Consider the following 572,394-nt stretch of genomic DNA (forward strand, 5'->3'; position numbering starts at 1 on the left):
AAGTTAGCTTCGATAACCATTAATCTGATAACTGAAAAGTTATCTTTAATGATGCTAAACGGATAAACTGCTAAAAAAAAATTTTCTTTATTACAGATAACCAAAAACTTTTAGTATTGATTCGGACGCGGCCACATCAGATTACATTGTCAGCTTCTGATAAACCAGTTTCACTTTAACCGCTGCATGGGCTGCTGGGTAAAATTAAAGGATCACAAACACACAAGAACGCACGAAAAATTAATGGATAAAAAATAAAACCCCAACCACTGTCATCATCTTTCAAAAGCAGTAAAATACAGTATTAGAAGTCACAGTTTATCTCGGTATTAGATGCACTGTTATTTACAAACTAAAAGCTGCTGCTTTTTCACACGCTTTTAACCCTGCGGCTTAAACAACCGAAATACGTCCATTAATGCATTGATTGGCAGAATAAAAGACACGTAGTAAATATAAATTCTTCCCTGTTAGTTTCAGTAGGATTCATCTGAAGAAATAATCCACATAAAGCATCCTTTTTTTTTTATCCAAAACAGTCTCTAAACAGTGAAGAAAAGCCCTTCCCTCTGTACACAGCTGCGCCATGAGAGCTCCTCTCCCCCAGTCTTGGTGATTAAATTATACCATCAGCCGCAAAGAAATAAAATTAAATAATGTTAAAATTAGTCTGTTTTCTTTTTGTGTCGAGCAGACGATAACACTCACTGTAATGTCCAAAGTGAACCTGAACTACACTACCCACAATGCTCCCTACATGGACCGGCCAATCACGTTTTGTGGTTAATGATGATGTCATCAGTAAGCGTCAGGCAGCCAGTTTGCCACAAACACACAACAGATAGACTAAAATGTTTGATTTTAGGGTTTACAAACGTTTTTGACCGTTAACTTTGCTCACTTTACCAGCAGAAAAAATGTTATTGGACTGAAAGTTATCAGAACTAAATTTATCGGAAGATAATTGGTCCGATGATGGTTTTAAAACTTATCTGAAAAGCTAATCCACTAGCAAAAACATTAGCTTTGATAATTATGGGTTATTGAATTAGATGAACTGTGCCCACCACTGCTTAATCTACATGGTGTCAGTCCACCCAACTGTAAATGGGAACCGATCTCGGCCCGGGAAATAATCTGTGTCAGATTGGCAACCCATCCAGGAGAAGTGGGAGACTCTCATTCGCTTGATGCTATGGAATTTGGAGATAACCACTCGAAACAACGAGCCTCAAGTCATATATAGGACTTACTTCTGATGACAAACCAACCAACAAAGGGAGGTGAAAGAAAGAGCCTCCTCAGCAGAAGTAATACATGTGCATGTGCCTTGAGGATACATATCTTAAATTAGAATCACATCCATGTACTTGGATGTGGAGAAATGGTTTCTTTGTTTTACGTTAAAGCCCTGACATTTTGGAACAGTGGTTACTTCGCTCTGAGATTTACTGCCTGTTTGAAATCATGTGCCTTCAGCTTACATAAAGCCATATGGAGACTTCTTGCAAATCATTTCACTATTTTCTCATTTCTCATTGTGATTTGGCGCTATATAAAAAAATTGATTGATTGATTGATTGATTGATTAGAATCCTGAGCAAATGTTATCGTGTCAGCTTACTTCAAGTCAGACAAGTTGTGACAATTTACGTCCAACTAGCTGGGGTACCCGGCACTGCCCGGGTTAACCTGTTTCAGACATAAGCCAAATGCCAATTATTTTAATCAAAACAATTGCCCAACATTTGTTTTTGTAATGCTGATGTCTTATAAATATAATAGTTAATGGGCTAAAGTTTGTCCTGCAGAACTATAAGAGGTGGACTTCCCAAACTAAGTGGAAATATTTGGTTAAAAGACAAACACATTTGAAGTCCTTCATGCAGTCTTTGTTTTGCAATCAAATTTATAACAAAATTACACACAAAAGGTAGGTAACAGTAAATGTAAATATCAATGAATCAAAATTGAGGTAGTGGTGTATTTCACTGTTTTGACATTGCAGTTTTACACACAAAATGAATGTATTCAGTCAGGAAGAAAAACTGGGTTGTACAGGACAGTCAGGTGCTTAACAGCTGAGAACATAAAGTAGCTGAAGGAAGGGGTTAAATAAACAGAGATGGCCAACACATATACAGGACTGGAAATTTGAAGCTGCCTGGTCATACCCACAGCCTCAGCCTAAGCATGTTGTTGTTTTGCTGAGTGTGCTGTGGCTGTGCTGTGCTGTGCTGAGTGTGCTGTAGAAAGGGATTAAATAAACAGAGATGGCCAACACATATACAGGGCTGGAAATTTGAATCTGCCTGGCCATATACACAGCTGGCTTTTGGGGGTAATTTTTAGTTCAGCTTTTAAAAAAATGGTACCAGTGTGTTCCCCATGTCATAAGGATTCAGACTATATATAGTTTTTAGGGCTACATATTATAGTTTGGGAGTTTATCCCGGACAGACAGAAAAACAGACAGAAGTGGCAGCATGAAAAGCACATGGTACAACACTGTATGGTCTTACATAAATGGCTATTTTGGGGGTAATTTTCAGTTCAGCTTTTTAAAAAATGGTACCAGTGTGTTCCCCATGTTACGAGGATTCAGAATATATATCATTTTTAGGGATACATATTATAGTTTTGGAGTTTATCCCGGACAGACAGACAGACAGACAGACAGATGTAGCCCTTTATGTATATAGATGTGATCTGAGGAAGATAATCTATTTGGCGAAGAAAAGAGAAGGTAATTTTTATAATTGGAAGAAAAAAAACAGATTAAAATATATGTATGGCACAGCATATAACCTTGTGTGACATGGACAGTCGAATTAAAAGTTTGTAGTGGTGGTGGAGGGAAAGGGTGCTGACAAAATGGAGGGAGTGCTTGCTATTGGTGTGCTTGTAGCATTGCCAAGGCACATAATATGAGGCCTGATCTTCAACCTGGGGCTAAGTAGCACACAGTGTAACACGAGCATTGTTGGTCATTTCCACCTCAAGCTCCTTTGGTTTTTCCCACCCTGTGATCACATCATACTAAGTCAACCTGTGGTAGTGCGTTGCTCTAAAAATGGGGTGTGCTTTAGTGTCATTTGGCAGCAGACAGGGTTGCTCCATAGACCAGATAATGCCATTTCCAAAGTTCAGGGTAAGTTATTTCAGATATTCAGATGTATCCTACATTAGCAGGTGCACGCTGCACTTACACCCTGCTTGTATTTGCAATGAAACCAAACAGAAAACAACTAAATGAAATAAAATGGAAATGTTGATGAAAAAAACACAATTCTTCGCATTTCCTCGTTCAACTCCGGAAGCTTTGGTGGGTGGTGTCTTCCGATGAGCTCTGATTGGTTGGTGCAGATCTGTTCACTCACCATAAAACCTCTCACTTGCGCTCATTTTCTCAATATTAGGGCGCTATGTGCCTGGTGCACCTCAACTCAGAGGGAATCACAGCTGACCTTCTGACTGGTTCAATTCATGTTATGAGCAAAATGGGTAACAGTGGCCAGCAGGTGGCAGTGTGCAGTGACTCAACATCACTCGCCGATGCCGGTAGATGTTTTCACCTCTTAGAACACCTGCTTCCCATGCTGGTGATCGTGAGGTCGAGTGATGAAATAACAAAGGTGAAATCAGTGTTTTTACGCTGATGGAGGTGAAGATTGGGGGAAGGGGGAGCTACAGGTGGCACTGTGCCCCCCACTGTCTCACTCTCTGTGTCCCTCTCTGTATTTGACCCTCTCTCTCTTCTCCCTCTCTCTTCCCCACCATCTCACCCTCTGTTTTTCCTGTCTCACCCCATTCTTCCTCTCTCTCTGCTTTGCTGTCTCGCTCTCTCTCTTTCTATTCATTCTTCCCTGCTCAGTTTTCCCTGCCCCCGTCGTCTGCTTCTCTCACTCTCTTGCCCCTCTCCTTCTGTTTTTCCTGTCTCTCCCCATTCTTCCTTTCTCTCTCTGCTGTCTCTCTCTATTCTCTCTCCACCCCACTGTCTCTTCCTCTCCTTCCCTCGCTTACTGTATTCTTTCTCTCTCCCCTGTTCTTAGTCTGTCTTCAGCCCACTCTTTCTGCTCTTCTTCTCCCTCTCCTTCTGTCTCTCTCTTCCTCTGTCTCTGTCACACTCCATCTATCTCTCCGTCTCCTTCTCCTGCTCCCCCCCCCCCCCCTCTCTCTCTCTCTCTCTCTCTCTCTCTCTCTCTCTCTCTCACACACACACAGTAACTTAGTGACAGAACTATTCGGGTTATTTGTCTGAGTAGAAATGATTTCCAGTGATAAGACGTTGGACGCCTGCAGTCTGATGTGTGACCGTGAACACGCACATATATGATCAGCACACAGTTTCACTGTCGGTTTGTCTCACAACAACATCTGGACACAGAAGAACCAAGTGGGAGAAGAGACAGACAGCAAAGTTGCTGTTTAAAGTGTGTGGACGAAGACATCAGGACGTGTTTTTTTGTGAAGTGTTGCAGTTTGTGGTTACAATGAGCCGACTACTTTTCCACATATGGACTTTTTTACTGTTGGGGACTTCTTCAGGGACAGACACGTCTCAAGTGTCCACAGTCAAAGTCTTCAAAGGCAACATCAGGAGAGACGGTGAGCTCTTTTCTTCATTCCACAACTCTTGGAGTTGTGACTAAATTTAAAGGCCGCTGATTTGAAGTAATATAGACATACAGTAGTGTTCAGAATAGTAATGCTATGTGACTAAAAAGATTAATCCAGGTTTTGAGTATATTTCTTACTGTCACATGGGAAACAAGGTACCAGTAGATTCAGTAGATTCTCACAAATCCAACAAGACCAAGCATTCATGATATGCACACACTTAAGGCTATGAAATTGGGCTATTAGTAAAAAAAAAAAGTAGAAAATGGGGGTGTTCACAATAATAGTAGCATCTGCTGTTGACGCTGCAAACTCAAAACTATTATGTTCAAACTGTTTTTTTTAGCAATCCTGTGAATCACTATACTAGTATTTAGTTGTATAACCACAGTTTTTCATGATTTCTTCACATCTGCGAGGCATTAATTTTGTTGGTTTGGAACCAAGATTTTGCTTGTTTACTAGTGTGCTTGGGGTCATTGTCTTGTTGAAACACCGATTTCAAGGGCATGTCCTCTTCAGCATAAGGCAACATGACCTCTTCAAGTATTTTGACATATCCAAACTGATCTATGATACCTGGTATGCGATATATAGGCCCAACACCATAGTAGGAGAAACATGCCCATATCATGATGCTTGCACCACCATGCTTCACTGTCTTTACTGTGAACTGTGGCTTGAATTCAGAGTTTGGGGGTTGTCTCACAAACTGTCTGCGGCCCTTGGACCCAAAAAGAACAGTTTTACTCTCATCAGTCCACAAAATATTCCTCCATTTCTCTTTAGGCCAGTTGATGTGTTCTTTGGCAAATTGTAACCTCTTCTGCACATGTCTTTTATTTAACAGAGGGACTTTGCGGGGGATTCTTGCAAATAAATTAGCTTCACACAGGCATCTTCTATCTGTCACAGCACTTACAGGTAACTCCAGACTGTCTTTGATCATCCTGGAGCTGATCAATGGGTGAGCCTTTGCCATTCTGGTTATTCGTCTATCCATTTTGAGGGTTGTTTTCCGTTTTCTTCCGCGTGTCTCTGGTTTTTTTTGTCCATTTTAAAGCATTGGAGATCATTGTAGGTGAACAGCCTATAATTTTTTGCACCTGCGTATAAGTTTTCCCCTCTCCAATCAACTTTTTAATCAAACTATGCTGTTCTTCTGAACAATGTCTTGAATGTCCCATTTTCCTCAGGCTTTCAAAGAGAAAAGTATAAAAGTATGTTCAACAGGTGCTGGCTTCATCCTTAAATAGGGGACACCTGATTCACACCTGTTTGTTCCACAAAATCGACGAACTCACTGACTGAATGCCACACTACTATTATTGTGAACCACTTTTTTTTACTAATAGCCCAATTTCATAGCCTTAAGAGTGTGCATAGCATGAATGCTTGGTCTTGTTGGATTTGTGAGAATCTACTGAATCTACTGGTACCTTGTTTCCCATGTAACAATAAGAAATATACTCAAAACCTGGATTAATCTTTTTAGTCACATGGCACTACTATTATTCTGAACACTACTGTACAATATTGCAGTTTTGTGTCAAGTTGTACTTTTACTGCATTTCATTGAACACTGTGGAAATAAATGTTCATAATTTAGTCATTCCAAATGTGGATTACGAAGACAACAAGTAACATTGTATGACACAGTTGAGGACGTAAGTTTACATTCACCAAAAGATTAAAAACTCTCACACTCATTTCCCATCCTACACATGTTCCATTTTATCACACATGTTGCCACATTGGGAGGTCTACTTTAATTCCATATCAAGTTATTCAAAAATAATAGTTCAAAAATGTATCCAGTATTATCAGATTTTCATTGGGTTTCAGATTACATCCACCACGATGTTTACCTCTTCAAAGAGGAAGATTACTTTTAAAAGATCTGGAATAACTAATTAGCATGGCTGGCTATGGTCAAATTTCTGATCTACCGAGTACCAATAAAATGTATTATACAAAATATAAGAAGCTTAGGACAATACAGACTTTAAATCATTTAAAAATCAGCAAGATTTTAGCAAGACCAAAACAATCATGCCGGCAAAAATGCCTTGGAGATACGTAACAGGAAGACATTGGCCTGCACTTGACAGTGGCACAAAATTTTAACTTGAAAATACCCCGTCCGGAATACCATGGTAATAATGCATTCCTTGACAGAGTTTGGCAGTGATCAGACCTGTTTGAGCACAGCAGCTGGTGGAATAATGCCGGTAGCAACAACCAACACAAATTATAGCTAGGAAGGCCACGTTCATTAAGCCAGTTCAGCATCTCAGCACACGTGATGCATGGTGGGCTGAGTCAAAGTTCACCACGCGTCTTTAGCACATTATAAGCAATGTAAATATTGAAAATTCTGAGCGCTGGAATGCCATCATTTTGAAAGAAATTTTCTAGAAACCGGGCTGCAAAAATTTGGAAAGCGGAAGAAAGAATTTGTGGCGCTATCTTATACATTTGCACTACGTGCCCGTACTATAAACTAAAGAACATCATTGAAGGTATACTTTACTGACAATTGCCGATCCCTTACAACTGTCAGTTGTATTCACTGCGCTTCACTTTTTCCACAATTTATGTTACAGCCTTATTGCAAAATTGGTGAAAATATTTTTTCCTCAAACATTTACACACAATACCCCATAATGACAATGTGAAACACAGTTTTTTTTTAGACATTTGCAAATGTATTAAAAATAAAAACACTAAGCAATCATATGTACATAAGTATTCAAAACCTTTGCCACAAATCTCAAAATTGAGCTCAGGTGCTTCCTGTTTCCACTGATCATCCTTGAGATGTTTCTGCAGTTTAATTGGAGTCCACCTGGGGTAGATGCAGTTGATTGCACATGATTTGGAAAGGCACACACACCCTTCTACAAATAAGGTCCCACAGTTGACAGTGCATATCAGAGCAAAAGCCAGACCTCTGAGACAGGATTGTCTCAAGGCACAAATCTGGGGAGGGATACAGAAACATTTCTGCTTCTTTGAAGCTCGCAATGAGCACAGTGGCCCCATCATCTGTAAATGGAAGACGTTTAGATCCACCAGGACTCTTCCGAGAGCTGAACGTCCATCTAAACTTAGCGATTGGGGGTGAAGGGTCTTAGTCAGGGAGGTGACCAAGAACCCAATGGTCACTCTGTCAGAGCTCCAGCATTCATTTTTGGAGAGAAGAGAACTTTCCAGAAGGAAAACCATCTCTGCAGCAATCCACCAATCAGGCCTGTATGGTAGAGTGGCCAGACGGAAGACACTCCTTAGTAAACGACACATGGCAGCCTACCTGGAGTTTGACAAAAGGCACCTGAAGGAATCTCACATCATGAGAAACAAAATTCTCTGGTCTGATGAGACAAATATTGAATTCTTTGGCGTGAATGCCAGGGATCATGTTTGGAGGAAACCGGGCACCATCCGTACAGTGAAGCATGGTGGTGACAGCATCATGCTGTGGGGATGTTTTTTCATTTTTTCAGCAGCAGGAACTGGGAGACTACTCAGGATTGAGGGAAAGATGAATGCAGCAATGTACAGAGACATCCTGGATGAAAACCTGCTCCAGAGCACTCTTGACCTCAGACTGGGGCAACGGTTCATCTTTCAGTAGGACAATGACCCTGAGCACACAGCCAAGATATCAAAGGAGTGGCTTCAGGACAACTCTGTGATTGTCCTTGAGTGTCCCAGCCAGAGCCCAGACCTCAATCTGTTTGAACATCTCTGGAGAGATCTGAAAATGGCTGTGAACAGACATCTAACCTGATGGTGCTGCAAAGAGGGATGGGCAAAACTGCCCATAGATAGGTGCGCCAAGCTTGTGGCATCATATTCAAGAAGACTTGAGGCTGTAGTTGCTGCCAAAGGTGCATCAAGACAGTGAGAAGACTTATGTATATGTGATTACTTAGTTTTTTTTGTTTTTAATACATTTGCAAAAATTTATTTCATGTTGTCATTATGGGGTGTTGTGAGTAGAATTTTGAGGGGAAAAAAAATTACTCCATTTTGGAATAATGCTGTAACCTAACAAAATGTGTCAAAAGTGAAATGCTGTGAATAGTTTTACAGATCCACTGTATGGATGTATGTATGTATGCATATATATGTGTGTGTGTGTGTGTGTGTGTGTGTGTGTGTGTGTGTGTGTGTGTGTGTGTGTGTGTGTGTGTGTGTGTGTGTGTGTGTGTGTGTGTGTGTGTGTGTGTGTGTGTGTAAAATGTTTCCTGCTATGACATGTGATGACAGGTGATATTGCGCCCCCCCCCCAAAAAAAAAAAGATCTATAGCTGCCATGGATAATAAATAATGAATTATAATTCATCCTGGATGAGATGAGTCCCGTTCCAGTTTGGTGAAAATCTGATCAGTTGGGTCAAGTTATGCCACGGTCAGCAGGGTATAAACATATAAAATTTTAACAACTCCGGTGTACTCCGAGTTGCCCAATTCTTGGCTGTTGCTCTGGTAAAGCATTGTCATCCACTGGTGCCACCAGGTGCGGAGAGACTGTCTTTTTCTGCAGCATCATGAATCAGATAACCAGTCCCTGCTGAATCTTGTCTGTTGCTGTACTGTTAAATCAAGTCAAAAAAAAAAGTCAACAGACAACCGGTTATGGATTTAAAACATTTGAATGATGCAACATTCAAATGCTTAAATGCTCTCAAATGTTTCTAGTTTTAAATTAACTGGATTTTAAATCTTTTAAATCCTTGTTTGTTTAATTTTTAATGAGTTTCTCAATTAGTCTTTATTCTTGATAAGTTTAAAACTGCAGCCCAGTTGGTAATTAGATATTGTTGCTATTGCTTGTGGTTTCCTATGTGGTTGTCATGTCTTAGATACTGTCAGTTGTCTACATAAATTTATTTTTGCTTCTTCTATGAATTGAAATTTTTACTCGAGGCCATCAAATATGGCCATCGGGTATTTCAAAGGCTTTTCGTCTGTTCTTCCGTCTGTCTGTGCTTAGCATAAAAGTGAAACACAGTGCACTTCATTCAAAGTACTTATGTACATTGGTCTAATGGAAAATTGTGGCTTCCAGTTTAAATCTGCTGGAATCACTTTACCAAGTCATAAATATACATTGTGAAAAACTAAAAAAAAAATTAGCTGTAACAAATTATATCATTTTTTTAAGTTGATCCAAAGTATCATTTTTTTTTCAGTGTATTACTGCCACAGTCTTCAAATTGACAGGGAACATTCTTGGGACACCAGAGGTGTCAAATACAGTTTCAGAAAGTAATAACCCTCCCATGTGTTGTTTCTATCTGTGCACCTAAAACAGGTGATCTCAGTAATTAGCTCATCCACCTGCCTGAAGAGCTGAACTAATTACAATCAGCTGGTTTATTGGGAAGATGGAACAAATATGTGGCTGGACTTTTACTTTCTGAAGCTGGATTTGACACCTCTGTGGGACACAGACCTTGGACAAGTTCAGCGTGGCTAACCTTGACCTATTTCAAGAGGTATTTTAAGAGGTTTAAAAGTCACATTCTGTAGCTAGTTTTATGGTATGGTATGGTCTCGCAGATGTTAGCATGGTGACGTCACTTTCTGGTGTCACTAGCTGCTAACTTTGCTTTGTTTTTGGTTTTCTCATATATTATGTAAAAGCTAGTGAGAAATCAACACTTCTAAAACTGAAAAAGCTGTTTTTGGAACCTAATAAACACCTCTGAACTTATTTACAAGACAATTTGCAGATGTTAGCGTGCATGCTAACTTCTGCTAACTCAAAGCTAACTTCCTATGGAGTTAAATTTGTCTCATTATTAATACTTGTAAATGCACAGTGTGATCTACAAATATTCCTTTATTTACATAACTTCCACTCATATGTGCACACACGCAAGGGCTCCTGCAGATGCTGTTAAAACATAAATATTGTTTTTGATTGATTGGTTGATAGATGGGCTTTATTGAACATGTCCGAACTGTACGTAACATAATAGGATCTTAATAATTAATTAAACAACTGCAAATTATAAATTGCAGTTTTTTTGGTTCATACCAAATTGTGCTCATACAGCCGAGGGTATTTTAGCATTGCTTTATGTTTTGATTTACGTACAACATAATATTGATTTTTTTCTTTAGTTGTATGGAAGTGAAGAGAAATGTGTATTTTAATTTGCTGAGAGTCCACATTGGAAATAGTCTCTAGACCTTTTTGTGTCACCCCGCCTTTGTATATTTATTTTGGTACATGTATGCTTGTTAAATACAATCAATCAATCAAATCAACATTGATTACATCACATTCCGCCACCCAGTTTAATGCTCCATCATTGTCATAAACAGTGATGCCGGTAACGCGTTACTTAGTAACGCGTTACTCTAATCTGACCACTTTTTTTAGTAACGAGCAATCTAACGCGTTAATCTTTCCAAATCAGTAATCAGATTAAAGTTACTTCTCCAAGTCACTGTGCATTACTATTATTTTTCATTGTGGGTCGATAGCAGCATTAAACTTGGTCTGTGGGCAGGAGGTCGGGGTTCGACTGAACTGCCCACTTTAAGTGAGCTGTGAGCTTTTCATCCACGGTTTGGATGAAAAGCTGGTCTTGTTAGGAGAGATGGCATCCATCCCACTTTGGATGGAGCAGCTCTCATTTCTAGAAATCTGGCCAATTTTCTTAAATCCTCCAAACCGTGACTATCCAGGGTTGGGACCAGGAAGCAGAGTTGTAGTCTTACACACCTCTCTGCAGCTTCTCTCCCCCTGCCGTCCCCTCATTACCCCATCCCCGTAGAGACGGTGCCTGCTCCCAGACTACCAATAACCAGCAAAAATCTATTTAAGCATAAAAATTCAAAAAGAAAAAATAATATAGCACCTTCTACTGCACCACAGACTAAAACAGTTAAATGTGGTCTATTAAACATTAGGTCTCTCTCTTCTAAGTCCCTGTTGGTAAAAGATATAATAATTGATCAACATATTGATTTATTCTGCCTTACAGAAACCTGGTTACAGCAGGATGAATATGTTAGTTTAAATGAGTCAACACCCCCGAGTCACACTAACTGTCAGAATGCTCGTAGCACGGGCCGGGGCGGAGGATTAGCAGCAATCTTCCATTCCAGCTTATTAATTAATCCAAAACCCAGACAGAGCTTTAATTCATTTGAAAGCTTGTCTCTTAGTCTTGTCCATCCAAATTGGAAGTCCCAAAAACCAGTTTTATTTGTTATTATCTATCGTCCACCTGGTCGTTACTGTGAGTTTCTCTGTGAATTTTCAGACCTTTTGTCTGACTTAGTGCTTAGCTCAGATAAGATAATTATAGTGGGCGATTTTAACATCCACACAGATGCTGAGAATGACAGCCTCAACACTGCATTTAATCTATTATTAGACTCTATTGGCTTTGCTCAAAAAGTAAATGAGTCCACCCACCACTTTAATCATATCTTAGATCTTGTTCTGACTTATGGTATGGAAATAGAAGACTTAACAGTATTCCCTGAAAACTCCCTTCTGTCTGATCATTTCTTAATAACATTTACATTTACTCTGATGGACTACCCAGCAGTGGGGAATAAGTTTCATTACACTAGAAGTCTTTCAGAAAGCGCTGTAACTAGGTTTAAGGATATGATTCCTTCTTTATGTTCTCTAATGCCATATACCAACACAGTGCAGAGTAGCTACCTAAACTCTGTAAGGGAGATAGAGTATCTCGTCAGTAGTTTTACATCCTCATTGAAGACAACTTTGGATGCTGTAGCTCCTCTGAAAAAGAGAGCTTTAAATCAGAAGTGTCTGACTCCGTGGTATAACTCACAAACTCGTAGCTTAAAGCAGATAACCCGTAAGTTGGAGAGGAAATGGCATCTCACTAATTTAGAAGATCTTCACTTAGCCTGGAAAAAGAGTCTGTTGCTCTATAAAAAAGCCCTCCGTAAAGCTAGGACATCTTTCTACTCATCACTAATTGAAGAAAATAAGAACAACCCCAGGTTTCTTTTCAGCACTGTAGCCAGGCTGACAAAGAGTCAGAGCTCTATTGAGCTGAGTATTCCATTAACTTTAACTAGTAATGACTTCATGACTTTCTTTGCTAACAAAATTTTAACTATTAGAGAAAAAATTACTCATAACCATCCCAAAGACGTATCGTTATCTTTGGCTGCTTTCAGTGATGCCGGTATTTGGTTAGACTCTTTCTCTCCGATTGTTCTGTCTGAGTTATTTTCATTAGTTACTTCATCCAAACCATCAACATGTTTATTAGACCCCATTCCTACCAGGCTGCTCAAGGAAGCCTTACCATTATTTAATGCTTCGATCTTAAATATGATCAATCTATCTTTGTTAGTTGGCTATGTACCACAGGCTTTTAAGGTGGCAGTAATTAAACCATTACTTAAAAAGCCATCACTTGACCCAGCTATCTTAGCTAATTATAGGCCAATCTCCAACCTTCCTTTTCTCTCAAAAATTCTTGAAAGGGTAGTTGTAAAACAGCTAACTGATCATCTGCAGAGGAATGGTCTATTTGAAGAGTTTCAGTCAGGTTTTAGAATTCATCATAGTACAGAAACAGCATTAGTGAAGGTTACAAATGATCTTCTTATGGCCTCGGACAGTGGACTCATCTCTGTGCTTGTTCTGTTAGACCTCAGTGCTGCTTTTGATACTGTTGACCATAAAATTTTATTACAGAGATTAGAGCATGCCATAGGTATTAAAGGCACTGCGCTGCGGTGGTTTGAATCATATTTGTCTAATAGATTACAATTTGTTCATGTAAATGGGGAATCTTCTTCACAGACTAAAGTTAATTATGGAGTTCCACAAGGTTCTGTGCTAGGACCAATTTTATTCACTTTATACATGCTTCCCTTAGGCAGTATTATTAGACGGTATTGCTTAAATTTTCATTGTTACGCAGATGATACCCAGCTTTATCTATCCATGAAGCCAGAGGACACACACCAATTAGCTAAACTGCAGGATTGTCTTACAGACATAAAGACATGGATGACCTCTAATTTCCTGCTTTTAAACTCAGATAAAACTGAAGTTATTGTACTTGGCCCCACAAATCTTAGAAACATGGTGTCTAACCAGATCCTTACTCTGGATGGCATTACCCTGACCTCTAGTAATACTGTGAGAAATCTTGGAGTCATTTTTGATCAGGATATGTCATTCAAAGCACATATTAAACAAATATGTAGGACTGCTTTTTTGCATTTACGCAATATCTCTAAAATCAGAAAGGTCCTGTCTCAGAGTGATGCTGAAAAACTAATTCATGCATTTATTTCCTCTAGGCTGGACTATTGTAATTCATTATTATCAGGTTGTCCTAAAAGTTCCCTAAAAAGCCTTCAGTTAATTCAAAATGCTGCAGCTAGAGTACTGACGGGGACTAGAAGGAGAGAGCATATCTCACCCATATTGGCCTCTCTTCATTGGCTTCCTGTTAATTCTAGAATAGAATTTAAAATTCTTCTTCTTACTTATAAGGTTTTGAATAATCAGGTCCCATCTTATCTTAGGGACCTCGTAGTACCATATCACCCCAATAGAGCACTTCGCTCTCAGACTGCAGGCTTACTTGTAGTTCCTAGGGTTTGTAAGAGTAGAATGGGAGGCAGAGCCTTCAGCTTTCAGGCTCCTCTCCTGTGGAACCAGCTCCCAATTCAGATCAGGGAGACAGACACCCTCTCTACTTTTAAGATTAGGCTTAAAACTTTCCTTTTTGCTAAATCTTATAGTTAGGGCTGGATCAGGTGACCCTGAACCATCCCTTAGTTATGCTGCTATAGACGTAGACTGCTGGGGGGTTCCCATGATGCACTGTTTCTTTCTCTTTTTGCTCTGTATGCACCACTCTGCATTTAATCATTAGTGATCGATCTCTGCTCCCCTCCACAGCATGTCTTTTTCCTGGTTCTCTCCCTCAGCCCCAACCAGTCCCAGCAGAAGACTGCCCCTCCCTGAGCCTGGTTCTGCTGGAGGTTTCTTCCTGTTAAAAGGGAGTTTTTCCTTCCCACTGTAGCCAAGTGCTTGCTCACAGGGGGTCGTTTTGAACGTTGGGGTTTTACATAATTATTGTATGGCCTTGCCTTACAATATAAAGCGCCTTGGGGCAACTGTTTGTTGTGATTTGGCGCTATATAAAAAAATTGATTGATTGATTGATTGGTTTTTTGCAGCTGCTCGACTCGTCATCTCCTCTTAAAGCACGGTGATCAGGACACCTGCACTGAGCTTTACAAAGACATTTTTATACTTTTTTTACTCCTTTATTTAGAGCTGAGCTGAGCCGCTCCATATCTGCACGTTAAAACAGCTGATCCTCCGCGACGCGTCAACAACTAACACTATTTTCCACTTAAATGCACCTAAACTCTCTTTCTGAGGACCACATGATGTGAAAACACAATAAAACTTTCTTACCTGTAAATCTGGTCACGTTTTCTGCATAAATAAATGTTATCCATTCTTTGTGCTCAAACGCCAAAGTAGGGGCGAATCCAGATGGAATGGGGGCGTGGGGGAGGGATGTGCCCCCCTCACAACACCCCTAGATTAAAGGTCCAGTTTTGAAGCCTTTTTTTACTACAACTACTAATACTACTTAAAATAATATTAATTTCGACAAGTAAAATATTTAGAGAGAATTTAAATGTTAGAAAAATGCTAGAATGAATTTAATAGTTACATTTATAAACAATGTAGGTCCGAAATTGCAAGTTTTACTGTTACAGTGCTGTCAACAGTTAAATATGAGGTCAAGAAAGAGGTACTTTTTATTACTTTTTATAAAACAAGTATTTATTTTCATTGAAGTCAAGAAAGGGTGACTATAAAGTAAGTTTTAGCAAAACGGGTATCATTGTCATGTTGAGGTGGCAGAGGGTTGTTGTCGGCAGCTGAGAAAAGTAACTAAAAAAGTAACTAGTAATCTAACTTAGTTACTTTTACAATTGAGTAATCACTAAAGTAACTAAGTTACTTTTTCAAGGAGTAATCAGTAATCAGATTACTTTTTCAAAGTAACTGTGGCAACACTGGTCATAAACCTTTTGAATGCACTATACTTGGGCCTGTTTTCTATTCAACAAGAACTAGAGATACACAAGAGACCCTACGGGATTAAACAAGAACTAGAAATGGATGACAGTCATGAATCCTGAGGAAAGTAGTACTGGATATAAACACTTTATAACCAGTCAGCACTAAACACGACAACCATCCTTTCCCCAGGGTCCTTCACATCCCACATTTTGAACTGGAACTAGAAAATGAAAGTGGAACTGAAACTACACCACGATCCCTTAAGAGTGGAGGACACAAAAAATTCCTGTTTTTTCAATGTGAAACCCCACAACCCACTCTACCATCACAGTTACTGTTTTCAGTGTCAAAGAAATGCTCAGACATTTGGGACCAATGGAAAAGTTTGTTGTTTTACACTTCAGGTGATCTGGTATTTCTTGCTTTTCTGGGAGTTCTGAGCAGTTACACCAGACATATTAATTTAGTTTATATAATGTAGGGTGTAAGTCCAACAAAGGCTCTGAGGTCTACCGGGCTCATGGTTATCTAGTGAGACTGTAGCATGAAAAGGCAGAAAAATAAATATAAAGCAGCACTACAGTGCAACGCTTTGGATGCTTTGTGTCTCAATAATTAATTTATCTTTTGCCTCCCTCAGGTTGGAAACACTGCTCTGTTATTGCTTCATTCATTCATTTATTTAAAAAATCTCTATGGATCTCTTCCATTCACTGAAGTGCTGATTTGAGATTGCTTAGTAAAACAAAATGTATGAAATGTTTTTGCAAAAAGTAGTCTTTGACATCTGTGAAACGTGGATGTAATGGATTGTAGTGAGTAACTTTTGACACTATTGACAAAAACCACTAGAAGGGCACTCTGTAGAGTGAATACATCTCTTTTATGTCTTTTACGTCTTTGATTCTGTTTGCTGACTTCTCATTCTTATCTCTACTCTTTAATCCTGTTCCATTGACCTTTGGTTCTGATCACTATTCTTCAAACCTATTCACTAACATTTGTTGCTAATCTTTGATCACTGAAGTTTGATGTTATCTGCGCTTTGATCCTGTTTATTGATCTTTGATGTAGCTTGCTATTCTGATCCTGATCATGGATATGTGATCCTTATGTCTGACCTTTGATTGTTATTGCTGCCCTTTGACTGAAACCTTGTTCTTGTTCTGCACCAAAATATAATGGATTCTTCCTTGGTCTGTGCATTACCCTTCCTCCCATTTGCATTCAAAATGGTTCATTAGTTTTGGCATAATCCACTTAACAGTCAAACAACCAGACACTGGTGGTAAACATAACCCCCTGTGGCAGTGCACATTAATTATATACCATTAAAGGTTATGTGTGATGAGAAGCTGCTCACCTGTTCTTTTTTTAACCTCTGATGTTGAAAAATGAGAGACTATTTTGTCTCTGTCAGTTGAAAGTGGTACATTTGTGGGTGCTGCAGTTTATTCCCTCTTTGCTGAAGCTGCGGGCTTCACATTTCCAGAGTCTAACATTCTGCAGGTGCAGCATGCATACTGTTCTCCAGGCCTGAGGCTAAAGTCAGTGCTACCTTTGATCATGCATATATATATATATATAGAGAGAGAGAGAGAGAGAGAGAGAGAGAGAGAGAGAGAGAGAGAGAGAGAGAGAGAGAGAGAGAGAGAGAGAGAGAGAGAGAGATGCAGTTACTGCTTTAGAAGGAAAACATGAAATAACACTGTACAGTATATTACCTTCTACTCTGACTGACTGCCCCTGAAACCTCTTTCAAGTTCCACTAAAGTTTGCATGCCAATGTGTTTATTATAAGCAAAGAATGACATGATATTATTTAGGTCATGACAGTGTTTGTCTGTCCACAAAAATGCATCCTATTGACTTATCTTCTTCACCGTAGATCTATGAAGTTGTTGTTTTGTTGCTTTGGAGTAAACATAATCCAGTCAGTAATGTCTTTTTTTTTTTTTTTTTGTAATCTATAAACGTTGGATAACTGCTACCTCTATTTTTTTCCCTCTCGTCTACTCCTGTGTGTTGTCTCCTATGGAAAAAAAAAATTATAGAAGATTGGGTCATGGGTCAATGAAGAATTTTCTACCTTCTTGTTGTCAAGCAAGAATCCTTGTGCTTACAGGTGCATTCACACTCTGACCATTACCTTAGCGCATGCCGACGGATAGTTGATTAACGTCATCCAGCAGCGAGGTTTACGAGACTCTACAGGAGCTAAGTCAACATTAGTTAGACAACGCTGATGCTCGTCGTGGTCCCGGAAAAATTTTAATTCGTGCTTGAAATCTTCAACAGTCATGCTAAAATGGTCTTGTGGTTAAGGCATTGGGCTTGAGACCAGAAGATCCTCAGTTCAAATCCCAGCCTGACTGGAAAATCACTAAGGGCCCTTGGGCAAGGTCTTTAATCCCCTATTGCTGCCGGTGTGTAGTGAGTGCCTTGTATGGCAGCACCCTGACATCAGGGTGAATGTGAGGCATTATTTGTAAAGCGCTTTGAGCATCTGATGCAGATGGAAAAGCGTTATATAAATGCAGTCCATTTACCATTTACCATTTAAAAGGCAGTCGAGCTCTGCTACCACTACATCACCTCCACTAGTACGTCATTACTGCTCCTTTCTCCTCTGCTGGCCTCCACTGACCATGATGCCCAACTGATGTCAAGTTATCTCCTTCAGAATCTGGTGGACCTCTGGCAAACACTGGACACAATGCCTATGATTTCCAACAACAAATTGAAATGTGGACTCATCAGACCATAGCATACTTTTCCATTTTTTTCGTCTGTCCATTTCAAATGTACTTGGGCCCAGAGAAGGTGGCAGCGTTTCTAGATGTTGTTGATGTATGGCTTTCGCTTTGCATGGTAGAGTTTTAACTTGCACTTGTAGATGTAGCAACGAGCTCTGTTAACTGACATTTGTTTTCTGAAGTGATCCTGAGCCCATGCAGTAAGATCCTTTACACAATGATGTCGGTTTTTAATGCAGTGCCGCCTGAGGGATCGAAGGTCACGAGCATTCAATGTTGATTTTCAGCCTTACCGCTTACGTGTAGCAAGTTCTCCAGATTCTCTGAAACCTTCTGATTATATTATGGCCTGTAGATGATGGAATCCATAAATTCCTTGCAATTGAACATTGAGAAACATTGTGAACAACTGCTTGAAAAAAATAGTCCAACAATTTAAGAACAAAGTGGTGATCCTCGCCCCATCTTTGCTTGTGAATGGCTGAGCCTTTTGGGGATGCTCCTTTTATACCCAGTCATGACAGTCACCTGTTTCCAATTCAGTGTTCTTTGAACATTCGACTTTCCCAGTCAACTTTCCCAGTCTTTTGTTGCCCCGTCCCAACTTTTTTGAAACGTGTTGCAGGCATCCATTTCAAAATGAGCAAATATTTGCACAAAAACAAAAAAGTCTATCAGTTTGAACATTAAATATCTTGTCTTTGTGGTGTATTCAATTGAATATAGGTTGAAGAGTATTTGCAAATCATTGTATTTTGTTTTTATTTACATTTCACACAATGTCCCAACTTCATTGGAATTGGGGTTGTACATTGGCCAATGTCAGCCACTTCACAACATAGTGTGTATAGCCGCGAAATGTCATGAGACTGCATGAAAATGGCACAGGTACATATTCCCATTCAGTGGCATATCTTGAGTATGTTAGCATTATGACCGGTATGATAGTGAGAATTCCTTATGTGAAAGGCATTGTTACTGTTGTGCTGTTGAAGACTGCCATTACTGCCATGTTCTGTCTGAGTTATTTTCATTAGTTACTTCATCCAAACCATCAACATGTTTATTAGACCCCATTCCTACCAGGCTGCTCAAGGAAGCCCTACCATTATTTAATGCTTCGATCTTAAATATGATCAATCTATCTTTGTTAGTTGGCTATGTACCACAGGCTTTTAAGGTGGCAGTAATTAAACCATTACTTAAAAAGCCATCACTTGACCCAGCTATCTTAGCTAATTATAGGCCAATCTCCAACCTTCCTTTTCTCTCAAAAATTCTTGAAAGGGTAGTTGTAAAACAGCTAACTGATCATCTGCAGAGGAATGGTCTATTTGAAGAGTTTCAGTCAGGTTTTAGAATTCATCATAGTACAGAAACAGCATTAGTGAAGGTTACAAATGATCTTCTTATGGCCTCGGACAGTGGACTCATCTCTGTGCTTGTTCTGTTAGACCTCAGTGCTGCTTTTGATACTGTTGACCATAAAATTTTATTACAGAGATTAGAGCATGCCATAGGTATTAAAGGCACTGCGCTGCGGTGGTTTGAATCATATTTGTCTAATAGATTACAATTTGTTCATGTAAATGGGGAATCTTCTTCACAGACTAAAGTTAATTATGGAGTTCCACAAGGTTCTGTGCTAGGACCAATTTTATTCACTTTATACATGCTTCCCTTAGGCAGTATTATTAGACGGTATTGCTTAAATTTTCATTGTTACGCAGATGATACCCAGCTTTATCTATCCATGAAGCCAGAGGACACACACCAATTAGCTAAACTGCAGGATTGTCTTACAGACATAAAGACATGGATGACCTCTAATTTCCTACTTTTAAACTCAGATAAAACTGAAGTTATTGTACTTGGCCCCACAAATCTTAGAAACATGGTGTCTAACCAGATCCTTACTCTGGATGGCATTACCCTGACCTCTAGTAATACTGTGAGAAATCTTGGAGTCAGTTTTGATCAGGATATGTCATTCAAAGCGCATATTAAACAAATATGTAGGGCTGCTTTTTTGCATTTACGCAATATCTCTAAAATCAGAAAGGTCTTGTCTCAGAGTGATGCTGAAAAACTAATTCATGCATTTATTTCCTCTAGGCTGGACTATTGTAATTCATTATTATCAGGTTGTCCTAAAAGTTCCCTAAAAAGCCTTCAGTTAATTCAAAATGCTGCAGCTAGAGTACTGACGGGGACTAGAAGGAGAGAGCATATCTCACCCATATTGGCCTCTCTTCATTGGCTTCCTGTTAATTCTAGAATAGAATTTAAAATTCTTCTTCTTACTTATAAGGTTTTGAATAATCAGGTCCCATCTTATCTTAGGGACCTCGTAGTACCATATCACCCCAATAGAGCGCTTCGCTCTCAGACTGCAGGCTTACTTGTAGTTCCTAGGGTTTGTAAGAGTAGAATGGGAGGCAGAGCCTTCAGCTTTCAGGCTCCTCTCCTGTGGAACCAGCTCCCAATTCAGATCAGGGAGACAGACACCCTCTCTACTTTTACGATTAGGCTTAAAACTTTCCTTTTTGCTAAAGCTTATATTTAGGGCTGGATCAGGTGACCCTGAACCATCCCTTAGTTATGCTGCTATAGACGTAGACTGCTGGGGGGTTCCCATGATGCACTGTTTCTTTCTCTTTTTGCTCTGTATGCACCACTCTGCATTTAATCATTAGTGATCGATCTCTGCTCCCCTCCACAGCATGTCGTTTTCCTGGTTCTCTCCCTCAGCCCCAGCCAGTCCCAGAAGACTGCCCCTCCCTGAGCCTGGTTCTGCTGGAGGTTTCTTCCTGTTAAAAGGGAGTTTTTTGCTTGCTCACAGGGGGTCGTTTTGACCGTTGGGGTTTTACATAATTATTGTATGGCCTTGCCTTACAATATAAAGCGCCTTGGGGCAACTGTTTGTTGTGATTTGGCGCTATATAAAAAAATTGATTGATTGATTGATTATCTTGAGAATAATTAGCTCACATCTAATTTGTGAAGCTAACTTTTTCATCAGCTGATTAGCTTTTCAGCTAACTGTGAAAAGCATTAGCGGACTAAGTAGCTTGCACTAATTAGCCATGAGCTAATTAGTGCAAGCTAAAACTTGCACTAATTAGCCATGAGCTAATTAGTGCAAGCTAAAACTTCCATCAGCTGAGTAGCTTTCCAGCTAACTATGCAAAGCATTACTGAACCAAACAACTTTCATTAATTTTACTTCTGCAAACTTTAAGATAACTTTAACATGTTTTAAACATAAAATAAAACAGTCAATAAATAAATAAATAAAAGTTTGTAAACTGAAATATAGTATGTTTGTTCTTGTTGGAGGTTTTCTGCTAATCCAGTAAGAAAAACTGACATGTTGGCAACAGGCATCGCCTTGAAGACATGGAACCTTTTTGGGTATGTCAATCTTTACGCTACAAGATATTAAAAGTTCAGCTCTTTAGGTCGGCTTTTCAGGGATATAGAGCCAAAATGCCAAGTCAAAATGGATTTGTATCATAAAGGTTAGTAGTTAGCTGTAGATTCAGCTAAATATTTTAGCTTTTTTTCCAGTTTAGTATTATCACATTTTTCAGTTCATGTATTAACAGTTATTGAAGATAACTGTGCCCACCAATGGTAAGTGTTTCTCAAATTCAATCCCACGCGCACGCACGCATGCACACATAATACACATAGTCGTAATAATATTCTATCGTATACTGGCAGATATAATTATTTTCTGAGGAACATATTACCTTCTACTGCTCTCTGCACAATTGTAAATTCATGCAAATGTCAAGTGGCTCCTCAAATGGTATGATTATGAAGGGGTCAGATAACTGCAGTGTTTAAATGCAGTAGCTGTATATTTTTAGCATTCATGCATTGAGTTGGTTTGCTATTCTCAGACATGCAGTGGCTATGTGTCCTTTTTCAACTTATTTATTTTTTAACATATAAGCTTTGCTTCCTTGTAACCTTCCATGAGTAGCTGCTGCTCACTGGATGTAAGGTATGTGGCACGGAGCTTCTATTTCAGCCTCCTTAAATCTGCAGTCGACCTCATGGTCTGTTGAGGAAAGCCGTGAACACGCTGGTATCAGAATTACTTGCGCCAGGTTCACCTAGTCACACCTTCTCAACCTGGCTTGGCCAACATGAAATGTATAAAGCCAGGAAGCGCTAACTAGACTAATGTGAGCCTCGCTTTTCCTCTTATCCTGGATTTTTGAGTTCTGCCTCTGTGAAATAGCCTCCAGGCTGTTAATAAGTTGCAGGACCCAGCCAACAGTGTGTATGTCGAGTGTGTCAAACTTGTTTCCCTGGGTAATGATAGCTACTGCGTCTGTTGTGTCAGCTCCGGTGTTATTTAGTTGAATCACATTTTTGGTTGTGTGTTACACAGAGCTGCGCACAGAAAGGCAGCATGAGTTTGTTTTCTCAGTTACCAAAGGGGGTTTTTCATTTTTAGCACTTTGGCTCCCTCTTTTGGTGACTGAGTCACATTACCGTCAAGCTCTTAAGTTGGAACAGGTGTGTTCGAGCTTGACGGTATAAATCACTTATTAGTTTTGTGTGTGTTCATTTTGTGTGGGTGTTTTTTGAGTTGGTTTTTGTGTGGGGTTTTTATTTGTACACTATTTAGTGTCTGGGGTCGTGACCCTGCAGTTCTGTCTGGAGCAAAAAAAAGGACCCAAGCAACTTTATGTTAGTCTGTTAGTCTTTCTTTTTATTTCTTTCAGTTTCACCTCCCAGGGTTTGATGGGACGGTCCCCTGGGGGGTCATGGGGGGGTAATTGGGTTGTTTTTTCTTTTTTTTTTTTTTTTTTCTTTTTTTTTTTTTTTTTTGTTATGCCCTCTCTTCTCCTCTGACTCCAGCCGGGTGAGCCGTAGAGTCGGCGTTGCTGGAGTGGTGCAGTTTGGTTATGCTGGGCGTTTCCCAGGTAACCTCTGCACCCGGGAGGGGGGGGGGGTTTGGGGTATTTTCTTTTTGTTCCCTCTCTTCTCCTCTGGCTCCAGCCGTGTGAGCCATAGTGTCGGCGTTGCTGGAGTGGTGCAGTTTGGTTATGCTGGGCGTTTCCCAGGTAACCTCTGCACCTGGGGGGGGGGGGGTGTTTTTGTTTGTTGATTCCCTGTTCCACCTCCGGCTTCAGCGCGCCTTTGAGCCGTCTGCCATCGGCGTGGCTGAGGTTTGGGGCAGTGGGATATACCCGCAGCTGGTGGCTGGTTTGGAAGTCGGAGGAGTGGCGCCGTTTTGTGCCGTCTGCCATAACCGCTGTTCCACTCCTCCCGGTTGGCTTCTGGGGTATAGTCACGGTTGGTGACACTGGACGTGCTTCCAGTTTCCACTGCGCCAAGGTGATGGGGTTGGGGTTGTTTTGTTTGTATGTTTTTTTTTCTCCTTTTGTTTTTCCCCCCAGTTTCCGCCCTCAGGGTTTGACTGTGGTGTCCTCTGGGGGGGAAAGGGCTGTGGGTCCATCTAGCCATAGACGGCCAGGGCTGGGTCCGTTGGTCATGAGGGGAGGCGTCTCCTGGGGTTGATGGAATGGTCCTCTGGGAGGCGCTGGGAGTCCCCGTGGGTGACATTGGATCCCAGAGGGACCTCGGCTGTGGTTATTACTCCTGGAGCTGGCGGGATGTCCTCTGGGCGGTGTTGGTCCCTACATATCGTTGGGGGGGGGGGGGTGTTAGTGTTTTTATTTGTTAGCTTAAGTTTGGGTTGTTTTTCTTTTCTCCCCTTCCCGGGGTTTGATGGAACAGTCCTCTGGGGAGGGGGGGGGGAGGTGTTAGCATTTTTATTTGTAAGCTTAAGTTTGGGTTGTGTTTTTCTTTTCTCCCCTTCCCGGGGTTTGATGGAACGGGCCTCTGGGGAGGGGGGGGGTGTTTTGGTTGTTTGTGTTTGTCTTTTTTGTTTTATGACTAATCAGACTGTGAACATGGTTGGACAAAGGCTGACCGCACAGGTTCAAGAACTCCTGGCCACACCTGTGCTAATTGACTGATAGAAACAAGGGCAAAGATGCAGCCAGAGGAGAAGACATCTACCGTTCTGTTAGATGAAGATTCTGTTGGAAGATGAATGCGGATACGGTTTCCAGCCATGGTCCCTGGAGGGGGGTGTTTCTCCTGGGCCAGGTTTGTGTGGTCACCGGGAGGCTTCCCGTGAGGGTGGGGTACTGTTGTATGGCTGGGGGGCCTGGCTGCCTTTTTGTTTCTGTCTTTTGTTTTTCCTTCCAGGTGGCTTGCATTTGGGACTGAGTGGCTGTGTAGCTGAGTTTATCAGGACCTCACCCTGATCACCTGAGGCTGATCACCTGCGGCTCGTCAGGACTCACAGCTGTGGTACATCTACATGGATTGGAACATGGTGGCATTTAAGACTGGAGTACACAGTGTGTATTTGCCAGAGACTCGACCTTGTGACCAGACGGGTGAGATCGTCGTCTCGGGAGCCATCTCATCATCAGTGGATGCAGAGAACGTCCAGGTTTGATGCATGGTCTGTGAAAGAGGAGGGGGTGAGGTCTCACGCTCGTCAGCACACTTCCTGAGGTACGTTAGATTTTGTGACTAACATTTATACAGTCAGTAAATATGGTGTCCCTCACACCTTATTATATTGAGCTGTATGTAGTCGTTTAATCAGCTTCCACTGCTGTGGAGTTTTGTGAACAGGGTGTTCTATGCCTGCAGGGTGGGAAGCTGATTAGTAATTAAGCCAGGAAGTGTTTGCTGTTTGTACACCTTTGAGCGGTCTCTCTGTGTGTTGAGTGTGGACTCACATGATGATTTCTTCTTTCACAGACTCGGTTTGTCGCGGCCACCTGGGGGGTGTCGGCGGGGTCCTTGGGTCCGAACTGGTTCTGGCTCCGGACCTTTTTGTGCTACTGGGAGCACACCGCAAATCTGCCACGCCAGACCACGCATTTTTATATTTATCACAGCACTGTTATGTTCATTAAATTCTGTTATCCTTTGTACCGTGCTCTGCTTATTTTATACTGGGTCCTTCAAACGCTGGTCGGTTCTCCGGGCTGCGTCCGACACATAACACTGGGCTCTGGTTGGGCCACTCAAGGACATTCACAGAGCTGTCCTGAAGATACTCCTTTGATATCCCGACTGTGTCACTGTCAACTGTGTGACCTCATACGTAGACATGGGTGTGTCTTTACAAATCATGTCCAATCAACTGAATTTACCCATGGTGGACTCTATTAAGCTATAGGAACATCTCAAGGATGATCAGTGGGAACGGGATGCACCTGAGCTCAATTTTGACCTTCATGGCAAAGGCTGTAAATTCCCATGTTCAGAGGTGCTTCAGTGTTGAGAACACCAGCATCTGCCATTTGGGACCCAAGGTGATACCAGGGTCTGGTCGATGCAGCAACCCATGGCACCAGTATATGAGCCCACAACTAACCTGACCCTACCTGAATGCATAGATTTGTTTGTGCGTGTATAATAAAATGGGATAAAGAGAGAACTCTACACAAAAGGTTGTTCTCCTTTCACCCACACATTTAACATTTTTATTACATAGGTACTTGGTGAAAAAATAAAAACTGTGCAGGGTGTAAACTACTTGTGACACCAAGATTATCAAGTATGGGTCTAGTGACAGTTGAGTTGTTAAAAGACTTTTGAGATGTATCCTGATAATTAGTGGGGCCCCAAGATGTTGTTGGATGTAACAGCCATCCTACACACATGTACTGTGAGTGCTGTACAAAGTAGGACCAGAGACTCTAAATTTTTCCCAGTGAAAAATGGTGTTCATCAGAGATATGTCTTGGCTACTACACGTTGTGTAGGGAAGTGGAAACCAGCAGCTTGGGTACTTTTGATGGCAAAGAGAAAGGTTTGTTGACTTTGACTTTGCAGACAAAAAGGTGATCTTTCCGGAATCAGTGGGTGCTCTGATTGCACTACCTGAAAAGCTGAGTGAGGACTTGGAGTACCAATGTTTATGGTAGACATTCATGTCCTCAGCCTATGAGATCAAGAGATGCCTGGAAAAAGCTTATGGAGTCATGACATCACTGCACACAGATGAAAAGCTGATATCTTTCAAGGAGAACGAAGGTCCAAATGCTTTGGGTCCTGGTGCTGCCTGACTTACTGTATGGTTGCAAGAGTTGGATGGTAACTACTGACAAGAAAATAACTGGATGTCTTTGGTACTAGGTCTCTTTTGGGGATCCTTGAGTACTGCTGGAATGACGTTTGTGTCAAATGAGTGGTTTTACTGTATGTGTATGTGTGTGTTTGTGTGTGTGCTGATAGTTTCAATATTTGATTGACTGGTGCGGCTTAGATGTGGTTTCATGTGACAGATTGACTCAGTATGTGTGTGTGTGCGTGTGTGTGTGTGTGTGTCTGTGCTTTGACTGATAACTTTACCTCACTTGGAGGAATTCCCCCCTAGGTTATATATATATATATATACGAGGTCTATTAGAAAAGTATCCGACCTTATTATTTTTTTCAAAAAACATATGGATTTGAATCACGTGTGATTACATAAGACATGCTTGAACCCTCGTGGGCATGCGAGAGTTTTTTCACGCCTGTCGGTTACGTCATTCGCCTGTGGGCAGTCTTTGAGTGAGGAGTGGCCCACCCTCTCGTCGATTTTTTCATTGTTTAGGAATGGCTCAGAGACTGCTGCTTTGTTTGATCAAAATTTTTTCAAAACTGTAAGGCACAACTGAGTGGACACTATTCGATAAATTCAGCTGGTTTTCGGTAAACATTTTAACGGCTGATGAGAGATTTTGGTCTGGTAGTGTCGCCGTAAGGACGGCCCACGGCGCCTGACAGCGATCTGCGCTTCGAGGCGGCAGTTGAAGTTGAAAACTTCCACATTTCCGGCTCTGTTGACCCAGTAAGTCGTCAGAGAACAGAGAACTTTCAGAAGAAGTCGGCATGAGGAGTTTATTCTGACATTCCATTGTTAACGGACATTTTGTAATGAAAGAACGTGCGGGCAGAGTCGCATGTTGGGCCGGACCCGACCGCGGGGGGTCGCGACAGGAAAAACACCTCCGTTGGAAACCTTAACGGGCAAGTTGGAACATGCCCAAGCTGTTAAACAATTTCTCAGTTACTCACTTGTTGAAAGCCATCAAAAGCCGCCTGAATTTTACAAATGGTTTTCAACACGGAGGTGTTTTTCCTATCGCGGCGCACACAGATTCGCCGAGTCGTTTCCGTGATGACTCGGCGAATTTGCGCGCACGTCTTTCATTAAAAAATGTCCTTAAACAGTGGAATGTCCGCATAAAGTCCTCATGCCGGCCTCTTCTGAATCTTCCCTGTTCTCTCACGACGTCCTGGGTGAATTAAGCCTTAAATTAGGATGTTTTCAGCTCGAAACAGGCTGATGACGGCGCCTGGAAGCGCTGTGCGACGTCCCGCTCCGTGGGAAGTCCTTACACCGATAGAAACACCCCATAATCTCTCATCAGCCATTAAACTTTTCACCGAAAACCAGCTTAATTTCTTGAATAGTGTCCACTTGGATATTCCTCACAGGTCCAGAAAAAATTTTGATAAAGCAACGCGCGCCGTCTCAAGCAGCGTCTGAAACAAAGGAATTCAGCCGAGAGGGCGGGACCACATCTCACTCAAGGCCTGCCCACAGGGAAATGACGTCACTGACACGCCTGAAAAAACCCACGCATGCGCACGAGGGTTCAAGCATGATTGGTGTAATCGCACGTCATTCAAATCCATGTAGTTTAAAAAAAATAAAAGGGTCGGTTTATTATCTAATAGACCTCGTATATATGTATGTATGTATGTATTTTTTTCCTGTTTGTTCAGCATTTTCTTCTTTCTTTTCTCCAGTTGCTGAAGTGTGTCTGCATATGCACTGGCAGTGAGACAGGGAGTCAGAGTGTATTTGTCAAAATAGAGACACATCCATGCACATATAAGCACACACTATGCAAATATAGTTTGTCCCATCTTTATCATTGCTTAAATGACTGTCATAATATTAAAGCACGTGTCACTGTGGGCGTGTGCAAGTTGAATCTGCATGCAGGTTCATATCTGCAGAAGAAGATTGAAATTTTATCACTTACAAACTGACTATAACATGCACAGCCTTTATTCCTTTATCAGCTGAAAGTCATTTCAGCAGCACCTAATTGTCCTCTGAAGGGAACAAAGACATCTATTCTGGTTTTAAGTCACTGGTTTGGGTCCAAGTCTCATAACCATACAGTAAGACACCAAGACCCAGAAGACTTGGACCGTTGTTATTCTACAAATGTACCAGCATTACAAAACATCTCTGTCCAGTGATCTCATACATAAGCTCTTCCCAGGTATCTCTTGATTGGAAGTACCTACAGACATGAATGTCCCTGTAGAGCAGGGGTGCCCAAGTTCAGCCCTCGAACTCTACCTTTCTGACACGCTTAGTTGTCTCTTTGTTCCAACACACCTGAATCCAATGAAAGACTCGTTAGCAGGCTTTTAATGAGTGCATCTCACAGACGGTCTCGAACCAACCCAGTCTCACAGCAGTTCATGGGACTGTGTTACAAAAAGCACATTAATCTATGGATTCGTGACAGGGTACGAAAATGGGGTGCTTTTCGTAATGGGAGCACAAATTAATTTCGTTACGGGGGCACAAAATGTGGGGTGTAAGAAGGGGTCTGGGGGGGTCATGGTTAACGTTTGGGGAGGGTAGACTCTTACGCTGTGGTTATGGTTAGAGTTAGGAGAAGGAGAAGATTATAAATAACAAAATAATAAAACTGAGTCACGAAAAGCCGGTGCTTTTCGTGACGGGGGCATGAAAAAAAAGACGTGAGACTGGGCTGTCTAGAACAGGTAATTTCACTGAGAACCTCATTAACCCTGCATGAAGAGCGGAACTAATTAGAATTAGTTGGTTTAGTGGATGGATGGAACCAATATGTCTTAAGACTAAGACTGCCGTAAGGAGAAGATCGGGTCAGATATCGGCCTAATTATCTTGCCATGTGAACGAGGCATTACTCCGTGAAGCAGGGGTTTTACACCTCTGGGTCCATGAAATCCTTGAAAGCCTAGATTTTAGACATGACAACTGGGTGTACCCCACCTCTCACCCCTTGACTGCTGGGATAGACTCCAGCCCCTCCTTGACCCTTAATTCAAATAAGTGGGTAAAGAAAATGAATGAATAAAAGATACTTTTGATAAATTTACAATGGATTTTCTGAAAAATAGATTTCTTAAAAAAAATATTGCCTTTGAAGTTGTCATGGGTATCTTGGTGGCTTCCCTCATTATTAGTTTTGTTATTGCATGCTCAGTTTTTGAGAATTATGTAATCCAGATAACAATATCACAATAGCACAATATCATTTCTGTTTCTTAACGATTTATATAAATGAAGTCCAAGATGCATGCTGTGGCTTGGGAATGTTCATGTTGAAGAAAACTGAAAGTGATTTGTGAAAGCATTTTTTAAAATTTGTACGTAAATCTTAGTTGGGTGCAGGATATTAAGCAACGTTTCAATCTTTTTTAAAAAATTTGGTCACACTAAATGTGCCTAAAACTTTTGCAGTGTTGTCATAATGCAAGATCATAGAGTTGCCATGGTAACGCATACACTGTAAGGCTAATGATTTGCAGATGTACATGCCTGTACATGTAGGTAATGTCTCTCCTACTGCCAGAGTGGAGGTTTGCTTGGCTGCACTGAAAAAATGTCTATCTTAAAATATTCTACATGAAAACTCACAGAGATTATTGTTATTGGCCCTGCTCGATGGAGACATACCATACATATGGTCAGGTAGCACAGTCACTGGATGACTGTGTGATTCATCATCACGAAAGCTTTATCTTTTGACCTGCGTATTACACAGCTGGTTAAGACTATGACTTAATTCCTAAAAAAATCAACTAGAAACCACATCCTAAATGGACTGAATTTATCCATCCAAAGCAGATACTCAAATCTACAGATCTCCTTTACACCGATGGCTCACATACACAGATGTGCATGCACACACACACACACACACACACACACACACCAGAATGCTGTAGTGGGGAGCTGCCGCCTGAATGTCTTAAGTGCCTTAAGGAGCGGCAAACCTCGAGCACCGTGGTGGGCACTAGTTGTCAGGGAAGCCTTCTGACTGAAGAAGGAGTCCTTGGGATATGTTATCTCGGAGGACTCCGAAGGCAGTTGCACAGTACCGACAGGCACGAAAGGCGACAGCTTCTGCTATGGTGGAGGCAAAGCAGTGGGTGTGGGAGGAATTCAGAGCAACTGTGGAGAAGGACTTTCATTCGGGACCAAGGTGCTTCTGGCAGACTGTGACGCACCTCAGGAGGGGAAAACGGGGAACCATCCAAGCTGTCTACAGTAAGGATGGGACTCTGTTGACCTCAACTGAGGATATAATCCGGCACTGGAAGTAACGCTTTGAGGAACTCCTGCATCAGACCAGAGCACCCTCTATAGTAGGGGCAGAGTTGGAAGCGGATGGAGGATTTTTATCAGTTTCCCTGGTGGAAGTCACTGAGGTTGTCAAACGACTCTGCAGTGGTAAGACCCCGGGGGTTGATGAGCTCTGTCCAGAAATGCTGAAGGCTCTGAGTGTGGAGGTACTGTCTTGGATGAGACATCTCTTCAATATTGCATTTAGGTCTAGGACTGTGCCTAAGGAGTGGCAAACTGGGGTGGTGGTCCCCATATTTAAAAAAGGGGACCAAAGAGTGTGTGCCAATTACAGGGGCATCACACTACTCAGCCTCCCCGGTAAAGTCTACTCCAGGGTGCTGGAAAGGAAGGTTCGGCCGATAGTCGAACCTCTGATTGAAGAGGAACAATGCGGGTTCCATCCTGGTTGTGGAACAACCAACCAGCTCTTCATTTTCACAAGGATCCTGGAGGGTGCCTGGGAGTATGCTCATCCAGTCTACATGACTTTTGTGGACTTGGAGAAGGTGTATGATCAGGTACCCTGGGAGATACTGTGGGAGGTGCTGTGGGAGTATGGAGTGAGGGCATACCTTCTCAGGGTCATCCAATCTCTGTACTTGCAAAGCAAGAGCTGCAAGGGTGCTCGGCAGTAAGTCAGACTCGTTTCTGGTGGGGATTGGCCTCCGCCAGGGCTGCACCTTGTCACCAATCCTGTTTGTGATATTCATGGACAGGATATCGAGGTGTAGTCTGGGGAGGAGGGTTTCCAGTTTGGTGGGCTCAGGGTCTCATCACTGCTTTTTGCAGATGATGTGGGCCTGTTGACTTCACCGGCCTGTGACCTCCAACACTCACTGGATCGGTTCGTAGCCGACTGTGAAGCGGCTGGGATGAGGATCAGCACCTCTAAATCTGAGGCCATGGTTCTCAGCAGGAAACTGATGGATTGCCTACTCCGGGTAGGGAATATGGTCTTGTCCCAAGTGAAGTAGTTCAAGTACATTGGGGTCTTTGTTCATGAGTGAGGGGACGATGGAGCATGAGATCAGCCGGAGAATTGGCGCAGCAGGGGCAGCATTGCATTTGCTCTTTTCGTACTGTTGTGACAAAAAGGGAGCTGAGCCAAAAGGCGAAGCTCTCGATCTACTGGTCAGTCTTTGTTCCTACTCTCACCTATGGTCATGAGGGTTGGGTCATGACCGAAAGAACTAGATCGCGGGTACAAGCAGCCAAAACAGGCTTTCTTAGGAGGGTGGCTGGTGTCTTCCTTAGAGATAGGGTGAGAAGTTCAGTCATCCGTGGGGAGCTTTGAGTAGAGCTGCTGCTCCTTCATGTTAAAAGGAGCCAGCTGAGGTGTTTCGGGCATCTGGTAAAGTTGCGTCTTGGGCACCTCCCTAGGAAGGTGTTCCAGGCACCTCCATCTGGGAGGAGACCCCGAGGAAGACCCAGGACTAGGTGGAGAGATTATATCTCCACACTGGCGTGGAAACACCTCAGGATCACCCAGTAAGAGGTGGTCAATGTGACACGAGAAAGGGAAGTCTGGGGTCCCCTGCTAGAGCTGTTGCCCCTGTGACCCGATTCCGGATAAGCAGTTGATGTTGAGTGAGTGACAAATTCAGTATACAAGTTGCACTGGAGCATACGTTAAGTCACAGGACATCCCAAAGTAGCAAAAAACTGATTTATACTACGGAAAATATGATAATACTGATTAAACAAATTAGATCAAAGACTGGTGGCTGTGTTTCAGTTGGGTTTTTTTTTGTTTTTGTTTTTTTTTTGTTGTTGTTTGTTTGTTTGTTTTTTAAATGTGCTTCTTCCCTTTGCAAAATTTCTTCATCTCACCCTCACACCAAAAATGGGCGGCGGCGGGCATACTATTGGCTAATATGAATAAAGTTAAAAGATCATTTCTCTCTCATGTCTTCTCTCTCTCTTCTCTCGTCCACTCTCTGTGGACATTTTTAATTATCACAACCAGTGAAGAGCAGCGTAACCTGTTGTTAGGTAATAAAAAAAACCTTTGAATTTCCCATGTGTAAGTGCATGTAGCTCTGATTGTACAGAATGACAGTCACCAACCTTGTCCAATGAAACATTTACTCACTACATCATTACACTGCTTCCTTTTTTTGTTGTATCTTAGCATCAACATGAACCACAAATATAAAAGATAACAATGGATTTTTGTCTTTGGTCTGCATCACCTGAACTGAACCATGCTAAATTCATTGTCCTCCTGCCACTATCTTTGTTTGGTGCACGTGATGTGCCTGAGTGCATGTCTGTGACACCGTCTGCCACATTGTATTTGCTTTCACAACTGACAGGATGAAATAGCTTTTGATTAAAAGAGCTGGAACAGATTTGCAGATAAATAAAGAAATGAAAAGGGAGAGATTGAAAGACAAGGATGCAAAGAGATAGAGTGATATGTGGAAACGGCGCAGACAGATAAGACAGCACTGAGAGAAGAAGGTAAGAGATAAGAGAACTGTAGAAATTAGAAAGCTGCACGGGGTGCTTTTATGAAACACTGTGGTTCTATCACTGCTGACAACAGGGATTTGATTCTTTCTTGTAAACAATGATCAGCTGTATTTTCAAAAATTGCATTACACAAACCTGTGTGTGTGTGTACATCTGGTATAGTCTGCCATGACTAGATTTAGTCCACAATTGCACACTGTTTTTGGTGCATGTGTGATCCTGTCTGAATGAATACGTTGGAACATTTCCTATGTGTGTGGACTTTTGCAGGCAAGTATCCAGTGTAAGAAATGCAGTTGCATAACTTTATTTAATGTGAAAGTCAGCAGGATTAGCAAAGATAACAATACACTCAAATCTGCAGTATTTAACCCAGTCGCCAGTACCTGCAAAGTTGTATATTCTGAACATTCTGAATTTGCAATGTCAGGAATTGCTCAATTAAACAAATAATTCAACCAGTAATTGAAAGCTGTGTCTCTGCATATCTCTTGATATGTACATGTGTATTGGTTGAACTCTTTGTTCAGTTAATTGTTGAAATTTTGGCATCACAAATTTCAAGAGGGTCTGATTTAAGGCGTATCCAACAATTTTTTTATTTACAGGTAATATGAGAACAAAACAGGGTGTGTTTGTATTTGTTCTCTTAAATGTTCATGGCCGTCGTTTGGAATCACTGAATTTTTCTGAGTGAAAACTGGTGTGTGTTCTGGCTCTTATACAGTCCAGTGCTTGCATGGACTGGGTGTTGGGGAGAGTTGTGAAAGCCAAGTGTCTTTGTTGATGAGAGAAGGCGTGCTGACTTTGACTTCACAGATGATGCTGTAAACGGAATCAATACCCTGACTGCAGCACTTGAGACATAGCCTTGTAAACCAGACCCATAAATCACTTCTCAAATTAATTTGCTTTGTGAAAGGGTGTGGTTTCCCCACCCTTTATGGCTGTTTCTTCTTGGCTGAAAACAGGCAAGTTGACACATTGAGAGAGGAATCAGAGTGCCTGGTCAGTCTATCACAGGGCTAACACACATCAACAAACAAACGCATTCACACTTTCACCTAGGATCAATTAAACGTGTCTGGTTTACTTAACCTGCATGTCTTTAGAAGGGCAAGGAAGCTAAAGCACCTGAAGGGAACCCACACAAATGCAGGGAGACTTCACACACAATGGACCAGCCTGGAAATGAACCTGGCATGGGTGGTGGCTAAGGGGTTTAGTGTGATTCTTTCCCATGTGGAAGAATTCCAGTGTCATCAACCGAACAGCCCCCTCTAAAAATTGGTCCAACTGATTTTTTGCTGTAAAACGTGTGCCAAATCAAATTTTTTTCTGTGAAGGCTCTCAGTTGTCCAGGTGGTTTCCAAAGTAGAGAAGCTTGAATCTTTGACTGGACTGGATTGCTTGACACGAGGACGTTTCACTTCAAATCACAGAAGCTTCCTCAGCTAAAATGCTTGCTCTGGTAGTCTGACTTCTGTCTTGACTCTTCAGAAGCCACAAATGCTGGAGTTTTAAACCTAACCAAACCCCTCCTACCGAGAGGCAGACTGCTATAGGCTAGTGACTAAACAATAGCTCTAATTAGCACCTATTGTGCTCTAGTTAGCACCCTCCTAATGACAGGGCCGCTGTCCCTCCTAATGATGGGACAGACGCCTCTCCTGACGGCTCCCCTGATGACTCTCCTGATGATGTGAATGACTCATTACCATGAACAAAAGACTGAAACTGCTTTGACCTGAGTACCCTATTGTAAACAGGGGACAAAGCGTGTCTCAGACCCCCTCCCCAGTTAAGGCTGGGTTTCAACTGTTTCACATAAAATGCCTCCTTCACTCCACTCTCAAACCATTTCCTTTCTCTGGCTAAGATTTTAACTTCCTTGTCCTCAAACGTGTGGTTAGTGTCTTTAAGGTGGAGATGAACTGCAGACTGAGGTCCACTGGTGCCCTCTCTGCGGTGCTGGTATAGCCTTTTGTGTAACGGCTGCTTAGTCTCACCTATGTAGTGTTTGTTACAGTTTTCCTGACATCTGATAGAATAGACTACATTGCTCTGTTTGTAACTAGCGATCCTGTCCTTAGGGTGAACTAATTTCTGTCTCAAGGTGTTAACCGGTTTAAAGTAAACTGGGATTTTGTACTGTCTGAAGATCCTCTGTAGTTTTTCCCCTACTCCTGCTCCTCTCCCTTATTTAACAGTCAGCACCAGTTCTGGATAAGGTTAACATACAACTTCTTTTCAGTAAAGTTTTATAAAGCATTTGTAAATTAACTCCTTATTTTCATGCTTGAGAAATGTTTTATGAAGTAATCCCTTGCCTGTGTGGTTATGGCATCTATTGATGAATGACAGTTGTTGATGCAGTGCTATCTGAGGGATTAACGATTGCAGATGCATGGGCAGGGGTACATGCTTAGGCCTAAAACTCCTCTCGATTTCTTGAATTCTTAATGATATCTCTCACCAATTTGTTCACACATTGGAGATCCTTTACTCATCGTTGCTCCTCAAGGACTCAGGCTTTCATGGATATTGATTTTGTACCAAATGAAGGCAACAGTCAACTGTTGACATCACCTCTTTGAAATAAGACTATTATTATTATATTTTTCACATCATTTGCCCTATATTGTCCCATCCCATCTTTTTTGTAATGTGTTGCAGGCCTGAAATGCAAGAATGGATGTATATTAACAAATCAAATGAAGTTGATCAAACAAAACATGACATATTTTGGGTTCACTCTGTCTTCAATGAAATAAAAGTCAAAGTAAATGTAAGAATAACTGCATTCTTTTTCATTTAATTTTCCATACCATCGACACTTTTTTGATTTGGGGTTGTACCTGCTGGTGCCATGTGGATCCACTGTGATAACCCTGAGCAACTGGGGTCACCCAGAAAAAATAAAATAAAATAAACTTGTTGAAGCCTTGTTGCTAGTCCAAGGGTTCTGGTGGCCACTGCAGGCCATTGTTACTTGTTTTAAAACAACAAATTACAATTACAAGTTCAATGAAAACCATTCAGGGCTAAATTTGTTTTCCTGGCATGAGGGAAGGATTACTGCATCATACCAGATCACAGCAATCCTTCTGACTGTTTTTAGGGATATGAGTGGACCCCAGAAGTAAATATGTCACCATGTTAAAGACACAGGGTTGAGCTGGGAGGAGTGTCACTGACATTGGAATTCATGACTCATACAGGACACCCTGCACACACCCAGGCCCCAGCACACAAACAATTACAGGATCTCCCTTTCTAGGGAATCCCCTCATAAACACTTGTCATCTCATTCAGACAGACACACACACACACTTTTTTCCTACAAATAACTCAGGCTAAAGTCCCTCTACCCTCAGACATTTGCGAGACAATTTTCCTCCCTTCCACACAGACAACTGGGTGGTGACCACTCTGACAGGAGTGTATGTGCCACATAAGTGATGTGATGCCCAAAAAAAGTGGGTCAACCTGGTGGTAGAATTATATGTGTGTTTTTGTGTATAAGTTGAACTCAAGATTTCAATGGAGTAGCAGGAGGAGGACAGGGTGGCAGCAGAGAAGTAACAGTTTAGAGCAAAGCTCAGAGGTGTTGGCGGGCACAGAGGAGAAGTGGAGGGAAAAGGTGTGTTGAGAGAGATATGCAGTTGAAAGACCTGTCCTTCCACTTTCCTGCCCTGTCAGCTTTGAAAGCCAGATTGTACTAACGGAAAAGCCAAATGGACAGATTATGCAGGTGGAGACTGAAGAAAGCATGACAGAGAGCCAAAAAGAGAAAGATAAAATATTTTTGGCAGGGAGAGAAGTACAGATTGTTTAATAAAACAGCATGATACTGTCTCATAGCATCTACCATATTTTCTGGTCTAAGTGTTGCATATTTGTTGCATCTGTCCAAAAATGGGTCACGATGTGGAAAAAACATATCAGTCACATTGTTTTAGAAGTCGCACTTATTTTTGAAACACGGTGCTGCTGCTTCATGCAATAAGAAGCAAAATACATTTAATCACTACATTATTTATTTATAATACAAACACCACATTAGTGAGCAGAAGCTAAGGGGTTATTTAAAGTAACTGTATCAGGCAAAGAACTCAAGAACAAACTGTTTCTTGTCACCACTAAACAGATGTCAACGCAGAGCTAGGCATATGTAGTTAGTCTTGCCATAGCCCAGCCATCATCCTTGTTGTCTCTGTTTATTCAAGAATGTGGTCTTTCATTTTCAGAGCATGATTTATTAATTTCACTAGTTCTCGAACACCCAGCACATCCAGCTTCAAGGTGCATTACTACCAACATCTGCTTCAGGGTATGGATTAGAGAATATCTCATTCAGATCAGTAGACAGGAGCAGCTGGTGACACATGTAAAATGTGAAATTTTGTGGCCATAGGACAGTGTTTCTCCGTCTATAGAAAAACAATCTAGCAGACCACCTAAGCCCTCAAATATAAAAAAAACAAGAACAATCATTTACACATGGGTTGAGTTAATAATGAAAATAACACGTATATGTGACAATCTATTAACCTTTGAAGTTGTTTTTAAGCAGTTTGAGAAACATTTTACAGTTATAATATGTTTTTAAATTAAAATGTAATATTTTATTTGTTGTCTAGTGGTCGTCTAGTAGGGTGAAGGCTGTCCAGCATCAGAAAGACACGGTGACCCCAGAAAGAAGGCCAGTTATCAATAAAACTAAATCCTTCCTGTCTGCAAAATTGTGCCAGCCAGCTGTTCAATATCAGCCTGCTAAATGTCTCGTCATTTCCCCAAGAGGGGAGGGGACCACAGACTATTAATCAATGCTGACGCATCTTTCTGTCGAGGTCACAAGTCCTCTCTATGTCCATTTTTTGTGACCGCTGATTGTTGCATCCTAACATCCCAACATATAGTGTTGTGTTTCTTTGTCTGTCTGCCCTGGTACATAGTCATAGTTCTTCTGCACAGCTATAATTTGTTCATCAGAATTCAACTAAAGCATTCATAAACTTTATATTGCCATTATGATCAAAATGTACCTTTTCTGGAAACAAGTTTAGATTTTCACCCATGTGGGTTAAAATATAGTGAGAAGACATCATGTGGCACATGAGGAAATGCAAATCAAATCAAATCAATTTCATTTATATAGCGCCAAATCACAACAAACAGTTGCCCCAAGGCGCTTTATATTGTAAGGCAAGGCCATACAATAATTACGGGAAAACCCCAACGGTCAAAACGACCCCCTATGAGCAAGCACTTGGCGACAGTGGGAAGGAAAAACTCCCTTTTAACAGGAAGAAACCTCCAGCAGAACCATGCTCAGGGAGGGGCAGTCTTCTGCTGGGACTGGTTGGGGCTGAGGGAGAGAACCAGGAAAAAGACATGCTGTGGAGGGGAGCAGAGATCAATCACTAATGATTAAATGCAGAGTGGTGCATACAGAGCAAAAAGAGAAAGAAACACTCAGTGCATCATGGGAACCCCCCAGCAGTCTAAGTCTATAGCAGCATAACTAAGGGATGGTTCAGGGTCACCTGATCCAGCCCTAACTATAAGCTTTAGCAAAAAGGAAAGTTTTAAGCCTAATCTTAAAAGCAGAGAGGGTGTTTGTCTCCCTGATCTGAATTGGGAGCTGGTTCCACAGGAGAGGAGCCTGAAAGCTGAAGGCTCTGCCTCCCATTCTACTCTTACAAACCCTAGGAACTACAAGTAAGCCTGCAGTCTGAGAGCGAAGCGCTCTATTGGGGTGATATGGTACTATGAGGTCCCTAAGATAAGATGGGACCTGATTATTCAAAACCTTATAAGTAAGAGGAAGAATTTTAAATTCTATTATAGAATTAACAGGAAGCCAATGAAGAGAGGCCAATATGGGTGAGATATGCTCTCTCCTTCTAGTCCTTCTCAGTACTCTAGCTGCAGCATTTTGAATTAACTGAAGGCTTTTCAGGGAACTTTGAGGACAACCTGATAATAATGAATTACAATAGTCCAGCCTAGAGGAAATAAATGCATGAATTAGTTTTTCAGCATCACTCTGAGACAAGACCTTTCTGATTTTAGAGATATTGCGTAAATGCAAAAAAGCAGCCCTACATATTTGTTTAATATGCGCTTTGAATGACATATCCTGATCAAAACTGACTCCAAGATTTCTCACAGTATTACTAGAGGTCAGGGTAATGCCATCCAGAGTAAGGATCTGGTTAGACACCATGTTTCTAAGATTTGTGGGGCCAAGTACAATAACCAGTTTTATCTGAGTTTAAAAGCAGGAAATTAGAGGTCATCCATGTCTTTATGTCTGTAAGACAATCCTGCAGTTTAGCTAATTAGTGTGTGTCCTCTAGCTTCATGGATAGATAAAGCTGGGTATCATCTGCGTAACAATGAAAATTTAAGCAATGCTGTCTAATAATACTGCCTAAGGGAAACATGTATAAAGTGAATAAAATTGGTCCTAGCACAGAACCTTGTGGAACTCCATAATTAACCTTAGTCTGTGAAGAAGATTCCCCATTTACATGAACAAATTGTAATCTATTAGATAAATATGATTCAAACCACCGCAGTGCAGTGCCTTTAATACCTATAGCATGCTCTAATCTCTGTAATAAAATTTTATGGTCAACAGTATCAAAAGCAGCACTGACGTCTAACAGAACAAGCACAGAGATGAGTCCACTGTCTGAGGCCATAAGAAGATCATTTGTAACCTTCACTAGTTCTGTTTCTGTACTATGATGAATTCTAAAACCTGACTGAAACTCTTCAAATAGACCATTCCTCTGCAGATGATCAGTTAGCTGTTTTACAACTACCCTTTCAAGAATTTGTGAGAGAAAAGGAAGGTTGGAGATTGGTCTATAATTAGCTAAGATAGCTGGGTCAAGTGATGGCTTTTTAAGTAATGGTTTAATTACTGCCACCTTAAAAGCCTGTGGTACATAGCCAACTAATAAAGATAGATTGATCATATTTAAGATCGAAGCATTAATTAATGGTAGGGCTTCCTTGAGCAGCCTGGTAGGAATGGGGTCTAATAGACATGTTGATGGTTTGGAGGAAGTAAGTAATGAAAATAACTCAGACAGAACAATCGGAGAGAAAGAGTCTAACCAAATACCGGCATCACTGAAAGCAGCCAAAGATAACCATATGTCTTTGGGATGGTTATGAGTAATTTTTCTCTAATAGTTAAAATTTTATTAGCAAAGAAAGTCATGAAGTCATTACTAGTTAAAGTTAAAGGAATACTCGGCTCAATAGGGCTCTGACTCTTTGTCAGCCTGGCTACAGTGCTGAAAAGAAACCTGGGGTTGTTCTTATTTTCTTCAATTAGTGATGAGTCCTAGCTTTACGGAGGGCTTTTTTATAGAGCAACAGACTCCCTAAGTAAAGATCTTCTAAATTAGTGAGACGCCATTTCCTCTCCAACTTACGGGTTATCTGCTTTAAGCTGCGAGTTTGTGAGTTATACCATGGAGTCAGGCACTTCTGATTTAAGGCTCTCTTTTTCAGAGGAGCTACAGCATCCAAAGTTGTCTTCAATGAGGATGTAAAACTATTGACGAGATACTCTATCTCACAGAGTTTAGGTAGCTACTCTGCACTGTGTTGGTATATGGCATCAGAGAACATAAAGAAGGAATCATATCCTTAAACCTAGTTACAGAGCTTTCTGAAAGACTTCTACTGTAATGAAACTTATTCCCCACTGCTGGGTAGTCCATCAGAGTAAATGTAAATGTTATTAAGAAATGATCAGACAGAAGGGAGTTTTCAGGGAATACTGTTAAGTCTTCAATTTCCATACCATAAGTCAGAACAAGATCTAAGGTATGATTAAAGTGGTGGGTGCACTCATTTACATTTTGAGCAAAGCCAATAGAGTCTAATAATAGATTAAATGCAGTGTTGAGGCTGTCATTCTCAGCATCTGTGTGGATGTTAAAATCGCCCACTATAATTATCTTATCTGAGCTAAGCACTAAGTCAGACAAAAGGTCTGAAAATTCACAGAGAAACTCACAGTAATGACCAGGTGGACAATAGATAATAACAAATAAAACTGTTTTTTGGGACTTCCAATTTGGATGGACAAGACTAAGAGTCAAGCTTTCAAATGAATTAAAGCTCTGTCTGGGTTTTGGATTAATTCATAAGCTGGAATGGAAGATTGCTGCTAATCCTCCGCCTCGGCCCGTGCTACGGTATATGTATATATCACTCAGTGATCCAGCAAGCTGTTTGGGTGCTGAACATCTCTTTGGAGTTGAAGAAATAATGTAGAACTTAACCTTCAAGAACCCAAGTGGGGTCATCTATAACCCCAGCCAAATATTTATATGTGACATTGTGATTTTTAAAATCAGAAAATATGTCCTACCATAAATTTACTAATTTACTTATCCTTTTTTTAAACATGAATTGTTCAATTGTTTAACATTACAGGTATTGATTTTATAATACATAAAAGTCATAATTAATGATATAAAATTTCAGAAAATCTATCACAGATAGAGGAAGCAATATAGGAATGATATACACAAATTGAGCCTTTAGAAAACTTTAAGATATAACAGGGTCATAAATGACCCTATATCTGTTGTGAAAGTGTAGTGACATGGACCCACAACAGGGGGCGCAAATGAACGGTCAATAGATGAGCCAAAAAGTAACAATTTAATGTTGTGAAATGTGCACAACGAAATACAATCTCAGAATATAATTACAGTCAAATCACAAAGGTGACGTGTGGGCAGGCTCGAGGATAGAAGACGTCTGTCCTGAGAAGAGCCGGAACCACACGATTTCCGCCGCCACCGAACCTGGTGAATACTGGAGCCGCCAAGTCCCGAATTCCCAGGTGATCACCGTCCCCGACTGTCGGATCTGGTACTGCTGGTGAGAACAAAGACAGTCAAGTGTAGGTGTGTGCACACCCAGTAACAACAACGGTGGGAATGCCACCTCCACCTCTCACTCAATACGCTGATGAATTTACAGTGATCCCTCAGAGGAAAAGAGTGCCGTCCTGCACTCACTCAGCCTCCACAGGAAGAGGGACCGGTACTCCTGCAAACACTCACAATATACAGCTTATAAGTAACACAAATGGCTGAGGATATTACCTCCAATGAAGTACGATATCTCGGCAACGAGGTGGAGATGACGTCTGGTCTTTATGGAGTGAGATGATGTTGAGTAGATGGGTGACAGCTGTCAAGAGATAATGAGTGACAGCTGTCACCCCCGGCTGTGTCCGTGGCTGCAGCGCCCTCTCGTGCCTGAAGCCCGCACTTCAGGCAGGGCGCCCACTGGTGGTGGGCCAGCAGTACCTCCTCTTCTGGCGGCCCACACACAACAGGACCCCCCCCTCAACGGGCGCCTCCTGGCGCCCGACCAGGCTTGTTCGGGTGACGGTGGTAGAAGTCGGCCAGGAGGGCCGGATCCAGGATGAAGCTCCTCTTCACCCAGGAGCGTTCTTCGGGTCCATACCCCTCCCAGTCCACCAAGTACTGGAACCCCCGGCCCATCCGACGGACGTCCAGGAGCCGGCGCACCGTCCAAGCCGGCTCCCCGTCGATGATCCGAGCAGGAGGCGGCGCCGGTCCGGGAGCACAGAGGGGTGAGGTGTGGTGAGGCTTGATTCGTGACACGTGAAAAACCGGATGGATCCGCAGTGAAGCCGGGAGTTGGAGCTTCACTGCAGCAGGACTGAGGGCTTTGAGGATCTTGAATGGTCCGATATATCTGTCCTGAAGTTTCGGGGAGTCCACCTGGAGGGGGATGTCCTTTGTGGAAAGCCACACCTCCTGCCCGGGCTGGTAAGCAGGGGCCGGGGATCGCCGGCGATCTGCATGGGTCTTCGCCCTCGTCCGGGCCTTCAACAAGGCAGAACGGGCGGAGCGCCACACCCGACGGCACTTCTGCAGGTGGGCCTGGACCGAGGGCACACCGACCTCTCCCTCCACCACGGGAAACAACGGGGGCTGATACCCCAAACACACCTCAAATGGGGAGAGGCCGGTGGCAGAGGACACCTGGCTGTTATGCGCGTACTCGATCCAGGCCAGATGTTTACTCCAGGCTGTCGGGTGTGCGGACGTCACACAGCGTAGAGCTTGCTCCAATTCCTGATTGGCCCGTTCTGCCTGTCCATTGGTCTGCGGATGATACCCGGACGAGAGGCTCACAGTAGCCCCCAGTTCCCGGCAGAAGCTCCTCCAGACGTGTGCAGAGAACTGGGGACCACGATCTGAGACGATGTCGGTGGGTATCCCATGCAGACGGACGACGTGGTTGACCAGGAGGTCTGCTGTCTCCTGGGCTGTTGGGAGCTTCGGGAGGGCCACGAAGTGGGCCGCCTTGGAGAATCGGTCCACTATCGTGAAGATGGTGGTGTTGCCCTGGGACGGCGGGAGGCCCGTGACGAAATCCAGGCAGATGTGGGACCAGGGGTGATGAGGCACAGGTAATGGCTGGAGAAGTCCTTGGGACCTTTTATGGTCTGCCTTGCCCCTGGCACAGGTGGTGCAGGCCTGGATGTACTCCCGGACGTCGGCCTCCATAGACGCCCACCAGAAGCGCTGCCGGACAACTGCCACGGACCTTCACACCCCTGGATGACAGGAGAGCTTGGAACCGTGACAGAAGTCCAAGACTGCAGCTCTGGCCTCTGGTGGGATGTATAACCGGTTCTTCGGACCTGTTCCTGGGTCCGGGCTCCATGCCAGGGCCTCCCGGACGATCTTCTCCACGTCCCAGGTGAGGGTGGCCACGATAGTGGACTCAGGCAGGATGGGCTCCGGTGGATCCGACAGTGCAGTCTTGACCTCCTCTTTGTGTACCCAGGACAAGGCATCCGACCTCTGGTTCTTGGTCCCGGGGCGATAGGTGATCCGGAAGTCAAAACGCCCGAAGAACAGTGACCAGCGGGCTTGCCTGGGGTTCAGCCGCTTGGCGGTCCTGATATACTCCAGGTTCCGATGGTCAGTGAAAACCGTGAACGGCACAGACGCTCCCTCCAACAGGTGTCTCCACTCCTCAAGAGCCTCTTTCACCGCAAGGAGTTCTCGATTGCCGACGTCATAGTTCCGTTCAGCCGGGGTCAACCTGCGTGAAAAGTAGGCACACGGGTGAAGAACCTTAGAGAATTGGTCTCTCCGCTCTGGGATAGGACGGCTCCTATCCCTGAGTCAGAGGCGTCCACTTCAACCACGAACTGGCGGCTAGGGTCGGGCTGCACCAAAACTGGCGCATTAGAGAACCGTCGTTTCAACTCCTTGAACGCGGCTTCGCACCAATCCGACCAGGTGAAGGGGACTTTTGGAGAGGTCAGGGCTGTCAGGGGGCTAACTACCTGACTGTAGCCCTTAATGAACCTCCTATAGAAATTAGCGAAGCCGAGGAACTGTTGCAGCTTCCTACAGCTTGTTGGTTGGGGCCAATCTCTCACCGCCGCAACCTTGGCTGGATCAAGGTCGATGGAGTTAGAGGAGCTGATAAACCCCAGGAAGGACAAAGACGCGTGGTGAAACTCGCACTTCTCGCCCTTCACAAACAGTCGGTTCTCTAATAACCACTGCAGGACCTGACGTACATGCTGGACATGGGTCTCAGGATCCAGAGAAAAGATGAGAATATCGTCCAGATATACGAAGACGAATCGGTGCAGGAAGTCCCGGAAGACGTCGTTAACCAAGGCTTGGAATGTCGCGGGGGCGTTGGTGAGGCCGAACGGCATGACCAGGTACTCAAAGTGACCTAACGGGGTGTTAAATGCCGTCTTCCATTCGTCTCCCTTCCGGATCCGAACCAGGTGATACGCATTTCTAAGATCCAGCTTAGTAAAGATTTTGGCTCCATGCAGGGGGGTGAACACGGAATCCAACAATGGCAACGGGTATCGGTTGCGAACCGTAATCTCATTCAGCCCCCTGTAATCAATGCATGGACGGAGTCCACCATCTTTCTTGCCCACAAAAAAGAAACCTGCCCCCATCTGGGAGGTGGAGTTCCGGATCAGCCCGGCAGCTAATGAGTCCCGGATGTAGGTCTCCATTGATTCGCGCTCAGGTCGTGAGAGGTTGTACAGCCTGCTGGACGGGAACTCAGCGCCTGGAACCAAATCAATGGCACAATCGTACGGACGGTGCGGGGGAAGGGTGAGTGCCAGATCCTTGCTGAAGACGTCAGCAAGATCGTGGTACTCAACCGGCACTGCCGTCAGATTGGGAGGGACTTTGACCTCCTCCTTAGCCTGTAAACCGGGAGGAACCGAGAATCCTAAACACACCTGATGGCAGGTTTCGCTCCACTGAACCACCACCCCAGACGGCCAATCAATCCGGGGATTGTGCTTCAACATCCATGGGAAGCCCAAACTCATGCGGGAGGTAGAAGGAGTTACAAAAAACTCAATCTCCTCCCGATGGTTTCCAGACACCACCAGAGTTACTGGTTGTGTCTTGTGTGTGAGTAAAGGGAGGAGGGTGCCATCTAGTGCCCGCACCTGCAATGGTGAAGGAAGCGCCACCAGAGGGAGCCCTACCTCCCTTGCCCATCTGCTGTCTAGCAAATTCCCTTCTGACCCCGTGTCCACCAGTGCTGGGGCTTGAAGGGTTAAATCCCCGCTCAGGATTGTAACTGGGAGTCGTGTGGCAATCTGTGTGTGTCTCATGTGAATGTTTTGACCCCCTCTTAGCCCAATCTCTGAGGGCGGTTGTTGTTGTGGCTGTTTGGGGCAGTTTTTCTGTGTGTGCTCCTTTGAGCTGCAGAGAAAACACTCCCCGCGGATCAGCCTCCTCATTTTGGCCCTGTGCGTTTCCCTAACAACGTCAGCAGGGGGAGCTGTTGCCCCACAGAGTGCTGCGGCTGAGGAGCGTGGGGAGGACAGCCCCTTTTCGAACCCGGAAGGGAGAGGGACGGCGCGTATCCGGCCACGTCCTTCGCCTCGCTCCCGACGGCGTTCCTCCAACCGATTGTCTAACTGTATAACGAGATCAGTAAGCCCATCTAAATCCCGCGGTTCCTCCTTAGCTACCAGATGCTCCTTCAGGACCAACGACAGTCCGTTTATGAAGGCGGCGCGGAGCGCAACGTTATTCCAGCCGGACCTCGCAGCCGCGATGCGGAAGTCGACTGCATATTCGGCTGCACACCGGCGCCCCTGTCGCATTGACAGCAGCATTGTTGAAGCGGTCTCTCCTCTGTTAGGGTGATCAAACACTGTTCTGAACTCCCCCACAAACCCAGTGTATGCTGATAACAACCGTGAGTGAGATGATGTTGAGTAGATGGGTGACAGCTGTCAAGAGATAATGAGTGACAGCTGTCACCCCCGGCTGTGTCCGTGGCGGCAGCCCGCACTTCAGGCAGGGCGCCCACTGGTGGTGGGCCAGCAGTACCTCCTCTTCTGGCGGCCCACACACAACAATATCGTCATTTTAGTTGTGAAAATACATTTGTTGCTTGAGGGTTGTTTTGTGACTATGTGAAAGGTCAAGTTACGTTTTCTGAGTATGGTCTGGCACTGCGCTTTACCGCATCCACCACACCACAGAAGTGTCCTGGGTCCTGGATGGCAACCACCCAGGTGGGCAATTTATCAACCAACCTCTCAAAAGTAACCATAAGTAGGTGTTCCCTTGACCTTGTCCAACCACTGGAGTCCTCAACACTGAGGCACCTACTGTATGTGGTGGATCATGTACAGAAAAACACCCCACATGTCCAAAATGTCTGTATCTTACGTTCCCTCACAATGCAAGCAATCCTCCTCATCTGAGGCCAAGTACCACCCGTTTGAAACAGTCATTCCAGCTGTACCTAAGAATTTTCCAAAAAGACCTTGAGAACAATTTCACGTGTAGTATAATTATAACTTTATGATGGTGATACAGATCCAAGTACATAACAAATACTGCATTCATTTATTGTAGTACTTGTTGCACGTTTTTACAGTTTCAATGGAATTCATGTGGTAGCTTTAGAAGGATTATTCTGATAATTTAAAATTAATCTGAAAAGCTGCAATATAGGGAGTTCATTTGTTCATTATTCATCCATCTCCAAACCCACGCAAACACCGTCCTCACAGACCAACAGATCAGCAGTTTTCTCATGTGTTTACTGTTGAATCGCATAAGCTTTGTTTGCAAAGGCTGGAGACAGAGCAAACGCTGGGATAGAAGCTAATCTACATCCTCTTCACACTGCACACCTTCCTCGGCACACTTGATTTTTCTCCTCTTATTATGCTTCATCCTTATTCACCAGTGTCACCTGTTTCGGGTACCACCTACCTCTCTGTTTGCTCTCCACACCCCATCCTCTCTACAAATGTGGGTTCTTCTTATCCTTTAGTTGCTTGTTCTTTCCCTTTCACTGCTTATTCAGCACACTTGCTCCATCTCTCATGCAGTTCTACAGCCCGTTACTTTTCCACACCTCATCACATCTCACTCTATCATTCCATCTTTGTGATGCTTGTATCTCATTCTTTAGCTATCATAACCAGCTTGTCAGCTGTTTCTGTCTTACTAGTGATGTGCGAGTCAAGGTTTTTGAACACCCACACCCACTCAACCCATTGTGAATGCCAATCTGCACCACCCAACCCAAAAAATATGCACTGGTTTACGGCCCAAACCCGACCCGACCAGTGTGAATAATAATTGTTTTTAAAAAGGGTCTAGGTTGCAATGAAATCCATACTATTAAGGTAGAATATGTGCCATGAACACACACACACACACACACACACACACACACACACACACACACACACACACACACACACACACACACACACACACACACACACACACTCTCTCACTCAGTCACTCACTCGCACATGTGCAAAAATGCAACATGTGGCACCTTATATTTCACCTGTTTTTATATTCAAAACTAGTTTCTGCTAGACTGTAAATGCATAATAATTTGTATTTCAATCAATCAATCAATCAATTTTATTTATATAGCGCCAAATCACAACAAACAGTTGCCCCAAGGTGCCTTATATTGTAAGGCAAGGCCATACAATAATTACGTAAAAACCCCAACGGTCAAAATGACCCCCTGTGAGCAAGCACTTGGCGACAGTGGGAAGGAAAAACTCCCTTTTAACAGGAAGAAACCTCCAGCAGAACCAGGCTCAGGGAGGGGCAGTCTTCTGCTGGGACTGGTTGGGGCTGAGGGAGAGAACCAGGAAAAAGACATGCTGTGGAGGGGAGCAGAGATCAATCACTAATGATTAAATGCAGAGTGGTGCATACAGAGCAAAAAGAGAAAGAAACACTCAGTGCATCATGGGAACCCCCCAGCAGTCTAAGTCTATAGCAGCATAACTAAGGGATGGTTCAGGGTCACCTGATCCAGCCCTAACTATAAGCTTTAGCAAAAAGGAAAGTTTTAAGCCTAATCTTAAAAGTAGAGAGGGTGTCTGTCTCCCTGATCTGAATTGGGAGCTGGTTCCACAGGAGAGGAGCCTGAAAGCTGAAGGCTCTGCCTCCCATTCTACTCTTACAAACCCTAGGAACTACAAGTAAGCCTGCAGTCTGAGAGCGAAGCGCTCTATTGGGGTGATATGGTACTATGAGGTCCCTAAGATAAGATGGGACCTGATTATTCAAAACCTTATAAGTAAGAAGAAGAATTTTAAATTCTATTCTAGAATTAACAGGAAGCCAATGAAGAGAGGCCAATATGGGTGAGATATGCTCTCTCCTTCTAGTCCCCGTTAGTACTCTAGCTGCAGCATTTTGAATTAACTGAAGGCTTTTCAGGGAACTTTTAGGACAACCTGATAATAATGAATTACAATAGTCCAGCCTAGAGGAAATAAATGCATGAATTAGTTTTCAGCATCACTCTGAGACAAGACCTTTCTAATTTTAGAGATATTGCGTAAATGCAAAAAAGCAGTCCTACATATTTGTTTAATATGTGCTTTGAATGACATATCCTGATCAAAAATGACTCCAAGATTTCTCACAGTATTACTAGAGGTCAGGGTAATGCCATCCAGAGTAAGGATCTGGTTAGACACCATGTTTCTAAGATTTGTGGGGCCAATAATACTGCCTAAGGGAAGCATGTATAAAGTGAATAAAATTGGTCCTAGCACAGAACCTTGTGGAACTCCATAATTAACCTTAGTCTGTGAAGAAGATTCCCCATTTACATGAACAAATTGTAATCTATTAGATAAATATGATTCAAACCACCGCAGCGCAGTGCCTTTAATACCTATAGCATGCTCTAATCTCTGTAATAAAATTGTATGGTCAACAGTATCAAAAGCAGCACTGAGGTCTAACAGAACAAGCACAGAGATGAGTCCACTGTCTGAGGCCATAAGAAGATCATTTGTAACCTTCACTAATGCTGTTTCTGTACTATGATGAATTCTAAAACCCGACTGAAACTCTTCAAATAGACCATTCCTCTGCAGATGATCAGTTGGCTGTTTTACAACTACCCTTTCAAGAATTTGTGAGAGAAAAGGAAGGTTGGAGATTGGTCTATAATTAGCTAAGATAGCTGGGTCAAGTGATGGCTTTTTAAGTAATGGTTTAATTACTGCCACCTTAAAAGCCTGTGGTACATAGCCAACTAATAAAGATAGATTGATCATATTTAAGATCGAAGCATTAAATAATGGTAGGGCTTCCTTGAGCAGCCTGGTAGGAATGGGGTCTAATAGACATGTTGATGGTTTGGATGAAATAATGAAAATAACTCAGACAGAACAATCTGAGAGAAAGAGTCTAACCAAATACCGGCATCACTGAAAGCAGCCAAAGATAACGATATGTCTTTGGGATGGTTATGAGTAATTTTTTCTCTAATAGTTAAAATTTTATTAGCAAAGAAAGTCATGAAGTCATTACTAGTTAAAGTTAAAGGAATACTCGGCTCAATAGAGCTCTGACTCTTTGTCAGCCTGGCTACAGTGCTGAAAAGAAACCTGGGGTTGTTCTTATCTTCTTCAATTAGTGATGAGTAGTAAGATGTCCTAGCTTTATGGAGGGCTTTTTTATAGAGCAACAGACTCTTTTTCCAGGCTAAGTGAAGATCTTCTAAATTAGTGAGATGCCATTTCCTCTCCAACTTATGGGTTATCTGCTTTAAGCTGCGAGTTTGTGAGTTATACCACGGAGTAAGGCACTTCTGATTTAAAGTTCTCTTTTTCAGAGGAGCTACAGCATCCAAAGTTGTCTTCAATGAGGATGTAAAACTATTGATGAGATACTCTATCTCACTTACAGAGTTTAGGTAGCTACTCTGCACTGTGTTGGTATATGGCATTAGAGAACATAAAGAAGGAATCATATCCTTAAACCTAGTTACAGCACTTTCTGAAAGACTTCTAGTGTAATGAAACTTATTCCCCACTGCTGGGTAGTCCATCAGAGTAAATGTAAATGTTATTAAGAAATGATCAGACAGAAGGGAGTTTTCAGGGAATACTGTTAAGTCTTCAATTTCCATACCATAAGTCAGAACAAGATCTAAGATATGATTAAAGTGGTGGGTGGACTCATTTACATTTTGAGCAAAGCCAATTGAGTCTAATAATAGATTAAATGGCAGTGTTGAGGCTGTCATTCTCAGCATCTGTGTGGATGTTAAAATCGCCCACTATAATTATCTTATCTGAGCTAAGCACTAAGTCAGACAAAAGGTCTGAAAATTCACAGAGAAACTCACAGTAATGACCAGGTGGACGATAGATAATAACAAATAAAACTGGTTTTTGGGACTTCCAATTTGGATGGACAAGTCTAAGAGTCAAGCTTTCAAATGAATTAAAGCTCTGTCTGAGTTTTTGATTAATTAATAAGCTGGAATGGAAGATTGCTGCTAATCCTCTGCCTCGGCCCGTGCTACGAGCGTTCTGGCAGTTAGTGTGACTCGGGGGTGTTGACTCATTTAAACTAACATATTCATCCTGCTGTAACCAGGTTTCTGTTAGGCAGAATAAATCAATATGTTGATCAATTATTATATCATTTACTAACAGGGACTTAGAAGAGAGAGACCTAATGTTTAATAGACCACATTTAACTGTTTTAGTCTGTGGTGCAGTTGAAGGTGCTATATTATTTTTTCTTTTTTAATTTTTATGCTTAAATAGATTTTTGCTGGTTATTGGTGGTCTGGGAGCAGGCACCGTCTCTACGGGGATGGGGTAATGAGGGGACGGCAGGGGGAGAGAAGCTGCAGAGAGGTGTGTAAGACTACAACTCTGCTTCCTGGTCCCAACCCTGGATAGTCACGGTTTGGAGGATTTAAGAAAATTGGCCAGATTTCTAGAAATGAGAGCTGCTCCATCCAAAGTGGGATGGATGCCGTCTCTCCTAACAAGACCAGATTTTCCCCAGAAACTTTGCCAATTATCTATGAAGCCCACCTCATTTTTTTTGGACACCACTCAGACTGACAGCAGTTCAAGGAGAACATGCGGCTAAACATTCACAATTATGATTAGGTGCAGAGAGATTTCATTGATGTTAGTTATGCTACTTCATTCAGAAAATATCAAGACATGCAGAGCGCACCATCTGTTTTAATATGACACTGTGAAAAAGCTTTATATTTCTGTTAGGTAAATTATTTTCCATGCCGTTAATACTGAAAACTGGCCATGCCTCATGTTGTCATTGACAGTCTGCCATTGCAGACGACAGCAAATCTGCTATGATGACTGGTATGATTGTTTATATTCCGCCAATATGTGAACACAGCATGAATGCAGACAATATCAAGAAGCCCAGAGCGCACATCCTTGTGTACACTTGAGTGAGAGAGGAAGAGAACTGGGTAGCGCAGTCTCATTTGAGGGCGGGTGCTAAATGGATGAAATATGACTCATATGACATAATTTCTCTACTTCCGGGGACAGAAACACGGCACTTTCTCAGTTTTTGGGCAAATTACATGCAAACAAAGTGAAAATACAAAGAAAAAATGTGGTGGAAAGTGGGCATGTGTTTTGCTGTTTGTTTATGACCTGGAGCTCAAACATGTTGAGGTGGTTGTGCAGGTGAGAGAACACAGCTACTCTGTCAAGGTGCGTAGGCTAACACTTACTGACACGATCTCTCACATTTTCCTCATCTTCCCTTTTCCATTGGGAACTGAAAAAACTGTACTTGCAGCCAAAAACAAAACACTGTACCATTTTCCCGTTAGAATTGACGCTGTTTGTGGGAAGAGACTAAACCTCGGGAAGAGTGTGGGAGTGTCGACACAAACCATTCGGAGGATGGGGGTTTCAGCAGAAACCATTTTAAACCGGCACGTATTAAACCAGCAGGTCCTCTAGGTGACAGCGAGTGTGCTTTTAAATTTATGGAGCAGGGCTGAATGGTTTGTGTTGAAACTCCCACATTCCACCCGAGGATTCTCTGCCGTCTCTGCCGCAATATCACGTAGTGGTTCAAACGAGACTGTGATGCCCTATTAATCACAGCTTAACCTTTTGTTTGCCTTTTAGCAAGTCTGTAATATTCATTCATCACTCATTCATTTTCTGCCGCTTATCCGAGTCTGGATTGTGGTGGCAACAGACTAAGCAGCACATCCTACACTTCCCTGTCGTTGGCCAAGTCCTGTAAGATCCCGAGGCTTTCCCAAGCCATCTGGGAATTATCCTTCTAGCGTGGCGAAGGTCTTCCCAGTTTCTCCCAGTTCCTCATTTTACTCTATGGTTGTGAGCCCCAGATGCTAGCCAGTGGCCGAAGGCAATGACTGGATGTTTTTGGCACTAGGTCTGTTCGTATGATCATTCGGTACCACTACTTACCTGGGACGACTCCGATGAGGAATATAGTGTATGATGAGGTAATATCACTTACAACATTTTAGCCATGTGGAATGTTTCTCTGTGCATGATCCAGTATACAGTTGCCTCAGTCTTGAGGACCCTGATAACTAGAGAAGACCAAAGGGAGGCTGACATTTCACCTGGCTGCAACAGGTAGATGGTTACTTTCAAGATGTGGGAATAGACAGAATGTCTGCCTGGATGGTTGCCATCCAGAACCCAGCATGGTTTCATAGTATGGTAGATGTGGTGATGCATATGCCCAGACCTCTCTTGGCATTATTTATTATTCATTATTCTTAAAAAAAATTATAGTAAAATGGCATGTGTTACAGATTTTAGCTAACAGTGAACAATGGATGTTTATAATTAAATTCTGAAACTCACATACCATTCCATCAGGGGGCGGTAAATCATCTATATCTTACAAGCCAAGTGCCCTCTACGTGTATGCATGCTTGCATGCTTGCATGCGTGTGTTTAACTTCGATCATGGACAAACTGGGGAGAGCTGACATTTTGCGTTTGGTATGCTTATGTATTTTGGGTCAATGATGAACGCCGCCAAAACACAACATTGATAGGACTAACATTTTTGGAGAAACTATGGATATTAGCTAACAACAGTGAACAATGGACATTGATAATCACATTCCGGACTCACACGCCATTCCAGAAGAGGGCGGTAAGTCATCTATATATTAAAAGCCAAGTGGCCTCTGTGTACATGTATGTGTGTGCGTGCGTACGTGTGTGTACCTTCAAACACGGAGAACCTGGGGAGAGCTTTGGCCATTCTCTCCATTTGTCTTTGTGATCTGTCCCCTGTCCGTGTGTCAGGTGGTCATTGTCATCACTTGTTTCCCTTGTCATATAGTTTGTCCCCCATGTTTGCACTTTGTCAACTTCCATGTTTAGTTTTCTGCTTTTGTTTTTTGATATAGTTTTGGTTATTTTTAGTTCTTGTTCTTCTTGCCACCTCCTTTATGTATTCGTGTCCATGTCGGGTTTTTTTTCCACTGTTGCACTTTGTTCACTTTTTGAGTTCTGTGTTTATTTTTGTATTATGTAGTTTTTGGGTCTGTATTTTGGTTTTGTGATTTTTCCTTCTTCTTAGGTTATGTTTTAGGGCCCCTTCACACATAGTGCGAATAAGTACAACTCAGGGCGACTCACGGCGAAACAGCTCGCACGAGCGCACCATGAAACATCGTGCTGATGGGCAGGCGTGCACGATTCCAGTGCGACGGTTCATGCACACAACGGTGTCTTTCGAGCAGGAACACAGTGCGAGCAGCTGCTGCTCGCAGTGTTTTCTATGGGACGAGGTGCACCACACTGATGCCACTGATGTGGAGGAAAATAAAATAAAAACCAGCTGTATAATTAGTGAATATCACTGGGTTGATATAAATAATACATAAAACCACACGCACAGATGTGTTGGAGGGAGTGGAGGAAGAGTGCGAAACACACCCACACGTGTTGGGGGGAGCCGACACTCTGACACGCCACATGTGCAATCGGCAACTTCACAGTCATGGGACACTTTGAGAAATTTCACATTCACCTCGACAGTGATTGTCTGCAGACTGTTGTCATGTTAACAGTGCGAATGGCCACACATTTTCTAAGTGCCAAGCAAGCAGTGTTAGATGTTCATGCGTGTCACCTGGAATTTGGCCAACACCTGCCGCGAGAGGGTTTGATGGGCTCTCACAGTGCACAGTATGTCTTTCAGCCGCTGGTTTGTGCAAATAGTTGTAGCAACAGGTGTACAAGGCATTGGAAGCAGCTACGATTTTACACTTTTTGCATACGATTCCTATTTCATGTGCACTTTATGCACAAATTGACCAAATTCGTAATATGTATGAAGGGGCCCTTAGTTATGGTCATGTTTTTTTTTCTACTTTTGATGTCTGTTAGTTTCTAGTCACCTTTTGTTGTTAGTTTGGTACTTGACCTCTGACCTTATATCACAGCTGTCGTTGATTTGTTCATTAGTTGCTTTGGTATTTAAGTAGCACTCCTTCCTTGTTTATTTGCTGTTTCCTTTACGTTGCTCACGTTGGTCCCTCTGAGGTTTCATGTAAGTACCAAGAGAATTGTTTGTCACTTCCTTTCAGCTGTTGTATTTTGTTAATGTGTTTTGTTATTTCCTGTTAGTCCTGGTGACTCGATTACTTTGTCTACTTTGTTTTTGGACTCTTCTTCCCACATTCCCTCCATGCTACTTTGTCAGTATTGGTAACATTAAAATACCTTGGTTTTTTGCAACTCACCCTCTGGCTCTTTGCTGCCTGCAAATGGGCTTTATTTTGACTTTAAAACATAACAGTGCCATTCCAAATCATTTTAGAAACTTTGCATAATTTATTACCACCCTTGCAAAATGTCAGCTACCTTGTTGGGAAAGTGTAGTGACACGGACCCACAACAAGGGGCGCAAATGATCGGACAATGAAAGAGTCGAATATGAACACTTTACTGTTGTGAAAGAGCACAACAAAAACACAGAGGATTACAGAATTTGAGCAAACAGTCAATCCACAAAGGTGACGTGTGGGCAGGCTTGAGGATAGAAGACGTCTGTCCTGAGAAGAACAGGAACCACACGATTTCCTCCGCCACCAAACTTGGAGAATACTGGAGCCGCCAAGTTCCGAGTCCCCAGGTGGCCACCGTCTCCGAGTGTCGGATCTGGTACTGCTGGCGAGGAGCAAATACAGTCATATGTGGGTGCGTGCACACCCAGTAACAACAATGGTGGGAATTCCACCTCTAACACACACTCGTGCAGCTCCTGTCTAATCACTTATGTGGTTGGGGTGTGAAGCGAAGCCGTCGCTGATCACACCAAACGCCAGTCTCTCAGATAGGGAACACCACAGGAAAGCGGCTGCAAAAAGAGTTCAGACTAAGACACAGTAAAGGCTGAGAATATTACCTTCACAGGTAGAAGATATCTCGGCAACGAGGTGGAGATGACGTCCGGTTTCTATGGAGTGGAATGATGAAGTGTAGATGGATGACAGCTGTCATGAGATAATGAGTGACAGCTGTCACCCCCGGCTGTGTCCGTGGCGACAGCGCCCTCTCGTGCCTGAAGCCCGCACTTCAGGCAGGGCGCCCTCTGGTGGTATGCCAGCAGTACCTGGCGGCCCACACAACAGGACCCCCCCCTCAACGGGCGCCTCCTGGCGCCCGACCAGGCTTGTCCGGGTGACGGCGGTAGAAATCGGCCAGGAGGGCCGGGTCCAGGATGAAGCTCCTCTTTACCCAGGAGCGTTCTTCGGGTCCATACCCCCTCCCAGTCCACCAAATACTGGAACACCCGGCCCATTTGACGGACGTCCAGCAGCCGGCGCACTGTCTAAGCCAGCTCCCCGTCGATGATCCAGGCAGGAGGCGGTGCCGGACCAGGAGCACAGAGGGGTGAGGTGAGGTGTGGTTTAATCCGGGAGACATGAAAAACAGGGTGGATCCGCAGTGAAGCCCGGAGTTGGAGCTTCACTGCAGCAGGACTGAGGATTTTGATGATCTTGAAGGGTCCAATGAATCTGTCCATAAGTTTGGGTGAGTCCACCTGCAGGGGAATGTGCTTAGTAGATAACCACACCTCCTGCTCTGGCTGGTATGCAGGGGCCGGGGACCGCCGGCGGTCTGCATGGGTCTTAGCCCTCGTCCGGGCCTTCAATAAGGCAGAACGGGCAGTGCGCCACACCCGACGGCACCTCCACAGGTGGGCCTGGACCGAGGGCACACCGACCTCTCCCTCCACCACGGGAAACAACGGGGGCTGGTACCCCAGACACACCTCAAACGGGGAGAGGCCGGTGGCAGAAGACACTTGACTGTTGTGTGCATACTCGATCCAGGCCAGATGGTTACTCCAGGCGGTCGGGTGCGCTGATGTCACACAGCGGAGGGTCTGTTCCAACTTTTGGTTGGCCCGTTCTACCTGTCCGTTTGTCTGTGGGTGGTACCCGGACGAGAGGCTCACGGTGGCCCCCAGTTCCCTGCAGAAACTCCTCCAGACTTGAGAGGAAAACTGGGGACCACGATCCGAGACTATGTCAGCTGGTATCCCATGCAGACGAATGACGTGGTGGACCAGGAGGTCAGCAGTCTCCTGGTCTCCGGGGGAAGGGTGAGTGCCAGATCCTTGCTGAAGATGTCAGCAAGATTGTGGTACTCAACCGGCACTGCCGTGAGATTGGGAGAGACTTTGACCTCCTCCTTAGCCTGTAAACCGGGAGGAACCGAGGATCCTAAACACACCCGATGGCAGGTTTCGCTCCACTGAACCACCATCCCAGACGGCCAATCAATCCGGGGATTGTGTTTCAACATCCAAGGGAAGCCCAAAATCACGCGGGAGGTAGGAGTCACAAAAAACTCGATCTCCTCCGGATGATTTCCAGACACCACCAGAGTTACTGGTTGTGTCTTATGTGTGATTAAAGGGAGAAGGGTGCCATCTAGTGCCCGCACCTGCAATGGCGAAGGGAGCGCCACCAGAGGGAGCCATACCTCCCTAGCCCATCTGCTGCCTATCAGATTCCCTTCTGACCCCGTGTCCACCAGTGCTGGGGCTTGAAGGGTTAAATCCCCGCTCAGGATTGTAACTGGGAGTCGTGTGGAAATATGTGTATGCCCCACGTGAATGTCTTGGCCCACCCTAAGCCCAGTTTCTAGGGGGCGGGCGTTGGTGTTTAACCTCTTGGGGCAGTCTCTCTGCAGATGCTCACTCGAGCCGCAGACAAAGCACTACCCGCGGGCCACCCTCCTCTGTCTGTTAGGTGGTCTAAATGTGGCCCTGCTCGTGTCCATAGCTTTGTCAGCAGGGGGAGCTGTAGCCACACGGAGCGTTGAGGCTGTGGAGCATGGGGAGGGCGGAACCTTTTCGGACCCGGAAGGGAGAGGGACGACGCATGCCCGGCCACGTCCTTTGTCTCGCTCCCGACGGCGCTCCTCTAACCGATTGTCTAACTGTATAACGAGATCAATAAGCCCATCTAGATCCCGCGGTTCTTCCTTGGCTACCAGGTGCTCCTTCAGGACCGACAACAGTCCGTTTATGAAGGCGGCGCGGAGCGCAACGTTATTCCAGACGGACCTCGCAGCCGCGATGCGGACGTCGACTGCATATTTGGCTGCGCTCCGGCGCCCCTGTCTCATAGACAGCAGCACAGTTGAAGCAGTCTTTCCTCTATTAGGGTGATCAAAAATCGTTTTGAACTCCCTCACAAACCCAGTATAAGTGGTAAGGAGCCGTGAATTTTGCTCCCAAAGCGCTGTAGCCCAAGCGCGTGCCTCACCACGAAGCAAGTTAATAACATAAGCCACCTTACTGGCGTCAGACGCGTACATGACGGGACGTTGTGCAAAGACGAGCGAACACTGCATAAGAAAGTCCGCGCACATCTCCACACAACCTCCGTATGGCTCTGGGGGACTTATGTATACTTCAGGGGATGGTGGGGGGGGGGGGGGGGGTCGTTGAACGACCAGTGGAACGTCTATATTCTGCAACGGGTCGGCTTAGGAGGAGCTGCAGCAGCGCCCTGAGCGTGCGCTTCCACCTGCATGGTGAGAGCCTACATCCTGCAGTTAAGGATGACGTTTTGCTCGGTCATCAAATCCAACCGAGCGGTAAAGGCGGTGAGGATTTGCTGCAACTCACCAATCACGCCTCCTGCAGACGCCTGTGCACCCTGCTCTTCCATTGGTTGGCCAACAGATGGTTGACGCCCCTCGGGATCCATGACGCTGGCCGAGATATCCTGTTGGGAAAGTATAGTGACACGGACCCACAACAGGGGGCGCAAATGATCGGACAATGAAAGAGTCGAATATGAACACTTTACTGTTGTGAAAGAGCACAACAAAACAAAGAGGATTACAGAATTTGAGCAAACAGTCAATCCACAAAGGTGACGTGTGGGCAGGCTCGAGGATAGAAGACGTCTGTCCTGAGAAGAACCGGAACCACACGATTTCCTCTGCCACCGAACTTGGAGAATACTGGAGCCGCCAAGTTCCGAGTCCCCAGGTGGCCACCGTCTCCGAGTGTCGGATCTGGTAGTGCTGGCGAGGAGCAAAAACAGTCATATGTGGGTGTGTGCACACCCAGTAACAACAATGGTGGGAATTCCACCTCCACCTCTAACACACACTCGTGCAGCTCCTGTCTAACCACTTATGTGGTTGGGGTGTGAAGCGAAGCCGTTGCTGATCACACCAAACGCCAATCTCTCAGACAGGGAACACCACAGGAAAGCAGCTGCAAAAAGAGTTCAGACTAAGACACAGTTAAGGCTGAGAATATTACCTTCACAGGTAGAAGATATCTCGGCAACGAGGTGGAGATGACGTCCGGTTTTTATGGAGTGGAATGATGAAGTGTAGATGGATGACAGCTGTCATGAGATAATGAGTGACAGCTGTCACCCTCGGCTGTGTCTGTGGCGGCAGTGCCCTCTCGTGCCTGAAGCCCGCACTTCAGGCAGGGCGCCCTCTGGTGGTGGGCCAGCAGTACCTCCTCTTCTGGCGGCCCACACAACATACCTATTCCATAGACACTACCCAATCTAGAGCCCATGGATCCCCACAGGCAATGCAGTAGTTACTATTATAACTCCTGTTATAAAAACCGAACATGTTACTGGATGTTAAACGTGCATGTTTTCCTCGTTCTCTCCCTCAGCCCCAACCAGTCCCAGCAGAAGACTGCCCCTCCCTGAGCCTGGTTCTGCTGGAGGTTTCTTCCTGTTAAGAGGGAGTTTTTCCTTCCCACTGTCGCCAAGTGCTTGCTCACAGGGGGTCGTTTCGACCGTTGGGGTTTTTCCGTAATTATTGTATGGCCTTGCCTTACAATATAAAGCGCCTTGGGGCAACTGTTTGTTGTGATTTGGCGCTATATAAATAAAATTGATTTGATTTGATGTTGCATCTGTGTGGAAAATTGTAGGGATATGCATGAAATATCATGCTTTACATTTCGTATGGTATCAATTGAAATGCATCATGAAAAAACAGTACATTGTTGTAGTCTTGTGCTCTGTGCGCCGCGTTGGTCTGTTCAGGTCATTACCATCCCCAAACTGTTGGTGGTGCAACACAACTAGAGATATGCATTTGAAAGTAGGTCTTTCCCAAAGCAAGTTTTTTTACTTTGGTCTTTACAGCAAACAGTTGCCAGACCAACTCTACACGCACTGGCTGTATGTCCAAAATAGTCCATGTGCCAAGCAGGTTTTCGGTACCACTTAAGGCAGGGGTGGGCAACGAGGGCCGAGACACAGCAGGTTTTCCTTGCAACCAATCACCTCAGCAGGTGGGTTGCTGATGAGCCGCTCCCTTAAACATAAACACCTGGTTATCAATGAAATCACCTGCTGAGACACCTGAACATTAATGAAATCACCTGCTGAGGTGATTGGTAGTAAGGAAAACCTGCAGTGCTTCTGCCCTTCATGGCACATGATTGCCCACCCCTGACTTAAGTGGACAAAATGACACTTAGAATCTAGGCTCAGTGTATCATGGTCTACACAAAAATGTATGATAGCCACCACAGGGTGGTACAGTAGCTGTAGCCATGTAGGGGTTAATGAAGAATTACACAGAGGTCAAACTTTAAAAATGCTCTTATCATGTTGAAAACTATATCACATTACTTGTCTGATCATAACAATTCCAAAAAGGTATAGTTTGGACTATCTGTGATGGCATGATCTGGAGATATGGGGTCAAAACAGCAAAAATGGTGTCAAAGGTCAATTTCAGTTTGTACAGCGGTCAAAAGTTAAAGTTGCTCATTTCGTCCCCTCAAGTGGTACCGATTAGGTCAAAATTCATGACTGGCTCATGGACTAAAAGGTTAGCATCTCTTTCCTGTCAAACTTCAACAAATGTGAACTTCCCTTGTGGTATACAAGTGCAGTGCTCACCACTTTTGTCTGCACAAGACTGTGGCGATGCACCACTGATGCAGCAATGGCAAATACACATTAAAAAAAGGTGTACTCAGACAAATGTGCACACAGGGTGAGGGTACTCGGTGCTGGAATGTGGGTTTAGTCAAGTATGCTGAAAACATGTGATGGGAATTGTTTTCCTTTTTTTCAGTACTCTGACATCAAAGTGTCAGCAGCTGAGTTTAAGACCACCAAAATCTTTTCCATCTCATAGCAATTTCTAGAGAGATATTGTTGGCTTTCGTGAGCTTCAAAATGACATTCAGGATAGCTGTGTGACACATCACACTGCTCGGTCTGTTTATGCTATAAAGAACTGTGGATATACTTCCCCTCTCTGAGATTGTGCACCATGGAAACAAACCATGTAACATGCACCAGTATAGGTCTGCTGAAATTAAAACGGGCTTGACTGGCACGTCAAATCATATCTGGGAGCAGGCGCCAGAGCTGTGTGCAAGCTGTTTGAGTCTTTATTCTTTATCCTTGATATCAGTTTCTGTCACTAGCTCAGTTTTCGTTAGTGTTAGTTGAACATTTGGTTGCATTAGTTTGGCTTATGGTTGTACTAGCTGACTTTTGTTGAGCAGAGTTCCAACACAAACCTTCTCATGATGCCGAGTGCTGCAGGAGAGGCTCCAAACTCCCAACTGGTCTTCTTCTTGAAACACAAATGGTTCTCTAGGTGCTTGATGAGTTAACATGTCACAATTTTTGCATATCAGTAGTTAACTAGTAAGGCTTTCAGTGTTACTAGGTCACCCATTCACCTTAATAGTTAAGTATGTCCACATATCACTATATAGAATAAATGCACAAATGGTTTAGTGCTGTGTGTTGTCACGTCCACCACACCATAGCTATGCCTTGGATTATAGATGGTGGTTGCCATCTAGGATCCAAGAAAACCAGCCAATCCCCACTTCTGGAAAGCAACCATCTATCTGCCACAGCAGATTAACACCTATTCTGTCCCTTTTGCATTGGCTCCCAATTCGTTTCAGACTGCAATTTAAAATATTGGTGATGACATTTAGAGCTCTGCACGGTCAAATGCCACTGTACATCAGTGAACTCTTGCACCCTTATGTGACAAGCAGGTCTCTGAGGTCCTTGGACCAGAACCTTTGTGAACAACTGTGTGGAAAAAATAGTCCAACAGTTTAAGGACAATGTTTCTCAACGTTCAGTTGCAAGGAATTTAGGGATTTCATCATCTACAGTCTATAATGTAATCAGAAGATTCAGAGAATCTGGAGAACTTTCTAGACATAAGCGGCAAGGCCGAAAACTAACATTAAATGCCTGTGACCTTCAATCCCTCAGGCGGCACTGCATTGAAAACCGACATCATTGTGTAAAGGATCTTATGGTGTGGGCTCAGGAATACGTCAGAAAACCATTGTCAGTTAACACAGTTCGTCACTACATCTACAAGTGCAAGTTAAAACTCTACCATGCAAAGCGAAAGCCATACATCAACAACATCCAGAAACACCACCGCCTTCTCTGGGTCTGAGCTCATTTGAAATGGACAGATGCAAAGTGGAAAAGTGTGCTGTGGTCTGATGAGAAGGAAAGGTGATGTAACACAGTGGTAAACATGCCACTGTCCCAGCTTTTTTGAAACCTGGCAGACATCCATTTCCAAATGAGCAAATATTTGCACAAAAACAAAGTTATCAGTTTGAACTTTAAATATCTTGTCTTTGTGGTGTATTCAATTGAATATAGGTTGAAGAGGATTTGCAAATCATTGTATTTTATTTACATTTTACACAACGTCCCAACTTCATTGGAATTGGGGTTGTACAACAGGAAGAAAACTGCAAACGGGGCACTCACCCACTTGTAGAATAATTTCCTGTGGAATTAAATATGGAATGTTTAGCCATCCACACCATCAAAGAGGTCCTGGCTGGTGCTGTTGCGTGCCATCCTGTGGACAGATGTCTTCCTTGGGTCTCTGGAATGGCCAGTATTCATCCACTGTGGTGCTGAAGCCCACCTCTGTGTGCACGGGCTGACCCATGGTTCACCGTTGCCAACATGAGACTTTATCCCATTGTCGTCCTGATTTAGAAGAAAAAAAAGATAATCCCAGCTACCGTGGACCGAGACCATGTGAAAAACACTGAGTCCTGATATTCCCGAACAGGCCAAGCAAGCGAAGTTAAAAATTTGTTTATTATTTGATTGTTTTTTGATGTGTTTTCACTCAGAGAATGGTCCTCTTCATCGCTCGCTTTTTGTTTTATTTTGATTAAATTTCTTGTGTAATGAGGGAAATGTTGTGTCACCTTGGTTCCTGGTAGGTCCTGCCTCTAAGCTGATCATCTCAGCTGTCACTCATCATCACCTGCAGTATATCAACCCCAGTTCTATTTTTTTTTTTTCTTCTTCTTCGCAAGTCCTCACCTCCAGAGATCCTGAACCTCGTCAGCTCCATGGGCTGCTGCCTGACATCAAACTTCATCCTCACCTTCTCATCTTAAACAAAGCCTTAGATGTGATACGCATTTTGGACTGATTGTCATGGTAACCGGTCTGATATCAGCCAGTCAGAGTGTGTGTAGTGTCACAGCCATAAATAAAGTTAGTTATTATACATTTAATTACTTCAGGGTGGGGTGGATGTGTGTAATGTTATGATTGTATCAGTGCAACTCCAGATGACTTGCAGAATGAATACAGTTCAGAATTTCTAGATTTGCATTTTGCAACATGGAATTGCTGTTTTCCCATTTTTTTCTAGTGCACCAATTTAATAATGTAATAAGAATCAAAAACTGTCCTTAAAAATGAACTGAGAACTTGCCTCAAGTCAGAAGACTTTCCTTTCTGCAAAATTGCATAAACATTTGTTTAAAACCTTTCAAGATCTTAGCCCAGCAAAAGAGTGAAATAAATATATTCACTACTTTGCTGAAACCTTTGCAATCATGTTATTTATTTATTTTCTGAGGTGGTGTGAAATGATGAATTGGTGGTGTGACTCTTTTATTAATTTTTTTTGAACATCCGGTCTAGATATGCATGGTGACAGTTCACTGTAAATCACCACATGCAAGGCAATAAAAGTGACGGGACAGCTCATTTGCAATGCACCACATTCAGTGTGTGATCACTGGATTGGAATTTAAATAGTAAAACATCACAATATATTTACAGAGCTAACTGTTGTGTGTAACAGTGCTACTAATAGTTGCAGCTGGTGCCGTAATTACACTGATATCCCTGCAGGCAAGGTGTTTCACTGAAACAGGCAATCACAGGGGCTTGTGAGGGAACTTAAAAGGATTTGTCTTGCAGCTGTTTGGCAGTTATGTGGGTTTAAGTTGGATAATAACAGAATGTCAACTGATTTGTGTCAAGCTGTGGGCAAGAATGGAGGAAATGCACGATGATCAAACACAGTGTTTATGTCCAGCGCTGCAAAATAAGGTTTATCTTTTCAATGTGCTTCAATACTTTCTGCATAGCTTCATCCAGATACTGATGCAGAATCTATATTTAATTCAATTTATTTATTTCAACTCAAATCAGAACAAAAAGGGTTTTTTTGTTTGTTTTGTTTTGTTTTTTGGCTTCTCTCTTTTGCATGGATCCTCATATGCTATACAAGAGTTAGGTCTAGACCTTACCCAACCCCGTGAGCAAACACATTTGTGATGTTGGGTAAGGGAAAACTCCCTGGCTCCCATATTAAGAGTGGATGCAAATCAGACTTGCAAAGAGGGTGCTGGGCCATTTGGGGGCATGTCACAGCCCACTTTCCCCATTAAACTGTGGAAAGTACCAGCAGAAAGCTAGCTCATTACACTAAAGAACTGGATATACCATGTCCATTAGTGTTGGGTGTTTTGCAATCTGAATATGAGATCAACCATTTAGACTGGCACCTATCCTTCCCTTTAAAGAGGAGTGTGCCAGGCCCTCAGAACTGTGATCTCAAGGAAGCAAAAGCAACTAAAAGGATTACTGGCTCCTTAAAGGATTAATTATCTCTGACTTTCAGATAGAGAGGACTGTGACAAGGTGAGGGTTCATTCATCTTCTACCGCTTAGTCCAGTTATGGGTCGCGGGGGCTGGAGCCTATCCAGCAGTCATAGAGTGCAAGGCAGGGTACACCCAGGACAGGACGCCAGTCTGTCACAGGCCACAAACAGACAAACAAACACAGACACACCCACACACACCTACGGACAATTTTTTAAAGATTCCAATCCACCTAACCCGCATGTCTTTGGATGTGGGAGGAAACCGGAGCACCCGGAGGAAACCCACACAAACACGGGGAGAACATGCAAACTCCACACAGAAAGGCCACGGGAATTGAACCCATGTTTCTGTGTAGGCTCTCAGTTGTCCAGGTGGTTTCCATAGTAGAGAAGCTTGAATCTTCGACTGGACTGGGTTGCTTAACGTGAGGACGTTTTGCTTCAAATCGCAGAAGCTTCCTCAGCTAAAATTCTGCTCTGGTGGTCTGACTTCTGTCTTGACTCTTGTAGAGAAGAATAATCAAGAAGTCACAAAAGCTGGAGTTTTAAACCTAACCAGACCCCTCCTACCGAGAGGCAGACTGCTATAGGCTAGTGACTAAACAATAGCTCTAATTAGCACCTATTGTGCTCTAGTTAGCACCCTCCTAATGACAGGGCAGCTGTCCCTCCTAATGATGGGACGGACCCTCTCGTAATGGCTCCCTTGACGACTGCTGATGACGTGAATGACTCATTATCATGAACAAAAGACTGAAACTGCTTTGACCTGAGTACCCCATTTTAAACAGGGGATAAAGCGTGTCTCAGACCCCCTCCCCAGTTAAGGCTGGGTTTCAAACGTTTCCAAAGAATGCCTCCTTGACCCCTCTCTCAAACCATTCTTCTCTCTGGCTAATATTTTAACTTCCTTGTCCTCAAATGTGTGGTTAGTGTCTTTAAGGTGGAGATGAACTGCAGACTGAGGTCCACTGGCGGCCCTCTCTGCGGTGCTGGTATAGCCTTTTGTGTAAAGGTTGCTTAGTCTCACCTATGTAGTGTTCGGGAAAACTGTAATGATGCCAGAAGAAGCCCAGGTGCTTCTCCATTATTTTCAGTTGGAATCACTGCATTCGATTCCTGTTTGCTGTTTAGAGTCCTGTTTATGTCAAACACTGTCTGTTGTCTTTGTTCCAGAGTAATATGTATAAGATGTCTGAAATTCAGTATGTGTCTATTAAATTCTGCGCATCTTAAACATAGCAGACACAGATGATCTGGAATTTTGTTTTGGCAAGTTTCACGGTCTCTACTGCCAACTACTGGCCAGTAGTGTTCATGGCAGTATGAGCATCTGGATGCCAGTAGATGGGCAGTGTTCAATTGATTTTGACCCCAGTTATATCAGACGGTTGTCAATAACTTTTTGCAAATGGCTTTTTTTTTCCCAATAAAAAAAGGCATATTTTACAAAAGCACATTTATATGTAAACACTAACACACACACAGCTCACATTAAAGTGTTGGTTTTTACAATAGAATGAATGAGTCAACTAATCAGTGTTAGCGGAGGCACATTTTACCCATAATCCCTTTGGCATCTGTCTGTGTGTTACAAAATTTCAGAATTAGTGCATTATTTTAAATTAAAGATATGTTATATTTTAACTTTGTACAAATGACAGAATTGACCTTAATGGAGTTATTCTATCAGTACTAATTCTATTATAAATCAAAACTATAAGTCAGCATTGCTTTATTTTCCAAGACCTCCACCTCACGCAACACTGCTATTGAGTAGAGAGTTGAGCGTCGCTGCTTTTCGCAACTGCTTTGCTGCTACAAGCTGTGTAGTAAACAGGAGCTTCCAGCAGTGGGCAGGGCACACAAAGACAGACTGACTCATTGTTTTGGTCTGTGGATGCCTTTGACGCGACCAGAAGTGATTGTGGTGTTAAAACTTAAAATCAGCTTGTTAGTAGTTGCAAGTGTACAATACTGGAAACTATCAGCTAGCTGTAGCTTCTGATAAATTTTTGGGTGGTTTATCGGATTAGCTTTATAAAAGATGACTTTTCAGTTAGCTGATTATCTGTTATTGAAGCTAACTTTTTGGTTAGCTGTGCCCACCACTGCATACAGCTTGCATCTTGCTTACATATAAAATTAGTGGCATATTTTAACATGAAATCTGTGAAAGGAGGAACCATTTAAACAGCTAACTTTCAAATAATGAGACAAAAGAACTGATCTGGCCTTGAGAGCATGGTCTTTCAGTTTGAGAACATGATGTAATGATTTTGCTCATTCTTTCTGACCCAGCTCACAATTGCCACAGTGCATGATGTACTGTTCCACACCAATGATCAACCTCTTCAAATACGTCCCCCACTTTTCTTTGAGGTGTCCTTTTTATTTGAATGTCTTCCATTTAAATTTCAGATTAGAGGACGATTTAATGATTGTGCTCATTCTTTCAGACCCGGTCTCACCAACCGAACGGACCCCCCCTAAAAATCCCCCTCGACTTCAGTGCGCATGTCATTTTGGAACGCCAGCAGCAATTCACCGATTATCACCTCGTTTTCTGCTTAAAACTGCCTCGTTCTGCTTAAACTGACTTTAAATGATTTAAGAGGTTTTACTTTTTCACCTGATTGTTAATAATCACATTATTTCTTTTGATTGTGTTGGGTGTACAGAGTCAGACTCAGACGTGCTTCTGTTGTGCTTTAATCACTTCCCCAATGTTTATTATGAAATAATGCTGAATTTATGTGGAAGTGATTGTTGCACAAAACAAAAGCTTCAGATATCTGTCGCTTAGATAGATGATGACTGGAGTGCACTTTTAAGCAGAAATGAGGCAATAATCGATGAATTGCTTCTGACACTCCGAAATGACTCATGCGCAGCGAAGGCAAGGGGGGACCGATTTTTAGGGGCGACCATTTGGTCGCCGACACTGGCACTTCCTTCTTATTCAGATCTTCTTCTTCTTGTTTCACGGTAGTTGGCATGCACCTTGGTGGTGCATCACTGCCACATTCTGTTCCAGAGTGTGGATCAGACAGCATCTCTTTCAGATGAACATTGAGAAGCAGCTTGCCACATTGCCATCTTGTGTCTGTAGATGATAATGCAATATTTTTACATACAGGTTGCTTTGAAATATAAGTTTCAGGAAAATACAGGAAGAAATATTTGAAGAGAATGTTTTTGTTTTGTTTTTTTAGCTTGTACGTCTGTCCTATAACTGACTTGAAATGATACTGATCTGTTTTTGTAACAGTTTATAAGCTGTTAGCACAGGTTTTTTTTATAAAACTGGATTATATGAATGGCTAGCGACGCTGTGGTAGCGTGAAAGCATAAACTCTACAATTATAGTGGCACAGGTAGTGTATCCCCAGATAGGTGCCAGTTATCAAAAACAATGTTCTGAGTATTTATTTCTCAGCACTAGTGACCAAAAACCAGCAAAAAGATGAGATATAAAGATGAGCAGCTGGATCATAATGTGGCACATTAGATGTAGCCCTGCAGAGTCCCATTGGTTCCACTGATGCTTATTCTGGATTCCAATACATTTAAATGGAGAAATAACAAAAGAGTCAGAATGTGTTCTTGGTCAGTAATGGTTTGATTTAAAATAACTACTGAAGCTTTCATGTACAAACATACCAATAAAATGTAATGGTGCTGGTGGTTTGTGCTGGCTGCTTCCAAGTGAGGATGAGAAATATGACAAATGTCAGAAATGACTCTGCAGACAGATGAGACGGGAGCTGCTCTCACCACCAGGAGATCCGTCCCTGCTGAAGGAAGGAGATAAACACTGTGTATTTACGTTGTGTTTTTATATGGTGTGTGTCTTTGACAGAGGTTTGCACAAATCCTCTAGTGCACTGTGAGCACTACGTCTTTGTTACTCTGACAATGGCGCTCTGACACAAATGAAAACGAGTCTTTTTTTCCTCCTCTGTCAAACACTTTTATCTTTTCCTCTCCAACTGTCAGCATTTCTCCCCATATTTCTCTCTGCTTCTTTCTCTCTCTCTGTCAGCCTCCTCTTGTCTTCATTAGCTCCCACTATCCTGTTTTAATTTCACCATTAATTGTCTGAATTTGATACTGACCTCTGCAGACGGGACCATCACAGGCGAGGGGGGAAAAAGGGAGAGGGGCAAGCAGAGAATATGAATATAATGAGGGGTAGGAAAGGGAGACGGCTGTGGGGAACAGTGTGGATAAAACACAAATGGCATTATTAGTGGGATATCCAGTGGTTTCATCAGTGAAGGAAGTAGAGGCTGGAATGAACATTTGCACACTTTCTGTGTCCTCAAATGTCTGTGTGTCTGTAGATAGCTTCTGGTGTATTTTCAGGAGGAAAATAAGAATTAATAAATAAATTATTTTGGTCAAATGCTCCAATTATGAAAGTGAGAATGGACATGGAGACTGTGCACAGTACAATTCCAATGAAGTTGGACATTGTGTAAAAGGTAAGTAAAAACAGAATACAATGATTTGCAAGTCCTCTTCAACCTATATTCATTGAATACATCACAAAGACAAGATATTAATGTTCAAACTGATAGACTTTATTGTTTTTGTGGAAATATTTGCTCATTTTGAAATGGATGCCTGCAACACGTTTCAAAAAAGCTGGGACAGTGGTGTGTTTACCACTGTGTTACATCACCTTTCCTTCTAACAACACTCAAGCGTTTGGGAACTGAGGACACTAATTGTTGAAGCTTTGTCGGTGGAATTCTTTCCCATTCTTGCTTGAAGTACGACTTCAGTTGTTCAACAGTCCGGAGTCTCCATTGTTGTATTTAGTGCTTCATAATGCCCACACATTTTCAATGGACAACAGGTCTGGACTGCAGGCAGGCCAGTTTAGTACCTGCACTCTTTTACTACGAAGCCACACTGTTGTAACAACGTGCAGAATGTGGTTTGGCATTGTCTTGCTGAAATAAGCAGGGACGTCCCTGAAAAAGACATTGCTTGGATGGCAGCATGTGTTGCTCCAAAACCTGGATGTACCTTTCAGCATTGAAGGTGCCATCAAAGATGTGTAAGTTGCCCATGCCATGGGCACTAACACACCCCCATACCATCACAGATGCTGGCTTTTGAATTTTGCACTGGTAACAATCTGGATGGTCTTGTTCCTCTTTTGTCTGGAGGACAAGATGTCCATGATTTCCAAAAACAATTTGAAATGTGGACTCTTCAGACCACAGCACACTTTTCCACTTTGTGTCTGTCCATTTCAAAGGAGCTCGGGCCCAGAGAAGGCAGCGGCGTTTCTGGATGTTGTTGATGTATGGCTTTCACTTTGCATGGCAGACTTTTAACTTGCACTTGTAGATGTAGTGACAAACTGTACTAACTGACAGTGGTTTTCTGAATTGTTCTTGAGCCCACGTGGTAAGATCCTTTACACAATGATCTTGGATTTTAATGCAGTGCCGCCTGAGGGGTCGAAGGTCATGGGCATTCAATGTTGGTTTTTGGCCTTGTCACTTACTTGTAGAAAGTTCTCCAGATTCTCAGAATCGTCTGATTATATTATGGACTGTAGATGATGGAATCCCTAAATTCCTTGCAATTGAACGTTGAGAAACATTGTTCTTAAACTGTTGGACCATTTTGTCATGCAGTTGTTCACAAAGTGGTGATCCTCGCCACATCGCAAACAGGGAGAACATGGAAACTCCACACAGGTGGGAATTAATCCCATGTCCTTCTTGCTATGAGGCAACAGTGCTAACCAGTAAGTCACCGTGCTGCTATTTAGAATTAGAAAATATACAAATAGGAACCAGATGAATTACAAATGGGGTTTGAACTGAGGATCCTCTAGTCTCAAGCCCAATGCTTAACCACTAGACCATTACCAAATCAGAGGCACTTCTGAGTCTTGCAGCTGGTCCAGTGGAGGGACCTGCAATGGGTTCCTCTTTGTCTTGAGACATTAACCTTTTCTCTAGTCTCCTAATATTTGTGTTGTTGGTGAACCAGCTGTAACGGATCTATGCCATTTTAGAGACGTCTCATCAGAACTCTATACCTCTCAGTTGTGAGTTTGTTCTCCATATCTTTGAGCTTGTGACGGACTCTTGCACTATCCTGCAATGCAGCCCTTCCTTTGTCACTGCCCTGAACAAGATTTTCTTTAGTGCAGTCGTGACAAATGATGCAGACATCACCATCCACTGAAGAATGTCATTTCTTGCTGCCTAAGGCCTCCATTTTTCAATTCAAGACAACAGAGATTGTTACCTAAATAAGTATTAAGACAGTCAAAATGTTTTGATCACCACTGAAGTATGCAACAAGAGAAAGTGCTACCAAGACGAAGTCACTCCACAACTGAAGTGATGACTGCAACTAAACCTACAGTAAATGCTAGAGAACACAGAGATTCAACTGGAGGGGAAACCATGGCACAGTGGATAAGAAATGTTGTTTTGTGGCAGCATAAACACATTATGCATACGTTTAGGTCATTCTATTGTGGATTTAATACAGCAAGTTATTGTTTATAAGGCTATGTTATTTATGTCTCCCCAAGTGTAATTTACAGGTGTTTAAAATCAATTTTAAAATTTTTTTTGATTCACTGTGCCTAGTGAATTAGTGTCCGGGGCACAGTGATTCAACTTAGAATATAATGAAAAAATACATGATTATAAAGATTTCTTCAAAATTATTAAATACATGCTGATGCATATACAAACTATAATCCAGCAAACCAGCTATGTAATGTGTGAGTGTCTTATACGAGGTCTACCGACAGTTTTATTTTTTAAAAAAACTATATGGATTTGAATCACGTGTGATTACATCAGCCATGCTTGAACCCTCGTGCGCATGCGTGAGTTTTTTCATGCCTGTCGGTGATGTCATTCGCCTGTGAGCACGCCTTGTGGAAGGAGTGGTCCAGCCCACTCATCAGATTTTCATTGTCTGAGAAGTTGCTGAGAGACTGGCGCTGTGCTTGATCAAAATTTTTTCAAAAGCTGTGAGGCACATCCGAGTGGACATCATTTGAGAAATTCAGCTGGTTTTCGGTGTAAATTTTAACGGCTGATGAGAGATTTTGGATTGTTTCTATCGCTGTAAGGACTTCCCACAGAGCGGGACGTCGCGCAGCGCTCCGAGGCGACGTTGTCATCCTGTTTCAAGCTGAAAACCTCCAAATTTAAGCCTCTGTTGACCCAGGACGTCGTGAGAGAACAGAGAACTTTCAGAAGAGCTCGGAATCAGCAGTTTATCCGGACATTCTACTGTTAAAGGAGATTTTTTTAATGAAAGACGTGCGGACGGATTGGCGCGTTGGCTCATAGCCGGCGCGGCGCGCCCGCCACAGGAAGAACACCTCCGTGTTGATAACCATTTGTAAAATCCAGGCGGCTTTTGGTGGCTTTCAGTTGAGTGAGTATCTGAGAAACTGTTTAACAGCAGGGCATGTTCTAACTTGTCCTTAAGGCTTCCAACGGAGGTGTTTTTTCTTGTGGCGGGCACGCGGCGCCGGCTGCGAGCTGACACGCCAATCCGTTGGCGTCTCATCAGACCAAATTTCTGGTCTGATGAGACAAAGATTGAACTCTCTGGTGTGAATGCCAGGTGTCATGGTTGGAGGAAACCAGGCACCATCCCTACAGTGAAGCATGGTGGTGGCAGCATCATGCTGTGGGGATGTTTTTCAACAGCAGGAACTAGGAGACTAGTCAGGATTGAGGGAAAGATGAATACAGCAATGTACAGAGACATCCTGGAAGAAAACCTGCTCCAGAGTGCTCTTGACCTCAGATTGGGGTGATGGTCCATCTTTCAGTAGGACAATGACCCTAAACACACAGCCAAGATATCAAAGCAGTGGCTTCAGGACAACTCTATGAATGTCCTTGAGTGGCCCAGCCAGAGCCCAGACCTGAATCTGATTCAAAATCTGTGGTGAGATCTGAAAATGGCTGCGCACCGATGCACCCCATCCAACCTGATGGAGCTTGAGAGGTTGCAAAGAGGAATGAGCAAAACTGCACAAAGATAGTGCATGAAGCTTGTGGCATCATATTCAAGAAGACTTGAGGCTGTAATTGCTGCCAAAGGTGCATCAACAAAGTAATGAGCAAAGGGTGTGAATACTTACAAGTAAGTACATGTGAATTCTTAGGGTTTTTTTATTATTATTTTTTGATAAATTTACAAAAAAAAAAAAAAAAAAACTTTTTCATGTTGCCATTAATGGGGTGTTGTGAGTAGAATTTTGAGGGGAAAATGAATTTACGACATTTTGGAATAATGCTGCAACATAAAATGTGGGAAAAGCTGTGAATACTTTCTGGATGCACTAGTTGCACCACTGATTCAGTCATTTCCTTATCTTCAAAATTTCATAACTTCACAGTCCAGGTATTCTCCTTTCTGCCAAATCAACCTCTTTTGCACTCCCTGCAGAACTAACTGCCTTCATAAAAGCTGATTTTGTCACTGATTCATAAAACTTGTGTTGAACTATTCACTTACCCTAAGCCAGTTTTGTAAAAAAAAAAAAAAAAAATGGTCGCAGGACACATTAATGGACAGTTGACACTAATTAGTAGGTATTGATAGCTCAGTGACATTAGGTCCACACTGATATGCAATGTGCTAGTCGCAGTTTTAATACCTGCACCCATGCTACACATTATGAAAACCACCGCTTCGTATGCAAAAATGCCTTAAAGTAACTATCAGATACAATTTGGCGATGAGCAAAAAGAAATGTATGTGGTGCTAAAAACAAGAAAACTATGAAAAATGACAAAAAAAAAAAAAAAAAAAAAAAGAAAAAAAAACTGAAAAAACTGTACTTGCCCAAAACAAAACACTGTACCATTTTCCCGTTAGAATTGACGCTGTTTGTGGGAAGAGACTAAACCTCGGGAAGAGTGTGGGAGTGTCGACACAAACCATTCGGAGGATGGGGGTTTCAGCAGAAACCATTTTAAACCGGCACGTATTAAACCAGCAGGTCCTCTAGGTGACAGCGAGTGTGCTTTTAAATTTATGGAGCAGGGCTGAATGGTTTGTGTTGAAACTCCCACATTCCACCCGAGGATTCTCTGCCGTCTCTGCCGCAATATCACGTAGTGGTTCAAACGAGACTGTGATGCCTATTAATCACAGCTTAACCTTTTGTTTGCCTTTTAGCAAGTCTGTAATATTCATTCATCACTCATTCATTTTCTGCCGCTTATCCGAGTCTGGATTGTGGTGGCAACAGACTAAGCAGCACATCCTACACTTCCCTGTCGTTGGCCAAGTCCTGTAAGATCCCGAGGCTTTCCCAAGCCATCTGGAATTATCCTTCTAGCGTGGCGAAGGTCTTCCCAGTTTCTCCCAGTTCCTCATTTTACTCTATGGTTGTGAGCCCCAGATGCTAGCCAGTGGCCGAAGGCAATGACTGGATGTTTTTGGCACTAGGTCTGTTCGTATGATCATTCGGTACCACTACTTACCTGGGACGACTCCGATGAGGAATATAGTGTATGATGAGGTAATATCACTTACAACATTTTAGCCATGTGGAATGTTTCTCTGTGCATGATCCAGTATACAGTTGCCTCAGTCTTGAGGACCCTGATAACTAGAGAAGACCAAAGGGAGGCTGACATTTCACCTGGCTGCAACAGGTAGATGGTTACTTTCAAGATGTGGAATAGACAGAATGTCTGCCTGGATGGTTGCCATCCAGAACCCAGCATGGTTTCATAGTATGGTAGATGTGGTGATGCATATGCCCAGACCTCTCTTGGCATTATTTATTATTCATTATTCTTAAAAAAATTATAGTAAAATGGCATGTGTTACAGATTTTAGCTAACAGTGAACAATGGATGTTTATAATTAATTCTGAAACTCACATACCATTCCATCAGGGGGTAAATCATCTATATCTTACAAGCCAAGTGCCCTCTACGTGTATGCATGCTTGCATGCTTGCATGCGTGTGTTTAACTTCGATCATGGACAAACTGGGGAGAGCTGACATTTTGCGTTTGGTATGCTTATGTATTTTGGGTCAATGATGAACGCCGCCAAAACACAACATTGATAGGACTAACATTTTTGGAGAAACTATGGATATTAGCTAACAACAGTGAACAATGGACATTGATAATCACATTCCGGACTCACACGCCATTCCAGAAGAGGGCGGTAAGTCATCTATATATTAAAAGCCAAGTGGCCTCTGTGTACATGTATGTGTGTGCGTGCGTACGTGTGTGTACCTTCAAACACGGAGAACCTGGGGAGAGCTTTGGCCATTCTCTCCATTTGTCTTTGTGATCTGTCCCCTGTCCGTGTGTCAGGTGGTCATTGTCATCACTTGTTTCCCTTGTCATATAGTTTGTCCCCCATGTTTGCACTTTGTCAACTTCCATGTTTAGTTTTCTGCTTTTGTTTTTTGATATAGTTTTGGTTATTTTTAGTTCTTGTTCTTCTTGCCACCTCCTTTATGTATTCGTGTCCATGTCGGGTTTTTTTTCCACTGTTGCACTTTGTTCACTTTTTGAGTTCTGTGTTTATTTTTGTATTATGTAGTTTTTGGGTCTGTATTTTGGTTTTGTGATTTTTCCTTCTTCTTAGGTTATGTTTTAGGGCCCCTTCACACATAGTGCGAATAAGTACAACTCAGGGCGACTCACGGCGAAACAGCTCGCACGAGCGCACCATGAAACATCGTGCTGATGGGCAGGCGTGCACGATTCCAGTGCGACGGTTCATGCACACAACGGTGTCTTTCGAGCAGGAACACAGTGCGAGCAGCTGCTGCTCGCAGTGTTTTCTATGGGACGAGGTGCACCACACTGATGCCACTGATGTGGAGGAAAATAAAATAAAAACCAGCTGTATAATTAGTGAATATCACTGGGTTGATATAAATAATACATAAAACCACACGCACAGATGTGTTGGAGGAGTGGAGGAAGAGTGCGAAACACACCCACACGTGTTGGGGGGAGCCGACACTCTGACACGCCACATGTGCAATCGGCAACTTCACAGTCATGGGACACTTTGAGAAATTTCACATTCACCTCGACAGTGAGTGGTCTGCAGACTGTTGTCATGTTAACAGGTGCGAATGGCCACACATTTTCTAAGTGCCAAGCAAGCAGTGTTAGATGTTCATGCGTGTCACCTGGAATTTGGCCAACACCTGCCGCGAGAGGGTTGATGGGCTCTCACAGGGGCACAGTATGTCTTTCAGCCGCTGGTTTGTGCAAATAGTTGTAGCAACAGGTGTACAAGGCATTGGAAAGCAGCTACGTTTTACACTTTTTGCATACGATTCCTATTTCATGTGCACTTTAATGCACAAATTGACCAAATTCGTAATATGTATGAAGGGGCCCTTAGTTATGGTCATGTTTTTTTTTTCTACTTTTGATGTCTGTTAGTTTCTAGTCACCTTTTGTTGTTAGTTTGGTACTTGACCTCTGACCTTATATCACAGCTGTCGTTGATTTGTTCATTAGTGCTTTGGTATTTAAGTAGCACTCCTTCCTTGTTTATTTGCTGTTCCTTTACGTTGCTCACGTTGGTCCCTCTGAGGTTTCATGTAAGTACCAAGAGAATTGTTTGTCACTTCCTTTCAGCTGTTGTATTTTGTTAATGTGTTTTTGTTATTCCTGTTAGTCCTGGTGACTCGATTACTTTGTCTACTTTGTTTTTGGACTCTTCTTCCCACATTCCCTCCATGCTACTTTGTCAGTATTGGTAACATTAAAATACCTTGGTTTTTTGCAACTCACCCTCTGGCTCTTGCTGCCTGCAAATGGGCTTTATTTTGACTTTAAAACATAACAGTGCCATTCCAAATCATTTTAGAAACTTTGCATAATTTATTACCACCCTTGCAAAATGTCAGCTACCTTGTTGGGAAAGTGTAGTGACACGGACCCACAACAAGGGGCGCAAATGATCGGACAATGAAAGAGTCGAATATGAACACTTTACTGTTGTGAAAGAGCACAACAAAAACACAGAGGATTACAGAATTTGAGCAAACAGTCAATCCACAAAAGGTGACGTGTGGGCAGGCTTGAGGATAGAAGACGTCTGTCCTGAGAAGAACAGGAACCACACGATTTCCTCCGCCACCAAACTTGGAGAATACTGGAGCCGCCAAGTTCCGAGTCCCCAGGTGGCCACCGTCTCCGAGTGTCGGATCTGGTACTGCTGGCGAGGAGCAAATACAGTCATATGTGGGTGCGTGCACACCCAGTAACAACAATGGTGGGAATTCCACCTCTAACACACACTCGTGCAGCTCCTGTCTAATCACTTATGTGGTTGGGGTGTGAAGCGAAGCCGTCGCTGATCACACCAAACGCCAGTCTCTCAGATAGGGAACACACAGGAAAGCGGCTGCAAAAAGAGTTCAGACTAAGACACAGTAAAGGCTGAGAATATTACCTTCACAGGTAGAAGATATCTCGGCAACGAGGTGGAGATGACGTCCGGTTTCTATGGAGTGGAATGATGAAGTGTAGATGGATGACAGCTGTCATGAGATAATGAGTGACAGCTGTCACCCCCGGCTGTGTCCGTGGCGACAGCGCCCTCTCGTGCCTGAAGCCGCCACTTCAGGCAGGGCGCCCTCTGGTGGTATGCCAGCAGTACCTGGCGGCCCACACAACAGGACCCCCCCCTCAACGGGCGCCTCCTGGCGCCCGACCAGGCTTGTCCGGGTGACGGCGGTAGAAATCGGCCAGGAGGGCCGGGTCCAGGATGAAGCTCCTCTTTACCCAGGAGCGTTCTTCGGGTCCATACCCCCTCCCAGTCCACCAAATACTGGAACACCCGGCCCATTTGACGGACGTCCAGCAGCCGGCGCACTGTCTAAGCCAGCTCCCCGTCGATGATCCAGGCAGGAGGCGGTGCCGGACCAGGAGCACAGAGGGGTGAGGTGAGGTGTGGTTTAATCCGGGAGACATGAAAAACAGGGTGGATCCGCAGTGAAGCCCGGAGTTGGAGCTTCACTGCAGCAGGACTGAGGATTTTGATGATCTTGAAGGGTCCAATGAATCTGTCCATAAGTTTGGGTGAGTCCACCTGCAGGGGAATGTGCTTAGTAGATAACCACACCTCCTGCTCTGGCTGGTATGCAGGGGCGGGGACCGCCGGCGGTCTGCATGGGTCTTAGCCCTCGTCCGGGCCTTCAATAAGGCAGAACGGGCAGTGCGCCACACCCGACGGCACCTCCACAGGTGGGCCTGGACCGAGGGCACACCGACCTCTCCCTCCACCACGGGAAACAACGGGGGCTGGTACCCCAGACACACCTCAAACGGGGAGAGGCCGGTGGCAGAAGACACTTGACTGTTGTGTGCATACTCGATCCAGGCCAGATGGTTACTCCAGGCGGTCGGGGTGCGCTGATGTCACACAGCGGAGGGTCTGTTCCAACTTTTGGTTGGCCCGTTCTACCTGTCCGTTTGTCTGTGGGTGGTACCCGGACGAGAGGCTCACGGTGGCCCCCAGTTCCCTGCAGAAACTCCTCCAGACTTGAGAGGAAAAACTGGGGACCACGATCCGAGACTATGTCAGCTGGTATCCCCATGCAGACGAATGACGTGGTGGACCAGGAGGTCAGCAGTCTCCTGGTCCTCCGGGGGAAGGGTGAGTGCCAGATCCTTGCTGAAGATGTCAGCAAGATTGTGGTACTCAACCGGCACTGCCGTGAGATTGGGAGAGACTTTGACCTCCTCCTTAGCCTGTAAACCGGGAGGAACCGAGGATCCTAAACACACCCGATGGCAGGTTTCGCTCCACTGAACCACCATCCCAGACGGCCAATCAATCCGGGGATTGTGTTTCAACATCCAAGGGAAGCCCAAAATCACGCGGGAGGTAGGAGTCACAAAAAACTCGATCTCCTCCGGATGATTTCCAGACACCACCAGAGTTACTGGTTGTGTCTTATGTGTGATTAAAGGGAGAAGGGTGCCATCTAGTGCCCGCACCTGCAATGGCGAAGGGAGCGCCACCAGAGGGAGCCATACCTCCCTAGCCCATCTGCTGCCTATCAGATTCCCTTCTGACCCCGTGTCCACCAGTGCTGGGGCTTGAAGGGTTAAATCCCCGCTCAGGATTGTAACTGGGAGTCGTGTGGAAATATGTGTATGCCCCACGTGAATGTCTTGGCCCACCCTAAGCCCAGTTTCTAGGGGGCGGGCGTTGGTGTTTAACCTCTTGGGGCAGTCTCTCTGCAGATGCTCACTCGAGCCGCAGACAAAGCACTACCCGCGGGCCACCCTCCTCTGTCTGTTAGGTGGTCTAAATGTGGCCCTGCTCGTGTCCATAGCTTTGTCAGCAGGGGGAGCTGTAGCCACACGGAGCGTTGAGGCTGTGGAGCATGGGGAGGGCGGAACCTTTTCGGACCCGGAAGGGAGAGGGACGACGCATGCCGGCCACGTCCTTTGTCTCGCTCCCGACGGCGCTCCTCTAACCGATTGTCTAACTGTATAACGAGATCAATAAGCCCATCTAGATCCCGCGGTTCTTCCTTGCTACCAGGTGCTCCTCAGGACCGACAACAGTCCGTTTATGAAGGCGGCGCGGAGCGCAACGTTATTCCAGACGGACCTCGCAGCCGCGATGCGGACGTCGACTGCATATTTGGCTGCGCTCCGGCGCCCCTGTCTCATAGACAGCAGCACAGTTGAAGCAGTCTTTCCTCTATTAGGGTGATCAAAAATCGTTTGAACTCCCTCACAAACCCAGTATAAGTGGTAAGGAGCCGTGAATTTTGCTCCCAAAGCGCTGTAGCCCAAGCGCGTGCCTCACCACGAAGCAAGTTAATAACATAAGCCACCTTACTGGTCAGACGCGTACATGACGGGACGTTGTGCAAAGACGAGCGAACACTGCATAAGAAAGTCCGCGCACAGTCTCCACACAACCTCCGTATGGCTCTGGGGGACTTATGTATACTTCAGGGGATGGTGGGGGGGGTGGGGGGGGGGGGGTCGTTGAACGACCAGTGGAACGTCTATATTCTGCAACGGGTCGGCTTAGGAGGAGCTGCAGCAGCGCCCTGAGCGTGCGCTTCCACTGCATGGTGAGAGCCTACATCCTGCAGTTAAGGATGACGTTTTGCTCGGTCATCAAATCCAACCGAGCGGTAAAGGCGGTGAGGATTTGCTGCAACTCACCAATCACGCCTCCTGCAGACGCCTGTGCACCCTGCTCTTCCATTGGTTGGCCAACAGATGGTTGACGCCCCTCGGGATCCATGACGCTGGCCGAGATATCCTGTTGGGAAAGTATAGTGACACGGACCCACAACAGGGGGCGCAAATGATCGGACAATGAAAGAGTCGAATATGAACACTTTACTGTTGTGAAAGAGCACAACAAAAACAAAGAGGATTACAGAATTTGAGCAAACAGTCAATCCACAAAGGTGACGTGTGGGCAGGCTCGAGGATAGAAGACGTCTGTCCTGAGAAGAACCGGAACCACACGATTTCCTCTGCCACCGAACTTGGAGAATACTGGAGCCGCCAAGTTCCGAGTCCCCAGGTGGCCACCGTCTCCGAGTGTCGGATCTGGTAGTGCTGGCGAGGAGCAAAAACAGTCATATGTGGGTGTGTGCACACCCAGTAACAACAATGGTGGGAATTCCACCTCCACCTCTAACACACACTCGTGCAGCTCCTGTCTAACCACTTATGTGGTTGGGGTGTGAAGCGAAGCCGTTGCTGATCACACCAAACGCCAATCTCTCAGACAGGGAACACCACAGGAAAGCAGCTGCAAAAGAGTTCAGACTAAGACACAGTTAAGGCTGAGAATATTACCTTCACAGGTAGAAGATATCTCGGCAACGAGGTGGAGATGACGTCCGGTTTTTATGGAGTGGAATGATGAAGTGTAGATGGATGACAGCTGTCATGAGATAATGAGTGACAGCTGTCACCCTCGGCTGTGTCTGTGGCGGCAGTGCCCTCTCGTGCCTGAAGCCCGCACTTCAGGCAGGGCGCCCTCTGGTGGTGGGCCAGCAGTACCTCCTCTTCTGGCGGCCCACACAACATACCTATTCCATAGACACTACCCAATCTAGAGCCCATGGATCCCCACAGGCAATGCAGTAGTTACTATTATAACTCCTGTTATAAAACCGAACATGTTACTGGATGTTAAACGTGCATGTTTTCCTCGTTCTCTCCCTCAGCCCCAACCAGTCCCAGCAGAAGACTGCCCCTCCCTGAGCCTGGTTCTGCTGGAGGTTTCTTCCTGTTAAGAGGGAGTTTTTCCTTCCCACTGTCGCCAAGTGCTTGCTCACAGGGGGTCGTTTCGACCGTTGGGGTTTTTCCGTAATTATTGTATGGCCTTGCCTTACAATATAAAGCGCCTTGGGGCAACTGTTTGTTGTGATTTGGCGCTATATAAATAAAATTGATTTGATTTGATGTTGCATCTGTGTGGAAAATTGTAGGGATATGCATGAAATATCATGCTTTACATTTCGTATGGTATCAATTGAAATGCATCATGAAAAAACAGTACATTGTTGTAGTCTTGTGCTCTGTGCGCCGCGTTGGTCTGTTCAGGTCATTACCATCCCCAAACTGTTGGTGGTGCAACACAACTAGAGATATGCATTTGAAAGTAGGTCTTTCCCAAAGCAAGTTTTTTTACTTTGGTCTTTACAGCAAACAGTTGCCAGACCAACTCTACACGCACTGGCTGTATGTCCAAAATAGTCCATGTGCCAAGCAGGTTTTCGGTACCACTTAAGGCAGGGGTGGGCAACGAGGGCCGAGACACAGCAGGTTTTCCTTGCAACCAATCACCTCAGCAGGTGGGTTGCTGATGAGCCGCTCCCTTAAACATAAACACCTGGTTATCAATGAAATCACCTGCTGAGACACCTGAACATTAATGAAATCACCTGCTGAGGTGATTGGTAGTAAGGAAAACCTGCAGTGCTTCTGCCCTTCATGGCACATGATTGCCCACCCTGACTTAAGTGGACAAAATGACACTTAGAATCTAGGCTCAGTGTATCATGGTCTACACAAAAATGTATGATAGCCACCACAGGGTGGTACAGTAGCTGTAGCCATGTAGGGGTTAATGAAGAATTACACAGAGGTCAAACTTTAAAAATGCTCTTATCATGTTGAAAACTATATCACATTACTTGTCTGATCATAACAATTCCAAAAAGGTATAGTTTGGACTATCTGTGATGGCATGATCTGGAGATATGGGGTCAAAACAGCAAAAATGGTGTCAAAGGTCAATTTCAGTTTGTACAGCGGTCAAAAGTTAAAGTTGCTCATTTCGTCCCCTCAAGTGGTACCGATTAGGTCAAAATTCATGACTGGCTCATGGACTAAAAGGTTAGCATCTCTTTCCTGTCAAACTTCAACAAATGTGAACTTCCCTTGTGGTATACAAGTGCAGTGCTCACCACTTTTGTCTGCACAAGACTGTGGCGATGCACCACTGATGCAGCAATGGCAAATACACATTAAAAAAAGGTGTACTCAGACAAATGTGCACACAGGGTGAGGGTACTCGGTGCTGGAATGTGGGTTTAGTCAAGTATGCTGAAAACATGTGATGGGAATTGTTTTCCTTTTTTTCAGTACTCTGACATCAAAGTGTCAGCAGCTGAGTTTAAGACCACCAAAATCTTTTCCATCTCATAGCAATTTCTAGAGAGATATTGTTGGCTTTCGTGAGCTTCAAAATGACATTCAGGATAGCTGTGTGACACATCACACTGCTCGGTCTGTTTATGCTATAAAGAACTGTGGATATACTTCCCCTCTCTGAGATTGTGCACCATGGAAACAAACCATGTAACATGCACCAGTATAGGTCTGCTGAAATTAAAACGGGCTTGACTGGCACGTCAAATCATATCTGGGAGCAGGCGCCAGAGCTGTGTGCAAGCTGTTTGAGTCTTTATTCTTTATCCTTGATATCAGTTTCTGTCACTAGCTCAGTTTTCGTTAGTGTTAGTTGAACATTTGGTTGCATTAGTTTGGCTTATGGTTGTACTAGCTGACTTTTGTTGAGCAGAGTTCCAACACAAACCTTTCTCATGATGCCGAGTGCTGCAGGAGAGGCTCCAAACTCCCAACTGGTCTTCTTCTTGAAACACAAATGGTTCTCTAGGTGCTTGATGAGTTAACATGTCACAATTTTTGCATATCAGTAGTTAACTAGTAAGGCTTTCAGTGTTACTAGGTCACCCATTCACCTTAATAGTTAAGTATGTCCACATATCACTATATAGAATAAATGCACAAATGGTTTAGTGCTGTGTGTTGTCACGTCCACCACACCATAGCTATGCCTTGGATTATAGATGGTGGTTGCCATCTAGGATCCAAGAAAACCAGCCAATCCCCACTTCTGGAAAGCAACCATCTATCTGCCACAGCAGATTAACACCTATTCTGTCCCTTTTGCATTGGCTCCCAATTCGTTTCAGACTGCAATTTAAAATATTGGTGATGACATTTAGAGCTCTGCACGGTCAAATGCCACTGTACATCAGTGAACTCTTGCACCCTTATGTGACAAGCAGGTCTCTGAGGTCCTTGGACCAGAACCTTTGTGAACAACTGTGTGGAAAAAATAGTCCAACAGTTTAAGGACAATGTTTCTCAACGTTCAGTTGCAAGGAATTTAGGGATTTCATCATCTACAGTCTATAATGTAATCAGAAGATTCAGAGAATCTGGAGAACTTTCTAGACATAAGCGGCAAGGCCGAAAACTAACATTAAATGCCTGTGACCTTCAATCCCTCAGGCGGCACTGCATTGAAAACCGACATCATTGTGTAAAGGATCTTATGGTGTGGGCTCAGGAATACGTCAGAAAACCATTGTCAGTTAACACAGTTCGTCACTACATCTACAAGTGCAAGTTAAAACTCTACCATGCAAAGCGAAAGCCATACATCAACAACATCCAGAAACACCACCGCCTTCTCTGGGTCTGAGCTCATTTGAAATGGACAGATGCAAAGTGGAAAAGTGTGCTGTGGTCTGATGAGAAGGAAAGGTGATGTAACACAGTGGTAAACATGCCACTGTCCCAGCTTTTTTGAAACCTGGCAGACATCCATTTCCAAATGAGCAAATATTTGCACAAAAACAAAGTTTATCAGTTTGAACTTTAAATATCTTGTCTTTGTGGTGTATTCAATTGAATATAGGTTGAAGAGGATTTGCAAATCATTGTATTTTATTTACATTTTACACAACGTCCCAACTTCATTGGAATTGGGGTTGTACAACAGGAAGAAAACTGCAAACGGGGCACTCACCCACTTGTAGAATAATTTCCTGTGGAATTAAATATGGAATGTTTAGCCATCCACACCATCAAAGAGGTCCTGGCTGGTGCTGTTGCGTGCCATCCTGTGGACAGATGTCTTCCTTGGGTCTCTGGAATGGCCAGTATTCATCCACTGTGGTGCTGAAGCCCACCTCTGTGTGCACGGGCTGACCCATGGTTCACCGTTGCCAACATGAGACTTTATCCCATTGTCGTCCTGATTTAGAAGAAAAAAAAGATAATCCCAGCTACCGTGGACCGAGACCATGTGAAAAACACTGAGTCCTGATATTCCCGAACAGGCCAAGCAAGCGAAGTTAAAAATTTGTTTATTATTTGATTGTTTTTTGATGTGTTTTCACTCAGAGAATGGTCCTCTTCATCGCTCGCTTTTTGTTTTATTTTGATTAAATTTCTTGTGTAATGAGGGAAATGTTGTGTCACCTTGGTTCCTGGTAGGTCCTGCCTCTAAGCTGATCATCTCAGCTGTCACTCATCATCACCTGCAGTATATCAACCCCAGTTCTATTTTTTTTTTTCTTCTTCTTCGCAAGTCCTCACCTCCAGAGATCCTGAACCTCGTCAGCTCCATGGGCTGCTGCCTGACATCAAACTTCATCCTCACCTTCTCATCTTAAACAAAGCCTTAGATGTGATACGCATTTTGGACTGATTGTCATGGTAACCGGTCTGATATCAGCCAGTCAGAGTGTGTGTAGTGTCACAGCCATAAAATAAAGTTAGTTATTATACATTTAATTTACTTCAGGGTGGGGTGGATGTGTGTAATGTTATGATTGTATCAGTGCAACTCCAGATGACTTGCAGAATGAATACAGTTCAGAATTTCTAGATTTGCATTTTGCAACATGGAATTGCTGTTTTCCCATTTTTTTCTAGTGCACCAATTTAATAATGTAATAAGAATCAAAAACTGTCCTTAAAAATGAACTGAGAACTTGCCTCAAGTCAGAAGACTTTCCTTTCTGCAAAATTGCATAAACATTTGTTTAAAACCTTTCAAGATCTTAGCCCAGCAAAAGAGTGAAATAAATATATTCACTACTTTGCTGAAACCTTTGCAATCATGTTATTTATTTATTTTCTGAGGTGGTGTGAAATGATGAAATTGGTGGTGTGACTCTTTTATTAATTTTTTTTGAACATCCGTTCTAGATATGCATGGTGACAGTTCACTGTAAATCACCACATGCAAGGCAATAAAAGTGACGGGACAGCTCATTTGCAATGCACCACATTCAGTGTGTGATCACTGGATTGGAATTTAAATAGTAAAACATCACAATATATTTACAGAGCTAACTGTTGTGTGTAACAGTGCTACTAATAGTTGCAGCTGGTGCCGTAATTACACTGATATCCCTGCAGGCAAGGTGTTTCACTGAAACAGGCAATCACAGGGGCTTGTGAGGGAACTTAAAAGGATTTGTCTTGCAGCTGTTTGGCAGTTATGTGGGTTTAAGTTGGATAATAACAGAATGTCAACTGATTTGTGTCAAGCTGTGGGCAAGAATGGAGGAAATGCACGATGATCAAACACAGTGTTTATGTCCAGCGCTGCAAAATAAGGTTTATCTTTTCAATGTGCTTCAATACTTTCTGCATAGCTTCATCCAGATACTGATGCAGAATCTATATTTAATTCAATTTATTTATTTCAACTCAAATCAGAACAAAAAGGGTTTTTTTGTTTGTTTTGTTTTGTTTTTTGGCTTCTCTCTTTTTGCATGGATCCTCATAATGCTATACAAGAGTTAGGTCTAGACCTTACCCAACCCCGTGAGCAAACACATTTGTGATGTTGGGTAAGGGAAAACTCCCTGGCTCCCATATTAAGAGTGGATGCAAATCAGACTTGCAAAGAGGGTGCTGGGCCATTTGGGGGCATGTCACAGCCCACTTTCCCCATTAAACTGTGGAAAGTACCAGCAGAAAGCTAGCTCATTACACTAAAGAACTGGATATACCATGTCCATTAGTGTTGGGTGTTTTGCAATCTGAATATGAGATCAACCATTTAGACTGGCACCTATCCTTCCCTTTAAAGAGGAGTGTGCCAGGCCCTCAGAACTGTGATCTCAAGGAAGCAAAAGCAACTAAAAGGATTACTGGCTCCTTAAAGGATTAATTATCTCTGACTTTTCAGATAGAGAGGACTGTGACAAGGTGAGGGTTCATTCATCTTCTACCGCTTAGTCCAGTTATGGGTCGCGGGGGGCTGGAGCCTATCCCAGCAGTCATAGAGTGCAAGGCAGGGTACACCCAGGACAGGACGCCAGTCTGTCACAGGGCCACAAACAGACAAACAAACACAGACACACCCACACACACCTACGGACAATTTTTTAAAGATTCCAATCCACCTAACCCGCATGTCTTTGGATGTGGGAGGAAACCGGAGCACCCGGAGGAAACCCACACAAACACGGGGAGAACATGCAAACTCCACACAGAAAGGCCACGGGAATTGAACCCATGTTTCTGTGTAGGCTCTCAGTTGTCCAGGTGGTTTCCATAGTAGAGAAGCTTGAATCTTCGACTGGACTGGGTTGCTTAACGTGAGGACGTTTTGCTTCAAATCGCAGAAGCTTCCTCAGCTAAAATTCTTGCTCTGGTGGTCTGACTTCTGTCTTGACTCTTGTAGAGAAGAATAATCAAGAAGTCACAAAAGCTGGAGTTTTAAACCTAACCAGACCCCTCCTACCGAGAGGCAGACTGCTATAGGCTAGTGACTAAACAATAGCTCTAATTAGCACCTATTGTGCTCTAGTTAGCACCCTCCTAATGACAGGGCAGCTGTCCCTCCTAATGATGGGACGGACCCTCTCGTAATGGCTCCCTTGACGACTGCTGATGACGTGAATGACTCATTATCATGAACAAAAGACTGAAACTGCTTTGACCTGAGTACCCCATTTTAAACAGGGGATAAAGCGTGTCTCAGACCCCCTCCCCAGTTAAGGCTGGGTTTCAAACGTTTCCCAAAGAATGCCTCCTTGACCCCTCTCTCAAACCATTTCTTCTCTCTGGCTAATATTTTAACTTCCTTGTCCTCAAATGTGTGGTTAGTGTCTTTAAGGTGGAGATGAACTGCAGACTGAGGTCCACTGGCGCCCTCTCTGCGGTGCTGGTATAGCCTTTTGTGTAAAGGTTGCTTAGTCTCACCTATGTAGTGTTCGGGAAAACTGTAATGATGCCAGAAGAAGCCCAGGGTGCTTCTCCATTATTTTCAGTTGGAATCACTGCATTCGATTCCTGTTTGCTGTTTAGAGTCCTGTTTATGTCAAACACTGTCTGTTGTCTTTGTTCCAGAGTAATATGTATAAGATGTCTGAAATTCAGTATGTGTCTATTAAATTCTGCGCATCTTAAACATAGCAGACACAGATGATCTGGAATTTTGTTTTGGCAAGTTTTCACGGTCTCTACTGCCAACTACTGGCCAGTAGTGTTCATGGCAGTATGAGCATCTGGATGCCAGTAGATGGCAGTGTTCAATTGATTTTGACCCCAGTTATATCAGACGGTTGTCAAATAACTTTTTGCAAATGGCTTTTTTTTCCCAAATAAAAAAAGGCATATTTTACAAAAGCACATTTATATGTAAACACTAACACACACACAGCTCACATTAAAGTGTTGGTTTTTACATAGAATGAATGAGTCAACTAATCAGTGTTAGCGGAGGCACATTTTACCCATAATCCCTTTGGCATCTGTCTGTGTGTTACAAAATTTCAGAATTAGTGCATTATTTTAAATTAAAAGATATGTTATATTTTAACTTTGTACAAATGACAGAATTGACCTTAATGGAGTTATTCTATCAGTACTAATTCTATTTATAAATCAAAACTATAAGTCAGCACTGCTTTATTTTCCAAGACCTCCACCTCACGCAACACTGCTATTGAGTAGAGAGTTGAGCGTCGCTGCTCTTCGCAACTGCTTTGCTGCTACAAGCTGTGTAGTAAACAGGAGCTTCCAGCAGTGGGCAGGGCACACAAAGACAGACTGACTCATTGTTTTGGTCTGTGGATGCCTTTGACGCGACCAGAAGTGATTGTGGTGTTAAAACTTAAAATCAGCTTGTTAGTAGTTGCAAGTGTACAATACTGGAAACTATCAGCTAGCTGTAGCTTCTGATAAATTTTTGGGTGGTTTATCGGATTAGCTTTATAAAAGATGACTTTTCAGTTAGCTGATTATCTGTTATTGAAGCTAACTTTTTGGTTAGCTGTGCCCACCACTGCATACAGCTTTGCATCTTGCTTACATATAAAATTAGTGGCATATTTTAACATGAAATCTGTGAAAGGAGGAACCATTTAAACAGCTAACTTTCAAATAATGAGACAAAAGAACTGATCTGGCCTTGAGAGCATGGTCTTTCAGTTTGAGAACATGATTTAATGATTTTGCTCATTCTTTCTGACCCAGCTCACAATTGCCACAGTGCATGATGTACTGTTCCACACCAATGATCAACCTCTTCAAATACGTCCCCCACTTTTCTTTGAGGTGTCCTTTTTTATTTGAATGTCTTCCATTTTAAATTTCAGATTAAGAGGACGATTTAATGATTGTGCTCATTCTTTCAGACCCGGTCTCACCAACCGAACGGCCCCCCCTAAAAATCCCCCTCGACTTCAGTGCGCATGTCATTTTGGAACGCCAGCAGCAATTCACCGATTATCACCTCGTTTCTGCTTAAAACTGCCTCGTTTCTGCTTAAAACTGACTTTAAAATGATTTAAGAGGTTTTACTTTTTCACCTGATTGTTAATAATCACATTATTTCTTTTGATTGTGTTGGGTGTACAGAGTCAGACTCAGACGTGCTTCTGTTGTGCTTTAATCACTTCCCCAATGTTTTATTATGAAATAATGCTGAATTTATGTGGAAGTGATTGTTGCACAAAACAAAAGCTTCAGATATCTGTCGCTTAGATAGATGATGACTGGAGTGCACTTTTAAGCAGAAATGAGGCAATAATCGATGAATTGCTTCTGACACTCCGAAATGACTCATGCGCAGCGAAGGCAAGGGGGACCGATTTTTAGGGGCGACCATTTGGTCGCCGACACTGGCACTTCCTTCTTATTCAGATCTTCTTCTTCTTGTTTCACGGTAGTTGGCATGCACCTTGGTGGTGCATCACTGCCACATTCTGTTCCAGAGTGTGGATCAGACAGCATCTCTTTCAGATGAACATTGAGAAGCAGCTTGCCACATTGCCATCTTGTGTCTGTAGATGATAATGCAATATTTTTACATACAGGTTGCTTTGAAATATAAGTTTCAGGAAAATACAGGAAGAAATATTTGAAGAGAATGTTTTGTTTTGTTTTTTTAGCTTGTACGTCTGTCCTATAACTGACTTGAAATGATACTGATCTGTTTTTGTAACAGTTTATAAGCTGTTAGCACAGGTTTTTTTATAAAACTGGATTATATGAAATGGCTAGCGACTGTGGTAGCGTGAAAAGCATAAACTCTACAAATTATAGTGGCACAGGTAGTGTATCCCCCAGATAGGTTGCCAGTTATCAAAAAACAATGTTCTGAGTATTTATTTCTCAGCACTAGTGACCAAAAACCAGCAAAAAGATGAGATATAAAGATGAGCAGCTGGATCATAATGTGGCACATTAGATGTAGCCCTGCAGAGTCCCATTGGTTCCACTGATGCTTATTCCTGGATTCCAATACATTTAAATGGAGAAATAACAAAAGAGGTCAGAATGTGTTCTTGGTCAGTAATGGTTTGATTTAAAATAACTACTGAAGCTTTCATGTACAACATACCAATAAAAATGTAATGGTGCTGGTGGTTTGTGCTGGCTGCTTCCAAGTGAGGATGAGAATATGACAAATGTCAGAAATGACTCTGCAGACAGATGAGAACGGGAGCTGCTCTCACCCCAGGAGATCCGTCCCTGCTGAAGGAAGGAGATAAACACTGTGTATTTACGTTGTGTGTTTTATATGGGTGTGTGTCTTTGACAGAGTTTGACAAATCCTCTAGTGCACTGTGAGCACTACGTCTTTGTTACTCTGACAATGGCGCTCTGACACAAATGAAAACGAGTCTTTTTTTCCTCCTCTGTCAAACACTTTTATCTTTTCCTCTCCAACTGTCAGCATTTCTCCCCATATTTCTCTCTGCTTCTTTCTCTCTCTCTGTCAGCCTCCTCTTGTCTTCATTAGCTCCCACTATCCTGTTTTAATTTCACCATTAATTGTCTGAATTTGATACTGACCTCTGCAGACGGGACCATCACAGGCGAGGGGGGAAAAGGGAGAGGGCAAGCAGAGAATATGAATATAATGAGGGGTAGGAAAGGGGAGACGGCTGTGGGGAACAGTGTGGATAAAACAAAAATGGCATTATTAGTGGGATATCCAGTGGTTTCATCAGTGAAGGAAGTAGAGGCTGGAATGAACATTTGCACACTTTCTGTGTCCTCAAATGTCTGTGTGTCTGTAGATATCTTCTGGTGTATTTTCAGGAGGAAAATAAGAATTAATAAATAAATTATTTTGGTCAAATTGCTCCAATTATGAAAGTGAGAATGGACATGGAGACTGTGCACAGTACAATTCCAATGAAGTTGGGACATTGTGTAAAAGGTAAGTAAAAACAGAATACAATGATTTGCAAGTCCTCTTCAACCTATATTCATTTGAATACATCACAAAGACAAGATATTTAATGTTCAAACTGATAGACTTTATTGTTTTTGTGGAAATATTTGCTCATTTTGAAATGGATGCCTGCAACACGTTTCAAAAAAGCTGGGACAGTGGTGTGTTTACCACTGTGTTACATCACCTTTCCTTCTAACAACACTCAAGCGTTTGGGAACTGAGGACACTAATTGTTGAAGCTTTGTCGGTGGAATTCTTTCCCATTCTTGCTTGAAGTACGACTTCAGTTGTTCAACAGTCCGGAGTCTCCATTGTTGTATTTAGTGCTTCATAATGCGCCACACATTTTCAATGGACAACAGGTCTGGACTGCAGGCAGGCCAGTTTAGTACCTGCACTCTTTTACTACGAAGCCACACTGTTGTAACAACGTGCAGAATGTGGTTTGGCATTGTCTTGCTGAAATAAGCAGGGACGTCCCTGAAAAAGACATTGCTTGGATGGCAGCATGTGTTGCTCCAAAACCTGGATGTACCTTTCAGCATTGAAGGTGCCATCAAAGATGTGTAAGTTGCCCATGCCATGGGCACTAACACACCCCCATACCATCACAGATGCTGGCTTTTGAATTTTGCACTGGTAACAATCTGGATGGTCTTGTTCCTCTTTTGTCTGGAGGACAAGATGTCCATGATTTCCAAAAACAATTTGAAATGTGGACTCTTCAGACCACAGCACACTTTTCCACTTTGTGTCTGTCCATTTCAAAGGAGCTCGGGCCCAGAGAAGGCAGCGGCGTTTCTGGATGTTGTTGATGTATGGCTTTCACTTTGCATGGCAGACTTTTAACTTGCACTTGTAGATGTAGTGACAAACTGTACTAACTGACAGTGGTTTTCTGAATTGTTCTTGAGCCCACGTGGTAAGATCCTTTACACAATGATCTTGGATTTTAATGCAGTGCCGCCTGAGGGGTCGAAGGTCATGGGCATTCAATGTTGGTTTTTGGCCTTGTCACTTACTTGTAGAAAGTTCTCCAGATTCTCAGAATCGTCTGATTATATTATGGACTGTAGATGATGGAATCCCTAAATTCCTTGCAATTGAACGTTGAGAAACATTGTTCTTAAACTGTTGGACCATTTTGTCATGCAGTTGTTCACAAAGTGGTGATCCTCGCCACATCGCAAACAGGGAGAACATGGAAACTCCACACAGGTGGGAATTAATCCCATGTCCTTCTTGCTATGAGGCAACAGTGCTAACCAGTAAGTCACCGTGCTGCTATTTAGAATTAGAAAATATACAAATAGGAACCAGATGAATTACAAATGGGGTTTGAACTGAGGATCCTCTAGTCTCAAGCCCAATGCTTAACCACTAGACCATTACCAAATCAGAGGCACTTCTGAGTCTTGCAGCTGGTCCAGTGGAGGGACCTGCAATGGGTTCCTCTTTGTCTTGAGACATTAACCTTTTCTCTAGTCTCCTAATATTTGTGTTGTTGGTGAACCAGCTGTAACAGGATCTATGCCATTTTAGAGACGTCTCATCAGAACTCTATATCCTCTCAGTTGTGAGTTTGTTCTCCATATCTTTGAGCTTGTGACGGACTCTTGCACTATCCTGCAATGCAGCCCTTCCTTTGTCACTGCCCTGAACAAGATTTTCTTTAGTGCAGTCGTGACAAATGATGCAGACATCACCATCCACTGAAGAATGTCATTTCTTGCTGCCTAAGGCCTCCATTTTTCAATTCAAGACAACAGAGATTGTTACCTAAATAAGTATTAAGACAGTCAAAATGTTTTGATCACCACTGAAGTATGCAACAAGAGAAAGTGCTACCAAGACGAAGTCACTCCACAACTGAAGTGATGACTGCAACTAAACCTACAGTAAATGCTAGAGAACACAGAGATTCAACTGGAGGGGAAACCATGGCACAGTGGATAAGAAATGTTGTTTTGTGGCAGCATAAACACATTATGCATACGTTTAGGTCATTCTATTGTGGATTTAATACAGCAAGTTATTGTTTATAAGGCTATGTTATTTATGTCTCCCCAAGTGTAATTTACAGGTGTTTAAAATCAATTTTAAAATTTTTTTTGATTCACTGTGCCTAGTGAATTAGTGTCCGGGGCACAGTGATTCAACTTAGAATATAATGAAAAAATACATGATTATAAAGATTTCTTCAAAATTATTAAATACATGCTGATGCATATACAAACTATAATCCAGCAAACCAGCTATGTAATGTGTGAGTGTCTTATACGAGGTCTACCGACAGTTTTATTTTTTAAAAAAACTATATGGATTTGAATCACGTGTGATTACATCAGCCATGCTTGAACCCTCGTGCGCATGCGTGAGTTTTTTCATGCCTGTCGGTGATGTCATTCGCCTGTGAGCACGCCTTGTGGAAGGAGTGGTCCAGCCCACTCATCAGATTTTCATTGTCTGAGAAGTTGCTGAGAGACTGGCGCTGTGCTTGATCAAAATTTTTTCAAAAGCTGTGAGGCACATCCGAGTGGACATCATTTGAGAAATTCAGCTGGTTTTCGGTGTAAATTTTAACGGCTGATGAGAGATTTTGGATTGTTTCTATCGCTGTAAGGACTTCCCACAGAGCGGGACGTCGCGCAGCGCTCCGAGGCGACGTTGTCATCCTGTTTCAAGCTGAAAACCTCCAAATTTAAGCCTCTGTTGACCCAGGACGTCGTGAGAGAACAGAGAACTTTCAGAAGAGCTCGGAATCAGCAGTTTATCCGGACATTCTACTGTTAAAGGAGATTTTTTTAATGAAAGACGTGCGGACGGATTGGCGCGTTGGCTCATAGCCGGCGCGGCGCGCCCGCCACAGGAAGAACACCTCCGTGTTGATAACCATTTGTAAAATCCAGGCGGCTTTTGGTGGCTTTCAGTTGAGTGAGTATCTGAGAAACTGTTTAACAGCAGGGCATGTTCTAACTTGTCCTTAAGGCTTCCAACGGAGGTGTTTTTCTTGTGGCGGGCACGCGGCGCCGGCTGCGAGCTGACACGCCAATCCGTTGGCGTCTCATCAGACCAAATTTCTGGTCTGATGAGACAAAGATTGAACTCTCTGGTGTGAATGCCAGGTGTCATGGTTGGAGGAAACCAGGCACCATCCCTACAGTGAAGCATGGTGGTGGCAGCATCATGCTGTGGGGATGTTTTTCAACAGCAGGAACTAGGAGACTAGTCAGGATTGAGGGAAAGATGAATACAGCAATGTACAGAGACATCCTGGAAGAAAACCTGCTCCAGAGTGCTCTTGACCTCAGATTGGGGTGATGGTCCATCTTTCAGTAGGACAATGACCCTAAACACACAGCCAAGATATCAAAGCAGTGGCTTCAGGACAACTCTATGAATGTCCTTGAGTGGCCCAGCCAGAGCCCAGACCTGAATCTGATTCAAAATCTGTGGTGAGATCTGAAAATGGCTGCGCACCGATGCACCCCATCCAACCTGATGGAGCTTGAGAGGTGCTGCAAAGAGGAATGAGCAAAACTGCACAAAGATATGTGCATGAAGCTTGTGGCATCATATTCAAGAAGACTTGAGGCTGTAATTGCTGCCAAAGGTGCATCAACAAAGTAATGAGCAAAGGGTGTGAATACTTACAAGTAAGTACATGTGAATTCTTAGGGTTTTTTTATTATTATTTTTTTGATAAATTTACAAAAAAAAAAAAAAAAAAAACTTTTTCATGTTGCCATTAATGGGGTGTTGTGAGTAGAATTTTGAGGGGAAAATGAATTTACGACATTTTGGAATAATGCTGCAACATAAAATGTGGGAAAAGCTGTGAATACTTTCTGGATGCACTAGTTGCACCACTGATTCAGTCATTTCCTTATCTTCAAAATTTCATAACTTCACAGTCCAGGTATTCTCCTTTCTGCCAAATCAACCTCTTTTGCACTCCCTGCAGAACTAACTGCCTTCATAAAAGCTGATTTTGTCACTGATTCATAAAACTTGTGTTGAACTATTCACTTACCCTAAGCCAGTTTTGTAAAAAAAAAAAAAAAAAAATGGTCGCAGGACACATTAATGGACAGTTGACACTAATTAGTAGGTATTGATAGCTCAGTGACATTAGGTCCACACTGATATGCAATGTGCTAGTCGCAGTTTTTAATACCTGCACCCATGCTACACATTATGAAAACCACCGCTTCGTATGCAAAAATGCCTTAAAGTAACTATCAGATACAATTTGGCGATGAGCAAAAAAGAAATGTATGTGGTGCTAAAAACAAGAAAACTATGAAAAATGACAAAAAGGAACAAGAACAAGAAAACTATAAGGAAAGAAGAAGCCAAGAAAAGAAGAAATGTTTTTTGATTCAGAGGTGTGCACAATAAGAGACTTTTAAAAGTATGTGAGGTATTACGACATAAGCAAAGAGAGCTAAAGAGTCAGCTTTTAATGAAAGACACAAAACAAAGTTACCCTGTCAGTCTTAGGTGACTTGATAACTGCAAGAAATGACTGTACCTCGTTACAGATTAATTTGTTGGCTGGAAACTATATTACTTTTCTGTTTGTTGTTGTTTTGTGTTCAGTGACATTTGAAAATTGAATTAGAATTTTAAAATGCAAGATTTTTGTAAAGTTCAATAAATGCACGATATTTTGAAAATCAATATGCAATGATGTTAAATATTTGTGATCGCATTTTTGTCCAAGACAATCTCAATTTAGATTATTTATTTATTTTCAATCATTAAGCAGTTCTAAATTAGACTGTTTTGATGTATGTGTGAACCAGTGATCTGAAAAGTGTGTGTGTGTGTGTGTGTGTGTGTGTGTGTGTGTGTGTGTGTGTGTGTGTGTGTGTGTGTGTGTGTGTGTGTGTGTGTGTGTGTACATATGCATGCATGCATGCATGGTGTGTGTGTGCTGCAGGACTAATTGACTGTCCTCATCAGACCTGCTGTTCAGACTGCAGTGCCTGTCAGCAGGATCCAACAGCTTCTCTAACAAGCATCGCAAACACACTCACATTGATGCACAAACGAGCAATCACACCGACTCCTAATGCAGAAATATGCCATGAACATTCACGGCCATTCTGACACGCACAAAATGCCCATCTGCATCAAACTAGTTTGAAGAAATATTCAAAACGTTGCAGCATCTACAGATCTTAACGTTTGCCACTTTGAGTGACAGATGTGGGAAAAGCCTTCGGAATCCCTTTCCATGTCCTGATGTGTTACAAAAGCGACTACACCCCAGTAGTTTTTAATCCCTTCTTAGACTACACAGCAAATAGACATCCGCTGCTTGATCTGCAATGATCAATGTTTTGCACCACTCCAGACTCTCGTGATGCGGAGAGTGGCGATAGCTGGAAAACATCTTTCACGCTGCAAAAAAGGTCACAGCTCAGTTCACCGGCACACTCTGAGGAGCAGGGAGGACGCTGTTGATGAAGCGTTGGTAAATGCACTCTAACATAGTGCAGGAGGTCACATGGTGAGCAGACCTGCTCATTCTTCATCCTGCCCTCCAACTCCACCTCTCAGTCTATTGTTACCACTGTAAGGTGGCGTGCCACAACCACCTGCTCACTTCCTTAGACGTGCAATGGATGGATTCCTGCCTCGTTCACACATCTACTACCCCTTCCTCCACTTCTTTTCTCTTTTTTCCTCATTTTGTTCCTCAAATATTTTATCTTCTTCTGCTGTCAAACATCTAATAACTTGTTTGCCATCCTCCTCATTTAGTTAGATGGATCATCCTTTCAGAAGCTGTCCTTTGGCTCCTCCCCTTTCCGTCTGTTTGTGCAGTGCTGTATTTGTGGATGTCAAAGATATGACGTATCAGATACCAGAGTGTGTGTGCGTCATTTGTTAAAGATACATCTACAATGATTGCTAGAAACACTAATATGGAGTCACGTCTCACCTTTCTGCTGGTAATATGACCTGTGACGTTGAAAAGTCAAACTCATTTTTTAGAATGATTTCTTTGTGAAACTGGTTACACCGGTGGCTACTATCAAATCAAGTCAACTTTGTCAATTCAGACATATTGAAATTGAATTATTGAATCAGGATCCAGAGTTTGTGTGTGAGGGGGCAGCCTGGTGAGTGAAACTGTCCATCAGTCGGCTGGTCCAGTGTCCTCCCTAGGGATGGGTATCGATAAGATTTTATCTATCGATTCCGCCTATCGATCCGATTCCTTATCGATTCCCTTATTGATACCTGTTGTGAATTTTTTGTGTACTGAAAGTAGGCTTTACAGGTTTTCTATATCAGCGGGTCAAAGAGCTTTTTCTTATCATGCACCCGCTCTGTGGAACGGTCTTTCTATGACCGTGAGACAGTCGGAGTCCGTGGACATTTTTAAGTCAAGACTTAAACCCTATTTTTATTCTCTTTCTTGTGAATAGTTTTTATTTTTTATCAGGGCTGTGAAAACTCCACGGATCCACAGGTTTCCACGGATTTCATCATGGGGAGGGAGGGTGAGGTGTTAGTGATGTACTCTTTAATCGTGAACATCACTGAGTTTTTAAAATGCTTACTGCAAAGCGTTCTCTTTTTTTACGACATTGTGTAGGTTTTATAAGTCCGCGGACACTGATCTGTGTGTTACAGATACAAATCAGTTTCCTCAGATCCGCGGAGTTTCGCAGAGGAAAAAATGCCACTCAAAGTGTAGCTGTTACGACAGTTGTCGTAAAGCAGGACTGGTTGGTTGCTGCGGTGACGCTATGTGGCTCCTGTGCGGCGCTTAAGCTAAACTTAGCATGTGGACATCCCAAACGTTTAGAGCTTTCAAGTTTTTAAAAGAAGATTTGTGCAGCATGTCTGTGTCACGGACCGACGTCACACAGAGAGAAGATGGTGAGAAAGACTATTTGAAAAAGTCTTATAAGGACAAGAATCCGTCGCTGGCTTCATCAACACACCTGAAAGATAAAAGAAACGGGAAAAGAGAACTATGCCACCAGAAAACACGGTAAGAATTTTTCTCTCCCTGGAAAATAAACATTCTTCTGTTCAAACAGGATTTTAGACAATATTATGTCACTTTTTTCACTAATCTAGACTTTCTTTCATTGTAAAAAAGACATTGTGGCTTTGAATGGATTTAAGCTGCATGAATTTACACAAGCATATAAGTGACTTCTTACTATAAGGTATGTTATTGATATTTTACCATGATTTTCCTAATATTCTCCAAGCTTTAGCTGTGGTTTTTGAAATGCTGTAACAGTCTATTCAGTCTTCATAAATTTCATGTTTAATTGTTCTGAGTTACTGCATAATTTTAGCGACACCAGCAACCATAGTCAATTGTCTTCCGGGGGCCAGAGCAGGCGACATTGAAGGAAATTTGAAACTGCTGGCTAAGGCTAAGCGTAAATTTGGTAAGATTGTAATTCACGTCGGCAGTAATGACACCCGGTTACGCCAATCATTAAATCGGTGTGTAACTTTGCAAAAACAATGTCGGACTCTGTAGTTTTCTCTGGGCCCCTCCCCAATCAGACCGGGAGTGACATGTTTAGCCGCATGTTCTCCTTGAATTGCTGGCTATCTGAGTGGTGTCCAAAAAATGAGGTGGGCTTCATAGATAATTGGCAAAGCTTCTGGGGAAAACCTGGTCTTGTTAGGAGAGACGGCATCCATCCCACTTTGGATGGAGCAGCTCTCATTTCTAGAAATCTGGCCAATTTTCTTAAATCCTCCAAACCGTGACTATCCAGGGTTGGGACCAGGAAGCAGAGTTGTAGTCTTACACACCTCTCTGCAGCTTCTCTCCCCCTGCCATCCCCTCATTACCCCATCCCCGTAGAGACGGTGCCTGCTCCCAGACCACCAATAACCAGCAAAAATCTATTTAAGCATAAAAATTCAAAAAGAAAAAATAATATAGCACCTTCAACTGCACCACAGACTAAAACAGTTAAATGTGGTCTATTAAACATTAGGTCTCTCTCTTCTAAGTCCCTGTTGGTAAATGATATAATAATTGATCAATATATTGATTTATTCTGCCTTACAGAAACCTGGTTACAGCAGGATGAATATGTTAGTTTAAATGAGTCAACACCCCCGAGTCACACTAACTGTCAGAATGCTCGTAGCACGGGCCAGGGCGGAGGATTAGCAGCAATCTTCCATTCCAGCTTATTAATTAATCAAAAACCCAGACAGAGCTTTAATTCATTTGAAAGCTTGACTCTTAGTCTTGTCCATCCAAATTGGAAGTCCCAAAAACCAGTTTTATTTGTTATTATCTATCGTCCACCTGGTCGTTACTGTGAGTTTCACTGTGAATTTTCAGAACTTTTGTCTGACTTAGTGCTTAGCTCAGATAAGATAATTATAGTGGGCGATTTTAACATCCACACAGATGCTGAGAATGACAGCCTCAACACGGCATTTAATCTATTATTAGACTCTATTGGCTTTGCTCAAAAAGTAAATGAGTCCACCCACCACTTTAATCATATCTTAGATCTTGTTCTGACTTATGGTATGGAAATAGAAGACTTAACAGTATTCCCTGAAAACTCCCTTCTGTCTGATCATTTCTTAATAACATTTACATTTACTCTGATGGACTACCCAGCAGTGGGGAATAAGTTTCATTACACTAGAAGTCTTTCAGAAAGCACTGTAACTAGGTTTAAGGATATGATTCCTTCTTTATGTTCTCCAATGCCATATACCAACACAGTGCAGAGTAGCTACCTAAACTCTGTAAGTGAGATAGAGTATCTCGTCAATAGTTTTACATCCTCATTGAAGACAACTTTGGATGCTGTAGCTCCTCTAAAAAAGAGAGCTTTAAATCAGAAGTGCCTGACTCCGTGGTATAACTCACAAACTCGTAGCTTAAAGCAGATAACCCGTAAGTTGGAGAGGAAATGGCGTCTCACTAATTTAGAAGATCTTCACTTAGCCTGGAAAAAGAGTCTGTTGCTCTATAAAAAAGCCCTCCGTAAAGCTAGGACATCTTTCTACTCATCACTAATTGAAGAAAATAAGAACAACCCCAGGTTTCTTTTCAGCACTGTAGCCAGGCTGACAAAGAGTCAGAGCTCTATTGAGCTGAGTATTCCATTAACTTTAACTAGTAATGACTTCATGACTTTCTTTGCTAACAAAATTTTAACTATTAGAGAAAAAATTACTCATAACCATCCCAAAGACGTATCGTTATCTTTGGCTGCTTTCAGTGATGCCGGTATTTGGTTAGACTCTTTCTCTCCGATTGTTCTGTCTGAGTTATTTTCATTAGTTACTTCATCCAAACCATCAACATGTTTATTAGACCCCATTCCTACCAGGCTGCTCAAGGAAGCCCTACCATTATTTAATGCTTCGATCTTAAATATGATCAATCTATCTTTGTTAGTTGGCTATGTACCACAGGCTTTTAAGGTGGCAGTAATTAAACCATTACTTAAAAAGCCATCACTTGACCCAGCTATCTTAGCTAATTATAGGCCAATCTCCAACCTTCCTTTTCTCTCAAAAATTCTTGAAAGGGTAGTTGTAAAACAGCTAACTGATCATCTGCAGAGGAATGGTCTATTTGAAGAGTTTCAGTCAGGTTTTAGAATTCATCATAGTACAGAAACAGCATTAGTGAAGGTTACAAATGATCTTCTTATGGCCTCGGACAGTGGACTCATCTCTGTGCTTGTTCTGTTAGACCTCAGTGCTGCTTTTGATACTGTTGACCATAAAATTTTATTACAGAGATTAGAGCATGCCATAGGTATTAAAGGCACTGCGCTGCGGTGGTTTGAATCATATTTGTCTAATAGATTACAATTTGTTCATGTACATGGGGAATCTTCTTCACAGACTAAAGTTAATTATGGAGTTCCACAAGGTTCTGTGCTAGGACCAATTTTATTCCCTTTATACATGCTTCCCTTAGGCAGTATTATTAGACGGTATTGCTTAAATTTTCATTGTTACGCAGATGATACCCAGCTTTATCTATCCATGAAGCCAGAGGACACACACCAATTAGCTAAACTGCAGGATTGTCTTACAGACATAAAGACATGGATGACCTCTAATTTCCTGCTTTTAAACTCAGATAAAACTGAAGTTATTGTACTTGGCCCCACAAATCTTAGAAACATGGTGTCTAACCAGATCCTTACTGTGGATGGCATTACCCTGACCTCTAGTAATACTGTGAGAAATCTTGGAGTCATTTTTGATCAGGATATGTCATTCAAAGCGCATATTAAACAAATATGTAGGACTGCTTTTTTGCATTTACGCAATATCTCTAAAATCAGAAAGGTCTTGTCTCAGAGTGATGCTGAAAAACTAATTCATGCATTTATTTCCTCTAGGCTGGACTATTGTAATTCATTATTATCAGGTTGTCCTAAAAGTTCCCTAAAAAGCCTTCAGTTAATTCAAAATGCTGCAGCTAGAGTACTGACGGGGACTAGAAGGAGAGAGCATATCTCACCCATATTGGCCTCTCTTCATTGGCTTCCTGTTAATTCTAGAATAGAATTTAAAATTCTTCCTCTTACTTATAAGGTTTTGAATAATCAGGTCCCATCTTATCTTAGGGACCTCGTAGTACCATATCACCCCAATAGAGCGCTTCGCTCTCAGACTGCAGGCTTACTTGTAGTTCCTAGGGTTTGTAAGAGTAGAATGGGAGGCAGAGCCTTCAGCTTTCAGGCTCCTCTCCTGTGGAACCAGCTCCCAATTCAGATCAGGGAGACAGACACCCTCTCTACTTTTAAGATTAGGCTTAAAACTTTCCTTTTTTGCTAAAGCTTATAGTTAGGGCTGGATCAGGTGACCCTGAACCATCCCTTAGTTATGCTGCTATAGACGTAGACTGCTGGGGGGTTCCCATGATGCACTGTTTCTTTCTCTTTTTGCTCTGTATGCACCACTCTGCATTTAATCATTAGTGATCGATCTCTGCTCCCCTCCACAGCATGTCTTTTTCCTGGTTCTCTCCCTCAGCCCCAACCAGTCCCAGCAGAAGACTGCCCCTCCCTGAGCCTGGTTCTGCTGGAGGTTTCTTCCTGTTAAAAGGGAGTTTTTCCTTCCCACTGTAGCCAAGTGCTTGCTCACAGGGGGTCGTTTTGACTGTTGGGGTTTTACATAATTATCGTATGGCCTTGCCTTACAATATAAAGCGCCTTGGGGCAACTGTTTGTTGTGATTTGGCGCTATATAAAAAAATTGATTGATAATTTGGTTTACAATTTAAAGGAAAATCATTCCAGGTCCTACTTCCACGTCATATTCTGTTATTTCAGCATCATCATTGACAGGTCAAATAAAAGGTTGAATATAGGATCATTTAAATATCCACTCATTTTGAGATTTGTTCTTTCAGGGCATGCTGAAAAAGTATTATTAGATAAAAATTTAATTCTGGGGCCCCAGCTGTACCCCCCCCCCCCCCTGCAAATTTTCCTCGGATTTCACAGTTTTCATTTCACAGCCCTGTTTTATCTTTTACTTCTGTTTTTAATTATGTATTTGAATTTTTTTTATTTTTATTTATTTTAATTTTTTATGTTGAACTGTTCTATGTGAGGTGCCTTGAGACGGCTTTTGTTGTGATTTGACACTTTATAAGCCAATTAAATTTGAATTGAATTTGAATTTATTTATTTATCCGGCACACAGCTGAGCAACAACAAAGGCAATAACAAAACATAAAAGAAACAATGTACGAAGAATTCGTGTGGCCGAAAGGGTGAAGGCAGAAGCAAAGCTTATAAGCACCCTCCCCTTGTACCATTAACACTAAAGAATGTATATATACATACACACACATACACACACACACACACACATATATATATATATATATACGAGGGCTGTCAATAAAGTAACGGTCCTTTTTATTTTTTTCAAAAACTATATGGATTTCATTCATATGTTTTTACGTCAGACATGCTTGAACCCTCGTGCGCATGCGTGAGTTTTTCCACGCCTGTCGGTGACGTCATTCGCCTGTGAGCACTCCTTGTGGGAGGAGTCATCCAGCCCCTCGTCGGAATTCCTTTGTCTGAGAAGTTGCTGAGAGACTGGCGCGTTGTTTGATCAAAATTTTTTCTAAACCTGTGAGACACATCGAAGTGGACACGGTTCGAAAAATTAAGCTGGTTTTCAGTGAAAATTTTAACGGCTGATGAGAGATTTTGAGGTGAGACTGTCGCTTTAAGGACTTTTCATGGTGCGAGACGTCGCGCAGCGCTCTCAGGCGGCGTCATCAGCCTGTTCAAGCTGAAAACCTCCACATTTCAGGCTCTATTGATCCAGGACGTCGTGAGAGAACAGAGAAGTTTCAGAAGAAGTCGGTTTCAGCATTTTATCCGGATATTCCACTGTTAAAGGAGATTTTTTAATGAAAGACGTGCGGACGGATCCGCGCGTCGGGACGCAACTGACGTGGTGCGGCGGCACAGGAAAAACACCTCCGTGTTGATAACCATTTGTAAAATCCAGGCGGCTTTTGATGGCTTTCAGTGGAGTGAGTATATGAGAAATTGTTTAACAGGACAGGACATGTTCCAACTTGTCCTTAAGGCTTTCAACAGAGGTGTTTTTCCTGTGGCGGAGCGTCGCGGCGGCTGCGTCCCGACGCGCGGACCCGTCCGCACGTCTTTCATTAAAAAAATCTCCTTTAACAGTGGAATATCCGGATAAAATGCTGAAACTGACTTCTTCTGAAACTTCTCTGTTTTCTCACGACGTCCTGGATCAATAGAGCCTGAAATGTGGAGGTTTTCAGCTTGAACAGGCTGATGATGCCGCCTGAGAGCGCTGCACGACGTCTCGCACCGTGAAAAGTCCTTAAAGCGACAGTCTCACCTCAAAATCTCTCATCAGCCGTTAAAATTTTCACTGAAAACCAGCTTAATTTTTCGAACCGTGTCCACTTCGATGTGTCTCACAGGTTTAGAAAAATTTTGATCAAACAACGCGCCAGTCTCTCAGCAACTTCTCAGACAAAGGAATTCCGACGAGGGGCTGGAAGACTCCTCCCACAAGGAGTGCTCACAGGCGAATGACGTCACCGACAGGCGTGGAAAAACTCACGCATGCGCACGAGGGTTCAAGCATGTCTGACGTAAAAACATATGAATGAAATCCATATAGTTTTTGAAAAAATAAAAAGGACCGTTACTTTATTGACAGCCCTCGTGTATATATATATATATATATATATATATATATATATATATATATATATATATACACACATATGGTCATAATAACTGTACAAGAAAAGAGAGAAAAAAAGGTGCATAAACAATTTAACTTAATCATAAAATTTCAAAACACAACCAAACAAGTAAGCGTGAACAGTGACAAAAATGGTAAACCTAATCCTTCATCCTATAACGGGTAAATATATTCTTTTTGTAAAGCCTTTTAAAACCAACCAGTGTACCAAGTATTTTAATATTATCAGGACAATTATGCTGTGTGGGCCGCCAGAAGAGGAGGTACTGCTGGCCCACCACCAGAGGGCGCCCTGCCTGAAGTGCGGGCTTCAGGCACGAGAGGGCGCTGCCGCCATGGACACAGCCGGGGGTGACAGCTGTCGCTCATTACCTCTTGACAGCTGTCACCCATCTACTCAACATCATCTCACTCCATAAAGACCAGACGTCATCTCCACCTCGTTGCCGAGATATCATACTTCATAGGAGGTAATATCATCAGCCTTTTGTAAATCTGTTTATTGTGAGTGTTTGCAGGAGAACCGGTCGCTTTTGAGGAGGCTGTGCAAGACGGCGCTCCTTTTCAGCTGAGACCGCTGCAAGTATTGAGTGAGAGGTGGAGGTGGCATTCCCACCGTTGTTGTTACTGGGTGTACACACACCCACACTTGACTGTCTTTGTTCTTCGCCAGCAGTACCAGATCCGACAGTCGGGGACGGTGATCACCTGGGAATTCGGGACTTGGCGGCTCCAGTATTCACCAGGTTCTGGGGCGGCGGAAATCGTGTGGTTCCGGCTCTCCTCAGGACAGACGTCTTCTATCCTCGAGCCTGCCCACACGTCATCTTTGTGTATTGACTGTTGTGATATTCTGAGATTGTCTGTATGTTCGTTGTGCACATTCACAACATTAAATTGTTACTTTTTGGCTCATCTATTGACCGTTCATTTGCGCCCCCTGTTGTGGGTCCGTGTCACTACACTTTCCCAACAAATTATTCCAAATATTAACACCCCTGATGGAAACACAATGACTTTTAATAGTAGTACGGGTCTTCAATTTCTCAAATAATAATGTTCCTCTCAAACTGTAGCTGGAGTCTCTCATTTTAAACAGATTCTGGACATGTAGAGGCAAAAGCTTATTTTTAACTTGATAGATAATCTGTATTGTACTATAATCAACCAAGTCCCAGAATTAAAAAATTTGCAGATAAGCAAATAATGAATTTGTTGGCTCTCGATATGGTTTATTACTGATAATTCTTATAGCTTTCTTTTGTAATAGAAAAACTGGTTTAGTATTAGTTCTGTATATATTTCCCCAAACCTCAACACAATATGTCATATATGGAACAAGTAATGTATGATATAAAGTGGTCAATGCATGTTGGGTGAGGACGTCCTGGGCTTTATGCAGAATTGCAATGGCTTTTGACATTTTAGTTTTAACATAGTTAATGTGTTTTCCAGCTTAATCTATCATCAATATGAACACCAAGAAATTTTGTATCTGTTACAATTTCAATATCATGTAGTAATAGTTTTTTGCTTAAATTCCTGGACTTATTCCCAAATATGATACACTTAGTTTTACCAAAACGGAGCGATAATTTATTTAAATCAAACCATTTTTTAAATTTATGTAATTCGTTCTGAATCTTGTCCAGGAGCTGACCCAAATGATCCCCACTACAAAACACAGTTGTATCTTCTGCAAATAAAATACAACTTACATACTTAGAAACCAAACATATATCATTACAGTGGTCCCTCGCTATAACACGGTTCACCTTTCGCGGCCTCGCAGTTTTGCAGATTTTTTTTTTAGTGCAATTTTGCTTGCTTTTTTTTTTTAACAGCGCATTGTGTTCTGCATCCTTATCAGGTGGGCCAGTTGCGGCACCGGTCGGCATCACCGCTATTGCTCTCACTGCCTCCGATGCGCTCACTGAGTCTGCGGGCTCAGTAAACGCAGCAGTGGGCCACTCACACCGCCCTCCTGTCTGCTGTGCGGAGCTGCGCCAAATCTGGCAACAGGTCCAGAGACTACGCTCGCTGTTTTGATGTGGATGTTGACCGCAGCCGCAGAGCTCCGTGGCCACAGAGAGAGGACTTGGATTCTTTGCGGGTCCCGCATCCGTACCTCCAGAGGCAGTGAGCAAAGGGAGAGTACGCGCATTGTGTTCTGCGTGTGTCTGTTATAATCTTCTCGCCCAGAAGAAAAAAGAGTGTTTACACAGGAGAGAAAAGTGAGAAAATGTTCATGCCTGTTTGAGAAAAGTGTATAAAGTGTGTAGTGAGGGGTTTTACAGCCTTAAAACATCTATAATAATTGCAAAAAATAGCACTGACTACTTCGCGGATTTTGCTTATCGCGGGTTATTTTTAGAATGTAACTCCCGCGATAAAGAAGGGACCACTGTAATATACAAAAGGAACAACAGTGGCCCAAGGACCGAACCATGGGGGACCCCACAAGTAATCTTCAAAAACTCAGAATTTGTCACACCAAAGTGGACACACTGATACCTACTGTCTAAGTAGCTCGCTATCCAGTCATGTGCCAATCCCCTGTTACCATACTTCTGTAATTTGTCCAATAGCAAGGTATGATCTATAGTATCAAATGCTTTCTGTAAAAAAAAAAAACCCTACAGTATATTGCTTATTTTCAATCGTGTTGATAATTTGTTCAACAAAATCCATCACAGCCAGCGAAGTAGTGCGATTTTTTTTTTTTCTAAACCGTATTGCTGCTCGCTAAGGATATGATGTTTAGTTAAAAAATCTTTTAACCTAATTTCAAATACCTTTTCCAGAATTTTGGAAAATTGTGGTAAGAGGGAGATTGGCCTATAATTGCAAAAGACATGCTTGTCACCAGATTTGAACAGTGGGATCACTTTAGCTATTTTCATTTTGAAAGGAAATTTCCCAGTCATTAATGACAAATTACAGATATATGTTAAAGGCTTAACAATGCAATCAATAATATGTTTAACCAAAAACATATCAAAACAGTCACTATCAGTTGATTTTTTTTTCCCCTTTAAGTTTGTGAACTATATCAATAATTTCTTTTTCATCCATTCCTCTAATGAACATTGAATCACGAACTGTTTCTATTGTTTTGCTGTGATTCAAGGAGCACGTTTGGAAGGAACAATTGAATTTGCTAAGTCTTTACCCACGTTAACAAAATAACCATTAAAATGATCTGCTATAGCTTTGTTTTCTTTAACAATTGTGTCAGTATTTGTATAAAAATAGGCAGGATATTCTTTGACATCTTTTTTTATTTATGATTTCATTTAAGAACCTCCAAGTACCCTTTATATTTGTTTTATTTTTTCCAATAAATCACTATAATACTGTCTTTTACATGATCGCATAATGTATGTTAGTTTTTATATGACTTATATCTTATCTCAGCTTCAATTGTTCTAGATTTTAAAAACTGCTTATACAAAAAAAAATTTCTTTTTACATGCATTCTGAAGTCCCTTAGTGATCCAAGGTTTATCTTTGCTTAGCTTTTTCCTCCATTTTTAACATGCAAGGGCAATGTCTATCAATAAACTGGAAATAATAGAAAATGAATAATTCATAAGATTGATCAACATCCTCAATGTAAATGTCACTCCAATTTTGCTGTCTTAAGTCGTCCTAAGCTTTTCCATAGTTTCCTTTGTTATTTTCCTTGTGAAGTTTGTAATGTTAATATGGTCAATTTTATCAACCAATGAATTGAAAACAACAAAAACAGGCAGATGGTCACTGATATCACTAATGAGAAGTCCACCCATTATGTTTCCCATAGTAATGTTAGTCAATATATTGTCAACAAGTGTTGATGAATTCCTAGTTATCCTAGTTGGATGAGTAATTACTGGATACAATCCCGTACAAAATATGGAAGTAATAAATTCATCTATGTGTGATTGACAATGAGGATTGAGGAAATCCATATTGAAGTCTCCACAGATAAACAAAAGCTTATTATTTTTATAGGTGTTATACATATCTGTCAATTTATCCACAAAAGTATTCTTGTTTGATCCAGGAGCTCTGTAAATACAACTTATGATTATGTTTTTTGATTTTTCACATTTAATTTCCACTGAGACACATTCCATAACATTATCAAAAGAAAAAGACATATTATTGACAATTTCACACTGATAACTAGAACTGAATCAGAATCAGAATTCTTTATTTGTCATTGTTCCTCAGGGGCTCAACGAAATCAAAACAGCTCTAAAAAGAAAAAACAGTGCAAAAAAAAACACAAAAAAACAAACAATGCATAGTGCATATAAAAGTTATAAAAAGACTGTTACAGTGGGGTTGAGGCATTCAGGCACTTTACGTTCAACTGACATAAAGTGCCACGGCCACCGCCCCTTTTATTCATCCTATTTATAACAAAAAGATCATAACCTCAAGCCGGACTGTGTCCATGTGCTCATCCATCAACCATGTCTCTGTAACCGCAATGACAGAAAAGGGATTATTGACACTTTTTAAACAATCCTGAATTTTGGGCCACTGTCGCTTTCCACTTTCAGTTGAAATTTTAATTGAAACTGAACAACATTTATTGAGTCTTAAAGTAAATAAATATGAAATTGGAGGATCCTTGATCTCTGGACATAATAGAAATAAACAAATCTGTAGTTTTTGTCAAAAGCATTTCCTTTCAGACATTATTGGCATGAATGCCTTTCCATACATCTGAGCTGAGCACTTGCAGCCGGCTGTGCTGCACATCAGGAGGGAAATTCATAAAGAATAGAGGACGTCTCATTTTGGGAGGAAAAAAAAAAGTTTGTCGACTGTGGTTTCTTGTCTTTATTGCAATGTTTGGTAAGAGGCGTCATTTATTTAAAGCGGTGATTCGTTTTGAAGTTATTAATTCTGACCGGCTTCTGTCTCGGCAGAGAGCCGTGCAGCGTTTGGAGCTATGCCAAGGGAACGGAGGATGATTCTCGTTTCTTGACTGCAACAAGGCAAGAGTCCCATTTACTGACTTTAATCCACACAAAAGTGACTCCCGATTGACATATTTTAATGGTTTGAGAGGGGTTAAGAAGTGGACTTTCCATTTCTGAAGAGCAGTGAATCAAAGAACCAACGAGCTAGTGGATCGAAGCATTGCTTCATGCTTCAAACCGGTGTTGCACTGCAGAAACGATTGATTACAGAGCCGCTGCAGGATCTGTAATCAACGTAGAGGAATGATCATTTTCCAGACAAACATCCTCAAAAACAACGGCTGCTCTGAAGGACCGATAAGGGAATCATTAAGCAAAAGGCTATTGATATCAGTGGATCAAATCATTTCTTAACGATACCCGAAAAGAATCGGTTCTCGATAACCCAACCCTAGTTCTCCCTGACGGTAGCAGGCTGAAGAGGCAGTTTAATGCGTGGGTGGGATCTTCCACGATGCGGATGGCCTTGTGGGGTGAGGTGGGTGCTATATGTGTCTTGGAGGGGGGGGAGAGAGGTGCCTGTGATCATAACAGCTGCTCTCACAATGTGCTGAACGGTCCTGCAGCAAGAGGCAATGCAGGCACTGTACCACACCCTGATGCAGCTTGATATAGGATGCTGTCAATCGTAGCGCACTGTAGAAAGTACATACATGATGGGCGTGGAGCCCTAGCTCTTCTTAGGCTCCTTTGTCCCTCGGGCCATCAGACTGTACAACTCCTCACTCAGGGGGAGGAGGAGCAATGGGAAGACAGAGGTCGGGAATGAGAGGAAGAGTAGTAGCCAGTAAATCAGTGTTGATCATTATGTCTGGTATTTATATTGTGTATTGTGATTTGGCGCTTTACAAGCCGATTAAATTGAATTGAAATTGAACAACATTTTATTGAGTCTTAAAGTAAATAAATATGAAATTGGTCACTGCATCCTTAAACCTTGGACATAATAAACTCTACATGGTTGATCCTGGATCTCTGGATATAAATAGAAATAAACAAAATCTGTAGTTTTTGTCAAAAGAATTTCCTTTCAGACATTATTGTATGCAGTCTGTTTCTCTTTTTTACTTTCACTTTTATACTCTGTGTGCTTCTTACTCTGTGTGCTGCTATACAATGCTGCTGGAATCTCAGTTTCCCTGAGGGAGTCTTCCCAAGGGATCAATAAAGTTCTATCTAATCTAATCTAGTTTGCAGAGGAAGTGGAGGCATTGGTGATTTTTCGTGCCCAGTGATGTAGTGTTGGTGGCCCAGGAGATCCCCTGTGATGTGCACACCCAGGAACTTGGTGCTGCTCACCCTCTCCACAGCAGCACCATTAATGGTCGGGGGGTGGGGGGGGGGGGGGGTGGAGGGGTGGATCTGTGCTCCCCTAAAAGTCCACAACAATCTGTTTTGTCTTCTCCACATTCAGGGAGAAATTGTTGTGCTCACACCATAAGGTCAGGTGGTTCACCGCGTTCCTGTAGTTGGTCTCATCAGCAACAATGATGGTCAGAAGGAGTTGCATTGTGTGTTTGCGGCTTTATAGAAAGGTTATGAGAAGAGTTGTGGTACTATATGAAAAAGTCTGTGATGGCAGAGAGCTATGTGTCAGTGGTGCAGGATATGTTCAAGAACAGTGTGGTAACAATGAGATGTGCAGTAGGAATGACAGATGCATTCCTGTATTGGCTATTCGCCCTTTCTTGTTTGTGATAGTGATGGACGGTTCAGAGATAAGATCAGTGAAGAATGTCCAAGACTCTGATGTTACAGATGACAATTGTGATATGTAGTGAGAGTAGAGGGATGGTCAAGATTAGCCTGGAGAGGTGCAGATATGCTCTGGAGTGAAGGGGAAATGAATGTCAGTCTGAGCAACTTTGAGTATATATTGTGTAATGTGGCAGATCATGGGAATATTAAGGTTGCACACAGTAGACGTGGTGAAGGTAGATGAATTAAAAGAGAGTGGTTGAAGAATGGTGGGAGGAGTGATTTGTGACAGAAGGTATTTGCAAGATTGAAAGCAAAAGTTTACAAGGTGGTATTGATATTGAGATTGCAATATTGTATGGCTCAGAGGGCAGTGACACAAACAAAAAGACAGATGGCAGAGGTGAAGATATGGAATAAGTGCCCTTTACAAGAATTATGTGTTTGTTAATATGTGTACTCAGGATATGACTGGATGTTTCAATTAAAAACATGAATGGTGAATTTTTTTTTAAAGTACTGTACTACACAGCAATTCATAAACAATATTCATGTCTGTCCATGTTTTGCTGTTACTGATTTGTTCATTTTCATTAGTAGAGCATATAGTCCTCAGAGTGGCTATGGCACAGATATTAGTGTCGGTTGGTCATTAACAGCAGGTCTGGTGTTTCTCATGTGTGCATCTTGAAGTGTTCACATTCAAGTACTGTCAAAATGTGCAGGGCTGCATTGTGCATGGAAACTACTCATTCTAGGTTTTGGGTAAGTGAGATATCTGCACAATGGTCCAATATAAGGCCCCTTTACACATAGTGCAAATTTGGTCAAATTACAGCAAAACAGTGTGAAACAGTTCGAATTAGCGCACCACGAAACATCGCTCCGACGGGAAGGCATGCACGATCCCGGTGCAATGCTTCGTGCATGCGACAGTGTCTTTCAAGCAGGAACACACAGTGTGAGCAGCCTCATGTATCAACGTTGCGTACGGCGATATTTGAGCGTATATGGGGTGTACGCCAAAACGGCTGCGCTACTTGGCATTTATCAATGTGGTCGTTGGCGTACGCTGCGCGAAAATATACACCAGGTCGAGAGGTGGCGTAAATTATACACCAAAATGAACCAGCGCTGGAATCCACATAAAAATGAAGATGATCAACATGATAAACAGTACCATTATACAAATCAATGCATATGTTACATAAATAATACTTTCCTGATTATACTACATAATAATCAATACAAATCCCACCTTTGCAGGATTGTTATGGAGCACGATCGGTGGCCACAGCGCAGACAGGAAGGAAAGCGCTGCTCGCCTTTTTCTCCCAGACTTCGAGCCTGGAGCCAGAGCAGCGCTGAGCTTAACTTCAGGTGGTGTGATCGTTTTAGACTATGAAATTGATAATAACAACTGTAGTTTCATCATTCCCTTAATTCGCTCGTGCTGCAACCAGGTTTTGGTTGTCTCCATTCGGTTGTCACAATAAAATAAATACAGAATACATTTAAAAAATAAAGAAATCTGACAGATTAGGCGTGTCTTATTAATTGAGCGAGCAATATCCACGTCAAGAATTATTGACATGTGAAAAGAGAATACAGTGGTCCCTCGCTATAACGCCGTTCACCTGTTGTGGCCTCGGAGTCTTGCGGAGTATTAGTCCAATTTTGCATGCCTTTTTTTTTACAGTGTTCTGTGTTCTGCGTATCTGTTTATAAGAATCTTGTTGCCCAGAAGAGAAAAGAGCACAACAACTACTCATAACTGGTGTTTGTCACACGGAAAACAAACACCTGCTGCAGCGAGATGTGAGTGGAAAAGGCGCAGCGCCAGGACGCAGAGGCCCGATCTGTGAAATACTGGTGAGTCACTATTAATAATTTCTTATGTGTCTGACCTCGTTCATTGATCGTTAAATTAATTCGTTAGTTCTAAAAGCCATCATAATTATTTATAGGAAAACGTTCTATTTTATTTCTCAAACAAATGTTTGGGCCTGAAAACAGTTTGGTATTATTTCCTACTAAGGTTTGAACTTTGAGTGTGTTTACACACGAGAGAAAAGTGAGAAAATGTTCATAGCCTGATTGAGAAAGTGTATAAACTGGTGTAGTGAGGGGTTTTACAGCTTTGAAACGTCTATATAATTGTAAAAAGTAACGCTGACTACGTCGTGGTTTCACGTATTACGGGCTATTTTTAGAACGTAACTCCAGCGATTAATGAGGGACCACTGTAACACTTTATTGATTAAAGACTACAAAACAATTGATACGACGGCCGCTTTTGATGCTCTATTGGCACGTCGTGATTGGTGGAGTTCTTTTTCATTGCCGTCTTCCCGACTTTCATGTCGTAAAATGAGGGTGTGTCTGAAGCGGAGTCTGAATATTTATGGGGCGTGTTTATTATAATTACGATCGTTTCCACCCGCCGCATTTATCAAGATCACGTCAGGCGTACGCCAGAAATGGGCAGGTGCGCACTGCTTAATACATGTCACGGTGACTTTGGTGTATTTCAAGTTTACGCCGGTAATTTACGCCACAAGTGCGCAACATGATACATGAGGCCCACTGTGAGACGAGCGGCACCACTTCGCACAGTAGATGTGGAGGAAAATAAAATAAAAACCAGCTGTATAATTAGTGAATAGCACTGGGTTGATATAAATAATACATAAAAGGGGGACCAATACAGAACCCAGCGGTTAAATAACCCTCGTTAAAAAAAAAAAAAATTAATATATATATATATATATATATATTATATATATATATATATATATATATATATTATATATATAGATATATTATATATATTATATATATATATATATATGCCACTCACAGGATTGAACCCACATCTCTGATTAGCAAACAGAAACTTTACCACTGCTCCACAATCACTGTCTCATAACGGAGCATGAAATGGTTAAAATCACAAGCAGATAAACAGCTTTTCGAAAAAAAAAGAAAAACGCGCTGTATAACTGACCAAACAGTGTTTTGATACAGTGAATTTCTGCCTGATATGTGACTGAAAGTGGGCGTATTTGTCGTACTGTTGAACTGTCTATGGGCCTGCAGTGCCCCACTCACTGTCCTGTCAGAAAGATGTGACGTTCAGATCGCCTGCTGCATGTCCACATGAACTGGCGGTTAGCTGGAATGTGTGCGATATATGTTTTTATGTATTTCGATGTGAGGACACCAAGCATACACACGCGTGTGTCTGTCAAAACACGGTGCGTGTTCTGCAGCTCTGATGTCCAGGACCAGAGCTGTCAATACTGCCACACCCCCATCCATTCAACGCACAGACCAAGGTGTCACTCTGTGATCAGATGAGAGGCGCTTCGCCTGCAGGGGGGGGGGGGGTGGGGGGTGGGGGAGGGTGAACCACACGCATGCATGTGTTGGGGGGGGGGGGGGGGTGTGGAGAGCGCGTGAAACACACATGTGTTGTGGGGGAGCCGACACTCTGGCACACCACATGTGCACTCGGTAACTCCACAATTGTGGCGCACCTAGCCAAATTTCACATTCAGCTCGACAGTGATTGTCTGGTGACTGTTTTCGTGATGATAGTATGAATGGCGACACTTTTCTAAGTGCCAAACGAGCGGTGTTAGATGTTCGTGTGTGTCAGCTGGAATTTGGCCAGCACCTGCCGCAAGAGGGTTCGATGTACTCTCACAGCGCACACTGTCTTTCAGCCGCTGGTGTGCACAGATAGTTGTAGCAACAGTTGTACAAGACAGCTATAAACTTACACGTTTTGCATACAACTTCATGCACACTTCGTGCGCATTTTAACCAAATGTATGAAGGGGTCCTTAATGCTTTCCTGAAGTGAAACAGCTGATAAATGAGAGGACCCTCTGACAGTGCTCATCTGATCTTTGCAACATTATAAATTGGGAATACTGTGGAGTTAAGCAAATATAAAAAGTAATAATAATAATAATAACACAGGTAAGTCTTCCTTCACCCAAGAGCATCGCACCAAGAAATTCCAGTGGAACCCATAAACCTGTTTGAGCTTTAGCTGTGGAAACACAGACAGGGATGATTGGCAAAATGAATGAATGACATTATTCGGCACGCAATTCAACAAAAAACTCAGAACAAACAACTTTACAGTGTTCCCGTGTGGTTGAAAGGGTGAGGGCAGAAGCAAAGCTTATGAATACTCACCCCTTATACTACAAAATAAGAAATATATACACGCATGCACACATGAACACGATTTCAGAAATACAATGAAGTGGCTAAATCAAATGGCTGAATTGCCTCTTCAGTATGCAGTCAAGTTCTCCAGAGTGCTGCTTTTGACCTCATTAGTTGGCTCAAGTGTGTTGAAGCAGTGACACGTCTAAAAGTTGCAGGACACTGGTTGCCGAGGACTGGAGTTGGAGATCCCTGCTCTAGACCATCCCAATCACGAAACATGTTTTCTGCAAATGCATAGTCTATGAATCATGCTTTAATGAATATCATATGTTCTGGACGATAAATTTTGTTTTGTTGTTTAAATAAATATATAATAGTCCTATCAATGTTCCATTTTGGTGACAGTCATCCTTGACCCAAAATACATAAGCATACCACAGCAAATGTCAACTCTAGTTTTTCTGCGATCAAAGCCATCCAGACACGTATACATACACAACACAGAGGCCATTTGGTTTTTTTATAGTACAGACGCAATGTTTAAATTTATGTTGCTTATTATTGAATGAAGCAGTAACACCACATTTTAAAATTAAATGCCGCTCAGTAATAGAATGACGTATGATGCATTTTTGGAAAAATGCAACAAATATTTATGTGACTTATAGTTGTGTGTGTGTGTGTGTGTGGTGTGTGTGTGTTGTGTGGTGTGGTGTGTGTGTGTGTGTGTGTGTGTGTGTGTGTGTGAGAGAGAGAGAGAGAGAGAGAGCACACAAATGCATGCACACATGCACATGGTCTTATGCATGTGTTTGTTCTCGCTTGTGCCTCAGTGTGTATTGACGGTTGTACACATATTTTGAGATGTCTGCTTAGACATCCTCAAATCTGTTTGTGTGTCCTGACTGCCGGAGCTGCTCAAACACAGCATGTCCATTGACCTCTCCAAAGTGCTGACTCAGCTCCAGTTAGTCTCCTGTGCATTATTCAGCAAGCTGAGCCAAGGTGTTTAAAAGGAACACATCACAGGACAGGACAGTAGCATGCTAAGTAGACTGGCACAAGGACAATGCAGATGATAATGCAGACATGAAATAAGAAACAGTATTGTACTAAAGGTGTGTTGCTGATAATACATACAGTCCAGTCCGTACATATTTGGACAGTGACAGTTTTCCCCCTCATTCACTAAACAAAGGTAGTACAATGACACAATTATGACATGCTTGTATTGTTGATTTCAGCTTTAATTCAAAGGGTTTAACAAAAATATTGCATTCACCCTTAAAGATTACAGATATTTTAATAAAGTCCCTCCATTTTCAGAGGCCATTTAGATAAAGTAAACACAAGGAACACTGTTCAAATAGACTATAGTATTTTATACAAGTTTTCCATAGACAAGTCAGGAAAATCAGTGAATATGCCTCGGACTTCATTTGCATCAATCATTAAGAAGCACAAATAGTGGAGCAGTGAGTTCTCAAAAACTGAGTGACCATGCAAGAAAGAGACTTCTGAGGGAAGCCAGCAATATATCCATGACAACTCTGAAGGTATAATAGGCTTCTGTAACTCTGATGGGAGAATTTTCCATCATGCAATTTTGTCTTTTGCTTCACCAGTTATGCAACTTGTGGAGTGAAATATAGAAGGAAAACATGAAATGCCCATGCCATCTTGCCATAAGGAGCACGGAAGACTCAAGTCCAGACTTAATCTTGTTTCTTGTGTGAAAATCCATTTCTCTTCTACTCCACTTTTTTGAAAGCCTTTACCCTTGTCAGACACCCCAGATACCTTTCCACAGACCAAGCTGAGGCAGAGCAGATGTGGGCAAAAAAAAGATGAAATTTATTGTACAACATAAAAATGAGCAGTACATGCAGTCCATGAGTAATAGGTCTATCGGTGGAGAGTGCCTCCCTCCACAACTGCCCAGCTTGGAATGATCCTGATAGGAACAAAAAAACAAATAAAGCAGTGAATGACAGCAAGAATCACGACCAGCAGCAGTATTAAACAACTGACAGTGGACAATGAAGTAATATGGACTTTGTTCAGCTATGAGGTAATTTAAATAAAGAAGCTATTTGTGCAGCGTCTTCCTTACCTGGCCATCCTGTACTTGAGCAGCAAGGAATCACATCTGGAGTTTCTGAGTACTGGAGACATGGCTGTAGTCTTTGGTTGTGTGCTCACTAAATTTTAATTTCTCGCTTTGGTATGCATGATCACTAGTGCCAACACCATTCGACATGAGTAGTGCAGTAGACACTTTATAATCTGAGGTTAAAAATAATAATGAAACATTTCACAAAAGCAAAACAAATTTTAAGATAGAATTTTAAAATACGTCTTAACCTGGTTTGTTTTTTCTCATATCTGATTTGAGTTCTTCAAACTGATTCTGTGTAGGCTCTCAGTTGTCCAGGTGGTTTCCATAGTAGAGAAGCTTGAATCTTCGACTGGACTGGGTTGCTTGACGTGAGTCTTCGACTGGACTGGGTTGCTTGATGCGAGTTCTTCAAACTGACATATCTACTGATCCTGACGCATGCTGTATATAATTTGTCCTTGAAATATGTCCTTGAAAGTGTTTTCCTACTTGATAATATTTTGCACCTGGTTGTGAACACAGTTACTTCAGTTGATGGAGGTGGAAGAATTTGTGTGTGGTTTCAGCAGTAATGTCAGTCAAGCTTGGGTACGTTCACACAGAGCACTGAAGATTGTTGGTTCTGCATCAGCTGTTTAATTTCTGTTTCAGAAATATTAGCTGCGTTTATTCATGCATTCATTAACCTCACTGATACCATGACAATAATCATCATGTTCATTAATTCATTCACAACATAGTACACCACAATCCATCCATGCATTGAAATCACACTTCTAAAGATGTCTATATAGACAGTACTGGTTTCAAGTACTGTAGTGGCAGCTATGGAAACTCACTTCACCACCCCAACCACCTCTTTTGTAATTCAAACCTTTGCATAGTGATTTGCAAGAGAGACTGTTGACATGTTTTGCTAAATACTGAGGATTAGTTCTTGTCAGCATCCTTGATGCTGGGATAGAAGAATAATAAGAGCCTTTATTTGTCATTGTACATACAATGGATATACAACAAAACTTCCTTGGCTTTTAACCAATTCTAGTTACAGGTCGACACAATCCAACCAGACTTGGCGGGCACCCATGGATGGGTGCCAATGGACCAACTTCAGGTGTAGAGACACTACCTTGGTTAGTCACAATTATGAATTTAATGTGTATGTTTTGATGGCATGAGGAAATTGGAGTGCCTAGAGGAAACACCACAGACATGAGATTATTCCAAGTCCACACAAAAAAATACTCAGCATTGATTGAATTGAGCATCAGACCTTCTTGCTGAGATGCACCGCAGTAGAGACTACAGTACCCATCATGCTATGCGAGGACAACATCAAAGAGTAAAAGGTTGTTTGGATAACTCCAAAGTGTGTCATCTTTTTCATCTCTTTCTCATTCTACATGGTATCAGAGAGTGAAAAAGAACTCAAAATATCCGTGTTCAATCCTGCTATAAGCTTTCTCACATAGAAGAACTTTGAGGAGCAACTTAGTAGTGAAAATAGTGCAGAAAACAGTGGCAGGCAAGCATGGTTAGTGCGCTCCGCTACACCACATGCATGAAAAGCAGAAGAGACGACAGAGAATCATAAAAGTTTTCCTGAATGTAAAATAATGGGAAATGCATGTTCAATAGGAAACTAGCACATTGCCCATGGGGATCCATGGGATCTAGATTGGGTAGTGTTTAGAAAATAGGTAGCTGGCATTTTTCAAGGGTGGTAATAAATTATGCAAAGTTTCTATAATGAGTTGGAATGGCGTGTGAGACCAGAATGTTTTTTTAGAACCTTAGACCTCAACAGTTTTTAGAGGAAGAATGCAACCCTTTATTTCCTATTAATTACATAATTTTAAATTGATGTTAATGTTACTGTCTCAACATATTTAATTTTTTTTTTTTGTTAGTTTTAGTTGCCTAACATTAGCCATCTAATCATCATTTCATATCGATGGCTGGATGATTTGTAGTGTCAGGTTTTAGCCCCGTTATGGTCGCTGTTATCATTTTCCCCTTTTCACTGTGTTATACTGTAGTCATTAGTTTTGTTTTCAGTTTATCATTTATTTGTTTATCATTAGTTTTGTTTTCAGTTTATCATTTATTCTCTGGTTATCTTTCTTTAGTCATGTGTCTAGTTTCTGCCCAGTCACTGGTTTTATTTTCTGCTTATCTTTGTGTAGTCATTACTTGTATCATCCCTTTTGTGTATTATACTTTTGTCTCAGGTTTTGTTGTCTGTTCTTTATTTATTCTCTGTTTTAGCCTTGCTTTGCTATTTTATCTTTATTAACTTTTATACTATAGCCATGGCTTCAGTGTCATTCTGGTTTAGTTTCTACTTTTATCCACTGTAGTCACTGATTGTACTATCTGTTGATTTCACCATTACTTACTTGCACCTGCCTGTTTCATCTTTCACTCTGTCTGCAACATTCCTGTACTCATTCTCTTGCACCTGCCTGTTTCATCTTTTTCTCTGTCTGCCACATCCACTCACTCTCTCTTGCCTCTCTTCCCACTTCTTGGATTCACCTGACCACGCCCCCCTTCCTGAACATTCCATATCACCTGCATCTTTTTCCCCAATTACTGCACCTGTGCCATTTAAGCCCTTCACTTTCTCCACTCCCCTGCCATCTCAATGTTCTCTGTATCCTTGTTCCAGCTTTTAATCATAGTCTTGTTTTGCCACGCTGTGTTTTGACCTTGCTTTGTTTTACGGACCTCGCCTTTTGCTTCATCCCATGTACAGTAACTGTGTCTCTCCGTGCCACTGAACCCGGCCTGTTTTTTTTTTTTTTAAACCAAACCTTTGCCTTGTACTTACCCTCCTGTGAACTGAACCCCTGCCTGTTTATACAATAAAGTCATTTCTTACCTCCAACGCCAATGAGTTTGAGGTAAGAAATGAGGTTTGTCTATGAGTTTGCATATTGTGTCCTCCCACTTTCTGTGCCATGCAACCTCATGCCATGACATGTAGATTAGCCGTCTTATGTTAGTTGATGATTTTCACGGGCATAGCAGCCTCAAGAGTGCCATTGCTACAAAACACCCCAATGCTTGAGTTTGTTTACTTTGGGGTTGGTCACAACAGCAATGTGTGTGGTAGACTCCCGCCATTCCCACGATGTGTATGTCCAGTCCCGTATGCATCTGCAAAAATATGATAATTTATGCCCACACAATAATAGAGATGCAATGATTTTGTGTCTTCTTCCCTCCCCCAGATGAAAACACATCATTTGGGTATTAATAAAAATTTGTGGGGTTGGTTTTTTTTTTTTTCCTGGCCTGTATGTCTTTTGATGTACTGGTCAGGAATAGTGCTCCTATTTTGTTGTTTTCATTTAGTTTAAAGACAGTTTCTTATGTATGCCATATATGAGCATGCAGTGTTGCTATGGTAACTCTTGCTGCGGCTGTGTCTGTATGTGTACCCATTGCTGACCGCTTGTAAGTGCCAAACTAGCATCCCTCACAATTTGGCACAAGGTCAACTTGGAGACGTGGATGCTGTCACCGATAACCTGCTGAAAGGTCCTACAGGCACCATTTTTGAGGTAAGACACTGATGTTTTGTTGACAAAAATAGCATTAGCCTCTGTAGCAGGCTAAAAACTTTAGTTGACGACTAATGCCAAAAGATTAATCGACTAAGTGAGCTTAGTCAACTAAATAAGATTAGAATGCTTTATGAAAATGGACCCAGGTCACAGAGTAAAGGGTTTTATGATAACTATTTCATTCTACACTGCCCAGAGATCTTTATAAAAGTAATAGAATCTATAAACAAAATAGCTATCTCCATGAAATGTAACTGAATAATCATTTGCAGTAAATGGTCATTGACACAAGAAACATAAGTGGGTCCACTTTCTAATAAAACACGAAATCCTCTTTACAATATACAGCCACTGAGTAGATACTCAGTTCACAGCAGTGTATCAATGTGGTAAAAGATGTGAGAATAATATTTAAAAGATGGTGTTTTTTTTTTTTTACTTTTCAACCTGAGATTTTCTACTCTAGTTGGCAGAGTGCAGCTCATCCTTCTTCTTTGTAGCCATTAAGCTAATTTGTCCTCATCAACAGGTGTAGAGGCAGAGCGGCCTGAGAGCCACTCCTGACAGTAAAAAGGATTCTAATGCCAAAGAAAGCCCCAAAAGCACCACTGAGACTCGCGAGCAAAGATGCAAAACTCCTAAAAAAGCTACATTTTAATGCACTATGAACCGGCTTTCCAGTGATGTCTGTTTCGCCTTTGAAATACGTTATGAAAATGACATGATGGTTTTATAGAAGTCCACATCTGTATCATCAAAGCAGATTCACAAACACACACGCTAAAGCACACATGAATACAAATTCTGACCTGATCAAGTGCTAGCTTATTCATGATGCTAACTCACATATGCTCTTTGGTGCAATCTATTTGATGTGTGGTTATTGTGGGATTTTGTTGAATTTGTTGTTAAGAACCAGATGTGGCCGTGGTTCTCTCTCTGTGACTTTTCATTTGCCGTTAGCTTCTCTTTGTGTACTTTTTCAGATATTACAATGGTTTTGTCACCCTATGTACAGCCATGGCTGTCCTCTTCCGCTTTGCCTCAGTCACTATTTCAAGATTTCAAACATCTCACCTGACTTGCAGGCTGTTCTGCCTTCATCCTTCCCCAGTCACCACCTTATTGCTTCACTTCTTCATCTTAATTCTCCACACTGTCAGTAAAAATTACTCACCTAATTTGCATGAAAGAAAGTGATGGAAGTTAATTACATTCAGTAGAAATTATGGGGCCTCGCCAAAAATGATAACCTGAAAGAGAGAGCGAGCAGTCAGAGCAGGAAAGGAATACAGATGCAGGGAAGATGTAGCACAATTCTGCTCGCATTTCCAGTGTATTAACAGCACTTTAGCTGCTCCCTGAGACATGATTCAGTACAAGTGGAAGTCTGTCAGGTGTCCGTTAGAGTAAAACAAACATAATTGGAAAAAAAAATCAAGCTGTGCTGCTACTGCTGTGGTGAGAACGACAGAGAAGATTGTACAGAGCAGACAGAATAAGAACAGGAAAGATACTGGCGAGAGCTCATAGCTAACATCCCATTAGCATGCAGTGTTCATCTCTGGCCTCTGCATATTTATGTTGTTCTTCCCTCTATGTTTATGTGAGCACGACTGAGATACAGTGGAGAATATTTAAACCTGATTTGTCATGAGAGAAGTGGTGGGCACAGCTTACCAGTAATTGAATCTAGTAATTGAAAACTTAGCTGTTACAACACTGAACCAATAAACTACAAAAACACAGAGCTGAGCCTGGAGATTACCATTACTTTGCATGTCTTTGCTGCAGCATCCCTCAATAGAGAGGAATATGGTCTCTCAATGGATTTCGGGATGGAGACATGGACCCGGAGATCACTGAAAGCATAGTCTTGACACGTACTGCTTCTGCATGTGGTTGCTTCGGGAAGCTTCTGCCGGTCAGGATCTCTCCTTCCTCTTTCTCCTCTTTTCTGTGTTTGAAGACTCCATGTGTTTTTCCCAGGTCTTCCAGTCAATAAAACTGCTCTTGAGGTTGTTCTTCACGATGGTCTTGTAGTGTTTCTTCTGCCCTCCTCTGGACTGTTTTCCTTTGCTCAGCTGGGAGTAGAAGATCTGCTTGGGAAGTTGGCTGTCATCTATCCTAACAACATGCCTACCCTCCGAAGTTGGGTCTTGATGATTCCAAATGATGATGTTCTGGAGCTTAGCTTCAGCCAGTATGCTGATATTGGTACAGCAGTCTTTCCACATGATGTGGAGGATACTTGTCAGGCATCATTGGTGGAATTGCTCAAGGGCCTTCAGGTGGCAGCAGTAGGTGGTCCAGGTCTCAGTACAGCAGGGTTGGCATGATAATGACTTTAGAGACAAGAATTTTTGTCTCGTGTTGAAGGCCCCTGTTGTTGAAAACGCGGGTGCAAAGACAGGTGAAGGCCATTCTTGCACACTTGAGTCGGTGTTAGATCTTAGCTGTTGGTGTTTGATGAGACATGGCTGCCCAGGAATAGAAAGTGGGTCACATTATCCAGGACCAGTCAAGCGTTAAATAACGGCGCGGTGCAGGTGTCCTTGCTGCTTCAGAAGAAGAGAGTCTTTCTTCTTCAGTTGTGTTCTTTGCATATGTTTTTATCCATTTGAGGGCTGTGAACGAACGCTCCACAGATGCAGTAGACACTGGAATGGTCAGGATCAGACTTGCAAGTGTAGACAGTTCTGTCATACTGTCCGAAAGGCCCGTCCTTTTCAGAAAAGCCAGGAGGTCACTGATACTTGTGCCGTGAAAGTTTGACATGTTGTACAACCCCAATTCCAACGAAGTTGGGACATTGTGTAAAATGAATAAAAACAGAATACAATGATTTGCAAATCCTCTTCAACCAATATTCAATTGAATACAACATAAAGGCAAGATATTTAATGTTCAAACTGATAAAACTTAATTGCTTTTGTGCAAATATTTGCTCATTTTGAAATGGATGCCTGCAACATGTTTCAAAAAAGCTGGGACAGTGGTATGTTTACCACTGTGTTACATCACCTTTCCTTCTAACAACACTCAACGACCGTTTGGGAACTGAGGACACTAATTCTCGAAGCTATGTAGGTGGAATTTCTTCCCATTCTTGATGTACGACTTCAGTTGTTTAACAGTCCGGGGTCTCCGTTGTCGTATTTTGCGCTTCATAATGCGCCACACATTTTCAATGGGCGACAGGTCTGGATTGCTGGCAGGCCAGTCTAGTACCCGCACTCTTTTACTATGAAGCAGCGCTGTTGTAACAAGTGCAGAATGTGCCTTGGCATGGTCTTGCTGAAATAAGCAGGGATGTCCCTGAAAAAGACGTTGCTTGAATGGCAGCATGTGTTGCTCCAAAACCTGGATGTACCTTTCAGCATTGATGGTGCCATCACAGATGTGTAAGTTGCCCATGCTATGGACACTAACACACCCTCATACCATCACAGATGCTTTCTTTTGAACTTTGCACTGGTAACAATCTGGATGGTCTTTTTCCTCTTTTGTCCAGAGGACACGACGTTCATGATTTCCAAAAACAAATTGAAATGTGGACTCATCAGACCACAGCACACTTTTCCACTTTGTCCATTTCAAATGAGCTCGGACCCAGAAAATGCGGCAGTGTAGAAAGTTTTCCAGACTCCTTGAATCTTCTGATAATATTATGGACTGTAGATGATGGAATCCCTAAATTCCTTGCAAATGAACGTTGAGAAACATTATTCTTAAACTGTTGAACTATTTTTTTTCACTCAGTTGTTCACAAAGTGGTGATCCTCACCCCATCCCTTCTTGTGAATGGCTGAGCCTTTTGGGGATGCTCCTTTTATACCCAATCATGACACTCACAATTAATGTCCTCAGTTCCCAAACGCTTATTGAGTGTTGTTAGAAGGAAAGGTGTTGTAACAGAGTGGTAAACATACCACTGTCCCAACTTTTTTGAAACATGTTGCAGGCATCCATTTCAAAATGAGCAAGTATTTGCACAAAAACAATAAAGTTTATCAGTTTGAAAATTAAATATCTTGTATTTGTGGTGTATTCAATTGAATATAGGTTGAAGAGGATTTGCAAATCATTGTATTCTGTTTTTGTTTACATTTTACACCCCAACCAGTCCCGGCAGAAGACTGCCCCTCCCTGAGCCTGGTTCTGCTGGAGGTTTCTTCCTGTTAAAAGGGAGTTTTTCCTTCCCACTGTCGCCAAGTGCTTGCTCACAGGGGGTCCTTTTGACTGTTGGGGTTTTTCCGTAATTATTGTATGGCTTTGCCTTACAATATAAAGCGCCTTTGGGCAACTGTTTGTTGTGATTTGGCACTATATAAATCAAATTGATTTGGTTTGATTTTACACAATGTTCCAACTTCATTGGAATTGGGGTTGTACATGACTTTGAGCTCAGCATTCAGTCTATTCAGAGCAAAATGAGGACCATAACTGTCTGTCAAACTTCGGAGCTCTACCTCAGGAAATGTCCGCTTATATGCGTTAAACCACCCTACATCCAAAATTCCAGCAATCCTCATTTTATTCTGATCTTCAAATCTGTTCCTGATTTGTGTGAGAATGTTTGTCGAGCGCCCGCGCATCAGGTTTCCCACGGGGCGCACTTGCCACACCTGCAGCTAGCGTGGTCTCCTCAAAAATGTCACTGAATTTTGCTTTCTCTCTCTTTCAACACTTTGGCAAAATTCATAAATTATGGTCAGATTGAACTGCATGTCCAAAGTTTTGTTTTGTAAAATGCCAAACAATATGTCTGCAATGTCAAAATCCCAATGAAGGCAAAAAGAAAAAAAAACAAAAATTGTTAACTGTGCCAAGTAATCTGACGCACAATGATTTGTTTCATGACCAAAATCCCCAGTGTGATCAAGGATGTGCTGAAAAACATCAAGCTCTCCTCTCTTATTGTGGACACACCAGCCTGCTGCTGAAGGTCCACCTCACCTGTGCCATGCGAGGTAGCCGTCTTTGGCAAAACTCATCCAGTAGATGTGCGCTTTGGAGACCGTGTAAAGAACGCTGACAATCCACCGAGATTTGCAAAAAACATTTTGCATTCTTTGATCTTTGATGCTCCCTGGGACGTGGACAGATTTAAAGTGTGCGATGCATGAAGAGAGCTTGAAGTACGTCTTTTACGCTGTCTGCATTTCATTTAGCCCTGACGCCGTCACAGCTGCTCCATCGTAACATTGAGGCACTAACTTCGCTTTGCAGTTGTAGCTGGCCAGTAAATCAAGAATGAGTCCTGCTAGATCCTTTTGCTCCTTTCTTCTCAGTAATGTCCTCAACAGCTTGTTGTGATCCATGCTAGCTGTTAGCCACTCGTAGCACTCGTAGCAGTCTTTAAAATGCCTTACAAAGTTCTTACTGGCCTGCCGAATCCAGGTTTGGTGTGGGGTTTCCATTTTTTATTATTTCGTTTTTTTGTTGTTGTTGTTGTTTTTAACGCCTTGAAACAGGCGATTTTTAGTAGATCAGCGATGAGGTCAACCGACTGCCATTATTTATTTATTTTAAATCAAGTTCGCATGCAGCACCCTGGGAAAATACAGGGAGGAAGCTCTTGGCAGCCAGCAGGGCCAGGGGGAGGCACTGTCATTGTATGTCAAATTTTGATTGGCTGATAATTCTGTCAGTCATGCCAGCTATCACTCATATGTGTGGCCTTTCAACAAAAGGGCAGCTGAATCAGTGCAGCAGGTCCTGAGGAGGGACAGCTCCACGGGGGCGTTCAAGGCACCTTTTAACGTAGGAAATTACATTTAAACCTCAACAATACAAATATAAGCAACTTAATTGTAGATTACACAAATAAATTACAAACTAAATAGTTTATTGAAACATTTTACACTTTTTCATTTTCCAAGGCTAGCAGAGAAGGCCCTGCTGGCCCACCACTGCATCTACGGTTAACAGCTCTCCATTTCATTAACATCCTGAGACCTGGTATGCTATTGCTAATCATAAATGGAGATTTGATGAACCATAGTGCCCTCCAAAATCATGTTATTGTTTAATTATTAAATTTAGCTTTGGCTTGGTGGGTTTGTTGTTGTTGTTGGTGGTTTTTTTGGGGGTGGCTTCTGGAAAAACTGACTCAAACAGCTGAAATTTGAATATGTTGTTGCATAAACATAGACATTCTCAAAATAGTTTAGCATGCCACGATCAAATGATCAGTAAGATGCACCTAAGTAATTAAATGAACCAATGAAATCAAACGGTAGTTTACATTTAACATGCAGTAGAGAAGTGTTAATAAATAAAGCTATGACTGCTGGGATAGGCTCCATCTCCCCTGTGACCCTTAATTGGAATAAGTGTGGATAGAAAATGAATGAATGATTAATGCCTTTACTTAAGCTTGACCCCTGCTCCTCCATCTCCTCCAGGTGAGGCATGTTGCCTTTGCATAATCTATCTATTTCCCTTATTTGATTAGCGCTCCAACAACAACATCAGTGCTGATAGCACATTATCCCCTGCTGGCAAATGCTGCTTTATCACAAGTGCTTTCTACATTCTGGTAACATTGCATGGAATTGTACAAGTTTCCTGAAATTCCTCCTAAAAATGTGACAGATGTTGATTTCAGAATGCAGCCACCAACTCATGAAACTAGCAGTGTCTCGGTTTGTTAATCAAGGACCATAACTCTGCCAAAATGTGTCAGTCTTGTACAGTATTACAATATGCATATTACCAACCTATAACAAGGATTTGTACCAAGTTACATTAAATTCCTACTAAAAATGTGAGAGGAGTTGATTTCAGAATGCAGGCACCCAAACATGAAATTGACAGAGTCTAGCTTAGTTAATGAAAGGCCATAACTCTGGTAAAATGAGCCAGCTGGAACGCTATGAAAATATGTGTATTACCAACCTATAACAAGGATTTGTACTAAGTTATATGAAATTCCTACTGAAAATGTAAGAGGAGTTGATTTCAGAATGCAGGAACCCAAACATGAAACTGACAGAGTCTAGATTTGTTAATCAAGAGCGATAACTCTGGTAAAATGAACACAACTGGAACAGATGGACGGGCAGACGGACATGTGCATTTGTGTTTTTCATGCCTCTGTTGGTGAGTGTGACTGAGACAGTGTACAGTGGAAAATACTGAAGCCTGATTTGTCATGAAAAATTGCATAACATAGGAGGCACTACAGGCTTTGATAGGCAGTACAGTAATGGTCTGTCTCTCGCACACACACACACACACACACACACACACACACACACACACACATAATATTTTGTCTGTCACTTCAAGGGAGTTTGGATTAATTTAGTTAACCAATCCTTTGGCAACACTACAACATGCCTAAAGCCTATAACCGGAACTTCATTTTAACCCTGAGATTGACAGTTAACCCAAAGATAATGATTACTCCATAGTGGTGCACATTTTGTCTTCACAAGGGAAGTGAATCCCCAGAAGTGACTGTGGATAAAGATTGAACATGTTTAATTCCATGCAAGCACAAACAGGCCTCGAGCTAACATTTAGCCAGATGGAAAATGCTGCTGTTGTTGTTTCTCATGGGTGGAAATACTTCGAGGGTGAAAGTACAGTTTTTCACATCACAGCCAATCTGCACACACGTGCATGCACACACATGTGCGTGACTGCTAGCATAAACCCAACCACACGTTTGAAGACACAGCTTCATTTGCATGCACTCATACACAGGCATGTGCCAATGGCAATCAAACACACAGCTGCTTTTTTTACTAACAGGTAATGTTACGCCCTGTGTCCACATAGCATTTTGTTGTTTTTGTGTGCGGTGGAAAAGCACTGAGTGAGTCCGTGAAAAATCTTCTTCCCAGTGGGGAAGAAGGGAGGGGGGAATCCTCCTTGTGACATGTTCTTATGACAACAGCAGCTAACACCTAGCTTATAATGTACAGCGATAAAACATGCTTGGAGCAAAGAACGAAGGCTGAATCTCAATTCTACCCCTGACCCCTTCCCCTCCGTTTTGCGCAGGCACGAGACACAGAGGGGTGTCTCAATTCTCTTTTTGGAGCGAGGCGGAGGGGTAGGCGGAGGGCTACAAAACTCCTCCGTTTGGAGTGAATCTGGATGCACACTCCGTTTGGAGGGGTAGGAGGAGCTTAAAACTGTCTCCCAAAAACAAACATGGCGCTGGAAGAGCCATTTGTAATTTCATTACAAATTACGCTGTTTAGAAAGTTATAACTTGCCAAAAAACTTTACAGGCAGTTGCCTATGACAACATTGTGTATGCTGCTGGATGCATGTTGCATATACTGTCATTCTGAAGAATATCATAACTTCGCTTGTGTGCTGAGGTGTTATAATGCATATACACACGAATGCTATGATAAGACACTTTTATATCTCACAATGGAGAAAATCATGATAAAGGAAAAGCATGTTAATTTGTATGGTTCATAATCTTTGGATAATAGTGACCCTGCTGTTGGATTTCAAGGTCTGTAACGTGTGTGATTTTGTAAACAAAAAGGGAGCCCTGAGCCATTCGTCTCCTAATAAGCTTTCAGGCAGAAAATGAGAATTTCATCAATGGGAGTAAGTTGGAAATATACTACACACACATGTATATGTGTAACAGACAGTGGTGGGCACACTTCCGATATTTCGTCATCGGATTATCTTTTTAGATAACTTAAAAACCATTATCGACTAATTATCTTCAGATTAATTGTCCTCCGATAACTTTTAGACCGATAACGCAGTAAACCCAGCTGAACAACGGCAAACATTTTAAATTAGTTGAGACTACCTGTTAAAAGTTTCTTAACAGATGTATATAGTTCTACCCTCTGCAAACAGTAGAGAGATACTTCCAGGAAAAAACACTCTACCTCTGCAGGCAAAGGAGAACTAGTAACAAAAAAATAATAATAATAATTTCCTTTAACACCATACTGATACACTGGCAATATCACCCAAGTCATCCAGAGGCATACATTTTTAACTTATGGTTCAAATTTTAACAAAACTAATTTTGGACAAGTTATTTAAAATTACTGTCATGTCTGAAGTTTTATAAAGTGAAAATATCAGATATATGTTTTAAAATAATGTGCTAATTTGTAAGGTTTTGTGAGCACATGCTGAGTCCAGCAGTGCATTATGGGTAGGACAGGGTGTTCACGACAGGACAAATGCATTTCAGACACTCTGTTCAGGCTCCACTCTGTTCAGGCGAGAAAATAAAAAGAGAAAACAGGATACTGCAACAAGTTGCATTTGGTTGCCATGTTAACAAACAGTGAAGACGGCAGTTTGACACGGGCAGTTTGTTTTTTTTTTTCTCCTAAGGCAGAGGGGTGTCTCAATTCATAGGGCTAGAGGCATACCCCTTCGCCTTACCCCTTGTTTTAAAGGGGTAGGAGTAGGGTTACGGCCAAGGGGAAGGGGAAGGGGTACAAAGAGAATTGAGACTGGGGGCAAGTGTTTGTCCAGTCTGCTCACAGATTTGTTGTTGTTACTGTTGTGATAGACAGTGAAAGATCAGCAAAACTAATTCTCTCCTTTTGTTCGCAGCAGTGCTGTCATGGCACCTCTGAAAGTTGCAGAATTTTCAATTAAAAGCACTTAGAGGGGGAGCTCAAAAAAAGCGGTCTGGGGCGGGGGGGAGGTGCTCATAGTAATGGAGTAGATTGATTCTGCTGAGGCTTTGTGCTGTCTTCGTAATTTTATAGCATTTTCTGCTGCCCGAACTCTCAACTTTTTGCCCACCAGTCCTGAGAATCAAGGTGAGAAACCAGCAACGTGGAATTCCACAATGAAGTCCGAAAGGAGCGATGCAACAAGCCAAAGTCAGCAACTTCGGCAGGCAATGATACAGCTAGCAATGATGCTATACTAGCGGCAGTTAACAAAATGGCGCTGAGGTAACCAAAGTTTCACAAACTATGGACGAGATGAGAGAAGACAATGGAAGAGCGACTGGATACAATCGACACACAGAATGAGCACAGTCAGACTGAACAACATTTAGACGGTAAGGAGGATGCACTCTCAAGTTGTTCACATCACAACTTTGGAAGCAACATGCAATGCGCTACAGGTGGCTAGCAGCCTGCTCAAGGCTAAGCTACATTACTTAATATCAGGATTGTGGGCATTAAAGGAGAGGAGAAAGGTAATACAACAAATTTCATGTGTCAATTAATACCCAAGCTCTCGGACCAATCAGGATTGTGGGCATTAAAGGAGAGGAGAAAGGTAATACAACAAATTTCATGTGTCAATTAATACCCAAGCTTCTCGGACCAATTAACTCCGCCAAGGCCATCAAATTCGGCCGCGCACACCGCAGCTTCAAAGCAAAGCCCTGGGATGATGAACGCCCACGTATCATTAAACGTCACAATGACCGCAATGTGGCCAATATTTTCAAGCTCAGCAGACAGTAGGGTTGCATATCGAGAACTGGTTCTTTTCGGGTATCGTTAAGAATTGATTCAATCCACCAACATAAATGGCCTTTTTGCTTAATGATTCCCTTATTGGTTCTTCAGAGTGGCCGTTGTTTTTGAGGGTGTTTGTCGGGGAAAATGATTATTTCTCTACGTTGATTACAGACCCGCTGCAGGGTCTGTAATCAACCACATCTGCATCGCGACTCCACTTTGAAGTGTGAACCAATGAAGCAGTGCTTCGATTCGCTGGCTCGTTGATTCTTTGATTCGCTGCTCTTCAGAAGCGGAAAGTCCACTTCTTAACCCCTCTCAAAGCCATTAACATGTCAATCGTGAGTCACTTTTGTGTGGATAAAAGTCACTAACTGGATTCCTGTCTTGTTACAGTTAAGAAATGAGAATCGTCCTCCGTTTCATTGGCACACTTCCAAATGCTGCATGGCTCTTTGCCCAAGACAGAGTCTGGTCGGAATTAATAACTTCAAAATGCTTTAAATAAAATGACACCTCTTTCCAAATACTGTAATACGGACAAACTACAATCAACTAAAATGTTTTTTCCTCCCAGAATGAGACGTCCTGGATTCTTTATGAATTACATCCTGACGTGCAGCACAGCCAGCTGTAAGAGCTCAGCTCAGATGTATGGAAAGACATTCATGCCATTAATGTCTGAAAGGAAATGCTTTTGACAAACTATTTAGTTTATTTTATTTATGTCCAGAGATCAAGGATCCACCATGTAGAGATTATTATGTCCAGAGTTTAAGGATCCAGTTTCATATTTATTTACTTTAAGACTCAATAAAATGTTGTTGACATAGAAAACCTGTAAAGCCTACTTTTAGTACACAGAAAATTCACAAGAGGTATCGATAAGGGAATCAATAAGGAATCGGATCGATAAGCTGAATCGATAATGGTATCGATAAAATCTTATCAATACCCATCCCTAGCAGAAACCAAGCTCCACTTCACCACAATGGGAAGAGGGTGTCCATCTTTCCAGACTAATGGCTGAGGTATCATCTCAACAACAGGCTTTCAAAACATGAGGAAAAAGCTGACAGACACCAGGGTGAAGTGCACCTTAAGGTTTCCAGCCAAGCTTCAATTTGTTTGTAACAACGAAGTTAAATCATTTGAGACACAGATGAATGCTGAGCACTTTGCTTCCTCTCTCACTGAACTGAAATATTTGACTGGTAAACTTTATACAACCTGGTCTCACGGCAAGTCGTGATTCAGCAGCACGAAATATACATTAATCTATTGGTTCTTGATATTGTGACGAAAGTGCCTCATTTTCGTCACGGCAGCATGAAGTCATTCTAATTCATTCCGTGATGGCTGCATGAAATTAAAAGTGAAGGGGGGGTCAGGGGTGGTTATGTTAGGGTGGGGGGAAAGAGTAAGATTAGGTTATGGTTAAGGTTATGGTCAGGGGTAGGTGTAGGGTTAGGAATAGTGAGTTAAAAAAAAAAAAAAAACCGTCACGAAAATTTGACTCATTTCGTCACAGGAGCACGAAAAAAAACGTGAGACTGGGCTGACTTTGTAATGAACCGCGCTTTGTTAATACTAAGTTGATAATACATTTCAGTGTTTAAATTATTATACGAGCATGTATCACCATTTCTTACCTATCATGGTCATGTCTGACTAGGCTATATTGTTGGCATACAAGCGTAGCAGTGGGTTTTATAATTTTTCAGATTAGAGGGCAGCACGATAGTAGAACTGTTTTTTTTCTCTCTCTCTCTCTGTTACCCATCAGTCTCCTGGTGGTAAGAGGGGTGTACTGCTCAGTTCATGTTTCATGTCGTCTGAAGGGTTTGGAGTCTTCCTTCTTTTTTTTTTCTCGCTCTCTTTTTATCTGCCAGTGTGTGTATGCAAGTTTGTTACCATCAGCCAGTATTTGTCATTTACTTTATTTCACTTCAACTAAATGCAAGTTGATGCTGGGTGTTTGAGTCCTCTCACTTTTACATCCGCCCTCTGTCATGCAAGAGAGTAAACTCATCTTAACAGGTGCTGACTGAACGCGACAGGGTCACCGGCACATGCAATTGTGCAAAGAGAATTTTGAAATGTTCAAAAAAATCTTTCACGCATAAATGTCGTGCAACCTGGCATGATCTGCTTGCCAACATTACGTGCAGCTCATCAAGTGGAGTAAAGAAGTGAACAGAGCGAGTGGTTACGTCAGTGCATCGCATCAGAGCACAGGTCGTCTGAACGATTATAACGAGATGTTAAATGTGTCATAAACATACCTTAACAGCTGCACACAAGAAGGAAAGAACATGCCACTGTTTTACCAAACCATGAAAATGTAAACATGACAAATAATTACCTTTTAGATGGCTCCAAATGTTTTCTCCAGATCGTTCAGCAAACAGCTGCGGCTGGAGCAGTCCTCTGTGATTCAGGAAGCGATTAGAGCCATTTTCACCAGCCAACTTGCAGAGAAAATGATTAATCCGCTACGAAATATTTATTTATATATGCAGTATCCAGCGCTCAGCGCGTGGCAGTCAGTGAAACAAAGCACAGCGTCCAGCTGGGAACACAGCGGGTGGGATCGTCACGACAACGTGCGTGCAAGTGCGTACATCAAGTGTTAGCACACCTTAAGGCTCTTAAAAAAAGAAAAGTTTTTACCCATTTGAAATCTTTGTTGTCTGATATTATCTTCCTGCAGGAAACTCTCATCCACCTCACAGAGCAGAGGCGTTTGAGGTCAATATGGGTATCTCAAGTGTATCAATTTAGTTTTTCTTCAAGGGCAAGCGGAGTCGCCAGTTTAATCCACAAAATCATACCATTGTATTCAAAGCCATGGTGGCTGATCCAGGTGGGAGATATGTTCTTGTAAAAGGTACCATTAACTTTATTCCTTTAGCTTTATTGAATATATGTGCCCCAAATTTTGATAGTCATGATTTTTACCTAAGCTCATCAAATATGGCTATCGGGTATTGTGAATGCTTTGCGTCCATCTGTCCGTGCTCAGCATAAGTCCAGTCCTATTACTCCCAGAGTCTTCAAATTTACAGGAACATTGTTGGGACACAGACCTTGGACAAGTTCAAACTTGGCTAACCTTCACCTATTTTAAGAGGTTAAAAAGTCACATTCTGTTTCAGTCTGTTCAAATTTTGTTTTTGAATGGCGGGCCTGACAGCCAATCAGAGCAGAGCTGCACTGTGACGTCAGTGGGTGACCTCTCTAAAATCACTTTGTTTTGTGTGTTTATATACACTAGTGCAGTGCCCATAGGAAGTTTGCATTCCAGTAGAAAAATTGAGAGCTTTGGTAGATTTTTCATGGATGGTTGTATGAGGCTGTGTTTAAAGGTGGGATGTACAAAGAGGTGTACTTACTCTTACATAGTTTTAACACACAAAGTGAGTGTCTATTAAGACATGGCTGACATTGAGATACAAAGAGACACCCAAATATAGTTATTTTAAGAAAAAGATTGACATTCATCCAACATGCTTAGATATATATATATACACATATACAGGAATGAGTAAACGCAGTTACTGCACCTGAAGCACAAACATATGGCTGTGAATATTGATGTTGGACATTTCCATTGCCATGACTGAAATTTGGTTCCCAGGTTGTACCCATAAATCCATGTCTCACAGGCATGTCCAAATCCTCCATCAAAATGGAATGTGCCGAACCGGTGTTTACCCCCAACGTGTCCACAAGTTGTTGTAGTTCTCGTACAGTAAGACAGGAAGCACTAGGACCATAAAATTTTTAACCTTCATTCTCCTATGACGTATTCTGAATCAGTCCCAGGTCTACATATTTTTTAGCCTTTCTCCATAACCCAGAGCTACCTGCTGTAATATATACACATTGCATACAATCGTATTTAGCACTGTAGTAATAACATTGACAATCTTAATTTGGACTAATTTCAGTACATGTCCAGTCCCAGTCTAAAACAGTTTGCAGCCATTGTGTGCAGAAACGGGGGATGGCATGAAGATTTACAATAGTAATATTAAATTTCTCTGCTAATGTATATTTTTCTCCTCTGAAAGTGACTATTTGTGTCCTGTCAGAGAATGATGTGGCTTATTAGAATTTGTTTTAAGACGATGGAAGTCAGACAGGAAATGTTCTACAGGGGTTGGTAGCTGTAGGAAATGGGGTACTTGTTATGAATGTGGTCCTGTGGGAGTTTCTCTGAGTGAGACATAAATGCAGGCTGTCACTCATGAAGACTAATGATGGATAGGTTTCTTCAGAATAGAGACTAAAAGGGGATCAAATCCAACTGCGGAGGGCATGAAAAGTTGGCTTTGATAACCGCTACTCTGCTAACTGAAAATGTAACTGTCATAACACTAAACTCTTTAAAAAAAAAAAATCACACTGTAGCTGTAATGGAGAACTGCTGACACATATGAATTTAGTTAAATGGATGAGTACAACACATTTGGATTTGAGAACAATGTGACCAAACAGTCGCCCATATACACCCGCCATTGGCTAACATTCACTATTAAACATCAGTCTAATAGTTTGTGTTTAAAAACAAGGAATTTCCCTACAATAATCAGTCAAAACCAGTCAGACTACATAGGGTCTCATGGATTGCTACTACTCGCCCAGAAAGAGATTTAGGGGGCATAGAGGGAGGAAGCTAGATGAGCCTGCTCATGCTAATACAGCATAACGGCCAATCCAAAACCTCACTGTCAGTTTGTTCATAATAACTGCAAGATCACTGGCTCACAAAATGGAACAGCTGGAACCTACCATATCTACACATAAAAACAGGACTGCTGCATTATGTTCACTAAATGTGGCTCAACCAGACGATGTTGCGAGAGGGTAACAGGTTAGCACTGCAGGACACATAGTTAACAACTATGACAAGAAAGGACAGAAAAGCAGAAGTCATCTTTATATACAAGAAAACAAAGAAACAACAACAACAAAAAAAAACTGATGTACAAACATAAATGTTTATAATACACTCAACAAAAATATAAATGCAACACTTTTGGTTTTGCTCCCATTTTGTATGAGATGAACTCAAAGATCTAAAACTTTTTCCACATACAAAATATCACCATTTCCCTCAAATATTGTTCACAAACCAGTCTAAATCTGTGATAGTGAGCACTTCTCCTTTGCTGAGATAATCCATCCCACCTCACAGGTGTGCCATATCAAGATGCTGATTAGACACCATGATTAGTGCACAGGTGTGCCTTAGACTGTCCACAATAAAAGGCCACTCTGAAAGGTGCAGTTTTATCACACAGCACAATGCCACAGATGTCGCAAGATTTGAGGGAGCGTGCAATTGGCATGTTGACAGCAGGAATGTCAACCAGAGCTGTTGCTCGTGTATTGAATTTTCATTTCTCTACCATAAGCTGTCTCCAAAGGCGTTTCAGAGAATTTGGCAGTACATCCAACCAGCTTCACAACCTCAGACCACGTGTAACCACACCAGCCCAGGACCTCCACATCCAGCATGTTCACCTCCAAGATCGTCTGAGACCAGCCACTCGGACAGCTGCTGAAACAATCGGTTTGCATAACCAAAGAATTTCTGCACAAACTGTCAGAAACCGTCTCAGGGAAGCTCATCTGCATGCTCGTCATCCTCATCGGGGTCTCGACCTGACTCCAGTTCGTCATCGTAACCGACTTGAGTGGGCAAATGCTCACATTCGCTGGTGTTTGGCACGTTAGAGAGGTGTTCTCTTCACAGATGAATCCCGTTTCACACTGTCTAGGGCAGATGGCAGACAGCGTGTGTGGCGTCGTGTGGGTGAGCGGTTTTCTGATGTCAATGTTGTGGATCAAGTGGCCCATGGTGGCGGTGGGGTTATGGTATGGGCAGGCGTCTGTTATGGATGAAGAACACAGGTGCATTTTATTGATGGCATTTTGAATGCAGTGAGATACCGTGACGAGATCCTGAGGCCCATTGTTGTGCCAACATCCAAGAACATCACCTCATGTTGCAGCAGGATAATGCACGGCCCCATGTACACAATTCTTGGAAGCTGAAAATGTCCCAGTTCTTGCATGGCCGGCATACTCACCGGACATGTCACCCATTGAGCATGTTTGGGATGCTCTGGACCGGCGTATACGACAGCGTGTACCAGTTCCTGTCAATATCCAGCAACTTCGCACAGCCATTGAAGAGGAGTGGACCAACATTCCACAGGCCACAATTGACAACCTGATCAACTCTATGCGAAGGAGATGTGTTGCACTGCATGAGGCAAATGGTGGTCACACCAGATACTGACTGGTATCCCCCCAATAAAACAAAACTGCACCTTTCAGAGTGGCCTTTTATTGTGGACAGTCTAAGGCACACCTGTGCACTAATCATGGTGTCTAATCAGCATCTTGGTATGGCACATCTGTGAGGTGGGATGGATTATCTCAGCAAAGGAGAAGTGCTCACTATCACAGATTTAGACTGGTTTGTGAACAATATTTGAGGGAAATGGTGATATTGTGTATGTGGAAAAAGTTTTAGATCTTTGAGTTCATCTCATACAAAATGGGAGCAAAACAAAAGTGTTGCGTTTATATTTTGTTGAGTGTAAATACCATTATCTGAAACTGTAATATTTAGTGTTATAGCATAATGACTGAGAGGATCCTTGTCATTTGATTTGTATTTTGTATGTCACGTGACATAGATTATTCATTCTATTTACCGTGCAAATTTGGTTCCATAGGTTTTGTACCAATGAACGCTGCGAAGTGGAGGCGGTGTTTAGCTAAACATGGCAGGGTTTGTTTTGCTGACGGACGGTGATTTGAATGAGCTAACTGGCTGTGCTAATTCTTCTAAAATACACACATAAAAAAGAAAAAAAAAACAAATCCACTATGCCATAAGCCATCTGGAGATATGAAGAGCTGTTAGGATGGAAACCTGGACAAATTTCTGACTTGATTTTTTTGCTGGACTGATGAAGTACACAAAGTTTTTTTTGTTTGTTTGTTTTTTGTTTGTTTGTTTTTTTGGAAGTATCACAGACTACATTGTCAAAATTATTTTTAAACTAAACTGTTTTTCCCAGTTGACTGAGAACAATTTTGGACTCTTATTTAAAATTCGTATTGGACTGTTGATGTCAATGCACCAGTGACACACCAAAATGTAAGTCCCTTTTCTGTTGTTTGGAAATTAGTAGAATATGAAACGACAAGGATCTACTTTAGCCATTATATAAAAAAATGAATGAATGGTTTTACATTCTTTCAATGGAACGAATATTTAATTTGGTGAAAGCTGGAATGTTCCATCTTTCACCTCATGAAATATTTGTACTATTGAACACATAAACATTCATTATTTGTATATTAAAATGTCTCCATGGCGTTAGTGAAAACAAGAAGCTCTGACAAGGACAAGCATGTATTTTACAAGCATTTTTTACTTCTTTTTTTTTTTTATCAAAATGTTTTATTCAAATTTAAGGCTTCACATTAACATTTCCATGGTATCTCCTTCACATTTAAATCCATTAATCCAGTTTTGATGCAGAATGATAAAATAACAACAATTAAAAAAAGAACATTGCTAGGGTGGTAGTGTAGTCTCGGAATACTGGTACCATGTGTTCTTTCTTTACAATTTAGAAAAATAAATAATCATGATATTATTGAAGAAGGGACAATATTTTGACATACCATTAAATAAACAAAATAAAAAACATATTGCTTTAACACAAAGGTTAACACACTATAGGGTCAAATCTAAATGTATGATCAGTGAGTTCCACCTTTTCTTAAATAAGTAAACTGTCAGGTTTAGTTTAGCGGTTATCTTCTCCATAACATAAACCTTCACCGTTCTCTCTTTCCATTGGTTTACTGTAGGTGGTAAAGGTTTAAACCAGGATATAGTGATCATTTTTTTAGCCACCAGTACAAGAACCGTAAATTGATACAATTTTTCTTTGCTTAGTAAATCACCCGAGAGCACTCCGATTACAAAAGAGCATTTTTTTTTACTTTTAAACTTTTTTTTTTTTTAAATGTTAGCTGACTTCAAGTTAGTTTAACTAAATTTAGTGGAAGATAATTAGTCTGCTAATGGTTTACAAAGTTAGCTGAAAAGCTAATCTACAAAAAAGTCAGCATCACTTATTAGTGAGTAGCATTTTAGCACAATTGTGCCCACCAATGAAATCCATCACTAATGAAGTGCTTGGTAACAGGAAATGTTTCTTAATATTCATAGCCTTAAAGTCAATCAATCAATCAATTTTTTTTATATAGCGCCAAATCACAACAAACAGTTGCCCCAAGGCGCTTTATATTGTAAGGCAAGGCCATACAATAATTATGTAAAACCCCAACGGTCAAAACGACCCCCTGTGAGCAAGCACTTGGCTACAGTGGGAAGGAAGGAAAGTAAGAGTGACTTATTTTGTTAATATCCTCCCTTTCTTAGCAGTTGCTGGTAACCTTCATATTTTTGCAGCTTCCCCACCGGTGTCATGATAGACACAGTTTGCCGGGTGACTGGAGTGTGATTGGCACTTGGTTCATAAATAGATCTCAGAGCCATGAAGAACATCACACCCTGGTACTGGAGGTGGGGGAGACAAGTTTAATTAGTCAAATTTACTCACATACGTTTTGGCAGACACACATGCATCCACATGCACACGTACAGTCAAGAGTTCTTTTTATTTCCTGCAACACAGCACATGCACAACTACACACATTCATCCTCTCTCGCTCTCTCTCTCTCACACACACACACACACACACACACACACACACACACACACACACAATACGCATGTGCACACACCATCACACAGTCACGCCTCATTGTCATGGTTATTTAAGTGTCAGATCTGCAATCTGAAAGCTTAATTGCTTGTGTCAGACAGTATGTGTGTGGGTGAGAGAGTTTGTCTAATTCTTGAAGTGTGAGTTCATCTGCCAGGGATATCATGTGAGATTGCAAACCTTTCTGTCACTTTTGGAAAAGCAACAAGCAACGTGACCAGGCATGTAGCGCGCAGGTCACGGAAGATGCACTGACATCAAATTCACTAACATCATGTTCACATTGATGTATAATTTGCATATTTTTCAAGCCTAGATTTGATGTTTTGGTTAAAGAAAATCCTCCTCTGTGCCACTTCATCATGAAGCTGTATAACTGGGAATAGAAAATGCAAAACATGCACTATGCATAATTTCTCCAGTCACAGCCACAGAAGCCTATAACGTCTTTTGGGTTGTCTGGGTGTCTTGGTGGCTTTCCTCACTCTTCTGCTTCTTGCACAGTCACTCAGTTTTTGAGAACTGTCTACTCCACACAGATTTACCATAGAGTGCCATACTGTTTGTATTTCTTCATAATTGATGTAAATAAAGTCCAAGACATATTCAGTAACTTGGAAATGTTCATATATCCATCCCCTGACTTGTATGAAGAAAACTAACAATAAAAGTGATTATTTACAGGTATTATACTAAAGTGTTCCATTACTTATGCAACCCATCATCTTGGCTTTTATATTTTTAATTAATTTATATCAAGTTATAGAGATTTGCTTTCAGTTTGAGTTCAAGGAAGATCATTTTCGATTTTTTTCATTTTGTATGTTTTTGTATTTGAAATGGCTTAAATAAATTAAAATGTGTGAAATACCAAGTGTTCCAATACCTTTGGAGGTCACTGTATACTGAAAGATCATAATTCACTATTAATAATAAATATTACTATTTATAATTATTTATAAAGGACTTTCAAAGGAATCAAAACATGAAACTAAATAATTTCTAATAATAAAAGGATAATTGACAACAATAAAAAGTACACTAGAGCAATGCACAAAAATCCCAAATTAAAAGCTGTTGATACAGAATAAAAGTGTGACTTATATGTGGGTTTTTCCTTATCAAGAGTCATTTTTAACAGGTGTGACTTATACTACATGAATTGTTTTCTTAGTAAGGATGATAGGCTCTTCAGGCATAACTGGACAATGTACATTGTAGTCAGTGGGAAATATACTGAGAAGGATCCTTGTAATCAGTTTCAATGAGACTGTGTTGCGTTTATTCAAATAGTTTTTTTTTTTTTTACAGAGGTGTTTCTGGTGCGGAAAAGGTCAGACCTTATATGCCTCCAAGTTGACCATGGAATAATTCATTTGCTTGACAGAACACAAACTGAACCAACAGACCAAATATCCATCTACATTGTAAAACATTCATCCCACATGTGAACTGCATGTTGCAATATAAATCGTGATTTCTGATTAAAAGTCACCAAAGACTCATGGGTTGCTATAGCACTTCAGATTTGTTCAGGTGACCAAAACTCTGCACTCGTGAGAGATATATGTGTTCAAGGACTTGGAGAGAGGAGTTTTCACAGGTCAGCCATGGCTGGGAAAGTAAGCTGTAATGGACTGGTATCTCATCCGGGGGGGGTACCGTAGCCTCCATTCTGCTTTACAGGGATTGGTATACCTGCATCAGTGGAGCCTCACGGAATATATTGGACTCTTCTGTTGTACACATCCCATGATTAAAAACAAAAACCCAAACCGATTTGGACTAATGCAGTTGCATCAGTCAGATTTTTTTTATGCATCATTCGTCATCGGTAAATATCGAATAATCCCGAATAGTGCCGAACGTGTCCCCGCAGTGAACACAGCTTTTGATTTGATCCCACAATGCACCACGCAGGTGTACACAGGAAAATTCAAACCAGATCAAACAAACATAGCATCAGTCCAGTCGAGTCGATGATCATGGCATCCAGGAAAAAAGTTGTACAAGACAAATTGGGCTCTTTTTTCAACAAGAAACGGTGAGTGGTTTATAAATAGTTTTCAGACAATAGTGTGTTTGAAAGGCATTCTGTGATGACTGAAATTACATTTTTGGTGGTTTTCCAACCATACATGTCAACCTATACGGATTGTCCGTAAATTATACAGATTTTTCCGAGTTTCAGAGTCATACAGACGTACAAACAAAGTCGGATATTCAGGGTTTGGTCTGCAGCGGGTCTGTAGTCAACCGTTTCTGCAGCGCGACTTCACTTTGAAGCGTGAACCATTGAAGCAATGCTTCGATCCACTAGCTCGTTGGTTCTTTGATTCGCTGCTCTTCAGAAACGGCATGTCCGCTTCTTAACCCCTCTCTAAACCATTAAAATACCGTGAGTCAATTTTGTGTGAATTAAAGTCACTAACTGGGACTCTTGTCTTGTTGCAGTCAAGAAACGAAAATCGTCCTCCGTTCCGTTGGCACCGCTCCAAACGCTGCGCCACTCTGCCGAGACAGAGTCCGGTCAGAATTATAACTTCAAAACGAATTGCCGCTTTAAATAAATGACACCTCTTACAAACGTTGTAATACAGACAAAAAACTACAATCGACGAAAACGTTTTTTCCTCCCAAAGTAAAACGTGCTGTATTTCTTTACAAATTACTTCCTGACGTGCAGCACAGCTGCAAGAGCTCAGCTCAGATATATGGAAAGACATTCATGCCAGTAATGTCTGAAAGGAAATGCTTTTGACAAAAACTACAGATTTTGTTTATTCTTATTTATGTCCATCATGTCAGTTTTTGTTATAGTGTTGGTTTTTTTAGGACATCATATTTATACCAAGAAGAAGTGGTCACTATGGTCCATGAAGTATAATAAATATATTAAAAGAAGTGTACCAGTGTATGTTGGACACGAATAAAAGAATGAAGATTATTGAATAACAAGACGCCTATGATTTTTATTTTATCATTGGGCAAAAATGCATCTGTCAGATTTTCACTCTGGATCCAGCCCTGAAACCCACCACCAACAGCAAGCATTGTTGGGAGCAAATCATTCAAAGCTAACAGTAGCTCTGGTGTAAGCACCCATGCTAAACAGGTTCCTGAAGTTTCCACTATGATGTATACCCATACAGATGGAAAAGAGACTGGAGCAGACATCATCACTAGCTGAACCAGTCACTGGAATTTTCTAGAGATTTGCAAAGGTATACATTTTTGAAAAGTATATAAAATAGCCAATCAGAAAACAGATTATTCCATTCACCCAGAAGCCACCACGGCCACCCATAAATGTAGCTTTGACCACATATACATTTTTGTAATTGGCGTCATTGGATCCCTTTGCCCTGAAAATGGGTGTTTAGCCACTTGAATCAAGATGGTAGAGCATCTCAAAGCTAAGCCATTTTTAAAATCTAAGATGGCTACCAAGGAAGTTTCCAGGAAAGTAGAATCACCTAATTTTGATTTGCTATTGCACGCAATTTTCAAAATGTATGGGTTTACTAATCTCTACAAAATTACAACAAAATTACAAAACAAACCTGACTAAAAGTAAATTTCTGAATTTGGTGCAAAAATAGGAAAACATTAAGAAAAATGTCCCTCACTAGTTGTTTGCTAATAACTGATGCAGTTTATGTGATGACAAAAACTTTAGGAAAGTGACCATGTATGGAATGATTTAGGTTAGGGAATAGTAAGTGTAGACCCCCTATTCAACCCAGCAGAGCGTAGACCACAAAAGGGCCCATTGCCCTCCCCAAATGAACCTACTTAATTACAAACATTTTGGTACTCTTAAAAACAGATACCAGGTTTCTTAAGTTTAGCTTCCTAATCTGGTCAGGTTCTAAAATAAAGGAACACAAAAACCTCTGCCTCAGTCTACCCCATGCTGGACACTGGTCCAAAAAGTGGAGTGATGTCTCAAGTTCATATCCACAGGCTGTACATGTACTGACCTGTTGGAGTCTCATTACCATTCTACTGTATGTCTGTTCAAGAGGCTGTGACCTGTGAGAGTCTCAACCACTGTCCTTATTATACTTCTAGGCAGGCCAACTATCTCCCTGGAAAACCTTAGTTTTTGTCCTTCCATGAGCTGTTTTGCCTACCTGCAAAGGCATGCCGCTGTTTGAACATGAGTCGGCATACCCCTCGCAGCTCCATGCTCCATTCTGGTCCACCAAACTATCACACCATAACATAGCATGAGTCTTACTACTGACGTGTAGATCCATCTCATCATATTGGGACTAACTCCCCATCTTTGTCTGACAAAACAACAGCACTGTTGTAAACTGAGAACTTCCTTATGACATGTCTCAGTTATGTGACTCTTACAGTTAAGTCTGTTATCTAAACAGACACCAAGGAACTTACCGACTCTTTATTTCATTATTTCTTATTTATTTGGAACCCCATTAGCTTACTGTTACACCCCCCCAACCCCATTAGAACAAGGTGGTTGCTAGTCTTCCTGGGGTCCAATAAATTAAAATCACAATACAATTACATTCCAACGATAAATAATACATACAATTAAAGTCACAACTACATTTCAATAAATACTCCATACAATTAACAAATTCAAATCATGATCCTTGACATTAAACTCAGTCCAAAATCTATGCTTTTTTTAATTCATTCATGCAATTTTGTTTTAAAATCTTTTTAAAATTATATCTACAATTTATTTGCCTTATACCCCCAGACAAATGGTTCCATGCTTCTGAGGATCTAAATAACACTGTTATCCTCATACATTTAGACTTTGGAAAAGGTACGATTAAATGACCAAGGCTAACCTGCCGAGTGACATGCTGATGACAGTAGCCCCTATACACCAATTTATCTACAAAGAAAGTTGGATACCCTTCAGTGTGCATATGACATAGTATGTTTATATTTAACTTATCCAGTACCTTTAACCACCCTAAGGTGGTGTGCATCTCATTCACACATGTTCTATAGGAACAACCAAGGGCTACCCTGGCAGCTCTATTTTGCGCGAGTTGCAATTTTCTCAGGTGCCCCTGTTTAGCACTAGACCAAATGGCTGAGCAGTATGTGACAAAACCAGGGACTGAACAACTGCCCACATGACCAAAGGTGGACAGTATGGTGCACACCTTCGAACCAAAGCAACGCCTCTGCCCATCCTGGACACAATATGATTAATCTGATCAGACCATAAGAGCTGATTGTCTAATTTAACTCCCAAAATTTCGTCTTGGACTAAATAATCTTAGCTCGATACCGCCCAGTGTTGGTAGAATTAGACAGAATATGGTTCTCTTATTTGTGAAGAGGACCATAACTGTTTTGTGTGGATTTGCAGACAAACTGTTGGACAACACCACCTCACTACTATCCTGAGAGCATTCTGCATGAGTTCTGAAACAGAATCCCTCAACAAAGATAGATAAATTGTCTGCATACCCTTGGGTATACAGTCTGAGATTATTTAACTCAGTGAGAAGGCTGTCCACAAGTAACCAACAAAGAGGAGTGATAATCCCTCTTTGAGGACACCCACACTTCACTGCCATCATCATTGTACTGTCACCAAGTGAAATCATTGTCCTTCTACACTGAAGCATGGTAACAATCCATCTGGTTACAGTGCTGTTCACGTTTGGACTGCAGACCTACTTTGATGAAATCAGCTGATACATTATCAAATGCTCCCTGAACATCAAGAAACCAACCTAATCCGTACTGTACCACAGGCCTTTAATGTGGCAGTAATTAAACCATTACTTAAAAAGCCATCACTTGACCCAGCTATCTTAGCTAATTATAGGCCAATCTCCAACCTTCCTTTTCTCTCAAAGATTCTTGAGAGGGTAGTTGTAAAACAGCTAACTGATCACCTGCAGAGGAATGGTCTATTTGAAGAGTTTCAGTCAGGTTTTAGAATTCATCATAGTACAGAAACAGCATTAGTGAAGGTTACAAATGATCTTCTTATGGCTTCGGACAGTGGACTTATCTCTGTGCTTGTTCTGTTGGACCTCAGTGCTGCTTTTGATACTGTTGACCATAAAATTTTATTACAGAGATTAGAGCATGTCATAGGTATTAAAGGCATTGCGCTGCGGTGGTTTGAATCATATTTGTCTAATAGATTACAGTTTGTTCATGTAAATGGTGTTGTGTGGGCCGCTGAAGAGGAGGTACTGCTGGCCCACCACCACCAGAGGGCGCCCTGCCTGGAGTGCGGGCTCCAGGCACCAGAGGGCGCTGCCGCCGACGAAGGCTGTCAGGATGACAGCTGTCACCCATTACTGGACACAGCTGACTGCACTCAGGACGGAGTATATCAGCAGGACAGCGTCTCCACCTCAGTGCCGAGATATCGCCTTGAGCCTAAGGTAATCTTCTCTGCTGCTTATTTAAGTAAATATTATAAATACGTGTTAAACCTTTCAGGACAGCTGACTACCGAAAGCCGAGTGATCGGATAAGTACTCACCTTCCTGCTTATTGTGACAAGAGGTGGAGGCGGCTTGCCCCTCTCATCTACTGGGTGCGGTCGCATCCCAACCTGTGTGTTTGTGTTCTTTCCCGCCAGCAGTACCGGATCCGACGAGCGAAGGCAGTGGCCACCTGGGAATTCGGGACTTGGCGGTTCCAGTACTTCTGGGTTTCGGTGGCAGAGGAAATCTGGGTGGTTCCGGTTCGACTAGGACGGACGTCTCCTACCTTCGGGCCTGCCCACAGGACACCAGCAGATTTCGGCTTACACCTCCAAATTGTGCATTATTGTATCAGTTGTGCTGATTTCACAACAGTAAAACTTGTTATTCACCTTTCTCCATTGTCCGTTCATTGCGCCCCCTGTTGTGGGTCCGTGTACCTACACTTTCACAACAGGATATCTCGGCCAGCGTCATGGATCCCGAGGGGCGTCAACCGGCTGTTGAACGGCCAATGGAAGAACAGGGCGCAGCGGCGGCTTCGGGAGGGGTAGTCGGTGAGTTGCAGCGGATCCTCACCGCTTTCACCACTCGGATCGATTTCATGACCGAGCAGCACGTTCTCCTAAACCGCAGGGTGGAGGCTCTCGCCGCACAAGTGGAAGCGCGCCCTCCGGGCGCCGCTGCGGCTCTCCCTCCCGAGGACCCTGCGTGTGAGAATGACGTTCCACTGGTCGTTCAACGGTCCCTTCCTCCGTCCCCTGAAGCATACATAAGCCCTCCAGAACCATACGACGGCTGTGTGGAGACGTGCGCGGACTTCCTTATGCAATGTTCGCTCGTCTTCGCTCAGCGTCCCGTGATGTACGCAGCTGATGCTAGCAGGGTAGCTTATGTGATAAATCTGCTTCGCGGGGAGGCACGCGCTTGGGCTACAGCGCTCTGGGAACAGAGCTCACGGCTCCTTCAGTCTTACGACGGGTTTGTACGGGAGCTCAGAACGGTGTTCGATCATCCCAACAGAGGAGAGTCCGCTTCAACCGCATTACTGTCCATACGACAGGGACGTCGGAGCGCAGCTGCCTATGCAGTCGCCTTCCGCATCGCGGCAGCGAGATCCGGCTGGAATAGCACTGCCCTCCGCGCTGCCTTTGTAAATGGATTGTCTCTGGTCCTAAAAGAGCACCTGGTGGCTAAAGACGAACCGCGGGATTTAGATGGGCTCATTGATCTGGTCATACGGCTTGACAACCGGTTAGAAGAACGTCGCCGGGAGCGAGGCGAAGGGCGTGGCCAGGCACGGGTCGTCCCTCTCCCTTCCGGGTCCGGTCGAGTTCCGCCGTCCCCACGCTCCTCTGTTCCGGCGCTCCGTGCGCTTACGGCTCCCCCTGCTGACGAAGCTATGGACACGAGCAGGGCAACATTTAGGGCACCTGAAGCACAAAGGAGGCGGGCCCACGGAGCTTGTTATGTTTGTGGCTCGAGTGAGCATATGGCAAACGACTGCCCCGAGCGGTTAAACTCCAACGCCCGCCCCTAGAGACTGGGCCAGGGGTGGGCCAAAACATTCACGTGGGACACACCCACATTGCTACACGACTCCCAGTCACGATCCTGTATGAGGATTCAACCCTGAAGGCCCCAGCACTGGTGGACACGGGCTCTGAGGGGAATCTGCTTGACAGCAGATGGGCCAGGGAGATAGGGCTCCCTCTGGTGGCTCTTACCTCGCCTGTGCAGGTTCGGGCACTAGACGGCTCCCTACTCCCACCAATCACGCACAAGACACCTCCAGTAACTCTGGTGGTGTCAGGTAACCACCGGGAGGTGATCGAGTTCTTCGTGACTCAGGCCACCTCCCGTGTGGTTTTAGGGTTTCCATGGATGCTGAAGCACAATCCCCGGATTGATTGGCCGTCCGGGGTAGTGGTACAGTGGAGCGAAACCTGCCATCGGGAGTGTCTCGGTTCCTCGGTTCCTCCTGGCTCCCAAGCTAAGGAGGAGGTCCGAGTCCCGCCCAATCTGAAGGCGGTGCCAGCGGATTACCATGACCTCGCTGACGTGTTCAGCAAGGATCTGGCCCTCACGCTACCACCCCACCGCCCGTATGATTGTGCCATTGATTTGGTTCCAGGCAGTGAGTTTCCGTCCAGTAGGCTGTACAACCTCTCACGGCCGGAACGCGAATCCATGGAGACCTACATCCGGGACTCATTAGCTGCCGGGTTGATCCGGAATTCCACCTCACCGATGGGCGCAGGTTTCTTTTTTGTGGGTAAAAAGGATGGCGGGCTTCGTCCATGCATTGATTATAGGGGGTTGAACGAGATCACGGTTCGCAATCGATACCCGTTGCCCTTGTTAGATTCGGTGTCACCCCCCTGCATGGAGCCAAGATGTTCACCAAGCTGGATCTTAGGAATGCGTATCATTTGGTTCGGATTCGGAAGGGAGACGAATGGAAGACGGCATTCAACACCCCCTTAGGTCATTTTGAGTACCTGGTCATGCCGTTCGGTCTCACTAATGCTCCCGCGACCTTCCAAGCGTTGGTAACGATGTCTTGCGGGACTTCCTGCACCGGTTTGTCTTCGTATATCTAGACGATATACTCATCTTTTCCCCGGATCCTGAGACACATGTCCGGCATGTCCGTCAGGTCCTGCAGCGGTTGTTGGAGAACCGCCTGTTTGTGAAGGGCGAGAAGTGTGAGTTCCACCGCACTTCTTTGTCCTTCCTGGGGTTTATCATCTCCTCTAACTCCGTCGCCCCGGATCCGGCCAAGGTTGCGGCGGTGAGAGATTGGCCCCAACCCACTAGCCGTAGGAAGCTGCAACAGTTCCTCGGCTTCGCTAATTTCTACAGGAGGTTCATTAAGGGCTACAGTCAGGTAGTTAGCCCCCTGACAGCCCTGACCTCTCCAAAAGTTCCCTTCACCTGGTCGGACCGGTGCGAGGCCGCGTTCAAGGAGTTGAAACGGCGCTTCTCGTCTGCACCAGTTCTGGTGCAGCCCGATCCTAGCCGCCAGTTAGTGGTTGAAGTGGATGCCTCGGACTCAGGGATAGGAGCGGTGCTCTCCCAGAGCGGGAAGACCGATAAGGTCCTTCACCCGTGTGCCTATTTTTCTCGCAGGTTGACCCCCGCTGAACGGAATTATGACGTCGGCAATCGGGAACTCCTTGCTGTGAAAGAGGCCCTCGAAGAGTGGAGACATCTGTTGGAGGGAACAGCCGTGCCTTTCACAGTTTTCACTGACCATCGGAACCTGGAGTACATCAGGACCGCTAAGCGTCTGAACCCCAGGCAAGCCCGCTGGTCATTGTTCTTTGGCCGTTTTGACTTCCGGATAACCTACCGCCCCGGGACCAAGAACCAGCGATCGGATGCATTGTCCCGGGTGCACGAAGAGGAGGTCAGAACGGAACCGTCGGATCCCCCGGATCCCATCATCCCGGAGTCCGCTATCGTGGCCGCCCTCACCTGGGACGTGGAGAAGACCGTCCGGGAGGCCCTGACCCGTGTCCCGGACCCCGGAAACGGACCAAAGAACAAACTATACGTCCCACCAGAGGCCAGGGCCGCAGTCCTAGACTTCTGTCACGGTTCTAAGCTCTCCTGTCACCCAGGGGTGCGAAGGACCGTGGCAGTCGTCCGGCAACGCTTCTGGTGGGCATCCCTGGAGACCGACGTCCGGGACTACGTCCAGGCTTGTACCACCTGCGCCAGGGGCAAGGCCAATCACCAAAAGACCTCAGGGCAGCTACAGCCACTGCCCGTGCCTCATCGCCCCTGGTCCCACATTGGCCTGGACTTCGTCACGGGTCTCCCGCCGTCCCAGGGAAACACCGTCGTCTTCACGATAGTGGACCGTTTCTCCAAGGCGGCCCACTTCGTGGCCCTCCCGAAGCTCCCTACGGCCCAGGAGACAGCGGACCTCCTGGTCCACCACGTCGTCCGTCTGCATGGCATACCATCAGACATCGTCTCCGATCGCGGTCCCCAGTTCACCTCACATGTCTGGAGGAGCTTCTGCCGGGAACTGGGGGCCTCGGTCAGCCTGTCGTCCGGGTACCACCCCCAGACCAACGGGCAAGCAGAGCGGGCCAACCAAGAATTGGAGCAGACACTACGCTGTGTGACAGCCGCGCACCCGACGGCCTGAGTACCCACCTGGCCTGGATCGAGTACGCCCACAACAGCCAAGTGTCGTCAGCCACCGGCCTCTCCCCGTTTGAGGTGTGCTTGGGGTATCAGCCCCCCTTGTTTCCGGTGGTCGAGGGAGAGGTCGGTGTGCCCTCGGTCCAGGCCCACCTACGGAAGTGCCGTCGGGTGTGGCGTGCTGCCCGCTCTGCTTTGTTGAAGGCCCGGACGAGGGCGAAGACACATGCAGACCGGCGGCGGGCCCCGGCCCCCACGTACCGTCCTGGGCAGGAAGTGTGGTTGTCCACCAAGGACATTCCCCTTCAAGTGGACTCCCCCAAGCTCCAAGAACGATACATCGGTCCCTTCAAGGTCGTCAAAGTCATCAATCCCGCCGCAGTGAGGCTTCAGCTTCCGGCCTCACTGCGGATTCACCCAGTGTTTCACGTCTCCCGGATAAAACCCCATCACACCTCACCCCTCTGCACCCCGGGTCCGGCACCACCTCCTGCCCGGATCATCGACGGGGAACCGGCTTGGACCGTGCGCCGGCTCCTCGATGTCCGTCGAATGGGCCGGGGGTTTCAGTACCTGGTGGACTGGGAGGGGTACGGCCCCGAGGAGCGCTCCTGGGTGAAGAAGGGCTTCATCCTGGACCCGGCCCTCCTGGCCGACTTCTAACCGACGCCATCCGGACAAGCCCGGTCGTGCGCCAGGAGGCGCCCGTTGAGGGGGGGGTCCTGTTGTGTGGGCCGCTGAAGAGGAGGTACTGCTGGCCCACCACCACCAGAGGGCGCCCTGCCTGGAGTGCGGGCTCCAGGCACCAGAGGGCGCTGCCGCCGACGAAGGCTGTCAGGATGACAGCTGTCACCCATTACTGGACACAGCTGACTGCACTCAGGACGGAGTATATCAGCAGGACAGCGTCTCCACCTCAGTGCCGAGATATCGCCTTGAGCCTAAGGTAATCTTCTCTGCTGCTTATTTAAGTAAAATATTATAAATACGTGTTAAACCTTTCAGGACAGCTGACTACCGAAAGCCGAGTGATCGGATAAGTACTCACCTTCCTGCTTATTGTGACAAGAGGTGGAGGCGGCTTGCCCCTCTCATCTACTGGGTGCGGTCGCATCCCAACCTGTGTGTTTGTGTTCTTTCCCGCCAGCAGTACCGGATCCGACGAGCGAAGGCAGTGGCCACCTGGGAATTCGGGACTTGGCGGTTCCAGTACTTCTGGGTTTCGGTGGCAGAGGAAATCTGGGTGGTTCCGGTTCGACTAGGACGGACGTCTCCTACCTTCGGGCCTGCCCACAGGACACCAGCAGATTTCGGCTTACACCTCCAAATTGTGCATTATTGTATCAGTTGTGCTGATTTCACAACAGTAAAACTTGTTATTCACCTTTCTCCATTGTCCGTTCATTGCGCCCCCTGTTGTGGGTCCGTGTACCTACACTTTCACAACAAATGGGGAATCTTCTTCACAGACTAAAGTTAATTATGGAGTTCCACAAGGTTCTGTGCTAGGACCAATTTTATTCACTTTATACATGCTTCCCTTGGGCAGTATTATTAGACGGTATTGCTTAAATTTTCATTGTTACGCAGATGATACCCAGCTTTATCTATCCATGAAGCCAGAGGATACGCACCAATTAGCTAAACTGCAGGATTGTCTTACAGACATAAAGACATGGATGACCTCTAATTTCCTGCTTTTAAACTCAGATAAAACTGAAGTTATTGTACTTGGCCCCACAAATCTTAGAAGCATGGTGTCTAACCAGATCGTTACTCTGGATGGCATTTCCCTGATCTCTAGTAATACTGTGAGAAATCTTGGAGTTATTTTTGATCAGGATATGTCATTCAAAGCGCATATTAAACAAATATGTAGGACTGCCTTTTTGCATTTACGCAATATCTCTAAAATCAGAAAGGTCTTGTCTCAGAGTGATGCTGAAAAACTAATTCATGCATTTATTTCCTCTAGGCTGGACTATTGTAATTCATTATTATCAGGTTGTCCTAAAAGTTCCCTAAAAAGCCTTCAGTTGGTTCAGAATGCTGCAGCTAGAGTACTGACGGGGACTAGCAGGAGAGAGCATATCTCACCCGTGTTGGCCTCCCTTCATTGGCTTCCTGTTAATGCTAGAATAGAATTTAAAATTCTTCTTCTTACTTATAAGGTTTTGAATAATCAGGTCCCATCTTATCTTAGGGACCTCGTAGTACCATATTACCCCATTAGAGCGCTTCGCTCTCAGACTGCGGGCTTACTTGTAGTTCCTAGGGTTTGTAAGAGTAGAATGGGAGGCAGAGCCTTCAGCTTTCAGGCTCCTCTCCTGTGGAACCAGCTCCCAATTCAGATCAGGGAGACAGATACCCTCTCTACTTTTAAGATTAGGCTTAAAACTTTCCTTTTCGCTAAGGCTTATAGTTAGGGCTGGATCGGGTGACCCTGGACCATCCCTTGGTTATGTTGCTTTAGACGTAGACTGTGTTTCATAATTATTGTATGGCCTTGCCTTGCAATGTGGAGCGCCTTGGGGCAACTGTTTGTTGTGATTTGGCGCTATACAAGAAAAAAGTTGATTGAAGTTGATAGTCTGCACAATTTGGGAATATAACCATTAGCCAGACATTCCTGATATGTATTAGTTAAAGTATTGATTAGCACATCCAAGCCCTTCTGTAGAAGTGCAGGGAAAATCCTATCAATACCACTAATTTTGTATGGACCAAACAAGTTGATTGCCCATTCCACTCTAGTTTCATTAACTGTCTTACCTGCTATAGTCCAGTCTTCTACAGTGGGGACACAAGGAGGCTCATCCACTGGATGCGCCTCAGTAGTCCCCGGGAAGTGTACCTGGAGCATATTCTTTAGGACATTCACTTGGGTGTTCAGAATACCCCGTGGTGGACAAAAGAACTGCAGGTGATTGACTGGATCCTTCCCTAAGATTCTGTACAGTTTGGACGAGGCACTTTGTCCTTTCACCTCTCCACAGAAGGTTCTCCAGGAAAGTCTTTGTAACTAATCCTAGTCTTAACATATTGCTCTCCCAGTCTGTCCCCTTGGGTTTCTCTAAGTTACTGGTTCTGTAACTCCTGCCTTCAATGCGAATTGGAGTTGTGGATGGTCTGACACTGACTCATCCTTGGAAACAGACTAGATACTGACTCTATCTATTAGGTCCATAGAACCTACTGTAATATCAATGATGGCTTCTCTTTTAGAAACACACAAAGTTGGTTCATTGCCCTGGTTAAATACAAAGAGATTATTTGCCACCAGAAATTCTAGTAAAGGTCTACGCCTCGGATTTGTATTTGAGCTCCCATCCCAATCCCATGATGAGCATTGGTATCACAACCAAGCAGGACAGGGAGATGTCTCTCTCAATAGTTAACAATACTAACCATTTCCCTTGATGGTGGTGGATCTGGTAAGTCAAATGGGAGGTAAAAGATGCAATGACCATAGCGTTGTCCTCACCACTCCAGTTAGCATCACTTGAACTGCAACTGTATCCAAAGATATCATTTCTGGCAGTGCTGTGAATCTTACTCCTTTTGTAAGTGCTGTTGCCGCTCTGGGCTTCTCACTACATGAATCATACAGGAGAGTACCTCCTGGGTTACCCAGGCCTCTTATGTGATCCCTAATAACCCGGGGTTCCTGGATTAGGGCTATAGCTACGTGCATCCTGCTGAGACAAGCACATAAAACAGCACTAGCCTCCTTACAGTGATGCAAATGAATCTGGATAATATTTATGCCTGTTTCTCCATTTTGGCAAGACCACCATATTGTTATCTTATACAACACTAATGGCTTTGCCGCTAACTTTGAAAATCAGATGGCTCAGCTCAAACTAGGGTCCAATCCTCAAGACATGTTGGCGAGTCCTCATCCACCCTGAGCAAAAGAAATTGCCCACCGTCTGGCGGTTGGGTGTAGAGGACTTAGCAGACCTCCGTGCAAAGGCTTGGATTTTGCCTCTGGGTCTCCACCAAACAATCCCACACTCCTGCAGGGGACCAGGAATGAATACAGAAACTCTCCTGAGTGTTCAAAGGTCTTGAAACCTCTTAGCAAGGAAGGTGTGACCCTCCCACTCATGAACTGTCAAAACAGTTCTCATGAGCCAGTCCAATGAGGACTCGTTACCGCAGGTTACTTGAAAGGTCCCCCGCATGAGTCCAGACTCACTAAACCAGGGTGACTCCTCTTCAGGGGGCACCCCATCTAGCAGGTTTACCAGACCTAATGTGCTCTGCTTCAGCAGTAGTGAGAGGTCTTTGCTGGTCGTCACCAGGATAGATAACAACCTGCAAGTCTCCCCCACCGCCAGAGACACATGAGCTCTTGTTTGTTTCTTTGTGGGCTGATGAGCACTCCCTAGCACAGAGTCAACAGCCCACTTATGCTCAGCGGGCATGATAACTTTACCCGGTGCACCCTGTGAGGTACCAGGAGGTGATGCATGGTTGGCACCCGCCTCCGAAGAGGCATCCCCAGTGCCTTGCCCTTTTTTTTCCTTCGCTTTTTGCATTTTTAATTTTTCTGATGTCCTGAGGAGGCAGCAAAACTGTCCTCCATGGAGAGCCCTTCCACGCCTTCCGACAATGGACGGACATCATCCCCTTCAAAATTACTGTCTGAGTTAGCAACATCTGAAGCCAAAGCCTCAGTCGCAGCACTCCCTTCCAGCTCTGAGTTCCTCACATGCAAGCATGAGATGTTCCCATAGTATTACTGACAGGTCCACCTGGGTTCCATACTGGACATGTCAGGGGCTCAGATATATGACCACCCAGGGCACCTGCTCCCTGCACACTCTGGGCTGGGTCCCTGGTGATTTTACAACCCTTATTTGCCGGGTACTGAGGGCCGGTCTCTGAGTTACTGCCCATAGTTACACTAGTCAATTTGCCACAGACCAAGGGCCTACAACTAACCAGTGCTGACTACATCCAGGTTTGAATTCATAGTTTTCTGTCTCCTAGGTGGGTGGTCAACCAAGACTAACGGGTCCCACCTACCCGGCCATTTTGGTCCACGGCCTCCCAGGAAGCCCCATGCAGGCCAGTCTGCCAGCCGCAATCGTTGACCAACGCCAACAGAGCCTGCCCGCTCAGCCAGCTGACTCCACAGCAACCAAAGGCAGCTCTCCCATCCCTAAGAGGAACAAGAGTTGGCCTTCCACAAGAAGCCCCTAACCAGAACCGGCCAAACAAGCCAATCTGCTGGTGCCGGTTGTTGACGAAGGCCTGCAGGACCCACCCACATAGCCAGTCCCAGCCCAAGGTAGCCAAAGGAAGCTCTCCCAACCCCTAAAGGAAAAGGAGTTTTCCCTACCCAGGGGCCGCGCCTCTACGCTGTTAGGCTTCAGCAGGAGGAAAGATTTGGATTTCATGTGCATCCAAATAATGACATTATGTCCTCAGTTATCATGTCACATACACATAAAAACAAATTTCCTGTCAATTCATACGCATAACAAAAAATAATAATAATAATAAAAACCCTCACACAGAGGTCCATCTCCTAGTGAGCTTAGTGGGTTAAAGTTCCTGACAAATAAGCACTTTTATGACTGAGTGAGCCGACAAAGTCAGGCTTCTGATCAGCAGAGTGAAAGAATTCCATTACAGAGTCTGCAGCACAAAACACTCACACAAACACACACACACACATTTACAGTTGCACAAGCATAAATGCTCCAAAGTACACAAATGCATGCGTGTGTGTGCATCTATGCTGAGGTAAGAATTAGCAGAACTACTGACCATTGAATGCTGAATGAAGAACGAGACAGAGTCACGTACTGCAGCAAAGAGGCTGTAAAGAGAGGGAGCGAGGGGCAGATGGGACGATGCATACTGAGGAAGAACGGGGGTGTGCAATGAAGAGAGTGTCATCATCATCACTGTCTCCTCCCAGTGGGTGCAAACTGTGGTACCTTGATAATGGATTGAGCTCCCTCACATAAACTGAAACTGCAGTGCTGTCAGCCTGCTTCAGCGTGACGCCTGACCTCGTGCATGTGGGTGTTGTCTCATTTACAGGAAGTCAAGGATGAAATGACGACGGTGACCCTCTTTTGTGTCGTATCAAAATTAGGCTGAATAAAGAATCAATGTGTGATTACGATGTTCATTTCTTCACTGATTTGCAATTATTAAACTCTGCAATCTACATTAGAGTAAAGCAGATAATCACTAATGACTCCATTGTGTAAAAGCATGTTTTCATTTTCTTGTTAATAGATATTTCAGGTGATGGGTAGACGAGTGTGTTTGATCTACCATGACATTAGACTGCGTAATCTTTTTAAAAATCTATAGCTTCTTACCACCTTTGTGTCAGGTTAAAGGTTGGCAAGTTTATGGGTTGAAAATCTTGCTCAAGGACAGAAAACGTAACCACTATTAAAATAATGGATTTAATCCACCATCCCTTTATTTTATAGACAACTCGCTCTACTGACTCAATTGTTGTGGCTTTATTACATTAAAATTAATATAAATCTTTTGCACACCATCATCAAACTATGTGATACTACTCTACATTCTAATATTTAGCCTCCAGTATACAAGCAGCGGCAGCCTTGGTGGCCACCAGACCTCAGTTTTTGAAATAAAAGAAACTGACAAGCTGCATACTACGGCAATATTCATACAAAAATCTTTTCCACATTGGTGTGTGCACTTTTGACTGTGTTGAGTTTTACAACATGACTGCTGTTTAAAAAAATAAATCAGAAAATAACCGTTTAATTCTCAGACTTAGTACATTTCTATGCTTTAACACTCTCTCTCTCACAGACCCTGTTCACTGTGTACTTCAGTGGATGATATCATCATTGTTTTTTTTTTGTTTGTTTTTGTGTCTAAATTAAAGGAAAATGACTATGTTGTTATGTACCTTGAAAACATTTTGGGGGGGAGTGTAGAGGGAGAGTATATATACGAATCACCATGTGTGTTTGTCCATCTGTACATAAGTCTTGTAAGCGCAAGTCCTCTCAAACCACGTGGTCCAACATCTTCAAGGCTACACAGTAAAATCACCAGTGTAAAACTAACACTGATAGTGTTAACACTGCCAGTGTACATATGGTCCTAGTCAAAAAAGTCAAATATGCAGTTTACAACTAGAGTAAACAAGCAGAATTTTGACACGAAGCAGGAAGTTTGACCACATTACACCCATTTTGGCATCCCATCACTGGCTTCCTGTCCCAGTGAGATCAGAGTTTAAGGTTCTGCTACTAGTCTATAAAATTGTTCACAGACTGGCACCTCCCTACCTAGCTGACCTAATTAAACCTTACGTACAGGCCTGGGCTTTGTGTAATCAGGGTGTAAAGGTGTAAACTTATATATATATATATATATATATATATATATATATATATATATATATATAAATATTATAGGAGTTAGCTTCTTAAACCTAAATATTAATACAGGAGAAGATTGTAGTATACGTATTCTTTGTTTGTAGACGAGCAGTAAAATTAAATTATAGCTAGCTTATGGTTATTATAGAAACAGAAGCTATGATGTAATATGTATTGGTATCTATCTAAAGTAAACCATGCTAGCTTACTGCTTACTATAGAAAGATACATAATTTATATGCTATCAAATGGAAACCTCAAACTAGGTACTATATGTTGATATCTATTAAAGAACCCATAAAATGAAGAATCATAAAAGATCTGCACAATGTACAATAAAATTGCAAATAAGGAAAATAAGCCAACTATAGTTAGAAGAGTTACAGTTAAATTAGTCGTTAAAAAGCCAACCGTACCTACCTAGCTAACAAGATAAACAAAACCGGTAACTATCATAGCGTAGATGAACCCTACAATAATGGTATTAACAAATACATATAACAACAAAAATGTCATGTCAACTTAACTTTGCTGGGTTGGATCAGCACTATTTATGCAGATCCACCTTGGATTTGCTGTGGCGACCCCGAGCTCAAACAAGAGATTAGCCAAAGGGCCTTACTGTTTTTTTTGTTTGTTTGTTTGTTTGTTTGTTTGTTTATGTTTACAAATCTAGTTGGCCTGACCCGTGGTAATTAAGTAACAGTAACGCAAATTCATCATGTTGATCCAACAAATTTACATTTAGGTCACTCAGCAAAATTGTTTCTTGCTACATTAATGCATTTTACTTGGGTGGAAATACTTTCCAAAATTTTATTATGTCCACTGAGCAAGTTAGATTTTAAGTTCTTGCATGTTATGTTAAAACTACATGATTTGAATGTATTCACCCATAAAACTTGATTCTATATCATACGTAGAAGCTACTTTCATTCATGTAACATAAAAACCAACAACACCCATGGTGGTTTTTTTGAATGTGTGTGCATTTGTGTGCACATTTCTGTGAACAAGCTTGTATGTACATTTTTAAAAAACTGAACAAAACGAAGAATTCATTGTAACCACTAACAGAAAGTAATCACCTCACCACAGACTTGTACCGCAAAGAGGAAAACATCACAGTAACACCACTGGGCGGGTTCATCCACAGCCCACGCTATCCCAACGCTTACCCCGCAACCTGATGTTGTCATGGAAACTGTTGGTAGCACCTGGAGCCCGCATCCACCTGGATTTTGACAAGCACTTCGGCCTGGAGGATGCCGAGAATGGAGTTTGCAGGTAAAACACACTTTTAACAAGCTTTGGGCGTAAAAATAGAGAGGGGGTGAAATAACAGAAGTAACAAAAGAGGATGAGAGCAGAGGACATAAAATTTGTTTATGACAGGAGCGGAGAAGTACAGAAAAGGAGGAAACTTTGATTTACGGGCTGCAGAGGAAGAAAGAAATGAGAAACCAGAGAACAGAGAGCAAAAGTTGAATTATGCTGAGATACTAGAAGTTTGCTTTCTTGGCAAAAAAGTACAAGGTGTTTGTCCTTGAGGGTTGCGGGGAGAGAAAATTGATGTTTTAATCACTGTGGTGGAGATGTCTCTGCAAACACTGCTGTTGAGTACAAGGGGCATCAGCAGGAGGCAAACAGCTGGAAAAGAGAAATCAAAAGGTACAAAGAATTTTTTTCATGATGTGTGCATTTGATGAACTCAAAAACGAGGAGAATGACTTAAAAAAAAACTCAGTGAAAAAAAAACATCTTTCTAAACTGCTTTTTGTCAAGCATTTTGGTGGAATGCCTGAGTGGGTTACAGCATGCAAAAAAATGACAAAAATGTCGAATCAAAAGGTTTAATCTTCAAAAGGCGACTTAATGGAGTGGTTTATTTTCACACAAATTTAACACATATTCATTCCAAAGTATCAATGATTTGTCACATGACAACATGTTGTAAACCTCTCGGCCTCTGTATAGTGATACAGAATCCACAATAGTTTTCGAAGTATTCAAGAATTAATCAGCCCAGTTTCATGCTTTCTTTTGTGATACTGTCATGAAAAACACCACATTTCTCTGATGGTATCACAAACCATAGATTAAATTACATTTCAAGGTGCCATCATGAAATGGCAAGAGATTGGGTTGGAATTAATACCGCATCCTGGAAATAGTGTTTACAATGTTTTATTATCATTATTTCTCAAGAAAATGGCAATATGAATGTTTGAGGAAGGTTTACTTTCTGCAGAACAAAATTCACCAAATTTATTATGACCGCTGTAACAGCCAAAGGCAACAGGTAAAAGGGCCCAAAATGCAAAGAGCAGCAGTAAAATATAACAGGTTTATTGAATGAATACTGAGCACGAGAGGAGACACTGGAGGAAGGGATGACTCTGGAAACTGTTGGTGCACTGTGAGGGTTGCCAAGACCATTTCATTTTGAAATGGATGCCTGCAACACATTTCAAAAAAGCTGGCACAGTCGTATCTTTACCACTGTGTTACATCACTTTTCCTTCTAACAACACTCAATAAGCATTTGGGAACTGAGGACACTAATTATGAGGGTCATGATTAGGAATAAAAGGAGCATCCCCAAAAGTCTCAGCCGTTCACAAGCAAAGATGGGGCGAGGATCACCACTTTGTGTACAACTGCGTGAAAAAAATAGTCCAACAGTTTAAGAACAATGTTTCTCAATGTTCAATTGCAAGGAATTTAGGGATTCCATCATTTACAGTCCATAATATAATCAGACGATTCAGAGAATCTGGAGAACTTTCTACACATAAGCAGCAAGGCTGAAAACCAACATTGAATGCCCATGACCTTCGATCCCTCAGGCGGCACTGCAATAAAAACCGACAACATTGTGTAAAGAATCTTACTGCGTGGGCTCAGGAACACTTCAGAAAACCATTGTCAGTTAACACAGTTTGTCGCTACATCTACAAGTGCAAGTTAAAACTCTACCATGCAAAGCGAAACCATACATCAACAACATCTAGAAATGCCGCTGCCTTCTCTGGGCCCGAGCTCATTTGAAATGGACAGATGCAAAGTGGAAAAGTGTGCTGTCATCTGATGAGTCCACATTTCAAAATGTTCTTGGAAATCATGGACGTCATGTCCTCCGGACAAAAGAGGAAAAACACCATCTTGATTGTTACCAGCGCAAAGTTCAAAAGCCAGCATCTGTGACGGTATGGGGTGTGTCAGTGCCCATGGCAAGGGCAACTTACTCATCTGTGATGGCACTATCAATGCTAAAAGGTACATCCAGGTTTTGGAGCAACACATGCTGCCATCCAAGCTACGTATTTTCAGGAACGTCCCTGCTTATTTCAACAAGACAATGCCAAGCCATAGTCTGCATGTGTTACAACAGCGTGGCTTCATAGTAAAAGAGTGCGGGTACTAGACTGGCCTGCCTGCACTCCAGACCTGTCGCCCATTGAAAATGTGTGGCGCATTATGAAGCGCAAAATACGACAACAGGACAACAGGACCCCGGACTGTTGAACAACTGAAGTCATACGTCAAGCAAGAATGGGAAAGAATTCCACCAACAAAGCTTCAACAATTAGTGTCCTCTGTGTTATGTGCAGACGCGGGTTGAGGAGCGGACCAGCGTCTGACTGAACCCAGCGCTAAATAACCAGAAAGCGGTTCCAAAAACAAAACAGTTTTATTTTTCTCCTGTGCAATAATTGGTGTACAACATAAATGTGCGGTTATCTGGCGAGGTGAAGGACGGCGCGCTCTCCAGCGCCCAAATGGCTCAAAGCTCGGCGCTTCTGGACCCAGACTCACCGCTGAACACCCCCCCAGGTGGATACGACAAAATGACTCTGTGAAGGATGGAAAAGGTGAGGTAAGTCAACAGCTACAACTAATATCCTTCAAAGGCACACACTATCAGCAACACATTCAGGTCTGAATTTAAGCTTTATGTAAATGAGCAGCTTCTCACAACAGGTGGAGGATCATCATTCCGTACGCCACGGCAGTGAGAAGCGAGCTGCACAATTCTCATCAATGTTCAAATATACTGCGTAACAAAATACCAAATTACTGTTAACACTTATTCAGACAATCATCACCTCTGATGTGTGCTGACAGCATGTGTCCCTCACCCGTCCTCCTTCACAGGCACGATGTGTCAAACCCAGGCGCGGTCCTCAGCGTCTCACAAACGACGTCACAAGGTCGAGTTCCCGGCAATTCTGCTCGAATCACTCATGGCTTAAATGCAGAACGCCATCCTCATTATCTGCTTCAGCTGAAGTCTTTAAGTTTGCACGTGAGCATCATCCACAGGTGCTGCAAATCATGCTGATGAGGATGAAGGACCTCTTCTGCCAGCAACCTTCTCCACAGACAAAAACCAGTTTGCATACCACCTGGAGAGCAAAAGAAAAGAAAACAACACCAAAATGTCCAGCCAAACCTCCCAACACACAACAGTACCCCCCCCCCCCCATCAACGGGAAGCCTCCCGGCGACCGAACAGACCAGGCCCGAGAACAGCACCTCCCTCCGGGGTCCACGTCAGGACGCAGATGGCGTAACGCTCCCAAGGTCCACTGCAGACAGCAGGACAGGGCACCCAACATACAAGAAAAAACACAAACCCACCCAAACCCTCCCCAGGGGACCGTCCCATCCAACCCCGGGAAGAAAAGAAAAACACCCAAATCCAACAACCCAACACAGCCCCAATAACACAATACAAACATAAAATCACAAAGAAAAATAACAAACAACCCCCCCAGAACGACTTGCAGAGCCCAACACCCCCCAGAAGACCTTTACCGCCAGTTCCAGGAGAAAACAGCCAAAGCCGGAATCCCACAGAGGTCCCCAGGTACACATGGAGCAACAGCGCCCCCCAGAGGACCGTACCATCAACCCCAGGAGGCACCCTCCCCACAACCCAGGAACCCCAGACCCGGCCACACTTGGCTAGTCGGCCCCACAAGCCAATTCCCCCCCAGAGGACCGTCCCATCAACCCTGGAGGTGGAACCTGGAAGGAAACATAAGAAACACAAAAAGCCAACCCCCAGCGGACTTCATTAAACCACCCCGGGGGCAAATAAAACAACCGACAAACCCTGTTACCTCCCCCAGCACCCCGAAAGACCCCAGATCACTCCCAGAGCCTATCGTCGGCTCAATTTTGGCGAACGGCACAAAACTACCAAGCTGGGGAAGGAAACAGGAAAAACTAACCCAGTCCCATCCCTTAAGCGCAGCGGAAAACCGGAAAGACGTCCGGTGCCCCAAACCGACCATACCACCAGCCCATCGGGAGGGGTGGAACTACCGAAATGGCGAACGGCACAGATCGGCCCACCACTCCGACTGAGGTACGTTCCCGCTGCACCACACCCCGGTAACACCAATGACGAACGGTCAAAGGCCCACCGGGGCTGGAGTGGAACCGGGCATCAACCAAACCCAAAAAAACGCCCCTGACAACCCCCCCCCCAGGTGCAGAGGTTTTCTGAGAAACACTCAGCGTAACCAACCTGCACCACCCCACAACACAAAAGACAAACGGTCTTAGAGAATGTGAGGTTGGGGTTAGGGAAACAGGGAAATAAAAACAACAAAACAAAACGACCCAATCCTCAAACAAAAATTACCTAAATTCAAATAATGATTACCTGAGTCCAGCCGAGTTCCGAACCGCCAGTCGTTCACTCCACCAGAACCGCCTCTAAATCCCCAAACAAGTTATAACCCTTACAAGAAAACAAAAACAGCCCAAATAACTAAACAACCAAAGATCTGCCCCTTTTTTTTTTTTTTTTTTTTTTTGGTGTCCATTATTATGCCTGTCTAAGAACACCTGGAGATACGTCATTGTTATCTTTCTTGACGCTTATGTGACCGGGGCAATATGGCGGCTTCAGCTCATCCGAGCTGCATGGGCTCATCCGCAAGAGGAGCCAGAGTTCCCGTTGGAGGAGTCTCAGTGGGGCTTAGAAGAGGCAGCCCTGATCTGTGTCGGAGAAAGCCCCGAGACGAAAAGACCCGCTCTGATGTCCGCCCTCTCTCGCGTCCATGCTCCTTTATCCGATCATCTAGACGAATAGCCAAAGATATTAGCTCATCTAAATCTTTTGGTTCGTCACGGACTGCTAGCTTGTCTTTTAATGAATCGTTCAAACCATCCACAAACACTCCTCTCAAAGCTGCGGCATTCCAACCGGACTGAGCAGAAAAAATTCGGAAATCCACGGAATAATCCGCCGCACTCTGCCTCCCCTGCCTGAGATTCAGCAACCGTTGGGCAAAAACCAACTCAATCAATCAATCAACTTTTTTCTTATATAGCGCCAAATCACAACAAACAGTTGCCCCAAGGCGCTCCACATTGCAAGGCAAGGCCATACAATAATTATGAAAAACCCCAACGGTCAAAACGACCCCATATGAGCAAGCACTTGGCCACAGTGGGAAGGAAAAACTCCCTTTTAACAGGAAGAAACCTCCAGCAGAACCAGGCTCAGGGAGGGGCAGTCTTCTGCTGAGACTGGTTGGGGCTGAGGGAAAGAACCAGGAAAAAGAGATCGATCACTAATGATTAAATGCAGAGTGATGCATACGGAGCAAAAAGAGAAAGAAACAGTGCATCATGGGAACCCCCCCACAGTCTACGTCTAAAGCAACATAACCAAGGGATGGTCCAGGGTCACCCGATCCAGCCCTAACTATAAGCCTTAGCGAAAAGGAAAGTTTTAAGCCTAATCTTAAAAGTAGAGAGGGTATCTGTCTCCCTGATCTGAATTGGGAGCTGGTTCCACAGGAGAGGAGCCTGAAAGCTGAAGGCTCTGCCTCCCATTCTACTCTTACAAACCCTAGGAACTACAAGTAAGCCCGCAGTCTGAGAGCGAAGCGCTCTAATGGGGTAATATGGTACTACGAGGTCCCTAAGATAAGATGGGACCTGATTATTCAAAACCTTATAAGTAAGAAGAAGAATTTTAAATTCTATTCTAGCATTAACAGGAAGCCAATGAAGGGAGGCCAACACGGGTGAGATATGCTCTCTCCTGCTAGTCCCCATCAGTACTCTAGCTGCAGCATTCTGAACCAACTGAAGGCTTTTTAGGGAACTTTTAGGACAACCTGATAATAATGAATTACAATAGTCCAGCCTAGAGGAAATAAATGCATGAATTAATTTTTCAGCATCACTCTGAGACAAGACCTTTCTGATTTTAGAGATATTGCGTAAATGCAAAAAGGCAGTCCTACATATTTGTTTAATATGCGCTTTGAATGACATATCCTGATCAAAAATAACTCCAAGATTTCTCACAGTATTACTAGAGATCAGGGAAATGCCATCCAGAGTAACGATCTGGTTAGACACCATGCTTCTAAGATTTGTGGGGCCAAGTACAATAACTTCAGTTTTATCTGAGTTTAAAAGCAGGAAATTAGAGGTCATCCATGTCTTTATGTCTGTAAGACAATCCTGCAGTTTAGCTAATTGGTGTGTATCCTCTGGCTTCATGGATAGATAAAGCTGGGTATCATCTGCGTAACAATGAAAATTTAAGCAATACCGTCTAATAATACTGCCCAAGGGAAGCATGTATAAAGTGAATAAAATTGGTCCTAGCACAGAACCTTGTGGAACTCCATAATTAACTTTAGTCTGTGAAGAAGATTCCCCATTTACATGAACAAACTGTAATCTATTAGACAAATATGATTCAAACCACCGCAGCGCAGTGCCTTTAATACCTATGACATGCTCTAATCTCTGTAATAAAATTTTATGGTCAACAGTATCAAAAGCAGCACTGAGGTCCAACAGAACAAGCACAGAGATAAGTCCACTGTCCAAAGCCATAAGAAGATCATTTGTAACCTTCACTAATGCTGTTTCTGTACTATGATGAATTCTAAAACCTGACTGAAACTCTTCAAATAGACCATTCCTCTGCAGGTGATCAGTTAACTGTTTTACAACTACCCTCTCAAGAATCTTTGAGAGAAAAGGAAGGTTGGAGATTGGCCTATAATTAGCTAAGATAGCTGGGTCAAGTGATGGCTTTTTAAGTAATGGTTTAATTACTGCCACCTTAAAGGCCTGTGGTACATAACCAACTAACAAAGATAGATTGATCATATTTAAGATTGAAGCATTAAATAATGGTAGGACTTCCTTGAGCAGCCTGGCAGGAATGGGGTCTAATAAGCATGTTGATGGTTTGGATGAAGTAACTAATGAAAATAACTCAGACAGAACAATCGGAGAGAAAGAGTCTAACCAAATACCTGCATCACTGAAAGCAGCCAAAGATAACGATACATCTTTGGGATGGTTATGAGTAATTTTTTCTCTAATAGTCAAAATTTTGTTAGCAAAGAAAGTCATGAAGTCATTACTAGTTAAAGTTAATGGAATACTCAGCTCAATAGAGCTCTGACTCTTTGTCAGCCTGGCTACAGTGCTGAAAGAAACCTGGGGTTGTTCTTATTTTCTTCAATTAGTGATGAGTAGAAAGATGTCCTAGCTTCACGAAGGGCTTTCTTATAGAGCAACAAACTCTTTTTCCAGGCTAAGTGAAGATCTTCTAAATTAGTGAGACGCCATTTCCTCTCCAACTTACGGGTTATCTGCTTTAAGCTACGAGTTTGTGAGTTATACCACGGAGTCAGACACTTCTGATTTAAAGCTCTCTTTTTCAGAGGAGCTACAGCATCCAAAGTTGTCTTCAATGAGGATGTAAAACTATTGACAAGATACTCTAACTCCCTTACAGAGTTTAGGTAGCTACTCTGCTCTGTGTTGGTATATGACATTAGAGAACATAAAGAAGGAATCATATCCTTAAACCTAGTTACAGCGCTTTCTGAAAGACTTCTAGTGTAATGAAACTTATTCCCCACTGCAGGGTAGTCCATCAGGGTAAATGTAAATGTTATTAAAAAATGATCAGACAAAAGGGAGTTTTCAGGGAATACTGTTAAGTCTTCTATTTCCATACCATAAGTCAGAACAAGATCTAAAATATGATTAAAGTGGTGGGTGGACTCATTTACTTTTTGAGCAAAGCCGATAGAGTCTAATAATAGATTAAATGCAGTGTTGAGGCTGTCATTCTCAGCATCTGTGTGGATGTTAAAATCGCCCACTATAATTATCTTATCTGAGCTAAGCACTAAGTCAGACAAAAGGTCTGAAAATTCACAGAGAAACTCACAGTAACGACCAGGTGGACGATAGATAATAACAAATAAAACTGGTTTTTGGGACTTCCAATTTGGATGGACAAGACTAAGAGACAAGCTTTCAAATGAATTAAAGCTCTGTCTAGGTTTTTGATTAATTAATAAGCTGGAATGGAAGATTGCTGCTAATCCTCCGCCCCGGCCCGTGCTACGAGCATTCTGACAGTTAGTGTGACTCGGGGGTGTTGACTCATTTAAACGAACATATTCATCCTGCTGTAACCAAGTTTCTGTTAGGCAGAATAAATCAATACGTTGATCAATTATTATATCATTTACCAACAGGGACTTAGAAGAAAGAGACCTAATGTTTAATGGACCACATTTAACTGTTTTAGTCTGTGGTGCAATTGAAGGTGCTATATTATTTTTTCTTTTTGAATTTTTATGCTTAAATAGATTTTTGCTAGTTATTGGTGGTCTGGGAGCAGGCACCGTCTCTACGGGGATGGGGTAATAAGGGGATGGCAGGGGGAGAGAAGCTGCAGAGAGGTGTATAAGACCACAGCTCTGCCTCCTGGTCCCAACGCTAGACAGTTACAGTTTGGAGGATCCCAAAAAATTGGCCAGATTTCTAGAAATGAGAGCTGCTCCCTCTAAAGTGGGATGGATGCCGTCTCTCCTAACAAGACCAGGTTTTCCCCAGAAGCTTTGCCAATTATCAATGAAGCCCACCTCATTTTTTGGACACCACTCAGACAGCCAGCAATTCAAGGAGAACATGCGGCTAAACATATCACTCCCGGTCTGATTGGGGAGGGGCCCAGAGAAAACAACAGAGTCCGACATTGACCAGAGAACATTGCATCAAAAACGGAGCACAAGCTTCAACGTTTCCCGCATATGGCTCCGGATGACAAATAATTGGTTCGGAAGCCGAATCTCTGGGTGACGGAGTTATCTGCACCGGTATCGATGGTGCCGCAGTTGGAGCAGCAGGAAGCGGAACGGCTTGCGCTGCAAGCTCCGTAACGTGGGCATCTGTTTGTTTAATTTGGTTTGCAAGATGCTGTAATTGCTCTCATATCTTCTCCAAATGTTCTTGAACTCTTTCAGCAAAAGGAATCGCTTCTGCCGCTGGGTCCATTTTGGAATGGCCGGGAACTACTGTTATGTGCAGACGCGGGTTGAGGAGCGGACCAGCGTCTGACTGAACCCAGCGCTAAATAACCAGAAAGCGGTTCCAAAGACAAAACAGTTTTATTTTTCTCCTGTGCAATAATTCGTGTACAACATAAATGTGCGGTTATCTGGCGAGGTGAAGGACGGCGCGCTCTCCAGCGCCCAAATGGATCAAAGCTCGGCACTTCTGGACCCAGACTCACCGCCGAACACCCCCCAGGTGGATACGACAAACTGACTCTGTGAAGGATGGAAGGTGAGGTAAGTCAACAGCTACAACTAATATCCTTCAAAGGCACACACTATCAGCAACACATTCAGGTCTGAATTTAAGCTTTATATAAATGAGCAGCTTCTCACAACAGGTGGAGGATCATCATTCCGTACGCCACGGCAGTGAGTCTTTAAGTTTGCACGTGAGCATCATCCACAGGTGCTGCAAATCATGCTGATGAGGGTGAAGGACTCTTCTGCCAGCACCTTCTCCACAGACAAAAACCAGTTTGCATACCACCTGGAGAGCAAAGAAAAGAAAACAACACCAAAATGTCCAGCCAAACCCCCCAACACACAACACTCTGTTCCCAAACACTTATTGAGTGTTGTTAGAAGGAAAGGTGATGTAACACAGTGGCAAACATACCCCTGTCCCAGCTTTTTTGAAACGTGTTGCAGGCATCCATTTCCAAATGAGCAAATATTAAATATCTTTGTGGTGTATTCAATTGAATATAGGTTGAAGAGGATTTGCAAATCATTGTAATATGTTTTTATTTACATTTCACACAACACATTCCCAACTTCATGGAATTGGGGTGGTATACAAGCCCAAAGGATCAGGAGACACCACAAAGAATGGGAATAATTTGGTGAAGCTTGGGAGGAAATCCTGGGTGTAAGTAGCCTAGCCTGGTAAGGGAGATGCAGGTGTGATAGCTGCCACAGGTCTCTACAATCAGCAATCAGCAGTACAACTGGCAGGGGGGGGAGAGAGATGTTCTAGATTGGACGATTGCAATAATCTATTTTATGGTTTACCGCAGTCCAGCATTGGGGTCTCCAATTGGTTCAAAATGCTGCTGCCGACTTTTGACAGGAATCACCCATTTTGGGTATCTCTTCACTGGCTTCCTGTCCCTGTGGGATCAGATTTTAAGGTCTGTTACTAACCTATAAATTATTCATGGATGAGAAGGCTACTTAGCGACCTGCTTATCCCTACGTACCGGCCTTTGGGCTTTTGCGTTCTCAGTGTGCAGGACTACTTTGTGGCCTGCTCACAAAAGTCTGTGGGTCACAGAGCTTCTCTTATCATGCCCCCTGTTCTGTGGAATGATCTCCCTGGCATCAAAAAAAATTAATGACAGAGAAAGAGAGAGAGGAAAACCACAGCACAAGCAACCAAAATTAGATTTTACAATGAAATCTTTTGTTTCCTTCAAGGTGTTAGTGATTTTATCATCACTGTTGAGATTGTCTTAACTCAACATTAACTAATTTCTCTGAAATTTTGAAAGATATTCTGTCTGTTGGTAGAAAGGAAACAACTTTTACCATAGGTTCAAGACTAATACTACTTTTCTTTTAGGTTAGTCGTATAGAGAGAAATTGTTCAATAACACCAAAAGCCCATGAAGGTTTAAAATACAGATCTTATAGTCAGAATGGTTCATGTGCAGCCTCAGTTTGAGTTACACATCAGTCAGATCTAGGAGCATTTGCTGGTGCTCCATGTCACCACATCCACCAAACTATGGTTGGCAGCCACTCAGACAGACAAATGGTTAATCTCCGTCTCATATAAGTGGCCATCTATCTGCTGCAGCTCAGTGATACATTGATGTCTCCTTTCATTTTTTGACAATTACTCGGGTCCACCACAGGGAGCCATCTGGAGGCTAGACATGGCCAGAAAATGAGTCATGTGTCCATAATGTCATAGTGGATGTTACCCTCACAGTGCAAGTAGTTGTACTTGCGCCACACAAAGTCATTCCAACAGTACCAAGGACCCACCAAAGAGACCAGGTACCAAAGACAACCAGTTGTTGTGTTTTGTTAGTATTCAGAACTTACAACTACAAAGTAAGACAGGAAGCACTACAAAATTTTAAAGATTAAAACAAATAACAAAAAACATATAAAACAAAAACAAATTCAATTTTTGTGTTACAAAAGAGGGCTATAAGAGTTATAAGCAAAAAAAAAAAAAAATATTACGAACTAACAAACCAATTGGTTGCTTGTCTGGGTATGGTAGGTGTTAAAAGGTTCTAGAAAAACAATGCAATTTCTCACTATAGTATGTTATGTTAGGACTAATTGTTTTTGTGGTTCTCTTTCTTTTTTGTTTACTTGCACATCATATATTTGGTTTGTTCTGTTCTGTTCAGTTACGTTATTTTCTGATTGTTATCTCGTTTTGAGTGTATTTAACTGTGTGTAGTAACTGGTGTACGCCCAGGTGGGCATTTTATAAGTTTTTGCTTCAGCCCATGCCCTTTCGGCCGCACCCAATTTGGGAAATCGTTCGAGTTATTGTATTTTCTTTTGTTTTTGATTTGTTATGTTAGTAAAAGTTATATTATGTTGGTATTTTGTCATGTGCGTGCTGAATAAACTTATTCATTCATTCCATTCCAAATACATGACCTGGTGCAGTAATGCTGTCAGCAGAAATCTTAGCATTAACACTCAGAAACTTAAGGGGGTTGGTTTTCATGAGTCTTGTTTAAAGGTTTGGGTCTTAATGACAAGCAATGACACGAAGCATGGGTGCTTTGGCACAGGTGTACACTTTGAGTTACCTTCTAATTCACTCTCAAGTTAGAACAGTCTCCCATTGCCAATTATTGTCCCTAATTTCCATCCCGATTTCAAAACTGAGAAAATTTAACCAGATGTTTTTAAAATAGTACAAGTTGTAGGCAAACCTCATATTACCTACTATTTTATATGTGCTTATACGAGTGTAACTGATTACTTTTGAATACACTTGGGTATGCATGATTATCTTTACAAGATTTTTTTCTGTACATGCACTGGTTCATGCATACAACTCCACTGCTGAGTTTCCCACATTTTTTCAAAAAGCTTAAATGTCTCTGTTGATGTCTCAAAACTGTATTCTGCTGAAGTGTGTGACATGCTTTTCATGGAAGAGGATCATAAGCAGGATTCTGCTCAGAAAACTGTAGGTCCCCATTACTGCATACTGTACTTGCTCATCCACGTTCACCTACTTGTACATAAGATTACTTTCGATCTGTGCCAGTTAAATCTGGTCCAACCTCACAAACTTTTTTAAACATGTTCTCAACTTTGCTGATTGCACAAAGTGTTCTGCAGTGCTACTTCACCATCAATTACACCAGCGTTCAGGCCACAATTGGGTATTCTATCAGTCCTATATAGCCCCTGAGGCCCGCTGGTGCTTATCTCCATATTCAGTAACATCAACCAGATAAGAGTTTGTGGCTTTCCCTGGATAGGATGCCAGTCTGATGCAGGTTGCTTCCCCAGCCAAGGCTGGTTCCCATTTACAGCTGAGTGGACAGAGACAATGCAGATTGAGTTTCTTATCCAAGAACACAGACAGGTAGCATGAGCGGGATTCAAACCCAGATCTATATATTGGCAAGTCAGCTCCATGTTCACTGAACTATCTGCTTTATGACTGGGTATCTGAATTTTTTTGTATGTATTAATTTATTTTTGCATCAAAATCATTGACAATCATCAAAAAGCAACAACAGGAGACCATCATTATCCCGCCAGAATTTATTTATGTTTATTTTGTAGGTTTCTGTCCAATTATTTTTTTTCCTCCTCTCCTTCTTTTTCCTTCCCTTCCATGCATTCACCTCCCTCACCCATCCCTCTCTCCAACTCCAGGTATGATTTTGTTGAAGTGGAAGACCAATCAGAGACCAGCACTATAATTTGGGGTCGATGGTGTGGGCAGAAGGTGCCGCCTAGTCTCAACTCCAAAACAAACACACTCAGAATCACCTTCAAGTCAGATGACTACTTTGTTGCGAAGCCAGGTTTCAAAGTGTACTACTCAGTCCTGGTGAGTGCAGTATGCACACACACACACACACACACAGCGAATAGCAGTTTATCCGATTGAGCCCACCACAGTGTTCCTGCTAAATAACCCTTTCTTATATTCTATTTCACTCTTTACCTCCACTTGAGAAATGCGATACACCCGAGGGAGGCGGAGGGGTATTTGTATATAGACGGGGGGAGGATGGAAGGGGGTAAATGGAGGCTGCGGCACTGCTGATGGCAAAACGCTAAAACATATTAACCACAGTTCTTTTCCCACCCGTCCACTCACCAAAAGAGAAATGGAGAACGGCGGGAGGAAAGATGCTGGGCAGGAGCGAGGGAGGATGAGACAGGAGGTCCTCTTAAAGGCTGTCAAGTGGAGGAGATAAGTTATGTCATTTTGCCAGGAAAAAAGAGAGGGACTCTGATTTGAAGATGTTCTGTCAGCCTGTAATCAGAGAGGACTTGCAATGAGAGAGCACAAAGGAGAAGTTTAAAGATGTTCCTCTTTTAAGTGGAAAAGGGAGGAGAAGGTGCAAATGGGGTGAACTGGTGACATTGGTTATTATCAGAAGGGACTGATATGAGCACAGATGGAGTATAGGTGAGGTAGGCTGAGAGAAAAACAATATTTCCCTCCCTTTCATACAGTCAGTTTCATAAGACAGCCTCTGTAAAACATATTTGCTCAAGCTGCCATCAATTTGTACTCAAAACCATCTACAGTTCACAGGCTTTTTTGGTGGGGAAGATTGTAGTTGCCTAAAATATTTGATTTCACAGCAGTTTTTCAGCAGTTTCTTACAACAATTATTTCCACATAAATTCAGCGTTAGAGGATGTGATGGTCTAGTGGTTAAGCGTTGAGTTTGAGAGCAGAGGATCCTTGGTTCAAATTCCAGCTTGACCAGAAAATCACTAAGGGCCCTTGGGCAAGGTCCTTAATCCCCTAGTTGCGCTCCGTGTGGAGTGAGCACCTTGTATGGCAGCACCCTGACATCGGGGTGAATGTGAGGCATTATTGTAAAGCGCTTTGAGCATCTGATGCAGATGGAAAAGCGCTATATAAATGCAGTCCATTTACCATTATTTCATAATAAAAGATGGGGAAGTGATCACAGTGCCACAGCAGCACGTCTGAGTCTGACTCACTGAGTCTGACTCTCTACACCCAAAGTGATCAAAGGGAATAATGTGATTATTAACCATCAGATGACAAAGTAAAACCTCTTAAATTATTCTAAAATCAGTTTTAAGCAGAAACAAGGCAGTTTTAAGCAGAAACGAGGTGATAATCGGTGAATCGCTGCTGACACTACAAAATGGCATATGCACAGCAGACGTGATGCTGCTGTGTTATTATGAAATAATGCTGAATTTATGTGTAAATGATTGTTTACAAAAGTTTCAGATATCTGTCGCTGAGGTAGATGATGACTGGAGTGCAGTTTGAAGCAGAAATAAGGCGAATTGCTGCTGATGCTCCAAAATCGCGCATGCGCAGTAAAAGCAGGGGGACCAGTTTTTAGAGGTGGGGGGGCATTCGGTCGGTGACACCAGGCCCAGCTCTTTATCCACTCAGCTACCTGCTCGAGACATTCATCCATCCATTACTGTTAAATGCTTTCTATTTTATACAAATTAACATGGTAAATCTGAAATAAAGTTCTGACATAATAAAAATACTTCCTTTTCATAATGCATAAACACTGGGAGCACACTGTTGTGCCCAAACAAAGGGAAGCCCCATAGTGGGCAGCTCTAAACACACATGTACACGGTCACAGAAAGACAGTAAGAAGAACCCTGTGCTACTTTTAATGTGCTTATTTGTGTTTTCCGAAGTAAATGCTGTGAAACACCAAATAGTACTCTATGTCTCTGATTCACTGTTTTGATTTAGAGGACATCATGGTCGCTCTATGCCTGTCTGAGTGCAAGCTGACCAGTGCATTGATGTCTTCCTGCTCGCACATGGTCAACGGATGAGTCAGAGCTCTACTTTTTTATTTTTCTTTATGGTTTGGTCACATATGGCTGAATGTTTTGCAATGTCAAGGTGGTCAAATTTGCAGAAACGTTATGGTAATTTGGACAAAATTGCAAACGTTGCACATAATTCATGGGCATTGGTTGAATTTGCACTGATTGCTGCGAACACAACCTCCTGGAGGGACCGGTTTTATATGAAATAGCACAGCTGCGTTTCATTACCTATGAATCCAACAAACTGTTTTATCACTCTTGCCTAAAGATACACACACGTTTGTTTCTTTGTTGCTCAGATAATCACATTTCTGTGCATTTAAACAGAATCCAGCACTTGAAGCTGTATCTCCTTATTTGATGCATTTTTACCCATTTCTCACAGTGCCTCTGCAGGACTGGAGCTGTGTGTGGCTTAATTTAGCAGCTCTAATTTCTTCTCTCCAGACCTGTCGAACAGATAAAAGGGAGGAGGAGTGAGAGGGAGTGAGAGAGCAGAAGCAGCAAGAAGGAGAGAACAAGTGTCTGTGATGGTATCAGCGTGTCAGCTAATGACTAAAACAGCCTGAACTGAAAATGGTGTGGAGAGGGGAAATGCAGAGATATAGAGTGGACTTGGGCAGATGAGATGAAAAGAAAGCTCACGAGTGAAAGTAAAATAACATCAGAGGCGTCAAATGGAAGCATGCAAAGAGAATGAGCCTTAGCAATAAACTAGTGCCGGAGTTCCACTGACTGCATCCACCAAACAGGTTCAGTTTTTGTTGCTGGGTTATTTGGTGGTTTGCAATATTGAGGAACATTTAGACCCGTACTCATGAGATCCGGTGAAGGGAGGGGTTTGGGCCATGAAAGAACCCATTACATTTCTGTAGATCTTGTCACATGGTCTCATAAAATCCCAATTCCAGTGAACTTGGGACATTGTGTAAAATGTAAATAAAAACAGAATACAATGATTTGCAATTCATTTTCAACCTATATCCTACTATGTGGGGGCGCAAGTTAAAAGGGCGATCCAAGGCCCGACTGAACCCAGCCTAAAATAACTAGAAGCAGTTCCAAAGAAACAAGTTTATTGATCCCCCTGTCGTGCTGTACATAAACATCAAAATAAAATACATCTGGTGGTGGCTAAACAGGCGGCGCGCTCTCTCTGCCACCAACACAATATCCAACCCCGCCCCCCAACACACAACAGTACCCCCCCGTCAACGGGAAGCCTCCCGGCGACCACACCAACCAAAGGCCACAACAGAAGACAGGGCAGGAAGACGCGGCCGGAAGGCCAGGCGGCAACAAAACAAAAACCACCCCAGGGGCAAACAAAAACAACAAAAAACCCCGTAGACCTCCCCAGCACCCCGAAAGACCCCGGAACACCTCCAGAGTCCAACAGCAAAAATGCCGCGACAACCGGCTCAGGACCCCAGAGCCGGGAAGACAACGGGAAAAAACACAACCCAGCTCCACCCCCCAAGGGCAGGGGAAAACTGGCAACACAGCCGGTGTCGACCCCCCGACTGTACTCCAGCCAACCGGGAGGGGTGGACAGCGGAAAAGGCGTACGGCTCTGATCGGCCCCACCGCTCCGACTGAAGTACATTCCCACAGCCCTACACCACAGTGATGCCCCTGGCAAACGGTCAGCGGCTCACTGAAGCCGGAATGGAACCGGGAATTAACGAAATCTATATAAAAACCCAACAACTCCCACCCCCCGCAAAACAAACAGCCAAAAATGAGCGAGGATGGGGTTAGAGGATTGAACAAAAAAAAAAACTAAAAAGAAAAAACAAAACAACATAACCCAAACCACTAACAAAAAAAAAACAAAAAAACAAAACAAAAAAACAAACAACTACAAACAATAAAATTCATGCTTACCTGAGTCCAAAAACATACTCCGATCAGCCAGCCATTCATTCCACCAGACCACTTCAAGTGCCACAATTTAAACCTTTCACAAACAACAACCACCAAAAAAATTCCCACACTATTCTCCAAAAAACACCTGGACAGTGACCAATCATGTCTCCCGTCGCTCACCTGACCGGGGCACTGTGGCTGCTCTAACTCTGCCTAGTTGCATTGGTTCGTCCGCAGGAGGAGCTAGAGGTCCCGTCGGAGGAGATTCAGTGGAACGAAGAAGAGGCGGCCCGGACCCACGTCGGGAAAAGCCCCGAGACACAAAACCCCGCTCAGACCCACGCCCCCTCTCACGTCCACGCTCCCTAATCCGATCATCCAGACGAATAATCAAGGATATTAGATCATCTAACTCCTTGGGTTCGTCACGGACCACCAGCTCGTCCTTCAAAGATTCATTTAACCCATCTAAGAACACCCCTTTTAAAGCAATCGCGTTCCAACCAGACTGTGCTGAAAAGATTCGAAAGTCCACGGAATAATCAGCTGCACTTCGTCGCCCCTGTCGGAGATTCAGCAATCGTTGGACCTTGGTTTTCGTTTCAACCGGATGATCAAAAACCAAACGAAACTCACGAGAAAAATCGTCAAAAGACTCCAGCAGTGGTGATTTATTGCTCCACAGCGCGGTTACCCACACCAGGGCATCACCACGCAACAAATTTGTAACATATGCGACTCGGCTACTCTCAGACGAGAAAGACGCCGGTCGCTGAGCAAACACTAAAGAACACTGCATAAGAAATGGAGCACAAGCCTCTACGTTTCCTGAATAGGGCTCCGGATGGCAAATAACCGATTCGAGAGCCGAATCGTTGGACGACAATCTTGTCTGCACAGAACGCGATGGAACCGACGCTGCAGCCGTGGGAAGCGGAGCAGCCTGCGCTATGAGCTCCGTTACACGAGCATCAGTTTGCTTAATTTGGATTGAAAGGTGCTGTACCTGCTCCCAGATCATTTCCAGGTGTTTCTGGACCTTTTCTTGAAACGGAACTGCTTCTGTCGCTGGGTCCATACTGGTATGGCCGGAGAATTCTATTATGTGGGGGGCGCAAGTTAAAAGGGCGATCCAAGGCCCGACTGAACCCAGCCTAAAATAACTAGAAGCAGTTCCAAAGAAACAAGTTTATTGATCCCCCTGTCATGCTGTACATAAACATCAAAATAAAATACATCTGGTGATGGCTAAACAGGCGGCGCGCTCTCTCTGTGCCTGGACTGACTGGAGCCCGAACGTTCAGGACTCAGGATCTCCGGTGACACCCCCCCCCCAGGTGGCCTTTCCCGGACTATACTCTGTGAGGAGGAAACAAAGGTGATATCCTTCAATATAAATATCAGAAAACTATTAGAGGCTTACTTATCAGCAACACGTTCAGTTTGATCTCAGCGTTATTTAAAAGAACAGCTGCTCTCAGCCGGTGGAGGATTATCACTCCGCACGCCACCGCCACGAGGAGCAAACAAGACACTGACTTTTAGTATTTAAATTTAGCTACGCACAATTGCCATATTATTTTCATAGATAAACATTCAAAGATGTGTGCTGACAGCATTTGCCTCTCACCCTCGTCCTCCTTAACAGACGTACGGTCAGGCTCTGGAGCGACCCTCAGCGTCTCCAAACGGTCGACACAACGTTGTTTTGAGCTGTGAAAAGTTGAATTCTCTGGCAGCCAGCACTCATCACCGCTGGCTTAAATGCAGCTCCTCATTTCTCTATTAACACCAGCTGAAAGTCCTTACTCTGCACGTGAATGCCACAGGTGCAGCAAATCCTTGTATCAGAGGTGAGAGACTCTTCTGCAGCACAATTTACCCAGAGAACAGTCCCAAACCACCTGGAAAGGAAAACAAACACACAAACACCAACACAATATCCAACCCCGCCCCCCAACACACAACAATATTCAATTGAATACACCACAAAGACAAGATATTTCATGTTTAAACTGATAAACTTTATTGTTTTGTTTTTTTTTGCAAATATTTGCTCATTTTGAAATGGATACCTGCAACGCGTTTCAAAAAAGTTGGGACAGTGGTATGTTTACCACTGTGTTACATCACCTTTCTTTCTAACAACACTCAATAAGCATTTGGGAACTGAGGACACTAACTGTGAGTGTCATGATTGGGAATAAAAGGAGCATCCCCAAAAGGCTCAGCTATTCGCTTCAGGAAACCATTGTCAATTAACACAGTTTGTCGCTACATCTACAAGTCCAAGTTAAAACTCTACCATGCAAAGCGAAAGCCGTACATCAACAACATCCAGAAACACCGCCGCCTTCTCTGGGCCTGAGCTCATTTGAAATGGACAAAGTGGAAAAGTGTGCTGTGGTCTGATGAGTCCATATTTCAAATTTTTTTTGGAAATCATGGGCGTCATGTTCTCCGGACAAAAGAGGAAAAAGACCATCCAGATTGTTACCATTGCAAAGTTCAGAAGCCAGCATCTGTGATGGTATGGGGGTGTGTTAGTGCCCATGGCATGGGCAACTTACACATCTGTGATGGCACCATCAATGTTGAAAGGTACATCCAGGTTTTGGAGCAACACATGCTGCCATCCAAGCAACGTCTTTTTCAGGGGCGTCCCTGCTTATTTCAGCAAGACAATGCCAAGCCACATTCTGCACGTGTTACAACAGCATGGCTTTATAGTAAAAGAGTGCGGGTACTAGACTGGCCTGCCTGCAGTCCAGACCTGTCACCTATTGAAAAGGTGTGACGCATTATGAAGCACAAAATACGACAATGGACACCCCGGACTGTTGAACAACTGAAGTCATACATCAAGCAAGAATGGGAAAGAATTCCACCTACAAAACTTCAACAATTAGTGTCTTCAGTTCCCAAATGCTTATTGAGTGTTGTTAGAAGGAAAGGTGATGTAACACAGTGGTAAACATACCACTGTCCCAGCTTTTTTGAAACATGTTGCAGGCATCCATTTCAAAATGACGAAATATTTGCACAAAAACAATAAAGTTTATCAGTTTGAACATTAAATATCTTGTCTTTGTGGTTCATTCAACTGAATGTAGGTTGAAGAGGATTTGCAAATCATTGTATTCTGTTTTTATTTACATTTTACACAACGTCCCAACTTCATTGTAATTGTACAAATGTTTTTGTTTTAACATTCATAAAGTCCAAACAGATCAGGTCAGGTCTGGGATCATTCATGGATACCCAACCCAGTCACACGGATTGTCATGATTCAGCAACACAAAATATACATTAATCTCTTGGTTCGTCATATTGTCACGAAAAGTGCAAAATTTTTGGCATGGCAGCATGAATTCATTCTAATTCATTCTGTGATGGTTGCACGGAATTAAAAGTGCAGCGGGGGGGGGGGGGGGTCGTCGGGTTGGTTGTGGTTAGCGTTAGGGGAAGGAGTAGGGTTAGGTTATGGTTAAGTTCGGGTTGGGGGTAGGAGTAGGGTTAGTAATAGTGAGTTTAAAAAACCCAGTCACGAAAATTTGAATCATTTCGTGATGGGAGGCTGGAAAAAAAAAGACTGGACTGAGACACTGCACTTCAGGATTCATGAAGCCCCATTTGGCCATTGCATCTGCCTTACAAGACAACCACCCTGGGTCCTAGTTGGCAATCTCCCAGGCAAACAACCAGTCCATCCCCACATCCCAAAGGTAGCTGTTTTTCTGTAGTAGCCAAGTGATATGTGGGTATCCCCTTGGCATTTTCCTATTGCTAGGGCTCCGCAGCACTGCGGCATCTCCATGCTGAATCATCCTCAGATGGTCATAACATAATAGTTCCCTGACAATACAGGGAGTGCATCTCCTTTGACTCTCTATAAATAACCGTTTCTTTAACACAAAGCCATTCCCGCGATACCCAGAATCCTCTGGGGAGACTCAGTACTAAATACATCCAGACGTCATCTGAAGTCATCAGTTGCCATCCAGGTCTCACAACTGTACAGTAAGCCAGGAAGGACCAGAACCTGAAACATTTTTACCTTCATTCTCCTGCAAAGGTATCAGCATCACCAAAACATCAAATGGGGGAAGAATCAGAATTCTTGTCTGCAAGTTGGTTGGTGGAGGTGATGCACTTTGAGTGTTTTAGAGCTGGTCCAGAGCCTGCTGTCAGTTTGCCTGTTTACAGGATATCTCAAAAAGACATGCATAGATATCACTGAGGTTTAGTGTAGAGGTGTCTATTGGTTAAGGAAGAGGTAAATACATATTGCACCTGATGTGCATTCTGGATCATTTTTAATTAAAATTTTTATAAAGCCCTACTTTGATTTCTCCATATTATTTGTATTTTGAAAAAACAGCACCCCGCCTCACATCTGGCCTCTGTTACTGACAGCAGCATGCAACGTTTCAGCAACAGCTGCATAGATGACTGTATACTAATGTTATTTATCCAGGATTGTCCAAACATCATTCAGAGTGATCAAGACCTTACTTACGATTACTAATATGACTACAGAATCTGATAGAATCGGTTTTGACATTTCTGAGTCAGCAAGCACATGAAGCTGAGTGATTAGAAGCTACATTGAAGGTCATGGGAGTTCGCAAGCTTGACAAAGGCACAAAGAGTGAGTTGGGGTTTTTTTGGTCAGATGACTTTGAAATATTAACGGATTATTAACCTCACTTGCTCGGTCTGTACGGGGAAATATCAGATCAAGGTGTTGACAGTATGGGCAGAGCGTTCGTGAGGTCCGTGTGAAAAACACAGAGGTCTGATATCCCCATACAGACCGAGCAAGCGAGGTTAATAATTTGTTTATTATATGGCTAATGTGTAATATGTAAGGCCGGCCTATTCATGCAGCCGGCACGACAGTAGAGGGCAGGCGACCACATTCGAGCTGGCTGTGCAAATGGCCCCACAATGTCTAAGTACCTCACAAGTATGCCCCAACATATATGTCATGCAAGTGTGCCTCCGCCCCCCGCAACACATGTTGCATGTGAGTGTGTGGTGCTCCCACCATGAACCAACATTGTCAGGTGCGGCTGAGGTCGCTGGAGTGCAATCGCTGTCCAGCACAGCGCGCATCTGGACGGCTGTAATGTCCAGCTGGAACAGCTTACTGCTGTGTACTCACAACTCAGCTGGAGAACATATGTCATATATGCCATGAACAACATGAACAACACTCAACGCAATGCACATGTGTGGCCGGCCTCTCATGCTCTCATGTTGATAATTACATACAGACAAGATCACATGGGGACCGGCCAGTCATGTCTGAGCGCACACGGCACAGTGTGAACATTGTTATTAGCCGGCCATGTAAGTTGTTGTCCACCTGACAGAAAATATATCAAACATGGGGAAATGCGTGAACTCATTCATGTGTGATCGCTTTGCACATAGTGCTGTGGAAACACAGATCCTCTCAGCTGATTGCCAGCAAGCAGACAACCACAGTGAGGAAAAGGAGACTAAAATCAGCGAGAATCTGAGCTTGGCTATCACACAGTTTTGACTCAAACAGAAAGAAGAAAGATTTAATGTGTGTTGACATCCAGCACAAGATATAGTCACAGTTGTCACGTAATTAAAGGCTGAGCCACAAAATGGCAGCGGCGCATGGAATCTTGGGATTGATGACATCATATGTAAACTGTCAGTAGCTGTCACTGGATTTGGTGTCAGATTTGCACAAAAGGGTGAATCTGTATATAGTGCATGCATTTGTTTTTAATAAATTTGCAAATAAATAAACTTTTCATGTTGTAATTATGGGGTGTTGTGAGCAGAATTTTGAGGGAAAAATGCATGTCATTCATGTGTAAAAAGTGGTGGGGGAAGACCAGAGGATCCTCGGTTCAAATCCCAGCCTGACAGGAAAATCACTAAGGGCCCATGGGCAGGGTCCTTAATCCCCTAGTTGCTCCCGGTGTGTAGTGGGCACCTTGCATGGCAGCACCCTGACATCGGGGTGAATGTGAGGTTTTGATGTGTAAAGCGTTTTGAGCGTCTGATGAAGATGGAAAAATGCTAAAAAATGCAGTCCCTTTACCATTTAAAAAGTGAAGCGCTGTGAATACTTTCTGGATGCACTGGAAATAAAATATTTTGCCTGTCTAACACAGAAACTGCTCCTCCAACAACATGTGCACACAAAACCAGCGCTTAGTCATGATTCATGTTAGTTATTTCTCCTACATATGTGTTTGAACCTTTTCAAATCTTGTTTTCAGTGGTTATAATTTGTCATCTGGAGTACAGGCTCACACCAAAGCAATGAGTGCATAAGATACACATTTTAAAAGCTACTTTGTATAAAGACTCAAAGAAGTGCATAAATCAGCCTCATAATTTACTGAGAACACCGGGAGCCATAAGAAGAGGATAACATTAGCTTTTTGTGTTCTTCTCTTTTACATCCACCAAAGAGGTTTTTTCCCCACTCAAGTCTCATTACTTGTGAATATATTCACAGAATAAACAGATCAGATCTAGCCTTTTGTTTCCCATGCGCCTTCTGGCCACCTTTAACTGAAATTTCACATTTTCTTTTTAAGAAAATCCTTCTCTGCCACTCCACTATTAAGATGCAATGATGCAAGAGTCAGATGTTGCACAAAGCACAGTTTCAACCATCAGAACCACAAAAGCCTATACATTCAGAGTCATCTGGGTGTCTCTATAGCTTCTGTGACTATTTTTTTTTTGGATTCAAAACCTCCACAGAGGGCACCAATAGGAGGACGTCCCCACTTGGGATGGCCAGTATCCCCCATGAGACTGCTCATGCCCACATGCTGAGGTCCCAGCATTGAATGGGAAGGCAACCCACAATCACCATTGCTTGGCACAAATGCATTACAGCCATCCCATATTGCCTGGAGGGGCACCTGACATGTCCACCCCCAAATAACTTCCCGGGGTGATCCCCAGTGACCAATGAGGTAATAACAAAAGCACAGAAAACAACCCTGTCAAGAGACCATGGCCAAACAGTGATCCACTGGCCAGGAGCTCCAGGGGTCCACTCAGAGCTATACCCAGAGACAAGGGACATTTGCCCAAGGGTCCCTGCTCAGTCCCTATGCATGTCTGTCCACCTGTCTGCTGTTAGGAGCAGAGCCATATCCCCCACAGACACTAAGACACTAAGGCAACACCTCCCAGATATCACCACATACCAACTCAAATGTGATGTTTCGTGCAGTTGTGTTCAATATTTTGCCATTGGATTAATGAAGAACAGACGTGCAAGGTAGAGACCAGGGGCCTCATGTACAAAGCGTGCATATGCACAAAAACGTGGCATATGTCCGTCTCCACGCTAACATTCAGATGTATCAAAATTGAAATGACTGTGGAAATGTGCTGTGCGTCACACTAAAATCCTAGCTGGTGTACACAAATTTCTACAGCTATTGGTCCAATGGCGACATATACCAGTGATGCTGGGAACACTGTTAATAGTGTGAAAACAAGAAGTCATCAGATTGATGTGCACATCAGCAACACACGTATGAGCAGTTAACGCACCCACATGTTTGCAATTATATGGGTGGACATTAAAGCATGCACAAGGTGATGCATGACATGGCATTAATAATCACTGCATTCGCGTTGTTAGAGGACCTTACAAATGGTGCAGTCTGACGTGAGTGTGTATTCAGGAAATGCAAGGATTTACTTGAAATTGACGTTAAATGGCTCATAAGCTGATTTCATGTACCATGGCCACTGTTACTGGAGTTGCGCGTAGAACTGCGGTCAGCCCACTGCACAGTATGGCGAGGAGCCAGGGGTTGTCTGTGTCCACACAGGTGCTGACCACATTGGGCTTCCTGGCAACAGGGGCATTCTAGTGGGAGCTCAGGATTGGTCAGGAGTGTGCCAGTCAAACTTGAGCCAAGCCATGCCAACACATTCCAACATTAAAGCACAATTTGCAGTGAGAGCTGGTTTCCCTAATGTAATTGGAGATATTGAATGCACACATATTGCTATAAAGGTGCCATCATGTACAACATTTTCATTCCATCAATGTTCAAATCATATGCGATGCGCAAATGCATCACATATCTAACTAACGTCGTGACTAGGTGGCCTGGTTCAACACATGACTCATTCATCCTGACTCACAGTGTGGTTGGTGCAGCACAGTCTCACGTTTTTTTACATGCTCCGTCATAAAATAAGTGACAATTCGGTGACATGGTTTTTATTTTACTATTTCTAACTCTTACTCCTTCTCCTAAATATCTTTCTTCCCCTAACCCTAACCATAACCCCCCCAGACCCCCCTGTGTCACCCCACATTTTGTGTCCCCATCTGGTACGTGTGCGATGAGTAAATAGTTTATTAACGAAATTGTTGCAAATGAAACCAGTGTGGGCACACCTGGGCATTTATACATTCAAATATGTTTTTTGTTATTATTGTTTTTTGTTTGTTTGATTGTTTCTTGATTGTGAAGCTAACATGCCCCTGATTGTCTCCCTGTGTTCAGTATTTGTCAATAAACGTGTACCTATAGTGATGTCACACAATGTCAGCCACACCTTATTTCTTTTCTTCAGTGTGTGTGCCACTTCTGCTTCATGTTTTATTCCAGTTGACAGGATACCAAATAAAATATCCCTGTATATCTCCACTACATTTACTTCACTTACTTCATTTACTCTATTTCATCTGTAGCTCACACTCAGTTAAATTCCTTTTCTTACCATGATCATTCCGGACAGAGAGGGGAATCCCCAGGTCCCGGGGCCTATTTAAAACATTTGCATATTTAAATAGGGGTGTGGACGGGGAGGAGTTTGGTACTTCTACATGTGTGCTCAGTTCCACGTTCAGTGGGATGTACAAAAGGAACGTGCTTGGATCCATGCGTACGCATATTTTGATAGATCTGAATTTTTTGGTGCTAAATTATATGGTGAGATGCTGAAGAGCTTCGCTCATTCATGTCCGTGACATATACATATTAATCTAATTAATGCATTTACTTTGACTTGACTTTCTTCTCCTCCACATTGATCTTACTGAATTTGTGTATACACTACAGGAACAAACACATGATGACGCTACAATTAAACTTTATTTTTAAAAATGTTAGCTGAAATAGGGCATTATGGTGGATTAGTGGTTAGCACTGTTGCCTCACAGCAGTAAGGTTATGGGATCGATTCCCAGCTGTGGCCTTTCTGTGTTGAGTTTGCATGTTCTCCACGTGTTTGCGTGGGTTCTCTCCAGGTGCTCCGTCTTCCTCCCACATCCAAAGACATGCAGGTTAGGTGGACTGGAAACTTTGAAATATCCATAGGTGTGTGTGGCTGTGCATGTGTTTGTTTGTCTATATGTGGCCCTGCGACAGACTGATGTCCTGTCCAAGGTATACCCCACCTCATGCCCTGTGACTGCTGGGATAGTCTTCAGCCCCCCACAACCCTTAATTGGAGTAAGTGGCTGTTGGGGGAGTGAGGCCTATTGACTCCCATATCAGCGACTCCTGCTGACCTCTGTCACATAATATCCAACAGAAGTGTCTGCCATCTGCTGGATGGTTAGTGAATACAGGATTGATGGTGGGTTAGTTGCAGCTGTGCTCGTCTGTCATTGACAGACAGAATGAAATGTATAAATTAAAGAGGTGAACATTATTTTCAGGTTGTATAACAGTGCTTTCATTCTAAATCTCAAATAACATGGACATATCGGCTTGGGACTCCGGCGAGGGCAGTTGCATCTCCTCCTCGCTCCTCTCTCTTCCTCTATCTCTGCTCCAACCTTCAAAGTCCCTACTTCACCGGACTGTGAATTTGTCAAACTATATTGGATTAACCATGGAATTGATCAGCTGGTCTCTGAACACTATTTACACCATTTTTTCAACAAGGAAATCAGGGCTGGGGGACCCTCCATGCCCAGATGGAACCTACCCTGTGGACTATGTTTTCGATGCCTGGAAGAAATGGCATGTTGCATGCTTGGTACCACTCTCTGTGGAGGACGTCAAAGATTTATTTATATTTGGTTTTATCGTGGGAGGGCTGGCACTTATTGGTTTATGTGCTGCCCTGACCTACCAGAGAATTGGGAAGACAGCTGCTACCAGAACCACGACCCCTCATCTGTCCATCGTGATTAATGAGTTGGGCAAAGTGATACATTCTCAGACTGTGTTAACCCTTGAAGTCAGACGTAAGTTGGATAACATCTCTGAGCAAATGTACGCCTTCCTTTGCAAGGAAGATACTCATAAATTGGATTTGGTTGGTTAGAGGAGCTGCAAATATGCTTTCTCTGCTCAACTCTAAACATGGCAGGCTTATCAGACTCCGAAGGTCAAAATGCCCCACTGTTTTCCTCCAGAAACATTTCTACGGCCTTGGTGAACCAGTCAGCTGCCCTCTTATCTTCTGCCCTCCCCAACAGTCTGTCTGATGTTGTCAAGGCAACTCCAGACATTATGCACACACTGACAGAAACTGATACAAACTCAACTGACTGATATGAACTCATCTGCACTCATGACGCACGCCCCATCTACCCCCCTTCACCTCTACCACTCCCCTTGCCTCCGCCCTGCCGCTCCCCCTGAGCTCGCGGCTGTGAAGACTGCTGCCCCCCCACACACACACACACACACCCACACACACACACACATTCACATTGCCTCAGTCCGGATGATGGACTGTCTTAAAGTTTAGCGTGCATAAACAATCAAATGTATATGTATGGGTGTTCTAATTCTGATGTGTGCTATTATTCTGTTCAACTTGTAATAACTAGAAGCACTCGGAGAGTGCAAACCTCCACCAAGGCCATAGGGTCACGGACGCCATAACATCTACATGCTGTGGAATCACTGAACCTAAAAAAGTCTAACAGTGATGATTGCTAGTAAAAAAAGTTTCATCTGCTGTGACTGAATAGCATGTATCCTTAGCGCTTGGCATCACAGTTTATTGCAACTTGCACCTTTCCCAGAAGCAGTGGTGGGCACAGATAACCAAAAAATTAACTTCAATAACAGATAATAAGATAACTGAAAAGTTATATTTGAAAAAGATAAACAGATACACCACCCAAAAATGTATCAGAAGTTATAGATAATCAATAAATTCCGGTGTTGTCTCTGGTACATTAGCAATTACTAAGAAGATGAAATTAATTTTTAACATGATCGCTTCACAAAATCAGCTCTCTACTAATCATAATCATCATTTTTCTTTCAACATACTGTCCCTACTGGAAGTGCTTGTTTATTACAGCAACCACAGCACAGAGGCACTCAGAGAACAGCCATAAGGCCAACTCTCTATTATAACACTCCAGGTCAGGCAGAAGTCTTGAAAAATAAAGTCATACTAACTTATGGTTTTGTGAAAATACTGATAGAATAACTCCATTAATGTCAGTTCTGTCATTTGTACAAAGTTAAAATATAAAATATATATTTTAATGTTGAATAAGGCACTAATTCTGAGGTTTTGTAACAAACACAGACCGCAAAGCATTCTGGGTAAAAGTGCCTCTGCTAAACACTGATTGGTTCAGTCATTTATTATGCAAACCAACACGTTAATGTGACATGTGTCGTGTGTTGGTTTAAAGATAAATGTGCTTTTGTAAAATATTCCATTTTTATTTGTAAAAACAGGCATTTTTACGGAGCCCTGGAAGTGTTATCGCAAAATGTTTTGCATGTGGAGAGAATGTGCGCATGTTTTATTAATGCCGTGCACACGTTTGATGATGTGTGCATGTTTTAAAACTTTTAAGATGTTGTAAAACGTGCACTCAATATTAGTAAGTAAGTAAATTTATTTATATAGTGCCTTTCACAGACATAAGTCACAAAGCACTTCACAGGTTAAAATGCAATAATAAATAATGAGAACAGATAAATCAAAGGACAAGGTTAACAATTGGTCAGTTCTGAAAAGCCTTATCTTGACACATAAATGTTGGCTTTACACTGTGCGTGTTTTGGCCATTTTTCAGATGATTTTTCATTCGTGCGAGAATTTTTTGGACCGAGTTTCAGGTTAATCGCGCGTCCTGCATCGTGTAGTGGAGTAACAAGCTTTAACATCTCACGACCACCTCCTGCTGCTACAAGCATCCAACCGCAGAGCTGTCTTGTAATGTTTTTTTTTTGTTGTTGTTGTTTTGTTTTTAAATTTAATTTGTATGAAAGAAAAGCCAAAAAGTTGATTTGACCACCATCTGATATAACCGTGTTAAAATAAATAGAACACTGCCATCTACTGGTACCCAGACGCTTAGTACTTCTTGGGGCGAATACTGCCATGAACACTACTGGCCAGTAGATGGCAGTAGCGGCCTTGAAAACTTGCCAAACAAAATTCCAGATAATCCGTGTCTGCTACATTTAACTTTTAAGATGCGTGGAATTTAACAAACACAAATACACTAACATCTATAAACCCAGAGAATATATTCACGAGAGTTTTAGGCACTAGAGTTTAATGCTGTTATCCGTGGAGCCTGAACAGAGTGTCTGAAATGCATTTGTCCTGTCGTGAACGTCTGAGATTACCCTATGCTACCCATAATGCATTGGTGCCTGGCACAGCATGTGCTCACAAAACCTTAAAAATTAGCACATTACTTTAAAATGAAAACATATATCTGATATTTTCACTTTATAAAGCTTCAGACATGACAGTAATTTTAAATAACTTGTCCAAAATGAGTAGGTTAAAATTTGAACCATAAGTTAAAAATGTATGCCTCTGGATGACTTGGTGATATCGCGATTATGTCAGTATGGTGTTAAAGGAAATGATTTTATTTCTGGTCTCCAGTTCTCCTTTGCTTACAGAGGCTAGAGCAACATACCTATTAGAAAACTTTCAACAGGTAGGTCTCAACTGCTTTAATAGTTTTAAAAATGTTTTTTACTGTTCAGCTTAGTTTACTATGTTATCGGTCTAAAAGTTATTGGATGGAAATTCATCGGAAGATAATTAGTCCGATGATGGTTTTTAAATTTATCTAAAAAGATAATCTGATAATGAAAACATTATCTTCGATAATTATCTGTTATTGGATTATCGGAAGTGTGCCCACCACTGCCCAGAAGCTACTGTCATCTGAGCACTGATATTGATATTGCATGTGCTTAAAGACAAAAACAAATAAGAGACTAAATTCAATTTATTATTCAAGTAAACTGCAAATATATGAATTTTTTAACATTTATGAAACACTTATCTAAATAAATAACAGTAAATTCTGAAATAGAACTATTTTTTAAGTGTTGCTACACAAGGCCATAGGGTCACTGACCCTAAAGATATTCCCTCCTTGGCAGAGTGATCTATTCAACAATTCAGTGTTACAAGCAAAATTATGATACATACACTTTTCTTACCTTTCTTACCACCAAACTTTGTTGTTTGATAGAACATTTGACTATGTTACACCCTAATTTTTTTCAAGCCTTTCTACCTTGTTTTTGTGGAGTTAAAAACTAGCATGTCAAAATTCCCCCTATCCCGCAATTGTGAAGAATCCTTTAAAAAATTCCTGGATCCGGATCGTGATCCGGATCACCACTAAAATTTAATCACTTGTTCCTCTTGTCATTTCCAACCACTCCACAAAATTTCATCAAAATCCGTTCAAAACTTTTTGAGTTATCCTGCTGACAAACAGACAGACAAACAAACAAACAAACTCGATCGAAAACATAACCTCCTTGGCAGAGGTAATAACAGTAAATTCTGAAATAAAACTATTTTTTAAGTGTTGCATGTGCTACACAAGGCCATAGGGTCACTGACTCTAAAGAGATACCCTCCTTGGCACAGTGATCTATTCAACAATTCAGTGTTACAACCAAAACTATGATACATACACTTTTCTTTCCTTTATATTTGACATCCTTGACCATGAAAACATAGCACTAGAACTTGGAATCACTTTTATGTCTTTATTAGTTCTAAAGTTATTGTATAAAAACAATTTTTCAGTAATGGCGGTTTTCTTCTGGATCTAGCTCCATAACATTTGAAGCTACATCAAATCTGATGACAGCTTACTGAATTAGTACAGATTCAGCTACAATTTCGTGTTAGCTGTGCATCTCTAGCTTCATTTGTCACCTCACACTGACACATTTTCTATTTTCCCTATATTTTTGCATATTCTGGATCACCGGATCCAATCATCACCAAACTTTGTTGTTTGATAGAACATTTGACTATGTTACACCCTAATTTTTTTCAAGCCTTTCTGCCTTGTTTTTGTGGAGTTAGAAACTAGAATGTCAAAATTCCCCCTATTCCGCAATGGTGAAGAATCCTTTAAAAAATTCTTGGATCCGGATCATGATCCAGATCACCACTAAAATTTAATCACTTGGTCCTCTTGTCATTTCCAACCACTCCACAAAATTTCATCAAAATCCGTTCAAAACTTTTTGAGTTATCCTGCTGACAGACAGACAGACAGACAAACAAACTCGACCGAAAACATAACCTCCTTGGCGGAGGTAATTATGGATTAATTGTATTTTTGTCTAAGGTGACTGTGTGGGAAATTTCGTTGCACTTGTAATGACAATAAATCTATCTATCTATCTATCTATCTATCTATCTATCTATCTATCTATCTATCTATCTATCTATCTATCTATCTATCTATCTATCTATCTATCTATCTATCTATCTATCTATCTATCTATCTATCTATCTATCACCACACAAGCTAGCTGAAATTGCACAGTGTATGTGGTCCATAGCTTAAGAATATTTGCAGTCATACAATATGTCACCTTTAATTTCATGTTGCTTTTGAATTTTGTTTTGTGTGAAAGAGAATCATCCACGTTATCCTGCAGATGGTCAGTGCTCAGATTCTTATTTACAGTAGCAGTGTGATAGACGGGACAGCAGGGAGTTGCCCTTTTCAACCTCAATTCTGTGCTGTTGGACACTGGAGCATCTGAGGATTAAGTGTGTGAGGAATTGTGAAGAACACACGAGCATTTCCCTGTCCACTTTTCCTCACACGGCCTCTGAACTCACTTACAGCTGGAGGACATTTAGATTGCTGTATAAGTCAAACTGGACACATTTACGCCGTTGCACCTGTCTCTGAGCCAAACTTAATTTTGAAGTTACAACCGGGAAATTGTTCTTCTATGGTCATTTAATACTTCAACTTTTGTTGGTGTTCTTGTCATAAACTGTGCCTCTATTGGACTTCATTTCAAGCATCTTCATGTAAATAGGTCAGGTTTACCACTCTCTCAAAGAATGCAACTTATTCTAAGTGCTAACTTGTTCATCAGTGCCTGTAGCTGAGTTGTTCACTCCCAGAAATTTATGCAGCCTATTTTATTCAGTCATCTGGAGTGACAATGGTTTTCTTAATGGTCTTCTAAATGCAAATATTGAGCATTATTATCACTTTACCGAGGCGTTGCTAGACCGGTAGCGTAGATTTCCGTCGACGCTACCTGTCTATACCCGCCCACAGTAGCGAATGAGTATCAGCATACCCGCCCACTGTGCGTAAACAAATGACGTCATAGCAGCGCGCGCCAGCCGACACAACAAAAGTTAAAGTGATATTTGCCCTTGTCTAACTCGGGCGAATATCTGTCATTTTGGGTGACTGGGCATGGACATCGGGCATCTGAAAATGCATACTGCCCTCCAAAAGCATGTTATTGTATTATCATCCAGCACAGCTGCTACAACAGCACTGAAATTACCAACATAATCTCAAATCGAATTATCATTAAAGCTACGGCGTGTAGGCTTTAGTGTCATCTCAGGGTTAGGTTTGCAGATTGTTTTTTTGCCAATAGAGTCGGATTATGCAGACAAAGAGTGAGCCATTTGGCCAGAATGACAAGAGTTATCTGTCATTCTGCACTCAAAAAAACTGGCTCACTGGATTGGATTTCCATCTAATAAATATATGTAGTCCCAACTAAATTCAATTAAGTCATCTTGCATAGATGTGCTTTTTTTGAGTTGGGGTTACATACATTTATTGGATGGAAATCCTGCACATAATTGAACGGAGTTCATCCATTGAGTCATTTTTTTGAAGCCATGGTTCTTAGCAGGAAACTGATGGATTGCCTACACCGGATAGGAAATACGGTCTTGCCCCAAGTGAAGGAGTTCAAGTACCTCAGAGTCTTGTTCATGAGTGAGGGGACAATGGAGCGTGAGATTGGCCAGAGAATTGGCGCAGCAGGAGCAGTATTGCATTTGCTCTACTGTACTGTTGTGACGAAATGGAGCTGAGCCAAAAGGTGAAGCTTTCGATCTACTTGTCAATCTTTGTTCCTACTTTCACCTATGGTCATGAGGACTGGGTCATAACCGAAAGAACTAGACCACAGGTCTCTGGGGGCAACAGCTCCAGCAGGGGACCCCTGACTTCCCTTTCCCGGGCCACAGTGACTACCTCTGACTGGGGGATCCTGAGGGGTTCCCAGGCCAGTGTGGAGATATAATCTCTCCACCGAGGCCTGGGTCTTCCCCGGGGTCTCCTCCCAGATGGACGTGCCTGGAACACCTCCCTGGGGAGGCACCCAGGGGGCATCCTTACCAAATGCCCGAACCACCTCAGCTGGCTCCTTTCAACGAGCTCCCCACAGATGACAGAGGTTCTCACCGTATTTTGAAGGGAGACACCAGCCACCCTCATAAGGAAGCCCATTTTAGCTGCTTGTATCTGCAATCTAATTCTTTCAGTCAGTAGGAACGAAGATTGACCAGTAGATCTGGGGCTTCTTCGAACCCTCCTTTCCAGCACCCTGGAGTAGACTTTACCAGGTAGTGTGATGCCCCTGTAATTGGCACATAATTGTCCCGATTTTTTTAAATATGGGGATCACCACTCCAGTTTGCCATCCCTTAGGTACTGTCCCAGACCTCAATGCAATGTTGAAGAGATGTCTCATCCAAGACAGTCCCTCCACACCCAGAGCCTTCAGCATTTCAAATTTCCATGATCTCAGACACAGCTACTCATGCATTCTACGCTGAGCCTCAATCTGGTCTGCACTCTGAGATACCCCCATCTTCTCCATCAAACCATATCCTAACCACACACATAGGGTTTGGAGGATGGCTGGTCTTTAGGTTTTAGGGCCTGGAGTTCCTAGGGACAGTCAGACTGGCTTTCTTCTGCCCATCTTGCATCAAACTCTATGTTTGACACATAGGTATTGCAGTATATGTGAGGTTTAAGCATGCTGGAGAATGATGTTTTCACTTGCCAACATCGGTGTGCCTGTGCCACCACCTACATAACATTTTTACCTGCAACACCCTTGGCACACACCCCATATACACATTTACCACATACACCAACTTTTTATTGCATAGGTTTGGGTTGAGTACATGGTTGTGGCCCATTCACCTGGGGCCTCACGTACAAAGACTTTCATGGGTTTCTGACTGAAACATGGTATACATTTAGCACACCCGGATATTTTACAAAGATGGCAGCCTGGGGGCGCTCGGGAGAGCGCAAAATTCAAATGTGTAAAAAGTGTGGAATATCAGCTCTGTGTGGAATATCTATATATGTTTCTTATCAGAAAGTATTGCATTTCTCACTGTGTAATGTTCCCCTTTAATGTAGATGTATACTAATATTCAAAGTTTTCAGCAAGTTGATAGTAGGGCTGTACAATATGGCCAAATTATCGTATCTCCATATTGTCATATCAGTATGATGTACAGTATGACTATGATTTGACACAAAGTGCAGCAACAGTGAAAATTAAACATTCTTAAACAAAACAGTAATAATACCACACTAATTTTGCACTCATCATAAGGTTAGGATACTGTGCCCTCCAAAGTATTGGAACACTTGGAATTTCACACATTTTAATTTGTTTATGCCATTTCAAATACAAGAAATACAAAAAATATAAAGAATAAAAAATTCTAAAATGATCTTCCTCAAACTCAAACTGAAACCAAACCTCTAAAACTTGATAAAACCTGTAAATAATCAGTGTTATTGCCAGTTTGCTTCAGACAAGTCAGGGGATGGAAACATGAACATTTCCAAGTCACTGAACATGTCTTGGACTATATTTACATCAATTATGAAGAAATACAAAAGTTTCTTTCACCAAAACATCAAATCTAGAGTTTCATCTCAAATGTACTTTCAATCAATCAATCAATCATTTTTTTTTTAGATAGCGCCAAATCACAACAAACAGTTGCCCAAAGGCGCTTTATATTGTAAGGCAAGGCCATACAATAATTATGTAAAACCCCAACGGTCAAAACGAACCCCTGTGAGCAAGCACTTGGCTACAGTGGGAAGGAAAAACTCCCTTTTAACAGGAAGAAACCTCCAGCAGAACCAGGCTCAGGGAGGGGCAGTCTTCTGCTGGGACTGGTTGGGGCTGAGGGAGAGAACCAGGAAAAAGACATGCTGTGGAGGGGAGCAGAGATCGATCACTAATGATTAAATGCAGAGTGGTGCATACAGAGCAAAAAGAGAAAGAAACAGTGCATCATGGGAACCCCCCAGCAGTCTACGTCTATAGCACATAACTAAGGGGATGGTTCAGGGTCACCCGATCCAGCCCTAACTATAAGCTTTAGCAAAAAGGAAAGTTTTAAGCCTAATCTTAAAAGTAGAGAGGGTGTCTGTCTCCCTGATCTGAATTGGAAAGCTGGTTCCACAGGAGAGGAGCCTGAAAGCTGAAGGCTCTGCCTCCCATTCTACTCTTACAACCCTAGGAACTACAAGTAAGCCTGCAGTCTGAGAGCGAGCGCTCTATTGGGGTGATATGGTACTACGAGGTCCCTAAGATAAGATGGGACCTGATTATTCAAAACCTTATAAGTAAGAAGAAGAATTTTAAATTCTATTCTAGAATTAACAGGAAGCCAATGAAGAGAGGCCAATATGGGTGAGATATGCTCTCTCCTTCTAGTCCCCGTCAGTACTCTAGCTGCAGCATTTTGAATTAACTGAAGGCTTTTTAGGGAACTTTTAGGACAACCTGATAATAATGAATTACAATAGTCCAGCCTAGAGGAAATAAATGCATGAATTAGTTTTTCAGCATCACTCTGAGACAAGACCTTTCTGATTTTAGAGATATTGCGTAAATGCAAAAAAGCAGTCCTACATATTTGTTTAATATGCGCTTTGAATGACATATCCTGATCAAAAATGACTCCAAGATTTCTCACAGTATTACTAGAGGCCAGGGCAATGCCATCCAGAGTAAGGATCTGGTTAGACACCATGTTTCTAAGATTTGTGGGGCCAAGTACAATAACTTCAGTTTTATCTGAGTTTAAAAGCAGGAAATTAGAGGTCATCCATGTCTTTATGTCTGTAAGACAATCCTGCAGTTTAGCTAATTGGTGTGTGTCCTCTGGCTTCATGGATAGATAAAGCTGGGTATCATCTGCGTAACAATGAAAATTTAAGAAATACCCTCTAATAATACTACCTAAGGGAAGCATGTATAAAGTTAATAAAATTGGTCCTAGCACAGAACCTTGTGGAACTCCATAATTAACCCTAGTCTGTGAAGAAGATTCCCCATGTACATGAACAAATTGTAATCTATTAGACAAATATGATTCAAACCACCGCAGCGCAGTGCCTTTAATACCTATGGCATGCTCTAATCTCTGTAATAAAATTTTATGGTCAACAGTATCAAAAGCAGTTTCTATCAAATTGTAGCTGAACTTTCAAGGATTCAAGGATTCAAAGGAATTTTATTGTCATATGCACAGAAGAACATGTTCCCTGCACAATGAAATATGTCTACTGCATTTAACCCATCCTAATTGCCAGTAGGAGCAGAAGTCGCCATTAGGCGCCCGGGTCAGGTCTTCTTTTTAAGAAAATCCTCTTCTGCACCACTTCATCAGGAAGCTGGATTTTATATTTTTAATTAATTTATATCAAGTTGTAGACATTTGCTTTCAGTTTGAGTTCAAGGAAGATGACTTTAGATTTATTTATTTGTATTTGAAATGGCATAAACAAATTTAAATGTGTGAAATACCAAGTGTTCCAATACTTTTGAGTACAGTTGAGAAATACTCCATGGCATGGGTATTTTTTAAGTGAAATGCATCATCCTGGCGTCACTCAGAAAGCAAAATTAAGACGTTATTTATGTTCTTCAGACAGCAAAATTAAGAGGTTGTTTGCTCAACAGCTGCCTGCTTGTTTAAAAATCACTGGAGAAACATGTACTCATATATATAAAGGCATGCACATAACTGGTACTCATGGTGTTTGTGCATGCTAAAAATAAATGATGTGCAGCAGAGACCACAAGGGAAGTGCATCATAAGAGGAAAGCAATGACAGATTGTACGAAAAGTGCTTCCCTCTGCTGTGCATCAATGATGTTTAGCACACACGAGCATGAGTACCAGTTATGTACTAAAAATAATTTTTATCAACCAAACTGAACAGTTGACACAATTAACAGCAAATAAAGTAAATTCTGGACAATATTTGCAAATATCTGCTCCTAAAAAAAAAAAAAAAATACATCAACTAAATCATGCCACACTCAATGAATACAGTTTTAGTACCAGTTATGTATATAGCAACCCAAATTAAAGGAGAAATGCTGCTTTTAACAACCTGAACCTCATTTCTGGCATAAAATATGGTCATTTACTTACCAATATAACTTTGGTGTCATTATTAGTCCACGGTTCCAAGGGCGTGTTCAGTTCAAATCTGAAGCAAACATTTTTCTTCTTCTACTAAGGTGGATTATTTGGATGGTGGATAATTTTTTGTGGTACACAGCACCAACTACTGGACAGGAGGAACCTAGCAGTCAGTGTGACTCACTGATTTCAAAATGCAGCTCTTTTCAACCAGAAGTGCAGTGCCGTGACATGTCAATCATCTGTGTCCAATCAGATTTCAGGGGAGTCCAGTGCAACCCTGGCCTCCACTCTAGCTCCACCCATGCCAGGAAGTGTTCAACATTTGACATTTCCTGTTGAACCGTGGACTCAAAATTTGGCACTTCCTGTTTCAGTGTGAACTTGCCACTGAGTTCCCATGAGATTCCATAAGATCTCATCTGTCAATCCAAGAAGTGTTTGCCATTTCCTGTTTCACTGTGGATTATCTTTCACATAAAGCATGTCAGCAACTCTGTCTGACACTTCTTAGATTAAACCTTTCTTTCATCAATTGGATGCCCTTTCTCTTTTATCCTGCAGGAGCTCTTGTTTTTCTTCACCAGTTTTTGAATGGTATGACTTTTCCATTTTTTCCCTTTTGCGTTGCCAGTTCTTCTTCCTCTTCATCTTCCTTTTCTTAAGTATTATCCCAGTTAACTTCACTTAGCAGATTAGCAGTTATCAAAGATAGCTTTTAGTTTAGCTGTGCCCACTGCTGGTAATCACTAATAAATTAAAGGGGATGAACTTAATATGGACTTAATTAATTCATCTATTCACCTTAATTAATTAATCTATTCATTCACTGCATTTCAGACTGTACATGTCTGGACATTTCCAAAGCGGAGACAAAACAGTCACATTACTTGTTACGACTCAGACCTTTTTGATCTTTGACCTACACATTCTAATTTGTGTCTTTACTGTTGAATGTTTGCCTCTTAAACTGTTTTCCAACCCTATGAAGAGGACAGGATGCTTTGGACATGAAATGTACCACCTTAAAAGGAAAAGAGACAAGGACTTTGTAAACACGCATGCACTTGCAGACACACTTAAATGCTCTGACAGGAACACAGCTGACCTCATGCACAAGAGGCCAGATGTAAACGGAAACCTTTGCATGCTGGCACTCTTTGATGATAACTGTTGTATCCACAGACACACAGAGACCAAGTACTTTGTCTTTGAAGTGTAGCTGGTACAGATTTACTGCCCCAAATTGACCGGAGATGGTGTTTAGGATTTCAAGGGGAGAGATCCGATAGGCGGGACCATTTTATGACTGTGTGTATAGGACATGAGGATCATGTGTCTGAGTGCACGTGTGCCAGAAATTTACAACTACAGCACTATTGAACATCTGTGTGGGGAGTCCAAGGACAGAGATTGAAAACTCACTGGGATGTGCTCCTAATTTTTGGGTATATAATAAAATTTGGTAGAAAACAAAATTGATATACAAAAATGATAATCAGTTTCTGTCTGAATTCACTTTTTAAATTCATAAGAAAGTTTTTATGATTAAATGTTGTACAATAATTACATTTGATTTGGTTCTTCTATCCTTGATTGCCTGATTGACTGATTGAAACCAGTTGATTCTCTGCTCTCCGCCACTGCAGGATGACTGTCCTCCTTCGGCGTCCAACAACAACTGGGAGCCTGTAACTCTGCCCATGTTGGTGAGCTACACACAGAAACACACTCTGTGTGTCAGCATACACACACACACATATATATATATATACGAGGTCTGTGAGAAAAGTAACGGACCTTTTTATTTTTTTCAAAAACTATATGGATTTGATTCATATGTTTTTACGTCAGTCAAGCTTGAACCTTCGTGCGCACGCATGAGTTTTTCCACGCCTGTCGGTTGCGTCATTCGCCTGTGGGCAGGCTTTGAGTGAGCACTGCTCCACCCTTCTCGTCGTTGTTTCATTGCGAGGAAATGGCGGAATGATTTGGGCTTTTTTTCCATCAGAATTTTTTCAGAAACTGTTAGAGACAGGCAGCTGGAAACCATTCGAAAAATTTATCTGGCTTTCGGTGAAAATTTTACGAGCTTCACAGAGAATAAGGAGTGTTACTACAGCTTTAAGGACGGCCCACAATGGCGCTCGGCACGCTGCGCTCCGAGCTGCCATCGAGAGGCAGAAACCACCACATCATTTCTAAACGGATCGCTGTGTGGAGCCGGGGACCGTCGCGTGCAATTTCTCTGGTTATCACAAGAGCTGGATATCAGCCATTTTTCGGCAGATTTCACTTTTAATAAGAGATTTTGTCATGGAAAGCCGCGTGGAGGCTTCGCGCATTACGACGGAGCCGCTGATGGAACTAGACAAAGGAACACCTCCGTTTCGGAGTGCCAGGGGACAAATTTTTCGAATGGTTTCCAGCTGCCTGTCTCTAACAGTTTCTGAAAAAATTCTGATGGAAAAAAAGCCCAAATCATTCCGCAATTTCCTCGCAATGAAACAATGACGAGAGGGGTGGACCAGTGCTCACTCAAAGCCTGCTCACAGGCGAATGACACAACCGACAGGCGTGGAAAAACTCACGCATGCGCACGAAGGTTCAAGCTTGGCTGACGTAAAAACATATGAATCAAATCCATATATATTCAACAAAAATATAAACGCAACACTTTTGGTTTTGCTCCCATTTTGTATGAGATGAACTCAAAGATCAAAAACTTTTTCCACATACACAATATCACCATTTCCCTCAAATATTGTTCACAAACCAGTCGAAATCTGTGATAGTGAGCACTTCTCCTTTGCTGAGATAATCCATCCCACCTCACAGGTGTGCCATACCAAGATGCTGATTAGACACCATGATTAGTGCACAGGTATGCCTTAGACTGCCCACAATAAAAGGCCACTCTGAAAGGTGCAGTTTTGTTTTGTTGGGGGGGGATACCAGTCAGTATCTGGTGTGACCACCATTTGCCTCATGCAGTGCAACACATCTCCTTAGCATCATCCGTGAAGAGAACACCTCGCTAACGTGCCAAACGCCAGCGAATGTGAGCATTTGCCCACTCAAGTCGGTTACGACGACGAACTGGAGTCAGGTCGAGACCCCGATGACGACGACGAGCATGCAGATGAGCTTCCCTGAGACGGTTTCTGACAGTTTGTGCAGAAATTCTTTGGTTATGCAAACCGATTGTTCCAGCAGCTGTCCGAGTGGCTGGTCTCAGACGATCTTGGAGGTGAACATGCTGGATGTGGAGGTCCTGGGCTGGTGTGGTTACACGTGGTCTGCGGTTGTGAGGCTGGTTGGATGTACTGCCAAATTCTCTGAAACGACTTTGGAGATGGCTTATGGTAGAGACATGAACATTCAATACACAAGCAACAGCTCTGGTTGACATTCCTGCTGTCAGCATGCCAATTGCACGCTCCCTCAAATCTTGCTACATCTGTGGCATTGTGCTGTGTGATAAAACTGCACCTTTCAGAGTGGCCTTTTATTGTGGGCAGTCTAAGGCACACTTGTGCACTAATCATGGTGTCTAATCAGCATCTTGGTATGGCACACCTGTGAGGTGGGATGGATTATCTCAGCAAAGGAGAAGTGCTCACTATCACAGATTTAGACTGGTTTGTGAACAATATTTGAGGGAAATGGTGATATTGTGTATGTGGAAAAAGTTATAGATCTTTGAGTTCATCTCATACAAAATGGGAGCAAAACCAAAAGTGTTGCATTTATATTTTTGTTGAGTGTATATATATATATATATATATATATATATATATATATATATATATATATATATATATATATATACTGAACAAAAAACATACTTAATACTTTCGTTTTTGCTCCTATTTTTCATGAGCTGAACTCAAAGACCTTAAACATTTTCTGTATACACAACAGACACAAAGGTATTTGCCCACTCAAGCCGGTTACGATGACGAACTGCAGTCAGTTCGAGACCCCAGTGAGGATGACGAGCAGATGAACTTCCCTAAGATGGTTTCTGACTATGTAGAAATTCTTTGGTTCTGCAAACTGATTGTTCCAGCAGCTGTCTGGGTGGCTTGTCTCAGACGATCTTGGATGTCAACATGCTGGCAAGTCACATTCACAGCCCATGGTTGACCTTGAAATGTCAAACTCAAGTAGTTTGGAGTCAGTATGGATTAAAATTGATGGAAGGGTTGTGTGTTATTGACAGAAAAATTGGCGCAATTTTGGACAGAACGAATCAAACATCAGGGTCACACAAAACCATAACTATTTCATTGAATCACAAAGAATTCATTTGCAGATTCAGTGTTTAACATGTAAGGTGCAGGTTTGCACTCTTTCAGAGTCCCTTCTTGTACTCACATTGAAAACAGCTTTGCATGAAATGAAGCAGAATCACATTTGTGATGCTCCCATGGCTAAGTGATTAATTTCTAAAAGTGAACTTTACAACCCCTGGCAAAAATTATGGAATCACCGGCCTCGGAGGATGTTCATTCAGTTGTTTAATTTTGTAGAAAAAAAGCAGATCACAGACATGACACAAAACTAAAGTCATTTCAAATGGCAACTTTCTGGCTTTAAGAAACACTATAAGAAATCAAGAAAAAAAGATTGTGGCAGTCAGTAACGGTTACTTTTTTAGACCAAGCAGAGGAAAAAAATATGGAATCACTCAATTCTGAGGAAAAAATTATGGAATCACCCTGTAAATTTTCATCCCCAAAACTAACACCTGCATCATATCAGATCTGCTCGTTAATCTGCATCTAAAAAGGAGTGAACACACCTTGGAGAGCTGTTGCACCAAGTGGACTGACATGAATCATGGCTCCAACACGAGAGATGTCAATTGAAACAAAGGAGAGGATTATCAAACTCTTAAAAGAGAGTAAATCATCACGCAATGTTGCAAAAGATGTTGGTTGTTCACAGTCAGCTGTGTCTAAACTCTGGACCAAATACAAACAACATGGGAAGGTTGTTAAAGGCAAACATACTGGTAGACCAAGGAAGACATCAAAGCGTCAAGACAGAAAACTTAAAGCAATATGTCTCAAAAATCGAAAAATGTACAACAAAACAAATGAGGAACGAATGGGAGGAAACTGGAGTCAACGTCTGTGACCGAACTGTAAGAAACCGCCTAAAGGAAATGGGATTTACATACAGAAAAGCTAAACGAAAGGCATCATTAACACCTAAACAGAAAAAACAAGGTTACAATGGGCTAAGGAAAAGCAATTGTGGACTGTGGATGACTGGATGAAAGTCATATTCAGTGATGAATCTCGAATCTGCATTGGGCAAGGTGATGATGCTGGAACCTTTGTTTGGTGCCTTTCCAATGAGATTTATAAAGATGACTGCCTGAAGAGAACATGTCAATTTCCACAGTCATTGATGATATGGGGCTGCATGTCAGGTAAAGGCACTGGGGAGATGGCTGTCATTACATCATCAATAAATGCACAAGTTTATGTTGATATTTTGGACAATTGAAAGGATGTTTGGGGATGATGAAATCATTTTTCAAGATGATAATGCATCTTGCCATAGAGCAAAAACTGCAAAAACATTCCTTGCAAAAAGACACATAGGGTCAATGTCATGGCATAGGGTCAGTGTCAATGAGCAGATCTGATTTGATGCGGGTGTTAATTTGGGGGATGAAAATTTACAGGGTGAGTCCATAATTTTTTCCTCAGAATTGAGTGATTCCATATTTTTTTCCTCTGCTTGGTCTAAAAAAGTAACCGTTACTGACTGCCACAATCTTTTTTTCTTGATTTCTTATAGTGTTTCTTAAAGCCAGAAAGTTGCCATTTGAGATGACTTTAGTTTTGTGTCATGTCTGTGATCTGCTTTTTTTCTACAAAATTAAACAACTGAATGAACATCCTCTGAGGCCGGTGATTCCATAATTTTTGCCAGGGGTTGTAGTCTCATTAGCGTACAGTATGAAAGGTCCTCTGTTAACTTTCCAAAAGGCCTTTCACCTGTGTGTAGTGACTTCAAGGTACTGACCAACAATGACCTTTTTCAATCTCTTTTGCTCTTTTTTTTCTGCCATTAGGATGGTTATACACTGATATACAAAGTCTCTCTGTAATTCCTTGAATAACTTAAAAGCATACAACAAAACATTGCACAACCTCTAAAATAAAAATAACCTCCTGAATATACTTATAAAATAACAGAAAAGTAACTCATTCCTGTTGTACCGGTCTAATAGTGTTTGCATTTCCTAGAGGCTGAAATAAATGATGTCCAAGAAATATATCCAGTGAAAATGTTCATGTATCCATCTGCAGACTCATCTCAAGAAAACTGCCTGTAAAAGCAGTGATTTATAAAAAGTCAAGTGTGGAGATATAATATGTCCACCTAGTCTTGGGTCTTCCTTGGGGTCTCCTCCCAGATGGATGTGCCTGGAACACCTCCCGGGGGAGGCACGCAGGGAGCGTCCTTTCCAGATGCCTGAACCACCTCAGCTGGCTTCTTTCAACATGAAGGAACACCAGCTCTACTCCGAGCTCCTCACACATGACCAAGCTTCTCACCCTGTCTCTAAGGGAGAGACCAGCCACCCTCCTAAGGAAGTTAATTTTTTCAATTTTTTTCAATTTAATTTCATTTATATAGCGCCAAATCACAACAGAGTTGCCTCAAGGTGCTTCACACAAGTAAGGTCTAACCTTATCAACCCCCAGAGTAACAGTGGAAAGGAAAAACTCCCTCTGAGGAAGAAACCTCAAGCAGACCAGACTCAAAGGGGTGACCTTCTGCTTGGGTCAGAGGGTCTTGACCTCTAGTGATACTGTGAGAAATCTTGGAGTCATTTTTGATCAGGATATGTCCTTCAATGCACATATTAAGCAAATATGTAGGACTGCTTTTTTGCATTTGCGCAGTATCTCTAAAATTAGAAAGGTCTTGTCTCAGAGTGATGCTGAAAAACTAATTCATGCATTTATTTCCTCTAGGCTGGACTATTGTAATTCATTATTATCAGGTTGTCCTAAAAGTTCCCTGAAAAGCCTTCAGTTAATTCAAAATGCTGCAACTAGAGTACTGACAGGGACTAGAAGGAGAGAGCATATCTCACCCATATTGGCCTCTCTTCATTGGCTTCCTGTTAATTCTAGAATAGAATTTAAAATTCTTCTTCATACTTATAAGGTTTTGAATAATCAGGTCACATCTTATCTTAGGGACCTCATAGTACCATATCACCCCCAATAGAGCGCTTCGCTCTCAGACTGCAGGCTTACTTGTAGTTCCTAGGGTTTTTAAGAGTAGAATGGGAGGCAGAGCCTTCAGCTTTCAGGCTCCTCTCCTGTGGAACCAGCTCCCAATTCAGATCAGGGAGACAGACACCCTCTCTACTTTTAAGATTAGGCTTAAAACTTTCCTTTTTGTTAAAACTTACAGTTAGGGCTGGATCAGGTGACCCTGAACCATCCCTTAGTTATGCTGCTATAGACTTAGACTGCTGGGGGGTTCCCATGATGCACTGAGTGTTTCTTTCTCTTTTTGCTCTGTATGCACCACTCTGCATTTAATCATTAGTGATTGATCTCTGCTCTCTTCCACAGCATGTCTTTTTCCTGATTCTCTCCCCTCAGCCCCAACCAGTCCCAGCAGAAGACTGCCCCTCCCTGAGCCTGGTTCTGCTGGAGGTTTCTTCCTGTTAAAAGGGAGTTTTTCCTTCCCACTGTCGCCAAGTGCTTGCTCACAGGGGGTCGTTTTGACCATTGGGGTTTTTCTGTAATTATTGTATGGCTTTTGCCTTACAATATAAAGCGCTTTGGGGCAACTGTTTGTTGTTATTTGGCGCTATATAAATAAAATTGATTTGATTTGATTTGATTTGATTTGATTTGGGCTATGCTACAGACATAAATTACAGAACAATTCACAAAATGAATATACAAAAAAATGCTGTTGGTGCACAAGACATGAGGGTCGCCAGCACAAATACAACTCTCATCTCTGGATGGAGCTGCACCTTAAACAGAGAGAAAAAACAGAATCAGGCATCAGAAAGACAAGAAATACTGTATAATTTGCCAGCATTAAACAACAAGAAAACAGAAGAAATACTAAGGGGATCGCCGGCCACTAGCCCTAAGCTTCACTAAAAGACCCAGATTTTACGTAAAGTTGAGGCCGCGGCATGCTCCGTTTCGTAATAAAATTAATTAAAAGAGTAAAAAGCGGAAAACAAAACTATATCATTATGCTAGCCATACAAAAGGGAAAATAAGTGGATCTTAAGTCTGGACTTGAAAGTCTCCACAGAATCTGACTGTTTAATTGACGCAGGGAGATCATGCCACAGAGCAGGGGCACAATAAGAGAAAGCTCTATGACCTGCAGACTTCTTATTCACCCTAGGGACACAAAGTAGTCCTGCACCCTGAGAACGCAAAGCCCGGGCCGGTACGTAAGGATTAATTAGGTCAGCTAAGTAGGGAGGTGCCAGTCTGTGAACAATTTTATAGACTAGTAGCAGAACCTTAAAATTTGATCTCACTGTGACAGGAAGTCAGTGAAGGGATGCCAAAATGGGTGTAATGTGGTCGAACTTTCTGCTTCGTGTCAAAAGTCTGGCTGCAGCATTTTGAACCAATTGGAGAGCCCTAATGCTAGACTGCGGTAAACCAGAAAATAGAACATTGCAGTAGTCCAATCTAGAAGAGATAAACACATGGATCAGGGTCTCAGCATCAGCCATAGACAGGATGGGACAAATCTTCGCTATATTTCGAAGGTGGAAGAAAGCAGTCCTCGTAATATTTCTAATGTGGAGATCAAAGGACAATGTAGCATCAAAAATTACCCCAAGGTTCCTCACTTTGTCAGTGTGATGTATGACACATGAGCCTAGGCTAAGTGTTAACTGGTCAAATTGATGCCGATGTCTCACTGGACCAAGAACCATCATTTCAGTCTTATCAGAGTTTAAAAGTAGGATGTTTCTAGACATCCAACTTCTCAGTGATGCAAGGCAGTCTTCTAAGGATTTTATATGAACGAGATTACCAGCACTTATTGCCAAGTATAACTGAGTATCGTCAGCATAGCAGTGAAAGGTAATCCAAAAATGCCGCAATATGTGCCCAAGGGGTGCTATATAAAGGGAAAAAGCAGGGGGCCTAAGACAGACCCCTGTGGAAGCCCAAATTTCATGTCACTAAGGTTAGAAGTAGTGTTACTGTACAAAACACAGTGAGAATGACTGGTCAAGTATGATGTCAGCCATGCAAGGGCACTCCCAGTAATCCCAAAGTAATTTTCCAGCCTATCAAGCAGAATATGATGATCCACGGTATCAAATGCAGCACTGAGATCTAACAGCACCAGAACTGTAGTGGTGTCCGAATCCATTGTAAGCAGAAGATCATTCACCACTTTAGTGAGAGACGTCTCTGTGGAATGATATTTTCTGAAAGCAGACTGCAGTGGCTCAAAGAGATTATTCTCAGTAAGATAGTCTACAAGCTGCCGTGACACCACATTTTCCAGAATTTTAGAGCAAAATGATAGCTTTGATATTGGCCAATAGTTTTTCAATACACTACGGTCAAGATTAGGTTTCTTAAGTAATGGTTTAATCACTGCAGATTTGAAACATTTAGGAAAAGTTCCAGAAGTTTTTTGTTTTTTTTTGCCAGCTTGCACTTGGCCGAGACGGACGCACTTTTCTCTCCTCCCTCCCTCCTTATCTTTCCTGCTTCTGTGGCGTGTTGTCTGTGAGGCTGCAGCTTTGCTCTTCTGGAAAACGACAAAAATGGATCTGTTAAAGTGGTCTCTGAATGCAATTGACACTATTTTTTCTACAAGACATTCGGGGGCGGAGGACCCAACTGTCCTGCCGGGACGCATGTGATGGGTTACGTGATGGACTCGTGGAGGAGATGGCAGGTCATGTGCCTTTACATGCTTTCTGTGGAGGACATCGAAGATGTGTATATATTTGGCTTGGTGGTGACCGGCTTTCTGCTGTGTGGAGCGGGCATGGCGCTGGTCTACCGGAAAATCAAAAAAGTGGAAGCAGCTTTGATTGGGCCTTCCAGGCTGCCCTACATGATTGATTCGATTGGGAAGGCAGTGGCTGCGCAGTCGGCGGGTGTTAACCGCATGCTGGAAAACATCTTGGGTAGGACTGCAGCTCTGGAAACCCGCTTTGACCGTCTGTGAAGACCACATTCTACATTCAGATGCATTGAGAGCCACTCTGTTCTCAGAACTGTGGAATCTTTCAGGCGTCTGCTATTCTGGTTATTCATTTGGCCTCCCCAACACAGCTGCACTTCAAGGTCGCTGTGATAAAAATCCTCCTCAGAAGATCACTTAAGCCTCGTTCCCTGGTCATCCCCCCTCCCCTCAGCTTCTCCAGCTCTGACGTTGACTGTGGACAGTGGACTGCTCAGGTCTGAGCCCCTCCCCCTCCAGGATTGTCAGACAAGGCCGTTGACGGCTCCAAATAGGCTGCCTCTGGAGTGTTCTGATATACTAGACTTTCAAATCTCGGTTGTCGTCCTGCGTCCTTGTTTTGTCTGTGTGATTATTGTTTTTTCTGTGCTGATGGGGATTTTTTCCTCATTGCTGCTGTGTAACGCAGCGGCTATGAGGGTTTTTTTTTCTCCTTTTCCCTCGTGTTTTGTTTTTCAATATATGTTTATGTACCGGGCCGGCCTATGTGTGTTGTGTGTTATGTGTGTGTCATTTGTTATGGGTCGGTCTTGGTTTGCTCAGCCCTGCTGTTGACCAAGGCAGGGATGTGCATCTGTAGCTGGTCCCCGGGTGCCTAATGGCGACTTCTGCTCCTACTGGCAATTAGGATGGGTTAAATGCAGTAGACACATTTCATTGTGCAGGGAACATGTTCTTCTGTGCATATGACAATAAAATTATTTTGAATCCTTTGAATCCTTTGAGAAGTTAAAGAAAGATTAATAATTTCCAGCACATTCGGCCCAAGAGTGGGTCACAGGTCCTTAAACAGTTTTGTTGGTATAGGATCAAATAAACAGGTTGTGCTTTTTGTAGACTTTACGAGTTTTGTCAGCATACCTAGTGAGATACTATCAAATTCTGTAAATCTAGGTAATACCTCACTAATGGCACCCACCTCAATAGCAGGGTGTAGTGGCTGGGTTAAGGCATGCTGAGATATGTTTAACCTAATGTCTTCTATTTTCTTCTCAATGTTTTCCATGACCTCTTGTGCTGTAAAAGGAGAGTGAACTACAGGTGGTTGTCCATGAATAAGTGTTGCCACCGTGTCAAACAAAACTATCCACAAGACTGTCTATTGATTGGGTATTTGCCAGATGTGAAGCTAAGACATCAGGCAGTCTAGCTTCGAGTTCAATCTTAGTTGAGGAGTTGATGCATCGCTGTAGTGATATATAAGTGAGTGATCAGAGACCACTGATGTAAGAGGCATGATGTCAATATTCGTAACAGCAATGCCACGTGCAAGAACCAGATCCAGGGTATTTCCACTAATGTGCGTCGAGTCCCGAATGCATTGCCGAAATCCTAATGCATCCACAATTTCCATAAATGATTTGCAGAAGGGATCAGGAGGCCTATTTATATGAACGTTAAAGTCACCAATGATCAGAATGTTACCTGCACTAGCTGACAAGTTAGAGATGAATGCACCAAATTCATCTAAGAATTCAGAATATGGGCCAGGAGGCCTATATACAGTGAGAAAGTAATACGGCTGATTTTTATACTTCTTTGCAATGCGTAATATCCTGAGCAGAGCGGAGAATCAGATGCTCAAACGAGTGATATTTGTGACCCGCAACAGCTAATAAGCTAAACCTAGATTTATAAATAAGAGCAACACCCCTGCCTTGCTTGGCTCACCAGCAGGCCTCATTTAAGGGGAGGACAGCTGTACGTTTAAGCCAGGTTTCACATAACCCAATCATATCTAAGTGATGATCAATAATTAGATCATTAATCAACAATCATTTTGAGGACACTGATCTCATGTTAATCAGACCCAGTTTGCAAAGCATATCCCTCTATGATTTTTATGGACACACATATGGAACCAGGCCACAGTCTCAACTTGTTGAATTTCCCTCCCTGACAGATAAACTGCACTAGCACCATAGTGGATTTTCTTCACTAATTTCCCCACTAAGCTAATGGATTCCACAGCCACATTTGTCATAAGCCTTGCAGGGTCTCTCATCACCTGCTCCGTGGCCTGCTGTAAATTCCTAATATTACCCTCCCTGTCAAGCTCTATCTACGTTCGCAGACAAGGTGGAGGCACCTTCCCCAGTCGGGTGGAGGCCGTCCGGCATCAGCAAGCCACGGCGGCCCCAGAAAGAAGGCCAGTTATCAATAAAGGTAAAGCCTTGCTGTCTACAAAATTGCGCCAGCCACCTATTTAACGATGTCAGCCTGCTAAACGCCTCATCATTACCCCGGGAGGGGAGGGGACCAGAGACTATTAATCGATGCCGACACATCTTTCTGGCAAGGTCACAAGTCCTCTCTATGTCCATTTTTGTGACCTCTGAGTGCTTCATCCTGACATCATTGGTGCCGACGTGAATAACTATGTGACTATATCTCATGTCATGTTCCTTGGTCTGTCGTCCCTTCTGCAGCATCAGCACCCTAAGATGGGATGCAATGTCGGGAGCTCTGGTCCCAGGAATACATTTAACGTCAACCGGCATCTGTAACCTGACTTTGCGGGTGATAGAATCCCCTATCACTAAAGCCCGGTGTTTCGGCCTGGAGAAAGGATTGGAAGTCACTTGTGAGCTCAGAGAATTCACATCAGGCAATTCCAAGGGGGAGAACTGATTCACAGTTCGCAGTGGCGAGTGTGATCGGGGTACCACAACCAGGCACCAAGCCCTATGGGGCTTCCTCTACCTAGCCACAGTCCAAAAGCCATCCTCCACACCTGGCATTTCTAGGCTAATGTTAATGGGCTCACTAGCCGGCCCAACACTAACCTCATCTGGAGTGCCCGTAACATCTAACTCCACTGAGCTAAGAAGCTGCTTTTACTTACGGACACAGCTCTCTAAGAGAGCCACCCTATCTTCCAACATCACGCAAGATTTATGGAGGGTGTAAAGTAGGTAAAGTAGTGTACTTTGTGCTCTAACAAATTCAAGCGTATCACCAAGCAAGCATGAGCTAACCAATAATGGATAAGCTAACCACTCCTAAGACTCACACAGGATTCTCACAGACGTAAATAAATGAATTAAAATTAACAGCATTTTACACTGAAAGAGTAGCAGAAGTATTAGGCTTGTAGGAACAAAAAAAAAAAACTTCCTACAAGTAAACCACTCCTAAGATTAACACAAGAGTAAAGTACTAAGCTAAAATTGATAACAGTTACACTAAAAACTAACAGAAGTATTAAAAAAAAAATCTGTCTGCTTGTACCCGCAATCTAGTTCTTTCGGTCATGACCAAACCCTCATGACCATAGGTGAGAGTAGGAATAGAATAGAATAGAATAGTTTTTTATTGTTATTGTAGGAACAAAGATTGACCAGTAGATCAAGTGTTTCACCTTTTGGCTCAGCTCCCTTTTCGTCACAACAGTACGGTAGAGCGAATGCAATACCTGCAACAATTCACCACCCAACCTCACGCTTTATTGTCCCCTTGCTCGTGAACAAGACCCTGAGGTACTTGAACTCCTTCACTTGGGGCAAGACCATATTCCCTACCCGGAGTAGGCAATCCATCAGTTTCCTGCTGAGAACCATGGCCTCAGATTTAGAGGTGTTCATTCTCATTCCAGCCACTTCACACTCAGCTGTGAACCAATCCAGTGAGTGTTGGAGGTCACCGCCAATGAAGCCAACAGGACCACATCATCTACAAAAAGCAGTGAGGAAACCCTGAGCCCACCAAACTGGAAACCCTCCTCCCCCAACAACGCCTCGATATCCTGCCCATGAATATCACAAACAGGATTGGTGACAAGGCGCAGCCCTGGTGGAGGCCAACCCCCACCAGAAACAAGTCAGACTTACCGCCAAGCACCTGAACACAGCTGTCACTTTGTGAGTACAGAGATTGGATGGCCTTGAGAAGGTACCCCATCACTCCATACTCCAGCTCCAGCAGCTCCTTCCACAGTATCTTCCAGGGTACCCGATCATACGCTTTCTCTAAGTCCACAAAACACATGTAGACTGGATAGGCATACTCCCAAGCACCCCCCCAGGATCCTTGTGAGAGTGAAGAGCTGTTTGGTTGTTCCACGACCAGGACAGAACCCGCATTGTTCCTTTTCAATCAGAGGTTCAACTGGCCGAACTCTCCTTTCCAGCACCCTAGAGTAGACTTTATCAGGGAGGCTGAGTAGTGTGATGCCCCTGTAATTGGCACACACTCTCTCGTCTACCCTTTTATAAATATGGGCACCGCCATCCTAGTTTGCTGCCCCCAGACATCACACAATGTTGAAGAGACGTCTCATCCAAAACAGTCCCTCCACAGCCTTCAGTCGTTCTCAATGTAGCTCATCAACCCCTGGGGCTTTATCACTGTGGAGAACTCTACTACTGCCTCTACAACAGAGGGGGCTGCAGTCTGATGCAGGAGTTTCTCAAAGTGTTCCTTTCAGCGCCAAGTTACCTCCTCAGTTGAGATTAACAAAATCCAATCCTTACTGTAGACAGCTTAGATGGTTCCCCATTTTCCTCTTCTGAGCTGCTTCACAGTGCGCCAGAAGCACCTTGGTACTGACCAAAAGTCCTTCTCCATGGTTACTCCAAACTCCTCCCACATCCGCTGCTTTGCCTCCCTGTCTTTTGGACCTGTCGGTACCATGCATCTGCCTCTGGAGTCCTCGCAGATAACATTCCAGAAGGACTCCTTCTTCAGTCAGACAGCTTCCATGACCACCAGTGTCCACTATGGTGTTCGAGGGTTGCCGCCTGTTGAGGCACCTAATGTTGTGAAAGTGTAGTGACACGGACCCACAACAGGGGCCGTAAATGAATGGACAATGGATGAGCCAAAAACAACAATTTACTGTTGTAAATGTGCACAACGAAATACAGACAATCACAGAATTTGTATGCAGTCAATATACAAAGGTGACGTGAGGGCAGGTGCGAGGATAGAAGACGTCTGTCCAGAGAAGAGCCGGATCCCACACGATTTCCACTGCCAATGGATCTGGAGCACACTGGAGCCGCCAAGTCCCGAGTCCCCAGGTGGCCACCGTCTCCAGCTGTCAGACCTGGTACTGCTGGCAGGAAGCAGAAACAGTTAATGGTGCGTGTGTGTGTGTACACACCCAGTAAGCAGTCAGAAAAAAAATGTTCTCTCTGTTGTCGGGTGGGAAAAACACCTCCACCTTTAATCCAGAAACTAGGCACGTGCAGAAATCTGTGAGTACTTAACAAAGTTTGTTGTGTGGCGCGAAGCCGTCAGTCCTCCACGTACCACAAACCCAGCCTCCAGCTGTAAGCACTCACCAACTGCAAAAATACAGATGTGAAAAAACTGTCACTGAGAAACTCAGGAATACGGCTGAGCGGTTTACCTATTTGGTAGACGATATCTCGGCAGGGAGGTGGAGTTGCTGCCCGGCTTTTATGGAGATGGTGATGAGGTGGTGATGAGTGACAGCTGTCAGGTGGTGATGAGAGACAGCTGTCATTCTCAGCTGCGCCCTCTCGCACTTCAGGCAGGGCGCCCTCTGGTGGTGGGCCAGCAGTACCTCCTCTTCAGCAGCCCACACAACACCTAAGACATTCAGGCCACAGCTCCCCACTGCAGCTTCAACAATGGTAGCTTTGAAAATGGTTATTCTGGTTCAGTGCCCCCAACCTCCACAGGGATGCCAGAAAAGCTCCGCCAGAGGTGTGAGTTGAAGATCTTTTGGACAGTGGGCTCCTCCAGACATTCCCAATTCACCCGCACTATCCATTTGGGCTTACCAGGTCTGTCCAAAGTCCACCCTCTGATCTAACTCACCACCAGATGGTGATCAGTTGACAGCTCTGCCCCTCTTTTTACCCGAGTTTTCAGAACAAGCGGCATCAGATCAGATGATACAATCACAAAATCAACCTTCGGCTGATGATCGGCTGAAGTGACAATCAATTTTAAATGTTAAATTTTCTTCTCCTCACCCCCTTTTGGTCTGTGCAGGACAGTGGTGCTGGTGTGGTTCCAGTAACAGAGGTTCCATTGTCATTGGAGGATTTGGACCAGGCCATAGCTGTATTTGACAATGTAGAACAGCTCATCAGATATCTGAGCCCAGACACGTGGAGACAGGACCTGGACAGCATCCTCACGCAAACGCACTTACATTACAGATCCCGAACCTATCATCTGTCAAGCCGACATAATAAAGGTATGACAAATTTCCTTGAGTTTTAAATGGTGGAAGGCATTAATCAGAAATATGTGTCATCTGATATTGCCATCCTGGGCAGTGCCTGAATTCACCCAAGTCCCAGCAAACCCATGAATGGGTAACAGGGTGGAACGTGGGTGAGACCAGCTTGACCTGGGCAGGGTGAATGATTGCCGAACATTCCCACCTATCTCAGAGTCACCAAGCTAGCAAAGGCTAACAGGATAACCTTTAGATTGAGTGTTTGATTAATGCACATTGTTTCAGGCTGGTACTTGGATTGTTAAACTAATTGCTTGGGTACTGGTATTAAAAACTATGACTTGTGTACAGCCTCATTAGCTGTGAAACTAACAGTGAAGCTAACATCACCAGGCTCTTGATAGCTGCTAATTAGTGCTAATGATGACAACATACAAATTAAGTAATCTTAAAATTTCACTCAGTGGAAATACTGGAAAACATATTTCTTAGTTGGTTAATACAATTAATTGCACATCAAGCCACATTATCTCAGATATTTTACAACCCCTGGCAAAAATTATGGAATCACCGGCCTTGGAGGATGTTCATTCTGTTGTTTAATTTTGTAGAAAAAAAGCAGATCACAGACATGACACAAAACTAAAGTCATTTCAAATGGCAACTTTCTGGCTTTAAGAAACACTATAAGAAATCAAGAAAAAAAGATTGTGGCAGTCAGTAACGGTTACTTTTTTAGACCAAGCAGAGGAAAAAAAATATGGACTCACTCAATTCTAAGGAATAAATTATGGAATCACCCTGTAAATTTCGATCCCCAAAACTAACACCTGCATCAAATCACATCTGCTCGTTGACATTAACCCTATGTCATGAAATTGACCCTATGTGTCTTTTTGCAAGGAATGTTTTCACAGTTTTTGCTCTATGGCAAGATGCATTATCTTCTTGAAAAATGATTTCATCATCCTTAAACATCAGAAAAGTGTCCAAAATATCAACGTAAACTTGTGCATTTATTGATGATGTAATGACAGCCATCTCCCCAGTGCCTTTACATGACATGCAGCCCCATATCATCAATGACTGTGGAAATTTACATGTTGTCTTCAGGCAGTCATCTTTATAAATATCATTGGAACGGCACCAAACAAAAGTTCCAGCATCATCACCTTGCCCAATGCAGATTCGAGATTCATCACTGAATATGACTTTCATCCAGTCATCCACAGTCCACGATTGCTTTTCCTTAGCCCATTGTAACCTTGTTTTTTCTGTTTAGGTGTTAGTGATGGCTTTCATTTAGCTTTTCTGTATGTAAATCCCATTTCCTTTAGGCGGTTTCTTACAGTTCGGTCACAGACGTTGACTCCAGTTTCCTCCCATTCGTTCATTTGTTTTGTTGTGCATTTTCGATTTTTGAGACATATTGCTTTAAGTTTTCTGTCTTGACGCTTTGATGTCTTCCTTGGTCTACCAGTATGTTTGCCTTTAACAACCTTCCCATGTTGTTTGTATTTGGTCCAGAGTTTAGACACAGCTGACTGTGAACAACCAACATCTTTTGCAACATTGCGTGATGATTTACCCTCTTTTAAGAGTTTGATAATCCTCTCCTTTGTTTCAACTGACATCTCTCGTGTTGGAGCCATGATTCATGTCAGTCCACTTGGTGCAACAGCTCTCCAAGGTGTGATCACTCCTTTTTAGATGCAGACTAACAAGCAGATGTGATTTGATGCAGGTGTTAGTTTTGGGGATGAAAATTTACAGGGTGATTCCATAATTTATTCCTCAGAATTGAGTGAGTCCATATTTTTTTCCTCTGCTTGGTCTAAAAAGTAACCGTTACTGACTGCCACAATCTTTTTTTCTTGATTTCTTATAGTGTTTCTTAAAGCCAGAAAGTTGCCATTTGAAATGACTTTAGTTTTGTGTCATGTCTGTGATCTGCTTTTTTTCTACAAAATTAAACAACTGAATGAACATCCTCCGAGGCCGGTGATTCCATAATTTTTGCCAGGGGTTGTAAATAAAATGACAAACATGGTCAAGTTCAAAGCAGCTAGGGTTCACTGCTACTGGGGGCCTGTCACTGAAACCAAGCACGGCTACAATTATTCATAATGTTATGGATTAAAATAGCCTACCATGCACCCGGAAGGTATTCACATTACTTCAGTTTTTCTACATTTTGTTATGTTACAGACTTATTCCAAAATGCACAGAATTATTTTTTTCTTCAGAATTGTACACACAGTACCCCATAATGACTGATTTTTTTTTTTTTTTTTTTTTTTTGCAAATTTATCTTAAAAACTAAGAAAAAACACGTACATAAGTATTCACAGCCTTTGCCATGAAGCTCAAAATTAAGCTCAGGTGCATCCTGTTTCCACTGATCATCCTTGAGATGTTTCTCCAGCTTAATTGGAGTCCACTTGGGGTAAATTCAGTTGATTGGACATGATTTGGAAAGGCACATACCTGTCTACATAAAAGGTCCCACAGTTGACAGTGCATGTCAGAGCACAAATCATGCATGAAGTCAAAGGAATTGTCTGTAGACCTCCAAGACAGGATTGTCTTGAGGCACAAATCTGGGGAAGGATACAGAAAAATTTCTGCTGCTTTGAAGGTCGCAATGAGACCAGTGGCCTTCATCATCCATGAATGGAAGAATGGATGATGGAAATGGAAGAAGTTCAGATCCACCAGGACTCTTAAATGGACTGCATTTACATAGCGTTTTTCCATCTGCATCAGACTTTCAAAGCACTTTACAAATAATGCCTCACATTCAGCCCGATGTCAGGGTGCTGCCATACAAGGCACTCACTGCACACCGGGAGCAATAGGGGGTTAAAGACCTTGCCCAAGGGCCCTGAGTGATTTTCCAGTCAGGCTGGGATTTGAACCGGATTGTCACAAGGCACCAATTTGGAGAAGGGTACAGAAGAGTACATTTCTGCTCCTTTCCCAATGAGCACAGCCTCCATCATCCGTAAATGGAAGAAGTTTGAATCCACCAGAACTCTAAGCCAGGGAGGTGACCAAGAACCCAGTGGTCGCTCTGTCAGAGCTCCAGCTTTCCTCTGTGGAGAGAGGAAAACCTTCCAGAAGGACAACAATGTCTGCAGCAATCCACCAATCAGGCCTGTATGGTAGAGTGGTCAGACGGAAGCCACTCCTTAGTAAAAGGCACATGACAGTCCACCTGGAGTTTGCCAAAATGCACCTGAAGGGCTCTCAGACCATGTGATTCAAAATTCTGTGGTCTGAGACAAAGACTGAACTCTCTGACGTGAATGCCAAGTGTCATGTTTGGAGGAAACTAGGCACCATCCCTACAGTGAAGCATGGTGGTGGCAGCATTGTGCTGTGGGAATGTTTTTCAGTAGCAGGAACTGGGAGACTAGTCAGGATTGAGGGAAAGATGAATGCAGCAATGTACAGACATCCTGGATGAAAACTTGCTCCAGAGCGCTCTTGACCTTCAACTGGGGCAACAGCTCATCTTTCAGCAGGACAATGACCCTAAGCACACAGTCAAGATATCAAAGGAATGGCTACAAGACAACTCTGTGAATGTCCTTGAGTGGCCCAGCCAGAGCCCAGAACTGAATCCGATTGAACATCTCTGGAGTGATCTGAAAATGGCTGTGCACCTCTCTCCCGCTTGAGAGGTGCTGCAAAGAGGAATGGACAAAACTGCTGAAAGATAGGTGCACCAAGCTTGTGGCATCATATACAAGAAGACTGGAGGCTGTAATTGCTGTAAAGGGTGCATCGACAAAGTAATGAGCAAAGGGTGTGAATACTTGTGTACATGTGATTTCTTATAATAAATTTACAACAATTAAAAAAACATTTTTATCTTGTCATTATGGGGTGTTATGAGTAGAATTTTGTGGGGAAAAAAATATTTTTTCTCCATTTTGGAATAAGGCTCTAACATAAAATGTGGAAAAGTGAAGTGATGTGAATACTTTCCGGATGTACTGTAAAAATCAATGAGTTATATAAAAATCTTCCCAGTGACGTACTCTCTCAATGTAAATGATACACGTCATCTGAGTCTCCTGAAGCAACTGTTCATTTGACACAAAGTCATTCCATCTGTACCAAAGGATCCTCTGAAGAGACCTAGAACTAAAAACATCCACTGAGCACCTTAGGTTTTTAGTGGATGTCAGTGGATGGACTCAGTGGAAGACTTGCATTGGCATCCAAGTCTTGCAAATGTGCAGTTCGCCAAGGACACAGAAAGGACCATCACCACACACTTCTGTCCAGAGATCCTAACAACTCCATAAATTCATCCCAGGAGTCTCTCAGTCTCAAACACTGAAGACCCAGAGGAATCACCACCACTGCAGACATACAGTAGGTGACACATTAACCAAATACAAATTATACATTTCTATTGGCCGAGTCCAGGAAGTCATTCAAAGTGTGGCTCTTAGCCTTGATCCAAGGACAACTGCACTGGGATTGTATCCATCATCTGTATCAAAGCATTCAAGTTCGCCGATGAACAGAGTACGCTCAGCCCCGCTTCTGTCTCCATCTCTCTCCCTCATTCTACCTGAGGGTTCTCCCATTCCATCATAAATATTTACACTTGACAGCAAATCTATCTTTATTTATCTGTGCATATGCATGCTTGGCTGGCGCACCTCCCTGTGTGGTGTGTTTTTGTGCACTTCAGAAGTAAAGGTTCATACAGTAGGTGCTGCACGTCTTCATTGCACTAATTGAAAATTCAACCAGTGTGGGGGAGCAGAAACCTGACTCGATCAGCAGCTTAGCTTTGTTTTCATTAACACACACATACACAGATGAGCATGGGCACATACACACAAATGCACAAGGTAGCTCACCTTTGTTTCCATGAATGAGTGTGATCATTAGGTCACAATTAATGCAGGTTTGTATATAAAATGGAGGTCAATTAGCCTCTGTGGTCTCTATCGTTTTTCCAGTGTCTCTATATTACTCTATTTACAAAGAAAGAAAGAAAATAAATCAAGAGAATTTTCATTAAAAAGTTGGGATATCTTAAATGACTGGATCCATGCATGAATCCAGTATAATGTCCCAATTAATGTTGTTTGTTGGAACATGCCTTCTTCCAGTGGTTCGCCCCATCCCACTTCTCACTTGTACCAAAGAAACACTGAGTCCACCCCGCAACCTCAGCCCGTGCACATGCACATATGCTCACATTCCCCCCCCCCCCCCCCCCCAAAAACAAAGTGGTTCATTACAAATCTTTTTTGTTATTGAAATTAAACTCTCCCCTGCGTTTTTTTTTTTTTGTTTGTTTGTTTGTTTGTTTTTTTCCCCATATAGTTTCAACCAAACAAAATTCTTTGATTCATTTCCTATACTCACGTACTCCAATCAAGGGTCACGGTGGACCTGGAGCCTATCCCGGCAGTCAAAGGGTGAAAGGCAGGGTACACCCTGGACAGGACACCAGCCTATCACAAGGCTGTATATAGACAGATCAACTCACTCACTTGTACTAATAAGGTCAATTAGCTTTTGTTTTATTTAAGTTTCCAGGTTGCCTAACCTGCATGTCTTTATAAGTGGAAGGAAGCCAGAGCACCAAGAGGAAACCCACGCGAACACTGGGAGAATATGCAAACTCTGCCCAGAAAGGACCACGTGGGAAGCAATCCCACAAATTTGGTAACACTTTACTTGAAGGTATCATCATAATAATGACAATGACACTGTCATAACTGTTACATGACACAGCCATGAACTTGTTATAAACATTATATCACTGTCATAAATGTTTATGACCGCTGTCATTAAGTGTCAATCGGTTTTTTAATGATACGTTGATATTTTTTGGATTGTCTTGATTATGTCAAGTTGACATTAATCAAAGTGACTTTACCAGAAAATGTCTTTGTCATGACAATTTGACATGAACAAAATATGCATCTATTTTTGTGTTTATGGAAAGCTCAAATAAAGATTATGATAATTACATATGTAAGGCTACAGATCAATTCTAGCACTTGGTCAGAGATGTTTGACAGGATACCCAAAACTGACTGCCATGACCATTATGGCAGTGTAATGAAGATATTCAAATTGGTCTGTAACCTTGCACATCTAATTCTAATAATCATTATGTCAACTTGCCATAAACAAAAATAGATGCATATTTTGTTAATGCCAAGCTGTCGTGATGAAGACATTTTCTGGTAATGTCACTGTCAAGTTGTCATAATAAGGACAGCCCAACTAAATTTATTGTCAAGTTGTCATGACAAAGACATTTTCTGGTAATGTCACTTTGATTAATGTCAAGTTCTCATAATCAAGACAACCCAAAAAATGCCTGTCATTACAAAAACCAAATGACAATGACAGCGGTCATAAATTTTTATGACATTGACATAATGTTTGACACATTCATGACTGTGTCATGTATCCGTTATGACACTGTCATATCACTATTATGACGATACCTTCGAGTAAAGTGTTACCCAACTTTGTTGCTGTAAGGCAACAGTGCTAACCACTAAGCCACAAAGAAAATTGTATTTTAAATTAGTTTTGATTGTGAATTTGATTTGATTTGTTGACTGCACACATGTGAACTTCTAATCTTAAAGTCCTTGTGCTTCCTGAGACTTGGACATTAATCAGTGCCAGAACCGAAGACTTTATGTCTACTTTGGAGGATCTTTGGGTACCATTGGAATGACTGTGCCAGACAGATAGTTCTGGAGACTCAGATGAGGAGTATCACTTTGATTGTGAGGGAACATCAGCTATGACATTTTGGCCATGTGATGCATTACTCTGGCCGAGTGATCTTTGGCACCACCTAGGACTATGGCCTTACCCGTTCACCAATATTAATGCAAAGATAGATAGATAGAAGCACGGTGCTTTAGTGGTTAGCATTATTGCCTCACAGCAAGAAGGTCACGGGATCCATTCCCACCTGTGGCCTTTCTGTGTGGAGTTTGCATGTTCTCCCTGTGTTTGCATGGGTTCCTCCCACATCTACGAAACAAAAATAAATGTTGATGTGTGAATTACATACAAATCAATGTATGATATTTTATAGCAATTTAACATTCAAAATCTGAAATAAAATTTCATAATTATAAATACACTAATGTTCAGTCTGTTTAATAGAAATTTATTAATTTGCAGAGAATTTGTCAGTTTCGTTTGTGGGCCAAAATTAGAGGAGGATGGGCCAAAACAAAGGCTCATGGGTCAATTCGTAGGCATGGTTGAGAGAGAGAGAGAGAGAGAGAGAGAGCGTGGGGGGTGGGGGGTGAGGTAAGAACTTTCTGCTTTGGCTACAAAATCCTTCCTGCAGGGATGTGTGGATTTGTGTTGATGTAGTTTAAGTTGTAGACATTGACTCTGTTTACATGTACATAAAAATCCAGTTGCGATCTGATTATTGGATTAACACACCTGGATTAACACACCTGGATTTCTCCCAAATACTCAGATTTCTTCAGTACATGTATACCATTAATTAGATTTATTTTGTTGTTTTACATCTGCACGTCTAAAAACAGTTGTCACTCACATTTTCACAAGTACAGTAAGATGCACTGCTGCCTCGTCATGGCTGATAACATCCTTCATCAGATCACAAAGTTCAGAGAATCCCTTCTATGTAAAAAAAAGAAAAAATTGACAGGATGCCCAAGCATCCTTGAGTGGCCTGTGTGTTGTTTCAGCATTCCCAAGAGCAAATTTCATGGAGATTTATGCAGTTTATAGACAAATATATTAAAGTTGAGCGGAGTTTCCTAAAACCATGACCTCACATTTTGGGTGCGAGAGACACAGAGAGACAGAGGGAGAGAAAGAAAGAGGGAGAGAGAAAGAGAGACAGAGAGATAGAACAAGTGACAGACAGAGAGACAGCGTGAGACAGAAAGAGAGTGTACTCTTTCTTCAGTCTATGCTTTTTCTTCAGGAGCTGCCCTTTCTTCTTTCTCCACTTCCAAAGGAATCCAATTTATGAACTAAAATCATGCAAACCTGGATTTTCAAATTATCGGATTACTGAAGTGCATGTAAACACAAGAGATCCAATTATCACAGTTATCTGATTACTAACAGTTATCTGATTTTTATGGTCATCTAAATGGGGCCATAAAAATCTTTTACGGGTAACCAGAAAATGGTGGTTCATTTTTTTCTGATTTAGTGCATTTCTGTGCAGAAGCAGTCTCTCTCTCTCTCTCTCTCTCTCTCACAGAACACATTCATTGGATACCTCACTCAACTACCTTCCTCTCTTTCTTTTTCTTTTGCAGCTAAATTCAAATAAACTCCTTTCTGCTTGCTCATGTGGACATTTGACCACGTTGAGTTTGAGAACCACTGTTAACCAATCAGAAAACAGTTTATTTCTCTGTTTCACTACATTTCAGTGCAGAAAACATTTGTCTCTCTCACTGACAGCCACACCTGATTCAAATGTATTATCATTCCAGTATCCACTAACCATCCAGCAGGTGGCACACACCTCTATGGGATATTAGATAGGGAAAATAAAGTTACTTTTTTTCATTGATCCGGTGTATCATAGTTCACCAGTTGCTAACAGGTTTGTACTCATGATATTTTTTGGATTCATTCATTCATTCATTTATCTGTCCACTAACTGTATTTCAGAGAAGTTTGTGCTAGGGCGTTTGGAAAGCCTAGGAATAACAGGGAACATAATGGGAGACACGATAAAAATATTAATAAAAAATTATACTGTAGCAGCATCTAGCTCAGAGGCTAATCAACTCTGACTTGACCCAAGGCCTACTCTCTACTCCAAATTTAACAAATGTAATTGAAATTATATATATATATATATATATATATATATATATATATATATATATATATATATATATATATTATATATATTATATATATTATATTAGGGCTGGGCAACGTTAACGCGCTAACGTTGCGTTAATTATTGAGGTCATTATCGCCGACAATTTTGTTCCTCCCCTTAACGCTGCGGTTTTGTTTTTTTAGCCTTATGACTGTTGCTCGTTGCCTTTTATTTTGAAAGCGTCAGTCGGGGGCGAGCTTATGCTACTGCTTCCTGCTGATAGCTGAGTTCACACAGAAAATGACACGAGGATCGAGAAAAGTACAGGCTATGCAATGCACAACAAAACAAAATGCAGAAAGACATCAAACTTTTGAATGGACATTTTCGGTACAAAGTTCTACAGGATCAGGCCCGGATCCAGACCGGTTTGGATCGGTCAAATTTTTTTTTACGCATCGTTCGTCATCGGTAAAAAAAAAAAACTTGAATAATCTCGAATAGCCGAACGTGTCTCCGCGGTGAACACAGCTTTTCGGTGGTTTTCATGTCAACCTATAGTCCGTAAATTATACGGATTTTTCGAGTTTCAGTCATACGGACGTACAAATAAAGTCGGATATTCAGGGTTTGGTCTGTAATAAACTATTTCTGCAGCGCGGCTCCACTTTGAAACCATGAACCATTGAAGCAATGCTTCGATCCAGTAGCTCGTTGGTTCTTTGATTCACTGCTCTTCAGAAATGGCAAGCCCCTTCTTAACCCCTCGCAAAGCCATTAAAATATTGTCAGTCACTTTTGTGTGGATTAAAGTCACTAACTGGGACTCTTGTCTTGTTGCTGTCAAGAAACGAGAATCGTCCTCCATTCCGTTCACACCGCTCGAAACAATGCGCGGCTGAGACAGAGTCCGGTCGGAATTAATAACTTCAAAATGAATCGCCACTTTAAATAAAATGACACCTCTTTCCAAATGTAATAAAGACAAGAAACTACAATCGACTAAAATGTTTTTTTTCCTCCCAAAATGAAACGTGCTGTATTTTCGAAGCACAGCAGCTGTAAGCTCAGCTCAGATATATGGAAAGACATTCATGCCAATGTCTGAAAGGAAATGCTTTTGACAAAAACTACAGATTTTGTTTATTCCTGTTTATGTCCAGAGATCAAGGATTCACCATGTAGAGTTCATTATGTACAAAGTTTAAGGATCCAGTGACCAAATTCATATTTATTTACTTTAAGACTCAATAAAATGTTCAATATCAATTCAATTTAATCGGCTTATAAAGTACCAAATCACAACAAAATCTAAATATACTAAAACATAAATACATCACAATTGTACACATATCAAATTGTGGTATGTGTACAATTGTGACGTATTTGTTTTAGTACATTTAGTCATGGACATGAGTATTGTTATTTTGATATGAAACAAGATAACAAATTACCTGCCAGTGGTTTTATATTTGATTTCATGTGTGTGTTTCAGTTGAAATTTACATTTTCAGATTTATGCAATGTTCATTTACATTTTCAAATAAAACTGTGCTTTTAAGCAGCTTTTGAATTCATTTTTGGGTTTCACATATACCATGCAATTAATCATGATTAATCACAGAAAGTCATTGAGTTAATGCGATTAAGATTTTTTATGTTTGCCCACCCCTAATATATATATATATATATATATATATATATATATATATATATATATATATACATCCATCCATTTTCTTGCGCTTTATCCGGAGTCGGGTCGCGGGGGCAGCAGCTCAAGCAAAGCCGCCCAGACCTCCCGATCCACACACACCTCCCCCAGCTCCTCCGGGGGAACCCCAAGGCGTTCCCAAGCCAGCTGAGAGATGTAATCCTTCCAGCATGTCCTGGGTCTTCCCGGGGCCTCCGCCCAATGGGACATGCACGGAACACCTCTCCAGCGAGGCGTCCAGGGGGCATCCGGAAAAGATGCCGGAGCCACCTCAACTTACTCCTTTCAACGTGGAGGAGCAGCGGCTCGACTCCGAGCTCCTCCCAAGTGACCGAGCTCCTCACCCTATCTCTAAGGGAGCGCCCAGCCACCCTGCGGAGGAAACTCATCTCAGCCGCTTGTACCCGCGATCTCGTTCTTTCGGTCATGAGCCAAATCTCATGACCATAGGTGAGGATCGGAACGTAGATCGATCGGTAAATCGAGAGCTTTGCCCCCCTACTCAGCTCTCTCTTCACCACGATGGTCCGATACAGCGACCGCATCACTGCAGACACTGCACCGATCCGTCTATCGATCTCATGCTCCATCCGTCCCTCACTCGTGAACAAGACCCCGAGATACTTAAACTCCTCCACTTGAGGCAAGGACACTCCACCGACCTGAAGAGGGCAAAGCACCTTTTTCCGGTCGAGAACCATGGCCTCGGATTTGGAGGTGCTGATTTTCATCCTGGACGCCTCACACTTGGCTGCAAACCGCCCCAGTGCACGCTGAAGGTCCTGATTTGACGAAGCCATCAGAACCACATCGTCCGCAAACAGCAGAGACGAGATTCTGTGGTTCCCAAACCAGTCCCCCTATACACTCTGATTGCGCCTAGAAATTCTGTCCATAAAAATAATGAACAGAACCGGTGACAAAGGGCAGCCCTGGCGGAGGCCAACATGCACTGGAAACAGGTTTGACTTACTACCAGCAATGTGAACCAAGCTCCTGCTGCGGTCGTACAGGGGCCGGATAGCCCTTAGCAAAGGACCCCGGACCCCGTACTCCCAGAGCACTCCCCACAGGGTGCCCCAAGGGACACGGTTGAACGCCTTCTCCAGATCCACAAAACACATGTGGACTGGTTGGGCGAACCTCCATGAACCCTCAAGCACCCGATGGAGCGTGTAGAGCTGGTCCACTGTGCTGCGACCAGGACGAAAACCACACTGCTCCTCCTGAATCCGAATTGTCCTCTCCAGTACTCTGGAATAGACCTTACCGGGGAGGCTGAGGAGTGTGATCCCCCTATATTTGGAACACACCCTCCGGTCCCCCTTCTTAAACAGAGGGACCACCACCCCGGTCTGCCAATCCAGAGGCACTGTCCCCGATCGCCACGTGATGTTGTAGAGGCGTGTCAGCCAAGACAGTCCCACAACATCCAAAGACTTAAGGTACTCAGGATGGATTTCATCCACCCCAGGAGCCTTGCCACCGAGGAGCTTTCTAACCACCTCGGTGACTTCTGCCTGGGTAATGGATGAGTCCGCCTCTGGGTCCCCAGTCTATCAGTCGTCAATCCCATTGTCACGTCTATATATATATATATATATGTGTGTGTGTGTATGTATATGTACAGTGGTGGGCACACTTCCGATAATCCGATAATTATTGAAGATAACATTTTCTTTATCAGATTATCTTTTTAGATAACTTTAAAAAACATTATCGGACCAATTATCTTCCGATTAATCTTTGTCCAATAACTTTTAAACCAATAAACAAAGCTGAACAGGGACAAGCATTTTTAAAATTAATTTAGCTCCCACCTATTAAAAGTTTTGTAACAGACACACAGCTATAACCTTTACAAACAGAAGAGAACTGCTTGTATAAAAAGCATCTCAAACCTCTGCAAACAAAGGAGAAACAACCCCAAAAAGAAAAAAAAACGTTTCTTTTAACCTCATACCAATATGCTCGCGATATCACCTAAGTCATTCAGAGGCATACATTTTTAACTTATGGTTCAAATTTTAACCAAATTAATTTTGGACAAGTTATTTAAAATTACTGTTTTATTAAGTTTTATTAAGTGAAAATATCAGATATATGTTTTAGTTTAAAGTAATGTGCTAATTTTTAAGGTTTTGTGAGCACATGCTGAGCCCAGCAGTGCATTATGGGTAGGATGATGTAATCTCACATTCACGACAGGAGGACAAATGCATTTCAGACACTCTGTTCAGGCTCACGGACAACAGCATTAAAATCTAGTGCCTAAAACTCTCTTGAATATATTCTCTGCATTTATAGATGTTGGTTTTATTTGCGTTTGTTAAATTCCACGCATTTTAAATGTAGCAGACACAGATTACTGTATCTGGAATTTTGTTTTCAAGGCCTCTACTGCCATCTACTGGCCAGTAGTGTTCATGGAAGTATTCGCCCTTCTCATTTTCTGCCTGAAAGCTTATTAGATGAGTGTGTTCAGGGCTCCCTGTTTGTTTACAAAATACACACGTTATAGACCTTGAAATCCAACAGCAGGGATTGATATTATCCAAAGGTTTATGAACATACAAATTAACGTGCTTACACTTTATCATGATTTTATCCATTGTGAGATACAAAAGTGTCTTATCCTATCGTTCGTGTGTATATGCATTATAACGCAGCGCATGAGCGATGTTACGATATTCTTCAGAACGACAACATACGCAACATGCATCCAGCAGCAGACACGTTGCTGGCTCCAGGCACCAGAGGGCGCCGCCGCCTCACGGGAGCAGCCTCGGTGACAGCTGTCACCCATCACCTGAGACAGCTGACGGCAATCATCAGTGGGGTATATCAGCAGGACGGCATCTCCACCTCATTGCCGAGATATCGTTTCTACCAGAGAGGTAACATATCAAAGCCTACTGAGTACACAGTTTTGACTGAGCTAGTTATTGGTTTACTGTTCCAACGAGAGGTGGAGGTACCTTTCCTGCCGTTCGGAGTTCTGGGTGCAAACGCGCCCCCATCTAACTGTTCTTTTCCCCTCGCCAGCAGTACCAGGTCCGACACGCGGAGGCAGTGGCCACCTGGGAGTTCGGGACTTGGCGGCTCCAGTATTCCCGGGGTCCTGTGGCGGAGGAAGCCGTGTGGTTCCGGTCTTACCTTGGAGAGGCGTCTCCTATCTTCGAGCCTGCCCACACGACACCTTTGTGTATTGACTTTTGTCCATTTCTGTAATTGGTTGTATTCGTTGTGCACATTCACAACAGTAAAGCGTTGTTATTTTGACTTACTCCATTGTCCGTTCATTTGCGCCCCCTGTTGTGGGTCCGTGTTCCTACACATTCCCAACAATATGTCTTTGTTAAAGAGCATAAGACAAAGTCTTTCAGCATAAAAGTACGTATTTTTAATGTGTGACAGCATCCTGTATCGTAACTGAATCTCTGCTGTTTCTAACAAGCCAAACTGTGGGAAAACTTGGTAAAAATTTGGGGAGTTACGGATTATTGTAGTTGGGGATACACCGTCCTCAGGACAAATGCACTGGGGGCACAATAGGGACCCATCCAAGATGGCAGCCGGCTGATACGTCAGCTCCAATAGGCAGCGGCAGTCCATGAGGCGTCTACGTATATAATGTCTATGGCAGACTCGCTCCAAGACCTTTTCCACAGTAGTCGCACATATCTGACTTTTGATTGTTTCCATCAGAGGGTGCTGCAGAAATGGTATTGAAGTTGTTGCTTCAACAAAAGCTGTAAGCATTTGAGTTTTTTTGTTTGAAATTGTACAACACTTAATGATGGTGGCTTGCGTCATCAACAACAAAAATCTTTTTTTCCTCCAACGTCACCCTGCTTGTACAACACCTCACTCATGATGATTACAAAAGAGCTCCCAGCATCCGACGTTCAGGTTCTGAATTCAGTCACACCATCACCGCTTCACAGTCAGTCAATATGAGTGGATCCAGATGTTCTTTTTAGAGGGCGGAGTCTGGAATTGGGGGCTGAATGATCAAGACTAGTATGGTTGGAGATTTTTGAAGATCTGCCCATCTGGAGGCGGGGTTTCAGCTGATGCGGTTAAGCTGTTGCGGTTGTGTGTTCCTGTGTTCTTCTGGCCATTACAAAGGGGTTTTAATCATGCACAGATCATCCATGAACTCGACTGACCCATGCGGAATGACATTAGGTTTGTTTACAGTGGCCATACCGCTAAACAGGAAATCTTTCCGTTTTTGGAATTCGAGTATCTCCAAACCACAGTGAAACTGATAACTGGCCAATACCTAGTTTATACACACATGGTTAGCAGTCAACTGCATTACCATTCACTGCAACAGAAAAGTACCCAAGATCATCAAGATAGGGCCCTTTACATATTAACACTAACAAAAGTGTAAGTGGGTGAGCCTTATAATGTTATCACTGCGTGAGCTGAATTACCACTGAGCATTTTTCCCAATGAGGGGAAGGGGGATTAGTGACCACTGGTCTTTGGCATTGATATGGTGTGACGAGTGTCATACTATATGTAAATATCCCAGAGCCACAACAGATTTATTAATGTTCATAAATAATTTGCTGCATACATAATCCCAGCAATGTGGAATGAGAATAATTCTCCAGACCGTGACATGTGACAGACTGCTGTGCTTTCCTGGCAGCAAGCAAAGCCCAGAATATGCCTCACAAAAATAAATTAATTAATTACTTTAGTTACTCCAAGTAAATAAATAAAAAAAAGCAAACAGCGATTGTATTCGCATTTATAATCCTCTTTTTGCCAAGTATTTTTTAACTGATTTTTTTTTTTTTTCCTGTATGGTACAAACACATTAACACTCAGTCAAAACCTGCTCACAGGCATTATTGAGTCACAGACACAAATCAAGTTTTCTGTTTTATTTTGGCAGTCCTAACATGCAAATTCAGACAGCTCATCATGCACAGACACATGCTTGCACAAATGTGCACAGCTTGCAGTGACTTCTTTTCTCTTGTGCATTTTTCTAATATTGACATCTTGCTTTCCCACTGAAATGGCCTGGAGACAGAAAACACATTCCAAAAATATGGCCAATCTTCGCACTCAGATGCAACCATAATCTGGGCTGTCAATATGAATAGTGTACCTTCTTCCTCTCTCTCTCTCTTTTTTTGAGGCTGATATTATTCTTCTCTCTTGTTCTTTATAGACTTCCCACATAATATGTGCTGTTATTGGACAAAACTGGAAAGCCCAATAGCAGACTTATTTTGTCTACAATTGCTTATTGATTATCTGTGTCATTAGTTTTCCCTTGGCTCCCACTGCTTACTCTCTCTCTTCGACACACACACACACACACACACACACACACACACACACACACACACACACACACACACACACACACACAATCGAAGTTTGACAAGCCATTTCATTACACTTCTGTGAAAGCGGTGCAGATGACTTGTGTTTTATCGGCTTTGGTACACGCTACAGCAAAACAGTAAACCTAACTGCAGCTTCGCATGCATATCACTCTGTCTTATGGTTGGAGTTGTGTCATAAAAAGTACTGCAAAATTCTAACAAGTCAATTATAAGATCTTAAAACCCCATCGCTCTTCAAATCAAGTGAAAAATCTGATAATGACCTGAGAGAATTTCATTTGGTTAACCAGTCAACTTGGTTCAAGAATATATTCTGCCCTTTAATGGGCTGTATTTGCACAATAAGCTTGACTTATTCAGAGAAAAGGGACAACCAACCCCAAAACCCACTGTGAACCTGATAAATGACCATTATACACAGATACCTGCTGCCACTGGTGTCCAAAGAAGACGTCTTTCAGAGTGTCAGCTGCAGTGATTAATTTTAATTTGGATATTTTATGCAGGCAGCTCAGTGGGGTAAGGCATTGGGCTACCAGTGGACTGCATTTATATAGCATCTGAATTCCATCTGAATCAGAAGCTCAAAGTGCATTACAATGATGCCTCGCTATCACCCATTCACACACACTCACACACTGATGTCAGGGTTTGTGTAATATGCAGAGGTGGGAGATGGTCACCATCAAGTCACTCTCAAGTCAGGAATCAGCAAGTCCCAAGTCAAGTCTCACGTCCTAATGACCACCAAGTGTTTGACAGCTGACTTGAGAATGGCTTGACAGTGACTTACTCCCACCTCTAGTAATATTTACACCTGGATTGATTCCTGGTCACTGCTGTTTTTACCCCATAACTCCATGGAATTCAGTCAGAGATAGTGTCTTGTCCTTGGACAAGAGACTTAATTTACAAAGATCCCAGGTAACAAGAGTTGAATTGCATGGGCAAACAAAACCTTTGCACATAAGGGTGGAGACAGTTTAACGGGTAATTTATGAAGAGTAAATTATGGATTAACCCTGTTGTGTGTGATGATTTGCGGACATTCATGCTGGGTTTTACAGTCACAAATTGAGTAAAATGGATATTTGCAACTGTAATCCAGCATGAACACAAATCATCAGACACAACAGGATTATTCCCATTCGAATCCAATTCCATCGTTTGCACGGTTTATTTTTCTAGAAGTAATTCGGTCGGCGAATCGTTGTGAAAGGGTGTGGTCGGCTCGCCAGAGCTTACCGTAGCAACAGCGTCTTCATGCCAAACTGGAAATTCTGTGAGCAGACCCACAGATTTCTCCATTTTGTCTGTTGCATTGAGTTAAATCCACAGTAAATCCATCAATCAATCCAGTTAAATCCATTAAATCCATGGATTTAGGCACCGTCGTCGCTGCGCTACTGTCTGTCGCTCTCAGCTGACAGCACCATTTGTGACACCTGCAAAGCAATGCGGTCAGGGCATGGAGTAATACATCAAATGTGAAATGGTTGAATATTTTGCCACCAAACCAATTTTGCGGTACAAATGTAATTGGATTAGAATGTGCAATTGACAGTGGATGATAATGTGATGTATATACAGCATTATGTAAATAAGGATTTAGGATTAATAATTATTACAAATATTAATGGCTGTAAGCGCATAATGAAATTAAATCAGCCAGCTAAGTTAAGGTACTGGATGCAAGTGCACAGCTCTTCTTTATTGAGATCCAGCAGTCTGTCAAGGGCAATCTGTTAACGTCACGTTTTCAAAGTTGCAAAGTACAGATGATATCAGGACCTGCTAAATTTCCATTTGACCTTGAAAAATTGTGCTGCATGTGCAAACCTCATCTATTTGCATGTTTCCACCCACAATTTTGCACTCTCAGGTGGAAAAAAACCCCAAATTGCATTCATGAAGGCAAATAAGCTAAATTGACAATATACAAGGTCTGTTAGAAAACTATCCGACCTTTTTATTTTTTGCAAAAACCATATGGATTTGAATCACGTGTGATTGCATCAGCCAAGCTTGAACCTTCGTGCGCATGCGTGAGTTTTTTCATGCCTGTCGGTTGCATCATTCGCCTGTGAGCACGCTTTGAGTGAGGAGTGGTCTACCCCCCTTGTTGGATTTTTATTGCAAGTAAAATGTCTGAAAGATTTGGAGCTTTGCTGCATCAAATTTTTCCAGAAACTGTGAGAGACAGCCAGGTGGACACCATTTGGAAAATTCAGATGGCTTTCAGGGATGATTTTATTTGGATTACACAGATTAAGGAGTGTTACAGCCGGTTTAAAGACCGCCCACAGCAGCTGAGAGCGCGCCGCACTCCGAGCGGCGATTGACAGGCTGAAACGACCAGATCATTTCCAAAGTGAAGGCTGTGTTGATCTGGGATGTCATCTGACTACCACAGAAATGGCAGAAGACGTGGACATCAGCACTTTTTCGGCACATTCCACTGTTACAGGAGTTTTTGTCATGGAAAGAGGAGCAGAGGAATGCGCCACAGAGCTGCGAATGGCGCGGGACAAAAGCACCTCCGTGTTGGTCTCACAGGTTTCTTTCAGATGGCTTTCAGACAGCTTTCGGTGGCTTTTCAGTTGTGTGACTATCCGAGAAATTGTGGATGAGCTGGACATGCCAGAACATGTCCTGTGAGGCTTCATCACCGCGTTGCTTTGCGCCATGCGGCTCTGTCCCGACGCGCGAATTCCTCCGCACGTCTGTCTCAGTGTGCCGTAAAAGTGCTGATGTCCACGTCTTCTGCAATTTCTCTGGTAGTCGGACGATGTCCCGGATCAACGTTCGGCATTCAGTTTGGAAATGAACGGAACATTCCACTGTTACAGGAGTTTTTGTCATGGAAAGAGGAGCGGAGGAATTTGCGCGTCAGGATGGAGCCGCATGACGCAAAGCAACGCCGTGATGAAGCCTCACAAGACATGTTCTGGCATGTCCAGCTCATCCACAATTTCTCAGATAGTCACATGACTGAAAAGCCACCGAAAGCCGTCTGAAAGCCATCTGAAAGCCGTCCTGTGAGACCAACACGGAGGTGCTATTGTCCCGCGCCATCGCGGCTCTGTGGCGCATTCCTCCGCTCCTCTTTCCATGACAAAAACTCCTGTAACAGTGGAATGTGCCGAAAAAGTGCTGATGTCCACGTCTTCTGCCATTTCTGTGGTAGTCAGACGAGGTCCCGGATCAACACAGCCTTTACTTTGGAAATGATCTGGTCGTTTCAGCCTGTCAATCGCCACTCGGAGCGCGGCGCGCTCTCAGCCGCTGTGGGCGGGCTTTAAACCGGCTGTAACACTCCTTAATCTGTGTGATCCCCATAAAATCGTCCCTGAAAGCCATCTGAATTTTCCGAATGGTGTCCACCTGGAGGTCTCTCACAGTTTCTGGAAAAATTTGATGCAACAAAGCTCCAAATCGTTCAGACATTTTACTTGCAATAAAAATCCGACAAGGGGGGTGGACCACTCCTCACTCAAAGCGTGCGCACAGGCAAATGACGCCACCAACAGGCGTGAAAAAACTCACGCATGCGCACGAAGGTTCAAGCTTGGCTGATGCAATCACACGTGATTCAAATCCATATGGTTTTTGCAAAAAATAAAAGGGTCGGATAGTTTTCTAACAGACCTCGTACGTACACCACTTTGTGCATTTCACAGGTGCAATCCTTGTTTTGCACAGAAACTCAGCATGCAGATGTATTAGGGAGTACAGTCGTGTTTGCACGTTTTTACAAATAAAAAACTTTTGAGAATCAAGCCCTTTATCTACAACCCCAAATCACAAAAAAGTTGGCATGATATGGAAAACACAGCAACCCTTACATTTATTTTGACTTTTGTTTCACTGCACTCAGTATCAACCAAATACGTATATTTCATGTTTTGTGCAACCATCTTCATTTCCTTTTTTAATATACATGCATTCCTGCATTTAAGGCCTGTAACACATTCCAAAAAAAGTAGGGGCAGGGGAAATTTATTCTGCCTAAACCTCATTTTTAGACCAGCATGCCCGTAGGTGCACAAATGAGCACGAGTAGAGTTATCATTTAAAGGACAAGGGGAGGCTGAGCACAAAATCACAACTGCATTGGTTGCATGTTACCAAAAACACTTTCTATGCACCGCATTGCACCAGGTGGAGCACATCACTCTTATGTACAGCTCCAACTGCTGCCCACTGGCCAAACTCTAATGGAGTGGCACTCAGTTTTTGTTGGTCTCCTCTCAAAAACCACCCTTGAACAGTACAGACAGGTGCACATAACACCTCCGGTCTCCAGTATGAACAGCCTCAGAGTACCTCAGTGCCACAAACTGATTGGTTTCCAAAGTTGTGTGAGGAAAAGACTAAACCGCATCCTGCTTGATGACTGCAGTGCTTTTACCTCCAGCTTCTGTCAGACAGATGACACTTTCATTCTCCCATTCAGGCATCAGCAATTTTCTCTTGTCTTGGTGGTCTTGGTGAGAGGCAGTCCTTCAAATCAGTCTATCCAAAAGTGGTTTGGGCAGGTAGCTCCTCTTTGCTGCAGTGGGTGGCTCCTGTGAGCCTTGCCAGCTATTTAGGAACAATTCTTCAGCCATTTGCTCCGCTACTTATGGCTGTATGACGTCAGTCACTGTGGAACACACACTACTCTTTCACCATTGGCTTGCAAAATAAGAAATCACTTTGCATGTCCCTGCATAAAGCATTAAACCCCTTTAAACTTAGATGACATATCATATAGTGACATTTCCATGTAAATAAAACTGTCTAAGGTTAAGGTGCACTGACACATGCATGACACTGATTCATGCACCTGCACGACCTGTGCTGCACAGGAGAGTAAACTCATCTTTAACGGGTGTAGACTGAACATGAGAGGGGCACTGGTATGTGTAATTGCGCAAAGAGAATTTTTAAATGTTCAGAAAATCCTTCACACATAAATATTGTGCTACATGGTGTGATCTGCTTGCCAACATGTGCAGCTCGTCAAGTGGAGTAAAGAAGAAGTGACCAGAGCAAGTGGTTGCGTCAGCGGATCACATCAGAGTGCAGCTCGTCTGAATGATTATAAGGAGATGTTAAATCTGTCATAAACATACTTTAACAGCAACATAGGGAAATTTTATGAAAGAATCCTACATCATAGAATAAAACCCCTGATACAAATTAGTGAACTACAGGGAGGTGGTAAGGAAAACATAGGAACTGCAGACCATATCTTACTATTAAACCACCTGATTGACAACAAAAAACCAAGATACATAACGTTCCTGGATGTGACCAAAGCATATGATAAAGCCTGGGCAGATGCTCTGATGTACACGCTCTACAAAAATGGACTAAGAGATAAAATATGGCTAAAAATAAAGGAGCTCAACGAAAACCTGAAAGCCTCAATAATGACCAGATATGGACTTACAAGACAAATACAGATCAAAGACAGCATTAGACAAGGAGGAGTCCTGTCAGTCATAATGTACGCACTACTAATAGACGAAATAGGCAAAGAGATCCTGAATAGCAACCTTGGAATAGAGACAGGTACAGGGAAAAAAATAGGATGCCTACTATGGATGGACGACATAGCCCTCATAGCAGAGACGGCCAAGGAAATGCAAATAATGCTAAATATAACAAATGATCTGGCAAATAGGTACCACATAGAATTTGGGGAAGAAAAAAGTAAAGTTATGACGATAGGGAAACCAAAAGATGATACAAATTTCTACATAGGACCCAAAAAACTGGAAAAATGTGTAAATTACAAATACCTAGGGAAAATAATCAACAATAACAACAACCAAGCCGACCAAATAGAAGAAGCAAAAAAGAAAGCAGAAGGAGCCTTACAAACCATCCTACAAATAGCAGGAAGCCCGGACCTAAGAGGAATAGAAATGAGAGTTATCTGGCAACTAGTGGAATCATGCATAATCCCAATAATTGTGTATGCAGGAGAGTCAGAGGTAACAACAAAAAAGGAGGGGAAAATGAGGAACCAAATCTTGGACAATATATTAAAACGGCTCCTAATACTAGCAACAACAACACCGAGAGAAATCATGTATGCGGAAACAGGGCTCTGGGATATAGACCATACAATACAAAAAAACAAGATCAACTTCCAAAAAAGGATAAATACAGTAGGATCAGACCTAATGAAAAGAATAATCAACAACAATAGTAAACCATGGAAAAGAGAAGTCAACAGGATTAAGGAAAAACTGCAGATAACGGATCAAACAAGCAAAGGAGATATAAAAAGGAAAATAGGCGAACAGCTAAAGAAGAATATCAAAGAACAAGGAGAGATCAAATCAAAGGTAAAAGATTACATTGAAAATGTAAAAATGTTGGAAGTAGGAAAAAGGAAACCCTACCTGGACAAACTAAACAGGATGGAAGCACATAGCATCATGATGGCAAGAACAAGAATGCTGGCAGTAAAATGCAACTATAGGAATAAATATGCCAGTGTATCCTGTAGCTTCTGCAATGCTGAGGAGGAAACTCAAAAACATATACTAGAAGAAGGCCAGCAAATCAATAGGCAAGAATGCCCGAAAGTAACAACGGAGGATATCTTTGAAGAAGATACAACCAAATTTAGAGAAACTGCAAAAGCTCTTACACGGATCGAGGAAAAGCTAAAACACTAATGTGCTGCTCCCCCCTCAGAATGGTAGGAGAGCCCCCAGCAGACCAGGGAACGCACACACAAGAAGAAGAAGAAGCTGCAGAAGAGAAGGATAGAACATGCAACTGTTTTACCAAGCCATAACAATGTAAACATGATAAATAATTACCTTTTTATACGGCTCCAAATGCTTTCTCCAGCTCATTCAGCGCGTGTGAATGCGAATGGCGCTGCTGGAGCAGTCCTCTGTGATTCAGGAAGCAATTAGAGCCGTCTTCAACAGACACCTTGCAGAGAAAATTATTAATCCACTATAAAATAATTATTTTATATACACAGTGTCCAGCGCAGAGTGCGTGGCAGGCGGTGGAACAAAGCACGGCATCCAGCTGGGAACAGAGTTGGTGGGATCGTCACGATGACGTGTGTGCAAGTGCGTGAATCAAAGTCATGCATGTGTCAGTGCACCTTTAGCTATGACTCTCACTCTCATTAATACTTAATGAGACTGATAGGAATACTGGTTTCCTTAAACCTTAATAAAATACCATTTAACTCATGAAGGAATAATTTATGGACACCATGCAATATTTTAATTTTATGGAATTATATTGAACAGTTGTACACATCAATGAGAAAAACCTTTCACAAAGACAAAAAAAAAAAAATTATAATAGTCCCCAAAATATTCCTTCTCCCCACTCCCTCCCTTAAAGTTTTAGTCTGTTCAACCTGAGTGCACTCCTCTTGCAATTATTATTTTAGCAAGCTTGCATTTGAATCGTTGGCATGCTTTAGGGCCCCTTCACACATAGTGCGAAATTTAGACGAAGTGCAAACTTTGTGTGCATGACACGGGACTCGTTTGCAAACCGTGTAATGTCCCTGCCACCAACACCTCGTACACCTGTTGCTACAACTATTTGCGCACACAAATTGCCTAAAAGACAGAGTGTGCGCTGTTCAAACCCATCACACCCTCTTGCAGCAGGTGCCGGCCAAATTCCAGGTGACACACACAAACACCTAACACCACTCCCATGGCACTTAGAAAATGTGTGGCCAGTCACGCTCTTCACACGACAACAGACTGCAGATGAGCACCATCTTACTGCAACGACTGTCCACTGTGGGGCGCTTGTGTCTGATTGATGTATTTACGTGGACAAAAATAAAACATATATTGCTGCGGTGGCGACAAGTTGCAGCAAGTGAGCTCGCACATGGAGTGGACACTGACAGCCCCCCAGGTTGAAACGGACCATCAGATCACGATCAGACTGTCACGTCACTCACATGAGCTCTGTTCCACATGACGCGGTGTCTGTGCTGTGGTGCGCCGTCCACAAGACACGCATTTCGGGCAGAACACATGCGTGCCCGACTGGACGCACCTGACCAGTAGATGTGGACATCAAAGCACACTGCTTCTCATTTGTCATATCATGACTGTATGTCTGTGACCATGGGTCATCACCGGAGGAACAGATGGATCATATTTGTATTGCTCGCTTGATAAATGGGGATTTTATTTATTTATTTTTTTTTGTAATACTTCCATGTCCTTTCTGCTATGAAGCAGCTTCCCGCAGCTTTCAAAGAACAGCTCTGTAGCTCAGTGGTAAAGTCTATGACTGGGAATCAGAGGTTTTGAAAGGTGCGAGTTCATGATGTTGGTTGAAATAAAATGATTAATAACTAGAATAGTTTTGACTGTGTTGAATGGTTGGTCTCCAAAGTAAAGGTCAAACAAGGCCGACGTCCATTGGATTCTATAACATATGACATATGTTACGCTGTAACATGATAACTGAGCATGAAAGATGGTGCAAACTATTCCTTTTTAAAATGCTATTCACTCAACCAGTAATTTGCATAATTTTTTACCAAAATTGGAGCAACTTTAACTTTTGACCCCTGTACAAACTGAAACTGACCTTTGTCACCATTTTTGCTGTTTTTACCCCATAACGTCATGTAATTCACAGATAGTCCAAACTATACCTTTTTGGAATTGTTATGATCAGACAAATAATGTGGTATAGTTTTCAACATGATTGGAGCATTTTTTTTTTTTTTTTGACCCCTATGTAATTCTTTATTGACCCCTGTAGCTCATTGGGTATCAAGAACTGGTTCTTTTAAATGATTCGATCCACTGACATCAATAGCCTTGGGTTTCATCTTTTTTTGTTTCTCACCACTTTCATCCCTGAATATGTCAATCGTGAGTCACTTTCATGCAGATTAAAGTCACTAACTGGGAGTCCTGTCTTGTTGCGAGAAAGAAACAAGAATCGTCCTCTGTTCTGTCCACACAGCTCCAAACGCTGCGCAGCTCTCTGCCGAGTCAAGTTAGAACGATAGAGTCCAGTCGGAATTAATAACTTCAAAGCAAAACACCGTTTAAATCAACTGACACTGCTTTCCAAATCTTGTAATACAAACAAACTGCAATCGATCAAAACGTTTTTTTCCTCCCAAAATGGGACGTCCTGAGCTGACGTGCAGCAGCCGGCTGAGCTCAGTTCAGAGGTATGGCGTGACATTCATGCCAAAATGTCTGAAAGGAAATGCTTTTGACAAAAACTACAGATTTTGTTTATTTTTATTTATGTCCAGAGATCAAGGATCCAGTGACCAATTTCATATTTATTTACTTTAAGACTCAATAAAATGTTGTTGACATAGAAAACCTGTAAAGCCTACTTTTAGTACACAGAAAATTCACAAGCGGTATCGAAAAGGGAATCGATAAGGAATCGGATCGATAAGCAGAATCGATAATGGCATCGATATCGATAAAATCTTATCAATACCCATCCCTATCTAGGATGGCTCCATATCTGAAAATAAACATTAGTTATTTTAGAATATGTGTGCCAAATTCCATGCTTTTATCACAAAATGAACAATTTAATGGAAATTTTAGCTAAGCTGCACCACTAAGGACAAATCAGATGTTTTATCTTTAAGAAGGAGAAAAGCCAGGCAGTGAGTGGTGGCTATTGCAGAGAGTCATCCAGTGATAATCTGATAACCTGAATAACATCACAAAAGTAAAACATTAGTTGTAAAACTTTAGTTTTACTTTTGCTTTTTACTTTAGCAACCATTAGAACCAGAGCTTCCTGTTTTTTCGTTATAGCAAAAGTATTTGAATTAGGCTCACTGCTACAGATTCATTATTTGCATGTTGATTGGGCACAAGTTTTACACCAGATGACCTTAGTGACACCACTAAACATTGCAATGAACCAAAAAGTTTCTGCTCTCAACACAAGTGCAGTAATCGCTTGTCTCAACTTTTGGTAATTGTTCTGAAAGCCTGAAAAGTCCAAAAAGTGTTTTCACAGTGCAAACAAACCAGTTGATGGTTCAGTTTGATCTGGACCAAGACCACCTCTTTTAGTCAAATTTTGGTCCTTTGGTACAAACCATGGTCAAAGGCAGCTCACTGCAAATTATTTGGTTCTTACCAAGATAAAAAGAAAACCTTAGATTTTGAAGTGTTAGATAAATTATCTTGTTTTAACAGTTAATTTCTTATTTTACGTGTTCCACTTTATACTCTAATCTTCTTCGAGATTTAACAATCTTAATTCAAGAAATCTTGTCAAGTGAAATTATCTTGATGTATGGACAGATAATTTCACTTGTTAAGAGTACCTCTTCCCTCAGATTTCGGGTTTTTAATCTTGTTTTTAGACACCCCCTTTTTTGCAGTGTTTTCACATGTGGTATTATGATTTAGAGGAAACTGAAAAGTCAAACAGTAAGACCCAAACAAGGTTCGATTCCTGGTCACATCTGGAAGCTGATAAATCAGATTGAAGAGTGACGACAGTGGGCTTTTATTTGTGTGAAAAAGCTCTCTTAATCTATATTGTGTCACATCCTGAATGACTCTTTACCTTCTTGTCTTCATTGCAGAGGCTTGTGTTAGTTGCTCACATTTGTGTGAATTCACAGAAAACCATTATCCTGGTATCACAGGAAGCGGTGCAAGTGACAAGCTTTGAACAACCAGCATGCAGAGGGACAAATGTTACAATTGTTAAGATGAATTTCAAGAGAAGTGTTGGAGGCGGCAAACTTCACGCTGATCCTGGAGTTCACAGGAGTCAACTGTGGGTGTGATAAACATCTGTACATTTGTTGCAAACAAATCTACAGATCATCACAACACCAGGCTTTCTTCTCGTGATGAATAAGTGAGGCCTGATGAAGCATTTGTCTGAGGCCACTATATAGCAGTCTCTTTAAAAAATAAAAAGTTCAAAGCACAATACATTTCACTTTGTTCTTAAATAAAGCAAAATATTGAGTAATGTTCACGAAGTAATACTTTTTTCATACTGACAAGCAGCAATGGCCTTTGTGGTCACCAGACCAAGACTTTGTACATGAAATATATTCACACACAAGCTCATTTTAAGTCACATTTAACTTTGAATCATGTTGACAGTATAGTGAGAGACAGAAAGAAAAGGAGTCTCTGCTTCAGCTGCATTACACAAAATTCTTCTTGCAAGGCTGTTGATTATGTTGACTTGTGACCATTATATTTAAGTTTTGCGATATAAATACTGTGAAATCTTCAATTACATCTTGCAGTGCAGTGGGAGTGCAGGGTTGGTAAAGCTGGCAGGTGATCTAAGGTGGTACTACTCTGGGTCCCACTGCATCACATGGTGCATTTGAAGGTTATTAAACGAGAGTTACGAATGTAACTACGGTTCTATGAATTCCGGATGACCGCCAGAGGGCGGTGCTTTAGCACCTGGATAACTACATGTGCGCAGCACAGAGGTCGAGAATATATCAATTAATCAATTTTATTTATATAGCGCTAAATCACAACAAACAGTTGCCCCAAGGCGCTTTATATTGTAAGGCAAGGCCATACAATAATTACGTAAAAACCCCAATGGTCAAAACGACCCCCTGTGAGCAAGCACTTGGCGACAGTGGGAAGGAAAAACTCCCTTTTAACAGGAAGAAACCTCCAGCAGAACCAGGCTCAGGGAGGGGCAGTCTTCTGCTGGGACTGGTTGGGGCTGAGGGAGAGAAGCAGGAAAAAGACATGCTGTGGAGGGAAGCAGAGATCAATCACTAATGATTAAATGCAGAGTGGTGCATACAGAGCAAAAAGAGAAAGAAACACTCAGTGCATTATGGGAACCCCCCAGCAGTCTAAGTCTATAGCAGCATAACTAAGGGATGGTTCAGGGTCACCTGATCCAGCCCTAACTATAAGCTTTAGCAAAAAGGAAAGTTTTAAGCCTAATCTTAAAAGTAGAGAGGGTGTCTGTCTCCCTGATCCGAATTGGGAGCTGGTTCCACAGGAGAGGAGCCTGAAAGCTGAAGGCTCTGCCTCCCATTCTACTCTTACAAACCCTAGGAACTACAAGTAAGCCTGCAGTCTGAGAGCGAACCGCTCTATTGGGGTGATATGGTACTATGAGGTCCCTAAGATAAGATGGGACCTGATTATTCAAAACCTTATAAGTAAGAAGAAGAATTTTAAATTCTATTCTAGAATTAACAGGAAGCCAATGAAGAGAGGCCAATATGGGTGAGATATGCTCTCTCCTTCTAGTCCCCGTCAGTACTCTAGCTGCAGCATTTTGAATTAACTGAAGGCTTTTCAGGGAACTTTTAGGACAACCTGATAATAATGAATTACAATAGTCCAGCCTAGAGGAAATAAATGCATGAATTAGTTTTTCAGCATCACTCTGAGACAAGACCTTTCTAATTTTAGAGATATTGCGTAAATGCAAAAAAGCAGTCTTACATATTTGTTTAATATGCGCTTTGAATGACATATCCTGATCAAAAATGACTCCAAGTTTTCTCACAGTATTACTAGAGGTCAGGGTAATGCCATCCAGAGTAAGGATCTGGTTAGACACCATGTTTCTAAGATTTGTGGGGCCAAGTACAATAACTTCAGTTTTACCTGAGTTTAAAAGCAGGAAATTAGAGGTCATCCATGTCCTTATGTCTGTAAGACAATCCTGCAGTTTAGCTAATTGGTGTGTGTCCTCTGGCTTCATGGATAGATAAAGCAGGGTATCATCTGCGTAACAATGAAAATTTAAGCAATGCTGTCTAATAATACTGCCTAAGGGAAGCATGTATAAAGTGAATAAAATTGGTCCTAGCACAGAACCTTGTGGAACTCCATAATTAACCGTAGTCTGTGAAGAAGATTCCCCATTTACATGAACAAATTGTAATCTATTAGATAAATATGATTCAAATATGATATATACCAACAAAGTCATGCCATTGAATGTGACCTGGGTGACATCACTGGTTGTCTTTATATACCAGACGCACCCAGCGCTCGCTTCTTTTCAGAATGAACTCGCAAGACTCTGAGTGACAAGCAACTCTGGCCGTCATCCGGAATTCATAGAACCGTAGTTACATTCATAACTCTCGTTCTATTTCATTCCTCCTGACTGCCAGAGAGCGGTGCTTTAGCACCTGGATGACTTAATACCAACAAGGTCACGAAGAGTCACACTCACCTCGCATCAGCAGTGGGGAGTGGAGGCAGACAACACCGCCGAAGTCACCGCAGGAGGAGCAGCCGCATCCAGGCTGTAATAGCGGGCCAAGGTACAGGACGAAGCCCAGGTAGCAGCAGCACAAATATCACTCAAAGGGACACCTCTCAGTGCAGCCCAGGAGGTGGACACCACTCTGGTGGAATGGCACGTAACCTTAGGAGGCTGAAGTTAGGGCTGGATCAGGTGACCCTGAACCATCCCTTAGTTATGCTGCTATAGACGTAGACTGCTGGGGGGTTCCCATGATGCACTGTTTCTTTCTCTTTTTGCTCTGTATGCACCACTCTGCATTTAATCATTAGTGATCGATCTCTGCTCCCCTCCATAGCATGTCTTTTTCCTGGTTCTCTCCCTCAGCCCCAACCAGTCCCAGCAGAAGACTGCCCCTCCCTGAGCCTGGTTCTGCTGGAGGTTTCTTCCTGTTAAAAGGGAGTTTTTCCTTCCCACTGTAGCCAAGTGCTTGCTCACAGGGGGTCGTTTTGACCGTTGGGGTTTTACATCATTATTGTATGGCCTTGCCTTACAATATAAAGCGCCTTGGGGCAACTGTTTGTTGTGATTTGGCGTTATATAAAAAAAAAAAATTGATTGATTGATTGATTGAAGACCTCTGGACCTGTATACTTGTAAAATGACATCCACGACCCAATGCGAGAGTCGCTGCTTTGAGACAGCACAGCCTCTTTTGTGATCACCGTAACACACAAACAGGGCATCCGTTTTCCAGATCCCGGCAGTCGCACTAATGTACTGCTTCAACATTCGGACAGGACACAGGGAACCTGATACAGATAATCCTGGATCACAATGCGGGACATACACAGCCAAGGAAACTGGCTGGTTAACATGAAAAGTTGAAATTCTCTTGGGTAAAAAGGACGGATTAGGCCACAGCGTAACCCCAGATCCGTCAGAATTCCATCGCAAACAGTCCCCAGCGACTGATAGGGCATGGAGCTCTCCCACCCGCTTAGCCGAAGACAGTGCAAGTAGAAAGGCAGTCTTCACTGACACCCATTTAAGATCAGCACTTTCAACTGCTTCAAAAGGGGATAAGCTTAAACCCTCCAGGACTAGAGGAAGGTCCCATGAAGGTACGCGTGCAAGCCTTGGAGGCTGCAAATGTAGAGCACCTTTCAAAAAACGACACACTAAGAGGTGTGAACCCACTGACCGGCCATCAACGTAGACGTGCCGGGCAGAGATTGCAGCAACATAAACCTTCAAGGTAGCGACAGAAAGTCCTTTCTCCAGCAGTTCTTCTAAATATTTGAGGAGAATACGCACAGGGCAATGCTCCAGGTCTAACTTTTGTTTCTCACACCACCGCGCAAACAGCTTCCATCTGTTGTCATACAAAGCCCTGGTAGAAGCAGCACGTGAATTAAGGATAGTCTGAACAACAGCCTGGTCACAAGAACTTAACAAGGAGTCTGACCCCTCAACGGCCACACATACAGTTGAAGGTGTTCTGGGTGAGGGTGCCAAATCCTCCCCTGTACCTGTGACAACAAATCCTTCCTCTCCGGGAGAGCCCAAGGTTCTCCCTCGAGGAGTTTGTAAATCATGGGAAACCAAATCCTCCCAGGCCAGAATGTGGCTGCTCTGATCTATCCTGTGCAGTGTCAACATCAGCAGCGGGAGAGGAGGGAAGGCATAAAGGAGGCAATCAGGCCACGGGTGAGCCAATGCATCCTGCCCCAGTGGGCTGTCTGGTTCCAAGAGGGAGTACCATCGTGGGCAATGTGTCGAGGTGCTTGAAGCGAAAAGGTCCACTTCCGCCACACCATATTTCTGCCAGATCATTTGGACCACAATCGGGTTCAGTCTCCACTCTCCCGTGGTGGTTTCTGTCTGGAGAGTAAATCCACTGCGCTGTTCTGTACATCGGGCAGATGAACTGCTCTGACACTTTGAAGGCGAGGCAATGCCCATAAGAGAAGCTTCAGAGTTTCTGCCAATGAGTGATTGGACCTGGTGCCCCCCTGATGATTTATGTGATAGACTGTTGATGTGTTGTCTGACCGGACAAAAACATGTCTTCCTCTCAGGGCCAGGAGGAAACGCTTGAGTGCCAGTCGCACAGCGCGAAGCTCCAGCACGTTTATGTGTTGGAGTCTCTCCTGAGGACTCCAGACACCCCTCACCATCCTGTGATTCCACACGACCCCCCAACCTTTGAGTGATGCATCTGTAACAACCACCTCTCAGCGAGAAGGACAGAGCCTAGAGGGACACCCTTGCAGATGAAGTCCACATTCCCCCAGGGTTTGAGGTGCAGAAGGCACTGGTTGGAGAATCGTACAAGCCTGTGCTGATGCAACTTTGAGTTGAGGCCTAGGTTGTTGATCCAAATCTGTAGGGGACGTAAGAACAGAAGTCCCAAAGGTACCACTAGCAACAATGCAGTCAATTTGCCCATCAACCGGAGCAGCAAACCAAAAGGCAGCGTCACAGCCCATTGAATGTGTGAGACGAGACGAATTACATCATCCACTCTCTGCGGGGATGGCGATGCAGTCATAGTCAGAGAGTTGATGGCAATGCCGATGAAGGTCGTTTGTTGACTGGGAACAAGAGAACCCTTTGCAAAGTTCACTGTGAGTCCTAAATGAGAGACATGGTTCAGTAGAAGAGCTGTGTCGTTGTGCGCCGGCTCCTGAGTCGGAGCGCAGACAAGCCAATAGTCTAAGTAGGGTAGGATTCTTAATCCAAGAGCTTGCAGTGGTGCTAGTACTGCAGCCATACATCTGGTAAATGTACGAGGGGCAAGAGAGAGGCCGAAAGGAAGCACCCTGAACTGGTATGCCTGACCTTCGAAAGCAAAGCGGAGAAACTGCCTGTGATGAAGTGCCACTGGCACATGGAAATAGGCGTCTTTTAAGTCGACACTTGTGAACCAGTCTCCTGGTGTGATAGTTTGAAGGACGTCTACTGTGCGGAGCATGTGAAACTGCAGCACTTTGATATAACGATTCAGATGTCAGAGATCGAGGATAGGATGAAAGCCGCCATCCTTCTTTGGAACAAGGAAGTAAATTGAATAGAACCCCCTGAGCTGGTCTGAACTGTGAACTGGCTCTATGGCCCCCTTCTCCAGGAGTTCCAAAATCTCCCGTTGTAGGGCAGCAGACTGCACCGAGTCGGAAACAGCAGTCATCCTCACCCCATTGAACTTTGGAGGACGACATCTGAACTGAATTCTGTAACCTTCAAACAAGGATGAAATGACCCATGGGTCTTGAACTTGAGCCTCCCAGTGGCTGAGTTGATTTCGTGAAAAACGGCTGGGGGCCAAACATTGGCAGTCAGACCCAACCACCTCTGCCTCGCATCCCTGAGGACCTCTGGGCGCGATTACTGGAAGCTCGGTGAAACCGTCCAGTTCTCGGGGGTGTGCCCATAGGCTCACGAAAGGCAGGCTGCTGGGAGAGCTGGCCCTCAACTGCAAAAGCACGTGCAGCTCTGGGAGTCGGCGGAAGCCTGGATGTAGAGTGAAAAGCTGTAGCATGTCTGACTGGCTCAGGTCTGGAAGACCGGTGTAGGTCAACAAACTGTTGCCGAGATTTACTAGCCTCAACAGCATGCTCCAAAGTTTGTTGGGCCACAGGTCCAAATACTTGGCCTGGAAGAACCGGCAGCGAACGGAGTGTGCCTCTGCAGGATTCAGACAGGGGGGACTGCGCAAGCCACACCTGACATCTAGTGATGGTAAGGGTTGACATCAGTCTGCCAAGCTCTCTGGACATATAAGCAAAGGTTTGGAGTGAGGCATCACTAAGACTTTGCGTAGCATCATCAACCTCTGCCTCCCTCAAAGACTTTGAGAGGACAAGGGCTAAATGGGACAGTGAGTTGCCTAGGCGACCGATGCGAGCAGCTATGTCATAGCTTTTGGTGAGGAGGTCATCAGTGACCCTACACTGAGGACGTGGGCAGCGGGCATCCGGCTGAGCAACATCAGCTGGAGCCACAACCAGGTTCGCAATAATGCTGTCAACGGCGGGCATACGGTTCAGACCATACTGTGCCGAATCACACATAGAGCTAAGGGCTCTACAGTCCTGTGATAGATGGGTCAATGATTTGGGGTCCGCCCAACATCGATGGAGCTCCTCGATATATGGTTGTGAAACTGGAACTTTGAACTCAGGCTTCTGAGTGACTTTGAAAAAGGCACTTGAAGTGGTGGTTTCCACAGGGGGATTGTCGACCCCAAGCCTGGATAAAGCCAACTGAACAGCTTGCTTGACAAAGGATAGTCCAGGTCCGGTTTGCGGCATGGACTCTGCCTCAGAGGTATGAGAGCCCACTAATGAATGGCTTGGAGAAAGACCCCTCTCATCCTCATCCTCCACACAGTTTATATCACTTGTCATGTACAAGGAATCAGTTGCAGCAATAGACACGACATCTTCCTCCTGCTGAGTAACTACATTGGTCTGATCAGCCTCATTAGGGACAACAGGAACTGTCACTGCATCCCTAGGCTGTAGATTCAGAAGCAACGACTTAATCTGAGCAAACTCAGAAGTCAACGTTAACGCAAGCCCTGATGGTTACAAATGGAAAGACAAAGCGTGAATCACACGCAGTGTAAATAGTAACACGAGGCACAGAGCGTAAAGCACTCACAGCCGTCGGCTTGACACGAGGCACGGAGTGTGAAGCACTCACAGCTGCAGACTTGACACGAGGCACGGAGCGTGAAACACCAACAGTGTAAAAGCTAATACAAGGCCCGGAGCGTGAAACACTCACAGCCACAGTAATAACACGATGCACACAGCTGAAAAACTCACAGCCCAAGTGCTAAGTCACTTAGAGAAACGACGACAACACTCGCTGCTAGCGGAGCTGTTAAACTTAGTAAATGGCGGCAGTGCAGACGAAGTACTTCAAGGAGTGGAAAACACTCACGGCAAGCCCAACACAGTACACTATACTGGTTCTGATACACACACTACCACGTAGTTAGTGACACAACTAAACAAATAGCCAGCTTTCATCGAAACAACACAGCTAATGTGCACAGAGGAAAATACCCAGCAGGGCAGCAGCAAAGGCGCACACCCGGCGTTTAGGAAGGTGTACTCACGACAGGCATCAAAGAATACAAAAAACGGTGAAGCCATGTCTCGCAGCCTCTGGAGGACGTGTGCAGTGCACGTAGCTCCAACCGAAGGTGGGTTGCGAGGCTACAAGCGAGAGCAGCAATCGCAGCTAAATGCGTTCTCAACCTCTAAGAATGCGAGAATGTAGACAAGAAGTGAGCGCTGGGTGCGTCTGGTATATAAAGACAACCAGTGACGTCACCCAGGTCACATCCAATGGCGTGACTTTGTTGGTATATATTCTCGACCTCTGTGCTGCGCACATGTAGTTATCCAGGTGCTAAAGCACCGCCCTCTGGCGGTCAGGAGGAATGAAATAGAACTGTGTCCTTGTACTGACTGTGGGGTAAGTTCCAGTGAGTGCACGGAAAGGTCTGCTGACTGCAGGGAAAGACGAAAAGCCAGGATTCTTTTGGGGGCACGTAAGACCAATAGGCCAATAATAAGAGCTTGTGCAGTGTCTGGGGTGGTATCTCTCTAGCTTACCTAGGTGTGTGTTTCCAGTAGCTTCATGATGACGTTGTATAGAGGTTTTTCTTAAAAAGAAGACCTGCAAGTTCAGCTACAATTTGCCAGAAGGTACATCTGAGATGCAAGCCTAAATTTGATGTTTTGGTGAAAGAAAATCTTTCTCTGCTCCACTTCGTTATGAAGCTGTATTGTGATACAAAATGAAAAACATGCACTGTGCACAATTTCTCTAATCACAGCCACAGAAGCCTATAACTTCTTCTGGGTGTCTTGATGGCTTTCCTCATTCTTCTCCTTCTTGCACAGTCACTCAGTTTTTGAAAACTATCTACTCCACACCAGTTTACCAAAGAGTGTCATACTGTTTATTTTTCTTCATAATTTATGTAAATAAAATACAAGGCATATTCGGTGACTTGGAAATGTACATGTATCCATCCCTTGACTTGTCTGAAGAAAACTGGCAATAAAACTGATTATTTACAGGTATTATACCAAAGTGTTCCATTACTTATGCAACCCACCATCTTGGCTTTTATATTTTTAATTCATTTATATGAAGTTGTAGATATTTGCTTTGAGTTTTAGTTTAAGGAAGATCATTTTAGAAATTTTATACTGGGAAGTCTGATTTACTTGTATTTAAAATGGCATAAACAAATTAAAATGTGTGAAATACCAAGTGGCCAAATACTTTGCAAGCCACTATAGATAGATAGATAGATAGATAGATAGATAGATAGATAGATAGATAGATAGATAGATAGATAGATAGATAGATAGATAGATAGATAGATAGATAGATAGATAGATAGATAGATAGATAGATAGATAGATAGATAGATAGATAGATAGATAGATAGATAGATAGATAGATAGATAGATAGATAGATAGATAGATAGATAGATTCACTCACTCTATTTTAGATGATACATGCCTCTGTATTTCCAAAGCCAAGGAATTCTTTGATATGTATTGAGAACTCATGAGTCAATTCATATTGTTTGCTTGATCTTGGTAAAAAAAGTTATACACTCATAAAAGTTCAGCAGTATCATACCCTTCCAGTTTTCTTCTGATTTGCACCAAAAGGAACATGTTAAAGAATGATGATTAAGAGACGGAGGCTGTTACTGTGGGGGAAGATGAATACAAAAGATGTTCAATGCCTCTGTGGTATTCATTAGAATTGCATGTACTCGACCGGGTGATGACATGACTAATCTCCTTTTTTTAAGAAAAAGATTATTGTGCGCTTCTCACAAGCAAAATTCAATTTGTTGCAGAGATTTTTTTTTAAAGGAAGCAGGGCTTTTAAACTTGTCTAAAGCAGGTGTTCCTTAAACAACAGCAGTAGACCAGGTGCCAGTTCTCAGGCGGCGCCTCATGCGTCAACAACATAGACAGGTGAGTATGAGTCTCTCTCTCTCTCTCTCACTCTCTCTCTCTCTCTCTCTCTCTCTCTCTCTCTCTCTCTCTGATGCAGTCTGTGTTGGGAAGGTGTCGTAGCACGGACCCACAACAGGGGGCGCAAATGAACGGACAATGAGTAAACCAAAAGGCAACAATTTACTGTTGTGACAATACACAACTAAATGTACAGAAATTGCAAAGTCAATTAACACCAGGTGACGTGTGGGCAGGCTCGAAGATAGAAGACCCCGACGAGAGAGAGACCGCGCTCCACACGGCCTCCACCACCAACGGTCTGAAGAACACCGGAGCCGCCAAGTCCCGAATCCCCAGGTGACCTCTGTCTTCGGCTGTCAACCCTGGTACTGCTGGCAGAAAGCAGAGAAAAGATGAATGAGTGTAACTCCTTACACTCAGTGGTCTATAGTCTGTACACAGTTAGGAGGAGAACCTCCACCTCCGAATCACACACTCGTGCAGCTCCTGGTGTGACCACTTATCTGTAGCGCGGTTGTCGTCGTCACGCTCCACGCCACTTCCCAGATAAGGGCGAACACCACAGTATACCGGCTGCAACAAAAGTTCAGGTTATTACTCAACGTATGAGACAGCAGAGAAATTACCTTACGGTAGTCGATTTCTCGGCGAGGAGGTGGAGTCACGATCCGGCTTTTAAGTTGGTGATGATGATGATGAACGAGTGACAGCTGGTGCAGGGGAAGAATGACAGCTGTCACTTCTTCAGGGTCCGGCGCCCTCTCGTGCTTGGAGCCCGCACTCCAAGCAGGGCGCCCTCTGGTGGTGGTGGGCCAGCAGTACCTCCTCTTCAGCGGCCCACATAACAGGACCCCCCCCTCAACGGGCGCCCCCTGGCGCCCGACCGGGCTTGTCCGGGTGTCGGCTGTAGAACTCGGCCAGGAGGGCCGGGTCCAGGATGAAGCTCCTCTTCACCCAGGAGCGTTCCTCAGGTCCATACCCCTCCCAGTCCACCAGATATTGGAACCCCCGGCCCTTACGACGGACATCCAGGAGCCTGCGGACCATCCAAGCAGGCTCCCCGTCGATGAGTCGGGCAGGAGGCGGCGTAGGTTCAGGTGCACAGAGGGGCGAGGTGTGGTGAGGCTTTATACGGGACACGTGGAAGACCGGGTGGATCCGCAGTGAAGCTGGGAGTCGGAGCTTCACTGCGGCCGGGTTGATGACCTTGAGGATTGGGAAGGGACCGATGTATCTGTCTTTCAGTTTGGGGGAGTCCACACAGAGGGGAATGTCCTTGGTCGAGAGCCACACCTCCTGCCCGGGCTGGAACGTGGGGGCCAGGGACCGTCGGCGGTCTGCATGGGACTTGGCCCTCGTCCGGGCCTTTAACAGGGCAGAGTGGGCGGTCCGCCACACCCAGCGACATCTCCGAAGGTGGGCCTGGACCGAGGGCACACCGACCTCTCCCTCCACCAGCGGGAATAATGGGGGCTGGTACCCCAAACACACCTCAAAAGGGGAGAGGCCGGTAGCAGACGAAACTTGGCTGTTGTGGGCATACTCGATCCAGGCCAGATGGTGACTCCAGGCCGCCAGATGTGCGGAGGTGACACACCGAAGGGCCTGCTCCAACTCCTGGTTGGCCCGCTCTGCCTGGCCGTTGGTCTGGGGGTGGTACCCGGACGAGAGACTCACGGTGGCCCCCAGCTCCTTGCAGAAACTCTTCCACACCTGTGAAGAGAACTGGGGACCACGATCCGAGACGATGTCCGACGGTATCCCATGCAGCCGCATGACGTGGTGGACCAGGAGGTCTGCCATCTCCTGGGCCGTCGGGAGCTTCGGGAGGGCCACGAAGTGGGCCGCCTTGGAGAACCGGTCCACTATCGTGAGGATTACGTTGTTGCCCTGGGACGGCGGGAGGCCCGTGATGAAATCCAGGCCGATGTGAGACCAGGGGCGATGAGGCACCGGCAGGGGTTGGAGGAGGCCCGTCGTCCTCCGATGGTCTGCCTTGCCCCTGGCGCAGATGGTACAGGCCTGGATGTAGTCCCGGACGTCGGTTTCCAGGGACGCCCACCAGAAGCGCTGCTGGACTACTGCCACGGTCCTACGCACCCCGGGATGACAGGAGAGCTTGGACCCGTGACAGAAGTCCAATACGGCAGCTCTTGCCTCTGGTGGGACGTACAGTCTGTCCTTGGGGCCAGTCCCCGGGTCCGGGCTCCTGGTCAGGGCCTCCCGGACGGTCTTCTCCACGTCCCAGGTAAGGGCGGCCACGACAGTGGACTCGGGGATGATGGTCTCGGTGGGGTTCGACAGCCCCGCTTTGGCTTCTTCTTCGTGCACCCGGGACAAGGCATCAGATTTTTGGTTCTTGGTCCCGGGGCGGTATGTAATCCGGAAGTCAAAGCGCCCGAAGAACAGAGACCAGCGGGCTTGCCTGGGGTTCAGCCGCTTGGCGGTCCGGATGTACTCCAGGTTCCGATGGTCAGTGAAAACCGTGAAGGGCAACGAAGCCCCCTCCAGCAGGTGTCTCCACTCTTCAAGAGCCTCCTTCACCGCAAGAAGTTCCCGATTGCCAACGTCATAGTTCCATTCAGCTGGGGTCAACCTGCGGGAATAAAAGGCACAAGGATGGAGAACCTTATCAGCCTCCACGCTCTGGGACAGCACGGCTCCTATCCCTGAGTCAGAGGCGTCCACTTCTACTACGTACTGGCGATCAGGATCAGGCTGCACCAGAACTGGCGCAGTCGAGAACCGGCGTTTCAACTCCTGGAACGCGGCTTCGCACCGATCCGACCAGGCAAAGGGGACCTTGGTGGAGGTCAGGGCAGTCAGGGGGCTAACTACCTGACTGTAACCTTTGATGAACCTCCTATAAAAATTTGCAAAACCGAGGAACTGCTGTAGTTTCCTGCGGCTTGTTGGTTGGGGCCAATCTCTCACCGCCGCAACCTTAGCCGGATCAGGGGCGACGGAGTTGGAGGAGATGATGAACCCCAGGAAGGACAAAGAAGTGCGGTGGAACTCGCACTTCTCGCCCTTCACAAACAGCCGGTTCTCCAACAACCGCTGTAGGACCTGACGTACATGCTGGACATGGGTCTCAGGGTCCGGAGAAAAGATGAGTATATCGTCCAGATATACGAAGACGAACCGATGCAGGAAGTCCCGCAAGACGTCGTTTACCAAAGCTTGGAACGTCGCGGGGGCGTTAGTGAGGCCGAACGGCATGACCAGGTACTCGAAGTGACCTAACGGGGTGTTGAATGCCGTCTTCCATTCGTCTCCCTTCCGGATCCGAACCAGGTGGTACGCATTTCTAAGATCCAATTTCGTAAAGATTTGGGCTCCATGCAGGGGCGTGAACACTGAATCCAACAGAGGTAACGGGTATCGGTTGCGAACCGTGATCTCGTTCAGCCCTCTGTAATCAATGCATGGACGGAGTCCACCGTCTTTCTTGCCCACAAAAAAGAAACCAGCACCCATCGGGGAGGTGGAGTTCCGGATCAGCCCGGCAGCTAAGGAGTCCCGGATGTAGGTCTCCATTGATTCGCGTTCCGGACGTGAGAGGTTGTACAACCTACTGGACGGGTACTCAACGCCCGGGACTAAATCGATGGCACAATCGTACGGCCGGTGCGGAGGAAGAGTGAGCGCCAGATCTTTGCTGAAAACGTCAGCAAGATCGTGGTACTCCTCTGGCACCGCCGATAGATTGGGGGGGACTTTGACCTCCTCATTAGCTGTAGTGCCGGGGGGAACCGAGGATCCTAAACACTCCCGGTGGCAGGCTTCGCTCCACTGCGTCACAACCCCGGACGGACAATCAACCCGGGGATTGTGCTTCACCATCCATGGAAAACCCAAAATCACTCGGGAGGTAGATGGTGTTACATGGAACACTATCTCCTCCCTGTGATTCCCAGATACAACCAATGTCACTGGTTGTGTCTGATGTGTGATCAATGGAAGCAGGGTGCCATCTAGTGCTCGCACCTGCATTGGTGCCGGCAGAGCCACCAGAGGGAGCCCTACTTCCCTTGCCCATCTGCTGTCCAGCAGATTCCCCTCTGACCCCGTGTCTATCAGTGCTGGGGCGTGAAGGGTTAACTCCTCACAAAGGATTGTTACTGGGATTCGTGCCGATCTGCGGGGTCTTTCCGCGTGTGTGTTATGGCCCACCCTTAGCCCAGATTCTAAGGACGGGCGTTGTAGTTTGACCGTTCAGGGCAGTCCCTCTGCATGTGCTCACAAGAGCCGCAGACAAAACACTCCCCGCGGGCCAGTCTCCTTTGTCTGTCACTTAATTTTACTTTGGCCCTGCTCGTGTCCATAGCCTCCTCAGCAGGGGGAGCTGTAGCCCCACGGGGCCCTCTGGCAGTGAAGCGTTGGGACAACGTCTTATCGGAACCGGAAGGGGGAGGGACGGCTCGTGCCCGGTCACGCCCCCCGGCCTGCTCCCGACGATGCTCAGTCAAACGGTTGTCTAAGCGTATAACCAAATCGACAAGCCCGTCAAAATCCCGCGGTTCCTCCTTCGCCAGTAGGTGCTCCTTGAGGACCGGTGACAGTCCATTTACGAAGGCGGCGCGGAGCGCAACGTTATTCCAGCCGGACCTCACTGCCGCGATGCGGAAGTCGACTGCATACTCAGCTGCGCTACGGCGCCCCTGTCTTATCGACAGCAGCACGTTTGAAGCAGTCTCGCCTCTGTTAGGATGATCAAACACTTGTTTGAACTCCCGTACAAACCCAGTATAAGACGTTAGGAGCCGTGAGTTCTGCTCCCAAAGCGCCGTAGCCCATGCGCGTGCCTCTCCTCGAAGCAGATTGATAACATAAGCTACCCGGCTAGCATCTGAGGCGTACATGACAGGGCGCTGTGAAAAGACGAGCGAACACTGCATGAGGAAGTCCGCGCACGTCTCGACACAGCCCCCGTACGGCTCCGGAGGGCTTATGTAAGCTTCAGGGGATGGTGGGGGGGTTTGTTGAACGACCAGTGGTACGTTTGATTCAGGCCCAGGACCAGCCAGAGGAGGAGCTGCAGCAGCGCCCTGATCGTGCGCCTCCACCCTGGCGGCGAGAGCCTCCACTCTCCGATTAAGGAGGACATTCTGCTCGGTCACTAAATCCAACCGAGCCGTGAAGGCGGTTAAGATCTGCTGCAGCTCACCCAACACGCCTCCTGCTGACGCCTGCGCTCCTGGCTCTGCCATTGGCCGTTCACGCTCGAGCTGACGCCCCTCGGAATCCATGACGATTGGCCGAGAAATCCTGTTGGGAAGGTGTCGTAGCACGGACCCACAACAGGGGGCGCAAATGAACGGACAATGAGTAAACCAAAAGGCAACAATTTACTGTTGTGACAATACACAACTAAATGTACAGAAATTGCAAAGTCAATTAACACCAGGTGACGTGTGGGCAGGCTCGAAGATAGAAGACCCCGACGAGAGAGAGACCGCGCTCCACACGGCCTCCACCACCAACGGTCTGAAGAACACCGGAGCCGCCAAGTCCCGAATCCCCAGGTGACCTCTGTCTTCGGCTGTCGACCCTGGTACTGCTGGCAGAAAGCAGAGAAAAGATGAATGAGTGTAACTCCTTACACTCAGTGGTCTATAGTCTGTACACAGTTAGGAGGAGAACCTCCACCTCCGAATCACACACTCGTGCAGCTCCTGGTGTGACCACTTATCTGTAGCGCGGTTGTCGTCGTCACGCTCCACGCCACTTCCCAGATAAGGGCGAACACCACAGGATACCGGCTGCAACAAAAGTTCAGGTTATTACTCAACGTATGAGACAGCAGAGAAATTACCTTACGGTAGTCGATTTCTCGGCGAGGAGGTGGAGTCACGATCCGGCTTTTAAGTTGGTGATGATGATGATGAACGAGTGACAGCTGGTGCAGGGGAAGAATGACAGCTGTCACTTCTTCAGGGTCCGGCGCCCTCTCGTGCTTGGAGCCCGCACTCCAAGCAGGGCGCCCTCTGGTGGTGGTGGGCCAGCAGTACCTCCTCTTCAGCGGCCCACATAACAGTCTGTCTGCTGCATAGGCTGAGTGCACCACACTGCCTGAAAGGCAAAAGAAATTGGTTTCAGATGTGGTGAGAAGAAAGTGGTTAAACTTACTGTCCTTCTTGATTAGGTTAGTCCTTTTTCTTCCACAGATGATGGTTGCACTCTTCAGTGTTTCATCTGTTCTTAAAGTTCTGGAACATGAGATTTACTGATGGATGCACCTTTGTATGTCTGATTTTTTTTTTTTAATCTGTAAATGCTTGTTTCAAAATTAGAAGGTTCCCAGTACAAGACCACTCATGCCCATTTTCCATGGAATGTGGGGTTGCATCAGGAAGGGCATCCAATAAAAACTTGTACAAAATCAACGGCTCCATGTTGGATATGCTCTGGTGACCCCAAGCAAAAATGGAGAAGCCGAAAGAATTTTTACCACACAAGCACTGCAAGAGCAAATGAAAAACATCAGAGAGCTGATGTAAACCCTGTACACTTTGCACACTCAGATACAGTATATCCATGACTGCATCATGGTACCAATCAATCAGAAAAAGTTTTGCTGATCAGTATAAACATTAGATCATCTCTCTAGCATTGTTGTGTGTTGGGGGGTTTGGCTGGACATTTGGGTGCTGTTTTCTTTTCTTTGCTCTCCAGGTGGTATGCAAACTGTTTTTTTCTGTGGAGAAGGTGCTGGCGGAAGAGTCCTTCACCCTCATCAGAACTATTGGCTGCACCTGTGGAGGATGTTCACGTGCAGGCCTAACAACTTGCAGCACCTGTGTATGATGCTCACGTGCAGACTTAAAGACTTTCAGCTGAAGCAGATAATGAGATGGTGTTCTGCATTTAAGCTGTGAGTGATTTGAGCAGAATTGCCGGGAACTCGACCTTGTGACGTTCGGTTGTGAGACGCTGAGGACCGCGCCAGGGTTTGACACATCGTGCCTGTGAAGGAGGACGGGTGAGGGACACATGCTGTCAGCACACATCAGAGGTGATTATCGTCTGAATAATCGTTAATAGTAATTTAGCGTTTTGTTATGCAGTATATTTGAACATTGATGAGAATTGTGCAGTTTGCTTCTCACTGCCGTGGCGTACTGATTGATGATCCTCCACCTGTTGTGAGAAGCTGCTCATTTACATAAAGCTTAAATTCAGACCTGAATGTGTTGCTGATAGTGTGTGCCTCTGAAGGATATTTGTCGTAGCTCTGTTGACTTACCTCACCTTTTCCGTCCTTCACAGAGTCAGTTTGTCGTATCCACCTGGGGGGTGTTCGGCGGTGAATCTGAGTCCAGAAGTGCCGGGCTTTGATCCATTTGGGCGCTGGAGAGCGCGCCGTCCTTCACCTTGCCAAGACAGCTGAATATTTATGTTATACACGAATTATTGCACATGAGGGGGGAATAAATTTGTTTCTTGGAACCGCTTTCTGGTTATTTAGCGCTGGGCCATTGTCAGATGCTGGTTCGGTTCTCTGACCCGCGTCAGCACATAACAGTAGTTCCCGGCCAGTACAAAATGGACCCAGCGGCAGAAGCGGTTCCATTTGGGGAAAGAGTTCAAGAACACTTGGAGAAGATATGGGAGCAATTACAGCATCTCGCAAATCGAATTAAACAAACAGATTCCCGCGTTACGGAGCTTGCAGCGCAAGCCGTTCCGCTTCCTGCTGCTCCAGCTGCGGCACCATCGATACCGGTGCAGATAACTCCGTCACCCAGAGAGTCGGCTTCCGAACCAATTATTGGTCATCCGGAGCCTTATGCGGGAGACGTTGAAGCCCATGCAGCTCGGACGAGCTGAAACAGCCATATTGCCCCGGTCACATAAGCGTCAAGAAAGATAACGATGACGTATCTCCAGGTGTTTTTGGACAGGCATAATATATATATAAAAAAAAAAAGAAAAAAAAAAAGGCAGACCTTTGGTTATTTAGTTATTTGGTTCTGTTTTTGTTTTCATGTAGGGGTTATACAGTGTTTAGGGAATTAGAGGCTGTTCTGGTTGGGTGAACGACTGGCAGTTCGGAGCTCGGCTGGACTCAGGTAATCGTATGTCTTCATTATTTGACCTTAGGTCATTTTTGTTTGTGGATTGGGTCGTTTTGTTTTGTTGTTTTTTATTTCCCTGTTTCCCTAACCCCAACCTCACGTACTCTAAGACCGTTTGTCTTTTGGGTTGTGGGGTGGTGCAGGTTGGTTACGCTGAGCGTTTCTCAGAAAACCTCTGCACCTGGGGGGGGGGGTGTCAGGGGCATTTTTTTGGGTTTGGTTGGTACCCGTTTCCACTCCAGCCCCGGTGGGCCTTTGACCGTTCGTCATTGGCGTTACCGGGGTGTAGTGCAGCGGGAACGTACCTCAGTCGGAGTGGTGGGCCGATCTGTGCCGTTCGCCATTTCGGTAGTTCCACCCCTCCCGATAGGCTGGTGGTATGGTTGGTTTAGGGGCACCGGACGTATTTCCGGTTTTCCACTGTGCTTAGGGGATGGGACTGGGTTAGTTTTTCCTGTTTCCTTCCCCGGCTTGGTAGTTTTGTGCCGTTCGCCGGAATTGTACTGACAATAGACTCTGGGAATAATCTGGGGTTTTTTGGGGTGCTGGGGAGGGTAACAGGGTTTCCGGTTGTTTTATTTGCCCCCGGGGTGGTTTAATGGAGTCCGCCAGGGGTTGGATTTTTGTGTTTTTTATGTTTCCTTCCAGGTTCCACCTCCAGGGTTGATGGGACGGTCCTCTGGGGGGGAATTGATTTGTGGGGCCGACTAGCCAAGTGTGGCCGGGTCTGGGGTTCCTGGGTTGTGGGGAGGGTGCCTCCTGGGGTTGATGGTACGGTCCTCTGGGGGGCGCTGTTGCTCCATGTATACCTGGGGACCTCTGTGGGATTCCGGCTTTGGTTATTACTCCTGGAACTGGCGGTAAAGGTCTTCTGGGGGGTGTTGAGCTCTGCACGTCGCCTGGAGGGGTTGTTTGTTATTTTTCTTTGTGAAATTGTGTTTGTATTGTGTTGTCGGGGCTATGTTGGGTTATTGGATTTTTCTTTTCTTCCCGGGGTTGGATGGGACGGTCCCCTGGGGAGGGTTTGGGTGGGTTTTGTATTTTTCTTGTATGTTAGGTTGTACTTGGGATTCTTTTGGGGTTTTTGTTGATGCCAGCCGGCCTTCCAGCCGCGGTGCCCTGTCCTGCTGTCTGCTGTGGACTTTGGGGGCGTTACACCGTCTGCTTCCTGTCGTGGACCCCGGAGGGAGGTGCTGTTCTCGGGCCTGGTCTGTTCAGTCGCCGGGAGGCTTCCCTTTGATGGGGGGGTACTGTTGTGTGTTGGGGGGTTTGGCTGGACATTTGGGTGCTGTTTTCTTTTCTTTGCTCTCCAGGTGGTATGCAAACTGTTTTTTTCTGTGGAGAAGGTGCTGGCGGAAGAGTCCTTCACCCTCATCAGAACTATTGGCTGCACCTGTGGAGGATGTTCACGTGCAGGCCTAACAACTTGCAGCACCTGTGTATGATGCTCACGTGCAGACTTAGACTTTCAGCTGAAGCAGATAATGAGATGGCGTTCTGCATTTAAGCTATGAGTGATTTGAGCAGAATTGCCGGGAACTCGACCTTGTGACGTTCGGTTGTGAGACGCTGAGGACCGCGCCAGGGTTTGACACATCGTGCCTGTGAAGGAGGACGGGTGAGGGACACATGCTGTCAGCACACATCAGAGGTGATTATCGTCTGAATAATCGTTAATAGTAATTTGGTCATTTTGTTACGCAGTATATTTGAACATTGATGAGAATTGTGCAGTTTGCTTCTCACTGCCGTGGCGTACGGCAGTGAGATCCTCCACCTGTTGTGAGAAGCTGCTCATTTACATAAAGCTTAAATTCAGACCTGAATGTGTTGCTGATAGTGTGTGCCTCTGAAGGATATTTGTTGTAGCTCTGTTGACTTACCTCACCTTTTCCGTCCTTCACAGAGTCAGTTTTTCGTATCCACCTGGGGGGTGTTCGGCGGTGAATCTGAGTCCAGAAGTGCCGGGCTTTGATCCATTTGGGCGCTGGAGAGCGCACCGTCCTTCACCTTGCCAAGACAGCTGAATATTTATGTTATACACGAATTATTGCACATGAGGGGGGAATAAATTTGTTTCTTGGAACCGCTTTCTGGTTATTTAGCGCTGGGCCATTGTCAGATGCTGGTTCGGTTCTCTGACCCGCATCAGCACATAACAAGCACTATTGGTTGCAGAGATATACAACCCCTGGCAAAAATTATGGAATCACCGGCCTCGGAGGATGTTCATTCAGTTGTTTAATTTTGTAGAAAAAAAGCAGATCACAGACATGACACAAAACTAAATTCATTCAAATGGCAACTTTCTGGCTTTAAGAAACACTATAAGAAATCAGGAAAAAAAATTGTGGCAGTCAGTAACGGTTACTTTTTTAGACCAAGCAGAGGGAAAAAAAATATGGAATCACTCAATTCTGAGGAAAAAAAATATGGAATCACCCAATTCTGAGGAAAAAATATGGAATCATGAAAAACAAAAGAATGCTCCAACACATCACTAGTATTTTGTTGCACCACCTCTGGCTTTTATAACAGCTTGCAGTCTCTGAGGCATGGACGTAATGAGTGACAAACAGTACTCTTCATCAATCTGGCTCCAACTTTCTCTGATTGCTGTTGCCAGATCAGCTTTGCAGGTTGGAGCCTTGTCATGGACCATTTTCTTCAACTTCCACCAAAGATTTTCAATTGGATTAAGATCCGGACTATTTGCAGGCCATGACATTGACCCTATGTGCCTTTTTGCAAGGAATGTTTTCAAGTTTTTGCTCTATGGCAAGATGCATTATCATCTTGAAAAATGATTTCATCATCCCCAAACATCCTTTCAATTGATGGGATAAGAAAAGTGTCCAAAATATCAACGTAAACTTGTGCATTTATTGATGATGTAATGACAGCCATCTCCCCAGTGCCTTTACCTGACATGCAGCCCCATATCATCAATGACTGTGGAAATTTACATGTTCTCTTCAGGCAGTCATCTTTATAAATCTCATTGGAACGGCACCAAACAAAAGTTCCAGCATCATCACCTTGCCCAATGCAGATTCGAGATTCATCACTGAATATTACTTTCATCCAGTCATCCACAGTCCATGATTGCTTTTCCTTAGCCCATTGTAACCTTGTTTTTTTCTGTTTAGGTGTTAATGATGGCTTTTGTTTAGCTTTTCTGTATGTAAATCCCATTTCCTTTAGGCGGTTTCTTACAGTTCGGTCACAGACGTTGACTCCAGTTTCCTCCCATTTGTTCCTCATTTGTTTTGTTGTGCATTTTCGATTTTTGAGACATATTGCTTTAAGTTTTCTGTCTTGACGCTTTGATGGCTTCCTTGGTCTACCAGTATGTTTGCCTTTAACAACCTTCCCATGTTGTTTGTATTTGGTCCAGAGTTTAGACACTCTTGTAAGAGTTTGATAATCCTCTCCTTTGTTTCCTCTCCTTTGTTGACAATTGACAGTCCACTTGGTGCAACAGCTCTCCAAGGTGTGATCACTCCTTTTTAGATGCAGACTAATGAGCAGATCTGATTTGATGCAGGTGTTAGTTTTGGGGATGAAAATTTACAGGGTGATTCCATAATTTATTCCTCAGAATTGAGTGAGTCCATATTTTTTTCCCTCTGTTTGGTCTAAAAAAGTAACCGTTACTGACTGCCACAATTTTTTTTCCTGATTTCTTATAGTGTTTCTTAAAGCCAGAAAGTTGCCATTTGAAATGACTTTAGTTTTGTGTCATGTCTGTGATCTGCTTTTTTTCTACAAAATTAAACAACTGAATGAACATCCTCCGAGGCCGGTGATTCCATAATTTTTGCCAGGGGTTGTAGCAGTAAAAGTTTTTTTCACACCATGTTTTTGTTGATGTCGACCTTTGTCTGATCCTCTTCAAAAGTTAATCATTTCAAAATATCTGTTGGTGAAATTCTTTCCATTTTTTTTTTTTTTTTTTTAGTTATCTTGTTCAGGGACACACACACAACTGATTACAATACAACAGTCTCCAGCACACTCCTTCTCCAGCACACAGGGTAAAAAATCTCTGCCACCCAACAAACACAGTCAGAATTCTGATTCTTTTTCCCAGACTTTTGATTCTTTAACTCAGGCCATTGATGCTGTATTTTTTCTATCTCCCCCTGCTCCACCCACAGCCAATCATGAACTGGCTTGCATGTATAATATATCAGTGATACTATATATCACCGATATATATCGTGTCCACTAGCAAAAATCATCCAATGCATCAGTTTTTAGTGGATTTTGGGCTCTGATGGAATGAAGAGACTCACTGATTGCTGGTATGAAGCCAGAAGAAGCTAAAACCCTGTGCATTAGAGATGAACAAGATCTGGACAAGTAGAATTGAAGAAAGGTGTAAACAAAGAAACAAAAAGGTGACATTCCCACTTAAAGTCAATGTCTAATCCCATTGACTGTTTTCTTCATCTGATGATGAAACTCCTGCACAGGTGTTTAACCTAACATTTTTTAAAGATACCAAAAATAGATTACACAACACTGAAAATAATGTTGATCTGGATTGTTTTTTTCTTAAAAATATTGTCCATCATTGTAATTACTTTACTGAAGAACAATTGAAGGATTATTCTATTACCAATGGGATTTTCTGTATTATACATTTTAATAGTAGAAGTCTTCTCGCAAATTTTTCAAAAATACAGGACTGCTTAAGAATGTCAAATAAACATTTCTCAGTTATTGCAATTACTGAGACTTGTTTGAGAGAGGAGCTAGTTGACGCTGTTCAGATTGAGGGATATGATATTTTTTGCTACAAACGATGCAAAAAATGGGGCCGAGGTGTGGCACTTTATGTATGTTCAAATCATCAATGTGCAATTATGCAAACCATGTCATTTTCTTTGGAAAATATTATGGAATGTGTCACAGTGGAAATTAAACGTAAAAAAAAATCAAAAAACATAATTATAAGCTGACATGACATTGAAAAATGTCATGTCGCCTCCTGCAGTCTGTCACTGCAGACAGAATTCTGCTGTGATGGTCTTTCTGCTGCCAACATGACAAAGCAGCTTAACAATGACTGCACACCCTGTAGCAAACTACGAACAAGTACAGGAAAAAACAAAAGTGCAACCATCGGGAAAGTACTCTGTCTGAAATCCATTCAAAGATTTGAGAATGTACACAACTTTTGGAAGGACTTGCCAGGCATCAGTTGACCAGGAACACACTGAATGCAGAACGACTTGCAGAGCCCAACACCCCCCAGAAGACCTTTACCGCCAGTTCCAAGAGAAAACAGCCAAAGCCGGAATCCCACAGAGGTCCCCAGGTACACATGGAGCAACAGCGCCCCCCAGAGGACCGTACCATCAACCCCAGGAGGCACCCTCCCCACAACCCAGGAACCCCAGACCCGGCCACACTTGGCTAGTCGGCCCCACAGGCCAATTCCCCCCCAGAGGACCGTCCCATCAACCCTGGAGGTGGAACCTGGAAGGAAACATAAGAAACACAAAAATCCAACCCCCGGTGGACTTCATTAAACCACCCCGGGGGCAAATAAAACAACCGGCAAACCCTGTTACCTCCCCCAGCACCCCGAAAGACCCCAGATCACTCCCAGAGCCAGTCGTTAGCCCTATTTTGGCGAACGGCACAAAATTACTAAGCCGGGGAAGGAAACAGGAAAAACTAACCCGGTCCCAACCCCGAAGCGCAGCGGAAAACCAGAAATACGTCCGGTGCCCCTACCCGACCATACCACCAGCCTATCGGGAGGGGCGGAACTACCGAAATGGCAAACGGCAACAGATCGGCCCACCCCTCCGACTGAGGTATGTTCCCGCTGCACCACACCCCGGTAACACCAATGACGAACGGTCAAAGGCCCACCGGGGCTGGAGTGGAAACGGGTAGCAACCAAACCCAAAAAAACGCTCCTGACAACCCCCCCCCCTAGGTGCAGAGGTGTTCTGAGAAACACTCAGCGTGACCAACCTGCACCACCCCACAACCCACAAGACGAACGGTCTTAGGGCGAGTGAGGTTGGGGTTAGGGAAGCAGGGAAATAAAAAACAACAAAACAAAACGACCCAATCCCAAACAGAAAATACCTAAATTCAAATAATAAAAACCAACGATTGGCTGAGTCCAGCCGAGCTCCGAACCGCCTCTAAACACCCAAACAATTTATAACCCCTTACAAAAAAAAAACAAAAACAGCCCAAATACCAAATTTTTTTTTTTAATTTTTTTTTTGTGTCCAGTATTGTGCCTGTCCCAGAACACCTGGAGATACGTCATCACTATTTTTCTTGACACTTATGTGACGGGGCAATATGGCGGCTTCAGCTCATCCGAGCTGCATGGGCTCATCCGCAAGAGGAGCCAGAGGTCCCGTCGGAGGAGTCTCAGTGGGGCGAAGAAGAGGCAGCCCAGATCTGTGCCGGGGAAAGCCCCGAGACGAAAAGACCCGCTCTGATGTCCGCCCTCTCTAGCGTCCACGCTCCTTTATCCGATCATCTAGACGAATAACCAAAGATATTAGCTCATCTAAATCTTTGGTTCGTCACGGACTGCTAGCTCGTCTTTTAATGAAGGACTCTTCTGCCAGCACCTTCTCCACAGACAAAAAAACAGTTTGCATACCACCTGGAGAGCAAAGAAAAGAAAACAACACCAAAACGTCCAGCCAAACCCCCCAACACACAACATAAGGGGAGGGTATTTATAAGCTTTACTTCTGCCTACACCGTTTCGGCCACACGGGTACATTGTTAAGTTGTTCTTTTTATTATGAGTTTTGTTATTGTTGATCTGTGTGTCGAATAAATGTTATTCATTCATTCATGTGCAAGTATAGTATATCTCATTGAAGCCAGCAGACCAGAATTATTTTCCTTCATGTACATTTTCATGTGGTGTGTGACCATTGTGTGCCATCCATCCATCCATCCATTTTCTTCCGCTTTATCCAGAGTCGGTTCGTGGGGGCAGCAGCTCAAGCAAAGCCGCCCAGACCTCCCGATCCACACACACCTCCCCCAGCTCCTCCGGGGGAACCCCAAGGTGTTCCCAAGCCAGCCGAGAGATGTAATCCTTACAGCATATCCCGGGTCTTCCCCGGGGCCTCCTCCCAATGGAACGTGCCCAGAACACCTCTCCAGCGAGGCGTCCAGGGGGCATCCGGAAAAGATGCCAGAGCCACCTCAACTGATTCCTTTCGACGTGGAGGAGCAGCGGCTCGACTCCAAGCTCCTCCCGAGTGACCAAGCTCCTCACCCTACCTCTAAGGGAGCGCCCAGCCACCTTGCGGAGGAAACTCATCTCGGCCGCTTGTACCCGTGATCTCGTTCTTTCGGTCATGAGCCAAATCTCATGACCATAGGTGAGGATCGGAACGTAGATCGATCGGTAAATCGAGAGCTTTGCCCCTCTACTCAGCTCTCTCTTCACCACGATGGTCCAATACAGCGACCGCATCACTCCAGACGCTGCACCGATCCGTCTATCGATCTCACGCTCCATCCGTCCCTCACTCTTGAACAAGACCCCGAGATACTTAAACTCCTCCACTTGAGGCAAGGACACTCCACCGACCTGAAGAGGGCAAAGCACCTTTTTCTGGTTGAGAACCATGGCCTCGGATTTGGAGGTGCTGATTTTCATCCCGGACCCTTACACTCGGCTGCAAACCGCCCCAGTGCACGCTGAAGGTCCTGATTTGACGAAGTCAACAGAACCACATCGTCCGCAAACAGCAGAGACGAGATTCTGTGGTTCCCAAACCAGACCCCCTCTACACCCTGGCTGCGCCTAGAAATTCTGTCCATAAAAATAATGAACAGAACCGATGACAAAGGGCAGCCCTAGCGGAGGCCAACGTGCACTGGAAACAGGTTTGACTTACTACCGGCAATGCAAACCAAGCTCCTGCTGCGGTCGTACAGGGACCGGATAGCCCTTAGCAAAGGACCCCAGACCCCGTACTCCCGGAGCACTCCCCACAGGGTGCCCCGAGGAACACGGTCGAACGCCTTCTCCAGATCCACAAAACACATGTGGACTGGTTGGGCGAACTCCCATGAACCCTCAAGCACCCGATGTAGCGTGTAGAGCTGGTCCAGTGTGCTGCAACCAGGACGAAAACCAGGACGAAAACCACACTTCTCCTCCTGAATCTCCTCTCCAGTACTATGGAATAGACCTTACCGGGGAGGCTGAGGAGTGTGATCCCCCTATAGTTGGAACACACCCTCCGGTTCCCCTTCTTAAACAGAGAGACCACCACCCTGGTCTGCCAATCCAGAGGCACTGTCCCCGATCGCCACGCGATGTTGCAGAGGCGTGTCAGCCAAGACAGTCCCACAACATCCAGAGACTTAAGGTACTCAGGACGGATTTCATCCACCCCAGGAGCCTTGCCACCGAGGAGCTTTCTAACCACCTCAGTGACTTCTGCCTGGGTAATGGATGAATCCGCCTCTGGGTCCCCAGTCTCTGCCTCCTCTTCGGAAGACGTGACGATGGGATTGAGGAGATCCTCGAAGTACTCCTTCCACCGCCCAACAACATCCCCAGTCAGGGTCAACAGCTCCCCACCTGCAGCGTAAACAGTGCCGGTGGAGAGCTGCTTCCGCCTCCTGAGGCGTCGGACGGTTTGCCAGAATCTCTTCGAGGCCGACCGATAGTCCTCCTCCATAGCCTCCCCGAACTCCTCCCACACCCGAGTTTTTGCCTCTGCGACTGCACGGTCTGCGGCACGCTTGGCCTGCCAGTACCTGTCAGCTGCCTCTGGGCTCCCACCTACCAACAAAGATAAGTAGGACTCCTTCTTCAGCTTGACGGCATCCCTTACGTCCGGTGTCCACCACCGGGTTCGGGGATTACCACCGCGACAAGCACCAGAGACCTTGCGACCACAGCTACGAGCGGCCGCATCAACAGTGGAGGTGGAGAACATGGTCCATGTCTCCAACCTCCCCCGGGATCTGGGAGAAGCACTTCCGGAGGTGGGAGTTGAAGACCTCCCTGACAGAGGGTTCCACCAGTCATTCCCAGCAGACCCTCATGATACGTTTGGGCCTGCTAGGTCTGACCGGCTTCCTCCCCTCCCAGCGGATCCAACTCACCACCAGGTGGTGATCGGTCAACAGCTCTGCCCCTCTCTTTACTCGAATGTCTGAGACATGTGGCCGAAGGTCAGATGATACGACTACAAAGTCGATCATCGACCTCCGGCTCAGGGTGTCCTGGTGCCATGTGCACTTATGGACACCCTTGTGCTCGAACATGGTGTTTGTGATGGACAAACTGTGACTAGCACAGAAGTCCAACAACTGAACACCACTCAGGTTCAGATCGGGGAGGCCGTGCTTCCCGATCACCCCCCTCCAGGTCTCACTGTCGCCGCCCACGTGGGCGTTGAAATCCCCCAGGAGAACAATGGAGTCCCCAGTCGGAGCACTATCTAGTACCCCTCCCAGGGACTCCAGGAAGGTTGGGTACTCTGCACTGCTGCTCGGCCCATAGGCTGAGACAATGGTGAGAGACCTGTCCCCAACCCGAAGGCGTAGGGACGCGACCCTCTCGTTCACCATTGTGTGCCATTTTCTTAAAATTCATAAAGCATTTAGGATGACTTTCCCTTAAATTTATGACATGATCCTGCACACAGATGCCTCCATTTTGAGGAACCCCAACTGTAAAAGGCTAAGAGAATGGTTACGTTTCACCTGGCTTTACCAGACCTATACATGGTTACTTTGAAGAAGTTGGGTCTCAGTGGGTGGTTGACGTGGTGGGTGATGTGTCATGGATATGTTAATGCACAGTACTGTGCATGTTCCTTAACCTGAAGTGTTCTTTTGCATTTAATTCTGAACATTTTGTAAATTCTGCATTTAAAATAAGGATGCAACCAGGAGTGTTGTATTTAATCAAGAAGGCATACTTTTTCTCAAACATGAATCCTTACATGCTGCAGTCTTCATCTTGTGCACCCCAACAGTGCACTTTTCTGTTTTTCAGGTCATTACCTCCACTGACATTGCATCCATAATATGCAGAAATAGAGATAGGCATTAATCACTGTGGTTCTGGAGCTACCGGTTCTGCTCCCTGCAGACCTTAGCTTTATTTCCTCACTTACCTTCGGCTTGTCTCATACTCCCTGCAATTGTCCCTGAAGACAGTTTTCAATATTGCAGTAGACCGTCGAATACATAAGCAAAGAGATCTTAATCCAAAGTGCTGACAATAAGGAAGATGGATATCAATGAGTTCCATCTACAATCAATTAACGGCCACTGCTTCCTTTCTATTCTACCCTCTTTTTTGCACTTATCTCCATCTATTTCTGAATAGTCCATTATTGTTGCAATTGTACTCATAAAACAGTCTCTATCTGGTTTGAGACAGCAGCAAGCATTTTTCAGGGTAATTTACACTGGGATTAGCTTTCTTTCCCTTTGTAAAATCCATCTCTCTTGCTAATATGCCAGAAATTTTTATCTAAGGTCGCGCAATACACGGTACATAAGTAAAAACAGTAGTTATTCATATCACAGCAGAATGATGCAAAACTGTAACAAATGGGCAATTTCTCTCTGTGTTTTCACTGGCCAGTTGATTTGGACCGTCTCCATGATGACGTCAAACGGTACAGCTGTACCCCTCGCAACTACTCCGTAAACCTCCGTGAGGAGCTACGAGTCACGAACACGGTCTTCTTTCCTCGCTGTCTACTAGTAAAGCGCTGTGGAGGAAACTGCGCCTGCGGAACTAATAACTGGAACAATGGCTGCACCTGTCAGGCTGCCAAGACATCAGTCAAACTACATGAGGTAGGTTCCTCAGTGTGAAGACGCCATCAAACACTCAGGCTGACCCAAATGTCATCAATATAAAAATTTGAACCTGGTATAAAATGGGCCATTTAAAAAAAAAAAACAGTCTGCAAAAACTCTATCCATCTCTCACACTGATCCCCTCAGAGGTCGGGTGGGTGTTAGAGGTTATCCAAGCATACACTGAGGTGGAACGATCTAACCCTAACCATGACCCCCAGACCCCCACGTCACCCCACCTTTTGTGCCCCATTTGCGAAATTAAATCTTCCCCCGTCACGAAAAGTGCCCCATTTTTGTGCCCCCTTCTCGTATCCATAGATTAATGTGCTTTTCGTTATGCCGCCAGGAACTGCCATGAGACTGGGTTGACCATAAGCACTGCTGGCTTCCATCACATATGCAATATGCCATCTAGTGTTAAATGCAAAGAAATGCATTTCTTTACAGACACCACAGCAGCCATGAGATAATTTTGTCTGGTGTTTGTCATCCAGTTGTGTGCAATAAGCACATGAAACACTATAGAGACACAAACAAAAGGGAATAAATTTGCCTTATAGCTGCAAAACAAAGCTTTTATTCACAATATGTTAAACTCACTAAATTACTTTTCATTTCTCCATCTTCACTATTTGAATGTAAACAGGCAAGCATCTGAATTGAAGAAGCTAGCTTGTTAGCTTTCCAGAACTTGTTTGCTTTCCTTAGTCTTAGGCTAATTTGCTTCCAAGCGCACAGCAAATATGAACTCTCTGAAATCTGAGAATGGCAAAAGTTTTTTCAATGTTTCTTGAGGCAAATTTTGGATCAAAATAAAATGGAAGGAGCAGCTTCGTACATACATTGGACATCGTGAAGGCTTCCATAGAAATGAACGGACAAACGGTTGGCAATGCTACATACACACGGGTATGTGGAACCGTGGGAAGAGCTAGTTGTTCGCATAATAGTATTAGCTGTCTAACATGACTATTAACATTAAATAAGTGTAGTGACTTAGATTAACAACGAGGGAACAAGGATCACCAGCCTCTAGCGTTCTTCTCCCAAGTTCCTTCATCTATTTCTGCTGTCTTTAGGTGAGGTTCAGGACATCTTTGTAGCGAAGTTTTTGTCCGCCACATTTCCTTTTATCTGATGTCAATTCACCATACAGGACAGCTTTTGGTCGTCCATCATCTGACATTCTCACTACATGACCAGCCCAGCGCAGCTGATTCTTGACTAACAAGGCCTCCACACTCTGCATATAAGCTCTTTGGAGAACTTCTCTGTTGCAGATACGATCTTGCCAGGATAGACCCATGATGTTTCTCAAGTGACGGAGCTGGACAGTTGTAAGTTTCTTTACATGTCTTCTGTACAGAGTGTATGTCTTGGTGGAGTAAAGAAGACAGAGAATAACAAAGACTCTATAAAGCTTGCATTTGGTTTCAAGCTTTATTCCTCTGTGAGACTACACCCATTCCTCAAGAGCTTCAAAAGCATTTGCAGCACTCTAAATGCGTCTTGTAATCTCTAAATCGATGGAATTATCTGAAGATATCACGCTTCACAAGTAGGTGAAATTGCTGACTGATTTGACTGGTTTACCATGTATACGAGGTCTGTCAATAAAGTAACGGTCCTTTTTATTTTTTTCAAAAACTATATGGATTTCATTCATATGTTTTTACCACTCCTTCCCAAGGCGTGCTCACAGGCGAATGACGTCACCGACAGGCTTGGAAAAACTCACGCATGCGCACGAGGGTTCAAGCATGTCTGACATAAAAACATATGAATGAAATCCATATAGTTTTTGAAAAAAATAAAAAAGACCGTTACTTTATTGACAGACCTCGTATAGAGCTCACGATCTGAAGGAGAAGTGCAAGGTGCTGGTTGGTAGAGAACCTCTGTCTTCTTGATGTTAATGGTAAGGCCAAATGCTACAGATGCTGCCACAAAGCAATCCAACATGGCTTGCAGGTCTTCAAGAGATTGAGCCACGAATGCAGTGTCATCAGCATAAAGGAGTTCCTCCACACATATTTCACGACACAGAGATTTTGCACGAAGACGGGCCAGGTTGAACAGATTGCTGTTTGTCCTTGATCGTAAATAGACTCCATTTTGAGCTTCACATGCCTTGCCAGAAGAGACTTCCAAAACAGCAGCTAGGTAGAGACCAAACATTGTTGGTGCAAGTATACTCTTGTTTAACACCGTGAAACAGATAATGCCTCTGTTGTATCACCATCAACACACACTATAGCCTGCATTCCATCATGAAATTCATGAATAAGCCTGATGATGGTACTGGGGCATCCGTAATGCTGAAGAATTTTCCATAGCATGTCTCTGTCTACCGTATAAAATCCCTTAGTAAAGTCAATAAAAACTATGTACAGCTGAAGCTGACGGAGGGTGAAAATTGAGTCTACAGTAGATCGGTTTGCTCTGAAGCCACATTGACTTTCCAGGAGCACCTTACTGGCCACCTGCTGAAGTCTTGCAAGAAGTACTTTCGCAAGAACTTTGGCATCAGTTGACAAGAGTGATATTCCATGATAGTTGCCACATTGAGTACCGTCTCCGTTCTTGAAGATAGTAATAATCTTGGCATCCTTAAAATCTTGTGGCAGTTCAGCTGTATCCCAACAGGTCTTGAATAGAGTGTGGGGAGCTTGAACAACACTAGGACCACCATATTTGTAGACTTCTGAGGGAATTCCATCTGGCCCGGGGGCTTTGCCGTTCTTCAAGGAATTGACAGTGCCTTCAATTTCTTCCAGAGTTGCAGGTTTATCCATGTCAGAGTCAGGCAGTAGCTTGGTTATGTTGTTCAGAGCACATGGATCAGTAGAGGATGGTCTGTTGAGAAGATCCTGAAAGTGTTCCTTCCATTTATGACATCTGGCTTGTCAGTCAGAAGAGCTGTTCCCAATTCATTCTGAAGTGGTGACGTAACTGAGCGACGTGGTCCATAAACTTCTTTTAATGATTCAAAAAAGGCTCTTGGATTACCACTTTCTGCTAAGTCTTGAACTGCTTCTGCTTTTCTATTTACAGTGAGAAAAATAAGTATTTGAACACCCTGCAATTTTGCAAGTTCTCCCACTTAGAAATCATGGAGGGGTCTGAAATTTTCATCTTAGGTGCATGTACACTGTGAGAGACATAATCTAAAAAAAAAACATCCGGAAATCACAATGTATTATTTTTTAATAATATATTTGTATGTTACTGCTGCAAATAAATATTTGAACACCTACCAACCAGCAAGAATTCTGGCTCTCACAGACCTGTTAATTTTTCTTTAAGAAGCCCTCTTACTCTGCACTTTTTACCTGTATTAATTGCACCTGTTTCACACACACAATCACTCACACTCCAACCTCTCCACCATAGCCAAGACCAAAGAGCTGTCTAAGGACACCAGGGACAAAACTGTAGACCTGCACAAGGCTGGGATGGACTACAGGACAACAGGCAAGCAGCTTGGTAGAAGACAACAACTGTTATGATTATTTATTAGAAAGTGGAAGAAACACAAGATGACTGTCAGTCTACCTCGGTCTGGGATTCCATGCAAGATCTCACTTTGTGGGGTAAGGATGATTCTGAGAAAGCTCAGAACTACACAGGAGGACCTGGTCAATGACCTGAAGAGAGCTGAGACCACAGTCACAAAGATTACATTAGTAACACATGATGCTGTCTTCTTCTTCTTCTTCTTTGTCTTTCGGCTGTTCCCGTTAGGGGTCGCCACAGCAGATCAATCATTTCCATCTCACCCTGTCCTCTGTATCTTCCTCTGTCACACCAACCACCTGCATGTCCTCTCTCAGCACATCCGTGAACCTCCTCTTTGGTCTCCCTCTTCTCCTCCTGCCTGGTGGCTCCATCCTCAGCATCCTTCTCCCTATATACCCTGGGTCCCTCCTCTGCACATGTCCAAACCATCTCAATCTCGCCTCTCTGACTTTGTCTCCAAACCGTCCCACCTGAGCTGTCCCTCTGATATGTTCATTCCTAATCTTGTCCATTCTTGTCACTCCCAAAGAGAATCTCAACATCTTCAGCTCTGTCACCTCCAGCTCTGCCTCCGGTCTTTTTGTTAGTGCCACTGTCTCTAAACCATATACAACATAGCTGGTCTCACTACTGTTTTGTAAACTTTCCCCTTCACTCTTGCTGATATTCTTCAGTCACAAATCACTCCTGCCACCTTTCTCCACCCACTCCACCCTGCCTACACTCTCTTCTTCACCTCTCTACCACACTCTCCATTACTTTGAACAGTTGACCCCAAATATTTAAACTCATCTACTTTCACCACTTCTACTCCTTGTAACTGCACTATTCCACTGGGCTCTCTCTCATTCACACACATGTACTCAGTCTTGCTTCTACTGACTTTCATTCCCCTTCTCTCCAAAGCATATCTCCACTTCTCCAGACTAGACTCAACTTGCTCTCTACTCTCACTACAGATCACAATGTCATCTGCAAACATCATAGTCCATGGGGACTCCTGTCTGATCTCATATGTCAACCAGTCCATCACCACTGCAAACAAGAAAGGACTCAGAGCTGATCCTTGGTGTAATCCCACCTCCACCTTGAATGAGTCTGTCATTCCGACTGCGCATCTCACCGCTGTCACATTATTCTTGTACATGTCCTGTACTACCCTAACATACTTCTCTGCCACTCCAGACTTCCTCATACAATGCCACAACTCTTCTCTTGGCACCCTATCATAAGCTTTTTCTAAGTCCACAAACACACAATGTAACTCTTTCTGTCCTTCTCTGTACTTTTCCAACAGTATTCTCAGAGCAAACATTGCATCTGTAGTGCTCTTTCTCGGCATGAAACCATATTACTGCTCACAGATCTTCACCTGTTTTCTAAGCCTAGCTTCTACTACTCTTTCCCATAACTTCATGCTGTGGCTGATCAGCTTTATGCCTCTGTAGTTACTGCAGCTCTGCACATCACCCTTGTTCTTGAAAATAGGAACCAGCACACTTCGTCTCCACTCCTCAGACATCCTCTCACTTTCCAAGATTTTATTAAACAATCTGGTTAGAAACTCTACTGCCATCTCTCCTAGACATTTCCATGCCTCCATTGGAATGTCATCTGGGCCAACTGCCTTTCCACTCTTCATCCTCTTCATAGCAGCCCTCACTTCTTCCTTGCTAATCTCTTTTACTTCCTGATTTACTCTCACTGCATCATCCTGCCTTTTCTCTCGCTCATTTTCTTTATTCATCAACTCTTCGAAATATTCCCTCCACCTTCTCAGCACACACTCCTCACTTGTCAGCACATTACCATGTGCATCTTTTACCACCCTAACCTGCTGCACATCCTTTCCAGCTCTGTCCCTTTGTCTGGCCAATCGGTACAAGTCCTTTTCTCCTTCCTAACACATGATGCTGTCATGGTTTAAAATCCTGCAGGGCAGCAAGGTCCCCCTGCTCAAGCCAGCACATGTCTAGGCCCATTTCAAGTTCACCAGTGACCATCTGGATGATCCAGAGGAGGCATGGGAGAAGGTCACGTGGTCAGATGAGACCAGAATAGAGCTTTTTGGAATCAACTCCACTTACCATGTTTAGAGGATGAGAACAACCCCAAGAAAACCATCCCAACCATGAAGCATGGGGGTGGAAACATCATACTCTGGGGGTGCTCTTCTGCAAAGGGGACAGGACGACTGCACTGTATTGAAGGGAGGATGGATGGGGTCATGTATTGCGAGATTCTGGCATTGAAGATGGGTCATGGCTGGGTCTTCCAGCATGACAATGACCCCAAACATACAGCCAGGGCAACTAAGGAGGGGCTCCATAAGAAGCATTTCAAGGTTCTGGAGTGGCCTGGCCAGTCTCCAGACCTGAACTCAATAGAACATCTTTGGAGGGAACTGAAACTCCAAATCTGAAGGATCTAGAGAAGATCTGTATGGAGGAGTGGACCAAAATCCCTGCTGCAGTGTGTGCAAACCTGGTGAAAATCTACAGGAAATGTTTGACCTCTGTAACTGCAAACAAAGGCAACTGTACCAAATATTAACATTGATTTTCACAGGTGTTCAAATACATATTTGCAGCAGTAACATACAAATAAATTATTAAAAAAATCATACATTGTGATTTACGGATTTTTTTTTTTTTTTTTTTAAGATTATGTCTCTCACAGTGGACATGCACCTAAGATGAAAATTTCAGACACCTCCATGATTTCTAAGTGGGAGAAATTGCAAAATCGCAGGGTTTTCAAATACTTATTTTCCTCACTGTATGTAATAATGTCATGGCCCAGTCTTAGGAGGTTCACTGACTCAGCCAATCAGGGCATGAGGCAAGGGCACAGAGCCAGTTGTCAGACTGTGAGTTTTACATTTAGACCTCCTACGTTTCTCCACTGAAAGACCTGAGATCCCAACAGACAAACAAAACAAAACAAACGTGCTCTTTCACTACGTGTTTGGAGTGTGCACCACAGACTGTCAAGATAGGGCCCACTGACAAGAAGCCCAAAGACCTGAGACTATAGAACAGGACACAGCCCAGACCTGACTGAAGTCGAAGACATCCTTAGTAGCAAAGTTTACCTGACAGCTTGTGGACCATATACGAGGTCTGTCCGTAAAGTATAGGTCCTTTTTATTTTTTTCTAAAACTATATGGATTTCATTCATATGTTTTTACGTCAGACATGCTTGAACCCTCGTGTGCATGTGTGAGTTTTTCCATGCCTGTCGGTGACGTCATTCGCCTGTGAGCACTCCTTGTGGGAGGAGTCGTCCAGCCCCTCGTCGGAATTCCTTTGTCTGAGAAGTTGCTGAGAGACTGGCGCGTTGTTTGATCAAAATTTTTTCTAAACCTGTGAGACACATCGAAGTGGACATGGTTCGAAAAATTAAGCTGGTCTTCAGTGAAAATTTTAACAGCTGATGAGAGATTTTGAGGTGATTCTGTCGCTTTAAGGACTTTTCACGGTGCGAGACGTCGCGCAGTGCTCTCAGGCGGCGTCATCAGCCTGTTTCAAGCTTAAAACCTCCACATTTCAGGCTTTATTGATCCAGGACGTCGTGAGAGAACAGAGAAGTTTCAGAAGAAGTCGGTTTCAGCATTTTATCCGGATATTCCACTGTTAAAGGAGATTTTTTTAATGAAAGACGTGCAGGCGGATTGCAGCCGCGACGCTCCGCCACAGGAAAAACACCTCTGTTGAAAGCCTTAAGGACAAGTTGGAACATCTCCAGCTGATAAACAATTTCTCATATACTCACTCCACTGAAAGCCATCAAAAGCCGCCTGGATTTTACAAATGGTTATCAACACGGAGGTGTTTTTCCTGTGCCGCCGCGCCGCGTCGGCTGCGTCCCGACGCGCGGACCCGTCCGCACGTCTTTCATTAAAAAAATCTCCTTTAACAGTGGAATATCCGGATAAAATGCTGAAACCGACTTCTTCTGAAACTTCTCTGTTCTCTCACGACGTCCTGGATCAATAGAGCCTGAAATGTGGAGGTTTTAAGCTTGAAACAGGCTGATGACGCTGCCTGAGAGCGCAGCGCGACGTCTCGCACCGTGAAAAGTCCTTAAAGCGACAGAATCACCTCAAAATCTCTCATCAGCTGTTAAAATTTTCACTGAAAACCAGCTTAATTTTTCGAACCGTGTCCACTTCGATGTGTCTCACAGGTTTAGAAAAAATTTTGATCAAACAAAGCGCCAGTCTCTCAGCAACTTCTCAGACAAAGGAATTCCGACGAGGGGCTGGACGACTCCTCCCACAAGGAGTGCTCACAGGCGAATGACGTCACCGACAGGCGTGGAAAAACTCACGCATGCGCACAAGGGTGCAAGCATGTCTGATGTAAAAACATATGAATGAAATCCATATAGTTTTTGAAAAAAATAAAAAGGACCTATACATTACAGACAGCCCTCGTACCTTCTTTTTTTCTTTCTCTCTTTGCCACATTCTCTCCATCCTTGTCTCACCCTGTGAGGATTGTGCTTGTTTGCTAACAGCCAGTTTTAATGAGCTCTGCGACGTGTGCTTGTCTCTTAATAAAGCGAACAGGATTTAGCGCCAAGACAGCGAGTGTGAGAAAGCAGCATGAGAAACAAGAAGGCCGTACAAGAGAGAAAGTAAATGGCGAGATGGAGCGAGTGAAACATGGAGAAATTGGCTGCACGGAAGGCACGGCATCAACAACGAGGCGGCCCTGCACCAGCCACATCGGTTTTACAGCGTGTCTGCCCTGCTGTTCTTTTTCAAATCGCTCTATATCTCATTACATTGTTGCCATTCCAGCACTCTCTCTGGGCTGCCGCAATCCCTCTCATTCTTCCCAATTCCCAATTTCAATTTATTCCTTTGCATTGCACCATGATTTTTTAAAGCCTATCCTTTATTCTTTTCTCTCTCTTCCCGCCATCTTTTTGTCTTTTTGCAGTGCATTGTTTCATTCTGCACAATTCCTTTTGAATGCTGTGTGACTGTGTGCAAAAGCTGAAAATCATACAATGACACTGCAGACAAACGTTATTGTGCTCTGTGTGTGTGTGTCCGTGAGACTGAGGCTTCCATCGTCTCTTCGTCAAGTCGTCACCGCTTATTCACTGACTGAACTCCTAACGAAGCACACTCATGCTCACACTACTGTTTCACTGCTGGGAGCGTCTGACATAAATCACAGGCACCTTGTGTTTCAGAGAACAATTTGTACTTCCATTTGGTTTTCACATTAAAATTGGCACCTGTGAACTAGTTGGTTCTCTACAACAAAGTCAATTTTAGTGAAATATTGGCTAAACAATTTTTTAAATGGTGTGGGAGTGGTCTTATAAAATATCTTTAAGGTCAGAATTAGGGAAGATGGATCATAGTTTTACACCACTGATTCTAGTTCTTTAAAGGTGTCATGTTTTCTGTGATTAGACTCTTCTTCTCTTCACATGGAATCCAGGGATAAGGACCAATGAGCACCAATGAGCCTCTGGGCCTAGATTAGATTAGATTAAATAGAACTTTACTGATCTCTTGGGAAGACTCCTTCAGGGAAATTGAGGTTCCAGCAGCATTGTATAGCAGCACACAGGGTAAGAAGCACACAGTGTCAAAAGTGAAAGTAAAAAAGAAATACAGTTTGCAATATAAATACCAGACATACTTATCATGAAGACAAACTTGAAGGCCTATGAAACATGAAGGCTTATGTTGGATTTAGTAGTAAATCCAATATACTAGGCCCTGATTCCGTAGCTTGAAGTGGATGAGACAGGATTCCACTCCGATGCAGGTTACTAACCCAGCTGAATCTGGTTTTCATTTACAGTTTTAATTTAATCTTTATTGAACCAGGTTAGTCCCATTGAGATTGAGACCTCTTTTGGAAGGGAGACCTGGACAATTCTAAAGTTTCCAAATCACCAAACCTGCATGTCTTTAAATGTGGGAGGAAACCCACGCAAACACGAATAGAACATGCAAACTCCACACAGAAAGGCTACAGGTGGGAATCGAACCCATGGCCTTCTTGCTGTGAGGCAACAGTGCTAACCACGAAGTCACCATGCTGCCAGTTGGGTGGTGCAGTTGTAGCTGGGTGGATTGAGACAATGCAGATTAAGGCCCTGATTTGCAAAATGTTTGCATGTGTTAAAATGTGTGCAGGCACCATAGTACTTGCAAAAAGAAAAAAAACATGCATGGTGATTTACTAGCAGTACGCACTGAGGATTGCGACTTTCAAATGTGCAAAATAGTGCATATTGTCCATTTAGCACCTTTGTCTTCATGAATATACAGTTTGGGGTTTGTCCACCTGAGTATGCAAAATTGTGGGAGGGAACATGCAAATATGTGATATTTGCACATACAGCATGATTTATCAAGATCAAAAGGAAATTTGGCAGGTGCTGATAGTTTCTGTGAAGGCTCTCAGTTGTCCAGGTGGTTTCCATAGTAGAGAAGCTTGAATCTTCGACTGCACTGGGTTGCTTGACGCGAGGACGTTTCACTTCAAATCACAGAAGCTTCCTCAGCTAAAATTCTTGCTCTGGTAGTCTGACTTCTGTCTTGACTCTTCTAGAGAAGAATAACAGAAGCCACAAAAGCTGGAGTTTTAAACCTAACCAGGCCCATCCTACTGAGAGGCAGACTGCTATTGGTTAGTGACTTAACAATTGCTCTAATTAGCAGCTATTGTGCTCTAGTTACCACCCTCCTAATGACAGGGTAGCTGTCCCATCTAACGATGGGACTGACGCCTCTCCTGATGGCTCTCCTAATGGCTCTCCTGACGACTCTCCTGATGACGTGAATGACTCATTTCCATGAACAAAAGACCACAACTGTTCACCCCATTGTAAACAGGGGACAAAGCGTGTCTCAGACCCCCCTCCCCGGTTAATGCTGGGTTTCAACTGTTTCACATACAATGCCTCCTTCCCTCCTCTCTCAAACCATTTCTTTTCTCTGGCTAAGATTTTAACTTCCTTGTCGTTTTGACCGTTGGGGTTTTTCCATAATTATTGTATGGCTTTGCCTTACAATATAAAGCGCCTTGGGGCAACTGTTTGTTGTGATTTGGCGCTATATAAATAAAATTGATTTGATTTGATTTGTCCTTAAACGTGTGGTTAGTGTCATTAAGGTGGAGATGAACTGCAGACTGAGGTCCACTGGCGCCCTCTCTGAGGTGCTGGTATAGCCTTTTGTGTAACAGTTGCTTAGTCTCAGTTTTCCTGACATCTGATAGAATACAGTGCTTTTACATAATATATGAGAAACGTATAATCACACAAAACGAAGAGGTTTTGAAGAGACCAGCGACTGGCGTGATGTTGCAGCTCTACTCTGATTGGCTGTCACCGATGTCACTCAAACATGAAACGGATCAGATTATAAGAGAATGTGACTTTTTAAACCTCTTAAAATACATCAAGGTTAGCCATCTTTGAACTTGTCCAAGGTCTGTGTCCCAAGAATGCTCCCTGTGAATTTCAACACTCTGGCAGTAATAGGACTGGACTTATGCTGAGCACAGACAGACAGACGGACGGACGAAAAGCCTTCGCAGTACCCGATGGCCATATTTTGGCCTTGGGTAATAACTAAATACATAATATCGCAATTGTATTGATGGTTTTCTCAAAATAAACAAAGTACAAAATAAACTTGCTGCTTCTTCAAGAGCTGTAGATATAAAGTGACAAAACAAATGTTTTACATATATATATGTTCTAGTAGTGTCACATCAACAGAAATCTATCCTAACCCAGGCTCGGTCTCAACAATATCAAGCCATGTCCTGCCTACAGCTACGCTGTCTCTTAAGAGTTCAACATTAGCAGGACAAAAAACAATGAAGTTAAAAAGTGGTTCCCAACCAGAGCAAGACATTGGAGATGTGGTGCGACTGAGGAACGAAGCTCAAAGTGACACTAAAAGATGGCCTCCTCGAGCGGCCCTGCTGACTTCTCTGAACTCATTCTATTAACCACAGCAGCCACGGGTATTGACTGGTCCCTCACTGATCAGGCCAGTGTGAAGGAGCAGCATTTTAGCGACACACTGCCGTGGGTTTGTGGCAGCTAGAGAATCTGGTTCCATTATAGTAAGGCTACATTGGCTCAGACTGTCTGCAGTTGTATTGCATGGTGTAACTTTATAACCCCGATTATCATTACCTCAAAGTTTTCACCCCTGTTTGGCTGTTTGTTTGTCTGTTTGTGAACAACCTGGAGTCCATGATTGTCATATATCGTTATGAAATTTTTGACTGAAGATTCCTATCCTGATAGGCAAGAACTGATTAAATTTTCAAGGTCATAGGTCAAAGTCAGAAAAAATCTTGGAAACTTGGAAAAATCCCCATCCTTTAAAATTAAACGAATATTGAAAAACTCATAACTCTGTCAAACAAACAAAAAAAATCTAATTTCTTTCATATTTGAGAGTGTTATGTAGGATCGACTGACATAGTTTGATCCAGATCTGATCCAGATTGCAGATTTTGTGTCCGTTGAAATTTAACATTGCACTTAATGTATATTTTAGATTATATCTCAATCAAACGTGCCCCAATCACTCTCATGTTTGAAAGTGAGGTGCAGACTGGCACTCACTATCGCCTGACAAAGTTTGATCTGATCTAGATTGTGGATTTTGTGAACATTTGAATTTAATGTTGAAAGCCCATTTGGTGTACATTTTGCATTATATCTCAATCAAAAGTGCCTCAGTCACTCTCATTTTTCTGTTATGGATTTACCTACACCACCAAAATTGGATGGAGATTCCAATTTTATGCTTGTTTGTCTATCTTCCAGTTATCACTCAGAAACCAAGTGCCAGAAAGCAATGACAAATTGTGCATAGCAGAAATAACCACATTTGATCACATCTAATTTATCTCATGAAAAGTCACTTCTAACAGTACTTTGGCCTGGGGCCATCCCACTAGCAAGGCAGTCAATGTCTTTTCCAAACTCTTCCATGGTTGGTGGCGTGCCTAGCTCTTCCATGACCAGCAGGTCTGGGATGTCCTTGAGGGCTGTATCTGTGACATTGTTCTGGGTTGCGTACAACTCAAGGTAGTACTCAACCCAGTGCTGCAACTGCTTCTCCTGGTCTGTGATGACTTAGTCTTTCTTTGACTGTAGTGAGGCAGACTTCGAGGTGGATGGGCCTGTTGTCTTCTTGACACCCTCGTACATGCCTCTCGCATCCCCAGTGTCGGCAGCTGTCTGTGTACTGCTGCAGAGGTTCATCTAGTATGAGTTGGTGCATTGGCAGGCAGTTTACTGGGCTTTACTCTTGGCAGCTTTGAGAGCTTCTAATGTGCTGGGACTGGGCGCTACCTTGCAGGCCAGAAGGGCTCTCCTCTTGGCCTCCGTCACAGGCTCCATTTCCTCCCAGTGGGCCTCATATCAGTCTGCGTTTTTGCGCTCCTTTTTCCCATAGGTATTGATGGCTGCATTATACACATCTCGGAGGTGGGACCACTTGGCATCAATGGCACCCCATCTTCACTTTCTGGTGTATCTTTAGTGAGGTCTTCTTGCAAGTGGCTAATGAACTGCTGTGTGTTCTCTGAGCACAGCAGGTGTTGATGAATGGGCGACCCTTTTTCTTGGAGTGGTGCAGCTTTCTAGGAGCTAGGTGCACCTTGCTGGCCACGAGGGAGTGATCCATGTCCCAGTCTGCACTATGGTAGCTGCGGGTGAGGAGAATGCTGGCAAGGTCCGCATGCCTGGTGATGACTAGATCCAACAGTGGCAGGACCATGGGTGTCTCCAAGACACCTGGTGGATATCCTTGCATTTGAAGGTGTTGGTCATGCATGGGTCATGATAGCAGCACAGCTCCAGTAGTCGTTGGCTGTTGTCATTGATCTTGTGCTTCCATAGATGCCTCAGCAGGTGGGCCAGGCCTCATGATCAGCACTCTCTCTGGTGTTGAAATCTCCAAGTAGATAGAGGCCTTCTGTGCTGGGCATCCCAGATATCACTTTGTCTAAGGATGTAGAACTGGTCTTTTTTTTTTCTTTTCTTTTTTTAAATTTAATTTATTTAAAAGGGACCATGTGCAATTAAAACATAAATGTTACCATTTGATGCATTGCACCAGAGTTAGCCATAGGCTAATTTGCATCTGCAGTTCCATCTGCTCTAACCCTCTCTTCCTCTGGGTTGGAAGAGAGGGTTAGAGAGAATTCACTGATGATGGTTGCTGGGCCTGAAGAAGTTGAAAGCCCGGATGGCAAGGATTCTCTCGCTACCAGTTGACAGTGGCTCAATGCAGGCGACCAGGGTGCTCTTCACAGCAACACTGACACCGTTCTGACGGGATTTGTCCGAGGACTTCTTCCAAAAAAAGGTGTAGCTTGCTTCCTTGAGTGTGCCACTGGCCGCGAACCAAGTTTCCTGGAGGCAGGCAATGTCAACATGCCGACATATAGTCGTGACAGTTCCCTGTCAATTACGACAGTTTTGCGGGCATCAGCAATTTGCTGCAGATCAGCAGAGAGACCAGGGTACTGATGTTCCAGCTTGCAAAGCGAAGTCTTCTTTCTTCTTTTGTTCTTATTATTGGTGCAGAGTTTGTGGCCTGCCTTTTGAGATTTACTCTAAGCTTCATGCACCCAGTGTAGTGATACAGCACCTTACTGGCTGGGGGCTGCCCAGCTTGAGGTGGACGGTAGCTCTCCAATGAGATGCGATGATCCCTCCCACCATCAAAAGTGAACCCTGGCACTTGTTCCTTCACCAATCAGATGAGCTTAGAAATGATATCTGCCGCATCCGTTATTGTAAATGGTAAAATGGTAAATGGACTGCATTTATATAGCACTTTTCCATCTGAATCAGACGCTCAAAGCGCTTTACAAATAATGCCTCACATTCACCCCGATGTCAGGGTGCTGCCATACAAGGTGCTCACTACACACTGGGAGCAATAGGGGATTAAAGACCTTGCCCAAGGGCCCTTAGTGATTTTCCAGTCAGGCTGGGATTTGAACCCAGGATCTTCTGGTCTCAAGCCCAATACCTTAACCACTAGACCATCACCTCCCCCAATATTGTGTTGGCATCTTGCAATGATGCTGGAGTGTCCTCTCCAGTGGAGCTACAAAGCCTGGGCAGGGTAATATAGAAGATTCACCATTGCCCATGCAGCAGGTCCCCCTCCCCACGCTGTCACTGTGGTCCAAAGGACAGGCAGGAGCCAATGCAGTATGGCAGCAGCAGCATCACAGGAGTTGCTGAGAAAGTGCTGTATGTCAACAACAGACCACCTTAGGGAATCTGACTCCAGATTGTTCCTCAAGGTTTACTCCTGAAAGCCTTGTCCAAGACGGAATATGGCCACCAGGCCAAGGCAGCAGAGGTTTGACATCAGTTTTCCTTCTCCTAGATGAACTGCCTTCCTAGGCTAATGCATTACATCTACCTGAAGCAACTGGTTTTGAGGCACCAGAGACCCATCTTCACCCCTTCTCCTGTCAGTAGAAGCCGTTCCACTGGGCTTAGGAGCTAAGCCACATGAGCAGGCCATGAACTGGAGGTTGTCAGAGGCTATTTGAGACAGACGCTATGAGAGCGCTTTTTTGGCAGTGGGAGCTTGTCCTCACTCCCACCTCCGGCTGTAACAACCTTGAAACCTCTAGTCTGATCATGAACTGCCAATCAGTCAAATATTGTTCTCTGTCCTGGTCACAGCTTAGGGTTCAAACAGCAAATCTTTCAGTGAATGGGTGAGTGTTCGTCCATCACAGCCATCTTGTGTAGGCAATCACCCAAAAACAACTGCTATCATCTTGTAACTCAACCAAGTAAAAACACATCACATGATGACAAACCCCATCCCATCTGTTGAAATGTGATGCACCAGATCAATCAAAAAAGTAATTTAGTTTTGCCTATGTAATAACCCTGTCAATTGCAAGCTGCTTCGTGGATGGTGGATGAATTATCAAAGAATACAAACAGCTGTGGATGAACTCTCATGTTGTTTGTTTGCCTCCTGAGCACTTGATGTGTCCTATCCTCTATATCCTCTTTACTGCAAGCAAGCATGTGGAGAAGCATGATGCCCACTATGGGAGCACTATGAGGTAACAAAATATACAACAAGAAAGTAAAACAGGAATTAAAGAATGCATAGAACATGTGGATGGGGATGGAACAAATACTTTTTGCCAGTACTATAAATTAGTGATGGCAAGTTTGAAACGCTGCTCCAGAATATTTCAAAACCTTTGAAGCTCTCATGCTTTAAAACAATGTTCCGAAGACCGCATCAAAATGAACAGTCAACAATTTTGACCTAATCGGTACCACACAAGGTGACGAAACGACGAACGATGAACTTGGCCCATGGACTAGAAGACATCAAGTGCTGTTCTAGGCCGGAATGTCACCAAGGGATTCAAAACAAATGTTTATTAACTTTACAGCTGATTTTGCTCCCTCTGGTGCTGAAACATGATGAAACACTGCTTCTGAAATGAATATTTCAGCAGGTTGATTTTAAATTTTTTACAGTTTTTTACAGATGCAGAAGTGTTTGAACAGCGAAACATGTTTTGCAATTTTCCTTCAATATTTCTTTGTAGTTTATCGCTACCATCATATCCATCTAAGGGCCCCTTCACACATAGTACAAATGTGGTCGAATTGCACATGAACTGCACATGAAGCATGAATCTTGTGCAATACGTGTAAAATCGCACCTGCCTCCAATGCCTCGTACACCTGTTGCTACAACTATGTGCGCACACCAGCGGCTGAAAGGCAGAGTGTGCCCTGTGAGAGCCCATTCGATTCCTCTCGCTGTAGGTATCGGCCAAATTCCAGGTGATACACACAAACATCTAACACCGCTCACATGTCACTTAGAAAATGTGTGGCCATTCGCGCTGTTAGCATGAAAACAGTCAGCAGACAATCACCGTTGAGCTGGCGGTGAAATTTGTCTAAGTGCTCCCACGACTGTGGAGTTGCTGAGTACAAATGTGGCGTGCCAGAGTGTTGGCTCCCCCACAACACGTGTGTGTGTTTGGGCACTCCCCCCCAAAACATACGTGCGTACATGTCGTTTGTGTGCCCCCCGCAGGCAAGGCACCTCTCATCTGATCACAGAGTGACACCTTGGTCTGTGCACTGAATGGATGGGGGCGTGGCTGGCTGCCAACAACTATTGGTCCTGGACGTCACAACTGCAGAACACGTACCTTGTTTTGATGGACACGTGCATGTGTGTGCTTGCTGTCCTCACATGGAAATACATAAAAACATATCGCTTTTGCGATGGGCTGGAGAGCGCGCACATTGACAGGCTGTCCCAGGCTCCCAGCTGAAATGGACCATCAGTTCATGTGGACACACAGCAGGCGATCTCAATGTCATGTCTGTCTGACAGAACACACGTGTCCTGTGAGCGGCGTGTCGCAGGACTATATGACAAGCCAACAGTGTGACACAGGAGGACAGGACACAGGATTGCATTTTGTCCCTAGGGTGACTAAAAAGAAGGAAATAGAGCCTTCTCCTATCGTACCCCAGTCCTGCATTAATGATGCAGTCGGACTCTCTTGAGACTTTTAAGTCCCGATTGAAGACTCATTTGTTTTCTATTTTATATGATTAACATATTGTTTACTATGCTTTTTATTCTTTTTATTTTTTTTTACCTTTTTAATCTTTATTATTCATTTAATCTTTGATGCTTTGATTTAATTTGTTTTATTTTATTGTTGAGTTGTTTCCTGTGAAGCGCCTTGAGGCGAAGCTCTCGTGATATGGCGCTCTATAAGTCTAATGAATTGAACTGAATTGAATTGACAAATACACCACTTTCAAATCAAATCAAATCAATTTTATTTATATAGCGCCAAATAACAACAAACAGTTGCCCCAAAGCGCTTTATATTGTAAGGCAAAAGCCATACAATAATTACAGAAAAACCCCAATGGTCAAAACGACCCCCTGTGAGCAAGCACTTGGCGACAGTGGGAAGGAAAAACTCCCTTTTAACAGGAAGAAACCTCCAGCAGAACCGGGCTCAGGGAGGGGCAGTCTTCTGCTGGGACTGGTTGGGGCTGAGGGAGAGAACCAGGAAAAAGACATGCTGTGGAAGAGAGCAGAGATCAATCACTAATGATTAAATGCAGAGTGGTGCATACAGAGCAAAAATAGAAAGAAACACTCAGTGCATCATGGGAACCCCCCAGCAGTCTAAGTCTATAGCAGCATAACTAAGGGGTCACCTGATCCAGCCCTATCTATAAGCTTTAGCAAAAAGGAAAGTTTTAAGCCTAATCTTAAAAGTAGAGAGGGTGTCTGTCTCCCTGATCTGAATTGGGAGCTGGTTCCAGAGGAGAGGAGCCTGAAAGGTGAAGGCTCTGCCTCCCATTCTACTCTTACAAACCCTAGGAACTACAAGTAAGCCTGCAGTCTGAGAGCGAAGCGCTCTATTGGGGTGATGTGGTACTATGAGGTCCCTAAGATAAGATGGGACCTGATTATTATTATAAGTAAGAAGAAGAATTTTAAATTCTATTCTAGAATTAACAGGAAGCCAATGAAGAGAGGCCAATATGGGTGAGATATGCTCTCTCCTTCTAGTCCCTGTCAGTACTCTAGCTGCAGCATTTTGAATTAACTGAAGGCTTTTCAGGGAACTTTTAGGACAACCTGATAATAATGAATTACAATAGTCCAACCTAGAGGAAATAAATGCATGAATTAGTGTTTCAGCATCACTCTGAGACAAGACCTTTCTAATTTTAGAGATATTGCGCAAATGCAAAAAAGCAGTCCTACATATTTGTTTAATATGCGCATTGAATTACATATCCTGATCAAAAATGACTCCAAGATTTCTCACAGTATTACTAGAGGTCAGGGTAGTGCCATCCAGAGTAAGGATCTGGTTAGACACCATGTTTCTAAGATTTGTGGGGCCAAGTATAATAACTTCAGTTTTATCTGAGTTTAAAAGCAGGAAATTAGAGGTCATCCATGTCTTTATGTCTGTAAGACAATCCTGCAGTTTAGCTAATTGGTGTGTGTCCTCTGGCTTCATGGATAGATAAAGCTGGGTATCATCTGCGTAACAATGAAAATTTAAGCAGTGCTGTCTAATAATACTGCCTAAGGGAAACATGTATAAAGTGAATAAAATTAGTCCTAGCACAGAACCTTGTGGAACTCCATAATTAACCTTAGTCTGTGAAGAAGATTCCCCATTTACATGAACAAATTGTAATCTATTAGATAAATATGATTCAAACCACTGCAGTGCAGTGCCTTTAATACCTATGGCATGCTCTAATCTCTGTAATAAAATTTTACGGTCAACAGTATCAAAAGCAGCACTGAGGTCTAACAGAACAAGCACAGAGATGAGTCCACTGTCTGAGGCCATAAGAAGATCATTTGTAACCTTCACTAATGCTGTTTCTGTACTATGATGGATTCTAAAACCTGACTGAAATTCTTCAAATAGACCATTCCTCTGCAGATGATCAGTTAGCTGTTTTACAACTACCCTTTCAAGAATTTTTGAGAGAAAAGGAAGGTTGGAGATTGGCCTATAATTAGCTAAGATAGCTGGGTCAAGTGATGGCTTTTTAAGTAATGGTTTAATTACTGCCACCTTAAAAGCCTGTGGTACATAGCCAACTAATAAAGATAGATTGATCATATTTAAGATCGAAGCATTAATTAATGGTAGGGCTTCCTTGAGCAGCCTGGTAGGAATGGGGTCTAAGAGACATGTTGATGGTTTGGAGGAAGTAACTAATGAAAATAACTCAGACAGAACAATCGGAGAGAAAGAGTCTAACCAAATACCGGCATCACTGAAAGCAGCCAAAGATAACGATATGTCTTTGGGATGGTTATGAGTAATTTTTTCTCTAATAGTTAGAATTTTATTAGCAAAGAAAGTCATGAAGTCATTACTAGTTAAAGTTAAAGGAATACTCGGCTCAATAGAGCTCTGACTCTTTGTCAGCCTGGCTACAGTGCTGAAAAGAAACCTGGGGTTGTTCTTATTTTCTTCAATTAGTGATGAGTAGTAAGATGTCCTAGCTTTACGGAGGGCTTTTTTATAGAGCAACAGACTCTTTTTCCAGGCTAAGTGAAGATCTTCTAAATTAGTGAGACGCCATTTCCTCTCCAACTTATGGGTTATCTGCTTTAAGCTGCGAGTTTGTGAGTTATACCACGGAGTCAGGCATTTCTGATTTAAGGCTCTCTTTTTCAGAGGAGCTACAGCATCCAAAGTTGTCTTCAATGAGGATGTAAAACTACTGACGAGATACTCTATCTCACTCACAGAGTTTAGGTAGCTACTCAGCGCTGTGTTGGTATATGGCATTAGAGAACATAAAGAAGGAATCATATCCTTAAACCTAGTTACAGCGCTTTCTGAAAGACTTATAGTGTAATGAAACTTATTCCCCACTGCTGGGTAGTCCATCAGAGTAAATGTAAATGTTATTAAGAAATGATCAGACAGAAGGGAGTTTTCAGGGAATACTGTTAAGTCTTCAATTTCCATACCATAAGTCAGAACAAGATCTAAGATATGATTAAAGTGGTGGGTGGACCCATTTACATTTTGAGCAAAGCCAACTGAGTATAATAATAGATTAAATGCAGTGTTGAGGCTGTCATTCTCAGCATCTGTGTGGATGTTAAAATCGCCCACTATAATTATCTTATCTGAGCTAAGCACTAAGTCAGACAAATGGTCTGAAAATTCACAGAGAAACTCACAGTAACGACCAGGTGGACGAAAAATAATAGCAAATAAAATTGTTTTTTGGGACTTCCAATTTGGATGGACAAGACTAAGAGACAAGCTTTCAAATGAATTAAAGCTCTGTCTGGGTTTTTGATTAATTAATAAGCTGGAATGGAAGATTGCTGCTAATCCTCCGCCTCGGCCCGTGCTACGAGCGTTCTGGCAGTTAGTGTGACTCGGGGGTGTTGACGCATTTAAACTAACATATTCATCCTGCTGTAACCAGGTTTCTGTAAGGCAGAATAAATCAATATGTTGATCAATTATTATATCATTTACTAGCAGGGACTTAGAAGAGAGAGACCTAATGTTTAATAGACCACATTTAACTGTTTTAGTCTGTGGTGCAGTTGAAGGTGCTATATTATTTTTTTCTTTTTGAATTTTTATGCTTAAATAGATTTTTGCTTGTTATTGGTGGTCTGGGAGCAGGGATGGGGTAATGAGGGGATGGCAGGGGGAGAGAAGCTGCAGAGAGGTGTGTAAGACTACAACTCTGCTTCCTGGTCCCAACCCTGGATAGTCACGGTTTGGAGGATTTAAGAAAATTGGCCAGATTTCTAGAAATGAGAGCTGCTCCATCCAAAGTGGGATGGATGCCGTCTCTCCTAACAAGACCAGGTTTTCCCCAGAAGCTTTGCCAATTATCTATGAAGCCCACCTCATTTTTTGGACACCACACAGACAGCCACGTATCAGCAGAAATACGCCATAACAAACACCATTTGGTCAGTTATCTTTTTAAAAAAAATAAGTTTATGTCCTCGTTGATTTCAGGCATTTTTCCACACCTTTTATAGGACAGTGATGGTTGCGCAGTGGTAAAGTTTCTGGTTGGAAACCAGAGCTTTTGTACATTGCAGGTTTGAATCCCGTGGGTGGGATGTATTTTTTTTTTTCACAGAGGCTGTGTGATGTGGTTACACATACTCCAGCTGCTCAATTTCAGTTTATTTTCATTTACGTATATGGCACCAAATCACAACAAAGTTACCTCAAGGTGCTTCACGCAAGTAACCTTACCAACCCCTCGCACTGTGTTCCCGTTGGGTGCACGAAACTGTCACAGGTTTGTCCACGCCTGCCCATCGGCTCGCTGCTTTCGTGGTTCACTCATACGAACTGTTCCACCATGATTCTGCCTGATTTGTACTTATTCGTACTATGTGTGAAGGGGCCCTTAAATCTGAAGGCAGGTCGGGGGTGTTAGAGAAGGATTTTTTTAAAATAAGACTTAAAGTGAGAAGTCATATGGGAGACTCAAGTCATGAATGCATGACTGGTAGTATGACAGACAAAAGTTGCATGATGATGTACAGTTTCTCCAGTTACAGCCACAAGAGCCAATTACTCTTGGTGGCTTCCTTCATCAATCTTCTTCTTGGACCATCACTCGCAGCCTCCTAGACAGATTTATCATACAGTACCATAGTCTTTGTATTTCTGAATGCTTTATGTATATGAAGTCCAAATGGCTGCACTTTCTAAATCTTCAATGCAATAATTTTGGACCCCCTGAACTAAAGCTGAATATGCATGCTGTACATCATGTCATGGTGGCTTCCCTCACTTGTCACGATATGAAACATCTTGACTGCTTCATTTCAACTCCATTGTGCTTGTGTACAGAGATAAAATGACAAAAATGCTCAAGATCCAAATATTCACGTACATGACTGCACTTGAGTTCCCACTTTTCTAAACTCAATTACGGCTCATTGGCATGAACTACAGTGAGCTTGCAGTGAACATCTCTCTCTCCCCATCTTTTCATGTCTGTCTTTCTTCCCGTTTCCTCTAGGTGCTGAAGTACACTCCTGATGTCAGTCTTTATCAGCGCTATCGGCGTCCGCGGGTGCGTTGGATCATCGATGAAATCTTCCTCATGCACCATGAAAAGTGTGAGTGCGCATGTCTCTTGCAGCCACCTCGCTGATGCGCTCGGCCTCAGACTGGGGATCTGGAACTGTTGGACATGTTATTCTTTTATTCATTTTACAATGGACTTCACATTGGCACTTGCAGACGCACATGCAGCATAGAAGAAAGCATCTAAAAATTTGCAAGACAACCTGCAGCTATGATGCACAACGGCATGCATCCTCTCAAGCCGCACACGCTCCTCTGTGCACAGACCTGAAACCTACATCTTCGTAGTGTTTTCTTTGTTGTGTATGTGTATTTGTGTTGTGTTTCTTCGTGTTGTAATAAAGTGGTTTCCATAAAGTGAAGGTGCTTGTTGTGCCAGAAACCCGCTGGCATCAGCGAGTGAAAGACAAGCCAGAGGGAGACAGACAGGTTGGAGGAGATGTAATCCAAAATACCACTTCATCTTGAAGGGTAATCAGGTTAACCACAATCCTCTCATTCTCAGGTGTACACTCACATACTCACGCAACCGAACACAAGCGTCGTTATTTCTACAGATTTACATTCCGTTCTGTTTTTCCTCTGAGCCTCCTTTTGTTTTGCACATTCCTGTCTGCTCATATTTACACTTCCCTTTGTCTGTTCCTTCATCCCTCCTTTCCTTTGTCACCCCATTTTATCACTCACTACCTTACACATCAAAGGAGATGTCATATCGGGTTGCCGAGCTCTGCCGCATTTCCAGAGTGTTCCTGGCATTCCAGCGCCTGAACCGGAATCCTGCTAATGTGGATAAAGCGCTAAGGTTCATCCACATAACACAGAACAGAGGAAAAGGAGAGGAAAGAGGAAGTTCTGAGAAAAGACAGCAGCAACGGGACAATCAACACCGCCTGCTTGTAGATTATGAGCGCCGCACGACAGCTGAGAGAAGAGGAAATTCCAAGATACCACATAGGAAGAAAGACCGCCCCTCCTGAGTGAGGAACCACACTAAAACTTAACGTTGCTCAACATTATCAGATTATTAAATCAGTGTACACGTCATCTTTATAAATCAAAATTAATTTGAAAAGGAAATGCATAACTCGTATTCTACTATAAAGATGGCAAACCTGATCCAATTTATGGATATGAATCCTTATCATGCCAGATTTCCCCATGATGTGTTTGCATTGCGTCATATATCCATCACGTCATTGTGGTGTTTTTGATGTGTGTGTGTGTGTGTGTGTGTGTGTGTGTGTGTGTGTGTGTGTGTGTGTGTGTGTGTGTGTGTGTGTGTGTGTGTGTGTGTGTGTGTGTGTGTGTGTGTGTGTGCGCGCGTGTGTGTGTGCGCGCGTGTGTGTGTGTGTGTGTGTGTGTGTGTGTGTGTGTGTGTGTGTGTGTGTGTGTGTGTGTGTGTGTGTGTGTGTGTGTGTGTTTGGGGGGGGGGAGTGATTTACAATGAATGCATCAGGGACTGGTGTGTGCAGAGTTCAGAATCTAAAAGAAATTATTTTTGGAGTAAAAGAGAGTGCAGAAGCAGAAAAAGTGCTGTATAATCCATCACACGAGCCCGAACTCTGTCAGTGAAGCCAAGTGTGCTCAGAATCACACTGATGAAGAAGATTCCGATTCACTCAGGTGGACTGGGACATGTTGAAATGAGATGGTACAGGTTATAAAGAGAGCCATGAGTTAAGTTATCATTTTAATTTCGATATATATCACCTGATCTTTACAGAAGACTGCATGACTCATGACTCTTGGTTTAGTAATGGACTCTGGTGCCGACTGAACGGTCCCCCCTAAAAATCGGTCTGCCATGCCTTCACTCATTTCTGAGCGTCAGCAGCAATTCATTGATTACCACACCGTTTCTGCTTCAAACTTCACTCCAGTCATCATCTATCTCAGCAACAGAAATCTGAAGCCTTTGTACAACAATCATATCCACATAAATTCAGCATTCTTGGACAGTCGCTCCCAGCCCTCCCCCACCACCCCAAGTTCAGCTGCGTGGCATGGCTGCTGCGGCCACCCACGCTCACATTGCTTCAGTTTGCATGACGGACTGTTTAGTGTACATTAACAATCAAATGTATGTGTGCGGTTGTTTTAATTCTGATGTGTGCCATTATTACATTCAAGTAGTAATAATTGTGGATTAATTGCTGTATTTTTGTCTGAGGTAATTGGGTGTGAAGATAATTTTGATGCACTTGTTGTATTGATAATAAATCATTCATTCATCATTCATTCATTCATTATTTCAAAATAAAAGAAGGGGGAGTGCGACAGCAGCACGTCTGAGGCTGACGTGCTGCTGCGACTATGTCATTTCAGAGCGTCGGTAGCGACTCACGATTATCGCCTCGTTTCTGCTTAAAACTGACTGATTTAAGAGGTTTTAAAGAGGAACAGAAATGCTTTTTGAGAATTTGTTTGTGCATTCCTTGTTAAAAAATTAAGTGTTATTCATACACTTGCAGAATGTTTGAGCACAGTGTAGATAATATTATTTGAATATTATTTGAATTATTTGCTGCTAAATTGACATGTAAATCGCCATTGGCTGAAGTCACTGGAGGGCACTTCCGGTTGACGTCACTGGTTGGGGTCTCCTCTGCTGAGGACGAGTGCAGTTTACTGAGCTTGCTCATTGAAGTTGTATTAGTCTCGTCAAGAAACAGGTGGAATATGCCGGAAAGCTGGGCATTTTGGCAAAGCCACAAACGGAGGAACAAGGGAGACAATACTTCCTTCCCTAAGTAAGTGGTTTTGGTTATTCTTGTCACTTTGTCCGTGACATTTGGTTGATAAACAGGTGTATGTTTCTTGCCCGTGCCTGTGTCATCCGAGGACATGGACGACACTTACACACACCACTCACACACAGAGATGTGCACACACACCAACTTCATGAATGAAACTCTGTCAATAGAGGATAATTGTGTAAAAAAAAAATTATATATATATATATGTGTGTGTGTGTGTGTGTGTGTGTGTGTGTGTGTGTGTGTGTGTGTGTGTGTGTGTGTGTGTGTGTGTGTGTGTGTGTGTGTGTGTGTGTGTGTGCGTGCGTGTGTGTGTTTTGTAATGGTTTTAGGAGCTGTGCAATGCTGAAAACAGCAGCAGCAACTGGGTTCAGCCCAGCAGCGCCACTTAACAGCACAGGTCCATTAACTTTCAACACTAATATTTGGGAATGTGTGGGTGTCAGAGTAAGTTTAATCCTTCCCTGCATGATTTAATGTGAGCGTTTTTCTGAGTGTGTTCAGTTGCAAATCCCCAATAAAAATGCATTAACATCCGGGAACTGTCAATTTTTTCCCCGGTTAGGAGGTGTCGTGTTGGTGTCCATGAAGGGACGTTCGCGTTTGGTGGGCAGTGGGCAGCACTGGGCGTCCGGACTCTGGTAGTCATATATAACCTCTCTGTTGATGCCTCTGGTGGGGAATCTCAGAACGAGGCTCATCTTCCCCCCAACCAGTGACATCACCCACCTGACCTGCATAAATGGCAGCAGCTGGTCAATGTCAAAGCCTCTCAGACCATGATGAAAATAAGGTTTTCTGTAAATGTTTTATGGTCTTTAGTGTTTCTTGAACTATCAAAAGAATGCATTTTGTGTTTATTCATGCTATAAATAATCTGTGGGTGTTTCTGTTCCCCTTTAATTTGTCATCTGATGGTTAATAATCACATTATTCCCTTTGATCGCTTTGGGTGTAGAGAGTCAGACTCAGAGTCAGTCTCAGACGTGCTGCTGTGGCGCTCTGATCGCTCCCGCAGCTTTTATTATGAAATAATGCTGAATTTATGTGGAAGTGATTGTTGTACAAAAGCTTCAGATATCTCTCGCTGAGATAGATGATGACTGGAGTGCAGTTTTAAGCAGAAACAAGGCGATAATCTGTGAATTGCTGTGACGCTCCAAAATGACGCATGCGCAGTGAAGGCAGGGGGGACTGACTTCTAGAGGGGACCGTTCGGTCGGCGACACCGGGTGAATGAACCAAGTGGATTAAGACTCATCCAACTCTATTCTGCTCTAACTTTCCCAAAATGAACTATCATGTTAACAGTAAGCAATGAAAATGGTCATCGCTTGGAAAGTAAGTCTTCCATATTTATATAAATGTGGTGAGGGTTTTATTTTAAATATTTAAAAAATAATAATTTCACATTCCTACTCATATGTCAGAGCATGTAACAATTCGCTGGATATAAACTATATTTAAGAGAGTCCATTCAACAACCTGTAGTGCAGAAAGTTCAGTGGATATGGAGTTGGCCTGCCAATATGTAGATCTCGGTTCGAATCCTGCTCACACTACCTGTGTGCTTAGACAAAACAAAGTTTGTCTTTGTCAAAATGTGTGCAAACACCAGAGCACTTACAGGGAAACATGCACTGGAGATTGCATCTTTCAAAGGTGCAAATTAGCAAGCTTACCTTTATGAATATATGCAATTTTGGGCTTGTATAAGTAAGTGCACAAAATTGTGGGAGGGACCATGCAAATACGTGACGTTTGAACATGCAACATGATTTATCTTGGTTAAAAGGAAATTGTAGTTGGTGCTGATAGCATCTTTATTTTACATATTTCAAACCTTAGTGTTAACTTGACACTTGGTGCACTTTACAGACTACGAGGTCTATTAGAAAAGTATCCAATCTTATTATTTTTTTCAAAAACCATATGGATTTGAATCATGTGTGATTGCGTCAGACAAGCTTGAACCCTCGTGCGCATGCGTGAGTTTTTCCACGCCTGTCAGTTGCGTCATTTGCCTGTGAGCAGGCTTTGAGTGAGGAGTGGTCCACCCCCTTGGCAGATTTTCATTGTCAGGAAATGGCGGAATGATTTGGACTTTTTTTCCATCAGAATTTTTTCAGAAACTGTTAGAGACTGGCAGCTGGAAACCATTCGAAAAATTTATCTGGCTTTCGGTGAAATTTTACGGGCTTCACAGAGAATAAGGACTGTTACTACAGCTTTAAGGATGGCTTTAAGGACGCTCGGCGCGCCGCGCTCCGTACCGCCATCGAGAGCTACAAACCACCGGATCATTTCTATACGGATGGCTCTGTGGAGCCGGGACCGTTGTGTGCACTTTCTCTGGTTATCACAAGAGCTGGACATCAACCATTTTCCGGCAGATTTCACTTTTAACAAGAGATTTTGTCGTGGAAAGCCGAGCGGCGGCTTCGTGCGTCACGACCGATTTCCTGATGGAGCGAGACAAATCCACCTCCGTTTTGGTCTCACAGGACGGGTTTGCGATGGCTTTCAGACAGCTGTCGGTGTTTTTTCCATCGAGTGATTATCCGAGAAATTGTGGATGTGCCTGGACATGCCAGAACATGTCCCGTGAGACTTCATCACGGTGTTGCGTTGCACCATGCGGCAGCGCCGCGACGCGCGAAGCCTCCGCTCCTCTTTCCATGACAAAAACTGCTGTAACAGTGGAATGTGCCGTTCATTTTCAAACTGGACGCTGTGTTTTATCCGGGACGTCGTCTGACTAGCACAGGAATTGTGAAAAGATGTGGACATCAGCACTTTTTCGGCACACTGAGACAGACGTGCGGAGGAATTCCGCGCATCGCGGCGGTGCCGCATGGCGCAAAACAACGGCGTGATGAAGCCTCACAGGACATGTTGTGGCATTTCCAGGCACATCCACAATTTCTCGGATAATCACTCGATGGAAAAACCACCGACAGCTGTCTGAATGCCATCTCAAAGCCGTCCTGTGAGACCAAAACGGAGGTGGTTTTGTCTCGCTCCAGTAGCCCATCATGACGCGCGAAGCCTCCATTCAGCTTTCCATGACAAAATCTCTTGTTAAAAGTGAAATCTGCCGGAAAATGGTTGATGTCCAGCTCTTGTGATAACCAGAGAAATGGCACACGATGGTCACGGATCCAGACAGCCATCCGTTTAGAAATGAAATGGTCGTTCAGCCTGTCGATGGCGGCTTCGGAGCGCGGCGCGCCCCACAGCCGCTGGGGGCCGTCCTTAAAGCGACAGTAACACTCCTTATTCTCTACCAAGCCCGTAACATTTTCACTGAAAGCCAGATAAATTTTTCTAATGGTTTCCAGCTGCCAGTCTCTAACAGTTTCTGAAAAAATTCTGATTGAAAAAAAGCCCAAATCATTCCACCATTTCCTGACAATGAAAATCCGACGAGGGGGCAGGACCACTCCTCACTCAAAGCCTGCTCACAGGCAAATGAAGCAACCGACAGGCGTGGAAAAACTCACGCATGCGCACGAGGGTTCAAGCATGTCTGACGCAATCACACGTGATTCAAATCCATATGGTTTTTGAAAAAAATAATGTCGGATACTTTTCTAATAGACCTCGTACTGTTCGAACAACTGAGAGTGCACCGCCTCCTCGTATGGTAAATGGACTGCATTTATATAGTGCTTTTCCATCTGTATCAAACATTCAAAGCGCTTTACAATAACACCTCACATTCACCCCGATGTCGTATAACACAATGAAATTAATAAATAATAATAACATAAATAATAATAATTAATTAACACTGGGCATATTTAAAGAGTTAAAAGTTTACTTCATGTTTGTTTCTTAAAGAATAAATGTCTCCATGTGCCACAGGTGGAACAGAGTATGTTTTGGTGCAACTCATGATAATTACAGTCACTGATGCGTCACACTGTTGCAAATATAAAGACACACATGCCCAGACACAGACATGCATTCTGCCAGTGGAATTCACAACAGACAACCTTCTCATGACCTGTGCTGTGCGCAGCAGAGGAACACAGCTATATTTTCTGTGTTCTACCAGTAGAATGCAGCTTAATTATTAACCGGTTTGCATAAATACCTTGGATGGAAGAATTATTAAGTGTCTGAAATAGGATTTCTTTTCCAATCCAACATACAGAAGTTTGGATGGTCCATGCAGTTTAGCACCTGTTATCTGGAATCTTAGTAAATTAGGCTCTCGTTCTGAATGCTTCCCTCCAAACTTCATTTGCAGCCATTTGCTGTTTCCCAGCTGTGAATCTCGTGCCATCTCGCGGTTTGTGACTCACATGAGAGGTCAGTTTCAGCAGAGTTCCAGTTCGGGGCACAATGTAAACAAACCTCATGAAGTTTGGACAACAAGATGACATCGGGGCAGGGCAGAAGTCCATCACAGGTGCTACACCTCCTCTAGATAATCCTCTCAACTTGGGAGAACCTGTCATCATCATAATCACTCGTGAACTCACTAAATCAGTGCCATCCACATCCTCGCTAGACACTGTTTACATGCACTGTGAGAAGCCGGTGTCACAGACCGAATGGTCCCCCCTAAAAATCGGTCCACCCTGCCTTCACTGCGCATGCGCAGTTCACTTCTTATCACCTTGTTTCTGCTTAAAACTGCACTCTAGTCATCATCTATCTCAGCAACAGCTATCTGAAGCTTCTGTACAACAATCATTTCCACATAAATTCAGCATTATTTCATCATAAAAGACAGAGAAAGCGATCAGAGCGCTCAGCTACATGAGCTGCTAGCTGGTGCATTCACTGTGAGTCTGTCATTTCAAAGTGTCACCGATTATTGCCTTGTTTCTGCTTAAAATGACCTTGTTTCTGCTTAAATCTGACTTTAGAATGATTTAAGAGGTTTTACCTTATCATCTGCTGGTTAATAATCACATTAATCCATTTAATCGCTTTGGGTGAATAGCTTTGGGTCTTAGACGAGCGGCTGAGCTCCGAAATGATGCAGGCGCAGTGGAGGCAGGGCGGACCAATTTTTAGGGCAGACTTTTCGGTCTGCGACACCGGAACTTTGCTGGTGCTGTGGTGCATTCTGGGAAGCGTGGGGGGGATTATGGGAAACGTTAAAGTACAGAATACCTTACTTGATGGAAGGGCTGTGCCCCCCCCCCTCCCGTGGTGTAACCCCAACACTGTCAAATAGTCCATTTCAAGGTAGCCCTCTGAAAGTCAAAGTTACACTGTGTAGGACTTGGTGCCATCTAGTGGTGTGGTTGCAAATTACAATATTTCCACCTTTACTGTTTGTGTGTATGTGTGGGGGGGTTGCAACATGGATTCATGCTCCCTTGTCTTTTCTTATGATAAGCAACATGTACGATCCTCTTTTAAACAAACATGAGGGCCCTCAAACTTCCTAACCTGCACTAGCAACCAGTAGACAGTGTACAGGGGATCACACATTGATAACTTTTCTACAGTTATCTGACTGTGCTGCAAAAACCAAAAGCTGGACAAAATCTGTCCCTTCTGGGTGACTGTATCAACATAGCAGTGCAACATGGTGGCCTCCATGAGGGGGCCCACTCCCATGTGTATCTGAGGGGCTCATTCTATGTTGATGAAAACACATTGATTCATCGCTGCAGGTAAATTATGCACGAATGAACTGATGCTCATGAATGCGATATTCCATTTCTACTAATCAGCACCCTGAAAAACTACACACGATAGCTTTAATATGGACTTTGACACATTTGTGTTTGATGAGCTTTAATAAGAATGTGCTGAAAAGCATGAGCATCACCCATTTTCACAACCTCTAAAAAAGTCTGTGTGTAGTTTTCAAATTCCCTGCACAGGCGCTTACATTCCCACGTACTTAATTTAAAAACTTCAAATTTGCTGAGAGGTTGCCTACAATTATGCAGTACCTAATGTGTAAATGAGGCCCCTGGTCTTTTTCAAGGATCATATTTCTTTCTCATGAAGAGGTTAAATTGGATGACATTCTGACCCGCTTCTCTGGACGTCTGCAGTGGTGTTACAACGGAAAAGTGCTCTGGTTCTGTGGGTATTAACCCATTTTGCCCCACTGGGAACAATTGTTGCTGAAGTGTATCACTGTCGTTTTCTACTCACAATAAAAAAATCTCAAAGGTACTAATGCAACTTTTTCCACTTATAAAAAAAAAAACCATCTGGGCATAAACGGGTTAACATTGTGTTTTATGTGGATGCGCTGGTCTGCCTGTTAGAGCTCAGGAAGTGGTCAGTCTGGTCAGTCTGTGAGAGCTGGCAGCAGATATGCGCCTGCTTTGATTTTGTGTGTGTGTCTTTCTGTGGGTGTGTATGTAGGCAGAGCATCAAGGCAACGGAGCAAGAACTCATTAAAAGGAAAATCAGTAATAATGGTCATCACTTCTGCTGGAAAGATCTCTCCACCTTCACCTTTCTTGCATTCCACCAAGTTGTTGCCCGAGGCGAGATTTAGACCTGGTGGCCCACATCTTCACTAATTCACCACCAATTACTGTGTTCATGCACTTACACACAAACAGCATAATGTCTCTTTGATGTTTTCTTTATATTATAAAATACTTAAAAAAAAAACACGTATAATGAAGAATTAAAACATTTTTCAAAAGCTCGAAAGTCAAATGTACATTTTTGTGTCAAGAGACCCAAGTTACCATGTTGTTAGACCAGAGGTGTCAAGTAACGAAGTACAAATACTTCGTTACTGTACTTAAGTACACTTTTTAGGTATCTATACTTTACTCCTTTACGTATTTTTCTGCCTACTTCTGACTTCTACTCATTACATTTTCACACAAGTATCTGTACTTTCTATTCCTTACATTTTTAAAACAAACAGCCTCGTTACTCTTGGCTTCAGTTTAGTGTTTATATATATATATTTCACGTCATGTGCGCCTGTAATCAACTTTTCTGCAGCGCGGCTTTGCTGTGAACCGTGAACCAATCCAAGCAGTGGTTCGCAGATTGAAGCAATGCTTTGACCTATTGCTTCGTTTATTCTTTCTTTCTTTCGCTTAATTTTGCCCCGCTAAAACCCTAAAGAGCATACTTCTGTGAGTATTATTTACCTTTTCTATGTTAAACCGACCTGTTATGGTCTTCTGAAACAGTTGATAGATGTATTTTATAACTTAAAAACGGGAGCGACGCTAACGCGTTAGCATGTCTATGGCATTTTCAATGTTAAAAGTTAGCATTAAGCAGCTCTCATCACGTTCGGGTGCATTTGTTTTGAAAATGTAATATTTCTTAAATTTATTTTTGTTTATATATTAATAATCTAATGATTATTATATACAATTTTAGAGAAAGAGGCAAAAAGAACCTGAATAGAAACACAACAGAAAATATAAAAGCAACTAACAATGAACATACATACATAAATAAATGTTTCCTGTGAACACCTAGTGACTCTTACACCTTTCATTGAGTATTAAAGTAAATAAATATGAAATTGATCACTGTATCTTTGATCTCTGGACATAAATAAAAATAAACAAAACGGTGTTTCGCTTTGAAGTTATTAATTCAGACTGGATTCTATCGTTCTATCTTGACTTGTCAGAGAGCCGCACAGCGTTTGGAGCTGTGTGAACAGAACGGAGGACGATTCTTGTTTCTTTCTCACAACAAGACAGGAGTCCCAGTTAGTAACTTTAATCCGCACAAACGTGACTCATGATTGACATATTCAGGGATGAAAGTGGTGAAAAACAAAAAAAGCTGAAACCCAAAATTACTCCCCAACACCACCTGCACGAAAATGTTTGAATTCTAGAAGCTCTGAAATGCAATCTGGGACTATTCCAGACAATAAACTGCAGTGAGTGTAGCATCCATTTAGTGAGAAAAAAAAACAACTTTCCTTATTAAATTCATTCCAGTAGTATTCTGCTCTTACTAGGATGCAGCAGTTTTCTAGTTGGGCAGATAGTTCTGGAGGAAATCACTAAAGAAATTAACACATTGAAAATATGGTTTGACCGAAACAAACTGTCATTAAACTTAAATAAGACAGGGATGAAATGGAGGTGTAAGAGTCACTAGGTGTTCACAGGAAACACTTATTTATTTCTGTATGTACGTATGTATTTATTTATGTATGTTCATTGTTGGCTTTATATTTTCTGTTGTGTTTCTGTATTCAGGTTCTTTTTGTCTCTTTCTCTAAAATTGTATATAATAAGTATATATTGTATATAATAATCATTAGATTATTAATATATAAACAAAAATACATTTAAAAAATATTACAATTTGGAAACAAATGCACCCAAACGTGATGACAGCTGCAACTGCTTAATGCTAACTTTTAACATTGAAAATGCCATAGACATGCTAACGCGTTAGCATCGCTCCCGTTTTTAAGTTATAAAATACATCTATCAACTGTTTCAGAAGACCATAACACGTATGTTTAACATAAAAAAGGTAAATAATACTCACAGATATGCTCTTTGGGGTTTTAGCAGGGGAAAATTAAGCAAAAGAAAGAATAAACGAAGCAATAGATCGAAGCGCTGCTTCAATCTGCAAACCACTGCTTCGATTGGTTCAAGGTTCAAAGCAAAGCCGCGCTGCAGAAAAGTTGATTACGGACCCGCTGCAGGGTCTGTAATCAATGTAGAGAAATGATCATTTTCCTGACAAACACCCCCCAAAACAACGGCCACTCTGAAGGACCGATAACAGAATCGTTAAGCAAAAAGCTTATTGATGTCGGTGGATCGAATAATTTCTTAACGATACCCAAAAGGAACCGGCTCTCGATACCCATCCCTAGGTACTAGTAGTATTGACACTGTGGGCAGGTGTCATGTCCTGCTGTAAAAATGAAATCAGCCTCTACAGAACGGCTTGTCAGCCGATGGAAGCATGAAGTGCTCTGAAATCCCCTGGGAGATGTTTGTGTTGACTTTGGACTTCATAAAACACAGTAGACCAACACTAGCAGATGACATGACATCATATCTGACCCTCGCCATCACTGACTGTGGAAATTTCACACTGGACTTTGAACAACTTTGATCCTATACCTCTCTGTCCATCATCCAGACTCTAGGACCTTGATGTCCAAGTAAAATGCAAAATTTACCTTTGCAGCAGTCCATTCCTTTTCTTTCTTAGATTAGATTAGATAGAACTTTATTAATTCCTTGGAAAGACTCCCTCAGGGAAATTGAGGTTCCAGCAGCATTGTATAGCAGCACGCAGGGTAAGAAGCACACAAAGTGAAAGTTTAAAAAAAGTGCAAAGAAGTTGCCTCTGACATTGTCTGTGGTTTGGGAGTGGCTTGACACAAATGTGACACTTATAGGCCATGTACTGGACACATATGTGTGTGGTGGCTTATGATGCAGTGACTCCAGCTCCAGTCCACTCCTTATGAAGCTCCCCTGAATTCATGATTTGTTTATCAGTCGCCTCAAGGCTGCGGTCATCCCTGTTGCTTGTGCATCTTTTCCTACCACACATTTCCCTTCCAGTCAGCTTCAATGAATATTCTGTGATACAGCACTCTGTGAACAGCCAGCCCTTTCAGCAGTGCCCTTCTGTGTCTTACCCACAAGGAGTGTAAACCACAGAGGCAGCAAATCAGCAACCATCCCGAGTGTGGTCATGTGTACTGAACCAGACTGAGAGATTCATCATATTTATACTGCATAAAACACAAGTTGCCCAAACTTGTTTTTTTTGTTGTTGTTTTTTTTTCTTTTATGAAAATTAAAACTGTTTGAAACATTGAAGTTTATAATGAGTCTGGTATATGTCAAATTGAACTTTTTCCACAATATTCTTTTTTTTAAAGATGTAAATGTTTAGCCTGCTACAGATTGCCCTGAAATACCTTTTGAGGACCCAATCTGTTTGTTTGTTTTAAGAAAAGTATTTTGAAAAATATGCTAATATAATCCAAATGAGTACAATCAACAGTGGTGCAATAAACAGTACAAACTCGGTACCACCGACCATCACGTTTGTCGGTGAATCAGTTCTTCACAAGAATAACTTTCTGTGTGTGCATTCTGCACAGACAGGACCTTTTAGATGGGCAAGTCCCCAGAAGTTCAACAGAGGTTCCAGTGAAATGCAGAGGAAAGTAATTACTGAAATTTAAAGAATTTAAAAAAATATTTCATTGATTCAATGACCACAAACAAACACATACAAAAATGTCAAATACAACAAGGGGTACAGTATGTTTGGTAGAGGTGGGCGGATTGATCCTAATATCGATAATATCGATACCAACACTGGTATTGATATTGAACGATCCTTGTGTAAAAAGATCGATATTCAAGCTTTTATTCTCTCCCGCACGCACTGACTGCTCCACACGCAGATTCATCAAAGTCTACTCTCTGTTTGTAAGAGCAGTGTTGCGCTGCGTCACACAACACGGAGCAGCGCACCCTTGTATTGTGGTTTATCAGCCCTCTACCTCAGATTTTGTTTTAATTTGTGTTGAGTGATATTTTTTTAAACAAAAATGTTGATTGTGATAATAAAGTATTTTGTTGTCATGTATACAATGGCGAAATTCTATCCTAGGTCTTTTGGATCCTTTGGATCTATGAAGCTTAAATGTGAAAAAGCATTGTATCGGTATTGATATCGGCGATACTGCGCCTGTATTTACTTGGTATCGGATCAATACCAAAATTGCCGGTATCACCCACCTTGGACCCAAACAGTTGTGAAGTAAAATAAAAATGAATGTGATCCACACTGGACTCTTTATTGAGATAAAATCTCTCCTAGTGGAATTTGAACAGCAAAACTAATGTGGGCCCATGTATGTTTTTTTTTTATAAAATTGCAGTAAGGTTACTTCTGCAAGGTTGCATGGATTTATGGGGATCAGAACAGAGCTCGGAAATATGACTCTGCACAGGCAATGAGCCACACATTAACACATCATCGATAGGGAGCATAGAACACCAGCTCTACCTGCTCATACTCGATCACAGGCTGTATTTGCAACAAAAAAATAAAATAAAATATGAACTTCTAAGATGCATTTAGTTGTAAATACAGCATGCAGCTGCTGCTTGATGTGCAGTACATCCTGGCTGTACTTCATCCTTGGAAGCAGCCTGCAACCACTTACACAAGCTTTTGTTGGTTTGAAATGTGAACAGAGGCACAGAGCCCATAAAGAGCGGGTGATTTGTTCCGATTTCCCAAAGAGGACCGTTGGCAGGTAAATTACCCTGTTATATTTTCAGTAGCTAATGAGACAGATGGTGATTAGGCAGTATGTCATATTCCAAGTTGCTTTCTTGCACAATCTACCAGTGCTGGAGCAGCCGTGTAGGCCTTTTATGTCAAATTTATTGTCGACAAGAGATCTTTTATTTTTTTAGCAAATACGTGTATTGTATACCAAGAGCTTTGTGTGTGCCGGTTTGTGTGTACTTTTTGACAGATTAGCAGAACGTTTCCAACAACGCTGCTCATTTTCTCATAAGCGTTTTAGATCATCTTTCAGAATCTACAATATTGATGATCATTTTCTTGATTAACATTTCAGGTTATCATATTTACAATAAGGTTTGGATCTTAATTTCTCCCCCTTCTCCTGAACATGTAAATTTGAAAATCATGTTAATATTTTCAGCTCAGAGGAAAGTTGTGTTAAAAATGTACAACCTGCTTTGCTGGTGCATTTGTTAGTACATTCATGACATCAATGTGCTTTGCAAAAATGGTTCATTTCCTTTTTTTGATGTTTTATTTAATATATCAGCTGTTTGGTTTTGATAAAGAATTTGTTGCCATTGTGTTTCCAATGACTCAGTGATGTTTTTTTCAGGATAATGATTACAATAGGGATTTATATGATGTGGAACCAACAGTGAACCAAATAAAAATCAGCTATGGGCCCTGTCTTAATCTAAGACACACAGTCTACTGCAGAGCGTACAAGTCCATTTGGGGTACTTCCAACGCATATTTGCTAATTAAAGAGCAGGTATTATGATCAGAATACAAAGTTTGGTACCGGGTGCAAAGGGGTGGGATTTATCATTTTCATTAGTTGCTCTTCATCTTTCAGCGGCTCTGTTTTTTAACAGGATTGCCACAGTGGATCCAGTACACATGAAGTTTTTCCTGGATGCCCTTCCTGACTAAACTCCAGTTTGACTGCCCATGGTCTTCCTAAAAGGTTTTCCATCCCAGTATAAATCTAATCTATTCTGTTTATCTTCTGAGATCTGACACATTCAGGCTTGAGCACATTAACTCATCGGCTTAATAAGTCATTACCTCCGCCAAGGAGGTTATGTTTTCGGTCGCGTCCCTTTGTTTGTTGGTTGGTTGGTTTGTTAGCAGGATTACTCAGAAAAATCCTCAACGAATTTCAATGAAATTTTTACCAGGGGTGTATCTTGGCCTAACTTAGAAGTCATTAAATTTTGGTAATGATCCGGAACACGATCCGGCTCCAGTAATTTTTTTTAAAGATTCTTTATCATTGCAGGATAGGGCCAATTTCAAAATTTTTGCATCTAACTTCATGAAGACGAGTCACAAAGGCTGAACAAAAATTAAGTTATGACACAACAATAATTTAGCATTTGTGTCTCCTCACTGAATAAACTTATTAGAAAATAAAAAAAACTTGTGTCGTTCATGCAGTTTCTCTTTATAAATACATTTGCTGAAGATCTAAGGGTTTAACCACTGAATCTGAAACATGACAGTAGATGCGTGAAATGACGTGGAGTAAGTCTCTTTGCCAAAAGGTATTCCATGTGACGTCAGTGACCCTATGGCCTTGGCGGAGGTTTGCGCTCTCTGAGTGCTTCTAGTTTGGTATATATTGGATGAGCAATAAAAAATACACAGTGTGTCATTTGTGTATTATCCTTTAAGTCAAGAGTGTACAAAGTTCTCACAGCTCTGCAGTCAAGCCTGAAGTGGTTTTCTGGTGAGTCAGTACACCTGTGCCAAACTGTCAAGAATGCTTGCAGGCACTGGCCACCAAATCTCCCTGAGGTGAAGCAGTAATGGGTGTTTACCTTCATTTAATGGGTGTTTTCAGTTCTGTGACATTGTGTATACAAGCAAGATATACATGGGTCATGAACCCTTTTAATTAAGGCTCATCTGAGTCTTGTGACTTTTAGAGACCATAAATAATTGGCTCTCAACTTTAGACAAGGTACTTTCTAGTGTATTGTGCCACAGCATTTTGTACACTCAAAAAAATAATTAGTTCAGTAAACATAAAAAAATTATGTAAAGTATTTCCACCCAAGTAAAATGTGTTATCCTAGCCACAAACAATTTTGCTGACTGACCTAAGCGTAAATGTGTTGGGTCAACATGATGAATTTGCATTCCTGTTACCTAATTTCCATGGTTCAGGCCAACTAGATTTGAAAAGGTAAATGTAGACCAAAATGTAAATTTTTTTTGAGTCAGCATGATGAATTTGCGTTACTGTTACTCAATTACCATGATTTAGGCCAACTAGATTTGTAAGGGTAACTGAAACAAAAATAAAAAGTAAATCCCTTCACCTGCTCCCTTGTTTGCACTCAGGGTCACCACAGGAAATGCGAGGTGGATCTGCATGTTGAATTGGCACAGGTTTTACACCAGATGTCCTTCCTGACGCAACTCTACATTACATGGAGAAATGTGGCAGGGGTGAGGTTTGAACAGGGAACCTTTTGGACTGAAACCAAGTGCACTACAGCAGGCATTTACAGCAGGCCACAGAGCAGGTGATGAGAGACCCTGCAAGGCTTATGACAAATGTGGTTGTGGAATCCATTAGCTTAGCATGAAAATTAGTGCAGAAAATCCACTATGGTGATAGTGCAGTTTATCTGCCAGGGAGGGAAATTCAACAAGTTTAGACTATGGGCTACTTCCGTAGACGTGTCCATAAAAATCATAGTGGGATATGCATTGCAAACTTAATACTCATTACTACATTGGATGATGTTGAAATTGAGGATGGCCCACTGGTTGTTCCAGCAATATTGCATGTCTGCTACCTACAATGCGTGTGAAATGTGTCAAACCTAAACCTACTTCTAGGCATCTTATATATGCTACTCTGGAACCACCCCTAAACCCAAACAGTTCAACTGTCAACCCCACTGAGGTCCTTAGTCTGGGTCTCATTAACATAAGATCACTATCCTCAAAATCATTATTTATTAATGATCGAATTATTGATCATCACTTAGATATGAGTGGGTTATGTAAAACCTGGCTTAAACCTACATCTGTCTGTTGTGTGGGCCGCCAGAAGAGGAGGTACTGCTGGCCCACCACCAGAGGGCGCCCTGTCTGGAGTGCGGGCTCCAGGCACCAGAGGGCGCAGCCGCCTCACAGGAGCAGCCAGGGTGACAGCTGTCATGCATCACCTGCAACAGCTGTTACCAATCATCTGATCAGCAGGAGTATATCAGCAGGACGACGTCTCCACCTCTTTGCCGAGATATCGTTTCTACCGAGAAGGTAACGTGCTCAGCTGACTGTTTAACCTGACTTTTGTGCATTGCTCTGAGAGTATTTTCCAACGAGAGGTGGAGGTAACTTACCTGCCGTTCGGATTCCTGGGTGCGAACGCGCCCTCCTTTAATTGTCCTTTGTTCCTCGCCAGCAGTACCAGGTCCGACACGCGGAGGCAGTGGCCACCTGGGAGTTCGGGACTTGGCGGCTCCAGTATTCCCGGGGTCTGGTGGCGGAGGAAAGCATGTGGTTCCGGTTCTACTTTGGAGAGGCATCTCCTATCTTCGAGCCTGCCCACACGACACCTGTGTGAATTTGACTTTGTCCATTATTGTAATCTGTTGTTCTTGTTGTGCATATTCACAACAGTAAAGTGTGTTATTTGACCTATTCCATTGTCCGTTCATTTGCGCCCCCTGTTGTGGGTCCGTGTACTTACACTTTCCCAACAGAATATCTCGGCCAACGTCATGGATCCCGAGGGGCGTCAACCGGCTGTTGAACGGCCAATGGAAGAACAGGGCGCACAGGCGTCCGCAGGAGGAATGGTCGGTGAGTTGCAGCGGATCCTCACCGCTTTCACGGCTCGGTTGGATTTAATGACCGAGCAGAACGTCCTCCTTAACCGCAGGGTGGAGGCTCTCGCCGCACAGGTGGAAGCACGCCCTCAGGGCGCTGCTGCGGCTCTCCCTCCTGTCGACCCTGTGCGTAACAGTGACGTTCCACAGGTCGTTCCACGCCCCCTCCCACCTTCCCCGGAAGCATACATAAGCCCTCCAGAGCCGTACGGAGGTTGTGTGGAGACGTGCACGGACTTCCTTATGCAGTGTTCGCTCATCTTCGCACAACGTCCTGTCATGTACGCGACTGATGCTAGCAAGATAGCTTATGTAATAAACCTGCTTCGCGGTGAGGCACGCGCTTGGGCTACAGCGCTCTGGGAGCAGAATTCACGGCTCCTTCTGACATATGATGGGTTTGTGAGGGAGTTCAGAACAGTGTTCGATCACCCAAATAGAGGAGAGACCGCTTCAGCCGTGCTGCTGTCAATGAGACAGGGGCACCGGAGCGCAGCTGCCTATGCAGTCGACTTCCGCATCGCGGCTGCGAGGTCCGGCTGGAGTAGCACTGCCCTCCGCGCCGCCTTTGTAAACGGACTGTCGTTGGTCCTAAAGGAGCACCTGGTGGCTAAGGATGAACCGCGAGATTTAGATGGGCTCATTGATCTAGTTATACGATTAGACAATCGGTTAGAAGAACGCCGTCGGGAACGAGACGAAGGGCGTGGCCGGGCACACGCGTCCCTCTCCCTTCCGGTTCCGACCGCGTCCCGCCCTCCCCACGCTCCACGGCCCCTACGCTCCGTGTGGTTACAGCTCCCCCTGCTGACGAAGCTATGGACACGAGCAGGGCCACATTTAGGGCGCCAGATAGACAGAGGAGGCTGGCCCGCGGAGCGTGTTTTGTTTGTGGCTCGATAGAGCACCAGGTAAGAGACTGCCCCGAGCGGTTAAACACCAACGCCCGCCCCTAGAGACTGGGCTAGGGGTGGGGTGAGACATTCACGTGGGACACACCCACATTGCCACACGACTCCCAGTTACAATCCTTTATGAGGATTTAACCCTGAAGGCCCCAGCACTGGTGGACACGGGCTCTGAAGGGAATCTGTTGGACAGCAGATGGGCCCGGGAGATAGGGCTCCCTCTGGTGGCGCTTACCTCGCCTGTGCAGGTGCGGGCACTAGATGTCTCCCTACTCCCTCCAATCACACATAAGACACCACCTGTAACTCTGGTGGTGTCAGGAAATCACCGGGAGGAGATCGAGTTTTTTGTGACTCCTGCTACCTCCCGTGTGATTTTAGGGTTCCCCTGGATGTTAAAACACAATCCCCGGATCGATTGGCCGTCCGGGGTAGTGGTTCAGTGGAGCGAGACCTGCCATCGGGTATGTTTAGGTTCCTCGGTTCCTCCCGGTTCCCAGGCTAAGGAGGAGGTCAGAGTCCCGCCCAATCTAGGGACGGTGCCGGTGGAGTACCATGACCTTGTGGATGTGTTCAGTAAGGATCTGGCGCTCACCCTTCCCCCCCACCGTCCGTATGATTGTGCCATTGATTTGGTTCCAGGCGTTGAGTTCCCGTCCAGCAGGCTGTACAACCTCTCACGACCTGAGCGCGAATCAATGGAGACCTACATCCGGGACTCTTTAGCTGCCGGGTTGATCCGGAATTCCACTTCCCCGATGGGTGCAGGTTTCTTTTTTGTGGGAAAAAAGGATGGCGGACTACGTCCATGCATTGATTACCGGGGGCTGAACGAAATCACGGTTCGTAACCGATACCCATTGCCCTTGTTGGATTCAGTGTTCACGCCCCTGCATGGAGCCCGAATATTCACGAAGCTAGACCTTAGAAATGCGTATCACCTGGTTCGGATCCGGAAGGGAGACGAGTGGAAGACGGCATTTAACACCCCGTTAGGTCACTTTGAGTACCTGGTCATGCCGTTCGGCCTCACAAACGCCCCCGCGACGTTCCAAGCATTGGTTAATGATGTCTTGCGGGATTTCCTGCACCGATTCGTCTTCGTATATCTAGACGATATACTCATCTTTTCTCCGGATCCTGAGACTCATGTCCGGCATGTACGTCAGGTCCTGCAGTGGTTGTTGGAGAACCGGCTGTTTGTGAAGGGCGAGAAGTGTGAGTTCCACCGCACATCTTTGTCCTTCCTGGGGTTTATCATCTCCCCCAACTCCGTCGCTCCTGATCCGGCCAAGGTTACGGCGGTGAGAGACTGGCCCCAACCCACTAGCCGTAGGAAGCTGCAACAGTTCCTCCGCTTTGCAAATTTCTACATTAGGTTCATTAAGGGCTACAGTCAGGTAGTTAGCCCCCTGACAGCCCTGACCTCACCAAAAGTCCCCTTCACCTGGTCGGATCGTTGCGATGCCGCGTTCAAGGAGTTGAAACGTTCGGGTGCAGCCCGATCCTAGTCGCCAGTTAGTGGTTGAAGTGGATGCCTCGGACTCAGGGATAGGAGCTGTGCTTTCCCAGAGCGGGAAGACCGATAAGGTCCTTCACCCGTGTGCCTATTTTTCCCGCAGGTTGACCCCGGCCGAACGGAACTATGACGTCGGCAATCGAGAACTCCTTGCGGTGAAAGAGGCCCTTGAAGAGTGGAGACACCTGTTGCAGGGAACGTCCGTGCCATTCACGGTTTTCACTGACCACCGGAACCTGGAGTATATCAGGACCACCAAGCGGCTGAACCCCAGGCAAGCCCGCTGGTCACTGTTCTTCGGCCGTTTTGACTTCCGGAACACCTACCGTACCGGGACCAAGAACCAGAAATCGGATGCCTTGTCCCGGGTACATGAAGATGAAGTCAAAACGGAGTTGTCGGATCCACCGGAACCCATCATCCCGGAGTCCACTATCGTGGCCACCCTCACCTGGGACGTAGAGAGAACCATCCGGGAGGCCCTGGCACGAAGCCCGGACCCAGGAACTGGGCCGAAGAACAGACTCTACGTTCCACCAGAAGCTAGGGCTGCAGTCTTGGACTTCTGTCACGGTTCTAAGCTCTCCTGTCATCCAGGGGTGCGAAGAACCGTGGCAGTTGTCCGGCAGCGCTTCTGGTGGGCGTCCCTAGAGGCCGACATCCGGGACTATATCCAGGCCTGCACCACCTGCGCCAGGGGCAAGGCTGACCATCGCAGGGCTTCGGGACTGCTCCAGCCGCTGCCCGTGCCCCATCGCCCCTGGTCCCACATCGGCCTGGATTTTGTCACGGGCCTCCCGCCGTCCCAGGGCAACACCACCATCCTCACGATAGTGGACCGATTCTCCAAGGCGGCCCACTTCGTGGCCCTCCCGAAGCTCCCGACGGCCCAGGAGACAGCGGACCTCCTGGTTCACCATGTCGTCCGGCTGCATGGGATCCCAACAGACATCGTCTCCGATCGCGGTCCCCAGTTCTCCTCGCATGTCTGGAGGAGCTTCTGCCGGGAACTGGGGGCCACGGTGAGTCTCTCATCCGGGTATCATCCCCAGACCAACGGGCAAGCAGAACGGGCCAATCAGGAGATGGAGCAGGCCCTGCGTTGCGTGACAGCCGCGCACCCGGCGACCTGGAGTACCCATCTGGCCTGGATCGAGTATGCCCATAACAGCCAGGTGTCTTCAGCCACCGGCCTCTCCCCTTTCGAGGTATGTCTGGGGTACCAACCTCCTTTGTTTCCGGTGGTTGAGGGAGAGGTCGGTGTGCCCTCGGTCCAGGCCCACCTACGGAAGTGCCGTCGGGTGTGGCGTGCCGCCCGTTCTGCCTTGCTGAGGGCCCGGATGAGGACAAAGGCCCATGCAGACCGTCGGCGGACCCCGGCCCCTACGTACCAGCCAGGGCAGGCAGTGTGGTTGTCTACCAAGGACATACCTCTTCAAGTGGACTCCCCTAAGCTGCAGGACCGGTATATCGGTCCGTTCAAAATCATCAAGGTCATCAGTCCAGCTGCAGTGAGGCTTCAGCTTCCGGCCTCACTGCGGATCCATCCCGTTTTCCACGTGTCCCGGATCAAGCCCCATCACACCTCACCCCTCTGTACTCCCGGTCCGGCACCACCTCCTGCCCGGATCATCGATAGCGAGCCAGCTTGGACTGTGCGCCGGCTCTTAGATGTCCGTAGGATGGGCCGGGGCTTCCAGTATTTGGTGGACTGGGAGGGGTACGGACCTGAAGAACACTCCTGGGTGAAGAGGAGCTTCATCCTGGACTCGGCCCTCCTGGCCGATTTCTACCGCCACCACCCGGACAAGCCTGGTCGGGCGCCAGGAGGCGCCCGTTGAGGGGGGGGGTCCTGTTGTGTGGGCCGCCAGAAGAGGAGGTACTGCTGGCCCACCTCCAGAGGGCGCCCTGTCTGGAGTGCGGGCTCCAGGCACCAGAGGGCGCAGCCGCCTCACAGGAGCAGCCAGGGTGACAGCTGTCACGCATCACCTGCAACAGCTGTTACCAATCATCTGATCGGCAGGAGTATATCAGCAGGACGACGTCTCCACCTCTTTGCCGAGATATCATTTCTACCGAGAAGGTAACGTGCTCAGCTGACTGTTTAACAGTGATGTTTGTGACTTTTGTGCATTGCTCTGAGAGTATTTTCCAACGAGAGGTGGAGGTAACTTACCTGCCGTTCGGATTCCTGGGTGCGAACGCGCCCTCCTTTAATTTTCCTTTGTTCCTCGCCAGCAGTACCAGGTCCGACACGCGGAGGCAGTGGCCACCTGGGAGTTCGGGACTTGGCGGCTCCAGTATTCCCGGGGTCTGGTGGCGGAGGAAACCATGTGGTTCCGGTTCTACTTTGGAGAGGCGTCTCTTATCTTCGAGCCTGCCCACACGACACCTGTGTGAATTTGACTTTGTCCATTATTGTAATCTGTTGTTCTTGTTGTGCATATTCACAACAGTAAAGTGTGTTATTTGACCTATTCCATTGTCCGTTCATTTGCGCCCCCTGTTGTGGGTCCGTGTACTTACACTTTCCCAACACTGTCCTCCCCTTAAATGAGGCCTGCCCACCAGCATATACATTTAGTCACGTCCCTCGTGTTGCAAAGCAAGGCAGGGGTGTTGCTCTTATTTATAAATCTAGGTTTAGCTTATTACCTGTTGGGGGTCACAAATATAACTCGTATGAGCATCTGATTCTCCGCTCTGCTCAGGATATTATGCATTACCAAGGTCAAAAGAATAAAAATCAGCCGTATTACTTTGTCTCTGTATACAGGCCTCCTGGCCCATTTTCTGAATTCTTAGATGAATTCTAAGAATCTTCTGATCCCCTCTGCAAATCATTTATGGAAATTGTGGATGCATTAGGATTTCGGCAATGCATTCAAGACTTGACGCACATTAATGGAAATACCCTGGATTTGGTTCTTGCACGTGGTATTGCTGTCACGAATATTGACATCATGCCTCTTACATCAGTGGTCTCTGATCACTCACTTAATAAGTTTACAGTTTTGCTGCCTTGTTTAGTGGAACAACAACCTTATATATCACTATGGCGATGCATCAACTCCTCAACTAAGACTGAACTCGAAGGTAGACTGCCTGATGTCTCAGCTTCACATTTGGCAAATACCCAGTCAGTAGACAGTCTTGTGGATAGTTTAAACTCAGTGCTCAAAACTACACTTGACATGATTGCGCCACCTGTGTTAAAACCGCGCTTCCCCAAAACACAGTTACCTTGGTTCAGTGATTACCTACATGACCTCAAGCATAAGGCAAGAGGTCTAGAACGGAAATAGCGTAGTTCAAAATTAGAATTATTCCACCTTGCGTGGCATGATACTATCTTATGGCCCAGTCACACGGCACACGACAATTCCTTAACGAAGGGAAAAAGTAAAAAAAGTCACAATTCGTTGAGAAAAAGTGGACAAAAGAGCTTTATTACAGAATAGCCTGCGAAGCAAGAACGCAAAAGGGACGAAAGAGGAAATTAACAAAAGTGAAGCTGAGCTGTTTATTTGATCCTATACCAACAAAACAGTTTAAGGACCTGTGACCCACTCTTGGGCCGACTGTGCTGGAAATTATTAATCTTTCTTTAACTTCTGGATCTGTTCCTAAATGTTTCAAATCTGCAGTGATTAAACCATTATTTAAGAAACCTAATCTTGACCCTAGTGTATTGTAAAACTATCAGTCGATATCAAATCTATCATTTTGCTCGAAAATTCTGGAAAAGGTGGTGTCACGGCAGCTCTTGGACCACCTTACTGAGAATAATCTCTTTGAGCCAATGCAGTCTGCTTTAAGAAAATATCATTCCACAGAGACAGCTCTCACTAAAGTGGTGAATGATCTTCTGCTTGCAATGGATTCGGACACCACTACGGTTCTGGTGCTGTTAGATCTCAGTGCTGCATTTGATACAGTGGATCATCATATTCTACTTGATAGGCTGGAAAATCACTTTGGGATTACTGGGGGTGCCCTTGCATGGTTGACGTCATACTTGACCAGTCGTTCTCACTGTTGTTTGTACAGTAACACTACCTCTAACCTTAGTGATTGAAATTTGGGGTTCCACAGGGGTCCATCTTAGGCCCCCTGTTTTTCTCCCTTTATGTAGCACGCCTTGGGCACATAATGCGGCATTTTGGGATTACCTTTCATTGCTATGCTGATGATATTCAGTTATACATGCCGATTACTGCTGGTAATCTCATTCACATAAAATCCTTAGAAGATTGCCTTGCATCAGTGAGAAGTTGGATGTCAAGAAACGTTTAAACACCGATAAGACTGAAATGATGGTTCTTGGTCCAGTGAGACATCGGCATCAATTTGACCAATTAATGCTTAGCCTAGGCTTGTGTGTCATACATCACAATGACAAAGTGAGGAACCTTGGGGTAATTTTTGATCCTACGTTGTCCTTTGACCTGCATATTTGAAATATTATGAGGAGTGCTTTCTTCCACCTGCGAAATATAGCGAAGATTCGTCCCATCCTGTCTATGGCTGATCAATCAATCAATCAATCAATTTTTTTATATAGCGCCAAATCACAACAAACAGTTGCCCCAAGGCGCTTTATATTGTAAGGCAAGGCCATACAATAATTATGTAAAACCCCAACGGTCAAAACGACCCCCTGTGAGCAAGCACTTGGCTACAGTGGGAAGGAAAAACTCCCTTTTAACAGGAAGAAACCTCCAGCAGAACCAGGCTCAGGGAGGGGCAGTCTTCTGCTGGGACTGGTTGGGGCTGAGGGAGAGAACCAGGAAAAAGACATGCTGTGGAGGGGAGCAGAGATCGATCACTAATGATTAAATGCAGAGTGGTGCATACAGAGCAAAAAGAGAAAGAAACAGTGCATCATGGGAACCCCCCAGCAGTCTACGTCTATAGCAGCATAACTAAGGGATGGTTCAGGGTCACCTGATCCAGCCCTAACTATAAGCTTTAGCAAAAAGGAAAGTTTTAAGCCTAATCTTAAAAGTAGAGAGGGTGTCTGTCTCCCTGATCTGAATTGGGAGCTGGTTCCACAGGAGAGGAGCCTGAAAGCTGAAGGCTCTGCCTCCCATTCTACTCTTACAAACCCTAGGAACTACAAGTAAGCCTGCAGTCTGAGAGCGAAGCGCTCTATTGGGGTGATATGGTACTACGAGGTCCCTAAGATAAGATGGGACCTGATTATTCAAAACCTTATAAGTAAGAAGAAGAATTTTAAATTCTATTCTAGAATTAACAGGAAGCCAATGAAGAGAGGCCAATATGGGTGAGATATGCTCTCTCCTTCTAGTCCCCGTCAGTACTCTAGCTGCAGCATTTTGAATTAACTGAAGGCTTTTTAGGGAACTTTTAGGACAACCTGATAATAATGAATTACAATAGTCCAGCCTAGAGGAAATAAATGCATGAATTAGTTTTTCAGCATCACTCTGAGACAAGACCTTTCTGATTTTAGAGATATTGCGTAAATGCAAAAAAGCAGTCCTACATATTTGTTTAATATGCACTTTGAATGACATATCCTGATCAAAAATGACTCCAAGATTTCTCACAGTATTACTAGAGGTCAGGGTAATGCCATCCACAGTAAGGATCTGGTTAGACACCATGTTTCTAAGATTTGTGGGGCCAAGTACAATAACTTCAGTTTTATCTGAGTTTAAAAGCAGGAAATTAGAGGTCATCCATGTCTTTATGTCTGTAAGACAATCCTGCAGTTTAGCTAATTGGTGTGTGTCCTCTGGCTTCATGGATAGATAAAGCTGGGTATCATCTGCGTAACAATGAAAATGTAAGCAATACCATCTAATAACACTGCCTAAGGGAAGCATGTATAAAGTGAATAAAATTGGTCCTAGCACAGAACCTTGTGGAACTCCATAATTAACTTTAGTCTGTGAAGAAGATTCCCCATTTACATGAACAAATTGTAATCTATTAGACAAATATGATTCAAACCACCGCAGCGCAGTGCCTTTAATACCTATGGCATGCTCTAATCTCTGTAATAAAATTTTATGGTCAACAGTATCAAAAGCAGCACTGAGGTCTAACAGAACAAGCACAGAGATGAGTCCACTGTCCGAGGCCATAAGAAGATCATTTGTAACCTTCACTAATGCTGTTTCTGTACTATGATGAATTCTAAAACCTGACTGAAACTCTTCAGTCAGGTCCTGAGACCCTGATCCATATCTCTTCTAGATTGGACTACTGCAATGTTCTATTTTCTGGTTTACCACAGTCCAGCATTAGGGATCTCCAAATGATTCAAAATGCTGCAGCCAGACTTTTGAAACAAAGCAAAATGTTCGACCACATTACACCGATTTTGGCATCCCTTCACTGGCTTCCTGTCCCAGTGAGATCAGATTTTAAGGTTCCGCTACTCGTCTATAAAATTGTTCATGGACTGGCACCTCCCTACCTAGCTGACCTAATTAAACCTTACATACTGGCTTTGAATTCTCAGGGTGCAGGATTACTTTGTGTTCCTAAGGTGAATAAGAAGTCTGCGGGTCATAGAGCTCTCTCTTATTGTGCCCCTGTTCTGTGGAATGATCTCCCTGCATCAATAAAACAGTCAGATTCTGTGGAGATTTTCAAGTCCAGACTTAAGACGCACTTATTTTCCCTTTCGTATGGCAAACATACTGGTATAGTATAGTTCTATGCATTTTACTCTTTTAATTAATTTTATTAGGAAACGGAACGTGCCGAGGCCTCAACTTTACCTAAATTCTGGGTCTTTTAATGAAGCTTAGGGCTAGTGGTATTTCCTGTTTTTCTTGTTGTTTAATGCTGACAAATTATACTGTTTTTCTTGTCTTTCTGATGCCTGATTGTGTTTTTCTCTCTGTTTAAGGTGCAGCTCCATCCAGAGATGGGTGTGGTAATTGTGCTGGAGTCCCTCCTGTCCTGTGCACCAGCAGCTTTTCCTGTATATTCATTTTGTGAATTGTTCTGTAATTTATGCATTTAGGATGGCCCAAGCAGAGGTTCATCCCTTTGAGTCTGGTCTGCTTGAGGTTTCTTCCTCAGAGGGAGTTTTTCCTTACCACTGCTGCTCTGGGGGTTAGAAAGGTTAGACCTTACTTGTGTGAAGCGCCTTGAGGCACCTCTGTTATATGATTAGGCACTATACAAATGAAAATAAATTGAAAATTTAAATTGAAATCACTAACCACTTTGCCACTCACCCCTGCCCTGTAAATGTTTACAACTACTTTTAAAATAGTACAGTTACATGTCAACTTAACATTGCTGGGTTGGATCAGCACAATTTATGCAGATCCACCTTGGATTTGCTGTGGTGACCCTGAACGCAAACAAGCAAGCAGCCAAAGGGCCTTACTGTTTTTTGTTGTTGTTTCATTTATCTTCACAAATCTCGTTGGCCTGACCCACGGTAATTAAGTAACAGTAACGCAAATTCATCATGTTGATCCAACAAATTCACATTTAGGTCACTCAGCAAAATTGTTTCTTGCTACATTAACGCATTTTACTTGGGTGGAAATACTTTCCATTATTTTATTATGTTCACTGAGAAAGTTAGATTTTAAGTTGTTGCATGTTATGTTAAAACTACATGATCTGAATGTGTTCACCCATAAAACTTGATTCTATATCATAGAAGCTACATGTTAGACTTCCGTTCGTGTAACATAAAAACCAGTAACACTCATGTTGTTGTTTTGTTTTTTTGTTTTTTGAGTGTACTCATTAAAAAATTTCAAAAACAAATTTTTGCTTGTATAAAGTTTTGAAACATCACTCTTTTCAACTCCAAGCAGAAACTACTTTAAAGTTATTTTGTCCTCCTATCAATTAAATTGAAATGAACAGAACTGAACTGAATTATACTCCTACAAATGTGCCTTTAAATGGTTTAAACCACATATTGCTTAAATGTGTAAAATTGGCTTTAATATGGTTAAAATAGTCATAATCTGATTTTCAGTGGTTTAAGATGTTCTACACAAACTGCTTGACACTGCTTTCAAATAACCTAAACAGATTAGAAAACCAATGAACGTTTTCTGGTTTAAACAATCTATTTTGTTTGGCATATTAGATACCCATTTGTGTTGCCCCATCAGGCAATACAAATGGGTATCGCCAGTATAATGATGTTAGAACTGTTCTTAAAATTGCTAATTATCTGTTCAAGTAACATGTATAATGAAATCAGAATTGATCCCAGGATGGAACCCTGAGGTACACCTCATTTCAAAACAACACTGAGATAATTAAAAATGGGGAAAGAAAATGTTTCTTGGGATGACGAAAACTAGACCAGAGTATGTGGAAACATTGTGACCTATCTATTCTGAGTGACAGAAGAGTGACGTCTGGCCAAATAAATAAATAAATTCTATAACCATTGTCAGGGTGGATTGCACATTAAGTCAAGATTATTTTGCGAGGGTGGTGGTAACATTTTTCAAAGTTTGAGTTACATTAACTTAATTGTAATTGTATTAAATGGAGTGTTCGGTTTAACAGTGTGGTTCAAACCCCACACCTGCCATATTTTTCCATGTAATGTGGAGTTGTGACAGGAAAGCCTCCGATGTAAAACTTGTGCCAATTCAACATGCAGATCCACCTCAGATCTGCTGTGGTGACCCCGAGTGAAAACAAGGGAGCAGCTGAAGGGACTTACTTACTTTATAAGGAGAAACCAGAAATAGGGGGATGAAGTAAAAATATAGATGTAAAGCTATATCCTGAGGGTTTTTATGCTCTGTTATGTGATATCATAGCCTATAAGACACATTGGTAACCATGGAAACCAGGTATGTTAATTTCAGATGAATCAGTGATCAAGTGTGTTATGTACAGTGCCTATAAAAAGTAATTTGTATCTTTACATGTATTTACTATGACATCAAATGAAATTGAAAACTTTGTTTTATTTATACACTTAATAGACACATTATGCTGTGCAATATTAAGGTGAAAAATCTCTATAACTAAATACAATTATGACACACAAAACAATGTTTTTGGGTTTGTTTTGTTTTTTGTTTTTTTACAAACAATGGGTCTATATGTGGCTTGAAGGTGACTCCCTCACCTTCAAGCCACATATAGACAATCTTGTGAAGAAACCAAACTCACATTGGGCTTTTTCTTTCTAAATAAATTTTGTTTTTCTTTTGAGGTGAAAAACTGGTTTTGGTGTCTATAGTTTCCTCCTGCATAACAACTGTACATGGGGTGATTTTTTTTCTCCAACTACTTAGTTCAAGACATTTTAAGCCATAAGGTTCTGTAAATTTGGGAACATGGTCCCTTTGAAGAACAGCAGCTGAGCCCAGCGTCTATGCCTGTCATAGCATCTTTATCATAGCATGCTTCAGAGGCCGCTTGACACGGCTGGTAGTAGAGGTTCGCCTGTTTATTTGGAGTATTTGATTGCAAACACTTGGAATAATATGGCTTGTTGTGTGGTAAAACGTCCTAAAACATCATCAAAAACGTCTCTTTTTGCAATATTCACGCTGGCTGAGACTCTCGTCTGATTTAATGTTGCACGCTAATGGCGTTAGCTCATTTAGCAGCTGTCGGTAGCTTCATCCGTTAGGTCTACTTAAATCAAATAAACCCAGATTAACCCCCCCCCCAACACATAACAGTACCCCCCCCCCCCCCCCCCCCCCCCGTCAACGGGAAGCCTCCCGGCGACCGCACAAACCAGACCCCAAAACCACCCCACACATCAAATGCCAAAAGCAGGAGGAGGGCAGAGATCACAGCAGGCAGCAAAGCCGGGAGATGCGGCAGAAAGGCTGGCCAGCATCAAAACAAAAAAAAACATCCCGAAACAACCCCAAACACAAAAACAAAACACAACAAAAAAAAGACCCCCAGCATCCCCTCCAGACAGTACCACAAACATATCAATCAATCAATCAATTTTTTTTATATAGCACCAAATCACAACAAACAGTTGCCCCAAGGCGCTTTATATTGTAAGGCAAGGCCATACAATAATTATGTAAAACCCCAACGGTCAAAACGACCCCCTGTGAGCAAGCACTTGGCTACAGTGGGAAGGAAAAACTGTGGAGGGGAGCAGAGATCGATCACTAATGATTAAATGCAGAATGGTGCATACAGAGCAAAAAGAGAAAGAAACAGTGCATCATGGGAACCCTCCAGCAGTCTAAGTCTATAGCAGCATAACTAAGGGATGGTTCAGGGTCACCTGATCCAGCCCTAACTATAAGCTTTAGCAAAAAGGAAAGTTTTAAGCCTAATCTTAAAAGTAGAGAGGGTGTCTGTCTCCCTGATCTGAATTGGGAGCTGGTTCCACAGGAGAGGAGCCTGAAAGCTGAAGGCTCTGCCTCCCATTCTACTCTTACAAACCCTAGGAACTACAAGTAAGCCTGCAGTCTGAGAGCGAAGCACTCTATTGGGGTGATATGGTACTACGAGGTCCCTAAGATAAGATGGGACCTGATTATTCAAAACCTTATAAGTAAGAAGAAGAATTTTAAATTCTATTCTAGAATTAACAGGAAGCCAATGAAGAGAGGCCAATATGGATGAGATATGCTCTCTCCTTCTAGTCCCCGTTAGTACTCTAGCTGCAGCATTTTGAATTAACTGAGGGCTTTTCAGGGAACTTTTAGGACAACCTGATAATAATGAATTACAATAGTCCAGCCTAGAGGAAATAAATGCATGAATTAGTTTTTCAGCATCACTCTGAGACAAGACCTTTCTAATTTTAGAGATATTGCGTAAATGCAAAAAAGCAGTCCTACATATTTGTTTAATATGCGCTTTGAATGACATATCCTGATCAAAAATGACTCCAAGATTTCTCACAGTATTACTAGAGGTCAGGGTAATGCCATCCAGAGTAAGGATCTGGTTAGACACCATGTTTCTAAGATTTGTGGGGCCAAGTACAATAACTTCAGTTTTATCTGAGTTTAAAAGCAGGAAATTAGAGGTCATCCATGTCTTTATGTCTGTAAGACAATCCTGCAGTTTAGCTAATTGGTGTGTGTCCTCTGGCTTCATGGATAGATAAAGCTGGGTATCATCTGCGTAACAATGAAAATTTAAGCAATACCGTCTAATAATACTGCCTAAGGGAAGCATGTATAAAGTGAATAAAATTGGTCCTAGCACAGAACCTTGTGGAACTCCATAATTAACCTTAGTCTGTGAAGAAGATTCCCCATTTACATGAACAAATTGTAATCTATTAGACAAATATGATTCAAACCACCGCAGCGCAGTGCCTTTAATACCTATGGCATGCTCTAATCTCTGTAATAAAATTTTATGGTCAACAGTATCAAAAGCAGCACTGAGGTCTAACAGAACAAGCACAGAGATGAGTCCACTGTCTGAGGCCATAAGAAGATCATTTGTAACCTTCACTAATGCTGTTTCTGTACTATGATGAATTCTAAAACCTGACTGAAACTCTTCAAATAGACCATTCCTCTGCAGATGATCAGTTAGCTGTTTTACAACTACCCTTTCAAGAATTTTTGAGAGAAAAGGAAGGTTGGAGATTGGCCAATAATTAGCTAAGATAGCTGGGTCAAGTGATGGCTTTTTAAGTAATGGTTTAATTACTGCCACCTTAAAAGCCTGTGGTACATAGCCAACTAATAAAGATAGATTGATCATATTTAAGATCGAAGCATTAAATAATGATAGGGCTTCCTTGAGCAGCCTGGTAGGAATGGGGTCTAATAGACATGTTGATGGTTTGGATGAAGTAACTAATGAAGATAACTCAGACAGAACAATCTGAGAGAAAGAGTCTAACCAAATACCGGCATCACTGAAAGCAGCCAAAGATAACGATACGTCTTTGGGATGGTTATGAGTAATTTTTTCTCTAATAGTTAAAATTTTGTTAGCAAAGAAAGTCATGAAGTCATTACTAGTTAAAGTTAATGGAATACTCAGCTCAATAGAGCTCTGACTCTTTGTCAGCCTGGCTACAGTGCTGAAAAGAAACCTGGGGTTGTTCTTATTTTCTTCAATTAGTGATGAGTAGAAAGATGTCCTAGCTTTACGGAGGGCTTTCTTATAGAGCAACAGACTCTTTTTCCAGGCTAAATGAAGATCTTCTAAATTAGTGAGATGCCATTTCCTCTCCAACTTACGGGTTATCTGCTTTAAGCTGCGAGTTTGTGAGTTATACCACGGAGTCAGGCACTTCTGATTTAAAGCTCTCTTTTTCAGAGGAGCTACAGCATCCAAAGTTGTCTTCAATGAGGATGTAAAACTATTGACGAGATACTCTATCTCACTTACAGAGTTTAGGTAGCTACTCTGCACTGTGTTGGTATATGGCATTAGAGAACATAAAGAAGGAATCATATCCTTAAACCTAGTTACAGCGCTTTCTGAAAGACTTCTAGTGTAATGAAACTTATTCCCCACTGCTGGGTAGTCCATCAGAGTAAATGTAAATGTTATTAAGAAATGATCAGACAGAAGGGAGTTTTCAGGGAATACTGTTAAGTCTTCTATTTCCATACCATAAGTCAGAACAAGATCTAAGATATGATTAAAGTGGTGGGTGGACTCATTTACATTTTGAGCAAAGCCAATAGAGTCTAATAATAGATTAAATGCAGTGTTGAGGCTGTCATTCCCAGCATCTGTGTGAATGTTAAAATCGCCCACTATAATTATCTTATCTGAGCTAAGCACTAAGTCAGACAAAAGGTCTGAAAATTCACAGAGAAACTCACAGTAACGACCAGGTGGACGATAGATAATAACAAATAAAACTGGTTTTTGGGACTTCCAATTTGGATGGACAAGACTAAGAGTCAAGCTTTCAAATGAATTAAAGCTCTGTCTGGGTTTTTGATTAATTAATAAGCTGGAATGGAAGATTGCTGCTAATCCTCCGCCTCGGCCCGTGCTACGAGCATTCTGACAGTTAGTGTGACTCGGGGGTGTTGACTCATTTAAACTAACATATTCATCCTGCTGTAACCAGGTTTCTGTAAGGCAGAATAAATCAATATGTTGATCAATTATTATATCATTTACCAACAGGGACTTAGAAGAGAGAGACCTAATGTTTAATAGACCACATTTAACTGTTTTAGTCTGTGGTGCAGTTGAAGGTGCTATATTATTTTTTCTTTTTGAATTTTTATGCTTAAATAGATTTTTACTGGTTATTGGTGGTCTGGGAGCAGGCACCGTCTCTACGGGGATGGGGTAATGAGGGGATGGCAGGGGGAGAGAAGCTGCAGAGAGGTGTGTAAGACTACAACTCTGCTTCCTGGTCCCAACCCTGGATAGTCACGGTTTGGAGGATTTAAGAAAATTGGCCAGATTTCTAGAAATGAGAGCTGCTCCATCCAAAGTGGGATGGATGCCGTCTCTCCTAACAAGACCAGGTTTTCCCCAGAAGCTTTGCCAATTATCTATGAAGCCCACCTCATTTTTTGGACACCACTCAGACAGCCAGCAATTCAAGGAGAACATGCGGCTAAACATGTCACTCCCGGTCCGATTGGGGAGGGGCCCAGAGAAAACTACAGAGTCCGACATTGTTTTTGCAAAGTTACACACCGATTCTATGTTAATTTTAGTGACCTCCGATTGGCGTAACCGGGTGTCATTACTGCCGACGTGAATTACAGTCTTACCAAATTTACGCTTAGCCTTAGCCAGCAGTTTCAAATTTCCTTCAATGTCGCCTGTCAGGCCCCCGGAAGACAATTGACTATGGTTGCTGGTGTCACTAACGTCACATTTCTCAAAACAGAGTCGCCAATAACCAGAGTTTGATCCTCGGCGGGTGTGTCGCCGAGTGGAGAAAAACGGTTAGAAATGTGAACGGGTTGGCGGTGTACACGGGGCTTCTGTTTAGGACTACGCTTCCTCCTCACAGTCACCCAGTCGGCCTGCTTTCCCGGCTGCTCGGGATCTGCCAGAGGGGAACTAACGGCGGCTAAGCTACCTTGGTCCGCACCGACTACAGGGGCCTGGCTAGCTGTAGAATATTCCACAGTGCGGAGCCGAGTCTCCAATTCGCCCAGCCTGGCCTCCAAAGCTACGAATAAGCTACACTTATTACAAGTACCATTACTGCTAAAGGAGGCCAAGGAATAACTAAACATTTCACACCCAGAGCAGAAAAGTGCGGGAGAGACAGGAGAAGCCGCCATGCTAAATCGGCTAACAGCTAGTAGCTGCGCTAAGCTAGCGGATTCCTAAAAACACGCAAAGTGAATAATGTGTAAATAATTTAGAGGTGATTCAGCAGAGGGAGTGCTTTAGTTAAGGCACGTTAAGATTACACTGGGGAAACAAATCGTTATCTAGATAACTAGATCAATCTAACTGCGCAGATTAAACAGCTAACAGATACAGCAAAACACCGCTGTGCTCCGGAACAGGAAGTGTGCTTCCCTGGGATTTACATACCCCAGGGAAGCACACCGGGGTAAACACAAAAGAAAAACACAATACCCAACCCAACACCCCCCCCCAGAGGACCGTCCCATCAAACCCTGGGGAGGAACAAAAAACACACAAACCCAAAAACCCCAACAAAAACCCCCCAACACAGTAGAACACAGGTCAAAGGAAAAAACAAACAACGCCCTCCCCCAACATGCGGAGCCCGACTTCCCCTAGGGGACATCGTCATCAACCCCAGGAGCAACGACCACGGCAGGAGCCATCCAGGAATCCCCAGGCATACACGGGAGCCTTAACGTCCCCCAGAGGACCGCCCCAGCCCCAAATTACCTGGGAAGGAAAATAAACACAAAACAACCCAACCTTGTCCAGCCAACCCCCCCCCCCCCCCCCCAACACACAACAGTTACTACAAAGGAAATGAGAAAAAAAATCACAACAGCCAGCCTGCAATCCAGCAAAAAAATCCAGATACACAAATAACAGATTCCAGTCAAACTACTGCGCATATATGCACCTGCCTGCCACATGCACATTAACACAGACAGGCCACAGAATGCAAACAGCATTACCGCACCGTCAGCAAATAAAAACAGATTAATTAAATTAAACTTACCAAACCTGCTCATCACTTGAAGTCCATCCTCCTTTCATTCTCTGTTAAAAGGTCAATGACAATGTCTCTCAGTTTCCAGTAAATTTACCACCAAATCAATTTCTTCTCCTTCTGCAACTGTGGCGTAAAGAAAGTGAAGTAAACATATGATGTGAATAAGAATATGTTAAAGAATTGTGACAGAAAATAAAGAATATGATGATCTGCAACATCTTCCCCATTTGTTTAAGAGTAGAGGGATTCAGTTGAGATCCTGAAAGGCCTCAGAAAAAATATTTCACCCAGTGAAAACATGAGGAAATTTGAATGGATAACACAAAGCTTGCATGCATCTATCAGATATTAAAATGGCAAAATTTAGATGGCCTTTCAGTCAATTTGGTGCATTAACGTGAACCAGATGCAGTAGGGTTAGAATAGAACAAAATGGAATAGTCTTTATTGTCAATGTACGGGGGGGAATACTATGAAATTGGAGGTGCTCCTGCAGAGCTACTGTACACCACAAAAGAAACAAGACATCTTATACATCACACAAATTGTTTACTATATATATATATATAATGAATGATTTGGGTTTTTTTTCCATCAGTCATCAGTCTTCCATCAGTCATCAGTCATCAGTCTTCATCAATCATTCCGCCATTTCCAGACAATGAAAATCCAACGACGGGGCGGGACCACTCCTTCCACAAGTTATGCTCACAGGCGAATGACGTCACCGACAGGCGTGGAAAAACTCACGCATGCGCACAAGGGTTCAAGCTTGTCTGACGTGAAAACATATGAATCAAATCCATATAGTTTAAAAAAAATAATAAAAAGGTACAATACTTTATGGACAGACCTCGTATATATATATATATATATATATATATATATATATATATATATATATATATATATATATATATATATGAGGTGTATTAGATAAGAAACCGACACTTTTATTTTTTTTTAACTATATGGATTTGAATGACGTGTGATTACACCAATCATGCTTGAACCCTTGTGCGCATGCGTGAGTTTTTTCACGCGTGTCGGTGACATCATTTCCCTGTGGGCAGGCCTTGAGTGAGATGTGGTCCCGCCCTCTCGGCTGAATTCCTTTGTTTCACACGCTGCTCGAGACGGCGCGCGTTGCTTTATCAAAATTTTTTCTGGACCTGTCAAGAATATCCGAGTGGACACTATTCGAGAAATTTAGCTGGCTTTCGGTGAAAAGTTTAACGGCTGATGAGAGATTATGGGGTGTTTCTGTCGCTGTAAGGACTTCCCACGGAGCGGGACGTCGCGCAGCGCTTCCAGGCGCCGTCGTCGGCCTGTTTTGACCTGAAAACATCCTAATTTAAGGCTTAATTCACCCAGGACGTCGTGAGAGAACAGAGAAGATTCAGAAGAGGCCGGCATGAGGACTTTATGCGGACATTCCACCGTTTCCGTGACGACTCGACGAATCTGTGTGCGCCGCGACAGGAAAAACACCTCCGTGTTGAAAACCATTTGTAAAATTCAGGCGGCTTTTGATGGCTTTCAACAAGTGAGTAACTGAGAAATTGTTTAACAGCTTGGGCATGTTCCAACTTGCCCGTTAAGGTTTCCAACGGAGGTGTTTTTCCTGTCGCGACCCCCCGCGGTCGGGTCCGGCCCGACATGTGACTCTGCCTGCATGTTCTTTCATTACAAAATGTCCGTTAACAATGGAATGTCCGAATAAACTCCTCATGCCGACGACTTCTGAAAGTTCTCTGTTCTCTGACGACTTACTGGGTCAACAGAGCCTGAAATGTGGAAGTTTTCAACTTGAAACGGCGAGACGCTGCCGCCTCAAAGCGCAGATCGCCATCAGGCACCATGGGCCGTCCTTAAAGCGACAGTTACAGACCAAAATCTCTCATCAGCCGTTAAAATTTTTACCGAAAACCAGCTGAATTTATCGAATGGTGTCCACTCAGTTGTGCCTTACAGCTTTTGAAAAAAGTTTGATCAAACAAAGCAGCAGTCTCTGAGCCATTCCTAAACAATGAAAAAATCAACGAGAGGGTGGGCGACTCCTCACTCAAAGACTGCCCACAGGCGAATGACGTAACCGACAGGCGTGAAAAAACTCTCGCATGCCCACGAGGGTTCAAGCATGTCTGATGTAATCACACGTGATTCAAATTCATATGGTTTTTGAAAAAAATATAAGGTCGGATACTTTTCTAACAGACCTTGTATATATATATATATATATATATATATATATATATATATATATACACTGTAAACTATGGAGTAGTGCAAAAATGGAGGTATTTATATATACGAATGTACACATATGAATAAAGTACAGTTTAAAATGTGTGCCTGTAAACAACTGGGCAGTGATTGTGAACAATGGGGAGTTGGGGGGGGGTCGATTGGTTTGGTTGTTGTCTGTGGGGGGGGTTATGGGAGTAGGTCTGTGGGGGAGTGTGTGTGTGTGTATCCATGGGTATTCGCAGTACATATAGCCCAAAGCTGTTTGCCAGCCTGCTGGTGTAGGACTTTGTTGACCTGTCGCGTCTCCAGGGGGCCAACAGGTCAGACAGGGGTAAGCAGGGTGTAAGGGGTCTCCTGTGATGGCCTTGGTTCTCCTAAGGCAGCAGGATGTGGCGGTGCTTTCCAGGCTGGGCAGAGGGCAGCCGATGATCTTTGGGGCAGTGTTTATGACCCTCTGCAATGCCTTTCTGTCCTTGGCTGTGGAGCCTGCACACCCAGACAGTATGTCAGTACACTCTCCACTGAGGAGTGATAGAAGGCCAGCAGCAGCTTCATGTCCAGGTTGTTCTTCCTGTGGATACGCAGGAAGTGTAGCCGCTGCTGAGCCTTCTTAACCAGAGTCCTGAACTTCGAGGTCCAGGTGTGGTCTGTAGAGACGTGACTGCCCAGAAACATGAAGGTGGTGACAATTTCCGCCCTGAAATAGCTCTTCTTATTCGTCAGCTGGCTCAGCTCTGTGTGGAGAGTGAGTGCGATGACATTCTCTGTAGACCTCTGTAGAGGGCAGGAGGGAGGCAGTCGCTGAAGTGCTGGGAGACTGATCGCTCCAGGCCCTTCATGATTCCAGACTTCAGGGTGACGGGTCTGTAATCATTCAAGCTGTCTATGGCAGATTTTTGGGGGATGGGGATGATAGTGGAGGCCGTCAGACCTGTGGGAATGATGGTGTGTGTCAGGGAGAGGTTGAAGAGTTTGGTGAGGATCCCTGCCAGATGGTTTGCACATGCTTTGATCAGGATTTGTCTACATTATATGGTCTTTTAATTTGCTGAGCTACAAGATGACAGTAGACAAACTCATTTACCCACTCATTTTTGCTGTCACAGCCCTGCGTTGCTACCAGTGCAAGAAGGTGCATCATAAAAATTATTTTAAAAAGTTGCAATCTGCAACAGTCATTGCATAAGACAGTTGCAGTCAAAACACTATGTCAGTACTATGAAGATCATCATCATCTACAAAAAACACACAGCTGTCTGTCCCTCAAGGCTGTGATCTGTCACAGTGGTTACCATGGCAATCCTTCCTTTGTTGTTATCATTATATAGCAGTGGCCTTCCTACAACCAATCAGACATCCAGCCGGTAAACAAGCAGCCGGTCACGCATCTGTCTGTCTGCTCTTCAATCTGACATGACTACTTAAACAATAACTCCAAGAAAAATAGGGATTTAAATAAAGATAGCAACCTTTTTTGTCAATTCCATTATGCTGAGAAGTACTGAGGAAAAAACAGAGGTGTAAACAAGAGTGGTCTGAATTAGAATTAAACAAAAAAGAAAATATATTGGTAAAGCAGATCAGTCTGTAGAGGGAGAGGAGGTCAAAAAGAGAGCAAATTCATCATATGTGCTGTACCAGGCTTTTTGTGTCTGTCAGCAGCTTCTTATCTCTTCCCTGTGGGCAAACACGCAAATGTCACCTCACTTTATGTAAAAGGTCCTTTAAATACCTTTATCAGCTGAATACGGTTGTGGTTTCTTGTTAAACGTGGTCAAAGTTCCGCAGTTCATTGACTGCACTTTGAAATTCGAATGCTGTACACCAGCTGCAGCTGCATCATAGATTCCCCCCCCCCCCCCCCCACAACAACAGCATCAAGGTTGCCAAGGAGTTTGATTTGGTTGACTCTCTCTTGATCGCTTTCTTGACTGACTCTTGATCGCTCTCTGAGATATCAAATCAAAACAAATCAAATCAATTTTATTTATATAGCGCCAAATCACAACAAACAGTTGCCCCAAGGCGCTTTATATTGTAAGGCAAAGCCATACAATAATTACAGAAAAACCCCAACGGTCAAAACGACCCCCTGTGAGCAAGCACTTGGCGACAGTGGGAAGGAAAAACTCCATTTTAACAGGAAGAAACCTCCAGCAGAGCCAGGCTCAGGGAGGGGCAGTCTTCTGCTGGGACTGGTTGGGGCTGAGGGAGAGAACCAGGAAAAAAGACATGCTGTGGAGGGGAGCAGAGATCAATCACTAATGATTAAATGCAGAGTGGTGCATACAGAGCAAAAAGAGAAAGAAACACTCAGTGCATCATGGGAACCCCCAGCAGTCTAAGTCTATAGCAGCATAACTAATGGATGGTTCAGGGTCACCTGATCCAGCCCTAACTATACGCTTTAGCAAAAAGGAAAGTTTTAAGCCTAATCTTAAAAGTAGAGAGGGTGTCTGTCTCCCTGATCCGAATTGGGAGCTGGTTCCACAGGAGAGGAGCCTGAAAGCTGAAGGCTCTGCCTCCCATTCTACTCTTACAAACCCTAGGAACTACAAGTAAGCCTGCAGTCTGAGAGCGAAGCACTCTATTGGGGTGATATGGTACTATGAGGTCCCTAAGATAAGATGGGAGCTGATTATTCAAAACCTTATAAGTAAGAAGAATAATTTTAAATTCTATTCTAGAATTAACAGGAAGCCAATGAAGAGAGGCCAATATGGGTGAAATATGCTCTCTCCTTCTACTCCCCGTCAGTACTCTAGCTGCAGCATTTTGAATTAACTGAAGGCTTTTGAGGGAACTTTTAGGACAACCTGATAATAATGAATTACAATAGTCCAGCCTAGAGGAAATAAATGCATAAATTAGTTTTTCAGCATCACTCTGAGACAAGACCTTTCTAATTTTAGAGATATTGCGCAAATGCAAAAAAGCAGTCCTACATATTTCTTTAATATGCGCATTGAATGACATATCCTCATCAAAAATTACTCCAAGATTTCTCACAGTATTACTAGAGGTCAGGGTAATGCCATCCAGAGTAAGGATCTGGTTAGACACCATGTTTCTAAGATTTGTGGGGCCAAGTACAATAACTTCAGTTTTATCTGAGTTTAAAAGCAGGAAATTAGAGGTCATCCATGTCTTTAAGTCTGTAAGTCAATCCTGCAGTTTAGCTAATTGGTGTGTGTCCTCTGGCTTCATGGATAGATAAAGCTGGGTATCATCTGCGTAACAATGAAAATTTAAGCAATGCTGTCTAATAATACTGCCTAAGGGAAGCATGTATAAAGTGAATAAAATTGGTCCTAGCACAGAACCTTGTGGAACTCCATAATTAACCTTAGTCTGTGAAGAAGATTCCCCATTTGTTGTGTGTTGGGGGGTGTGGCTGGACATTTTGGTGTTCTTTTCTTTTCTTTGCTCTCCAGGTGGCATGAAGACTGATTTGTCTGTGGAGATGGTGCTGGCTGAAGAGTCCTTCACCCTCATCAACATCATGTGCAGCACCTGTGAATGGTGCTCACGTGCAGCCTTGAAGACTTTCAGCTGAAGCGGATGATTGGATGGCGTTCTGCATTTAAGTCATGTGTGATTCAAGCGGAATTGCCGGGAACTCGACCTTGTGATGTTCGTTTGTGAGACGCTGAGGACCGCGCCTGGGTTTGACACATCGTGCCTCTGAAGGAAGAAGGGTGAGGGACACATGCTGTCGGCACACATCAGAGGTGATTAATTGTTTGACTAATTGTTGATAGTAACTTGGTATTTTGTTACGCAGTATATTTGAATTGTGATGACAATTGTGCAGCTTGCTTCTCACTGCTGTGGCGTGCGGACAAGTGATCCTCCATCTGTTGTGAGAAGCTGCTCATTTGCATAAAGCTTAAAATACAGACCTGAATGTGTTGCTGATAGTGTGTGTCTTTTGAAGGATATTAGTTGTAACTGCCGACTTACCTCACCTCTTCTATCCTTCGCAGAGAGTCGGTTTGTCGTGTCCACCTGGGGGGTGTTTGGCGGTAATAGTGAGTCCAGAAGTGCCGGGCTTCGATCCTTTTGGGCGCTGGAGAGCGTGCCAGCCTTCACTCCACCAGAAGGACGCTATTTTAGTTTTTACACTTTATTATGCACCAGCGGGTGAAATAAAGAAATTGTTTTTGTTATTGGAACCACTTTCTGGTTATTTTTAGCGCTGGGTTCCGTCTGACGCAGGTCCGCTCCTCAACCCGCATTGACACATAACAGTAGTTTCCCGGCCATTCCATAATGGACCCAGCGGCAGAGGCGGTTCCTTTCGCCGAAAAAGTTCAAGAACACTTGGAGAAAATATGGGAGCAATTGCTGCATCTCACAAGCCAAATTGGGCCAGCGGACGCCCGTGTTGCGGAGCTTGCAGCGCAAGCCGTTCCGCTTCCTGCTGCTCCAGCTGCGGCACCATCGATACTGGTGCAGATAACTCCGTCTCCCAGAGATTCTGCGTCCGAACTGATTGTTTGTCGTCCGGAGCCTTATGCGGGAGACGTTGAATCCTGTGCTTCATTGTTGATGCAATGTTCTCTGGTGACGTATCTCCAGGTGTTCTGGGACAGGCAAAATAACACACACACACACACACAAAAAAAAAAAATCTTGTATGGGTTAATGTTTTGTTTTCTTTGAATAGGGGTTATAATTTGTTTGGGGAGTCAGAGGCGTGTCTGGTGGAGTGAACGTTAGACGGTTAGAAGCCTGACTGGACTCACTTGATTGGTATTTTTTATGTGTTTTTAGGTATTTTCTGTTTGGGTTTTTGGGTCGTTCTATTTTGTTGTTTTTTATTTCCCTACATCCCTAACCCCAACCTCACTTGCCCCAAGACCGTTCGTCTTGTGGGTTGTGGGGTGGTGCAGGTTGGTCACGCTGAGCGTTCTCAGAAGACCTCTGCACCTAGGGGGGGGGGGGGGGGGTGTTAGGGGCATTTTTTTTGGTTTGGTTAGGGCCCGGTTCCACTGCAGCCTCGGTGAGCCTTTGTACCGTTCGTCATTGGTGTTGCCGGGGTGTGGTGCAGCGGGAACATGCCTCAGTCGGAGGGGTGGGCCGATCTGTTGCCGTTCGCCATTTCGGTAGTTCCACCCCTCCCGAGAGGCTGGGGTATGGTCGAGTTGGGGCACCGGACGTATTTCCGGTTTTCCGCTGCGCTTTGGGGTTGGGGCTGGGTTAGTTTTTCCTGTTCCCTTCCCCGGCTTAATGTTTTGAGCCATTCGCCAAAATTGAGCCGCCGAGGGGCTCTGGGAGGGACCTGGGGTCTTTCGGGGTGCCGGGGAAGGTGACAGGGTTTACGGTTGTTTTATTTGCCCCCGGGGTTGTTTTTGGTAGTCCTCCGGGGGTTGGATTTTGATTTTGTTTTGTTTCCTTCCGGGTTCCACCTCCAGGGTTGATGGGACGGTCCTCTGGGGGGGAATTGGCTTGGGGCCGACTAGCCAAGTGTGGCCGGGTCTGGGGTTCCAGGGTTGTGGGGAGGGTACCTCCTGGGGTTGATGGTACGGTCCTCTGGGGGGCGCCGTTTGCTCCATGTACACCTGGGGACCTTTGTGGGATTCTGGTTCTGGCTGTTCCTCCTGGAACTGGCGGTAAAGGCCTTCTGGGGGGGGTTGGGCTCTGCAGGTTGTTCTGGGGGGGTTGTTGTTATTTTTCTTTTATGCATTATGTTTGTATTGTGTTTGTGGGGCTGTGTTGGGTTTTTGCGTTTGGGAGTTTTTCTTTTCTTCCCGGGGTTGGATGGGACGGTCCCCTGGGGAGGTTTTGGGTGGGTTTTATGTTTTTTCTTGTGTGTTGGATTATACTAGGGACTGTTTTGGGGTTTTTGTTGATGCCAGCCGACCTTCCAGCTGCGGTGCCCTGTCCTGCTGTCTGCTTCCTGACGAGGACCCCGGAGGGAGGTGCTGTTCTCAGGTCTGGTCTGTTCGGTCGCCGGGAGGCTTCCCGTTAAAGGGGGGGTACTGTTGTGTGTTGGGGGGTGTGGCTGGACATTTTGGTGTTCTTTTCTTTTCTTTGCTCTCCAGGTGGCATGAAGACTGATTTGTCTGTGGAGATGGTGCTGGCTGAAGAGTCCTTCACCCTCATCAACATCATGTGCAGCACCTGTGAATGGTGCTCATGTGCAGCCTTGAAGACTTTCACCTGAAGCGGATGATTGGATGGTGTTCTGCATTTAAGTCATGTGTGATTCAAGCGGAATTGCCGGGAACTCGACCTTGTGATGTTCGTTTGTGAGACGCTGAGGGCCTGGGTTTGACACATCGTGCCTCTGAAGGAAGAAGGGTGAGGGACACATGCTGTCAGCACACATCAGAGGTGATTAATTGTTTGACTAATTGTTGATAGTAACTTGGTATTTTGTTACGCAGTATATTTGAATTGTGATGAGAATTGTGCAGCTTGCTTCTCACTGCTGTGGCGTGCGGACAAGTGATCCTCCATCTGTTGTGAGAAGCTGCTCATTTGCATAAAGCTTAAAATACAGACCTGAATGTGTTGCTGATAGTGCGTGTCTTTTGAAGGATATTAGTTGTAACTGCTGACTTACCTCACCTCTTCTATCCTTCGCAGAGAGTCGGTTTGTCGTGTCCACCTGGGGGGTGTTTGGCGGTAACAGTGAGTCCAGAAGCGCCGGGCCTTTAATACCTATGGCATGCTCTAATCTCTGTAATAAAATTTTATGGTCAACAGTATCAAAAGCAGCACTGAGGTCTAACAGAACAAGCACAGAGATGAGTCCACTGTCTGAGGCCATAAGAAGATCATTTGTAACCTTCACTAATGCTATCCTGACGAAGAGTTGGTGGACATCATGGTCAGCTTATATACTGGTATTCTGAGTCCTGTGCAAATTGGGGGGCAAAAATCTATATTTTCCCCATGAAAAGGATGTGGTCTGGCTTCCTACTCTGTTAGGTGCTTTAGTGGAGCAGATAAGTTTGATTTTTGGCCAGAATTGTTCACTTGGTGATACAAGCATCAGATTTGGCATGAAAGTTCATCATAAATCAGTGTCTGAGAAAAAAACTGCTGGCCACTTGAAAATCCAATATGGTGGCCAGGTAGGGGTCAAAGAAGAATTACACAGGGGTCAAAATTTTAAAATGCTCCAATCATATTGAAAGCTATACCACATTATGTGTCTGATCACAAAGATTCCAAAAAGATATAGTTTGGACTGTCTATGACTGAATGTTATGGAGTTATGGGGTAAAAACAGCAAGAATGGTGACAAAGATCAATTTCAGTTTGTACAGGGGTCAAAAGTTAAAACTGCTCCAATCTTTGTGAGTTAATAGGGTTTTAAAAAGGAATAGTTTGCACCATGTGTCATGCTCAGTTGTCACATTACAGTCTAAGATCTGACTTTCCTGGGGTGCCAGACTGTGGGCTGGAAGCGGTACTGTGGCTGTCCACTGATCCTAGTGGTTGGATTGTCTCTGACTTCCATTAGGATGGGTTAAAATGCTGTGTACAATGACAAGGCCCTTACTTCTTATGGACTCAGACATCAGAAGTGTATCTGTGTGCTATGAAAGTGTTGAACTTGTAGCACATTCACGTATGGACAGAGGTGGCGTTTTTGCTGCAGGGAGTATTTCTGGGCCTGATCCAGCATGTAGGTGTATCACTAGCTGGGTTTCAATTACAGATTTGCGCAAAAGCTAAGTAATATTTTCAAAATATGGATAAAAACGACAGCACGTCCATAGAGTTACTGAGCAATGCTACTGGGTTTTGTCATCTTGTGAGGGCTGTCATTCTAGCGAGGCTCTCACAAGAGCTATAATTTCAATCGTGATGGCAACAGATGAGTTCCCTTAAATTTTACCATTTTGTTGTTTTTTTTAATCCAATACTGCCATAATGTGATCTCTTGCAATGTTTAACAAGCTTTCTATCTCCCACTTCAACCACATGCATTGTGTTGTGTATTTTAGAAAATCATGTGATGCTTTCTGTATGTCATGTGACCTATGATAGTGGGAAAAGTGTTTCTATTAGTTTCAATGAGTAGGGCGACGGTTCATCTTTCAGCAAGACAATGACCCTAAGCACACAGCCAAGATATCAAAGGAGTGGCTTCAGGACAACTCTGTGAATGTCCTTGAGTGGCCCAGCCAGAGCCCAGACCTGAATCCGATTGAACATCTCTGGAGAGATCTGAAAATGGCTGTGCACCGACGCTCACCATCCAACCTGATGGAACTTGAGAGGTGCTGCAAAGAGGAATGGACAAAACTGCCCAAAGATAGGTGCACCAAGCTTGTGGCATCACATTCAAGAAGACCTGAGGCTGTAATTGCTGCCAAAGGTGAATCAACAAAGTATTGAGCAAAGGGTGTGGATACCTATGTACACATGATTTCTTAATTTTCATTTTGAATAAATTTGCAAAAATTCCAAAAATCCTTTTTTATGTTGTCATTATGGGGTGTTGTGAGTAGAATTGTGAGGGGGAAAAATGAATTTGCTCTATTTTGAAATAAGGCTGCAACATAACAAAATGTGGAAAAAGTGAAGCGCTGTGAATACTTTCCAGATTCACTGTACAGAATGATGTCCACTGAGCTGTGTCTCTCAATTTCCACTGACATCCTCACAGACAATGAAAATAAAAACAATAAATCCGGATCACCTCATCCACAGTCTCCACACAGGTGAAGTCCACAGCCTTGCCTGACAACATTAGACTGCTGTCCTCAGAAAAATAAATAAATAAAAAGAAAATATTCACTGTGTGCGCTCTTCTGTTGCTGGCATTCAGCGTGCTTGTACAGCCAGACTGTGCGTTCACAGCGAGGCCACGCAGACAGAGTTCCATTAGATGGCACGGCTCATCAGTGACAGGACAGGATGCACGGGCATCATGATCCTTTGGAAGCACGTGGCTAAAAATAAAATAAGAGCATGAAGCCAGAGGGGTGAGATTGTCAGTCCAGCACCCCTGTGCACATGTGCACAGTGGGTGGCCGCTGGCCTGCAGCATTAAGCTTAATTTCCACTTCTGTCCTCAGAGAAAAGAAAATGAATAAATAAACACAATGAATCTGGTTCATGCAGCTCGTGCGTCCATCCCAGCCCACGTGGCGTGGGTGCCGGCTGGCTGCACAGCGGGGTGGCTGGAGGCTGTTGGAGTGTTCAGTCGCTTCCAGAAGCGCTGTTCCTCTCCAATCACCTGAACCGAAACGTGTGTGTCAAAATCTCATAAGTTGTCTCACCTGTTATGGACGTTCTGAGTCACAGGGAGGATGTGATGAGTGGTACGAGGTGCCCACCTGATGATTTCGCGAGGGAGTTCATCGCAGTGATTTTTTTTGTTTGTTTGTTCAAAAATCAAGCGACGCGTGGGCACCGCCCCACGACTGAGGCGAGGAGACAGTGAACACCTGCAAACCTCGCACCAAACTAAATTTCCTTGTGGATGCTGTTCACAGACTGTCGTAACCCAGTGAGATATTACCGTAAGGACGTAAGGAAGCTACATTTTAGCCCAGAGGCTACCTTGCTCTTTAATTAGATTGTATCAAAGATTCCAGCATTATAAGGTGTTATGTTTGGGCTTGTTTGATTCAAAATACTAGTAATTAAAAACATTGTCATTGTGATTTATGTGGGTTAACATAGAAGGACCTAAATGCACTCAAAAAAGGCTTCATTGAGACAATGTTGTGTATATGTATCTAAATTATACAGTAGTCACAGAAAGACATACTTTCAGCTTCTGTTTTCTTCCATTTCCCATTTCCCTGCAATCCTATTATACATCACATCCTCCACATTATTTCCTTCATTGGCTTTCTGTGATCCTCTCTGTACCCTAATGCTTTTTTGGTCTTATCAGGACAAATCAACCTCCTGTTTCACAGGAAATCAGGATTTTAAAGAAGATGGAGGCGAACATCTGAGGGCTGTTTTAAAACCTCTGCCTCAAAATCTCTCTTCTGTCTTAAGTTTTGGTCATTTAAATTCATGCCTGGAAGCATCATTAAAGGAGTGCCGTCATGTATTAGTAATCGAACATCTGTAATTCATGACAGTGTTCTCAAGCAATTTACATACATATCTTGTTTCTTCTTCAGTGGCCAGTGGTTACTATTTTTTAAACAGCATAAATCCCAAAAATTGCCTTCTAACTACAGAATATATATTGGACAAACTCTCCATGATGTTTGCATAGGTTTTCTGAAACTCCCAGCCAATCCATAAGTGGGCAAAGGGGTGGAGCTTAGCCAACACCAAAGTGCCCTGACCAATTTCAATTTATTTTGTTTATACAGCACCAAATTACAACAAAGCTGCCTCAACGCGCTTCACACAAGTAAGGTCTAACCTTACCAACCCCTAGAGCAAGCACACAGGTAAGACTGATAAGGAAAATCTCCCTCTGATGATTTGGGGAAGAAACCTCAAGTTCAAGTTCAAGTAGTTTTATTGTCATTTTAACCATATACACAGTGAAAGGAAACAAGCAGACCAGACTCAGTGGGATGACCCACTGCTTTGGGCATTCTACTAAAAAGTTTACAATACAGAATACAACACAACAACATTGACGAGAGTCCATGCAGGCGTCCAGTCCACCATCGGGGGAGTCATCAAGCTACTAGTTGGATCTGTTTCTACAGCGGAGTCCATCCTGCGTCTGCCACAGAAATCATCCAATCCAGCACATGGATGCAGCCGCATCTTGAACAGAGATAAAAAGAAAACAGAATCAGTCGGCCAGAAAAACTACACTTAAGTTATAATTTGTCAGCCTTAAGCAAGAGAAACACAGAAAAAATACTAAGGTGATCGCCGGCCATCAGCGCTAAACTTCATTAACAAACACAGACTTTAGATAAGTTTGACGCCAAGACCTGTTCCGTTGCAAATAAAATTACTTTACTGGGGTACTATACTATGCCAGTATGCTAGCCATAATAGAGAGAGAATAGATATGCCTTATGTCTGGACTTGAAAGTCTCTACAGAATCTGACTGTTTTATTTACACCGGAAGATCATTCCACAAAACAGGGGCATGATAAGAGAACGCTCTGTGACCCGCAGAATTTTTATTCACCCTAGGGATACAAAGTAGTCCTGCACCCATATCCCGGGCCGGTACGTAGGGTTTAATTAGGTCAGCTAAGTAGGAACCAGAATGAATAAATCCCCAACATACCTACCTATCTCAATGTTACCAAGTTAACTAAAGGCTAGCAGGGTAGTTCTCCTGGATTTGGGTGACTGATGAATCTATATTATTGGACTGGATGTTGGTTCTTATAATGGATGAAGTTGGTAAAAAAAAAAAAAAAAGTTAGTTCAGCTTTTCCCTTTTTCATTTGAGGTCAACAGAGCAGATCAGATATGGATGTGTATGTTGATTTGGCAAAGGTTTCATGTGGGTGCCCTTCCTGATGCAACTTTACATTACATGGAGAACAGGGCTTAATTTGTGGGGGAGCAAGCCGGGGGCGCTCCGGAACCTCTGACGTTGGCTCCGCCAGCTATTTATCCCTTTATCTATGGCGATGGCACCCACGCCATATTTTCCATATGTATCAAAGTGCATTGTTAAGCTAACACCAAGGGCTTTCCAATGATATATGGTGTATTACGGTAAATGTAAGCCTGTGATGTCATAACGCAGAGGAAAAACACAGAAGTTTCACACTAGTGCGCCACTGATTTTCATTACCGTAAATTCTCATGTAAGCCCTCACTCTGAAAAAATTCAACACTGACAGCAAGCCAAGAACCCGTGCTCTCCAACAGTATGCTATATGTTGCATATATTACGGTAAAGTGCGTTCGGTGACTTTTGAAACGAGGGAAAAGTATGAAAAAGAGCGCAAAAGTGACAGAAAAGTACAGAGACAGACAGCAAACATAATTGTAGTCATTTTTGAGGAAAAGGCAGGGTGTTAGTGTCATTTGTGAAGGTGTGTGTGTGCGTGTTTGTGTGGGGGTGCAGTTTATTTTAAGTGTGGCGCACAGCATTGTTCGCAAGCCCCCCCCCCCCTCCTTGTTTTTCTGCACCAGAGCCACCCATCCTCTGCGCTCCGGGACCTCCCACTTTACAAATTAAGCACTGATGGAGAATAATGGTTAGATTTGGCATGGGTGTTCAAGAGTATGACCATCACTTAATCTCAGTCATGGTTGCACCATCAGTGCAGATTACTTTACCACGTTATTGATATGTGCTCATTAATGCTAACATTACTGGAGGCAGTGGTGGGAATTATCAAAGATAATGTTTTCATTATCGGATTAGCTTTTCAGATAGCTTTGAAAACCATCATCGGACCAATTATCTTCCGATAACTTTTTGTCCGATAATTTTTAGACCGCTAATATATTTTTGCAGATGTGGTAAACAAAGCTTTACAGTTACAAACATTTATTATGTCCAAAATTTCAGCTGAGTACCTACCTGCTAAATGTTTTGTAGTAGATGCGCAGTTCTACTTGTATTCTCTGCAAACAGAGGACAGCTGGTTCCAGAAGAAACCGCTCTATCCTCTGGAGGCAAAGGAGAGCTGGTGACAGAAAAGAAAAAAGCTTATTTCTTTTGACCCATACTGATACGCTGGTAATATCACCCAAGTCATCCAGAGGCATATACAGTTTTAACTTATGGGTAGAATTTTAACCAAACTAATTTTGGACAACGCCTGAAGTTTTATAAAGTGAAAATATCAGATATATGTTTTAGTTTTAAAGTAATGCACTAATTTTGAAGGTTTTAGTGTGGACATTCTGTGTCGAGAGGTACATTATGGGTACCCTCAGTACATTCACGACAGAAGAAATGCATTTGAGACACTCTGATCAGGCTACACACAGACACAGCATTAAACTCTTTGTATATTGTGCCTAAAACTCTTGTGAATCTATTCTCTGGGTTTATAGACATTGTTATAGTGTTTGTATGCACTTAAACGTAGCAGACACGGATTATCTGGAATTTTGTTTTGGCAAGTTTTCACAGTCTCTACTGCCATCTACTGGCCAGTAGTGTTCATGGCAGTATGAGCGTCTGGACACCAGGAGATGGAAGTGTTTATTTTCACACCAGTTATATCAGACGGTTATGTAATTACAACTTTATTTATTTTATTTTTTTTTTGCAAATGTACGAAGCCCGCCTGAGGACATGGTGGTTAAATTTTTTGGCCCAGCTTTTTGCGTTCCCTCACAATATTATTGCATTCCCATGCAATAGTTTTTGTGTTCCCTCGCAATATTATTGCGTTCCCATGCAATAGTTTTTGTGTTCCCTCGCAATAACCTAATATATTAAAGCTCATGCCTATCACAGCACACAGTGAGTGAAATCAGGTGGGGGGGAGACTGAACGCATATGCGGATGCGCACACACAGCAGACAGCAACAGGATTCACGAGTGGAAGGTAAATAAAGAAAAGAAAACATAAACATTAATAAGGCACACTAACAGGTGTTGCTACTTACTACCACTGTTGTATAGATAAACTATATCTCATACAGTCTTACAGCAGTGCAGGGTGTAGAAACTTACTCCCTCATCTGTCGTGAATCCTGTTGTTGTCTGCTGTGTGTGTGTGTGTGTGTGTGTGTGTGTGTGTGTGTGTGTGTGTGTGTGTGTGTGTGGTGTGTGGTGTGTGTGTGTGTGTGTGGTGTGTGTGTGTATGCATACGCGTTCAGTCTGCCCCCAACTGATTCCACTCACTGTGTGCTCTGATAGGCATGAGCTCTAATATGACATTAGGTTATTGTGAGGGAACGCAATAATCTTGGACAAAAAAAAAAAAAAAATGAACCACCATGTCCCCAGGCGGGCTCCGTACAAATGCCTTTTTTTTTTACAAATAAAAAATGTCATATTTTACAAAAGCACATTTATATATGTAAACACCCAGCACACATGTCACATTAACGTGTTGGTTTTTACATAAAATGAATGAGTCAACCAATCAGTGTTTAGCGGAGGTACAATTTACCCATAATCCCTTTCATAGCTGTTTGTGTTTGTTACATAACTTCAGAATTAGTGCATTATTTAACATTAAAAGATATATGTTATATTTTAACTTTGTACAAATGACAGAATTGACATTAATGGAGTTATTCTATTGGTACTAATTTTATTTTTAAATCCAAACCATAAGTCAGCACTGCTTTATTTTCCAAGACCTCCACCTTATGGTGACACTGTTACTGAACAGAGAGTTGAGTTTCATTGCTCCTCTCAACCGTGTCTTTGATGCAAACTATGTAGTAAACAGGAGCTTCCAGCAGTGGGCAGGGCGCTCAAAGACGGAAGTGCTGACTCATTGTTCGGGTCTGTAGTCACCTTTGATGCTACCATAAGCAATTGTGGTGTTAAAACTCAAATTCAGCTTGTTAGTAGTTGCAAGTGTACCGGAGACAATACTGGAAGTTATTGGTTATCTGTAGCTTCCGCTAAATTTTTGGGTGGTTTATCGGTTTAGCTTTATAAAAGATAACTTTTCAGTTAGCTGATTATCTGTTATCGAAGCTAACTTTTTTGGTTAGCTGTGCCCACCACTGAAATGAGGGAAGATTTCTTTGAAAGACTGCTAATACAATTACCTGCCCAGCAAGCCATATTATCTAAGGTATCGCTAATAAAATGCTCAGAAACAACAAACACAATCAAGTCCATAGCTCGTGTGCACCCGCTAGCAGAGGCTGTCTGTACTCAGCACACATTAGCTAATATGCAAAGCAACTAAGACATAAATTATTCATAACTTTATGGATTAAAATATCTTAAACTAATAAGTTAGCTAAAAAAAATTACACCTGGTGTAGTTGTCCTAAACAGGAAAACTAGCTACAGAGGCTAAAACCTGTTTTTTGTTGTTGTTATTGTTGTTGTTCCAGGTTGTTATTTGTTTATTTCTGCTGTAAAGTGGAACATTTTAACATAAGTGTCTAGGGGTTAACTCCCTTTTGGAGCCAACCTCAAGTGGCACTTCTACAGTTGTTTGATTTTTCAGCACTGGAGGTTGATGTCAGCCCAGTCTCACATATTTTTTGTTTGTTTTTTGTCATACCGTCACAAAATGCATTACATTTTCTTGATTCTATCAAGAAAATGTGACACATTTCATGACAGTATCATGAACTAATAGAATCACTTTTTGTGGCATCATCGTGAAGAAATCATGAGATCAGGTTGTTGATGTTCGCTCCAAACATTAATTCAGAGTTTCCAAAGTCTGTACTGCAACTGGAATTGTTTTGTATTTGTAATATCATCCTTGTGTTCACTCGTGCTGACACTGACTTTAACCAACTCAGACAGCATTTTTTTCAAACATTAAAGCCAAACCCAACTATTTTGGTTGTGGAAAGTACCAAGACGAAAAGCCCAGTGCCAAGCAGTTTCATTTCGAGTCATGTACAAACTCATCACACATAACAATCCTGAAAAAATAGCCAAGAGTTTACACATAATGACACAGCAGGACAGAAACATGATAGAACAAGAACCACAAAAAGATGCAATAAGAAGGATTTTACAGAGAAAGACACAGATGATGATGATGAGGAGGAGGAGGAGGAGGAGGAGGAGGAGGAGGAGGAGGAGGAGGACAGCCCATGAAGTCATGAGGCGCGTTGGACAGCTTGGTGAGAATGTGAGGCTTAAGTGAGACATGATGTAGCAGGACAACTCCACCCTCAGCTGATGTCCAACAAAAATGAAAAAAGGAAGAAAATCACCAGTCAGTCTTTTCTGTGTCACAACAACTAATTCACAACACGTCTGTGACAATCTCATTTCTGCATCCAATTTTGGCCTTTCTGTAAAAAATTACAGAATAATTATCTCCTGCCTAGTCAAAGCCCACAGATTATATTGTAATTGTCAATCGGGTTTAATCTTTGTATGTTTCTGTTTGTGCATCCACTCTAATATCTCCAAAGCTTTATGATACAGCTGCACCGCTGCCTTGAAAATGCATATTTGCCTCCACCAGTGAAGTTGAAGGAGGTTATGTTTTCGCCCATTTGTTTGGTTGGTTGGTTGTCTGTCTGTTGGTGAACAGCCTGGAGCCCACAATGTTTCATATATTATTACAAAATTTTTACTGAAGATTTATATGCTGATAGGCAAGAATGGATTAAATTTTCAAGGTCATTGGTCAAAGGGCAAAGTCAGGAAAAATCTTGGAAAATTAAAAAAAATCCCTATCTTTAACATTGAACTTTGTCAAAAAATATCAAATTTGAGAGTGTTATGTAGGATGATATCCTTTATCCTTTATCAACTGACAAAGTTTGATCCAGATCTGATACAGATTTTGTGGTCATTTAAATTTAACATTGAAAACCCCATTTAATGTATATTTTACATTATATCTTAATTAAACATGCCCCAATCGCTCTCATATCTGATACTGAGGTGCAGACTGGCACTCACTATCGCCTGACAAAGTCTGATCAGGATCTGATGCAGATTGTAGATTTTGTGGATATTTGAATTTAATATTGAAAAGCCCATGTGGTGTACATTTTGCATTATATTTCAATCAAAAGTGTCTCAATCACTCTAATTTTCTGTTTTCTCTTATGGATTTACCTACACCACCAAAATTGGATGGAGGTTTCACTTTTATGCCTGTTAGTCTATCTTCCAGTTATCAGTCAGAAACCAAGTGCCGAAAAGCAACGACAAATTGTGCAAAGCAGAGATAACAATGATCTGTGAAAATTATCTGAAAAAGAATTCAGAAACTGGAAAAGTTTAACAAAAAAACAAAACAAAACCACAAAAAGCTTTGATTCAAGTGCATGAACTAAATACATACTCCTGACATTTGATCTAATTTATCTTATGAAAAGTCACTTCTAAGAGGACTTTGACCTTGAAAATTTTTCACAAGGTAAAAATTTGTGGAATTGGAAACTAGTGTAGGCGGAGGATTGCGCTCTACAAGTGCTCTAGCTGCTTATTTGTTCATTATTGCAAACACAAAGCTGGAATGGACAAACCCTCCCACTCATCTACATTGTTGCTTTTACCGGGACACAGAACTCTTCATGAATAAATGTAAATGAGCCAATTTTGGATCAACCAAGAATTTAATAATTTGTCATAAATTTTTGAGTAACAACAACAGAAACAATCAAATGCTTTCATATAATGAAATTTAAAATGCGAGTCAGGAGTGAGGGAAACCAACAAAACATGATGTAGTGTCAGCGTTTAACTTTAATTCTTGGGGGTTTACAAATATATATTGCATTACCATTTAGGAATTATACCCATTTGAATACATAGTCTCCCCATGTTCAGATCCCAAAAGTAATTGGACAAACTAAATATAAGGATTACTTCATTACAAATCAACACTTTAGACATTTCAGATGATGAATACATAAAGGTAACACTTTGTTTTACAGTACCCTTAATACTAGTACCTACCACACTTAGTACATGTATTAGTCTATGTATAATCTGTAATTACTTGTACTCAGTTGTACATCCATAATGGAATAATGTGTACTAGTGTTTTGTAGGTACATAATGTAATAAAAGAGTATTGTTACAAATGTGTACTAAGAGATTGTACATATAGTAATAACGCATTCTTGTTACAAATGTGTATATGTGAAGCACTGTTTACCATATCAGTGGAGCTGGGGGAGGGGCCGCTCCTCAAACTGAATGAGCCTCGAAGTGTGAATGTTGCTTTCAGAGCAGGAGAGAACAAAACACAGTCAACTTCATAGTAGAAGTTTGTGATGTGACCTTTGTGTAATAACAGTCAGAAACTACGTTGAGATGAAGACAAACAAAACACATAGGACCATTTTGTATATATTGTTCAAAATGTGCATTTGTGTTTATTGTTTGAACCTTTCTGTTGCACAGTCTTTCACACAAGAGCCCAAATTACCTTTATAAAGTGTCAAAACCATTGTTTATATTAGTTTACTGTGTGTTTTGAATAAATGTGTGTTGAAACTTATTTTCCACTTTACCTTTTCCGTTCTTATTTCTGATTGTAAACCTTTATTACACTTATAAAACACAACTATAGCATATATATTTTGAAAGTGCAGGTTGTCCTGAAAAAGAGACATAAAACTTGATTGTGGGATGCAGGGAGAGCTGTTAACAGCAATAATAAAACATTTATGCAAGATGAGTGAACTGTCCAAAAAATGCCCTCATACCCCAGAGGGTTAACCACTGACTCTGAAACATGATGGTAGATGCATGAAATGACGTGGAATAAGTCTCTTTGCCAAAGGGTATTCTATGTGACGTCAGTGACCCTATGGCCGTGGCGGAGGTTTGCACTCTCCGAGTGCTTCTCGTTCCAAAATGGAATAAATTAATTTTTTCCCTCAAAATTCTACCCACAGCACCCCATAATGACAACATTTGTTTTTTTTGGTTTTTTGCAAATGTATTAAAAACACACACACAAAGAAATCACATGTACATAAGTATTCACACCATTTGCTCAACACTTTGTTGATGCACCTTTGGCAGCAATTACAGCCTCAAGCTTTCTTGAATATGATCCCACAAGCTTGGTGCACCTATCTTTGGGCAGTTTTGCCTATCCCTCTTTGCAGCACCTCTCAAGCCCCATCAGGTTGGTTGGGGAGCAACCTGATGGGGCAGTTTTCAGATCTCTCCAGAGATCCTTTGACTTCATGCTTGGTTTGTGTTCTCTTCCAAAATGGATGAATTTACTTCATTTTGGAATAAGGCTGTAACATAACAAAATGTGGAAAAAATGAAGTGCTGTGAATACTTTCTGGATGCAATGTAAATGAAAACAAAATTCAGCTTTGCATAACTAAATGAAGACCTCCTGAGAAAATCGATGATTTAATTAATAACTTGTTGACCTTAACCACAGACTGTATGAGTAGGAGACAAGTAGGGAAGCCACCAAATACCTCACAATCTGAACAATTTATAGGCCTCTTTGGCTGTGAGTGGAGACACTCTACATAGTGCACCTTTTGTCTGTCTGCATCATGATGGAATGGAAAAGAAGGGTTTTCCAAATAAGATGTGAAATTTCTGCTATAGGTTGGCAGCAGGCACATGTGAGACTCAAACCGAGATTTACTGTATATGTTTTGGTGTGTTGAAATCTTTCTCTGTGCTACACCACATTATTATTATTATTATTATTATTGACTGTGACTGGTAGTGCTACAGAAAAACATTGCAGTATTTCTCTGTAGCCTCAGAAGCTAATAACTCCATCAGAGTTGTCATTATGTGTTTTGGTAGCTTCCCTCACTATTTTTCAGTTTTTGAGAACTGCCTACTCCAGACAGATTTACCCTACAGGGTAACATTTTATTTTACAGTACCCTAATACATAGTACCTACCACACTTAGTACAATGTATTAGTCTATGAATAATCTGTAATTACTTGTACTCAGTTGTACATCCATAATGGAATAATGTGTACTAGTGTTTTGTAGGAACATAATGTAATAAAAGAGTATTGTTACAAATGTGCACTAAGAGATTGTACATATAGTAATAACGCATTCTTGTTACAAATGTGTATTTACACATACAGTTACCTGATGTAACAAGATGGACTAGTAGCATGTACTTATATTGTTTATTCAAATGTATTAAGCTTGTTTCCAAGGTCGCCTTGCATTGTTTTGTACTACACAATAACTACATTGGGGAAGGTTTCACCCCTATATGTATGTGTAACTTGCATGAAAATCAGGTCACTAACCTATTTATGTTATTTAGGTACTTTCAGTGTACCTCCAGTAAGTGGCAGTGCCCCAAGCACTTAAATCAGGTATACATGAAGTCCGCACCTGCGTGAGGTCATTTTCCTCTCAGGCATGAAGCCGACAGCAGCAGACCTGAGGGAGACTGTAGGACATCCAGAACCAGACTGTAGCAGACAGACCTGGGTTCATTTCAACCGGCTGTGAGCTGAGGAGGAGAACCCAACTACATTTATGAGTTTGTGCTTGATGAAACTCCGGTGAGTTAGCCAGCTAGTTGCTAGCTGTTCGGAAAAATGCATATATTGTGCTTTTAACTGGTTTAAGTTCATCCACATTGTAGATAGATGCAGTAAGATGTATTAGCTTTATTGATAACTGGCCTTCGTTCTGGGGCCACCGTGGCTTGCTGATGCCGGACGGCCTCCACCTACTGGGGAAGGCGCCGCCATCTTGTCTGCAAACATAGATAGAGCTCTACAGGGAGGGTAACATTAGGAAGCTACAGCAGGCCATATTCTGAATTCTTAGATGAATTTGGTGCATTCATCTCTAACTTGTCAATAGTGTAGATAACTTCTGATCATTGGTGACTTTAACATTCATACTAAATAAGCCTTCTGATCCCCTCTGCAAATCATTTATGGAAATTGTGGATGCATTAGGATTTCGGCAAGGGCATTCGGATTCAATGCACATTAGTGGAAATACCCTGGATCTGGTTCTCGCACGTGGTATTGCTGTCACAAATATTGACATCATGCCTCTTACATCAGTGGTGTCTGATCACTCACTTATTAAGTTTACAGTTTCGCTGCCATGTAGAATGGAACAACAACCTTATATATCTTTACGGCGATGCATCAACTCTCAACTAAGACTGAACTCGAAGCTAGACTGCCTGATGTCTTAGCTTCACATTTGACAAATACCCAGTCAGTAGACAGACTTGTGGCTAGTTTAAACTCAGTGCTCAAAACTACACTCGACATGATTGGCACACCTGTGTTAAAACCGCACTCCCCCAAATCCCAGTCACCTTGGTTCAATGATTATCTGCGTGACCTCAAGCATAAAGCAAGAGGTCTAGAACGGAAATGGCGTTGTTCAAAATTAGAAGTATTTCACCTAGCATGGCGTGATGGCTATCTTAGACTATAAGCATGCATTATTGGCTACCAAAGCTGACTTACTACTCTGATTTGTTCAACAAAAACAAGCATAACTCAAAGTTCTTGTTCGACACGGTGGCAACACTTTTGCCTGGACAACCACCTGTAGTTCACTCTCCTTTTACAGCACAAGATTTCCTGGATTACTTTGGGAAGAAAATAGAAGACATCAGGTTAAATATCCCGGCATGCCTTAATCCAGCCACTACACCCTGCTATTGATGTGGGCGCCACTACTGAGGTATTACCTAAATTTACAGAATTTGACAGTATCTCACTAGGCATGCTGACAAAATTCGTAATGTCAACAAAAAGCACAACCTGTTTATTTGATCCTATACCAACAAAACTGTTTAAGGCCTTGTGGCCCACTCTTGGGCCGACTGTACTGGAAATTATTAATCTTTCTTTAACTTCTGGATCCTAAATGTTTCAAATCAATCAATCAATCAATCAAATTTATTTGTTAAGCGCCTTACAACAACCTAAGTTGACCAAAGTGCTGTACATATAAAAATTGCATTTAAAATATAGTTAAAAAGAGGAACACGGACTAATTTTATTCCCAAGTCTAAAAAGACTAAGTATCAAAAGCACATCTAAACAAATACGTTTTGAGTTTTGTTTTAAGTTTTAAGTGAGTTTTGCCGCTCTCATTGCCCTCTTGTTGTGATTCCCGGTATTTGGGACCTCCCACTCAATGCTGGACCTCTTTTAAGCTTGTTACAATTGAGGACATTCTATCTGTCATCAACATAATGAAACCAACCTCTGGTATTTTGGATGTAGTTCCTTTTAGATTGTTTATGAATGTTTTTGACTCTATTGGGCCTTGTATTGTTAAAATTTTCAATATGTCTTTGTCAACTGGTGTGTTTCCTTGTTCTTTTAAACATGCTGTTGTGGAACCACGGCTAAAGAAAGCAGGATTGGACTCTATGGAACTGAAGAACTTTAGGCCAATATCAAAGACCCCCTTTTTGGCTAAAGTCTTGGAAAAGGTGGTCTGTGTCCAACTTAAATCATTTTTGCAGACTAACAACATCTATGACACATTTCAGTCCGGGTACCGTGAGTTTCTTTCCACTGAAACTGCCCTGTTGAAGGTGGCTAGTGACATTATGATGGCCGCTGATAGTGGTAAATGTTCTGTGCTGGTTTTATTGGATCTGTCATCTGCATTCGATACCGTTGACCATGGCATTTTGATTAATAGATTGCGGGATACGGTTGGCATGTCAGGTCCTGTATTAGAGTGGTTTAGCTCTTACTTGGTTGGTAGAACTTTTAGTGTTTCTGTGAACAATGTGATGTCTGAATCTGCTGATCTTTTGTGGGGTGTCCCGCAGGGCTCAGTCCTGGGTCCAATTTTGTTCCTGCTGTATATCCTCTTGGTAAGCTGATCCAGCAGTTCTGCGATGTGTCCTACCATTTGTATGCCGATGACTTGCAGCTGTACTGTTCTTTTAAGACAACTGAAGCACAGAAAATTTGTTCTCTCATTAGTTGTCTCACTAAAATTACAGAATGGCTTACTGAAAACAGCCTGCAGTTGAATTCTAATAAGACTGAGACATTGATTGTAGCTCCAGATAGTGCTATGTCTGTCATTAAGAATCACCTTGGTAATCTGAGCAGCTCTGTTAAAGGCAGCCTGCGTAACCTGGGTGTCATTTTGGATGGAGGGATGTCTTTGGAACATCACACCAGGCAGCTCGTTAAGAACTGTTTTTTCCAAATTCGAAACATTTCCAAATTACTCAAATGATGGCTTTTAATGAGCTAGAGATGATTGTGCATGCATTTGTTTCTTCACGACTTGATTATTGTAACAGTCTCTTTACATGCCTCAGTAAGAAAGAGCTGGCCCGCCTGCAGGTAGTGCAAAATTCTGCCGCACGACTTCTTACCCGCGCCCACAGGAGAATGCATATTACTCCTGTCCTCAAGCCTTTACATTGGCTCCCTGTTTTTTACAGGATAAATGACAAAATCCTCGTGCTGACCTTTAGAGCTCTACATGGGCAGGCACCAAAATACATTAAGGACCTGATCCAGCCTTATGTTTCCAGCAGGAGTTTGAGGTCTTTCAATCAGAACCTGCTGATGGTTCCCCGAACTTGTTTTAAAACTTGGGGGACAGATCTTTTAAAGCTGTGGCACCTCGCCTCTGGAATGAGCTTCCTGTTCTCTTCGCTCACTAGATTCTGTGGATGTCTTTAGACAGCAACTAAAGACACATTTTTTTAAACTGGCATTTTAGTGTCAATTTATTTTATTGTTCTATATTTGTATGTGTTGTTTTTATTGTCTATTTATATCGTGTGAAGCACTTTGTGACCTTGGTCTGTGAAAAGTGCTATATAAATAAAGCTTACTTACTTACTTAAAAAGGGGCAGATCCGAGATGGCACGCAAGTCAAGGGGCAGCGAGTTCCAAAGTTTAGGACCTGCTACTGCGAAAGCACGATCACCAACATTCTCCTCCAAACATTCTTAAAACCTTTAACAAGACAAACAGAGTCAAGAACCACCAGTGAGACAGAAAGTCAAATTTATCTCGCAAGGAGTGCAGTCAGGCTGTACACCAAAGCTACACTAAAGTCTGGCCTGCGCTCCTGCTCTTTTTATTGGAGAAGCCCTAACCACATCATAAAACTTGTCCTAAGGGTGGGGGGAACAACGCAAGACAAGTTTCTTCCCGTAACATAAACACATACGCAATAAGTGCATCTGCGTGGAAAAACAGTTTCTTTAATCTTATCAATGGAGGTCAGCACATCCCGTTCGTCTGTTGCACTTATCATCTGTTCTGCATCTGCCTGGAGTGTCCTGTTCTTTATACTAAGCATCACATATACAAGGCCATAAATTCACAACGGTCAAAACAACCTCCAGTTCTTTACTCCCAGTTCAGACTGACCCCAGCATGCTAAAACAAAGTTGAATAACAAGTACATTCTCAGGGTTACTTTTAAGACAGGTGCATAACAGCACAATAACAGAACAAAGACAAAGGTACAAATGTTTAACAGTGATAAAAATATATATATATATATAAAATCTTTAACAGGTGGTTTGGTTTTATACTTTGTCTGACAGATGCCACTTTGTCCACGAAGAATTGAAGAAACTCTTCACAAGCTGACGTGGTTGCATTATTGAAATTTTTATCTGTAGGATTTACAACTGATTGAATTGTAGTGAATAATGCACGGGGACGGTTGCAGCTGGTAGAGATTATGTTGGAAAGATATTTGCACTTTGCCTCCTTTACTGCATGTTGGTAATCAGAGAAGGAGTCCCTAAGCATCTCCAGTGATACATGCAGTCTGTCTTTTTTCCACCTGCGTTCAGCCTGCCTACAACGCCTCCACAGAGCCCGGGTGGTGTCATTCAACCAGGGGTCTGGTGTAGGTTTGGTGGATTCAAATTTGACAGGCGCAATGGTGTCCAGAATTCCAGAACAGGTGGAATAGAATGAGGCAAGGAATTCATCCGGGGATTGGGAAGTTGGTTCAACATGTATATTGGAGTTCACAAAGGCTGCAATGAATTTTTTAACTGTGTCTGAAGTGATGGTACGGCGGCCACAGGCAGGGGCAAGTGTTTTAGTTGGTGGGGGACAGACAGTGAAATTAAATATAATGGGGAAATGGTCAGAGATACAGGTGTCACATATTTCAGAGACAGACAATCAATCAATCAATCAATTTTTTTATATAGCGCCAAATCACAACAAACAGTTGCCCCAAGGCGCTTTATATGTAAGGCAAGGCCATACAATAATTATGTAAAACCCCAACGGTCAAAACGACCCCCTGTGAGCAAGCACTTGGCTACAGTGGGAAGGAAAAACTCCCTTTTAACAGGAAGAAACCTCCAGCAGAACCAGGCTCAGGGGGGGGGCAGTCTTCTGGGACTGGTTGGGGCTGAGGGAGAGAACCAGGAAAAAGACATGCTGTGGAGGGGAGCAGAGATCGATCACAAATGATTAAATGCAGAGTGGTGCATACAGAGCAAAAAGAGAAAGAAACAGTGCATCATGGGAACCCCCCAGCAGTCTACGTCTATAGCAGCATAACTAAGGGATGGTTCAGGGTCACCTGATCCAGCCCTAACTATAAGCTTTAGCAAAAAGGAAAGTTTTAAGCCTAATCTTAAAAGTAGAGGGGGTGTCTGTCTCCCTGATCTGAATTGGGAGCTGGTTCCACAGGAGAGGAGCCTGAAAGCTGAAGGCTCTGCCTCCCATTCTACTCTTACAAACCCTAGGAACTACAAGTAAGCCTGCAGTCTGAGAGCGAAGCACTCTATTGGGGTGATATGGTACTACGAGGTCCCTAAGATAAGATGGGACCTGATTATTCAAAACCTTATAAGTAAGAAGAAGAATTTTAAATTCTATTCTAGAATTAACAGGAAGCCAATGAAGAGAGGCCAACATGGGTGAGATATGCTCTTCCTTCTAGTCCCCGTCAGTACTCTAGCTGCAGCATTTTGAATTAACTGAAGGCTTTTTAGGGAACTTTTAGGACAACCTGATAATAATGAATTACAATAGTCCAGCCTAGAGGAAATAAATGCATGAATTAGTTTTTCAGCATCACTCTGAGACAAGACCTTTCTGATTTTAGAGATATTGCGTAAATGCAAAAAAAGCAGTCCTACATATTTGTTTAATATGCGCTTTGAATGACATATCCTGATCAAAAATGACTCCAAGATTTCTCACAGTGTTACTAGAGGTCAGGGTAATGCCATCCAGAGTAAGCATTCGCCCAGCCTGGCCTCCAAAGCTAGAATAAGCTACACTTATTACAAGTACCATTACTGCTAAAGGAGGCCAAGGAATAAAAACATTTCACCCAGAGCAGAAAAGTGCGGGGGAGAGACAGGAGAAGCCGCCATGCTAAATCGGCTAACAGCTAGTAGCTGCGCTAAGCTAGCGGATTCCTAAAAACACGCAAAGTGAATAATGTGTAAATAATTTAGAGGTGATTCAGCAGAGGGAGTGCTTTAGTTAAGGCACGTTAAGATTACACTGGGGAAACAAATCGTTATCTAGATAACTAGATCAATCTAACTGCGCAGATTAAACAGCTAACAGATACAGCAAAACACCGCTGTGCTCCGGAACAGGAAGTGTGCTTCCCTGGGATTTACATACCCCAGGGAAGCACACCGGGGTAAACACAAAAGAAAAACACAATACCCAACCCAACACCCCCCCCAGAGGACCGTCCATCAAACCCTGGGGAGGAACAAAAAACACACAAACCCAAAAACCCCAACAAAAACCCCCCAACACAGTAGAACACAGGTCAAAGGAAAAACAAACAACGCCCTCCCCCAACATGCGGAGCCGACTTCCCCTAGGGGACATCGTCATCAACCCAGGAGCAACGACCACGGCAGGAGCCATCCAGGAATCCCCAGGCATACACGGGAGCCTTAACGTCCCCCAGAGGACCGCCCCAGCCCCAAATTACCTGGGAAGGAAAATAAACACAAAACAACCCAACCTTGTCCAGCCAACCCCCCCCCCCCCCCCCCAACACACAACAGTTACTACAAAGGAAATGAGAAAAAAAATCACAACAGCCAGCCTGCAATCCAGCAAAAAAATCCAGATACACAAATAACAGATTCCAGTCAAACTACTGCGCATATATGCACCTGCCTGCCACATGCACATTAACACAGACAGGCCACAGAATGCAAACAGCATTACCGCACCGTCAGCAATAAAAACAGATTAATTAAATTAAACTTACCAAACCTGCTCATCACTTGAAGTCCATCCTCCTTTCATTCTCTGTTAAAAGGTCAATGACAATGTCTCTCAGTTTCCAGTAAATTTACCACCAAATCAATTTCTTCTCCTTCTGCAACTGTGGCGTAAAGAAAGTGAAGTAAACATATGATGTGAATAAGAATATGTTAAAGAATTGTGACAGAAAATAAAGAATATGATGATCTGCAACATCTTCCCCATTTGTTTAAGAGTAGAGGGATTCAGTTGAGATCCTGAAAGGCCTCAGAAAAAATATTTCACCCAGTGAAAACATGAGGAAATTTGAATGGATAACACAAAGCTTGCATGCATCTATCAGATATTAAAATGGCAAAATTTAGATGGCCTTTCAGTCAATTTGGTGCATTAACGTGAACCAGATGCAGTAGGGTTAGAATAGAACAAAATGGAATAGTCTTTATTGTCAATGTACGGGGGGGAATACTATGAAATTGGAGGTGCTCCTGCAGAGCTACTGTACACCACAAAAGAAACAAGACATCTTATACATCACACAAATTGTTTACTATATATATATATATAATGAATGATTTGGGTTTTTTTCCATCAGTCATCAGTCTTCCATCAGTCATCAGTCATCAGTCTTCATCAATCATTCCGCCATTTCCAGACAATGAAAATCCAACGACGGGGCGGGACCACTCCTTCCACAAGTTATGCTCACAGGCGAATGACGTCACCGACAGGCGTGGAAAAACTCACGCATGCGCACAAGGGTTCAAGCTGTCTGACGTGAAAACATATGAATCAAATCCATATAGTTTAAAAAAATAATAAAAGGTACAATACTTTATGGACAGACCTCGTATATATTTATATATATATATATTATATATATATATATATATATATATATATAGATATATATATATATGAGGTGTATTAGATAAGAAACCGCACTTTTATTTTTTTTTAACTATATGGATTTGAATGACGTGTGATTACACCAATCATGCTTGAACCCTTGTGCGCATGCGTGAGTTTTTTCCGCGTGTCGGTGACATCATTTCCCTGTGGGCAGGCCTTGAGTGAGATGTGGTCCGCCCTCTCGGCTGAATTCCTTTGTTTCACACGCTGCTCGAGACGGCGCGCGTTGCTTTATCAAAATTTTTTCTGGACCTGTCAAGAATATCCGAGTGGACACTATTCGAGAAATTTAGCTGGCTTTCGGTGAAAAGTTTAACGGCTGATGAGAGATTATGGGGTGTTTCTGTCGCTGTAAGGACTTCCCACGGAGCGGGACGTCGCGCAGCGCTTCCAGGCGCCGTCGTCGGCCTGTTTTGACCTGAAAACATCCTAATTTAAGGCTTAATTCACCCAGGACGTCGTGAGAACAGAGAAGATTCAGAAGAGGCCGGCATGAGGACTTTATGCGGACATTCCACCGTTTCCGTGACGACTCGACGAATCTGTGTGCGCCGCGACAGAGAAAAACACCTCCGTGTTGAAAACCATTTGTAAAATTCAGGCGGCTTTTGATGGCTTTCAACAAGTGAGTAACTGAGAAATTGTTTAACAGCTTGGGCATGTTCCAACTTGCCCGTTAAGGTTTCCAACGGAGGTGTTTTTCCTGTCGCGACCCCCCGCGGTCGGGTCCGGCCCGACATGTGACTCTGCCTGCATGTTCTTTCATTACAAAATGTCCGTTAACAATGGAATGTCCGAATAAACTCCTCATGCCGACGACTTCTGAAAGTTCTCTGTTCTCTGACGACTTACTGGGTCAACAGAGCCTGAAATGTGGAAGTTTTCAACTTGAAACGGCGAGACGCTGCCGCCTCAAAGCGCAGATCGCCATCAGGCACCATGGCCGTCCTTAAAGCGACAGTTACAGACCAAAATCTCTCATCAGCCGTTAAAATTTTTACCGAAAACCAGCTGAATTTATCGAATGGTGTCCACTCAGTTGTGCCTTACAGCTTTTGAAAAAAGTTGATCAAACAAAGCAGCAGTCTCTGAGCCATTCCTAAACAATGAAAAATCAACGAGAGGGTGGGCGACTCCTCACTCAAAGACTGCCCACAGGCGAATGACGTAACCGACAGGCGTGAAAAAACTCTCGCATGCCCACGAGGGTTCAAGCATGTCTGATGTAATCACACGTGATTCAAATTCATATGGTTTTTGAAAAAAATATAAGGTCGGATACTTTCTAACAGACCTTGTATATATATATATAATATATCTATATATATATATATATACACTGTAAACTATGGAGTAGTGCAAAAATGGAGGTATTTATTATACGAATGTACACATATGAATAAAGTACAGTTTAAAATGTGTGCCTGTAACAACTGGGCAGTGATTGTGAACAATGGGGAGTTGGGGGGGGGTCGATTGGTTTGGTTGTTGTCTGTGGGGGGGGTTATGGGAGTAGGTCTGTGGGGGAGTGTGGTGTGTGTATCCATGGGTATTCGCAGTACATATAGCCCAAAGCTGTTTGCCAGCCTGCTGGTGTAGGACTTTGTTGACCTGTCGCGTCTCCAGGGGGCCAACAGGTCAGACAGGGGTAAGCAGGGTGTAAGGGGTCTCCTGTTGGCCTTGGTTCTCCTAAGGCAGCAGGATGTGGCGGTGCTTTCCAGGCTGGGCAGAGGGCAGCCGATGATCTTTGGGGCAGTGTTTATGACCCTCTGCAATGCCTTTCTGTCCTTGGCTGTGGAGCCTGCACACCCAGACAGTATGTCAGTACACTCTCCACTGAGGAGTGATAGAAGGCCAGCAGCAGCTTCATGTCCAGGTTGTTCTTCCTGTGGATACGCAGGAAGTGTAGCCGCTGCTGAGCCTTCTTAACCAGAGTCCTGAACTTCGAGGTCCAGGTGTGGTCTGTAGAGACGTGACTGCCCAGAAACATGAAGGTGGTGACAATTTCCGCCCTGAAATAGCTTCTTATTCGTCAGCTGGCTCAGCTCTGTGTGGAGAGTGAGTGCGATGACATTCTCTGTAGACCTCTGTAGAGGGCAGGAGGGAGGCAGTCGCTGAAGTGCTGGGAGACTGATCGCTCCAGGCCCTTCATGATTCCAGACTTCAGGGTGACGGGTCTGTAATCATTCAAGCTGTCTATGGCAGATTTTTGGGGGATGGGGATGATAGTGGAGGCCGTCAGACCTGTGGGAATGATGGTGTGTGTCAGGGAGAGGTTGAAGAGTTTGGTGAGGATCCCTGCCAGATGGTTTGCACATGCTTGATCAGGATTTGTCTACATTATATGGTCTTTTAATTTGCTGAGCTACAAGATGACAGTAGACAAACTCATTTACCCACTCATTTTTGCTGTCACAGCCCTGCGTTGCTACCAGTGCAAGAAGGTGCATCATAAAAATTATTTTAAAAAGTTGCAATCTGCAACAGTCATTGCATAAGACAGTTGCAGTCAAACACTATGTCAGTACTATGAAGATCATCATCATCTACAAAAAACACACAGCTGTCTGTCCCTCAAGGCTGTGATCTGTCACAGTGGTTACCATGGCAATCCTTCCTTTGTTGTTATCATTATATAGCAGTGGCCTTCCTACAACCAATCAGACATCCAGCCGGTAAACAAGCAGCCGGTCACGCATCTGTCTGTCTGCTCTTCAATCTGACATGACTACTTAAACAATAACTCCAAGAAAAATAGGGATTTAAATAAAGATAGCAACCTTTTTGTCAATTCCATTATGCTGAGAAGTACTGAGGAAAAAACAGAGGTGTAAACAAGAGTGGTCTGAATTAGAATTAAACAAAAAAGAAAATATATTGGTAAAGCAGATCAGTCTGTAGAGGGAGAGGAGGTCAAAAAGAGAGCAAATTCATATGTGCTGTACCAGGCTTTTTGTGTCTGTCAGCAGCTTCTTATCTCTTCCCTGTGGGCAAACACGCAAATGTCACCTCACTTTATGTAAAAGGTCCTTTAAATACCTTTATCAGCTGAATACGGTTGTGGTTTCTTGTTAAACGTGGTCAAAGTTCCGCAGTTCATTGACTGCACTTTGAAATTCGAATGCTGTACACCAGCTGCAGCTGCATATAGTTCCCCCCCCCCCCCCCCACAACAACAGCATCAAGGTTGCCAAGGAGTTTGATTTGGTTGACTCTCTCTTGATCGCTTTCTTGACTGACTCTTGATCGCTCTCTGAGATATCAAATCAAAAAAATCAAATCAATTTTATTTATATAGCGCCAAATCACAACAAACAGTTGCCCCAAGGCGCTTTATATTGTAAGGCAAAGCCATACAATAATTACAGAAAAACCCCAACGGTCAAAACGACCCCCTGTGAGCAAGCACTTGGCGACAGTGGGAAGGAAAAACTCCATTTTAACAGGAAGAAACCTCCAGCAGAGCCAGGCTCAGGGAGGGGCAGTCTTCTGCTGGGACTGGTTGGGGCTGAGGGAGAGAACCAGGAAAAAGACATGCTGTGGAGGGGAGCAGAGATCAATCACTAATGATTAAATGCAGAGTGGTGCATACAGAGCAAAAAGAGAAAGAACACTCAGTCATCATTGGAACTCCCCAGCAGTCTAAGTCTATAGCAGCATAACTTAATGGATGGTTCAGGGTCACCTGATCCAGCCCTAAACTATACGCTTTAGCAAAAAGGAAAGTTTTAAGCCTAATCTTAAAGTAGAGAGGGTGTCTGCTCCCTGATCCGAAATGGGAGCTGGTTCCACAGGAGAGGAGCCTGAAAGCTGAGGCTCTGCCTCCCATTCTACTCTTACAAACCCTAGGAACTACAAGTAAGCCTGCAGTCTGAGAGCGAAGCACTCTATTGGGGTGATATGGTACTATGAGGTCCCTAAGATAAGATGGGAGCTGATTATATCAAAACCTTATAAGTAAGAAGAATATTTAAATTCTATTCTAGAATTAACAGGAAGCCAATGAAGGAGGCCAATATGGGTGAAATATGCTCTCTCTTCTACTCCCCGTCAGTACTCTAGCTGCAGCATTTTGAAATTAACTGAAGGCTTTTGAGGGAACTTTTAGGACAAACCTGATAATAATGAATTACACAATGTCCAGCCTAGAGGAAAATAAATGCATAAATTAGTTTTTCAGCATCACTCTGAGACAAGACCTTTCTAATTTTAGAGATATTGCGCATAAATGCAAAAAGCAGTCCTACATATTTCTTTAATATGCGCAATTGAATGACATATCCTCATCAAAAAATTACTCCAAGATTTTCTCACAGTATTACTAGAGGTCAGGTGTAATGCCATCCGAGAGTAAAGATCTGGTTAGACACCATGTTTCTAAGATTTGTGGGGCCAAGTACAATAACTTCAGTTTTATCTGAGTTTAAAAGCAGGAAATTAGAGGGCATCCATGTCTTTAAGTCTGTAAGTCAATCCTGCAGTTAGCTAATTGGTGGGTGTCACTCTGCTTCATGGATAGATAAAGCTGGGTATCATCTGCGTAACATGAAAATTTAAGCAATGCTGTCTAATAATACTGCCTAAGGGAAGCATGTATAAAGTGAATAAAATTGGTCCTAGCACAGAACCTGTGGAACTCCATATTAACCTTAGTCTGTTGAAGAAGATTCCCCATTTGTTGTGTGTTGGGGGGTGTGGCTGGACATTTTGGTGTTCTTTTCTTTTTCTTTGCTCTCCAGGTGGCATGGAAGACTTGATTTGTCTGTGGGATGGTGCTGGCTGAAGAGTCCGTCACCCTCATCACATCATGTGCAGCACCGGTGAATGGTGCTCACGTGCAGCCTTGAAGACTTTTCAGCTGAAGCGGATGATTGGATGGCGTTCTGCATTTAAGGTCATTGTGATTCAAGCGGAATTGCCGGGAACTCGACCTTGGTGATGTTCGTTTGTGAGACGCTGAGGACCGCGCCCTGGGTTGACACATCGTGCCTCTGAAGGAAGAAGGGTGAGGGACACATGCTTTCGGACACACATCAGAGGTGATTATTGTTTGACTAATTGTTGATAAGTAACTTGTATTTTGTACGCAGTATATTTGAATTGTGATGACAATTGTGCGCTTGCTTCTCACTGCTGGTGGCGTGCGGACAGTGATCCTCCATCTGTTGTGAGAAGCTGCTGCATTTGCATAAAGCTTAAAATACAGACCTGAATGTGTTGCGGATAGTGTGTGTCTTTTGAAGGATATTAGTTGTAACTGCCGACTTACCTCACCTCTTCTATCCTTCGCAGAGAGTCGGTTTGTCGTGTCCACCTGGGGGGTGTTTGGCGGTAATAGTGAGTCCAGAAGTGCCGGCTTCGATCCTTTTGGGCGCTGGAGAGCGTGCCAGCCTTCACTCCACCAGAAGACGCTATTTTAGTTTTTACACTTTATTATGTCACCAGCGGGTGAAATAAGACAATTGTTTTGTTATTGGACACCACTTTCTGGTTATTTTTAGCGCTGGGTTCCGTCTGACGCAGGTCCGCTCCTCAACCCGCATTGACACATAACAGTAGTTTCCCGGCCATTCCATATGGACCACAGCGGCAGAGGCGGTTCCTGTTCGCCGAAAAATAGTTCAAGAACCTTGGAGAAAATATGGAGCAATTGCTGCATCTCACAAGCCAAATTGGGGCCAGCGGACGCCCGTGTTGCGGAGCTTGCAGCGCAAGCCGTTCCGCTTCCTGCTGCTACCAGCTGCGCACCCATCAGATACTGTGCAGTATACATCCGTCCCCAGAGATTCTGCGTCCGAACTGATTGTTTGTCGTCCGGAGCCTTATGCGGGAGACGTTGAATCCTGTGCTTCATTGTTGAGGCAATGTTCTCTGGTGACGTACTCTCCAGGTGTTCTGGGACAGGCAAAATAACACACACACACACACACAAAAAAAAAAAAATCTTGTATGGGTTAATGTTTTGTTTTCTTTTAATAGGGGTTATAATTTGTTTGGGGAGTCAGAGGCGTGTCTGGTGGAGTGAACGTTAGACGGTTAGAAGCCTGACTTGACTCACTTGATTGGTATTTTTTATGTTTTTTAGGTATTTCTGTTTGGGTTTTTGGGTCGTTCTATTTTGTTGTTTTTTATTCCCTACATCCCTAACCCCAACCTCACTTGCCCCAAGACCGTTCGTCTTGTGGGTTGTGGGGTGGTTGCAGGTTGGTCACGGCTGAGCGTTCTCAGAAGACCTCTGCACCTAGGGGGGGGGGGGGGGGGTGTTAGGGGCATTTTTTTTGGTTTGGTTAGGGCCCGGTTCCACTGCAGCCTCGGTGAGCCTTTGTACCGTTCGTCATTGGTTGTTGCCGGGGTGTGGTGCAGCGGGAACATGCATCAGTCGGGAGGGGTGGGGCCGATCTGTTGCCGTTCGCCATTTCGGTAGTTCCACCCCTCCCGAGAGGCTGGGGTATGGGTCGAGTTGGGGCACCGGACGTATTTCCGGTTTTCCGCTGCGCTTTGGGGTTGGGGCTTGGGTTAGTTTTTCCTGTTCCCTTCCCGGCTTAATGTTTTGAGCCATTCGCCAAAATTGAGGCCGCCGAGGGGCTCTGGGAGGGACCTGGGGTCTTTCGGGGTGCCGGGGAAGGTGACAGGGTTACGGTTGTTTTATTTGCCCCCGGGGTTGTTTTTGGTAGTCCTCCGGGGGTTGGATTTTGATTTTGTTTGTTCCTTCCGGTTCCACCTCCAGGGTTGATGGGACGGTCCTCTGGGGGGAATTGGGCTTGGGGCCGGACTAGGCCAAGTGTGGCCGGGTCTGGGGTTCCAGGGTTGTGGGAGGGTACCTCCTGGGGTTGATGGTACGGTCCTCTGGGGGCGCCGTTTGCTCCATGTACACCTGGGGACCTTTGTGGGATTCTGGTTCTGGCTGTTCCTCCTGGAACTGGCGGTAAAGGCCTTCTGGGGGGGTTGGGCTCTGCAGGTTGTTCTGGGGGGGTTGTTTGTTATTTTTCTTTTATGCATTTATGTTTGTATTGTGTTTGTGGGGCTGTGTTGGGTTTTTGCGTTTGGGAGTTTTTCTTTTCTTCCCGGGGTTGGATGGGACGGTCCCCTGGGGAGGTTTTGGGTGGGTTTTATGTTTTTTCTTGTGTGTTGGATTATACTAGGGACTGTTTTGGGGTTTTTGTTGATGCCAGCCGACCTTCCAGCTGCGGTGCCCTGTCCTGCTGTCTGCTTCCTGACGAGGACCCCGGAGGGAGGTGCTGTTCTCAGGTCTGGTCTGTTCGGTCGCCGGGAGGCTTCCCGTTAAAGGGGGGGTACTGTTGTGTGTTGGGGGGTGTGGCTGGACATTTTGGTGTTCTTTTCTTTTCTTTGCTCTCAGGTGGCCATGAAGACTGATTTGTCTGTGGAGATGGTGCTGGCTGAAGAGGTCCTTCACCCTCATCAACATCATGTGCAGCACCTGTGAATGGTGCTCATGTGCAGCCTTGAAGACTTTTCACCTGAAGCGGATGATTGGATGGTGTTCTGCATTTAAGTCATGTGTGATTCAAGCGGAATTGCAGGGAACTCGACCTTGTGATGTTCGTTTGTGAGACGCTGAGGGCCTGGGTTTTGACACATCGATGCCTCTGAAGGAAGAAGGGTGAGGGACACATGCCTGTCAGCACACATCAGAGGTGATTAATTGTTTGACTAATTGTTGATAGTAACTTGGTATTTTGTTACGCAGTATATTTGAATTGTGATGAGAATTGTGCAGCTTGCTTCTCACTGCTGTGGCGTGCGGACAAGTGATCCTCCATCTGTTGTGAGAAGCTGCTCATTTGCATAAAGCTTAAAATACAGACCTGAATGTGTTGCTGATAGTGCGTGTCTTTTGAAGGATATTAGTTGTAACTGCTGACTTACCTCACCTCTTCTATCCTTCGCAGAGAGTCGGTTTGTCGTGTCCACCTGGGGGGGTGTTTGGCGGTAACAGTGGAGTCCAGGAAGCGCCGGGCCCTTAATACCTATGGCAATGCTCTAATCTCTGTAATAAATTTTATGGTCAACAGTATCAAAAGCAGCACTGAGGTCTAACAGAACAAGCACAGAGATGAGTCCACTGTCTGAGGCCATAAGAAGATCATTTGTAACCTTCACTAATGCTATCCTGACGAAGAGTTGGTGGACATCATGGTCAGCTTATATACTGGTATTCTGAGTCCTGTGCAAATTGGGGGGGCAAAAATCTATATTTTCCCCATGAAAAGGATGTGGTCTGGCTTCCTACTCTGTTAGGTGCTTTAGTGGAGCAGATAAGTTTGATTTTTGGCCAGAATTGTTCACTTGGTGATACAAGCATCAGATTTGGCATGAAAGTTCCATCATAAATCAGTGTCTGAGAAAAAAAACTGCTGGCCACTTGAAAATCAATATGGTGGCCAGGTAGGGGTCAAAGAAGAATACCAGGGGTCAAAATTTTAAAATGCTCCAATCATATTGAAAGCTATACCACATTATGTGTCTGATCACAAAAGATTCCAAAAAGATTAGTTTGGACTGTCTATGACTGAATGTTATTGAGTTATGGTGGTAAAAACAGCAAGAATTGTGACAAAGATCAATTTCAGTTTGTACAGGGGTCAAAAGTAAAACTGCTCCAATCTTTGTGAGTTAATAGAGGTTTTAAAAAGGAATAGTTTGCACCATGGTGTCATGCTCAGTTGTCACATTACAGTCTAAGATCTGACTTTCCTGGGGTGGCCAGACTGTGGGCTGGAAGCGTACTGTGGCTGTCCACTGATCCTAGTGGTTGGCTTGTCTCTGACTTCCATTAGGATGGGTTAAATGCTGTGTACAATGACAAGGCCCTTACTTCTATGGACTCAGGACATCATAAGTGTATCTGTGTGCTATAGAAAGTGTTGTAACTTGTAGCACATTCACGTATGGACCAGAGGTGGCGTTTTTGCTGCAGGGAGTATTTCTGGGCCTGATCCAGCATGTAGGTGTATCACTAGCTGGGTTTCAATTACAGATTTTGCGCAAAAGCTAAGTAATATTTTCAAAATATGGATAAAAAACGACAGCACTGTCCATAGAGTTAGCTGAGCAATGCTAATGGGTTTTGTCATCTGTGAGGGCTGTCATTCTAGCGAGGCTCTCACAAGAGCTATAATTTCAATCGTGATGGCAACGATGAGGTTCCCTAAATTTACCATTTGGTTGTTTTTTTTAATCCAATACTGCCATAATGTGATCTCTTGCAATGTTTTAACAAGCTTTCTATCTCCCACTTCAACCACATGCAGTGTGTTGTGTATTTAGAAATCATGTGAGCTTCTGTATGTCATGTGACCTATGATAGTGGGAAAAGTGTTGTCTATAGTTTCAATGAGTAGGGCGCGGTCATCTTTCAGCCAGACAATGACCCTAAGCACACAGCCAAGATATCAAGGAGTGGCGTCAGGACAACTCTGTAGGATGTCCTTGAGTGGCCCAGCCAGAGCCAAGACCGTGAATCCGATTGAACATCTCTGGAGAAGATCTGAAAATGGCTGTGCACCGACGCTCACCATCCAACCTGATGGAACTTGAGAGGTGCTGCACAGAGGAATGGACAAAACTGCCCAAAGATAGGTGACACCAAGCTTGTGGCATCACATCAAGAAGACCTGAGGCGTAATTGCTGCCAAAGGTGATCAACAAAGTATTGAGCAAAGGGTGTGGATACCTATGTAACATGATTTCTTAATTTTCATTTTTGAATAAATTTGCAAAAATTCCAAAAATCCTTTTTTTATGTTGTCATTATGGGGGTGTTGTGAGTAGAATTGTGAGGGGGAAAAATGATTTTGCTCTATTTTGAAATAAGGCTGCAACATAACAAAATGTGGAAAAAGTGAAGCGCTGTGAATACTTTCCAGATTCACTGTACAGAATGATGTCCACTGAGCTGTGTCTCTCAATTTCCACTGACATCCTCACAGACAATGAAAATAAAAACAATAAATCCGGATCACCTCATCCACAGTCTCCACACAGGTGAAGTCCACAGCCTTGCCTGACAACATTAGACTGCGTCCTCAGAAAATAAATAAATAAAAAGAAAATATTTCACTGTGTGCGCTCTTCTGTTGCTGGCATTCAGCGTGCTTGTACAGCCAGACTGTGCGTTCACAGCGAGGCCACGCAGACAGAGTTCCATTAGATGGCACGGCTCATCAGTGACAGGACAGGATGCACGGGCATCATGATCCTTTGGAAGCACGTGGCTAAAAATAAAATAAGAGCATGAAGCCAGAGGGGTGAGATTGTCAGTCCAGCACCCCTGTGCACATGTGCACAGTGGGTGGCCGCTGGCCTGCAGCATTAAGCTTAATTTCCACTTCTGTCCTCAGAGAAAAGAAAATGAATAATAAACACAATGAATCTGGTTCATGCAGCCTAGTGCGTCCAATTCCCAGCCCACGTGGCGTGGGTGCCGGCTGGCTGCACAGCGGGGTGGCTGGAGGCTGTTGGAGTGTTCAGGTCGCTTCCAGAAGCGCTGTTCCTCTCCAATCACCCTGAACGAAACGTGTGTGTCAAAATCTCATAAGTTGTCTCACCTGTTATGGACGTTCTGAGTCACAGGGAGGATGTGATGATGGTACGAGGTTGCCACCTGATGATTTCGCGAGGGAGTTCATCGCAGTGATTTTTTTTGTTTGTTTGTTCAAAAATTCAAGCGACGCGTGGGCACCGCCCCACGACTGAGGCGAGGAGACAGTGAACACCTGCAAACCTCGCACCAAACTAAATTTCCTTGTGGATGGCTGTTCCACAGACTGTCGTAACCAGTGAGATAGTACCGTAAGGACGTAAGGAAGCTACATTTTAGCCCAGAGGCTACCTGCTCTTTAATTAGATTGTATCAAAGATTCCAGCATTATAAGGTGTTATGTTTGGGCTTGTTTGATTCAAATACTAGTAATTAAAAACATTGTCATGTGATTATGTGGGGTTAACATAGAAGGACCCTAAATGCACTCAAAAAAGGCTTCATTGAGACAATGTTGTGTATATGTATCTAAATTATACAGTAGTCACAGAAAGACATACTTTCAGCTTCTGTTTTCTTCCATTTCCCATTTCCCTGCAATCCTATTATACATCACATCCTCCACATTATTTCTTCATGGCTTTCTGTGATTCCTCTCTGTACCCTAATGCTTTTTTGGTCTTATCAGGACAAACTCAACCTCCTGTTTCACAGGAAATCAGGATTTTAAAGAAGATGGAGGCGAACATCTGAGGGCTGTTTTTAAAAACCTCGCCTCAAAATCTCTCTTCTGTCTTAAGTTTGGTCATTTAAATTCATGCCTGGAAGCATCATTAAAGGAGTGCCGTCATGTATTAGTAATCGAACATCTGTAATTCATGACAGTGTTCTCAAGCAATTTACATACATATCTTGTTTCTTCTTCAGTGGCCAGTGGTTACTATTTTTTAAACAGCATAAATCCCAAAAATTGCCTTCTAACTACAGAATATATATTGGACAAACTCTCATGCATGTTTGCATAGGTTTTCTGAAACTCCCAGCCAATCCATAAGTGGGCAAAGGGGTGGAGCTTAGCCAACACCAAAGTGCCCTGACCAATTTCAATTTATTTTGTTTATACAGCACCAAATTACAACAAAGCTGCCTCAACGCGCTTCAACAAGTAAGGTCTAACCTTACCAACCCCTAGAGCAAGCACACAGGTAAGACTGATAAGGAAAATCTCCCTCTGATGATTTGGCGGAAGAAACCTCAGTTCAAGTTCAAGTAGTTTTATTGTCATTTTAACCATATACACAGTGATAAGGAAACAAGGCAGACCAGACTCAGTGGGATGACCCACTGCTTTGGGCATTCTACTAAAAAGTTTACAATACAGAATACAACACAACAACATTGACGAGAGTCCATGCAGGCGTCCAGTCCACCATCGGGGGAGTCATCAAGCTACTAGTTGGATCTGTTTCTCCAGCGGAGTCCATCCTGCGTCTGCCACAGAAATCATCCAATCCAGCACATGGATGCAGCCGCATCGTGAACAGAGATAAAAAGAAAAAGCAGAAGTCAGTCGGCCAGAAAAACTACACTTAAGTTATAATTTGTCAGCCTTAAGCAAGAGAAACCAGAAAAAATACTAAGGTGATCGCCGGCCATCAGCGCTAAACTTCATTAACAAACACAGACTTTAGATAAGTTTGGACGCAAAGACCTGTTCCGTTGCAAATAAAATTACTTTACTGGGGTACTATACTATGCCAGTATGCTAGCCATAATAGAGAGAGATAGATATGCCTTATGTCTGGACTTGAAAGTCTCTACAGAATCTGACTGTTTTATTTACACCGGAAGATCATTCCACAAAACAGGGGCATGATAGAGAAACGCTCTGTGACCCGCAGAATTTTGTATTCACCCTAGGGATACAAGTAGTCCTGCACCCATATCCGGGCCGGTACGTAGGGTTTAATTAGGTCAGCTAAGTAGGAACCAGAATGAATAAATCCCCAACATACCTACCTATCTCAATGTTACCAAGTTAACTAAGGCTAGCAGGGTAGTTCTCCTGGATTTGGGTGACTGATGAATCTATATTATTGGACTGGATGTTGGTTCTTATAATGGATGAAGTTGGTAAAAAAAAAAAAAAAGTTAGTTCAGCTTTTCCCTTTTTCATTTGAGGTCAACAGAGCAGATCAGATATGGATGTGTATGTTGATTTGGCAAAGGTTTCATGTGGGTGCCCTTCCTGATGCAACTTTACATTACATGGAGAACAGGGCTTAATTTGTGGGGGAGCAAGCCGGGGGCGCTCCGGAACCTCTGACGTTGGCTCCGCCAGCTATTTATCCCTTTATCTATGGCGATGGCACCCACGCCATATTTTCCATATGTATCAAAGTGCATTGTTAAGCTAACACCAAGGGCTTTCCAATGATATATGGTGTATTACGGTAAATGTAAGCCTGTGATGTCATAACGCAGAGGAAAAACACAGAAGTTTCACACTAGTGCGCCACTGATTTTCATTACCGTAAATTCTCATGTAAGCCCTCACTCTGAAAAAATTCAACACTGACAGCAAGCCAAGAACCCGTGCTCTCCAACAGTATGCTATATGTTGCATATATTACGGTAAAGTGCGTGTCGGTGACTTTTGAAACGAGGGAAAAGTATGAAAAAGAGCGCAAAAGTGACAGAAAAGTACAGAGACAGACAGCAAACATAATTGTAGTCATTTTTGAGGAAAAGGCAGGGTGTTAGTGTCATTTGTGAAGGTGTGTGTGTGCGTGTTTGTGTGGGGGTGCAGTTTATTTTAAGTGTGGCGCACAGCATTGTTCGCAAGCCCCCCCCCCCCCCCTTGTTTTTCTGCACCAGAGCCACCCATCCCTCTGCGCTCCGGGGACCTCCCACTTTACAAATTAAGCACTGATGGAGAATAATGGTTAGATTTGGCATGGGTGTTCAAGAGTATGACCATCACTTAATCTCAGTCATGGTTGCACCATCAGTGCAGATTACTTTACCACGTTATTGATATGTGCTCATTAATGCTAACATTACTGGAGGCAGTGGTGGGAATTATCAAAGATAATGTTTTCATTATCGGATTAGCTTTTCAGATAGCTTTGAAAACCATCATCGGACCAATTATCTTCCGATAACTTTTTGTCCGATAATTTTTAGACCGCTAATATATTTTTGCAGATGTGGTAAACAAAGCTTTACAGTTACAAACATTTATTATGTCCAAAATTTCAGCTGAGTACCTACCTGCTAAATGTTTTGTAGTAGATGCGCAGTTCTACTTGTATTCTCTGCAAACAGAGGACAGCTGGTTCCAGAAGAAACCGCTCTATCCTCTGGAGGCAAAGGAGAGCTGGTGACAGAAAAGAAAAAAGCTTATTTCTTTTGACCCCATACTGATACGCTGGTAATATCACCCAAGTCATCCAGAGGCATATACAGTTTTAACTTATGGGTAGAATTTTAACCAAACTAATTTTGGACAACGCCTGAAGTTTTATAAAGTGAAAATATCAGATATATGTTTTAGTTTTAAAGTAATGCACTAATTTTGAAGGTTTTAGTGTGGACATTCTGTGTCGAGAGGTACATTATGGGTACCCTCAGTACATTCACGACAGAAGAAATGCATTTGAGACACTCTGATCAGGCTACACACAGACAACAGCATTAAACTCTTTGTATATTGTGCCTAAAACTCTTGTGAATCTATTCTCTGGGTTTATAGACATTGTTATAGTGTTTGTATGCACTTAAACGTAGCAGACACGGATTATCTGGAATTTTGTTTTGGCAAGTTTTCACAGTCTCTACTGCCATCTACTGGCCAGTAGTGTTCATGGCAGTATGAGCGTCTGGACACCAGGAGATGGAAGTGTTTATTTTCACACCAGTTATATCAGACGGTTATGTAATTACAACTTTATTTATTTTATTTTTTTTTTGCAAATGTACGAAGCCCGCCTGAGGACATGGTGGTTAAATTTTTTGGCCCAGCTTTTTGCGTTCCCTCACAATATTATTGCATTCCCATGCAATAGTTTTTGTGTTCCCTCGCAATATTATTGCGTTCCCATGCAATAGTTTTTGTGTTCCCTCGCAATAACCTAATATATTAAAGCTCATGCCTATCACAGCACACAGTGAGTGAAATCAGGTGGGGGGAGACTGAACGCATATGCGGATGCGCACACACAGCAGACAGCAACAGGATTCACGAGTGGAAGGTAAATAAAGAAAAGAAAACATAAACATTAATAAGGCACACTAACAGGTGTTGCTACTTACTACCACTGTTGTATAGATAAACTATATCTCATACAGTCTTACAGCAGTGCAGGGTGTAGAAACTTACTCCCTCATCTGTCGTGAATCCTGTTGTTGTCTGCTGTGTGTGTGGTGTGTGTGTGTGTGTGTGTGTGTGTGTGTGTGTGTGTGTGTGTGTGTGTGTTGTGTGTGTGTGTGTGTGTGTGTGTGTGTGTGTATGCATACGCGTTCAGTCTGCCCCCAACTGATTCCACTCACTGTGTGCTCTGATAGGCATGAGCTCTAATATGACATTAGGTTATTGTGAGGGAACGCAATAATCTTGGACAAAAAAAAAAAAAAATGAACCACCATGTCCCCAGGCGGGCTCCGTACAAATGCCTTTTTTTTTACAAATAAAAAAATGTCATATTTTACAAAAGCACATTTATATATGTAAACACCCAGCACACATGTCACATTAACGTGTTGGTTTTTACATAAAATTGAATGAGTCAACCAATCAGTGTTTAGCGGAGGTACAATTTACCCATAATCCCTTTCATAGCTGTTTGTGTTTGTACATAACTTCAGAATTAGTGCATTATTTAACATTAAAAGATATATGTTATATTTTAACTTTGTACAAATGACAGAATTGACATTATGGAGTTATTCTATTGGTACTAATTTTATTTTTAAATCCAAACCATAAGTCAGCACTGCTTTATTTTCCAAGACCTCCACCTTATGGTGACACTGTTACTGAACAGAGAGTTGAGTTTCATTGCTCCTCTCAACCGTGTCTTTGATGCAAACTATGTAGTAAACAGGAGCTTCCAGCAGTGGGCAGGGCGCTCAAAGACGGAAGTGCTGACTCATTGTTCGGGTCTGTAGTCACCTTTGATGCTACCAGAAGCAATTGTGGTGTTAAAACTCAAATTCAGCTTGTTAGTAGTTGCAAGTGTACCGGAGACAATACTGGAAGTTATTGGTTATCTGTAGCTTCCGCTAAATTTTTGGGTGGTTTATCGGTTTAGCTTTATAAAAGATAACTTTTCAGTTAGCTGATTATCTGTTATCGAAGCTAACTTTTTTGGTTAGCTGTGCCCACCACTGAAATGAGGGAAGATTTCTTTGAAAGACTGCTAATACAATTACCTGCCCAGCAAGCCATATTATCTAAGGTATCGCTAATAAAATGCTCAGAAACAACAAACACAATCAAGTCCATAGCTCGTGTGCACCCGCTAGCAGAGGCTGTCTGTACTCAGCACACATTAGCTAATATGCAAAGCAACTAAGACATAAATTATTCATAACTTTATGGATTAAAATATCTTAAACTAATAAGTTAGCTAAAAAAAATTACACCTGGTGTAGTTGTCCTAAACAGGAAAACTAGCTACAGAGGCTAAAACCTGTTTTTGTTGTTGTTATTGTTGTTGTTCCAGGTTGTTATTTGTTTATTTCTGCTGTAAAGTGGAACATTTTAACATAAGTGTCTAGGGGTTAACTCCCTTTTGGAGCCAACCTCAAGTGGCACTTCTACAGTTGTTTGATTTTTCAGCACTGGAGGTTGATGTCAGCCCAGTCTCACATATTTTTTGTTTGTTTTTTGTCATACCGTCACAAAATGCATTACATTTTCTTGATTCTATCAAGAAAATGTGACACATTTCATGACAGTATCATGAACTAATAGAATCACTTTTTGTGGCATCATCGTGAAGAAATCATGAGATCAGGTTGTTGATGTTCGCTCCAAACATTAATTCAGAGTTTCCAAAGTCTGTACTGCAACTGGAATTGTTTTGTATTTGTAATATCATCCTTGTGTTCACTCGTGCTGACACTGACTTTAACCAACTCAGACAGCATTTTTTTCAAACATTAAAGCCAAACCCAACTATTTTGGTTGTGGAAAGTACCAAGACGAAAAGCCCAGTGCCAAGCAGTTTCATTTCGAGTCATGTACAAACTCATCACACATAACAATCCTGAAAAAATAGCCAAGAGTTTACACATAATGACACAGCAGGACAGAAACATGATAGAACAAGAACCACAAAAAGATGCAATAAGAAGGATTTTACAGAGAAAGACACAGATGATGATGATGAGGAGGAGGAGGAGGAGGAGGAGGAGGAGGAGGACAGCCCATGAAGTCATGAGGCGCGTTGGACAGCTTGGTGAGAATGTGAGGCTTAAGTGAGACATGATGTAGCAGGACAACTCCACCCTCAGCTGATGTCCAACAAAAATGAAAAAGGAAGAAAATCACCAGTCAGTCTTTTCTGTGTCACAACAACTAATTCACAACACGTCTGTGACAATCTCATTTCTGCATCCAATTTTGGCCTTTCTGTAAAAAATTACAGAATAATTATCTCCTGCCTAGTCAAAGCCCACAGATTATATTGTAATTGTCAATCGGGTTTAATCTTTGTATTGTTTTCTGTTTGTGCATCCACTCTAATATCTCCAAAGCTTTATGATACAGCTGCACCGCTGCCTTGAAAATGCATATTGCCTCCACCAGTGAAGTTGAAGGAGGTTATGTTTTTCGCCCATTTGTTTGGTTGGTTGGTTGTCTGTCTGTTGGTGAACAGCCTGGAGCCCACAATGTTTCATATATTATTACAAAATTTTTACTGAAGATTTATATGCTGATAGGCAAGAATGGATTAAATTTTCAAGGTCATTGGTCAAAGGGCAAAGTCAGGAAAAATCTTGGAAAATTAAAAAAAATCCCTATCTTTAACATTGAACTTTGTCAAAAAATATCAAATTTGAGAGTGTTATGTAGGATGATATCCTTTATTCCTTTATCAACTGACAAAGTTTGATCCAGATCTGATACAGATTTTGTGGTCATTTAAATTTAACATTGAAAACCCCATTTAATGTATATTTTACATTATATCTTAATTAAACATGCCCCAATCGCTCTCATATCTGATACTGAGGTGCAGACTGGCACTCACTATCGCCTGACAAAGTCTGATCAGGATCTGATGCAGATTGTAGATTTTGTGGATATTTGAATTTAATATTGAAAAGCCCATGTGGTGTACATTTTGCATTATATTTCAATCAAAAGTGTCTCAATCACTCTAATTTTCTGTTTTCTCTTATGGATTTACCTACACCACCAAAATTGGATGGAGGTTTCACTTTTATGCCTGTTAGTCTATCTTCCAGTTATCAGTCAGAAACCAAGTGCCGAAAAGCAACGACAAATTGTGCAAAGCAGAGATAACAATGATCTGTGAAAATTATCTGAAAAAGAATTCAGAAACTGGAAAAGTTTAACAAAAAAACAAAACAAAACCACAAAAAGCTTTGATTCAAGTGCATGAACTAAATACATACTCCTGACATTTGATCTAATTTATCTTATGAAAAGTCACTTCTAAGAGGACTTTGACCTTGAAAATTTTTCACAAGGTAAAAATTTGTGGAATTGGAACTAGTGTAGGCGGGAGGATTGCGCTCTACAAGTGCTCTAGCGCTTATTTGTTCATTATTGCAAACACAAAGCTGGAATGGACAAACCCTCCCACTCATCTACATTGTTGCTTTTACCGGGACACAGAACTCTTCATGAATAAATGTAATGAGCCAATTTTGGATCAACCAAGAATTTAATAATTTGTCATAAATTTTGAGTAACAACAACAGAAACAATCAAATGCTTTCATATAATGAAATTTAAAATGCGAGTCAGGAGTGAGGGAAACCAACAAACATGATGTAGTGTCAGCGTTTAACTTTAATTCTTGGGGGTTTACAAATATATATTGCATTACCATTTAGGAATTATACCCATTTGAATACATAGTCTCCCCATGTTCAGATCCCAAAAGTAATTGGACAAACTAAATATAAGGATTACTTCATTACAAATCAACACTTTAGACATTTCAGATGATGAATACATAAAGGTAACACTTTGTTTTACAGTACCCTTAATACATAGTACCTACCACACTTAGTACAATGTATTAGTCTATGTATAATCTGTAATTACTTGTACTCAGTTGTACATCCATAATGGAATAATGTGTACTAGTGTTTTGTAGGTACATAATGTAATAAAAGAGTATTGTTACAAATGTGTACTAAGAGATTGTACATATAGTAATAACGCATTCTTGTTACAAATGTGTATATGTGAAGCACTGTTTACCATATCAGTGGAGCTGGGGGAGGGGCCGCTCCTCAAACTGAATGAGCCTCGAAGTGTGAATGTTGCTTTCAGAGCAGGAGAGAACAAAACACAGTCAACTTCATAGTAGAAGTTTGTGATGTGACCTTTGTGTAATAACAGTCAGAAACTACGTTGAGATGAAGACAAACAAAACACATAGACCATTTTGTATATATTGTTCAAAATGTGCATTTGTGTTTATTGTTTGAACCTTTCTGTTGCACAGTCTTTCACACAAGAGCCCAAATTACCTTTATAAAGTGTCAAAACCATTGTTTATATTAGTTTACTGTGTGTTTTGAATAAATGTGTGTTGAAACTTATTTTCCACTTTACCTTTTCCGTTCTTATTTCTGATTGTAAACCTTTATTACACTTATAAAACACAACTATAGCATATATATTTTGAAAGTGCAGGTTGTCCTGAAAAAGAGACATAAAACTTGATTGTGGGATGCAGGGAGAGCTGTTAACAGCAATAATAAAACATTTATGCAAGATGAGTGAACTGTCCAAAAAATGCCCTCATACCCAGAGGGTTAACCACTGACTCTGAAACATGATGGTAGATGCATGAAATGACGTGGAATAAGTCTCTTTGCCAAAGGGTATTCTATGTGACGTCAGTGACCCTATGGCCGTGGCGGAGGTTTGCACTCTCCGAGTGCTTCTCGTTCCAAAATGGAATAAATTAATTTTTTCCCTCAAAATTCTACCCACAGCACCCCATAATGACAACATTTGTTTTGTTTTGGTTTTTTGCAAATGTATTAAAAACACACACACAAAGAAATCACATGTACATAAGTATTCACACCATTTGCTCAACACTTTGTTGATGCACCTTTGGCAGCAATTACAGCCTCAAGCTTTCTTGAATATGATCCCACAAGCTTGGTGCACCTATCTTTGGGCAGTTTTGCCTATCCCTCTTTGCAGCACCTCTCAAGCCCCATCAGGTTGGTTGGGGAGCAACCTGATGGGGCAGTTTCAGATCTCTCCAGAGATCCTTTGACTTCATGCTTGGTTTGTGTTCTCTTCCAAAATGGATGAATTTACTTCATTTTGGAATAAGGCTGTAACATAACAAAATGTGGAAAAAATGAAGTGCTGTGAATACTTTCTGGATGCAATGTAAATGAAAACAAAATTCAGCTTTGCATAACTAAATGAAGACCTCCTGAGAAAATCGATGATTTAATTAATAACTTGTTGACCTTAACCACAGACTGTATGAGTAGGAGACAAGTAAGGGAAGCCACCAAGATACCCTCACAAATCTGAACAATTTATAGGCCTCTTTGGCTGTGAGTGGAGACACTCTACATAGTGCACCTTTTGTCTGTCTGCATCATGATGGAATGGAAAAGAAGGGTTTTCCAAATAAGATGTGAAATTTCTGCTATAGGTTGGCAGCAGGCACATGTGAGACTCAAACCGAGATTTACTGTATATGTTTTGGTGTGTTGAAATCTTTCTCTGTGCTACACCACATTATTATTATTATTATTATTATTGACTGTGACTGGTAGTGCTACAGAAAAACATTGCAGTATTTCTCTGTAGCCTCAGAAGCTAATAACTCCATCAGAGTTGTCATTATGTGTTTTGGTAGCTTCCCTCACTATTTTTCAGTTTTTGAGAACTGCCTACTCCAGACAGATTTACCCTACAGGGTAACATTTTATTTTACAGTACCCTTAATACATAGTACCTACCACACTTAGTACAATGTATTAGTCTATGAAATAATCTGTAATTACTTGTACTCAGTTGTACATCCATAATGGAATAATGTGTACTAGTGTTTTGTAGGAACATAATGTAATAAAAGAGTATTGTTACAAATGTGCACTAAGAGATTGTACATATAGTAATAACGCATTCTTGTTACAAATGTGTATTTACACATTACAGTTACCTGATGTAACAAGATGGACTAGTAGCATGTACTTATATTTGTTTATTCAAATGTATTAAAGCTTGTTTCCAAGGTCGCCTTGCATTGTTTTGTACTACACAATAACTACATTGGGAAGGTTTCACCCCTATATGTATGTGTAACTTGCATGAAAAATCAGGTCACTAACCCTATTTATGTTATTTAGGTACTTTCAGTGTACCTCCAGTAAGTGGCAGTGCCCCAAGCACTTAAATCAGGTATCACATGAAGTCCGCACCTGCGTGAGGCTCATTTTCCTCTCAGGCATGAAGCCGACAGCAGCAGACCTGAGGGAGACTGTAGACATCCAGAACCAGACTGTAGCAGACAGACCCTGGGTTCATTTCAACCGGCTGTGAGCTGAGGAGGAGAACCCAACTACATTTATGAGTTTGTGCTTGATGAAACTCCGGTGAGTTAGCCAGCTAGTTGCTAGCTGTTCGGAAAAATGCATATATTGTGCTTTTAACTTGGTTTAAGTTCATCCACATTGTAGATAGATGCAGTAAGATGTATTAGCTTTATTGATAACTGGCCTTCGTTCTGGGGCCACCGTGGCTTGCTGATGCCGGACGGCCTCCACCCTACTGGGGAAGGCGCCGCCATCTTGTCTGCAAACATAGATAGAGCTCTACAGGGAGGGTAACATTAGGAAGCTACAGCAGGCCATATTCTGAATTCTTAGATGAATTTGGTGCATTCATCTCTAACTTGTCAACTAGTGTAGATAACATTCTGATCATTGGTGACTTTAACATTCATATAAATAAGCCTTCTGATCCCCTCTGCAAATCATTTATGGAAATTGTGGATGCATTAGGATTTCGGCAATGCATTCGGGATTCAATGCACATTAGTGGAAATACCCTGGATCTGGTTCTCGCACGTGGTATTGCTGTCACAAATATTGACATCATGCCTCTTACATCAGTGGTGTCTGATCACTCACTTATTAAGTTTACAGTTTCGCTGCCATGTAGAATGGAACAACAACCTTATATATCTTTACGGCGATGCATCAACTCCTCAACTAAGACTGAACTCGAAGCTAGACTGCCTGATGTCTTAGCTTCACATTTGACAAATACCCAGTCAGTAGACAGACTTGTGGCTAGTTTAAACTCAGTGCTCAAAACTACACTCGACATGATTGCACCACCTGTGTTAAAACCGCACTCCCCCAAATCACAGTCACCTTGGTTCAATGATTATCTGCGTGACCTCAAGCATAAAGCAAGAGGTCTAGAACGGAAATGGCGTTGTTCAAAATTAGAAGTATTTCACCTAGCATGGCGTGATGCTATCTTAGACTATAAGCATGCATTATTGGCTACAAAGCTGACTTACTACTCTGATTTGTTCAACAAAAACAAGCATAACTCAAAGTTCTTGTTCGACACGGTGGCAACACTTTTGCCTGGACAACCACCTGTAGTTCACTCTCCTTTTACAGCACAAGATTTCCTGGATTACTTTGGGAAGAAAATAGAAGACATCAGGTTAAATATATCCCGGCATGCCTTAATCCAGCCACTACACCCTGCTATTGATGTGGGCGCCACTACTGAGGTATTACCTAAATTTACAGAATTTGACAGTATCTCACTAGGCATGCTGACAAAATTCGTAATGTCAACAAAAAGCACAACCTGTTTATTTGATCCTATACCAACAAAACTGTTTAAGGCCTTGTGGCCCACTCTTGGGCCGACTGTACTGGAAATTATTAATCTTTCTTTAACTTCTGGATCCTAAATGTTTCAAATCAATCAATCAATCAATCAAATTTTATTTGTTAAGCGCCTTACAACAACCTAAGTTGACCAAAGTGCTGTACATATAAAAATTGCATTTAAAATATAGTTAAAAAGAGGAACACGGATTAATTTTATTCCCAAGTCTAAAAAGACTAAGTATCAAAAGCACATCTAAACAAATACGTTTTGAGTTTTGTTTTAAGTTTTAAGTGAGTTTTGCCGCTCTCATTGCCCTCTTGTTGTGATTCCCGGTATTTGGGACCTCCCACTCAATGCTGGACCTCTTTTAAGCTTGTTACAATTGAGGACATTCTATCTGTCATCAACATAATGAAACCAACCTCTGGTATTTTGGATGTAGTTCCTTTTAGATTGTTTATGAATGTTTTTGACTCTATTGGGCCTTGTATTGTTAAAATTTTCAATATGTCTTTGTCAACTGGTGTGTTTCCTTGTTCTTTTAAACATGCTGTTGTGGAACCACGGCTAAAGAAAGCAGGATTGGACTCTATGGAACTGAAGAACTTTAGGCCAATATCAAAGACCCCCTTTTTGGCTAAAGTCTTGGAAAAGGTGGTCTGTGTCCAACTTAAATCATTTTTGCAGACTAACAACATCTATGACACATTTCAGTCCGGGTACCGTGAGTTTCTTTCCACTGAAACTGCCCTGTTGAAGGTGGCTAGTGACATTATGATGGCCGCTGATAGTGGTAAATGTTCTGTGCTGGTTTTATTGGATCTGTCATCTGCATTCGATACCGTTGACCATGGCATTTTGATTAATAGATTGCGGGATACGGTTGGCATGTCAGGTCCTGTATTAGAGTGGTTTAGCTCTTACTTGGTTGGTAGAACTTTTAGTGTTTCTGTGAACAATGTGATGTCTGAATCTGCTGATCTTTTGTGGGGTGTCCCGCAGGGCTCAGTCCTGGGTCCAATTTTGTTCCTGCTGTATATCCTTCCTCTTGGTAAGCTGATCCAGCAGTTCTGCGATGTGTCCTACCATTTGTATGCCGATGACTTGCAGCTGTACTGTTCTTTTAAGACAACTGAAGCACAGAAAATTTGTTCTCTCATTAGTTGTCTCACTAAAATTACAGAATGGCTTACTGAAAACAGCCTGCAGTTGAATTCTAATAAGACTGAGACATTGATTGTAGCTCCAGATAGTGCTATGTCTGTCATTAAGAATCACCTTGGTAATCTGAGCAGCTCTGTTAAGGCAGCCTGCGTAACCTGGGTGTCATTTTGGATGGAGGGATGTCTTTGGAACATCACACCAGGCAGCTCGTTAAGAACTGTTTTTTTCCAAATTCGAAACATTTCCAAATTACTCAAAATGATGGCTTTTAATGAGCTAGAGATGATTGTGCATGCATTTGTTTCTTCACGACTTGATTATTGTAACAGTCTCTTTACATGCCTCAGTAAGAAAGAGCTGGCCCGCCTGCAGGTAGTGCAAAATTCTGCCGCACGACTTCTTACCCGCGCCCACAGGAGAATGCATATTACTCCTGTCCTCAAGCCTTTACATTGGCTCCCTGTTTTTTACAGGATAAATGACAAAATCCTCGTGCTGACCTTTAGAGCTCTACATGGGCAGGCACCAAAATACATTAAGGACCTGATCCAGCCTTATGTTTCCAGCAGGAGTTTGAGGTCTTTCAATCAGAACCTGCTGATGGTTCCCCGAACTTGTTTTAAAACTTGAGGGGACAGATCTTTTAAAGCTGTGGCACCTCGCCTCTGGAATGAGCTTCCCTGTTCTCTTCGCTCACTAGATTCTGTGGATGTCTTTAGACAGCAACTAAAGACACATTTTTTTAAACTGGCATTTTAGTGTCAATTTATTTTATTGTTCTATATTTGTATGTGTTGTTTTTATTGTCTATTTATATCGTGTGAAGCACTTTGTGACCTTGGTCTGTGAAAAGTGCTATATAAATAAAGCTTACTTACTTACTTAAAAAGGGGCAGATCCGAGATGGCACGCAAGTCAAGGGGCAGCGAGTTCCAAAGTTTAGGACCTGCTACTGCGAAAGCACGATCACCAAACATTCTCCTCCAAACATTCTTAAAACCTTTAACAAGACAAACAGAGTCAAGAACCACCAGTGAGACAGAAAGTCAAATTTATCTCGCAAGGAGTGCAGTCAGGCTGTACACCAAAGCTACACTAAAGTCTGGCCTGCGCTCCTGCTCTTTTTATTGGAGAAGCCCTAACCACATCATAAAACTTGTCCTAAGGGTGGGGGGAACAACGCAAGACAAGTTTCTTCCCGTAACATAAACACATACGTCAATAAGTGCATCTGCGTGGAAAAACAGTTTCTTTAATCTTATCAATGGAGGTCAGCACATCCCGTTCGTCTGTTGCACTTATCATCTGTTCTGCATCTGCCTGGAGTGTCCTGTTCTTTATACTAAGCATCACATATACAAGGCCATAAATTCACAACGGTCAAAACAACCTCCAGTTCTTTACTCCCAGTTCAGACTGACCCCAGCATGCTAAAACAAAGTTGAATAACAAGTACATTCTCAGGGTTACTTTTAAGACAGGTGCATAACAGCACAATAACAGAACAAAGACAAAGGTACAAATGTTTAACAGTGATAAAAAATATATATATATATATATAAAATCTTTAACAGGTGGTTTGGTTTTATACTTTGTCTGACAGATGCCACTTTGTCCACGAAGAATTGAAGAAACTCTTCACAAGCTGACGTGGTTGCATTATTGAAATTTTTATCTGTAGGATTTACAACTGATTGAATTGTAGTGAATAATGCACGGGGACGGTTGCAGCTGGTAGAGATTATGTTGGAAAGATATTTGCACTTTGCCTCCTTTACTGCATGTTGGTAATCAGAGAAGGAGTCCCTAAGCATCTCCAGTGATACATGCAGTCTGTCTTTTTTCCACCTGCGTTCAGCCTGCCTACAACGCCTCCACAGAGCCCGGGTGGTGTCATTCAACCAGGGGTCTGGTGTAGGTTTGGTGGATTCAAATTTGACAGGCGCAATGGTGTCCAGAATTCCAGAACAGGTGGAATAGAATGAGGCAAGGAATTCATCCGGGGATTGGGAAGTTGGTTCAACATGTATATTGGAGTTCACAAAGGCTGCAATGAATTTTTTAACTGTGTCTGAAGTGATGGTACGGCGGCCACAGGCAGGGGCAGTGTTTTAGTTGGTGGGGGACAGACAGTGAAATTAAATATAATGGGGAAATGGTCAGAGATACAGGTGTCACATATTTCAGAGACAGACAATCAATCAATCAATCAATTTTTTTATATAGCGCCAAATCACAACAAACAGTTGCCCCAAGGCGCTTTATATTGTAAGGCAAGGCCATACAATAATTATGTAAAACCCCAACGGTCAAAACGACCCCCTGTGAGCAAGCACTTGGCTACAGTGGGAAGGAAAAACTCCCTTTTAACAGGAAGAAACCTCCAGCAGAACCAGGCTCAGGGGGGGGGGGCAGTCTTCTGCTGGGACTGGTTGGGGCTGAGGGAGAGAACCAGGAAAAAGACATGCTGTGGAGGGGAGCAGAGATCGATCACAAATGATTAAATGCAGAGTGGTGCATACAGAGCAAAAAGAGAAAGAAACAGTGCATCATGGGAACCCCCCAGCAGTCTACGTCTATAGCAGCATAACTAAGGGATGGTTCAGGGTCACCTGATCCAGCCCTAACTATAAGCTTTAGCAAAAAGGAAAGTTTTAAGCCTAATCTTAAAAGTAGAGGGGGTGTCTGTCTCCCTGATCTGAATTGGGAGCTGGTTCCACAGGAGAGGAGCCTGAAAGCTGAAGGCTCTGCCTCCCATTCTACTCTTACAAACCCTAGGAACTACAAGTAAGCCTGCAGTCTGAGAGCGAAGCACTCTATTGGGGTGATATGGTACTACGAGGTCCCTAAGATAAGATGGGACCTGATTATTCAAAACCTTATAAGTAAGAAGAAGAATTTTAAATTCTATTCTAGAATTAACAGGAAGCCAATGAAGAGAGGCCAACATGGGTGAGATATGCTCTCTCCTTCTAGTCCCCGTCAGTACTCTAGCTGCAGCATTTTGAATTAACTGAAGGCTTTTTAGGGAACTTTTAGGACAACCTGATAATAATGAATTACAATAGTCCAGCCTAGAGGAAATAAATGCATGAATTAGTTTTTCAGCATCACTCTGAGACAAGACCTTTCTGATTTTTAGAGATATTGCGTAAATGCAAAAAAGCAGTCCTACATATTTGTTTAATATGCGCTTTGAATGACATATCCTGATCAAAAATGACTCCAAGATTTCTCACAGTGTTACTAGAGGTCAGGGTAATGCCATCCAGAGTAAGGATCTGGTTAGACACCATGTTCTAAGATTTGTGGGGCCAAGTACAATAACTTCAGTTTTATCTGAGTTTAAAAGCAGGAAATTAGAGGTCATCCATGTCTTTATGTCTGTAAGACAATCCTGCAGTTTAGCTAATTGGTGTGTGTCCTCTGGCTTCATGGATAGATAAAGCTGGGTATCATCTGCGTAACAATGAAAATTTAAGCAATACCGTCTAATAATACTGCCTAAGGGAAGCATGTATAAAGTGAATAAAATTGGTCCTAGCACAGAACCTTGTGGAACTCCATAATTAACTTTAGTCTGTGAAGAAGATTCCCCATTTACATGAACAAATTGTAATCTATTAGACAAATATGATTCAAACCACCGCAGCGCAGTGCCTTTAATACCTATGGCATGCTCTAATCTCTGTAATAAAATGTTATGGTCAACAGTATCAAAAGCAGCACTGAGGTCTAACAGAACAAGCACAGAGATGAGTCCACTGTCTGAGGCCATAAGAAGATCATTTGTAACCTTCACTAATGCTGTTTCTGTACTATGATGAATTCTAAAACCTGACTGAAACTCTTCAAATAGACCATTCCTCTGCAGATGATCAGTTAGCTGTTTTACAACTACCCTTTCAAGAATTTTTGAGAGAAAAGGAAGGTTGGAGATTGGCCTATAATTAGCTAAGATAGCTGGGTCAAGTGATGGCTTTTTAAGTAATGGTTTAATTACTGCCACCTTAAAAGCCTGTGGTACATAGCCAGCTAACAAAGATAGATTGATCATATTTAAGATCGAAGCATTAAATAATGGTAGGGCTTCCTTGAGCAGCCTGGTAGGAATGGGGTCTAATAAACATGTTGATGGTTTGGATGAAGTAACTAATGAAAATAACTCAGACAGAACAATCGGAGAGAAAGAGTCTAACCAAATACCGGCATCACTGAAAGCAGCCAAAGATAACGATACGTCTTTGGGATGGTTATGAGTAATTTTTTCTCTAATAGTTAAAATTTTGTTAGCAAAGAAAGTCATGAAGTCATTACTAGTTAAAGTTAATGGAATACTCAGCTCAATAGAGCTCTGACTCTTTGTCAGCCTGGCTACAGTGCTGAAAAGAAACCTGGGGTTGTTTCTTATTTCTTCAATTAGTGATGAGTAGAAAGATGTCCTAGCTTTACAGAGGGCTTTTTTATAGAGCAACAGACTCTTTTTCCAGGCTAAGTGAAGATCTTCTTAATTAGTGAGACGCCATTTCCTCTCCAACTTACGGGTTATCTGCTTTAAGCTACGAGTTTGTGAGTTATACCACGGAGTCAGGCACTTCTGATTTAAAGCTCTCTTTTTTAGAGGAGCTACAGCATCCAAAGTTGTCTTCAATGAGGATGTAAAACTATTGACGAGATACTCTATCTCACTTACAGAGTTTAGGTAGCTACTCTGCACTGTGTTGGTATATGGCATTAGAGAACATAAAGAAGGAATCATATCCTTAAACCTAGTTACAGCGCTTTCTGAAAGACTTCTAGTGTAATGAAACTTATTCCCCACTGCTGGGTAGTCCATCAGAGTAAATGTAAATGTTATTAAGAAATGATCAGACAGAAGGGAGTTTTCAGGGAATACTGTTAAGTCTTCTATTTCCATACCATAAGTCAGAACAAGATCTAAGATATGATTAAAGTGGTGGGTGGACTCATTTACTTTTTGAGCAAAGCCAATAGAGTCTAATAATAGATTAAATGCAGTGTTGAGGCTGTCATTCTCAGCATCTGTGTGGATGTTAAAATCGCCCACTATAATTATCTTATCTGAGCTAAGCACTAAGTCAGACAAAAGGTCTGAAAATTCACAGAGAAACTCACAGTAATGACCAGGTGGACGATAGATAATAACAAATAAAACTGGTTTTTGGGACTTCTAATTTGGATGGACAAGACTAAGAGTCAAGCTTTCAAATGAATTAAAGCTCTGTCTGGGTTTTTGATTAATTAATAAGCTGGAATGGAAGATTGCTGCTAATCCACCGCCCCGGCCCGTGCTACGAGCATTCTGGCAGTTAGTGTGACTCGGGGGTGTTGACTCATTTAAACTAACATATTCATCCTGCTGTAACCAGGTTTCTGTAAGGCAGAATAAATCAATATGTTGATCAATTATTACATCATTTACCAACAGGGACTTAGAAGAGAGAGACCTAATGTTTAATAGACCACATTTAACTGTTTTAGTCTGTGGTGCAGTTGAAGGTGCTATATTATTTTTTCTTTTTGAATTTTTATGCTTAAATAGATTTTTGCTGGTTATTGGTAGTCTGGGAGCAGGCACCGTCTCTACGGGGATGGGGTAATGAGGGGATGGCAGGGGGAGAGAAGCTGCAGAGAGGTGTGTAAGACTACAACTCTGCTTCCTGGTCCCAACCCTGGATAGTCATGGTTTGGAGGATTTAAGAAAATTGGCCAGATTTCTAGAAATGAGAGCTGCTCCATCCAAAGTGGGATGGATGTCGTCTCTCCTAACAAGACCAGGTTTTCCCCAGAAGCTTTGCCAATTATCTATGAAGCCCACCTCATTTTTTGGACACCACTCAGACAGCCAGCAATTCAAGGAGAACATGCGGCTAAACATGTCACTCCCGGTCTGATTGGGGAGGGGCCCAGAGAAAACTACAGAGTCCGACAATGGGAGACCGTAGGAGATAACTAGGTCCAATGTATGGCCGTGCTGATGTGTGGGAGCATTTACAAACTGAGTCAGATCTAAAGAGGCCAAAAGGCTTTTAAACTCATTTGTCAGCTGACTGGAAGGACAACAGACATGAATGTTAAAGTCCCCACAAATGAAAAAGCTGTCATAAATTGGTATTATTTCTGAGAGAAAATCTGACATTTCAGAGATGAAATCCTTGTTGTATTTGGGAGGACGATAAACTACAGCACCCAGTATGGGACGTGACAGTTGAAGCAGAAATGATTGCACTTCAAAACTACTGTAGACTTTAGAGGGAATGGGCCGACAGCTGATGCTCTGTTTGTACACAGTAGCAAGCCCACCTCCACGGCTCGTTGTACGGGGCGCACTCAGGAAAGAGTAACCAGAGGGGAGGAGCTCAGAGAAAGCACTGTTGTCACCTGGCTTTAGCCAGGTCTCCGTGAGCATGAACAGATCCAATTTCTGGGAGGAAATTAAGTAATTTAAGACAAACGTCTTGTTCATGATTGAGCGGGCGTTCAGTAGCGCTGCGCACACCGGCTTGGGACTCGTAGTCCGCCGCAGAGCTGCATGGCTGAGCGGGCGAAGATTCTCCTGCACGCAGCCCCGGCGCTGAGTCCTTGTTTGCCGGCAAGATGGAGGCGGATACTCTGCGCTGAGAATGACCATCCGGAGCCATCGCCAGCGGCAGACATCACTGTTTGGCAGTCAAGATGTTTCCCTCCAGAGAAGGCCAGGTAGGTTTTAATCCTGACATGTAATCCCCCTCTCCTTCCACGTCTACGCTTCTTGCTGTGAGGCCTGCGAGGCAACATACAAGCAGGACGCCTCAGGTAGAGAGGTACAGAAGCTAGGAGTGGTGGTGGAGGTAACTTCGATTGTCCGTTTTTAGTACAGCCAGGCAAACAGTTCAAGGTATCATGTATTTTCAGCAGTGTCAGGTGATCATACACAATCAGACATGATATATTGTGTAGGACAAGCAAAACAAAACCCAGAATCCAAATTAAGTCTAGCAGACGAGGACGGCGAACCAAACACAGCGGCGCCATCTTGAAAGGGTTGTATCCACAAGGAAGAGAGTATAAGTTTTACACCAAATCACACAAATCTGCAGTGATTAAACCATTACTTAAGAAACCTAATGTTGACCCTAGTGTATTGACAAACTATCGGCCGATATCAAATCTATCATTTTTCTCTAAAATTCTGGAAAAAGTGGTGTCACGGCAGCTCATAGACTATCTTACTGAGAATAATCTCTTTGAGCCACTGCAGTCTGCTTTTAGAAAATATCATTCCACAGAGACGGCTCTCACTAAAGTGGTGAATGATCTTCTGCTTACAATGGATTCGGACACCACTATGGTTCTGTTGCTGTTAGATCTCAGTGCTGCATTTGATACCGTGCATCATCATATTCTACTTGATAGGCTGGAAAATCATTTTGGGATTACTGGGAGTGCCCTTGCATGGCTGATGTCATACTTGACCAGTCGTTCTGTGTTTTGTACAGTAACACTACCTCTAACCTTAGTGACATGAAATTTGGGGTTCCACAGGGGTTTGTCTTAGGCCCCCTGCTTTTCTCCCTTTATATAGCACCCCTTGGGCACATATTGCGGCGTTTTGGGATTACCTTTCACTATTATGCAGATGATACTCAGTTATACATGCCAATAACTGCTGGTAATCTCGTTCACATAAAATCCTTAGAAGATTGCCTTGCAGCAGTGAGAAGTTGGATGTCTAGAAACTTCCTACTTTTAAACTCTGATAAGACTGAAATGATGGTTCTTGGTCCAGTGAGACATAGGCATCAATTTGACCAGTTGACCAGTGATGCTCAGCCTCGGCTCGTGTGTCATATATCACACTGACAAAGTGACGAACCTTGGGGTAATTTTTGATCCTTCGTTGTCCTTTGGCCTCCACATTAGAAATATTACTAGGACTGCTTTCTTCCACCTGTGAAATATAGCAAAGATTCGTCCCATCCTGTCTATGGCTGATGCTGAGACCCTGATGCATGCATTTATCTCTTCTAGATTGGACTACTGCAGTGTTCTATTTTCTGGTTTACCGCAGTCTAGCATTAGGGGTCTCCAATTGGTTCAAAATGCTGCAGCCAGACTTTTGACACGACACAGAAAGTTTGACCACATTAAACCCATTTTGGCATCCCTTCACTGGCTTCCTGTCCCAGTGAGATCAGATTTTAAGGTTCTGCCACTAACCTATAAAATGATTCATGGACTGGCACATCCTACCTAGCTGACCTAATTAAACCTTACGTACCGGCCCGGGTTTTACGTTCTCAGGGTGCAGGACTACTTTGTGTCCCTAAGGTGAATAAGAAGTCTGCGGGTCACAGAGCTTTCTCTTATCGTGCCCCTGTTCTGTGGAATGATCTCCCTGCGTCAATAAAACAGTCAGATTCTGTGGAGACTTTCAAGTCCAGACTTAAGACTCAGTTTCCCTTTCATATCTCTAGCATACTGGTACAGTTTTGTTTTACGCTTTTTACTCTTTTAATTCATTTTATTAGTATTTGGAGCGGGCCGCGGCCTCAACTTTACCTAAATTCTGGGTCTTTAGTGAAGTTTAGGGCTAGTGGCCGGCGATCACCTTAATATTTCTCTGTTTTTCTTGTTGTTTAATGCTGACAAATTATACAGTATTTTTTGTCTTTCTGATGCCTGATTCTGTTTTTTCTCTCTTTTTAAGGTGCAGCTCCATCCAGAGATGGCAGTTGTGTTCATGTGGTGATCCTCCTGTCCTGTGTGCCAATAGCATTTCTTATATATTCGTCCGTGAATTGTTCTGTAATTTATGTTTGTAGTATGGCCCAAGCAGAGGGTCACCCCTTTGAGTCTGGTCTGTTTGAGGTTTCTTCCTCAGAGGGAGTTTTTCCTTACCACTGTTGCTCATTGGGTTGTTAAGGTTAGACCTTACCTGTGTGAAGAGCTTTGAGGCAACTCTGTTGTGATTTGACGCTATATAAATGAAAATAAATTGAATAAATTGAAATTGAAATATTCCAGTGTCTTTCCATGACGTTCATGCACTTATATTGTTGTTTATCACGCTGAAAAAAATCGCTAGCTTACATGCTAAAGCTAAGCGCGACTAAGCTTAGTTCAGGCTAATTGCAGTGAAAAGATGCATTTTAATTATTTTCTGTGGCAACTGAATTCCTCAGTTTGTGTCATTAGCCACTGTAATGGTTAAACATGCCATTAAGGTGTGGTATATTTGATTCTTTAATCACAAAATTGTGCTATTGTGTATAAAAGTTGTAATTCATTTTATGTTAAAAAGTTAAATGTTAAAAATGGATTAAAATAGCTAAAAGTTGGTTATATCAATTAAAAAGGGATGCATAAATTATGTGTCTGTGGCAAAAAGAAATAGTATTGCTGTATATGGTAATTCATTATCAATTGATTACATTTGTAGTTAAAACTAAATGTTTTAATTCATGATAATTTTATTTATGTATATGTATTTTCTTGATGCATGATATATTTCATGCATAGAACTGAGAAAATGAGATCTCATAAGAAACTTAGACGGAATCAGATCAAGAGCCTTACAACTTTGCACTTCTTGTGCAAGTTTTTTTTTATGATACTAGTCTGATCCACGTCAACAAGAAGAAAGAAGAGAGATGATCCAGATGGCGAGCCAGCCCAATGATTCTGAGAGAGCGAGAGAGATGGAGATGTGGTGTGGCCAGCCGCAGAATCTACCTTGAATACTCCAGATTCGAATCACACATTCTGGGAACAGATAAGATACACATACGTCTCACCTACCCGGGTAGTAGTAGTAACAGAAGTGGAGACTGAGAATGAAATGAGCATCTGTGCATTGACACAGAGCACAGATTTGGATCCCTTTGCAGAACAATTTCAGTGAGTTGTAGAGCTCGACTCAAGTAACTCTTTTTAATTTTGTGGCGCCTTTTTCTTTTTTATTTGAATTATATGAAGAAACATTTAAGTTATCAATATTGTTATTGCTATATTTGTTCTTATTAATATTAAAGAGTCACCTGTTCAAACTGAGCCAACACCCACTCCTTTTTGTGAGAAAATTACTGGTGTAACTCCTCCCGAACCTAGAGTGATGTGATGTCTCTTCAACCTAAAGTTAAGGCTAAAGGTGCTACACATGTATGTACATTGTATGTACATCACATAACATTGTGTACTTACATGAAAGAACATGCACCTGTTGTGGCCCTACCTCTTGGTACATGTCCATAATTTTCAGATTTGGTTGGGTTATCGCATTACCATCACTCAGTTTACCCCCTGTACTACATGTACTGTAGTACTGTGGTTTGATGTTACAATGTGAGTACAGAAGAGATACACTGTATTTTACAGTACTCAATCCATTGTATTTAAAGGTTTAACAAAGTACTACAGTGGTGTACTGTGGTACATGTAGTAAATTGTGTAATAAGGTACTTTGATTTGCCATGTTAAAGATTGTCGCAGTAATCTGTGGTTTGATGTTACAATGTAAGTACAGAAGAGATAGACTTTATTTTACAGTACTCAATCCATTGTATTTAAAGGTAATAATACAGTACTACAGTCTACAGTACATGTTGTATACTGGGTCATATCATATGCTTACTGTATAGTTAACACCCTTCCGGTCTTGTTCATGATAATATGAGGTTTGTAGTACAATGTAAGTACAGAAGAGATACACTTTATTTTACAGTGCTTGATCCTTTGTACGTATTTAAAGGTAATAACAAAATACAACAGTCTACAACAGTGCATGTGCTATACTAGGTAATAAAGCAGTTTTGATTTGCCCAACTGAAGAGCTGTAGTCATTGTAATTTGTGGTTGTTACAATGTAATTACAGAGAGGATGCACTTTATTTTACAGTACTAGGTCCATTGTATATAAAAGTAATAAATGACTACAGTACATTTAGTGCAGAGGGTAAATTGAGTGATGGTAATGCGATAACCCAACCAAATCTGAAAATTAAGGACATGTACCAAGAGGTAGGGTCACAACAGGTGCATGTTCTTTAATGTAAGTACACAATGTTATGTGATGTACATACAATGTACATACATACATACATACATACATACAGGGGCAAAACCTTCCCAATGTAGTTAGTGTGCAGTACAAAACAATGCAAGGCGACCTTGGTAACAAGAGCTTTAATACATTTGAATAAACAAATATAAGTACATGCAACTAGTACATCTTGTTACATCATGTAACTGTAATGTGTAAATACACATTTGTAACAAGAATGCGCTGAGCAAATGGTGTGAATACTTATGTACATGTGATTTCTTTGTGTGTGTGTTTTTAATACATTTGCAAAAAAAAATGTCATTATGGGGTTCTGTGGGTAGAATTTTGAGGGAAAAAATTAATTTATTCCATTTTGGAACTAGAAGCACTCGGAGAGCGCAAACCTCCGCCACGGCCATAGGGTCACTGACGTCACATAGAATACCCTTTGGCAAAGAGACTTATTCCACGTCATTTCATGCATCTACCATCATGTTTCAGATTCAGTGGTTAACCCTCTGGGGTACGAGGGCATTTTTTGGACAGTTCACTCATCTTGCATAATGTTTTATTATTGCTGTTAACAGCTCTCCCTGCATCCCACAATCAAGTTTTATGTCTCTTTTTTTCAGGACAACCTGCACTTTCAAAATATATATGCTATAGTTGTGTTTTATAAGAGTAATAAAGGTTTACAATCAGAAATAAGAAAGGAAAAGGTAAAGCGGAAAATAAGTTTCAACACACATTTATTCAAAACACAGTAAACTAATATAAACAACTGTTTTGACACTTTATAAAGGTAATTTGAGCTCTTGTGTGAAAGACTGTGCAACAAAAAGGTTCAAACAATAAACACAAATGCACATTTTGAACAATATATATATATATATATATATATATATACAAAATGGTCTATGCGTTTTGTTTGTCTTCATCTCAACGTAGTTTCTGACTGCTATTACACAAAGGTCACATCACAAACTTCTACTATGAAGTTGACTGTGTTTTGTTCTCTCCTGCTCTGAAAGCAACATTCACACTTCGAGGCTCATTCAGTTTGAGGAGCAACCCCTCCCCCACGCTCCACTGATATGGTAAACAGTGCTTTACGCTGGAGTGAGAGAGCTTGTGAGAGGCTTATCCAGTAAAATCCACAGGAAAACTAGTCGAGCAATCCTGATACTCATACACTGTTTGAGCACGTGAGGCTGCATGAGAGGCTCTCTGTCTGCTCACTTTCGCTGTGTGTAATGGCGCACTGGAGCAGCCAGGGAGTTATTCAAATGAGCCAACTAGTAACACATCACTCCTAAAAACAATCTTTGGTGTGTCACGTGAGGTGAATCTGCCCTATGATTGGATTTTGGAAAACCATGTCACGGTGAACCAATTCCGATTGGACACTCACATTGCTCACGTCATCACACAGCTTCTATGAGGAGTGCAAAGATGGTGGACAGTGGCTCGAAAGTCCACAGTTAACTTTTCAGCAAAAAAAAAAAGTACAGTGAGGAAAATAAGTATTTGAACACCCTGCGATTTTGCAAGTTCTCCCACTTAGAAATCATGGAGGGGTCTGAAATTTTCATCTTGGGTGTATGTCCACTGTGAGAGACATAATCTAAAAAAAAAAATAAATCTGGAAATCACAATGTATGATTTTTTAAAATAATTTATTTGTATGTTACTGCTGCAAGTATTTCAAGTATTTCAACAACTGTGAAAATCAGTGTTAATATTTGGTATAGTAGCCTTTGTTTGCAATTACAGAGGTCAAATGTTTCCTGTAGTTTTCCACCAGGTTTTCACACACTGCAGCAGGGATTTTGGTCCACTCCTCCATACAGATCTTCTCCAAATCTTTCAGGTTTTGAGTTTCAGCTCCCTCCAAAGATTTTCTATTGAGTTCAGGTCTGGAGACTGGCCAGGCCACTCCAGGACCTTGAAATGCTTCTTACGGAGCCCCTCCTTAGTTCCCCTGGCTGTGTGTTTGGGGTCATTGTCATGCTGGAAGACCCAGCCATGACCCATCTTCAATGCTCTTACTGAGGGAAGGAGGTTGTTTGCCAAAATCTCACAATACATGACCCCATCCATCCTCCCTTCAATACGGTGCAGTCGTCCTGTCCCCTTTGCAGAAGAGCACCCCCAGAGTATGATGTTTCCACCCCCATACTTCACAGTTGTGATGGTTTTCTTGGGGTTGTTCTCATCCTCTAAACATGGTAAGTGGAATTGATTCCAAAAAGCTCTATTCTGGTCTCATCTGACCACATGACCTTCTCCCATGCCTCCTCTGGATCATCCAGATGGTCACTGGTGAACTTCCAACGGGCCTGGACATGTGCTGGCTTGAGCAGGGGGACCTTGCTGTCCTGCAGGATTTTAAACCATGACAGCATCATGTGTTACTAATGTAATCTTTGTGACTGTGGTCCCAGCTCTCTTCAGGTCATTGACCAGGTCCTCCTGTGTAGTTCTGAGCTTTCTCAGAATCATCCTTACCCCACAAAGTGAGATCTTGCATGGAATCCCAGACCGAGGGAGACTGACAGTCATCTTGTGTTTCTTCCACTTTCTAATAAATAATCATAACCGTTGTTGTCTTCTACCAAGCTGCTTGCCTGTTGTCCTGTAGTCCATCCCAGCCTTGTGCAGGTCTACAGTTTTGTCCCTGGTGTCCTTAGACAGCTCTTTGGTCTTGGCTATGATGGACAGGTTGGAGTGTGATTGACTGAGTGTGCGAACAGGTGTCTTTTATACAGGTAACAAGTTCAAACAGGTGCGATTAATACAGGTAAAGAGTGCAGAATAAGAGGAATTCTTAAAGAAAAATGAATAGGTCTGTGAGAGCCAGAATTCTTGCTGGTTGGTAGGTGTTCAAATACTTATTTGCAGCAGCAACATACAAATAAATTATTAAATCATTTAATCATACATTGTGATTTCCGGATTTTTTTTTTTTTTTTAGATGTTGTCTCTCACAGTGGACATGCACCTAAGATGAAAATTTCAGATCCATCCATGATTTCTAAGTGGGAGAACTTGCAAAATTGCAGGGTGTTCAAATACTTTCCTCACTGTAAGTTTGTATCTCATATCATTAAAAAGTTATTTAGAATTTAGTAAAGCTTGATCTCAGCCGTCGTATACAACGGCGTCAGCCCCAGAGGGTTAAACCCTTAGATCTTCAGCAAATGTATTTATAAAGAGAAACTGCATGAACTACACAAGTTTTTTATTTTCTAATAAGTTTATTCAATGAGGAGAAACAAATGCTAAATTGTTGTTGTGTCGTAACTTAATTTTTGTTCAGCCTTTGTGACCCCTCTTCATGAAGTTAGATGCAAAAATGCTGAAACTGGCCCTATCCTGCAATGATAAAGAATTCTTGTTCTGGATCATTACCAAAATTGTATGACTTCTAAGTTAGGCCAAGATACACCCCTGGTAAAAATTTCATTGAAATCCATTGAGGATTTTTTGAGTAATCCTGCTAACAAATTAACCAACAAACAAATGGACGCGATTGAAAACCTCCTTGGCGGAGGTAATAAGGCTGTAACATAAAATGTGGAAATAGTGAAGCGCTGTGAATGCTTTCCATATGCAAAATATCCTCCAGCCTGACAGTGGGCACCTTTTCTTTTACATTCCATTCTTTCTCTGCAGACACCATCACTTTTGTGACCCTCCTGACCTCCAGTTCTATCCATCCTCCATTTCCTTTCTCCCTTCTCTCTTCCTTTTCACACTGCATTATAGAACAGCTTTCATTTAGGTATGAATATTAGATATTTCTTTTAAATAATGGAGAAAGAACTTATGTGAGAAATCTGTAGCCATAAGGAGAAAAGGACATTCATCCTCACGAGTCTTCTCTTCTGCATTTAAAGCAGCCCAATAAGAATGACATTCGCAGGTCAAAAAACATTCTGTTAAATAAACTAAAACAGCCCCACTTTACTTGTTTGACACCAATTCAAGGGAATTATTCCTTTGTGATTCAGTGATAACTCAATATGTAGTTCTGTGTGGTCTCCACATTTGATCAATTCTATCTCACACTCAACCACTGGATCCTGGACATCATTACTTTTTGATCTCAATAGCTAAGGACCCAGAGACAGAGACACTAACCAGTGACTAGATGTCGTTGCAGCTTCTTCAGAGGATCCTTTGATGCCCCCAGAATGACATCATGTCAAATTTAATGACTTCTATGTTAGGCCAAGATACACCCCTGGTAAAAAATTTCACTGAAATCCGTTGAGGATTTTTTGAGTAATCCTGCTAACAAACCAACCAACAAACAAACAAACGGACGTGACCGAAAACATAACTTCCTTGGTGGAGGTAATAACAGAAATCACACTGAAACCTAAATGACAGCCAGAATGATGTACATAACCAAAATTTAGAGGGGGACTCAACCCAGTGAGGGAGTGTAACAGAAAACTAAAACAGGACACGAGAACAGCGCACAAATCCATTGCAAGTAAACACTCAAAGGGCACTAACGGGCAAATCCCAACACCATCAGACTGTTAAACGCCACTTAACCACATTTCCCCACCCTCCTCCGGACTGTTGGTACTGTCTGAAGGAAACTTGAGTGAAATACTATCTGTGCAACATTCCAGACACTGCTGCTAACTATATTTTTAATTATTTTTATACTACTTTTAAATTTAGCTCCATTTGCACTAATTTATAGACAGACAGACAGACAGACAGACAGACAGACAGACAGACAGACAGACAGACAGATAGATAGATAGATAGATAGATAGATAGATAGATAGATAGATAGATAGATAGATAGATAGATAGATAGATAGATAGATAGATAGATAGATAGATAGATAGATAGATAGATAGATAGATAGATAGATAGATTTTTTTAGGTATTTATAACGTTTCAGTTTTTGCTGTGTAGCCAAGCAATGACATTTCGTTGCCAGACTTACTGTTGTGTTTTTGTGCAATGACAATAAAGAAAGTCTAAGTCTAAGTTTAGTCTACGTCTAATGTGTGACCCACTGGCCATGATGAAGTCACAAAGAGGTCGTAATATGAAGCATTTTATTATATTTACAAAAAACGTACTGGACTCTATGTGGTCCCTCAATGCTCACTACATGTATAACTGACAATAAGCATTCATAATACGGGAGGTGATGATGTAGCAGTTAAGTGTTGGGCTTCAGACCAGAGGATTTTTGGTTCACAGCCCAACCTGACCCCAAGGGCCCTTGGGCAAGTCTTTAATCCCCTAGTTGCTCCCAGTGTGCAGTGAGTGCCTTGCATGACTGCAGCCCGATACTGATGAGTGAATATGAGGCATAATTTTATAGTGCTTTGAGCAACTGATGTAGAAGGAAAAAGCACTATATAAATGCAGTTAAACATATATTTGTGCAGAGCAAGCAGGGTATGCATCAGTCCTCTGATACCTTTCATTTGTAAATGTTGTGTCCTCTCTTGGCCACCGTACCTTAAAGCTATACCACCGGTCAAATTTCACTAAACTGATAAAATTTTGTTTCTACTGAAATCCAAGCATTGTAATGATGGTTTTCTTTTGAAATGTGTTTCAAAATTACAGCTCATTTTATTGAAGAGAACACATTTACCTTGGGGGAATTCAATAATGTAATAATTTTACACCGTCTGCAGGAGTTAGTGTGTGTACACATGCATGAACTTTTGAAAAAACCGTAAGTTACCTTTGACCTCAAGTGATGCATGCACACGTAGCAGCACACTGACAACTGTGAGATGTTTGTAAATCACATCAGAGGTTTGATCTTGTTACAAAAACAGCATTTTTAGCTTTAGAAATGTTTACTACTCGCTAACTTTTACATAATATATGAGAAACATCAGATTCCCACAGAAACGCAGCTGTTTCAGAGCGTTTTCCGGCATGTTGGATTAGCACCCAGAGAGAGAGACCAGCCAGCAGACCGCACAGTGCCTCTCTACTCTGATTGGCTGTCAACGTGTGCTTCCCAGCATCTTTCGCACAAGTCTCAGTAAGCCCCCATGTGATCTATGACATCGCTATCATAGACTGTATGGGTCGCTACCGTCACTGCCTCATAGTTCAAGGCCATTTATTTGTCTACTCTTTTGAAATTGTCCTCTTCAAGGGAATTTTTAATCCATTTTTTTTAGACAACACAAATTTTGATCATATGGGCAATGTAATATTATGAATCCCCTACTTTAAAGGCTCATAAATGAAATTATAATGATACCAAAGAAAAAATATTTTTGTTTTCAATCTTAAAAAGCTTAGTAGTGGTCAGTGATAATGCGTTACTTAGTAACGCATTACTCTAATCTGACCACTTTTTTAGTAACGAGTAATCTAAGGCGTTAATCTTTCCAAATCAGTAATCAGATTAAAGTTACTTCTCCAACTCATTGTGCGTTACTATTATTTTTACATTGTGGGTCGATAGCAGCATTAAACTTGATCCGTGGGCAGGAGGTCGGGGTTCGACTGAACTACACACTTTAAGCGAGCTGTGAGCTTTTCATCCGCAGTTTTCTGCAGCAGCTACGACTCGTCCTCACCTCTTAAAGCACAGTGACAACAGCACACCTGCACTGAGCTTTGCAAAGACATTTTTATGCTTTTTTTCTCCGAGCTGCTCCGTATCTGCTGCTAAAAACAGCTGATCCTCCGCGATGCATCAACAACTAACACTATTTTCCACTCAAATGCACCTAAACTCTCTTTCTGAGGACCACATGATTTGAAAACGCAATAAAACTTTCTTACCTGTAAATCTGGTCATGTTTTCTGCATAAATAAATGTTATCCATTCTGCTCAAACGTCAAAGCAGGGGCGAATCTAGATGGAATGGGGCATGGGGCAAGGATGTGCCCCCCCCACAACACCCCTAGATTAAAGGTCTAGTTTTGAAGCCTTTTTTTTACTACAACTACTAATACTACTTAAAATAATAATAATTTCGACAAGTAAAATGTTTAGAGAGAATTTAAATGTTAGAAAATGTTAGAATGAATTTAATAGTTACATTTATAAACAATGTAGGTTAGAAAGTTTTACTGTTACAGTGCTGTCAACAGTTAAATATGAGGTCAAGAAAGAGGTCTTTATTTTACTTTTTATAAAACAAGTATTTATTTTCATTGAAGCCAAGAAAGGGTGACTATAAAGTGAGTTTTGGCAAAACAGGTATCATTGTCATGTTGAGGTGGCAGAGGGTTGTTGTCGGCAGCTGGGGAAAGTAACTAAAAAGTATCTAGTAATCTAACTTAGTTACTTTTCCAGTTACTTTTCTTTGAGTAATCAGTAAAGTAACTAAGTTACTTTTTCAAGGAGTAATCAGTAATCAGTAACTTTTTCAAAGTAACTGTGGCAACACTGGTGGTGGTATACTTTTAAAGACCATATGATGCATGAAGCACCTTTTTTCTGTGTCTAGTAGGACTTCTGAAAAATAATGGGTCAAACACAAATTTAAAAAATATATTTTTTTTCTTAGCTCCTTGAAAGTTGGAGGAAATATATTTATGAGAAAGGGGCAGAGGGATCAGAGAGGGGAGATGTGTGTGGGGGAAAAAATTATATCAGGCCTCGGGCTTTGGATTCACTTTAATTTAATGCCAGTGATTCAGTTCTCTCTCTCTTTCTCTCATTTCGGTACCAGTTGTTAAAGAGTTGCCTCTTGCTGCAGAAGCACCTCATGGTGTATATTAATCTTGAGGCCTATTACCTGAATGAACTGGTGCAAAAGCTTAAAGCTCTTACAAACACACACAGACCCAGCAGCTCTGCAAACACATCTACGTAAACTGATAAATAAACTTGTACAGCTCCCTACACACAAACACGTGACACAACAAACGGTGCAAAAACTCAGCACTGTGCAAGACAGAAGAAAATCGAGATTTGAGTCGCAGTTAAATGAGATTAAAAGCTTTACCTCCAAAGTGTCACATTGTAATCGGGTTTGCTTTGTGAATACGACTGAATCTTCTGGAGCTCACGCACACGTCTGGATGGGAGCTTAGCGGATGTGGAGTCAGAGCTCTGATCAACAACTGAGACACAATTCCTGTGTGTTCCCTCTGGTTTTGTTACACGTAACCACCAAAAACATATACAAAAAAAAGAAAAGCTGATAGCCTCTTTTTTACTCATCAACCAAAAAAAAAAAAAAAAAAAAAAATAGTAGTTTTAAAGCTACAGTGTCCGGGATTTAGGGGTGTTTATGAGCAGAAGTGGAATATAGCAAAATGAGGTGGTGTGTTTTCATGAGCTTAGAATGAGCTCTTCTGTATGTATATGGGAGCAGGAACTGTCACCGTATTGGAATGCCATGTTAATACAGCAGCCCAAAAGAGACAAGCATCCTTCAAAACTGAAGATGAATCAGTTGCTACTCCCCTATACGTGGCCTATGGTTGCTAGTGCAGGTTAACAAGTTTGAGAATCGTTTTTATTAAACAGAAGATCACACATACGTATTGCTTATCACGAGAAGGCAAATAGTCCATGGGCCAAGCAGGTTTTCGGTACCACTTAAGGTGACAAAACGACACTTAGAATCCAGCCTCAGTCCTACACAAAAATGTATGATAGTCATGCCAGGGTGGTAGCTGGAGCCAGCTAGGGGTCAATGAAGAACCACACAGAGGTCAAAATGTAAAAATGCTTTGATTATTTTGAAAACTACACCACATTATTTGTCTGATCATAATGATTCCAAAAAGGTATAGTTTGGACTATCTATGACTGATGTTCTGGAGTTAGGGGTAAAAACAGCAAAAATGGTGACAAAGGTCAGTTTCAGAGGTCAAAGTTAAAGTTGCTCCAATTTCAGTAACAAATGATGCAAATATTGTTTGAGTTAATATGGTTTTAAAAAGGAATAGTTTGCACTGTCTGTCATGCTTAGTTATCATGTTACAGGGTAACATATGTCACATGTCATAGAACCCAATGGACGTTGACCTTTACTTTGGAGACCAAGCATTCATCACAGTTAAAACTATTTCATTTATTAATCATTTTATTTCAACAAATCAGACAAATAATGTAGTATAGTTTTCAACATGATCAAAGGATTTTTCCATTTTGACCTCTGTGTAATTCTTCATTGACTCCTAGCTGACTCCTGGCTATAACTACCACCCTGGGATGGTTATCATAAATTTTGTGTAGGCCGTGGTAGACTGAGGCTGGATTCTAAGTATCGTTTCGTCACCTTTAGGTCAAAAGTGATGACTGGCTCATGGACTAAAAGGAGCATGAATCCCTGTCACCAAAGTGAAAACATGAAGGGAAACAATATTGTGACTGGCACTAACTTAATGCAATCTAGAACCTCACCACTAAATGACACTAAATCATACACACTGCAGCTTTAAAAAGAAGCTGTGAAAATTCAGCACCACTTTGCCTAAAAGCACATGGACAACTTAAGTCTTGCACATCTTTTTTGGACAGTCATCATTTTTACAGGAAAGCAAAGTTCATTTCTGAGTCCACTGTGTAGTTTATGGGAAGTAAATTGAGCCATGGTTTGTGTTTTGTGACAAATCCCACACACTGAATGGGAGGCACACGGACATATGGGACTGGTGTGTTTCATATTTGGCATGGACCTTTACAGCCGGATGCTCTTCCTGATGTCAAGCCTCTATTTAACCAGGCTTGGGACCCACACCAGGTTAGGCTGGTTTCCCCTCCTGGCAGCTCAGCAAAGCGGCATGTTTTTAAATGTGACAGGAAACCCACAAAGACATGGAGACATCATCTGAAGTCCACACAGAAAAGCTCCAATCGGCCATCTGATTCCAACATGGGGCCCTCATGTTGGGAAGTGACAGTGCTCACTGCTGTCGGCAACATCGACCACGTGCAAGAAAAACCCAGCCTGGATTCAAAGTTTGCTCCCTCATGTTGTGAGATGCAACTTCAGACAAACACATCCACCTCTTCCCATCATGCTCTAGTCACTGAAGGACTGACTCACTGATTGGATTTCCTGTTTGACATGGATGAGGAATTTTATGAAAGACACCATAAGCCTCTGCGGAAACTCTGGAAGAAGTCAAGTCTCGCCCCATGGCAACACAGGGTTTATCAGTGACATCACGCATGTGCACAAAAGAAAAGTTAAAAAACTCTCAGTTTTAAAGTTTCACTCTTCTACATCTTTGGTTTACACTCCTCTTGCCTGTGGAGTGACACGTGACAAAAGTGCAACACACAATTCATTTTAGTAACATGCCATATGATTTACAGAAAACTATGAAAAATACACTAAATGTTTTTTTTACGGTGGCCAAACAGTACAAAACAACATTTAGAAAAAAAATGTACAAAAAGTAAAAACTAATTTGGAAGTTGAGAAATGCATTAACCAAGGTCAAAACAAATTATCAATTTAAAAACAAATGTGCAAAAGCAAAAACAATTTTGCAAAAATGAAAAACACATTTACGAGTTGAGAAACACATTAACCAAGCACAAAAACAAATCGGCATTGAGACGACTAAATTTGCAAAAATTAAAAGTCAGTTTACAAGTTGAGAAACACATTTAGCAAGGGCAAAACAAATTAATGTTAAGAAATCAACTTCACAAAAGTAAAAACAAATTCAAAAGATTACAAGTTTGATTGAATAGTAGACTAAATACAACTCCTTCACACCCTGCACCTTACTTTGTGTGGAGATTATATTCCGATTGAAGCAGCAGGACCTTCGTGGCCAGGACGACGGTGGGGGATCGAACCCACGCAGCTCGCACCAAAAGACCATTCCTCTACCAGATCAGCCAAAGGGGAACTCCCCATTAGCCAAGCTAGCAGGAACGTCTTTTCAATTGGGATCCGGGACTTTCATCCCGCTACACATCTCCCCACCATTTTTGACTTCGTCCCGAAGTCACAGGTGCATGTTAGCATACTCTGTGACCCACATCCTGTTCGTGACGCCAGATTGAAGCAGCAGGACCTTCATGGCCGGGACGATGGTGGGGGATCGAACCCATGCGGCTCGCACCAAAAGACCGTTCGTCTACCAGGTCAGCCAAAGGGGAACTCACCGTTAGCCAAGCTAGCGGGAACGTCTTTTCAATTGGGACCCGGGACTTTCATTCCGCTACACATATAAACAGTAAAGTGGAATGGGGCACATCCCTTTTGTGCTTGCATAATGTGCTTTCGACAGTATACTATAGATCAACAACAGTGTTATGTTATGTTGATGATGTTATGTTATATGTGCCAGCTGTCCAATAGATACACTAAGAGTTTTGAGTAGCTATGATTGTCAATGTAAAAGTGCCTTTCTTGAAAAATAGATAGTCCATGAACGCAGCATTAGCCTGGTGCCACTCTTCACTCTGCATCTGGAAATAAAGCATTGCCCTTTTCACCTCAAACTGGACATGCACTGTCTACTTTTATTTATTAATTGAACCACAGGTGGTTAAAACATCGCCTGCTGTGTTCCATAACACCATTTTAACAGACAATAAGTTTTTTCTATTTTATCACACCTTAATGAGCACATTGCCCCCTAGTGGGTGGACATGGTGATTGTTATAACCCCTTAATCCCAACCATTCCTGTCTAATGTGTTTTTCCTCATCTATACACAGTACAAAAACAGGTGAAGAGTCGACCTGCATGACTCTGAAGATAGAACACAGCAATTCCAAAAACAACACAAAAGGAAATAATAGCGTCTGGAGCAGTGCATCACACAATGACATATGACACCTCGTGTCGACTGGCTCGGTATTGTACATTATTTTGTGCTCATGTCTGGGCCTGTCTGGGAGTTTTGGGGTCATTCCGACCTAAAACATGCCAAAAACAGGAAACATATGGAAGGGGAGGCCACAGAGATCACTGCAAAGCATTGTCTGATGTGGTGGTGAGGCAGGTTTGGGTTCTGTGTTACATTTTTGGGTTTTTTTGCAAAATATGTCACATTTCTGAGTGGGACAGATTGATGGTAACAGCAGTGTTCCTAACAGTGAGTATGGCAAATAAATGACACACTTCTTCACACTTAAGCATTTTATTCTGATGAAATATGTTCATTTTTCATCAAGTGATGAAAGAAAGAAGAAAAGTTTTCAAGTGCAACCTTTAGTCAAAGGATCTAAATCAAATCAAATCAATTTTATTTATATAGCGCCAAATCACAACAAACAGTTGCCCCAAGGCGCTTCATATTGTAAGGCAAAAGCCATACAATAATTACAGAAAAACCCCAACGGTCAAAACGACCCCCTGTGAGCAAGCACTTGGCGAAAACTCCCTTTTAACAGGAAGAAACCTCCAGCAGAACCAGGCTCAGGGAGGGGCAGTCTTCTGCTGGGACTGGTTGGGGCTGAGGGGAGAGAACCAGGAAAAAGACATACTGTGGAAGAGAGCAGAGATCAATCACTAATGATTAAATGCAGAGTGATGCATACACAGCAAAAACAGAAATCAAAATCAAATCAAATCAATTTTATTTATGTAGCGCCAAATCACAACAAACAGTTGCCCCAAGGCGCTTTATATTGTAAGGCAAAAGCCATACAATAATTACAGAAAAACCCCAACGGTCAAAAGAGCAGAGATCAATCACTAATGATTAAATGCAGAGTGGTGCATACAGAGCAAAAAGAGAAAGAAACAGTGCATCATGGGAACCCCCCAGCAGTCTATAGCAGCATAACTAAGGGATGGTTCAGGGTCACCTGATCCAGCCCTAACTATAAGCTTTAGCAAAAAGGAAAGTTTTAAGCCTAATCTTAAAAATAGAGAGGGTGTCTGTCTCCCTGATCTGAATTGGGAGCTGGTTCCACAGGAGAGGAGCCTGAAAGCTGAAGGCTCTGCCTCCCATTCTACTCTTACAAACCCTAGGAACTACAAGTAAGCCTGCAGTCTGAGAGCGAAGCGCTCTATTGGGGTGATATGGTACTATGAGGTCCCTAAGATAAGATGGGACCTGATTATTCAAAACTTTATAAGTAAGAAGAAGAATTTTAAATTCTATTCTAGAATTAACAGGAAGCCAATGAAGAGAGGCCAATATGGATGAGATATGCTCTCTCCTTCCAGTCCTGGTCAGTACTCTAGCTGCAGCATTTTGAATGAACTGAAGGCTTTTCAGGGAACTTTTAGGACAACCTGATAATAATGAATTACAATAGTCCAGCCTAGAGGAAATAAATGCATGAATTAGTTTTTCAGCATCACTCTAAGACCTTTCTAATTTTAGAGATATTGCACAAATGCAAAAAAGCAGTCCTACATATTTGCTTAATATGCGCATTGAAGGACATATCCTGATCAAAAATGACTCCAAGATTTCTCAGAGTATTACTAGAGGTCAGGGTAATGTCATCCAGCGTAAGGATCTGGTTAGACACCATGTTTCTAAGATTTGTGGGGCCAAGTACAATAACTTCAGTTTTATCTGAATTTAAAAGCATTAAATTAGAGGTCATCCATGTCTTTATGTCTGTAAGACATTCCTGCAGTTTAGCTAATTGGTGTGTGTCCTCTGGCTTCATGGAAAGATAAAGCTGGGTATCATCTGCGTAACAATGAAAATTTAAACAATGCTTTCTAATAACACTGCCTAAGGGAAGCATGTATAAAGTGAATAAAATCGGTCCTAGCACAGAACCTTGTGGAACTCCATAATTAACCTTAGTCTGTGAAGAAGACTCCCCATTTACATGAACAAATTGTAATCTATTAGATAAATATGATTCAAATCACCGCAGCGCAGTGCCTTTAATACCTATGGCATGCTTTAATCTCTGTAATAAAATTTTATGGTCAACAGTATCAAAAGCTGCACTGAGGTCTAACAGGTCAAGCACAGAGATGAGTCCACCATCTGAGGCCATAAGAAGATCATCTGTAACCTTCACAAATGCTGTTTCTGTACTATGATGAATTCTAAAACCTGACTGAAACTCTTCAAATAGACCATTCCTCTGCAGATGATCAGTTAGCTGTTTTACAACTACCCTTTCAAGAATTTTTGAGAGAAAAGGAAGGTTGGAGATTGGCCTATAATTAGCTAAGATAGCTGGGTCAAGTGATGGCTTTTTAAGTAATGGTTTAATTACTGCCACTTTAAAAGCCTGTGGTACATAGCCAACTAATAAAGATAGATTGATCATATTTAAGATCGAAGCATTAATTAATGGTAGGGCTTCCTTGAGCAGCCTGGTAGGAATGGGGTCTAATAGACATGTTGATGGTTTGGAGGAAGTAACTAATGAAAATAACTCAGACAGAACAATCGGAGAGAAAGAGTCTAACCAAATACCAGCATTACTGAAAGCAGCCAAAGATAACGATATGTCTTTGGGGTGGTTTTGAGTAATTTTTTCTCTAATAGTTAAAATTTTATTAGCAAAGAAAGTCATGAAGTCATTACTAGTTAAAGTTAAATGAATACTCGGCTCAATAGAGCTCTGACTCTTTGTCAGCCTGGCTACAGTGCTGAAAAGAAACCTGGGGTTGTTCTCATTTTCTTCAATTAGTGATGAGTAGTTAGATGTCCTAGCTTTACGGAGGGCTTTTTTATAGAGCAACAGACTCTTTTTCCAGGCTAAGTGAAGATCTTCTAAATTAGTGAGACGCCATTTCCTCTCCAACTTACGGGTTATCTGCTTTAAGCTGCGAGTTTGTGAGTTATACCACGGAGTCAAGCACTTCTGATTTAAGGCTCTCTTTTTCAGAGGAGCTACAGTATCCAAAGTTGTGCTCAATGAGGATGTAAAACTACTGACGACATAATCTATCTCACTCACAGAGTTTAGGTAGCTGCTCTGCACTGTGTTGGTATATGGCATTGGAGAACATAACAAAGAAGGAATCATATCCTTAAACGTAGTTACAGCGATCCGAAAGACTTCTACTGTAATGAAACTTATTCCCCACTGCTGGGTAGTCCATTAAAGTAAATGTAAATGTTATTAAGAAATGATCAGACAGAAGGGGGTTTTCAGGGAATACTGTTAAGTCTTCAATTTCCATACCATAAGTCAGAACAAGATCTAAAGTATGGTTAAAGTGGTGGGTGGACTCATTTACATTTTGAGCGAAGCCAATTGAGTCTAATAATAGATTAAATGCAGTGTTGAGGCTGTCATTTTCAGCATGTGGATGTTAAAATCACCCACTATAATTATCTTATCTGAGCTAAGCACTAAGTCAGACAAAAGGTCTGAAAATTCACAGAGAAACTCACAGTAACGACCAGGTGGACAATATATAACAACAAATAAAACTGGTTTTTGGGACTTCCAATTTGGATGGACAAGACTAAGAGTCAAGCTTTCAAATGAATTAAAGCTCTGTCTGGGTTTTTGACTAATTAACAAGCTGGAGTGGAAGATTGCTGCTAATCCTCCCGCTGTATGTGGATAAATGATTTTAAAAAAATGTTGAAAACATAAATGTTCATTCAGTAGTTCAGCACAGCTGGAACCTAAATGGTGCCATGTTCTGAGCTGACACCACTCTCTCAATTAAGGCACTCCACACCTCACCAGCTGTAGTGACCGCCCCTCACCCCATGCCCAAAAAATTATAAAATAAAATAAAATCATTTTTGCAGTGATAGGGTTTGTGATCAAGATTTCCTGCAGGAATTGATCCATAAACTGAAATCTGTAAACTATTTAACTGAAAAAGAATATATATATATATATATATATATATATATATATATATATATATATATATATATATATATATATATATATATATATATATATATATATACACACACACACACACACACACACATGAATGATATTCACGTTTCTCCAGCTCAGCGCTGGAGAATGACATCTCTGGCCTTTATTAATTCAAAGCTCCATCCCTCCATCACCACCATTAAAAACCCCAAAAGTCCAAGGTTTTTTCCCAGAAATGCTGAGTAAACTCACAGGAATGCAACCCACACTGGCAACACAGGCTGAAGTTCCACAGCTGCCTTTGTGAGAAAAATGTGCACAACAAAAGTAACTTAAAGATATGAGATGACGCTTATATGCAATATGATTTTAACCAGTAACAAAGTATGAAAACTCAGCCAAGATGGCTCTTTACTTCATTCTGCAGTTTGTACCACATAAAATCTTTCTACTCTACTCAGAAAAAGTTACCTTTACACTGGAAGTGTTGGAAGTATGCAGAACTCAAAGAATTAGGTGACTGATTACCTCAAGTTCTTTTAGGTTTATCTACTCAAATATCACAAGTTATTATCACTTAAATTATTATTAACCCTCTGGAGTCCAGGGGAATGTTTTGGACAGTTCACTCGCCTGACATAATGTTTTATTATTGCTGTTAACAACTCTCCCTGCATCCCACAATCAAGTTTTATGCGGTGGAGCCGCATGGCGCAAAGCAACGCCGTGATGAAGCCTCACAGGACATGTTCTGGCATGTCCAGCTCATGCACAATTTCTCGGATTGTCACACAACTGAAAAGCCACGGAAAGCCGTCTGAAAACAATCTGAAAGCCGTCCTGTGAGACCAACACGGAGGTGCTTTTGTCCCGCGCCATGAGTGGCTCCGTGGCGCATCCCTGCGCTTCTCTTTCCATGAAAAAAACTCCTGTAACAGTGGAATGTGCTGAAAAAGTCTTGATGTCCACGTCTTCTGCCATTTTTGTGGAAGTCAGACGACGTCCCGGATCAACAAAGCCTTCACGTTGGAAATGATCTGGTTGTTTCAGCGGGGTTTCAGCCTGTCGATCGGCGCTCAGAGTGCGCCGCGCTCTCCGCTGCTGTCTTTAAACCGGCTGGAGCACTCCTTAATCTGTGTAATCACCATAAAATCATCCCTGAAAGCCATCTGAATTTTCCGAATGGTGTCCACCTGGAGGTCTCTCACAGTTTCTGGAAAAATTTGATGCAGCAAAGCTCCAAATCGTTCAGACATTTATTCACAATAGAAATCCGACGTGACCACTGCTCACACAAAGCCTGCTCACAGGCGAATGACGCAACCGACAGGCGTGAAAAAACTCACGCATGTGCACGAAGGTTCAAGCTTGGCTGATGCAATCACACGTGATTCAAATCCATATGGTTTTTGCAAAAAATAAAAAGGTCGAATACTTTTCTAACAGACCTCGTATATATGCTTTTGTTTTGTTTTATAAGTGTAATAAAAAAAAGGAATAAGAAATAAGAAGGGAAAAAGTAAAGCGGCAAATAATTTCCCACACACATTAATTCAAAATACACAGCAAACTATAATAAACAACTGTTTTGACACATTATAAAGGTAATTTGAGGTCTTGTGTGAAAGACTGTACAACAACAAAGTTCAAACATTAAACACAAATGCACAGTTTAAACAATATATACAAAATGGTCTATGCATTTTATTTGTCTTCAACTCAAAGCAATTTCTGTTTGCTATTACACAAAGGTCATCACATCATCACAAATTTCTATTTCTACTGTGTTTTGAAGTCTTCTGTCTAACTCTGCAAGCAGCTTTCATTTCACACTTTGGCTCCCACAGTCTGAGGAGCGGCCCCTCTCCCTCATCCCATTGCTATGGTAAACAGTGCTTTACGCCAGAGGGAGAGAGCCACAGAGTAACATTCAAATGCAAACTAGTGGAGCAATCCTGATAGTTCCACACTCTTTGTTTGAGCATGTGAGATTGTGATGCAAGGCTCTCTGTCTGGTTTCACTTTCGCTGTGTGTCATGGTGCAGGGCGCATTGGAGGAGTTAGGGGCCTATTCAAACGGGCCAACTAGTAAGATATCACTCCTGAAAATGATTTTTGGTGTGTCACGTGGGGTAAATCTGCCATACGATTTGATTTTGGAAAACCATGTGACGTGAACCAATTCCGATTGGACACTCACATTCCGCACGTCATCACACAGCTTCTATAAGGCATACAAAGATGGTGGACAGTGGCTCGAAAGTCCGCAAAGTTAACTTTTCAGCAAAAAAAAAAGGTAAGTTTCTATCTCATATCATTAAAAGGTTATTTATAATTTAGTAAAGCTTGGTCCCAGCCGTCATATACGACGGTGTCAGCCCCAGAGGGTTAACTTAAATTGCCCATTAAGTCTTTCTTTTTCTACACTTATCCGGGTTTGGTAAATGGCTTAAATTACTGTTAGTGTTCTTCATGGATGTGCTGTTTTCAACTGTAACAGTATTTGGAAATGTATATACAAATAGCATTTTTAATTATTTTTTTTATCATCATCATCATTTGACAGTAGGGCTGTACAATATGGCCAAATCATCATATATCAGTGTTGTCATATCAGTATGATATATGATATGACTATGATTTGACACAAAGTGCAGCAACAGTGAAAATTAAACATTCTTAAACAAAACAGTAATAATACCACACTCATTTTGCACTCATCATAAGGTTAGGATACTGTGCCCTCCAAAACTATTGGAACACTTGGTATTTCACACATTTTAATTTGTTTATGCCATCTTAAATACAAGAAATACAAAAAATATAAAGAATAAAAATTCCTCAAACTCAAACTGAAAGCAAATCTCTAAAACGTGATAATACCTGTAAATAATAATCAGTTTTACTGCCAGTCAGTAAAAGTCAGGGGATGGAAACATGAACATTTCTAAGTCACTGAATATGTATTGGACTGTATTTACATCAGTTATGAAGAAATACAAACAGTATGGCACTCTAGGGTAAATCTGTGTGGAGTAGACAGTTCTCAAAAACTGAGTGACTGTGCAAGAAGGAGAAGAGTGAGGAAAGCCACCAAGACACCCATAGGCATCTTCTAATTGTTACAGTACTCACAGGTAACTTTAGACCTTCATTGTTCACCCTGGAGCCGGACCCGGCGCCACGAGGGGGCGTTTGGGGGCGACGTCTGAGTCTTTGACATTCTGGTTATTGTTAGATTCATTTGAATGAGGGTTTTCCTTTTTCTTCCACCTCTTTCTGGTTTTGTTGCCATTTTAAAGCATTTGAGATCATTTTACCTGAGCAGACTATCATTTTGTGCACTTCTTTATATCTTTTCCTCTCTTCACTTCAGAATAAAATTATGCTGTTCTTCTGAACAATGTCTGGAACAACCCACTTCAGTTTGATTTTCAGAGAGTAATGCACCACAACCAGCATGTACAACATTTGTGAGGTTTTGTCCTTAAATAAGGGCCACCTGTGAGGGTGTAGTAAGAATCACAGAAAGAAAAGTGCAGACACTGCTATTTTTATTTATTTATTATTTTTTATTTATTTATTTATTTTTGACCAGCCTAAAATTCCTTCACTTTCTGTAAAGTAATAACAAATTTGATTTTTTTTTTCTTTATCTTTTGATTTGGAACAGAATGTGTTGTGTTCCCAATGCATTTGCATGTATGGAAATAAAAGCTATTATAAGGATTTTGAGCTTTACTCACTTTTTTTGAACACAACTGTATCCATGTAAATCTGCCTCATTTAACTAACAAATAAAAAAAGGAGAGATGATTGATTCAACATACATCCTCAGATGTGCTGGGACAGATGATCAGTGGTGTTCCTGAGGTCATCAAGGGTTTGGGGTCTTTCAGCATCATACACTCTCTCTCAGGTGATGCAGACAGGGTTGATCAGGTCCTGGCTTGTGTCCCAGAAACACTGATCCACATGCCCTTCCTCTGAATTCAAAGCCATCAGGGGACCCTTCTTGGAGCTTCCATGGTGGACCTGAGGTTTTCCTTTTCACCACCACAGTTTTGCCATGTAGAGTGTTGACCATGCACAGTGTGTGTGGCTGTCAAAGCAGAACACCGTCCACTCCTCCCACAACGATCCAGCAGGTTCTGGTACTTGGACCATTTCTGTTAATTTGACTCTCCCATTCATTCCTCCCAAGGAACTGTCAGCTCTTAAAGGTGAAGAGATTGATGTAAGCACCACATCTGGCTGCTGACATGCTTGTTGCTAGCTAAAGCTTTGGAGATGTCTCAGTAAGTGTCTTCAATAGCTGGTCGTGTCGCCACCATTAGTTCACCTCCTTTTGTCAGACGATTTGACCTTGTTAACACAGTAACACTAACTGATAACTGCGGCTCAGTTTGTAGAAACGTTCATAAACCAGAACATCTGTGGTTCAGTTCCTGATTGCTTCCATGTGTTATTGTGCAACAATTTTTTTGTTTTGTTTTTTTAATATACACTATTATACTCATTTGTTGATTTAACTCAACACAGCCACATGGGGTCTGAGTACCAGTCCCAAACCCAGGAGCAAATCTCTGGACAAGCCAACACGCTCACTGAGTCAGTCCCAAGTCTGCTAAATGAGTAGAGTTGCATCCAGAAGGGCATCTAGTGTAAAATTTGCCAAACCAACCAAGCAGACCACAAAATTAATTTCCATACCTGAACAATCAAGGTCCGGGATAACGACAGCTGATGTTGTCGAGCAAAGGTGCCAATAGAAATCTGGCTACTGTAAATTAAACCTTATGTACCTGCACTTGCTCTGCATTCTCAGGATGCAGCATTGCTGTGTGTTCAAAGGGTAAAGAAAAAAATCAGCAGGTCAGAGACATTTTTGTTATCATGCATATTTTGGGGGGAATAGTTTGCTCACTGAGATAAAATAGTCTGATTCTGTGGAGTTATTTCAATGTATATGAAACACGTATCTGTTCTCTCTATCTTATTAATATAGGCTTACCTGTACTGAGTCATTCTTTTGAGTCAACTCTTATTGCCATTACTGGTGGAGAAAACTTCATCAAATCCAAATACTGCCGAGTGTTAATGAAGTTTGGAACAATGTTGCCAGCGAACATATTAACCCCTTAACGCCTATTGTCGCACATATGCTATAATATTTGACTCAAATATGAAACATACCAAATTGACCAGTATGCCTGTTGTCACATACGAGTATTTGCAACATACCAGTATTATTATTATAACATTATAACATAAATTATTACCAAAATACCAAAATTACTATTTATTTTTGTGCAAAAGTGAAATTAATAATCTCAACATTATTTACCATTTACTTAAAGACAAAAACACACACAAAACATTTTTTATATACAGCTATATAAATTCAGGTGTTAAGGGGTTAACACTTTATTTTGCTGTGGTAAGATGTTACTGTGAACTGTTCATTCTGTGTGATTTCTGCTTTGTTCTCTGTCTGAGGTCAAAGTGCTGCTAAAGTGGCAGACCACCACTGACCAGGACACTGATGCAAAGTGGAGCTTCATCAATCCTTCTGTCTATCCAGAAGCCATTGTCTGATCCTTTGGGACCTTTACATGGCGAGATGTGTGAGAAAGAGGCATGGGAAACTCTGGAAATCCAGAGTGTGCTGTGGACATTTCATTTAGCAGTGGTTCCCAAACCAGTCCTTGAGTACCACCTAACATATACATTTTCCATCTCTCCCTGTGCTTTCACAAGCTGATGAGGTCATTCAGGTGTGCAACCAATCAAGGACTAACAAATGACGGAATGAGCTCATCGGCTTGTGGTCAAATCGCAGCCCTCATAGATTATCATCTTGATGTGTCTTTTTCTCACTGTGACTACTTAAATGTGGATAATTACCACTCTAGCAAACAAAGGTCAGCTTCTTCCAGCCTTTATGTGCCCCTCATCGTGATGCATGGGTGTGTGCACTTTCTATGCTGTCATAAGCCTTCCCACTGTCGCCAAGTGCTTGCTCACAGGGGGTCGTTTTGACCGCTGGGGTTTTTCTGTAATTATTGTATGGCCTTGCCTTACAACATAAAACGCCTTGGGGCAGCTGTTTGTTGTGATTTGGCGCTATATAAATAAAATTGATTTGATTTGATTTGATAAGCATTTTGTACATGTGTCAGAATTATTAACAGAGGAGAACATGTTGTTGATAATGGTGAAACTTTAAGGTACTGCTGATTTGCTGGAACTCTTAAAATGTCACGAATGAGCTGTGTGCGCATGCATTCCACCACAATGCACTACCCAGCACATATTATCATGAAAATAGTAATGGAGGCAATTTTAGGAGATCAGCCATGATACTCAGCAAATAATCTATTTGGATTCTTTCTTAACCCTTTCTGCTAAAAGTGGCACAAGCAAGCGCTCTGTGATGTAACTGTGTTGTTAGTTTTTTTTAGAATTTGAAGTGAAAACTTGTGTTTAGAAAAGCCAGAACTTGTCGAGAAATTCTTCTTGTTATGTTCTGTTTCTCATATAATCCAAAAACAGGTGTTTTTGTTGTTTTATTTGTCGATACGGTGGATTAGTGGTTAGCATAGCTGCCTCACAGCAAGATGGTCAATAAAGGATGGTATCCTTTATCAACTGACAAAGTTTGATCCAGATCTGGTCCGGATTACAGTTTTTAAATTTAACATTGAAAACCCCATTTAATGTATATTTTACATCATGTCTTAATCAAATGTGTCCCAATCACTCTAATATTTGAAACTGAGGTGCAGACTGGCACTCACTATCACCTGACAAAGTTTGATCCAAATCTGATCCAGATTGTGGATTTTGTGGACATTTGAATTTAATATTGTAAAGCCCATTTGGTGTACATTTTGCATTATATCTTAATCAAAATTGCCTCAATCACTCTCCTTTGTGACATTGAGGTGCAAACTGGTACTCAATAAGTTTGATCTGCATCTGATCCGTATTGCTGATTTAGCAGATATTTGATTCTTTTTAACATTGAAAAGCCCTTTTGATCTGTATTTTGTATTATATTTTAGATTATGAAAAGCCACTTCTAACAGGACTTTGACCTTGAAAATGTTTTCCAATGTAAAAATTTGTGGAATTGGAAACTAGTGTTGGGGGAGGTTTGTGCTCTAGTTAGGGATTTGTGAATCCACATTCATTCTCAACTTTCTGAATGTGTGACTCATTGACATGTGTTAGTTTAAATTAAGATTTTGTTAACTTTATCCATCTTATTCCTGGGGGCACTGCTGAATTGATTATGGGTGCAACTTCCTGTTAGACACCGGAAGTAGCAGTGAGCTGTTGTTTACTAGTGGTTTCCATTTCCCGTACTGGTTTATTTGAAAGTTTATTGTTTTCTTTTCTAAATGATGATCAGCTCCCGTATCATTTAAAAATGTCCTTATGCAGCTTGGGAACATGTTCTGCTGTTCCTGGGTGTACTAACAACCAGACAAAGTTAAATCTGCGGCTACAACAGCAATGTTTTGAACATGCAGCCGGACTGAGAGAGTTTCCACCGCCGACCGAGGGATGAGGAAGCCAGATGGATGTGGCTGAAAAAAACTCGAAAAGACCACCTAAAACGTTATTCGTGTGCTTGGGATTGTAAGGTTGTCTCGTTTGAGCTGTGACAGCTGCTGTTTATATCTCTAACCCTCATAGAAAGTGGATTAGTGCGAACAGTTAACATGTAAACAAACACCACCAGAACTGGCATTCTTCATGCAAAGCCTCATGGGGGCTCCGAATAAGGTGGATATTCAGGTAGCATTTCAGTTTACATATGTTCACTTCATTTCAGTTTCTTTATATTCTGTTAGCTTCCACATCGGGTTAGACTGAGTTAACGTTATATCCATTTAGACTGAGATTGTATTAGCACTTTGGTTTCTTTATAGCTTTATAGTCAATTTCCCAGAGGTTGCTGACAGGAGCGTCTCTCTCTCTCTCTCTCTCATATATACAGTATATATATATGTGTGTGTGTGTGTGTGTGTGTATGTGTATGGGACAGGCCCTGAACTGTGTGGGTGTCACACAGTCATTACTCAACATTTTGCGTCACATAAATGTAGCAGTGAAAGCGGGCTGGAGAAGGAGTCTGACTTGTGTGGGTAGGAGTGTTAAAAGCATTTTGGAGCCATTAGCACCATTTTCTCTGCCTTCACAGCCTTTAAAAGCAATGCAGTGTGACACCATGACTGTTTCAGCGGAATGTACTTTGACTGCGTATTTGAGGAGTGGAATCACGTTGGATGAAGATGAGTCATCCTCACACGTTTGCCTTGAAGAAGTAATTGTTTTGATCACTCTATTCTTCCTCTGCCTTCTTTTTTTTTTTTTTTTGTCTAAAGCAGCATAGATTAGATGGTATTCTCTCAAATTTATTTCTTTAATTTAGGTACGTGTCTTACGGTGCGTGTGTGTGTGATGGTGGTGGCGGGGGGGGGGGGGGGGGGAGTCCCATCTTTTCCATCACTTAAGCTGTTTTTCTTCTTTTGCTTATCTTTCTATGCATATATTGTCATGCAAATGTTTGGGCTTCCCGAGGAGAGCAATTCTATAGCAACAGAATTGCAATGACAGCAACATCTGGCCATATTTTAGCTTACCATTAAAAATGCATTTAAAAAAAATGCTTTGATTGTAATTCTGTTAACATATTGCTCAAAATGTTAAGCATTTAATTTTTTCAAGACATTAAATAAAAAAATTTAAAAAAACTGATTCAGGATTATTTGATAACTGTGCTCGAACTTCATCATGAAAATAAGTGTCAATAATATGATATTAATTAAAAAAAGAAATCAAAACTCAAATAATAGACTGTAAATTTCTGGTGCTGTTTAGTATAAAGCAACAAAATCATCACTTTTCCAGACACTTTTCTTAGGACAAGTCAGGGGATGGATACATGAAGCTTTCAAATTCACTCAAAATGTCTTGGAAATCATTTACATCAAACATTGAGAAATACAGACATGTTGGGGAGGTGGTGGCGTAATGGTTTGCACGTTGGATGGGTATACGATACGGGTTTGTTTCCTGATTACACTCAACCTCCCAACTGGCACCTTGAACAGATGTGCTGGGGAGGAATGAGAGACACAAAGCCTCTGAGATCCAGAAATTGGACTCTCTACTGAATTGCCTTGAGAAAATAAAACAATGGCTCGGCACAAATTCCCTGCAGTTAAATTCGGATAAAACCGAGGTCCTGGTGGTTGCCCCCGATGTCATTCCGGGGATTAAACAGTATTTAGGTCTTTTGAGCTCATCTGCAAAATCTAGCCTGAGAAACCTAGGTGTTATCTTTGATAAAGAAATGTCATTTGAGTATCACTCCAAGCAGCTAACCAAAAACTGTTTCTACCAGTTGAGGAAGATTTCCAAACTCAGATCAAATGTTTCAAAAGATGATCTTGAGTTGATTATTCATACGTTTGTGTCTTCTTGTTTGAACTACTGCAACAGTTTGTTTTCCTGAACAAAAAGGAGCTGTCCCGTCTGCAGCAGGTCCAAAATTCTGCAGCAAGGCTGCTGTCCCACTCAAACAGAAGGTCTCATATCTCTCCTATTTTAAAGTCTCTTCATTGGCTCCCAGTGTTTCCATTTCAAGATCCTAGTGTTGACTTTTAGAGCTTCGCATGGTCAGGCTCCCTCCTACATTAGAGACCTGTTATGTCCCTAAGCTCCCGCTTGGAGCCTGAGGTCAGTGGATCAGAACCTTCTGAGGGTCCCTCGTAACCACTTTAAGACCCAAGGAGATCGCTCCTTCCAGGCCGTTGTGCCGAGGCTCTGGAATGATCTCCCTTTGTCTCTTCGTTCACTGGACTCTGTTGATGTCTTTAAGAGCAGACTTAAAACCCATCTGTTTCTCAAGACATTCAAACCTTAGTAGTGAGAAGGCTGTTTTATGACCACTGTGTCTTTGATATTTTATTGTGATGTACATTGTATTTTATTCTCAGAATTTTTATCTGTGTGTGTCTTTTGTGAAGCACCTTGTTACTTTCCTTGTCTGCGAAAGGTGCTATATAAATAAACATTACTTACTTAATTACTGTACATGCTGTGGGCCCTTCTGAAAATAAGCTCCTGATAAAGTGCCTTCATTGGCTACCAACGTTAAATAAAGAACCTCTACTTTAATTTGTCTGTGCAAAAAAGATTAGCGCTTCTGTTTATATAATTTATATATATATATATATATATATATATATATATATATATATATATATATATATATATCGTGAGGTCGTGAGGTCCGTACAAAGCGTATGAAGTACGCTGGAAAATTGCACAGCTTTGACGTAGTCTCTGTGTAGGCTGTTATATGATTGCATGTGGTTGTGTTTCTAGTCTTGCTTCCAGTTGTTTACTGCCACGTATGTAGCCCTCACTGTTCACTCCTGGCAACTTTTTTTGACAGTGTGGAAATGCGCTCCATTCTCAAAATGGTACATGAACGGCACTCACGCAGAGAGAGAGAGAGAGAGAGAGAGAGAGAGAGAGAGAGAGAGAGAGAGAGACCTTGCGCACCAAGGAGAGAAGTTGGCTTCAGACACTACAGACTGAGACACAGATGGATTTGATACATTGGAAAAAGTCAGAAGACTTTTTTTTTCCAGGAGTTACGGACTTTATTAGCGTAATTTATTAACGCGGAGGAGGTAAAAGCAAAGCGGAGCTGCTTCTGGTAGCTGCGTGCATGATCCACTGTGAGAAGTGCACTGTGGATGGTGGACATGTCCTCCTGCTGGCGAATGGTCCGTGAGAAGGAGTTAATGGACTTTATTAATGTACCACAATTGTGAGAGAACTGGAGGAGATGAAAGCAAAGCGGAGATGCTTCTGGCAGTTGTGCATGTGATCCACCATGAGAAGTGAACGGTCGACATGTGATCTCGCTGGCGATCAGTCCATGAGGAGTGGACGTGGACATGTCCTCTGAACGTGGAAGCTTGGCTCGCCTCTTCTTCTTCCGTGGTTTTGAAGCTTCACTGCCAGCAAAGTCTAGCAGGATGAATAAATCTATCAATCCAGGTTGGTACTGATAAAGGATTTTTCACCCTGGTGTGTAGAATTGCAGAGGCTTGGTGTACATTAGCACAGTGTTGTGTAGATTTACAAACAATTGTGGAGTGTTGTGTAGACCTGCGTAAAAACTGCATACTTTCTGCGTGCAGTGGTCTACGCCGAAAAAATTAAAAGTTTAATTTTTTGCATCCACCTCGCATAGCCCTCAGCATACTGCTGTGTAGGGGGGCAAAACACTCAGCATAGAGCTGCTTAACACGCCGTACGTAGTCAGTACACCAACTCTACGTTGGCCCCAGTGTGAAAGGGGCTTAACAAATAGTCCGGTTGTTAGCTGGTAAGTTTTCAATCTGTGTGTTTTTCTCCAATGCTGTGTAGATATTTATGGAATGCATTCATGTCTGACTTGGTTTTTCTAATCGTGTTTTTAGCTTCCTGGGTTGTAACGAAAATACGCATTGCGTACCAATTGTCATGGTAACCAGTCTGATACGGGAAAATATCCCACTGGTAATCAGCCAATCAGAGCGGGCTTAGCGTCACAGCCATATAATAATCAGTTTTATTGCCAGTTTTCTTCAGACAAGTCAGGGGATGGATACATGAACATTTACAAGTCACTGTCTTGGACTTTATTTACATCAATTATGAAGAAATACAAACAGTATGGCACTCTATATGGAGCAAGCAGCTCTCAAAAACTAAGTGACTGTGCAAGAAGGCAGAGGTGGGACGAAGTCACCATTAAGTCACTCTCAAGTCATGAATAAGCAAGTCCCAAGTCAAGTCTCAAGTTATAATGACCACCAATTGTTTGCAAGCTGACTTGAAATGACTTGGGACTTGCAGATTGATGGCTTGAGAATGACTTAATACAATGGTGAAAGAAGGAGACGAGTGAGGAACACCACCAAGACACCCAGACAACCCAGAAGAAGTTATAGGCTTCTCTGGCTGTGATTTGATGTTTTAGTGAAAGAAAATGCTCCTCTACACCTCTATCCCTTGACTTGTCTGAAGAAAACTGGCAATATAACTGATTATTTACAGGTATTATACCAAAGTGTTCCATTATTTATGCAACCCATCATCTTGAATTTATATTTTAATTAATTTATATCAAGTTGTTGAGATTTGCTTTCAGTTTGAGCTGAAGGAAGAGCATCAGATCCACCACTGCATGCTGTATTGATATAATTATTGCTTCAGTCATTGGCTCAGTTCAGAAGGTTATGTTTTTAAACAAAGTATTTTAAAAAGAAATACACTTTTTAAGAACTTGTAGAAATGTTGGATCTCATTAAAAATGAATGACCCACCGAATGTGGCATGAAAATGAGTTCATTATTGCTTTCTTTGCCATTTAAAGATGGGCTGTTCCGGCTCTGTAACTGTTGTATGCAGTCTTTTTGTTGTCATGTGATGTAGTAGTTCTGACTATCCATGCAAACACCTCTGTCAGAGAAAAACATATTTTGTCTTTCTTAAATACATTCCATTGAGATTTATTATTTTTTACAGAAAACTTTGAAAGTTTAAAGTTCCACTCAAACAGAATTTCCTCAAATAAATTCCAGTATTTTCAAGGCACCCATCAATGGTTTTGTGGTCCTCAGTGCGAAGGACTGAGCTGCACTGGGACGACGCTCACGAACATGTCTGCTGATGCAATGATGATGACAGAGATGAAAGTCGAAGATAACAATCTCGCTCACACACGCAAACACACACAAATGCAGATTTGAGGAACACACAGTAGAATTTTTTTTTTCACACAGAAAAACACTGAGAATGGAGGAACAAAATGTAAGTAGTTCTGACGTAAACACAGACAGACCTCTGGTTGTCTGTTGTGATCATTTTTGGGGACAAACACATTAGAAGACTGTACTAAAAAGGAATCTGTCTACTGGGATTTTAATATGCTCCCTTTGAACATTGTGACTGTATAAAATCACTAACAACTTTCAAAATAACCATTTTAGTGTCATTCAAATCCATAGGAAGCTGTGGGGCCGAACAACATGACCCTGTGATGCCCATAAACATGAAGCTGGCCATCAGGTCAGGCTCGTACTCCAGCCTACAGTTAACCCTCTTTGTAGACTGGTAGCCAGATGGACACGTTAACAGCCATGAAATACTTCACAAAGCTCAGTACCAAAACTAGAAGCACTTGGAGAGAGCAAACCTGCGCCAAGGAAATAGGGTCACTGACGTCATGTGGAATACCCTTTGGCAAAGAGACTTATTCCACGCATCTACTATCGATTAACCCTCTGGGGTCCGAGGACATTTTTTGGACAGTTCACTCGCCTGGCATAAATGTTTTATTATTGCTGTTAACAGCTCTCCCTGCATCCCACAATCAAGTTTTATGTCTCTTTTTTTCAGGACAACCTGTACTTTCAAAATATATATGCTATAGTTGTGTTTTATAAGTGTAATAAAGGTTTACAATAAGAAATAAGGAAAAAGAAAAGCGGCAAATAATTTTCAACACACATTTATTCAAAACACACAGCAAACTATAATAAACAACTGTTTTGACACTTTATAAAGGTAATTTGGGCTCTTGTGTGAAATATTGTACAACAAAAAGGTTCAAACAATAAACACAAATGCACATTTTGAATAATATATACAAAATGGTCTACGCGTTTTGTTTGTCTTCATCTCAAAGTAATTTCTGTCTGCTATTACACAAAGGTCACATCACATCAGAAATCTCTCCTGCTCTGAAAACAACATTCACACTTCAAGGCTCATTCAGTTTGAGGAGCGGCTCCTCCCCCTCACTCCACTGATATGGTAAATAGTACTTTACGACGGAGCGAGAGAGCTTGCCACAGGCTTATCCAGGAACATTCACAGGAAAACTAGTCGAGCAGTCCTGATACTCACACACTGTTTGAGCACGTGAGATTGTATGAGAGGCTCTCCGTCTGCTCACTTTCACTTTCGCTGTGCGTAATGGCGCAGGGCGCATTGGAGCAGCCACAGTGCTATTCAAACGGGCCAACTAGTAACACATCACTCCTAAGAACAATGTTTGGTGTGTCACGTGAGGTGAATCTGCCCTACATGTTGTGTGGGCCGCTGAAGAGGAGGCACTGCTGGTCCACCACCAGAGGGCGCCCTGCCTGAAGTGCGGGCTTCAGGCACGAGAGGGTGCCGGAGCAACCGGGAGTGGCAGCTGTCACCCATTAACAACATCAGCTGTCACTCATCATCATCAATCACATCTCCATAAGAGCCGGGCAGCATCTTCACCTCACTGCCAAGAAATCGTCTACCGAACAGGTAAACAACTCAGGCTGAAGTATCACATTAGTAACGTCCTTGCTTCTGTGTATACTAGTATTTTTGCAGACGTTCCTGTTTGTACGGAGTAGTCGTGTGTGGGGAGTTGGCGTACTCCGCTCCTCGGTTGGAGGCTACGTACTTTGCCGGCAGGATCTGCACGTAAACACTGTGATTGAGAGGTGGAAGTGCTTTCCACCTTTATACTGAACTGTTTGCTGGGTGTTCACGCACCCACCATCACCTGTCTGTTCTTCCTGCCAGCAGTACCCGATCTGACAGCCGGAGGCAGTGGCCACCTGGGGACCCAGCGCTTGGTGGCTCCAGGGTTGCTTCAGATCCAGTGGAAGTGGAAGGCGTGTGGGATCCGGCTCTTTTCTGGACGGGTGTCTTCTATCCTCGAGCCTGCTCACACATCACTGTGACTAATTTGACTGTTGATCTCAATTGTGTTGTCTGTTGCTCTGTTGTGCACATTCACAACATTAAATTGTTATATTTTCGGCTTATTCCATTGTCCGTTCATTTGCGCCCCCCTGTTGTGGGTCAGTGTTCCTACACTTTTCACAACAGGATTTCTCGGCCAGCGTCATGGATCCCGAGGGGCGTCAACCATCGCATGAACCGCCAATGGAAACACAGGGTGCACAGGTGTCGGCAGGAGGCGTGTTAGGTGAGCTGCAGCACATCTTAACCGCCTTCACTGCTCGGTTGGATTTAGTAACCGAGCAGAGCGTCATACTCAATCGGAGGATGGAGGCTCTCACCACCCAGGTGGAAGCGCGCACTCAGGACGCTGCTGCAGCACCTCCTCCAGCCGACTGAGCACAAAATACAGACATTCCAGTGGTGATTCAACGAACACCCCCCCCCCCATACCCTGAAGCATACATCAATCAATCAATCAATCAATTTTTTATATAGCGCCAAATCACAACAAACAGTGCCCCAAGGCGCTTTATATTGTAAGGCAAGGCCATACAATAATTATGTAAACCCCAACGGTCAAAACGACCCCCTGTGAGCAAGCACTTGGCTACAGTGGGAAGGAAAAACTCCCTTTTAACAGGAAGAAACCTCCAGCAGAACCAGGCTCAGGGAGGGGCAGTCTTCTGCTGGGACTGGTTGGGGCTGAGGGAGAGAACCAGGAAAAAGACATGCTGTGGAGGGGAGCAGAGATTGATCACTAATGATTAAATGCAGAGTGGTGCATACAGAGCAAAAAGAGAAAGAAACAGTGCATCATGGGAACCCCCCAGCAGTCTACGTCTATAGCAGCATAACTAAGGGATGGTTCAGGGTCACCTGATCCAGCCCTAACTATAAGCTTTAGCAAAAAGGAAAGTTTTAAGCCTAATCTTAAAAGTAGAGAGGGTGTCTGTCTCCTGATCTGAATTGGGAGCTGATTCCACAGGAAGAGGAGCCTGAAAGCTGAAGGCTCTGCCTCCCATTCTACTCTTACAAACCCTAGGAACTACAAGTAAGCCTGCAGTCTGAGAGCGAAGCGCTCTATTGGGGTGATATGGTACTACGAGGTCCCTAAGATAAGATGGACCTGATTATTCAAAACCTTATAAGTAAGAAGAAGAATTTTAAATTCTATTCTAGAATTAACAGGAAGCCAATGAAGAGAGGCCAATATGGGTGAGATATGCTCTCTCCTTCTAGTCCCCGTTAGTACTCTAGCTGCAGCATTTTGAATTAACTGAAGGCTTTTTAGGAAACTTTTACGACAACCTAATAATAATGAATTACAATAGTCCAGCCTAGAGGAAATAAATGCATGAATTAGTTTTTCAGCATCACTCTGAGACAAGACCTTTCTGATTTTAGAGATATTGCGTAAATGCAAAAAAGCAGTCCTACATATTTGTTTAATATGCGCTTGGAATGACATATCCTGATCAAAAATGACTCCAAGATTTCTCACAGTATTACTAGAGGTCAGGGTAATGCCATCCAGAGTAAGGATCTGGTTAGACACCATGTTTCTAAGATTTGTGGGGCCAAGTACAATAACTTCAGTTTTATCTGAGTTTAAAAGCAGGAAATTAGAGGTCATCCATGTCTTTATGTCTGTAAGACAATCCTGCAGTTTAGCTAATTGGTGTGTGTCCTCTGGCTTCATGGATAGATAAAGCTGGGTATCATCTGCGTAACAATGAAAATTTAAGCAATACCGTCTAATAATACTGCCTAAGGGAAGCATGTATAAAGTGAATAAAATTGGTCCTAGCACAGAACCTTGTGGAACTCCATAATTAACTTAGTCTGTGAAGAAAGATTCCCCATTTACATGAACAAATTGTAATCTATTAGACAAATATGATTCAAACCACCGCAGCGCAGTGCCTTTAATACCTATGGCATGCTCTAATCTCTGTAATAAAATTTTATGGTCAACAGTATCAAAAGCAGCACTGAGGTCTAACAGAACAAGCACAGAGATGAGTCCACTGTCCGAGGCCATAGAAGATCATTTGTAACCTTCACTAATGCTGTTTCTGTACTATGATGAATTCTAAAACCTGACTGAAACTCTTCAAATAGACCATTCCTCTGCAGATGATCAGTTAGCTGTTTTACAACTACCCTTTCAAGAATTTTTGAGAGAAAGGAAGGTTGGAGATTGGCCTATAATTAGCTAAGATAGCTGGGTCAAGTGATGGCTTTTTAAGTAATGGTTTAATTACTGCCACCTTAAAAGCCTGTGGTACATAGCCAACTAACAAAGATAGATTGATCATATTTAAGATCAAAGCATTAAATAATGGTAGGGCTTCCTTGAGCAGCCTGGTAGGAATGGGGTCTAATAAACATGTTGATGGTTTGAATGAAGTAACTAATGAAAATAACTCAGACAGAACAATCGGAGAGAAAGAGTCTAACCAAATACCGGCATCACTGAAAGCAGCCAAAGATAATGATACGTCTTTGGGATGGTTATGAGTAATTTTTTCTCTAATAGTTACAATTTTGTTAGCAAAGAAAGTCATGAAATCATTACTAGTTAAAGTTAATGGAATACTCAGCTCAATAGAGCTCTGACTCTTTGTCAGCCTGGCTACAGTGCTGAAAAGAAACCTGGGGTTGTTCTTATTTTCTTCAATTAGTGATGAGTAGAAAGATGTCCTAGCTTTACGGAGGGCTTTTTTATAGAGCAACAGACTCTTTTTCCAGGCTAAGTGAAGATCTTCTAAATTAGTGAGACGCCATTTCCTCTCCAACTTACGGTTATCTGCTTTAAGCTACGAGTTTGTGAGTTATACCACGGAGTCAGGCACTTCTGATTTAAAGCTCTCTTTTTCAGAGGAGCTACAGCATCCAAAGTTGTCTTCAATGAGGATGTAAAACTATTGACGAGATACTCTATCTCACTTACAGAGTTTAGGTAGCTACTCTGCACTGTGTTGTATATGGCATTAGAGAACATAAAGAAGGAATCATATCCTTAAACCTAGTTACAGCGCTTTCTGAAAGACTTCTAGTGTAATGAAACTTATTCCCCACTGCTGGGTAGTCCATCAGAGTAAATGTAAATGTTATTAAGAAATGATCAGACAGAAGGGAGTTTTCAGGGAATACTGTTAAGTCTTCTATTTCCATACCATAAGTCAGAACAAGATCTAAGATATGATTAAAGTGGTGGGTGGACTCATTTACTTTTTGAGCAAAGCCAATAGAGTCTAATAATAGATTAAATGCAGTGTTGAGGCTGTCATTCTCAGCATCTGTGTGGATGTTAAAATCGCCCACTATAATTATCTTATCTGAGCTAAGCACTAAGTCAGACAAAAGGTCTGAAAATTCACAGAGAAACTCACAGTAACGACCAGGTGGACGATAGACAATAACAATAAAACTGGTTTTTGGGACTTCCAATTTGGATGGACAAGACTAAGAGTCAAGCTTTCAAATGAATTAAAGCTCTGTCTGGGTTTTTGATTAATTAATAAGCTGGAATGGAAGATTGCTGCTAATCCTCCGCCCCGGCCCATGCTACGAGCATTCTGACAGTTAGTGTGACTCGGGGGTGTTGACTCATTTAAACTAACATATTCATCCTGCTGTAACCAGGTTTCTGTAAGGCAGAATAAATCAATATGTTGATCAATTATTATATCATTTACCAACAGGGACTTAGAAGAGAGAGACCTAATGTTTAATAGACCACATTTAACTGTTTTAGTCTGTAGTGCAGTTGAAGGTGCTATATTATTTTTTCTTTTTGAATTTTTATGCTTAAATAGATTTTTGCTGGTTATTGGTGGTCTGGGAGCAGACACCGTCTCTACGGGGATGGGGTAATGAGGGGATGGCAGGGGGAGAGAAGCTGCAGAGAGGTGTGTAAGACTACAACTCTGCTTCCTGGTCCCAACCCTGGATAGTCACGGTTTGGAGGATTTAAGAAAATTGGCCAGATTTCTAGAAATGAGAGCTGCTCCATCCAAAGTGGGATGGATGCCGTCTCTCCTAACAAGACCAGGTTTTCCCCAGAAGCTTTGCCAATTATCTATGAAGCCCACCTCATTTTTTGGACACCACTCAGACAGTCAGCAATTCAAGGAGAACATGTGGCTAAACATGTCACTCCCGGTCCGATTGGGGAGGGGCCCAGAGCAAACTACAGAGTCCGACATTGTTTTTGCAAAGTTACACACCGATTTAATGTTAATTTTAGTGACCTCCGATTGGCGTAACCGGGTGTCATTACTGCCGACGTGAATTACAATCTTACCAAATTTACGCTTAGCCTTAGTCAGCAGTTTCAAATTTCCTTCAATGTCGCCTGCTCTGGCCCCCGGAAGACAATTGACTATGGTTGCTGGTGTAGCTAACTTCACATTTCTCAAAACAGAGTCGCCAATAACCAGAGTTTGATCCTCGGCGGGTGTGTCGCCGAGTGGGGAAAAACGGTTAGAAATGTGAATGGGTTGGCGGTGTACACGGGGCTTCTGTTTAGAACTACGCTTCCTCCTCACAGTCACCCAGTCGGGCTGCTTTCCCGGCTGCTCGGGATCTTCCAGGGGGTAACTAACGGCGGCTAAGCTACCTTGGTCCGCACCGACTACAGGGGCCTGGCTAGCTGTAGAATTTTCCACAGTGCGGAGCCGAGTCTCCAATTCGCCCAGCCTGGCCTCCAAAGCTATGAATAGGCTACACTTATTACAAGTACCGTTACTGCTAAAGGAGGCCGAGGAATAACTAAACATTTCACACCCAGAGCAGAAAAGTGCGGGAGAGACAGGAGAAGCCGCCATGCTAAATCGGCTAAGAGCTAGTAGCTACACTAAGCTAGCGGATTCCTAAAAACACGCAAAGTGAATAATGTGTAAATAATTTAGAGGTGATTCAGCAGAAGGAGTGCTTTAGTTAAGGCACGTAAAGATTACACTGGGAAACAAATCGTAATCTAGATAACTAGATCAATCTAACTGCGCAGATTAAACAGCTAACATATACAGAAAAACACCGCTGTGCTCCGGAACAGGAAGTGATACAATACCGCAGTGAGAGCCAACCACCAGTAGAGGCAAGCAGTCAAAGAACAATGATACATAAGCCCACCAGAACCGTACGGAGGTTGTGTCGAGACATGCGCGGACTTCTTAATGCAGTGTTCGCTCGTCTTTGCACAACGTCCCGTCATGTACGCATCAGATGCTAGCCGGGTAGCTTATGTCATTAATTTGCTTCGAGGAGAGGCACACGCCTGGACTACGGCGCTCTGGGAGCAAAATTCACAGCTCCTAATGACATATACTGGGTTTGTGAGGGAGTTTAAACAAGTGTTTGATCATCGCAATAGAGGCGAGACCGCTTCGACCGTGCTGCTGTCTATGAGACAGGGACGTCGGAGTGCAGCCGAGTATGCAGTCGACTTCCGCATCGCGGCTGCGAGGTCCGGCTGGAATAACGTTGCACTCCGCGCCGCCTTCGTAAACGGACTGTCTCCGGTCCTGAAGGAGCACCTGCTGGCTAAGGATGAGCCGCGGGATTTTGACGGGCTTGTCGACCTGGTTATACGGTTGGACAACCGGTTAGAAGAACACCGTCGGGAGCGGGGCGAAGGGCGTGGCTGGGCATGAGCCGTCCCTCTTCCTTCCGGGTCCGAAAGGGTGCCGCCGTCCCCACGCTCCACAGCCAGAGAGCTCCGTGGAGCCACAGCTCCCCCTGCTGATGAAGCTATGGACACAAGCAGGGCCAAAGTAAAATCACATGACAGACAACGGAGGCTGGCTCGCGGGGAGTGTTTTTTCTGTGGCTCTAATGAGCACATACAAAGAAACTGCCCCAAGCGGTTAAACTTCAACGCCCGCCCTTAGAGACTGGGTTAAGGGTGGGCCATAACATCCATGCGGGGAAAGCCCGTAGATCAGCGCACATCCCAGTGATGATCCTTTGTGGGGATCTTACCCTTCACACTCCAGCACTGGTGGACACGGTGTCTGAAGGGAATCTGCTGGACAGCAGATGGGCCAGGGAGGTAGGGCTCCCTCTAGTGGCTCTACCTTCCCCATTGAAGGTACGGGCACTAGATGGCACCCTTCTCCCATTAATCACACACCAGACACAACCAGTGACATTGGTGGTGTCTGGAAATCACAGGGAGGAGATTGTGTTTTATATAACACCTTCTACCTCCCGTGTGATTTTGGGATTTCCATGGATATTAAAGCACAATCCCCGGATTGATTGGCCGTCTGGGGTAGTGATGCAGTGGAGCGACACCTGCCACCGGGAATGTTTAGGATCCTCGGTTCCACCCGGTATGACAGCTAGTGAGCAGGTTAAAGTCCCCCCCAATCTGTCAGCGGTGCCTGAGGAGTACCATGATCTTGCTGACGTCTTCAGCAAAGATATGGCACTCGCTCTTCCCCTGCATTGTCCGTACGATTGTGCCATTGATTTGATCCCAGGCGCTGAGTACCCGTCCAGCAGGCTGTACAACCTCTCTCGTCCTGAGCGCGAATCAGTGGAGACCTACATCCGGGACTCCTTAGCTGCCGGGTTGATCCGGAACTCCACCTCCCCGATGGGTGCAGGTTTCTTTTTTGTGGGCAAAAAGGACGGCGGACTCCGTCCATGCATACAGAGGGCTGAAGTCACGGTTCGTAATCAATACCCGCTGCCTCTGTTAGATTCTGTGTTCACGCCCGTGCATGGAGCCCAAATTTTCACCAAATTGGATCTTAGAAATGGGTATCACCTGGTTCGGATCTGGAAGGGAGACGAGTGGAAGACGGCATTTAACACCCCGTTAGGTCACTTTGAGTAACTGGTCATGCCGTTCGGCCTCACCAATGCGCCTGCAACGTTCCAGGCATTGGTTAATGACGTCTTGCGGGACTTCCTGCACCGGATCGTCTTCGTATACCTGGATGACATCTTCATCTTCTCCCCGGATCCTGAGACCCATGCCCAGCATGTACGTCAGGTCCTGCAGCGGTTGTTGGAGAACCAATTGTTTGTGAAGGGCGAGAAGTGCGAGTTCCACCTCACTTCTTTGTCCTTCCTGGGGTTCATCAACTCGCACCCAATCCGGCCAAGGTTGCTGCAGTGAGGGATTGGCCCCAACCGACAAGCCGTAGGAAGCTGCAACAGTTCCTAGGCTTCGCAAATTTCTACAGGAGGTTCATTAAGGGCTATAGCCAGGTAGTTATCCCCTGACGGCCCTGACCTCCACTAAAGTCCTCTTCACCTGGTCGGATCGGTGCGAAGCCGCGTTTAGGGAGTTGAAACGTCGGTTCTCGTCTGCACCCGTTCTGGTGCAGCCCAATCCCAATCGCCAGTTTGTTGTTGAAGTGGATGCCTCTGACTCAGGGATAGGAGCCGTGCTGTCCCAGAGCGGGCAGTCCGATAAGGTTCTCCATCCTTGTGCCTATTTTTCCCGAAGGTTGACCCCGGCAGAGCGGAACTATGACGTCAGCAATCGGGAACTCCTTGCGGTGAAAGAGGCTCTTGAGGAGTGGAGACACCTGTTGGACGGAGCTGCGGTACCATTTACGGTTTTCATGGACCATCGGAACCTGGAGTACATCCGGACCGCGAAGCATTTGAACCCCAGGCAAGCCCGCTGGTCACTGTTCTTCGGGCATTTTGACTTCCGGATTACCTACTGCCCCGGGACCAAAAACCAGCGATCTGACGCCCTGTCCCGGATCCATGAAGAGGAGGTCAAAGTCAAACTGTCAGATCCACCGGAACCCATCATCCCCGAGTCCACTATCGTGGCAGCCCTCACCTGGGACATGGAGAACACCGTCCGGGAGGCCCTGGCACGGAACCTGGACCCGGGGACCGGCCCGAGGAACAAACTCTACGTCCCACCAGAGGCCAGAGCTGCGGTCCTGGACTTCTGTCACGGTTCCAAGCTCTCCTGTCACCCAGGGGTGCGAAGAACCGTGGTAGTGGTCCGGCAGCGCTTCTGGTGGGCGTCTATGGAAGCCGACGTCCGGGAGTATGTCCAGGCCTGCACCACCTGCACCAGGGGAAAGGCAGACCACCAATGGGCACAGGGTCTCCTCCAGCCGTTACCTGTGCCGCACCGCCCCTGGTCCCACATCGGCCTGGACTTCGTCACGGGCCTCCTGCCGTCCCAGGGCATGACCACCATCCTCACGATAGTGGACCGGTTCTCCAAGGCGGTCCACTTCGTGGCCCTCCCGAAGCTCTCGACAGCCCAGGAGACTGCAGTCCTCCTGGTCCACCACGTCATACGTCTGCATGGGATACCATCCGATGTCGTCTCTGACCGTGGTCTCCAGTTCTCCTCGCAAGTCTGGAGGAGTTTCTGTAGGGAACTGGGGGCCACTGTGAGCCTCTCGTCCGGGTACCATCCCCAGACCAACGGACAGGTAGAGCGAGCGAACCAGGAATTGGAGCAGGCCCTTCGCTGTGTGACCTCTGCACACCCGACAGCCTGGAGCAACCATCTGGCCTGGATCGAGTACGCACACAATAGCCAAGTTTCATCTGCCACCGGCCTCTCCCCGTTTGAGGTGTGTTTGAGGTACCAGCCCCCATTGTTTCCGCTTGTGCAGGGAGAGGTCGGGGTGCCCTCGGTCCAGGCCCATCTGAGGAGGTGCCGTCAGGTGTGGCACTCTGCCCGCTCTGCCCTGCTCAAAGCCCGGACGAGGGCCAAGGCCCATGCAGACCGCCGGCGATCCCCGGCCCCTGCATACCAGCCCGGGCAGGAGGTTTGGCTATCGACGAAGGACATCTCTCTCCAAGTGGAATCCCAAAAACTCAAGGACAGATTTATTGGACCATTCCCCATCCTGAAAGTCCTCAGTCCGGCCGCAGTGAAGCAGGCAGCTTCAGCTTCACTGTGGATCCATCCAGTCTTCCATATCTCTCGGATTAAGCCTCACCACACCTCTTCCCTCTGCACCCCCGGACCGGCGCCGCCTCCTGCCCGGATCATCGACGGGAAGCCCGCGTGGACAGTTCGCCGGCTCCTGGACGTCCGTCGGAAGGGCCGGGGGTTCCAGTATCTGGTGGACTGGGAGGGTTATGGACCCGAAGAGCGCTCCTGGGTGAAGAGGAGCTTCATCCTGGACCCGGCCCTCCTGGCCGACTTCTACACCCGTCACACGGACAAGCCTAGTTGGGCGCCAGGAGGCACCCGCTGAGGGGGGGGTCCTGTTGTGTGGGCCGCTGAAGAGGAGGTACTGCTGTTCCACCACCAGAGGGCACCCTGCCTGAAGTGCGGGCTTCAGGCACGAGAGGGCACCGGAGCAACCGGGAGTGGCAGCTGTCACCCATTAACAACATCAGCTGTCACTCATCATCATCAATCACATCTCCATAAGAGCCGGGCAGCATCTTCACCTCACTGCCGAGAAATCGTCTACTGAACAGGTAAACAACTCAGGCTGAAGTATCACATTAGTAACATCCTTGCTTCTGTGTATACTAGTATTTTTGCAGACGTTCCTGTTTGTACGGAGTAGTCGTGTGTGGGGAGTTGGCATACTCCGCTCCTCGGTTGGAGGCTACGTACTTTGCCGATAGGATATGCACGTAAACATTGTGATTGAGAGGTGGAGGTGCTTTCCACCTTTATACTGAACTGTTTGCTGGGTGTTCACGCACCCACCATCACCTGTCTGTTCTTCCTGCCAGCAGTACCCGATCTGACAGCCGGAGGCAGTGGCCACCTGGGGACCCAGCGCTTGGTGGCTCCAGGGTTGCTTCAGATCCGGTGGAAGTGGAAGGCGTGTGGGATCCGGCTCTTTTCTGGACGGGCATCTTCTATCCTCGAGCCTGCTCACACATCACTGTGACTAATTTGACTGTTGATCTCAATTGTGTTGTCTGTTGCTCTGTTGTGCACATTCACAACATTAAATTGTTATATTTTCGGCTTATTCCATTGTCCGTTCATTTTCGCCCCCTGTTGTGGGTCCGTGTTCCTACACTTTTCACAACACTACAATTGGATTTTGGAAAACCATGTGACAGTGAACCAATTCCGATTGGACACTCACATTGCTCACCTCATCACACAGCTTCTATGAGGAGTACAAAGATGGTGGATGGTGGCTCGAAAGTCCGCGGAGTTAACTTTTCAGCAAAAAAAGTAGGTTTCTATCTCATATCATTAAAAAGTTATTTATAATTTAGTAAAGCTTGATCCTAGCCATCGTATACGATGGCGTCGGCCCCAGAGGGTTAAACCCTTAGATCTTCAGCAAATGTATTTATAAAGAGAAACTGTATGAACTACACAAGTTTTTTTTATTTTCTAATAACAAGTTCATTCAATGAGGAGAACCAAATGTTAAATTATTGTTGTGTTGTAACTTAATTTTTGTTCAGCCTTTGTGACCCGTCTTCATGAAGTTAGATGCAAAAATGTTGAAATTGGCCCTATCCTGCAATGATAAAGAATCCTTTAAAAAATTACTGGATCCAGATCGTGTTCCGGATCATTACCAAAATTTAATGACTTCTAAGTTAGGCCAAGATACACCCCTGGTAAAAAATAAAAAATCCATTTAAATCCATTGAGGATTTTTTGAGTAATCCTGCTAACAAACCAACCAACCAACAAACAAACAGACGTGACCAAAAACATAACCTCCTTGGCGAAGGTAAAAACACCTCTTGGAGTAACTGGTGCTGCCTCCTATCATAGGGTGGCATCCATTATGAACACAAAATCTATTTGAACCATCATCTCTGGAAAAGAGGAAGTGACAGGCGTGCACAATGTCTGTTGCCCTTGGAGGGTAGTGACCAATGGGGATGGTCGACTGCAGGGTGGCACTCTGTTCCAACCTTGAGGCAGTACATGTGGAGTGTCACCTGGAACAATTTCAGAGTAATTCATTTGTTACTAACTGACCTCTGCTGGTCAACCTTTGTTGTTACATTGAGGGGAGGCAACAGGGAAGGTAAGTTTAGTGGTTAGCAGCAGTTTAGTGGTTAGCATTGCTGCCTCACAGTGAGAACATCCCAGGTTCACTTCCAATCTGGTCATTTCTGTGTGAAGTTTACATGTTCTCCCCATGTTGAGTGGGCACTCCTGTTTCCTCCCACTTCCTAAAACATGCAGGTTAGGTAAATTGGTGACTCTAAATTGACTGTAGGTATGAGTGAGAGCATGAATGAGATTGTCTGTCTCTATGTGCTGGCCCCGTGATAGACTGGTGGCGTGTCCAGGGTGTTAACCCTCAAAATAAAGGAGTTTCGAAAATGGATGGAGCGTGGGGTAGGTGTTGGCCAGGGGGTGCCAGAAGAAGTGGGTTCTAAAGTTCTAAAAACATTCTGGAATCACATGCCATTCCAACTCATGATACAACCTCAATTCCAGTGAAGTTGGGATGTTGTGTAAAATGTAAATAAAAACAGAATACATTCATCCATTTTTCTACCGCTTTATCCGGAGTCAGGTCGCGGGGGCAGCAGCTCAAGCAAAGCCGCCCAGACCTCCCGATCCACACACACCTCCCCCAGCTCCTCCGGGGGAACCCCAAGGCGTTCCCAAGCCAGCCGAGAGACGTAGTCCCTCCAGCATGTCCTGGGTCTTCCCCGGGGGAAGACCCAGTTTTGCCCCCCTACTCAGCTCTCTCTTCACCACGATGGTCTGATACAGCGACCGCATCACTGCAGACGCTGCACCAATCCGTCTATCGATCTCACGCTCCGTCCATCCCTCACTCGTGAACAAGACCCCGAGATACTTAAACTCCTCCACTTGAGGCAAGGACACTCCACCGACCTGTAGAGGGCAAAGCACCTTTTTCCGGTCGAGAACCATGGCCTTGGATTTGGAGGTGCTGACTTTCATCCCGGACGCTTCACACTCGGCTGCAAACCACTCCAGTGCACGCTGAAGGTCCTGATTTGACAAAGCCAGCAGAACCACATCGTCCGCAAACAGAGACGAGATTCTGTGGTTCCCAAACCAGACCCCCTCTACACCTCTGGCTGCGCCTAGAAATTCTGTCCATAAAAATAATGAACAGAACCGGTGACAACGGAGGCCAACGTGCACTGGAAACAGGTTTGACTTACTACCGGCAATGCGAACCAAGCTCCTGCTGCGGTCATACAGGGACCAGATAGCCCTTAGCAAAGGACCCCGGACCCCATACTCCCGGAGCACCCCCCACAGGGTTCCCCGAGGGACATGGTTGAACCCCTTCTCCAGATCCACAAAGCACATGTGGACTGGTTGGGCGAACTCTCATGAACCCTCAAGCACCCGATGGAGCGTGTAGAGCTGGTCCAGTGTGCCGCGACCAGGACGAAAACCACACTGCTCCTCCTGCCGAGGTTCGACTATCGGTCGAATTCTCCTCTCCAGTACTATGGAATAGACCTTACCGGGGAGGCTGAGGAGTGTGATCCCCCTGTAGTTGGAACACACCCTCCAGTCCCCCTTCTTGAACAGAGGGACCACCACCCTGGTCTGCCAATCCAGAGGCACTGTCCCCGATCGCCACGCGATGTTGCAGAGGCGTGTCAGCCAAGACAGTCCCACAACATCCAGAGACTTAAGGTACTCAGGACGGATTTCATCCACCCCAGGAGCCTTGCACCGAGGAGCTTCCTAACCACATCGGTGACTTCGGCCTGGGTAATGGATGAGTCTGCCTCTGAGTCCCCAGTCTCTGCTTCCTCTTCGGAAGATGTGACAAACGCAGAGACTGGGGAAACAGAATACAATGATTTGCAAATCCTCTTCAACCTATATTCAAGTGAATACACCACAAAGACAAGATATTTAATGTTCAAACTGATAAACTTTATTGTTTCTGTGCAAAATTTGCTCATTTTGAAAAGGATGCCTGCAACACGTTTCAAAAAGGCTGGGACAGTGGTATGTTTACCACTGTTTTACATCACCTTGCCTCAATAAGTGTTTGGGAACTGAGGACACTAACTGTTGAAGCTTTGGAGGTGGATTCCTTTCCCATTCTTGCTTGATGTATGACTTCAGTTGTTCAACAGTTCAGGGTCTCCGTTGTCGTATTTTGCGCTTCATAATGTGCCACACATTTTCAATGAACGACAGGTCTGGACTGCAGGCAGGCCAGTCTAGTACCCGCACTCTTTTACTATGAAGCCACACTGTTGTAACACGTGCAGAATGTGGCTTGGCATTGTCTTGCTGAAATAAGCAGGGACGTCGCTTGGATGGCAGCATGTGTTGCTCCAAAACCTGGATGTACCTTTCAGCATTGATGGCGCCATCACAGATGTGTAAGTTATCCATGCCATGGGCACTAACACACCTCCATACCATCACAGATGCTGGCTTTTGAACTTTGCGGTGGTAACAATCTGGATGGTCTTTTTCCTCTTTTGTCCGGAGGACACGACGTCCATGATTTCCAAAAACAATTTGAAATGTGGACTCATCAGACCACAGCACACTTTTCCACTTTGCATCTGTCCATTTCAAATGAGCTCAGTCCCAGAGAAGGCGGTGGCGTTTCTGGATGTTGTTGATGTATGGCTTTCGCTTTGCATGGTAGAGTTTTAACTTGCACTTGTAGGTGTAGCGACGAACTGTGTTAACTGACAATGGTTTTCTGAAGTGTTCCTGAGCCCATGCGGTAAGATCCTTGACACAATGATGTCGGTTTTTAATGCAGGGCACGGGTATTCAGTGTTGGTTTTCGGCCTTGCCGCTTACGTGTAGAAAGTTCTCCAGATTCTCTGAATCTTCTGATTATATTATGCACTGTAGATGATGGAATCCCTAAATTTCTTGCAATTGAATGTTGAAAAACATTGTTCTTAAGCTGTTGGACTATGTTTTGACGCAGTTGTTCACAAAGTGGTGATCCTCACCCCGTCTTTGCTTGTGAATGCCTGAGCCTTTTTATACCCAATCACGACACTCACCTGTTTCCAATTAACCTTTTCACCTGTGGAATGTTCCAAAGAAGTGTTCTTTGAGTATTCAAACTTTCCCAGTCTTTTGTTGCCCCTGTCCCAGCTTTTTTGAAATGTGTTGCAGGCATCCATTTCAAAATGAGCAAATATTTGCGCAAAAATAATACAGTTTATCAGTTTGAACATCAAATATCTTGTCTTTGTGGTGTATTCAACTGAATACAGGTTGAAGAGGATTTGCAAATCATTGCATTCTGTTTTTATTTGCATTTCACACAATGTCCCAACTTCATTGGAATTGGGGTTGTAGAAACTTTGCATAATTTATTGCCACCCTTGAAAAATGTACGTTGCCCATGGGGATCCACGGGATCTAAATTGGGCAGTGTTGATAAAATAGGTAGCTGACAATTTTCAAAGGTGGTAATAAATACATAATTAAATAGCCCCAACACTAACAACACTGTTAAACTAATATGAACAACAATAACATTTAAAACCCTAAACCCCATGATGCATTGCAGCACAATGTCCATTGTTTACTGGTTAGCTAAAATTGCTAATTTCTCCAAAAATGTTTGTCCTATGCCTTGAGACAATCTTGTCTCAGAGGTCTAAAGAGAATCCCTTTGACTTCATGTTTGGTTTGTGCTCTGGCATGCATTGTCAACTGTGTAACCTTATATGTAGACAGTTGTGTGGCTTTCCAAATCATGTCCAATCAACTGAATTTACCCCAGGTGGATTCCAGTTAAGCTACAGAAACATCTCAAGGATGATCAGCAGAAACAGGATGCACCTGAGCTCAATTTTGAGCTTCATGGCAAAGGCTCTGAATACTTATGTACATGTGATTTCTTAGTCTTTTATTTTTTAATAATTTTTGATTTTATTATTTGTCATTATGGGGTATTGTGTATAGAATTTTAAGGAAAAAATGAATTACATCCATTTCGGAATAAGGCTGTAACATAACAAAAATGAAGCGCTGTCAATACTTTTTGGATGCACCGTTTCCTTTATTTAACAAGGTAAGTCTTGTTGAGATCAAAATCTTTTTCCAAAGAAAGAAAGAGACCTGGGTAAAGTTGCAGCTGGGAATCACTCAGGGATACACTCGGTCCCTCCCCACCTCCTGTAAATGGCCATCCATCTGCCGCAACCAGGTGAAACATGGGCATCCCCTTGATCTTTTCCTGTTGTCGTTGTCCTCAACAGTGAGGCACCTGCCTGTTAAATCATGTTCAGAGAAACACTCCATATGGTAATTGTGGTGAAACTGACGTCCCCCCACAATGCAGTTCAATTTTAATTTATTTATTTATTTAAATTCATTAGTGTCAAATCTCAACAATGCTACCTCAAGGAACTTCAAACAAGTAAGGTCTAATCTTACCAATCCCCTGAGCAAGCACATAGTCATATGGAAAAACTCCCTTTGCTGATATTACCAATAAACATTCAAAATATGTTTGAAAAAAGAGTAAGTAGTTATAATTTTAAGGGCATAGAAGTCTTTAAAAAACCAAGATTCAGAACCAAGATAAAGGAACGGAGTATTGCAGTGAATGGTGTAAAATTATGGAACAACCTCAACAAAGAAATCAAAGAATCAAGGTCGCTTAAATTATTTAAAAAACGTATTAAACTTGATGTATTTCGTAAGTATGAAACTATGAAATAAGTCAGTGGGCTGTGACAAAGCCAAAAATGTAATCTGTTAATAATGTTTAGAATGTTTGAAGTTTAAAATGTAATCTATTATGGATGTAGTCTTTTAAATAATGGTTAAAATTAGGAAAGAAGTCGGTGGCATGTGACAAAGTCATAGAAATGCAATGATGTCGATTGATGATGCTTTGCAAGATTGTATTGTAAAAAAGGGGCAGAATATATAAGACTTGTTATTCCAAACTGCTCCTTTTCATTCAATGGTTTGTAATGTTTTGTTAATTTTGCTTTTGCTTTTCTGTTTTTTCTTTTAAATGAATGAAATAAATCCTCAAAAAATATATATATATATACTGACGAAGAAACCTCAAACTGACCAGACTGAGAGGGGTGACCCACTGCTTAGGCTATTCTAACAGTTACATGGCTTTTATAAATTTTACAAGAAGTTCTTAACAAACAGAAGAAACAGGAAACAGAAACAGAAAAAACAGACTAACAAACCCAGAATTTAGATGTTGTGAGGCTGAGACCTGTTCCGTTCTTAATAATATGAATTTAAAAGGAGAGGAAACATAATGTCATCCTATACCAGTATTACAGCCATATGAGAGGGAGATTACATCCTTAGTCAGGGTGTCTCTACTGAATCTGACTGTCTTATCTCCACAGCGAGATCATTCCACAAGACAGATGCATGATAAGAGAATGGCCTGCCCACTTTTTTAACCTTAGGGACACAAAGCAGAATGCAGAGCATGGGCCATTACGTAGGGTGTAATTAGGTCAGCTCGGTATACCTAGCTGACCTAATTATTCATGGAACTAATTATTAATGGATTAGCGCCTCCCTATAGAGAAACACTAGTCCATGAATAATTTCGTAGAATAATTAAGTTAGTAACATAACCTTGAAATCAGACCTCACAGAGACAGGAAGCCAATGAAGTGAGGCCAAAATGGGTGTAATGCAGTCAAACTTTCTACTTTTCATCAAACTTCTAGCAACTGGACCAATTGGGGACCCCTAATGCTGGACTGCGGTAAACCAGAGAATAGAACATTGCAGTAGTCCAGTCATGAAGAGACAAATGCATGGATCAGAGTCTCTGCATCAGTCATAGACAGGATGGGGTGAATCCTCACTATGCTATGAAGGTGGAAGAAAGCAGTACTTGTGATTTCTCTAATGTGGACAGGACAACATGGGATCAGAAATCACCCCAAGGTTCCTCACTTTGTCAGTGTGATGTATGAAGCACAAGTGCAGGTTACGCGTTAGCTGGTCAAACTGGTGTCTATGTCTCCCTAGACCAAGGGCCATCATTTCAGTCTTCAAAAGCAAGAAATTTCGTGACCTCTAGCTTATCAGTGAAGCAAGGCACTAAAGTCTTGATATGTATGAGATTACCAGCAGTTATTGGCAACAGAGTGCTGTCAGCATAGCAGTAAAAAAATAATCCAATAGCATCACAATATGTGCCCAAGGGGTGCTATATAACAGGAGAAAAGCAGGGGGCCTATGACAGACCCCTGTGGAACCCCAAATTTCATGAGAAAAATGTTTGAGATGATGCTATTGTACAGGAGACAGTGAGAGTGACTGGTTAGGTGGGATGTCAACCACACAAGGACATTCCCAGTAATCCGAAGGTGATTCTCCAGCCTATCAAGTAATATATGATGATCCACCATACTGAACACAGCGCTAAGATCTAACAGTAACAGAACTATAGTGGTGTCCAAATTCATTACAAGCAGATGATCATTTACCACTTCAGTAAGAGCTGTCTTTGTGGAATGATATGTTCTAAATGCATACAGTGGCTCTAAGAGGTTATTCTCAGTTGGTCCATGAGCTGCTGTGAAACCACTTTTTCAAAAATTTTCAAACAAAATTATAGGTTTGATACCAACCTATAGTTTATTAGTAGACTGGGGTCAAGGTTATATTTCTTAAGGATTAGTTTAATATCTGTGGATTTCAAACATTTAGGAATAGATGCCGAGGTTACTGACAGGTTAATAATATGCAGTACAGTAGGCCCAAGAGGGGGCTGCAGGTCCTTAAACAGTTTTGTTGGTATAGGATCAAAAAGACAGGTTGTGCATTTAGAGGAAGTTCCATGTTTTGTCAGCACACCCAGTGAAATAGTATCAAATTCAATAAATCTCGGTAACTCCACATTAGTAACAGGGTGTAGTGGTGGGACTAGGGCATGCTGGGACTTTGTCATCTGTTTTCCTTTCAAAATAATCGCAGAAATCTTGAGCTGTAAATGGAGAATGACTTACAAGTGGATGTCCTTGAATACGTGTTGCCACCATGGCGAACAGGAACTTTGAATTATGCTTGTTCTTATCAAATCAAATCAGAATAATAGGCCCACTTTGTAGCGAATAATTTATATTCCAGAATAGCATCACGCCATGTGAGGTGAAATACTTTGAATTTTGAACTACACCATTTTTGCTCGAGACCTCTAGACGTATGCTTGAATTTCACGTAAATGATCATTGAACCATTGTGAGTATGTTTTTTTTTTGGGGGGGGGGGGGGGGGGAGAAGCTGGTTTTAGAGTAGGTGGAGTGATCATGTCCAATCTGCTTGTGAGTGCAGAATTTAAGCTGTCAACAAGACTATCTACTGAATGATCATGTCCCAAAAGTGCCACTAAAATATCAAGCAGTCTAGCTCCTAGTTCAATTGCAGTTGAGTTGATGTGACACTGTGTGATGATAAATAAGTGTCTCATCCCAGTGGACAAGGCAATGAGACTGTAAACTTAATAAGTGAGTGATCTGAAACCACCAATGTAAGAGACACAATGTCAACCTCCAGGGTGTTTCCGCTAATGTGAGTCAAACCCTGAATGCATTGTTGGAATTCTAATGCATCTATAATGTCCATGAATGATTTGCAGAGGGGGTCAGAAGACTTAATGTTAATGTTACAACCCCAGTTCCAATGAAGTTGGGACATTGTGTAAAATGTAAATTAAAAACAGAATACAATGATTTGAAAATCCTCTTCAACCTATATTCAACTGAATACACCACAAAGACAAGATATTTAATGTTCAAACTGGTAATTTTTTTTGTTTTTGTGCAAATATTTGGTCATTTTGAAATGGATGCCTGCAACACATTTCAGAAAACTTGGGACAGGGCAACAAAAGACTGGGAAAGTTGATGAATGCTCAAAGAACACCTGTTTGGAAAGTCAAAGTCAAAGTGTACTTTATTGTCAAAAATCTATGTAACAGGGTGAACACAGAAGATTGAAATTGCGTTTGACCAGTCTCCAATGTGCAGTTAAACTAACATATACTAGATAAAACATTGACAATAATCACACAGACACACACACACACACACACAAAATGGGCCTCATGTATCAATGTTGCGCACTTGTGGCGTAAATTTACGGCGTAAACTTGAAATACACCAAAGTCGCCGTGACATGTATCAAGCAGTGCGCACCTGCCCATTTCTGGCGTATGCCTGACATGATCTTGATAAATGCGGCGGGTGGAAACGATCGTAATTATAATAAACACGCCCATAAATATTCAGACTCCGCTTCAGACACACCCTAATTTTACGACATGGAAGCCGGGAAGACGGCAATGAAAAAGAACTCCACCAATCACGACGCGTGCCAATAGAGTGTCAAAAGCGGCCGTTGTATCAATTGTTTTGTAGTATATAATCAATAAAGTGTTACAGTGGTCCCTCATTAATCGCTGGAGTTAAGTTCTAAAAAATAGCCCGTAATACGCAAAACCGCGACGTAGTCAGCGTTATTTTTTAAAATTATTCTAGACGTTTCAAAGCAGTAAAACCCCTCACTACACAGTTTATACACTTTCTCAATCAGGCATGAACATTTTCTCACTTTTCTCTCGTGTGTAAACACTCTCAAAGTTCAAACCTTAGTAGGAAAATAAGACCAAACTGTTTTCAGGCCCAAACATTTGTTTGAGAAATAAAAATAGAATGTTTTCCTATAAATAATTATGATGGCATTTAGAACTAATGAATTAATTTTAACGATCAACGAACGAGGTCGGACACATAAGAAATTATTAATTGTGACTCACCAGTATTTCACAGATCGGGCCTCTGCGTCCTGGCACTGCGCCTTTTCCCACTCATTTATGTAACATATGCAATGATTTGTATAATAGCACTGTTTATCATGTTGATCATCTTCATTTTTATGTGGATTCCAGCGCTGGTTCATTTTGATGTATAATTTACGCCACCTCTCGACCTGTTGTATATTTTCAAGAGCAGCGTACGCCAACGACCACATTGATAAATGCCAAGTAGCGCAGCCGTTTTGGCGTACACCCCATATACGCTCAAATATCGCCGTACGCACCGTTGATACATGAGGCCCAATGTGCAGTAAAAACTAACATACTGATACATGAATTTACATTTCTCTCTCTGACACATTTCACTCACAACTACACACACACACATGTGCAGTAAAAAAGACTAACATACTGATTTAAACATGTACAATAAGTACACACACACACACACACGCACACACACAGTGTGCAGTAAAAAGACTAATACTGATACAGACATGTACAATAAATACACACACACACACACACACAAAATCACACAGCTGCAGAAGTACAATCAGTGGACATACAGGTTATGTGCAGTAGTGTAGATGCAGTATGTAAAGTGCGAAGAGCAAAGTGCAAGTGACATGGTGAAAATGAGATGTTCTTGGAATGTTCTTCAGTGTCTTTGAAATGTTCATGTAGTTTTCTTCAGTGTGTCGATGAGTCTGATGGCTTGTGGAAAGAAGCTGTTTCCCAGTCTGCTGGTGCAGCACCGCATGCTGCAGTAGTGCTTCCCTGATGGTAGTAGGGAGAACAGTTTGTGTGCTGGGTGAGTGGGGTTTTTGATGATGTTCATTGCTCTCTTGGAACAGTGTGAAGTGTACAGGTCCAGAATGGCTGGTAGGGGTGATCTGATGATCTTTTCTGCAGTCCTCACCACCCTCTGTAGTGCCTTCTTGTCTGCAGCTAAACAGCTGCCATGCCAGACAGAGAGTTGAGTTAAGAGAGTATGTTGTCTGGACCTGCAGCTTTTCTGGGGTTCACCTTGAGTAGGGTCATCTTCACGTCCGCCCGTCGTCTGGGTCCAGTTGAAGTGTTATGTTGTCTGGGCTGATGGGAGCTTTTGTAGGTGTTGTTGTGTTATTTTCTTCAAACCAGCTAAAAAAGGTGTTACGTGAGTTGAGGAAGTCTGTGTTGTCCTCACACGGTGGGGGGGCTGGCTTGTAGTCTGTGACTGACTGGATGCCTTGCCACAGGCGTCTTGGGTCTTTTGTGTCTGTGAAGTGGGAGTTGATTTTCTGTCCATAGGCACACTTGACTGCTCTCACACAGGTCGGCCCTGGCTGACTTGAGGGCCTCCTTGTCCCCAGACTTGAAAGCAGTGTTGCGTGCTCTCACGAGCTCACGTACCTCCCTGGTGAACCAGGGTTTTTCGTTTGCTCTTACTGTAATGTCCTTGGTGACGGTTACATCTTCCATGCATTTTGTTATGTATCCAGTTACTGAGTCTGTGTATTCGGTGAGGTTGACGTGCTGGTTGGTGGTGGCCAACCAGCCTCGGTGAAAACAGACTAGTCTGTGCTTTCAAAACAGTCCTGTAGAGCTGCTGTGGCTCCCCCTGATCTGCTTCACAGCTGGTTTGCTCCTCGTCAACAGAGGTCTGTAAACTGGAATTAGCATAACAGAGAGATGGTCTGATGATCCCAGGTGGGGGTGTGGAACTGCTCTGAAAGCCTGTCTGATGTTTGTGTAGACCTGGTCGAGTGTGTTCTCCCCCTTGTTGCAAAGTTCACATGCTTGTGATAGTGTGGCAGTACTGTTTTTAAGTTGCCCTGATTAAAATCGCCAGCAATTATGCAGACCGAGTCCGGGTGTGTGTTTTGTAGTGTACTCACAGACTGGTACAGAATGGAGAGCGCTTTCTTTGTGTTTGGGCTCTGTGGAATGTAAAAAGCTGTGATGTTGACAGTGTTGAATTCCCTCGGCAGGTAGAACGGGCGGCAGTTGAGGGTTAAAAACTCAATGTTTTCTGAGCAGTGGCTTGTGATAACTGCAGCGTTTGTGCACCAGTTGTTATTGATGTAAATGCACACACCACCTCCCCAAGATTTACCTGTGCTGGCGTTTCTGTCCGCTCGGAATGTTGTTAGCCCTTCCAGTTGAATGGCGTTGTCCGGAACGGTGTTGTGATGCCATGTCTCAGTAAGGATGATCGCGTTGCAGTCTCTCACATTTCTTTGTGTTGTTAAATCCAGCTTGAGGTAGTCCATTTTATTTTCCAGTGAGCGAACACTGGATAAGAGGATAGACGGTAGTGCAGTTCTGTGAGGGTTTTTTTTCAGTCTGTTGGTGATGCCAGCTCGAGAGCCTCGCCTGCTAGTTCCAGCACACCTCCACCGGCGCATGCTAAGTCTCCCCTGCCGCTTCAGCTGCTTCCAATTTTGGCTGGTGTGGGAGAAGGAGCCTGCTGTCTTGGAGGACCCACTGTCTCGCTGGGGTATAAGTCCTAGTCCGAGAAGAGTTTCTCAATCCGTGACTAGGTTAACTCCTGAAAGATCCTTTGTGGTGTTGTTGTTTCTCAGTCCAAGTAATGTACTCCTGTTGTATGTGATTCTTGTAGGAGACTGCGACAGTACAGACGACATATTTAACATAAAATGCACATCGCTATTGGGAGCTAGCATGGCCGCAGCCACAGGGCGCCGCCATTTCATCATTAATAAACTTTGTGAACAACTGCGTGGAAAAAATAGTCCAACAGTTTAAGAACAATGTTTCTCAATGCTCAACTACAAGGAATTTAGGAATTCCCTCATCTACAGTATAAAATAAAATCAGAAGATTCAAAGAATCTAGAGAACTTTCTACATGTAAGCGGCAAGGCCGAAAACCAACATTGAATGCCCATGACCTTCGATCCCTCAGGCGTCACTGCATTAAAAACCGACACCACTGTGTAAAAGATCTTACCACGTGGCCTCAGGAACACTTCAGAAAACCATTGTCAGTTCACACAGTTCGTCGCTACATCTACAAGTGCAAGTTAAAACTCTACCATGCAAAGCGAAAGCCATACATAAACAACATCCAGAAACACTGCCACCTTCTCTGAGCCTGACTTCATTTGAAATGGACAGACACAAAGGGGAAAAGTGTGCTGTGGTCTGATGAGTCCACATTTCAAATTGTCTTTGGAAATCATGGATGTCGTGTCCTCCGGACAAAAGAGGAAAAAGACCATCCAGATTGTTACCACCGCATAGTTCAAAAGCCAGCATCTGTGATGGTATGGAAGTATGTTAGTGCCCATGGCATGGACAACTTACACATATGTGATGGCACCATCAATGCTGAAAGGTATATCCAGGTTTTGGAGCAAGACATGCTGCCATCCAAGCGACATCCCTGCTTATTTCAGCAAGACAATGCCAAGCCACATTCTGCACGTGTTACAACAGTGTGGCTTCGTAGTAAAAGAGTGCGGGTACTAGACTGGCCTACCTGCAGTCCAGACCTGTTGCCCATTGAAAGTGTGTGGCGCATTATGAAGTGCAAAATATGACAACAGAGACAACTGTTGAACAACTGAAGTCGTACATCAAGCAAGAATGGGAAAGAATTCCACCTACAAAGCTTCAGCAATTAGTGTCTTCAGTTCCCAAACGCTTATTGAGTGTTGTTAGAAGGAAAGGTGATGTAACACAGTGGTAAACATACCACTGTCCCAGCTTTTTTTAAACATGTTGCAGGCATCCATTTCAAAATGAGCAAATACTTGCACAACAACACCAAAATTTATCAGTTTCAACATTAAATATCTTGTCTTTGTGGTGTTTTCAACTGAATATAGGTTGAAGAGGATTTGCAAATCATTGTATTCTGTTTTTATTTACATTTTACACAACGTCCCAACTTCACTGGAATTGGGGTTGTATCTGTACTGGTTGCCAAATTAGCGATAAACTCACAAACTACATCTAAGAATTCAGAATATGGGCTCGGGGGCCTATAAACAGTGACAAACTAACATGTTTGAGTTTTGTTCTTCTGACCTTAACTATACATGGCATCCTGAGCAGGGCAGAGAGTCAAATGTTCAAATGAGTTATATTTTGTACCCCTAAGAGCCACTAAGATAAACCTAGATTCATAAATTAAAGCAAATCCAATCAATACAAGTACTACATTTCATAAGATTCTCCCTAAATAACCAATTGTTTGAACAAGGTCATTCCAGTGGTACCTATGGATCCTCCAGACAGGTCTCAGCAAAGACACACAGTCTGGACCTTAGGTCAGTGGTTCACGACTAAGTGCCCATATCTCAATGACAGTGGCACAATGTAAACTACATGGTGCAAATATATTTGGGCAGTCTCCATTTCCATAATGATATATACACATTTTTTCATGTGTGAGTGTGTGTGGCTGACGTTATGTTCAAGGGGCCATGCACATAAATCCACCCAGCTGTAACCACGGTGATTTACAGGTTCAGAGAAACCATAAACATCGACCCTCAGTGTGTAGTTGTGAGAGCTCATGTGCACGTGTCAATGTATCAGTTTACCCAAGGGCATCCTTTGGAGGAAAGTTGAGTTCAGCGATTGGCCGACAGCGTGAGAGGTCATTAATCTTAGCTGCTCCATTGGCTGTGATGGCAGAGGGGAGGGGTCAGTTAGCTGCTGTCAGATTTCTAATCTGGACCATTCCTCAGTATTAGATGGATTAGAGGTTCGCTGAGGCCAAAGTGGATGTACTTAAATATTTCTCTGTCTTGTCTCTTTTGGTTTCACATTTTTTCCTTCATACAGTTTTCAATATGTAGCAGCTGGGCCTCCCAAGGTGCGGCGTATTTTGTATCCTGGAAAAGGCACACAGACAGACACAGAACAGATTAGGAGAATCTCTCTCCATCCTAGAGGCCAGTTTTGGCACAAACATTTTGGCCACCACACTGCCCTGTCAAAGCCAACGTGTGCGTCCAATGAAATTAAAGTTAGATTCCTTGATGACCACATCATACAGCTGCATCAGTGGGTGTGGCCAGCATGATGACAAAATAGCTGCCCTCTTCAGACTCAATAGCTAGCACCCAGGCAAATATTTCCTTCTTCTCCTTCATTGGCAATACACACTTTTGGCTTGAGCCATCATCAGTTGTCTTTCATGAAAACTTAACAAAAATGCTTAGTTTTCCGAATCCCCCAAAAAGCCAATGAAAATACATAATTAATCTGACTCCACACTATTATCACCACTCTATTCTATATCAACAAGGTTGGGTAGGATTACTTTGAGAGAATACATGTGGATTACATGTATGTATGTACATACGTTTGGATTAATTGTAATCTGATTACTTTTGGATTACATTTCAAAGTAATCCTACCCAACCTTGTATATCATAGGGAAATAATGAAAAAAAAAATCTGTTCTAATGCAAATGGAAACACTGGAGTGCTTACCCAACAAACCTTTAAAAAATGTATAGTTTTTCTAATAGCCCAAAAAAATACAACAAAATGAAATAGTGAACCAAGTTCAAATTTGATATCAGCTTCCAAACTTCAACCTTAAAGGTATAGTGCCACTGGGGGTTTGGATTTTAATTTTAATTTATTAGGCACCCTGTTTAGCAAAAAAATCACTCATTTACAGCCCGCAAAAATCAAAACAAAAAAGTTACAGGAAAGAAAAGAAGAAGAAGAAGAAACAATGTGCATGGAGCCCAAAAGGTGTAGGCACAAGCAACGCTTATCAACACATACACCTACCCATACATTCAAATTAACCCAAGCTATGTGCCAGTTCATGCATGTTCATTTCCAACAAAGTCTTAACAGTAGCAACTCATAACTACAGCTGAGGGAAGTCAATATTTCCCAAACAGCTCCTATTACGTACTAGTTACCACGGTACATATTTCAATAGTAAGGATTCAAATGTTTTTAAGATTTAAGTCATAAAAAGAATTTTCTTTGGCACCACTATAATTTTATTCCTTTGCATTTTCATAAGGGATTCATACTATGATGCTGCCAATATGATCAAAATTCATGCTGTCTGGAAACAATTTAGAATTTCATACCCTGAGGGGGAGAAATTCAAGGGAGCAGATGCTATGACCAACATTTGGTAGATATAGAAGCGATTTACAACAAATGTTATGCATGTTAACATAAAATGGGTCACATGTAGTCTCAGAACTTCATGCATACACAAACATGCTTCCTCATGTAGTTAGCCTGAATGACGGCAATGAAGGAAAAGACAATATTCACTATGGAATTTCCCCCAGATAAATATGTCCTCTTCATTAAAATGACCTGCAATTTTGCAGCTTGTTACAAAAATACACCTACATTATAATACTTGGATAGAAGCAAAATTTTCCCAGTTTTGCAAAATTTGAAAGACCCTATAACTTTAAGAAGAGTATTTCCAAAAGTATCTGCATTTATTCACTTAAGTAAAAGTAGTGCGCACAGAATGTCATCCTGGCAGTTTGTGATCTTTTCAACGGCCTTGGCCATCTGTGCAGCATCTGTACTCAAAGAATTTACTTTTGCAAAGACAGCAGTTCTGACAGCACTGACAACAACAAAAAGTGCTGAAGCCCATTTTAAAAGGATGCTTGCCAAAGTGCTGAACTCTCCAACCAAATGTTTTCAGGCTGCAATTTGCACTCCATAATATGAACTTTGTCACATACTTTAGACACCAAATGAGAAATAGTCTAGAGCTTTTGCTTTTGGAAGAACAGATGATGCACATCTTTTCTCAGATCTATGATTTTTCTGTTCATTGAGGATTTTATGCAGGACTCCTGATCTTTATGTTCAGTTAGCCTCTGAACTTGAGTTGAATAGAGAAAATTAAAAAGTAGCTTTAGTCCTTGAAAGCTGATAATGAAATGTCACCAGTATTTTGTCCTTGTGTTCTCCCCTTGTAATTTTATTCGAGATCATTATCTTGATCGAAACCATTCTCTCTGCACACATAAAGAAATCCTGCTGCATTAATGTGCTGAGTAAAATAGTGTACGTGAAGACGTGTCACTTTGTGTACATCTGACTCATCAGATCTCAAAAGTAAAGCAGAGAATGTCCTGATTGCTACTTGGCAGAGGGAGACCACTTTGGAGCATCAAGGATCTGCACACGCTTCTCAATGTGGAGATGGAGTTGCATCCCAGCGTAAAACTTGTGCCAAAAACCAATGCAACTGGGGCTCCCAATGTGATGGCCACCGTATAATTTAAAAGAAAGACGATCATGAAACATCCCCAGTCAGTGCTGAAAACTATGTTTATTATTCCAAAAGTGGTTATATGCAACCACTTCTGCTTGTCTTCAAACAGGATAACTCAGTTATGAATTTTTTTTTTAATCTTCAGCAGGGATGGTTTTGGAGCAGACTGCATATTATACACACTAACAATCTGTGGGTCCTTGTGTTGTGTGTTGGGGGGTGTGGCTGGAAATTTTGGTGTTCTTTTCTTTTCATTGCTCTCCAGGTGGCATGAGAACTGATTTGTCTGTGGAGAAGGTGCTGGCTGAAGAGTCCTTCACCCTCATCAACATCATGTGCAGCACCTGTGAATGGTGCTCACGTGCAGCCTTAAAGACTTTCAGCTGAAGCAGATAATTGGATGGCGTTCTGCATTTAAGTCATGTGTGATTCAAGCAGAACTGCCGGGAACTCGACCTTGTGATGTTCGTTTGTGAGACGCTGAGGACCGCGCCTGGGTTTGACACATCGAGCCCGTGAAGCAGGAAGGGTGAGGGACACATGCTGTCAGCACACATCAGAGAGAGTCGGTTTGTCGTGTCCACCTGGGGGGTGTTTGGCGGTGGTAGTGGGTCCAGGAGCGCCGGGCTTCGATCCTTTTGGGCGCTGGAGAGCGTGCCAGCCTTCACTCCACCAGAAGGACGCTATTTTAGTTTTTACATTTTATTATGCACCAGTGGGTGAAATAAATAAATTGTTTTTGTTATTGGAACCGCTTTCTGGTTATTTTTAGCACTGGGTTCCGTCTGACGCAGGTCCGCTCCTCAACCTGCGTCGACACATAACACCTTGCCTAAGTCATGGCTAACATTAGTTAGCTAATGTAGAGTAAGACAAGCATTAGCTTTAGCTACCTAACACTAGTTAAACTGTAACTTGAGGCAAACGTTAGAAACTAGGTAACATTAGTATTCATCCATAGAAACGTCACACAATCTAATTCAGAACCTCTGATGGTAAGAAAGTAAAGCATAGATACTGACTTTTAACATTCTACGGTATTCTTTGCTTACACCAACCACTGGATCATAGACTTAAATTAGCCATTGATGGGAGTGAGGCAGGAAGCTAAACTAATTGTCCAAAGCACAGTAGATAACTTTCCAGGCAACGGTGTCCAAAACATCAGGTTAAACTCAGAAATCACATGGAAATCAGAGGACCTGGCAGCCAGAAAAATAAAGTCTAACACAGAGCATGACAAGGGAAAAATGCAAGAAGAATGCTAGTGTGAATGCTAGATGTTCTGACAATGGATCAGATACCAGAGAGGAGTCAGAACAAACTGGAACTGCTGAGGGGAACACGGGAAGCAAATTACAGAAATACACAAGGAATGTCAAAATAAAAGCACACTGGACATGCCCTAAAACAGAAACCATGACAATGTAAGGGCCCCTTCACACATCGTGCGAACTCAGCATGACTCATGACGAAACAGCTCGTATGAGCGAACCATGAAACATTGCGCTGACGGGCAGGTGTGCATGATCCCAGTGTGAGCAGCTGAAATCTAAGCAAACGATAAGAAACCATCATAAAAGACAGCAAAATGAAATGCAGATGAATTCAGGTTGTCATCAGTATTTGTTCAAATTTGTCAACAGTTTAAAAATTTCTTACAAAGCGCCACCTGCATAACGAAGCTGGACGAAGGTTTAACAATGCCCCGGAAAGTCCAGATTTCTTGTTTTAGTTGGGCTTCGTTGTCCTTTGTTAGTGCCATGTGACCGGGACTTAACCGTTCGTTTAATACAAAGTCATTCCAACAGAGAATCCTCAAAGAAAACCTAATGCCAAAGATGCCAAGAGTTAGACTTGGACATCTAGTGACCTAAAGCCACTAGATGTCCAAGTCTAACAGCCATACCCAGTGGTAAAGCACCTTGAAAACCAAAAGTGAACTGATTTCCCACACTAATTATCACTTTAGAAGAGCAAACTATTTAAGTGAGAATTAGTCCAGCTCTGCCAGGCAAGATAAATGTACTTTAAACACTTAAATCTCTTTAACTACTCAATAGTTTCACATAGTGTGACAGAAAAACCTGAAGAAATTCTGTTGAACATCAAATCGTTCAATAATCCCCTTAGTCAGCAGAGAGCCTGTGGATTACAAGAGCAGTTAGATGGAAAAGTGAAGCAGGAAATGGAGAGCGATTGAAAAGCAAAGATCTGTCAACGGGAGAGCGTGATGAATGAATGGGTAAGCTAAAGAGAGAAAACACCAGACAGGAACGCAGGAGCTGGGGGGGGGGGGGGGGTTAGAGAGACAGGTGTAAAGGCTGTGGGAAGAACAAATCCATGTGAGAAAGAGAAAAATGCACAGACAAGACTTTGTCTCACATCAGAAAGAACAGTAGAGGAATGATGGAGAGAAGAGGGGAAGTAGAGAGAGAAGGAATAGTTCCCCCCCGAAGAGTGTGTGTGTGTGTGTGTGTGTGTGTGTGTGTGTGTGTGTGTGTGTGTGTGTGTGTGTGTGTGTGTGTGTGTGTGTGTGTGTGTGTGTGTGTGTGTGTGTCTCCTGAGAGGATCACAGATCAGAGCGATGAGTGACCTTGTGGTCATCTGTCAGCTCCTCTCTCACTGCTGGAGGCAGGAGATCTCCCTCTAGGGGCAGAATAAACAGAGTTCTGTGCACTGTGTGTGTGTGTGTGTGTGTGTGTGTGTGTGTGTGTGTGTGTGTGTGTGTGTGTGTGTGTGTGTGTGTGTGCGTGTGTGTTCCCATGTGGCTTATGGAACTTGGTTGGCTGCATTTATGGGGCAGAATTTATATCAAAGTGTGGGAGAGTGATACACTGCAGTGCAGTGTTCCTGAGTGTGTAACACTGTGGCAGCTTGATCATTAACTCATGGCCATAATGTGGCCATAATGTGTGGGGAGATTACAGTCATTAGAAATTACAAGGCTGTGTTTAATATTAAATTAGTGCATTTGTACTAACAATGCAACAACATAGTACACGGACTGCATTTCTATCAAATGTTTCCAAGTGATGCAGATGCACTGTAAAACTCAGTGAGTTAGTTGAACTCAAACCATTTGAGGAAACCAATTGCCTTAAACCATTTGAGTTTGCCAACTTACATAAAATAATTTTCAAAAATTTAATTGTTAAAGTTTTACTAACTTAATTTAAAGTTAATTAAACTTATGTAAATCTAGTTTATGTTTTTCATTTAAAAAAGTGACAAATTTCTGCCTAAACAATTTGCATTATACTTTGGATTCAATTTTTTCATGCATCCTTTGCTTTACTTGTTGACAATAATCTGCTTTCTAAAGAAAAAAAAAATCTAAAAGGACTACAACAGATTGAAAAATGCTAAATGGTAGCATGACAATGCTACTTGCAGTTTTTCATAATGGTATAAATATAGCGGCTGCACTCTGCGTTGCGTTGTTATGACTCCGCCCGTTCACTCACCTCGGGACGCATCTCCGGCATGGAAGTTGGACTCTCAAACCCGAAGGCTAAAACCCAGGGCTCTGGCATTGTGACCAGAAAATTCTTCTGAGCTGTTGGGAGTGAGGTTTACTAACTACATATGCACAGCGACGCCTGCTGGCCTTCGTTACATAAACTCAATTAAAATGAGTGAATGCAATGCACTGGAAATACATCACCAACACTTAAATGCCCCAAAACTTTAAACGCACTTAAAGGAACTGAGTTGTTATGACAACAATTCTTTTTGAGTTAGTTTAATTAATGGAAATGAGTGACTATAACTTTTTTCAACTTAATTATTGTATTAAAATGGAGTGTTCGGTTTAACATTGTGGTTCAAACTGCTTCACCCATTCACAAATACATTCACAAACTGATGTCTGTGTGCTAACATGAAAGGCGCTCAACTGCACACTGGGAACAGCTTTTGCATGACGGACCTTGCGCAAAGGCTCTTTATGATTGTTCTGGTCTGATGGAGAATTGAACCAATGGCCCTCTGGTCACAAGCCCTCTTACTGGCCAAAAGATCCCGCATGATGCTCAAGTCAAGGAACATTTACTCCCCTTATGTGAAAGAATTACATCAAATAAAGTGACAGGTTGACCTCTCACAGCATGTTACAGTTAAAAACTGATCATCAAAATGCAGACTGCAGTTACCACCAAACTGGGTCAACAGTGAAGTAATTACAGTACTTCCTGTGTATGACTCCATTTTGGAGAATCAAAAATAATTGGACAATTGGTTGCTGAGCAAAGCAGCACACAGTGATGTGCACATGTCTCTGGTACTTCCCAGCACACCCACTTGTCATTTTCCTGACCAGCACCCATGTTTCTCACAGTGGCAAAGAAGATGATTATTGGATCGATTCCCAGACAGGCTGGTGAACGCGGAGAAGACTGAACGGGTCCAGTCTCGATGCGCACTGTTTCTGAGAGGCGCTGCCAGGGCTTAATTTGAGGGGGAGCAAGCCGGAGCGCGTTCCGGAACCTCAGACGCGCGCTCCGGAACCTCGGACGCGCGCTCCGGAACCTCGGACGCGCGCTCCGGAATCTATGACGTTGGCTCCGCCAGCTATTTATACTGGATCCGTGATCCACCACCTCTCTTGACTAACAAAATATTAAAAAAAAAAATCACCATGATTGCTCTCGTGCTCTTGTGTTCTCCCCTTGTAATTTTATTTGAGATCATTATCTTGATCGAAACCATTCTCTCTGCACACATAAAGAAATCCTGCTGCATTAATGTGCTGAGTAAAATAGTGTACGTGAAGACGTGTCACTTTGTGTACATCTGACTCATCAGATCTCAGAAGTAAAGCAGAGAATGTCCTGATTGCTACTTGGCAGAGGGAGACCACTTTGGAGCATCAAGGATCTGCACACGCTTCTCAATGTGGAGATGGAGTTGCATCCCAGCGTAAAACTTGTGCCAAAAACCAATGCAACTGGGGCTCCCAATGTGATGTCCGTCGTATCATTTAAAAGAAAGACGATCATGAAACATCCCCACTCAGTGCTGAAAACTATGTTTATTATTCCAAAAGTGGTTATATGCAACCACTTCTGCTTGTCTTCAAACAGGATAACTCAGTTATGAATATTTTTTTAAATCTTCAGCAGGGATGGTTTTGGAGCAGACTGCATATTATACACACTAACAATCTGTGGGTCCTTGCCTATGACAAGTCATGGCTAACATTAGTTAGCTAATGTAGAGTAAGACAAGCATTAGCTTTAGCTACCTAACACTAGTTAAACTGTAACTTGAGGCAAACGTTAGAAACTAGCTAACATTAGTATTCATCCATAGAAACGTCACACAATCTAATTCAGAACCTCTGATGGTAAGAAAGTAAAGCATAGATACTGACTTTTAACATTCTACGGTATTCTTTGCTTACACCAACCACCAAAAAACCTAACACATTGTAGTGCATGACAAAGGTTTTCTAAAGTAATCCCTTCCCCATGTGGTTATATCATCCTTTGATGAATGATGGTTCTTTGTGCAGTGGTGTCTGAAGGACTGGCGATCACAGTGGTTTAGCTTAGCCTTTCATCCTGGCCCCGTTACACACTGTAATTTCTCCAGATTCCTTGAATCATTTAATGGTACTATGCACTGTATAGGGAGAAATCTCAATGGTTTAGAAATATGTTGCCTCATAGAGAGAAGATCCCAGGTTTACTTTCAGCCTGGTCCTTTCTATGTGGAGTATGCATATTCTCCGTATGTTTGAATCGGCTCCCTTCAAGTGCTCTGGCTGTTGGGACTACATATATTTATTGGATGTAAATCCTGCACATAAATTAATTGAGTTCATCCATTGAGTCTTTTTTTTTTTTTTTTTGAGTGTGTGGCCTTGTGATAGACTGGCGGACTGACGAGGGTCCTGACTGACGGTATAGGCTCCAGCCACTGGAATATGACGGAATATGGAAAATGAATGAATGTATCAACTATTCTAGTGGGCTTCTTTTTTTTTTTTTTTTTGCACATTAGGCTTTGTAATTTTTCCACTCTTAAAATATAATGCAACTGACAGTCAATTATTGTTGTATTCAATGTCAGATCAGCAGCGAGTTGAAGTTCAAGTGAGACACTGTATAACCAATGTTCTAGTAACACGGAAATTAATAGAAAAAAATTCTAAAGATATTGTATTGATTGAAATTTATCCTTGATCTGCACATGTATCCAAAACATAAGCAATTTTTTTCTTGCCCCAAGGCCTTCCTTTACACCAAATGTTGGTGAAATTCATGAATAGTGATCATATATCCTCTTTGCTGGAGGGATTAGATTTTGCTAAACCAAGGAATCTGAGCTCCAGATTTAATTAACAGACAGCATTATGAATTTGCCACAAACCCACCCATATACTTCTACGAAATCATACATTTGAGACTTGTTGATCAATTCATCAGACAGATCATCTTTCTGTCTGTCACACCAATGACAAAAATCACAGGTTGTAAACTGTTTCACAGCAAGCATATTTGTCAGATGGATGAAACTCCCATCTACACAGAAAGAACAAGAGTAATCCGAGGTTTCTGATGTCCACCAAGGATTGACAGGGACTCAAAAAAAAAAAAATGTTATTCACATCCTGACCTGGACTTTACCTGGATCTGGATTCCACAACACAAAGCAATATTTGCATACTGATCCAGAATGGTCTGACTGATCAAGATGTTGCAATCTGCTATTTAATTCACAAGCTGAAACAAAATAGCGTCTTCCTGATGTTGGTTTTACATTGTGATGTCGTATCTGTGAAGTACTTTTGATGTAATGTTTAAAAGTCTACAAAGTGAAATCCTGATCCAGAATCTGGATCCACATCACCTCCAAAATGTAATGGAGTTCTCCAAGGCCTAACACCAATGTGTGGTGAGAATCTGGTGAAAATACATTAAGTAGTTTTGACGTAATCCTTCAAAAACTACATATATAAAGTGCAATCTTGATCCAGAATCTGGATCCGGATCACCTCCAAAATTCAGTGGGGTCTTCCATGCCTTAATATCTATCTGTGGTGCAAATTTGGTGAGAATCCATGAAGTAGTTTTTTTCTGACGTAATCCTTCAAAGCCGACATGAAGTGAAATCTCGATCCACAATCCAGTTCTGGATCCGGATCACCTCCAAAATTTAATGGAGTCTTCCTTGGCCTAATATCTATTTGTGGTGCAAATTTTGTCAAAATACGTGCAGTAGTTTTGACGTAATCGTGCTAACAGACAGACAAATAAATAATAAACGCTAATGATTTTTTTACGTCCTTGGTGGACGTAATGGTATTTCATCAGAAACCTGAAGGATCAGTTTGGCATTTTGTCATCACTGTGATCCAGTTATCATTGTTGCTGATGGATTGTGTGGAAAATACGACATAATACGATACAATACGATACGATACAATTTATTGTCCCAAAGGGAAATTCGTCTTGGACTCATGTGCTGCATGCAATGCACAATAAAAACAGTTAACAAAAACACACTCGATATTGTACAGTATTTTATTTTTTATGTTTGTAGTATGTCAATGAAGGTTATAAACAATCCAGGAAGGAAGTTGCAGTATCTAGACATTTACTCAAAAGAAACTTAGTGTAATAAGACTAAACAATGAGCCCGGTTTCTTTTGAATAAATGTCTCGATGTTTATAATAAGCTTCATATTAAAAGGGCACATAGCAGATGGGTCAGGGTTGTTCTGTTTATATTGGAATAACATGTTTATGGTGCCCAATGTAACACTGATCAACATTTTAAAGCTAGACTGCCAGATGACAATCCTCACCTCATCCTGGAGCCCAGAACATTTTATCACTCTTGTTTTACAGAAACTGTCCAGATGTTTGACCAGCACACTGGCTGCCAAAGTCTATAAAGAAGACTGCTGTGGATTTTGACAAGCTGTTTCAGATGATATGTGGAAGTCATAAACATGACTCCATTTTTACTTCACTTTTTAATGACTACAACACATGTACTACACTACAGTATACAAAGGCTAAGAAACAGACAAGAACTAATATTCACTTCAGCTCTTCACTCCTATTTGTCTTCAAATATTTTGAGCTTTTATTTAAACTTCTCAGACATACTTGGTTGCGTAAGTAATTGTTCATCCCTCTCATAAGCATTGTATTTGTATAGATTGTGGAGGTCATCTCATCTGGAAGTCAGGTGAAGATGGAGACATGAGAAGCTAAATTTAAATATTTATGCCAATAATTCTGACTTTAAAACTCAGTATAGCATGTTTCTGTGAAGGCTCTCATTATCCAGGTGGTTTCCATATTAGAGAAGCTTGAATCTTCGACTGGACTGGGTTGCTTGATCCGGGGATCCACCTTAAAGACACTAACCACACATTTGAGGACAAGGAAGTTAAAATCTTGATGACAACCACCCAAGCAGACTACCGGTCCGTCCCCACTTCCCTAGAGGTTTCCTTGACTTCACAGATGATGTCATGATGTTGGCAGAATCAATGGAAGGCACTTGAGAAGCTGAGTGAGAAATTGTAGTGTCTGTGTTTGCAATTGTCCTCGATAAAGAATAAGAGCCAGGGTTTCAATGACTTCCAGGACTCCGCCATCAGGGTGGCAGTGACATTCATGTCTCTTTGTCATCAGACTTTGATGCCTGGGAAGACCTGATGGAGTCATGAGGTCACTGGACGCAGGTGTTTGTTGATACCAATATCTTTGCAGGAGAACAAAGGTCTTACTGTGTCCACCTGTGTCTTATGGAACTTTATGGACATGGTGCTTCCTGCTTTACTGCATGCTTGTGAGCCTTGGATGCAAATGAGTGACCTCAGGACATCTTTAGCACTCCATAGAGTCCTAAGGTGCCACTATAATGGCTTTGTGTAGCACATTTCCTCATGTATGGGTACTTTTCCTCTGTGAGTATGTTCCAGAACTGTCCATGAGCTCTGGACTTCAGTTCAATGGCAGCTTGTAGTGTTAAAATCTCATCCTCCACATTAGAGGTGTTCAGGTGGAAGAGCATTGCAATTTTTGAGACAATCAACCTCAGCATCTTCACAAAATGGGTAGCACATAAATGTAGCGACTGTCTCAAATAAAGTAAAGTCTTGAACGCGTTTGTCAAACTCTGACAAGCAGCTGTCAGTTTCCTCTGTGTAGCACGCAATGTCAAGTTGTGCACATACCTTCCGATGCGTCTCCAGCTCTGATGCAAGCTTTTGGAAGTTGCCCAAATTATGGGACTGCAGCTTTGATGCCAGATGTTGCATTTTTCATTTGAAAGCATTAACTCAGCTGATCATACTGACCATGGTTTTGTCTTTTCCTTGCAGATCTAAATTAAGTTCATTTAGCATGTTGGTCAGATCGGTTAAAAGTGCTAAGTCAAGTAGCCACTGATACAGTGGCAACTGGCCCATAGGGGGCGCTGGGGCACCGCCCTCCCAGATGTGGAGGGAAAAAAATATAAAATATATTTATTTAAAGTATTATCAATGTCAGTTTTACTTAATAGTATGTGCCTGCACGTAATCTGAATTATTAAAACATTTCCACCAACTGACTCTCATTCAACACTGCATTTCCACTGAGAGAAGCACAGAATGCATTATTTCTCTTCTTGGGCACTCACTCATCAGCCCCTTGAAGTGCAGCAAAATGACCAATTGTGTATGTTGCCCAAGCAGATTAATAAATATTTGGCTAATCAGCATCATCAAATTTATTATCTTGTGGGCGACAGAATTGGCATCCATGGACCAATTATGTGTGGTTGCTAAGGAAAAATAAGAAATATTTGGCCAATCAGCATCGCCAAATTTATTATGTTGTGGGAGACAGAATTGCCGTCCATGGACCAACTGTGTGTGGTTGTTAAGGAAATATAATAAATATTTGACCAACCAGCATCACCAAATTTAATGGCTTGGGTCGCCTGTGGATTTATCAAAGTGCTGCTGTTTTTGGCAGAAACAGAACCCCCACTGACGTTTGGGTTATATTAATTTTTGTCTCCTTGTGTTTTGCTGGAGTAAGTTGAAGAACTTTGGGACTTTACGATTGCTGCATGCTCCTCCTGGTTGTTATGTCCTCGGAGGTTTTCAGCTGCGGACTCGCCTTCAGCTCAGGTGACCTTACGAGCTGTTAGGATTTACTCCCGAATGTTGCTCCTGGTGTGGAAATGAGGATGAAAATTTAAGAAAAAACAAATGAGTGATGTCTGTTTGTTTGTTTTTAGGGGATCAAAGCTGTGATCTTTATTGGTACAGCGGACCAGTTATAACGGTTAGGGGAAACCGGGGATGTTTGTCACAGTGTTTAAAGCTGCAGCCATGCTGGCATTTTGATTTCAGTTTACACGTAATGAGGATCAGCCCACAGAAGTGAAATATTCTTTGGAGTATTCCACAGTCTAAAACAAATGATTTGCTCAGTTAAAAAAAAAAAATAAAACAAATAGCAATTTGCATGTTTTTTTTTAAGAAATTCTAACTTAGCCACTACTGAGTACACACAAGACACTTATAGTCAGACTAACTCAAGTTTAGCAAAGCATTTAATTAAGTGGTTTTATATACTTAATTTGCTTTGTCCTCTACACTGTTAATTCATTTTAACCAATTTAATTTAAAGGTTTTGGTGTTATTAGTTAGCCAAATTATTTAAGTTATTCTAGCTTTTCTGTATTTTGCCTCCATTCCACTCAGTAATGTTCATGCAAATTACTGTATGACTTTAATACTCTCTCTCTTTTGCTCTCGCTCTCTCTCAGACACACACACCACCTCTCTCTCCCCCTCTCTTTTTGGAAGGTGGTGTGATTTAGTTGTTTGAATTCTGCATGTTTTTGGACAAGGACAAACTCCATTCTCTCTGATCAGAGCTCTCAGAATCTCTGCAGGAATTTCCCTCTACTAAGCCCTCACACACCAGCGTGTAGCAACAACTCAGAGTGGCCACAGTCAACCTTCTAAAGATGCACACGGAGCAGCCGTCTTGGAAGAAATCTAGCTCCGTGTTTAGCATTTTTGTGTATAATGCGTGCTGGTGTATTATGCAGTGGTAATTAAGGAAGTCTGGGAAAGCATCCTCCCTGCACGTGGCAATGAATCCGTTCATGTGGCCAATCATAGCAGGTGTGGCATCTGTGGTGATTGACTCCAATTTTTCCACACTGGGAGCTGTGGGTTTTCAAATAAAGACTGATAAACTTTTTTGAAAGACTGAAAAATGTCCTCTCCCAGTGTATGTTCTTTCATGGGCAGTATTGCTAACAGCTCCTCTTTTGCAGTCATATCTATTCAATTCAATTCAATTCAATTGTATTTATATAGCGCCAAATCACAACAACAGTTGCCCCAAGGCGCTTTATATTGTAAGGCAAAAGCCATACAATAATTACAGAAAAACCCCAACAGTCAAAACGACCCCCTGTGAGCAAGCACTTGGTGACAGTAGGAAGGAAAAACTCCCTTTTAACAGGAAGAAACCTCCAGCAGAACCAGGCTCAGGGAGGGGCAGTCTTCTGCTGGGACTGGTTGGGGCTGAGGGAGAGAACTAGGAAAAAGACATGCTGTGGAGGGGAGCAGAGATCGATCACTAATGATTAAATGCAGAGTGGTGCATACAGAGCAAAAAGAGAAAGAAACACTCAGTGCATCATGGGAACCCCCCAGCAGTCTAAGTCTATAGCAGCATAACTAAGGGATGGTTCAGGGTCACCTGATCCAGCCCTAACTATAAGCTTTAGCAAAAAGGAAAGTTTTAAGCCTAATCTTAAAAGTAGAGAGGGTGTCTGTCTCCCTGATCTGAATTGGGAGCTGGTTCCACAGGAGAGGAGCCTGAAAGCTGAAGGCTCTGACTCCCATTCTACTCTTAAAAACCATAGGAACTACAAGTAAGCCTGCAGTCTGAGAGCGAAGCGCTCTATTGGGGTGATATGGTACTAAGAGGTCCCTAAGATAAGATGGGACCTGATTATTCAAAACCTTATAAGTAAGAAGAAGAATTTTAAATTCTATTCTGGAATTAACAGGGAGCCAATGAAGAGAAGCCAATATGGGTGAAATATACTCTCTCCTTCTAGTCCCCGTCAGTACTCTAGCTGCAGCATTTTGAATTAACTGAAAGCTTTTCAGGGAACTTTTAGGACAACCTGATAATAATGAATTACAATAGTCCAGCCTAGAGGAAATAAATGCATGAATTAGTTTTTCAGCATCACTCTGAGACAAGACCTTTTTAATTTTAGAGATATTGCGCAAATGTAAAAAAGCAGTCCTACATATCTGCTTAATATGCGCATTGAAGGACATATCCTGATCAAAAATGACTCCATGATTTCTCACAGTATTACTAGAGGTCAGGGTAATGCCATCCAGAGTAAGGATCTGGTTAGACACCATGTTTCTAAGATTTGTGGGGCCAAGACATTCCTGGAGTTTAACTAATTGGTGTGTGTCCTCTGGCTTCATGGATAGATAAAGCTGGGTATCATCTGCGTAACAATGAAAATTTAAGCAATGCTTTCTAATAATGCTGCCTAAGGGAAGCATGTATAAAGTGAATAAAATTGGTCCTAGCACAGAACCTTGTGGAACTCCATAATTAACCTTAGTCTGTGAAGAAGACTCCCCATTTACATGAACATATTGTATCTGCAAACTGTATCTGCAAACACCATCTGAATAAAAGTGTACAGCTGGGTTGTACCACTCATGTCTGTAGATTTGTCCAAATGCAATGAAAAACACTCACAGTCTGCAATGTCCTTTCCAAAGCTGCTGTGTCAAATCCTCGGCCGTGACATGCAGCGGTGCTTCTTGATAGCTGGAGAGCTTTGACTGAAGTTAATATTTTCGGTTTCTTTTTAAAGTCCCAAATCAACTGCTTCAACAAATGCCTCTTTGATCATCTCTCCATCTTGGAAGGACTTCTTGTGCTTAATGATGGAGTGACTCACCCGGAAGGATGCTTCAGTGGCTGCCTTCGCTTTTGAAGTCAGGTGTGAGGAAAATGTTTGCTGTCCGGACAACTGTGATTTTAGTTCCTTCACCTTTCTCTTTATTGGCTTGCTTTCCGGAGGGAAGTCAGTGTCATAGCTTTTATGGATAGTCCTAAAGTGCCGCTCCAAATTTCCCTTCTTTGGAATAGCGATAGTAGATTGGCAGACCAGACAAAAGCACTTGAAATAGGACATTGTGAAAAAAGTGAAAGTGGTAAGTTTTTGCTTTCTTACTTGGTCCAGCTTCCTCACTCACTTTTCCATCCATTCTTTTTAGAAGAAATAAACAAACACAACCAGATAATTAGCCCGCTTCACTTCAGCTAACTATGTAAACTTTGACCTGCATGGAAAAAAACGAGATCTCCCAAACCCAGTCTCACAGATTGTCGTGATTCAGCAGCATATACAAATAAAATAAAATATACATTAATCTATTGGATCATCATATTGTCACGAAAAGTGCAAAAATTTTCATCATGGCAGCACGCATTCATTCTAATTCATTCCATGATGGCTGCACGTAATTAAAAGTGCAGCGGGGGGTTATGGTAAGGGGAAGGAGGAGGGTTAGGTTATGGTTAAGGTTAGGGTTGGGGGTAGGAGTAGGGTTAGTAATAGTGAGTTAAAAAAAAAACCTCCATCCAGAAAATTTGAATCATTTCGTGATGGGAGGACGAAAAAAAAAAAAACATGAGACTAGGCTGGGTGACCCATGTGTTAAAAAAGATGAGATCTCAGACTGGCTGCCCTGTACATCAATCAGGTGGCAAATTCCATTGTGAGAATGGATGATAGGCTAATATCTTTTTTTTTATGCCAAGCGATTGACCCATACTGTCACTGTCTTTGCGATCACCTGGTTGATTGCAATCAATGTATTGGGAAGTCCTTTATTGTGTTATCCTCAGCAATTCATGGAAACGTGGCCGTTCCAGTGCACTGAGGAGCACTTTTAGTGAATCTGGAGCCCAGCCAGAGGAGGATTGTATACTGGCCATTCCCTGGAGGAGAGGACAATGCAACTAGTGGGGACAGCATTACTGATGAGACGCAGCTCCTGCACATCATTCTGCAAGTCGGTGAGTGCACTGTCCACACTTTTCTTCTTGGATTTTTAAATGATTATTTATTATTATTTTGTTTATTATTATTTACAGGGCTGTGCCTTGTGGCTACAGTCTGGGGTATTTCCACAGCCTCTTTTCACATAATAACAGCATAATAGTAGTCTCTGGAGCTTGAAAACGAGGATACTGGACTTATTTAAGTTTCTTGAAGATGTTTCACCTCTCATCCTAAAGGCTTCTTCAGTGCTGAAAACCAAAGGGCGGATAGTTCCAGGTATATAAAACCCAGTGGGGTTTTGTCCCCTGGAGGTGATATGTGACCCACAAATATTCATGTGCATAATCACTTGCGCCAACCTCCTCTATTCAGTGATGGTTGATCACATTGAACATAGATGGCTTCTTTAACTATGTAAAAATTGTAGTTATGCACACATCTAAACCTGAATAGGCCAGGTGCAGGATAATCAAGAATAGCAGACAAAAAAGTTTCTGTGTAGGTTCTCAGTTGTCCAGGTGGTTTCCATAGTAGAGAAGCTTGAATGCAAGAAACCCAGTCCAGTCGAAGATTCAAGCTTCTCTACTAAGCAGACAAAAAAGGAAGAAAATCCGCAAACCAGTAGAGCTCCCAAAATATTTAATTGATCAAAAAAGCATGTTTCGACCTTCCGTTATTGTTCTTTAACTATGTCCACTGTGAGCAACCATCACTGAATAGAGGAGGTGGATTACAACACCAACTTTCCCCCATCTACAGTGCAGTCCTGAAATCCCTTCCGAGGTGCCTCAACCCCCATTCACATTTTTCTACAGGTGACCTCAATCGGTCACTTCTTAGAAAGGGACGAAGCCACCACATTGGTTTCACTGGAAACCACTGATTGTGGTGACCCCCACCTTCTTTCACACCTTGGCGCATGTGATTAATAATAATAATAATAGCAGTCCACTGTCATCCTGAGCACTTTGTTTGCAAACGTGTCATCACTTCAGCCATGCATGCAAGTGGTGCTGGGCATCAGTGAGAGTGCCGCAAAGCATTTGCATGTAAATCTTTGCACTTGCAAAGGCCACGTGAATGAGTGGTGCTTGACATTCGCGAGAGTGGCATATTTCAGTGGCACTCACGCACTATATATGCAGACTACTCATGATTTTTAGCTCCGCCAACAAAGTTGGAGGAGGTTATGTTTCCACCCATTTGTTTGTTTGTCTGTTTGTGAAAACCCCGTAGCCCACAATTTTTGATATATAGTTATGAAATTTTTATTGACGATTCATATCCTGATAGGCAAGAAGTCATTCAATTTTCAAGGTCAAAATCCATATCTTTAACATTGAACAAATTTTCAAAAATTCATACCTCTGTCAAAAAATATCAAATTTCTTTCATATTTCAGAGCTTTATGTAGGATGGTATCCTTTATCAGCTGACAATGTTTGATCTGGATCTGATCTGGATTACAGATTTTGTGGCCATTTAAACTTTGAAAACCCCACTTAATGTATATTTTACATTATATCTTAATTAAACGTGCCCCCAATCACTCTCACTTTTTTTTGGCACTTACTATCTATCACCTAACAAAGTTTGATCCAGATCTGATCCGGGTTGTGGATTTTGTGGACATGTGAATTTAATATTGAAAAGTCCATTTGGTGTATATTTTGCATTATATCTCAATCAAAGGTGCCTCAATCACGTTCACATTTATCTTATGGATTTACCTACAGGTGTAGATGGATTTACCTACACCACCAAAATTGGATGGAAGTTCCAATTTTATGCCTGTTTGTCTATCAGTCGGAAAACCAAGTGCCAAAAAACAATGACAAATTGTACATAGCAAAGATAACCAATGTTCTGAGAAAACTGCCTGGGGAAAAAAAAATTCAGAAACTGAAAAAGTGTGGGGAAAAAACCTGACAGCGCCACAAAAAAAAACTTTGATTCAAGTGCATGAACTAAATCCATACTCCTGACATTTGATCACATCAAATTTATCTTATAAAAGACACATCTAACAGGATTTTGACCTTGAAATTTTTTTCCAAGGTAAAATTTTGTGGAATTGGAAACTAGTGTTGGCGGAGGTTTGCACTCTATGTGCGCGGTGCTCCAGTTGACCCTATTTTTGTGACATTCAGCCCACATTGCGGCGACAGGCGCTAACATGTCATCAGTACAAATTCAGTGAGATTTCAACTGAAAAATTTTGCCTCCATACCTGCCACACCCCAGTGACATACTGGCCTTATGTTTATGCTTATTCTCCCGCATAGTGGGCGTGTCACCTTAGACAGGAGTCTACAATACAGACAGACCCCAGAAAATAATACAACAAATGTACCTAACACCATTAAACAAGAAAGAAACCAACAAAATACACAATCCAAGCATAAAACCAGTTTCACCCAAAACATTTGGTAGATCATTTAAATATAGTGACATAAATCAGAAATATGAAGCCTGTTCAGAAAACAGTTTCTGTACATTTCATGTGGTTTTTGCTACACAAAACAAACAGCTCCATTTCAGAATTCCAGCTCTATGAATTTACGGGCCCACTGTAACAGTGGGGGCGTTTCCAAGACAACATTTTAGATGTCCAACAAAGAATATTGAGTTCTCAGTGAGAGTCGTCTGTTAATCACAGATGCAAAGAGAGACAACAAGTCAATTAAAATGTGGACTCAAGGACGGATTGTCCTCTCGTCTCTTTGTCATCACATCAAAAATCTGATAACATCGGAACCCTGCTGACTGCAAACACACAAACACAAAGGTGTGTGTGTGCTGCACAATTTATGTGCCTACCACACTTAAATACAACAGATACAGCACGCATATACAAGAACACAAACAATGAATATAAAATAAGGTTTTCTGCCTTATCCAAATTGTTTATCCCCTCTGATTCAGCAGCATCTGCTTTGAGCAGGTAAACAGCCTCCTTCTGTCTGTTTTAAGGTGGAATTGATGCTGACTGGCACAAAATCTGATTTCATTCTCCTTTTTTGTAGATAAGCTTATCGTGGTATCAGCCTGTTCGGATGTAGCGACTAATTTAAGCCTGCGGCGATGACCTGAGATTTAAGTTTTGATCTACTCGTGGCCTTTTCTGCATTGCTCTTTTGAAGACGTCAGCAGATTCTTCCTAATTCGGCAGAAACTAGTGGATTTGGAGGTCAGCTGAAGAAAATCGCTGACAAATACAGACAGAACGAGCCACAGTCTGATCAAATCTTTTTGATAAATCAATACATTTTTAGAAGAGGATCAGTCTGGCTGACTTTAGAGATAATACAGGATGGAAAATAGATTCTCCAAAACAAGCCCATTAAAGCGCATTGTATGCATACAAGAAATATCTGTAAAGCCCCGGTCACACGGCACTAACGAAAGACACCGAAGCCAAAACAAAACAAGAAATCTGAACTTAAAATGACTTTCGGAGACATCGTTTAACCGTCATCCAGCTTTGTTCCTGATATCAGCATTAGAGCATTATCTTTGGGAGAGCAGAAGCCCTTGCATGAAACCACATTTAAGTATCTTATGTACAGTGGGAAAAATATGTATTTAATCCACTGTCAATTTTGCAAGTTTTCCCACCTACAAAGAATGGAGAGATCTGTCATTTTTATCGTAGGTACACGTCAACTGTGAGAGATAGAATCTAAAAACAAAATCAACAAAATGACGGATGATTTTTAAATAATTAATTTGTGGTTTACTGCATGAAACAAGTATTTGATTTACTAGAAAACCAGAACTTAACATTTGTTACAGAAACATTTGTTTGCCATTACAGAGGTCAGATGTTCAAAGGGATGACCCTCTGCTGGGGCCATGCTACAGACATAAATTACAGAACAAAACGAACATACAGGAAATGTTGCAGGTGCACAGCATGGTTTCTGGAACAGATACCACACTCATCTCTGGATGGAGCTGCACCTCAAACAGAGTGAAAAGAAAAAGCAGACTCAAGCATCAGAAAGATAACAAATACAATATAATTTGTCAGCATTAAGCAACAAGAAAAACTGAACAAATACTAAGGTGATCGCCGGCCACTAGCCCTGAGCTTCACTAAAAGACCCAGACTTTAGATAACGTTGAGGCCACGGCCCACTCCATTTCCTAATAAAATTAATTAAAAGAGTAAAAAGCATAGAAACATACTATGCCAGTATGCTAGCCATACGAAAGGGAAAAAAAGTGCGTCTTAAGTCTGGACTTGAAATTGCTACAGAATCTGACTGTTTTATTGATGCAGGGAGATCATTCCACAGAACAGGGGCACGATAAGAGAAAGCTCTGTGACCCGCAGACTTTTTATTCACCATAGGGACACTAAGTAGTCCACCACCTTGAGAATGCAAAGCCTGGGCCGGTACGTAAGGTTTAATTAGGTCAGCTAGGTAGGGAAGTGCCAGTCCATGAACAATTTTATAGGACAGCTCTTCAGGTCATTGAGCAGGTCCTCCCATGTAGTTCTGGGCTTTCTCAGAATCATCCTTACCCCACGAGGCGAGATCTTTCATGTAGCCCCTGACTGACGAAGATTGACAGTCATCTTGTTTTTCTTCCATTTTCTAATAATTACGCCAACAGTTATTGTCTTCTACCAAGCTGCTTGCTTGTTGTCCTGTAGTCCATCCCAGCCTTGTGCAGGTCTACAATTTTGTCCCTGGTGTCCTTAGACAGCTCTTTGGTCTTGGCTATGGTGGACAGGTTGGAGTGTGATTGATTGAGTGTGTGAACAGCTGTCTTTTATACAGGTAATGAGTTCAAACAGGTGCAATTAATACAGGTAAAGAGTGCAGAATAGGAGGGCTTCTTAAAGCTAGAATGTCGGCAATCTTTAATAGATAAAATATAGTCTGAAGTTTAATATATATAAACTACATCATATTTAGAACCCATTAAAATTTTCGGGGATTTTTTAATTTGTAGGAACATACATAATTTGAGGGAAATCCATAGCATATTTTGCCCCAGTGAACGTCAAAACCTGCAGACGACTTCAAGCCTGAAGTGCATCTGCGCTTGCGCAGATGAACTTAATAACTCAGATAATCAGATAATAACAGACTCAGATAATAACCAGAACTGTACACCATCTGACAGCAGTCACCAGGCAACTCACCTGTCCAAAAGCAGTGCTGCAAAATCCTCGTGAGTTCGATCGCCAGTCTTCTAGCTCGCTGCTAGCGGTGAAACCCCCCCACGTGATGTCACCTCGATGGCGTCCTGGCTTTCGAATTTTTGGCATGTGCCAATAATTCAGAATTTGTTTCGATACAGACGAATTTTAATCATGTTCAGACTAATATTTTGGGAATCCTTTATATTCACACTAACGAACAAAATTACTTTGGTCCCCATCAAAATTCTATCAATCGTCTCAATTTCAATATGCGTCCTGGCACTCTAGCTTTAAAGGAAAACTAACAGGTCTGTGAGAACCAGAATTCTTGCTGGTTGATAGGTGATCAAATACTTATTTCATGCAATAAAATGCAAATTAATTATTCAAAAATCATACAATGTGATTTTCTGGATTTTTTTTTTTTTTTAGATTCTGTCTCTCACAGCTGAAGTGTACCTATGATACAAATTACAGACCTCTCCATTCTTTCTAGGTGGGAAAACTTGCAAAATCGACAGTGGATGAAATACTTATTTTCCCCACTGTAATTGCTGAAATATGGTCTTTAAGACCATACCTAAAACCATTTCAGATGATGACCTCTGAATTGACCTTGACCTTAGACCTATGACCTTATCAAGACTTGTGTTGGGAGATGATGTCCACTTAGTTTATCCCCCAAACTGCATTAAATTTGCTGTTGGCATTTTGAAGGTATCACTGCAGACAGCAAATTTGACCTTGACCTATGACATATGGACCTGATATTGACCTGTGTTTGTGAGAGGACAGTGGACTCAGTTTATCCATCAATTTAGCCTGAATGTGCTCCTTGTGTTTTGACGGTGTTGCCACAGACAGACAGACAGACAGACCTGTGTTGCAAGAGTATGGTGCACTGACTTGTTGGACTGAAATTGGTCTTTGCATTTTGAAGCTGTAGCTACAAACAGCAGATGATGACGTTTTGAGTCCTGCAGACAACCGATGCCCCACCTGCCTACAGCAGCACCTCTACGACATGATGTGAGGAGAGCACTACGCCACGTGAACCAGAGGAAAGCCACTGGACCTGACAGTGCAACTGGAAAGGTCCTCACTGTCTGTGCTGCTCAGCTCTCGGGGATCCTCACCACAATCAAGCCATTGTCCCAACCTGCCTGAAAACAGCCACCATCATCCCCATCCCCAAGGCATCAGGCAACAGTGAGCTCAACAACTACAGGCCCATCACCCTAACATCAGTGGTGATGAAATGCTTCGAGAGGCTGGTGATGCAGCACATCAAGGCCTGTCTCCCTGTTGTATCTGAACCCCACCAGTTCGCCTACAGGAGCAATCGCTCCACTGAGGATGCCATTGCCATCACCTTACATACCACTCTGAGCCACCTGGAGCATCCTGTCAACTACGCAAGATTACTCTTCATAGACTATAGCTCAGCATTCAATGCTGTCACTCCGCATATTCTGACAACCAAACTACTCCCTCTGCACACTGTCATCAGCAACCAGGAGAGCCTCTTTAGCCACAGACTGCTCCTTCCCAAGTGCAGGACCAACAGACTGAAAAACTCCTTTGTCCCTTACGCCATCAGACTGTACAACTCCTCACTCAGGGGAAGGAGGAGGAGTAACAGGAAGACAATGGGAACAGTAGAGGAAGAGTAGTAGCCAGTAAACCAGTATTGATCAGTATGTCTGGTATTTATATTGTGTATTTGTATTTATATTTATTTTTGCAAACTGTTTTTCTTTTTATCACTTTTGATACTCTGTGTGCTACTTACCCTGTGTGCTGCTATACAATGCTGCTGGAACCTCAATTTCCCTGAGGGAGTCTTCCCAAGGGATCAAGAAACTTCTATCTAATCTATTCTACTCAACCTGCACCTTCCTCTCAAACAGACGACAGCGTGTGAAGCTCGGCCCTCACCTTTCCTCCCCCTTCACACTCAGCACAGACTCACCTCTGGGTTGTGTGCTGAGTCCACTCATGTCCATTCTGTACACTCATGACTATGTGTGTCCCCCGTCATTCCACAAACACCATCATCAGGCTCACAGACGCCACAACGGTGACCGGACTCATCTCGAGAGGAGATGAGACCGCCAACACGGAGGAGGAGGTCCAGCACCTGTCAGAGTGATGTCAGGCCAACAGCCTGCTACTGTACACCGCAAAGACAAAGGAGGCCATCATAGACTACAGGAAAAACCAGGGATATTATGCCCCTCTCAACATCAACAGAGATCCGGAGAGAGTGGAGAGAGTGTCACCTTTTGGGCTTCTGGGAGTCCACATCCAAGAAGAGCTCTCCTGGTCCACCAACACCACGGCTATTATAAAGAAGGCCCAGCAGAGACTGCACTTGCTGAGGCACCTGAGGAAGAACAGACTGGAGCACAACCTGCTGGTGGCCTTCTATCGCACTACCATCAAAAGTGCGATGATATACTGCATCACAGCGTGGTTCGCTGGGTGTACAGCCGCAGACAGGAAGGATCTGCAGCAAGTGATTAACTCCATCCAAAAAATCATTGGCTGTCCCATGCCCCATCATGAGCACATAGTTCCTCTTGCTGTCTCAGCTGATCCAGAGCCATCCTCTCAGACCTCTCCCAAGCAGCACATCACCTGTGCATCTTGCTCCTCTCAGGCAGGAGACACAGGTCCATCAGGTCCCAAACCTCCAGTATGACAGTTTCTTTTCCTGGGCTACCTATTTAACCCCTATTTAGTTTTAATAGCTTTATATATATTTTCACTTTGTCCACTAAGTTATTTTGCAAGTTATAGGTGGTGGGTTCTTTTATATTTCTTTTTTCAAACTCAGTCGCGGAGTGGCACCCCTAATCTCGTATGTGTACAATGACAAATACAGCTTAAATTCTATTCTATTACCTTTAATTTAACCTTAAGCCTTTGACCTTGATGTGACCTCTGTTTTGAGAGTGTAGTGTACTACTGACTTTATCTACCAAGTTGTACTGAAATTAGTCTTTGCATTTTGAAGATGCAGCTACAAACAGCAGATGACGACCTTTAATTTAACCTTAACCTTAGAACTGTGACCTTCACATAACCTGTGTTGTGAGATTTTGGTGCACTGACTTTACCCTGCAAGTCTGATTGAAATTACTCTTTGCCTTCTGAAAATGTCACTGCAGACAGCTGACGATGACCTCTGATGTGATCTCGACTTCAAGCCTTGACATGGCCTGTTTTGCGAAACTATGGTTGGCTGAGTTTAATCAGGAAGTTGGTCTAAAACTGTTTCATGCGTTTTGATGATATTGCCGCAGACAGTAGATGTTGACCTCTGATTTGACCTTAACCTTAGCCCTTTGACCTGAGTTGTGAGAGGCACATCCACTGAGTTTATCCATCAAGTCTCACTGACGTTGTTCTTTACGTTTTGAAGATATCGTCATCTACAGACAAACAAAATCAGCCAGTATAATGGCGCCTTCTTTTGTCGGGGGTCATAGATTTCCATTATTGACAGTTAGCCAAACGGTTTATGTGCATTTTGAAGGTCGGCGGTGTTGCTGGTACGTCTGTTAGCTTCTTATTCTTCAGCAGCTTCACACTGCAGCACCTTTATTTGTCAGAGTATCTGACAGAACACACAGATATTCAGCATGCGGAGACTGTTCAGGTCTGCAGACACACAAGGACGGACGGGTGGATGGACAGCAGGTCAACACCAGCAGACACAAACAAACCGAGACGCATTCACACAAATAATACAACATATCCCTTTTTAATGCAAAAATAAATCGTGTTTGAATGTGTGTGTCCATGTTCTATTCAGCCTGAGGACGCTGAGGTACACACACACACAGCCAACTCGAGCCTGAAAGGAGCCACAAACTTCCTGCCACAAGCATAACCTCGTTCTTTTATACAGTCAACCCTTATTTATTTAATATATGAGATTTTTTTTTTCCTGTACTATGTTAACCAAAATATACATGTGAGTTCTTTCATAAATGACTGCCCCCGAGACACAATTATGGTGTGTGGTGTTTCCCAGATTCCAGATTTACATGGGGTGTGCAGCCAGTACATTCTGAGTGCCGGTCCCAAGCCCGGATAAATGAGGAGGGTTGCGTCAGGAAGGGCATCCGGCGTAAAACAAGCCAACCCAACTATGCAGACTCAGAATCGAATTCCCATACCGGATCAGTCGCGGCCCGGGTTAACAACGTCCGCCACCGGTGCTATTGCCCAACAGGGTGCCGGTGGAAATTGGGCTACTGCTGGGCGAAGACGACGAAGAAGAGGAGGAAAACTAGAAGGGTGGAAATGAGAGTGGGGACTTTGAATGTTGGTGGTATGACTGGTAAAGGGAGAGAGCTGGCTGATATGATGGAGACAAGAAAGGCAGACATATTGTGTGTGCAAGAGACCAAGTGGAAGGGAAGTAAGAGCAGGAGCATCGGCGGTGGGTACAAGTTGTTGTACCATGGTGAGGACAGGAAGAGAAATGGTGTTGGGGTCATTTTAAAGGAAGAGTATGTTAAAAGTGTGTTGGAGGTTAAGCGAGTGTCTGACAGGGTGATGAGTGTGAAGTTGGAAATTGAAGGGGTGATGATGAATATCATCAGTGCATATGCCCCACAGGTAGGTTGTGAGATGAAGGAGAAAGAAGATTTCTGGAGTGTGTTAGATGAGGTGGTGGACAGTGTGCCCAAGCATGAAAGAGTGGTGATAGGAGCAGACTTCAATGGGCATGTTGGTGAAGGGAACAGAGGTGATGAGGAAGTAATGGGTAGATATGGTATCAAAGATAGGAATGGGGATGGACAGATGGTAGTTGATTTTGCAAAAAGGATGGAAATGGCTGTGGTGAATACCTACTTTAAGAAAAGGGAGGAGCACAGGGTAACATATAAGAGTGGAGGAAGGTGCACACAGGTGGACTACATTCTTTATAGGAGATGCAAGCTAAAAGAAATCACAGACTGTAAGGTGGTAGCAGGAGAGAGTGTCACTAGACAGCATAGGATGGTTGTAGGATGACTTTAGAGGTAAAGAAGAAGAAGAGAGTGAGAGCTCAACAAAGGATCAGATGGTGGAAGCTGAAGGAGGAAGACTGTTGTGTGAAATTTAGAAAGCAGGTGAGAGAAGCACTAGTTGGAGGGGAAGCAGTTTTGGACAACTGGAAAAGTACTGCAGATGTGGTGAGGGAGACAGCTAGGGCAGTACTGGGTATGACATCTGGACAGTGGAAGGAAGACAAGGAGACTTGGTGGTGGAATGAAGAAGTCCAGGAAAGCATAAGGAGAAAGAGGTTGGCGAAAAAGTTTTGCGATAGTTGGAGAGATAAAGAAAGTAGACAGGAGTACAAGGAGATGCGGTGTAAGGCGAGAAGAGAAGTGGCAAAAGCAAAGGAAAAGGCATATTGCGAGCTGTACAAGAAGTTGAATAGTAAGGAAGGAGAAAAGGACTTGTACCGATTGGCCAGACAAAGGGACAGAGCTGGAAAGGATGTGCAGCAGGTTAGGGTGGTAAAAGATGCACATGGTAATGTGCTGACAAGTGAGGAGTGTGTGCTGAGACGGTGGAGGGAATATTTTGAAGAGCTGATGAATAAAGAAAATGAGCGAGGAGTGGAGACGAAGTGTGCTGGTTCCTATTTTCAAGAACAAGGGTGATGTGCAGAGCTGCAGTAACTACAGAGGCATAAAGCTGATCAGCCACAGCATGAAGTTATGGGAAAGAGTAGTAGAAGCTAGGCTTAGAAAACAGGTGAAGATCTGTGAGCAGCAATATGGTTAGAAAAAGCTTATGATAGGGTGCCAAGAGAAGAGTTGTGGCATTGTATGAGGAAGTCTGGAGTGGCAGAGAAGTATGTTAGGGTAGTGCAGGACATGTACAAGAATAGTGTGACAGCGGTGAGATGCGCAGTCGGAATGACAGACTCATTCAAGGTGGAGGTGGGATTACACCAAGGATCAGCTCTGAGTCCTTTCTTGTTTGCAGTGGTGATGGACAGGTTGACAGATGAGATCAGACAGGAGTCCCCATGGACTATGATGTTTGCAGATGACATTGTGATCTGTAGTGAGAGTAGAGAGCAAGTTGAGTCTAGTCTGGAGAAGTGGAGATATGCTTTGGAGAGAAGGGGAATGAAAGTCAGTAGAAGCAAGACCGAGTACATGTGTGTGAATGAGAGGGAGCCCAGTGGAATAGTGCAGTTACAAGGACTAGAAGTGGTGAAAGTAGATGAGTTTAAATATTTGGGGTCAACTGTTCAAAGTAATGGAGAGTGTGGTAGAGAGGTGAAGAAGAGAGTGCAGGCAGGGTGGAGTGGGTGGAGAAAGGTGGCACGAGTGATTTGTGACCGAAGAATATCAGCAAGAGTGAAGGGGAAAGTTTACAAAACAGTAGTGAGACCAGCTATGTTGTATAGGGTTTAGAGACAGTGGCACTAACAAAAAGACAGGAGGCAGAGCTGGAGGTGGCAGAGCTGAAGATGTTGAGATTCTCTTTGGGAGTGACAAGAATGGACAAGATTAGGAATGAACATATCAGAGGGACAGCTCAGGTGGGACGGTTTGGAGACAAAGTCAGAGAGGCGAGATTGAGATGGTTTGGACATGTGCAGAGGAGGGACCCAGGGTATATAGGGAGAAAGATGCTGAGGATGGAGCCACCAGGCAGGAGGAGAAGAGGGAGACCAAAGAGGAGGTTCATGGATGTGCTGAGAGAGGACATGCAGGTGGTTGGTGTGACAGAGGAAGATACAGAGGACAGGGTGAGATGGAAACGATTGATCTGCTGTGGCGACCCCTAACGGGAACAGCTGAAAGACAAAGAAGAGGTGTTTCCCAGATTCCATGTATGGTACCAGCACAATATTTTCTGAATTTGTCCATCTGGAAATATTTTGTACGTGAAGCTGACAGAAAATTATTAAAATTTTCCTTTCAAAATTCCACTTCTTTGATCCACTATTAGCCACTTTGATCAAACATATATTGTTGAAAAATAATAGGACATAATGGTATTAAATGGAATGCTGATCCCTGAAATATCCCTTTGTTCATTCATTCATTTTCTGGCACTTATCCAGGTCCAAGTCATGGTAGCAGCAGACCAAGCAGCTCATCCCACACTTCCCTAAACTTGGCCAAGTTCTCTCACTCTTCCTGGGTATCCTGATGCATTCCCAAGTTAGCTGGGAAATACACACTGAGTAAAAAATGCTTTAGAAAATGGATTATGTTTACTTCCACCAGGGAAGTAACGTTTTCACCAGTGTTTGTCTGTTAGTTTGTCTTGTAGCGAGAGATCCTCAAAGCAGATTGTTGATGTTCCTGGAAATAAGTGATTCAGTTTGGGTGTTGATCTGGAATATATTCTGGAACTGAGATCCAGAAGGAATTTTTCATGGTAATATTTAACTGAAAAGGTTGTGACAGAATTTTTATGAAATTTGATGAGCGGAGGTACAATGTCCTTTCAAATGTGATATTTTATTTTGAATTTGATCTGGAAATATTTTGGATCCAGGATCTAGAAACTTAAGCATTTAGGGACATTTATATGAAAAAATTTAATTGGTAATTAACGTTAACATTTTGTGTGCAAAGGAATAATGTCCTGGGAAATTATGTAATTTTTGAGTCAGAACATAGTATTCTGGATCTGGAATCTAGAAGTATGTTTATTGGTTTATGAGAAGAAAATAGAAGACATTCAGTTAAACATATCCCAGCATGCCTTAACCGAGCCACTAAACCCTGCTATTGAGGTGGGCGCCATTACTGAGGTATTACCAAGATTTACAGAATTTGATAGTATCTCACTTGGCGTGCCGACGAAACTCGTAACGTCTACAAAAGCACAACCTGCTTATTTGATCCGAGGCCAACAAAAAGGACCTGTGACCCACTCTTGGGCCGACTGTGCTGGAAATTATTAATCTCTTATTAACCACTGGATCTGTTCTTAAATGTTACAAATCTGCAGTGATTAAACCATTACTTAAGAAATCTAATCTTGACCCTAGTGTATTGAAAAACTATAGGCCGATATCAAATCTATCATTCTGCTCTAAAATTCTGGAAAAGGTGGTTTCATGACAGCTCATGGACTATCTTACTGAGAATAATCTCTTTGAGCCACTGCAGTTTGTTTTTAGAAAATATCATTCCACAGAGACAGGTCTCACTAAAGTGGTGAAGGATCTTCTCCTTACAATGGATTCGGACACCACTACAGTTCTGGTGCTGTTAGATCTTAGTGCTGCATTTGATACTGTGGCTCATCATATTAATAATAATAATAATAATAAATTTTATTTCTAATGCACTTTTTGTTTGATACCAAACCTCAAAGTGCTACAAGGGCAAACAGAGAAAACAGATAAAACAACAAAATACAGCTGTTGTGTGGGCCGCTGAAGAGGAGGTACTGCTGGCCCACCACCACCAGAGGGCACCCTGCCTGGAGTGCGGGCTCCAGGCACCAGAGGGCGCTGCCGCCTCACAGGAGCAGCCAGGGTGACAGCTGACACTCATCACCTATGACAGCTGTCACCACTCATCTGATCCGCATCGGTATATCAGCAAGACGTCATCTCCACCTCTTTGCCGAGATATCGCTCTACCAAGGAGGTAACGATCTCAGCTGACTGTGTTGACTTACTAACAGGAATATCTATTGCTTGTGTGTGTTGGACAGCAGATATTCTGTTTCTTTTTTCGACGAGAGGTGGAGGTGGCATTCCCACCATACGTGTTGCTGGGTGCACACGCACCCACATCTAACTGTTTTTGTTCCTCGCCAGCAGTACCAGATCCGACAAGCGGAGGCAGTGGCCACCTGGGTGTTCAGGACTTGGCGGCTCCAGTATTCCCAGGGTTCGGTGGCGGAGGAAATCGTGTGGTTCCGGTTCTGCTTTGGACGGACGTCTCTTATCTTCGAGCCTGCCCACACGTCACCCTTGTAATTGACTGACTGTTAAATTTCACATTCGCCGTGTTGATTGTGTTTTTTCACAACAGTAAAGTGTTGTTATTTGACTTCCTTCATTGTCCGTTCATTTGCGCCCCTGTTGTGGGTCCGTGTTCCTACACTTTCACAACAGGATATCTCGGCCAGCGTCATGGACCCCGAGGGGCGTCAATCGGCTGTTGAACGGCCAATGGAAGAACCGGGCGCACAGGCGTCTGCAGGAGGAATGATCGGTGAGTTGCAGCGAATCCTCACCGCCTTTATGGCTCGGTTGGATCTAATGACCGAGCAGAACGTCCTCCTTAACCGCAGGGTGGAGGCTCTCGCCGGTCAGGTGGAAGCGCGCCCTCAGGGCGTTGCTGCGGCTCTCCCTCCTGTCGATCCTGTGCGCAACGTTGACATTCCACAGGTCGTTCAACGACCCCTCCCACCTTCCCCTGAAGCATACATAAGCCCTCCAGAGCCGTACGGAGGTTGTGTGGAGACGTGCGCGGACTTTCTTATGCAGTGTTCGCTCGTCTTCGCACAACGTCCCGTCATGTACGCGACTGATGCTAGTAAGGTAGCTTATGTGATTAATCTGCTTCGCGGTAAGGCATGCGCTTGGGCTACAGCGCTCTGGGAGCAAAATTCACGGCTCCTTCTGATGTATGATGGGTTTGTGAGGGAGTTCAGAACAGTGTTCGATCACCCAAATAGAGGAGAAATTGCTTCAGCCGTGCTGCTGTCAATGAGACAGGGGCGCCGGAGCGCAGCTGCTTATGCAGTCGACTTCCGCATCGCGGCTGCGAGGTCCGGCTGGAATAGCACTGCCCTCCGTGCCGCCTTCGTAAACGGACTATCGTTGGTCCTGAAGGAGCACCTGGTGGCTAAGGACGAACCGCGGGATTTGGACGGGCTTATTGATCTCGTTATACGATTAGACAATCGGTTAGAGGAACGCCGTCGGGAGCGAGGCGAAGGACGTGACCGGATACGCGCCGCCCCTCTCCCTTCCGGGTTCGAAAAGGGGCCGCCCTCCCCACGCTCCACAGCCGCAGCGCTTTGTGGGGCAACAGCTCCCCCTGTTGACGTTGTTAGGGAGACGCACAGGGCCAAAATGGGGAGGCTGATCCGTGGAGAGTGTTTTCTCTGCAGCTCAACAGAGCACACACAGAGAAACTGCCCCAAACGGCCAAAACGTCAACACTCGCCCTTAGAGACTGGGCTAAGGGGGCGTCAAGACATTCAAGTGAGACACACACAAATTGCCACACGACTCCCAGTCACAATCCTGAGCGGGGATTTAACCCTTCAAGCCCGAGCACTGGTGGACACGGGGTCAGAAGGGAATCTGCTAGACAGCAGATGGGCAAAGGAGGTAGGGCTCCCTCTGGTGGCGCTTCCTTTGCCATTGCAGGTGCGGGCACTAGATGGCACCCTCCTCCCTTTACTCACACACAAGACACAACCAGTAACTCTGGTGGTGTCTGGAAACCACCGGGAGGAGATTGAGTTTTTTGTAACTCCTTCTACCTCCCGCGTGATTTTGGGCATCCCATGGATGTTAAAGCACAATCCCCGGATCGATTGGCCGTCTGGGGTGGTGGTTCAGTGGAGCGAAACCTGCCATCAGGGGTGTTTAGGATCCTCGGTTCCTCCCGGTTCCCAGGCTAAGGAGGAGGTCAAAGTCCCTCCCAATCTGACGGCAGTGCCGGTTGAGTACCACGATCTTGCTGACGTCTTCAGCAAGGATCTGGCACTCACCCTTCCCCCGCACCGTCCGTACGATTGTGCCATTGATTTGGTTCCAGGCGCTGAGTTCCCGTCCAGCAGGCTGTACAACCTCTCACGACCTGAGCGCGAATCAATGGAGACCTACATCCGGGACTCATTAGCTGCCGGGCTGATCCGGAACTCCACCTCCCCGATGGGGGCAGGTTTCTTTTTTGTGGGCAAGAAAGATGGCGGACTTCGTCCATGTATTGATTACAGGGGGCTGAATGAGATTACGGTTCGCAACCGATACCCGTTGCCATTATTAGATTCCGTGTTCACCCCCCTGCATGGAGCCAAAATCTTTACTAAGCTGGATCTTAGAAATGCGTATCACCTGGTTCGGATCCGGAAGGGAGACGAATGGAAGACGGCATTCAACACCCCATTAGGTCACTTTGAGTACCTGGTCATGCCGTTCGGCCTTACCAACGCCCCCGCGACGTTCCAAGCCTTGGTTAACGACGTCTTGCGGGACTTCCTGCACCGATTCGTCTTCGTATATCTGGACGATATTCTCATCTTTTCTCCGGATCCTGAGACCCATGTCCAGCATGTACGTCAGGTCCTGCAGCGGTTGTTAGAGAACCGGCTGTTTGTTAAGGGCGAGAAGTGCGAGTTCCACCGCACTTCTTTGTCCTTCTTGGGGTTTATCATCTCCCCTAACTCGGTCGCTCCTGATCCGGCCAAGGTCGCGGCGGTGAGAGACTGGCCCCAACCCACCAGCCGTAGGAAGCTGCAACAGTTCCTCGGCTTTGCTAATTTCTACAGGAGGTTCATTAAGGGCTACAGTCAGGTAGTTAGCCCCCTGACAGCCCTGACCTCACCAAAAGTCCCCTTCACCTGGTCGGATCGTTGCGATGCCGCGTTCAAGGAGTTGAAACGGCGCTTCTCGTCTGCACCCGTTCTGGTGCAGCCCGATCCTAGTCGCCAGTTAGTGGTTGAAGTGGACGCCTCGGACTCAGGGATAGGAGCTGTACTTTCCCAGAGCGGGAGGACCGATAAGGTCCTTCACCCGTGTGCCTATTTTTCCCGCAGGTTGACCCCGGCCGAACGGAACTATGACGTCGGCAATCGAGAACTCCTTGCGGTGAAAGAGGCTCTTGAAGAGTGGAGACATCTGTTGGAGGGAACGTCCGTGCCATTCACGGTTTTCACTGACCACCGGAACCTGGAGTATATCAGGACCGCCAAGCGGCTGAACCCCAGGCAAGCCCGCTGGTCACTGTTCTTCGGCCGTTTTGACTTCCGGATCACCTACCGTCCCGGGACCAAAAACCAGAGATCGGATGCCTTGTCCCGGGTACATGAAGATGAAGTCAAAACAGAGTTGTCGGATCCACCGGAACCCATCATCCCGGAGTCCACTATCGTGGCCACCCTCACCTGGGACGTAGAGAGAACCGTCCGGGAGGCCCTGGCACGAAGCCCGGACCCCGGAACTGGACCGAAGAACAGACTCTACGGCGTCCCTAGAGGCCGACGTCCGGGACTATATCCAGGCCTGCACCACCTGCGCCAGGGGCAAGGCCGATCATCGCAGGGCTTCGGGACTGCTCCAGCCGCTGCCCGTGCCTCATCGCCCCTGGTCCCACATCGGCCTGGATTTTGTCACGGGCCTCCCACCGTCCCAGGGCAACACCACCATCCTCACGATAGTGGACCGATTCTCCAAGGTGGCCCACTTCGTGGCCCTCCCGAAGCTCCCGACGGCCCAGGAGACAGCGGACCTCCTGGTCCACCACGTCGTCCGGCTGCATGGGATTCCAACAGACATTGTCTCCGATCGCGGTCCCCAGTTCTCCTCGCAAGTCTGGAGGAGCTTCTGCTGGGAACTGGGGGCCACGGTGAGTCTCTCATCCGGGTACCATCCCCAGACCAACGGGCAAGCAGAACGGGCCAATCAGGAGGTGGAACAGGCCCTGCGTTGCGTGACGGCCGCGCACCTGGCGGCCTGGAGTACCCATTTGGCCTGGATCGAGTATGCCCATAACAGCCAGGTGTCGTCAGCCACCGGCCTCTCCCCTTTTGAGGTGTGTCTGGGGTACCAGCCTCCCTTGTTTCCGGTGGTTGAGGGAGAGGTCGGTGTGCCCTCGGTCCAGGCCCACCTACGGAAGTGCCGTCGGGTGTGGCGTGCCGCCCATTCTGCTTTGCTGAGGGCCCGGATGAGGACGAAAGCCCATGCAGACCGTCGGCGGACCTCGGCCCCTGCGTATCGGCCAGGGCAGGAAGTGTGGTTGTCAACAAAGGACATCCCCCTCCAAGTGGTCTCCCCAAAACTGCAGGATCGGTACATCGGCCCATTTAAAATCCTCAAGGTCATCAGTCCAGCCGCGGTGAGGCTTCAGCTTCTGGCCTCACTGCGGATCCATCCCGTTTTCCATGTGTCCCGGATTAAGCCACATCACTCCTCACCCCTCTGTACTCCGGGTCCGGCACCACCTCCTGCCCGGATCATCGATGGCGAGCCGGCTTGGACTGTGCGCCGGCTCTTGGATGTCCGTAGGATGGGCCGGGGCTTCCAGTATTTGGTGGACTGGGAGGGGTACGGACCCGAAGAACGCTCCTGGGTGAAGAGGAGCTTCATCCTGGACCCGGCCCTCCTGGCCGATTTCTACCGCCGCCACCCGGACAAGCCTGGTCGGGCGCCAGGAGGCGCCCGTTGAGGGGGGGGTCCTGTTGTGTGGGCCGCTGAAGAGGAGGTACTGCTGGCCCACCACCACCAGAGGGCACCCTGCCTGGAGTGCGGGCTCCAGGCACCAGAGGGCGCTGCCGCCTCACAGGAGCAGCCGGGGTGACAGCTGACACTCATCACCTATGACAGCTGTCACCACTCATCTGATCTGCATCGGTATATCAGCAAGACGTCATCTCCACCTCTTTGCCGAGATATCGCTCTACCAAGGAGGTAACGATCTCAGCTGACTGTGTTGACTTACTAACAGGAATATCTATTGCTTGTGTGTGTTGGACAGCAGATATTCTGTTTCTTTTTTCGACGAGAGGTGGAGGTGGCATTCCCACCATACGTGTTGCTGGGTGCACACGCACCCACATCTAACTGTTTTTGTTCCTCGCCAGCAGTACCAGATCCGACAAGCGGAGGCAGTGGCCACCTGGGTGTTCGGGACTTGGCGGCTCCAGTATTCCCAGGGTTCGGTGGCGGAGGAAATCGTGTGGTTCCGGTTCTGCTTTGGACGGACGTCTCTTATCTTCGAGCCTGCCCAGACGTCACCCTTGTAACTGACTGACTGTTAAATTTCACATTCGCCGTGTTGGTTGTGTTTTTTCACAACAGTAAAGTGTTGTTATTTGACTTCCTTCATTGTCCGTTCATTTGCGCCCCTGTTGTGGGTCCGTGTTCCTACACTTTCACAACAACAGCAATTTCAACAATTTAAAACATTGTATTAAAAATTTTTTAAAAAAGCGAACAGCATTTAGTCCATATATGCTTTTCTAAAAGGAAGGTTTTAAGTTATATTCTACTTGATCGGCTGGAGAATCATTTTGGGAAGTCGGCCATTTAGAATTTTCGTGTCATTCTGGCGTGATTTCCATACATTGTATTTGAAAGAACTCCTCCTAGGGATTTTGTCCAATGCATTTCAACTTTCTTTCACAGCATCCAGAGATGATAGTGATCAAAAGTTATCGAAAGCTTTTCGCTATGTCGAAGGGTGTGGCTTTATGGCACCGCCATTTTGACCCTTCGCCATGGAACATTATACTTAAACAGGTCCTGATGTCACATAGTTAAACCAGTCAACTTCATTCCACTTCTAAAACATATAGAACAAGTTGGTGAACATAGGCGATAATAGCCGTGAAGTTACAAGTAACGGCGTCCGTGTGGTGACGTGCCGAATATCGCTCCTTCGCCATGAAATTATGTTCTTCCTTTTGACAGCTTTAATTTTGTCATATCATCATGAAAATTGATACACCGGTCAAGCACAACAACCTCTTACAATTCATAGGGGCGTCGCCCATGGGCGGGGCAAAATGCCTCAATAGCGCCCCCTTGAAAATTTTAAAAACCACTCCCCATAGGGTTTTTTTTTTTTTTTGGAGCAGGGAGATGAAAATTGGTACACATGTGTGACTTGCATAGATGTACAAAAAGGTCTCTTGCGCCACTGGTCTACTCCCAACAGGAAGTCGGCCATTTCGAATTTTCTTTTCATTTTGCCATGATTTCCACACGTTGTATTTGAACAAACTCCTCTTAGGGATTTTGTCCAGTGCACTTCAAATTTCTTTCACAGTATCCAGAGACAATACTGATCAAAAGTTATCGAAAGCTTTTTTTTTTATGTCAAAGGGTGTGGCCGCTATGGCGCCGCCATTTTGACCCTTCGCCATGGAACATCAAGTCATGATAACTACTTCATGCTTTGCCTGATACCTGAAACTTCACATGTGTGATGACAGTTGGCCCCTGAACATACCTGGCCCCTCTGTTTGTGCTCTGAGCGCCCCCTAGTGGATGAACTATCAACATGTCATAACTCCTTCATGCACTGTGTGATTTGCCCCTGTATGCACATGCCCACATCTGGTCACAAGGGGACACGCTGGCCTCGGTAGGCAGTCGCGGAGAATGAGGGCCCGTATGTGACTGCTTGCAGTCCTAGTTATTATTATTATTATTGTTGTTGTTATTATTATTGTTGTTGTTGTTGTTAACATATTTGCAAAAATGTCTTTTTTCACATTGCCATTATTAAAGTGTGCAGAATTTTGAAGAAAAATTAAATTACTCAATTTTGGAATAAGGAAAAAGTGAAATGCTGTGAATACAGTTCATAAGAGGAAACACTGTCCTTGTCATCTTAGAAATAAAGCCACCGATAGGTGATATAATTTTGAATTATTTGGCATTTTAGCTGCACAAGGACATAATCACTTCTGTTGCATGTTGAAATTATTTTTCTTTTGATTCTTAGCAAGATTCTAAGAGATTCTTTATTTATTTATTTTTTCTATCACTGAAACAGACTAGGGATCCCGAACTTCATCTACCATAATTAAGATACTAAAATATCATCATCCCTAATGGCCAATTTTTCAGAAATTGCAGTTGCTCTGCTCTCAGCCTTTTTGGTTAAAAACTGGGCTGATTAGTAATTAGTAATTCATGATTAAAATGTAAAAGACTGCAGCTGGTCAAAGGCTGCAGCACAAAACTTTACAGTTATTGTCCATTAACACGCATAAACACAACGAGCGTTTAAAGCTGGTTTTAGTGCTAACACTCATTACCATAAGCACTTTAATTTGGGATCTGGCAGTAAGAAGCAGTGTTTACTGCTCCAAACAATGGAAGCTTCTACATGGGGAAAATGTATTTCTGTGCACTGTTACCACTCAGTTCTGATGTTACAGGCACTGAAGAATTACAACGCCAAATCACAAAAAACTGGGATGATGTGGAAAACGCAACAAACACAGTGTCATGTCTTGGTGGCTTCCCTCACTAGACTTCTAACATGGTCACTCAATTTTTGAAAACTGCCTACTTGACACAGATTTATTGTTTGTATCTCTTACTGATTAATGTAAATGAAGTCCAAGATATATTCAGTGACTAAATATTCATGTAGCCATCCCCTGACTTGTGTCAAGAAAACTGGCTGCACTAAAAGTGATGAGTTAATAAGCGAAGTGCGCATCTCAGGCCGCGCGGTGCATTAAGGGTAGGCTAAATTTTTCGACTACCAACCCACAAGCTATGGCGGCAGAAAGCAGCGAGGAGTGCTGTGATTTGGATCATTTCAACCGCTGGAAAGTTGACGATTTAAAGCGTTTTTGTAAGCTCCGTGGATTGCCTGTTACAACCAGGACTACGTACGGCAGTGGACAAGCGGAAAGAACAGCTGGCTGTGCCTGCGTGTGCTGCATTGTTACAGAAGTGCCGACAAAAGAGGAAGAGAGAGCTGCTGTCTAAAATGATCGGTCCTTGTTGATAGTTGGAGACAAATTTCTGAACCCTTCAAGACAACTGACAGATGGTTAGACGAAGTCTAGAGACTGAATCTGCAGAATATTTGCTAAGCAAGGATGAGAAATCGCTACTCCGGCCGCTTCATAATGTCAACAACCACAGTGAGTCTCACATATAACCTCTTTGGTGTCACGTTTGTTTTGATAAGTTGACAGACATACAATGATATGTGCATGCATGCAGTTTGTTTAGAGAACATGTCAATTTTACAATATTACGTGCCACGTCATTCATGGCGCGACATTACAGTCATAAGCCGATGCACGAAAATGGCGGCACGGTTTCAGGATATTGACGAAATAAGTGTGTGCAAGAAACTTACAATTGTAGTCCCTCTTTTACGTTCGTCTGGATCTTTCTTTTCTGTGGCCAAATTGTGTAGAATGAACAGAGGTTTACGACCACATTTCTTCTTCTTTCCGTCTTTGTGTGGACTCAGTGGAGCTTTACATTCATGTGTTTTCAGTCAACTTTCAAGCCTATAAATTCCGTTCGAGCATTTGAAAACAGCACAATGCACCCCTGTCATTATTGTATGCATCGCTTAATCAATCAATCAATCAATCAACTTTTTTCTTATATAGCGCCAAATCATAACAAACAGTTGCCCCAAGGCGCTCCATATTGCAAGGCAAGGCCATACAATAACCATGAAAAACCCCAACGGTCAAAACGACCCCCTATGAGCAAGCACTTGGCCACAGTGGGAAGGAAAAACTCCCTTTTAACAGGAAGAAACCTCCAGCAGAACCAGGCTCAGGGAGGGGCAGTCTTCTGCTGAGACTGGTTGGGGCTGAGGGAAAGAACCAGGAGAAAGACATGCCGAGAAGGGGGGCAGAGATCGATCACTAATGATTAAATGCAGAGTGATGCACACGGAGCAAAAAAAGAAAGAAACAGTGCATCATGGGAACCCCCCACAGTCTACGTCTAAAGCAACATAACCAAGGGATGGTCCAGGGTCACCTGATCCAGCCCTAACTATAAGCCTTAGCGAAAAGGAAAGTTTTAAGCCTAATCTTAAAAGTAGAGAGGGTATCTGTCTCCCTGATCTGAATTGGGAGCTGGTTCCACAGGAGAGGAGCCTGAAAGCTGAAGGCTCTGCCTCCCATTCTACTCTTACAAACCCTAGGAACTACAAGTAAGCCCGCAGTCTGAGAGCGAAGCGCTCTAATGGGGTAATATGGTACTACGAGGTCCCTAAGATAAGATGGGACCTGATTATTCAAAACCTTATAAGTAAGAAGAAGAATTTTAAATTCTATTCTAGAATTAACAGGAAGCCAATGAAGAGAGGCCAACACGGGTGAGATATGCTCTCTCCTGCTAGTCCCCGTCAGTACTCTAGCTGCAGCATTCTGAACCAACTGAAGGCTTTTTAGGGAACTTTTAGGACAACCTGATAATAATGAATTACAATAGTCCAGCCTAGAGGAAATAATGCATGAATTAGTTTTTCAGCATCACTCTGAGACAAGACCTTTCTGATTTTAGAGATATTGCGTAAATGCAAAAAGGCAGTCCTACATATTTGTTTAATATGCGCTTTGAATGACATATCCTGATCAAAAATAACTCCAAGATTTCTCACAGTATTACTAGAGATCAGGGAAATGCCATCCAGAGTAACGATCTGGTAAGACACCATGCTTCTAAGATTTGTGGGGCCAAGTACAATAACTTCAGTTTTATCTGAGTTTAAAAGCAGGAAATTAGAGGTCATCCATGTCTTTATGTCTGTAAGACAATCCTGCAGTTTAGCTAATTGGTGTGTATCCTCTGGCTTCATGGATAGATAAAGCTGGGTATCATCTGCGTAGCAATGAAAATTTAAGCAATACCGTCTAATAATACTGCCCAAGGGAAGCATGTATAAAGTGAATAAAATTGGTCCTAGCACAGAACCTTGTGGAACTCCATAATTAACTTTAGTCTGTGAAGAAGATTCCCCATTTACATGAACAAACTGTAATCTATTAGACAAATATGATTCAAAGGCTTAAAGACTTTGAAACAATCCCTGTAAGCCTTAAATTTTACAGTCCACTAATGCTACTGTATACGAAATTCAATGGGAGCGGTGTGAGTGTGGTAGTTGGGATTTTTGCCCCCGTTTGACCCATGCATGCGCAGATGCGTTGCGCACTTCACTTATTGTTACATTTACAATTAATTGCCCCCTCACAACTTTTTTTAAATTAAGACCTCAAATGTAGAAATGGATGTATATTAACAAGTGAGATGAAGTTGACCATGCAAACCATGAAATATGTTGACTGGTGTCTGCAATAAAATAGGAGTCAAAGTAAATATTCGGATCACTATTGGGGGGGAGAAGGTTTTTTGGGGGGGTGGGGGGGTTATTTTATGTTTGTTTTTTTTTTCACTTGTTTGTTAGCTTGCTTCCTTGCATTTTCCACATCATCCTATTTGTTTTTCTGTTGTAAAATCATTGAATTTCTTTTTTAAGAAGATTAAAAATTAATTACATACAACTATACAGTATAAGTTCCATTTATATGCATGCAGTTGTGGTCGGATGTTTACATATACATATCATGGGGTGAATGTCATGGTAATTTTGGGCTTTTAATGATGTCTTTGAAGAGCCATATGTATAATTTGGAACCTGTGATGATTAGAGAAGATCCAAAATAAATTCAAACTTGTACACCATATTCTTGATTTTTAAAGGGTCCCTGCCACGCCATGATGTTTTTACATATTCTTGAAGAATAAAAAAGTTTTTTCCACATGTTGTCTTTGTTTTTTACCATAAAATTACACTGAACATGGATTTAGACGTTTCGTTACCCATCTGAGAATTTGAATTTACCACCTCCGAGTTTACCTACTTTTTCGCTGCGACGGATGTGACGTCATTCGAGTAAATGTGTCGCAGCGCGGCTTTGTTTACCTATACGGCAGACACGGACAGCGAAGGCATAGTGCGTGATTACAGCAAAGATTTAATGACATATCGATTGTTTTTGAAGAAGATGAGGATGTTTCTGATGAAAGGAAGCCACAGTAAAAATAATGACGGCTCCAAACCATGTATGTTCCAGCTGAACGCGACAGAAAGAGGATGTGAAGCGCAGCTGTTAGGGAATGACAAAACAACGCTGTCGGATATAAGCTGCTTACAAAACGCAATGGTTTGTTCACTCATCACCTTTTCTTATAAATGATCATTTATTCCTGGCACGGTGTGTTTCTGTATGAAAAAAATTATTTCAGCAGCACAGTGTGCTTAAATTCAGGAGTTTGTACTAAAATCATTGAAAATAAAGTTTCTGTACATTCTGTATATACGAGGTCTGTTAGAAAAGTAACGGACCTTTTTATTTTTTGCAAAAACTATATGGATTTGAATCATGTGTGATTGCATCAGCCAAACTTGAACCTTCGTGCGCATGCGTGAGTTTTTTCACGCCTGTCGGTTGCGTCATTCGCCTGTGAGCACGCCTTGTGGGAGGAGTGGTCCAGCCCCCTCGGCGGATTTTCATTGTCAGGAAATTGGCTGATCGACTGCTGCTTTGCTTCATCAAAATGTTTTCAGAAAGTGTGAGAGACAGCCAAGTGGAAACCATTTGGAAAATTCAGATGGCTTTCGGTGAAGATCTTATGGGGATCAGACAGATTAAGGCCAATTACAACTGGATTAAAGATGGCCCACAGCGGCGGATGGCGCGCCGCGCACCGAGCAGCGATCGACGGGCTCAAAGAACCAGATCATTTCCAAAGTGAACGCTTTGTTGATCCGGGACGTCATCTGACTACCAGAGAAATGGCAAGACAGCTGGACATAGCACTTTTTCGGCACATTCCACAGGAGTTTTTGTAATGGAAAGAGGAGAGGAGAAATTCGCCACGGAGCCGCTCATGGCACGGGACGAAAGCACCTCTGTGTTGGTCTCACAGGACAAGCCCTAACATGCCCAGCTCTTGCACCATTCAAAAAAATCAGACAGCTTTCGGTGTTTTTTCAGTCATGTGACTATCCGAGAAATTGTGGACGAGCTGGACATGCCACAACATGTCCTGTGAGGCTTCATCACGGCGTTGCTTTTTGTTCTGTGCACCTCCGTCCCGACGCGTGAATTCCTCTGCACGTCTTTTCATGACAAAAAACTCCTGTAACAGTGGAATGTGCCGTTCATTCCCAAAGTAAACGCTTTGTTGATCTGGAACGTTGTCTGACTACCACAAAAATGGCAGAAGAGTTTGACATCAGCACTTTTTCGGCATGAAAAGACGTGCTGAGGAATTCGCGCGTCGGGACAGAGGCGCAGGGCACAGAACAAAAAGCAACGCCGTGATGAAGCCTCACAGGACATGTTGTGGCATGTCCAGCTCGTCCACAATTTCTCAGATAGTCACATGACTGAAAAGCCACCGAAAGCCGTCTGATTTTTCTGAATGGTGCAAGAGCTGGGCATGTTAGAGTTTGTCCTGTGAGACCAACACGGAGGTGCTTTCATCCCACGCCATGAGTGGCTCCGTGGCGAATTTCTCCGCTCCTCTTTCCATTACAAAAACTCCTGTAACAGTGGAATGTGCCAAAAAAAGTGCTATGTCCAGCTGTCTTGCCATTTCTCTGGTACTCAGATGACGTCCCGGATCAACAAAGCGTTCACTTTGGAAATGATCTGGTCGTTTGAGCCTGTCGATCGCCGCTCGGTGCGCGGCATGCCATCCGCCGCTGTGGGTCATCTTTAATCCAGTTGTAATTGTCCTTAATCTGTGTGATCCCCATAAGATCTTCACCGAAAGCCATCTGAATTTTCCGAATGGTTTCCACTTGGCTGTCTCTCACACTTTCTGAAAAAATTTTGATGAAGCAAAGCGGCAGTCGATCAGCCAATTTCCTGACAATGAAAATCCGCCGAGGCGGCTGGAGCACTCCTCCCACAAGGCGTGCTCACAGGCGAATGACGCAACCGACAGGCCTGAAAAAACACGCATGGGCACGAAGGTTCAAGCTTGGCTGATGGAATCACACGTGATTCAAATCCATATAGTTTTTGCAAAAAATAAAAAGGTCCGTTACTTTTCTAACAGACCTCGCATTTAATCATTTACAAGTCAGTTTCTTGTGATTGCTAATTCTTTACATTTTATTCAAAGCAAATGATTGCAAATCTTTATCTGAAAAGCTGTAGACCCACATGGGATGGGGGGAAAAGATTTCTAAGTAAAAGAAAATTTTATTTCTATAGCTGTTGTCAATTTTTATTAGGCATAATATTGTAGAAAAATGTTTATGCTAAATGGACACTTTCCTGTCTAAAATACACATTCAGAACATCTGTAATCATAAATTGTATCACATCTAATCTACTTTGAATGAACATAAGTCTGAACAAAAAACAGGCTGTTCAGTTTACGAGGTCTATTAGAAAAGTATCCGACCTTATTATTTTTTTTCAAAAACCATATGGATTTGAATCACGTGTGATTGCGTCAGACAAGCTTGAACCCTCGTATGCATGTGTGAGTTTTTCCACGCCTGTCGGTTGTGTCATTCGCCTGTGAGCAGGCTTTGAGTGAGGAGTGGTCCTCCCCCTCGGCGGATTTTCATTGTCAGGAAATGGCGGAATAATTTGGGCTTTTTTTCCACCAGAATTTTTTCAGAAACTGTTAGAGACTGGCAGCTGGAAACCATTCGAAAACTTTATCTGGCTTTCGGTGAAAATTTTACGGGCTTCACAGAGAATAAGGACTGTTACTACAGCTTTAAGGATGGCTTTAAGGATGCTCGGCGCGCCGCGCTCCGTGCCGCCATCGAGAGCCACAAACCACCGGATCATTTCTAAACGGATGGCTCTGTGGAGTCGGGACCGTCGTGTGCACTTTCTCTGGTTATCACAAGAGCTGGACATCAACCATTTTACGGCAGATTTCACTTTTAACAAGAGATTTTGTCATGGAAAGCCGAGCAGAGGCTTCGCGTGTCACGATGGATTCGCTACTGGAGCGAGACAAATCCACCTCCGTTTTGGTCTCACAGGACGGCTTTGAGATGGAGTTCAGACAGCTGTTGGTGGTTTTTCCATCAAGTGATTATCCGAGAAATTGTGGATGTGCCTGGACATGCCAGAACATGTCCCATGAGGCTTCATCACGGCGTTGCTGTGTGCCATGCGGCACCGCCGCAACGCACGAAGCCTCTGCTCCTCTTTCCATGACAAAAACTCCTGTAACAGTGGAATGTGCCATTCATTTCCAAACTGGATGCTGTGTTTTATCCGGGACGTCATCTGACTAGCACAGGAATTGTGAAAAGACGTGGACATCAGCACTTTTTCGGCACATTGAGACAGACGTGCGGAGGAAATCCGCGCATCGCGGCGGTGCCACATGGCGCAAAGCAACGCCGTGATGAAGCCTCACGGGACATGTTCTGGCATGTCCAGGCACATCCACAATTTCTCGGATAATCACTTGATGGAAAAACCACCGACAGCTGTCTGAACGCCATCTCAAAGCCGTCCTGTAAGACCAAAACGGAGGTGGTTTTGTCTCGCTCCAGTAGCGAATCCATCGTGACGCGCGAAGCCTCCGCTCGGCTTTCCATGACAAAATCTCTTGTTAAAAGTGAAATCTGCCAGAAAATGGTTGATGTCCAGCTCTTGTGATAACCAGAGAAATGGCACATGATGGTCACGGATCCAGACAGCCATCCGTTTAGAAATGAAATGGTCGTTCAGCCTGTCGATGGCGGCTTCGGAGCGCGGCGCGCCCCACAGCCGCTGGGGGCCATCCTTAAAGCGACAGTAACACTCCTTATTCTCTACCAAGCCCGTAACATTTTCACCGATAGCCAGATAAATTTTTCTAATGGTTTCCAGCTGCCAGTCTCTAACAGTTTCTGAAAAAATTCTGATGGAAAAAAAGCCCAAATCATTACGCCATTTCCTGACAATGAAAATCCGCCGAGGGGGCAGGACCACTCCTCACTCAAAGCCTGCTCACAGGCGAATGACGGAACTGACAGGCGTGGAAAAACTCACGCATGCGCACGAGGGTTCAAGCTTGTCTGACGCAATCACACGTGATTCAAATCCATATGGTTTTTGAAAAAAATAATAAGGTCGGGTACTTTTCTAATAGACCTTGTACATGCATATGTATATTTGGAAAACACAAAAATGTCAATGTTCTGTTTTTTGTTTTTTTTTTCCAGCTGCTCATGTGAACACAGTCAGCCGATGCCACTCGTGATCGAGTCTCCTTCTCATATCAGGGTCAGCTTTGCAGGTAAGTTGTCTGTGTTATCTCAGTAACACCCTAACTTTCAAACAGCATTTTGTTATGTATATAAGCTATTTTTTTTATTATTAATTTTGTTTTAACTTCTGTTTTAGGACTTTGGTGGCAACCCTTCATTTTAATGAAAATGCAGATAGACAACAAAAGCAGACAAAGCAAGAGAGACCAAGGTTCGGAATATACTTTACTTAGTGGAAAAGAGGAGGATTCACAGTGAGAAAGTTAGCCACAGATCCAACATGTGATATGTGGAAAAATGAAAAAACAAAAACACAGATTGTAATTTGTATATTTTTATATAGCATGATAAAATGAATAAAAATACAATTTCACATAAGTTTCGCATTGTTTCATTCAAATGAGAAGTGTTTTACAATTTGTTAAAAAACATTTTATTCAGGCTATATGAGTGACAGCAAAAGAGGTTCTTCAGATCTGCAAATCACCAAACCGACCAGAAATCCCACCAATGATCCTCCTCCACTGAGCAGCCAATGTTAACGGACGAAGCTGAGGCTGATGCTGCCAAGCGGACCAGGTACCACCGATGAGCCCAACCCTTCACTCCAGAGGAGGGAACTGGAAGCCAGTGTAGTCGGATGATGGTGATGGAAAGTACTCCTTATTTTGAATACAACACAAGCTGGTAGTGGCACCCTTCTCTGCCTTCACAAGTGTCCCCAGCACAACCGCACAAATTGCCGATATGCAGTATGATGATACTTTCTGCAACAAAAAAATAGCATGGATTGATGTTCAAAATAACAGTTCATTCTTTTTATATTTGAATATTTTTACTTTTTTCTCTAAACCATGTAAATGAAACTTTCTAACTATTTCATGTGCTTACTTGTACTGTGGAGCATCATGTAGGCATAGTGTGCCACTCTGAGGACATCTACATCCAAACACACAATCGAGGAACTAGCCAGCTGTGTGACACATTGAGGATTTTTGCCACCACGTTCCATCTCCGTCAGGACTGCAGGAACTTTATTACTTTACGTATTACTGTACAGGAACTTTATTTTCAGCGATTTTAGAACAAACTCCTGAATTTAAGCATGCTGTGCTGCTGAAATAATTTTTTTCATACACAAACACACCGTGCCAGAAATAAATGATCATTTATAAGAAAAGGTGGTGAGTGAACAAACCATTCTGTGTTTTGTAAGCAGCTTATATCCGACAGCATTGTTTTGTCATTCCCTGACAGCTGCGCTCCATATCCTCTTTCTGTTGTGTTCGGCTGGAACATACACGGTTTGGAGCCATCATTATTTTTACCGTGGCTTCCTTTCATCAGAAACGTCCTCATCTTCTTCAAAAACAATTGACATGTCACTTAAATCTTCGCTATAATCGCGCACTATGCCTTTGCTGTCCGTGTCTGCCGTGTTGGTAAACAAAGCCGCGCTGCAACATATTTACTCGAATGACGTCACATCCGTTGCAGCGAAAAAGTAGGTCAACTCAGAGGCGGTAAATTCAAATTATCAGATGGGTAACGAAACGTCTAAATCCTTGTTCAGTGTAATTTTATGGTAAACAACAAAGACAACACGTGGAAAAAGCTTTTTTTATTCTTCACGAATATGTAGAAACGTCATGGTGTGGCAGCGACACTTTAAAGTCATTAATGATGTTTGGTGTACAATCATTCTACCATGACAAAGGAACAGTTTAAAAACATAATTAAAAGCCCAAAATTACCATATTTATGCCCATGATAAGTGTATGTAAACTTCAAACTACAACTGTATGAGTGAACCGGGATAAAATGTGATAAAAATTTTGATGCACGTAATTTTGCCGTTGTTGTTTTTAAATGCCATGATGGTGAGATTTGGTACTTGCTTTTACAAAAATGGTTACTGATCTTTCATTAGGGCCCCTTCACATATAGTGCAAAGTTTGGACGAAGTGCACACTTAGTACGCATGACGCAGGAATCGTGTGCAAACCGTGTAATATCGTCCCTGCCTCCAACGCATCGTACACCTGCTGCTAGAACTATTTGCACACACAAGCGCCTGAAAGACAAAGTGTGCGCTGTGCCATCCCATCTCACTCTCTCGCGGCAGGTGCCGGCCAAATTTCAGGTGACACGCACGAACATCTTATACCGCAAACATGGCACGTAGAAAATGTGTGGCTGTCGCACTCTTGGCACATTAACAGACTGCAGACAATCACTTTCGTACTCACAGAGAAATTTGTCTAAGTCCCACATGAGTGTGGCTTTGGTCTGTGCGCTGAGATGACAGGAGAAGTGTCCTCCCACTGAAGCAGCTGTGGAAATCTGTGGATCTGGACATTCCAGCTGGACAGTACTGTGTTTGGACTGACATGGACTAACAACTGACCACTGTGACACGCGTGTGTCTGTTTGCTGTCATCAAATGGACATAATTAAAACATATATCACTGTGGCGATGGGCTGCAGCAAGCGAGCGCGTGCACGGAGTGCACATGGACAGGCTGCCCCCAGGTTGAAACAGACACTCAGATCAGAACACACAGCAGGTGAGCTCACTGTCATGTCACCCACGTGAGCGCTGTTCCACATGACGCAGTGTCCTGCGAAGCGTCGTCCACAAGACGTGCGCGTGGCCGGTTTGAGATGCACCAGCAGATATGAACATGAACAAGACAAGTGAACTGCTTCTCATTCATGTCATTTCATGACTGTATGTCTGTGAACATGGCTCATCTACAGAGAAACGGATCATATTTGCATTGATTGCTTGATAAATGCAATGTTTTGTATGGTGTGTGATTTTAATTTTTTTTTTCTAATACTTCCATGTCCTTCCTGATATGAGGCAGCTTCCCGCACCTTTCAAAGAACAGCCCTGTAGCTCAGTGGTAAAGTTGCTGACTGGGAATCAGAGCTTTTGAAAGGCACGAGTTCACGTCCCAGGTAGTGTTTTTTTTTTTTTTGGTTTTGTTTTTAATCATTCCACATAAGCGGCGTGATGTGGTTCCACACATACCAACTGGTTTTTATTTCTTCTACATAAGCAGCACCATGTGCTGCACCTGGTACTATTCCTGCTCGAAAAACACCGGCACGTGCATGAACTCTGACCCACCAGCGCGAAGTTTTGTGCGCGAAGTTTCGTGCGTGATTTTTGTGCGCTAATTTCGCACTGTTTTGCACTGTCTCACCGTTTTCATCCAAACACCCTCCAAACTTCTCACTATGTGTGAAGGGGCCATTTCTACAAATCTTATGGTCACTTCTCTTTTCCTCTTGAGCATTTTGCAATGAGAAATTGAGCAAAAAGTAATCAGACTATATGACTTTAACTTTATGATCCTGGGATTAGGTTGAAGATTTTCTGATTTTTTATTTTTATTTTTTTAACTGGTAATTAGTACCTTTACAAGGTGACATTTTTACATAACCCAGCCCTCACAAAGAAAAATGTCCTGGCCAGCTGACAACAAAAGGCCAGTTTAGAGCAGCCAGAGGTAGACTGTCACACACAGAAAGCGAGCTGTGACACGGTCACGGTAATTAATGATCCTTCTGTGGAACTCAGTGAAGGACCAGAGCAACATGTGGCTGTGAGAGCTGTGTGATTTACAGCATGAGAAATGAATAAAACAGCCATGGAGAGAAAAGAGGATTGTGGATAAATTAGGCCGCAGAAATCTTCTTTGATTTGAAAAGGTGCCGGTCTCCAAGCAACCAAACAAACAGCATGTTCATCCAGACAAGCCAAACGGTGACTGGAACAGACTCTGATTCACAATAAACTTCAGCCACTTCAAATTCTGAAGGCTGCTATGCTAAATATTTTATTTAGTTTTTAATTCAAATAAATATTAACCTGTTACAGCTTGGAAAGACCCTGTAGGTAGATTATGACATAATCAAAGAAACAGTGTGTTGATAAAATATTATGTTAATGCCATGGTGTGATCATTTCTTCTTGAATATTTTTTCTTAGTGGTTTAGATACGTTTTATAAATGAGCTTCTGTAAATACCTTTTAGTTTAACACTCACTTCAACTTATAATAGTGAAAGTGCAGACATGTTCAGAGCTTCTTGAGGTGAGCTGTCCATGGTGCTGATTAGACACCAACGACACTAGTTATTGCCTCCGCCAAGGAAGTTATGTTTTCGGTTGCGTCCGTTTGTTTGTTTGTTGGTTTGTTAGCAGGATTACTCAAAAAAAAATCCTCAACGGATTTCAATGAAATTTTTACCAGGGGTGTATCTTGGCCTAACACAGAAGTCATTAAATTTTGGTAATGATCCGAAACACGATCTGAATCCAGTAATTTTTTAAAGGATTCTTTATCATTGCAGGATAGGGCCAATTTCAACATTTTTGCACCTAACTTCATGAAGACGGGTCACAAAGGCTGAACAAAAATTAAGTTATGACGCAACAATAATTTAGCATTTGCTTCTTCTCATTGAATGAACTTGTTATTAGAAAATAAAAAATACTTGTGTAGTTCATGCAGTTTCTCTTTATAAATACATTTGCTGAAGATCTAAGGGTTTAACCCTCTGGGGTCGACGCCATCATATACAACGGATGAGACCAAGCTTTACTAAATTATAAATAAGTTTTTAATGATATGAGATAGAAACTTACTTTTTTGCTGAAAAGTTAACTCCACAAACTTTCGAGCCACCATCACCATATTTGTACTCCTCATAAAAGCTGTGTGACGATGTGAGCAATGTGAGTGTCCAATTGGAATTGGTTCACTGTCACATGGTTTTCCAAAATCCAATTGTAGGGCAGATTCACCTCATGTGACACACCAAAGATTGTTTTTAGGAGTGATGTGTTACTAGTTGGCCTGTTTGAATAGCCCCCTAGCTGCTCCAATGTGCCCTGCACCATTACGCACAGCGAAAGTGAAAGTGAACAGAGAGCCTCACATACAATCGCACATGCTCAAACAGTGTGTGAGTATCAGGACTGCTCGACTAGTTTCCCTGTGAATGTTATTGGACAAGCCTGTGGCAAGCTCTCTCACTCCGGCATAAAACACTGTTTACCATATAAATGGAGCGAGGGGGGAGGGGCCGACCCTCAAACTGAATGAGCCTCGAAGTGTGAATGTTGCTTTCAGAGCAGGAGAGAACAAACACACAGTCAACTTCATAGTGGAAGTTTGTGATATGACCTTTGGGTAATAGCAGACAGAAATTGCTTTGAGATGAAGACAAACAAAATGCATAGGCCATTTTGTATATATTGTTCAAAATAAGCATTTGTGTTTATTGTTTGAACCTTTTTGTTGTACAGTCTTTCACACAAGAGCCCAATTTACCTTTATAAAGTGTCAAAACAGTTGTTTATTATAGTTTGCTGTGTGTTTTGAATAAATGTGTGTGGAAAATTACTTTCCGCTTTACTTTTTCCTTTCTTATTTCTGATTGAAAACCTTTATTACACTTATAAAACATAACTATAGCATATATATTTTGAAAGTACAGGTTGTCCTGAACAAAAGAGACATAAAACTTGATTGTGGGATGCAGGGAGAGCTGTTAACAGCAATAATAAAACATTTATGCCAGGCGAGTGAACTGTCCAAAAAATGCCCTCAGACCCCAGACGGTTAACCACTGAATTTGAAACATGACGGTAGATGTGTGAAACGACGTGGAATAAGTCTCTTTGCCAAAGGGTATTCCATGTGACATCAGTGACCCTATGGCTTTGGCGGAGGTTTGTGCTCTCCGAGTGCTTCTACTTATGTCATGCTTTTAATTCACCATCAATCCTCTTGTATATTTTAAAGGACAAAATGGCAAAGCACAATTATAGGAACAAAAACTACAAAGGTTTTATCCAGTTTAACTGTTACTGAATTCATTATGAAAACAAAACTTTACATTACATATGGTCACGTCCATACATACCCCGTTTTGTCATCAGACAGCCCAGGGCCCAAACAAAATTCTGCCTAAAGAGGGGGTGGGCCGATGCATGAGCATGGCCAATATCATGTAGATCAAATCAAATCAAATCAAATCAATTTTTTTTATATAGCGCCAAATCACAACAAACAGTTGCCCCAAGGCGCTTTATATTGTAAGGCAAAGCCATACAATAATAAGATCAGAATGTCAATTTCAATAAAATATCTAATTTTATCACGTTTTGGTTTTTTTTTATCACAAATAACTCACATGATTGTGTCCATTTTTGTCCTTTTCTCATTCAGTAAATGTATTTCATGCCATTTAATTTCATGTGGGCGTTTAACCAACTTTCTTTAAAAAAGGGGTGGGCTGATGATTGGTCTTACGCCCTCCAACGGGCAAATATGGTATTTGGACAGTGACCGTTTTTTGTAATTTTGCTTCTGTGCACCACCACATCAGAGCTGAAAATGGAAGACGCTCTTTTAGTGTGGACTTTCAGCTTTGCCGTGTGTACAAGATCCCAAGCTCAAGAGCACAAAACTTGAATAATACACCCCCAATGGAGGAAAAGGCTGGAAGCTAAAGGATGCCTGTAAAGGCATGAGCAGAATAATAGTTATGCAAAAGAGTGTGAAGGACAAGACCTGGCTGAAAAAGTAGCGCTACAAGTTGTCCACAATCAAGGCTCTGGAAACTATCAAAGATCTTCATCCCTGGCAACAAAGCTGAAGGGGTACACTGAGGATCAGAGGCCAAATGAGACTAGAGGACAATTGGACTCTTCTCTGGAGAACCATCCAGAGTGTATTCACAGCTGGAAGGAAAAAAGGTCCAAGAGCAGTTTTACCCAGAGCTGAGACAGAAGTATACTGCAAAGACATATGCAAGAACGAGGCATCCAATTACACGAACAGTAGCTGATGGACGTGAAAGCAGACCAACAGAACCTCCCAGAACAAGAATCAGTATTTGTCACAAAGGCAGCCATCCAACATGTCTCAAGACCTGACGTGATCCACGCCAACTGGCTGAAGAAGCCAACGGCACTATATGAACGCCTGGCAGCACAAATTAATCAGCTGTAAACATCAATAATCTGCCGCTAAATAACATAGAAGCTGCTGTCAGGCGTAATTGCAATCATGTTCAAGAGACACATGAGTCAATACAGGAGTAAATATCAGAAGGGCATCGGGAACAACACCAGAGGCTCAAAACACCAGCTGCTACATGCTACTGTTTAGGTTTGGCAAAATACGTAAACAATGAACCCAAAATGCAGGCCAATAGGCCTGAAGGGATTAGTAAATAAGAGGATTGTTCCCAGCACTAATGCTGATTCTTCTGTAATTTAAAGAATTTACATTTACAAATAAAAGTTTCTGCCGTCCATAATTTCTGGAAAAGAAATGACCAGATTTATGTCGCCCTCCTGAAGGAACACACAGGGTTTTTCACTGGCACTTTTGACAGAGTATGTTAAGCATGAATGCAGGGCTTAATAAGTTATTGTCTCAATGATCCACATGAGAGGGGTCACAGTGTCTGCGGGCACATGTGAGTGAAGCAGAAGGAGGGTGGAACAACATATTTGAAATAAACTGGTGGATTATCTCGATTTTGGTCTACTTTCGAATACTGGAATGAAGTGTTACCGAACTCCATCACACCATAAGACTGAAGCATGACTGACCCAGAGTGACTCAGAGTGCATCTTGAAGGTTAACCTTGGTTCAGGTGTTTTATTAATGCAGGGAAGGAATCTTGCATTTGTAGACATTTGTAGATAATTCCAGAATAGAATTTAAAATTATTCTTCTTACTTATAAGGTTTTGAATAATCAGGTCCCATCTTATCTTAGGGACCTCATAGTACCATATCACCCCAATAGAGCACTTCGCTCTCAGACTGCAGCCTTACTTGTAGTTCCTAGGGTTTGTAAGAGTAGAATGGGAGGCAGAGCCTTCAGCTTTCAGGCTCCTCTCCTGTGGAACCAGCTCCCAATTCGGATCAGGGAGACAGACACCCTCTCTACTTTTAAGATTAGGCTTAAAACTTTCCTTTTTGCTAAAGCTTATAGTTAGGGTTGGATCAGGTGACCCTGAACCATCCCTTAGTTATGCTGCTATAGACTTAGACTGCTGGGGGGTTCCCATGATGCACTGTTTCTTTTTATTCACCTCTTTTTGCTCTGTATGCACCACTCTGCATTTAATCATTAGTGATTAATCTCTGCTCTCTTCCACAGCATGTCTTTTTCTTGATTCTCTCCCCTCAGCCCCAACCAGTCCCAGCAGAAGACTGCCCCTCCCTGAGCCTGGTTCTGCTGGAGGTTTCTTCCTGTTAAAAGGGAGTTTTTCCTTCCCACTGTCGCCAAGTGCTTGCTCACAGGGGGTCCTTTTGACCGTTGGGGTTTTTCTGTAATTATTGTATGGCTTTTGCCTTATAATATAAAGCGCCTTGGGGCAACTGTTTGTTGTGATTTGGCACTATATAAATAAAATTGATTTGATTTGATTTGATTTAGACAGCCGTTTACCAAAATCCCCAAGAAATCTTCAATTTAATTAAGGAAATCTACGCTACACCGTTTCAGATATATTCCCCCCAAAAAAGTTGAGTTAAAATATGTAAATATACAGGTTACCTTGCATTTCGGTTTAACTTGTGGTCAGGGTTGGGTAGGATTACTTTGAAATGTAATCCTAAAGTAAAGTAATTACAAGTAATCCAAATGTATGTACATACATACATGTAATCCACATGTATTCTTTCAAAGTAATCCTACCCAACTTTGCTTGTGGTTGATTTGTGGACCCCGAAGATTTAGACTACTGTATAAGACTCAACATTTTTGTGAAATTTGACCGTTTTTGGAATGAGCGGCGCAAGTATAAATTCTGGTCTAATCTGAACTGAATCAGATCATTCTTTTATTGTCATAGCATCCACATTGTCTCCAGCAAGTTCTATAAAGATTTTCAAGCAAGCAAGCAAGCAAATTCTGATTGTTAAAACAAGCACCTTGTGCAAGTGGCCATCGTGTCCGCTCGCAGGAAGGATTTAAAGAGGAAGGTCACATCCAGATCCATACATGAAAATCTTCAAATTGTCCAGAATTGTCCGCACTGATGAAGCCCTCATCACTCAAGTGCAACAGCCCGAGGAGGAAGAAGAAGACCTGGAAGATCCTGATGTCTTCTAATTTTCCAAGTAAGTCCATTCAAAATGTTTGTAAATTGACTGCTTTTATATAGCGCTTTTCCATCTGCATCAGATGCTCAAAGTGCTTTACAATAATGCCTCACATTCACCCCAATGTCAGGATGCTGCCATACAAGGCGCTCACTATACACCGGGAGCAACTAGGGGATTAAAGACCTTGTCCAAGGGTCCTTACTGATTTTCCAATCAGGCTGGGATTTGAAACAAGGATCCTCTGGTCTCAAGCTCAACACTTAACCACTAGACCATCACCTCCCCTTGGTTCAACATGAGTGGATGTGACCGCAGGACCTTTGTGGCCAGGACGGTGGTGGGATCGAACCTGGACAACTCGCACTTCCTCTACCAGGTCAGCCAAAGGGGAATTCCCCGTTAGCCAAGCTACTGGGAACGTCTTTTCAATTAGGACCCGGGACCTTCATCCCGCTACATATCTCCCCACCATTTTTGACTTCGTCCCGAAGTCACGAAGTCACAGGTGCATTTAAGCATCGTTCTATGACTACCCACATCCTGTTCGTGACACCAGATTGTGACTGCAGCACCTTTGTGGCCGGGACGGTGGTGGGATCGAACCTGGATGGCTCGCACTAAAGACCATTCCTCTACCAGGTCAGCCAAAGGGGAATTCCCCGTTAGCCAAGCTAGCGGGAACGTCTTTTCAATTAGGACCCGGGACCTTCATCCCGCTACAGTGGGTGTAGATATGGAAGCACATGAGGAAAAAATCAGGTGTCCCCGAAAAGAACCAGACAGGGAAACAGTGCACCTAAATCCCACGAAACACTCAACTCAGTCCAAAAAACACTTAAAAAAGAGGAGACAACACAGTCATGTGGCCCATATATCATGGTGCCAAAACACCAAATGAGGGAGAATCAAAGCCAAGGCACATTTCTATTAATAACACAGCAGATATAGTCCATGTATTCCATCATCTTTACTGTGATGGAATATTACAAATTCTAAATGGGAACTAGTCCAATCTTAAACATATCTTCTAATGACTCCTGTGTCTGATGAGTATGTAGCTTCAGATCTTAGATTCATGAAAAGTGTTTTTATTTGGACTCAGAGTGTGTGCAGTTGTCCGTGTGCAACTATACAGTGTGTGTATGTTGTGTTTAATTGGTGCAGAATCTTCACCTGCTTTATCGTCTCTGGTCAGGAGGAGTCTGTGTATTTGCGTAAGCAGAGAGACGGAAGGGGGCAGTTTGCAGCCGAGTGTGAAGTGTCCGGGATGAGGATCAGCACCTCCAAATCCGAAGCCATGGTTCTCGACCGGAAAAAGGTGCTTTGCTCTCTTTGCCCTCTTCAAGTCGGTGGAGTGTCCTTGCCTCAGGTGGAGGAGTTTAAGTATCTCGGGGTCTTGTTCACGAGTGAGGGACAGATGGAGCGTGAGATCAATAGATAGATCGGTGCAGCGTCTGCAGTGATGCGGTTGCTGTTTCGGACCGTCGTGGTGAAGAGAGAGCTGAGTAGGGGGGCAAAGCTCTCGATTTACCGATCGATCTACGTTCCGATCCTTCACCTATGGTCATGAGATTTGGCTCATGACTGAAAGAACAAGATCGCGAGTACAAGCGGCCGAGATGAGTTTCATCCGCAGGGTGGCTGGGTGCTCCCTTAGACATAGGGTGAGGAGCTCGGTCACTCGGGAGGAGCTCGGAGTCGAGCCGCTGCTCCTCCATGTCGAAAGGAGCCAGCTGAGGTGGCTCGGGCATCTTTTCCGGATGCCCCCTGGACGCCTCGCTGGAGAGGTGTTCCGGGCACATCCCATCGGGAGGAGGCCCCGTGGAAGACCTAGATCACGCTGGAGGGACTACATCTCTCAGCAGGCTTGGGAACGCCTCGGGGTTCCCCCGGAGGAGCTGGGGGAGGTGTGTGTGGATCTAGAGGTCTGGGCGGCTTTGCTTGAGCTGCTGCCCCCGTGACCCGACCTTGGATAAGCGGAAGAAAATGGATGGATGGATGGAGAGACGGAAGGATTAAAAAAATAGGTAGTTAAACTACAGTTTCATATAACGTGACAAACAAGGAAAGACATTTGGAGCATGGAGGTTCAAATATATATATAAAATATATTAAATTTCATCAGAACCGTGACAAAAATTATGTTCAGGTAGTGACCACATCTGTTGTTATTATAACCAACATTTATGAAAAAAAGTGTGATATAGATTGTGTGTGGCATTAGCATGTTCAAAATGTATGTATGTATGTTCAAAAGCCAGCATCTGTGATGGTATGGGGGTGTGTTAATGCCCATGGCATGGGCAACTTACACATATGTGATGGCACCATCAATGCTAAAAGGTACATCCAGGTTTTGGAGCAAGTAACGTCTTTTTCAGGGACGTCTCTGCTTATTTCAGCAAGACAATGTCAAGCCACATTCTGCACGTGTTACAACAGCGTGGCTTCGTAGTAAAAGAGTGCGGGCACTAGACTGGCCTGCCTGCAGTCCAGACCTGTCACCCATTGAAAATGTGTGGCACATTATGAAACCAAAATACGACAATGGAGACCCCGGACTGTTGAACAACTGAAGTCGTACATCAAGTAGAATGGGAAAGAATTCAACCTACAAAGCTTCAACAATTAGTGTCCTCAGTTCCCAAACACTTACTGAGTGTTGTTAGAAGGAAAGGTGATGTAACACTGTGGTAAACATACCACTGTCCCAGCTTTTTTGGAACGTGTTGCAGGCATCCATTTCAAAATGAGCAAATATTTACACAAAAACAATCAAGTTTAGCAGTTTGAACATTAAATGTCTTGTCTTTGTGGTGTATTCAATTGAATATAGGTTGAAGAGGATTTGCAAATGATTGTATTCTGTTTTAATTTACATTTTATACAATGTCCCAACTTCATTGGAACTGGGGTTGTAATTTTGAGTTAGGTATTTTTATTTAATTACCTTATTTAATTACCTCCACCAAAGTTGAAGGAGGTTGTGTTTTCGCCCGTTTGTTTGTTTGTCTGTCTGTTTGTTTGTTTGTGAACAGCCTAGAGCCCACAGTTTTTCATACAATGTTATGAAATTTTTACTGAACATTCATATCCTGTTAGGCAAGAACTGATTCAATTTTCAAGGTCATAGGTCAAAGGTGAAAGTCAGGAAAAATCCTTATCTTTAATACTGAATGAATTTTCAAAAATTCATCTCTGTCAAAAAAGATCAAATGTCTTTCATATTTGAGAGTGTTATGTGGGACGGTATCCTTTATTGACTGACAAAGTTTGATCCAGATTACAGATTTTGTGGCCATTTAAATTTAACATTGAAAACCCCTTTTAATGTATATATTATATCTTAATCAGATGTGCCCCAATCACTCTAATATTTGAATGTGGGGTGCAGACTGGCACTCACTGTCACCTGACTAAGTTTGATCTGGATCTGATCTGCGCTGTGGATTTTGTGGACATTTGAATTTAATATTGAAAAGCCAATTTGGTGTACATTTTGCATTATATCTCAATTAAAAGTGCCTCAGTCACTCTCATTTTTCTGTTATGGATTTACCTACACCACCAAGATTGGATGGAGGTTCCAATTTTATGCCTGTTTGTCTATCTTCCAGTTATCAGATGGAAACTAAGTACCAAAAAGCAATGGCAAATTGTGCATAGCAGAGATAACCAATGTTCTGTGAAAATTATCTGAAAAAGAATTCAGAAAGTGAAAAAGTTGAGAAAAAACCTGACAACACCACAAAATCTTTGATTCAAGTGCATTAACTAAATACATACTCCTGACATTTGATCGCATCTAATTTAGATTATGAAAAACCACTTTTAAGAGGACTTTGACCTTGAAATTTTTTCCAAGGTAAAATTTTGTGGAATTGGAAACCAGTGTTGGCACGGTGTGTTAGTTTATATAATAATTTTTTTCACTGTGTGTCTAAAAAGCACAATTTTACAAAATTTATGTCAAGAGCCTGAATATATTTTTTAAATTAGATGTCATAAAAAACAAGAGCAATCCAAGATGTCTGACATCAATCAATCAATCAATCAATTTTTTTATATAGCGCCAAATCACAACAAAACAGTTGCCCCAAGGCGCTTTATATTGTAAGGCAAGGCCATACAATAATTATGTAAAACCCAACGGTCAAAACGACCCCCTGTGAGCAAGCACTTGGCTACAGTGGGAAGGAAAAACTCCCTTTTAACAGGAAGAAACCTCCAGCAGAACCAGGCTCAGGGAGGGGCAGTCTTCTGCTGGGACTGGTGGGGCTGAGGGGAGAGAACCAAGAAAAAGACATGCTGTGGAGGGGAGCAGAGATCAATCACTAATGATTAAATGCAGAGTGGTGCATACAGAGCAAAAAGAGAAAGAAACAGTGCATCATGGGAACCCCCCAGCAGTCTACGTCTATAGCAGCATAACTAAGGGATGGTTCAGGGTCACCTGATCCAGCCCTACATAAGCTTTAGCAAAAAGGAAAGTTTTAAAGCCTAATCTTAAAAGTAGAGAGGGTGTCTGTCTCCCTGATCTGAATTGGGAGCTGGTTCCACAGGAGAGGAGCCTGAAAGCTGAAGGCTCTGCCTCCCATTCTCACTCTTACAAACCCTAGGAACTACAAGTAAGCCTGCAGTCTGAGAGCGAAGCGCTCTATTGGGGTGATATGGTACTACGAGGTCCCTAAGATAAGACGGGACCCTGATTATTGCAAAACCTTATAAGTAAGAAGAAGAATTTTAAATTCTATTCTAGAATTAACAGGAAGCCAATGAAGAGAGGCAATATGGGTGAGATATGCTCTCTCCTTCTAGTCCCCGTCAGTACTCTAGCTGCAGCATTTTGAATTAACTGAAGGCTTTTTAGGGAACTTTTAGGACAACCTGATAATAATGAATTACAATAGTCCAGCCTAGAGGAAATAAATGCATGAATTAGTTTTTTCAGCATCACTCTGAGACAAGACCTTTCTGATTTTAGAGATATTGCGTAAATGCAAAAAGCAGTCCTACATATTTGTTTAATATGCGCTTTGATGACATATCCTGATCAAAAAATGACTCCAAGATTTCTCACAGTATTACTAGAGTCAGGGTAATGCCATCCAGAGTAGGATCTGGTTAGACACCATGTTTCTAAGATTTGTGGGGCCAAGTACAATAACTTCAGTTTTATCTGAGTTTAAAAGCAGGAAATTAGAGGTCATCCATGTCTTTATGTCTGTAAGACAATCCTGCAGTTTAGCTAATTGGTGTGTGTCCTCTGGCTTCATGGATAGATAAAGCTGGGTATCATCTGCGTAACAATGAAAATTTAAGCAATACCGTCTAATAATACTGCCTAAGGGAAGCATGTATAAAGTAATAAAATTGGTCCTAGCACAGAACCTTGTGGAACTCCATAATTAACTTTAGTCTGTGAAGAAGATTCCCCATTTACATGAACAAATTGTAATCTATTAGACAAATATGATTCAAACCACCGCAGCGCAGTGCCTTTAATACCTATGGCATGCTCTAATCTCTGTAATAAAATTTTATGGTCAACAGTATCAAAAGCAGCACTGAGGTCTAACAGAACAAGCACAGAGATGAGTCCACTGTCCGAGGCCATAAGAAGATCATTTGTAACCTTCACTAATGCTGTTTCTGTACTATGATGAATTCTAAAACCTGACTGAAACTCTTCAAATAGACCATTCCTCTGCAGATGATCAGTTAGCTGTTTTACAACTACCCTTTCAAGAATTTTTGAGAGAAAAGGAAGGTTGGAGATTGGCCTATAATTAGCTAAGATAGCTGGGTCAAGTGATGGCTTTTTAAGTAATGGTTTAATTACTGCCACCTTAAAAGCCTGTGGTACATAGCCAACTAACAAAGATAGATTGATCATATTTAAGATCGAAGCATTAAATAATGGTAGGGCTTCCTTGAGCAGCCTGGTAGGAATGGGGTCTAATAAACATGTTGATGGTTTGGATGAAGTAACTAATGAGAATAACTCAGACAGAACAATCGGAGAGAAAGAGTCTAACCAAATACCGGCATCACTGAAAGCAGCCAAAGATAACGATACGTCTTTGGGATGGTTATGAGTAATTTTTTCTCTAATAGTTAAATTTTGTTAGACATCCACCAAGGGTTGATGAGGACTCAAAATAACAAATATGTGATTCACATCGTGATCTGGATTTTACCTCCATCCGGATTCCACAACACAATGCAATAATTACATACGGATCCAGAATGGTCCAGCTGGTCAAGATGTTGCAATCTGATATTCAATTCACAAGGTGAAACAATTAGCATCTTCCTGATCTTAGTTTTACATAGTGATGTTGTAAGAAGTAGTTTTGACATAATCCTTCAAAGTTTACAAAGTGTAATCGTGATCCAGAATCTGGATCCAGATCACCTCCAAAATTTAATGGAGTCTTCCATGGTGTAACACCAATGTGTGGTGGAAATTTGGTGAAAATCCATTAAGTGGTTTTGACGTAATCCTCAAAATGAAGTATTCCATATTATGCCGCATCTTTCTGCATATTAACAATAACTAAGACTGTTCATACTCTAAATACTAATTCACATATACTCTGCTATGATATTGCATTAACCAAACATGCATGTGACATGGCTCTACTACTGCAAACGTGGATTAAACACATACTGAATAAGGTTTATAAGACTCTTGTCCCAGGCTGGTTCCTCTGTGCACGTCACTGCTGAAGTGTAGCTACATACATTATACCACTTGTGCTAAATCATTCAATTACACAAATGAAATAACTTTTACACTTCAATATTATTAATGGGCTGTTACTCTGAATGGGACATTAGGCTTTTTGCAGTCATCTATAAATTTAATGCATTTTAACACGCTGATACTTGTCAGACACTCAGTAAGAAATCATGTAGCTCCACTCACTCAAACATACCCCAGGTTAATGCCTTGCACAAGAGCACTTTTGCCACATTTAAAGTTTTTAATTAAAAAAAAACCTTTCATTTCCCTTTCTACTGTGAGAAACTCACAAATTGACATTGTGTTTTAGATGCACACGCAGACGCATGCACGCTCACATCTGTAAGCATCTGGTGCTAAAAAAAGTGTCGGGTTTCAGTTCCAAAACGTTCTGACAGCCATCTGCAAGAGTCCACATAGTTGGTCAAAATCGGCTATCAGGCCCGAGTGTGATGCACATGTTCAAAACCCTCCAGCACCATTGAGATGGGACACATATCCAACGGTGGTCTGAGCGCCATCTGACTGCAATTTACATAGTCTGAAGGTGGCAGAAACAGGATCTGAAATGATTTGAGAGCGTATGAGGGAACCTCGAGATGGATCGGGCATGGCAAAGCCTGCCGGTACGACCTGCACATGGCACTTATCATATCCACCTCCACTGCCCCCCAGAGTGCAAAGGAACCATTGATATTTATGTGGCACGCAGCCATCCATGTGCAGGGGATGTGAACACAGCGTGAACAAACCGAAAGCACCGTGTCCACTGTATGTCAATGTGTCACACAGACCACGGTGCTGCAGATCTCACAGGCTGTAATATGCATAATAGACCTTACAGTGCAGATAATATTCCTTCCCATGAGCAATGTATATAATGTCAATATTGTCTCCATCATAACTGTATATAACAGGGGCAGCTGCCCCTCTCTGTGGTGCGCAGTAATGCGTCATTGCAGGCATCAGGCTCAGAGCTGAAGGATCTCACACTGTAATAAATGATCAAGGATTCAAGGATTCAAAAGGAGTTTATTGTCATATGCACATAGGAACATGTTCCCTGCACAGTAAAATGTGTTTACTGCATTTTTACCCATCGTAATTGCCAGTTAGGAGCAGATATCGCCTTTTTTGGCGCCCGGGGACCCAGCTCCAGATGTATATCCCTGCCCTGGTCACAAGCAGGGCTGAGCAAACCTTGACCGGCCTCATGACACACTTAAACAAAAACACACATAAGCCGGTCCGGTACATGAACATATAAAAGCACACACAAGGAAAGAATTGGGAAAAGAAAAACCTCCATTGCTGCTGCGTTGAACTCACGCAGCACCACTGGAGTGCAAAAAAAAAAACCATAGCACAGAAAAACAGTCATAACAAAAAACAAATCACAACAGACGACACACGACAGCCGAGACTTGGATGTGTCCAGTGTCCAGACAGACAGCCCGGAAGGCTGCACGTGAGGCGCCATCGACAGGCCTTATCTGTCCCTCCTGGGGGGGATCCCAGTCCTGAATCAGTCCACCAGAGTCTCAAGGTCCCACAGTCAACATCTCAGGACTGGGAAGGGAGGGAGGGAGGGGGAAGACGAAGAGGCGGGGGAGACGAGGAGAGGAGGCTATCAGGAGTGTTCCTCGGGGGGAGGATTTTATCCCAGCGGCCTTGAAGGACAGCTGGTGTTTGGAAACCAAATAGATATCCAGATTAACAGATGCCTGGCAGATTCCACAGTCTGAAACTTCAGAGTGGCTCCCAAATACATCTGAATAGAGGAGATGTGGTCTTACTGATGATCAAAGCAGTTTCCAGTGCAGCCATTCTCCCCGAGATGGATTCCAACATGCGGTTGACACCCGCTGACTGAGCTGACACTGCCCTTCCAATCGAATCAATCATGTGGGGCAGCCTGGACGGACCAATTAATGCCACCTCCACCTTCTTAATTTTCCGGTAAACCAGTGCTATGGCCGCCCCACACAGCAGGAAACCAAGTCACCACAGCTCCAAATAAGTAAACATCTTCAACATCCTCCACAGACAATGTGTACAGGCACTGACTTGCCACCTCCGCCAGCTGTCCAATCACGTAAGACTGCCACATGTGTCCCGGCAGGACAGTTCGGGTCCTCCGCTCCCGAGTGTCACCTTCTAACTCTGTGGGAAATATGACATGGAACTGCTGTGCCAGCTGGACAGAATTAATAAACATGAATCTCACCTCCAACAGCAGCCCAGGAGTATTTCACAGCACAGACATGGACGTGGAGCCGAAACCCACAGCTGTGCTTAAAATCCTCTCACCCAAATAAAAAAATCCATCCGATGTGATAATCCAACCATCGCGGTGTCCTGAGTTGCGTTGTGCTCCTGAAGTGAGCAAAAAAGAAGAAAGAAATTAAGTTACCTGGAAAAGCACTCCATCTGACATAGGGGACAGCATGGCCCAGTGCCAGCAAACTTTCAGCGAAGCTGTCCAGTGGCACTAAGCGTGCGTGCCCCATGCAAGTGGCTTAGTGGGTATGCTGCGTTATGCATACACACATACACACACCCACACACACGGCTGAGTGATGACTGCAGCCCCATGCGTGTGTGTGGAGCACACATGGCTCGTGAGCAACACAATGCTCCAGTCCCGTGTCTGCTGTCCAGACATTTGGACATTGGGCAGTCTTCAGCACCTTTTATGGCCATCTGACAGCAGTCTGTGTCATCTACCTGTTGTCTACATGTGCTTTGGATGCCATCGTGCAGGTGTTGATGAGGTGATCCGGATGCGTTCTGAGATGGCTGACCATGCCTCTTTTTCTCCAAACTGCGTCAGATTGTGCAATATTTTCCATGTCGGGCATGCACATTCTTGCTATGTGTGACGAGGGCTTTATCAATCAATCAATCAAACAACTTTTTCTTATATAGCGCCAAATCACAACAAACAGTTGCCCCAAGGCGCTCTATATTGTAAGGCAAGGCCATACAATAATTATGAAAAACCCCAACGGTCAAAACGACCCCTATGAGCAAGCACTTGGCTACAGTGGGAAGGAAAAACTCCCTTTTAACAGGAAGAAACCTCCAGCAGAACCAGGCTCAGGGAGGGGCAGTCTTCTGCTGAGACTGGTTGGGGCTGAGGGAAAGAACCAGGAAAAAGACATGCTGTGAAGGGGGGCAGAGATCGATCACTAATGATTAAATGCAGAGTGATGCATACAGAGCAAAAAGAGAAAGAAACAGTGCATCATGGGAACCCCCCCACAGTCTACGTCTAAAGCAGCATAACCAAGGGATGGTCCAGGGTCACCTGATCCAGCCCTAACTATAAGCCTTAGCGAAAAGGAAAGTTTTAAGCCTAATCTTAAAAGTAGAGAGGGTATCTGTCTCCCTGATCTGAATTGGGAGCTGGTTCCACAGGAGAGGAGCCTGAAAGCTGAAGGCTCTGCCTCCCATTCTACTCTTACAAACCCTAGGAACTACAAGTAAGCCTGCAGTCTGAGAGCGAAGCGCTCTAATGGGGTAATATGGTACTACGAGGTCCCTAAGATAAGATGGGACCTGATTATTCAAAACCTTATAAGTAAGAAGAAGAATTTTAAATTCTATTCTAGAATTAACAGGAAGCCAATGAAGAGAGGCCAACACGGGTGAGATATGCTCTCTCCTGCTAGTCCCTGTCAGTACTCTAGCTGCAGCATTCTGAACCAACTGAAGGCTTTTTAGGGAACCTTTAGGACAACCTGATAATAATGAATTACAATAGTCCAGCCTAGAGGAAATAAATGCATGAATTAATTTTTCAGCATCACTCTGAGACAAGACCTTTCTGATTTTAGAGATATTGCGTAAATGCAAAAGGCAGTCCTACATATTTGTTTAATATGCACTTTGAATGACATATCCTAAAAATGACTCCAAGATTTCTCAGAGTATTACTAGAGATCATGGAAATGCCATCCAGAGTAACGATCTGGTTAGACACCATGCTTCTAAGATTTGTGGGGCCAAGTACAATAACTTCAGTTTTATCTGAGTTTAAAAGCAGGAAATTAGAGGTCATCCATGTCTTTATGTCTGTAAGACAATCCTGCAGTTTAGCTAATTGGTGTGTATCCTCTGGCTTCATGGATAGATAAAGCTGGGTATCATCTGCGTAACAATGAAAATTTAAGCAATACCGTCTAATAATACTGCCTAAGGGAAGCATGTATAAAGTGAATAAAATTGGTCCTAGCACAGAACCTTGAGGAACTCCATAATTAACTTTAGTCTGTGAAGAAGATTCCCCATTTACATGAACAAACTGTAATCTATTAGACAAATATGATTCAAACCACCGCAGCGCAGTGCCTTTAATACCTATGACATGCTTCTTTGTCCTTCTTGGGGTTTATCATCTCCCCTAACTCGGTCGCTCCTGATCCGGCCAAGGTCGCGGCGGTGAGAGACTGGCCCCAACCACCAGCCGTAGGAAGCTGCAACAGTTCCTCGGCTTTGCTAATTTCTACAGGAGGTTCATTAAGGGCTACAGTCAGGTAGTTAGCCCCCTGACAGCCCTGACCTCACCAAAAGTCCCCTTCACCTGGTCGGATCGTTGCGATGCCGCGTTCAAGGAGTTGAAACGGCGCTTCTCGTCTGCACCCGTTCTGGTGCAGCCGATCCTAGTCGCCAGTTAGTGGTTGAAGTGGACGCCTCGGACTCAGGGATAGGAGCTGTACTTTCCCAGAGCGGGAGGACCGATAAGGTCCTTCACCCGTGTGCCTATTTTTCCCGCAGGTTGACCCCGGCCGAACGGAACTATGACGTCGGCAATCGAGAACTCCTTGCGGTGAAAGAGGCTCTTGAAGAGTGGAGACATCTGTTGGAGGGAACGTCCGTGCCATTCACGGTTTTCACTGACCACCGGAACCTGGAGTATATCAGGACCGCCAAGCGGCTGAACCCCAGGCAAGCCCGCTGGTCACTGTTCTTCGGCCGTTTTGACTTCCGGATCACCTACCGTCCCGGGACCAAAAACCAGAGATCGGATGCCTTGTCCGGGTACATGAAGATGAAGTCAAAACAGAGTTGTCGGATCCACCGGAACCCATCATCCCGGAGTCCACTATCGTGGCCACCCTCACCTGGGACGTAGAGAGAACCGTCCGGGAGGCCCTGGCACGAAGCCCGGACCCCGGAACTGGACCGAAGAACAGACTCTACGGCGTCCCTAGAGGCCGACGTCCGGGACTATATCCAGGCCTGCACCACCTGCGCCAGGGGCAAGGCCGATCATCGCAGGGCTTCGGGACTGCTCCAGCCGCTGCCCGTGCCTCATCGCCCCTGGTCCCACATCGGCCTGGATTTTGTCACGGGCCTCCCACCGTCCCAGGGCAACACCACCATCCTCACGATAGGGGACCGATTCTCCAAGGCGGCCCACTTCGTGGCCCTCCCGAAGCTCCCGACGGCCCAGGAGACAGCGGACCGCCTGGTCCACCACGTCGTCCGGCTGCATGGGATTCCAACAGACATTGTCTCCGATCGCGGTCCCCAGTTCTCCTCGCAAGTCTGGAGGAGCTTCTGCTGGGAACTGGGGGCCACGGTGAGTCTCTCATCCGGGTACCATCCCCAGACCAACGGGCAAGCAGAACGGGCCAATCAGGAGGTGGAACAGGCCCTGCGTTGCGTGACGGCCGCGCACCTGGCGGCCTGGAGTACCCATTTGGCCTGGATCGAGTATGCCCATAACAGCCAGGTGTCGTCAGCCACCGGCCTCTCCCCTTTTGAGGTGTGTCTGGGGTACCAGCCTCCCTTGTTTCCGGTGGTTGAGGGAGAGGTCGGTGTGCCCTCGGTCCAGGCACCACCTACGGAAGTGCCGTCGGGTGTGGCGTGCCGCCCATCTGCTTTGCTGAGGGCCCGGATGAGGACGAAAGCCCATGCAGACCGTCGGCGGACCTCGGCCCCTGCGTATCGGCCAGGGCAGGAAGTGTGGTTGTCAACAAAGGACATCCCCCTCCAAGGGTCTCCCCAAACTGCAGGATCGGTACTCGGCCCATTTTAAAATCCTCAAGGTCATCAGTCCAGCCGCGGTGAGGCTTCAGCTTCTGGCCTCACTGCGGATCCATCCCGTTTTTCCATGTGTCCCGGATTAAGCCACATCACTCCTCACCCCTCTGTACTCCGGGTCCGGCACCACCTCCTGCCCGGATCATCGATGGCGAGCCGGCTTGGACTGTGCGCCGGCTCTTGGATGTCCGTAGGATGGGCCGGGGCTTCCAGTATTTGGTGGACTGGGAGGGGTACGGACCCGAAGAAACGCTCCTGGGTGAAGAGGAGCTTCATCCTGGACCCGGCCCTCCTGGCCGATTTCTACCGCCGCCACCCGGACAAGCCTGGTCGGGCGCCAGGAGGCGCCCGTTGAGGGGGGGGTCCTGTTGTGTGGGCCGCCTGAAGAGGAGGTACTGCTGGCCCACCACCACCAGAGGGCACCCTGCCTGGAGTGCGGGCTCCAGGCACCAGAGGGGCGCTGCCGCCTCACAGGAGCAGCCGGGTGGTGACAGCTGACACTCTCACCTATGACAGCTGTCACCACTCATCTGATCGCATCGGTATATCAGCAAGACGTCATCTCCACCTCTTTGCCGAGATATCGCTCTACCAAGGAGGGTAACGATCTCAGCTGACTGTGTTGACTTACTAACAGGAATATCTATTGCTTGTGTGTGTTGGACAGCAGATATTCTGTTTCTTTTTTCGACGAGAGGTGGAGGTGGCATTCCCACCATACGTGTTGCTGGGTGCACACGCACCCACATCTAACTGTTTTTGTTCCTCGCCAGCAGTACCAGATCCGACAAGCGGAGCAGTGGCCACCTGGTGTGTCGGGATCTTGGCGGCTCCAGTATTCCCAGGGTTCGGTGGCGGAGGAAATCGTGTGGTTCCGGTTCTGCTTTGGACGGACGTCTCTTATCTTCGAGCCTGCCCAGACGTCACCCTTGTAACTGACTGACTGTTAAATTTCACATTCGCCGTGTTGGTTGTGTTTTTTCACAACAGTAAAGTGTTGTTATTTGACTTCCTTCATTGTCCGTTCATTTGCGCCCCTGTTGTGGGTCCGTGTTCCTACACTTTCACAACAACAGCAATTTCAACAATTTAAAACATTGTATTAAAATTTTTTAAAAAAGCGAACAGCATTTAGTCCCATATATGCTTTTCTAAAAAGGAAGGTTTTAAGTTCTATTCTACTTGATCGGCTGGAGAATCATTTTGGGAAGTCGGCCATTTAGAATTTCGTGTCATTCTGGCGTGATTTCCATACATTGTATTTGAAAGAACTCCTCCTAGGGATTTTGTCCAATGCATTTCAACTTTCTTTCACAGCATCCAGAGATGAAGTGATCAAAAGTTATCGAAAGCTTTTCGCTATGTCGAAGGGTGTGGCTTTATGGCACCGCCATTTTGACCCTTCGCCATGGAACATTATACTTAAACAGGTCCTGATGTCACATAGTTAAACCAGTCAACTCATTCCACTTCTAAAACATATAGAACAAGTTGGTGAACATAGGCGATAATAGCCGTGAAGTTACAAGTAACGGCGTCCGTGTGGTGACGTGCCGAATATCGCTCCTTCGCCATGAAATTATGTTCTTCCTTTTGACAGCTTTAATTTTGTCATATCATCATGAAAATTGATACACCGGTCAAGCACAACAACCTCTTACAATTCATAGGGGCGTCGCCCATGGGCGGGGCAAAATGCCTCAATAGCGCCCCCTTGAAAATTTTAAAAACCACTCCCCATAGGGTTTTTTTTTTTTTTTTGGAGCAGGGAGATGAAAATTGGTACACATGTGTGACTTGCATAGATGTACAAAAAGGTCTCTTGCGCCACTGGTCTACTCCCAACAGGAAGTCGGCCATTTCGAATTTTCTTTTCATTTTGCCATGATTTCCACACGTTGTATTTGAACAAACTCCTCTTAGGGATTTTGTCCAGTGCACTTCAAATTTTCTTTCACAGTATCCAGAGACAATACTGATCAAAAGTTATCGAAAGCTTTTTTTTTTATGTCAAAGGGTGTGGCCGCTATGGCGCCGCCATTTTGACCCTTCGCCATGGAACATCAAGTCATGATAACTACTTCATGCTTTGCCTGATACCTGAAACTTCACATGTGTGATGACAGTTGGCCCCTGAACATACCTGGCCCCTCTGTTTGTGCTCTGAGCGCCCCTAGTGGATGAACTATCAACATGTCATAACTCCTTCATGCACTGTGTGATTTGCCCCTGTATGCACATGCCCACATCTGGTCACAAGGGGACACGCTGGCCTCGGTAGGCAGTCGCGGAGAATGAGGGCCCGTATGTGACTGCTTGCAGTCTAGTTATTATTATTATATGTTGTTGTTATTATTATTGTTGTTGTTGTTGTTAACATATTTGCAAAAATGTCTTTTTTCACATTGCCATTATTAAGTGTGCAGAATTTTGAAGAAAATTAATACTCAATTTTGGAATAAGGAAAAAGTGAAATGCTGTGAATACAGTTATAAGAGGAAACACTGTCCTTGTCATCTTAGAAATAAAGCCACCGATAGGTGATATAATTTTGAATTATTGGCATTTTAGCTGCACAAGGACATAATCACTTCTGTTGCATGTTGAAATTATTTTTCTTTTGATTCTTAGCAAGATTCTAAGAGATTCTTTATTTATTTATTTTTTCTATCCACTGAAACAGGACTAGGGATCCCGAACTTCATCTACCATAATTAAGATACTAAAATATCATCATCCCTAATGGCCAATTTTTCAGAAATTGCAGTTGCTCTGCTCTCAGCCTTTTGGTTAAAAACTGGGCTGATTAGTAATTAGTAATTCATTAAAATGTAAAAGACTGCAGCTGGTCAAAGGCTGCAGCACAAAACTTACAGTTATTGTCCATTAACACGCATAAACACAACGAGCGTTTAAAGCTGGTTTTAGTGCTAACACTCATTACCATAAGCACTTTAATTTGGGATCTGGCAGTAAGAAGCAGTGTTTACTGCTCCAAACAATGGAAGCTTCTACATGGGGAAAATGTATTTCTGTGCACTGTTACCACTCAGTTCTGATGTTACAGGCACTGAAGAATTACAACGCCAAATCACAAAAAACTGGGATGATGTGGAAAACGCAACAAACACAGTGTCATGTCTTGGTGGCTTCCCTCACTAGACTTCTAACATGGTCACTCAATTTTTGAAAACTGCCTACTTGACACAGATTTATTGTTTGTATCTCTTACTGATTAATGTAAATGAAGTCCAAGATATATTCAGTGACTAAATATTCATGTAGCCATCCCCTGACTTGTGTCAAGAAAACTGGCTGCACTAAAAGTGATGAGTTAATAAGCGAAGTGCGCATCTCAGGCCGCGCGGTGCATTAAGGGTAGGCTAAATTTTTCGACTACCAACCCACAAGCTATGGCGGCAGAAAGCAGCGAGGAGTGCTGTGATTTGGATCATTTCAACCGCTGGAAAGTTGACGATTTAAAGCGTTTTTGTAAGCTCCGTGGATTGCCTGTTACAACCAGGACTACGTACGGCAGTGGACAAGCGGAAAGAACAGCTGGCTGTGCCTGCGTGTGCTGCATTGTTACAGAAGTGCCGACAAAAGAGGAAGAGAGAGCTGCTGTCTAAAATGATCGGTCCTTGTTGATAGTTGGAGACAAATTTCTGAACCCTTCAAGACAACTGACAGATGGTTAGACGAAGTCTAGAGACTGAATCTGCAGAATATTTGCTAAGCAAGGATGAGAAATCGCTACTCCGGCCGCTTCATAATGTCAACAACCACAGTGAGTCTCACATATAACCTCTTTGGTGTCACGTTTGTTTTGTAAGTTGACAGACATACAATGATATGTGCATGCATGCAGTTTGTTTAGAGAACATGTCAATTTTACAATATTACGTGCCACGTCATTCATGGCGCGACATTACAGTCATAAGCCGATGCACGAAAATGGCGGCACGGTTTCAGGATATTGACGAAATAAGTGTGTGCAAGAAACTTACAATTGTAGTCCCTCTTTTACGTTCGTCTGGATCTTTCTTTTCTGTGGCCAAATTGTGTAGAATGAACAGAGGTTTACGACCACATTTCTTCTTCTTTCCGTCTTTGTGTGGACTCAGTGGAGCTTTACATTCATGTGTTTTCAGTCAACTTTCAAGCCTATAAATTCCGTTCGAGCATTTGAAAACAGCACAATGCACCCCTGTCATTATTGTATGCATCGCTTAATCAATCAATCAATCAATCAACTTTTTTCTTATATAGCGCCAAATCATAACAAACAGTTGCCCCAAGGCGCTCCATATTGCAAGGCAAGGCCATACAATAACCATGAAAAACCCCAACGGTCAAAACGACCCCCTATGAGCAAGCACTTGGCCACAGTGGGAAGGAAAAACTCCCTTTTAACAGGAAGAAACCTCCAGCAGAACCAGGCTCAGGGAGGGGCAGTCTTCTGCTGAGACTGGTTGGGGCTGAGGGAAAGAACCAGGAGAAAGACATGCCGAGAAGGGGGGCAGAGATCGATCACTAATGATTAAATGCAGAGTGATGCACACGGAGCAAAAAAGAAAGAAACAGTGCATCATGGGAACCCCCCACAGTCTACGTCTAAAGCAACATAACCAAGGGATGGTCCAGGGTCACCGATCCAGCCCTAACTATAAGCCTTAGCGAAAAGGAAAGTTTTAAGCCTAATCTTAAAAGTAGAGAGGGTATCTGTCTCCCTGATCTGAATTGGGAGCTGGTTCCACAGGAGAGGAGCCTGAAAGCTGAAGGCTCTGCCTCCCATTCTACTCTTACAAACCCTAGGAACTACAAGTAAGCCCGCAGTCTGAGAGCGAAGCGCTCTAATGGGGTAATATGGTACTACGAGGTCCCTAAGATAAGATGGGACCTGATTATTCAAAACCTTATAAGTAAGAAGAAGAATTTTAAATTCTATTCTAGAATTAACAGGAAGCCAATGAAGAGAGGCCAACACGGGTGAGATATGCTCTCTCCTGCTAGTCCCCGTCAGTACTCTAGCTGCAGCATTCTGAACCAACTGAAGGCTTTTTAGGGAACTTTTAGGACAACCTGATAATAATGAATTACAATAGTCCAGCCTAGAGGAAATAATGCATGAATTAGTTTTTCAGCATCACTCTGAGACAAGACCTTTCTGATTTTAGAGATATTGCGTAAATGCAAAAAGGCAGTCCTACATATTTGTTTAATATGCGCTTTGAATGACATATCCTGATCAAAAATAACTCCAAGATTTCTCACAGTATTACTAGAGATCAGGGAAATGCCATCCAGAGTAACGATCTGGTAAGACACCATGCTTCTAAGATTTGTGGGGCCAAGTACAATAACTTCAGTTTTATCTGAGTTTAAAAGCAGGAAATTAGAGGTCATCCATGTCTTTATGTCTGTAAGACAATCCTGCAGTTTAGCTAATTGGTTGTGTATCCTCTGGCTTCATGGATAGATAAAGCTGGGTATCATCTGCGTAGCAATGAAATTTAAGCAATACCGTCTAATAATACTGCCCAAGGGAAGCATGTATAAGTGAATTAAAATTGGTCTAGCACAGAACCTTGTGGAACTCCATAATTAACTTTAGTCTGTGAAGAAGATTCCCCATTTACATGAACAAACTGTAATCTATTAGACAAATATGATTCAAGGCTTAAAGACTTTGAAACAATCCCTGTAAGCCTTAAATTTTACAGTCCACTAATGCTACTGTATACGAAATTCAATGGGAGCGGTTGTGAGTGTGGTAGTTGGGATTTTTGCCCCCGTTTGACCCATGCATGCGCAGATGCGTTGCGCACTTCACTTATTGTTACATTTACAATTAATTGCCCCCTCACAACTTTTTTTAAATTAAGACCTCAATGTAGAAATGGATGTATATTAACAAGTGAGATGAAGTTGACCATGCAAACCATGAAATATGTTGACTGGTGTCTGCAATAAAATAGGAGGTCAAAGTAATATTCGGATCACTATTGGGGGGGAGGAGAAGGGTTTTTTGGGGGGGTGGGGGGGTTATTTTATGTTTGTTTTTTTTTTCACTTGTTTGTTAGCTTGCTTCCTTGCATTTTCCACATCATCCTATTTGTTTTCTGTTGTAAAATCATTGAATTTCTTTTTTAAGAAGATTAAAAATTAATTACATACAACTATACAGTATAAGTTCCATTTATATGCATGCAGTTGTGGTCGGATGTTTACATATACATATCATGGGGTGAATGTCATGGTAATTTTGGGCTTTTAATGATGTCTTTGAAGAGCCATATGTATAATTTGGAACCTGTGATGATTAGAGAAGATCCAAAATAAATTCAAACTTGTACACCATATTCTTGATTTTTAAAGGGTCCCTGCCACGCCATGATGTTTTTACATATTCTTGAAGAATAAAAAAGTTTTTTCCACATGTTGTCTTTGTTTTTTACCATAAAATTACACTGAACATGGATTTAGACGTTTCGTTACCCATCTGAGAATTTGAATTTACCACCTCCGAGTTTACTACTTTTTCGCTGCGACGGATGTGACGTCATTCGAGTAAATGTGTCGCAGCGCGGCTTTGTTTACCTATACGGCAGACACGGACAGCGAAGGCATAGTGCGTGATTACAGCAAAGATTTAATGACATATCGATTGTTTTTGAAGAAGATGAGGATGTTTCTGATGAAAGGAAGCCACAGTAAAATAATGACGGCTCCAAACCATGTATGTTCCAGCTGAACGCGACAGAAAGAGGATGTGAAGCGCAGCTGTTAGGGAATGACCAAAACAACGCTGTCGGATATAAGCTGCTTACAAAACGCAATGGTTTGTTCACTCATCACCTTTTCTTATAAATGATCATTTATTCCTGGCACGGTGTGTTTCTGTATGAAAAAAATTATTTCAGCAGCACAGTGTGCTTAAATTCAGGAGTTGTACTAAAATCATTGAAAATAAAGTTTCTGTACATTCTGTATATACGAGGTCTGTTAGAAAAGTAACGGACCTTTTTATTTTTTGCAAAAACTATATGGATTTGAATCATGTGTGATTGCATCAGCCAAACTTGAACCTTCGTGCGCATGCGTGAGTTTTTCACGCCTGTCGGTTGCGTCATTCGCCTGTGAGCACGCCTTGTGGGAGGAGTGGTCCAGCCCCCTCGGCGGATTTTCATTGTCAGGAAATTGGCTGATCGACTGCTGCTTTGCTTCATCAAATGTTTTTCAGAAAGTGTGAGAGACAGCCAAGTGGAAACCATTTGGAAAATTCAGATGGCTTTCGGTGAAGATCTTATGGGGATCAGACAGATTAAGGCCAATTACAACTGGATTAAAGATGGCCACAGCGGCGGATGGCGCGCCGCGCACCGAGCAGCGATCGACGGGCTCAAAGAACCAGATCATTTCCAAAGTGAACGCTTTGTTGATCCGGGACGTCATCTGACTACCAGAGAAATGGCAAGACAGCTGGACATAGCACTTTTTCGGCCACATTCCACAGGAGTTTTTGTAATGGAAAGAGGAGAGGAGAAATTCGCCACGGAGCCGCTCATGGCACGGGACGAAGCACCTCTGTGTTGGTCTCACAGGACAAGCCCTAACATGCCCAGCTCTTGCACCATTCAAAAAAATCAGACAGCTTTCGGTGTTTTTTCAGTCATGTGACTATCCGAGAAATTGTGGACGAGCTGGACATGCCACAACATGTCCTGTGAGGCTCATCACGGCGTTGCTTTTTGTTCTGTGCACCTCCGTCCCGACGCGTGAATTCCTCTGCACGTCTTTTCATGACAAAAAACTCCTGTAACAGTGGAATGTGCCGTTCATTCCCAAAGTAAACGCTTTGTTGATCTGGAACGTTGTCTGACTACCACAAAAATGGCAGAAGAGTTTGACATCAGCACTTTTTCGGCATGAAAAGACGTGCTGAGGAATTCGCGCGTCGGGACAGAGGCGCAGGGCACAGAACAAAAAGCAACGCCGTGATGAAGCCTCACAGGACATGTTGTGGCATGTCCAGCTCGTCCACAATTTCTCGGATAGTCACATGACTGAAAAGCCACCGAAAGCCGTCTGATTTTTCTGAATGGTGCAAGAGCTGGGCATGTTAGAGTTTGTCCTGTGAGACCAACACGGAGGTGCTTTCATCCCACGCCATGAGTGGCTCCGTGGCGAATTTCTCCGCTCCTCTTTCCATTACAAAAACTCCTGTAACAGTGGAATGTGCCAAAAAAAGTGCTATGTCCAGCTGTCTTGCCATTTCTCTGGTACTCAGATGACGTCCCGGATCAACAAAGCGTTCACTTTGGAAATGATCTGGTCGTTTGAGCCTGTCGATCGCCGCTCGGTGCGCGGCATGCCATCCGCCGCTGTGGGTCATCTTTAATCCAGTTGTAATTGTCCTTAATCTGTGTGATCCCCATAAGATCTTCACCGAAAGCCATCTGAATTTTCCGAATGGTTTCCACTTGGCTGTCTCTCACACTTTCTGAAAAAATTTTGATGAAGCCAAAGCGGCAGTCGATCAGCCAATTTCCTGACAATGAAAATCCGCCGAGGCGGCTGGAGCACTCCTCCCACAAGGCGTGCTCACAGGCGAATGACGCAACCGACAGGCCTGAAAAAACACGCATGGGCACGAAGGTTCAAGCTTGGCTGATGGAATCACACGTGATTCAAATCCATATAGTTTTTGCAAAAATAAAAAGGTCCGTTACTTTTCTAACAGACCTCGCATTTAATCATTTACAAGTCAGTTTTCTTGTGATGCTAATTCTTTACATTTTATTCAAAGCAAATGATTGCAAATCTTTATCTGAAAAGCTGTAGACCCACATGGGATGGGGGGAAAAGATTTCTAAGTAAAAGAAAATTTTATTTCTATAGCTGTTGTCAATTTTATTAGGCATAATATTGTAGAAAAATGTTTATGCTAAATGGACACTTTCCTGTCTAAAATACACATTCAGAACATCTGTAATCATAAATTGTATCACATCTAATCTACTTTGAATGAACATAAGTCTGAACAAAAAACAGGCTGTTCAGTTTACGAGGTCTATAGAAAAGTATCCGACCTTATTATTTTTTTTCAAAAACCATATGGATTTGAATCACGTGTGATTGCGTCAGACAAGCTTGAACCCTCGTATGCATGTGTGAGTTTTTCCACGCCTGTCGGTTGTGTCATTCGCCTGTGAGCAGGCTTTGAGTGAGGATGGTCCTCCCCCTCGGCGGATTTTCATTGTCAGGAAATGGCGGAATAATTTGGGCTTTTTTTCCACCCAGAATTTTTTCAGAAACTGTTAGAGACTGGCAGCTGGAAACCATTCGAAAACTTATCTGGCTTTCGGTGAAAATTTTACGGGCTTCACAGAGAATAAGGACTGTTACTACAGCTTTAAGGATGGCTTTAAGGATGCTCGGCGCGCCGCGCTCCGTGCCGCCATCGAGAGCCACAAACCACCGGATCATTTCTAAACGGATGGCTCTGTGGAGTCGTGGACCCGTCGTGTGCACTTTCTCTGGTTATCACAGAGCTGGACATCAACCATTTTACGGCAGATTTCACCTTTTAACAAGAGATTTGTCATGGAAAGCCGAGCAGAGGCTTCGCGTGTCACGATGGATTCGCTACTGGAGCGAGGACAAATCCACCTCCGTTTTGGTCTCACAGGACGGCTTTGAGATGGAGTTGCAGACAGCTGTTGTGGTTTTTTCCATCAAGTGATTATCCGAGAAATTGTGGATGTGCCTGGACATGCCAAGAACATGTCCCATGAGGCTTCATCACGGCGTTTGCTGTGTGCCATGCGGCACCGCCGCAACGCACGAAGCCTCTGCTCCTCTTTCCATGACAAAAACTCCTGTAACAGTGGAATGTGCCATTCATTTCCAAACTGGATGCTGTGTTTTATCCGGGACGTCATCTGACTAGCACAGGAATTGTGAAAAGACGTGGACATCAGCACTTTTTCGGCACATTGAGACAGACGTGCGGAGGAAATCCGCGCATCGGGCGGGTGCCACATGGCGCAAAGCAACGCCGTGATGAAGCTCACGGGACATGTTCTGGCATGTCCAGGCACATCCACAATTTCTCGGATAATCACTTGATGGAAAAACCACCGACAGCTGTCTGAACGCCATCTCAAAGCCGTCCTGTAAGACCAAAACGGAGGTGGTTTTGTCTCGCTCCAGTAGGCGAATCCATCGTGACGCGCGAAGCCTCCGCTCGGTTTCCATGACAAAATCTCTTGTTAAAAGTGAATCTGCCAGAAAAATGGTTGATGTCCAGCTCTTGTGATAACCAGAGAAATGGCACATGATGTCACGGATCCAGACAGCCATCCGTTTAGAAATGAAATGGTCGTTCAGCCTGTCGATGGCGGCTTCGGAGCGCGGCGCGCCCACAGCCGCTGGGGGCCATCCTTAAGCGACAGTAACACTCCTTATTCTCTACCAAGCCCGTAACATTTTCACCGATAGCCAGATAAATTTTTCTAATGGTTTCCAGCTGCCAGTCTCTAACAGTTTCTGAAAAAATTCTGATGGAAAAAAGCCCAATCATTACGCCATTTCCTGACAATGAAAATCCGCCGAGGGGGCAGGACCACTCCTCACTCAAAGCCTGCTCACAGGCGAATGACGGAACTGACAGGCGTGGAAAAACTCACGCATGCGCACGAGGGTTCAAGCTTGTCTGACGCCAATCACACGTGATTCAAATCCATATGGTTTTTGAAAAAAATAATAAGGTCGGGTACTTTTCTAATAGACCTTGTACATGCATATGTATATTTGGAAAACACAAAAATGTCAATGTTCTGTTTTTTGTTTTTTTTTTTCCAGCTGCTCATGTGAAACACAGTCAGCCGATGCCACTCGTGATCGAGTCTCCTTCTCATATCAGGGTCAGCTTTGCAGGTAAGTTGTCTGTGTTATCTCAGTAACACCCTAACTTTCAACAGCATTTTGTTATGTATATAAGCTATTTTTTTATTATTAATTTTGTTTTAACTTCTGTTTTAGGACTTTGGTGGCAACCTTCATTTTAATGAAAATGCAGATAGACAACAAAGCAGACAAAGCAAGAGACCAAGGTTCGGAATATACTTTACTTAGTGGAAAAGAGGAGGATTCACAGTGAGAAAGTAGCCACAGATCCAACAGTGATATGTGGAAAAATGAAAAAACAAAACACAGATTGTAATTGTATCTTTTTATATAGCATGATAAAATGAATAAAATACCAATTTCACATAAGTTTCGCATTGTTTCATTCAAATGAGAAGTGTTTTACAATTTGTTAAAAAACATTTTATTCAGGCTATATGAGTGACAGCAAAAGAGGTTCTTCAGATCTGCAAATCACCAAACCGACCAGAAATCCCACCAATGATCCTCCTCCACTGAGCAGCCAATGTTAAGGACGAAGCTGAGGCTGATGCTGCCAGCGGACCAGGTACCACCGATGAGCCCAACCCTTCACTCCAGAGGAGGGAACTGGAAGCCAGTGTAGTCGGATGATGGTGATGGAAAGTACTCCTTATTTTGAATACAACACAAGCTGGTAGTGGCACCCTTCTCTGCCTTCTACAAGTGTCCCCAGCACAACCGCACAAATTGCCGATATGCAGTATGATGATACTTTCTGCAACAAAAAATAGCATGGATTGATGTTCAAAATAACAGTTCATTCTTTTTATATTTGAATATTTTTAACTTTTTTCTCTAAACCATGTAAATGAAACTTTCTAACTATTTCATGTGCTTACTTGTACTGTGGAGCATCATGTAGGCATAGTGTGCCACTCTGAGGACATCTACATCCAAACACACAATCGAGGAACTAGCCAGCTGTGGACACATTGAGGATTTTTGCCACCACGTTCCATCTCCGTCAGGACTGCAGGAACTTTATTACTTTACGTATTACTGTACAGGAACTTTATTTTCAGCGATTTTAGAACAAACTCCTGAATTAAGCATGCTGTGCTGCTGAAATAATTTTTTTCATACACAAACACACCGTGCCAGAAATAAATGATCATTTATAAGAAAAGGTGGTGAGTGAACAAACCATTCTGTGTTTGGAAGCAGCTTATATCCGACAGCATTGTTTTGTCATTCCCTGACAGCTGCGCTCCATATCCTCTTTCTGTTGTGTTCGGCTGGAACATACACGGTTTGGAGCCATCATTATTTTTACCGTGGCTTCCTTTCATCAGAAACGTCCTCATCTTCTTCAAAAACAATTGACATGTCACTTAAATCTTCGCTATAATCGCGCACTATGCCTTTGCTGTCCGTGTCTGCCGGTTGGTAAACAAAGCCGCGCTGCAACATATTACTCGAATGACGTCACATCCGTTGCAGCGAAAAAGTAGGTCAACTCAGAGGCGGTAAATTCAAATATCAGATGGGTAACGAAACGTCTAAATCCTTGTTCAGTGTAATTTTATGGTAAACAACAAAGGACAACACGTGGAAAAAGCTTTTTTTATTCTTCACGAATATGTAGAACACGTCATGGTGTGGCAGCGACACTTTAAAGTCATTAATGATGTTTGGTGTACAATCATTCTACCATGACAAAGGAACAGTTAAAAACATAATTAAAAGCCCAAAATTACCATATTATGCCCATGATAAGTGTATGTAAACTTCAAACTACAACTGTATGAGTGAACCGGGATAAAATGTGATAAAATTTTGATCACGTAATTTTGCCGTTGTTGTTTTTAAATGCCATGATGGTGAGATTTGGTACTTGCTTTTACAAAATGGTTACTGATCTTCATTAGGGCCCCTTCACATATAGTGCAAAGTTTGGACGAAGTGCACACTTAGTACGCATGACGCAGGAATCGTGTGCAAACCGTGTATATCGTCCCTGCCTCCAACGCATCGTACACCTGCTGCTAGAACTATTTGCACACACAAGCGCCTGAAAGACAAAGTGTGCGCTGTGCCATCCCATCTCACTCTCTCGCGGCAGGTGCCGGCCAAATTCAGGTGACACGCCACGAAACATTCTTATACCGCAAACATGGCACGTAGAAAATGTGTGCTGTCGCACTCTTGGCCCATAACAGACTGCAGACAATCACTTTCGTACTCACAGAGAAATTTGTCTAAGTCCCCACATGAGTGTGGCTTTGGTCTGTGCGCTGAGATGACAGGAGAAGTGTCCTCCCACTGAAGCAGCTGTGGAAATCTGTGGATCTAGACATTCCAGCTGGACAGTACTGTGTTTGGACTGACATGGACTAACAACTGACCACTGTGACACGCGTGTGTCTGTTTGCTGTCATCAAATGGACATAATTAAACATATATCAACTGTGGCGATGGGCTGCAGCAAGCCGAGCGCGTGCACGGAGTGCACATGGACAGGCTGCCCCCAGGTTGAAACAGACACTCAGATCAGAACACACAGCAGGTGAGCTCACTGTCATGTCACCCACGTGAGCGCTGTTCCACATGACGCAGTGTCCTGCGAAGCGTCGTCCACAAGACGTGCGCGTGGCCGGTTTGAGATGCACCAGCAGATATGAACATGAACAAGACAAGTGAACTGCTTCTCATTCATGTCATTTCATGACTGTATGTCTGTGAACATGGCTCATCTACAGAGAAACGGATCATATTTTGCATGATTTGCTTGATAATGCAATGTTTTGTATGGTGTGTGATTTTAATTTTTTTTTTCTAATACTTCCATGTCCTTCCTGATATGAGGCAGTTCCCGCACCTTTCAAAGAACAGCCCTGTAGCTCAGTGGTAAAGTTGCTGACTGGGAATCAGAGCTTTTGAAAGGCACGAGTTCACGTCCCAGGTAGTGTTTTTTTTTTTTTGGTTTTGTTTTTAATCATTCCACATAAGCGGCGTGATGTGGTTCCACACATACCAACTGGTTTTTATTTCTTCTACATAAGCAGCACCATGTGCTGCACCTGGTACTATTCCTGCTCGAAAAAACACCGGCACGTGCATGAACTCTGACTCCACCAGCGCGAAGTTTTGTGCGCGAAGTTTCGTGCGTGATTTTGTGCGCTAATTTCGCACTGTTTGCACTGTCTCACCGTTTTCATCCAAACACCCTCCAAACTTCTCACTATGTGTGAAGGGGCCATTTCTACAAATCTTATGGTCACTTCTCTTTTCCTCTTGAGCATTTTGGCAATGAGAAATTGAGCAAAAAGTAATCAGACTATATGACTTTACTTTATGATCCTGGGATTAGGTTGAGATTTTCTGATTTTTTATTTTATTTTTTAACTGGTAATTAGTACCTTTACAAGGTGACATTTTTACATAACCAGCCCTCACAAAGAAAAATGTCCTGGCCAGCTGACAACAAAGGCCAGTTTAGAGCAGCCAGAGGTAGACTGTCACACACAGAAAGCGAGCTGTGACACGGTCACGGTAATTAATGATCCTTCTGTGGAACTCAGTGAAGGACCAGAGCAACATGTGGCCTGTGAGAGCTGTGTGATTTACAGCATGAGAAATGAATAAAACAGCCATGGAGAGAAAAGAGGATTGTGGATAAATTAGGCCGCAGAAATCTTCTTTGATTTGAAAAGGTGCCGGTCTCCAAGCAACCAAACAAACAGCATGTTCATCCAGACAAGCCAAACGGTGACTGGAACAGACTCTGATTCACAATAAACTTCAGCCACTTCAAATTCTGAAGGCTGCTATGCTAAATATTTTATTTAGTTTTTAATTCAAATAAATATTAACCTGTTACAGCTTGGAAAGCCCTGTAGGTAGATTATGACATAATCAAAGAAACAGTGTGTTGATAAAATATTATGTTAATGCCATGGTGTGATCATTTCTTCTTGAATATTTTTTCTTAGTGGTTAGATACGTTTTATAAATGAGCTTCTGTAAATACCTTTTAGTTAACACTCACTTCAACTTATAATAGTGAAAGTGCAGACATGTTCAGAGCTTCTTGAGGTGAGCTGTCCATGGTGCTGATTAGACACCAACGACACTAGTTATTGCCTCCGCCAAGGAAGTTATGTTTTCGGTTGCGTCCGTTTGTTTGTTTGTTGGTTTGTTAGCAGGATTACTCAAAAAAAATCCTCAACGGATTTCAATGAAATTTTTACCAGGGGTGTATCTTGGCCTAACACAGAAGTCATTAAATTTTGGTAATGATCCGAAACACGATCTGAATCCAGTAATTTTTTAAAGGATTCTTATCATTGCAGGATAGGGCCAATTTCCAACATTTTTGCACCTAACTTCATGAAGACGGGGTCACAAAGGCTGAACAAAATTAAGTTATGACGCAAACAATATTTAGCATTTGCTTCTTCTCATTGAATGAACTTGTTATTAGAAAATAAAAAATACTTGTGTAGTTCATGCAGTTTCTCTTTATAAATACATTTGCTGAAGATCTAAGGGTTTAACCCTCTGGGGTCGACGCCATCATATACAACGGATGAGACCAAGCTCTATTAAATTATAAATAAGTTTTTAATGATATGAGATAGAAACTTACTTTTTTGCTGAAAAGTTAACTCCACAAACTTTCGAGCCACCATCACCATATTTGTACTCCTCATAAAAGCTGGTGTGACGATGTGAGCAATGTGAGTGTCCAATTGGAATTGGTTCACTGTCACATGGTTTTCCAAAATCCAATTGTAGGGCAGATTCACCTCATGTGACACACCAAAGATTGTTTTTAGGAGTGATGTGTTACTAGTTGGCCTGTTTGAATAGCCCCCTAGCTGCTCCAATGTGCCCTGCACCATTACGCACAGCGAAAGTGAAAGTGAACAGAGAGCCTCACATACAATCGCACATGCTCAAACAGTGTGTGAGTATCAGGACTGCTCGACTAGTTTCCCTGTGAATGTTATTGGACAAGCCTGTGGCAAGCTCTCTCACTCCGGCATAAAACACTGTTTACCATATAAATGGAGCGAGGGGGGAGGGGCCGACCCTCAAACTGAATGAGCCTCGAAGTGTGAATGTTGCTTTCAGAGCAGGAGAGAACAAACACACAGTCAACTTCATAGTGGAAGTTTGTGATATGACCTTTGGGTAATAGCAGACAGAAATTGCTTTGAGATGAAGACAAACAAAATGCATAGGCCATTTTGTATATATTGTTCAAAATAAGCATTTGTGTTTATTGTTTGAACCTTTTTGTTGTACAGTCTTTCACACAAGAGCCCAATTACCTTTATAAAGTGTCAAAACAGTTGTTTATTATAGTTTGCTGTGTGTTTTGAATAAATGTGTGTGGAAAATTACTTTCCGCTTACTTTTTCCTTTCTTATTTCTGATTGAAAAACCTTTATTACACTTATAAAACATAACTATAGCATATATATTTTGAAAGTACAGGTTGTCCTGAACAAAAGAGACATAAAACTTGATTGTGGGATGCAGGGAGAGCTGTTAACAGCAATAATAAAACATTTATGCCAGGCGACGTGAACTGTCCAAAAAATGCCCTCAGACCCCAGACGGTTAACCACTGAATTTGAAACATGACGGTAGATGTGTGAAACGACGTGGAATAAGTCTCTTTGCCAAAGGGTATTCCATGTGACATCAGTGACCCTATGGCTTTGGCGGAGGTTTGTGCTCTCCGAGTGCTTCTACTTATGTCATGCTTTTAATTCACCATCAATCCTCTTGTATATTTTAAAGGACAAAATGGCAAAGCACAATTATAGGAACAAAAACTACAAAGGTTTTATCCAGTTTAACTGTTACTGAATTCATTATGAAAACAAAACTTTACATTACATATGGTCACGTCCATACATACCCCGTTTTGTCATCAGACAGCCCAGGGCCCAAACAAAATTCTGCCTAAAGAGGGGGTGGGCCGATGCATGAGCATGGCCAATATCATGTAGATCAAATCAAATCAAATCAAATCAATTTTTTTTATATAGCGCCAAATCACAACAAAACAGTTGCCCCAAGGCGCTTTATATTGTAAGGCAAAGCCATACAATAATAAGATCAGAATGTCAATTTCAATAAAATATCTAATTTTATCACGTTTTGGTTTTTTTTTATCACAAATAACTCACATGATTGTGTCCATTTTGTCCTTTTCCTCATTCAGTAAATGTATTTCATGCCATTTAATTTCATGTGGGCGTTTAACCAACTTTCTTTAAAAAAGGGGTGGGCTGATGATTGGTCTTACGCCCTCCAACGGGCAAATATGGTATTTGGACAGTGACCGTTTTTGTAATTTTGCTTCTGTGCACCACCACATCAGAGCTGAAAATGGAAGACGCTCTTTTAGTGTGGACTTTCAGCTTTGCCGTGTGTACAAGATCCCAAGCTCAAGAGCACAAAACTTGAATAATACACCCCAATGGAGGAAAAGGCTGGAAGCTAAAGGATGCCTGTAAAGGCATGAGCAGAATAATAGTTATGCACAAGAGTGTGAAGGACAAGACCTGGCTGAAAAAGTAGCGCTACAAGTTGTCCACAATCAAGGCTCTGGAAACTATCAAAGATCTTCATCCTGGCAACAAAGCTGAAGGGTACACTGAGGATCAGAGGCCAAATGAGACTAGAGGACAATTGGACTCTTCTCTGGAGAACCATCCAGAGTGTATTCACAGCTGAAGGAAAAAAAAGGTCCAAGAGCAGTTTTACCCAGAGCTGAGACAGAAGTATACTGCAAAGACATATGCAAGAACGAGGCATCCAATTACACGAACAGTAGCTGATGGACGTGAAGCAGACCAACAGAAACTCCCAGAACAAGAATCATTATTTGTCACAAAGGCAGCCATCCAACATGTCTCAAGACCTGACGTGATCCACGCCAACTGGCTGAAGAAGCCAACGGCACTATATGAACGCCTGGCAGCACAAATTAATCAGCTGTAAACATCAATATCTGCCGCTAAATAACATAGAAGCTGCTGTCAGGCGTAATTGCAATCATGTTCAAGAGACCAACATGAGTCAATACAGAGTAAATTCAGAAGGGCATCGGGAACAACACCAGAGGCTCAAAACACCAGCTGCTACATGCTACTGTTTAGTTTGGCAAAATACGTAAACAATGACCCCAAAATGCAGGCCAATAGGCCTGAAGGGATTAGTAAATAAGAGGATTGTTCCCAGCACTAATGCTGATTCTTCTGTAATTTAAAGAATTTACATTTACAAATAAAAGTTTCTGCCGTCCATAATTTCTGGAAAAGAAGAATGACCAGATTTATGTCGCCCTCCTGAAGGAACACACAGGGTTTGTTCACTGGCACTTTTGACAGAGTATGTTAAGCATGAAGCAGGGCTTAATAAGTATTGTCTCAATGATCCACATGAGAGGGGTCACAGTGTCTGCGGGCACATGTGAGTGAAGGCAGAAGGAGGGTGGAACAACATATTTGAAATAAACTGGTGGATTATCTCGATTTTGGTCTACTTTCGAATACTGGAATGAAGTGTTACCGAACTCCATCACACCATAAGACTGAAGCATGACTGACCCAGAGTGACTCAGAGTGCATCTTGAAGGTTAACCTTGGTTCAGGTGTTTTATTAATGCAGGGAAGGAATCTTGCATTTGTAGACATTTGTAGATAATTCCAGAATAGAATTTAAAATTATTCTTCTTACTTATAAGGTTTTGAATAATCAGGTCCCATCTTATCTTAGGGACCTCATAGTACCATATCACCCCAATAGAGCACTTCGCTCTCAGACTGCAGCCTTACTTGTAGTTCCTAGGGTTTGTAAGAGTAGAATGGGAGGCAGAGCCTTCAGCTTTCAGGCTCCTCTCCTGTGGAACCAGCTCCCATTCGGATCAGGGAGACAGACACCCTCTCTACTTTAAGATTAGGCTTAAAACTTTCCTTTTTGCTAAAGCTTATAGTTAGGGTTGGATCAGGTGACCCTGAACCATCCCTTAGTTATGCTGCTATAGACTTAGACTGCTGGGGGGTTCCCATGATGCACTGTTTCTTTTTATTCACCTCTTTTGCTCGTATGCACCACTCTGCATTTAATCATTAGTGATTAATCTCTGCTCTCTTCCACAGCATGTCTTTTTCTTGATTCTCTCCCCTCAGCCCCAACCAGTCCCAGCAGAAGACTGCCCCTCCCTGAGCCTGGTTCTGCTGGAGGTTTCTTCCTGTTAAAAGGGAGTTTTTCCTTCCCACTGTCGCCAAGTGCTTGCTCACAGGGGGTCCTTTTGACCGTTGGGGTTTTTCTGTAATTATTGTATGGCTTTTGCCTTATAATATAAAGCGCCTTGGGGCAACTGTTTGTTGTGATTTGGCACTATATAAATAAAATTGATTTGATTTGATTGATTTAGACAGCCGTTTACCAAAATCCCCAAGAAATCTTCAATTTAATTAAGGAAATCTACGCTACACCGTTTCAGATATATTCCCCCCAAAAAAGTTGAGTTAAAATATGTAATATACAGGTTACCTTGCATTTCGGTTTAACTTGTGGTCAGGGTTGGGTAGGATTACTTTGAAATGTAATCCTAAAGTAAAGTAATTACAAGTAATCCAAATGTATGTACATACATACATGTAATCCACATGTATTCTTTCAAAGTAATCCTACCCAACTTTGCTTGTGGTTGATTTGTGGACCCCGAAGATTTAGACTACTGTATAAGACTCAACATTTTTGTGAAATTTGACCGTTTTTGGAATGAGCGGCGCAAGTATAAATTCTGGTCTAATCTGAACTGAATCAGATCATTCTTTTATTGTCATAGCATCCACATTGTCTCCAGCAAGTTCTATAAAGATTTTCAAGCAAGCAAGCAAGCAAATTCTGATTGTTAAAACAAGCACCTTGTGCAAGTGGCCATCGTGTCCGCTCGCAGGAAGGATTTAAAGAGGAAGGTCACATCCAGATCCATACATGAAAATCTTCAAATTGTCCAGAATTGTCCGCACTGATGAAGCCCTCATCACTCAAGTGCAACAGCCCGAGGAGGAAGAAGAAGACCTGGAAGATCCTGATGTCTTCTATTTTCCAAGTAAGTCCATTCAAAATGTTTGTAAATTGACTGCTTTTATATAGCGCTTTTCCATCTGCATCAGATGCTCAAAGTGCTTTACAATAATGCCTCACATTCACCCCAATGTCAGGATGCTGCCATACAAGGCGCTCACTATACACCGGGAGCAACTAGGGGATTAAAGACCTTGTCCAAGGGTCCTTACTGATTTTCCAATCAGGCTGGGATTTGAAACAAGGATCCTCTGGTCTCAAGCTCAACACTTAACCACTAGACCATCACCTCCCCTTGGTTCAACATGAGTGGATGTGACCGCAGGACCTTTGTGGCCAGGACGGTGGTGGGATCGAACCTGGACAACTCGCACTTCCTCTACCAGGTCAGCCAAAGGGGAATTCCCCGTTAGCCAAGCTACTGGGAACGTCTTTTCAATTAGGACCCGGGACCTTCATCCCGCTACATATCTCCCCACCATTTTTGACTTCGTCCCGAAGTCACGAAGTCACAGGTGCATTTAAGCATCGTTCTATGACTACCCACATCCTGTTCGTGACACCAGATTGTGACTGCAGCACCTTTGTGGCCGGGACGGTGGTGGGATCGAACCTGGATGGCTCGCACTAAAGACCATTCCTCTACCAGGTCAGCCAAAGGGGAATTCCCCGTTAGCCAAGCTAGCGGGAACGTCTTTTCAATTAGGACCCGGGACCTTCATCCCGCTACAGTGGGTGTAGATATGGAAGCACATGAGGAAAAATCAGGTGTCCCCGAAAAGAACCAGACAGGGAAACAGTGCACCTAAATCCCACGAAACACTCAACTCAGTCCAAAAACACTTAAAAAAGAGGAGACAACACAGTCATGTGGACCATATATCATGGTGCCAAAACACCAAATGAGGGAGAATCAAAGCCAAGGCACATTTCTATTAATAACACAGCAGATATAGTCCATGTATTCCATCATCTTTACTGTGATGGAATATTACAAATTCTAAATGGGAACTAGTCCAATCTTAAACATATCTTCTAATGACTCCTGTGTCTGATGAGTATGTAGCTTCAGATCTTAGATTCATGAAAAGTGTTTTTATTTGGACTCAGAGTGTGTGCAGTTGTCCGTGTGCAACTATACAGTGTGTGTATGTTGTGTTTAATTGGTGCAGAATTCTTCACCTGCTTTATCGTCTCTGGTCAGGAGGAGTCTGTGTATTTGCGTAAGCAGAGAGACGGAAGGGGGCAGTTTGCAGCCGAGTGTGAAGTGTCCGGGATGAGGATCAGCACCTCCAAATCCGAAGCCATGGTTCTCGACCGGAAAAAGGTGCTTTGCTCTCTTTGCCCTCTTCAAGTCGGTGGAGTGTCCTTGCCTCAGGTGGAGGAGTTTAAGTATCTCGGGGTCTTGTTCACGAGTGAGGGGACAGATGGAGCGTGAGATCAATAGATAGATCGGTGCAGCGTCTGCAGTGATGCGGGTGCTGTTTCGGACCGTCGTGGTGAAGAGAGAGCTGAGTAGGGGGGCAAAGCTCTCGATTTACCGATCGATCTACGTTCCGATCCTTCACCTATGGTCATGAGATTTGGCTCATGACTGAAAGAACAAGATCGCGAGTACAAGCGGCCGAGATGAGTTTCATCCGCAGGGTGGCTGGGTGCTCCCTTAGACATAGGGTGAGGAGCTCGGTCACTCGGGAGGAGCTCGGAGTCGAGCCGCTGCTCCTCCATGTCGAAAGGAGCCAGCTGAGGTGGCTCGGGCATCTTTTCCGGATGCCCCCTGGACGCCTCGCTGGAGAGGTGTTCCGGGCACATCCCATCGGGAGGAGGCCCCGTGGAAGACCTAGATCACGCTGGAGGGACTACATCTCTCAGCAGGCTTGGGAACGCCTCGGGGTTCCCCCGGAGGAGCTGGGGGAGGTGTGTGTGGATCTAGAGGTCTGGGCGCTTTGCTTGAGCTGCTGCCCCCGTGACCCGACCTTGGATAAGCGGAAGAAAATGGATGGATGGATGGAGAGACGGAAGGATTAAAAAAATAGGTAGTTAAACTACAGTTTCATATAACGTGACAAACAAGGAAAGACATTTGGAGCATGGAGGTTCAAATATATATATAAAATATATTAAATTTCATCAGAACCGTGACAAAATTATGTTCAGGTAGTGACCACATCTGTTGTTATTATAACCAACATTTATGAAAAAAAGTGTGATATAGATTGTGTGTGGCATTAGCATGTTCAAAATGTATGTATGTATGTTCAAAAGCCAGCATCTGTGATGGTATGGGGGTGTGTTAATGCCCATGGCATGGGCAACTTACACATATGTGATGGCACCATCAATGCTAAAAGGTACATCCAGGTTTTGGAGCAAGTAACGTCTTTTTCAGGGACGTCTCTGCTTATTTCAGCAAGACAATGTCAAGCCACATTCTGCACGTGTTACAACAGCGTGGCTTCGTAGTAAAAGAGTGCGGGCACTAGACTGGCCTGCCTGCAGTCCAGACCTGTCACCCATTGAAAATGTGTGGCACATTATGAAACACAAAATACGACAATGGAGACCCCGGACTGTTGAACAACTGAAGTCGTACATCAAGTAAGAATGGGAAAGAATTCAACCTACAAAGCTTCAACAATTAGTGTCCTCAGTTCCCAAACACTTACTGAGTGTTGTTAGAAGGAAAGGTGATGTAACACAGTGGTAAACATACCACTGTCCCAGCTTTTTTGGAACGTGTTGCAGGCATCCATTTCAAAATGAGCAAATATTTACACAAAAACAATCAAGTTTAGCAGTTTGAACATTAAATGTCTTGTCTTTGTGGTGTATTCAATTGAATATAGGTTGAAGAGGATTTGCAAATGATTGTATTCTGTTTTAATTTACATTTTATACAATGTCCCAACTTCATTGGAACTGGGGTTGTAATTTTGAGTTAGGTATTTTTATTTAATTACCTTATTTAATTACCTCCACCAAAGTTGAAGGAGGTTGTGTTTTCGCCCGTTTGTTTGTTTGTCTGTCTGTTTGTTTGTTTGTGAACAGCCTAGAGCCACAGTTTTTCATACAATGTTATGAAATTTTTACTGAACATTCATATCCTGTTAGGCAAGAACTGATTCAATTTTCAAGGTCATAGGTCAAAGGTGAAAGTCAGGAAAAATCCTTATCTTTAATACTGAATGAATTTTCAAAAATTCATCTCTGTCAAAAAAGATCAAATGTCTTTCATATTTGAGAGTGTTATGTGGGACGGTATCCTTTATTGACTGACAAACTTTGATCCAGATTACAGATTTTGTGGCCATTTAAATTTAACATTGAAAACCCCTTTTAATGTATATATTATATCTTAATCAGATGTGCCCCAATCACTCTAATATTTGAATGTGGGGTGCAGACTGGCACTCACTGTCACCTGACTAAGTTGATCTGGATCTGATCTGCGCTGTGGATTTTGTGGACATTTGAATTTAATATTGAAAAGCCAATTTGGTGTACATTTTGCATTATATCTCAATTAAAAGTGCCTCAGTCACTCTCATTTTTCTGTTATGGATTTACCTACACCACCAAGATTGGATGGAGGTTCCAATTTTATGCCTGTTTGTCTATCTTCCAGTTATCAGATGAAACTAAGTACCAAAAAGCAATGGCAAATTGTGCATAGCAGAGATAACCAATGTTCTGTGAAAATTATCTGAAAAAGAATTCAGAAAGTGAAAAAAGTTGAGAAAAAACCTGACAACACCACAAAATCTTGATTCAAGTGCATTAACTAAATACATACTCCTGACATTTGATCGCATCTAATTTAGATTATGAAAAACCACTTTTAAGAGGACTTTGACCTTGAAATTTTTTCCAAGGTAAAATTTTGTGGAATTGGAAACCAGTGTTGGCACGGTGTGTTAGTTTATATAATAATTTTTTTCACTGTGTGTCTAAAAAGCACAATTTTACAAAATTTAATGTCAAGAAGCCTGAATATATTTTTTAAATTAGATGTCATAAAAAACAAGAGCAATCCAAGATGTCTGACATCAATCAATCAATCAATCAATTTTTTTATATAGCGCCAAATCACAACAAACAGTTGCCCCAAGGCGCTTTATATTGTAAGGCAAGGCCATACAATAATTATGTAAAACCCCAACGGTCAAAACGACCCCCTGTGAGCAAGCACTTGGCTACAGTGGGAAGGAAAAACTCCCTTTTAACAGGAAGAAACCTCCAGCAGAACCAGGCTCAGGGAGGGGCAGTCTTCTGCTGGGACTGGTTGGGGCTGAGGGAGAGAACCAAGAAAAAGACATGCTGTGGAGGGGAGCAGAGATCAATCACTAATGATTAAATGCAGAGTGGTGCATACAGAGCAAAAAGAGAAAGAAACAGTGCATCATGGGAACCCCCCAGCAGTCTACGTCTATAGCAGCATAACTAAGGGATGGTTCAGGGTCACCTGATCCAGCCCTAACTATAAGCTTTAGCAAAAAGGAAAGTTTTAAGCCTAATCTTAAAAGTAGAGAGGGTGTCTGTCTCCCTGATCTGAATTGGGAGCTGGTTCCACAGGAGAGGAGCCTGAAAGCTGAAGGCTCTGCCTCCCATTCTACTCTTACAAACCCTAGGAACTACAAGTAAGCCTGCAGTCTGAGAGCGAAGCGCTCTATTGGGGTGATATGGTACTACGAGGTCCCTAAGATAAGACGGGACCTGATTATTCAAAACCTTATAAGTAAGAAGAAGAATTTTAAATTCTATTCTAGAATTAACAGGAAGCCAATGAAGAGAGGCCAATATGGGTGAGATATGCTCTCTCCTTCTAGTCCCCGTCAGTACTCTAGCTGCAGCATTTTGAATTAACTGAAGGCTTTTTAGGGAACTTTTAGGACAACCTGATAATAATGAATTACAATAGTCCAGCCTAGAGGAAATAAATGCATGAATTAGTTTTTCAGCATCACTCTGAGACAAGACCTTTCTGATTTTAGAGATATTGCGTAAATGCAAAAAGCAGTCCTACATATTTGTTTAATATGCGCTTGAATGACATAATCCTGATCAAAAATGACTCCAAGATTTCTCACAGTATTACTAGAGGTCAGGGTAATGCCATCCAGAGTAAGGATCTGGTTAGACACCATGTTTCTAAGATTTGTGGGGCCAAGTACAATAACTTCAGTTTTATCTGAGTTTAAAAGCAGGAAATTAGAGGTCATCCATGTCTTTATGTCTGTAAGACAATCCTGCAGTTTAGCTAATTGGTGTGTGTCCTCTGGCTTCATGGATAGATAAAGCTGGGTATCATCTGCGTAACAATGAAAATTTAAGCAATACCGTCTAATAATACTGCCTAAGGGAAGCATGTATAAAGTAAATAAAATTGGTCCTAGCACAGAACCTTGTGGAACTCCATAATTAACTTTAGTCTGTGAAGAAGATTCCCCATTTACATGAACAAATTGTAATCTATTAGACAAATATGATTCAAACCACCGCAGCGCAGTGCCTTTAATACCTATGGCATGCTCTAATCTCTGTAATAAAATTTTATGGTCAACAGTATCAAAAGCAGCACTGAGGTCTAACAGAACAAGCACAGAGATGAGTCCACTGTCCGAGGCCATAAGAAGATCATTTGTAACCTTCACTAATGCTGTTTCTGTACTATGATGAATTCTAAAACCTGACTGAAACTCTTCAAATAGACCATTCCTCTGCAGATGATCAGTTAGCTGTTTTACAACTACCCTTTCAAGAATTTTTGAGAGAAAAGGAAGGTTGGAGATTGGCCTATAATTAGCTAAGATAGCTGGGTCAAGTGATGGCTTTTAAGTAATGGTTTAATTACTGCCACCTTAAAAGCCTGTGGTACATAGCCAACTAACAAAGATAGATTGATCATATTTAAGATCGAAGCATTAAATAATGGTAGGGCTTCCTTGAGCAGCCTGGTAGGAATGGGGTCTAATAAACATGTTGATGGTTTGGATGAAGTAACTAATGAGAATAACTCAGACAGAACAATCGGAGAGAAAGAGTCTAACCAAATACCGGCATCACTGAAAGCAGCCAAAGATAACGATACGTCTTTGGGATGGTTATGAGTAATTTTTTCTCTAATAGTTAAAATTTTGTTAGACATCCACCAAGGGTTGATGAGGACTCAAAATAACAAATATGTGATTCACATCGTGATCTGGATTTTACCTCCATCCGGATTCCACAACACAATGCAATAATTACATACGGATCCAGAATGGTCCAGCTGGTCAAGATGTTGCAATCTGATATTCAATTCACAAGGTGAAACAATTAGCATCTTCCTGATCTTAGTTTTACATAGTGATGTTGTAAGAAGTAGTTTTGACATAATCCTTCAAGTTTACAAAGTGTAATCGTGATCCAGAATCTGGATCCAGATCACCTCCAAAATTTAATGGAGTCTTCCATGGTGTAACACCAATGTGTGGTGGAAATTGGTGAAAATCCATTAAGTGGTTTTGACGTAATCCTCAAAATGAAGTATTCCATATTATGCCGCATCTTTCTGCATATTAACAATAACTAAGACTGTTCATACTCTAAATACTAATTCACATATACTCTGCTATGATATTGCATTAACCAAACATGCATGTGACATGGCTCTACTACTGCAAACGTGGATTAAACACATACTGAATAAGGTTTATAAGACTCTTGTCCCAGGCTGGTTCCTCTGTGCACGTCACTGCTGAAGTGTAGCTACATACATTATACCACTTGTGCTAAATCATTCAATTACACAAATGAAATAACTTTTACACTTCAATATTATTAATGGGCTGTTACTCTGAATGGGACATTAGGCTTTTTGCAGTCATCTATAAATTTAATGCATTTTAACACGCTGATACTTGTCAGACACTCAGTAAGAAATCATGTAGCTCCACTCACTCAAACATACCCCAGGTTAATGCCTTGCACAAGAGCACTTTTGCCACATTTAAAGTTTTTAATTAAAAAAAACCTTTCATTTCCCTTTCTACTGTGAGAAACTCACAAATTGACATTGTGTTTTAGATGCACACGCAGACGCATGCACGCTCACATCTGTAAGCATCTGGTGCTAAAAAAAGTGTCGGGTTTCAGTTCCAAAACGTTCTGACAGCCATCTGCAAGAGTCCACATAGTTGGTCAAAATCGGCTATCAGGCCCGAGTGTGATGCACATGTTCAAAACCCTCCAGCACCATTGAGATGGGACACATATCCAACGGTGGTCTGAGCGCCATCTGACTGCAATTTACATAGTCTGAAGGTGGCAGAAACAGGATCTGAAATGATTTGAGAGCGTATGAGGGAACCTCGAGATGGATCGGGCATGGCAAAGCCTGCCGGTACGACCTGCACATGGCACTTATCATATCCACCTCCACTGCCCCCCAGAGTGCAAAGGAACCATTGATATTTATGTGGCACGCAGCCATCCATGTGCAGGGGATGTGAACACAGCGTGAACAAACCGAAAGCACCGTGTCCACTGTATGTCAATGTGTCACACAGACCACGGTGCTGCAGATCTCAACAGGCTGTAATATGCATAATAGACCTTACAGTGCAGATAATATTCCTTCCCATGAGCAATGTATATAATGTCAATATTGTCTCCATCATAACTGTATATAACAGGGGCAGCTGCCCCTCTCTGTGGTGCGCAGTAATGCGTCATTGCAGGCATCAGGCTCAGAGCTGAAAGGATCTCACACTGTAATAAATGATCAAGGATTCAAGGATTCAAAAGGAGTTTATTGTCATATGCACATAGGAACATGTTCCCTGCACAGTAAAATGTGTTTACTGCATTTTTACCCATCGTAATTGCCAGTTAGGAGCAGATATCGCCTTTTTTGGCGCCCGGGGACCCAGCTCCAGATGTATATCCCTGCCCTGGTCACAAGCAGGGCTGAGCAAACCTTGACCGGCCTCATGACACACTTAAACAAAAACACACATAAGCCGGTCCGGTACATGAACATATAAAAGCACACACAAGGAAAGAATTGGGAAAAGAAAAACCTCCATTGCTGCTGCGTTGAACTCACGCAGCACCACTGGAGTGCAAAAAAAAAAACCATAGCACAGAAAAACAGTCATAACAAAAAACAAATCACAACAGACGACACACGACAGCCGAGACTTGGATGTGTCCAGTGTCCAGACAGACAGCCCGGAAGGCTGCACGTGAGGCGCCATCGACAGGCCTTATCTGTCCCTCCTGGGGGGGATCCCAGTCCTGAATCAGTCCACCAGAGTCTCAAGGTCCCACAGTCAACATCTCAGGACTGGGAAGGGAGGGAGGGAGGGGGAAGACGAAGAGGCGGGGGAGACGAGGAGAGGAGGCTATCAGGAGTGTTCCTCGGGGGGAGGATTTTATCCCAGCGGCCTTGAAGGACAGCTGGTGTTTGGAAACCAAATAGATATCCAGATTAACAGATGCCTGGCAGATTCCACAGTCTGAAACTTCAGAGTGGCTCCCAAATACATCTGAATAGAGGAGATGTGGTCTTACTGATGATCAAAGCAGTTTTCCAGTGCAGCCATTCTCCCCGAGATGGATTCCAACATGCGGTTGACACCCGCTGACTGAGCTGACACTGCCCTTCCAATCGAATCAATCATGTGGGGCAGCCTGGACGGACCAATTAATGCCACCTCCACCTTCTTAATTTTCCGGTAAACCAGTGCTATGGCCGCCCCACACAGCAGAAACCAAGTCACCACAGCTCCAAATAAGTAAACATCTTCAACATCCTCCACAGACAATGTGTACAGGCACATGACTTGCCACCTCCGCCAGCTGTCCATCACGTAAGACGCCACATGTGTCCCGGCAGGACAGTTCGGGTCCTCCGCTCCCGAGTGTCACCTTCTAACTCTGTGGGAAATATGACATGGAACTGCTGTGCCAGGCTGTGACAGAATTAATAAACATGAATCTCACCTCCAACAGCAGCCCAGGAGTATTTCACAGCACAGACATGGACGTGGAGCCGAAACCCACAGCCTGTGCTTAAAATCCTCTCACCCAAAATAAAAAAATCCATCCGATGTGATAATCCAACCATCGCGGTGTCCTGAGTTGCGTTGTGCTCCTGAAGTGAGCAAAAAAGAAGAAAGAAATTAAAGTTACCTGGAAAAGCACTCCATCTGACATAGGGGACAGCATGGCCCAGTGCCAGCAAACTTTCAGCGAAGCTGTCCAGTGGCACTAAGCGTGCGTGCCCCATGCAAGTGCTTAGTGGGTAATGCTGCGTTATGCATACACACATACACACACCCACACACACGGCTGAGTGATGACTGCAGCCCCATGCGTGTGTGTGGAGCACACATGCGCGTGAGCAACACAATGCTCCAGTCCCGTGTCTGCTGTCCAGACATTTGGACATTGGGCAGTCTTCAGCACCTTTTATGGCCATCTGACAGCAGTCTGTGTCATCTACCTGTTGTCTACATGTGCTTTGGATGCCATCGTGCAGGTGTTGATGAGGTGATCCGGATGCGTTCTGAGATGGCTGACCATGCCTCTTTTTCTCCAAACTGCGTCAGATTGTGGCAATATTTTCCATGTCGGGCATGCACATTCTTGCTATGTGTGACGAGGGCTTTATCAATCAATCAATCAAACAACTTTTTTCTTATATAGCGCCAAATCACAACAAACAGTTGCCCCAAGGCGCTCTATATTGTAAGGCAAGGCCATACAATAATTATGAAAAACCCCAACGGTCAAAACGACCCCCTATGAGCAAGCACTTGGCTACAGTGGGAAGGAAAAACTCCCTTTTAACAGGAAGAAACCTCCAGCAGAACCAGGCTCAGGGAGGGGCAGTCTTCTGCTGAGACTGGTTGGGGCTGAGGGAAAGAACCAGGAAAAAGACATGCTGTGAAGGGGGGCAGAGATCGATCACTAATGATTAAATGCAGAGTGATGCATACGGAGCAAAAAGAGAAAGAAACAGTGCATCATGGGAACCCCCCCACAGTCTACGTCTAAAGCAGCATAACCAAGGGATGGTCCAGGGTCACCTGATCCAGCCCTAACTATAAGCCTTAGCGAAAAGGAAAGTTTTAAGCCTAATCTTAAAAGTAGAGAGGGTATCTGTCTCCCTGATCTGAATTGGGAGCTGGTTCCACAGGAGAGGAGCCTGAAAGCTGAAGGCTCTGCCTCCCATTCTACTCTTACAAACCCTAGGAACTACAAGTAAGCCTGCAGTCTGAGAGCGAAGCGCTCTAATGGGGTAATATGGTACTACGAGGTCCCTAAGATAAGATGGGACCTGATTATTCAAAACCTTATAAGTAAGAAGAAGAATTTTAAATTCTATTCTAGAATTAACAGGAAGCCAATGAAGAGAGGCCAACACGGGTGAGATATGCTCTCTCCTGCTAGTCCCTGTCAGTACTCTAGCTGCAGCATTCTGAACCAACTGAAGGCTTTTTAGGGAACCTTTAGGACAACCTGATAATAATGAATTACAATAGTCCAGCCTAGAGGAAATAAATGCATGAATTAATTTTTCAGCATCACTCTGAGACAAGACCTTTCTGATTTTAGAGATATTGCGTAAATGCAAAAAGGCAGTCCTACATATTTGTTTAATATGCACTTTGAATGACATATCCTGATCAAAAATGACTCCAAGATTTCTCAGAGTATTACTAGAGATCATGGAAATGCCATCCAGAGTAACGATCTGGTTAGACACCATGCTTCTAAGATTTGTGGGGCCAAGTACAATAACTTCAGTTTTATCTGAGTTTAAAAGCAGGAAATTAGAGGTCATCCATGTCTTTATGTCTGTAAGACAATCCTGCAGTTTAGCTAATTGGTGTGTATCCTCTGGCTTCATGGATAGATAAAGCTGGGTATCATCTGCGTAACAATGAAAATTTAAGCAATACCGTCTAATAATACTGCCTAAGGGAAGCATGTATAAAGTGAATAAAATTGGTCCTAGCACAGAACCTTGAGGAACTCCATAATTAACTTTAGTCTGTGAAGAAGATTCCCCATTTACATGAACAAACTGTAATCTATTAGACAAATATGATTCAAACCACCGCAGCGCAGTGCCTTTAATACCTATGACATGCTCTAATCTCTGTAATAAAATTTTATGGTCAACAGTATCAAAAGCAGCACTGAGATCCAACAAAACAAGCACAGAGATAAGTCCACTGTCCGAAGCCATAAGAAGATCATTTGTAACCTTCACTAATGCTGTTTCTGTACTATGATGAATTCTAAAACCTGACTGAAACTCTTCAAATAGACCATTCCTCTGCAGGTGATCAGTTAGCTGTTTTACAACTACCCTCTCAAGAATCTTTGAGAGAAAAGGAAGGTTGGAGATTGGCCTATAATTAGCTAAGATAGCTGGGTCAAGTGATGGCTTTTTAAGTAATGGTTTAAGCCAAAGATAACGATACATCTTTGGGATGGTTATGAGTAATTTTTTCTCTAATAGTCAAAATTTTGTTAGCAAAGAAAGTCATGAAGTCATTACTAGTTAAAGTTAATGGAATACTCAGCTCAATAGAGCTCTGACTCTTTGTCAGCCTGGCTACAGTGCTGAAAAGAAACCTGGGGTTGTTCTTATTTTCTTCAATTAGTGATGAGTAGAAAGATGTCCTAGCTTTACGGAGGGCTTTTTTATAGAGCAACAAACTCTTTTTCCAGGCTAAGTGAAGATCTTCTAAATTAGTGAGACGCCATTTCCTCTCCAACTTACTGGTTATCTGCTTTAAGCTACGAGTTTGTGAGTTATACCACGGAGTCAGACACTTCTGATTTAAAGCTCTCTTTTTCAGAGGAGCTACAGCATCCAAGGTTGTCTTCAATGAGGATGTAAAACTATTGACGAGATACTCTAACTCCCTTACAGAGTTTAGGTAGCTACTCTGCTCTGTGTTGGTATATGACATTAGAGAACATAAAGAAGGAATCATATCCTTAAACCTAGTTACAGCGCTTTCTGAAAGACTTCTAGTGTAATGAAACTTATTCCCCACTGCAGGGTAGTCCATCAGGGTAAATGTAAATGTTATTAAAAAATGATCAGACAGAAGGGAGTTTTCAGGGAATACTGTTAAGTCTTCTATTTCCATACCATAAGTCAGAACAAGATCTAAGATATGATTAAAGTGGTGGGTGGACTCATTTACTTTTTGAGCAAAGCCAATAGAGTCTAATAATAGATTAAATGCAGTGTTGAGGCTGTCATTCTCAGCATCTGTGTGGATGTTAAAATCGCCCACTATAATTATCTTATCTGAGCTAAGCACTAAGTCAGACAAAAGGTCTGAAAATTCACAGAGAAACTCACAGTAATGACCAGGTGGACGATAGATAATAACAAATAAAACTGGTTTTTGAGACTTCCAATTTGGATGGACAAGACTAAGAGACAAGCTTTCAAATGAATTAAAGCTCTGTCTAGGTTTTTGATTAATTAATAAGCTGGAATGGAAGATTGCTGCTAATCCTCCGCCTCGGCCCGTGCTACGAGCATTCTGACAGTTAGTGTGACTCGGGGGTGTTGACTCATTTAAACTAACATATTCATCCTGCTGTAACCAGGTTTCTGTTAGGCAGAATAAATCAATACGTTGATCAATTATTATATCATTTACCAACAGGGACTTAGAAGAGAGAGACCTAATGTTTAATAGACCACATTTAACTGTTTTAGTCTGTGGTGCAATTGAAGGTGCTATATTATTTTTTCTTTTTGAATTTTTATGCTTAAATAGATTTTTGCTGATTATTGGTGGCCTGGGAGCAGGCACCGTCTCCACGGGGACGGGGCAACGAGGGGACGGCAGGGGGAGAGAAGCTGCAGAGAGGTGTATAAGACCACAGCTCTGCCTCCTGGTCCCAACGCTGGACAGTCACAGTTTGGAGGATCCAAGAAAATTGGCCAGATTTCTAGAAATGAGAGCTGCTCCATCCAAAGTGGGATGGATGCCGTCTCTCCTAACAAAACCAGGTTTTCCCCAGAAGCTTTGCCAATTATCAATGAAGCCCACCTCATTTTTTGGACACCACTCAGACAGCCAGCAATTCAAGGAGAACATGCGGCTAAACATGTCACTCCCGGTCTGATTGGGGAGGGGCCCAGAGAAAACCACAGAGTCCGACATTGTTTTTGCAAAGTTACACACCGATTTAATGTTAATTTTAGTGACCTCCGATTGGCGTAACCGAGTGTCATTACTGCCGACGTGAATTACAATCTTACCATATTTACGCTTAGCCTTAGCCAGCAATTTCAAATGTCCTTCGATGTCGCCTGCTCTGGCCCCCGGAAGACAATTGACAATGGTTGCTGGTGTCGCTAACTTCACATTTCTCAAAACAGAGTCGCCAATAACCAGAGTTTGATCCTCGGCGGGTGTATCGTCGAGTGGGGAAAAACGGTTAGAGATGTGAACGGGTTGACGGTGTACACGGGGCTTCTGTTTAGGGCTACGCTTCCTCCTCACAGTCACCCAGTCAGCCTGCTTTCCCGACTGCCCGGGATCTGCCAGGGGGGAACTAACGGCGGCTAAGCTACCTTGGTCCGCACCGACTACAGGGGCCTGGCTAGCTGTAGAATTTTCCACGGTGCGGAGCCGAGTCTCCAATTCGCCCAGCCTGGCCTCCAAAGCTACGAATAAGCTGCACTTATTACAAGTACCGTTACTGCTAAAGGAGGCCGAGGAATAACTAAACATTTCACACCCAGAGCAGAAAAGTACGGGAGAGACAGGAGAAGCCGCCATGCTAAATCGGCTAAGAGCTAGTAGCTACGCAACCTAGCGGATTCCTAAAAACACACAAAGTGAATAATGTGTAAATAATTTAGAGGTGATTCAGCAGAAGGAGTGCCTTAATTAAGGCACCAAACAGGCCATGAAGCAGCACAGGTAACGCACAACAACAGCGAACGCACGACAATGGTGCTAAAATAAAATAAAAATTGACTAAACACGCTGTGGAGCAGCACAGGTAACGCACGACAACAGTGCTAAAAAAAAAATAAAAAAAAAATAAATAAAAACGAAAGCGTTAGCAAGCTAGTTAGCTTGCCAACGCTGATGAAAGTTAGCTGATAAAAGTGCTCCGTCGCGATGTTTCGACCGTTAGAGGTCTTCCTTAGGCGTTGGAGCACAGTAAAAAAGTAAAAAAGTAAAAAGGTAAAAAAGTAAAAAAGTCTTGAAAAAGACTGTTAGTTCAAAGTCCAAAGCAGCAGGTAGCAGTCTCTGTGTAAACAGCCCCAACAGAGAGCCAAAATTCTGATGCAATCTCACTCCGAAGACAGGAAGTACCTCCAGCTAACAAAGCAAGTGATGTCATCCACACCAGTTCACCAGTGAACTGTGAATTACCTTTAGCCATCAACTATTCGACTAGTCTGCAACTATATTTGACATTGAATGAATTAAGCCAATTTTGAATCTTCATGGTAAAACTCAAATGTGACATTCATTTTAATAAATATAAGCACAAAATCACAAATACAAAAAACAGTATTAGCAAGAAGACAATGCCTGCATTCATTTACTAGTCATAGACAACCCATTTCACGAGTCAAGATTCACACACTGTCTTCACTGAGTGAAGGAAGTGGTGGTAGCACCAGCAGGTATATTCTTTTAAGGGTTAAATTAACTTAATTAATGGCCTTTGACTAGTTGGATGTTAGCTAGATGTAGTTGACTATTACGACTAGTCATTCCATCCCTATTTTCTAGCAAGGGCATATTTGTGTGTATGTAGCAGGCATAAACATGCTGGAAGTGTAGTGACTGCTATAGTAGTTGTTGTCTCCACTGCTATGTGTGAAGACTGTTTCCTTCTCTCCTGTCTATTAATGGAATTATGTAATAAAAGAGAGGGAGACCATTATGTGTACATGTATCAAGAGTAGTTTAGGTGTGATCTGAGGAAAATCCTATTTTTCAACCGATGTGGCATCAATCCAAACACTGACTGACCAGTTGTCCATTTTACTGGGACTCTGCTCTTCATCTCATCTTCTGAGTCATTGGTACTTGTAATAACTAGGCTCTGTATTCATATATGGCTGTTTAGCTACAACATTTGATTCTGCATGTTCAAGAATACTTTTTTGTGTTTTAGTTTTATTTCATTAGCATGGCCAAAGTAGTTGGTCAACCTACTGACTCTGGTCTTCTTGGGGTTTCTTCCAATACCAAAATAATAATAATAATAATAATAATAATAATAATAATAAATAAAAAATAAAAAAATACTTAAGGGAGTTTTTCCTTACTACTGTTGGGCTTGCTCCTGGCATGGGTAATGTCTAAACTTGCAGCTTTGGAGTGAGTTATGTTGTGATTTGGTGCTGTATGCATATCTTGAGTGATCTTAATGAAAGAATTGGGAATAATAAGTCCACACTGAGAAACATCACTTGTAGCACTGTTAACTGTAAGGTAAACACTGTTCACTTTTACACTGTGGTACACTCTGAGCACTTATGGACAGAGAATGAGTGGTTATTATTCTGTGAAAGATGGAGTGTGTGATTAGTGTTGTGTCTATTACACATCTTGATGTATTTTAACCAGTTTACACTTGTTTTAATCATGTTTAAAGTCCATCCCCCTGTGCAAACAAAAGCCTTCCCATATCAACTCCAGCCTTGGGAAGGAAGAAAACTAACATGCAAGGGATTAGCAGATTTTTTTTTTCTTCCATGAGCTACTGCTGTTGTTTATGTGAACTTTTGTTCTGTAAATGGTCATGGTCTTAACGATTGCTAATATCTTTACAATTGTTGATATCTTCATATGATAGAAAACAGAAGGAGAGATAGAAAATATGTTATTTCCATGTTTTGTTGGTCCTGATGGCAGCATGTAAGTTAACATCTTTGTCAGAATGGGGCTTGAGTTGTGAGATTTGTCTTGCATGTGATCACCAAATCCCTCACAGTGTGGGTTCCAAATCCAGTTTAGCAAATATGTGTGGTTGGGAAGACCAAAAACAGCCTGCATCTGTTTGGTTTTCCACTGAGGCACCCAGCCTGCAAGACATATTGAACACATATTTAAATTGGATTAGTCTTATCTCAAAGTTCCATTTTTTTAAGGCACCCAACCTGCGAGATCAGAACAGATTTGTTTTGAGAAATTGATTCTGAGATTGCCTCTTCTTGATATCATCGGTAAGCAACATGTAAAGATGTTGTCATGCTCAATTTTTCATAAAATTTACATTGTGCTGAAATGTAGTTATTATGAAGTACTTGTTAGTGTTTTGCTTGTAATGTATTTATTTTGGGGGGAAATTCCACAGCAACTTTAGTCACTTTCTTCTGTGTCAATTTTGCAAACTACAGGAACGTGGAAGCAGATGCACCTTGTTTAAAGTTAATGCTGCATTCGATTGAAACTGCAAACCCAGAATTTACAACTTACTACTCCTAGGGATGTCATTGGGAAATTTTCAAATAAGTGAATCCTCCAAACTCCTTTCGATGTGGAGGAGCAGCGGCTCGACTCCGAGCTCCTCTCGAGTGACCAAAAGGAGTGATCGAAAGGAGTCAGTTGAGGTGGCTTGGGCATCTTTTCCGGATGCCCCCTGGCCGCCTCGCTGGAGAGGTGTTCTGGGCACGTCCCATTGGGAGGAGGCCCTAGGGAAGACCCAGGACACGCTGGAGGGACTACATCTCTCGGCTGGCTTGGGAACGCCTTGGGGTTCCCCCGGAGGAGCTGGGGGAGGTGTGTGTGGATTGGGAGGTCTGGGCGGCTGTGCTTGAGCTGCTGTCACCGCGACCCAACTCTGGATAAAGCGGAAGAAAATGGATGGATGGATGGATGGATGGATGGATGGATGGATGGATGGATGGATGGATGGATGGATGGATGGATCCTCCAAAGTGATGGAGAGATGTAACATCTACATAAGTTGAAATCGTAGTATTTGGTGTACTTTCATACACATTGTGCTACAATTTTTTGACCAGTATGTGTCACTATGATGATGAGCTACTAAGAAGCAGCTAAGAAAAAGAAGTTAGTATGACCCTTCCAAATAATGACATTTTAGCAGTTTGTACACAAAATGACTCTGAAAAGAGTTTTTGGACAGCCAATAGGTACTTTTCTTACTGAGGAATTGGCAACACTGCACCAGATTGAGCACTAAAGACGCAATGCTTCATAGCCAACCCAATCTCATGCCATTTCGTGATAGCATCACGAAATGTAAATTAATCTATGGTTTGTGATATCGTCACTAAAATGCATCTCTTTTCGTGACAGGAGCACGAAAAAAGCGTGAGACTGGGCTGTTCATATCACTGTCAGATTCAGAGTCGACTAATGCATGCTTCAAACATGATTGTACAGTTTTCGGGCTTCAAATCCTTTTCTGCTGCACGAGAAGTTATTACATACTAGTACGTATAATCACATTTTTAGAATTGTAGTGTACTTTTGACTTGAAACCATAGTATTGTTTCTCGCAGCATCCCTAGCCAAAACATCTGAGCCTTCACTTCCAACCATTCGTCATAATAATTTAAAATTGAACTTGTCTCGGTATGCGCCTCTCTATCCAACAAAGGGATGAGTCATTTCTGGTTTGGAACTGTGTGTCCTTGCAGGTAAACTCTGCTATTCCCCTAAATTCCGTCCTGCTGATGCATCTCTTCCCCTTCAGCACATAAAAAAGCTCTCACTTTAGCAGAGCACAGACCAACGTATCCAGCATCAATGTCTCTCACTGCTTTCTTCTTTTCATTTACTCATGTTTCACTGTTTCTTTTCACAGTCATTGTGTCATGGCGTGGCAACTTCTTCTTCTTCTGTGGAATGTACTGGCAACCACTATGTGCACATTACGGTAACCAATTATTCAGGGTGAGGAGCACAATTTACAAGTAGTGTCGATGCGAAATTTTGCAGAAATGCGGCTGAAGACAACATGCCTGTACTAGAAAATACTCGTAACTAACATTAGTAATGACAACTGACACAGCAGACCTGTGTGTGTGTGTGTGTGTGTGTGTGTGCACGCATGTGGTGTCCAACAGATATCCAGCAAAACTTTCTTGTGAAATACAGCCAGATTTGATATCAATTTCATCTCAACAGGAATTCTGTTTGTCTGTATTTTTTAATTTAACCTTTATTTAACCAGGTTAGTCCCACTGAGATCGAGATCTCTTTTAAAAGGGAGACCTGGGCAATTACAAAGTTTCCAATTTACTTAAACTGCATGTCTTTAAATGTGGGAGGAAACCAGAGCACCCCGAGGAAACCCACACAAACACGAAGAGAACATACAAACTCCACACAGAAAGGCCAAGGTGGGAATCAATCCCATGACTTTCTTGCTTTGAGGCAACAGTGCTAACCACTAATCCAGTGATTCTCAACCGGGGTGCCGCGGCACCCTAGGGTGCCGTGATCGATCGTCAGGGGTGCCGTGGGCAATTATCAAATATCACTATTATTGGGTGTATGTGCTGTAATAGTGTGGCAGATGGTGTAATGCTCTTTTATTCCAGTAGATGGCAGCAAAGCGCGCAGTAGCGCTGAGCCGTGTGCCGACAAGGAGGCGTGATCGCCATTTTAATTCCGGGCAAGTTAGTAATTTGTGTGCATAGAAGTTCACTTAGTCTCGTCAAGAAACAGGTGGAATATGCCGGAAAGCTGCGCATGTTGGCAAAGTCACAAATGGAGGAACAAGGGAGACAATATTTCCTTCCATAAGTAAGTGGTTTTGGTTATTGTTGTCACTTTGTCCGTGATATTTGGATGATAAACAGCTGTATGTCTCCTGCCGTACCTGTGTCGCCCGATGACACGGATCATTATTTTCACTTATGTCTAGTTGATATTTTCCACTGCTAGACCAATGTCTAGTTAAAATTATTGTCGTTAGTGACTAAAAATTGTTGGACAAGACTGGGGAGTTTTTTTTTTTTTTGCACCTTAAAATAATGAGATTAATGATTCGCGCTGTGCTGCCACACACACAGAGATGTGCACACACACACACACACACACCACTGACTTCATGAATGAAACTCGGTCAATAAAGGATAATTGTGTAAAAATATAATATATATAAAAGTATTGTAATGGTTTTAGGAGCCGCGCTGCGTTGAACAGCAGCAGCTCAGCCGAGCAGCGTAGCTTAACAGCACAGATCCGTGTAACTTTCAACACTAATATTTGAGAATGTGTGTGTGTCAGAGTAAGTTTAATACTTTCCTGACATAATTTAATGTAATTTAATTTTACTGGCTCGATATCCAGGACAAAATGGCATTTTAACAGGGTATTTTGCGAGCATTTTTCTGAGTGTGTTCAGTCGCGAATCTCCATTGAAAATGCATTAACATCCGGGTACTTCGTCAATATTTTGCCCGGTTAGGAGACGTCATGTTGCTGTTCATGAAGGGACGTTTTCGTTTAATGTGCAGCATTTGGACTGCGCTGTCTAGTTCTTATATACAGCTCCATGACTATAGTATACTGTGTTACCTCATATCTGTACCGCACGTGTTGCTAACGTGCTAAGGCACCGTGTAGAAACAGTCGAGTTAGTGGTGCGTGACACGTGACACATGACAGTGGTGTGCCGCAGGATTTTGTAAATATAAAAAGGGTGCCGCGGCTCAAAAAAGGTTGAAAATCGCTGCACTAATCCACCATGCTGCGATTAACAAGGTTTGTCCATCACTTTCTTTCTGCTTTAACTTTGTCACTTTATGGCACTTTCAGTCACAACTGATGGTTGACTGCATTATAAGGTTCATGATGCTGATGCTGACCAAGATTGCCATTTGAGAGATGGAAGCCCCCCCCCACCGCCAACAGCATCTATAACATTGCCACAAAAAGTGTGTCGTGGCATTATGTCACTGTACTGTAACCCACATGGATCAAAATCTTAAAATCATTTCCAGACGAGGTGAATTTTGATCATATTATCAGGCTGGATGGTCAGGATTTGTTGGGCACAAATGCACAGCTCAAACAGACAGCTCTGGTTTTAAAAAGGCTTTACTTGAGTTTATAGCAATGGTCAGTACACGAGTAGGCAGTCAAGAAAAAGCAACAGCACAAAAATCATCAGGCAATCGGCGTGATCGAGGCAACAGGCTTGAGGTCAAGCACACACAATGAGGCAGGCAGGACTATGGAACGCAAGAACAGAGCTGGAATGAAGGCACAAGGCACAACAAACTGGCGACTAGCGAACACACCCAGTGAGCTTATATAACCCCAGGTGATAATCAGCATATCAGGAACAGGTGTGCATGGAAAACACCACAACCAGGGTGTGGCCAGAGAAAAAGAGAAATACCCATCACCAAGAACCAAGAGACAGACAAGAGAGATAGTGACAGACAGACCCAAGCAGAAAAACCCAGCATGAGAAAGAACACACGGAAAAACAAAACACAGCAAAAAACAGAAAAGTAAGAAAACAAACCAGACAAATATTCAAACCCACACACATATTGTCACTATAACAATGTCAATCCTTTTTTTAATATATACTAAGGAACAAAATTATAGTGGTGCAAAGGAAAAATCCTTTTATGACTTAAATGGATTTAAAAAAAATCTAAGGGGCTACAGCTTTAAAGTCAGAGCACATAAGTTAGGCGGTGACATTGGTAGAAATTTATTTTATCTGACAGCATAAGTAAGAATCAAAGAGGATGAGTGAGGAAACTTAAACTATTATCCCTTCACAGTGAGCAGACATTATGACAGAATGCAGTAAAACCTCAATTCTTCCACGCAGGCTTTGACACACTTTATATTCATCAGACTTCACAGAACATCCTGTTCATTCAGTGTGACAAAAATGTGTCGATACTAACACCATGTTTAAATGTGGAACCAGAAAAAAAGAGGTGTACTTCCTTTAGAGTTTTTGTGAATGAGTTCTCTTCGTGTGAATCACCTGTTCTGCACTCAATTTCAAGCCACTAATGGTTGCAGTTTGTGTGCAATATGCACTGAGTGTGTTCTGTGTGTACCTGAAGTGATGCTGAGGCAAGACTGCAACTGGAAGGCTGGAAATCCTGTGTGCAGGTCTGCTGTCTACAAAAGACAAAAGGCTGCTGCACCAAATTCAACTCCTGCGGAAAACAAAGAGCACAAATAAAATGACTGTATTAATGGTACTGAATGCGTATTTTAGAAAAACATAGATGGAAAAGATGGACATAAGATGCCGTTTCATTGGCGCCTCACACAGCTCTCACACATGTAAAAACACCAATGATAAGATGTTGTTTGTTGTCTGAGGGAACTCAGGAGGAGGGGAGGTGATGGTCTAGTGGTTAAGTGTTGGGCTTGAGACCAGAGGATCCTCAGTTCAAATCCCAGCCTGACTTAAAAATCACTAAGGGCCCTTGGGCAAGGTCCTTAATCCCCTTGTTGCTCCCGGTGTGTGGTGGGCGACTTGCATGGCAGCAGCCTGACATTGGGGTGAATGTGAGGCATTATTGTTGTGAAGTGCTTTGAGTGTCTGATACAGATGGAAAAGCGCTATATAAATGCAGTCTATTTTAACTCCATCATCCCAAACGAACAGAGGTAGAAAACCCCGGTTTCAGTGAGTAAAGGTCTGACCATGTGTTGTTTCTCCCTGTGCACCCAAAACAATGTTTTGCCTGTGTGAGAGGTTGAACGAATTAGAATAACCCAGTTTAGTTGTTGTATGGAACAAATATGCGGTAGGACTTTTACTTACTGAAGCCATAATTGTCCACCTCTGCTGCGCAAGGGACTGCAGACACTAGGTCTCGGAAGCTCTCTCTATCTGTGGATCAAGGAGTTTTTAACCAACAGACACCAGCAGGTTAGGCAGGGTGACCCCACCTCTTCCACCATTATGCTTAACATTGGTGTCCCTCAAGGCTGTGTCCTCAGTCCACTACTTTATTCGCTCTTCACTCCCAACTGTACTTCCATCTAGCTAACAAGGGGGTGTGCAAACAATGACATGAACAGCAATATAAAAGCAAGAAATGACTAATTTCAGGGAAAATAATACATACAGATGATTGCAGTGGCCACCTAATTTTTTTGACTTTGGTTGAAACCATAATGTGACATGCTTGAGCTCAGAGGACTGACACATTTATGAAAACAAGGAGAGCAAAAGTCCATAAAAAAAAAACGCATTTCAGTATCTGTTCTAGTACTTGAGATATGGTCATTTATGTATTTTTGATAATGACCTTTAAATGGACCTTGACATGACCTCACCGTGAGTGAGTTTGTCCACCAGGTTTGTTTGAAACTACGCTTTTGGTTTCAAGACTTCAATACAGACAGTAGATGACCTTTAAATTGACCTTTACCTTTGACCTTTGACAGTGGTATGGCCTGTGTTGTGACAGAACATGTCACAGAGTTTATTTACAAAGGTTGACCAAAACCGTTTTGTGTGTTTTATATTTTGAGGATAGTAGACAGTGGGTGGTGACCTGTCATTTGACTTTGACCTTTACCCTTGACATGCTATGTGTTGCAAGAGGACTGTCCACGAGGTTTGTGCATCAAGTTTGATTGAATTTTCTGTTTACGTTACTTTATTGACACTAGATGATTATTTCAGATTTTACCTTGACCTTGGACCTGACTTTCATGTAACCTTTATTGAGAGATAGCCTTAAACTGAGTTCATCGACCAGGTCTAAATAAGATTTTACTCTTTGTGTTTTGATGGTATTGCCACAGTAGATGATGACCACTGATTTGACTGTGACCTTTGAGCTAAGACCTTGACGTGATCTATGTTGTGAGAGGACCTTCGACTGACTTTATCCACAAAGACTGACTGAAATAGTTTATAGCATTTTGAAGATATTGCTGCAGACTGACTGCAGTTTTAAAAAGCACGGTATTAATAGTATCTGCGTTGTAACAAGCCTAGCCTCATATTGTACATTCACATAGGGATAAATTCATATAAAACGTTTTCTGGTAAACATTCCATTTTCTGAACGTGGAACCTTCTCACTTTGAGGCAACAGTGCTAACCACACAGGCCCAGTCCCAGTACTTTCCCTTCACCCTCCCACTTCACCTTTTCCCTTCATTTTGCACATTGACGTCAATGTGCAAAATGAAGGGAAAAGGTGAAGGGAGGGTATTGGAACTGGACCTAAGCCATTGTGCTGCCCAGTATGATTAATCTGTTTAAAAGTAAACATAATTCATCATTCAAATTAAGCCATTTATGTATTTTCATGTGAATATGCAACATGCTGTCAGGATTACGGGTCTTAAAATATATATATATAAACTCAACAAAAATATAAATGCAACACTTTTGGTTTTGCTCCCATTTTGTATGAGATGAACTCAAAGATCTAAAACTTTTTCCACATACACAATATCGCCATTTCCCTCAAATATTGTTCACAAACCAGTCTAAATCTGTGACAGTGAGCACTTCTCCTTTGCTGAAATAATCCATCCCACCTCACAGGTGTGCCATATCAAGATGCTGATTAGACACCATGATTAGTGCACAGGTGTGCCTTAGACTGCCCACAATAAAAGGCCACTCTGAAAGGTGCAGTTTTGTTTTATTGGGGGGGATACCAGTCAGTATCTGGTGTGACCACCATTTGCCTCATGCAGTGCAACACATCTCCTTCGCATAGAGTTGATCAGGTTGTCAATTGTGGCCTGTGGAATGTTGGTCCACTCCTCTTCAATGGCTGTGCAAAGTTGCTGGATATTGGCAGGAACTGGTACACGCTGTCATATACGCCGGTCCAGAGCATCCCAAACATGCTCAATGGGTGACATGTCCGGTGAGTATGCCGGCCATGCAAGAACTGGAACATTTTCAGCTTCCAAGAATTGTGTACAGATCCTTGCAACATGGGGCCGTGCATTATCCTGCTGCAACATGAGGTGATGTTCTTGGATGTATGGCACAACAATGGGCCTCAGGATCTCGTCACGGTATCTGTGTGCATTCAAAATGCCATCAATAAAATGCACCTGTGTTCTTCGTCCATAACAGACGCCTGCCCATACCATAACCCCACCGCCACCATGGGCCACTCGATCCACAACATTGACATCAGAAAACTGCTCACCCACACGACGCCACACACGCTGTCTGCCATCTGCCCTGGACAGTGTGAACCGGGATTCATCCGTGAAGAGAACACCTCTCCAACGTGCCAAACGCCAGACAATGTGAGCATTTGCCCACTCAAGTCGGTTACGACGACGAACTGGAGTCAGGTCGAGACCCCGATGAGGACGGCGAGCATGCAGATGAGCTTCCCTGAGACGTTTCTGACAGTTTGTGCAGAAATTCTTTGGTTATGCAAACCGATTGTTTCAGCAGCTGTCCGAGTGGCTGGTCTCAGACGATCTTGGAGGTGAACATGCCAGATGTGGAGGTCCTGGGCTGGTGTGGTTACACGTGGTCTGTGGTTGTGAGGCTGGTTGGATGTACTGCCAAATTCTCTGAAACGCCTTTGGAGATGGCTTATGGTAGAGAAATGAACATTCAATACACGAGCAACAGCTCTGGTTGACATTCCTGCTGTCAGCATGACAATTGCATGCTCCCTCAAATCTTGCGACATCTGTGGCATTGTGCTGTGTGGTAAAATTGCACCTTTCAGAGTGGCCTTTTATTGTGGGCAGTCTAAGGCACACCTGTGCACTAATCATGGTGTCTAATCAGCATCTTGGTATGGCACACCTGTGAGGTGGGATGGATTATCTCAGCAAAGGAGAAGTGCTCACTATCACAGATTTAGACTGGTTTGTGAACAATATTTGAGGGAAATGGTGATATTGTGTATGTGGAAAAAGTTTTAGATCTTTGAGTTCATCTCATACAAAATGGGAGCAAAACCAAAAGTGTTGCGTTTATATTTTTGTTGAGTATAATAATAATAATAATAATAATAATAATAATAATAAAACCTGCAACACATGTGCATCAGAAGCTGGAGCTGCTAAATAATTTTTAGTTTTGGGGAGTACACATGTCTGAGAACCTGACCTGGAGACTGTCCACCTCACATACCCTCTGCAGGGCTCTTTTCTGTCTGCTACAGTACTTCTGGAGTACATACGTAATGCTCTTGTTCATGTAGTGCCTCTTTGTCATGAATTTCCTGAAGTACAACAGACTCCCCCCCAAACACTGCCGCTGCATGACAGCAATCATCCTGACACACTGCTGTGCAGTCTGCTACTCCAGGAACACTGTGGTAGACAGGAAAGTCCTGCTGCACATAGTCACAGCAAACCTGAGAGACACCCACTCCAACCATCTTGACAAATGAGCCTGCAGCATTACCAGAGACTCCACACACCCTTCAGCCAGGCTCAGAACTCAGAACCATCTGTGCACGGACCAACAGCCTGAGAAAGCTGTTGACCTCATAACATCGCCTCCTCCTCTAAAACAACTACCCTCCCAGTGCAACAAATAATTGCAGAAAGTCCAACATTTGGCAAATTCTATTTATCTTTCTGCTGCTTCATGCTGCTGTGTGAAACAGAGCACCACCAAACTAAATTCCATCATGTTTTGATATGGAATTGGGTTCATAAGTATTTGGACTGAGACCATTTTTTTGCCCTGAGGCCATCAAATATGGCCAATGGATATTGCGAAGGCTTTTCATCCGTTTGTCTGTCTGTGCTCAGCATAAGTCCAGTCCCATTACTGCCAGACTCTTGAAATTCACAGGGAACATTCTTGGGGCGCAGACAAGTTCAAAGATGGCTAACCTTGATGTATTTTAAGAGGTTAGGAGAACGTCTCCTGGCCATATCAGGAGAATGGATCCGGGCCACATTCCTAAAGATCTACTGTATTTTGAGCTGGCAGAGGGCACTCGTTTGGCTGGTCGACCATGCCTGCGGTTGAAGTATGTTTGCAAGAAGGACATGAAAATGTGCAGCATCAATGTCAACACGTGGGAGCAGTGTGCAGAGAACAGTGCAGCCTGGTGCATTACTGTCAGAACAGGTGCACAGAGGGCTGAGCAGGAGAGGAACCAAGGCCTTGCTGAGCAACGAGCTAGGAGGAAGGAGCCACAGCGACAGCCTCAGCAGGCATCACAGTACACGAGCAAGAACTGCAGCATGGATTGTCACTTGTGCATCAGACTGATACGTTCACATTGCGAATTTCCACCAACAGATTTTGTGTAACCCACTAGAAACTCTTCTACGTTAGTTGTATCAGTGTGATCATGCTCACTGTCTCCTTTGTTGTCTCCTCACCTCAAATCTTATACCCCATCACACATAGCCGGAATCATGCAGAGTGGCGTCGGACTTATGAATTGACGCACCAAAAGGTGTTGGGTTTCATTTCCAAAATGTACTGACAGCCATCTGCAGAAGTCAACACAGTCAAAATTGGCCGATGGCCCCGAGTGTGACGCACATGTTCATAATTCTCCGGGTGCCATCGAGATGGAACACCAATCCGACAGCGATCCATATGTAATCTGATGATGATCTGAGCACAATTTACATATTCTGACAGCATCAAAACAGCATTTGAAACAATCTGATCGTAGTTGATTGAGCTCTGAGATTGATCGGTCACAGTAAAGCCTGCCGACATGTTGTTCCACATTTGTCCACCTCCACTGGACCCCGGCCAGGGAGGGTGAAGGAAATGTTGGTCATGTAATAACATGTATATTGTGTGCGCATCGGCGGCTCGGGGGGGGCGCCCAGCAACGCAGCTGAACTGTGATGTCACCGCTGTAACGCAGGTATTATTACACATTACACACATATTATTACAGGTTCAGCTCCCAAGTCATAGTAGGTACGATGTGGAAATGTTTGCCCAGCACATGATGACATAAATAAACATGTAACTCACCTCCGGTACCTCGAGTTCCACAAGCGCAGACAGCCGGTCCCTTTCACCCCGCTGCGCTGTGTGCTGTCGATCAGATGACAAAAGCATAATCCACCTCTGATATAATTAAATCCCATGTGAAGCACTGTACCGCACCGATAATCCAACTGCAGTTGTGTTAAGATGCGTATCAAGGGAAATGACACCAAAAAGACTTAAAAAAGAGAAAAGAGAAAGTCCACTGGCTCTGAAAGTTGTGCACATGTGGGAAGTTGGTGCATTAACAGCACAAATCAGCAGCAGTTAGGAGTCCAGCCGGACATGTGCACCCCACGTTCGCATGCGGAGTGGCTGGTACAGTGTTTATAAACACATATACACACAGATGAGTGAACATTTCAGCCACACACTCGCACACTGCTTTGATCACCTGTTCTTGATCACCTGTTCACACGCAGCGACTCCTTCAGCCATTGTGAACACACACGTGCAGCTGAGTGGAAACACACTCATCACTCGAATCACATGTTCTATGCATGTACACGCGCACACTCCGTCATGGAGACTGGTAATAATCTCCACCGCAAAATGGTTTTCTTGTCACTGTGTGAGGAATTGGCAAATTGGCACCCCCTGCAGGCAGCTGCAGGCGCCCTACTTGGGTTCAGAGTTCACAGAAGCAGGGAGAAGGTGAAAGAAATGGGGAGGGGCGTGCGGTGGACAGTTCACCTCTTTGTAATGGAAGGGAAAAGGTGGGGTGCTTTGTGGGCTAAAGTCAGTTACACCTCCACTTTCTTCCAAATAACTCACATCTCATTCATAATATTATAAATACAGGTCTATTATTCCTTATTCCTTGTTATTTTTCTGAATCGTGTGAAATGTCTTGCCACACACAGAGAGGATTTGGCTGCATCCTGAGATGGGCGCAGCCGACTCTTCTCCATGTGTGGCAGAAACCCGGGGACAGGCGCTCTCCTGCCATGTGGTCCGCGGATCATCCACCAAAAACGAGACAGGAAGCCTTTGAAAGCAGACAGACAAGGTGTAAGAAGGGGTTTGAATGTCACCGGAGAGAACAAACTGCCCACTTGTGGAAAAAAAAAGTTTGCAGAAAGGAAAGTATGCCTATTTGTAAGGATGGTTTAGAACTTGTGCTGTGTTCACATTACTAGCTGAAGTGACTGAATCTGACCCTTTTTTGTGTGCCTGCAAGAGTGTGTGTTTTTACAAAAAAAAAAAATTCCAGCAACTGGCAACTCTTTTTAATGTCATGTACAGACAAAAATAATAATAATAATAATAATAATTTTAAAATGAGGCTCATCTTCATAATTAACTGGTTTGAGGGAGAAAAAGAAACACACTTGATTTCATTGGCATGGGAATGCTAGTAACATTTCAGTTTAGAATTTCTTTTGACCCACAGATGAAGACCAAAAATTAGGGAGGAAAAAAGGCAAATACTACATTATCAAATTTCTGTCAAACCTAAAACTTTAGCAGATTAGTTAATGCTAAGTATTTACACATTTAGCCTAATATTTACAAACATCAAGCTAAATATTTAGCTAAATGTTGAGATGAATATGCACCTTAATAAAACATCTAATTGTTCCTGTTGTGTGGGCCGCCAGAAGAGGAGGTACTGCTGGCCCACCACCAGAGGGCGCCCTGCCTGAAGTGCGGGCTTCAGGCAGGAGAGGGCGCTGCCGCCATGGACACAGCCGGGGGTGACAGCTGTCGCTCATTACCTCTTGACAGCTGTCACCCATCTACTCAACATCATCTCACTCCATAAAGACCAGACGTCATCTCCACCTCGTTGCCGAGATATCATACTTCATAGGAGGTAATACTCTCAGCCTTTTTGTGAGATTTGTAACTCTGTTATTGTGAGAATTTGCAGGAGAACCGGTCGTTTGTGAGGAGGCTGTGCAAGACGGCGCTCCTTTTCAGCTGAGACCGCTGCAACATATTGAATGAGAGGTGGAGGTGGCATTCCCACCGCTGTTGTTACTGGGTGTACACACACCCACACTTGACTGTCTTTGTTCTTCGCCAGCAGTACCAGATCCGACAGTCGGGGACGGTGATCACCTGGGAATTCGGGACTTGGCGGCTCCAGTATTCACCAGGTTCTGTGGGGGCGGAAATCGTGTGGTTCCGGCTCTCCTCAGGACAGACATCTTCTATCCTCGAGCCTGCCCACACGTCACCTCTGTGTATTGACTGTTATGATATTCTGTGATTGTCTGTATGTTCGTTGTGAACATTCACAACATTAAATTGTTACTTTTTGGCTCATCTATTGACCGTTCATTTGCGCCCCCTGTTGTGGGTCCGTGTCACTACACTTTCCCAACAGTTCCTCCCTGAAAGACAGATTTAAATAAAGCGTCTAATGACAGACATTTAACATGTAAGGGTGCATTTATTCAAATTTGCAACTCATGGATTTTCTCATGGATTTTGTAGCCTGCAGTCTTTTGATATCAATTTCAATTGAAGGGGCACTTGTGAAATATTAATAATAAAATAATAGTTTTTAAAAATGGCTGTTTGTGCAAAATTTTGTGTGTGTAGGGGGGGGGCTCGGAGGGGGTCTTGCCCAGGGAGTAATTCAGTGTAAAACCGCCACTGTGCATGAAGCAGTCCGGATGCATTTCGGGCCACAGGTGACCACGCCTCATTTTGTGCAGACTGCGTAGGATTATGAAAATATCTGCCATGTCAGAATGGCTCCTCCACATTCTTGCTATGTGTGATGGCGGCTTTAGCTTTCTGTCTCCAAACTATTGACATTCGTTCCTTTCTCTTTTACAAAAAACTCAATACTATAGCTGCAGCATAATACAATTTTCCAATGTTTTTGTTACAACTCTAAGTTACTCTGTTACAACTCTGTGAATCTGAGATACGCTCACCTTATAAACCAAAAAGAACAAAAAAAAAAAAAAGACAGAAAAAATAAATCACTTTTGCAAATAAAACTGCACCTCTCCCAATATGCTTCCAGCCGTGCAGTGAGATTTTTCAGGCAGAACCAGCCTCTGTTGATAGACCATTCTCTGTGTGTGTGTGTGAGGCCACATCAGCCTGTCCCTGACCTACACTGGTCCACACACACTCAGAGGGAGGAAGGATGAGAAACATGCAGTGAGATGGAAAATTTGATTCTACATTGGAATCTCTCACAGGATCGAGGATAGATCATCTGATTGAATATTATATTTTATCGCCATCTCTCTGCTTGAAAAGTGAGATTCTCAGTTTGAGCCTCCATACAAAGTGTTCAGAATTCAGATTTGACCTCAGCGGAGCTGCTGTGGAGACACGAGTAACTTGTGAGTGAAATGATTTATATTTATGTCAAACTCAGAAGATTTATTTTGACAGTATATGCGACACTTCTGTGAATGTTAATGTCTTCAGCTATGGAGTCTAATTTATGGGCTTAATTCAGTTTTATAGGAGGTAGCATTAAAACTAGGAAGGCACAGAGACAACACAAACTACCTTATGGTCCCTATTACTGTAAAATATGGGAATAATATATTTTTGGGAAGTTATTTTCAGGAATGTTACATTTCAGATTTAAAGTATTGATTTTCTGTTTATTTATTTTTAATAGCAAGTCTGCACTCGGAGACATCATTATTCAACAACATCTAACTGCAGCAGTGTTGCAGCTTTACAGCTGTTTTTTGCCTGTCGACAAGAAGAGAAAACAGTCAGAAAATTCCCCCCCCCCCCCCCCACACACACCAATCTCTACTATACAAGTTGCTGCATAACAACTGTTTGCATGCAATGAAATACCACAATTAAGAAATTGGTCAGCCTGTTGATTGAATTAACAACTGACATATTTAATAAAAAAAAGAAAGAAAGAAAGAAAGAAAGCACACACACAACGCCCAATATCTCTCTGACAACATGTTGGACCAGAATTATTTTCCATCATATGTTGTATTACGTCTGTGTGCGGTTTCACTGAAATCCATAAAGTTGTTTCAGAGGTGTTACCCTTATAAATAAGTCAGTATCACATGCTGTATTAATTAAAACTCTATGTCTAATTATCTCTCCTTGAAAACACTGAATGATAATTATTTTCTTTGAAGCACATTTTCATACAGTATTGAAAGTGAAACATTGAAATTGAAACCTCCAAACAGTTTATGGAGTTGTGCTTACGTGACTCATGGACAGACGAGCAGATGGATATCTTGGAGATACAGTTCTCCAAGTACTACTAGGACTTCTTCATGAATATACAGAAGTAGTACTATCAGTAGAGCTGTGCAGTATCACCACTACAGTTGTGCTCAAATGTTTACATACCCTGGCAGAAGTTTTGGTTTTTGGTCATTTTCCAGAGAATATGAATGATAACACAAAAACTTTTTTCACTCATGGTTAGTGGTTGGGTGAAGCCATTTATTGTCAAACAGCTGTGTTTACTCTTATTAAATCATAATGACAACAGAAACCACCCAACTGACCCTGATCAAAACTTTACATGTCCCTGTTCTTAATACCATGTATTGCCCCCTTTAACGTCAACGACAGCTTGGAGTTTTTTGTGGTGGTTGTGGACGAGGCTCTCAGATGGTGAAACTGCCACTGAATGTGCCTTGGACTTTATTTACATTAATTACAAAGAAATACAAACAATATGGCACTCTATGATAAATCTGCATGGAGTAGACAGATCTCAAAAACTGACTGACTGTGCAAGAAGGAGAAGAGTGAGGAAAGCCACCAAGACACCCAGACAACCCAGAAGAAGTTATAGGCTATGTGGGTGTGACTGGAGAAATTGTGCACAGTGCCAACTCTGCATTAGGGCCCCTTCACACGTAGTGCGACTTTGGTCGAATTGCGCATGAAGCAGGAATCGTATGCAATTTGTGTAAAATCATAGCTGCTTCTAACACCTGGTATACCTGCTGCTACAACTATTTGCACACACCAGTGGCTGAAAGACAGTGTGAGCAGTGAGAGCCCATCAATCCCTTTTGTGGCAGGTGTCGGCCAAATTCCAGGTGACACATATGAACATCTAACACCACTTGCTTTGCACTTAGAAAATGTGGCCATTCGCACTATTAACACGACAACAGTCAGCAGACTGTTCAAACAGAAGTTTTTAGGTGTCATTATTGATGAAAGAATTAAATTGAAAAGCTCATATTCAACATGTTCAAAAGAAGGTGTCAGAGTATTGCAGTGTTAAATAAAGTAAAGCATGTTCTTGATTGCAGAGTACTACATACTTTGTATTGTTCATTGGCTGCACCCTACCTGACTTACGAGGTCTGTGAGAAAAGTATCGTACCTTTTTATTTTTTTTCAAAAACTATATGGATTTGATTCATATAGTTTTTACGTCAGCCAAGCTTGAACCTTCGTGCGCATGCATGAGTTTTTCCACGCCTGTCGGCTGCGTCATTCACCTGTGGGCAGGCTTTGAGTGAGCACTGCTCCACCCCTCTCGTCGTCGTTTCATTGCGAGGAAATGGCGGAATGATTTGGGCTTTTTTTTTCCATCAGAATTTTTTCAGCAACTGTTAGAGACAAGCAGCTAGAAACCATTCGAAAAATTTATCTGGCTTTCAGTGAAAATTTTATGGGCTTCACAGAGAATAAGGAGTGTTACTACAGCTTTAAGGACGGCCCACAATGGCGCACGGGGTGCTGCGCTCCGAGCCGCCATCGAGAGGCAGAAACCACCACATCATTTCTAAACAGATGGCTGTGTGGAGCCGGGACCGTCATGTAGAGAAGGAGAGAGCATATCTCACCCATATTGGTCTCTCTTCACTGGCTTCCTGTTAATTCTAGAATAGAATTTAAAATTCTTCTTCTTACTTATAAGGTTTTGAATAATCAGGTCCCATCTTATCTTAGGGACCTCGTAGTACCATATCACCCCAATAGAGTGCTTCGCTCTCAGAGTGCAGGCTTACTTGTAGTTCCTAGGGTTTGTAAGAGTAGAATGGGAGGCAGAGCCTTCAGCTTTCAGGCTCCTCTCCTGTGGAACCAGCTCCCAATTCAGATCAGGGAGACAGACACCCTCTCTACTTTTAAGATTAGGCTTAAAACTTTCCTTTTTGCTAAAGCTTATAGTTAGGGCTGGATCAGGTGACCCTGAACCATCCCTTAGTTATGCTGCTATAGACGTAGACTGCTGGGGGGTTCCCATGATGCACTGTTTCTTTCTCTTTTTGCTCTGTATGCACCACTCTGCATTTAATCATTAGTGATCGATCTCTGCTCCCCTCCACAGCATGTCTTTTTCCTGGTTCTCTCCCTCAGCCCCAACCAGTCCCAGCAGAAGACTGCCCCTCCCTGAGCCTGGTTCTGCTGGAGGTTTCTTCCTGTTAAAAGGGAGTTTTTCCTTCCCACTGTAGCCAAGTGCTTGCTCACAGGGGGTCGTTTTGACCGTTGGGGTTTTACATAATTATTGTATGGCCTTGCCTTACAATATAAGGCACCTTGGGGCAACTGTTTGTTGTGATTTGGCGCTATATAAAAAAAAATTTATTGATTGATTGATTGATGTGCAATTTCTCTGGTTATCACAAGAACTGGACATCAGCCATTTTCCGGCAGATTTCACTTTTAACAAGAGATTTTGTCATGGATAGCTGCGCGAAGGCTTCGCGCGTCAGGACCGATTCGCTGATCGAACGAGACAAAGGAACATCTCCGTTTCGGAGTGTTAAAGGACAAGTTGGGACATGCTTATCTCGGCTTTCAGTGCTTACCAGTCCAGTGAGTATAAGAGAAATTGTGGAGAGCTGGGCATGTCCCAAAAAAAGCCCAAATCATTCCGCCATTTCCTCGCAATGAAACAACGACGAGAGGGGTGGACCAGTGCTCACTCAAAGCCTGCCCACAGGCGAATGACGCAACCGACAGGCATGGAAAAACTCATGCATGCGCACGAAGGTTCAAGCTTGGCTGACGTAAAAACATATGAATCAAATCCATATAGTTTTTGAAAAAAATAAAAAGGTACGATACTTTTCTCACAGACCTCGTACTGTGCTGACGTTTGGGGCAATAATTATAAAACTACATTGCAACCATTATTCATTCTTCAAAAAAGAGCATTAAGAACAATTCATAATGCAGGTTATCGAGACAACACCAACCCATTGTTCATTAAATCTCAAATATTTAAACCTCCTGATATAATTTTGTTCAAGACTGTTCAATTAATGTACAAAGTGAAAAATAAACAAGTGCCCTTTAGAATTCAAGAATTTTTTTACTGAGTAAGAGGGAAAATACAATTTACAGGGCTTGTATCATTTTAAAATTGCTGGTGCTCAGACGACCAGGAAAGGTTTCTGTGTCTCCATGTGTGGCCCTAGAACAGGGGTGGCCAAGTTCGGTCCTCGAGAGCCACAACTAAGAGTGTCAGGAAGGTGGCTCTCGAGGACCGAACTTGGCCACCCCTGCCCTAGAATATGGAATAACCTGACGGAGGAACTCAAACGATGTCCAAATATCAATCAGTTTAAAAATCAATATAAAGACATGATGTTTTCAAGATATGTATCTGCTGAAGAAGGTTGAGTTTTGTGAGTTGCCATTTCTAAATCTAAATTTGTAAATGTAAATTTGTTTGGTAGCATTCGGATTGTGTTCTTTAAACTGAAGAGATTGAAGTGGTTGAAAATGGGAGTGGGAATAGATGGGTTTTTTTACTTCCTCCCACTCCTACCTTTGGGCAGTTTTGTCTATTCCTCTTTGTAGCACCTCTCAAGCTCCACCAGACTGGATGGGGAGCATCGGTGCACAGATCTCTCCAGAGATGTTCAATCAGATTCAGGTCTGGGCTCTGGCTGGACCACTCATGGACATTCACAGAGTTGTCCTGAAGCCACTCCTTTGATATGTTGAATGTGTGCTTTGGGTCACTGTCCTGCTGAAAGATGAACCGTCGCCCCAGTCTGAGGTCAAGAGCGCTCTGGAGCAGGTTTTCATCCAGGATGTCTCTGTACATTGCTGCATTCAGCTCTCCCTCAATCCTGACTAGTCTCCCAGTTCCTGCCACTGACAAACATCCTCACAGCATGATGCTGCCACCTCCATGTTTCACTGCAGGGATGGTGCCTAGTTTCCTCCAAACATGACGCCTGGTGTTCACACCAAAGAGTTCAATCTTTGTCTCATTATACCAGAGAATTTTGTTTCTCAAGGTCTAAGAGTCCTTCAGGTGCCTTTTGACAAACTCCAGACGGCCTGCCATGTGCCTTTTCCTAAGGAGTGGCCTCCATCTTGTCAGTCTACCAAACAGGCCTGACTGGTGGACTGCTGCAGAGATGGTCCTCTCTTCACAGTGAAATGTTGGAGCTCTGACAGTGACCATCGTGTTCTTGGTCACTTCCCTGACTAAGGCCCTTCTTCCCCAAATGTTCAGTTTAGACGGGCGGCCAGCTCTAGGAAGAATCCTGGTGGAGCCGAACTTCTTCCATTTATGGATGACGAAGGCCACTGTGCTCACTGAGACCATCAAAGCAGCAGTAATGTTTCTGTACCCTTCCCCAGATTTGTGACTTGAGACAATCCTGTCTCAGATGTCTACAGACAATTCCTTTGCTATGCTTGGTTTATACTCTGACATTCACTGTCAACTGTGGGACCTTATATGTAGACAGGTGTGTGTCTTTCCAAATCATGTCCAATCAACTGAATTTACCCCAGGTGGACTCCAATTAAGCTCTAGAAACATCTCAAGGATGATCAGTGGAAACAGGAGGCACCTGAGCTCAATTTTGAGTTTCATGGCAAAGGATGTGAACTCTTATGTGCATGTGCTTTAGTTTTTATTTTTATTAAATTTGCAAAAATCTCAATTAAAATAAATCTTTTTCACATTGTCATTACGGGGTATTGTGTGTAGAATTTTCAGAAAAAATTTATTTCATCCATTTTGGAATAAGGCTGTAACATAACGAAATGTGGAAAACAGTGAAGCGCTGTGAATACTTTCTGGATGCACTGTATACATGAGTCTTCAGTCAAGCAAAAACTAAACTGAACTGAAAACAAAAATGAGTCTGCAAAATAAAAGCAAAAACTAATGGGAAAATAAAGATGTTAATAAGTCAGGTTTGTACTGTCTTTTGCATTGGTTTTCATATTTCGCTGGATCACAGGTGGACAGTTTCAACAAGCAGCTGTCCATGGAATTCTTCATGAGTAGTGGGGCGGTGGCATTTTTCTGTGGCTGATGGGATCTGGAGGAGGTCAAGTGGATGGAGATGGAGGAGGAAAAGGATTTGCAGGAACAAAGTGCTCTTCTGCTTCACCTCAGGGAGCTGTGGTGGATGATGCCCCCACAAATTATAGTTTTTGTGCATATCTTTTCACTAACCAGAAAATCTCTCACTTCTATTACCTACTGAGCCCACATCTAAATAGGTTAATCTAAACCAGGTTAAAGCACACACAAAAATGTTTGACTGGGCTGTATGGCAGTCCTGCTCTCTCATTCAGACCTTCTTAAATTTTTGAAAGACCTGCTTTATAACAATATTTTAATATGAGTAGGGTTGCAAAAAAAAGTGAAGTCATCTTTTAAATTTGATGTGTGCTTTATTGTACCCAGTTCATGGAGGAATCGCGGTGAGAAAAAAAAAGGAGTGGAGGCTATAAGAAACAGGGAGAGAGAATGAAGAGTGATGGCAGAACTGGCAGCAGTTTGTGAAGAAAAAGAGGAAGATCCAGGTGGAGCAGACAGATCAAATGAGCAAAGTGACAGAGACGGGGGAAAGGAAAAGAGCAAAAAGAGGAGGGGGGTTGGAGGTGATGATGGAGGAAGGAAAGGAGACAAAAGAGGAAGTTGCAGAGAGAAACAGAGATTAGGAGGGCGATGCACTGTGCATACTGAGTGCGGGTTATGCAGCAGTATTCAACGCACAAAGCAAAAGAACAGCTCGTCAGCCCCCTGGTGTTGAGAATTCAGGCTCTTTTTTGTGCCTGCGTGTTTTTTCTCGCTAACTTTCAGGCTTTAAACGTGGCGTGATGCACCAATCACGCATCAGAAACGGGTTCGGACGGACAGACAGGCTGCAGCACGTGCACACCAATTAGCAGCTGCATCAGATTTAAAAGCACAAAAAATAACAATAAAATAAATCACCTGGGAGGAACTTCATAGATGCATCAGCAGATATCTTACGTGCATATGTGCGCGCGCGCGCACACACACGACATACACAAGGTCTTGGTGGAGAGCTTCTCAGTGACCTTTTGCTGCATCACCATGGCAACACTAAGAAAAACAGCCATCTGACCACTTGGCTTGTGATGTGTGGCTGCATAATGAGAGCGTTTACATGAACATACGGCTCCCCAAAATAAGCGCAATGTCCTTTTGTCTTGTGCAGGTAAGAGAGACACACAGAGTTCAAACACGATCACAGGAAAAGATGGTGGAATCATGTCTCCCTGGTTAAATATCAATGGAAAAAGAAGAACTCAGTCATTTTAGCGCCCACATTGCGCAGGTCTTTGTCATTTTTCATCAACTTCTTGGACTTGACCATCCCAAGTGTATCCATGACATTCATTCATGTCTCTGTGTCTCAGGCTTTGAGATCCAGAGACGCGTGCAAAGAGCTCATGGATGAGGTTGCTCTGCAGAGCTGTTTGGCCCCATTAGAGGAGAACGATGTTATGGTTGTGAGACTTTTTTCAGTTTTCATCAGTGAAGCTCGGACACTTTGTTGTAGGTTGTTTTGTGAGTGTGTGTGTTTGTTTATTTCATTTTCCACTTTTCATCAGTGACGCGCCGACATGTTTTCTTGTCATTTTCTTTTCCCAGTTTTGTTGTCGTTGGACCAAACAAATGAGCAATTGGACTCTGTGCTAGTGCTTCATTGTCTGCATGATGTGTGAGTGTGTTTGTGTGAGTGGGTAAATGTGAGGTATAATTGTAAAGCACTTTGAGCATCTGATGCAGATGGAAAAGCGCTATATAAATGCAGTCCATTTACCATTTAACCAGTGACCTAAAATGAAGACTAGATGTCTTTGTACTTGTTCTCTTCAGAAGATCTTTGGGAATTGCTGGAATGAATTTGTGTCAAAGGGACTTTTACTTGGCAAGACTCAGACGAGGACTATCACTTGTATTGTGAGGGAATGTCAGTGACAACTTTTTGGCTATGATTTTCTGTGCGTGATCCAACTCAAAGGCCCTTCAGTGTTGAGGAACCCAACAACTTGAGAAGACAGAGGGGTTGCCCATGCTTCATCTGGCTGTGGCACATAGATGATTACTTAAGGAAGGCTGGGGATGAACCAATAGTCTGCTTTGGTGGTTGCCATCCAGAACCCAAGCCGGGTTCATAGTGTGGTGGCTGCAGCAACAGCAAATGTTCCCAGACCTGACTGAAGTTGGATTGTTACTGAAATACCTGATTAGAACAACTTGGTATGTCTATCGTTGAAAGATACATGTAGGTTTGGATCTGTAATGCCAGTAGCTTGTTTTTGAGAGTTCTAGGAACTCAATAAAAAGTTTGTTACTCACCATCTTCTATTACTGACCAGAAGCTGGCCCACAGTTGAGGAACGTACTGCAGCAGATGGGTCATAAATCTGTAGTATTCCTGTCAGATATGGCTGTATATTTTAATATTAAAAAAAAGAGACAATGGACATCAAGTGAAACCCTGATATTTTTACCTTTTGTCCCTTATGACTTTCACCACAATGATTGACCTTTGGTAAGTTTGA

At 43.0% G+C, this 572,394-nt stretch overlaps 1 protein-coding gene and 1 long non-coding RNA gene across 3 annotated transcripts; one reads left to right on the top strand and one right to left on the bottom strand.

The window, feature by feature from the left end:
• Positions 1-4,136: 4,136 nt before the first annotated feature.
• Positions 4,137-292,221, top strand: pdgfd (platelet derived growth factor d). Of its 2 annotated transcripts, none has more exons than XM_034167741.1 (7): positions 4,137-4,608; positions 159,451-159,639; positions 172,632-172,809; positions 199,016-199,075; positions 213,570-213,777; positions 268,637-268,854; positions 290,999-292,221. In XM_034167741.1, the coding sequence occupies exons 1-7, from the start codon at positions 4,517-4,519 to the stop codon at positions 291,131-291,133; spliced, it is 1,080 nt and encodes a 359-aa protein (XP_034023632.1). In that variant the 5' UTR covers positions 4,137-4,516; the 3' UTR covers positions 291,134-292,221. The 2 variants fall into 2 exon arrangements, with proteins under 2 accessions (XP_034023632.1, XP_034023633.1); XM_034167742.1 differs by lacking the exon at positions 4,137-4,608 and adding an exon at positions 33,269-33,385.
• On the bottom strand, positions 141,684-161,694 carry LOC117508087. The gene is made up of 3 exons (XR_004559979.1): positions 161,561-161,694; positions 155,188-155,192; positions 141,684-141,694 (listed from the first exon to the last, which is right to left on the bottom strand). It is a non-coding gene; the product is annotated as an uncharacterized LOC117508087 (long non-coding RNA).
• Positions 292,222-572,394: the final 280,173 nt, after the last annotated feature.

The sequence above is a fragment of the Thalassophryne amazonica genome, chromosome 4 (assembly GCF_902500255.1).
Source record: "Thalassophryne amazonica chromosome 4, fThaAma1.1, whole genome shotgun sequence".
Lineage (NCBI taxonomy): Eukaryota > Metazoa > Chordata > Actinopteri > Batrachoidiformes > Batrachoididae > Thalassophryne > Thalassophryne amazonica.

Bases quoted from the DNA above. Each gene is read 5' to 3' on its own strand.
- pdgfd (XM_034167741.1), top strand. From the start codon at position 4,517: ATGGACTTTTTTACTGTTGGGGACTTCTTCAGGGACAGACACGTCTCA. The intron at 172,810-199,015 runs GTGAGTGCAGTA...CCGCCACTGCAG, and splicing joins AAGTGTACTACTCAGTCCTG to GATGACTGTCCTCCTTCGGC. The intron at 213,778-268,636 runs GTATGACAAATT...TTCACTGGCCAG, and splicing joins GTCAAGCCGACATAATAAAG to TTGATTTGGACCGTCTCCAT.